General features: G+C 45.1%; 1 protein-coding gene across 14 annotated transcripts; it reads right to left on the reverse strand.

Annotated features, from left to right (window-relative positions):
• Positions 1-202172: 202172 nt before the first annotated feature.
• On the reverse strand, positions 202173-448452 carry LOC146340454 (uncharacterized). Of its 14 annotated transcripts, XM_084803602.1 has the most exons (8): positions 448118-448390; positions 325313-325419; positions 304666-304746; positions 289891-289984; positions 253890-253925; positions 245732-245808; positions 245184-245259; positions 216539-216794 (listed from the first exon to the last, which is right to left on the reverse strand). In XM_084803602.1, exons 2-8 carry the CDS (start codon positions 325355-325357, stop codon positions 216745-216747), a joined length of 459 nt encoding a protein of 152 aa, XP_084659728.1. In that variant the 5' UTR covers positions 325358-325419; positions 448118-448390; the 3' UTR covers positions 216539-216744. The 14 variants fall into 14 exon arrangements, 2 of the variants coding, with proteins under 2 accessions (XP_084659728.1, XP_084659729.1); XM_084803603.1 differs by lacking the exon at positions 304666-304746 and having other exon boundaries at positions 216539-216797; XR_014783707.1 differs by lacking the exons at positions 216539-216794; positions 289891-289984; positions 304666-304746; positions 325313-325419; positions 448118-448390 and adding exons at positions 202173-202856; positions 204299-204519; positions 273149-273317 and having other exon boundaries at positions 245180-245259.
• Positions 448453-494660: the final 46208 nt, after the last annotated feature.

Here is a 494660-nt window from a genome sequence, read left to right on the forward strand (position 1 = left end):
AACATCTATTTCTGCTTCATTGACTACGCTAAAGCCTTTGATTGTGTGGATCACAACAAACTGTGGCAAATTCTTAAAGTGATGGGAGTACCAGACCACCTTACCTGTCTCCTGAGAAACCTATACGAGGGTCAAGAAGCAACAGTAAGAACCAGACATAGAACAACTGATTAGTTCAAAATTGGGAAAGGAGCACGACAAGGCTGCATATTGTCACCCTGCTTATTTAACTTATATGCAGAGTACATCATGAGAAACGCCGGGTTGGATGAATCACAGGTCGGAATTAAGATTGCCGGGAGAATTATCAACAACCTCCGATATGCAGACGATACCACCCTAATGGCAGAAAGTGAAGAGGATCTAAAGAGCCTCTTGTTGAGGGTGAAAGAGGAGAGTGCAAAAGCTGGTTTGAAACTCAACATTACAAAAACAAAGATCATGGCATCTGGCCCCATCACTTCCTGGCATATAGAAGGGGAAGAAATGGAAGCAGTGACAGATTTTACTTTCTTGGGCTCCAAGATCACTGCAGACGGTGACTGTAGCCATGAAATTAAAAGACGCTTGCTCCTTGGGAGGAAAGCTATGGCCAACCTAGACAGCATAGGAAGAAGCAGAGACATCACCTTGCCGACAAAGGTCTGTCAAATCAAAGCTATGGTTTTCCCAGTAGTAATGTATGGCTGTGAGAGCTGGACTATAAGGAAGGCTGAGCGCTGAAGAATTGATGCTTTCGAACTGTGGTGCTGGAGAAGACTCCTACGAGTCCCCTGGACTGCAAGGAGGTCAAATCAGTCCATCCTAAAGGAAATCAACCCTGAGTGCTCATTGGAAGGACAGATACTGAAGCTGAAATATTTTGGCCACCTAATGCGAAGAGAAAACTCTCTGGAAAAGACCCTGATGCTGGGAAAGACTGAAGGCAAAAGGAGAAGGGGACGGCAGAGGATGAGCTGGCTAGATAGCATCACCGATGCAATGAATATGAACTTGAGCACACTCCGGGAGAGAGCGCAGGACAGGAAGGCCTGGCGTGCTATGGTCCATGGGGTCACGAAGAGTCGGACACGACTGAACGACTGAACAACAACAACAAAGCTTTAGGAGAGGCATTTCAGCCTTTCAGAATTGGGAATAACTGAAACCACTAAACGATTGGTGATTGGGGGAAAGGGGGTAGGGCCAGGGAAAAGGGGCATGTCCATCCAGAGAACTGTAGAGGGCTAGATTGGGGCACCAGGCAGGAGCAGACAGTTGGTTAGATAGGGTTTGGAGATAGGGGAGACAGGGCCTTAGGGTCTGATGAAGCTACTTCTAGATGGTGGTGTTATGGGGATAGGAGTTAAAAGGGGTAGAGCAGGCAAAGTAAGACTGAGAACTGAGTGAATAATTGTAAGATATAAAATCTCTTGTATTAAATACATTTTAATTTGTTTGTTTTTCAGATATAAAATCCCACATCTTGCTCATCTTTCTGTGCTACCAATAGTGTTCATATTTCCTGGGTACTTCTCCTGGTTGGGTAAAGGGACCCATTAGGCATATTGGGTGTCTCTTTAACCCAGAGGATTTACGGGCTGAAGCTTGTGGGACAGTGAAGACAGCTGTCCCAAAGCAGAGGCAGACGGACCTTAGGGAGGGTTATGTCACAGTCGCAAATATTCAATTGGATATATTTCTATTTTTACTGCCAGTGTGGGGAAATGTGATTGTGGGATTATTCCTTCTTTTGCCTCAGGTGCCAAAAATAACTTAGCTGGCCTTGGTTACTGTGTACCTTGACTTGGGGGGCATGGACGGACACCTTTTGCTGCTCTGCCTCAGGCAGCAAAACGTCTTGGGCTGTCCCTGGTGTAGATGGTATTGCTATTACCATTTTGGACAATGGTAGGAATGTCAATGCAGCAGAAGAAAGTAAGCAGTCTCTTAGGTATGCATGGCCCAAATGCTTTTAATCCCTCTTTATTCTGTGAAACATCCAGGAAGTTTGAGCAATGAACTTATGTGCTTCTATATTCTTGCACAGTCTTTGTTATCATTTTCAAAATCTGTATCCCTGTGCTGTTGACTTTCAGACACATGCTTCTTGGGAGTGCTGGGGACTGGACTTCTCTTCCCTCTTTGGGAATTTCAGAAATAAATCCCTGGTGAGGTTCTATTAAAACAATTCCTCTTCCTTCATACAGTAGGCAATTTCTTTTACAATCCAGGCCTCTGTCATATGGATCAGAATAGGATTTTATCAGAGAAACACTGGCATTTGTTGCAGGCTTCTTGAGGACTATACAGATCGATCAATTGATCGATCTGTGCTATCTAATCTGTCTGTCTGTCTGTCTGTCAGATGCGCGCGCGTGCGCGCGCACACACACACACACACACACACACACACTATCCCTTCTGAATAAAGCAAATCTCGGCACTGCTGAAAATGTTCTGCTTTGAGTCCCACCAGTCTCCTGGACTGCTGTGTGCCACCAAATGTTCAGAAACATTCCAAGTGAAGGTTTAATTATGGGATGTTGGAAAGCGGCATAGCTCTTGTGAATCAGGCCTCAGAAGACTCAAGGGAAGGAAATCTCATAGCTTTCCTCGATATTTTACCACCCTTATGGAGTAAACATAATGTGGACTAGTGTCTCAATGTGGTGCTTCATCTTCTCAGGAACTCCATAGAGATTGCATTCATTAAACTCTTTTCCTGTTCCTCTCCCTTTCCTATACCCCCAGACATTTGCTTCAGCATCTGAAGAATATAAAATGATCCAGGAACAAAGGAATGTGAATTAAGAAAAGAGAACCCAGAGAAATCCTTGCTGGGAAGCAATGGAAGGATGTCTGTGGGAGTCTATTTTATCACTCCACAGTTCAAATCTGGTAAGCACCTTAGGCTGGCTGGAAGACGTGTGTCTCCTTTTCTGGACTATAGCCTGAAACAGTAGAAAGATACTGATATGATAGCAAGGAGAGCTGGTAGGCCTGGTGGGGTTTTTATATCTCCCCCACCTCCCAGGAACATGAGAACAGAGGACTTCAAGACAGTTGCCCCTTGCAACAGCCCAAGTAGGAGAGCAGATACTATCTGCAGCTGCTGACATTTGTCAGATTGGAGATCAATGAGAGAAGTCTCATTGCCCCCCCCCCCCCCCGATGCTGAGCAGAGAAAGCAGGGGATTATCGCCTTAGAACAGAGCCAGGCAATAAACGTAGCAAGATTAGCTGTCTCCACTGCTCATTAGAGAAGGAAGAGGCAATATTATGAAGGTGAATCTGGTGTAAAGTTTATCCATGTGTTTTGCGAATTGGGAAGGTGTCCGAGGACCCAGAGGCTAGGTGAGAGGTGAAATGGTGCCTTTAATTGTAAGTTTCTGGCTTGGCTTGCTAGTTGGAGCTATCTGTACCTGGCAGAGGTGCAACGTCAGCTGCTTGTGAACCTGTAAAGTAAGCTGACCTTCCATATCAGGCTGCCCACACCCTAAAAACAGAAGGAGAGGTCCTTCTCTGTGCCCCATCTATGGTGGAAGCACGTTTGAGCAGGACTCACCCTGATTGACGAATGCCTTGGCCCATGAAGGGCTGTTGGCACTGTTGTCTGCTGGTGGCTGAAGATGGTTTTATTCCAGCAGGCTTTTACTGGAAGAAGTAGCAGAGGATGTTTTATGTTTTGGTTTTAAGTGCTGGCCCTGGCTCCTTGGCTGATTGCTTTATTTTATTGCTTCTATGAAATTGTAATGTTTATTCATTTATTTTTTCAGCCAAATCTTATTTTAATTCAGAGGTCAGGTTATTCTTTCATTACTTCAATCCAAATAAATGTATCAGTTATCTTCCATGTTGCATCCATTCATAAATATGAATATTAACAAAGAAGACCTATAAACATAGACAAACTCATACCAGTTAAATGCCCCCTAATTGCAAATATGGTTATACTGAATCCTGAACTTTCTCATTCCATTATAAAATAAAGAGACTCTATTTTCCTATAAAATATTTATTTATTAAACTCCATTTTTCTATATAATTGTTATGTACTAACTGTCCTTCTCTGACTCTAACTGTTTTAGTTAACTTTGTGATATAAGCTGCCGTTAGTGTTGCTTTCACACCAGAAATATGGTGAATAAATACATAAATAAATAAGATATTGAATCAGACCTGTCTTTCCAAGGTGTCTTTCCAAGGTCTCAGGCAGAGGTCTTGAAATCTTTTTAAACTGCGGGACTTCCAGGCATTGAATCTGTCCATTAAAGATCTGTAAAAAAAAAAAAAAAACTCTCTTTAAAAATTGCCTACTTTGTGAAAACTCTTTTGGCACCCCTCAAAATTCCCCTGAGGTTTTGTGTTTTTTTTGCCAGAGGAGAAACCCCTAAATTGAATTTGCTTTGAATTTCAGTAGCAGTGAGATTTCAGGGGCAACTTTCAATCAATTTTTTTAGGGGATATTTCATGAGGGTGGCAACATGTATTTTGCATAGCCATTTAAAAGGAAATTTAAGAATTCTCTTCCCTGCCAGCCAGCTGTTTAGGGGCTGATGTTGTTGTTTTTAATTGCTGAAAATATTAAAAAGCTTGGCAAAAAATGTGAAAGTTCAGTAATCTCAAAAACAGTCCACACTGAAACAAAAGCTCCTCCCTTGACCACAATTTCCACACTTGAACCCCCACATTTTTTTACTCTTTCTTCCAAATTTTGTAAAGTTTAGTTCTAACCTCTTAACATTGCCAGCAATTAAAAAACATATCAGTGCCTTAGAGCTTGTTTCACTTCCACCTCCATGAACCTGTCTGGGGACCACAATCAACTTTTGGGGCCAGCCTCTGAGACTCTCTGTTATGTCTCTCCCGGTGAGCACAAGTGCACAAACTGTGAGCACAAGTGCTCAAATTATGGTGGAAATGGTAGAGGGGCCATTCATGACATTCAGAAGCCCTGACCCCCCGCCCCCAATTCCCTCAATTTTTAACCAAATCATGGCTTGCCTGTACCCTTCTAAAAATGGTAAATAGGGTGCAATCATGAAAAAGTGGGCTTCCCCACACCAGGCTTTTTTTATTCCACAACTTACGTAGGCTTCTGCTTCTGGATTCTTTGCGGGATTTAAATAGGTCCTTTACACAGCCTGTTTTTCTTTTACTGCATAACGTTACCTGCCATTTACACTGGTGGGTGGAGCCTGGCGGGATGTTATCAGATATTAGCAGTGTTGCACACCCTCCATCCACCCCCTCTGGGGTAACCCCTCCCCCTCTCGACAAGAACATTTCCATTTCAGCTTCCTTGCCTCCCCTTTCACTTCTTCTGTCTCTGATCCCTACTTTGGAGACTTCTATATGCAATCCATGGTACAATTGCAACTTCAGAAGTCTGCTCCCCCCCCCATGTGTGCAAGTCAGTCTTTGCCATGCTGTACTAGTGAAACGACAGTATGCTGCACTTCCAAAGTCCCCCCCCCCCAAACACACACTTGTGCAAGTCAGTATTGTCTTTGCAAAAGCAAGCAGCAACACTTTTCTCATTTGAGTATACGCTGGGAGAGGGGATGATTGAGCACAAAGAGGTTGCAACACTGCAGGCGTTCGGAGCAGTAGCGATCTCTGCCATGCTGTACTAGTGGAACGCCGGCATGCTGCACTTCCAAAGTTCCCAGTGTTGTTCCCAGGAGCAGAATGGCGAGGGGCTGGAGGTCAAGGGAGGTGTGGCAGGGTGACGCTCCCACCCGATTGTTGTCATTAGGTGACGTCAACACCGCACCGCCCAACATCTGCCTAAACAAACCGTGGTGTAGCACGACGTCAATGCATGGGCAAGTGATGGCGGATCTGTTGCGCAGCTGCAGATAATACTACATTTTCCCCATACAGAAATGTCATGGGGAAAACAGGAGGACAGCTGTTTCAGGATAACGACATTGTGTATTGTACGTGGGAAATAATCATGAATTAAGAACAACAATCACACCAAAAAAGAGCCGTGTGAAGGAGCCCAGTAAGAGGGCAGGGACTCCTCTTCCTTCCCAATAATTCGAGTACTTATTAGGGTCTTTTTAGTGGTGTGCGCAGAACTTGGAATAACCTCCTTGAGAGAGGGTCTGCCTGGCCCCATTGCTGCCCACTTTTCTGCAGGCAGCAAAGCTTATTTTATTTCAGTGGGTTTCTGGATCCTGCCTTTAAGATTTGACTGCTGCTGCTTTCGTTCTTTGTTACTTAATAATTTCATTTTATATCATTGTTTTATTGAATATTCATTGATTAACTGGTCTTTGTTAGCTGCCTTCATTACAGTTTTATAGAAAGCCAAGGTGTAAATCTTAAATGCAATAATACTTTTTGCTTTAGGTCCCTGAACATAAGGCATTTAAGGATCGGGAGGGGGGCGGTAGAAGCATACCCCAAATTAACACATCTATTCAATTCATCTCAGCTATGGAAAAAATTGAGATGGCTTTCTATATACTCTACTCTCCATGGCCTCCTGAACGTGTTAGAGAGAATAGATAAAACTGTCAGGGAATAACTGAAAAGATTCTCTGTGCAGAGGGGGGATAATCTAAACAGCCTCTCTCACTCTATTAGAAGAAGAAGAAAAAAGATTGTCTGGAGCAAAGGGATGGAGTGTGACAAATTTATTTGCAAACAGCCTGATAAAAGAATGCCAGCAGGAAGAAGAGAAAGTGCTGATTGACGAAATCCCAGGAATGAAAACAATGGACCTAGAGATAACAGAATAAGGGTGGAAAAGGTTCAGCCAGTGAGGAATGCAGCTTACCCACAGTCTGGTGTTCATTATGGGATGGCGTCAGTATGGACCATGTAAAGCAATTTCACCTTCTTTTCACTGCAGAACAAGATTTCTCAAACTATAAAATGAGATAATAAATGAGCAATTAAAAAAAATCGGAAGTGACAGATTAATGCTTAATAAACCTTAATGGTTTTGCTGGATATAGCTCATAATAATGATCAGCATTTATATGAGGTATTTCCAGTGCAAACATTTCACATGTTATCTCAGTAATCCTTATAGAAACCTTGTCAAGGAAGGCCAGTATGAATACCATGATACTGATGGAAGGTTGAGGCTGAGATAATAACAGTGTTATTTATTACATTTATATGCCTTGTTTCCTCCAAGAAACTTAAAATGGCATACAGAATCTCTCCCTGTCCCTATTTTATCATCACAACCCTGTGAGGAAGGTTAGGCTGACAGACAGTGGCTGGCCCAGGGTTTCCCACAGCTGAGTGGAGATTTGAACTCAGGTCCCCCCAGTGCTAGTTTAGTACTCTAACCATGACACCACATTGGCTCTAAGCTCATAGCTCATACTTTTAGCCACTATACTGACACCAGCTCTGGAGTAACTATAAATCTTGCTGAAATTGAAATGCACGTACGTGCACGCACACATGCGCATCTCTGCTGACAAATTAATTTTGGCATTCTGCAGACACTTATACATCTCCCCCCTAAATTTCTGAACTGTAACAAGAAAGTCAACTCATTTAAATGTTTCTCCCCACACTTGAACTACATTCAAACCTGACCTTATTTATAGTTCAATTTCTGTTCCACCACTTCCCACCCAATCGGAGGGGCATCGAATTCACATGTAATAAAACAAAATATCCAATTCAGTGGAAGTTAGCCCATGCTTGCTTAATCCTGGCAACCAAAGATGAACGTTTTATATAGTGCTCTCCTGAAAAATTCTTCCGCATATTTTTTGACCATTCTCATTCAATTTGATAGAAAAGAAATTGCTTTCAAAAAGAAAGTCAAAGGAGGAGAAAATTTCAGGGAAATTCTCATGGGTTGGGTTCAGGCTTCTTGTGCTTACCTTACTGATGAGGTGGCTGAGGAGTGTGTGTGAGTGTCCTGTGTTTGACTGTACAATAATCTCTCCAACAGCCTGTAGCCTCCTCGGCTACACATCAATTAAAGCCCAGGGGAAGACATCATGAGGTATCTCTTCCCATAGGGCTTTTACAGATCAGGAAGTGCAGACAGTTTGGGAGGCTGCAGAGCAATAGAGATATGTGTAATAGAAAGAAAACACACACAAAGCACTCTCAGGCACCTCACAGTGATTAGGAAGCTCAAAAACATGAGCAGAAGAGCTTCAAAATAAATTATAAGATGTCCTGAAATGAAGCAGAAAAATGGAAGCCTCTTTCACAGAGAAGAAAATTTTCAAGGAACTGGAGGACAGTTTTTGGCACAGCACGAGGAAAAAAGAAAGAAGCAGTGCCCCTGCCAATGGTGAGCCCTACCTTGAGAAAGTGTTGGAGAATTACTTCTTCCCCTGGAGAAATCTGGAAAAATTTTCCTCCTAATTTAATTTCTCTATCCATAGAGTGGAAAATTTCAATAGGACATTTGTGGTTGTGCACACCATTAGTTTTATAGCTTTTCTGGAAAGCGTCCGGGCTCAGACCTTGATGGATATCTGGAATGAGTTGCACCATTGTGGGGAAGCCACTGAAAATACATCATCATTATTATTAATTTATATCCCACCTTTTCCCCAATACTGTGACTCAAGGCGGCTTTACAACATTAAAACTTGTACAATTAAAACCTATAAATAGAAGTATACAGAAGTTAAAATATAATTAAATTGTCAATAATGTTAAAATTGTGTAAAATATCAAAACGTTAAAAGACAACAAGAAATATAGTATCCATCCATCATATTCTCACAGGTCCAGACTAGCTATCCCCAGAGGCCTGCCAGAACAAAAAAGTTTGTACATGCCTGCAAAAGCATATCAAGGAGGGTGTTTCTTGATATGCTTTCTCTAATGTTCCCTTGCTGTTCAAAATGGTGGTATAATCAGGAAGGTCCTCTCCATTGATCTTGCTAGTTGGACTGTTAGGAGATAAGGCCGTCTTTGAGGTATGTGGGTCCCAAGCTGCTTCGGGCTTACAGGTTATCCATGCTCTTGTAACATCACTTTCTGACTACTGCAGTGTGTTGTTCTTGGGGCTGCCTTTGAAGACTAATTGGAAATGTCAATTAGTACAAATTGCAGCAGCTGGAATTCAACAGTTCTCACCAGTCTTGCAGCAACTGCACTGCCTACCACTCTGTTTCTTTCTGAGCACAATTCAAGGCTCTGATTCTTTTAAAGCCTCAAACAACTTCTGACCTGGGTACCTGAGGAGAGCCTTCTTTTCATGCATGAACTTACCCAAGTTCTAAGATCAGATCCTTCTCTGAATCTTCCCACCACTGAAATGAGGTGGGTGGCAACTAGTGATGGGTGAAGGAGTAATGGTTGAGATTGGCTGCGTTCTCCCGACATCTCATCTCCATGCTCGTCTCATGCCTGATTCCCATTTGCGATTACTGCTGGCTCTGCATGAATGAGAAACTTGCACAAATCGAGCAGTGATCGAATGGGATATTGCTGCAAATTTGCCCAAATTTGCACAAATGTTCCCAAATATGTGCGAATTTCCTAATTTGCACAACTTTTCTCCATAGACTAAAGTGGAGCTGATTCAGTCTATGGAGGGAATTTGGGGCAAATGAGGAAATTAGCGAAAATCAAACTGGGAATTGGGAACAAGATGAATGTGAGCGCTCAGCATGTACTTGACAATTTGTGAATATTTTCAGCGGACATGTGCCCGTGCTTGTGTTCAGAGCTTTGAACAGGGTGAATGTGAGTGAACATGAAATTCTCATACACCCCTTGTGGCAACCAGGAAAAGGGCCTTCTCTGTTGCGGCATCCTGTCTGTGGAATTCTTTGTGCAGCTATCTTATCTGAAACCAATTCTTGTATCTTTTCAGAGCCAATGAAGGCAGTGCATAGTTAAACAATGGAATTCAGTACCACAGAATATGGTGATGGCCACTAGCTTAGGTGGCTTTGGGAATTAGACAAATTCATGGAGGATAAAGCTATCAGTGGCTATATGCTACCTTACCTCTGAATGCTAGTTGCTGGGGAACAATACTAGGAGAAGGCTATTTATTTATTTACATACAACATTTGTATATCGCTCCACAGCTAAACAGATTCCGGAGCAGTGAACAACAAGAGATAAAATGAACAAAAGTTAAGAAGAGTGAAACATGATGTTAAAATAACACCAAAGCTGGTCAACCAAGGAAGGCTTCCTGGAAAAGAACTGTTTTCAGGAGGTATTGAAAACAACCCAGTGTTGGTGCCTGCCTGACCTCCAGAGGCAGGGAGTTCCATAGGACAGGAGCCACCACACCAAAGGCTCTTCTCCGGGGGGACTCCAGTCAGGCCATAGGTCCATCTAGAACCACCAGAAGCATGCCCTCTGATGACCTCAGTGATTGGGCAGGTGCTCCCTCAGGTATCCTGGTCCCAAGTTGTTTATGGCTTTGTACATTAGTTGTTGTTGTTCAGTCGTTCAGTCGTGTCCGACTCTTCGTGACCCCATGGACCATAGCACACCAGGCCTTCCTGTCCTCCGCTTTCTCCCGGAGTGTGCTCAAGTTCATTTGTACACTAGTACTGAAACCTTAAACCTGGCCTGGAAGCGAATGGGCAGCCAGTGCAGTTCCCTCAGCAAAGGAGCTGCATGCTGAAAAGGGGCACCTGAGCTGCTGCCTTCGACACTAACTTCAGCTTCCGGAACAGCCTTAAGGGCAACCCCACATAGAGCGCATTGCAATAATCCAGTCTTGAGGTTACTAGCACCTGGACCACTGTGGCCAAGCTATCCCTGTCCAGGAGAGTCCGTAGCTGGCGAACCAGCCAAAGCTGGCGATTGCTGTCACGTGGGCTTCCCATAAGCATCCAGTGAAAAGAGGACGCTGTACTACGTAGGCCTTTTGTCTGTTCTTGAAGGGCTCTTTTGTTCTTGTATTTCTTTCTACTTGTCCAGGCCATTGCTGGCTGGCTCCACGTTTCTGAGGGCCATTGGACATGACACCCTCAATGGCCGCTTCCCTCAGTGAGTCCACCTTCTCACCGCCATTGTCACCAGCTGCTATTGCTCCTCCTTGTCATCCTTGCTCCTGCTTGCTGGCTTGACAGGCAGTATGCCAGGGAGCAAGCAGGCCACGGCATCTCCTGCTCCTCCTCCTCACCACCACTGTTGTCTGGGCCAGAGTGAGAGGCAGGGGAACAAGCAGGTTGCAGTGACGGAGGGGTCTTCTCGGCGGGCCCCTGCTTGTGTGTGGGGCCTTGGCAGGTGGCCAGCCATGCCTGCCCTTGATGCCGACCCTGGCCCAGGCCTCTTAATACGAATTCTAAGAATGGTTTTGACGCTGGACTTGTTTGCTTTTAATGAGAATATGCTGGTGCTGCTGCCTTTAAAAAAGTTTTTTTGTTGCTTTTTTATTAGATGCCACTCTGAACGTCTTTAAACAGAAGCATCATAGAATCATAGAATCATAGAATAGTAAGGTTGGAAGGGGCCTACAAGGCCATCGAGTCCAACTCCCTGCTCAATGCAGGAATCCAAGTCAGAGCATCCCTGACAGACGGCTATCGAGCTTCATCTTGAAGGCCTCCAGTGTGGGAGAGCCCACCACCTCCCCAGGTAATTGTTCCATTGTCGTATTGCTCTTACAGTCAGGAAGTTTTTCCTGATGTTCAGCCGGAATCTGGCTTCCTGTAACTTGAGCCCATTATTCCGTGTCCTGTACTCTGGGATGATCAAGAAGAGATCCTGGCCTTCTTCTCTGTGACAACCTCTCACGTACTTGAACAGTGCTATCATATCTCCCCTCATAGGGCTTTGTTTCCAGTCCTCTGATCATCTTTGTGACAGCATCATTTATAAATTGACAGCATCATTTATAAATTGTTCAGATTAGTAAAAACACCACAGGTACTTATATCTAGTTCTGTTTAAATTGGCCTTATCCTTGTGCTTATGACAGCAGGCTGGCCTACAGTAATTTAACCGGTGAAACGACTACTGCCTTGTCCTGATTCAGACCGTTCCTCTAGCTTGGTATTGTTGACACTGACGGGCAGCAAAGGCTCTCCGGGGTTGATACAGGGGGTCTTTCCCAGCCCTACCTGGAGTTGGATTGAACCTGGGACCTTTTGCATGCAAATTGCATTGCAAAGCAGGTGCTCCACCACTGAGCTATGGCCCCTCTGCTAAGCTTTCTATGGCTGGGAGAAAAAAGGATGGGAGCTTAATTTTTGCATTGCAGACTACTCTTAGCACAGGAGCATGCACGGCAGAAAAAGTGGTGATCCTGCTTCTCTCTCCCTTTCACCTCTGTAGCAAAGGTCTCTACCTTCCCATTAAAATGCCTCATGAGCCAATGCCCCCATCCTTGTTAATAATGATATGATATCAAGCTGGGATGGGTTGTTGTTAAAACAACCAAAAATCACTGAATTGATTTTTTTAAATAAAGCTGGCCTATTGTTTTCTTTTCAAATAAGCTGCTTATTATTTCTTGCAGGCCTCACATGATCTAGCTGCAAAACCTCAAAACAACATGCCAGATTGTTTATTTTATACCTTCGATTGCAATCCAGAGGAGCTGAACTACAGCCATTCTTTTCCACTACTTTTCTGAAGCACTGTTTTATGTTTCAGAAGACCTTATGGCAAGCTTTGATTTCCCCTTTTTTGATTAACATCATTCAAAGGCAGTCAAGTAGTTCTGTGCCCTTCATTTTTGCCTAAGTCACCCCAAGCCTCAAAAACTTTGCATGTGCAAAATCCTTGCACCACTGGAGCTTTCCCAGGGCTCTGTGTCTTCCAGCAGAGGCTTGCAGGGGGAGCTGAGAAAGCTGGTGTTTAATTCACATAGAACCAAAAGATATAACCAGGAGAATCAGATGATGCACTCATTGCTGGGCATAACCATCTCAAGGCTGTACTCTTTCAGAATATGAGGGAGGGGCTGTATGCTTAAGGATGCAATCCTATACCCACTTACCTGGAAGTAACCACACTGAACTCAATGGGACTTACTTATGAGTAGATGGGACTTACTTATGACTAGATTTGTATAGGATTGTGTTGTAAATCTTTCCCCAAGATACAAACAGCCTGCACTAGCTTGCCATGGGGAAGGGTGTAGCTGAGCCTTCTGTCCTGAGCCTTCGAATTGGGGAAGCATTCAAACATTCATCTATCCCAACTTCTCTCTGAATTCAATTGTATACTCCCAGGAAAACAGGATGATGTGAATCTCCTGACCATGCATTGAAGACTTTGGGAAAGAAAGCCTTTATTTTAAACACGTAATATGGGTCTGAGAACATTCCAGTGCATGGAATGTTGGCCATGGATTATTTTTTTTTTTTACATTTAAGTTGTTTGCATCCCCCTTTTCAAATAGGTTCCCAAAGCAGCCCAGAAGCTGTTGATTCTTAAATACACTGATTTTTTAAATCTGAAATCTGGGTTCTGCTCCTTAAAGCCTGTTCCTAAGCATGTTTACTCAGCTCCACTGTAATGCCTTGGTCTGCACAAAACATATTCTTGGGGTTGCAGTCTTAGCATAGGTTGCCTATACAGAACAAGGTTTGCTCCTGTCTTGGAGGGCTCCCCAAATCTACGCTAGATCTACACTAGTGCTTTTTATCAGTACTGAAGTGCACTGATAACTGTTGGGGCACATTAGAAATTCCGTATACCACTTTTCTAGCGTTGTTTCCCATGGTCTATTCTGTATTATCCAGAATACTGCAACAGATGTCATTGTGTGTGCTACGAGGTATAAATGTACACAAGGAGTATAGCATCACCATGATGGGATTGTATCAATATGACATGAGGTGTAGATCAGGCCAGCACTATGGCTGAATAGTTATTATACCCCTTTATAATCTTATGCAGAAACTCTAGACCAACAAAATATTATGCATTCTGATTCTACAAAAGATGTTTACCATTATAGGTTCTGCATTTGGAAAGCCTGCTAATGGTCTTGGTACTTGTTTTCAAAGCCGTAAACAACTCAGGGGCAGGATACTTAAGAGATTGCCCACTCTCCTACTGCTCGATTGCTGCGGTCATCAGGAGATACCCTCCTGATGGTACCCAAGACTTCTGAAGTTTAGTCCATATGTCTCGGAATAGGGCCTTTAGTATCATGTCCTCTCTCTGGAACCCCCTTCCACTATAAATTCGGCAGGCACCTATGAAAATACATTTTCCAACAGGTATCCCCAGGAAGGTAATCTTGTCCTCTGTACATCACTGAGAAATATAAGGGATTCATAAATATCTTTAAATAAAATCAATACATAAATTAGGCATAAACAAGGTCCTCTTTTCACAATTCCTAGTCTCCTTGCTTCTGAGCTACCCTGTTTTTTTTCTTTTTTTCTTTTTCTTTTCCCCTGCTTAACCACCATCTCCCCTTCATGGAACATGAGACGATTAAATGGTGTCTATTTCTATTTGTGGCATCCAATAAATCTAAATTTTCAAGCATGGGAAACCAGGCTAAACAGCTGGCATGGAGATAAATGGTCCTTCCTCCAAAGACAAATGTATCATTGCTCAAGGGTTTTCTACGTACAAACTATTTAAAAAAAGTCAAGGCCTTAAAAAAGTACATCTTTTCCCCAAATGAAAGAAACACGCTCAGAGTACGTCTGCAGACTTGCCGGATTTTCATGAAATTGTACCTGGAAATAGCATAAGTGGTTTGTGTAGATTTCGGAGTGGTGAACACAAGAGATAAAACAGTAAAAGGGTAAAAAGATTAAAACACCAGATTAAAATTATGTTATTTTTAAAAGTAGCGTGACCTGTCCTCCTGATTAAAGTTACCTAATTAAGGTTACTTAGAGTGAAAGTTAGTGCCACATTAAAACAGGTACTAACCTACTTGTGAATGATGTCCCTTTCTTATGTTTAGATGAGTGTCTTGCAATGTCTTCTGTGGCTTTGATTTTAAATGATGTTAGATCTACTCTACTGCTTTATAGTGGTATTGAAGTGCACTGATGACTGTTGGGGCACATTACACATAGAAATCATAGAATTATAGAATAGTGGGGTTGGAAGGGCCCTATAACACCATTAAGTCCAACCTCCTGCTCAATGCAGGAATCCAAATCAAAGCATGACAGATGGCTGTCCAGCCTCATCTTGAATGCCTCCAGTTTGGGAGAGCCCACCACCTCCCTAAGTCATTGGTTCCATTGTCGCATTGCTCTAACAGTCAGGAAGTTTTTCCTGCTGTTCGGTCAGAATCTGGCTTCCTGTAACTTGAGCCCATTATTCCATGTCCTGCATTCTGGGATGATGGAGAAGAGATCTTGGCCTTCCCCTCTGTGACAACCTTTCAAGTACTTGAAGAGTGCTATTCTATCTCCCCACCCCCCGTCTCGTTTCCTGCTTTTTATTCTACATTATTCAATATACCGCAACAAATGTCACTGTCTGACCTACGAGGTATAAATGCACCAAGGGGGATATAGCGTCACCATGATGGGATTGTATCGATATGACACAAGGTGTAGATCTGGCCATTTCTGCTGTTGTTGTTGGTGGTGTTTTATTTATTTTTAATGTGCCATTTTATTTTAATTTGTATATTAAATACAAAAATTGGGTATTTTTTAAATAGAAAAGTGTCACACATAGTACAAATAAATATGTATCATCATGGCCACTGTCTCACCATACCATTTTTATTATCAGAGCCTTTTCTTTTGAGCACTCCCCCCTTTACTTTGATCTTGTGTATATCCACCCATTCATCAATAGATAACCTCATTAATTATTTCTGACCTTATGCAACCATGTCTATTTCACAATCCCATAAGTATATCATTCCCGGCTATACATTGTTCTTCTTTTTGCATATCACATCACAATTGTATTTATGTATATAGGATATGGGGCTGCCTGTGCATATATCATTCTCATTCTCTCTAATACTGTACTTGGGAAATTGTGTGCCTAACGCAATTTACCTAACACTTCCACACAAATTGTGTGAAAGTAAAATTGGGCCACTCAGAAATAAGCTACTGGTTTCTGCATACTCAGGGGAATCTCTAGATATGTATAAGTTTGCATGTTTGTATTAGGTCCACATAGTTAAAGCAATAGTATTCCCCATAGTAACCTATGGCTGCGAGAGCTGGACCATAAGGAAGGCTGAGCGAAGGAAGATAGATGCTTTTGAACTGTGGTGCTGGAGGAAAATTCTGAGAGTGCCTTGGACTGCAAGAAGATCAAACCAGTCCATACTCCAGGAAATAAAGCCAGACTGTTCACTTGAGGGAATGATATTAAAGTAGGGATGTACAAAAGTTCCGCCACGGATCTCGGGGAGGCCGAATGCCAGCACATTCGGCCCCCCGAAATCGGTGGCGGAACGGCCTGCCCCCCCCCCCCGGGACGAGACTTACCTTGGGTGGATCTTCCTGGCGGCAGCGGCAGCTCCAGCGGCGGTGGTTTGGCGGCGGCGGCAGCGGCTGTGGCGGCCGGTCTTCTGACCAGCTGCCACCTCCGCCATTTCCAGTTAAAAAAAAAAAAAGTGATAGGCTACGTAAAGATTTACGTAGCCTATCACGTCTAGGTTTTAAGAAAACACGGTGATAGGCTACGTAAATCTTTACGTAGCCTATCACGGCTGACTTTTTTAAAAAACCAAACAAACGCGCGTACGCAAATGGCGGCGGAAAAGACCCCATGGGAGGAATTGCCTCATGACATCTTCCTCATGATGGCTTTACCTGAAGTGCCGGAAGCCAAGGAGGCTACAGGTAGGGATGTCAGAGATTTCCACCACTGACTCCAGTGAGGCCAGTTTCTTTAGAATCTGGACCCCCAGAATCTGTGGTGGAATGGCCTCCCCCACCCCATCACCCCCTGGAATCCCCCTGGGATGGACCTTCCTGGTGCTGGATGTGGCAGTGGTGGCAGTGGCGGCAGCGGATGAAGTGGCGGTGGCAGCAGCTCTGGCCACTGCCAGGCTCCTGCGGCCGCAAATGGCGGCCGTCGTAGCGGCCGCCATTTGTCTCCCTATGCTTGTCCATGATAGGCTACATGTATATTTACGTAGCCTATCACGGCTAAAGCAGGGACACAAATCCCCTACGCCATTTGCGTCCCCGCTTTAGCTGTGATAGGCTACGTAAATATTTACGTAGCCTATCACAGGCTAGCGTAGGGATGCAAATGGCGTCCCCTACGCAGGACGCCATTTGTGTCCGCAGCAGCCCGGCAGCGATTGGAGGCCCTGCTGCGGATCGGACCGGCCGGTGGCTCAAAGGACTGACCACGGAGCAGAGCCGGCTGGGCAGGATTCAGGGGGAGAGGAATGGATCGCCTCCCCCCCCATTGAGGATTCCGGGGGGAGGAACGGATCACCTCCCCCCACCTGCGGACCCCAGCAGAGCCAGGTAAGTGGGGTTTCATACACCCCTAGCTACAGGCTGCCACAGAGATTACTGTACAGTGACAGACAGGACATTCATGCACACTCCTCAGCCACCTCATAAAGCAGGTAAGCACAACAAACCCAAACCCAACCCATGAGAATTTCTCCTGCTTTGAATTTCTTTTCTAAAGCCATTTCTTTTCTATCACATTGAATGAGAATGGTCGAAAAAATGTGGGTGAAATTTTCTGCACGGCACTAGTTCATTACGATCCTCAAAAAGCACTGAAGGCTCCAGTTCCAGGCTGGATGGAGCTTTGCACAGGAGTATCGGTCCTGTAAGACGTGGGGGTTACACCACAACACTTCTTTAGCATTTGTAAGGAAACGAAGCTCACTTCAGTCCTCAGTGAGGTATGTCAGGGCCACAGAGCCACTTTCATCCCAAGCGGTGAATTCCATTTCAGAGTTGGTGTCGAGGGTTGTGTTGGAGCTGTGGGTGGAGCCAATGGCAAAAGGGGGCAGGACCCAAGGCAAAAGGGGTGGAGCCATTAAAAACACAGCATTTTTTAGCTTAAAGCTCTTACTGCCGGTAGCTAAGCCTTAGAAGAGGTATTTCACCCTTTTAGAATGGGAAAAACTGCACAAAAGACAGGAAAACGCCAAACCTTTGGTGCTCGGGGGAAAGAGGGTGGGCCAGTGAGGGGGGCATGGCCTTCTGGGGAATGCTGAAGGCCTGGATTGGGACCCCAGCCTGACTCCAGGCTGGTATAGTTGAGGGGCTGGTTCCTAGAGCTCCTCAGGGGAATGGAGGGCCTTTGGATCCAGTGGATCCAAAGCCGCCTCTCTGCCCAGCCCCCCAGAATGTCTTGCTTCTGGGCCAAGCCCACAGAGCATTCTGCAGGAATAACTGTGGTGTTTGTGGTTGAAATAGCTTCTCCACCAGCAGAGCTCCTCTCCAGCAGTGGAGGGATGTTTCTACCCCATCCTAACTCCTGCCAGCCAGCAGATCTGGGGCTTAGGATTGTTCTGTCCATGTTCAGTTTTGCCCCTCTCCCATCTGTCTTTTTTATTATTTAAAGCTCTGCTTGTACCTTTCTGCATATGAAGTTAATTCAGAGCCTAGATGGTTCGTTCGTTCGTTCGTTCGTTCGTTCTTTCTTTCTTTTAAACCAAACTAAGCAGAGGGTGTTTTTTTTTTTTTTTAAATGAAAGATGGCTCTTAGGTGGATTCATAAGGTTACTGGTACAAGCCAATTAGTGTTGTTCAAAGGTGGCTCCTGTTATATATAGGCAGAACCAGTTTCCCTTGAGCTCAGTCCTGAAGAGAGAATACTGGAGGCCTGAACAAAATGTGGTGAGAGTGCTTCCACAGTGGCCCCACTGCTCATTTTCCTACATATTTATGCACCCCAAGTGGGCAAAATGTGGCACAGGTGATCACAAGAGACAAACCAAGCCAAAATCTAAAGAATATTAGTGGACAGACTTTGATCTGATGAACATATATGCAGGACAGGAAGCTCAAGACCAAACAGCTCAATACCAAACAGCTGAAGCTCTGCTGTGTATCAGGCAAAGGCCTTCTCCAGGGCTGCCAATTGACATCCTTTGGGCTGAGATGCCAGGGGATGAACCTGCAAATCTCCTGCAGGACTCGCCCCACTCCTCATCTAAGTCTTCTTCTTCTTCTTCTTCTTCTTCTTCTTCTTGTTCTTGTTCTTGTTCTTGTTCTTCTCCTTCTCCTTCTCCTTCTCCTCCTCCTCCTCCTCCTCCTCCTCCTCCTCCTCCTCATGGCAGAGCACTAAGATGGGAGTCAGCTTCTCTCTCTCTCTCTCTCTCTCTCTCTCTCTTTCTTTTTGCAGACTTGAATCAGGGGAGGAAAAAAAATCCAGACCCTTTGAAATAAGACTTTAGACTTAATACCCAGCACATGCTCCAGCAAGCGAATAAATGGTGCTCACCTCATCCTCTCCAGTCTTGTACGAAAGAAGGGGAGGTGGGGTGGGATAAAGTCTTTTGAGCAGGGATTAGATCATTTGAAATGGTCACAACATCGCCTCTGAACTTCTGAGGGTGAGAGTTGGTTTTGAACTTGGTGGGACAGTGTTTTGGCACAAATATTTAAGCTGCAGCCTGCCCTCCTCCACTGTCCCCCCCCTCCCCAACCTCTTTCAAGAACCAGAACCAGAAAAAAAGGGTGGGGTGAGGGGCAGGTTGAAACAGATAAGCTGTTCAGAATTTCTTAAAGTGGCAAGAAACACACATCACACCAACGGATGGCTGTCAGATCAGACAAAAACAAAAGGCGGTGTGCCCCTGTGGATTGGGTATTGAACTTGCACCTTGGAAGACTTGGGTTCAAATTCCAGCCTAGTCTCATAGTCAGAGGAGCAGAGTTGCAGAGATGTCACCTCCTGCATTTGTTCCTTATTTGTAAACCTGGAGTCCTGTTGACTACAGTAGTGTGTGTGTGTGTGTGTGTGTGTGCACATTTGTGTGCGTGTGCACTCACACACCTGGGGTGGGGAAATCGGCCAGAGAAACCACAATGGCATAGTCTGTGGTTTTTAACAGATACAGGAGGAATCTCCAGTTTGCAACCGGGCCAGGCTACTCCAAGGGAAATTCCCTCAACCCATATCTCCTCCCAAATTTATCTCCGTTCTCATGGAGAGCACTTTATCAGGGAACCACCTCCCCTAGCCCTGAAATCTCAGCCATTCTTTACAACAGGAAAATCCATCAAAAGTTATAAAGCTTCCTTTACGCTCCTGTACTTGAATGAGGGGAAACCTTTTCTTCCTAACGATTTCCAGAGCATAGCTGCGTTAGTCAATTGCAACAAAAATGACAAGAGTCTTGCGGCACCTTAAAGATGAACAAATTTATTCTGGCATCAGCTTTTGTGGACTGTAGCCCACTTCATCAGATGCATGGAGTCTTAAGGAGAGTTTCAGGCTTATATGCTGTACATGTGGTGGTAGTGGGGGGAGGATCGTAAACAGTGAACAGATCAGAAGCAAATTAAATGCAGAAAGTGACAATCACATAATTAACACTGGTCATTCACAGTGCAGTCATTGCTTCTAACACAAACACATGGCACTAGCTAATCCAATTAACACATGTAGTGTGAAAAAAATCCTTTATCCTGATTCAAGCCTTTGGTGATAGAATTAAACCTGTTGATGGATTCTAACTCCGCAGTCTCTCTCTTTCTTTCCTAAAGCAACTCACTCTGCAAACTTATGTGTTCACTATTCTCACTCAGGGGCCAGGAAAATAGCCTCTCCGTCCCTCAGCCTCCCTTAAACACTGCCCTTTTGCTGCTGTTTCCAGAGCAAGTTGCTTCTTTAGTAGGCATCAGATGGCAGATGGCTCACTGGGCACAAGTTTTCACCACCCTTTCCTGCTGAATTCCATAGATAGCTTCCCAGAGAGACCATTCAGGGGGTCGGTGAGGTGCCACCATAACTGTGGTCATGGGCAGGGGGAGGTATGGCATTGGGGGATTAACAGGCCAGCTGAGGAGAAGAGGGGCTAGACACCTTACATCTGTCCCCTCTTCTGGTTCTTCCCCCAACCTGATGGTTCCTGGCAGCCTTACCAGTCTGCCCTCGGGTCTGGTCTGGTGCTGCTGCTGCTGAATGCCAGGTCGGCCCAAAATAAAATCTCCCTCATCCATGATTTGATTGTGGATGAGGGGGCCGACCTGGTATGTATTACTGAGACAGGGGTGGGGGAACTGGGAGGGGTCACTCTCTCCCAGCTGTGCCCTCCTGGGTACTCGGTGCAGCACCAACACCGACTTGAGGGTCGGGGAGGGGGGGTTGCCGTGGTCTATAGGAATTCAATCTCCCTCTCCAGGCTTCCTGCTCATTTGAATGCAGATCTTGAGTGCTTGTACCTTGTGTTGGGTACCCAGGACATTAGGGATTCTGTTGGTGTACCGCCCACCCCGCTGCCCATCAGACTCCCTGCCTGAGCTGACGGAGGTGGTCTCGGACTTGGTGTTGAGGACCCCTAGGATGATGGTCCTGGGGGATCTCAACTTCCATGCCGAGGCCGCTGTATCCGGGGCAGCTCAGGACTTCATGGCCACCATGACAACCATGGGGCTGTCCCAACATGTCATCGGCCCGACGCATATAAAAGGACACACGCTTGATCTGGTTTTCTCGACTGGGCAGGAGGATGGTGATCTGAAAGTGGAGGAATTAACATCTGTCCCTTTGTCATGGACAGATCACTTCCTGCTGAGGTTTAGACTCCTGGCAGCCTTCCCCCTCTGCAAGGGTGGGGGACCTATTAAAATGGTCCACCCCTGGAGATTAATGGATTCCGATGGATTCCAGAGGGCTCTGGGGGATTTTTCTGCTGGTATGGCTGGTGCTCCTGTCGAAGCCCAGGTCGCTCTGTGGAATGCAGAGATGACTCGGGCGGTTGATATGATCGCGCCCAAGCGCCCTCTCCCTCTGAGCAGAGCCCGGCCAGCTCCTTGGTATACACCTGAGCTGAGGGCAATGAAGCAAGAGGGGAGACGGCTAGAACGCAGGTGGAGGAAAACTCGTGCTGAGTCTGACCGAACACAGGTAAGAGCCCACTATCGAGCCTACTCTGTGGCGGTGAGGGTGGCAAAGAGGCAGTTCTTTTCCACCAGCATTGCATCTTCTCAGTGTCATCCAGCGGAGCTTTTCCAAGTGGTTCACGGCCTGTTACATTCTGGGCCAGGGAGAGAAACGGTGGAACCCTCGGTAGCACGCTGTGACAAGTTTGCACAGCACTTTGAGGATAAAGTTGCTCAGATTCGTCATGAATTGGACACCACCAATGCAGTTCCATTGGTAGAGGCGTTCAGAGCACCGTCTGGTCCAGTTTTATTGGATGAGTTTCAGTTACTGAGGCCTGAGGATGCGGACAAGGTGCTTGGCCAAGTCTGATCGACCACTTGTGTGCTTGACCCTTGCCCTTCATGGCTTATTAAATCAAACAAGGAGGGGTTGTCCGGCTGGGTCCAGGAGGTTGTAAATTCCTCCTTGAGAGAGGGAGTGGTGCCAGCCGCTTTAAAAGAGGCAGTAATTAGACCACTCCTGAAAAAGCCTAACCTGGACCCAGAGGATGTTAACAATTATAGGCCATTGGCCAACATCCCCTTCCTGGGCAAGGTGCTTGAGTGGGTGGTTGTAGGACAGCTCCAGGCACTGTTGAATGAAACGGATTATCTAGATCCACTTCAATCGGGCTTCAGGCCTGTTTTTGGAACGGAAACTGCCTTGGTCGCCCTGTGGGATGACCTCTGCTGGGAGAGGGACAGGGGGAGTGCGACCCTGTTGATTCTCCTGGACCTCTCAGCTGCTTTCGATACCATCGACCATGGTAACCTTCTGGATAGGTTGTCTGGGTTAGGAGTTGGAGGCACTGTACTACAGTGGTTCTGCTCCTACTTGGATGGCCGATTCCAGAAGGTGGTGCTGGGGGATTATTGCTCTGTGCCATGGCAATTGTGCCATGGGGTTCCACAGGGCTCTATTTTATCCCCCATGCTGTTTAACATCTACATGAAACCGCTGGGGGAGGTTATCCGGAGGTGTGGGCTGAGGTGCCATTGATATGCGGATGACACCCAGCTCTACCTCTGTTTCTCATCAAAACCAGGTGAGGCAGTGGCTGTTCTGAATCAGTGCCTGGGCACGGTAATGGACTGGATGAGGGCCAATAAACTGAAACTCAATCCAGACAAGACGGAGGTACTGTTAGTGGGTGGTTCGTCTGCCCGGCTAGGTGATATTCAGCCTGTTCTAGGGGGGGTTGCACTCCCCCTAAAGGGTCAGGTTCGTAGTTTGGGGGTGCTCTTGGATCCAGAACTGTCACTTGAGGCACAGGTGAACTCAGTGGCACCGAGCACTTTTTATCAGCTTAGGCTGGTATACCAACTACGCCCTTATCTGGACAGAGATAGCCTAGCTACAGTTATCCATGCTCTGATAACTTCTCGTCTGGATTACTGCAATGCGTTATACGTGGGGCTGCCTTTGAAAACGGTCCGGAAACTTCAGCTGGTCCAAAATAGGGCAGCAAGATTGTTAACAGGGACTGGCCTGCGAGCTCATATTACGCCAGTACTTTTCCAGATGCACTGGCTGCCAGTCCATTTCCGGGCCTGATTCAAATTGCTGGTGTTAACATTCAAAGCCCTTAACGGCTTGGGGCCAGGTTACCTGAAGGATCGCCTCCTCCCATATGTGCCTGCCCAGACCTTAAGATCATCGTCAGCAGCCCTTCTCCATGAGCCCCTGCCAAAGGAAGTGAGGCGGGTGGCTACAAGGAGGAGGGCTTTTTCTGCTGTGGCACCCCGGCTCTGGAATGAGCTCCCTAGTGAGGTTCGCCTGGCGCCTACATTGTATTCCTTTTGGCGCCAGGTGAAGACCTTTTTATTTTCCCAGGCATTTTAGCATTTTAGCTTTCTAAATTTTTATCGTTGCTGTTTTAAATCTGTATTTTAAACTCCTGCACTGCTGCTAGGTTTTATTGTGGTTGTATTGTTATATTGTGGTTTTAATGTTCTATATATTTTAAATTGTTTTATTGTGTGTTGTTTGGTTTGAATTTTTGTGAACCACCCAGAGAGCTTCGGCTATTGGGCGGGATAGAAATGAAATGAATGAATGAATAAATAAATAATAAATTATGTCCCAGCTTGTAACAAATTCTGAGTTTGCTTTTCTGGCAAAGGAGTGTACTCCTATGTCAAAGGGAGAACTGCCGAGACAATGAGCTTACCTTGAAAAATGAAAGCAAAATAAATACCATAGATGTCTAAATTCTGCACCTGTAGGAGCCCTCTTGCAGCGATTCACTTCTAACCACTCTCAGATGAGCAGAATAGCTAGTAAGATTAGAACAAATTTGCCTATACAATGGGAATACTGAAAAAACAGAACGTTTTGCATTTGGCAATTAATCCAGATATTCGGTGGTTCTGTGGAACTGAAATTATGGTGCGTGTTATCTCTGTACCCTGCCTCTTCTGAAAGAGGCATAGTTCTCACTGAGGAGGTACACCTCTGTCTGGTCTGTACCACTTTAGCCTGCAGCTGAGTCTCTACATAACTGAATGCTCCTACACATTCTTGCTGCCACATAGCCCAACCTTCTTCCTGGTGGGAGGTGTTCCATTGTACAAACCCCCATCTTCAAATTGACATAGTACAGCCGGACACAGGTTTCCCGCCTCCGGATTCATTCAAAGGTTATTATTTTTTCTGCACTGCAGAAGCAACTGACACAGTCCCCTTTCTCAATGCACAAGACTCCCCCCACCCACCTGCCCAGGAACTATTTCCAACCAAATGAAACAAAGAAAAGAATGTGAAAGAGAGGAGAGAGGATCAGATTATCAGAGAAAGAAAAAGAAAGAGAGAGAAAGGAAGGAAGGAAGGAAGGAAGGAAGAAAAGTGGGGACATCTTGCATGCAAGGACTGGAGAAGTAAGGGAAGGTTGTAGTATACTATCAGTATAAAGTTATGAAGATTGAAAGGCAACATTATTCAGATTTATTTATTTATTTATTTAATTTCTATACTGTCCAATAGCTGAAGCACTCTTGGCGGTTCACAACAATATTTAAATCCACAAAATGCATCATAAAATACAATATAAAATATAAACGCTTCAAACGACAATAAAAACGTGCAAACCAAAATAAAACCTAGCAGTAATGCAGAGATTTAAAATATAGTAACAGATTTAAAACAGAGCTAAAAGACTAAAATGCCTGGGAAAATAAAAAGGTCTTCACCTGGCACGGGAAAGAGCACAACATAGGTGCCAGGTGAGCCTAGGATAGTATGCAGTTTAGCTCTTGAGCAAACTCTGTATGCCCAGCTGCAATCCCCCTCCCCCCACTGCACAGAACATGTCCAGCAAATGGACAGTAGATGATGATGATGAATTACATTTCTACACTGCCCCATTGCCAAAGCTCTCTGGTCAGTTTACAGAAGTCAAAACATTAAAATACAGTAATAAACAGAAGCCATGGAGTGCAATGTGAAGTGTGCTCTTTCCTTTGTATATGTGCAGCTTAATCTAGTACAAGATAAAAGGCAGGACTTCTTCACACAGCGCATAGTTAAACTATGGAATCTGCTACCACAAGATGTAGTGATGGCCACCAACTTGGATGGCTTTAAAAGGGGATTGAAGACATTTCTGGAGGAGAACTCTATCAGTGGCTACTAGTCTTGAGGGCTATGTGTTACCTCCAGTACCAGAGGCAGTGAGCCTATGTACACCAGTGGCTATGTACACAATGGGTGGGAGGGTGCTGTTGCACTCATGTCCTGCTTGAGGTTTCCTGGTTGACACCTGGTTGGCCACTGTGTGAACAGAATGCTGGACTAGATGGACCCTTGGTCTGATCCAGCAGGGCTCTTCTTATGTTTTTATGTTCTTAAGTACACTCAAAAGCAAGTCCCATTGACTTCAGTAGTATAGTTCCTGGGGCTTACTTCTGAATGCATTTCAGAAGTAAGTAATTGGATCGGTGCTACAGTGCTACAGAGGAAAGTTCAGCAGTTAGCCACCTTTGGATGTGATGCCAGCTACTAGACTTTGCTGTTAAAAAGCCCAGAAGATATTATTATTATTATTATTATTATTATTATTATTATTATTATTATTATTATTATTACATTTCTATACCACCCAATTGCCGAAGCTCTCTGGGCAGTTTACAAAGATTAAAAACATTAAAAACACAATATACAGAGATTAAAAACCATTTACATAAAAAAACTAATGAACAGATAATATACACAAAAGAAACATATATCTAAAACAACTTCAAACTATTTCAAAAGCAAGCAACCATAACCATAAGACTTTCCAGGATCGATTAAAACTTATCATATGCTGCCGAATGCCTGGGAGAAGAGAAAGGTATTAACCTGGCACTGAAAAGATAACAACGTTGGTGCCAGGCGAGCTTCATTAGGGAGATCATTCCATAACTTGGGGGCCACCACCGAGAAGGCCCTCTCCTTTGTCGCCACCTTCCGAGCTTCCCTCGGTGTAGGCAGCTGGACGAGGGCCTTAGATGCTGAGTGTAGTATATGGCTAGGTTCATGTCGGGAGGGGCGCTCCATCAGGTATTGTGGTTAGGGGTGTACGAAACCTCACTTACCTTGCTCCGCTGGGGTCCATGGGGGGCGGGGGGAGATGATCCATTCCTCCTCCCCGGAATCCTCCCCGGCCAGCTCCGCTCCGCAGCGTGTCTGAGGAGCCGCTGGCCGGGCCAATCCTGCGTAGGGGACACCATTTGTGTTGCTGCTGTAGCCGTGATAGGCTACGTAAATACTTACATAGCCTATCACAGCTAAAGCAGGGACGCAAATGGCATAGCGGACGCCATTTGCGTCCTTGCTGTAGCCGTGATAGGCTACATAAATATTTACGTAGCCTATGACGGCTACAGCAGGGATGCAAATGGCGTAGTGGATGCCATTTGTGTCCCCACTTAGCTATGATAGGCTATGTAAATATTTAAATATTTACATAAATATTTACATAGCCTATCACTGCTAAAGCAGCAACGCAATGGCATCCCCTATGCAGGACGCCATTCGCGGCCGCACACCAGAGCAGTGGCCAGAAGCGGCCTGATCCGGACCACCGGAGGCAGGTAGGATCTGGTCTGCAGGAACTTCGCGGGGTGGCGGTGGGATTGCTCCGTTCTGCTACAGACTCCGGGGGGCCGGATTCTTTAGAAAACCATTCAAGGTGCTGGTTTTAACCTATAATGCCTTACATGGCTTGGGACTACAATTAGGGATGGCGGAGAATTCCGCCATGGACTCCAGTGAGGCCGGATTCTTTAGAATCTTCAGTTCTTTAGAATCTGGCCTCACTGGAGTCCGTGGCGGAATTCTCCGCCATCCCTAATTGTAGTCCCAAGCCATGTAAGGCATTATAGGTTAAAACCAGCACCTTGAATCAGCCTTGAAAATGTACAGGCAGCCAGTGCAAGCAGGCCAGAGTTGGTCTTATATGTTCGGACCTTCTGGTCCCCGTTATCAGTCTGGCCACCGCATTTTGCAGAAGCTGCAGCTTCTGAACCGTCTTCAAAGGCAGCCCCATGTAGAGTGTATTGCAGTAATCTAACTTGAAGATTACCAGAGCATAGACAACTGAAGCCAGGTTATTCCTGTCCAGATAGCGGTGTAGCTGGGCCACCAACCGAAGCTGGTAGAAGGCACTCTGTGCCGCTGAGGCCACCTGAGCCTCAAGTGACAAAGATGGCTCAAGGAGAACCCCCAGGCTACAGACTTGGTCCTTCAGGGGGAGTGCAACCCCATCCAGAACAGGTTGAGCACCCTCCATCAGAAGAACCACCCACCAACAGCATCTCAGTCTTGTCTGGATTGAGTTTCAGTTTATTAGCCCTCATCTAGTCCATTGTCGCAACCAGGCACCGATTTAGCACACAGACAGTCTCATCTGAAGAAGCTGAATAGGAGAAATAGAGCTGAGACAATCAGCATACCGATGACAATGCACCCCAAAACTCCGGATGACCGCACTCAACAGTTTCATGTAGATGTTAAATTGTATGGAGGACAGAACTAACCCCTGTAGAATCCCACACTGGAGAATCCATGGGGCCGAGCAATATGCCCCAAGCACCACCTTCTGGAGCTGACCATCCAAGTAGGAGCGAAACCACTGCAATATAGTGCCTCCCACTTCCAGTTCAGACAATTGTCCCTGAAGGATACCATGGTAGATGGTATTGAAAGCTGCCGAGAGATCAAGGAGAATCAACAAGGTCACACTCCCCCTTTCTCTCTCCCAACATAGGTTATCATAGAGGGCGACCAAGGCTGTTTCCATGCCAAAACCTGGCCTGAACCCTGACTGAAATGGATCTAGATAATTGGTCTCATCCAAGAGTGTCTGGAGCTGGTTGGCAACCACCTGCTCAAGAACCTTGCCCAGGAAAGGAACATTTTCCATTGGCCAAAAATTACTAAGATTTTCTGGATCCAGGGAGGGTTTCTTTAGGAGTGGTCTCACTACTGCCTTTTTGAGGAGGCCTGGGACCACTCCTTCTCACAAGGAGGCATTAATCACCTCCCTGGCCTAGCCAGCTGTTCCTTCCCTGCCAGTTTTTATCAGCCAAGAGGGGCAAGGATCCAGTACAGAAATGGTTGCACAAACCTGTTCAAGCACCTTGTCAAAGTCCTCCAGCTGTACCAACTGAAACTCATCCAGGAGAACAGGACAAGGCTGTGCTCTGGATACCTCAACAGATTCACCTGCTATAACACTGGAGCCTAAGTCCTGGTCGATGCAAGAGATCTTATCCTGGAAGTGCCTAGCCAATTAATTACAGTGAACCAAGTACCCCGGTGGGCAGAGCTGGGAAAGTGTGACTCCTCCCTGCTTACCCACCCAGGTCTCGGTTATGCATGCCAGATTGGCCACCTCATCCACTATTAAGTCATGGATGAGGGAGATCTTACTTTGAACCAATCTGGCATTTAAAAGAAGCATCTAGAGACCCAAGGGCAGCTGATAGGGCAACCACCATCCCTGCGGTTGGGGGGAAGTTTGGGCTGTGTTCCCCTAACCTGGCTAGCCCTCCTAGAAATGGTGGCATGGGAGGGTTCAAAGAAAGGTACCACTGCAACAAATTCCAGGGTTTCAGGCAGAAAGAGGTCCCCAGCTTCTTTCATCTGGAGATGCAGAAATCTGACAATACCATTTAACATCAAGAATACTTGGGGCCAGTTTTCATGGGAATGCAAAATGGCAGATATGTTAGGAACATGTGAAGCTGCCTTATGCTGAGCCAGAACATTGGTCCATCTTGTCCAGTGTTATCAACATTGGCTGTCAGCGGCTTTCCAGCATTTTAGGCAGGATTCTTTCCTAGCTCTACCTGGAGAACCCGGGGATTGAAACTGGAACCTTCTGTATGCAAAGCAGGTGTTCTTCCACTGAGCTATGTTCCTTTCCTTGGATAGAGAGGCAAATAAATAAGATAACCTGTGTATAGATTCTCTGCACTGAGAAGGAATATCTCAGAATATGTATGTTCCAAACCATGCCTGCAAAACTTTAGAAGGTACGTATGCCTATCCTCACCCCAAGTATTTTTGCAAATGAACTTACCCATGATCCATCAGATCCCAGCAGGCTCCACCCTCTGACCCTGAGAGACACCTCTAGGCTCCACCCTTAGACACTGCCTCTTGATCTTCCAGGTGCCACCCTTGAGCTCCAAAGCTCCACCCACTGAGTCTCATGGTCTGATCCTTTGGGAATCTGGAAGACTTCACCCCAGTCCCAAATATTGTTTGAATTATATTTGGCTTAGGTCGTAGATCTACCCAAATCCCTCTTCCTTAAAGGACATGCTTTTCCCAATGTGTTTATCCCTCACCTCCTGCCCTGCAGCATTCCGCCAGACAGGGCGTGCGTGTTAAATTTATAGTTTATTTGCACAGTGTTTCATCTTGTTTCTGCCTCTCTCACACAGTGACGAAAGGGCTAGAAAGGAGCGAGATTTATATCTGCCTCCCTCTACTACCTTGTATAAATAAAAGGGGCGATATAAAATATTTTCTCTGACAGGAAGTGTGAAAGCTGTAGTGTGTTGTTTAAACATGCCTTTGAGAGATTTGATTTGTCATGTTAATATGTGCGCTCCTGGCTAGCTTTTCAGAGGATAACTCCTTAACAAAAACAAAACAAAAAATTTTCAGAGGATAACTCCTTAACCAAAAAAAAAAAAATTAAGAGAGGCTGGTTAAGTTAGCATTGTTCTTATAAGCAGGTTATATGACTAGATGGAGTTATCTTTCAGGGGTGCTCCTGTTTGCCAAAGGTTGAAAAAAAGATGCTGCAATCTTTCAGTCAGGGGTGGGGAACCTCAGGGCCCATGGGCCAAATCTATCTCCCCAAGGTTCCCCAGGTGGCTCCACCCCTCCCCCTGGCTCCATCCCCTCCCCCTGGCCCACCAATCGCTTGGTGGTTTCCCAGCTTCTGTTCAGTTTTACCCCATGCAAAAAGGCTGAAATTTATTTATTTATTTACAATATTTATATACCACTCCACATCAAAGATTTTGGAGCAGTGAACAACAAGATAAAAGAATAAAACACCATGTTAAAACAATTAAAACATTTAAAAAGAAACAGATTGAAATGCCTCTCCTAAGGCTTAGTTACTAGGAGGAAGAGTGTTAAGTAAAATGTGCTGGCATTTTGGTCTTCCCCCTTTTGCTTTGGCCCACCACTTTCATCTTTGGCTCCACCCACTACTGGAATGTGGCCCTGAACTGCTTAAGAACATAAGAAGACCCTGCTGGATCAGTCCATCTAGTCCAGCATTCTGTTCACACAGTGGCCAACCAGCTGTCAACCAGGAACTCACAAGCAGGGCATGAGCACAACAGCACCCTCCCACCCATGTTCCCCAGCAACTGGTATACTGGAGTTAGCACATTGCCATCAAGACCAGTAGCTATTGATTAGGGATGGCAGAGAATTCCACCATGGATTTCAGTGAGGCCGAATGCACTGGCATTCGGCCCCCCGAAACCCATGGCGGAACAGCCTCCCACCCCCCGCCACCCCGCGGAATCCCCCCGGAACGAAACTTACCTGGGAGGGTGGTGGCGGCTCCAGCGGCGGCTGCTGGTCTTTCAGCTGGCTGCTGCAGCCGCAAATGGCGGCCGCCATAGCGGCCACCATTTGCGTCCTGCCAGGCTGCCATGATAGGCTACGTAAGTATTTACATAGCCTATCAAGGTAAAGGCAGCCACGCAAATTGTGGCCACTACGCCATTTGCGTGGCTGCCTTTACCGTGATAGGCTATGTAAATACTTACGTAGCCTATCACGAAAGGAGCAGCGGCGCAAATGGCGTAGCGGCCGCCGTTTGCGTTCCTGCTCTTTGCCGTGATAGGTTACATAAATACTTACGTAGCCTATCACAGCAGCCTGGCAGGACGCAAATGGTGGCTGCTACGGTGGCCGCCATTTACAGCCGCAGCAGCCCGGCCGTGGCTGGAACTCCGGCTGCGGACGGTCCTGGCCGGCGGCTCCATGGAGCTGCCACGGAGCAGAGCCAGCCAGGGAGGATTCCGGGGGGAGGAACGGAGTGCCTCCCCCCCACTGCAAATCACACCTGCAAAAAGGTAAGTGACTTTCGTATATCCCTACCATTGATAGCCTTCTCCTCCAGGAATTTGTCTACCCTTCTTTTGGAGCCATCCAAATTGGTGGCCATCACTACATTTTGCGATAGCGAATTCCACATTTTAACTATGCTCTGTGTGAAGAGGTCCTTCCTTTTATCTGTCCTGAATCTCCCACCACCTCTGAAATTGACTTCTTAGGTTAGAGTAGGTCCCCCACCCCTGCTTTAATTAATCCATCAGTTAGATTAATCCATAAAAAATGTCATCCATACTGAAGCAAACACCTCTTTTAAGATGGTGCTTGTTGTGGCATTATCTAGAAAACAAAATATGCTTTGTTTCTCCAGAGCAATTGTTTTCGATGTTGGCATGCATTTGCATATTGAACCAATCAATTAAAACAAGTTTGATTAATCAACTAAGATCTCTTTAATCAAGTGACAGTTCCAGTTGAAAACCTAACCCAAGCAGATTCAGGCTCTTCCCCATAATTCCTCTTCTTCAGACCTGAGCTGCTGAGACTTGCTGTCAGGAACTGCTGACCACCGCCCCAAATGGTGAAGGGCGCTGCTGGATCTCAGTAAGTTGTCAGAAACTGCCCCTTGTGGTTAATTATAGAACTGCAGGTGGCATCTTCTCAGCAAAAGAACCTTCCAGACCTGGACAGACTCTGCCCATCCAGACTGACCATTAGATCCTTACAGCTCAGGCGGTAAGGTGGTTGATCTCAGCTCTGGTGTTTCCGGTTTTGGTCTTTGGCCCTGACGGTTTTGGTCTTTGGCTTGTTCTCCAGTGCTGCCTTCCAGTTGTCCCGCTGATCCTGATTTCTCTTCAGTTCTGGTTCACTTCAGACTGCTGATTACAGCCCAACCCTAACATCTGCCTAGTTTCACACATGAGTGGCCTTGATGGATCAGACTATGTCTTTACCTGGTCCAGAATTCTGTTTCCAACTGACACATCTGGAAGCTCACAAGCATGGCCTGAAGGAGATGATGGCCATTCTGTCCCCAGAATCTGGTGCTTGGAAGTATAATACCACCTTTGAACATGGAGGTTCTATTTAGCCCTGCTGGTTAATAGCTGTGGACAGACCTATCCTTCATCTGTTTCCCAGTGGAAAAAATCCTGCCACAGGGAATGATGGTATATCATGGCATTGGTGTTGGTTTTCTCAGGCTCTGGAGTAGGGATGTACAGATTGTGTAAAATCTGTTCTATCTGTGTTTCATGGACTGTCAGGTGCCTTTTGTTCTGTCGATGGAATTAGATTTTTGACGCTTCCAAATTTGAGCAAATTTGCAATTGTGTGAACGCAAATCCACGCAAATCCACAATTGTGTGAATACAAATTCATGAAAATTTGCACATGGGGAAATGTGCAAATTTCCCTCAAATGCGCATTTTCACACTTTTGCTGATGGGGGAAATGTGCATTTTTGGCTTTTTAAAAAAATATGTATTTTTCTATGATGAAATTTGCGCAAAATTTGGGAAAGTTAGAAACCCAGTCTGCAAGTCCATGGAATCTGCCCAGCAGGGGAAAAGCCAGTCTGCTGTGGAATCTGCCAGTCGGATTCATGAAAAACTGAACTCATTTAGTTCCCTTGCAGATTTGTCCAACACCCTTTCTTTAGAGGGCCAACCCTACCACAAGGCAGAGGGAGACAGCTGCCTTAGGGAGTCGATGCAGGTGGGTGGGGAGTGGCGGCAAGGTGTTGGAAGACAGAACTGTGTGTGTCACCTTGCTCCCTTAAGCTAGCTGCTGCCTTCAAGTGGGGTGGAGGTTGCTGTCAAACTAAGATTCAACTGACAGTGCTGCCATAAGACCATAAGAACAGCCATGATGGATCAGACCAAGATTCCATCTAGTCCACCATTCTGTTCACACGGTGGCCAACCAGCTGTCAACCGTGAACCCACAAGCAGGGCATGAGCGCAGCAGCACCCTCCCAACCATGTTCCCCAGCAACTGGTGTACATAGGCATACTGCCTCTGGTACGGGAGGTAGCATAGAGCCATCAGGACTAGTGGTCATTGATAGCATTATCCTCCAGGAATTTGTCCAATCCCATTTTAAAGCCATCCAGTTTGGTGGCCCTGAGCATAACTGACACACAAATAATAAATCCATTTTTTTGTCATCTAGAAATGTCCTTTAATTGTTCTGCCCTGTGACCTTTAATAACAGCTTTTCCCCCTTATGATGTATGGGGGGGGGGGAGTGTGCATCTTACAAGAGATCAAACTAAATCTTTAATTTAATCAGTTGTTAATAAGTGTTAAACCAGCAGGCTGTGATGGGCCTTTCATTTGTTTCATACACATACATACTATCAATGAGCAGTAATCTAGGAGAGCAGAGCATCCATTTTGAAAAGCTATATTGAATATTTTTTTTCTTCCTTCCCTAAATCTCCAAACATTCACTGTGTCCTGCCCTGTTCCTGTAATTCACCACCCTTTTTCATATGTCCAAGCTCTCTGTGACATAGATACATAGCCAATTTAATGAGACTGCACAAATTTTCGAATGAGTGACTATGGTGCTTGCTATTTAACGGAAAATGGCACCTTTTTACTTGCTCAGAAGAGAGTAATGTTTTGCTCTTGGCTTGGCTGATCACAGTTTCTCTAACCTTGTTCATACACAATACAGTTGGGGGGGGGGCAGTTCAAATTATTATTGCCACCTCGGCATGCTCTTCACCTTTTGATACTTTGATCAGTCTTTTTGGCTATATAAAAGATGAAACAGAGAAGGATCGCCAAGGACTGGTTATTAATTTGGTTGTATTTGCACAGGAAAGGAAAACCCCAAACAGGCCCTTAATTGATGATTGGATGGAAATAATTGCATATTAAAACAATTAAAAATAAAATTCATAAGTTGATGTAGAAACGGAATGAAATAGAATTATGAGGAAAAACATGGGAAAGTGACATGAACCAGAAATAGGCAGATTTGTCCATCCCGAAACTACAGAGCTCTGTCCTTCACAACATCTAGGTGGTACAGAAACCCAACAGAAATTCTGGTGGGTTTGGGGTCCGTGTCAAACATGTTTTTTTCAAATAATCCTGAACAGCTGTACTCTTAGACCTCCTAGAATCTTTTTAAAAGCGTTCAATGCAGAGATGGGCAGCCAGCCATACAAATGCTATTCAGTCATAATGCAACGTTCTAAAATTCAGCAGCACCCCCACTCCCCACCCACACTCTCTTTATCGCTGTGTTCTGGTATGCCCTGGTATGGTATGCATGTTATGCATTGCCACCCTTAATTAAATAAACATAATTGATAACAGGAGGGCTGTTCAGGAGTCGGATGATGGTTTCCCTCATCCTGGTGAAATTATACACCAGCTATTAGGATCCAGGAGAAAGGGAGGCTATATTAATTATGAATTTGCAATTGTGTAGAATTCCCAGCTGAAGGGGGTATATATATATATTTTTAAAAAAATACTGTGGAATTATAGTAATTATTTTGGGAGGGTCTGTGGAGCTAGAATATTCTGAGATACTGATCCTGTCACGTTCGGTCCAATTGTGGTGTTTGAAATGAAGACGTTCCCTTAAAATGAAAGACATGCTTATTTTACAACTACACTTGAAGTATTCTTTGGGGGATTCTATAGTGTTGGGCCTAATTCAAAGAGCTGGGGATGGAGTCTCTGCTTCAAGATAGGAAGCAGATGGCATTGAAACAGCACCGTCTAACTTACTGCATATTATTTATTTATTGTAATAATTTATTACCTGCCTTTCAGCATACAAAACCTTCCAAGGCTGTTTATAAGAAACATCAAAATGCACTAATAAACAATATAAAAATAAGTTGCTGCAATCTTTCCCACAGAGCAGGGGGTGGAAGATGGGCTTGTGTCAGTGGGGATAGCCCAACTGGAACAGGAGGAGGCACAAGGTGTTATCCTTGCCTGACTCCCTCTCTGTCCTGGAATCCTTCCCACAGGGTAGTTGGAGGGAGCAAAGGGACGTACCTGCCCTTGTCTCTTCTATTTACATGCATTTATTACACTGGGGTGGACAATTTGTGGCCCTCCAGATGTTTTGGCCTAGAACATAGGAACATAGGAAGCTGCACTGAGTCAGACCATGGGTCCATCTAGCCCAGGATTGTCAACACTGACTGGCAGTGGTTCTCCATGATTTCAGGCAGGAATTTCTCCAGCCCTACCTGGAGATGCTGGGGATCGAACCTGGGACCTTCTGCATGCATAGCATGTGCTCTACGACTGAGCCACAGCCCCTCCCCTACAACTACAACTCCCATCAGCCCTAGCCCGCATAGTCCATGGTTCAGAATGGTGAGATTTGAAGGCCAAAACATCTGGAGGGCCACAAGTTGTCCACCTCTGTATTACATAATATCTAGGTTGTGCTCCTACCCCTCAACCCAAGACAACACTCACTGCCACACCTCTTCAGGCCACAGAAAACTCCTGTCGTGACAGGATATGTGGTGTCTTTTAATTTAGATGAACATTTTTCTGATATGTGGAATATGTTTGAAAGAACCAGAATACTTTGAGTGGGGCAAGAGAGGGAAAGAACCCTCTTTAGGAAATGTTGAGCTGAAATGTTCTCACAAACCATTTGCAAGTAAGATATTTTCATTTCAAGAGTACAAAGGACACAGAAGAGGAAAGCGTATTTTGGATAAAGGAGGTAGGGAGGATCTTTGAAACACATCATCAGTATGATTGTTTGAGGATCCTCCTTGGGGGAATATAGGGGGTTTGTGACAGGGAATCCTTCTTGGGGGACTACTGAGGTAAAACTCCTCTCTGACATTCAAAAGAAACTGAGCTGAGGGTGGAGAGGGAATCCTTCTCAAGAAATACTGAAGTAAAAGTCTTCTCAGGCTGTTTTCTAATTTGGAAGGCATACTTGATACAGGAGAAAGAGGAGGGGAAAGCCCCATGACCAAACAACAAAATGTTAATCCTGTGTGAAGTGCCAAGTTTTACACATTGTTGGACTGAAGCAATCTGTTTGAGAGAATGCTTTAAAAAGCAACAACCGAAAATACGCCATTTCTATGTGAAAAAGCCAGTTGTGTGGAGCTGGAAGGCATACAGCTGTGGGCAGCTGTGAGGCTGGTACTGAAACAGAATCTGGCAGGCAGATGGGAGGAGGCCCAAGAAGGGTTGTTCTGTCAAGAAAAAGTACAGTTTTGCTTCTGTATTAGCCAGTATACAGTCAACCTTCTTCAAACACTCGATGTAACAAAAGGAAGCTTAAATCTAAATTAGGCAGAGAGAACCATAGTAGTTTCATTCTGTCCTTTTAACTCTTTCCCCCCCTTCTTTTTGGGATAAGGAAAGAATTTCTCTTGATGGTCTCTTAGCCCTGGCAACCTTCCAGAATATTCCAACAATTCTCTTGATTTATTAGACTCACCCTGAATATATAGTGTAACTACATCTCCAGCGGGGCACTGGGGAAAAGTGCTTTGCATGCAAACCCTATGTGCATAAAACTGGAATTCTCTCTTGCTTTCTCTCTTTTTAATGTTTGTATTAATTCATTTCTATTAACATTGCTAAGGCTCAGAGCAGTTTACAAAAGTTTAAAAATTAAACAAATAAGTATGAATATGGCTCCAAAATATAGTGCACAGAGATATTTCACCTGGTAAACATTTTAATTCTCTAGAGCAACTTCTTGAAGATTAGCCTACTCATGGAATGACAGCAACATGTCTCTCAGCCTCATGGCGAGCTTGGATTACCTGTCACCTGGGGAAATAAAAGTTTCATAGAAGTAAACGCAGAGCCATTTTATGAGTGATGGAAAATAGTGGGTTTTCGCTACTAGCTGATACAAGAAAGAGAAGCATGTTCTAACTTGCTTTTACAGAGAACACCTCCTGCTATAGTTGGTGTCATATAATGGTGTCTCAATTCTTCTCCTTCTGCCCTTTTAACTGACCCTACCCCCCCCACCAGAGGTCATGCAAGAAGAAAAAATAAACATGCCAGGAAGTTAACAACCCTCTATTCCTGATGCTAGCTGTGGGATTATGGGAATCGCAGTCTAAAACATCTGGAGGGTTCCAAGTAGGGATGGCGGAGAAATCTGCCATGGACTCCAATGAGTCCTAAAGTTCTAAAGAATCCAGCCCCCCGGAGTCCGTGGTGGAATGGACTGCTCCCCCCCACCACCCCGCAAACTAAGGTCGGGACGGACCCTACCTGGCACCTGCCGGTCCGGGTCCATCCTCTTTGTTCCACAGCCGCAAATGGCATCCAGCGTAGCAGATATAGTGCACAGAGTAAATATTTATGTAGCCTATCACAGCAAAGAGCAAGGACGCAAATGGCATAGCAGATGCCATTTGTGTCCCTGCCCTTTGCCCTGATAGGCTACGTAAATATTTACATAGCCAATCATGGCAAAGGGCAGGGACGCAAATGGCATCCCCTATGCCAGACGCCATTTGCAGCCACAGCCTGGCAGTGGACGGAAGTCCGTCTGCAGACGGCCCCAGCTGGTGGCTCTGTGGACTCGCCGCTGGTGGCTCTGTGGACTGGCTGGGGAGGATTCCAGGGGGAGGGACGGATCACGTCCCCCCCCAGCAGACCCCGGAGCGGACTGGTAAGTGGGGTTCGTACACCCCTAGTTCCAAGTTCAGGAAGGCTGCTCTATTCTGGGACCCTTATGAGACTTACCACCATGCAGGCCACATAGATGTACTGGCTCTCCCCCCCCCCGCACCCCCTCCCCACTAGACATGATGAGAAAAGAATTAAATTTGTTCCCAGAGTTAGCACATCCTTTGCTTTTGGAGGTGAAAGTTACTAGTGCTGTGCTGAAAATTTCTCCCACATTTTCTTGACCATTCTCATTCAATTTGATAGAAGAGAAATTGCTTTCAAAAAGAAATTCAGTGGTGAAGAAATGTTGGACAAATTCTCATGGCTTGGGTTTGGGTTTCTTGGGCTTCCCTTACTTAGGAGGTGGCCAAGGATTGAGCACAAGTGTCCTGTCTTTCACTGTACAATCCTCTCTCTGGTAGCCTGTGACCTCCTCAGCTACCAACACTTCAACCAAAGCCCAATGGAAGGCACCATGAGGTAATTCCTCCCACGGAGCTTTTTCAGATCAGACGTGCAGGCAGCCTGGGAGGCTGGCTGTGATTAGGTAAGCTCAAAAATGCCACAAAAATAATTATAAAACATCCTGAATGAGGCAGAACAATGGAAAGCTCTTTCATGTGGGGAGAGAAATTCAGGAAATTGGAGGACAGCTTTTGGAAGAGCACTAACTCCACCTCATTCCTGGAGCTGGACACAACACTGCTCCCACCTGCATTGTGGTAGATGAAAACTGGGGGCCAGCCTGCCAAGACAGTTGATACAGTTGCAGTATGAAGACCCGCAAAACCCTTAGGAAAAAAGAAAGAAGCTGTGCTACGAGCCCTGCCAATGGGGAGCCCTACCTGGGAGAAACTGTTGATAATTTCTCTTCCCCCTGGAGAAATTCAGTGAAATTGTCTCCCAAATTTCTCTGCCCACAAGGTGGAGAATTTCAAGAGGCCGTTTGCACACAGCTCTAACGTTTGCTATGATTTTTTTTCTAGTAGTAGGAGCCATGTACTGCTGCACTGCATGGTGCTCATGTGAAATGAATGCCTGCACATCTTTTGTACCCAGACCATCCACAATATGGCTGTATCTTGAACTTGTTTTAAAAAGCATATTGGTGTATTACTGTGGTGTCCTTTATGCCCCCCCCCCATGCATCAGAACCATTGCATATATGAACAGCTCTTGTGTGGCTGGCACAATGTTTCACTCAATCAACCAACCATATGGGCAGATTACATGGGTCTTTCCCATAGACTCAGCTACTCCCCAGTGTGGTGCAGATAGGGATGTCAGAGAATTCCGCCACAGATCTCGGTGAGGCCGAATGCCAGTGCATTTGGCCCCCTGAACTCCGTGGCGGAACGGCCTGCCCCCCCGCCCCCCTAGATCCCCCCCGGGACGAGACTTACCTGGGGAGGATCTTCCGGGCGGCGGCGGCGGCGGCTCCGGCGGCAGCTTCGGTGGCGGCGGCGGCGGCGGCTGGTCTTCTGACCGACTGCTGCCACCACCATTTCCACTCTTGTTAAAAAAAAAAGAAGACATGATATGCTATGTGAAGATTTACATAGCCTATCATGGCTAGGTTAAAAAAAAAAACATGACGTGATAGGCTACGTAAATCTTTACATAGCCTATCATGGCTGGGTGGGTTTTAAAAACAACAACAACCGCATACGCAAATGGCGGTGGCTATGGCCGCCGCCATTTGTGTTCCTTATTTTTGGCTGTCTAATAATTAATATTTTTGGCCATCTAATAATTGCATTCCTTATTTTTGGCCATCTGAATCTACGTAAATATTTACATAGAGTATGACGGTGAAAATAAAGGGGAACGCAAATAGCGTAGCGGGCGCTATTTGCATCCCTTTTTGATTCACCGTTTTAACCTATGTAAAGATTTACATCATTTGCCATTTGCGTATGCGGTTCCCCCCCCCCCCCGAGCCCTCTGCAGCCAGAAATCCAGCTGCGGACAGCTCTGGGCTGGGCTGGGCCTGGCCGGCTGCTCCGCGGAGCTGTTGCGGAGCACAGCTGGCCATCAAGGATTCCGGGGGGGAGGAATGGATCGCCTCCCCCCCGTCCAGGATTCCGGGGGGAGGGACGGAATGCCTCCCCCCCACCATCAACATAATCCGCGAAAGGTAAGTCACTTTCGTACATCCCTAGGTGCAGATATTAAGTGGCTGGGTCATTTAGAGCCCAATCCAATGCATGTTTAGACAGAAAAAAGTCCTACAAGTCCCAACATCCCTCTAGCCAGCCATGCTGGCCTGGGCATGCTGGGAACTGTAGGTCTTTCTTCTGTCTAAACATGCATAGGATTGCACCCTTAAGCATTCTCACAGCCATGCAGATGCTGCTCATGAATGAGTGGTTCTCATGTTGACAATGTCTAAATGGTGCCAATAGTGGGGAATATTCCGAATTCCCAACTTTGATGGAACAGCAGTGACTAGTAACGTTAATAAAAGGGGTGAATTATTAAGATGGCATCATTACCAAGTTTCGCAATGTGTAGATTTTACATTTAATTGGTCAATGGGTTCGTTGAAAGTCAGGAGATTAAAAAGAAAAACAGGGCCTTCCGCCAATCCTGCTAAAAGTATTAACTTTTTCCCTCTTCCCTCCCCATTCTGTTTTTCTTGCATGTCATGTCTTCCTAGATCGTAAGCCTGCGGACAGGGACTCCCTTGTTTAATTGATTATATGTAAGTTGCTCCAGGAGTTTTTTTCTTTTCTTTTTTGCTGAGGAGCGGCATAAAATGCTTCAAAAAAATAAATAGTGTGGTTATCCAACTCTAAAGAGATGTCTTAGGGCACTGGACAAAAGAACAGCGAATCATAAAGCAGCTTGCTTGTGAGATAGAGGAAACAAGTACAAAAACAAATAAACAAGGAAGATTTGGGAAGGAGCCTAGTTAGAGACAGCACTGAAAGGGTTTAAGTCTGGAAATTAATGTATTTGTCCTGTGTGCTCAGAGGCCCAGTGCTTTCATCTTTCTGTAGAACATGCTGGAAACCTGGCTTAGGGCATGTTTAACATTTTGTTTGCTAGTAAAACAAAGTAATTTGCCCTCTGTTAACACATTGTTTTAAGTGGAACCTCAAGGGAACGCTTTAAAGCAATGTATAAAAGCATTGAAGCACTTTAATTCCAGTTTCTCTCTCTTTCTCTGAAAGAAGCTTGTTTAAAAATGTACTTTTATGGGTAGCCTGGTTTTTGAAAACAAAGATCAATAGTGCAAAGTTAAATATGACCCCGCCCCTGTATAGAATGGCCTGAGGGTGCAATCTAGAACCATTGCAATCAAGGCATGGTGTGGAGAGAGAGAGAGAGAGAGAGAGAGAGAGAGAGAGAGAGAGAGAGAGAGAACTTTTTCCCCTTCACCTCGTTCATATACTAGAGCTCAGTTACCCAATGAAACTGACTGGCAGACACCAGTGGATTCCCCCACACCATCAGACTTTTTACACAACTTTTCCATGCTGTCCATGCAGTCCTAAGATCCCTTCCCTCCTCCCCCCTGCTCCTGCCATAGGATGGCCACTTACATGATGCAAAAAGAAGACACAGATTTGCATGAAATTTGCAAATGCTGATTGATATGCATAGGTTCACATCTAGAAATAATTACTATTATTTAAATAGAAATATGCTACATCTCCTCGCAGTGAGGTGTGTGCTTGCTTGCTCATTTCACTGACCAGGTGCTATCAGTACATGGGCACCTTCCAAGAACTTGCTGCTCTCCATTCGTTTCTTTAAATTGGAGTTGGACTGGACTTGCCCAGCCATTCAGAAAGAGGATACTTCCTCTGTTAAGTAGGACACGTTGCCACCGTACCCCCTCATATTCCTTAACAGCTGCCCCAAGATCTCATATCGTCAATAAGCACTGTGATCTTCAGATTTTGGGGGCCCTGGGCCCGCAAGATCCATCAGAGGGTCCCCCTTCCTGGTTGGGCTCATCTCCTAGTCATTGTCACCACTACCTATTTCCTTGTCGTCTCCCTCTGGGCCTCATCTGCACAACTGCCTAAAAGGAGAGGGTGCAGGAAGCAGGGGCCGCTACTCCTTCTCTTTGCTGTTGCTGCTGCTCATTAGGGTGGCCACTTATGAATAAGGTTGTTAGAGGAATCTGCAATGGATTCAAATGAGGTCAGATTTCTATGAATCCCACCTGCAGATTCTGCACGTCGGATTCACAGAAACCTGAACTTATTTGAATCCATTGCAGATTCAAATGACTCTCACAAATTTGCAGACTGGGTTGTGTTTTTTTGTTTTTCCTGGGGGGGGGGGATTTGTGCAATTTCATTCATTTACAAATGGGCATTAGCACAAGTGCACATTAGCGCAAGTGTGCATTAACTAATGCCCATTTGTGCAAATGCACATTTGGAAGCAAACACAGTTCTTATACAATTGTACATTGATTCCATCAATTCTTGTACATTGATTCCGTCAATGAGCAGACGATGGAATGAAAGACGCCTGATAATTTTCAAAGCACAAGGAGAACAGATTTAACAAAATCCATAGATCCCTATTTATGGATTGCCAAAAAAGAGGAATTTTGTTACCCCCAAAGAGGACATCAATTTGCACATGCTAATTTATATTATAGAGGCAAATGCATAAATAATTATTTTGATTTAAATAGAAATACAGTAAATATCACTATAGTGTGGAAGATTGTGACCAGGAGATATGTTTGCCTCCCTGTTCAGTCTGCTGTCCAGGTGCAAACTAATGATGGGAAACTTTTTTTATGGTCCTTTACCTTTAAGCCAGAACTGGACAGAATGGATCTTCAGATAGTGGATGGTCTTCTGGCAGCCCTTCCAATAGAGGACTGTCCTCTGTAAAAGAGTTCACATGGCCACCCTCCTGGAGAGGGTATGTGTACAAACAGCAACAGCAGGGATAACGAACATGCCCTGGCAGGCACCCTACAGTGCTGACCCCTGATCATATGAGGAAGAGGAAAATGGACTGTAACAATGCACAATGTTAAGCCAGCAAGGAAACGAAAACCTTCCCCTTCCCCGCAAAAGTTTTACCTTCCCTTACCTCATCGCACAGGTGAGTGACTGACGGGTCAGATGTCTTGTATTTCCCATATTAGACATGGCCAAGACCCAGGAAAGCACTTAAGAAAGTGTGCGACTTTGACCATGTGTGTTTATTTCCATTTTTATGGAACTACACATGTGTCTGAGTGGTTTTGTGCTTAAGAAGAAGAATTTGCTATGCTTGTATCCTCCCTCGAGTTTTCTTCTCCTTTGAAATGTTCTTTGAGAAACACCACAGATGTGAAAAAGGGGATCCAAGACTCGACCAAGATTGCAATTAAAAAAAATAATAATCAAGAATCCCAGAAGGCCCTCAGGCAGAGTTTTGGCTGGCTCTTTCGATCCAGTATACAAGACATACGATCCATGGAGGCTGGTAGCTCCGATGTCAGTGGGGCAGGGAATCCTCTCCGGGTTTCCGTCAGAACTCTAAGGGAGCTATCTCAGGTGCGAGTTCTGACTGGTTCTGGCTGAAACCTCGAGCAGATTCACCACCCCACTGACAGTGGAGCCACCAGCCTTCGCTGCACACAATCTCTCTCAGGTCTGCAGTTCCTTGGTTTGTGCACCTCTTTCCTTCCTGACCCATCTCAGGCCTTCTATCTCTGGGGTCTCCACCATGGTGCCAATGGGCACCAGTGTGCCCACAGACACCTCTCATAGTGTCCACCACAGAAGCTGGGAAAACAAAAATTGCACAGAAGCTGGGAAGCCACCGAGCAATCGGTGGTTGGGGTAGGCGAGTGAGGTCAGGGGAAAGGGGCATGGCCATTTGGGGACCCCCAGAGGATCGGATGGGGACCCCAAGACATTCTGCACCTCTGTCATCGGCTTTTAACACTGTCACATACGTTTGGGTCAGGGAAAGGGGGAGTAGCACCAGTGAGGGCTTGTGGCTGAGGCTTCTATTTGGGGTGGGGGTGGGGAATAAACCCTCTTTGAGTGAGGGCTAAACTTCAGAGGGGTCTGTGCTCAACTCAACATGGACTCAGGTGATGCTGTCCAAATATTGACATTCTGCTTTCAAGCCACAGCCACTATTTATGTTATTATTTGGTTTATTTCCTACATTTACATCCCTGCTTTTCCTCCAAGGAGCCCAAGGCAGCATACATGATCCTCCTCCTCTCCATTTTCTCCTCACAACAACCCTGTGAGGTAGGTTGGGCTGAGAGTCAGGGACTAGCTCAAATTCACCCAGTGAGCTTCATGGCCGAGTGGGGACTTGAACCCAGATCTCCCCAGTCCTAGTCTGACACTCTAACTGCTAGACCACACTGGCTCTCATCTGTCACCAGTTCAAGACTCTGCCATCACTAGGTCTATTTGAAAGATTGCATTCTTTCCTATGAGCCTGCCCAGGTTTTAAAGTCCTCAGGAGAGGCTCTTTAAGGTCCTCAGGAGAGGGCCTACTACAGGTGCAGGGGACCTTAAGCGAGGGGCTTCTCAGTGGCTGCTTCCCAGGGGGCGGTCAGGCTAACTGGCAGGCAGACATTTTTATTCAGGCAGGCCTTCGGTTTCTGAGCTGATTTGCCGCCAAATTGGGTTTTTACTCTGGTGGGTGCTGTTATTTCTTTATTATTGATGTGCTTTTATTTGTCTTTTATTTTTATTGGTGTTTTATTGGATGTGTTTTTAATTGCCGAGTTTTAATGCTTTAATTATAGCTTTGTAATTTTTCCCCTGTGTTTTATTGTTACCCACCTTGAGATAGAATTTAATAATAAATAAATAAATGTGCTCTGATCTGGTGTTGGGATTCAGAAACACATTGGATTCCCCTCCTTCCAAAGAAATTGTTGTTGCATACCTTGTAATTATGCACTTTTAACAATTTTTCTTCCCTTGGTTCTGTCTTGATGGCGAGAAAGTGGCATCATATACCATGCAACTTTTCCTGCACCCATAAATATCTGTCAGCCCTCTGTTTACAAGCAAGGGAAAATGATTTCCCATCTCTGCATCACACACTTTGCTTCCCTTCCCTATCCAGTAAATGAGCCATATAGAAGATAATAACCCATCATGGCTAATGGTGTTATGTGGCACTGGGTCACAGCCAACATCTATTAGCATTACATGATACTGTTTATGTTTGATTTATAGCCTCCTACAAAGCTGAAACTGAAACATTTCATACTGCAAGAAGAAATCCAAAAACCTAAGATGCCGACTCCATTTTGGATGCCTGCTTAAGAAAATAAATAGTGCATTTCTGCATCCCCAAAGGACAATGCTGGAACAAGAACAGGAGTGGGCAGCTTGTGGCCCTTCAGATGTTTTGGCCTACAACTCCCATCATCCCTCACCATTGGCTATGCTGGCTAAGGCTGATGGGAGTTGTAGACCAAAACATCTGGAGGGACCTCAGTTCCCCACCCCTGAACTAAAATACTGTTTCAAGCATGTTCATTGGCCATGCCATCTGATCTCTTCTCTGAGCTTCTGTACTGCTTGAGAATTGAAGGAGCTTGATTAGTTATTTAATTACATTTCTATCCCATCCCTCCTCCAAGGAGTTCAGAGAGCCTAAATGGTGTCCTGCATTTTATTTGCACAATCTTGTGAGGTTGGATAGGTTGAGAGATAGCAATTGTTCCAAGGTCACCCAGTGGGCTTTGCGGCTGTGGGGATTTGATTCTTGGTGCCTCCACTGTCAGTCTAGCCTCTATACTATTCTGGCTCTCCGACAAGGCTTGATAACATTTGATTATGGCTGTTGGCTACTCCAAATCACTGGAACTTGAATTGCAGCACACCTCTGTTCCTGTCTGTGTTTTAGTTAGTGAGGGAATTCACTGAGTTAGTGAGGGAAAACATTATGCAATTGGAATTTGGCCAAAGAAAGGAACAGGCACATATGTTTTTGGGATAGCTGACAACAAGCAGCTGGATTATGAGTAAGATGGCCAGATGCAAAAGCGGACACTGGCTGGGCTCCTGGACTTTCAATAGTTGTGTAGAAGGGTATTTCATTAGGCATAGAAGAGGGGATTTCATCAGGTGCAGATTGCAAACCACATTTCCTGAAATTCCCTCCTTTACACAACTGTTAAAAGTGCAAGAGCCTTCTCTTCTTTTGCATTTGGCCATCCTAGATGTACACATTCAGGTAGCAACTGTTTCATATTACTGTGTAATTACTAGGTGGAATGGCTGCTGTTGGAGGCAGTTCTGGAAAGGAAGGAGCCAAATAGCGGTTGGTCCCTGCTGACCCGATGGGGGAAGTTTCACCTCTCCTGAAGCAGCCAGGTGAAATGGAAACAATTCTGGGAGAGGAGGAGCTCAGCTTCTAGAATGTCCTGCTGCTCTTGCAAATGGGGAACATGGAAAAACAAAACCAGACGTAGGGCACAGTCCTATGCATGCTTAGACAGAAATAAGTCTAATGCTGGTAGTTGTAGGACTCGATTATGTCTAAACATGCATAGGATTGCACCCTTAAAATTCAGCTTGGGTTTTCTGCTTCTGAGTCAAAGAGGTTGTTGTTGTTGTTGTTGTTGTTTTAACTGTGAATCTGAAAACAGCACAATTTTAATTCTAGTGGAGGAATTGATTTAAGCTGAATTATGCCACAAGTGTTAAAGACCTGGTGCAGTGTGGTGGTGAGAATGATTGGCTAGAACAGGGGTGGGGGGAATGTGTAGCCCCCCAGATGTTGTTGGACTGCAGCTCCCATCAGCCCGGGGTGAGGGTCTCAGTCCATCAACCTCTGGAAGGCCACATGTTCCCCATCCCTGGACTAGAACCAGTGAAGGCTGAATTTCAAACCCTACTCAAGCAGGAGACTCTTTGGCCAACCTTGGGCCAGTAACCATCTCAGCCTAACCTGGCTCATATGGCTGTTGTAAAGATTTTCTTAAAGGGGGAAACCCCCATCCTCTTTGGAGGAAAGATACAAAATATGACTAAATAAAATCTGAATGAGAAATGGCCAACACATTTCATGATATCATGGAGGAGAAGGCTCTCAGTGGCTACCAGTCCTGATGGCTATATGCCACCTCCAGGGTCACAGGCAGTATGCCTGTGTACACCAGTTTCTGGAGAACATGAGCAGGAGGGTGCTATCGCACTCATATCCTACTTTGGGGGTTCCCACAGGCAGCTGGTTGGCCATTGTGTGAACAGAATTCTGGGCTAGATAGACCTTTGGTTTGATCCAGCAGGGCTCTCCTTATATTCGTATTTTCCCTAGCTGTTGTTTTCTCCTTTCTCATAGCAGAATCCCAGTTTTGTCTTCAGCAGTTCAGACAATGCCAGAGTAATCTCAAGAAGTAGGTCTTAGGTGCTCACTTCATTTCTCCCTCTCAATTCCCACACTTAACCAAGAGGATCACATTTTATGTATTTTTTATTCTGTTTCAAGACTGACATTTCTCACACAATCCATTTAACCCCTAGGCTCTGCTACCTGCATTGTGATTCCAAGGCACTCACCACCTATCCTTTGTTTCGTTCTTAGTTTCATAGCGATTATGGGTGGGTGGAAGATACAATGTAGCTGCTTAGAATTGCTTTCCATGAACATCTGCTCAGGTGGTTTAGCCTTTGCACACAAGTTGGAAAATAAATCTCCAGTTGTTTGGATGCTGTTAAACCTGACTACCCTATGCCCTTCAGGGTTATGGAATATTGTATTCAGCTTAATCTTAAAAGTGCTCTCAAGAACCAGAACACTCACAATTGCTTCATTTCTTATTGTATGATATTGTTTCCTTTCAACATTTTCCCCATGGTGAACTATGCAGCACCTCTCATATGTACACCTTACAGGATTTAATTTCTAGAACTGAAATGAATTTGCTCCCCCAAATTCTCCAGATTCTCCTCCGTCAATGTTGCTGTTGATCATTATTCAGATGTTACCTAGATTCAAATAGATTCCTGCATTTGGCATGCTATGCGAATTGACATGCAATAGCAGTTTGTATCTGACAGCATTGATAAATGACATGCAATAATAGTTTGTATCTGACAGCATTGAGAGATGACATGTAATGGTATTTAGTATTTGATGGCTTATGAGAGCATACATGCTTGCCAAAGCAATCCAGAGACAACAAGTCTATAATTCCAATTCTAGGATAAAAGTTCATATCCAAAACGCAAATTTGAATTTTGAATTCAGCATTTGATATTTAAAATTTAAGTGTGTGTGTGTGGGGGATTTCAAATATTTGCACATTGTTAGTTCCAGCTGAATTAATTCCTAAAGTTGCTTCTCCTTAAGCCATTGACACCTGTTTTCAATACTAGGTTTTCTCCCTGGAAAATATGAAGCGATTATAGGTACCTGTATTTATTCCCAGTGAGGCAAGAAAAGCTAAGGACATGGGTTCAGCAGCCCCTTCCCTAGCACCTTGTGGTTGCATTATATTTTAGAAAGGAAATGTTAAGAGACGCAATCACAGATATCCCATAATGTGTCACCTGGCTCTCAAGTTGGAGCTGCTGAGAATCACATCCTACCATTGTCCCATTTAGTATGGCCCCATATGGATCGCTATTTCATTGGATATGCTAATTTATATGTATAACTCATTGGATATTAGGGCTGTGCACTGCTATGGGTCCGAAGTCCAAGCCAAAGTGGGCCGATTTGGACGAAATCAGTCTGGGTCTCAAATGGGTCTAGATCAGTCCAAACAAGTCCAAAGTGGGTCGGATTGATCTGAACTACTTTGGATTGCTTTATTTGATCTGGACATTCTGAATTCCCGCTTGCAGCCCCCCAGATGTGTCCACTGAGCCACACGAGCCCCCTGCCCCTTACTTAGACCCATTGTGAGCACCCGTAGCTGTTACCCTCCTTAAGGGAGTCACCATTTTCTTTTAAAATGGTGGCTCGTCTTTTCTGGAAATCAAAACTTATACAAATGGCGGCCATAAGGCCATCATGTACACAGCATTCCAGGTATAAACAGGCCATTTACAACTGTAATGTTGCGTACATGATGGCCTTATGGCTGCCAGTTGCATAAGATTTGATTTCCAGAAAAGACGAGCCATCTAAAAAGAAAAGAAGAGCTTATGTGGCTTGGACCACCACAGTCTGAGGCAGGTCGGACTGAGTCGAAATTGGGCTGAGGTGGGTTGTGGCCAATTCAGAAGCTCCGAATTAGCCTCCAAAGCGAGTTGTGGGGTCCGTGCTCAGCCCTATTGGATATGCTAATGTATGTGTATAAATGTAAATTTAGAAATAATTATTCTAATTTTTTTAAAAATACAGCACATCTCACCACAGTGGGGGAGAGTGTGAGCAGATGACCTGTGCGTCTGTTGCTCAGTCTGCTGTCCAGGCGCTAATGGTTGACGGCAAACTTCGAGACCCCTGATTGCTCTCCGTCCTTATGGTTCTGTATCTGTAAACTGGATTTGGACTAGACAACCCCTCAGATAGAGGATGGTCCTCTGCAAAAGAGAACACATGGCCACTCTAGTCCTATTCTGGCTTCTGTTTCTTGGCAGCGCACTAGAGTGCAACACAATGTTGGAAAGTGGCATTTTATTTAGAAATTACTCACTCTCTCTGTGTGCTACTATTATCAGCTAAGTTACAAAACTTTTCAAAACTTGGCCCTCCCCTTTGATAATTGTCTTAGCTTTTAGTGACCACCCCTGTGGCAGCAGGAGGAACCCTGAGTTCTTGGATGTATGTTTTACTTTTGATAGGTGGAGTAACTCTAATTAATCTTCATTATGTGGGGAGGGCAGTGAAGCTTTAGACGTGTCTACAGACAGTGCATTTCCTGTATAGGTCTGGTCCAGATGAGTTCTCTTAGCTCATTCTATAAGACCCTGGGGTCTTATCATTCGGAGAGCTGCTCAACATTTGATGAGGAAATTATTATAATTTTTGTTCCTTGGCTTCTACTTAACTCACTCAGCAGCTGTTACAAGTCTAAATATTTAAGATGGCTATTGGTTGGCTGTGATGAGGGTCCCTGCGTTAAATTTTTGACAGCAAGAACGAGCTAGAGTAGAGAGAGATTTACACTGTTCAGAACTGGACTTTTCAAGGTTAGGGCAGTTTTGAGGAGCTACCCAAATGCTGTGCAAAGAAACCCCAGATGTTATCACTGCATGCAATTTTTGCACAAGCACACACATGCAAAATAATGCAGTGGTTATGATAATATTTGAGTATGAATATTATGGTACTTAGAAGTCTAAAGGTGCAACCCTATGCATGCTTAGACAGAAAAAAGTCATGGGGCATGCTGGGAGCTGTAGGACTTACTTCTGTCTAAACATGCATAGGATTGCAGCCTAAGGGTGTGTTGTTGCTTTTGGGAGCCTAATACTGTTTCAAAGTCTACTATCTGGGGGCCACTGTCTTCCCTGCTTTACAGCTTGTAAATTAACAGATTTTACAGAACTATCATAATTCTCCAGGACTCAGGCTGGTCCTACTGTTAGGCAGAGTAATGCTTCAGTTAGCTGACTCGATCCGATCGGCCTAATAGTAGGGCCAGCCTGGGTCCTGGAGACATATGATATTCTTTTGTAAAATCTGATAATTTACAAAGCTGACAGGAAACAAGGAAGTACCTAGACTCAAGTAGCAGACTTTGGCTTTCTTCACACAGAACTTTTATCCTGTGATTGAGATTGCTCCTTCATGGAAGTTTGCCGGCTCTTTACATGATGCCGTGATCCTCCAAGGCGTCTCCTGTACTAAATGAGCTTTGTTCTGTTTTAAAATAGATTGCAGATAATGAGCTATCAAATTACCCCGTTGTGTTCTGCTTGAGTTCCCTCTGTGAAAAGAGGAAAAGTGGCAAGAAGAGGAGTGAGATCAATGAAAGATATGGAAGACTCAGATACAGGGAGGAGGAGGGGGAAAGGGGAGGGGGGAAAAGAAACAGGTGAAAAGGGGAGTTGCTATGATCCTGCATTTAAAACGGAAGCAGAAAGCCCCATTTTAAATGCAGAATTTTAGGCTGATGTAGAGATGTCCTTTAACATAGCATCAGTCTCCCAAAAGCAACAGCACACTCTTAGAGTTCTAAGTACCATAATGTTCTTATTTTGGGCATCATGAAAAGGCAGCAAATATTATTTATTTTGTTGTTGTTGTTGTTGTATTTTTATTAGCAAGGATGGGGAGATTCGCTTATGGGATTTTCTGCCTCAGGTGCCAAAATAACTTGATTGGGTATTAGGGTGGCCATGTGTCCTCGTCTTACTTCACACTATGGTGAAATATACTGTAGTTCTATTTAAATGATAATAATAATTTCTAAATTTGCATCTATACACAGCATAAGCACATGTGATGCAAATCCATGTCCTCTCATTTGGTGATACATTTCCTCTTTTTTGGTGAATCGTAAGGGGCGGTCCCAACTATGCACCTTGACTTGTGGGGAGGGGCACCATTTGCAAAATGTCTTGGACCGTCCCTGCTGGAACTACCTCTTCCAGTGGAGGCTGGTGGTTCCAATGTCAGCGGGGCAGTGGATCCACTCCAGGATTCAGTCAGAACCCTGACCTTGTGAATCAGTGTCCCCCTCCTTGCACCAAAGCAGCTATGTCAACCGGCCTTTTTGACACCCATTTTTAAAGGATGCTGCCTAGAGTGACCATTTGTCCTCTTTTACAGAGGATGGTGCTCTCTTTGAAGAGCTGCCAGAGGATGGTCCTCTGTTTAAAGGCATCCTCTGTTTGAAAGGGCCATCCTGTCCAATTCTGGTTTAAAGATAAAGAACCACACAAACTGTTGCCCATCAATAATTAACATCGGGGCAGCAGACTGAACAAGGAGGCACACAGGTCACCTGGTCAGAGTCTTCCGCACTACGGAGAGATGTATTGCACTTAAATTATAACCATTCTTTCTAAGTTTGCATCTACAGCTATAAATTAGCATATGCACATTTTACGAAAATGTGTATCCTCTGTTTTGGTGGTGCATTTCCTCTCTTTTGGCGATTCATAAGTGGCCACCCTAATTCTGCCCTAAAGCTCCTTTCACTGGTGCTAACCTATTTGTATGACAGTTTTCTTACCTCCAAATACACAGCTCCACCAGAAGTAAAGATATCAGATTCATTAACATTTAGGTTGCAAACATACTTACATTAATTTGTTTGGGCAATTGATTTGGCATGGGGTGGGGGTGAGAGGGAGCTCATTAGATCATTTCCTTGCAACTTTTATTCCGGAGGGGGTCCTCTGTATTAACTAACACTTGTTACATGTTCTGAATGTAACTCAATACTCGCCAAGGAGGCCCAGTTGGCTGTGTTTGTAGTTTGGGGGTGAGGTGGGGAGAGGTGCTTCACAATCAGATTTCTGCTTGCTTTAATTTTATTTCCCATTTTTGCTGGAACCAGGGAGGAGCAGAACTTAACTTCTGTGGCTTCCCTACTTAGTTAATCTCCAATCTATCAAAAGAATTATGAAAGCTTTTAAGATCAAATGTTAAGACTTTTCACAAAGGTTGTCACAATGGATTCGTTTGTGGGTCTTTCATCCTGCCTTCCCCTGCTGTGCCAAAATAAGGTTGGGGAGTTTTCTCTTTTCTTGCTCTCCCCTACCCTTCCCCCAGTTCTTTTCCAGAATATGTAAGTATCTGTATAAAGTTGTTGCAGATACTTGCCCATCCTCGTTTTGCTCCACCTGCCAGGAAACCTAAACACAGTTGTAAAATCTTGTTTCTGCATTACCTTTATGCAATTTTATGAATACTTGGAGAAAAAATTGCATTATAATTATATCATATGACAAGTGACTGGAAAAGGCAAAGGTGTTGTTGTTGTTGTTGTTGATAATATCCTGCTCTTCTACCAGTAAGTAGAGGTAAAGAAGCACTATCTAAATGTCCTTCTTAAAAAAAAAAAAAAAGTGACTGTGTTCTCTGGTGAGACAGAAATGCAAAAAAGGGACACACACACAAAGTCAGTGAACTGGATCCAGATGTAGTCATACTTAGAGTAGGCCCATTGATGTCAATGGGGCAAGTTAGTCATGAGTAATTTAAATCCCATTGGTTACAATGACTGTACTCTAAGCATGGATAAGTCTGGATCCAACTTTATGTACCAGTCAATGCATTCTGTCTAGCTACTTCAAAATTCCTGTTGAGTTCATGGCAAATACCTAACCTCTGCAGATGAATTGGAACTTTAAAACTATCCACACACGTACACAAAAATCTCAGGCAACCTATCTCACAGGGTTGTTGTGAGGATAAAGTGGAGAAGAGGAGGAGGATCATGTACACCGTCTTGGGCTCCTTGGAGGAAAGCCAAGATATAAATGTAACAAACAAACAAAGAAATAGCAGCGTAACTGAAATGCTACATATCATGTCAAATAAAGGAGAGATCATCTTTTATCTAACTTGATAATAAACAATTTGAAGATGGGCTCTGTGGCTTTTGATGGCTAAGAGAGGCTTCTTTAATGAGAATAGATGGATGGTTGCTACTATGACACACTCCACCTGCTTGGATAGTGGCTAGAGAAACGGTGTGTGCGGGGGACCGTTTGGCTTTGAATATAGCCAGCAAATGACACAGGAAGGACATGCTCCAAGCAGATGCTGTTTGCTATTTTGGAAATTGAAGCTGCACTGCAGACTACCACTGTCTGGGTGCACACTCAACATGTACATTTGTAAAACTCAACAGATCTCACAAATTGCCACAAGTCTCCTTTGCTCCCTCACCTCACAAGGAAGCAGGCATGGTGGAAGCTACCCTGGAGCTCCTTACCACTTAGGGAAGTGAAGAGGGATGCAAGTGAAATGATAACAAAAAATTCCTCTTGTTTTATTTACCGATGCATTAGTAAATTATTTCTACAAACAGCAAGGGTATGCATTTGTTATTCTTATCCATATTTCTTTGCAAAGTACCTGGGGACCTAAAGCGTACATGCTTGTGCACGTGCTTGTGTGAGAGACAGATACTCTTACAGTATTAGAAAGATGTGAACTCAGGTGTTGAAGGTTTCATAATTTATTTATTTATTTATTTATTTATTTATTTATTTATTAAATTTATTAATCGCCCATCTGACTGGTCACCCAGCCACTCTGGGCGATGTACAACCCACCACAAAACAATTTAAAACAATAAAATTCTACCATAATTTTTTTTTTAAATACCCTAACCCACCCCAAATGCATGCCTGAACAACCATGTTTTTAATGCACGACGGAAGCTCATTAAAGAGGGGGCATGACGGAGTTCCCTAGGGAGGGAGTTCCACAGAGTGGGGGCCACCACAGAAAAGGCCCTCTCCCTCGTCCCCACCAGTCTAGCTGTCCTGGCTGATGGGACAGAGAGAAGGCCATCCGAGGCTGATCTTGTTAAGCGGCCTGTCTGGTGTTGCTGGAGGTGCTCCTTAAGATAGGCTGGGCCGGAACCATATAGGGTTTTAAAGGTCAAAACCAACACCTTGAATTTGGCCCGGAAAACAACTGGTAACCAGTGCAACTCCTTCAGCACTGGAGTGATGTGATCTCGCCGGCGGCTGCCTTTAATCAGGCAAGCCGCTGCGTTCTGTACCAGCTGCAGCTTCCGAACCGTCTTCAAGGGTAACCCCACGTAGAGCGTATTACAGTAGTCTAAATGAGAGGAGACCAGGGCATGTACTACCGATGGGAGCAGATGGTCGGGAAGGAAGGGGCGCAGCCGCCGTATCAGATGGAGTTGATACAGCGCTGTCCGGTTCACAGCTGACACCTGAGCCTCCATGGACAGCTGGGAGTCCAAAATGACCCCCAGGCTGCGGACCTGGTCTTTCAAGGGTAGCCGTACCCCATTCAACACCAGGTCAACATCCCCCAGCCTCCTCTTGTCTCCCACCAAAAGTACCTCGGTCTTGTCAGGGTTCAGCTTCAGCTTATTCCTCCCCATCCAGCCACTCACTGTCTCCAGACATTTGGACAAGGATTCTACAGCCAACCTTGGTGAAGATTTGAATGAGAGGTAGAGCTGCGTGTCATCCACATATTGATGACACTGCACCCCAAACCTCCTGATGATAGCCCCCAGTGGCTTCACATAGATGTTAAATAGCATCGGGGAGAGGATGGAACCCTGTGGCACCCCACAAGTAAGATCATTTCACCTCCCCCACCCCCCGACATCATTCAATGTTGGCTCCACCAGATGACGTTATCAGCCCTTAGTAAGTGGTGGAGAATCTAAGGCATTCAGGACTAGGAGCTTGAAGTTAAAACCAACAAGATCAACCAGGTCTTCAGGCGAAGGATGGCATGATCATAGTGACAAGAAAGGAAGTTGACTTCAGAAGAAGCATCCTGGAAGTCTCTCGAGGGGCTGGTGTTGGCACTAAGAGGAAGGCAAAGCCAGATAATGCAAAGGTGTGTGATCTCTGCAGTTCAATCCTTTCTAACCTAGAGTGTCTCAAAGAGAGAACGAAAAGAAAGCTGTGCCCAGAATCCCCATGTGAAAGACTAAGTATTCCATCATCCTGGCACAGAAGAATGAATTTCTAGCATTAGATTTCCCCAAGGATCAATGTGCCATTTTTTGAGTCACTTCTGTTGCACAGGAAAAAAAAATTGCACCTATTGCATCATGGGATGACATGCCATAAAGAAGCAATTCCAAATGCTGCAAACAAAGGTGCTAAATTGGAAGAAGGGGTGAAGAACAGGTTTCTGACATCAGTGAGAAAAGTCTGCCAGATGAAATCTGAGAGCTACAACAACTTTTGGAATTGTTTTAGCTACAGATGTCTGTAACATCATGAAGAGGCAACAGTAGGAGGACATGAGTATAGCAGTGTTAAATGCCATAAAAACAAGCATTTCTCACCAAAAGTGAAGATCTGCTTTCACCATCACTGTTTTTTTGGTTCTCAAGATGTCATTATCTTTTCCTAATATGATGGAGTCTGCATTTTTGGCTGCTGCTCTCCAAGCCATGCGATGTTCTGAAGCTGTAGGTACTGAGTTTCACCTGACCTTTGACAGTCCCTGCCTGCATAGCCATTTTCGCTCTGCTAATAAAGAACATTTGTGATTAGTCCAAACGGAAAGGAGTTAACACATCTTCTGCTTCCAGATCTGTGTATGTGTAAGCTAATCATGGGAAGTTTAGCTATGTTAACTCCCGAGCCTAATTAGGTTCACTTGTTAATTTGATTCAATGTATACCTTTCAAATTAGATTGCCATTTAACAGATGATTTACTTATCCAATCAATAATTTAAAAAGTTCCAAGAATGACAATCTTCCTATTTCCAATCATTTGCAACATCTCATTGAAGTCATTGCCTCTATTTCATGTTCGAATTAGGAGCTCCGTTGTTAGCAATCAAATGTATTGCACTTAACCTTTTCTAAAATTTATCTGCACTCGGAATAGCTCAGCATTACCATGCACTCAATTTTTAATGGAGTTATAACAGACGACTCTAATCTATTCATAGCCTATATGGCCCCAGTGCTCTCACATCCTTCTTCCCTTATCCTCCCTGCCATACATAATGTATAATTAGATGGCGCTCCACATCCAATTTATCAGCAAATACTGCACTACTTAGAAACTTGTGTAAGTTTCTTATTCTCTGAATCAGATTTGGTAGGCACCCAATGAATCATGTCATCCAGCCTGCCTGAGACTCAAGTTGCAAAAGAAATTTCCATTAGTTAAAGCAAGCAAAATTGGCCACTCAGGCAACATTTCAAAAGAGGAATTTTGGGGAAAACCTGTTTCTTTGAGAAACAGGTTTTTCCCCAAATTGCCACATGGCCATCCAATATGCCACATAGCCAATCACTTTTGAAATGGAGGTGAGTTTCAAAAGTAGTTTGTGGTATGCGTGCAGATGCCATTTAGAAAAAGAATGTGGTGTCCTTGGGTAGAGTAGTATCTGTAAACAGTGCACAAATGGCCTCTCAAAATTCTCCAGCCTATTTGTGGGTAGAGAAATTGGGGGGGACAATTTCACCAAATTTCTCCCAGAGGAGGAGAAATTCTCCCAACAATTTCTCACAGATGGGGCTCACTATTGGCAAGGGTTGTGGCACAGCTTCTTTCTTTTTTCCTGCGGGGTTTTGGTCTGTTGCACTGCTTCTGTAGGTAGCAACAGCATCAACTGTGTTGAGGCTTCCACTTTTCTGAGGCAGAATCTTGAATTTCTTTTGGTGGTCTTTTTGAGCTTACCTAATCACTGTGAGGTGGCTGAGGGTGCTGTGTGTGTTTCCTCTCTCTATTGCACATCTCTCCACTGCTCTGCAGCCTCCCAGGCCACCTGCACTTCCTGAAGTGAAAAGGCCCCATGGGAGGAATTGCCTTATGACATCTTCCTCATGATGGCTTTACCTGAAGTGTGGGAGGCTGAGGAGGCTACAGGCTGCCACAGAGATTACTGTACAGTGACAGACAAGACATTCATGCACACTCCTCAGCCATCTCATAAGTAAGGTAATCACAAGAACCCCAAACCCAACACATGAGAATTTCTCCAAACTTTCTCCTCCTTTGAATTCATTTTCAGCACCAATTTCTTTTCTATGAAATTGAATGAGAATGGTCGAAAACGATGTGGGAGAAATGTTGGGCATAGCACTAGGACACAGATTGTAAGCTCTGCTTGCTGGGAGATATTAGCCCTTTTCTGACACTATAGAATGGCTGAATGGATGAGAATGGGAAGATTGAGTGGTATTGCAGCAGCATGCACCATTTTCAGCTTGTGACTCCTGATGATGTGGACAAGCTGCTTAGTTTGGTCAAAAAGACAACTTGCCCTCTTGATCCCTGCCCGTCCTGGCTTGTAGTCCAGGGAGGGGAGATGGTAAAGCAATTTTTGCTGAATAGTATTAATGCCTCCCTAAGGGAAGGTAATTTTCCATCATGTCTGAAAGAAGCAATTGCTAGACCGCTTCTGAAGAAGTCTTCCCTTGATCCTCTAGACTTCAATAATTATAGGCCAGTAAGTAATTTACCATTGCTGGGCAAGGTAATCGAGAAAGCAATATCCATTCAACTCCAAGGAGTCTTGGATGAAACTGATTATCTGGATGCATTTCAAACTGGCTTCAGAGTGGGATACAGAGTTGGGACTGCCGTGGTCGCCTTGATGGATGATCTTCGCCGGGGAATCGATAGGGGGAGTGCATCCCTGTTGATTCTTTTGGATCTCTCAGCGGCATTTAGGGATGTATGAAACACATACCTGGTTCCACACTGGGGCATCCGTGGTGGGGGGGAGGTGCTCTGTCCCTCCCACCGGAATCCTCCCCGGCCAGCTCCGCTCCATGGCAGGTCCACAGAGCTGCCGGCCGGGGCCAGCCACAGCCGGAGTTCCGATCACAGCTGGGCTGCTGCGGCTGCAAATGGCGGCTGTCGTAGCGGCCGCCATTTGCGTCCTTCCAGGCTGCCGTGATAGGCTACATAAGTATTTATGTAGCCTATCACAGTAAAGGCAGCCACGCAAATGGCGGCCGCTACGCCATTTGCGTGGCTACCTGTATTGTGATAGGCTATGTAAATACTTACTTAGCCTATCACGGCAAAGAGCAGGGGCGCAAATGGTGTAGCGGCCGCCATTTGCGTCCCTGCTCTTTGCCGTGATAGGCTACGTAAATACTTATGTAGCCTATCACGGCAGCCTGGAAGGATGCAAATGGCAGCTGCTACGACACCGCCATTTGAGACCACAGCAGCCGGCCAAGAGACCAGCCGCTGCTGCTGCCTCCACTTCCGCCCCAGGTAAGCTTCGTCCAGGGGGGATTCCGCGGGGTGGCGGGGGGTGGGAGGCCATTCCGCCACAGGTTTCGGGGGGCCGAATGCCAGTGCATTCGGCCTCACTGAGATCCGTGGAGGAATTCTCCGCCATCCCTAGTGGCATTCAATACCATCGACCATGGTATCCTTCTAGATCACCTGAGGGAGTTGAGGGTTGGGGGCACTGCTGTGCACTGCTTTCTCCACTCCTTTCTCTCAGGACAGTTCCAGATGGTGTCACTCAGGGATAGTTGTTCCTTGAAAAAGGTAACCTCTAGGCTTGATTTCTGTACTGCACTGTACTTGGGGCTGCCTGTATATTTAGTTCGAAAATTCAACTGGTACAAAATAGGGCAGCCAGGCTGGTCTGTGGGACATCCCACGGAGACCATATTACACCAGTTTAAAAATCTTTACACTGGCCGCCAATTTGTTTCTGAGCAAAATATAAAGTGATGGTTTTTACCTTTAAGGCCTTACATAGTCTAGGTCCAAGGGACCTTAGGGAGCGCCTTCTCCCCTGCATCCCAGTCCGCCACCAAAGGTCCTCGGAGGGCTCTCTGCTGCGGCTGCCTAATGTGAGATTGGCAGCTACACGCAAGAGGACCTTCTCCTTGGCCGCCCCTCAGTTGTGGAATGACCTGCCAGTTGAAATGTGCCAGCTGACCTTGTTGAAGGTTTTTAAGCAGGAATTAAAGACTCTGTTATTCTGGCAGGCTTCCCTTTTTAGAACTCTTGTGCCTTTTGCTGACTTTTGTATATTGTTTTAAGCAGAGTTGTTTTAAGCTGTGTTTTATTGTTGGATTCTTTAAAAATTGTTTTTAGTTCAAAGTTGTTCTTAGCTATACGTTGTTTGTATATATTGTTCACATGTCTTTATGTAAATGGTTTTTAAACTTCGTTCATTATATTTTAATGTTTTAACTTTTGTAAACCACCCAGAGAGCTTTGGCTATGGGGCGGTATAGAAATATAATAAATATTAATAATAAATAATAATAATGCACCTCCCCTAAATTACACATTCATTAGATTATTTGTTGAGAGACCCTACCAAATCTGGCCTGCTGTAGGTCTATTCCAACCCTCTGGGGTTCCTCAGATGGCCACACACACTTATTTATTTATTTATTTATTTATTTCTATCCTGTTCTATTTCCACACTCCTCCACTCCCAAAATGGCACTCAAGGTGGCTAGCAATAAAATCCAGACGAACAAAATCGTAATGAAAATATAGCATAAAAACAAATAAATTAAAAACACAAAAAACATGACAATAAAAAATGAGAAAAAGGCACCAACCAATTAAACACCCATTCAGCAACAGACCAGCTCATACTCGAAGAGCCTGCCTGAATAAAAAACAACCTTGCCTGTTGGCAGAAGGGCAACAGAGAGAGGGCCAACACAGCCAAGATGGAACATTGGTCTGTTTTGCCAAGACTCTCTGTACTTTGAACAAAAGTACTTTTTCACATAGTGGAACAGGCTACCATGAGATGTGGTGATGGCTACTAGTTTAGGTGGCTTCAAAAGGGGATGAGATGAATTAATGGAGGAGAAGGAGGTCTATGAATAGCTGTTCATCATGAATGATGTTTATATAGACACTCAATATTCAGAGGCAGAAAGCCACTGAAGATCAGTGGTGGTGGGCAAGAGAGGAATGGCAGCCATTGCCTTCATGATTAAACTCTTACCAGACACACGGACTGGCTATTTTGTGAAGCAGGATGATGGGCTAGATGGATTTTTGGTCTGATCTATCATGGCTATTCTCGTGTAGATAATGTATGTAAAGAACGTGGCCCTTCTTGTGTTGAGAATTTGGTCCGATCCATCATGGCTTTTCTTATGCAGGGATATATGAAAATTTCATTTAGGTATGTACAAGAATTTCACTCTTCCTACGTAGGGTTGTAAGAGAATTTCATTTCAGCTTGCAAATTATCAGAACTTGCCCTGTTCACAACCTTGAATGCAAAGGGGTGCACATTTTTTGGAAGAAGCGCATACATTCCCAAACTTGCAATTGTTTTAGAAAAATGTGTATGGGGGGGGATGCACACTTTAAAATGTGAATTTCCCACAACGTATGCACGCTCACAGTTTAGTCAATGGGGGGAAAGTGCACACTTTTGAAAAATGTGCCCTTTTTCTGTTCAAACGAAAGTGTGGAAATGTGCACATTTCGCATTTGAATAAAAAGGAAAGCAGGTGGCAAATGAAAATGGGAATGAGGCGAACTGAGTTTTGAAGTGGAGGTCGGAGAATCTCAACAAGCTCAAAAAGACGTGTGGTTCTTCCATCATTATTTTTATGTTCTTACAAGTCCTATCCAAAGCAGGATTTTTGTATTGCAGTTCACAAGGTCTCCTCCAGTGAGTCTCATTGCAATTGGTAATGAATTAGCTGCAAACCAAAAGAGTCAGAGGTTGAGTTCCCACACTGACTGTTCAGAAGCTGCAGCTCCATGGAGCTGTATATATTCTGGCTTCTAATGTCTCTAGACCACATTGCGGAGTTTATTCAAACGGAGCGGGTACTCTTCCCGGAGGCCGCTACAGCACAGCTCACCAGCTGATACAACACTGTAAGCTATTTAAAGGGTTATAAAACCAGTGAGCATTTACACCTGCTGTTGATTTAAAGCCCCCTTTAAAGCCTTGTAAAGTATTTTCACTCTAGACCACCTCCTGAGATGGTCTAGAGTAAAAGCACCTTTTATTGTAAAGTGCTATTGTGTGAATGAATAAAGGGCTTTGACGCTGATAATTTTAAAAGATCATGCATCCAAGCAGGGTTGCCATCTTTTCCTTTTCTAGCTCTGTGCCTCTGCAAGTAATAGCAGCCTGCCACGCATACGTGAAGGCAAAAGCTGTTCTCATCACTTTATCTCCTTGCAAACAAACAGTGATGTAATTTCTGTGTGCCAGTTTGTGATTAAAGGCACAGGAGCAAGCAGGAGCAGTAAAAATATATAAAGAAATATTAAACATTCGCAACTCAAGATTAAAGACAGACAAGCTCTAGGAAATTGCCTCTTGAATTAACTGGGAAAACAGTGAACCGGGGTGGGGGAGAATAGAACATTCGGGTAATATTTTCAAGTGAGTTTGAGGGCTTGGGAAAACTACTTCTCAGTGCCCATCTCTCTGCAGTGTCCACCCCCCCCCCCAGCTGCCCCTGCCGCTGCCTTCAATTGTATGGAGCAAAGGTGCTCTGTTAGATTATATGGGAGGAATGCTGCAGGGGCAGAAATTGAGGGTCCCATTGAAGGTGTACATTAAATCAGGAAATCCAGGGTAAGGAGCCAGCTCTCCAATTCTGTAGGGGATGGGTGCTTTAGTTTTTGCCCCTGCGAGGTCTTAGTTCTCCCTGCTGAGAGCAATGGAGTGATGCAACTCCATAACATTCAATAGAGGGAATCTAAGCTGGGGTGAGATATTCTGGGACTTGTGAAGCCCACCCCTCCTTTGAGGCGAGCTTTAATGAGCTCCGAACATTCTTTTCTGAATCTGGCTTTGGAAAACCTTACTGGCAACATATCTCAAAATCCCCCATGACGGTGGTGGTGAATTCTACTGAATTTTCAGAAGGTTTTAACTCTATATGCCACAGGCTTTAAAGAGCTCAGCCGGTATCTTTATTTCTCTGCAAAGACACCCAGTTGTCTGCTGATAGCTCAAGTTTGCATTGCGAATCCTGTGTTATGAAACTGACACAGTACTGGTGTTTTATTTGCTCATTCACAGGAAGTAATTAGCAATGGTTAGCACAGAGCTCAAATGCGGAGTTTTCTCCAGCAGAGAAAATCAGCAACAGAAGATACTCCTAGCCTATTCTTGGGCAACCAGAGTTCCAACAGAAGGTTCTTGATAGCAAAAGGATTATCCGTGCCATTGTGCTTTAGAGCAATTGCTTCTCAGAAACCTTTTGCAGAATCTAAGAGAAGCTCTGAACTACTGATCAGCTTATACACTCTTGCTAGCAGAATAATATAGAAACAGGTATCTGGATGTAGCCTTTTTGACTGCAGGTGGGGGGGAGGGAATCGGCCTTCTTCCTTGTTTCATTACATCAGAATTTCCCCCTTCCAACTTATGCAGGCAATAAGGAAATGGCAGGCCCATTAATTCTGTATCTGTCAACACTCCATCATAGAACAACACCTTGAGGTGCTACAGTATTAAGCATGAAGTTAAGGTATGGGTATGGAAATGTACTGACCGGTGTCACATGTTATATTGTATGCAAAGTGTCAGATGGATGCTCAGACCCATGCTCCATGACGTGTATAGGATCACTGATTACACCACTGTATGAACTGCTCTTTATAATGCATTAGATTCTTATAATTTAGCAGGGACTGGCTACATGTCTTTTTCTCCACAAGCCTGAGGACTAGAAGCTTCCTAAGCTTTGTTTTTGTAAACAGAAGTTCAGACTGAATGGATTCTGCTGCATCTACAATATTCTCACTCACTAGGGTCATTGGGGTCATATAGATGTGTAGACTCCCCTGCAACCCTTCTGTTTATACAAACAAAATATGTCATAATATTTTTAAATGGTGTTCCCCCTCCCCTGCCCTCCATACTCCAACAGAACATTTAGCAGCTTGGTGCACTAAAGAAGAAGTGTGTGATTTCTGGAGAAAAAAATGCTTTTGGCCGTGCACCCCCCCCCCCCAGATTTATGCCTTTAATAGCTTCATAGCTACTTTCACACAGCCGAAACCAGTCTCAGATTAGCCCAACAGGGGGTTAAGTTTTGTGTCCTTGTTAGATATGTTGCTGGTGCAGGACAAGCATCCCAAGGAATGAAGGATGGTAAACATCTCGTTGCTTGCCTCAAAGAGGGATTGGGCCCTTCAACCATACTGTTAAAATGTCTGAAATGCAAATGCTTCCAGGGCTTGTTTGTTTTTATAGCATCAAAAAACCTTGCTTCTACCTGCAACCCCTGCCGCCTGTAACCAGTGGCATGGTGGTAAATTTGGAAGAGCAGGCACTTATCATGATAGTCCTCATACCTGCACCCCCACTCTGTCAGGAATTTAAGGAATTTTGTGCCTACTTTTCATGATAAAATAACCCCAAAGCAGAGTACAACAGTAAAACACAGTAAAATAATACAGCACTGACAAAAAATGTAATTAAGCAGGGGAGAATGGTAACCAGTTTACATGATGCAGCAAAAGAAAAGAGAGAGAAAAAAACCATTCAAAAGCCTGGGTAAATAAATAAATAAATCTTTAGAGGGCCTCGGAAAGCTTGACAGACTTAGTGCCAGTGGAGGCTGGTGGCTCCCATTTTGGTGGGGCTGTGAGTCCATTCTGGGTCCTCGTCAGAACCAGTTAGAAGTCAAAAGGAGCTATCCAAGGTGCTGAACCCTTTCCCAAATAGGTTGGTCAGGTCAGAAGGGAGCGTGTGGTTGTCGGCACTGCTACCAGTGAGTGAGCAGGCTTGCCTGCTTGCTGCCTAAGAGCCTAGCCCACCCTTTGGGGGTGGGAAAGGAGGAGGAATAAATGACTAAGACCCTCGGGCGAGGCCTTTGCTGCATTTCTTCGGCTTGTCAAGAACTCCAAGTTGTGGGCTGATTGGGGCGGAAAAGCGCAGCCACAGACGCTCAGAGAAGCATGTTGATGGGGGAAGAGAAAGACCGAGGAAGTAGAGGCAGAGAATGATGGGGAAGAAAGGGGATCCCTGGTGGTGGTGGTGGTGGTGGGAAATGATGCCTGCTTCTTGCCACCAGAGCCATCAATGCATGTAGCAATTTTTGTCTACCTCTTTTGAAACCCACTGCAATTAATGCATGCCACATTTACAGATCAGTCAGACAGACTTGGCTGGCCGGTGCGGGAGCAACCAGTATTGGGGGGCATGGGGAGGCAGCGGTGATCTGCGCTAAACAGCTGAGGCAAGGCAAGGCAAGAAGAAGTGGCTGCTGCAGACGGCTGGGTAGGAGCCCGCCCCAGCCATCGAAAAGGGGCACAATGCAGTGTTGCTGCTGGGTCTACGGTGAGCAAGTGGGTGAGTGAGTGAGAGAGCGGGTGCCCAAACAAAGACCAAACAACAGGGAGCAGACTATCAATGGCTGGCTACTAGTCCTGATGGCTATATGTGCTACTTCCAGCACCAGAGGCAGTGAGCCTATGTACACCAGTTGCTGGGGAACATGGGCGGGAGGGTGCTGTTGCAGTCATGCCCTGCTTGTGGGTTCCTGGTCGACAGCTGGTTGGCCACTGTGTGAACGGGATGCTGCTGGACTGGATGGACCCTTGGTCTGCTCCAGCTGGGCTCTTCTGATGTTCTTATGAAACAAGGAGCAGCAACAGCATTCCTACATCAAGGCAAGCCAAACTAAGAAGTGGCTGTGGTGGGCGGGAAGGTGGGTGGGGCCTGGCCACCATTTTGCCAGCCTTCCTGCTCTGCTGCTTGAATCATTTGCTTCAGTCCACTTCAGCTTAGGGGTGGACGAAAGTCACTTACCTGTCCTCGAAGTTTTTCGCGGTGGGGGGGAGGCGCTTCGCTGCTCCCCCCGCGAAGTTCAGGCTGGGGGGGGGAGGCTTCCCGCCTCGCCCAGCCGAAATTCAGTGTTGCCCTTATTTTCACCGTAGTCTACGTAAATCTTTACATAGACTACAGCGACCAAATAAGGAACGGGAATGGCAGCTCCCTATGGGGGCTGCCATTATCCGTATGCGCTTTTTTTTTTTTTTTTTAAGTCACCCGTGATAGGCTACGTGACGATTTACGTAGCCTATCATGGCTGACTTTGCAAATCTAGCCGTGATAGGCTACGTTAATCGTCACGTAGCCTATCACGGGGGCGTTTTTGTTTTTTTTTCTTTGATTGGAATGGCGGCGGCGGCCGGTCGAAAGACCGGCTGCTGCTCCCGCCCCGGACGAACACCCGCCAAACCGCCGGCCGGACCCGCGTCCGGGAGGGACATTCGGCAAAGGTAAGTCCCGTCCCGGGGGGGGGGTGCGGGGTGTGGGGGTGTGTGGAGAATTTCTCCCCGAAACTTGTTCGGGGGCCGAACACGTTGGCGCTCGGCCCCCCGAAGTTTCATGGAGAAATTCTCCGCCATCCCTACTTCAGCTCCGATGTTGCACTTAGCTGCCATGCCACTATTAAAGATGTGGAGCCTGTCAGAAACAAAGTGGTGGCGACCCTAATTCAGCACCACAGTTAGGGATGTATGAAAGGTGCTTACCTTTCGGGGATTATGCTGATGGTGCGGGGGGAGGCGTTCTGTCCCTCCCCCTGGAATCCTCGCCGGGGGGGGAGGCGCTCCATTCCTCCCCCCCCCGGAATCCTGGCCGGCCGGCTGTGCTCCGCAGCGATTCTGTGGAGCCGCCGGCCAGCTCTGCCAGCAGCCAGACATCCGGCCGCTGGCTAGAAGGGACACAAATGGCGGCAGCCGTAACTGCCGCCGTTTGCGTCCCTGCAGTCAGCCATGATAGGCTACGTAAATGTTTAAGTAGCCTATCATGGCTGAGTCAAAAAAAACAAAAAAAAATTGCACGTACGCATTTTGGCACGTCTTAGTCTACGTAAACATTTACGTAGACTAAGACGGCGAAAATAAGGGGAACGCAAATAGCGTAGCGTCTACACTATTTACGTTCCCCTTATTTTCGCCGTCTTAGTCTACGTAAATGTTTACGTAGACTAAGACGTGCCAAAATAAGGAATGCAAATGGCGGCGCCCATGGGCGCCGCCATTTGCGTACACGCATTTTTTTTTTAAATTTAAGTCAGCCGTTATAGCTATCACTTTTTTTTTTTTTTAAACTGGAAATGGCGGCGGCGGCAGCCGGTTGGAAGACTGGCCACCGCCGGATCCGCCGCCACCAGGAAGATCCGCCCCAGGTAAGTCTCGTCCCGGGGGGGGGGCAGACTGTTCCGCCACCAATTTCGGGGAGCCGAATATGCTGGATCTCCCCAAGATCCGTGGGGGAATTCTCTGACATCCCTAACCACAGTTTGCTGAATATGCAAGGCTTCAAACCAGACTCTGAAGAGCCAAGCACTCACAGCACTCAGTCTGGATGAATAAACCTGTTAGTTTCGGTTCCTCCCACATTTGCGATTTTTAAAATGTCGAGCTTTTTCTGTCTCGGATATGAAACAATTTGCAAATTTTGCTAAGTCCATATAAAAAATGAATTGAAACAAATTTCTCACCCATTCCTAGTGCGTGCTCTCTCTCTCCCTTTCTCACTCACACACACACACACGCAAGCTACACTGCTATAAATACAAATCATAAGCTTGTATGTAAGGGATGGGATCATGGTATGTGTGTGGCAGGGGGCCTGTATCGCAAGTTTGGACTGGGCCCTGAACATTATTCTTGGGCCCTAGCCTCTGAACACTAGTTGCTGTTGTTCTTATGAGCTACCCTGAAAACACAACAAATGCTGGCAAGGTATTACTCCTTTTTTTTGGTAATGTAATTCTTGAATATATGCCAAGAGCAGGCCTTTCAGCCTTGCAAAGAACCTTTACTTCCCCCACCCTTCCAAAATTTGAAATTGTTCTGTTGCTAATGCTTTGTTTTATTGCGTGTGAATATTGACCACCAAATCCCACTTCGGACCTGTCCTTCTTACATCCAATACTATTTGCTAACTCTACATTGCTCCATTTATGCATACCAGCTGCAGTTGTGCACTGAACGGGAACTTTAATTTTGAACCCAACCACTGGGATAGAGGTGTTCAGCTACAGTGGGGCAGATTCAAGGAGGAATCTCAGAATAAAACACCATATGAACCACCCAAGTTTCACCTGATTTCATGTCGAAAGAATGTGAAACTTCTCGGCAAGAAAATGGAAACCAGCCCCTGTGGGCTCAAAAAAGGCCTTGATCTTTTCAGGGAAGCTGTTCTGAATTTTGAGGTTGTAATGGCCCCCCTGTCTCACACACACACTTTTCTCTCAAAAAGCAGGAAAGCCAGCAAGCTTCATCTGACTTTGGTTTTTTTGTGAGTGTGAATATATCATACGGCACTGTGCTGGTGCTTTGGGAACAGACAGAGAGAGCGGTGAGATTGAGATAATCATGTCATTTGATTTGGAAACACAAAAGCGGTGCTCATTCGAACACACTACTTAAATATATATCAGATAGGAACCTTCAGGCGTACAAAAAGAAGGGTCTCATTCCTCAAAGTATTTAAAATGTTCCACTCTGTTTTCTTCTCCTGGCAGCTACTGAGTGAAAATGGGAGGGGAAGAAACTTGGCAGAAAAAGAAATATTTTACACTGCTATCCAACTGGGATGTAGTTCATAGAGGGGCCAAGAAGAACCCAGGTCACAGGCAACTCTTTCCTGCTCTTAAATAGTTCAGGTGTGCAAGCTTTCAAAATGGCCTCCCTGGCGTCACATACCTTGCTATCTTCGCATGAAGCAGAGGTTTTTACGGGCTCAGTTAGTGATGGGCAGCTGCAAAGTGATTTTAAATCTTATCCCCTTTCCTGCTGGCAATGTATCACATTTTAATTGAAGCATGGTAAATGTTTTGACCATTTGCGTGCCCTCTGACTTCCCACAGATGAAAATTAGGATGCTTTTGTGTGAAACACCTTCATTCTCACACAAAGAATCAATGTCTGAGCTTCACCACCGCTACTTCCCATAGCTGAAGTTTCTTCCCTGCCTCCTCTAGGCTCTCTACATGTACTCTTGAACCCATTTGAAAATGAAGAGGTCATTTTCTAGCCTTTCAGTTAAAGATGTACTAATGAAGCACAGCTGTTCTATTATGTCAGAAATATTTAACAATAAACTGCACCTGCTGAAGCATGTGATAAAGTGGCAGTCTGGGCAAAGCACAGTGCCTTAGTGTTCATGTGCATGCATTTACACATGCCTGTTGAGTAGAGTTAAAATGCATCCCCCCTCCTCCAATGCAGGGTAAAGTAGATGTGACATTAAACATGTATTTTTAAAAATGCAAGTAGCTGTGGCTGGGGGCAGGGACCTGAAAATTATTGGGATCTTAGCAGGCATGGGGGGGGGCAGTAGAGTTTAACTTGTCTGGATTATTGCAATGTGCTATATACAGGGCTGCCTTTGAAAATGGCCCAGAACTTCAGTTGGTCCAAAACGGGGCAGCAAGATTGTTAGCAGGGGCTGGCTGATATGATCATGTTACACCAATCTTTGTGATTTGCACTGGCTGCCAGTCTATTTCTGGGCCAAATTCAACGTGCTGATGGCAGGGTTCCCCTTATGACCTGGACCCCCTGAGCAACTCCTTAAGGATCTTCTGCCTCCTTAAGAGTCCCACCTTCCTTCTTTTAACTTTCCCCTTCCCAATAACGTGGGGTCCAAGCTGTAGGTGTGGGGTGATTAGCACTTCAGACAACTGGGTGTTAACCACAGCAGTTTACTGGTAAATTAAAGCAAGCAAATTACAACTAAAGGTATGCACAGAATAGACGTGAGTGATACAAAAGGCATTTAGAGAAAATAAAGGTTGCCGAAAAACAGTTCCTCTACCCTAGCTGCACTTAGACCTCTTAAGCCTTCTTCTTCCTGCTCCCTCTTCAGGCACTGGTCTCCCCGACTCTGCTCTTGCTCTCTCTGGTCTTTCTGATTCTCTTTATATACCCTCCTCCCTCAAAATCAAAAAGTACAGTTTCAGACCTGAAGAAATGAAACTTAACTGGGGAAATGGAACTGAAACGTAACCAGGGAAATGAAACTACATCTCTCAGGGATACCCCTCTCAACAAAAAACTCCAGGCCTTTAGGCTTGACTTTTTCCCTTGCCTCTGTAGGCCTCAGACTTTCACAGCTGGTATTAACTTTCAAAGCTCTAAATGTCCGAGGGCCGGGTTACCTGAAGGATCGTCTCCTCCCATATATACCTCCCTGGACTGTTTTCAGAGACCCTCCTCTATGTGCCCCCACCAAATGAAGTGAGGCGGATGTCTACTAAAGAGAGGGCCTTTTCATTGGTGGCACCCCCATTATGGAATGAGCTTCCCAGAGAGACTCAGCTGGTGCCTATGTTGTGGTCTTTTTGGGACCAGGTGGATCTTTTTGGCACCTTCTTATTTTCCCAGGAATTTTAGTGTTTCTGTTGTTTTTAAATCTGTTATTGTATTTCTAAATCTTTACACTGCTGCTGGTTTTTTAGTTTGGTTTCATATTGTTGTTTTAAATGTTTAAAACTCTTATGTTTTCTTGTACTGTATTTTATGCGTTTAATTGTTGAGAACCTCTCCGAGAGCTTTGCCTATTGGGTGGTATAGAAATGCAATATACAGGGTGTTTCAAAAAGATGGACCCGATTTGAAATCGCTATATCTCTGCAACCACGAACCGCCCATGAATGAAACTCTTACCACTTGAAAGGGTGGGGCATAGAGTTTCAAATGATTACCGCTAGATGCCTCTCTCACCGCACAAACAGCCCCTAGCCTCACCTCAGTCATTCGCAAGATGGCGACCCCGCAACACAAGGCATCTTGCGTTCTGCAGTTCAGCAAGACTGAATCCGCAATTGCGGTGCAGCATGCATTTCAACAGCGTTTTGGCATTGATCCGCCAATGCCAAAGAGCATTCGTCTTTGGTACCGACAGTTTGAAGAATCAGGCTGTTTATGTAATGGGAAGAGCACGGGCAACCATGCACTTCGGAGGAAAAAAACGTGAGAAGAATTCAAGAGAGTTTTCAGCTTAGCCCACGCAAGTCCACTTGTCGTGCCAGCTGAGAACTTGCAACCAGTATGGCCTCATGATTAAATGTCACCTTAACACATGCCAGACAGTCGTATGAGGGGAAGGAGCCTGGGGAAGGAGGACCAGCCAGCAGCTGCACCGGGTGAGCCTGAGCCTGCTTCTGCCCCCGCCCACAGGTACTTAAGGTGGGGCTGCCAGAGGCTGCTCGGGAAGGAGCCTGGGGAAGGAGGACCAGCCAGCAGCTGCACCGGGTGAGCCTGAGCCTGCTTCTGCCCCCGCCCCCGCCCACAGGTACTTAAGGTGGGGCTGCCAGAGGCTGCTCGGGAAGGAGCCTGGGGAAGGAGGACCAGCCAGCAGCTGCACCGGGTGATCCTGAGCCTGAGCCTTCTTCTGCCCCCGCCCACAGGTACTTAAGGCAGGGCTGCCAGAGGCAGCGCCTCGGCGTCGCGCCAAGTGCAACGCTAAGTGCGCACTTAGCGTCGCACTTGGAGTCGCGTAGAACCTGAAGATCTACCCACCTGCCTCTCCAGAGACACCAGCAGCCACAATACCAGCAGCAAATAGCAGCAGCAGCAGAGGGCAGCAGCTTTAAAGACCAGGGGAAGGGGCAAACGTGGACTATCTGCTCCTTCTTAGCTGCTGTTCTCTTTTATCTCTTTTATATTCTTTTAAACTGTTGTGTATTTTATATCTTAATATTTTAATATGTGCCTGGGAGGACTATTGGGCAACTCAGGGGGTGGGGGAGGTGCCACCATAACTGTGGTCACGGGCAGGGGGAGGTATGGCATTGGGGGATTAACAGGCCAGCTGAGGAGAAGAGGGGCTAGGCACCTTACAGCTGTCCCCTCTTCTGGTTCTTTCCCCAACCTGATGGTTCCTGGCAGCCTTACCAGTCTGCCCTCAGGTCTGGTGGTGCTGCTGCTGAATGCTAGGTTGGCCCAAAATAAGACCTCCCTCATCCATGATTTGATTGTGGATGAGGGAGCTGACCTGGCATGTATTACTGAGACCTGGGTGGGGGAACTGGGAGGGGTCACTCTCTCCCAGCTGTGCCCTCCTGGGTACTCGGTGCAGCACCAACACCGACTTGAGGGTCGGGGAGGGGGGGTTGCCGTGGTCTATAGGAATTCAATCTCCCTCTCCAGGCCTCCTGCTCATTCGAGTGCAGATCTTGAGTGTTTGTACCTTGTGTTGGGTACCCGGGACAGATTAGGGATTCTGTTGGTGTACCGCCCACCCCGCTGCCCATCAGACTCCCTGCCTGAGCTGACAGAGGTGGTCTCGGACTTGGTGTTGAGGACCCCCAGGATGATGGTCCTGGGGGATCTCAACTTCCATGCCGATGCCGCTGTATCCGGGGCGGCTCAGGACTTCATGGCCGCCATGACAACCATGGGGCTGTCCCAACATGTCATCGGCCCAACGCATATAAAAGGACACACGCTTGATCTGGTTTTTTTTGACTGGGCAGGAGGATGGTGATCTGAAAGTGGAGGAATTAACATCTGTCCCTTTGTCATGGTCAGATCACTTCCTGCTGAGGTTTAGACTTCTGGCGGCCTTTCCCCTCTGCAAGGGTGAGGGACCTATTAAAATGGTCCGCCCCCGGAGATTAATGGATTCCGATGGATTCCAGAGGGCTCTGGGGGATTTTCCTGCTGGTATGGCTGGTGCTCCTGTTGAAGCCCAGGTCGCTCTGTGGAATGCAGAGATGACTCGGGCGGTTGACATGATCGCGCCCAAGCGCCCTCTCCCTCTGAGCAGAGCCCGGCCAGCTCCTTGGTATACACCTGAGCTGAGGGCAATGAAGCAAGAGGGGAGACGGCTAGAACGCAGGTGGAGGAAAACTTGTGCTGAGTCTGACCGAACACAGGTAAGAGCCCACTATCGAGCCTACTCTGTGGCGGTGAGGGTGGCAAAGAGGCAGTTCTTTTCCACCAGCATTGCATCTTCTCAGTGTCGTCCAGAGGAGCTTTTCTGAGTGGTTCGTGGCCTGTTACATTCTGGGCCAGGGAGAGAGACGGTGGAACCCTCGGTAGCACGCTGTGACAAGTTTGCGCGGCACTTTGAGGATAAAGTCGCTCAGATTCGTCATGAATTGGACACCACCATTAATGCAGTTCCATTGGTAGAGGCGTTCAGAGCACCGTCTGGTCCAGTTTTATTGGATGAGTTTCAGTTACTGAGGCCTGAGGATGCGGACAAGGTGCTTGGCCAAGTCCGATCGACCACTTGTGTGCTTGACCCTTGCCCTTCATGGCTTATTAAATCAAACAAGGAGGGGTTGTCCGGCTGGGTCCAGGAGGTTGTAAATTCCTCCTTGAGAGAGGGAGTGGTGCCAGCCGCTTTAAAAGAGGCAGTAATTAGACCACTCCTGAAAAAGCCTAACCTGGACCCAGAGGATGTTAATAACTATAGGCCATTGGCCAACATCCCCTTCCTGGCAAGGTGCTTGAGCGGGTGGTTGTAGGACAGCTCCAGGCACTCTTGAATGAAACGGATTATCTAGATCCATTTCAATCGGGCTTCAGGCCTGGTTTTGGAACGGAAACTGCCTTGGTCGCCCTGTGGGATGACTTCTGCTGGGAGAGGGACAGGGGGAGTGCGACCCTGTTGATTCTCCTGGACCTCTCAGTGGCTTTCGATACCATCGACCATGGTATCCTTCTGGATAGGATGTCTGGGTTGGGAGTTGGAGGCACTGCACTACAGTAGTTCCGCTCCTACTTGGATGGCCGATTCCAGAAGGTGGTGCTGGGGGATTATTGCTCTGTGCCATGGCAATTGTGCCATGGGGTTCCACAGGGCTCTATTTTATCCCCCATGCTGTTTAACATCTACATGAAACCGCTGGGGGAGGTTATCCGGAGGTGTGGGCTGAGGTACCATCAATATGCGGATGACACCCAGCTCTACCTCTCTTTTTCATCAAACCCAGGTGAGGCAGTGGCTGTTCTGAACCAGTGCCTGGGCACGGTAATGGACTGGATGAGGGCTAATAAACTGAAACTCAATCCAGACAAGACAGAGGTACTGTTAGTGGGTGGTTCGTCTGCCCGGCTAGGTGATATTCAACCTGTTCTGGAGGGGGTTGCACTCCCCCTAAAGGATCAGGTTCTTGGATCCAGAACTGTCACTTGAGGCACAGGTGAACTCAGTGGCACCGAGCACTTTTTATCAGCTTAGGCTGGTATACCAACTATGCCCTTATCTGGACAGAGATAGCCTAGCTACAGTTATCCATGCTCTGATAACTTCTCGTCTGGATTACTACAATGCGTTATACGTGGGGCTGCCTTTGAAAACGGTCTGGAAACTTCAGCTGGTCCAAAATAGGGCAGCAAGATTGTTAACAGGGACTGGCCTGCGAGCTCATATTACGCCAGTACTTTTCCAGCTGCACTGGCTGCCAGTCCATTTCCGGGCCCGATTCAAAGTGCTGGTGTTAACATTCAAAGCCCTTAACGGCTTGGGGCCAGGTTACCTGAAGGATCGCCTCCTCCCATATGTGCCTGCCCAGACCTTAAGATCATCGTCAGCAGCCCTTCTCTATGAGCCCCTGCCAAAGGAAGTGAGGCGGGTGGCTACAAGGAGGAGGGCTTTTTCTGCTGTGGCACCCCGGCTCTGGAATGAGCTCCCTAGTGAGGTTCGCCTGGCGCCTACATTGTACTCCTTTCGGCGCCAGGTGAAGACCTTTTTATTTTCCCAGGCTTTTTAGCTTTCTAAATTTTTGTCTTTGCTGTTTTAAATCTGTATTTTAAATTCCTGTACTGCTGCTAGGTTTTATTGTGGTTGTATTGTTATATTGTGGTTTTAATGTTCTATATATTTTAAATTGTTTTATTGTGTGTTGTTTGGTTTTAATTTTTGTGAACCGCCCAGAGAGCTTCAGCTATTGGGCGGTATAGAAATGAAATAAATAAATAAATAAATAAATAAAATGAGAGATTGCAAGTTCTCGGCAGCAGAGGAAAGGAAGTGTTCAATTTTCCCTGCCTGCCTGCTGTGAGCCAAATAATTCTCAACTCCCCCCCCCCACAGCTGCTATTTGCATTTTAAAAATAATAATATGCACATTCAATGGAACAACGTATTTACTGTCACATTTAGTTTGGCCCCTAAATTTAGTTTCTAGAGAGCTAAGAGAGGCTCTTTAGAAAGGCAATATCAAAATAGTCTATACAATGGTGTGTGCATAGCAGGTCCAGGCCGGGTAATGATATGAAAAAGAGCCATTAGATTAGGAGTGGGCAACTTGTTTCTCTACAGTTGTTTTGGCCTACAGCTCCCATCAGTCCTAGCTAGCATAGCGAATGATGAGGGATGATGGACATTGTAGGCCAAAACATCTGGTGGGCCACAAGTTCCCCACCCCACATTAGATGAAGTCTGGTTGTGTTGTGTTTCCCTGGAGGAACCAAGAACTTGAAGGTTAAGTGTAATAGCCACTTCCTTTTGCCTGAGAAAAAAGAAGCCACAGACTGAGGCAGTTCTATATAGTCTTTATTTAATTATCATTTTATTTCTTTAAATAAAGCATTTTTACCCCACTCTTTAGCCAAAGAGACTCCCAGTGGCTTACAAATGCCAGAAGTCTAAAAGACATGGCCAACAAGGAAAAAGGGGATGGAGAGGGAGGAAGAAAAACACAAGCTCAGGCGCCAGTTCTTAAAGTTGCAAAGTTCTTATCACAACCAGCTGGGAGAGAAACAATTCAGGTTGCCTGATAGAATGGCTGCTGGCTAAGTGATAGCTGGGGGGAGCCAAAAGCATCTGGTGTCTCAGCAGAGGCGATGGGATAGCCCTGCTAAGTCTGCTGCCAAGGTTCTAATTGTCGATGGACAACTTCAAGGCCCCTCCTCCCCCTTCTTATGGACTGGGCACACCTTCCAATACAGGACTGTCCTCTGACTATCCTCTTCAAATAAGAGGTCTGTCCTCAATAAAGTAGGATGCATCACCTCCTAGGTCCAGGTAACTCACTAGGTTAGGTTCTAGCTTCCCCAGAGTCTCCAGTCTTGATGCAAGCAAGAATGCATCATTTGTTCCACCTTTAACTCTCTGCAGTAACTATTTTCTCTTCTCCAGCTTTTGTGCCTTATTTTAAAGTGCCTTATACACTTTAAAAACAAAACAAAACGTTATTTTGTTAACTTGGGGTCCCCATGAATTTTCCTTTCCTTCTCTTATTGGTAATTCATATTGTTGCATTTCTTGGAAGAGGCAAACAGAGGCAAGGCTTATTACACTGGTAGTAGCTGTAGGGGACAACATTCCATCGGAGCGCTAGCTAGCTGCTGATTATTGCACCTGAAGTCACATGCTGCGTGGCCTGTCTTTTAAGCAAATGTATCTGGGGAAGGTGGGAAAGGAATGGAGGTGGAGAGAAGGGAAGGGGGCTATGCAGACTTCAGTCCTCATCCCCCAGCTACTGTCAGCTTCCCTTTGGGCCAAAAGCAAATGGAAAATGTTGAGTGGCACATGGCACATTCCACAGGAAAACCACTCTCAGTCCCACCAGCGTTTTATGCTTGCAAACACTCTGGGTTTCTCATTAAAAGCACCAGACTGTTAATGCTAACTGACAGATTAGGAGGAGAACAGCATGAGACAGATACCAGAATGCAGAGCAAGACATGCTGCTAGCTTAATCTATGTTTTCATTCCATCACCTGCCTTTTTATCGCGCTTTCCCCCCAACCATGCCAGCATGTATGTACGTCGCTTTCTTCTGCTGGGCCTCTGCATCTCTGCTCCCACCAAGGCATTTCTGCATTCTCCACTGGTGCCCGGCATCACCCACCTCCTCCCGTTACATTCCAGGCCACAGAGCTCAGCCACTGTGCTCTCACTCCCTTTTTGCATTTCTCAGTCTTCCTTAGATCACACAGCCGCTGCTGCTATCACCCACTGTGTGTCTCAGCACATATTCTTTAAGGTCTAATAATCCTTTCAAGTAATGGCATTTTCCCCTCTGATGTCGCATTGCTTCTGGTGGAGAGAGAAAAGTGTCTGAGATGGCTCAGGAAGCTGACAAACTGTGAACCATCTTTGGCTGTTTGTTGTCGTCCTCAAGCAAACAAGAACCGATACTGTGGTTGCATTCTGGCTCATCAGTGCCTCTTCTCTTCTTTTCCCCAGGCTGTCAATGTTGTGCATGTTTCATTCCAGGTATGTTTACACAGATACATAAGAACCCATACCATAAGAAACGTAAAAAAGAAAAAGAAGAAAAAAAACACATTGGCAAAGGTTAATCTAAAAAGAAACGTTTTTATAGATTTTCCTTGCAAGCCCCCAAAGTCAGGCTTTGAGGGGTATTACTGATTACATTGAGGGGCCGCGGTGGCTTAGTGGTTAAGATGCTGAACTGCAGACCGGAAGGTCGGCAGGTCAGCAGTTGGAGACCCGAGTGCTGCATGACGGAGTGAGCTCCCGTCTTCAGTCCCAGCTTCTGCCAACCTAGTAGCAGTTCGAAAGCAAGAAACTGCAAGTAGATAAATAGGTACTGCTTCGGCGGGAAAGGTAACAGCGTTCCGTGCACCTCGGTGTTCAGTCATGCCGGCCACATGACCACGGTAGCGTCTTCGGACAGCGCTGGCTCTTTGGCTTAGAAACGGGGATGAGCACCGCACCCTAGAGTCGGACACGACTGGTTGGGGACACCTTTCCCTTTCCCTTTTTACTGATTACATTATCCCAGAGTGTGGACCCACAACTGAATGGGCCCATCCCCATCCCCTTCAAAGCACTTGTGTGTGCACTGTTGGAGTTTTTAGTTTTCTTATTTAAAGGGCTGAGCCACCCATGCCAGATCAAAAACTGATTGTGAAACTTCCCTGAGTTTCGAGAGAAGACTGCTGTTCAAGAAATATACCCCCAACCCCCATACAGGTGCAGAGAAATAGATTTCATAGGACAGGGATGTAAGCGATATTAGGGCTTCAAACCAATTAAAGAAAAGTGAATGATAGAAGTGTGCAAAATTATGCATGGTATGGGGAACATAGATGGGGAGACATTTTTCTCCCTCTCTCAAAATACTAGAACCCAATGGCATCATCCTTTGAAGCTGATTGGTAGGAGATCCAGGACAGAGAAAAGGAAGGGCTTCTTCACCCAGCGCATAGTTAATCTGTGGAATTCGCTACCACAGGATATAGTGATGGCCACCAATTTGGATGGCTTTAGAAGGGGGTTGGACAAATTCCTGGAGGAAAAGGCTATCAATGGCTGCTCATCTTGATGGCAATGTGCTACCTCTGTTATCAGAGGCAGTATGCCTATGTACACCAGTTGCTGGGGATCATGGGTGGGAGGGCGCTGTTGCGTCCTGCTTGTGGGTTCCTGGTCGACAGCTGGTTGGCCACTATGTGAACAGAATGCTGAATTAGATGGACCCTTGCCATGATCCAGATGGCACTTCTTATGTTCTTAATCAATTAATCATATGAATCTTCTTTGATCAATGTATCAGTTAAATTTGCATAAATTTGTGTATGGATAAAACAGTTGTCCTGAAAAAAGAAGCGGCTACCTATGTTTTTAAATCAGGCATGCAGACCTTCAGGCCTTCAAATACCATTGACCAAGGCGGAGGGGTTTGGAGACAAAGTCCTCTGAGAAAAGGTTGACGTCATTGGGTATGCTGGGTCTGGAGAAGAGATGATTAGCAGGTGATATGGTAGCCAACTTTAAATCATTGGCTTCGAGAGTAGATCCACTGAAATTAATGGGGCTAGGAAGTCATGATTTCAATGGGATTTCAATGTAAGCTAGCGATGGGTGATACCTTTGTTCGGTTTGTATTTTAATGCAAACTTACAAAAATTTGCACCTCACAAACCATGAACCAGAACCAGTTTTCCAGTGATAGCTACCTTTTTCTGGATTTTGTGTGGCAGTTTGCAAATAAAAGTGTGTGTGTGTGTGTGTGTGTGTGTGTATGGGAAAGTGTGCACAAAAATCTGTATATTAGGGCAAGTTCACACAAAAATGCATTGTATCGGGGGAAATTGCTTGCAAAAATGCATGCATTAGGAAAAATGTGTGCAAAAATATGTACACAAAAATATTTACGCAGTTTCATGTGGACCTTTAAGGACCCTCCCCCCTCCCCCAAATGTTGCGGAAATGGGGTGGAACATACATAATGTTGGGAAAATGAGAAATTGCATGAAATCGAACGTGGCAGATCCATCCATTTTTACTCTCAGGATGACTAGATTTCAATCCAATTCTTTGATAGGTAAAATTTCAGACATAGGTGTTGGAGGGCAGTCGATATTGGAAAGAAATGACATCATGGGTTTACAGAAAAATGCCTTATTACACAACTTGGTGATGTGCATGCACAAAAATTTGTAGGTATTTCAAGGTCTCAAAGATAATGGAGATTTTCATCTGAGTTTGTAATGTTGGATTTGTAACGTGGTGGGCTACTTACAATTTCTGATTAGGTAAGTTTACCCATCACACACACACACACACACACACACACACGTCTCCACTTATAATATCATGCATTAAAGGGCAAGAAGATTGTAACAAAGTTGTGAGAATTTATGGCAAGTGAGAGAGAAATCTATTGAAATGTAGCCTCAAAACTACTCTCATTAAGTCTGGGAATGTGTGCGCGTGGGGGCAGGGGCAGGTTGGTGATGTTGTGTGTGTGCGCGTGTGGGGGATGCATAGCCAGTTACATGAAAGCAATGAGACATTTAGTTGGACATGTTAATTTTCTGATTTCCTGGCAATTTGGTAATGTGATATGAAATGCACACTTGAAGGAAAAAAAGAAAAGAAAATTAAAGACACTGGATTTACTCAAGAGAAGGAATATAATCGTCTGAAGCCTTAGCCTTGATATATTGTTGCTTTGATGAGTTCAAACAAGTGTGACTCACTAGACAACCATTCTATCAGTTCGGAACAAAAACCGGCATGGGATTATTATGCTTTTAATCCAAAGAGCTGGTGTATTTGGAGTTCCTCGGCCCCTTTGTGGTGTCATATTAGCCTGGCCAGCCTCTTGTGAAAAGAATGCATTGTTGTGTGGAGTTGAGTCCGGATCTCTGCTCCATTGCCTTGATAAAATGGCAGTTGATTTAAAAAGAACCAGTTTGTCTGGAGAAAGGATTAGCAGATTAAGGGTCTGCATGTAATTTTTTAATGTAATGTAAAGTTACATTTCATAATTAAAAGGGATTAATTAAAACACTAATGGAAGAAGAGATATTCTTCTGTTTCCCAAGGACAAATGACTTGGGACACGTATGAGGGGTGTGCGTTTGATGCAGTTGACTTGACGGTGTAGGAGGATGGGAGCCTGTTGTCAGACTATCAGCTGATTCAGAAGCAACTGGAGGTCAATGACGGTGGGGTGGCTTGGTAGTGTATTTGACTATTGCACTGGTTTTTTTTTTTTAAATGTGTGTTTTCACAGCCATTTATATCTGAGGAAGAAGGAATTTGAATTGGGAATCATCAAGCTGTGTCATTCCTCCTTCTCTCGCTTTGAAAGCAATGCCTTTTACCTTTAGATCCCACCCCCCACACACTCACTGACAGCTTTGGAAGTGCCTGGGCATGATCTCACTGAGCTCAGACTTTCAGATTTGCATACCTCACACCTTTCAGAAACGCCAAGCTTCTCTTTCCAAAACCGCGATACTGTCTTAAAGGATAGGGGATGGTTCTGCACAGCACAAGAGGAACTGAAGCAAACCCTGTGTGTAGAACTCCCAGGTCAGAGAAGTGTGCTTGGCCAGATCTCTTCAAACTCTCTGTAGCTCAGTGACAGAGTATGTGGTTTGCATGCAGAAGGTGCCAGGTTCAGTCCCCAGATTCTCCAGTTAAAAGAGTCAAGTAACAGGAGATGTAGAAGACCTCTGCTCGGGACCCTAGCAAGCCACTGCCAGTCCAGATAGAAAATATTGGACCAGATGGCCTAATAGGCAGAGTAGAAGATTGCAAAAGTCCTCAGCCTCTTTCCCCTATCTGGACTCCCTTGTACCTGAAGGATGGGATAGGTCCCCGACACTATACAGTCTTCTTTCTTCTGTCTGTCCTCAACCCAGCAAGAGAAGGTTTGATGAGCCCAGAGATAGGGATGGGGGAGAAATTCATTCAGTTCACATTTTAATGTGAACTTACTTAAATTTGCATTTTCTAGCCACTATGTGAACTAAAACTCCGTTATCCCTTGAAATGTGCACTTCTCCGAATTTTGCAATGGAGTTCTCCAATTAAAAAATGCATGCACCAATGCATATATTAGGGGAAATAATGTTCAAAAATGCAGTATATTGGGAAACCTGCTTGCAAAAATGTGTATATTAGGCAAAAATGCATACAAAAATGTTCGCCAGCTACGGCCTCTCCTGGGGATAGCTTGGCCACAGTGGTACATGCATTAGTAACCTCAAGACTGGATTACTGTAACACACCCTGTGTGGGGCTACCCTTGAGGCTGGTCCAGAAGCTGGAGCTAGTGCAGAACACAGTAGCTTGGCTGTTGTCAGGAGCTGCTCCTTCTCAGCATGTAACTCCTTTGGTGAGGGAACTGAACTGGCTGCTTATTTGCTACCGGGCCAGGTTTAAGGTATTAGTACTAGTGTACAAAGCCCTAAACAACTTGGGACCAGGATACCTCAGAGCATGCCTTCTTCTTTACCAACCTGCCCAGTCACTGAGATCATCGGAGGGCTTGCTCCTGGTGGTTCCACATGGACCTATGGCCCTGTTGGAGTCCATCAGGAAAAGAGCCTTCAGCATGGTGGCCCCCTTCCTTGCCTTTGGAGGTCAGGCAGGCACCAACATCGTCTTGCTTTCGGCACCTCCTGAAGACATTGCTATTTCAATAGTCCTTCCCGGGGTGACCAGCTGCGCTTATTAGGTTCAGAATCTGTTCTTTTAAAATGTTTCAGTTGTTTTAATTATGGGGTTTTATTATTTTACCTTGCTGTTCAGTGCTCTGAAATCTTTGATGTGGAGCAGTATATAAATATTGTAAATACAATAAATAAATAAATAAAATACATGTGCACAATAATGCTTATAAACGTTCATGCAAACTTTTAAAAAATATCCAAGTTTAGGATGAACTGAATTCAAGAGTGGAGCAAATCTCAAAATTCAAGACAAACTGCATTTAAGACTGAAAAGAAGAAGAAGAAGAGAGAAACTGAAATTGACAGATTTATCCATTCCTACCCAGGGGAAACAAGAAACAAGATGGTGGCAACGGCCTGCAAGGCTTTTATGCTCCAGCTCTCATTCATTCATTTCAAAACCTATATAAGAGGCCTGGAACACAGAAACAAAACACCCTGAAAATGGGATGTGGAAGCCATGTTCTTTTCTCAGACACCTTTTGTTTACAGAAGCTCCGCTTAGGATTTTGCTGCTGTATTTCAGTGCTTAAATGAAGACAGCCGCCCCCCTGCCCCATTTCTTGACTCTGTGGAAATTGGACTGAAACTTAATTCATTATGGAGTTGCCACTGGTGGCCTAAGCAGCTACGGAGAAGTATATTGATCTGGCAAGGAAACAAATTGCCTCTTAAAAGAGGGCAGTTTGGATCACTTTGCGTGGGCGAGCATTTTTCAAAAACAATGTCACATAACATTGCTGGGGATGTAAAGGAGGTGAACCTTCTCACTGTTGAATCCTGCTCCTCTGTGAGTGGAGTAGAAAGCCAAGGCTGAGATTTGTAGGCCATGGCTCAGGGGTAGAGCCCCCGCTTTGCATGCAGAAGGTCCCAGGTTCGATCCCCAGCATCTCCAGGCAGGGCTGGAAAAACCCCTGCCTGAGACACTGGAGAGCTGCGGCCAGTCAGTGTCGACAATACTGGGCTAGATGGACCCAGGGCCTGACTCAGAATAAGGCAGCTTCCTATGTTCCTAGATGAGAAAGTGGTAAAGGAAGGAAGATAGCTCGAGCAGAGCAGGTACAGCTCAGTGGTTGAGCATGTGCAAGGTCTCACAATCAGTCCACAGGATCTCCAGTGGAAAGGATTTCAGGTAGCAGGGCTGGAAAAGGCCATCACTGAGCCCATGGAGAGCCATTGCCAGTCAGAGTAGGCAATATTGGGTTAGATAGACCACAGCTCAGTGGCAGAACACATGGTTTGCATGCAAAAAGTCCCTGGTTCAATCCCTACCAACCCCAAGTAGGGCTGTGGAAGAGCACTTTTCTGTATAATGCACATTTTTGTACATTCTGTCTTTTTTGGCTGTGCAACCTTTGATAGCAACCTTTGGAAAGGTATAGGTATTGATGCTTAACTGCATTATTTCTGGTTCATATATGGTTTCAGGTACTGTGAATTTGGCATGTTTGCATGAAAAAATGCAAACTGAATGAATGTCCCCCCATCCTATTACATCCTATTCCACCTCCAAAATCAAACCTGCAAAAATAACACACTAATATTCAGTGGCACCCAATTAATTCGCCCACTTCCACGAATCCCAAACAAACTAGAACTGAGACAAAGCTTCTAACAAAGTCAAAATCCAGCAATATTTCAGGATTTAAATCCAATGTTTTGAATGTAAAACATTTTCATTTTTAAAACTGAGCATTGAGCATATTACACCAGGGCCCCATCTACATGGAGATGCTTTCTGAGGCAATTTCATTTAAATTTGGATTTTCATGAAATCAGGTTTGCTCCTCCCACAGCAAACATAGTAGCCACTAAAGTGGTATACACACACACACACACACACACACACACACACACACGTGAGTGGAACTAGACATCATCAACTGGGTAGATGCAGGACAGCAAATGAGTGGAGACTTGTTCCCTGCCCCTCTCCTTGCTCCTGTGCTCAGTGAAGTGCGATGGAAGACAATGCGTCACTTCTGAGTAGACATGTTCAGCCAACACCTCTCCTCGTGTTCACCCTTTCTCGGCAGGAATAAGGGTCATTTGGGGGTGATCAGGTTACGGTCCTGTGTGCCTTCGCTCTTCCGTAAGAGTGGAGATTCAAAGCAAGTTAAGCAACAGGCTTGATCCTGCCCCTCTCGCTGCTCACGTGCTCAGTGAAGTGCATTGGAAGACAACGAGTTACTTCTGAGTAGACATGCTTAGCCAACACGTGTCCACACTTTCTTGGCAGGAATAAGGGTCATTTGGAAGTGATCAGCTTTTAAAATCGTTACAGTCCTGTGTACCTTCGCTTTTCCGTAAGATCGGAGATTAAAAACAACCGGCTTTCTCCCTGCCCCTCTCCCTGCTGAGTGAAGTGCAATGGAAGAGAATGTGTTACTTCTGAGTAGACATATTTAACCAACACCTCTCCTTATGTCCACCCTTTCATGATGCAACTTTCCCTTTCGCCTGTCAGTGCTGCTCCCCTCAGCAAATGCCGAAGCGACTTGAGGTCACACAGATGCCCAAACTGCACCGAGGCTGCTGTGGCAGGAAAATCAGGTGGAAAATGGCTTTGCACAGAAGCAGCTTTTGGGGCAGAAAAATGCATGGTTGATGCGAAGTGGGGGTTACTTCATCTGCCATGACCATCTGTGAGGTGCAGTAGAACTGGAGTAAATCCACCGTGAAGATGGGACTCAGGGATGGGCAACACATACCCCCCCAAATGGTTTTCTGAAGGTATAAAAGGCTTCCATAGCAACTATAGAGCACCCAGAGGGTCAAAAACAGCTTGTTTGCAAGCCACTTTGGAAACTTTTTGTGGCCCATAGCTGCTACCAGCACCGGTTTTAATTAATTAATTGATTGATTTTATTTTTTGTGCCCATGGTGTGTGTGTGTGTGTGTGTGTGTGTGTGTGTGGAGCCCATGGGTGGAGGTCCGGGGGGGAGTGGGAATGGCTCACCAGACCTCCCACAGTTGCTCACCCCTATATTACACAAAGCAAGACTAGAATTTAATGCAAGAGATCAACACTCTTCTGAATATCCCAAAAGCTAGAACTGGTATTCTTGAATGGTTAAACTTACTAGTCTGTCTGGGTAGTTCTTTTAAAAATGTCATAGAGCCATGTGGCAATCTTCTTTTCTTTTCCTTTTTGCACATGGCTATACTCATAAATAAAGCTTTTGTTTTGCACATGGAGATGGATGTTCCTGGCTGCTACATCAAATGCCCTGAAGAATTATGAAGTAGAAAGCCCCATGCATGTCATACATATTGCAGACAGTTCCAAACCTACATCCCTTGCTACAACTGCAACTTGCCCTCCCCAAACCACGGCTGCCATTCCTGGCTGCCACAGCAACCTTCCTCCTTCCCACAATCCACGGGTTCTTCAAGTGCTTGAAAGGGCAATGGGACTCCCACGTACAAACATTCCTTCCCATCTTTGCTTTGCTTCATGTTGGAGTTATAAAGCAGACCTTCACATCCCAAGTTTTGAGGGGGAGGAGCAAGAATGCCCCAGTGTCAGACTTTGGTAGTGATCAGGACAGAATTCAAGACTGGGCTCTCCAGAAGGTTTACTGCAGGGCTATCAGATGCCCCTCCCAGGTGCTCTATATCGCCCACAGTGCCCAGCACAGCACACACAGATTGTTGAAGTATCTTGAGGGCTAGGAAGTTAACATCCTTGGTAGGGCAGAGGGGCTGACTCAGCAGAGCTTGGTATTACATACCACAGCATCAGCTGTTTTCCCACCGACCCCACGGGTGGGATGGCTTGTGGCCGATAGAGGAGGCAACTAGGATAACAGTCAAGGAGGAGATAGAGACAGTTAGGCTGGCAGGATCGTGAGTGTGCTGTGCATGTGTTTTGGCACGTGGAACAATTCTGGAAGACAGGGCTCAGGTGGTGGGAAGCTGGGTGTTGTAGTGAAGTGCTCAGACTTAAGAAGAGGGAAGCTGGCAATTGGGAGCAGCTGTAATGTGGGTGATATGTGTGGGTGATGTGTGTGTGTGTGTGTGAAGATATGGAAGGATGACACACTGAGAAGGGCCTTAGCTCAGTGGCAGAGCATGTTCTTTCCATGCAGAAGGTCCCAGGTTCAATCTCAGCATCTGCAAGTAGGGCAGGAAAAATTCATGGCTGAAACCCTGGAGAGCTGCTGCCAGTCAGTGTTGGCAATACTAGGCTAGATGGACCCAGGGTCTGACTCAGTATAAGGAAGCTTCCTACTTTCCTACTTTCAGGAACTGACAACTGGTCCTATGATTGACCCATAGCAAAACTTGGACACATTTTTGGGTGTAGCCCAGAGACATCTGCTGGGTGGGGAAGTGCGGCCCTCCAACCCACTGGAGTTCGATGCCCCTGATAGAATGGAAGAAGAACATAATCATGATAAAATACACATACTGATCTCTTCTACCTACAGATGTGCACCTTTGTTGGTTACATGTGAGACTGCTTATTGTGTGTTGTTTGGGAGAGGGAGAAAAAGCTGGTGAAATGGTAAGAAGGAATAACTGGAAATGCATGCCATTCAATGCCGGGCTTTGGTATCGAAGGACTGCCTTTGACGGCTACTATGCTACATCAGGTATGTAGTGAAAAGCAAATGACAAGGGATCTTAAGGCAGTGGTGAGCTTTGGGTCACTGTAGTTTTATGTTGGGGACAGCCTGGGAGAGAAAAGATGCATTGTGTCCAGGATTAGCCGAACGGCAGGATTTCATTAATGACTGACTAGCTATTTTTTTTTTTTTAACAAAACAAAGATAGTTAGGCAGTAAAAGAGAACATGACTAGAATCTGTATGGCTAATTGGAAATGTATATTATCTCCACTTGGTAGGCAAGTGGAGGTGCTGGGTGTTCTTGCATTGTCGTTTGCAAAATGTCAAATTGTCCAAGGGTTTTCCCAGGCTGGGACGTTGAGCTACAAAGCTGCAACAGTTAGGAGGGCCTTGGCTTACATCCTACCTATTAAAAAGAAAGGAAGCCTATTTCAGTCCAAGTGTCATGGAACTCTTGGACTGAACCACTTCAGACTGCAGATGGAAGAATCGTGCATATGCATAGCCCTCCAATAAAAGAAACCCTCCCTGCATATGAAAATCTAGCATGTCCAGGAGAAGAATTTTAGCATAGCCTTCTCCTTGACATGCTAACTTTCCACATGCAGGGATTGAATGATGTGGCTGGCCATTCAAATGTGATCCCCCCATATAAGTGGTACAATCCAGGATGGTCAGTTTTCTCATGGCCTTTTCTCACTACACATTTAAATCTGTTCTCAGTGGTACGAAAGTTAGATGGACAATGTGCACAAAGCAACCTGGGTTTCTACCTTGGCTTTCAGAATTATCCAGCTGTTTTTCATATATCTCACTCATGGGGAATGAACAAATGATAGGCAGTGTGCAGGATCAGTTCTGGAGGGTTTCAAAGCCTCGGATAGGCTTGTTGAGTTCTGAAGCATCTGTGGTCTCCTGCAGGGAGAAGACCAAAGGGAGCTGGTTCTTTCTTCCTGCTGGGAACATAACAAGATGGGGCTTTTCCTTTGCAAGCAACTGCTTTCTCCCATGATGGCAACAAGGGACAGGCCCTTCTCAGCCCCCCACCCCAATTCTGGAATGCTCTCTCTACTGAGGTCCACCTGTCACCAACATTGTCATCTTTTCAGTGCCAGGTTAAGACTTTCCTCTACTCCCAGGCATTTGATGGCATATGATGGGGCTTTTAATGTCACTTGTTTTATCAGGTATCTTACTGTAACCATTTAAGCTGTTTTAAATTGCATTTAAATCTTGCATATGAAAGATATCATCATCATCTAATTTATATGCCACTTTTCCACAAAATGTGTCCAAAGCGGTTACCAAAACAGCAATACAACAACAAAAATTCATACCAATACATCATTAAAATAGGACCACATTACAATCATAAACAACTCATTTCACTGATACTAACATAATAACATTTCAGATTAATTACAAAATAGGCAAAATCAACATTGCAGCACAATTATCAATTATATAATATCATGCTATTATATTATGTTTCTGTTATGTTGTATTTTGGATTGTAATTTTTGTGAACCACCTAGAGAGCTTTGGCTATTGGGTCGTACAGAAAATAAATAAATAAACAAACAAACAAACAAATAAATTCTTGCAAACCTGCTGCTATTGGCCAACATGTCAAGTGAAACAAACACTTAACTGGGATCACAACTTGGTCAGGAGCCTATTCCTGCTCTTAGTATTTTATTAATGTATCAGTTTATTTTATATCCTCCCTTCCAGCCAAGTTTGGTGTCCAAAGTACCTAAGACATTTAAAATCCAGAAAAATGTACAGTAGATTTGTGACATTTGGAGATGTTTATGGCAGTCTCTTCAGGCCTCTGGCAGTTGGTCAAAGGGCCTTCAGTTCTAACTCCTTCCCTCCAGACGTAGGGGGAAGAAGCAGCTGCAAATGGGCACAGGGACAGTTTGATATTAAGGATGCCAATATGCAGTAGCAGCCCTTCCAATAATTGGTGTTCTGCTGTTGGACCTGAATGAACCTAAATGCACATTTGAAGATGGAGGGGTAAAGCTAGAGGACATTAAAAAGGCCAGCAGCCATAACAGGACTGGCTGTACTTTCTTGCACAGCCCCTTTCCCCACTCGTAAGGACGTATGGATTGTGTAAAATCCATTCCGTCAGCGTTTTGAAGATTGTCAGGCACTTTTCATTCCATCATCCTCTCATCGGCAGAATAGGATTTTTTTAGTTTCCAAAATTGCACAAATTCGCAGTTGCGCAAATTCATACTTGCACAAATTTGCACTTGGAAAAATGTGCAAATCCCCCCCCCCATGTGCATTTTTACACTTTAGCCTATGGGGGAAATGTGCCTTTTTGTTTTATTTATTTGGCCTTTTTGGCCAGATTTTTTTGTGTGTGCGTGCATATTTTTCTATTACTGAATTTGCACAACATTCCGGAAAGTTAGAAAAACAGTTCACACGTCCACTGAATCCACCTGATTAGGGAAAAGCTGGTCTGCTGTGGAATACACAGTTCAGATTCATAAAAACTTGAGCTTGTTTGATTGTTGTGGATTTCTCCAGCATCCCTACCTTGCTGTTCCCAGTCTGTGTATGCTAGAGATGATGGAGAAAGCTGTCGTGGATTCAAATGAGATCGGATTTCTGTGAACCTGACCTGTGGACTCTGCAGCGGGCTGGCTTTTCCAAGTTGTGCAGATTTCCTGAACTTGCTGACTTTTTTTTTTTTTACTTGGGGCAGGGGGATTTGTGCAAATGTGCATTTGCAAACTAACAAAATTCTTCTACAAAGAAATCCAATTCCATCAGTGAGGAGACAACAGAATGAAAGATGCCTGACAATCCACAAAATACAGACAGAACAGATTTAACAAGTTCCATACATTCCTAGCACATGCACATCATTCATGTGCAGTAGCATCAAACCCTGTTCATGCCAAAACAAGCAATGTGAATTTGTATGGGTCAGAAGAGTATCAGGGGGAGGTGCAGAGAGGGCCAGATTTTGTGGCATTAAGCCTGCCATAAGGGTTCAAGTTCCCTGGTTTGAGAATACAGCACCAACCAATATAATTTCCCCACACAGGAGACCCATTCAGTTCAGAGTTGAAATGAAATTTCTATGTTCACAGCCTTGTTTGCCAGCTGTGAAGCTGTACCCCACCACATTTTGATTCCATCTCAGGAAGGGGCACATAGGGTAAAATCCATTGTAAGTCCTACTTAGAGTAGACGTACTGAAATGAATGGGACTGGGTCTACGCTAAATAGGACTTATGTTGGATTTTACCCAGTGTTCATGCCTTGCACTGTCCAGATCCACCCACCCCTTTTCCCTTTGACTATGCCCTATGCAACTGTGTGATTTCCCCCCGCCCCCAGCATTGTCCTGCAAAAGATCAAAATGGCAGTGTGATTACAGTGGCTGTGAACTGCAACAGAAGGAATGAAACTGGAGGTAAACGGGGTTGTGAGATTCATGACTTAGATCAGCCTTCCCCAAGCCAATGTCCTCTGAACACTGCTGGGAGAGGGTCTGCTAAGAGTTGTACTCCGACACATCTAGAAGGTTGGAGAAGGCTGCCCTAGACATCCCCAAATTTGCCCCCAAATTTTCAGTGGCTGGCACTTTGGCATTGCCCTAGTTCTGAGGAACAGTTCAGTTCATCTGAACTATTTCCAAATCAGACCAGGAAGGGTAGGGTAGGGGGGTAGGTGTCATCTCATGTCTAGTAGTATGTCCTCCATAACCTCAGAGCTAGCACAGCTTTTGCTCTCCTACCTACATCATAGTCAAAGGAATTGCTATATAATTAAGAGCTCCACAATCCACAGAAAAGCATCAACTAGCACATGCAGATCAGGGACTAACATTGCAAACCTATGCATGTTTACTCAGAAGTAAGTCCCACTGTGTTTAGTGGGGCTTACTCTCAGGAAAGTGTTTCAGATTACAATCCCAGTTCCATTATTTGCATGTTGGGGTGGGGGAGGAGGAAAGAAAAGGGGGAGAGGAGAATTCTGAAGCAATGTTGGCAATTCCTAGCATTTGCGGATAGGGGTCACTTTACAAAGCTGAAATATAATTGCAGATTTTCCTCATGTAGGAGGAAAAAATGAGTTTCATTTTAAAATGATAGGTGCCTTAATCAGGTTGAGAAGCGCACCATTCCCATGTATGTCACGTAGGACAAGAAATCAACTTCGATCTCCAATTGAAAAATAAAATGCTAATTTTGTTCACCGATGCACACTGCTGCACTTCCTATAGGCTTTCAATGCTAGAAATCTCCCTTTCCCCCCTTTTATTTAATGCAAGATGGCGGATTTGATGGGGGCGGGGGTTCCCAGCCTCATATTCGCAGGGCTATCAACATTTCAGTGGAATTCTGATCACGGTGGGTTCTTTTTTTTAATATTCCATGCAGCTCTGCCCCCTCTGATTTCACGCTGAAACATTAACAAGAGCTGACACTGGAGATTAGAAGCAGACAGCTGGAATGCCAGGTCTTTGTTGCAACATGGCTATGAGCCAACACCGTTCAACCGCAGCCAAAAAAGACCTGGGAAAGTCTTCTTAAGAAAGGGGAGGTGGGGAAAGAGAGCACGGGGCAGGGGGAGGCATGATTGAGCAGGGTGGGGTGGGGGGGACAGGGTAGTTTACTGAAGGGCATATACCAAGGCCTGTAAAGACATCTACCATTATTAAAATCCAAACTACGAGTCAGGAAAGAAGCTAACTGAGGATGGCAAACCTCTGTCTGCCTGCCTAGCTATCTAATTTCCATTTCAAATGTTGCAAAATACAGAGTGTTTGTCCAGCAAAAGAGGGGGGGTCATCTTCCTTAGCCACTAGTTTGGTCTACCTAATTATCTGTGTTCATTTGAGAGCTGTAATGGAGTTTGTGAGGAGGAATGCAGATGTAGCACACTTAATTTTGGGGGCCAGTCTGCACTAGTGTTTTATCCCGCTACTGTAGCATCTACCTCACTTGCGTGGCACATGACACACTCCCCTACTCGTTGTCCTGATGCTATTTCTCCTTCAGTATTCCATTTTCCCCAAACTACTTTTATAACATCTTTTCTGCAGTGACTGCGGTTTCCATACACTAGAAAGTTATGTGTATTCAAATCTAGCGGTATTGTAACTCTTAGCAGAGAGAGTGGCTTTAAAGCAGTACAGCCTGTTTTGTGATGGGAAAAGCGAAGATGTACCATCCCGTCGCCCAGCAGGATAGGAGCCTGCAAAGGGTTAATTTCTAAAAGAAGAGGTTCCACATTGCTAGCTAGGAAGCCAAGCCCTCTGGTCTGAGCTGTCCTCAGGTAGGGATGGTGATGGTGGTGGTGGTGGTGGGGGGGGGGAGCGGAAGGGATTTTTCATCAGGAAACCTGTGATTTTTAAAGACTATTTTTCACTGCACACCTACACAGCTGTGCAGCTGTGAATAACCACACAATTCTTTTTTAAATCGACATCCCTGCATATCTGCAAAGGTGCGCCTGCAGATACAGGGCTTCTTTTAAAAACAACAACAGCCTGAAATGGCAGCATGACCTCTGACTTCTCCCACAGTTGCAGCATTATACAGTGCCTTGTGGCATGCGCTCACATTGTGCATACAAACAATAAAACACACACAATCTTTCTAACTCCTCCCCCGTCTCCCACAATTACAAGCGTATGCACTGCTGTGTGGCACTTGGTTGTGTAACAAACCCAGCAGATACAGTGCTGTATTCATTAGTGTGAGCCCACAGAGCAGCAATTGCATGGGGGGCAGGGAGAAACACCGGCCTCTCAGACAAAAGGGGCTTTGGTGTAGATCCTGCCCAGGTAAATACTATGAGAAATAAAATTGCTTGAGGGGCCTGTTGCCGTATTTGCAAAACATAAATCTCCAAGTTTTTTTTTTTTTTTAAAGGAAGCAGGAAAGCCTTACTTTCTTGTGCCTGGATTTCTCTTCCTTCCTTCCTTCCTTATGGTTGGGAAGTCTTCTAAGCTGTAGATAATTCAGAGGCCTCAGCCTGATTTGTACCTAGGCTTTACTTTGAGTTAAATTAGCATATGTCCAAATAAGAAAAGTGACACCAGTCTCAAATAAGTCCACCAAAGCTATTAGCTGACAAAAAAATGAAATAAAACTGAACTACTCAGCTGCCTCTGCACACATAGCTATGTTAGTCACAGGACTATGGGTAGCTCAGTGGTACAGCACCTGGTTTGCAGGCAAAAGGTCCCAGCTGTGATCCTTTCGGTCTTCTTCAGATAGGGATGGGAAAGATGGCTACCTGAAATTTGGGAGAGACGCCAGTGAACATAGACAACACTGAGCTAGATAAACCAGGGCTCTGATTCAGTGCTGCAATTTGACTATTTAGGTTGGATCCAGGCTTAGAGTAGAGGCTTAGAGCAGACCTAGTGAAAAAAATCAGTGGAGCAACTTAACCATGACTAACTTCAGTCCTCTTTACTTCAATGAGTCTACTCTAACCATGACTAAGTCTATATCCCACTCAATGGACAGCATCCAATGGTGTCATTCTGCAAACTCAAATAGCACTAGCAGAGCTCCACTGAGTCTTTCCATTGTGCAAGCAGTTGCCCATTACCCTTGTGCAACTGGTTGTGCAAGCAGTTGCAAAACCGGTCGCACCGCAGCTTGTACAACAGGTTGCCCAAGAGTTATGCGCAACTGGTTGCACAATGTGTTGCACAAGAGTTATGCACAACTGGTTGCACAAGAGTTATGGGTAACCGGTTGCGCAGTGTGTTGCACAAGAGTTATGTGCAATGCACAACGGGTTGCATAAGCATAATGCACAACTGCTTGTGCAACCATGCTTGCACAAATATATATAACTTTAGTTGGATTCTTATCTTGTGCATAGTTTGCACTAGCCCAACATTATTTGTGAACAGAATGGCACAGTCGGATACTGCCCTTTATATTCACAAATATATGCTATATATTCATTAAATAAATAAATAAAATATTGCAACCAGATAGAAGTACTTATCACCATAGGCGGGATCTCATTCCATTTCAGTATATGCATTTAACAGTTCTTGAGGGACCTTATTCCAAAATAGAACAAGGAGCAAAAAATAAATAAAAAATGGTCAAAGATGTCATTCATTACATTTTATGTAATTTAATGTAATGTTACATCCTTTTAACCAGTTTCCCAGAAACCAGTGGATTGCCCCAATTTTTATAAAATTTTCTAGCTATTGTAGTCAACAGAAAATGACTATGGTTCGCATGCCACACTGCAATTCCTGGGTTGTTTAACCCAAGAATTGCCAGTGATGAGCAGAGCGGTGAGCATGCTGCCTCTCATGCGTTTGTCGTTTCTGCTATCAATTAGCCATGTTTTGTGACATGTGAACCTGGAAACTCTGGGTTGTGTATTAGTTAAACAACCCTGGGTTAACTCCAGGTTGTCTAACCCATAAACAACCCAGCGTTTCCAGCTTTGAACATCATGAAACAATTCATCCCTGGGTTGTTAATTGAAAGTCGAAACGACAAGCACACGGGAGTTAAACAGCCCAGGAATTGCAGTGTGATGTGTGAACCAGCCCAACAGCTTATTTACTAACTGGGCTGAATTTGTTTGCAATAAGTGTCATTGTTTTTGTTTTGGGAAAAAGATGTTCAACTATGCATATTCCAGATTTAACATCTCTGGGTATCATTATTCACTTGCTTGTGGGTTTTAGGTTCGTATGCTGCTTTTCTTTACATATCCAAGAGAGGGAAGCAGGGAAAGTTATTGTCTTCAGGCTTAAAAAAATATTTTTAAAAATCTTATCAATACTGCAACCAAAAGGAATAAACTTTGCTATCACAAATAAAGTCACTGGTTGCTTATCAAGAATTCCATAACCCCCCAATGGGTTCTTCTAGCCTGTCATTTTGCAATCTCCACCAGATGAGTCCTAGGGAGGATGGTGATGCATATGTATAGGGCATGATCTCTTTGCAGTATCCCTAAACTGAACATTAGCTTTATCTGAAACGGAAATTGACACACCCAGAGTTCCAAAACTTGAGCCCTTTTTCTAAAGACAGAGAGGGAATCCACCATGAGTCAATTAGTTTTTGAAGACAAGGAGGAACAACTGCCCCAGAACAAATGCAGAAGAAAACATTAAAAAAGCTGAAATAGAGAGTGGATGGAAATGAGATGGCCATCGATGAATCTGCTAATTCTTATTGACCTTTCCCATATTTGAATCATTAGCCCAAGTTAACAAGAGATCTTCCATGCTTGTTATCATTACCCCTCATTAGAAGTCACTCTCAAAGCATTAGACAAGCATTTCAGGGGTTTGTTAATTGGTTTCACACAGCAACGTCGATATCAACCAATGGTTCCTGGGATGAGCTCTGCTGAATGGCCTTCAGGGCAAAGTTTTATGGCGATTCATGCTCAATGTATTAGAGCATGAGAAAAACTTAGCCAATTGATAAGACCTGCTCACTTGAATGAATGGAATTTGGCCAAAACAGCATTAATAGAGGTGCCAGTTCTGATCTTTTGGTCACTCCAAACATGGATCTAATACTGAAACTGAAATTACTGTGCTATTGTAGCATAGCGGCTCATAACAAAAATCACATTTTGACAGTATTTAAGCCTCTTTCAGTTTTGCTGATTGTGTTAAAGTGTGCAGAATGGGTGGCAGATTTTCAGCAGCAAATTCCACCCTGGCTCTATGCATATTAGTGTATACAGCATAAACAAGCCTGTGGGTTGGATCCAGTCTTAGTCATGTTGAGATAGTAGGTTCCTTGAAATCAATGGGACTTCAGCTTGTCATGATGAGTTGGTCCCATTGCTTTCAATGAGTCTGCTCTACATTTGACTATGTCTGGAGCCCCCTGTATGTAGTGGACATTTGTACATGTGTTGAGGCCAAGTCCTAGAACTGGCAGCCCTGCAAAAAGCAAGGTGGCACATTTAGGGTGCAATTCTATTGGGGTGCCCATCAGCCTCTGAAACTGGACACTGACAGGCATCCTATGCAGAGCGGGATGAGCGTGGAAGGACTCTTCACCTCCATGCTCCTCCCGCTCTGCATTTTTGCTAGACGGGCTTTTTCGCCTGTCTAGCTGGGGCTCTGCAGAGCAGGAGGCTGGGGAGACTGGAGGATTCTCTGTAAGCTGGCCTCCCCTGCCCCACCCACAGAACCACCCCGTTTTTTCCTCTCTGAGGTCGCTTTTGCGACCTTGGAGAGGCAGCCGGCGTGGTTCTCTCTGTGCCAGCTGCGAGGGGGACGGAGCCAAGACTCCTGGGTTCAAGGTCGGAGTGCTGTCTCTGACCTCAGATCCAAGAATCTGAACTCTCCTATGTCCCCCCCCCCAGAAGCTGCCTAGGGGCCATAGGATTGCTCTCCCCATCATCTTATGATATAAATTATGAGCATTATGAATTATGTGCCTCAATCCAAAGGTCCAAGGGACCTTAAGGAGCACCTTCTCCCCTACATCCCAGTCTGCCACCTAAGGTCCTCGGAGGGCTCTCTGCTGCGGCTGCCTAATGCCAGACTGGCAGCCACACACAAGAGAACCTTCTCCTTTGCCACCCCTCAGCTGTGGAATGAGCTGCCGGTTGAAATATGCCTGCTGACCTCCTTGAAGGTTTTAAAGCAGGCACTGAAGACTCTATTATTCCGGCAGGCCTTCCCTTTTGAGAACTCTCGTTCCTTTTGCTGACTCTTGTATACTGTTTTTAAACTGTGTTGTTTTATTGTTGGATTTTTTTTTATGTTTTCAGCTCGAAGTTGTTTTTAGTTATATGTTGTTTGTATATACTATCCATGTGCTTTTATGTAAATGGGTTTTAAACTTTGTATATTGTATTTTAATGTTTTGTAAACCGCCCAGAGAGCTTCGGCTATGGGGCAGTATAGAAATGTCATCATCGAACTTTTCCCTGGTGGTTAAATTAGGCACATTATTAGTACACACGTTTGCTCCAGTTTTCATTTCTGAACTTTTGGCAACGGTGCCAATTCAGCAGCAGCAATTTCGGCTGTTGGGGGTGTACCACCTTGAGTAAGTTCCAGGGGGGTGGAAATTGGCCCCCGGACCCTTGGAGTTTGCCCACACTTGATGTACTTAGTTGTAAGTTACCCCTTGAGAAGTGGACACGTGTATTCATCTCAGCTTTGGAAGGTGCACAGCACCTTCCTTCTCAAGGTTGCCCCTGTCCATTTCCATAAGCACAGATATGTGTGCTTCCAGGCGAGATTACATTCTTAAAGAGACGTGCTAGATCTGTGACTGCTTAACCTCTTCTCTCTCCCAGCACCCTCCCTTGGTGCTGCTCTCATTATTTGCTCTTTCCTGTAAAAACAAAGAGAAAAGCAAGTCCCAGGAAGTGATGAATTATCACCAATTGTCAGCAAGATTCCTCAGCATCAGCACTCACATTCAGCATGACTTGGAAAACAGGACGGATGGAGAGGGGAAGAAAAGGGAAAAGCCTCAACCACCCTGAAACAACCAATACATATTTCATGAGGTTCAATGGCTCTGCATTTATTGGTATTGATCTTGGGGGGAAACACCTGACTGTTTAAACTCTCTGCAACTTCTACAATAGATGCTAATACTCAGGGCCGGCGTCAAGGGTAGGCATGGCTGGGCACCTGTCAAGGCCCCACACCCCAGCAGGGGCCCACTGACAAGAGCCCCCTGGAGTTGTTCCTCCTCTTTGCCATTATAGCCTGCTTGTTCCCCTGCCTCTTGCTCTGGCCCAGGCAACAGAGGTGGTGAGAAGGAGGAGCAGGAGATGCCATGGCCTCCTTGCTCCCTGGCTCTTTGTCTGTCAAGCAAGCAGGTGGTAACAATGATGAGGAAGAGAAGGAGGAGGAAGAGGAAGAATAGTAGCTTCTGACAATGGTGGTGAGAAGGTAGACTCACTGAGGAAGGGGACCCATTGAAGGTGTCTTGCCCAAGTGTCCCGAAAAACCTGGAACTACCGCTGCTACTATCGATAGTCCTAATATTATAGTCCTAATATCATCAGTCCTTCCTTCCTTCCTTCCTTCCTTCCTTCCTTCCTTCCTTCCTTCCTCCTGCATGGTGACGGCAGGAGGGATGGGTAACATCCCAGCTGTGCCAGTTTTGGTTGCTCTGTTGATATCAACCCTTCCCCCTGTTAGTGTGAATAGTGCATGGACACCTTTCCTGTACTCAGTAGTGCAGCTAGGTTATTTTAGACCCTGGTCTAATGCCCCCATGCAATGAATATGAACTTGAGCATGCTCCGGGAGAGAGCGCAGGACAGGAAGGCCTGGCATGCTATGGTCCAAGGGGTCACGAAGAGTCGGACATGACTGAACGACTGAACAACAACAACAACAACTAATGCCCCCCCTTAAATAGACATATTATTCTTTCCTTTGTGAAGCACACAACTAATGTTTCTCTTCTCCCCTTCCCACTATTCCATGCTTCACAACTGCTTCTACATTCCCGATACGTGAGAGCGAAGAAACAAAATGAATCACTTTGTCGAGCCTGATTTTAAAAGAAAGAAATCCTCTGAGTATGTGCAGTGTTGGATTTTAAACTCGCTGAATTCATGGCACCACCATGACAACTGGAATAAAATGGAGTTTGCTTTTGCTGCCCTGAGGCTAAACACATTGATGTAGGAATAAGCACAGTTTTGCTGTGAAAAAGGATAATCTATTTTTAAGGTAAAAATAATAAAATGAGCATCTGTAACTACATGCATGCCCAGTCAGCTGCCCCCAAACTCTAATACGTTTTAAAAAATGAGAAGAAAGGATGCCTAGGCAAGCAGTGTAAAGCCTGCTGGGCCCGTTCATGCTCATGCTGACCCAGGTGTTGACGCAGGGCCTGTTTGCCACTGGCCCCATCACCTGCCACACTCTGGATGGCCATTTTCGCCCCCTGTGGCTCCAAGGTCCAGTCCCAACTGCACCACTGCCTGTAACCCCTTTATTATACTTCTTGGTCCAAAATATTTCTCAAAAGGAGGATGATAGGAAAGACCAGTAAAATCTGCAACAAGATGTTGCAGCATATTGTAAGAACACAAGAAGAGACATAAGAAGAGGAAATGCATCACCCCCCAAAAGGGTATGAAAGGGCACAGATTTACATAAATTGGCATATGCTAATTTATATGCATAAGTGTGCATTTAGAAATAGTAGCTGAAATCTAAATAGAAATACACTACATCTCCCAACGTGTTTTAACACTGGTACTTTCAGTGTTCTTTGGAAGAAGCAAGGGAGAGGGAATCCTCCAGAAGAAGCTCTATGAGTTTTTCCCTTGATAAAAGACCAGTGTCGAAACGCATTGGGAATTCAATTGGTGCAGCTATTTGATTTTTGATTTTGGTTTCCAGCCTTACAGCTGTTTTTTTTCCAGTCCCTACTGCTACTGTTGATGACTGTAAGAAGTCTTCTTTCCAGGTGCTAACGGTTGGCAGGCAAGCTATGGGCCCTGCTCTGTCTTCTTAGGGTAATCGTTAAACAGGACTTGGACTGCTCTTCCAATCCAGGACTGTTCTCTGCCAGCCCTTCAAACAGAGTTCTATGTAAAGCAGGACACATGGCCACCCTATGGCTGTGCCAGCCCCAAACCTGGGGAGGTTGCAGAGAGTGTGAAAGGAAAAAGTTCTCCTTCTGCCTTTTCTTCTCCTTGAAACATCCCCTTATAATAGAAGGAAGGAAGTTTTAAAATATATATTCTGTGGCAAGTATCCCCCCTACCCTAATCCTCCCTGTCCTGGAAACTTATTATAAACTGATAGGCCCTCACAGTTAACAGTTTGAGTAGGCTATTCTCTCTCCTTTCCCCTCCCACCTCCAGTCCCCCCTGCCACAGCTATCACCTCAGCATTCCATACTTGCTGGAAGTTCACAGGTCCTTGCCAGGCTGGGTTTGGCTTTTATTTTCCTTTTAATTTGCAAACTTGCATACTTCTGCATAGCCAAAGACTCTCTCAAATATGTGAAACCGCTTACTTATTTTTGGGTGGCCCTATTTTATGAAAAGTTGTGCCATCAGAGGGGACAATGAGAAGGAATCCATATATGCAAGGACATCTCTGATTGGTAGGGTGTGCGATTGTGGTAAGCTTCCCTTTGGAGGGAAAAGTGGGATACAAATAAATGATGATGATGATGATTTCACAACATCCACAACATCTGGAGGCCCACAGGTTCTCCATCCTTTCATCACACCAACACATCATACTTGTGGGTTGTGTTTCTGTGCTAACTCCTTCGCCCTCAAAAACTTTGCACCAAGCTCTCATGGAACTAACCAGGATACCGTTTTTCCAACTGGTGCTGGCATTTTGTTTTTTGTTTTTTCCTGGTGACAGCAATTTTTTTTTCTGGTGCTGGCATCCCCCCCCCCCCCCGGTGGTGGCATTTGTTTTGTGTTTGTCTCATATCAGAATGCAACTTCTTTTTCCCCCTAGGGTAAAGAAATCCAAGGAGATGGGATGAGGCCAAAAGGACATCTCTATCTCATGGGCTGCCATGTCTTCCTCTTTCTTCCCATTCTTCTCTCTCTCTCTCTCTCTCTCCAGGGTTGCCTTGGATGATTGCTTCAATAAACAGCAGTGTACGTTAGGGATGTATAGATTGTGTAAAATCTGTTCCATCTGCATTTCGCAGATTGTCAGGTGCCTTTCCTTCTGCAGTCCACCCATCATTGGAATCAGGGTTTTTTTTCGTTCCCGAATTTGTGCAAATGCTCATTTGCACAAACTTGCATGTGCAAAAATGTGCAAATTCCCCCCAAATGTACAAAAAAACAAACCCATGTGCATTTTCACACTTCAGTCTATGGGGAAATGTGCATTTTAGGCTGTTCTTTATTTTTTATTTTATTTTTCAAGGACAAAATTGGTATAAAATTGGGAAAGTTAGAAAAACAGCCCCCAGTTTGGCAGAATCCACTGGACAGGGGGAAAGCTGGTCTGCTTTGGAATCTGCTGGTCTGTTTCATCAAAATCCGAATTAATGTGGTTCTGTTGCAGATTTCCCCAACATCCATAGTGTCCATATCATTACCTCATTGCCCTAACCTGAATTTATTTAATTAAGCAGGCCCTGTTGGAGGAGATGCCATATCAGAATACCAAATGGCCCTCAACTCTAGGACCCATTCTTCTCTTGGGGCCAGGAAGCCACTTAATCTAGGAAGAAAAAGAGCCCCAGCAAAAACACGACCCAGCTTGTATCTTTAGCTTCTGATGGCTAGGAGAAGCATTGCTGGAGAAACCACCTAGCTATCATGACCTAAGTAGAAATAATTATGATTAATGCACAGCTTTGCATCTCCAGGGTAGTCTGGTGAATGAGTTACCTGCTAAGAATAACATGGTGAGGTTTTGCAGGGCTGATTTCATAGACATGGGTGTCTTCTGCTGATCTAAACTCTTGGGGGCCACATTACATACTTTCCTGACACATTCACTTCATCCTGCTTTGCCGACTGATTCATTGAGCCTTGGCTGTCTCCATGATGCAAGTTATTTTAGAGAGAAAGTTCTCTTCTCTCTCTCTCCCCCTCATTCGCACCCAGTATCCCTCCCTCTGTCAGTTTCATTTTGTCTCAGCTTCATTTTTTTAAAAATCTCAAGTTTATTTCCATCCTGATATGAAGGAATTTGCAAATTTTGGTACATTCTGATCAAAAACTAAACTGAAATGAAATGTTCACCCATCCCTAGAGATAAAATTTTATTTATTTATTCATTCATTCATTCTTTCATTTCATTTCATTTCTATACTGCCCAATAGCCGAAGCTCTCTGGGCAGTTCACAAAAATTAAAACCAAACAGCACACAATAAAACAATTTAAAATATATAGAACATTAAACCACAATATAACAATACAACTACAATAAAACCTAGCAGCAGTGCAGGAGTTTAAAATTACGGATGTACGAAAGTGACTTACCTTTCAGTGGATTATGTTGATGGTGGGGGGGAGGTGTTCCATTCCTCCCACCGGAATCCTGGCTGGGGGGGGGGAGGCACTCTGTACCTCCCCCCGGAATCCTCGAATGGCCGGCTGTGCTCCGCGGCAGCTCCGTGGAACAGCTGGCCAGGCCCGGCCTGGCCAGGCCACAGCTGTCCGCAGCTGGATTTCTGGCTGCGGAGGGCTCTGGGTAAAACAAAAACAACTCCCCCACACAACCAACCACGTACACAAATGGCGGCGGCTACAGCCGCCGCCATTTGCGTTCCTTCTTTTTACCGTCTTAATCTACATAAATATTTAGGTAGACTATAATGGCGAAAAGAAAGGGGAACACAAATAGAGTAGCGGGCGCTATTTGCGTCCCTTTTTCATTCACCATTTTAGCCTACATAAATCTTTCTACGTAAAGATTTACGTAGGCTAAAAAGGTGAATGAAAAAGGGACGCAAATAGCGCCCGCTACACTATTTGCTTTCCCCTTTCTTTTCGCCGTCATAGTCTACGTAAATAATTACGTAGATTAAGATGGTAAAAAGAAGAAACGCAAATGGTGGCTGTAGCCGCCGCCATTTGCGTACACGTTTTTTTTTTTTAACCCACCCAGCCATGATAGGGTACGTAAAGATTTATGTAGCCTATCACGTCTTTTTTCTCTTTTTTTTTAAACCTAGCCATGATAGGCTACGTAAATCTTTACGTAGCCTATCACGTCTTTTTTTTTTATACACAAGCTTGGAAATGGTGGTGGCAGCAGCCGGTCGGAAGACCAGCCACCGCTGCTGCTGAAGCTGCCGCTAGAGCCGCCACCAGAGCTGCCGCCACCCGGAAGATCTGCCCGAGGTAAGTCTCGTCCCAGAGGGAATCCGCGGGGCGGTGGGGGGGTGGCAGGCTGTTCCGCCACGGAGTTCGGGGGGCTGAATGCACTGGCATTCGGCCTCACCGAGATCCGTGGTGGAATTCTCTGACATCCCTATTTAAAATAGAAATTTTTAAAACAGCAAAGCTAAAAGTTTAGAAAGCTAAAATGCTAAAATGCCTGGGAAAATAAAAAGGTCTTCACCTGATGCCGAAGGGAATACAATGTAGGTGCCAGGCGAACCTCACTAGGGAGCTCATTCCAGAGCCGGGGTGCCACAGCAGAAAAAGCCCTCCTCCTAGTAGCCACCTGCCCAGGGATGTACGAAAGGGACCTACCTGGTCCTGCAGCTTGCTTCGCGGTGGGGGGGAGGTGCTTCGGTTCTCCCCCCGAAGTTCAGGCCGGGGGGGGAGGTGCCCCACCTCGCCCGGCCGAAATTCAGGCTGGGGGGGGAGGCGCCCTGACTCACCTGGCCGAAATTCAGGCCGGGGAGAAGTGCCCCGTCTCCCTGGCCGCGAAATACAAAAGTAAAAAAAAACAAAACACACCCGTGATAGGCTACGTAATGATTAACGTAGCCTATCACGGCTAGATTTCCAAAGTCAGCTGTGATAGGCTACGTAAATCGTTACGTAGCCTATTACGGGTGACTTTGGAAAAAAAAAGCGTACGCAAATGGCGGCGCCCATGGGCAACACCATTTGCATTCCTTATATGGTCCCTGTAGTCTACGTAAAGATTTACGTAGACTACGGTGAAAATAAGGGCAACGCTATTTGCGTTGCCCTTATTTTCACCGTAGTCTATGTAAATCTTTACGTAAACTACTGGGACCAAATAAGGAATGCAAATGGCAGTGCCCATGGGCGCCGTCATTTGCGTACACGCGCTTTTTAAAAAAAAGTCACCCGTGATAGGCTACATAACGATTTACGTAGCCTATCAAGGCTGACTTTGGAAATCTAGCCGTGACAGGCTACGTTAATCATTACGTAGCCTATCACGGGTGTGTGTGTGTGTTTTTTACTTTATTTTGTAATGGTGGCGGCGGCAGCCGGTCGGAAGACCGGCTACCGCCCCCGCCCCCGACGAAACGCCCCCGAACTCCTGCCGGGACCCGCCACCAAGAGGGACATTCGAGGGAGGTAAGTCCCATCCCAGGGGGGGCGGGGGGGCGGAGAATTTCACCAACAATTTCGGTGGGCCAAATGCGTTGGCATTCGGCCTCCCCGGGATTCGTGGAGAAATTATCCGCCATCCCTACACCTGCCTCACTTCCTTTGGCAGGGGCTCACGGAGGAGGGCCGCTGAGTATGATCTTAAGGTCCAGGCAGGCACATATGGGAGGAGGTGATCCTTCAGGTAACCTGGCCCCAAGCCGTTAAGGGCTTTAAATGTTAATACCAGCACTTTGAATCGGGCCCGGAAATGGACTGGCAGCCAGTGCAGCTGAAAAAGTACTGGTGTAATATGAGCTTGCAGGCCAGTCCCTGTTAACAATCTCGCTGCCCTATTTGGACCAGCTGAAGTTTCCAGACTGTTTTCAAAGGCAGCCCCATGTATAACGCATTGCAGTAATCCAGACGAGAAGTTATCAGAGCATGGAAAACGGTAGCTAGGCTATCTCTGTCCAGATAAGGGCGTAGTCGGTATACCAGCCTAAGCTGATAAAAAGTGCTCCGTGCCACTGAGTTCACCTGTGCCTCAAGTGACAGTTCTGGATCCAAGAGCACCCCCAAACTATGAACGTGATCCTTTACAGGGAGTGCAACCCCCTCCAGAATAGGTTGAATATCACCTAGCCGGGCAGATGAACCACCCACTAACAGTACCTCCATCTTGTCTGGACTGAGTTTCAGTTTATTGGCCCTCATCCAGTCCATTACCGTACCCAGGCACTGATTCAGAACAGCCACTGCCTCACCTGGTTTTGATGAGAAAGAGAGGTAGAGCTGGGTGTCATCCGCATATTGATGGCACCTCAGCCCACACCTCCGGATAACCTCCCCCAGCGGTTTCATGTAGATGTTAAACAGCATGGGGGATAAAATAGAGCCCTGTGGAACCCCATGGCACAATTGCCATGGCACAGAGCAATAATCCCCCAGCACCACCTTCTGGAATCGGCCATCCAAGTAGGAGCGGAACCACTGTAGTGCAGTGCCTCCAACTCCCAACCCAGACAACCTATCCAGAAGGATACCATGGTCGATGGTATTGAAAGCCGCTGAGAGGTCCAGGAGAATCAACAGGTCGCACTCCCCCTGTCCCTCTCCTGGCAGAGGTCATCCCACAGGGCGACCAAGGAAGTTTCCATTCCAAAACTAGGCCTGAAGCCCAATTGAAATGGATCTAGATAATAGACCCAAGTGGGAACAATACCCAGTTCTCATGTAGTTGTTGTTCAGTCGTTAAGTTGTGTCCGACTCTTTGTGACCCCATGGACCATAGCACGCCAGGCCTTTCTGTCCTCCGCTCTCTCCCGGAGTGTGCTCAAGTTCATATTCATTGCATTGGTGATGCTATCTAGCCATCTCATCCTCTGCCATCCCCTTCTCCTTTTGCCTTCAATCCTTCCCAGCATCAGGGTCTTTTCCAGAGAGTTTTCTCTTCGCATTAGGTGGCCAAAATATTTGAGCTTCAGCTTCAGTATCTGTCCTTCCAATGAGCAGTCAGGGTTGATTTCCTTTAGGATTGACTGATGTGACCTCCTTGCAGTCCAGGGGACTCTTAAGAGTCTTCTCCCGCACCACAGTTTGAAAGCATCAATTCTTCAGCACTCAGCCTTCCTTATAGTCCAGCTCTCACAGCTAGGGATGGCGGAGAATTTCTCCATGAATCTCGGGGAGGCCGAATGCCAACGCATTCGGCCCCCTGAAATTGTTGGTGAAATTCTCTGCCCCCCTGCCCCCCCCCCCCGGGATGGGACTTACCTCCCTCGAATGTCCCTCTCGGCGGTGGGTCCCGGCGGGAGTTTGAGGGCGTTTCATCGGGGGCAGCAGCCAGTCTTCCGACCGGCTGCCGCCGCCGCCATTACAAAATAAAGTAAAAAAAACCCAAACACCCATGATAGGCTACGTAACGATTAACGTAGCCTATCATGGCTAGATTTCCAAAGTCAGCCGTGATAGGCTACATAAATCGTTACGTAGCCTATCACGGGTGACTTTGAAAAAAAAAAGTGCGTACGCAAATGGCGGCACCCATGGGCGCCGCCATTTGCGTTCCTTATTTGGTCCCGGTAGTTTATGTAAAGATTTACATGGACTACGGCGAAAATAAGGGCAACGCAAATAGCGTTGCCCTTATTTTCGCTGTAGTCTATGTAAATCTTTATGTAGTCTACCAGGACCAAATAAGGAACGCAAATGGCAGCGCCCATGGGTGCCGCCATTTGTGTACGCGCTTTCCCCCCCCCCAAAGTCACCCATGATAGGCTACATAACGATTTACGTAGCGTATCATGACTGACTTTGGAAATCTAGCCGTGATAGGCTACGTTAATCGTTACGTAGCCTATCACGGGTGTGTGTGTGTTTTTTTACTTTTGTATTTCGCGGCCAGGGAGATGGGGCGCTTCTCCCCGGCCTGAATTTTGGCCAGGCGAGGTGGGGCGCCTCCCCGCCGGCCTGAACTTCGGGGGGAGAACCGAAGCGCCTCCCCTGCACTGCGAAGCAAGCTGCGGGACCAGGTAAGTCCCTTTCGTACATCCCTACTCACAGCCATACGTTACTACTGGGAAAACCATAGCTTTGATTAGACGGACCTTTGTCGGCAAGGTGATGTCTCTGCTTCTTACTATGCTGTCTAGGTTTGCCATAGCTTTCCTCCCAAGGCGCAAGCGTCTTTTTATTTCATGGCTACAGTCACCGTCTGTGGTAATCTTGGAGCCCAAGAAAATAAAATCTGTCACTGCTTCCATTTCTTCCCCTTCTATATGCCAGGAAGTGATGGGGCCAGATGCCATGATCTTAGTTTTCTTAATGTTGAGTTTCAATGTGGGCTGGTAAACGCTCATTCTGTTCTTCATTTTGCTTTTTACCCTGCTAACTGCCTTTTTAACAAGAGGCAGCAATACCACATAATCACATCAAAAAGGGGTGTTTGGATACACTGGATCCAAAGCCCTCCCATCCCCCAACATCCATTCACCCCTCTGGATAAGGCATACAAAATATGCTGGATCTTGGAGCTGGCATACTTATTTAACTCTACTTCTCCTCCTGCCAACACCTTTGCCCTACTGGTGCAAGCCCAGATTAAGGTCTGGCAGTTCCTTTACTTTGGATTTTCCTCTCTGCCCACCAAAGAATGACCCTGACTGTGTTTGTAAAGTGCAGGCATTTGCATTCATCCACATCAGCAACAAAGAGGCATCTTTTTGTCCCTCTGAGATTTAACTTCTGGATGCTCAGAGGAGGGAGCTGAACCCTGGAGAATGATGACTTGAGCAAATCACACTGAACAGATTTTTAAACAGACATCCCGCAAAAGCCAAAGAGGGGCCAATATTTTGCCAGTGATTGGGACCAAAAAACAGGCCCCTTCCTAGTAAAGAAGGAGCATATGCAATCTTTGCTGTATTTAAATAACTCCCCAGATAAGACTTTTCACATTATATAATGTTATGCTAATGTTATATTTAAATAATGTTACGCCTCTTTGATAGTGCCTCAGTCCGTACATTAAAGAGTGTTCTTATCTACATATGATATAATTACATATAATTATTAAATTACAGCATGCTTATGGAAGGTGCCTTAATTTGTTTAATTAAACATATTAACTTGACAACTGCATTTTTTTTCATCAATTGGAAGCAATTGACTTCATCCTCATCCTCGCAGTTGCTTAATGGAAGCTTTGCAGAGAACAAGCCAAGAATTCGGAGTGCAAGGTGCCCAGGAACCCCACATCTACCCACTGTGATCCCCACATCTACCCACTAAGGCTGGAGGCGGTGCAACTGCAGCTGACTCACTCACTCTCAGGATGGCTAATGGTCCAGAACATATTGGCTTGGCAACATGTAATGTTCTTAAGGATGGAGAAGCTCAGGTCTGGGGCCTATATGGGACGCCAATCCAGCCCTCTGGGGTTGCTCAGATAGCTATGCCCCTTCTGCCTCTGCCCCCCACCCCTTGGATTGCTACGCCCCTTTAGAGTTCTGACTGGTTCTGACTGAAACCCAGGGTGGATTCACTGACCCGCTGCTATCGGAGCAACCAGCCTCCACTGACTTTTCCCCCAAATCTGGAAGGTTGAAATGCTTCTCCTATGGTGTAGGTACTGCTGGCAAGATCTGTAAGCTAAAATATGCAGGTGTTTCTGCCATTTTGGCATTTCAGCGCTTTTTGCCTCTGGTGCTGCCCCAGTAAGCTAAAGCATGTTGGTATTTTGATGTTTTGGCCCCACTCTTTTTTCCTTTGGCTCTGCCCACCACTGAATGCTGCCCCCTCCAGAGAGCTTCTCTGAAATGGAATTCGGCTGTTGGGCTGAAAAAGGGTCAACAACCTTGCTTTTAGCTACCTTGGGGGGAAGATGGTGTGGCCGTCATTTCCATTATTTCACTGCTTTGTACAAGATGAGGTTAAAATGAAAACAAAATCTGTACCTTTCAGAGCAGGTACTCTGCACATGCTCAAAGAGACTTTGACTTTACATTCTATTTTTCTTTAAATTTGCTTTTTGTCAGAAAGCAAAGGCACCTGGCACAAGTGGTCACTCGGGGCCACTTTGCCCTTAAGTCCTTTCAAGAATATTTAAGAACACACCCCAAAGATTCTGCTCAGGGAAAGGCACTTTGCACATTTACTGACGTTTTGCACGAGAGCTAGATTCAGCCCCAGAGGGATCTGGAAGAACAGTGGGAAACTAGGACCACTAAGTCCCTCAATATTTTTAGACACCAGTGCTTCTGTATAAATAGAATGGGGCCCATTTTTAAATGCTGTTTATATTTATAGCAAGTAGGCTGCTCTTCAGATCTTCTCTCTATTCACTCCTTGAAAGCAGGAGCTCTAAGTGGTAAACAAGCACAGAGCTAGCTAAATGGCCTGATTAGCAGGACCTCCGGGATGCATTCAGGCTGGACTGTACCACTTCAAGCAGTGGATTCAACACAATGATGCGCCTCCATTTTAGAAGAAAACTTGCTGCGCATTGCAAACTCACACATCAGGGAGAAGGTCTAGCCTAGCCTTTTCCTTAGGAGCACAGGGGCTTTGTAGGACATCTGATGTAACCTCCTGCTCTGTGCAGAAAACCAAGAGTGAAAGTGGCCCCCATAGAGGGCTGAAGATCAGTGTCAGACCAGTATATGATGTACTGAGATTACTATGAAAATATAAAGGAAGAATCAAACTCTGTAGGCTGAAATCCTGTGCGCACACATACCTGGGCGTAAGCCCCACTGAACACAGCCGGACTTTGTTCTGACTATACACAGAACCATAGTGTTGGAAGGGGCCAGTTATGCCATTGTGTCCTGCCCCCTGGTCAGTGCAAGAATCCAGTTTAAAGCATCCCTGACAGATGGCTGCCCAGTCTTTGTTTGAATATCTCTGGCAAGGAAGAGCCCCCCCCCCCCTTGCCGGTAATTGGTTCCATTGTTGAACTGCTCTTACCAGCAAGACATTTTCCTAATGTTCCACCAAAATCTACTCCTCTGTAACTTAAGTTCATTATATCTTGCTCTGCTCTCTGGGGCAACAAGAAACAGATTTTTGCTCCCCCTGCCCCGTGTGATAGCCCTTCAGGTATTTGCAGAGTGTGATCATGTCCACACTCAAGTCTTCTCTGCTGCAGGCTAAACATACCTAGCTCCATCAAGTTTTCCCCACAGAACTTGGTTTCCATACCGCTGACCATCCTTGTGGCCATCCTCTGAACTGGTTCCAGTTTGTCCACATCCTTCCAGTGTGCTGCCCAGAACTGGACACAATACTGCAGATGAGGTCTGACTAGTTCAGAATAAAGTGACGTCTTGTGATTTGGAAACTATGGTTCTCTTAATGCAGCCTAAAACTGCATTAGCTTTTTTTGCAGCTGCATCACACTGCTGATGACTCATGTTAATATGCTAATTTGGGAAGTGCAGGGAGGTTTTCACATGAGAGAGCATTTGATTCTCCCCTCTCCCCACAGTGATATAGCCAAGCGACAGATACATTTTGTGAAGCTGCTGATCATGTTACCCAGTACTATACCTTTTTTCATATGGACATGTCCAGTCAGGGATCCCAGAACTAAAATATTTTGTTTCTGCTCCCCAGGTTCCAAGCTCAGCGATGCTCCCAGCCACCATCACACAAGTGTCCTATAAATCCCAGTACTACATACAAGTTACCCAGAGCAGATTCCCATTTCTATCCCCATGCAGGAGAAGTTATTCCTGGTTACTCACTATTGCGATCAGTAAACTCTAGGGAGAATCCCATGTCTCCAGTTTTCTCCTCCTCTATCAGCAATTTGTACTGGCTGAATATACTGTGCTGTGTTAATCGACCTACACAAGGCAAATCAGATCATTTGCTGCAGTTGTGCCATTCTGCCAGCCCATGAGCAAGTTTGTAGATCACTTTCAGGGTCAGCACCATCCCCTAGCATGCTTGGGTAATTGCCAAGGCCCCAGTTGATGCTGGCCCTGGGGGCGGGGACCAGCGTGCCTGCCAGCTGGGGCTGCAAGTTACCCACCATTTTAATTACCCCTAGTGCCCCTAATGTAGCATCACTCGGGGACATTGTGGGAAGATGTATACCTGTTGCCAGCAGCAGCAGGTAACTCTGCCACAGAATCCCATCAGCGAAGGATGGGAGCTCATCAGAGGATCCTTTGCCAGAGGCCAAACCTGGAGCCACCTGTGCTTTCATCTACAAATGTGAGAAACAGACAGCGTCTAATTATTCCAAACGTTGAGAAGGAAAAGCTATGAAATGTTGATATAATAACTGCCAGTAACATGATATTTGATTCCTATTTGCAGCCCTTGCCTGGCCGTACCTGGCCGAATGCCTCTCTCACCTCAGCCTAGTTACACTTGTGAAAATCATTAGCACATGCGCGCATGCGCGCGCGCGCGCGCGCACACACACACATGTTTTTAATATTGTATTTTTAATACTGTATTTTAAAAATGATGTTAATGTTTATATGTGAACTGCTTAGGGATTTTATTATATTTAGCAGTAGATAAGTATCACAAAGAAAATACAATAAATAAAAATAGGTTTTGTTATCACTGAGAGCCACTGCATGCGGTAAATAGTGACAAAATGGTGCCATGTTCTTCTGGAACTGAAATAGTTATTAAACTCTGGAGTAGGTGAAGACAGAAAAAAACCCACTCCAGCATTTTTGTTCATCAATTCAGATTAAAATTTTAATTTCATGGTACAATGAACCCATACGCAGCAGCTATATCTATTAAGGTCACTTATTTCAGAAAGCTGCCGTAAGAACTGATGGACACAAAGCTCTTTAGAAGATAAGAATCGCAGTTTCAGACTTTTCACCTCTTGCCATTCTGAGCACTAGGCTTGCTATTTTTCTTACCCCACCCCCAATACCCGAGACGATGTTTTGCTGCAGAAAAGAATCAGATCATTGCTGAATGTGGTAAGTTGAATATCTGGAATACAGCTTCTAATTGAGATTTTCCTTGTGGGAGAAAAAAATATAGGACGAGATCAGGCGAAGCCCAATATTTCACAGGTCTTTTTAGAACAATGTTGACCGTGCAAACAATATTTCAACATTTCTTGCATTTTTTTTTTTTTAATTTAATTATCCTTCTCCGCAAATTTGTTGCTCTCTGTGACTTTGTTACACAGTCAGATCTGGTTGGCTATGTAGCATTGTGACATCATCCTGCTGCCTTACACAGAGTCAACCATTGGTCCATTTCATCCAGTACTCTCTGGTCAGTACTTTTCAGGGACTCAAATCAAGATCATTCCCAGCTCTGCCAAGAGAGACCTTTAACAAGAGATGTTGTAGATGGAAACTGGGACCTTCTCTATGCAAAGCCTGCACCCACCTACAGGCTGGGGGGGGGGGCCAACATTATTTATTTATTTATTTATTCACTGATAGAATTTATCAGTTGATGGAACTGATAAATAATTCCACCAATGACTGGGGAAGAGCTGTGACTCAGTGGTAGAACTCATCTTTTGCATGCAAAAGGTCCTAAGCTGAATCCTTTGCATCTTCAGGTTGGCCTGGGAAAGACCCAGTCCCCAGGCACCTGAGAGGAAGCCCTATTGAACACAGTGGGACTTACTTCTGAGTAAACATACATAGGATTGGACTGAAAGTCAGTGTTCATTGCTCTAATTATAGATTCCTTTGGGTTACTGAAGTGTGTTTACCATATACATAAAGCCAGTTTTAGATGTACCCCTTGTCTAGACTGTATGTGATTATACAGTGGATGCCCTACAATTCACTCAGCCCAAAAATATACTGGTGACTAGCACATGTATTTATTCGTGGGTCCCATGTGATGGAGTATATTACTGATGTACCCATTGCAGTTAAATGCTTTAATGGAGGGCATTTCTTTCTGAAAGGGTAAGTGGTTAAGATTATTTCACTGCAAGACTTAGAACAGTCATCACTGGCTTCTTTCAGACCAAGTTGTGTGTGTGTGGGGGGGCAAAAATTGCCAAGGAAGGGTTATCTTAGAAGAGTTATGGAGGGCATGGGAACACATTGACTCACTGTCAGGAGCTATTAATGGTCTTCCCCCTGAGCACTGGTTGTATTTGATAACAAGATTAGCTACAGAACAAGATTACTATGTGAAGGGAAACACTTAGTAAGAATGTATACATAGGGGCATTTAAGAGAAATGGACATTTCAGGTACAATAATGTCCCAAGTTAGCCATCTTCCACTGCTAAATATGGTGACTGCCTGAGTTACGCATGATGCCTAAAAATATAATGTGCTAGTGAAGCAAACGTGTCATGCACTCATCAGTGAGCTGCGATTGGCTGCAGCATACTGATGAGTAGAGACTTAGTGGTGAAACAGGGTTTGCCAGAATCTATGTAATGTGTAAAATGGGTCAAAGCTGGAGGTTATGACATCACAGGCAGCTCACTTATACTGAGTCAGAACATAGGTCTATCTTAGGGATGTATGAGGATGTTGTTTTTGCTCGCAAAATATGCAGGCATGCTCTGTTCGAAGCCCCAAACATGAACACTAGCACATGTCCACCAAAAATATCCACAAATTCTTGAACACACGCTCACGTTCATCTCGTTCCTGATTCCCAGTTCTATTTACACACATTTCCTCAGTAGACTGAATCACTTCTGATGTAGTCTGTGGAGGAAATTTGCGCAAATTAGGACATCTGTGCAAATTTGGGGAGATTTGTGCAAATCTCCTGTTCAGTTGCTGCTTGCTTTGCTCAAGTTCCCTATTTGCACAGAGTAAGCAGCGATCACCAAGGCGAATGGGAAATCAGTCATGAGATGAGGCGGGGAGGGATGGCGTTTGGAGCATCCTAGCGATCTTGGACATTGCTTGTTTGCCCATCCCTAGCAGTATTGTTCGTATTGACTGGCAGAAGCTGTTGAGAGTTTCAGGCAGGGGTCCGGATGGTTGAAAGAGCTGGGTGTCTTTAGCCTGGAAAGGTTTAAGGGGAGACATGATAGCTGCCTCCAAATATCTAAAGCAGAAAGTAGATTTCCAGATGTTTTTGACTTCATCTCCCAGCAGTCCTGATCATAAGCCATGCTGGTGAGGGCTTCTGTGAACTGAGGTCCAAAACATCTGAAGATCTAACTTCTGCCCGCCTCCGATCTAAAGTGATCTGTCATGCAGAAGATGGAGGACATATTCTATATTGGGCAGGACTACGACCAATGGATGGAAATTGCAGGGAAGTCAATTCTGGGTAAACATTAGAAGAAACACCCTAATGGTGTAAGCTGTTTGGCAGTGGAATAGACTGTCTCAAGACCTGGTGGACTCTTCTTCACTGGAGGCATTTAAGCAGAGGCTGGATGGCCAGCTCTCAGGGATGTCACACTTGCATCCTGCACAGCGGAGTACTACTGGTACATTTTGAAGTAGAGGCATACACCAAGGAGAGTCCAAAAATTCAGGGGGCTGTGTCAATCTACCAATACACCAGTTTTAGCAGATTTCGTCTTGACCCAGACCAGGTCTTTTGTAAAACTGATGGGTCTTAATTGCCCATTCAAGACAAGGCCACCCCAAAATACTTTGTGTCACAAAAGGGATAGCTCATAGCTATTTAGTGTTGCTGGGAAAACCCATTACTCAGCTAGCTATTGTGAGGACTGGAACAGCTCAGAGGGAACAGGGAAGCCTGAGAGGGTTGGCAGATTATGTCATCGCCCCGGCTAATCAGAACGTCCCAGTGCTTTGACCCCATGAACTCGGGCTCCACCACACCCCTGATCCTGCACTGAGCAAGGGATGAGACCAAATGAAATCTGAGGTCTGTTCCATGTCTATGGTTCTGTGATTCAGCCAGTGGAGGCTGGTGGCTCCAATGTCAGTGGGGTGGCGAATCTGCTCCAGGTTTCAGTCAGAACTAGTCAGAACACTAAAGTTCAGAGTTCTGACTAAAACCCAGAGCAGATTCACTGCCCCACTGACAGCAGAGCCAGCAGCTTCCCCTGGACTCTGCCTACTTGTGTCTGCCTTCAAGCCAGTCCAGCCATTCTTTGATTTCATTTCCAGACAGAAGTAACTCCTTGTGTTGTTAAATCATTGTGGGAAGCGATTCATTGATATGTATTAGGATGGGGCACGGGAGAGAAAAACCTGTTGGGTTATGCATCCAACTTAATCTGAGCATTTCCTAAAGACAGAGAGAGAATTAGAAGGGTAGGAACTTCACTATACCACATGGCTGCCACGTACAATTCAAGGGGAGAATGCTGAATGAGAAGCAGCATGCATGTCTGTGCTCTCATGCTACTTCCTTTTCTTTTTAAACATTTTATTAGTTTTCTAAAACAAAATCAGCCAAACCATCAAGAAGTAGGAAGAACAAAGAAAAGAAAAAGAGAGCCAGTGTGGTGTAGTGGCAAGAGTGCTGGACTGGGAGTTGGGAGTTCCAGGTTCTAGTCTCCACTCAGCCATGGAAGCTCACTGGGAGACTTTGGGCCAGTCACAGACTCTCAGCCCAACCCACTTCACAGGGTTGTTGTTGTGAGGATAAAATTGAGGAGGAGTGGGATTATGTATACCGCTTGATTGCTTAAGGAGGAAAAAAGGCGGGATATAAATAAATAAATAAATAAATAAGAAGTAGAAAGATAAAAAGAATTATATTAAGTTTAAATTTAATTATTGACAGAGGGTGGTACATTTAACATATATTCATATTTTTCTCCTTTACTTTACAGACCAAGATGTAAGTGGAATCTGTAGGCTGCATAAAAGTTTTCATTATAATTCTTCAATATATCAAGTTTATAGTTAGTCTCTTTTCCATAATCTGAAGAAAGACTTTGACAAATATTGCTGTGTATGTCCCTGATCAGTATATAGAATAAACTCCTGCCATATTTTATAAAAGTCAGATATTTTGCCTTTGCCTTTAGCTAACATCAGTTGGTATGTCAGTTTTTCTGCCATGGCTATTTGCCATAATTCCATATACCATGATTTCAGTGTTAAAAGTTCTGCAGTTTTCCAACCTTTTGCTATGGCTCTTTGGGCTGCCATCAGCATGAACTCAATTAAATCCTTAGATGTCACTTTTGCATTTTGTTCTTTCCATATTGTTAATAAGGCCAGGACTGGTGTCACGTGTATGTTTTGATGTGTAATATTTGCCATTTCTAAAAATACAATGTTCCAAAACTGTGACACAATAGGACATGTCCCCTACTTAGGAATATATAAACCTTGCTGATTTCTCCAACATTTTGTATTATTTGTGTTGGCTATTCTTGCCAGGGGCCCTTGTGTGATATACCATCTGTGTAACAATTTCAACATATTCTCCATGAGAGTTATTGAAACAGCTTTTTTTACTGTGTCACCCATACTTTATCCCATACATTTTGCTCTGTTGCTATCCTAATATCATCTTCATGCTATTTCCAATGCAGCCAGTTTCCCATGCAGGCTGAGTACACCCTAGAGGAGGGTGCCCATGAAGCTCTCGGCTCCTTGCCCCCTCATTTTTTTTAAAAAAAATCAAAACCTTGGAAAATGGTAGGGCAGTCTTCTTTCTCTTCCTTTCTAGCCTTGCTATTTCTCCCCCCCCCACCTCTTTAGCACACTGTTTCTCCCCCTCTTAGCCTTGCTCTTTCTCTACCTCTTTACATTCCTGTTTCCCCCTCCCTCCCAGCTTCTAGCTTTGCTATTTCTCCTCCACCCTTTTTACCACACTCTTTCTCCCCTTCACAGCCTCTAGCCTTGCTCTTTCTCTCCCCCTCCCACTTCGCCTTGCTATTTCCTCCTCCCTCCCAGCCTCTAGACTCACTATCCCCCTGCCTCTGCGCATTAGCTCACTTTTGACTAGCCAGGCCCCCATGGCAGCCATCATGGGAGGCATATTGTGGTGGTGCCCACAGCAATTTCTCAATTACCAAATGTGCCCCTGGCTCCAAAAAGGTTGGGGAACCCTGCTCTAGAGTCCTCTCCACTTTGAAGGGGGACTTGACGCATCCTTTCAGTTACAGCTTTCCCTTGCATTGGCCTGGCCTGTACACAACACAAAGAGATTTCAGTTTAGATCAAGGATTCACTCCCAAAGCTCTCAGTTCAGTGCATTGTAACTGGCTTCACAGAGAAAAGGGAGCCCAAATTATGGCAAAGGAGCTGCGAGCTTCATTCTGATTCTGGCTGTCTCAGAGAATATATTTTGACTCTGATTCTTCCTAATAAAAACAACTGTAAAATGGTAACCTCAAATTGGGTATTTAATTAGCTGCTGTGTTTAACACATTAGGAATACATCTGTTACCTACAGTTAACTCTGCTTAAATTTGCTCATTGGGAGATGAGGTGGGGAGGAGAGGGAGATCTTGCTGCAGGGGTATGATTCACAGAGGAGGAGACCGCAGAATTTAGCTGCAGTAAACTGGGTCACTTCTGCACTTTACGTTCACTTACATTTTCTCTGCCAGAAGATGCATACTTTAGGGCTAACTTCTGTTTGTGCCTAGCTGTAATAACCAGGACCTCCCACAGGCACCTCCCAATCTGAATCACAGCTGCACAGTGTGACCGTTACTGCAGGGGGCGCTGTTTGCATCGAGCTTCCCCAGCACATATGGAAGCCTGGAAGAATTTTAGGAGAAATGTTCTCTAGTCATATGAAAGGAAAAAATACTTGCTTATTGTGGCTCAAACCCTTCCTGTTTGCCTCTACTGGACCAAAGCAACATGATGGGGAAGATCCCTTTTCTAATCTTTTCCTGTGGCCTATGAACATATGAACAGAAGAAGAGCCCTGCTGGATCAGACCAAGGGTGTATCTAGTCCAGCATTCTGTTCACACAGTGGCCAACCTGCTGCCCACAGGAAAGGCACAAGCAGGATATGACCAGCACTTTCCCACCTATGTTCTCCAGCAGCTGGTGTACCTAGGCATACTACCTCCGATACTGGAGGTAGCATATAGGACTAGTAGCCACTGATAGCCTTATCCTCCATTAATGGACAAATGGAGGAACAGAAGAAGAGCCATGCTGGATTAGATGGAAGGCCGATCTAGTCCAGCATTCTGTTCTCACAGTGGTCAACCAGAAGCACCAATGGGAAGCCCACAAACAGGACAGGAGTGATCATGTTCTGCTCATGTTCCCCAGCAACTGACATTCAGAACCATACTTCCCCTGATACTGGAGGTAATACCCATACCTACTTGTACACTAGACTCAACATCTAAAGTCCTCCTCTGGCTGCTTACTCCATGGGAAGCTTGGATGACAGCAACAAGGGAGAGGGCCTTCTTGGTGGTGGCTCCCCAATTATGGAATGATCTCACCAATAAGGCCTGCCTGGTGCCAACATTGTTATCTTTTCAGTGCTAGGTCAAGACCTTTCTCTTCTCCCAGGTGTTTGGCAGCATATGATGAGTTTTAATTGATCCTAGATTTGTCTAATGGTTATGCCTGAAGTTGTTTCAGATATATGTTGTCTTTGTGTATATTGTCTGTTCATGGTTTTTTTTTTTAAATGTAAATGGCTTTTAACCTCTGTATACTGTATTTTAATGTAATCTTTGTAAACCTCCTAGAGAGCTTTGGCTATGGGGTGGTATAGAAATGTAATAAATAAATAAATAAATAAAGTCCATCTTAACTAGTAGCCATTGATAGCCTCATCTTCCATGAATTTGTTTAATTTCCGTTTATGCTTTCTAAGTCAATGGCCATTACTACATCTTGTGGTAGCAAATTCCATAGTTTGACTACATGCTGTGCATGAAGAAGTACCTCCTTTTATCTGTTCTGAAATTCCCACCAATCAGTTTCCTGGGATAGCCCCATTTGGTTCTAGTATGATGAAAGAGAGAGAGAGAGAGAGAAACCTCTCCCTATCCATTTTCTCCACAATTTGTACACCTCTATCATGTCCCCAACTTGAGCACACTCCGGGAGAGAGCGGAGGACAGGAAGGCCTGGCGTGCTATGGTCCATGTGGTCATGAAGAGTCGGACACGACTGAACGACTGAACAACAACAATCATGTCTCCCTTCACTTGCCTCTTTTCTAAGATAAAAAGGCTCAAACACTGTAACCTTTCTTGATAGGGGAGTTGCTCCAGCCCCTTGATCATTTTGGTTGCCCTTTTGTGCACCTCACATCACCACACTTACATCTCCAGCTGCTGGCAAATTCTGCTCATCAACATACTGTTTTTTATATATACAGGGTTCTTTGGACCTTTCTGACATTCTGTATGCTAATTAACCTGATCACAGCCCCACCAACCTGTGTGGGGAAAAGGGCCAGGGCTAACTTCTCAGTCAGGACGTGGAATATTGAAAAGGCCGCTGTGTGGCACATGGCTGTATTTCACAGATTATACCAGGCATACAACGCTGGCACCTTGATCTCATCCGCAAGGCTGTAATGAGAAGAGAGACTGGCAGAACTGCTCCCAAACCGGTGTAGGAATAAAGAGCTTCTCAGTCCAAAGCTCTGTAGCCTTTTGCCCTTTGTGGGAGAAATCCGTCAAGTCCCCAGTTCAAAAGTTATGGCACAGAATGGAGGGGAATGGAGGTCTTGTTGCAGTAAGGATAGCTGAACAGCTACACCCTCACCCCGGTAAAACCAGCTCATGAGAGGTGGGTGCAAAGTAGGGTGGCCAGGTGTCCTATGTTACTGAAGATAGTCTTCTATTTTGGAGATCTGGCAGAGGACAGTCCTCTGTTTCAAGGTGTTCTCTATTTGATGAGCTGTTCTATTGAACATACTTAGGTCAAGATGGGGCCTCCAGACATGAGGCTGCCCCTGACCAAAGTGCATTCATTCATGCAGAAAAGAGGTCTTGTCAGGCTGAGAACTGGGGTTAGGTCCGAGGGCTGGCTCAGAATGCAAATAATCGTTTCAAAGCCATGCCCAAATGGGTCGTTTTGATTTATAAAATTAGGGGTGAAATTAGTGCTTTGCCAAAAATTTCTCCCGCATCTTTAATTTTTTTTCCATTTTCATTCAATTTGATAGAAAAGAAATTGCTTTCAAAAAGAAACTCAAAGGAGGAGAAATTTTGGAGAAATTCTTATGGGCTAGGTATGGGTTTCTTGTGCTTACCTTAACTTGTGAGGTGGCTGAGGAGTGTGCAGGAGTGTCCTGTCTGTCATTGTACAGTCATCTCTCTGGCAGCCTGTAGCCTCTTCAGCTTCCTGCACTTCAGTTAAAGCCATCATGAGGAAGACATCATGAGGCAATTCATAAGGTCCTTTTTTCAATTCAGGAAGTACAGGTGGCCTGGGAGGCTGCAGAGCAGTGGAAAGTGTACAACAGAGAGAGGAAACACACAGCACCCTCAGCCACCTTGCAGTGGTTAGGTAAGCTCAAAAATACTAGGGTTGGCGGAGAATTTCTCCCCGAAACTTCGGGGGGCCGAGCGCCAACGTGTTCGGCCCCCCGAAGAAGTTTCGGGGAGAAATTCTCCGCACCCCCCCACCCCCTGCACCCGCCCCGGGACAGGACTTACCTTTCCCGAATGTCCCTCCCCGGCGGCGGGTCCCGGTGGCGGTTCGTTGGGTCTTCGTCAGGGGCGGGGGCAGCAGCCAATCTTTTGACCGGCTGCCGCCGCCGCCATTCCAATAAAACTAAAAAAAAAAAAATGTCCCCGTGATAGGCTACGTGACGATTAACGTAGCCTATCACGGCTAGATTTGCAAAGTCAGCCATGATAGGCTACATAAATCGTCACGTAGCCTATCACGGGTGACTTTAAAAAAAAAAAAAACGCGTACGGCTAATGGCGGCCCCCATAGGGAGCCGCCATTCACGTTCCTTATTTGGTCGCTGTAGTCTATTTGCGTTGCCCTTATTTTCGCCGTAGTCTACGTAAAGATTTACGTAGACTACAGCGACCAAATAAGGAACGCGAATGGCGGCTCCCTATGTGGGCCGCCATTTGCGTACGCGCTTTTTTTTTTTAAAGTCACCCGTGATAGGCTACGTGACGATTTACGTAGCCTATCACTGCTGACTTTGCAGATCTAGCCGTGATAGGTTACGTTAATCGTCACGTAGCCTATCATGGGGGCGTTTTTTTAAAAAAACTTTTTATTTCGCGGCTGGGCGAGGCAAGGCGCCTCCTCCCCGGCCTGAATTTCGGCCGGGCGAGGCAGGAAGCCTCCCCCCTGGCCTGAATTTCGGCCAGGCGAGGTGGGAAGCCTCCCCCCCCAGCCTGAACTTCAGGGGGAGAGCAGCGAAGCGCCTCCCCCTCACCGCGAAAAACTGCGAGACCAGGTAAGTGGCTTTCGTGCACTCCTAAAAAATACCACCAAATAGAAATTCAAAATTCTGCCTCAGAAGAATGGAAGCCTCAACACAGTTGATGCTGTTGCCACTTGCAGGAGCAGTGCAATAAACCAAAAACCCTTAGGAAAAAGAAGAAAGAACCTGTGCTACAAGCCCTGCCAATGGTGAGCCCTACCTGTGAGAAACTGTTGGAGAATTTCTTCTTCCTCTGGAGAAATTTGGGGAAATTGTCCTCCAAGTTTCTCTGCCCACAAATAGGGTAGAGAATTTCAATAGGCCATTTGTGCACAGCTCTAATGCAAACCTATGCTCGTCTAATCAGAAATACTGAAACAACGTATTGAAGAAGAGTCAGTGTAACTGTGTCTGTGTGTGAGCCATTTCACAAAACTGTTTCTACTCAAATTACTGTGTCAGATTCACAAATTTCTTATAGAATCATTGTTTCTTGCCAACGCTATTAAATCACAATATGACTGGGGAAAACGGTGTCACCCATTATCCATGATATCATCGGCATAATTAAACAGGCACTTAACGATATACATGCAAACATATTGCAGGCAATAGCTCTGCCAGGTCCAGAGAGTGGGTGAAGGAAGAAGAATGGCACTTTACCAGTAATACAAACAATATATTGGGACAATCTAATATCTAATCTCCCTAGAACAGAAGTACTTCCTTGAGACAATCCAAATTCCTTTTTCAGATTCCTCTAGTAATGATTTAGTGAACCACTAAAGTCTTCAATGAAAGCCACGTTTTCTGAAGGGGTTCAGCCAGGAATATCATCTACACGGCCCCCATTTTGTTTAAAAATTATTATTATTTTTTATAAAATTTATAAACTGCTCTATATCTAAAAAGATTCCTAAGTGGTGAACAGTAAAGAAGATAATAATAATAATAATAATAATAATAATAATAATAATAATAATAGAGTTGGATCCAGGTCCTGCCTTCTGCAAGAGGAATGGTCCTTCTATGGAAGGTTGCTGCACCCAATTTAGGGGGATCTCCCTTTCCACCCACACTACTGCTCACCTCATTCAGCAGGTTCTCCTAATTCTGTGTGTACCATTTTCATGGGGCTGGAGGGGCTGCCATTGGAAGAAAGGGATGGGGAAGTCCACCTCCATCAGCACAGATGATACTGCATAAATCTGGATCTAACCCCCAAAACATTGGCCAAAGCTTGAAAAAATCCTAGCCTGATGAAATGAAGTAAGTTATGTACCTCATCACATGTTGGATACCATCATCTGACAAGTTACCTCGGTGTTCACCACTTGGTTACTATAACATCTGTTATTACATGTTGCAGTGTGGGAGAGGGACTGGAAGAACAATAACCCGAATCTCCTTCAAGAAAATGTCCTTGAAGCTACTGCCTCTGACCAGAGCATTTTCACAGGGTGCAGGGGTGGGAAGAGAAGGAGGGTAACATTTCAGCACATTTAAATTACATATATTCACTCAGATCTTGTATGTGTCCCAAGCAGCTCCTGCTTAGGTCAGTGACAGCTTGTGGCATTCAATTATCTAATGCTTTTAACGAAGACGAATTGAAAACCTGTCACGCTTGCAAGAAATGGGCATGCAAAAAATAAAAATGAAAATAAAAATGCAGAGTGGTCCAAATAATGTTTTCAAAAGGACAGAGAGAGAGAGAGAGAGAGAGAGAGAGGAAAGAGGGAAAGAAAGAGAGAGAGAAGAGGGGGGAAAGAGTGTGTTATTAGTGCTGTCAATTTAGCCCTGAATGTTATGGCATGCGTGTCACTAAAAGAGACAGAAGCTATTATTGAAATGAGATTAGAATCATTTTGAAACATCAACAGCAGCATTACAGTTGCGAACATTTCCGTCTAAAACAGGTGACACTGATGCTATACAATCAACAATGCCACTGGGGATTGGCTATATAACTGAAAGCCTAGATTGTTTTAACGCACATTGATTTGCCCTCAGCAGATTCTGATAAGGTGATGAACCAGTTAAGCTTTCTCCACCCAAACATTCATATATAGACACACACACACACACACAGAGAGAGAGAGAGAGCGCGAGAGCGAGCGTGACAGCGCTCTCTGTGTCCTCTCTGCATTCTCCCTGTTCATTAACAAGAACTTATTGATGAAATCCAGGCCAAAAATGGAAGAGGCCAGCATGATCACTCACAGCACTGGCATTCACCTGATGGAGATGCCATGATAGGAGGTCTATCTTGGCTCTACTGCATTAAGCTGGCTTGACTGCAGCCTTATCATAGGCTTCAGTCAGATGAGATTGAAGGTAAGATGTGACCTGGCCTGTGGTGTACAGTATGAACTGAGCTTGCAGTCATTCCTTGTGCTGGTTTCTGACCAGACATGAACACAAGTCAGACTAGAGATGGATGAATCTTTCAGTCTCAATTTCTCATTTTCCCAATTTTAAATCCAGTTCATCCCAAACCTTGAGAATTTTTCCAATTTCCAATTTGGTTCATCCTGAACTTTGAGAATGTTTTTTTTTTTAGTTGGCATGAAAAAATATACAATTTTTTGTGCACATTTCTCCCAATACATGCATTTTTGTACACAATTTTGTCTCATATACACATTTTTGCAACCCATTTTCCTATGATAATGCAGTTTTGAATGTTATTTTCACGAATAAAAACATCTTCGTTTGCACTTTTGCCTAATAGACCCATTTCTGTATATATCATTTGATTGAACATCTCCGGTGCAAAATTCAAAAAAGTGCAAATTTCAAAGGATAACTGAATTTGAAGTGAACCTGGGACTTTTCGCATGTAAAACATGTGCTCTACCATTGAGGCACAGCCATTAACAGGAAAATGGGACAGATGAAAGAAGTGAATACCCCTTAAGAAACAATAGGTCTATCATAGTACCTTCAACATCCTCCAATCCATTGTGTACCATCTAGGTTGGTGAGACGACCCCATCTCAAAGATCTGAAACTATATTTAAACCAGAATGCTATAAGCCTTGAAGTAAAGCAAGACCAGCCCTCTATTTATGGTTCTGTGAGTGAGACAATGGACCTCTGACAGAATTACCAGCACCCCCTCCTAACTACAGTCCCCAGGTGAGGCCATGACAGTTAAGCTGGTATAAAAGTGATATAAGTTTATAAATATAGATATAAGCCCAGCAGGAATCTTGCCAACCATCCAGGAGTTACCATGCCATGCTGGATCATGGCCTATGTTATTTTGTGCGACTTAAAATAGCAGGCAGTACACCCATTATCACTACTGTAATAATACAAAATATTATCATTCATTATCGAAATGTCAACAAACCCATTTTAAAAGGTCACTTTCTTTCCCAACTGTGCTTTCTGTTTCCCAATCAGCTTCAGAAAAATCATCACCTGTCAGCATCCAAGTTGCTGCAACCATTAAGTGCAAGGACCTGCAATCAAACTAAATGCTTTAGATTACATTGCCAGTCAAGTTTCTCCTTTGTTTTGGTTAGCAAGCATCAGGAATTGCACCTAAAGAGAAGAAAAAGACAGAGAAAGAAGCCCTATTCAGGCACTAGAAAACTCTGTAAACTAAACACACACGAAAGGGTGTGTGCATTAGTCCCGTCCCCTCCATCACCATTTTTGTCACTGTCTACATATGGAGAGCACATTCCAGAAGGGGAGAGCCTTTTCTATCCATGGAAGCTCTCCATGCAATTTTGAGCACTGATTTTCTGGTGTTGGAAACCCACTGGAGAGTCTCCACAGATACAGGAGGCTCCCCTCTTCAAAAAGACACCCAGCACACGTAGAGGGCAATGGAAATGATGATGGAAGCAGGACTAGCATACCCTCCCACTTGTCTAGTGTACACAGTTTGCTTATTCCTGAATATGGCAAATGAAAGCCTACCAAAGCAAAGAGATTGGCATAGGTATCTTTGAGAACTGAAATGGTGCCTGGGAAGAAAGAAGAAAAGCAAACCCCCAGAGGTAAGGGATGAGAATAAATGCAACTGATTGCTTGGGGAATCAACCACATACTGAGCTTGTTCAGATGATTGTGTAGGGACAAGAAGCCATCGTGGCTTCTCCCCCACCCCTGGGTGTACTGTGCTCACAACCAGCATTTGCATAATTCCCTGCGATGCAGCACAGGTTGGCGCTTCATCCAAACCCAGAGTGTGGGGCAGCAGGGGTGCCTTTGTACCATCTGACAACCCCTATTGCAAGTTGTGGGTTTTAGGGTGGGTACGTGGCTTCTTCTCCCTACGTGATCGTCCGAACCCAGTCACTGGCTCCTGTTATGTTTCCCGGCTCAATTCAAAGTGCTGGGTCTAACATTTACAGTGCAAGCCTATGCATGGCAACTCAGAAATAAGGCCCACTGCATTCAGTTGCAGCACCAGAGTCCTAAAAATGGCTACAGATCAGAATACCTAAAGAACTGCCTCCTCCCCCACACCTCTACAATATGAGCCTGCCCAGTCTTTGAGGATTAACCTGAAAAGGGACAGTGAAGAGCTCCAAAAGGATCTCCCCAAACTGGGGGAATGGACAATAAAATGGCAAATGCTACTCAGTGTAAGCACATCTAAAGTGATGCGCACTGGGGTAAAAAGAAATAAATCCTAACTTCACATACACCCTGATGTGGTCTTTGCTGGCAGTGACTGAATAGGAAAGGGATCTTGTGGTGATGGTGGAAAGTTCACGGAGAATGTCGACCCAGTGTGTGGCTGCTGTGAAAAAGTCAAATTCTGTGTTGGGGATCATTCATAAAAGAAAACTGCCGATATCCTGATGCCTTTATTCAAATCTGTGGTGCAACCAGTCCACACCTGGAATACTATCTCCAGTTCTGGTCATAGTTCTAGGGCATTGTGGGATATTTAAAAGGTAGTGATTTTGTACATTACCTTTCCTAATATACACACTTTTGTGTGCACTTTCTCCTAATATTGTACACATTTTGTATGCATTTTTAAATTGGACAACTGCATCACAAAATTCCAAAAAGGATGACTATTGAAGTATGATTACAGTTTAGTTCACATATTGGTTTGAGAAGTGTGAACAAGGTAAGTCTGCATTAAAATGTAAACCAGGTTAATTTCTCCTGCATCCCACTTGAGGAGGGTAAGGTATTCCAGATACATCCAAAAAATGTCCCCTCCTCACTAGCCATTCATAGTACATTGCTGCTGCTGCTGCTGCTGTTTATAATGGCTAAAAGTAGAAAAAAAATTATTTACTAATTTATTTATTCAACTTCTCATGCACCTTTCAAGAACATAGTCTTCTCAAGGTTTCTTACAGCATAAAAACAATACAATTCCATGAACATATTAATAAAATCATATTAAATAAGTTAAGCAATGTTAAATAAAACCAAGTGCAATAAAATATATTTTCAGTTTCAAAAGTTATCCTTCTGAGCATCTGGGAAAACATGCAGAGTTCAGCTAAGATATAAAATATAAATTTAGCTGAACCTAATTCCTTCCCATCTATGCAAGGCCACTTTTTTCTTTTCTTTTTGCCCACATCAGTTTCACTCCATTGATGGACTCCCAAAGGCTACACCCCAAAAAAGAGATGATCAGTGCTGAGATGTAAACAGGAGCCAAAGTGTGAGTTTTGACAAGAGTGGGACCAGACTGGGATGGGGCAGTGGGACTGATATACAGAAAGGTCAACATGGAGGCAAAGGTCAATTACACAAAAGCTAGGGTGCAAACTGAGAACACACCTTCCAGAGATGAGAGGGGCTGATGCTGGCAGAATGGCAGACAAGCAGATAGGGAAGCAGGCAGAGTAAGACAAAAACATGTAGGCAGAGAAACAACAGAGGGAAACACTTGTAGAACTACCTGGCATCAGAGAAGATATTGACTGTCGTTCATGCAATCATTCAGACCGGGCCTGGTGAGGACGAACCAATGGGCTACCAGGGTAGGGTTGGAGCCATGCGGGGACTTGGAAGGACAATATTTACTAGCACTGTGCTGAAAATTTCTCCTACATTTTTTCCCAGCCATTCTAATTCAATTTGATAGAAAAGAAATTGCTTTCAAAAAGAAATTCAAAGGAGGAGAAATTTTGGAGAAATTCTCATGGGTTGCGTTTGCGGTTCTTGTGCTTACCTTAACTTGTGAGGTGGCTGAGGAGTGTGCAGGACTGTCCTGTCTGTTGTACGGTCATCTCTGTGGCAGCCTGTAGCCTCCTCGGCTTCCCGTACTTCAGTTAAAGCCATCGTGAGGCAATTCCTCCCATGGGGCTTTTTCAGCTAAGGAAGTGCAGGTGGCCTGGACGGCTGCAGAGCAGGAGAAAGGTGTACAACAGAGAGAGGAAACACACACAACGTCCTCAGCCACCTCGTAGGGATTAGGTAAGCTCAAAAATACCACCCAAAGAAATTCAAAATTCTACCTCAGAAGAGCAGAAGTCTCAACACTGCTACTTACAGAAGCAGTTCAGTAAGCCAAAAACTCTTAGGGAAAAAGACAAAACCTGTGCTACAACCCCTGCCAATAGTGAGCCCCATCTGTGAGAAACTGTAGGAGAATCTCTCATCCCCTAGGAGAAATTTGGTGAAATTGTCCCTCCGGTTTCTCTGCCCACAGAGAGGCTGGTGAATTTTGAGAGGCCATTTGGTCACAGCTCTAATATTTACCACTGTTCTTTCTCTCTGCAGCTTCATAACCTGTTACCACATAACATAGATTCGAAACCATCTCTCCCTATATATGCCTTCCCACCAACCCCATTAATCAAACTGAGACCCTGCTTCAATTACCATCTATTGATGCAGTACAAAGATCTGCCTAAATTCTTCCTTTTGGAAGGGCTGTAAAATCTTCATTTTTGCTGTGTCTTTGCAATTTCCCCTTACAGGGATGCTTTTGACTGGCTGATATACATTAATTTTCTTTTTTTCTTTTTTCTTTTTTAATTGCTTTGATTATTTTTGTTTTAATTTTTTTCTTGTTGTAAACTGCTTTGTTGTTGTAAACTGCTGTTTGTAAACTGTTGTAAACTGTTTTGAATGTATGCTTTCAGGAGCAAATCAGGCTTATTCTCCTTTGTTATTGGTCACTGATCCAATTTCTGTTAATTCTGTCAAGTCAAATACTTGCAAAAATTAAGTATTCAAAGTATAGGAGAGTGTTCACTTTTGCATCTTTTAATGTGATACCTTCAGCCCTCTTGGATGGGAGATTGAGAGGGATACCTTATTCCAACAGATAATGTCCTTGTAGTTCAGCACAGTTGAAACAATAAACCATGTTTTTCTTTTCTGTAATTTTTCAGCAATGAGTTTATTAATCCATTAATCTCTTTGTATCCTGGAAGACTGTCTGAATATTCTATTCTTTTCCTTCTTTCTGATACAAAAGGGTCTGTTACAGAAATTGTAGCTAAATATTTGCTGAGAGCAATGAGGATATGGGCTAAAACAGTATCTAATTAGAGTAATCTTGGGGGGGATATTAATAGAGATATTTGATCTATATTTTTGGACTTTATTTTTCTAAGTTTTGTTTTTGAAATGTATTCCTGTATATTAATTGAAATATAAGCTTTATTGTGAGGTTTGATGACTGGATCAATAAATTGATTGATTGATTGATTGATTGACTGATTGATAAATATGTGGCTCACTCACAAGGGGCAACAGTGCACAGACAATGATATGCCTAGTATACATTTTGGCCAGTCCCAGCTAGACAGCATGAAGGGCTATTTGACTATGTGAAATACTGTATTCATTTTCTCTTTTAACTAGACACTGATGGGTTCTATCTTTATCTTGAGAAATCAGGAGAGATAGTGAAGATATTTGACTTAAGAGTAATAGGAACTAATATTCTTTTTATAAATGATTAATGGACCTTGGCTAATTCTGTATCTGATATTGTATTTCTTTTATTGAAAACTCACTTCTTGTTGGTATATTGCATTTTCTATTTTCTCTTAATAAAGGAGTCAATGCTTATCAATGGGATGTTCTCAAACTGGGGAGAAGTAACAAGTGGGGTACTGCAGGGCTCAGTCCTGGGCCCAGTGCTCTTCAACATTTTTATTAATGACTTGGAGGAGGAGGTGCAGGGAATGCTGATCAGATTTGCAGATGACACAAAATTGGGCAGGATAGCGAATATTTTGGAAGACAGAAACAAAATTCAAAGTGATCTTAATAGACTGGAGCGCTGGGCAGAAAACAACAGAATGACATTTAACAGGGATAAATGCCAAGTTCTACACCCAGGAAAAAGAAACCAAATGCACAGTTACAAGTTGGGGGATACTTGGCTCAACAACACTACAAGCGAGAAGGATCTTGGAATTGTTGTCGATCACAAGCTGAATATGAGCCAACAATGTGATGTGCCTGCAAAAAAGGCAAATGCTCTTTTGGGCTGCATAGCTTCCAAATCCTGGGAAGTACTAGTTCCCCTCTACTCAGCACTGGTTAGGCCTCATCTGGAGTATGTGTCCAGTTCTGGGCACCACACTTTAAGAAGGATGCAGACAAACTGGAGAGGGTTCAGAGGAGGGCAACAAAGATGATCAGGGGAATGGAAACAAAGCCCTATGAAGAGAGATGGAAAGAACTGGGCATGTTTAGCCTTGAGAAGAGAAGACTGAGGGGAGATAGGATAGCGCTCTTCAAGTACTTGAAAGGTTGTCACAGAGAGGAAGGCCAGGGTCTCTTCTCGATCATCTCAGAGTGCAGGACACGGAATAATGGGCTCAAGGTACCGGAAGCCAGACTCCGGCTGAACATCAGGAAAAACTTCCTGACTGTTAGAGCAATACAACAATGGAACCAATTACCTAGGGAGGTGGTGGGCTCTCCCACACTGGAGGCCTTCAAGACGAGGCTGGACAGCCATTTGTCAGGGATGCTCTGACTTGGATTCCTGCATCGAGCAGGGGGTTGGACCCAATGGCCTTGTAGGCCCCTTCCAACCCTACTATTCTATGATTCTATGAGTCACCATATCTCAAAAAAGATATTGTACAATATCTACAAAATGGGCATTGCAAAGCTGGAAAAGGTGCCAGAAAGGACAACTGACATGATCAAGGTGCTGGGGCAACTTCACTATGAGGAAAGATTATAATTTGGGGGTGGGTGGGGTAGCGTGGAAAAAAAAAAAGAGGCAGCAGGGATAAATGAGTATAATGCATAGTGTGGAGAAAATGAATAGGAAGAAGTTTTTCTCCCTCTCTTATAATACTAGGACCAGGCGTCATGCAATGAAGCTGAATGGTGGGAGATTCAGGACATAAAAGGAAGGACCTCTTCACACGGCACATAGTTTATCTATGGAATTTGCCAACGCAAGATGTAGTGATGGCCACCAACCTGAGCAACTTTAAAAAGAGATTAGACAGCTGTATGGAGGATAAGTCTATCAATGGCTATATATTACCTCCAGTATCAGAGGCTGTATGTCTCTCAATGCCACTTGCTGGGGAACATGGGCAGGATGGAGCCAGAGGAGGCTGTTGCACTCATGTCTGCCTTGTGGGCTTCTGAATCTGATAGGCATCTGATTGGCCATTGTGGAAACAGAATGCTGGACTAGATGGACCCTTGGTCTGATCCACTACAACCCTTCTTATGTTCTAGATTTTAATGAAAAACTAGAGGATGATGGAGGGCTGTTAGTTTTCTGCAGGGTCACCCCATTCCAGCACCTTAAGGGCTGAAGAAGACATTGTCAAAATCTTCATCTTCTGTTCTGGGTTTTTCAGATTTGTAGACACGGCCTTAAACAATTGGGTTTCAATGTATTTAATTTATTATTGTTTTTATCAAGTTTTATTTGTGATTGTAAGCTGCCCTGAGTGCCATTTGTCTTGGTCGAAAGGCGGGGCACAAATCAAATTAACAAACAAAACAAAATTGAAACCCCCTCTGCTTTGAGGAAATTTGACTTGCTCCAGTTTTCCTTTGCTGGTTTGAATCCTTTTTTCTTCTTTTTCTCAGTTTGCTTAAACTAATTGAAAACACATGGCAAAGTTCAGCAAATCTCTAACTTGGACTGAGGATATGCCAAGGTGAGATGGAATTACTCATGCCCAGCATCCAGATCTGGCCATATTCACTGACACTCCAGATTAACATCCATTAGAATAAAAACTGCGAGACATAGAAGCTGTTTCTCCTCTTTTCTTTTTAAAGTCAGAGCCAAGCTTAAATGGTGCTACTTGTTCCAAAGCTATCCTTGTGAGCTTGTTTCCTCAATACTTGGCTTGCAAAGATTATTCCCCCACACCCTGCTCTCTTGAGCAAATACCTCCACTTACGCTGCCTGTCTGTATTTTGAATAAAGAAGAAAACACAGGATGCTACATCATACTAAGATAAACCATTGGGCCTCCTCTGACAGACAGTGCTTCTCTAAGGCATCAATGGGGCACATGTAAGAACATAAGAACATAAGAAGAGCCATGCTGGATCAGCCCAAGGGTCCATCTAGTCCAGCATTCTGTTCACACAATGGCCAACCAGCTGTCGACCATGAACACACAAGCAAGGCATGAGCACAACAGCACAGGCTTACTGCCTCTGGTTCTGGAGGTAGCACATAGCCCTCAAGCCTAGTAGCCACTGATAGTCTTTTCCTCCAGGAATTTGTCCAACCCCCTTTTAAAGCCATCCAAATTGGTGGCCATCACTACATCCTGTGTTAGTGAGTTCCATAGTTTAATTATGCGCTGTGTGAAGAAGGACTTCCTTTTATCTGGAAGTGGGCCTTTAGAGGTGAGGTGATGCTCAAAATCCTACAAGCTAGGCTTCAGCAGTATGTGAACCGAGAACTACCGGAAGTACAAGCTGGGTTTAGAAGAGGCAGAGGAACTAGAGATCAAATCGCCAACATTCGCTGCATCATGGAGAAAGCAAGAGAATTCCAGAAAAACGTCTATTTCTGCTTCATTGACTACACTAAAGCCTTTGATTGTGTGGATCACAACAAACTGTGGCAAATTCTTAAAGTGATGGGAGTACCAGACCACCTTACCTGTCTCCTGAGAAACCTGTATGAGGGTCAAGAAGCAACAGTCAGAACCAGACATGGAACAACCGATTGGTTCAAAATTGGGAAAGGAGTACGACAAGGCTGCATATTGTCACCCTGCTTATTTAACTTATATGCAGAGTACATCATGAGAAATGCCGGGTTGGATGAATCAGAGGTCGGAATTAAGATTGCTGGGAGAATTATCAACAACCTCCGATATGCAGACGATACCACCCTAATGGCAGAAAGCGAAGAGGATCTCAAGAGCCTCTTGTTGAGGGTGAAAGAGGAGAGTGCAAAAGCTGGTTTGAAACTCAACATTAAAAAAACGAAGATCATGGCATCTGGCCCCATCACTTCCTGGCATATAGAAGGGGAAGAAATGGAAGCAGTGACAGATTTTACTTTCTTGGGCTCCAAGATCACCGCAGACGGTGACTGTAGCCATGAAATTAAAAAACGCTTGCTCCTTGGGAGGAAAGCTATGGCCAACCTAGACAGCATAGTAAGAAGCAGAGACATCACCTTGCCGACAAAGGTCCGTCTAATCAAAGCTATGGTTTTCCCAGTAGTAATGTATGGCTGTGAGAGCTGGACTATAAGGAAGGCTGAGCGCCGAAGAATTGATGCTTTCGAACTGTGGTGCTGGAGAAGACTCTTACGAGTCCCCTGGACTGCAAGGAGGTCAAATCAGTCCATCCTAAAGGAAATCAACCCTGAGTGCTCATTGGAAGGACAGATACTGAAGCTGAAGCTGAAATATTTTGGCCACCTAATGCGAAGAGAAAACTCCCTGGAAAAGACCCTGATGCTGGGAAAGACTGAAGGCAAAAGGAGAAGGGGACGGCAGAGGATGAGATGGCTAGATAGCATCACGGATGCAATGAATATGAACTTGAGCACGCTCCGGGAGAGAGCGCAGGACAGGAAGGCCTGGCGTGCTATGGTCCATGGGGTCACGAAGAGTCGGACACGACTGAACGACTGAACAGCAGCAGGGCCTTTAGATGTTGTTGGACTCCAGATCCCATCAGCCCCAGTCAGCATGGCCAATGGTTAGGGAGGATGGAAGCTGTAGTTCAGCAACATCTGCCAAGCCACAGGCCCTCTACCCTTGTTCAAAGATCTCAGGCACAGATCTTTTCTACCTCCACGTCAAAGTTCCACTTTTGACCTGGATCTCCTGAACAACCCCTTAATGATCTCTTGCCTCCTTAAGAGTCCCAGCTTCCTTCTTTTAAACTTCTCCTTCCCAGTAATATGGGGTTTAAGCAGTAGACATGGGGTGACAGACACTCTAGGCCCAGAGTTTAACCACAACAGTTTACTAGTAGATTTAAAGCAAACACTTTATTTATTTATTTATTTATTTATTTATTTATTTCTGTGTTTCGTTTTATACCACCTAATAGCCAGAGCTCTCTGGGTGGTTCACAAAAAAAACAAAAAAAACAAAAAAAAAACAACTATAGGTATTTACAAAATAGAGCTGAGTGATACAGAAGGCATTAAAAGAAAATAAAAGTTGCAAAATGCAAGTTCCTTTACCCTAGCTGTCCTTAGACTTTTCTAGGCTGCTTCTTCCTGCTCATCCTTCAGACTCTGCTCTCACTTCAAACTCTGGCTGTCTCTGCTTTTTCTGGCTCTCTTGTTCTCTTTATATGCCCTCCTCCTTCAGAACTTAAAGTACTGCTTCAAACCTGAAGAAATGAAACTGAAATGGCGAAATGAAACTACCCCGCTTAGGATTATTCCCTCCAACAGAAAACTCCAGGCCTCTAAGCCTGACCTTTTTCCCTTTTGCCTCTGTGGGCCTCAAGCCTTCAAACTCCATTACTGGAGACCAAATGTGAGACCTTCTGCATGCATCGTATGTGCTCTACCATTGACCTATGACCCCCTGCCTACAGTGAAACATTTTCTGTGGACTTTGGTGGAATGGAGCACTTATATCCCATTCTTCATTTGGGAAGTGTAGATTGGCTTATGTGGAGCTCCCAGACAGTCAATGATGCCACAGGCACTATCCAATGGGTGACCCTCACCATCATGTAAAGATGTTCCCAGTGGCACCATCAATTGCCATGACCTGCTAGTTAGGGCATGGATAGCATTTCCAGAGGAACAATATAGTGTTGAGTACTAGGAAAAAGCAGTATTACTGCAACAGAATAATCTTTGAGGGAAGATATCTTGACTGCTCATTCATTGTGTTACAAACTGATAATCTGGAATTACTCTTATTGTCTACATGTTGCTTTGTTGCCCATGTCCATGATATTTCCAGAATACAGATACCTAAAGCCAAATTTGGATGTATAACACTCAAGGAATTGCAAAGACTGTGATAATGCTAATGAAATGTCTTGGTATAGGTGGTCTACACATGCCTAATTTACCATTGTTTCACCTAAAACAAATTTTCAAGGCAAATTTTGGAATTCCACCTGTTCAGCTAAAAGCTGTTCAGCTAAAAATTCAGCTGTTCAGCTAAAACCTGTTCTCCTAAAAGTTCCAAGAAATTTCAAATGAGGTCTTAAAAAAAGATTTCAACAAAATTAGTGGAATTTCTCAAGGGTTTCAACAGCAGTAATCCAGAATGTTGATGGTTATAGACTCTAATACACATACAAACCTGGGATATAATATTTTTTGATGAAATTCCCAGTGACAATGTTCTTTTTGCAATGTAACTCTCCAAACCATTCAATAACCTTACTGCTGCAGCTGCATTGGTCCAAGTGAATGGTGGTATGTGTGGATTTACATCCATTGGTCACAAGTCCCATTGTCCAATTTGGCCTCCTACTGATTCCTTGGTATTATAAACTCATCCAATTATTTTTTTTTAAAGCTGGATGCAAACATAATAAAGACATGATTTTATAAACTCTCTCCTGTATCTCCACCTGAAATGGTTTCGTATTGTTGGCATTTAATTTTTATTTTTCCCCCCTTTTAGGGTGTGTAACAGTAGATGGAGCACTCAAGCGCCAAGCAACACTACAAAGAGACTGATTGCAAGGCTTTGCATTTTACTAACAAAAGCAGTTCATGAACCCCCCTCCCCTATATAAATGGTGCAGTGAGAGGGGGTTTCCCCCTCCCTTCCTTCCTTAAAATCAATCAGATGTTATTATTCCGCCTAAGCCCAATCTTATTGTCTACTTCTTCCCTTCGGAGGCTGATTTTATGCCAGGTAGAAAATTAAGTTTCCTTTACTTTTCTTCCCCCACACAATTCCCTGGCATCTCATCGCCGTTTGTTCGGTGTGGGAAACCCACTTCCTGTCTCAAGAAACAAGTGTATGGCAAGTCTTTTTCTGGATGCATAATAGGGTCTCTCTCTCTCCGTCTCTTTTTTTATTTGATACAAAAAATCATTCCACACTTAACACATCAATGAATCCACTTAAGCTCTACTGCATCTGAATTAAAAGGGGAATTGTGTGATCAAAGAGTGTGAAAGAACCACACATGGAGTTCTTCAGACACTCTACTTTTGTTACATTTGATACATAACAAACCCGATAAATATATGCTTATCCCATGAGCCAGTTTTCATTATCTCTGACACTTCTGTTTAAGAGCATTTCCTGAAATGGGTCTCTATCTACCCCCTATGTTTTACATTCTAACATCTACATTTTTTCCTGTAAAGCAAAGAGTTTTACAGGAAAATTAAAAATAGATGGATGTAAAAATAAAGGCAGGTCAACAGAAAGCAGCGCGCACACACACTGGAAACAAATAATTTGTCTGATTGGGTTTTCCACAAGGCTTTTCAATTACGAAAGGACATTGTCCCTCTGGATGTCTTACATATACATAAGTATCCTGGGACTGGGAAAAGAAAAAGAACTGAAACATTTTTTTGTGTGAAACCTGCAATAATTAGGTGCAATCTTAGGCCTATTCATGGATGTGAACAGTTGGACAAAACTTTGAATAGTTGAAGCTATGCTATTGATGCCACATCCAATCACTGCATTGCATTGGGATAACTGTCATGAAACTGACGGTGCTGCTGTGCATTTACATTAGGACAGCTGAGATGAAATTCTGAATCCATTAAAGTTACTAGAAATACACTGCATTGATTGCAATGCGAATGGGCCCAGATTTATTTGAGAACGGTGGCTTTTTTAAGTGTCACGTGATCCTTAACATGTTGTAGAATGATCCTTAACATGTTTACTCCAGGTGGGACTTATTCTGAAATAAGGGCACAATCCAGCATACATTAAGCATATTTATGCCCCATTGATTTGCATGGGAAAGTTAAACACATTCCCCTCTCTCTCATACTAAGATTGATGAGACTTCTAGGCCCTCTTCACAAACACACGCACACACGTGCACATGCCCTAGGGCATAGGAGCTACTTCCCTCTTATGGAAGCATGTAGGACTTTGCAACCATGTGGGCAAGGCTGCTGCATGGATCTTTCCCATTTAATAGCATGCCAAAAGAAGGGAGGGTGCAAATTGGTGGGAAGACCTAGTATATATATTGAAACCAACCCAGATGGTTCTGGTAGTCCCAAACACTCACCAGTGGCATGGGACCATATAGGGGGCATAGAGATGAACACATCTGTCTGTCTTGAGTGCCAGTGCGGTGTAGTGATTAAAGGGTTGGACTGGGACTTTGGAGATCTGGGTTCTAGTCTCCATACAGCCATGAAGCTCACTGAGTGGCTTTGGGCCAGCCACTGACTCTCAGACTAACACAGCGGGGCTGTGAGGATAAAATGGAGAGGAGGAGGATCATGTAAGCCACCTTGGGTTCCTTGCAAGTGGAAAAAAGGTGGGACATGAAATAAACAAACAAATAAATAAATAAATATCTTTGGCTCATGTCACTTCCATACGTTTTTACCTGTAATTCTGTTCAGTCCTTAATCTCCTTTCCCCCCATAAAAATCCTCTCCAAGTCCAAATATCTGTTTCAATACACATGTTATTTGTACATATTTAAATGTGCATTTCTCTCTTGAAATGCATACTTAGGAATGTTGACACTGCTGAGAACTGCACTGCAATGTCTAGAGAAGGGTGAAGCCAACCTAAATTCCAATGTTCTCATTAGTCTGAGAGGTGTGGATCAAGCTGTCAGCAGGGGTGGACAAATGTGTCAAGTGTGATTCAACTCAGTTTCTCATTTTTCCAACGTCAAGTTCATTCTCTACTGTTACCACATCAGCTTATGATTTTTCCCTTAAAAGTACACATGAAAATTTTGTACATATTTTCATGTGCATTTCTCTTACTATATGCATTTTTGTCTGCACTTTTCCAAATATGCCTATTTTTGTATGCACTTTTTCAAGTCTATTCATTTTCCTCCCAAGCAGTTTCCCCAAATATAATGCACTTTGGGGACTTTCCCATAACATATGCGTTTAGTGCCCCCCCCTTTTTTCTTATTGAACACATTTTTAAGCTTTTTTTTTTCATTTGCAAACTGCTTCACAAAATTCAGAAGCATGCAAATATCACTGTATGGTTGCATTTCAGTTTGCAAAGTGCGAATGTGCGAAGTGCGAGACCAGTGAATTTCTCACCCATCCCTAGTTGTCAGTACAGGGATTTGCAAAGATCGCATTCCTCAAGCATCCCTGTGAGGAAGTTACTTCCATGCCTCCATAAATGCAAAAGCCAAAGACCTATAAAATACTTACATTTGGCAGGATCATGTGCATAAGATGTCAATTTTTGTGAACCACCCAGAGAGCTTTGGCTATTCAGTGGTATAGAAATGTAATACATAAATACATAAATAAATAAACAAACCTTATCGGGAAATAAATCCCATTGGTCTCTCTGGGACTTCCAAGTATACATAGATCAGGCTTTCAAGGTATCAGAGCAAATACAGTAGGGTTTCAAGTTATGAACACAGCAGGGATGGAAGCTATTTGGAATGCTGAGTATTTTTAATACTGAACATTTTAGCTACACTCCCAAACTTGTATTGAGCAACTTTAGGTATATCAGAGGCCTTGTGCGCAACAAGGTAGACAGCACTAGAATATCACCAACAATGGTTTAGCCTCTGCCTGTGCTGGTTTTCCACTTGCAAGGGGTTTAATTACATAGGGGAGCAGTCCAAAATATTATCTCCCCTCACCCCACTACAGTCTGAAGCGATACCATACATTATAAAACTTCTGGACCTGTTCATCTCAGCCTGCTGTATGTGTAGATCTAGGGGTGTATGAAACACTTACCTTGTTCCACTGGGGCCATCCGCGGTGGGGGGAGGCACTCTGCCCCCCCAAATCCTCCCTGGCTGGCTCCGCTCCGTGGTGACTCCACAGAGCCGCCGGGCGGGGCCTCCCACAGCTGGACCTCCATCTGCTGCTGGGCTGCAGCCACAAATGGTGGCCACTACACCAGCCGCCATTTGCGTTCCTGCCGTAGCCATGATAGGCTATGTAAATATATACGTAGCCTATCACGGCGAAAGGCAGGGACGCAAATGGCGTAGCGGCTGCCATTTGTGTCCCTGCCTTTCACCATGATAGGCTATGTAAATATATACGTAGCCTATCACGGCTATCACAGGGACACAAATGGCGGCCGCTATGCCATTTGTGTCCCTGCGTTAGCTGTGATAGGCTACATATATATTTACGTAGCCTATCATGGCAAAAGACAGGGATGCAAATGGCGTCCCTGCATTAGCTATGATAGGCTATGTAGATACTTACATAGCCTATCACGGCTTGGCAGGGACGCAAATGGCGGCTGGCGTAGCGGCCGCCATTTGCGGTCACAGCCCAGCAGTGGCCGGAAGACAACCCGGAGCCGCTGCTGCCGCAGGAACCACTGCCGGAGCCAGAGCTGGAGCCAGAGCCACCGCTGCAACTGCTGCAGGGGCTGACGCCACTGCCAGGTAGGCTCCGTCCCAGGGGGATTTCGTGGGGTGGCGGGGGGGTTGCCCCATTCTGCCACAGACTCCTGGGGGCTGGATTTTAAAGAATCCAGCCTCACTGGAGTCCGTGGCAGAATTCCCCAACATCCCTATGTAGATCCAGCCCAAGCTACAGACACTATGTAGATCCAGCCCAAGCTACAGACACCACGGTTGTTTGGTTCAAATTTTTAAGCAAACTAATGTAGATAAGGACATAGGAAGCTGATTTCTACTGAGTCAGACCCTGGGTCCATCTAATCCAGAGCTGTCAACATGGACTGGCAGCCATGGCTCTCCAGGGTTTCAGGCAGGAAGTTTTCCTGGCCTACCTGGAGATGCCGGGGATCAAACCTGGAACCTTCTGCTTGCAGAGCAGGTGCTCTACCACTGCGCTGTACTGCTAACCCAATGCAGATCAGAACACGGTTATCCCTCAGTTTATACGATGCTGTCCTCAGCTCAAAAACTGCATACACAATGGGTATATTAGGGAAGTTATATACAAAAGTGCATATTTGGGAGAACATTGCATAAAAAAAAAATGCGAATTTTCAAGAATTTTTTTTTTTAATTGCAGACTGATGTTCCTGGTGGTTCCACATGGACCTATTGCCTAATTGGAGTCCACCCACTGACCAGCCTTCAGTGTGGTGGCTCCATTCCTATGGAACTCCCTGCCTCTGGAGGTCAGGCAGGCGCCAACACTGGGTTGTTTTCGGCACCTCCTGAAAAGAGCTCTATTCCAGGAAGCCTTCCTTGGTTAACCAGCCTCGGTTTTTTATTGGCACTCTATTTTTAAGGAATAATTTTAATATCATGTTTCATTCTTTTTACCTTTTGTTCATTTTAGCTCTTGTTGTTCACTGCTCCAGAATCTGTTTAGATGTGGAATGGTATACAAATGTTTTAGATAGATAGATAGATAGATAGATAGATAGATAGATAGACAGACAGACAGACAGACAGACAGACAGACAGACGGACAGATGATGGAATCCATGTGAAACTGACACAGACTGGAAGTGGAAGTGAAGAGGGAAAGAGCACCATAAATGATGGTGAAGAAGGGAGAGATAAGCTCAGGTGCTTGAGAAAAGAGAAAGTATTGTACTCAACGCATTTCGGAATGCTTCCTTCCTCAGAAGCTTATATAAGCCATTTGATCTCTTGCTCTAAATACATGAATGTTCTTACTTCTGGATACTGGCAAATGCAATAGTTGAGAGACCAGAGCTTGAGTAGACCAATTTATTCATCTGTAGAAGTTTCCATGCATGTGATTCCTTGGAAAGGGACTGTTGTGTGAACTGGTTCTGAACCAGCTATGTCATCATGTTTCTAAGATATCAGGGTCTGAAGCTTTCACATTCTTTTCACAGTGGGTGCTTGTTAAAGACTAGGGATGGTAGGGCACATTTTTAAGTGAACGAACCTGATTTGTACTTCCTACACTAATATGTGGATCAGAGTGCAGTTATGAATTGGTATTTACACTTCCTCAAATGTTGCGATTCAGTTCTTGGCTCAAAAAAGGGACCAAAATGCTGTAAAATATGTATTTTAGGATAGCATGCATACAAAATGAGTATTTTGCAAAAAACACATTGGTATTTCAGTGTACATTTCCATGCATTTAAAAGGAATGCAGGTTGATGCTGAAACAGTATAGAATGGACTTATGAATGAGCCCATGTGAAACAATCTTGGACAATAAATAGATGGATCCATCCATGCCTATGGAAGACACCTTCTCTTTGGGACCATGTGGGCTCTCTGTGAAAATACACATATGCTGTGATAAATCAAAAAGGTGTTATCCTTAGGGATGTACAAAAGGTACTTACCTTTTGCGGATTATGTTTATAGTTAGGGGGGAGGCGTTCCGTCCCTCCCCTCAGAATCCTCACCAGGGGGGGAGGTGCTCCGTTCCCCCCCCCATGGAATCCTGGCCGGCCGGCTGTGCTCCACAGCGAGCCGCCGGCTGGCTCCACCAGCAGCCGGACACCCGGCCGCTGGTTAGCAGGGACGCAAATGGCGGCGGCCGTAGCCGCCGCCGTTTGCATCCCTGCAGTCAGCCGTGATAGGCTACGTAAATGTTTACGTAGCCTATCATGGCTGACTTAAAAACAAAAACGCGTGTACGCAAATGGCGGCGGCCATGGCCGCCGCCATTTGTGTTCCTTATTTTGTCACGTCTTAGTCTACATAGACATTTACGTAGACTAAGACGGCGAAAATAAGGGGAACGCAAATAGCGTAGCGTCTACGCTATTTGCATTCCCCTTATTTTCGCTGTCTTAGTCTATGTAAATGTTCACGTAGACTAAGACATGCCAAAATAAGGAATGCAAATGGCGGTGGCCATGGCCGCCCCCATTTGAGTACGCGCGTTTGTTTTTTTTTTTTAAAGTCAGCCGTGATAGGCTACGTAAAGATTTACGTAGCCTATCACATTTTTTTGTTTTTGTTTTTAAACTGGAAATGGCGGCGGCGGCAGCCGGTCGGAAGACTGGCCGCCGCCGCTGCCACTGAAACGCCACCGGAGCGGCCGCCACCGCCAGGAAGATCCGCCCAAGGCAAGTCCTGTCCCGGGGTGGCAGGGGGGTGGCGGGCTGTTCCGCCACCGATTTTAGGGGCCCGAATGCACTGGCATTCAGCCTCCCCGAGATCCGTGGGGGAATTTTCGTACATCCCTAGTTATCCTGGATCCTGTGACCTGCATGCCTAGTTCCATGCATCCCAGCTCCCCTCCTCCCTAATGCCACGTGGCAAACCAGTTCTGAATCTTGGGGAGTTTCAAAAGCACTTTAGGACATGGCATTGGTGCTGTTCAAAGAGAAAAAAGTTTTTTTAAAAAAAATTCCCCTGGGTATGCCAGACATTTTGGGTGCAAAGCAGTGCTTTGGTCTGAACCATTTATTTGGGATCATCTTAGGCTGATGATATTCATAATCAATGTGAGGCTTCTTTAAGAAACCTCTCTGCCCAAGTAAAATTTTGCTGTTCTTTTGTCCTGAGACGTTCGCACATTTAATTATTTTAGATATCTTTTTCTGCAGAATTTGGATCTGAGATGCCAGGGGAAATTTGGAGGAATTTGTTTTGTTTGTGTTTTTTTAAATAAAAAATAATGAGAATCACCCATGTCTGTGATTCAGCTAAAGTTACTCATGATTAAGGCTGAGATGGTAGAGGTATCATCAAGGTGGTTGTTTCTGGGCTGTACCACTTCAGAATGCAGGCAGAAGCTCTCATTACTGATTACTCCTCCATACAATAACACAATCTCTGCACATAGAAAATTAGCATGTCAGGGAGAACAGCCTTCTCCTTGACATGCTAATTTTCTATGTGCAGGGATTTTTAAAAATAAAATAAAATACGGTGGAACATTCAGACCTGCAGTCAAGAACGTTCAGACCTGCAGTACAGTCAAGGCATAGGTTGACCACCTCCATGAGAACTAGGCCTAAGTCCCATCAAACCAAGTGGATTGAAGTTCATTGTCATAACCATGTTCATTGGTTTCAGTGGGACACAACTAACTTTAGCCAGATTGAATTCAAATTAACAGAATTATTTGTTCATTTATTAGGCAAATTTTGTGTCTCCTTAAATTAATTAAATTTCTGCATTTGCAAATAGGGTTGCCAGACAGCTACCCAGATGGGATGCATGTTTCATCAATAGCTTGGCAATAGCAGATGGCTTTGAAGTTTCTCTCACTCCATTTGGCAATTTTTCACTACAATGGAAGAATTGCCACCAAATTTCACCCTAAGCTAGAATCTGAAGCTAATTTTGAAGTTCCTTCTTGGGCAAAACATCTGAGGAATTTTGAGGGAACCTGAAAGAGTTTCACTCAAATTAATAAATTTCCTCAAGGACATTCACGGCAAGTTTTGAAAAGTTGCCGCTAACTAAGGTTTGCTATCAAAGCAAAATTTAAGGTGCGCTTAGAGATTCCAGCTTGGGCAAAGCATCTGCAGAATTTTGAGAGACGCATCAGAGTTTTGCTAAGACCAGCCACATTCCAAAGGGGGTGGGAGTGGGGGTAAGTGTGTGGAATCTGCACATCTCTAGCCAACCACTCACTTGTACCTGCTGGAGCAAGCACCTCAGTTTGCCCCACAGCATGTGGGGAAAAAATGTCAGCAAGGGGGGGTGTTGGGGGAAGAGCACCCAATGAGAAGCTGCAGCTGAAGCATCTTTTGCCATTGTGAAACAACTAGGGAGACAGACACCTTTTTCAAGTTGCTGATGGACCACACTATCTGAGAAAACTGGAAGATTAAAAGTGCTGGGCAGCAGAGGATCAGGGAGACCAGTATGGCACTCTGTTCCTCCCCCCCCCCCGGAATCCTGGCCGGCCGGCTGTGCTCCACAGGGATTCTGCGGAGCACATCTGGCTGCTGGCTAGCAGGGACGCAAATGGCGGCAGCCGTAGCTGCCGCCGTTTGCGTCCCTGCAGTCAGCCATGATAGGCTACGTAAATGTTTACGTAGCCTATCACGGCTGACTTTTTTTAAAAAACGCGCATACGCAAATGCGTTCCTTATTTTGGCACGTCTTAGTCTATGTAAACATTTACGTAGACTAAGATGGCGAAAATAAGGGGAACGCAAATAGTGTAGCGTCTACGCTATTTGCGTTCCCCTTATTTTCGCCGTCTTAGTCTACGTAAATGTTTACGTAGACTAAGACATGTCAAAATAAGGAACGCAAATGGCAGCACCCATTGGCACTGCCATTTGCATACGCACGTTTTATTTTCTTTTAAATCAGCCGTGATAGGCTACGTAAACATTTACGTAGCCTATCACAGCTGACTGCAGGGATGCAAACGGCGGCGGCTACGGCTGCCACCATTTGCGGACCCAGCCGGCCAGGATTCGGGGGGGAGGGACGGAGGGCCTCCCCCCCCAGCCAGAATTTGGGGGGGGGGAGGGACGGAGCGCCTCCTCCGCAGCCAGAATTTAGGGGGGAGGGATGGAGCGCCTCCCCCCCACCGCGAATCAATTTCGTTAAAAGGTGAGTGACTTTCGTATATCCCTAAGCCTATCACATTCTTTTTTAAAAAACTGGAAATGGCGGAGGCCACCGCCACCGCCAAACCGCCGCCGAACCGCCGCCAGAGCCGCTGCCGGAGCTGCCGCCGCCAGGAAGATCCGCCCAAGGTAAGTCTTGTCCTGGGGGGGGGGGGCAGGGGGTGGCAGGCCATTCCGCCACCGATTTTGGGGGGCCGAATGCGCTGGCATTCGGCCTCCCCGAGATCTGTGGTGGAATTTTCGTACATCCCTAGCTGATGAGCAGGAATGTTGTTAGCATTCAGTATTTCTATAGCTCCATCAGTGTCGTGTGTCCACACAACTTTACAGAATAATGCAAGAAAAACATATCCCTGAGGAGGTGGAGTGTGTGTGTGTGTGTTGAGGAAAGGATGACAGTGTAGGGATGTTAGAGAATTCTGCCACGGACTCCAACGAGGCTGGATTTTTTAGAATCCGGCCCCCTGGAGTCGGTGGCGGAATGGAGCAATCCCCCCTGCCACCCCGCGAAATTTCCCCAGGATGGACCCTACCTTTTGTCGGCCATCCAGTCTATCTGCTGACCTGGTCTGCGGCTGTGAATGGCCGCCCCAGCTGTGGCTGCCATTTGCCTCCCTACTTTAGCCATGATAGGCTACGTAAGTATTTACATAGCCTATCATGAAAAGATCAGGATGCAAATGGCGTAGCAGGCGCCATTTGTGTCCCTGCTCCTTGCCGTGATAGGCTATGTAAATATATACGTAGCCTATCACGGCTAACGCAGGGACACAAATGGTGGCCGCAGACCGGGGCAGCCATTTGCAGCTGCAGCCCGGCAGCGGACAGAAGTTCAGCTGTAGCTGGGGAAGATTCTGGGGGTGAGGGACGGATTACCTCCCTTCCCAGCGGATGGCCCCACCCAGAATGGGGTGAGTAATCCATACGCCCCTATCAGTGAGGGGGGGAAAGAGAAACAACATGGGGTTGCCCTTGAAGATAGCACAGAAACTTCCACTGAGCCAAAATGTACCCACCAGAGTTTTGACAAAGGCCAGAAGATCAGAGCCTGTGATTCTGATCTTTTGCCAACTACACTGTTCACCATTTCTTTTTCCATTCTCAATTCAAGGTGCTTACATTGACCATTAACGCCCCAGTGATGGTCACCAATTTGGATGGCTTTAAAAGCACATTGGACAAATTCATGGAGGATAAGGCTATCAATGGCTACTAGTCCTGATGGCTATATGCGACCTCCAGGGTCAGTATGTTTATGTACACCAGTTGCTGGGGAACATGGGTGGGAGGGTGCTGTTGTACTTGTGTCCTGCTTGTGGGTTCCTGGTCAACAGCATGGCTCTTCTTATGTTCTTAAATGGGCTGGGGCCAGAGAACTTTCAGAATTGCCTCTTGCCATATGAACCTGTTTGGGAATGCTACTCCACTATGACCTCCTCCCCATTCTGTTGTTGTCTGAGCTGTGGTTGGTGGACACGAGAGAGAGGGCCTTTTGAGTTGCAGCCCCCAGACTGTGGAGCCATTTGCTTAGGTAGGTGCACTTGGCTCCCTCATCACCCACCTCTTTGCAAGTGAGGAAGGGCATTTTTTCCCAGTGAGTGTTGTCTTACTTCCATGTTGTTTTAACAACGGGTTGTCAATGTTTTATTAGTACTTGTTTATGAGTTTGTATTTTATGATTTGTACTTGTTGGTTACTGTGAGCCACCTTGAGTGGGCTCTGGCACAGGAAGGTGGAAAATCAATAACTGAAATCAATAATAAATAAACCAGTGGTTAACAAAGGGAGAATGAGAACATGGGCATGGAGTTAAGCTTTGTTTCCTCTGGGAATGAAGACTAGGGGCTGATTGTCAAAATGTTCAGGGAAAGGATGGGGCCTCAGGAAGGCCTGGAAGGAGAGAAGGCATGGTGTAAGTGTTTCTGGGACAGAGGTGTTGAACCTCTTTGAGCCCAAGGGCCAAATTCCATTTCAAGAAGGTCTCAGGGGCTGCATTCCCAGTGAGGCTGAAGGCAAATGGAAGTGAGGCCAAAGCCAAAAGGGGTGGAGCCAAAAATACAACCCCTCCAGCATATTGTAGTTTAATATATATCTTACTGCCAGTAACTAAGCCTCCGAGAGACATTTTGACCTTCTAGAAGGTCAAAATCCCTCCCAATGGAGGGATGTGAACAGTGGAGTCCCACAGGGATCTGTATTGGGACCAATGCTTTTCACCTTTTTCATAAATGATCTGGAATTAGAAGTGAAGTGACCAAGTCTGCCGATGACAGCAAATTATTTTGGGTGGTTCAAACAAAACAGGATTGTGAGGAGCTCCAAAAGGATCTCTCCAAACTGGGAGAATGGGCATCAAAATGGCAAATGCAGTTCAACGTAAGCAAATGTAAAGTGATGCACACTGGGCAAAGAAGAATCCCAACGTCAAGTACAAGCTGATGGGATCTGAGCTAGCCATGACTGATCAAGAAAGAGATCTTGGGGTTGTGGTGGAGAGCTCGATGAAAATGTCCACACAGTGTGCGACTGCTGTGAAAAAGGCAAATTCCATGTTAGCCATAATTAGAAAAGGAATTGAAAATAAAACTGCCAAGATCATACTCCCCTTATACAAATCTATAGTGCCACTGCTCTTAGAATACTGTGTACGGTTCTAGTCACCGCACCTAAGAAAGGATATTGTAGAGTTGGAAAAAGTGCAGACAAGGGCAACCAACATAATCAAGGGGGCCAGAGCAATTCGCCTGTGAGGAAAGGTTACAGCAGCTGGGATTGTTTAGCTTAGAAAAAAAGTTGGGTAAGGGGGATATTACAGAGGTGTACAACATTATGTATGCTGTGGAGAAAGTGGATAGGGAGTAGGGATGTCGGAGAATTTCTCCATGAACCTCTGGGAGGCCGAATGCCAATGCATTTGGCCCCCCGAAATTGGTGGAGAAATTCTCCGCCCCCCCCCCGGGATTGGACTTACCTTTGGCGAATGTCCCTGGCACTGGCGGCTCCCAGCGGTGGTTCAGCAGCGGTTCGGCAGTGGCGGCGGCCGGTCTTCCGACCGGCTGCTGCCACCGCCATTTCCAAGTAAAAAACAACAACAACAAACGTGATAGGCTACGTAAAGATTTATGTAGCCTATCACGGCTAGATTTTCAAAAAACACCATGGTTGGCTACGTAAATCCTTACATAGCCTATCACGGCTGACTTTGGGGGGGGGGAAAGCGTGTATGCAAATGGCGGTGCCCATGGGCACCACCATTTGCATTCCTTATTTGGGCACGTGGAGTCTACGTAAAAATTTATGTAGACTACGGCGAAAATAAAAGCAACGCTATTTCCCCCCCCCCAAAGTCAGCCGTGATAGGCTACGTAAGGATTTACGTAGCCTATCACGGCTGACTGCAGGGACACAAACGGCGGTGGCTACAGCTGCTGCCATTTGCATCCCGGCAGGACAGCAGGATTCATGGCCGGAGGGAAGGGGAACCTCCCCGCTGGCCAGAATTTCGGCCGGAGGGATGGGGCGCCTCCCCCCCCAGCCAGAATTTTGGCGGGGAGGGATGGGGCGCCTCCCACCCCGCCCAGAATTTCGGGGGGAGGAACGGAGCGCCTCCCCCCCACCGCGAAGCAAGCTGCGGGATAAGGTAAGGGACTTTCGTCCATCCCTAATAGGGAGACATTTTTCTTCCTTGCTCATAATACTAGAACCCACTGGGGTCATCCCATGAAGCTGATTGGAAGGAGATTCAGGACAGATAAAAGGAAGCACTTCTTCACACAGTGCAGGGTCAAATTACGGAATTTGCTACCACAGGATATAGTGATGGCCGCCAATTTGGATGGCTTTAAAAGGGGACTCCCCTTCATGGATCACTGCCTTGTTGTGGCGAAGGGGCTTGCGTAACTCAGTGAAGCCATAAGCTATGCCGTGCAGGGCCACCCAAGACGGACAGGTCATGGCAGAGAGTTCTGACAAAATGTGGTCCACTGGAGAAGGAAATGGCAACCCACTCCAGTATTCTTGCCAAGAAAACCCCATGGAACGTATCACAAGGCTAAAAGAGATGATGCCAGAAGATGAGCCCCTCAGGTCGGAAGGTGTCCAATATACTACTGGGGAAGAGCAGAGGGTATTTCCAAGTAGCGCCAGAAAGAGTGAAGTGGCTGGGCCAAAGCCGAAAGGACTCTCAGCTGTGGATGTGTCTGGTGGTGAAAAGAAAATCCGATGCTGTAAAGAACAATATTGTTTAGGAACCTGGAATGTCAGATCAATGAATCAAGGTAAGCTAGAGGTGGTCAAACATGAGATGGCAAGATTGAACATCGACATCTTGGGAATCAGCGAACTAAAATGGACAGGCATGGGCGAATTTAATTCAGGTGACCATCATATCTACTATTGTGGGCAAGAATCCCTTAGAAGAAATGGAGTAGCACTCATAGTCAACAAAAGGGTGGGAAAAGCAGTACTGGGGTACAATCTTAAAAATGATAGAATGATCTCAGTACGAATCCAAGGCAAACCATTCAACATCACAGTAATTCAAGTCTATGCCCCAACCACTGATGCTGAAGAAGCTGAGGTTGATCAGTTCTATGAAGACCTACAACACCTTCTAGAACTAACACCAAAAAAAGATGTCCTCTTCATCATAGGGGATTGGAATGCTAAAGTAGGAAGTCAAGAAATCACTGGGATAACAGGCAGGCATGGCCTTGGTGTACAAAATGAAGCAGGACAAAAGCTAATAGAGTTTTGCCAGGAAAACACGCTGATCATAGCAAACACTCTTTTCCAACAGCACAAGAGGCGACTCTACACATGGACATCACCAGATGGTCAATATCGAAAACAGATTGATTATGTCCTTTGCAGCCAAAGATGGAGAAGCTCTATGCAGTCAGTCAAAACAAGACCTGGAGCTGACTGTGGCTCAGATCATGAGCTTCTTGTTGCAAAATTTCGGCTTAAATTGAAGAACTTCGGGAAAACCACTAAACCATTCAGGTATGACCTAAATCATATCCCTTATGAATATACAGTGGAGGTGAGGAATAGATTTCAGGGATTAGACAGAGTGCCTGATAGACAGAGTGCCTGAGGAACTATGGACGGAGGTCCGTAACATTGTTCAGGAGGCAGCAACTCAATCCATCCCCAAGAAAAAGAAAGGCAAGAAAGCCAAGTGGCTGTCTGATGAGGCTTTACAAGTAGCTGAGGAAAGAAGGGAAGCGAAAAGCAAGGGAGAAAGGGGAAGATATATCCAACTGAATGCAGTGTTCCAGAGAATAGCAAGGAGAGACAAGAAGGCCTTCTTAAATGAACAATGCAAAGAAATCGAGGAAAACAACAGAATGGGAAAGACTAGAGATCTTTTCAAGAAAATCAGAGATCTCAAGGGAATGTTTTGTGCAAAGATGGGCATGATAAAGGACAAAGAAGGCAGGGACATAACAGAAGCAGATGAGATTAAGAAGAGGTGGCAAGAATACACAGAAGAACTATACAGGAAAGATCTGAATGTCCCTGATAGCCATGAAAGTGCGGTCACTGAACTTGAGCCGGACATCCTTGAGAGTGAAGTCAAGTGGGCCTTAGGAAGCATTACTAACAACAAAGCTAGTGGAGATGACAGTATTCCAGCTGAGCTATTTAAAATCCTAAAAGATGATGCTGTTAAAGTGCTGCATTCAATATGCCAACAAATTTGGAACACTCAGCAATGGCCACAAGACTGGAAAAGGTCAGTTTACATTCCAATTCCAAAGAAGGGCAACGCCAAAGAGTGTTCAAACTACCGCACAATTGCGCTCATTTCACATGCCAGCAAGGTGATGCTCAAAATCCTACAAGCTAGGCTTCAGCAGTATGCGAACCAAGAACTATCGGAAGTACAAGCTAGGTTTTGAAGATGCAGAGGAACTATAGATCAAATCGCCAACATTAGCTGCATCATGAAGAAAGCAAGAGAATTCCAGAAAAACGTCTATTTCTGCTTCATTGACTACACTAAAGCCTTTGATTGTGTGGATCACAACAAACTGTGGCAAATTCTGAAAGTGATGGGAGTACCAGACCACCTTACCTGTCTCCTGAGAAACCTGTACGAGGGTCAAGAAGCAACAGTAAGAACCAGACATGGAACAACCGAGTGGTTCAAAATTGGGAAAGGAGTACGACAAGGCTGCATATTGTCACCCTGCTTATTTAACTTATATACAGAGTACATCATGAGAAATGCTGGGTTGGATGAATCAGAGGTCGGAATTAAGATTGCCGGGAGAATTATCAACAACCTCCGATATGCAGACGATACCACCCTAATGGCAGAAAGCGAAGAGGATCTCAAGAGCCTTTTGTTGAGGGTGAAAGAGGAGAATGCAAAAGCTGGTTTGAAACTCAACATTAAAAAAACTAAGATCATGGCATCTGGCCCTATCACTTCCTGGCATATAGAAGGGGAAGAAATGGAAGCAGTGACAGATTTTACTTTCTTGGGCTCAGACGGTGACTGTAGCCATGAAATTAAAAGATGCTTGCTCCTTGGGAGGAAAGCTATGGCAAACCTAGACAACATAGTAAGAAGCAGAGACATCACCTTGCCGACAAAGGTCCGTCTAATCAAAGCTATGGTTTTCCCAGTAGTAATGTATGGCTGTGAGAGCTGGACTATAAGGAAGGCTGAGCGCCGAAGAATTGATGCTTTCGAACTGTGGTGCTGGAGAAGACTCTTACGAGTCCCCTGGACTGCAAGCAGGTCAGATCAGTCAATCCTCACGGAAATCAACCCTGAGTGCTCATTGGAAGGACAGATACTGAAGCTGAAGCTGAAATATTTTGGCCACCTAATGCGAAGAGAAAACTCTCTGGAAAAGGCCCTGATGCTGGGAAAGACTGAAGGCAAAAGGAGAAGGGGACGGCAGAGGATGAGATGGCTAGATAGCATCACCGATGCAATGAATATGAACTTGAGCACACTCCGGGAGAGAGCGCAGGACAGGAAGGCCTGGCGTGCTATGGCCCATGGGGTCACGAAGAATCGGACATGACTGAACGACTGAACAACAAAAAGGGGACTGGACAAATTTGTGGAGGAGAAAAGGCTACCGATGGATACTAGTACTGATGGCTCTATGCTACCTCCAGTATTAGAGGCAGTAGGCCTATGTACTCCAGTTGCTGGGGAACATGGGCAGGAGGGTGCTGTTGTGCTCATATCCTGTTTGTGGGTTTCCTGTAGGCAGCTGGTTGGCCACTATGTAAACAGAATGCTGGACTAGATGGACCCTTGGTCTTATCCAGTATGGCTCTTCTTATGTTCTTAAGGGGGGGAAACTACACAAAAGCCAGGAAACCTCCAAATTATTGCTGACTGGGGGAGAGGGCGTGTGGCCATCTGGGGAACCACAGAAGGTTCTGTTGGAGCACCAGGAGGGCTGGATTTGCGCTCGCCCCGGCTGAGGTTCCCCATCCCTGTTCTCAGAGGAAGGACCAGATCTAAGAGGCAGCCAAGGAGAATGGATAAAGTGGTTTCAAGATAGAAGGAGATCTTCAACTGTGGAGGAGCAGACAACCCCTTCAGGAGTTTTTCTCCATGGGTTTGAACAAAGTGTGGATGGGGAGCAGGGACTGATATGCCAGCCCCACCCCCAGTGTCCTTGTTCCTGTCCTCTTCACCACCAAACTTCACAACAAGGTCAGAAGGGAGATCCTTTGGGTATTCAGCTGAATGCTCGATGTGTGATCATCAGCAACCCTGGTGGAGCCAGGCCAGCAGGCATGGGATTGTCAGGGGTGGGCACTATCACACATACAGCCATTTTCTCCCTCCCCGTGTACAGAGGGCTGGCATCAAAAGTAGGCATGTGGCTGGGCACCTGCCAAGGGCCTACATCCCAAGAAGTACCCCACTGGAGTTGCTCCTCTTCTACATCCTTGCAACCTGTTTGTTCACATGCCTCGCACTCTGGCCCGGACAACAGGGGTGGTGAGAAGGAAGAGCAGGAGATCAGTGATGGCTCCAGGTTTTTGCAGGCCCTTGTTGTGGCAGACACCCTCCATGGGCCCCTCCCTCGGTGAGTCTACTGTCTCATTGTCAGTGTCACCAGCTGCTCTTGCTCCTCCTCCTCTTACCATCATTGCTACCACTTGCTTGCTTGAGAGGCAGAGAGCCAGGGAGCAAGGAGGCCGTGGGATCTGCTCCTTCTCCTCACCACCACCACCCTTGTCTGGGCCAGAGAGAGAGGCAGGAAGACAAGCAGGTTGCAATGGAGAAGAGGAGGAGCAACTCCAGGAGGCTCTTGTCAGTGGGCCCTGCTGGGGTGTGGGCCCTCGGCAGGTGCCCGACCATGCCTATCCTTGATGCTGGCCCTGCAGCAGATGCTACTGCCCCCTTGATCCCTAGCTCTCTGTCTGTCAAACAAGCTAGTGGTAGCAATGATGAGAAAGAAGATGAGGAGCAACAGCAGATGGTGAAAATGACAGCAAGAAGGTTGACTCAATGAGGGAGGGCCTGTTGAGGGTGTCTTGCCCAAGGAAGGACCCTCCAAAACCTGGAGCTGGCACTGTGTGAGAGGAAAACGTCTGAATGGGCCCATTGTGAAGGAGTGAAGGTCCTAGAAAAGCAGAGGGAGAAGCATTCACCAAAACCGGGAGGCCCTTTCCATCTGCTGCGGGCACATGCCCAGAGGGAATGTGGAGCACACTTCCTAAAACGCCCAGTGGGCCTTCAGGCGGCGTCCGTGCCCAGATGTTTCCAGTTGCTAGATGCCGTGTTTTACATTTACTGGCATCTGTCTTCAGATTTTCACTTCACCAGGGGGGTAGAAAAGAAAAGAAAAAGAAGAAAGAGCAAGCACCAACATAATATACACATGCACTATAGGGAAAACCAATACAGACCCACTCTCAAAACATGTTTGGTTTTTTGTTTGGTGTTTTACAAGAGGTGTTTCAATGTGCAAAAACACTCCAGGCTGGATTCAATTAAAAGGGGCATCTGGATGCCACACCGCACAACTTCTCATTCACCTCTCATCCTCACCTCAGAACTCAGTTCTGGAAGTCTGAAGGAATTCGGACTGGGAACTCCACAGAGCCAAAACTGAAGCAAGGCTTTTATTGAGCAGGATATGCTGTGGCTGGGACTGTTTTGCAAACGTAGGCAAGACAGGCTGTTAGTGTAACTCAGGCCTGCCAATTTGACTCATTTGAAAGCTGATCCTCACACCTTGGCCTCTGATTTCCAATTTGTTCTGGTCAGTTTCACCTTCATTAACAAGGTTCCTAAACAAAGTTATTTATTTCGAATTGTGCTATTGGTTACTGGCTAAGCACTATATAATACTAGGTCAAAGCCAGTGGTGTAGTGGAGGCAGAGCTCACAGGGATGCAGCCCCGGCACTTTTTAATTAGCAGGGACTCTGATGTCATCTGCCACCCCCCTCAGAATTCCCTGTTCCCTAGCTGCGATCCTCACTGTAGCTGTGGGGGGAACAAGTTTTCCAAGCAATGATATATTGTTCCATGTTGGAATGCAAAGTATTTGGGATTACTTGGTCTGGAATGGGCAATGAAGACCTATTCGCTTTACCAAAGACGTGCTCCTGGTAGAGATGAAAACTCCCAGTACTGGTTTGTTGATATGGATCGGCACAGCTGCCTGACATTTTTGGACTGCCCTTGGAGACTGTCACAGTGAACTCTTGCATTTTCAAATTTACCACTACACCACTGTGTGTGCGTGCGTGTAGTTCAGTCGAGGTGTGTGTGTGTGTGCATGTTCCTGTTGAAGGGGGAGGGGGAGATATAATGAAGGCACTTAGGGAAGGCTAATGGGCAATGTTGGGGCACTAAGGGAGTATACAAGGGGGGGTGTTTAAATGAGAAGGGATCTGTCCATGATCATCAACAAAGATGATCAGGGGACTGGAAACAAAGCCCTATGAAGAGAGACTGAAAGAACTGGGCATGTTTAGCCTTGAGAAGAGAAGACTGAGGGGAGATATGATAGCGCTCTTCAAGTACTTGAAAGGTTGGCACAGGGAGGAAGGCCAGGATCTCTTCTTGATCATCCCAGAGTGCAGGACATGGAATAATGAACTCAAGTTACAGGAAGCCAGATTCTGGCTGAACATCAGGAAAAATTTCCTGACTGTTAGAGCAATACAACAATGGTACCAATTACCTAGGGAGGTGGTGGGCTCTCCCACACTGGAGGCCTTCAAGACGAGGCTGGACAGCCATCTGTCAGAGTTGTTTGACTTGGGTTCCTGCATTGAACAGGGGGTTGGACTTGATGGCCTTGTAGGCCCCTTCCAACCCTACTACTATTCTATGATTCTATGAGGGCTGAGTTGAGAGGATGAAGCTTCCATAAAGCATCATATTTTAAAAACCTAAAATGTTTGTGTTTGAGTGAGTGAGTGAGTGAGTGAGTGAAAAAGATTCTAACACCCCTGCATTTTTTCTCAGACGTCCAATTGAAATACCACTGCCTTACTCTCAGCTGCACTGTATATCTTACAAGGTTGTACAATCTTAGAACGGGGCATGGCTGTGAGGGGGTGTGGCTGTGACTGTCATGAAGGGACCCTGCACTTCTGAATTTGCCACTGCACTACTGGTCACATAGTTCAGGTATTTTACAAACCACTTTGCCAATTCTTTTCTGAGGGGCCCAAGCTGATTTGGCAAAGAATACATACTTAACTGTGGACTTTGTTGACTGTTGTGCTTTGATCTTGACAGTGCCACTCTTGGATCACAATTTCCCCTACAATTTAATTCCCAATTCTAGTTGCCCCATGTGCACTCATCACTTGAGGACTGCAATATCATGTGATGACTGACTTGTATAAATGGGTCAGTTTTCACACATACAGCGATCAATTGTGAAGAAATCAAACAATGCACATCCATTTACAAATTAGCTTTCAGTTCCTCAAACACCCCATGGTAATATGATTTTAAATATATATATATATATATATATATATTCAGGCTTATAGGCATGATAGAAGGGATCCAGTCCTTTCTAAAGTATTAAATGCTTTCAAAGGAAGTTCTTAGGTGAAACAGAAGCATAAACATTTTGGATGAGTTACTTTTTTATATAACTGCAACTGACGTAGGATAGCTTCAACATCCACCATCACTGACTTAAGCCAGAATGCTGTGATTCAAGGAGCTGTAGTCCCAGTCTGAAGTTAAACAAGCTGAAATTCACATCTTTCTCTGCTGTGGATCAGGCTGCGAGGGAGTTAAATATTTCTGCAATGCTCAATAAACCCATCCCTCGTGAAAGTGCTTTTATAACCAGCATGCTGGCTGCCATTCTGTCTAATGGCATGGAGCCTCAGACAGGCAATGACACCAAACAAAAATCCAATTGCTTTCCTAACTGGCGATAATAATGCTTGTGACTTGCTTCAGTGTTGTTGTGTGTGGGTTTTTTTCTTCCTTTTTCTTTAGGGTGCGAATCTTGCAGAGTGCACAGATATCAAAATACTTCTGCCTCCCACCTCAATACACAATCAAGCCGGGCTGGGATGTAGAATGGCCTCAAAATTCCAAGTTTATTCTAGACAGATGTGAACGCCGAAAAAAGTGGGGGCTTAAGGAGCCATTTTGCAGTCAGGATCTGAAATTGGGCGGAGGAGGAGGAGAAGGAGGAGGAGTGGAGCTTTCTTTCTTTGCGACGGTCACCATGTAATATTAATACACAGAGAAAATATTTGCAGTGCATGTGCGTATTTATGAGGTCCTGAGGGAGGGCAGAATTCCACAGGAGGGGCTGAGACTTGCGAGGGGAAAGCAGACTGCTCACTGCTGATAGATAAAGTACATGATAGAGCCCATGGCTGTGCTACAATTTCTGGGGAAGGTCAGTAGTATTGGTTTCAACTGTATCTGCTTAATTGTTTCTGCCTGTTCATTTTTTTATCCACTGAAACCACTAGCCGAGGGAAATTTAAAGGGGGGCGGGGAGGAATCAAAAGGTAGGTCTGGACTTAAACAGAAAATTAACCCTGCTGTTGCAGGAATATTCAACTCAGAATGACTACTGGAGTGAGCAGGCTAATGAACGGCTGAAACACTCTCCACCTCTCCCCTGTTTTTACTTGTTGCCAATCACAAAACAGATTGGGAAGCAAGATGTTCATTGCCACTATTGTTATCCGTGGACCGAGTGCCATCTCACTACATGGTCCTTTACAGAATAGGGTGGAAAAAAGAAGACTGGTCTCTGCCCCAAAGAGTTTACAGTGTATTCCCCCCACCTGAGCCCAGCAGGTAGGTACAGAAGAGGACAAAGGCAAGAGGTGAATTTTGTAGAACATTTTGTGCTGAGCCTCTATAGCGGGGTTGGGCCAAAACACCTTGTTGGCTGAGGGGAGAACCCAGATGGCTGTGCCACACCCTCCCATGAAATAAAACTGGCACCCAATCTGCTGGGAAGGGGTCTGGTGAATGAGCGGTTGTCAGTGGTCCATGGAGGAGTCCCAGTGACATAAAGAGCTTGTTGGAAGCATAGGATGCTGCATTACACCAGGCCAAACCATTGGTCCATCTACCTCCATATTGCCTACATGGCTGGCAGATGGTTTCAGGCAGAGTTTTCCCCAAAACCTTACTGAAGATGCCATGGATTGAGCATAGGACCATCTGCAGACAAAGTGTATGGTCTGCCACTGAACTATGTCCCTCCCAAAATTAGGGCATAGGAAGCTATTGACCAAGTCAGGTCCATGTAACTCAGTTTTGTCAACACTGACCGACAGAGTTTCAGGCAGGGGTCACCCCCAACCCTACCTGGAAAAGCCAGGGATTGAACCGGGGACTCTGCATAGAAAGTAGCTGCTGTGCTGTTGAGTAAAGGTCCGTCGTCTTTGCATCTCCCCATAACTAAAAGCAGCTGCACAACTTCTGCAAATTGTGACACATTTGCCTACATTTATACCTGTCACAGAAATACTTTTTCTGAAAGGATCATTTTAATTTTTAAGAAACTTTACACTGAGTACCAAAAGCTCTTAATACAGGCTCTTATAAAGTAAAAGGGGGTCCTGGGGGTTGGACTCGATGGTCTTATAGGCCCCTTCCAACCCTACTATTCTATGAAAAGCCCTCCCTTCTCTGTTATTCTGTAAAGTTGCATGTACGCTGATGGAGCTACATAAATAAGATAAAATCATTATGTAGCCAGCTTATTTCTATATCTACCAAGACATAAAAAGGGACCATTGCTCAGGAACTGGGCACATGCTTTGTATGCAGAAGGCTCCCAGATTCAGTTCCAGTCATCTCCAGTGAAAAGGACTAGGTAGCATTTCATTTCATTTATTACATTTCTATACTGCCCAATAGCCAAAGCACTCTGGGCAGTTTACAAAGATTAAAAACCTTACAAATATAGTATTATGCATAATATAAAACAGTTTAGCTACAAAAATATAAACAGAGCACACATGTGCGCCCATGCACAATATCCCACAACCTGATTAAAAACCTGCCATATGCTGCCAAATGCCTGGGAGTAGAGGAAGGTCTTCACCTGGCACTGAAAAAATAATACTGTTGGTGCCTGGCAGGCCTCACTGGGGAGATCATTCCATAACCAGGAGGCCACCACTGAGAAGGCCCTCTCCCTTGTTGCCACCTGCCGAGCCTCCCTTGGAGGGCCTTAGATGATGAGCATAGTGTACGGGTAGGTTCAGTTGGGAGAGGCCTTCTCAGTGGTGGCCTCCTGGTTATGGAATGATCTCCCCAGTGAGGCCTGCCAGGCACCAACAGTATTATTTTTTCAGTGCCAGGTGAAGACCTTCCTCTACTCCCAGGCATTTGGCAGCATATGGCAGGTTTTTAATCAGGTTGTGGGATATTGTGCATGGGCGCACATGTGTGCTCTGTTTATATTTTTGTAAACAGAAAATATAACCACAATATCCATCAGATATTGTGGTCCCGAGACATATAAGGTTTTATAAATCACCAGCACCTTGAATCAGGATCAGAAACATACAGGCAGCCAGTGCAAGGGGGCCAGAGTCGGTCTTATACGTTCGGACCTTCCCGTCCCTGTTACCAATCTGGCCTCTGCATTTTGCACAAGCTGCAGCTGGTGAACCATCTTTAAGGACAGCCCCACATAGAGTGCATTTCAGTAATCTAACCTGGAGGTTACCAGCGCATAGGTGACAGGCGATGGGAAAGACCCTTCTCTGCCTAAGTGGTGGTGACAGTAAGTTTAGACAACATTGGGCTAGAATGACAGTCAGTCAGTCCTGGTTGAAGTAGCTGCCTCCCAGTGCCAGCTCCAGGTTTAAGAGGGCCCTTGAGCGAGGTGCCCTCAATGAGCCCCCCTCCCTCAGGTGGTCTACCTTCTCACCACCATCACTACCACTAGCTGTTATTGCTCTTCATCCTCATCATTGCTCCCATTTGCTTGCTTGACAGGCAGAGAGCCAAGGAGCAAGCTGGCAGTGGCATCTCCTGCTCCTCCTTCCCACCACTACCATTGTGCCTGGGCCAGAGCAAGAGGCAGGTCAACCAGCAGGTTGCAACGGTGAAGAGAAGGAGCAATGACTGGGGGCTTTTGACAGTGAGCCCCTGTTGGGACATGGGCCCTTGTCAGGTGCCCGACCGTGCCTACCCCTGACGCCCGCCCTGCTCCCTCCATTCCTAAAACTGAGTGAGATTATAGATAATTGTAAGATTGAAACATTTTACAGCACCAAGTTGCACATGCTTTTAAGCTGTGCACTTCAGGAATTAATTTGGAGCCCTGCACACAGCAACATGCAAAACGACAAGCAATTACCTCTCTTCTGCTTTTCAGGAACAATGAATTTGAGCCAGGTCCAAACTTGGGGTGGTGACTGGCTAAAAAATGTCATTTCATTTTGTATACTGCATTTCTGTCGATACCTTTCCAACTTCTTTGTATGTGGAAGTCCAGATGCATGATGTACGCAGAGGAATAAAATTGATTTTAAAGGTACTTCTTCTTCTTCTTCTTCTTCTTCTTATTATTATTATTATTATTATTATTATTATTATTATTATTGAATTATTCTCTAAGGCTAGATCTAATTAGGAAGACAGGTAGCATGCCATGTGGTTGATTGGTGAATCATAAATTTCCAGGAATGCGGGGGGGGGGGGAGTAGAGAGTGAGTATATGTGAAGCAAGCTGGCATGAAAAATTCTACATATTCAAGGTGAAACCATAAATGTATTGGTGACCAAACTTAACGTTATTAAACATACAGTAAAACACACATTAAAGTCTCCTTTTCTCTTTTTCCTTTTTACATATTTGGAAGAATATACACACGCACGCTACAGACTGCAGGCATTTTTAGTCTCTCTCTGTCAAACACAATTCTCTCTTGATGAATGACAAGGTACGATAATAGGGCTGTGGTTACCATAGCAACCAGACAGCTGAACTGTGTGCCTTGAATTTTGTCATCTGAAAATGAAACCAGAAGCTAAAGGGAGTTGGGGCGGGGGGGAGAGACAGAGAGAGAGGGAGAGGGGGGGAGAGGGAGGGAGAAAGGAAGAAAGAAAAAGCTGAGAGTGTAGCCAACAGATTAACTCATACAGGCCAGGGGGTGGGGAGGAAGGTGAGGGAGCCGGCTGGGAGAAAAGACAAAACAGGGAGGGGGGAAGATTTAAGGATGAGGAGAGTTAAGCAACAGACACAGGGAATATAATATTAATATGAAATGCGGTTTGGCTTGGTGGCAACTCTAATTATCAAGGAGGCTGGCCTCAGAATCGCCCCGTTTTGAGAGGGCATGTGCCACAGGACATGGTAAGGACCCTCGGAGAAATGGCTAGGGGGCATGCAAGGGAAGCTGAACATTGTGCACTCCTTGGCTCATCCTGCCACAGGTGGGCCATACTTTTGGGAGAACTTCTGAAGAGCCCTGCTGGATCAGTCCAATGGTTTGTCAAGTCCACCCATCATGGCCTCTGGGAAAGCCCTACCTCTGGGAGAGCTCATAGATCAATGGTGGAGGTAAGTGGCCACGTGTCCTACTTTGCAGAGGAGGACAGTCCTCCTTTGGAGGCCTGTCAGAGGACAGTTCTCTATTTGGTGTCCTCTATTTGAAGGGCTGTCCAGTCCGTAATGGGCCTCGAAGTCGCCCATCAACAGTTAGTACCTAGGCTGCAGACTGAGCAGGCACAAAGCTCACTGGTCATGGTCTTCCCCACTATGTGAGATGTACTGTATTTCTATTTAAATTATGATCATTATTTTTAACTTTTGCACCTATACATTAGCATATGCAAACTTCACGCAAATTAGTGTTCTGTCCTCCTTTTGGTGATGCATTTTCCTCTTTTTTGGCAATGCACAAGCGGCAGGTAGAGCACATGCCTTGCATGCAGAAAGGTCCAGGTTCAATCCCCAGTCTCTTGTGTTGAAGAGTCCCAGGTGGCAGGGAAAGACTTTAGAGAGCTGCTGCCCATCAGCATAGGAAATACTAGGCTAAATGGGCCAGTGATCTCAGGCCTACTTCTTATGGAGATCCAGTGTGGTGTAGTGGTTAGAGTATTGTACTGGGATGTGCAAGATCCAGGTTCCAGTCCCCACTCAGCCATTGGGTGAATTTGAGCCAGTCCCTGACTCTCACCCTAACCTACCTCACAGGGTTGTTGTGAGGATAAAATAGAGGGGAGGAGGATCATATATGCCACCTTGGGCTCCAGGAGCAGAAAAGTAGGATATCATCGTCATCATCATCTTTTATGCAGAGTCTAGGGTCCAGCTTCTTGTGGGAAGCTTGAACTGTAGAGTAGGAAGGAGAAGACAGTTCTAGCAACTGAATAGATGTTTCCTCTCAAATATGATATATTTATGTCCCATGATTCCTTGAGAAATCACAGGGCTCATTTAGATGCTCTAAAAGAACTCCACACGGAGTGTTCCCATGGATGCGGCTGCATGGTGAATATAAGCTCGGATGGTGTGAAAATACTGACAGGAGTTGCTAGTGCTCACCAACAAGTTGCATGAGTCCCCACCAGGAAATGGTAGCTGACAGCATGGTTGCATTAAGTTGGACATTACTTCCTCCATGAGTTATATCCATGGGGCCACTCCAGACAGAGGATTTTAGATCACCCGAAATGATCCACTGAATGGCTTAGCTGGGGCTCCCAGTGATATCTGCTGGGCAGACATGGATCAGTTGCACATCTGCTTAGCCTCAACGAGACTAGGGATGTACAAACTGTGTAAAATCCACTCCATTTGTGTTTCACGGATTGTCAGGCGCCTTTTGTTCCATTCCATCACCCACCCACAGATGGATGCGAATATTTTTTTTTGTCATGTGGAAAAATACAGAAAGAATTACGTAAATATTTACGTAAGTATTTATCTAAGTATTTACATAATTTACCTCAGTACGTAACATTTAGTGTATTGCTCCCCATTCCAGTCAACGTTTTCTCAGCAGAAACTTGCGTATTTTCCTACGGATTTATGCACATCAATTTCAGGAAAGTAAAAAATTAATCCGAAAGTCCATGGACTCTGCACGGCCTGGGTGAGTGGGAGGGACTCCTCAGTAGATTCCACAGGTCGGATTCTTAGAAATCTGAGCTCATTTTAATCTGTCTCAGATTTCTCCAGCATCCCTAAACAAGACTACAGCATCAGGGTTCCCAGACTATTTTCTAGGTGTTATACACTAATTTCAGGACTATTGCAGAAAATGTCAGGACAAAGGTCCACTTAACTCAGTATTCTGCCCTGGGGAAGCTCAGAAATTGGACAAAATGGTGAAAGATATCTGCTAGTATTTGCCAGAGAGGTGAACAAATTCAAGATTTGATAAATTCAGCCTATCTATTGGTCATGATAGCTAAATGGAACTTCCATGTTCAGAGGCAGTACAAATTTGCTGGGGAGAAGGGCAACAGAGGGGAAGGCTGCTGATTCATGTTCTGCCAATGAACTTCCTGGAAGCATCTCATTGGCCACCATACGAAACAGGATGCTGGACTAGACGGAGCTTTGATCTGATCTTGTGGAGTTCTTCTTATGTTCTTATCTCTCTAGGAACTTCTTTCAATATTCACCCCATGAAAAAAAAACAAGGCACAAAAAAAAAAAATAGAGAAAAACTTGGAAGAAACCCTCAGTCATAAACAGAGCCTGAGTTGTTTCACAGAATTGAATGGGACAATGAAGGTAACACAACTCAAGTTATCCAGGTTAAGTGAGACCCAGTTATTCAGATCATCCAGATTATCTGATGTGCCGCAAGAAGAGTGCAAGTCTTCTCCAAGGAGAGTCCTGCAAAATTCATTTCAGTCTTCATTTCAGCAAAAATAGCTTGCATACTCAAGATCAGAGTTAACACTTAACTGTCGGGGAACATCTGGGAGACTCTAAACTCAGGGTTACCAGACAGCATTAACCCTAAGCTGTATAGTTAAAAAACATGACTAAAAGCAAAAGGCATGAAGAGATTTTGGAGAACAAAGATGGGTCTTCAGCCAAGCAGACAAGAACCAGTGTTAGACTCTTGGTAGGATCAGGAAATCAGATAGGAAGATCTAGGATCAGGAACTCAGAACAAGCAGGCAGGCAGACCAAGGAACAGGAATCCAAGGCAGACAGCAAACAGGATCAGGTCAGTAGGATGGGCAGAAGGCAGTCTGAACCAAGAGCTGGGCAGGGGTGTGGGGAGGCAGCCTACAGGGAAAACTGGAGGCTCACACTGAAGATCAGGAGCAAAGTCTGCAATGCCAGAAGAAGATGTGCACAAACAAAACCGAGTCAATGAGACACTTCCAGTTGCTTTTGATTTTTGACTTTCAGCAGGAGACCAAGCTATATTGGATCAGAAAACCAAGAGTGGGCCAGCAAAGCACTTGTGTGCTTACCAGCAGCTGACAACCTCTATGGCCAAATAAGCAGCAAAGACCTTGGCCAAGGCCTCGATCTTCATCAAGAACAACAACAACAAAATGATCACACAATGATCCCAGGCATGAAATAAAACAGATCAGCAGACAAGGGACGCTGTAAGACCCAATGGGTCCAGGCCATGCAAGGTCCCACAAGGAGGAGGTCATTTGGGAATGGTTGCCTTGGTTCACATCACTGTTAATCAAAACACAGTTGGTTGCAATAGGGGAGAAGCTGCAGCTGCCCACCCATTCCCTTTCTTGGACTCAAAGGGCTTAGGAACAGTGAAGAGCAAGAGAAAAGGAGAGCAACACCCTGCCACAGCACTCATTCCTTTAGCCCTCTGAGCCCAGGAAAGAGGGCAGCCAGCATTTAAAGATCTGTCCCTTGCTACTCTGAATGAACTTAGGCCAGATAAGCAGAATGAAATGGCAAAAGTCTTTCCTAGAATATACTCCTCCTCCAGGCTTTTCGTGGCATGGCACCCCCTCCAAATATAAGGAGATTCTTTTTCCTAAGGGGGAACATTTAAGATGAAACAACAACCCCCCAGGCAACCTGAAGTGGTTACAGTCTACGAAATAATTTAGCATTTGATTCTACTGACTATAGGACTGGAATTTTTAGGAATAAGATGCAGAATTGGATTAGCAAATGTAGAATCTAATAGTTAGTGTGTGTCCCTGCACACACACAGTAGCAACTGTACTTCTGCTTCTTCTTTCTAGAATGGCTTCTTGTCCTCCCTGGTCTAACATGAGTCCCGGGATGGGCAAGCCTATGACTGTGACTAGGGATGCACAGTTTATGTAAAATCCATTCTATCTGTGTTTCGTGGATTGTCAAGCGCCTTTCGTTCCATTGTCCGCCCATCAGTGGAATCGGGGGCTTTAGTTTCCAAATTTGCACAAATTCGAATGTACAAAAATACACAGATCCCCCCCAAAATGTGCAAATTCCATCAAATACACATTCTCACGCTTTAGCCTATGGGGGAAATGTACATGTTTGGCTGGGGTTTTAATTTTGTGTGTGTGTATTTATCTATGATGAAATTCGCACAAAATTCAGGAAAGTTAGAAAAAAACTTTGCAAGTGTCAGAATCCACCCAACAGGGGAAAAGTCGGTCCGCTGTGGAATCTGCGGATCAGATTCATGAAAATCCAAACTCATTTGGTTCCATTGTGGATTTTTCTGACATCCCTAATTGTGACTAACCCAGGGCATTCTGAAAGACTGGCTTGTTTAAAGGATGGATCTGCCGCAAACATCACATGGTCATTGGAACATGTTGCCAGATGGCCATTTTAGTTGAGTGGCCCTAAAGGAATACTAAAAAGCTAAGAACAGAACAACAAGTTCTGTCTTTTAGGTGTTAGGTATGATTAGAATCTTAAAGCAACTAAAAATGTCCACTGTTCATACCTCAGCATAATTCCTTTGTTCTTAATACCAGGCTAATTGCTCAGGTATTTTGTGAAAATGTTGATGGTGGTATAGATTGATGTGCCTGAAAAAATGGATTAGATTATTATAGTTAACTAAGCTGTACCTGGGGGGGGGGTCTGTCTGTCTGTCTTTCTCCTTCTTTCAAATTGGTCCACATAAGATGAAGAAACAGTAAGATAAAGCCAAGCAAGAATATGCATCTTGGTTTGATGCCCCGATTAAAGAAATGTGAACTGCCCTTGAGGCTGTGATCAGTTACTTTTCAAACAGAAATGAAACACTTGTAAAAATACCAGTTTTAAATTTGAAATTTCAATCGCAAATGCCACTATGAGAAGCTCAAACGTTGTGCAGCAAATCTCACATTTTGAAAATTATCGGATGGCATGTGGCCCTATTGCAGTTTCCAAGAGGAGAAACCAAAGATCAATGCTAGAAACTACAAGCCCCTGGGACTGTTACTCATGCCTTTTAAGACTCTGGCCAGCAACCAGTGTAGGGATGGGCGAACACCTCACTGCTCACTCCAGAAGGAGTGGCACCTTTTCAAGCATCCTGACTTGAATGCTCATAAAGGCATGTGGATTTGGAGAGTTTTGGAGCTTCTCCTTGGTGGAAATTACACACTAGTAGTCCCAGTGCCGAGTGGGAAAAGATGCTCCAACAGGACCTGAGAACACCCAGCACTTCAGCCACTCCACACCATCCCTCTCGCACCAAAGTGAGTTTCTGACCTAGGGGCATGGCAGGGGGAAAGCATTGGAGGTGAGCACAGCACTTCAACCCATGATCCTGCTTGTGAGCCTTCAATTTCTTGTTCAAATGAGTCATGCAGTAGTGTAACAGTGTCAGGGCTTGCAGGGTCTAAGCCCAACCCCCCAATCCAATTTTTATCAACAGGGGCAATAATGTCACCTGTCACCCCCCTCAGACATCCATATTCCTTCAGATCTTAGCTGCACTCCTCAGAATACCTGGAGGGAAATTCAGTTTCCCAGCATGACTATGGGCACTGTAAAGATGAGTGACTACACTTCAAAATTTTCCACTATACCACTGGAGTTATGGCACCACTAAACTAGTTTTTAGTTGAGGGCCACTTGGGGAGGAAATGGGGTCCCAGTTGACCAATGGCCAGTTCACCTCCAATGGCCTTCCCTGTGTCCAAATGCCACAAAAGCCACTCCCCAACCCCCTCTTTTGCCTCTGGATTGGTTTGGTAACTGGGAGAGCAAGTCAGTACACTTCAGAGGGCCAGATTTGCCCCTGTGGATTTCACTTGCTGATCCCTATTTTAAGATGCCTGGACACTCAGAAAACATGGCATACAGAGCTTGCAAAGCAGGTGTCCAACACAGATCTTCTGACATGATAAAGGAGACTAACATGCAATCCACAGTAGTGTTCTCCTGCTCCATTAATTTCAATGCCGAGGATGTTGCTCAGGTAGACATGTAGTGCAGCCTGCCCTGCCCTGATGTCTTCCAGATGTGTTGGCAGTGCCAGGATGGGGAAGTCTGCTGCAGTGGTTTATTCTCCAAAGCACCCTTGAATTCTGCCATCAAAACACCAGCATCTTGTAGAATTAAGAAGATGCTGATGGATGGGATGGTTTGGAACTGGGAAGATGTATTTAACTTGGAGTTCATGGGTGGGAGGGTGCTCACTGATGCTCTTCTCTTAAATCTGCAGGTGCTTCTTGTATAAAACCCAGATCACTATATCCATTTCAGCCAGCTGATACTACCTGGGCTCCTGGTCCAGTGATGGCCAGAAGGCAGGCACATGATTCCATCACTCAAGCTAAGAAGGTTCAGCCTGTATGTGCCCAGATGGGAGAGTAGTGAACTGGGATGCCATTCTGAATTCCTCAGTGGAAGAACAAGTCTTTGCTTAATAAAAAACAATATGTTAAAAACACCTGCACAGATCTGATTGCAGGAGGATTGCAAGGGAAAAATGTGTTTTAAGAACAGGGGCAAAAGTACTATCGCTAGATCAATGGCAGAACCTGCATTACTGGAGGGTGGGGATCCTTCTAAAGATAGATGTTGAAGGCTTGTCAAGCCCAAGTCAGGTTTAAAGATAAAGCATCTGTTGCCAATCAACTGTTGCCAATCAACAGTTAGCACCTGGGCAGCAGCCTGACAAAACAGGTACACAGGTCACCCGCTCATATACTTCCACACTATGCTGAGATGTACTGTATTTCTATTTAAATTATAATAATGATTTCACACACACACACACACACACACACACTCCTATTTTATGCAAATCACTGTCCTCTTTTGTGCCCACTTCCTCTTTTTGAGCAGTTCAAACATGGCTACCCTAGTTTCACCTAAAGCCAAATGTGAAATGAATTTGGGGGCTCCAAAAATTCAGACTCCTTGGTCATTAGTTGGTTATATCATACCATGATAGCCAAGCAAGAGGAGTTTGTGAAACTTTGCTAAAAGTGAAGGATGAAGAGAATGTTAAGAGTTCTGGGGACAAAACTTAAGGAATATTAAGGGAGGTAGGGAAACTAGAAAATCTCCTCAAAGTTGGGATGGTTGTGCACATCCCAAAATTGTCACTGAAATTTTGCCAATTCAGGGCAAAACACCTGAGAGAAGGTGCTCAGGGAAGACACAAGAGTGGCTTAATATGAGCAAAACTCACTATTTTCCTTTCAGATCTAAACCAAGCCCACATATCCATTCAACAAACTCTCTTTCCAAATAACAAATAAAGGACTTGACTGACATAAATAAATCTTTGTAGACAAAGAGTTCATCTGCAGACAACATCTCAGCAAGTGTGGAAATGAAGGTCCCATTTCACAAAATCTTTTGCCCTCTGCAAAAGTGGAGCCCTCCACCTTGGAAATCTTTTGGGGTGCACATGAACAGTGAAAACATTCACCTCTTTTAAAATGGCAACTGGCCCTTTAAAAATAGGCACTTCATGGCACCCTCCCTCCTCCTAACTTTGCAAGCAGCATGCTAAGGGAGGGAGAAACATGCAGATTACTTTCCACATTAAAGAAGGTGATGTACTCTGCAATCCTTTTCTCCCCACCCCTCTTTTTTGGCAAACCGCATGTCAAGGCATTCTGCACGAAAGTGATTTTTCTCAAGGGATGCCTTGTCTTTCGGTGGGAGCTTTGCGCCCCCTGCAACTGCAGCTTTCTTGCAAAAACAACAAAAGAAAGAGGGGGGAAAACAGAAAGAAAAAGTCCTGAACCCCTTGAAAATGTGGTGCAGCACTAGTTTCAGCTGATCTGGCAGCTACAAAATTTTACCCATGTCAAAGCATTTCCATGTTATCCCCCATAAATAGAGTTTCTGGTAGAATCATTTCCTTGTATATTAATTAGGACCAACCTCTTTGCGATATGAACATGTCCTCACCCATTATAGCCCTTGATCCACCTCATTTTCCAAGGAGAGAGCAAAGACAACAGATCCTAATTTGGTCGACTGCCTTGCTGTTTACTTGGGTTTTGCCTTCAGTAGTAGTGCTTAAAGAAAACACCAGCAAGATGTTGAAACCTACCGGGTCCAAATGTGCTGCTTACTTTGGAGGGGCCCTAATAAATTTTTATTCAACAAGGAAAAGAAAAGAAAAAGTCTTTATCATCATCTGGATTGGAAGCCACCTCTTGGCTGCAGAATAGAAGCATCCAAATGTATAGTGGTGTCTACACCGATCCCGCACCACACCCCATTAAAAGCAAAGCACCCAAACACAGTGATTGAAATCTTCCCCAAGAGTTAATTCTGTCCGAGTGGGGGAGCGAGGGGAGGTGTAGGTTGCATGAGTTGGAGCTCTTTGTACAGAATACAAGTCACCATGGGAGGAGGGTGCTGCCAAACAAAGAACTATGGGAAAGCCATCAAATGCATCAGGCTAGAGCAAGTAACAGGTGTCTCATCACGAGCAGCACAATGGCTATTGTAAAACATTAAAAACACCAGGCATCAGTGCTTGACGATCCACATAAGGACACCCCCATCCTTGACCATTGTTTAATTCAGAGAGTCTAGTTTCGACCCTTGAACATATTCCTATAGGCAACTGAATATTCTGCCAATGCACCTTAGGAAGCCATCAGTTAGGCACTGTGTGCTTTTTTCTTTTCTTTGGCAATCTACAGTTAATGCGTATTCCTTGCCACATTGATGAATGGCCAAAACCTTTTGTTCAATAGCTAATTATAATTCTCTAATCTGAATTAGCTGCACATCACATTGGCCAGCATGTCTGGGTGACTACCCTTGGCCGGCTTCAGCTCCAGGCCCCTGAACACTGGCTACCTGGAGCTCCTTCCTATCTCTGTTTCTTGTGTATGTCAAGTTCTGTGTCAATGGAGTTCTATGTAAATTCTGTAGACATCCTATTCCTCCACATATTTTGTTTATTTCCCCAGGTTTTTCAGAGAAAGACCATCCATGTCTGTGAATATATACAGTTCCAGATGATAGAGTGACTGTCCATCGAAACAAAGAGGCATACACAAAGCCATTCATATTGACTGTACTAGTCAAATGAGCAGCCTTTTTCAGATTTTCATTCTCAGCTGTACCACTGGCCATCGCCTATGAGCTGGGACAGTACAGCTGAGATCACCTCAGGCTTTTTGGTAGTCCTCCTCAACCATTTTTTGGTCACTCAGTTCTTGACACTTTCTGCTCTGAAGACTCATTGTCCAGCACTTAGGATCACTGAGTTTTGAACCCCCAGCTGCATTGCCTCATGATTCTGACACAAAGCAAGAAAAACAGAAGCTCTTGTGAAGTACAGATTGGTTGCTCCAACAGTTGCAGGCAGAGTCAAGCAATCCTTGAAGTCGACTGCCATCGAGACAAATGCAATCTCATTTCTCCCAAAGGCCAAGATGGCTATCTAAATTACTTGGATGATCAGAAGTTAAGCTGGTCAAAAAATGCTACACATTGGCTCAGGCAACACTGCAAATTTGGTCTAAAAGTCTCCAGATAACAGGAGAACGGTTTCTACAAGGCAGAATGCCATTCCCAAAATTGCCGGATTTCATGTCAGAATGAGTCACTTTTAATTACCTTAAATACAAGCAGCAGATCATCAGAGATGAGTCAGCATAGGTAATACATATATCTGTACATAAAAAAAGCAGTATGTACCTTGTGGGCCTTGCAGTATAATTGCATTTGTCCAAAACAGTGTGTGGTGATATTGTTAATCGCTGTTGAAAAGGCAGTTTCCAGTGGCAGCACCCCTGCTTCGCAGGTGCATCTTTGTGGTGTCTGCTCATTTGCAGGAGGAACTAAAGGCAGGCTGCCCCTATTGTGCTCCTGTCTGTGATGCGTAGACCGTGGCGCCTGCTTAAAGACCCATGCCCTTGAAGGAGAGAAAGAACCTCTCCCCTCCCCCCATGACTGTGGGTCTTACTTTGATCTCTATTACTCCACCCAAAGTTCACCTGCAACTTTAAGGAATGTCATATGGCAGAATTCCTCCTGAATTACATCCATGACAATGTGGTGGGAATCCATGGCTACAATTGGATTCCAAACTAAAGATGCAAGTGGAAAAGGGATTGGTGGTATCCCAGACTGTTCCTAGAAGTTTGCAGACATGTTTTGAAAATTAAACAAAAATGGGGGGGGGCAAGAGGTAGGGGGAAAGGGAGAGGGGTACTTTCCCAATGAGTCATGTCAGAAGATCAGAAGCAAACGCCAGGGTATGTGCATAAACTATAAATCAAAGCAAGTCAGTTTTTGAATCCTTGGCACGTTAACAAATACATCCCTGATAATGAATCCATTTTTGTAACAACGCAAAAAGAGTGAGATCAATTATTCTAGACTAGATTCTCTTAATCCATGTTTTGTTTATCATCTTAATTCACATTGGGAACACCTGTCTGCAGCACACATATCAGATATATAAATATATATGTTTGCAAATAGCTAATCATTTTGTGGAGGATAAAGAGCCATCATGAAGGAGGCCTAATTGATAAGCACACAGATCCTAGTAACCTCGACCTGATTTTTATCAGCTGAAAATGAATGGGGGGCAACAAAAGATACAATCATTTGAAAAGTGCAGCTTATAGTGTTCAATTTTATGAGGTATATTTTCCTCATGGCTTCTGAAGGAGGGAATAAAAACGATTTTTGTGCTAATTAGCTATGAATACAAATGAATTATTTAATTATCTTTACTTTTGTGGAGTGAAATATGTTGTCATATCACATACTTTATCTGCTGTTACTGTTCATTCTTAATTATGCCTCTATAGTGAGTGCCTTCCTTTGTTCTTCTCAGCAAGAGTTTCTTTTGGAGTGGGGGCAGTTCAGAGAAGGAAATGAGAAAATAGATCTGTGTGGTGTTTTTTTTTTTTTTAAATCAAATATTATATACAGGGGGAAAAGAAAACCAGTACAGTTGGAAATCTGGATTTAGAGGTTTGCAAATACAATAGGGTGGGGTGGGGAAAACCAGTCAGTCCTTCAGTAAGGAAGAAGCAACAGTCCAATTGTTCCTCTAAAAATGTAAATTAGCAAGGAATGCGTTTAACAAGAAAGAGGTAAATTATGATAATTACTCTGACTGATAGGGTCCTTGAGCATTACTAATTAGCATTTATTGCCTGGATTATTGAAACAATGTGTGTGTTCTCTAGAGTAAAGGACCCAGGATGGTTTTTCCTCTCTGAGCTATGGGGGAAAAAGGGCCAAAACAAATCAGAAACATGGAACTGTTAATGCAAGGGCTCCTCTTGTAAACTTGTGGGCACCACCATTTACAAAAGTTGTAAGACAGCAATACGTCAAAGTCCTGCCTCTTGCTGCTTCCTATGTTCCACCTTAGTTTTTGCATCTAGCATCCATGAGAGATGAAGCCTTTGTGAGATGAAGCCAGAATCTACAGATCTAGGCAACATAGGGATAACAACAACCATTTAAGGAAAACTCTCACTTCCCCCAAAAAATTATTAGGGAGGAAAAATAGTATATGACTGTGTGTATAATGTAGCAGAGTCAACCGGGTGTATATTTGAGCCAATCGAAGAATGGAACGTGAGTACGTGACCGATCTTAAAAGGCGAGACAAAGAACTGCATTCAAATGATGAATCTAAAATCTCAACAACCACTGACGTTTTAAAATTGTGAGCGTGTGATAAAAACAAACAAACAAACCCAAATGGACCCCCTACCCAAGCTGGGGTTTGTTTTGTTTTGTGCTGGCAAGCGGTTTATAATGTGAAAGGAGCTTAAAATTAGAAATCAATTAGGAATGAATCAATCATCTCATCAGCACCAGCCCTTTAATTGTATGTCAGCCATCTAATTGGTAATGGGCCCAAGAAAACACTTAAAAACGCCCTGGAAGGAATTAGAAAGGGAAAGACAGAAAAACTGGACTCCATTTTAGCTTCCAAGTACTGCTCTACACCACCTGCATTCAAAAGCTCTTGAAACACAAGTGGAACAAAGAACTTTCAAAGAATAGGCCTGGATAGTCTAACATGGAGAAGCAAGAACTCCTGAAATATAGAAGTCTCAATCCTACGTATTTTAACTAGTGCAAAATGTTCTCTTCAATTTTTTTTGCATATGTATGGAAATAAAAGGAAAAAGGGAATATAATAATGTGAGATTTTAAAGATATGATTATTTTCAAACAGATTAGTAGAGTGGCCTGTTAGGATACCTTTTATTAAGAAAAATCAGATATACTGTCATTAAAACTAATCAAGAACTTCTAGTGTTGCTTTGTCACTTGATTGAAACTGACAAAAATGAAAAAAAAGAAGTCATACTTGGCCAGCTACTCTTTTTCCGCAGTTTTTCTATAAATTAAGTTATTCTCTCCTCCCCGCCCCCAACTCCACCACCACACACACCGTTACAAAAACTCTGGGGGAATTCTAGGCAAGCCCAAGTTTCACTCTTGATTTTATAAGGTTGAGGCTGCTATCAGAAGTTTGTAATATAATGCGTTGCAGAGAGAGGGGAAGGGAGGGGGCCCCTTCTGCAGGGGAAAGGAAGAATGATTTGTTAAAAGGAGCAAAAGAAAACCTGCTTCTGATTATTCAGATGGATTCCTGGTTGATTACCCAGAAATTCTTCCAACTGGATACATTTATAATGCAATTAAATTCCAGCACCACCTTTTCTTCTGAGATGACAGAAATGCCAAGCTAGCTGAGAAACCCCCTTGAGCCTATAGGTTCCCTCGCATGCCGAAAAAGGTGGAATGTGAAAGATATAGAAGAGGAGGGGGCAGAGGGGAGAAAGGCGTGCATTATATTGCCGTTATATCTCTTTTTTCTCAAAGGTCCTGCTTTCTCAGTAACCCCCATTCTCCCTCTCTATCCTCCGTCCACTCTTTTTTTTTTTTTTTTTTTGCACTTTGGGAAAAAGAAGGAGATCAATATCAATAAAGGCCTTCTTGTTTTGAGTGTGCTTTCCCTTTAAAAAAAAAAGGCAGCCCCCCTCTAATTGATGTGTCTGGGCTAGTCTAGACTGGTAGTGATTGAACCAACTCCCAATTATGTTATTCATTTCACTGAACTTCAGTGATGTGCTTCTGGGTGGAGGGAGGGAAAACCTGGCTGTTCTACAGAAGGAGGGAGAGATGGCATTCTTATGCACTGTTGCCTTACACCTTGCATCCCTATGGAATCTATTACCCAGCAGTCATCCGCATGCATTGACAAATCTAGCATTCCCCCCCCCCCAGGGATGGGGCTATGGAAAGAGATCATTTCTATAGCACCTAGGTTGCTAGACCATATTATTCTGCACAATTTGATTTGTGGATACAATATGGTTGGCATTGCTGAATTTAAAAGAAAAGAAAGAGAGAGGGAAAGCAACAGTTTTGTTTTATTTTCCATCCTCCCATTCAAAGATCATAATACCTGTGCAGAAGTAGTTTGTGAGAATTGTTAACACAAAGACAGAGAAAGAATGCATTGCCTGAAACATCTCAAAACTATTTCTTGCTTTTTAGAAATGAAAGGTAAAAGTCTGTTTTAACGTATCATTGCAAAGCAAAACAAACACACACACCCTTCCCCTCATTATTCTTAGGTGTACAGTAAAAGATTTGGGAGACTTCACCATGTTTTGTGTTAAATTTAAAGGAGCAAAACTGTAATAACAAAATCATATCAGGTGAGTTATCTATGGATACTGATGCAACTAAAAATATATTTATTTGCATTAAATGCCGCTAAAGCAGTGAAATGAATAAAGGGTTTTGTGATTTTGTAAATAGCATTTCCACTTACACGGCTTGAATTATCAGACATGCATCCTGATCTTATGCATCTTTACTTACTTCCAAGTAAACATGTAATGGACTGCAGTCCTACAACCCAATCCTATCTATATGTTCTCAAAAGGAATAGCCATTTAGTTCAATGGAATGAGTGCGTAGAATCACATCCCCAGTCTGGCAAGTGTTAAGTTAATCTTGCTTTCACCTACCACATTTGCTGCATTGTGCACTAAATTAAACTAAAAAGGACCATCATCAGACAATACAGTAATCACTGTATGAATTGCTTATCAAAGGGAGCAATGGGGAATACTACCTCAGCCATAACAAATATGATACCGGTCATGCACACTAAAAGAATAATTTCATTTTAAAAAAAAGCTTTTTGTTAATTTCACATCGATTGCATTTCTTAGAAAAAATAAGCTGGATTTGGATCCTAAAGCAGGGGGTGGGGAACTTGACACATGCCGCAAAGAACAGCTGTTTGCTACCATAAGTTATATTCTGTTTATCTTGAATGGAATGCTGAAGGGAAAAAAATAAAGATACATGTACAGAAAAAAAAATAAGACACACACAGAGTCCCTGCTATACGCTGTGTCTCTGTCCACAGGGCATCTGTATAAGATATATTGTTCAGTTTTAAACTAGAAGAGGGTGGCATGCTGGGATTTCAGCTGAGAGATAGACTGAGGTCAAGCACCAAGGTACTGAGCTGTTTCTATTACGCTCTGAGGGTACTGTGTGCTGCTCTCAAGAAAGTGTATGGTGGGGTGGGGGGAGAGTAGATGCTTTTATTGACAGGCCCACAAGGAAGACAAACCTTTATCACCCTGACCGATTAGATCCATTTATCACCTCTATTTCTTTATATCAATATGTTCAAACTCCAGATATCTGGTCATGAAGAGGAAAATTTTAAATATATCTAAAGTGTTAAAACGCGAAAGTGTATAGCTGGTGTGTGTGTGTGTGTGTGTGTGATGAAGTATGCCAGAGTCTTGTCGATTGGGACATTTAAAAATGTATCATATAGAAGTATCTAAGTATGTGGAGTCCAGATAAACAGAGTTCCACTGTATCTATGAAAAGCACACCTCTTCCATTACTATATTGACTGATATTCATACAGATGCCCACACCTGGATCTCCGAATTCACATCAGTCCCTATAACTTGCATCCAGGAACCTTCAAGCTGCCCGTAAGTAATGCGCACATACAAAAGAATGAGCCAACACGATTCTTTACATGAAAAAGGATGCACACACTCTCTCACACACAAATATCACATTTTAGTGTGTTTTTGTGGCAAGCCATCAAAGCAACGGTTATAAACCACCTAATTTTTGTGTGTGCGCGTAGAGAGGAACCACCCTAACACAACGGCAAGAACTTAAGCAAGTTTTCTTTTCCAAGTTTCACTAATTCATAATAGACTCGAGAAAGATGCAGTGGCACAACTCACAGCTCCCAAGAGCCTAACCCGTGGACTTAAAAACTAAACGTCACAAGTTAGGGTCTCAGGGACAGAGAGGGGCGCAATCCACGATTTCTCACATGCCACTAAAGTTAATATTATTTCTTTTTGTCTGCAATCCATAAATAGATCAGTCTAACATTGGGGTGAGGGGGGAGGGAGAGAAAGAAAAATCAAACAATATCAAGAAAAAAGTGGGTGTCAAGAAGGTTAGAAAATTCTAAACCAACACACCTAGGTGGAAAACACAAGGCTAATATGCGGAAAAGGAGAATGCATTCAAACAGTTGGTACAAAAAGAAATGAAAAGAAAAGAACAAACTAGATCCTTTCAAGCAATAAATGGCATTTAAGATATTTTTATTGTTTACATTACATAGGATATTTACCAAGAGTGGACATTTTGCAGTCGTGCATCATAACCTAGGCAGATACATTCTACAGCAAAACTATTCACCTGGTAGAAACTAAACATGCAAGAATGTAACAGCGTAACCCCCCCCCCCCCCATCATCTGCCTTTTGGAAAGTAATCTTTGGGGGAAATTTAAAGGCATTATAACATACTCCGGGGGCGGGGGGAGAAGCATTTTGAAACTCACCCTTTGGAGGTGGCGAAGGGTCCAGTCTTCAACAAAAGCAGAGCAAAATAAATAAACAAACAAAAAATAAAAAGCAAAAGCAAAAAGAGGGGAGCGGGAAAGAGAGTGTATGGTGGGAAGGAATAAATGGATTTAGGACTGTCTAGGTTGAGAAGTGAATCTAAGAAAGGAACCAACCCAGCCTCTAAAAGCTGCTATGTATATTACCTCTGTATTTTGAGACAAGGAGAGACAGAAACACCCGTGTGACTGTGTCTGTACGTGAATGTAGAGCTGCAGGATGAACCATTTTTGTTATATATATATATATATATATATATATTTAAAGGGACCTTAAAAAAAAATTATATATATATATATATACGCGCACACACACACCTTCCTTTTTTTCATGCGGTCTCCCCCCCCCCCCCCCCATCCGCCTAGCAATGTGCGGCCCTGGGTTGTTCAGAATCAAGGCCAGTTTTAACAACAGCTAGCTCCGTTTCGTCTGTGGACGGAGGAAGAGGAAGGGGACGGAGGGAGGGGGAGAGGGAGCTGGTGCAGCCGCCCCCTCCAGAAAGCCCCACATCCCCTGGCTAGCCTCCATTTCGGGAGGGAGGGGGAGGAGGGAGGGGGAAAGAGACCTGAAGAGAATAATCACCTTGCAACAGTCTGCAAGAGTAAACTGGCAACAGGCTGGTAATGGGTGGGCGGCGGGACTAGGCTCTTCTCTGCCGCCGCCCCCCCCCCCCAGAACCAAGCATCTAACTGATATAAATGTAGACCGCAATAACTCTTAAAGTCTCTCCTCTCCTCTCCTCCCTCCCCTTCCTTCACAGAGCTTTTGACAATTCTTCACCGGTTTCCACTGAGGGTGAGCCTCGCAACACCCACCCCCCCCAGCAAAACAAAATATCCCTTTGATCTCCTATTTCTGGACGACCTTCCTACTACACACGGATCTCCGCCCCCTCCCGTTCCCGGCTCCGGACCCAAGACAGAGGCCTTTACCCATCCCCCAAAAGTATGTGTTGGGCAAATATTAGCCATCCAGTTTTTATGTAGCAAAAAAAAAGGGGGGGGAGGGGAAGTTGGAATTAAAAAAGGAAGCCAAATAAATCTCGAAGCCTGCAAGAGATATGGTGGAGATTTCCCCCCTGCTCTGCCCTCCCCCCCGCCGGAAATCTCCGTCAACCTCTTTTTACCACCCTCCCATTCCGTTTCGTTCACGAGCAGACAAGGCAGCCGCGACTGCCAAGACCGTCCAACTTTGCATTCGGATCTCTTCTTCTCCCCCCCCCCCCCGCACCCTCCGGCGCACCCCCCGCCTACCCCTCGCTCTCACTTTCACTGTCAATGTTCTAAACACAAATACAGTACAAAGCGGGGGGAAGGGAGAAAAGCGGGGGGTGCGTGGGTGGAAAGAATCCACCCTTTTGCTCACCTTTTCAGGTCGCCACCAGGGACCCTTTTCTTCTCTCTGTCTTCCCCCCTCCCCAAATCACCCCACCCTATTCCCCCCCTCCCAAGCTCTCAACTCTTTTCCTCTCTCTGCCTCCATCCCCACTCCCCCTCTCCCCCCTCCCCCTTTCTTCATGGATCAGCCAGTTACCGGCATCGCGAAACTACACAAGTCCCCCCCCCGCACTCTTTCCCCTGCCTTGTTTCCAAGTTACCCCCTTCTTCCCCCCCCTCTTTTTAAAGAAGGGGAGAGAATGGTTGCAGACACAGCAGCATACAGTGGTTGAAGCAGAAGGTGGGGTGGGGTGAGACAGCCGAGGTTTTGTGGTGATAGGAATTGGAATAGGGAAAAAGAAGAGGGATATATATATATATATATATAGTTTATATATATAAAGCAAAGGAGGCTTCTGAAGGACAGCATTGAAGGGGCTCTAATCAACGACCAGATGAAATATACTACACGACATTGCTCCCTTCCTTCCTTCCTTCCTTCCCCTTCCTTTCTTTCGTTCCTTCTATTTCCCCCTCTTACAATCACACACACACACACACACACACACACAGAACTCAGCACCATCCATCTGAAAGCTCGCTTGTATACTGGCTAATTCCACACACACACACACACACACACACATTTACACGTCCAGCAAAATAATGGCTGTACACACGCGCGCGCGCGCCTCCACTTCCCATAGACATCATTTCCCTGATCTTTACTGCGAGTGCCCCCCCCCGCCCCAGCAACCCACCTACCCAACCCCTTGCAGTGCTCACATCTCCAAAAGCCGGGACACCATCCTCTTCGCGCGCGGCTGGAATGAACCCTAATCCTCTTCCTCGCCTCTCACTCTTTGCTTCTCTCTCCCCCCCCCCCCCCCCCCAAACCTCGCAACTACATCCTTCTCTCACTGGCGGCAAAAGCACCGGATACTTCCAGACCATCAACCTGACTACTAATGAGACCAGGAATACTACGCCAGCAGGGTCGGGGTATGTATGGGTAAGATCAGCTGCTGTTCTGTTCTTATACAAATAATTAATATAATAATAAAATGGTAATAATAACCCCCTCCCCAGACAGTCTGACACAGATGAAGTATCCCACATTCATATTAAAAAACAACACCCCCCCCCCCGAACAAGAAAGAAAAAGAAAGAAAGAAAGAAAGAGGGGAGGGTGTTAAAAATTTGGGGGGTGGGGGAAGGGTACAGTCCTAAGCCTTCCACCCCTCAATGAGATGAATAAAATGACACACCGCTATCTTGATTTCCTTCCCCCTTGCTCCAACTCCACCCACCAATCCCCTCCTTTATTGCAGTATATTGTTAGAAACAGCTACATTAAGAAGGCATTAAGGGAAAGAGACCTACTGTCTCATGGTGGGGATGACTGAAAAGCCTGTAGTCTCTCTCTCTCTCTCTCTCTCTCTGTCTCCCGCCGCCCCACTTTCCAAAATAGCCCATCCACCACTTTAGCTTAGCGGTAGGGTTGTGTATGCCCTCCATCCCTCCCTCATCCAGAACAGACTATGCAATATGTAGTAATTGCACCAGCTATATGCCCTTGGCTTATAAAGATGAACGCATCAGTCAGACGCGTGTTTCTAGGAAAGGGATGCTTATACACACATACACACCCACAGATGCACTGCTCATTTTCTAAGCATTCCTCAGCCACCCTATGCTTGTCCCACGCATTTCACTGATCACTAAATCTCTCAATAAATGGTCAATGACATTCCAATAAAGCCTGCCAGCAATAAAGCATGACAAGAAAGCAGTGGGTGTTGTTTTCCAGGAAGATGACAGGTGTGTGTGTGTGAGTGCGTGCGTGCATGCATGCTGTGTTGTGCATGCACAACACGTAGGTAACAAAACCCAGGCAGGCAAGCCCTCACAAGGGGGACTTGGTCACATAGGCCTGCATACAGAGAACAGGTGATGCCTCATTCCAAAACCAGCTTCCTGCAGCTGTGCTCCAGGTATATTAGCAATGATAAGTCATTTTTGTAATAAAAATGAAGAAGGAAGACAATCTGTGACAGAATACCTGATATTTTGAGGTTCCCCATGAAGAGAGGTTGATGAGACCATCTAGCCCTGAACTTACAAGGGTACCTCTGTTTCACCAGCAGCTCTCTGCTGTGATGGTTTATAATGGTCTCTATATAAGGAGATGAGCTCATAGAAAGAACTGAATGAAATAGTCCTAAAACGATGGTGGTGGTGAGATTAATACAAACATCACATCAGCTATACATGTTGTGCTATATACAGAGAAGCATAACCAATTAAGACAGAGCACGATCTACATTTTACCCTTGGAGGAGATACCAAAGAGGAAAATTTCAGAAACTACACAGAGAGGCAGCTTTCCCTAACCTGATGCCCTTCAGATGTGTTGGACTACAACTCCCACCATCCACAGTCAGCATGGCCATGATGGGAACTGTAATCCAACATCTGAGAGGCATCAGGTTGAGGAAAGCTGAGAGAAGGGATGAAACGATGAAGGCAGTTACAATTCTGTAGGCTTAAGTTGAGTCAGGGATGAGGACTAAGGGGTTAAGCCAAAGGCTTTGCAGAAAAGGTTGTTGTGGGTGGAGCCCTCAAGAGGCATTTGAGTCACTGGGGTGCCTCCCTTGGACACAGGAATTGGTGGTTACTCAAAAGCATTCCAAGCTGCAGAGTGGAATCCACTAGCCTGCATACAAAAATGTCAAGACAATTAAGGTTTTGAAAAGGTGAAAAAGGTGCTACTGAAGTGCGTGTGTGTGTGGTGGATGTCTGTAGTTTTCATGAAGTCAGGGTTAGACTAGGTCAGTGGCTCCGGAGCCTTTGACTATAAATAGCCACAAACAGTCTATTCAGAAATATATATTGGTGCTGTTCCCCAGTCTGGAAATCATCTGTTCTTTTGAGCCAAGCTACAGGACCAGCAGCCCCAAGGGATGAACCTGTTGCTAGACTGTACCACTCAGACTGCAAATACTGGATCAAATATTTGAATGAGACATCATGATTTAAAAAATAAAAAATAATAATACAAGCCTGTCTGTTCAGAATTAGCATGCACAAAACAATCTAGGCATAACTTCCTACCCGACATGTTAGCTTTGATTGTTTTGCTTTTGTTTTAATGTGTGGGATTATTCAAACATTCCATTTCCCCACGTGAAATCGGAATTGTTGCTGTCCAGCAAGGGTTACATCCTGTTAGCCCTTTCTGCTGCATCGTCAACTGTGTGAAACTTGCAAAGCCACAGAGAGAGATTATCACTGTGGATTAAACTAGGTGAACATTCTAGATTAAAAAACAACAAGGTCAGTTTTCCTCTTTCACAACACACCTAGCGCTGTAGAGCAGAATTGCCACTCATGGTTGCATTGTAGTACATCCCTTGGTATTTACTGTAGTAACTACAACATTATGAAGGCATAAGCCCACCAACTTCTGGTGATCATGAAATAGCGTACTGAAGAAGTGTCCAAGGAAGGTTAACCTGAAAACGCTGGGCAGATCAGAGATCTGCATTACATACTGAATTTTTCATGTGAATTGAGTTGCTAGTTGAGCAAATGGCTAGTGCCAGATTTTGCAAGCTTGTCAGAGACCAGGGCTCTCACCTGCTGTTAAAGGGTCCTCTAATAGCTGGTGCTGCCATCCTGGCATTCATTTGGCTTGGCCATGGTGGAGACAAAATGAGGCTATCTAACCAAGATGTCCTAAAGTCCTGTTCAGTTCAAGTAGGATGGGTGACCTTGTTCCCCCTTTGACCTACTCTGGAGCATCTGGAAATGCAGCCTGTCTCTCTCTGTCCTATACCAGTGGTCCCATTGTCCATATTGCTCAAGTCCCCTCTCCCCAAATCCTAGAGAGAGGTTGGTTCATTCTGAAATCCCCTCACAAACAATCCACCCAGTGCCAAATATTATGGGGATCTCCTTGACTCCTATTCGCAAGTCATCAATTTGGCATCAATCAAGGGTATGAATTTGGCATGATCAAACATGAAAACCAACTGCCCTAAATCACAACTACTAATCATCAAAAGGAACCACAAAGGAGCCAACAGGGAAATCTACCCCAAACCTGGACAACCAATGGAGAAGTGGTGGAGGGTGCAATACAGTTCATAATATATGCTACTTCCATGTTGCATAGAGCTTTGTAGATTAAGAAGCATTTTGTAGGAATGCTGAGCCCCTTTGACCTACGTATTTGTTTGGGGAACAGGACGAGAGGAGAGTTTGGGGCTGAATCTACACATAGCAGTGTTACCATTATCATACTGCATTGATGACTGTCGGTGCCCATTGGTGTCATGTGCACCAATAGTTATCATTTCAGTATGATAACAGTAAAACTGCTATGTGTAGATTTGGCCTGGGATTCTATTGCATGGTTTCTACTTAGTGTAGGGAGAGTCACAATTACAGTGCTGTAAGTCTGCAGCCATATCCTCTGCATCAAAACTGATATCTTTTTGACATTTCTCTCTCTCCAAGTTTTGGTAAAAACACACAATTTCTTTATACAGCCAACCCTTTGGAGGATACTTATTTCAAGCCGTTAACACCTGACCCCAATTTTTGTGGGTAATTAGTGATCTAGATAACCACACAAAGTGGGTAATTATTTAGTACCCAAGGGTACAGTATGAGTGGGTAGTGGCTGGCAATGTTAACAAAAGCACATCTCTAATTATTGTATATTTGCGCTGACCATGTTTTAAAAATACAGTCGGTCCTCCCTAACCATTTGCGATAAATCAGTAAACTCTTTGGCTTCCCCTAGCATGTACACATGATCTAAGCAAAGGCAGACTGGATGGCAAAAGGGAATGAAATGCACTTACCTTTTAGAGTCTTTTGGGCTTGGGAATTTGGCCTCGCTGCTGATGGCAGGTGTGCCCATGTTTCCATGTTGTGCAAATGGGCAAGAGAGAAACCTTTGAGCACTCACAGAAAAAGCAAAGCGGGACAAGCCCCAAGAGTACACCAGGGTGTACCACTGAACACCTGAGCATTAGTGTCTGATGTGGAGATTCCAAATGATCCCCCAATGTCATGGCATTCATGTATGCATAAATACATAAATATAGTGAGGAACTACTGTCCCTTGCTTATGCCTCAAAACAGCCACCCGAGACAGCCACCTCATTCTACCTCTCGGTTGAATCAGCCCTGCTTGAATCCCACTGATGTCAGGGGGTCTTAAGTATGGTCTATCTTTCTCAGAACTGTGTGCTTGCTATTTTAAGGATGGAGGAGGGCTGGAATAGCAGGGACATCCCTGAAGACAAGATAAGAGAGGGAAGCCACAAGGAAACAGGAATATTATAATTTCTCTGCTCTAAGAAATGCCATGCCTACCATTTTATGCCATCCAGTTGTCTTGGATACCATGCTGGCCTGGCTGGGGATTTGGGGAGTTGTCACTAAACACATCTGGAGGGCACCAGGTTGGGAAAGGTTGATAAGATTACATTTTTAAGTGGACACTGAAGAAACATCTTAGGTGTACTCCTAAGGGGTGGAGATACCTTTAAAATGCCCTCTGTTCACCAAAACAGGACAATGTGTTAACCAAGCCATTCAAAGTAAGCAATGACATTTGCATTTGTATGGTGGGAAAAAGTGGAGGAGAATTGGTTGAGAGGAAAAAAAGAGAACCACACATGAGATATCTCTTCTTAGCATGCCATGTTTTCAGATAAGGTGATGCTGACCCAATCTTTAGACTCCCTAAACATCAGGCCCTTGCTCCAGCTTGAGAAAAATTAACTCAGCCTAGACTCCAGTGGGGCTGGGGGATACCTAGAACAACAGTAGATAGGGTAGCCACTTATGAATCGCCAAAAAAGGGAAAGCGCATCACCAAAAAAGTGGACACCAATCTGCATAAAATTTTCATATCCGAATTTACATCTGTAGATGTAAATTTTGAAAACAGTTATTATAATTTAAGGCACAATCCTATGCATGTTTAGACAGAAAAAAGTCCTACAACTCCCAGCATGCCCCAGCCAGTCTTAGATAGATTTTTTTCTCTCTAAACATGCATAGGATTGCACCCTTAAATAGACATTCAGTACATCTCCCCATAGTGTGAAAGACTGTGACCAAGTGACTGGTGTGCCTGCCTGGTCAGTCTGCTGTCCGGGTGCAAACTGTTGATGGGCAAAAGTTCTTATGGTTCTTTATCTTTAAAGCAGAATTGGATTGGACAGTCCTTCAAATTGAGGGCAGTCATAAGAACATAAAAGCATTAGAAGAGCCATGCTGGATCAGACCAAGGGTCCATCTATTCCCACATTCTGTTCACACAGTGGCCAACCAGCTTCTCTGGCAGCCCTTCAAACAGAGGGCTGTCCTCTGTCAAAGAGGACACCTGGCCACCCTAAGTAGTGCTGACATCCTGCTGGGAGTGCACATCTTAAGTGTCCTTCCTGTGAATGGAGATGGAGCACTTTCTTAGAGAATGTCCCATCTTGAACTGCTGGTGCTGAACAGCCGTGCTTACCCTCTGAGGTTGGCCAAGGCTCCTTCTTCTGTTTGGGTACCAGGAGCAGAAAGGAGCACACTGACTCCTAAGCATAGTTGTAATGCTATCAAAGCTATGGAGAAAAACATGTTGGCAGAATGATACCCTGCTCTGAGCAGACATCACGCTGTTGACCTTATTGTGGTCTATGTGGCTATGGTGTCAATGTGTCAATATGGTGTCAAAGCATGCCAAGTCATACTGTTGCCTCTGGACACAGACCCTCCAAGTGGGATATTCAAGGTACGACAGTTCTTTTATCATTTTTCTAGATCAGTGGTTATTTTTTAGGTCTGCTTGCCAACGACCAATTTGGGACTAGGAAGTGATTCGTAGGGCAGGAAACATAATATTTATTTATTCTAAAATTTCTACTCTGCCTCCCAGCTCATGAATGAGCTCTCGTGGGTGTTTAACAAATTATTCAGATACAAGATCTAATAGGCAGTAAAATCATGATCAATAGGACAATTAAAAAGAGCAAAATAATAACAACACCAATAACAATAATAATAAACAACAATACAGTTTCAATACACAAGAAGACATAGAAACAGCACAAATGCTCTCACCAGTTTCCTGAAAACTGTCAGCAGGGCTAGCTCCAGGTTTGAGGGGCAGGGGTGGGCAGGCCTGGCAAAGTGCTCTCTACTGGCCCCCCCAGTTCTCCCCCTGGTCAGTGCCACCCCCACATGTTTTCTGGGCAGCAGCTGAGTGTTGGAAATAGCCTGCCATCTTAATTTAAAATGGGGGGGGGCACTTCCCAGTTTCAGCCACTGCTGCCAAATAAGTCTGTGACTGTGGAAACAGGGACATTTGAGGACCAAAGTATGTATCAGTGCCTGTTGGCCCTGCCAGGCCCGGCTGTCAGCAAACTAGTCAAGTGGACTTCCCCAGGTTGGGATCACCACTGAGAAGTCCCTGCTCATAATATTCATTCACCTAATTATAGCTGGCAGAGGTACCATCTGAGCAGGCTGTCATCTGGGGGTAATAAGATTATGTTAGAGGCATTTCACTATATATATATGTAGGGCTGTCACAAGAGTCCACAGGGGGTGGTGGGGGTGGAGTCTAATGGACTCCCCCTCACTTGCCCTCCTGGACCCTGCTTGTTGAACTGTGGGGCACTTGCGGACCGGCTCATAGAGGGTCCCACACCTTGATGAGTGCCTGGCAGGCAGCCATCTGCCCTCATAGCAAGCCACCATTTTGCACAACAGCGGTGGCTTGGGAAGGAAATGATGTATAACTGGTGGCTGTAAAGGGGCCATTTATGCAAAATTACCTTCCCCAAATAGCCCAAGCTGCCACTGTTGCACAAAATGGTGGCTTGTTACGAGGGCAGATGGCTCTGCAGCTTCATTGGGGGCTTCCCAGGCCATCCAGAAGCATGAGCTGTGGTGGCTGGGCAACTGCTTGACAAGGCTGGACACAGGTGAATCCGTCTGTCCCTATATAGATATAGATATAGATATAGATATAGATATAGATATAGATAGATGTGTGTGTGTGTGTGTGTATAATACACACACATACACAAAAGGTTTGTTTTGTACATATATGTAAACTTGTGTTCACTTCACCCACACAGTTCACACAAGTGCACATCGCTCATTCGTATTCCCATCCTTTCAAAGTTATGGAAAAAATTGTCAAGATACTCACCATTTCTATTAGAGATTTCATTTGTGCACAGCCCCCCCACCTGTGACAAATTTCACAAACGTTATCAAAACTGTTTTCTTTCCTTCGTTGCTTCCTCCCAAATTGGCCTCAGAGTTTTACTTTAGGCAAAATTCAATGCAAATGTCACTTTTTACTTTTCCATGGTCTGAGATACATTTCTGCTAATTTGGCTTGGAATTTTTTGCCACGGGATCACATTGTTGGCTCATGTTTAGATATTTAAGCACTGTACCTTTTCCCCAGCAATGCTATTGCTGAGTCAGTGATTTTTACACCGTCCCCTTTATACTCTAAGGTCCTTAAAGGAAAAGAGAGTATAAATGAAATAAATAGATAAACAAACATCTTATACTAGGTCGTGTGTGTGTGTGTGTGTGTGTGTGTGTATAGCAACCACAATTGATGAGCAATCATTTCATAGTGTACATAATCTCAGCATATCTAAACACAGGTAAACAACATGTCACTCACTGTAAGCTATTGATTTCAACTGTTCCATCTGAAGGCTCTTGAATGCAAAGCCCATGGAATATTGTATTGTATAAAATATTTATTTGTGGCTCTTCCAACATGGTTAGAGTTGCACTGCTACAACATGACCCACCCATTCCCTGTGGGGCTGAAAAAGAAAGCACCCAACCCAATGTGGTGTGTTTGAGCATACTGGACCCCAATCTTTTCCCTCAGCATCTTTGTTCTGTGGTTGTTATTATGCATGGCAAAGAGCCACCTGTGTTTTCTTGCTTGGTTCACTAGATGCTTAAATCTCCTCATTCACTGGGCTGATGGGGCTGGGGAGACACTGTTGCTTATTGGTGAAATGGTCTTAGCCAGCATCATGGATTTTCCTCCTGTTGCTGTTGCCAGAACAGGTAGGCTGGTGCCAGAATGGGCCTTCTACCTGTGGACAGGTAGAAGGCCCATTGAGTTGGAACTCAGATCCAATGAGGGATGTCAGAGAATTCTGCAATGGATCTCGGTGAGGCCGAATGCCAGTGCATTCGGCCCCCTGAAATCCATCATGGAACGAAGCCCCCACCCCCCCAACCCATGAAAGCCACGCGGGACGAAGTCCCCGCCGCCCCAACCCCACGAAAGGCACGCGAAACGGAGCACTTACCTGCTCCCGTCCACGCTGCTTTGCGAATGGCGGCTGTCCTGGCCGCCATTCGCTTCCTCCTCTTCCTAGCCGTGATAGGCTACGTAAATACTTATGTAGCCTATCACGGCTAATGCAGGGACGCCATTTGCGTCCCTGCGGAGGCTGTGATAGGCTACGTAAGTATTTACGTAGCCTATCACGGCAGAGGGGGGGGAACCCCAGCGTACGCAAATGGCGGCGGCTACCGCCATTTGCGTACCCTGTTTCCCCCCCCCCCCCGCCGTGATAGGCTATGTAAGCATTAACGTAGCCTATCACGGCAGGGGGAAAAAACCCCAGCGTATGCAAATGGTGGTAGCCGCTGCCATTTGCGTATGCTGGGGTTCCCCCCCCCCCTGCCGTGATAGGCTACGTAAATACTTACATAGCCTATCACTTCCTCCACAGAGACGCAAATGGCGGCGGCTACGACAGCCGCCATTTGCGTCCCTGCAGGTCTGCCCAGCGGCTGGATGTCCGGCTGCAGGTGGCCGGAGCTGGCTGGTGGCTCCGCAGCTTGGCCGGATTCCAGGGGGAAGGATGGAGCACCTTCCCCCCACCGCGGATGCCCCTGTGCGGAGCCAGGTAAGGGATTCGTACATCCCTAGATCCAATACAATCCCACATCAACCCTATTTGTTGCGCTTCTGTTCTCTGGGAAACCCACTGGAGAGGCTGGATGAATGACCATCAAAATGAATGAAAAGCACACTGTTGCTCTGGGTGGGTGGGGAGAGCAACAAAATACTAGAGTCAGGCTTTGGTTGTTGTGGGTTTTTTGCTCACTCGTATGGGTCATCATCTGGAGCTGTCATTTGTTAAGTACTTCTTGATGTTAAATTACTCTTAGCTTGTAATACGTTGTTGTTAGGGATGGACAAAACTCTGTTTTACTTTCTCCTGTATTATTATTATTATTTTGAGTCTTAAGTTCTTTCCATCTTAGATATGAAGAAATTTGCGAATTTTGGTAAATTCTTATCAAAACCAAATGGAAATGAAATTTTAACCTATCTGCATCTGCCAAATTCAGTAGGTACATGGAGAGGGCCATATTGTACCTGCCTGCCATATAGCTGTTAAAGATGAGGAGCCTGTCAGAAAAAAGAGGTGACGACTTTAATTCAACACTAATATGGATGAATACACAGGGATTCAAACCCAGACGTTAGGAGCTAAGCATTCAAAGCCCTCTAACTTGGACAGAAGAATCTGCCACCTTCAGTTTCTCCAACGTTCAAATTGTTTTAATCTCAAGTTCTTTCCATCTTTAATAAAGAGAAATTTGCAAATTTTTGTAAATCCTTGTCAAGAACTGAAACAATATTCTCACCCATCCCCAATTGTTGTACTTAAGGATGGGTGAACTCACCGGACCCCGCCTCAGACACTGCTCAGCGGACCCCTGCCAGACAGCCACACCTGTTCAGTGCACTGCACGAGGTACAGTATCATTTACTAATTAGACCATTTACGCCTGTAATTTTTCATAAATGGGGCTATTTATGGCTGCCATTTTATGCAAATAGTGACTTATGTAAATAGTGGAGCTGCCATTTTTACGCAAAATGGCAGTTTGCAGATAAGCAGGGAGCCCTGCACTTGCCTGACTTTTGACGCACCAAGTTGGGCAAACGTGGGGATCCATGGACTAGCATCTGGGTGACTGAGCCAACGAGAAATTGCCGAGTCTTGAGCCCCAACCAAACTCTTGCCACAGCCCTAGTTGTACTGCCAGTTTCCACATGAACCTGCCAGGGTACTGAGATCCTCAACAGAGGCACTTCTTGTGTCTCTGCGCTAAATAAGGAAAGGGGGAATGCAGAAGGCAGGCGGGGCCTTTTCTATTATGGCACCACGCTTTTCAAACTCATTCCTCCAGGAAACTCACCTAACAGCAACTCAGTTAACTTCCTGGTGCCATGTAATGTCTTTTTTTTTTTTTAATTTTTCAGATGCCCAAGTTCTTTGGGATGTTTGGTCTCTCTGATGGTTTTATCTGGCTTTATAAATGCTCTTCCATTGTGATCTTCTTTTCTTGTGCTGTATTCATTTGTACTGAAGCTGCACCATTTCAAATGTTGTAAGCTGCTTTAGAAGGTTGTTCACATGAAAAGAGGATTCTTAAAATAAACAAACAACCAAACAACAAACAAACAAACTGCTGTCTGGATTGCATAGATGGGGATCTGATTGGGAGGGGGGACAGCCCCTCTGTTAAAGGTGGAGGCTGGGCTAAATGGCCATTTCACCTGGCTTCCTCAGACAGACAGAGAGAGAGAGAGGTGGGGCAGCAAATTCTCTGCCATTGACTCAGTTGAGCCCAACTTCATCTGGCTCCTTCTCAACTAGAACTATCTCCATCAGTGACCATTCCACCTACCCGCATCAGAGGGAAAGGCGAGACAGTGAGGCTTCCTCTATTGGCCTCTATTGGATCCAGGGCTGGCATCAAACATAGGCATGGCCGGGCACCTGATGCGGGCCCACACCCCAGCAGGGTCCCAATGACAAAGCCCCCTGGAGTTGCTCCTCCTCTTCGCCATTGCAATCTGCTTGTTCATCTGCCTCTTGCTCTGGCCCAGGCAATGATGGTGGTGGTGGGGAGGAGAAGGAGCAATAGATGTCACTGCCGACTTGCTCACTGGCTCTGCCAGTGGTAGCAATGATGAGAAAGAAGATGAGGAGCAATAGTGGCTGGTGACAATGATGGTGAGAAGGTGGACTCATACTGAGGGAGGGAGCCCAATCAGCATGCCTTGCCCAAGGGCCCTCCAAAACCTGGAGCAGCCACTGCGTCATCAACCATTTCATCTGGTCATTATCTAACTTCAGCATATAACACTATGAAAGACTCATGACCTGAATTTGTTTCCTTTCCTGTCCTCTCCCCATTCCATTTTGTATCATGCAAATAAATAAATACAGACAGACAGACAGACAGACCTGGCTTGTGGTTCCTCATTCTCTTGCGCAAAAGTACAAAATAAGACCAAGGGGCAAGAAGAATTGTGGGTGTAAAGAAGAACAAGATTGCAAGCAGCAAGGGCATGAATTTGGCCCCACAACATGCTTCCCTCTAAGCACCCTGTTTTCCCTCCCCAGCAATGCCACAAATAGCTGCAACAGAACCAAAGGAATGCTGCAGTCAGTCGCCTGGTGCCTGTCTAGGTTTCTGAATCATGATGATATTATAGCCCAAACTGGATCATACCCAGAGATTAAGTGAAAGAACTTCAAATTGGAAAATTCAACAAAATGGCCCTTTGACAGGAGCAATTCAGTTCTAGCAATTTGTTAAGCCAAATGATTGGAATGCATACAGATAAGAAAAACACATAATTGTTTATTTGGGACGTCTCAGATTGGGTTGGGTAGAATATAATCCTATGTGGCCAGGTCTTTTTCTTTCTTTCCCCCTCCCCCCACTCTTTTGCATATCAGTAAGAGATTTCATTACAGATAGTAGCACAGTGGCCTTTTGATTTCAATGCTTTCATACTTTCCACCTGTTTATCAATGGTGCATTAATGAAACATCGTCCAGGTCTTGTAACTGCATTTATAACTAGAATCTCCTAAAACCTTGCATGTAACCTGTTTGATTTTACAATGCCTTCCAAAAGGAAGGTTGCATTTCCACCATCTCACATGCTGATTAGGAAATGAATCCTGCTCTGTGGTCAGCTCCAAGGGTTTGTGGGCCCCTCAGCAGGCTACCCGTGGTGGCCACTCCAACACCCATCCTCTCCCTCCTCAGTCTCCCACAGCCAGCCTCTCCTCTGCCTAGTAGTGCCTTCAATAGCTTGGCATCAGGCAAATGGACAACAATTTCCTGGGCGCTTTGAGTATTGGCTATATTCCAAAATGACCATTTCCCCTCAATGGATTGGAAAGGTCTCTAAGGGAGCAACTGTAAACACCGGAGCTGGAAAATAAGTGGCCCATGGCCCATGTGTGTCCCCTGGAGGGTGTTGTGGCCCCCACCAGGTCCCCTGTTTCCGTGGCATGGCCCTAGGGATGTGTGACACTGGGAATTCCATTCCATTTAAGCCCGATGGGATTCCACAGTGTTTCCGTTCTGCCAAGTTTCACCCTCTCCACACACGACTTCATTTAGCCCAGCAGAGCCACTTTCCATACTTGTCAAAGAACTTGCCAATTTCATCCTCCACTTCTGCTTCCCTAGTGGAAGGAGGGGGTGCGGGAATTGACAAGTTCTTTGACAAGTATGGAATATGGCTCTGCTGGGCTAAATGAAGTCGTGTGCCCACCCCGGTATACACATTTGCTAGGGAGTAAGCCCCATTGAGTTCAATGGGATTTACTTCTGAGTAAACATGCACAGGATGGCGCTGTTGCTCAGCATTTCACCAAAAAGGCAGCTGAGCCTTTCTGAGACTTCCCAATAACGTCTTTCCGATCTGATAATACGGTGGCAAAATAAGCATGATTATTTGCTCCTCTGTGTAGCAGGATTATTTAAATAAATCTATAGGCTTTGTATGTACATCTGTGTATGAGCCTGGAAATGAAGGTTACATAAACCCACTGAGTCTCCACACAGTGGCCGCAAAGTTGGCCAGGCATCTAGGAAGCCTGCTGCCAAGACCATGATCTGGCAGACATCGCTCGATGGTTCCAGGAAAATATGGAATATTCAAAGGATATTTTGAGGGGGCTTCCCAGTGATCCCTGTCACAACAACATGTCTGTGTCTACTTAAAAGAGAGTTCTTGAAAAGTTTCTTTAAATATACACTATTATAAAGAACTTGACAACTTCTGCCCTTTTAATATGAAGTAGAGGAGAATCTCTTAGGTCAATTCTATGTTAAGGCATAATGGTGGATCCAGGAAAACAGGGATCCAAAATCATGGACGCAAACGGGCCACTTCGTTGCAGTTCTGTCATGTGGATCCAAAGAACAACATGACAGGCTTTGCATGCCCAAGGGGACTTTTATGTTTGTTTTGAACAACAGCCCCTCAATCCTTTGATAAATGCCCCCCTCCCTATGAGGAGTGGAGTATCAAATGCAGTTTGTGATATATGCATGAGAGCATCTGCCATTCACAATTCAAAAGTCCCACAGGTTGAATGCAATCCTGTGGGTAGCACTTTGGACCTCAGCTGTTTTGATTTGTTATGGTCTGCCCTTTGAAATCTTTCGCCATTTGTGTGTTTTCCTGTATATATTATATTATATTTTCATTACATTACATTACATTTTATTGGCAAAATGGCTGTCCCTATGATAGGAAATGCACAGAGGGCAGTACAGCATACAGAGTGCAGAATTCTCTGTCTCTCTCTCTCTCTCTCTCACACACACACACACACACACACACACACACACACACGTCCTATATTCAGACCCCACTGGTCTACTTAGCCCAACATTATCCATTTTGACTAGCAGCAGTTCTCCAAGGCTGCAGGCAAAGCCAGCCAGGTCCTTCTCATCACCTGCTCCACAGGGTCCTTCAACTAGAACTGACTAGGATCAGGGCTGGCGCCAAGATTAGACATGGTTGGACACCTGCTGAGGGCACACACCGCCTGCTGACAAGAGTCCCCTGGAATTGCTCCTCATCTTCACAACTGCAAACTGCTTCTTCACCTGCCTCTCACTCTGATCCAGACAATGGAGGTGGTGAGAAGGAGATGCCACTGCCTACTTGCTCGCTGGCTCCCTGCCTGTCAAGCAAGCAAGTTGGAGCAACAATGGGAAAGAGGAGAAGGAGCAAGAGCAGATGGTGACAATAGTGGTGAGAACGTAGATTTACTGAGGGAGGGGGCCTATTGAGGGTGTCTTGTCCATGGGCCCTCCGAAACCTGGACCTGGCACTGACTGGGATTAAATCTTCATAACTCTACAAGCCTATCTCTGCTCTGCAATTGAGCTAGGAGTCCCTCTCTCATAGGAATAACATTCCCCATAGGAATGAAAAACAACCATGCACCTGTATGGGAGAAATGAAAGGAGCACACTTGGGAATATCACAAGCCTTTTCCCTTCAAGCTCTTCACATATATTATCTTCTTGTGATCCTTCCAACATCCCAGCAGGGTAAGCCAGTATTATTATCCTGATCTTGTAGATTGAAGGGGCAAGAGGCTGAGAGTGCAATGGTTTGACTGTAAAGCAACTTACAGCTCCATCCTACACCTGCATACTCAGAAGTAAGCCCGATTGAGTTCAATGGGTTTACTCCCAGATAAGTGTGCATAGGATTACAGCCCCAGGATGCAATCCTATACATGCTTAGACAGGAAGAATTCCTACAGCCAGCATGGCTGTCTGAGGAATGCTAGGAGTTGTAGGACTTTTTTCTGTCTAGGCATGCATAAGATTGTGCCCCCTTAGTGAGTTTATGGCAGAAGTGGAAATTTGAACTGGAGACTTCCTGATTTGTAGCTCAAGTCTCTCAGCCTTTATGCAACACCATTGGAGCGTGTTGGTGTGGAATGCCAGGAACTGGCTTTTTATACTTCATTGATATTATATAAGAGTACTTCCTCCTTTCAAGGTTGTGGCCTATTCTTTGAGTCTGATTAATTTAACAAAAAATGCCAGAGACCTGCATGGACAGCATTGCATTCTGCATTGTTAGTTCACCACTTTCACCCACCCGTCTGCCAGAAGTGTATCTCTGTGCTTGGTGTATCTCTGTGAGATAGCAGAGAAGACACATTTGTGTCTTTCTCTGCATGTGCAAGTTAAGAAGTAAGCTTGCAAATCTGGGTGTTTTTTTTAATTAAGAAAAGCAATTCTAGACCTCACAGAAACAAGTTAAAATGGTGCTGAAATATATGGAGTAAAACTATTTTAGTGTTCACTTAGTGATGTAGGAAGCTGCCTTATACTGAGGCAAATCATTGGTCCATCTAACTCAGTATTGTCTGCACTGATTGGCAGCAGCTCTTCAGGTTTTCAGACAGGGTTTTTTCCTAGCCCTACTTGGAAATGTCAAGGATCGAACACCATGAGCATCTGCAGGAAGGGGCAAGGGGGTGCAGTTGCCCCCCACCCCCTGGTGAGCCATAATCTCCAGATTCCCAGCTTTCATTTTTAAAAAAGCAAAGAAAAGCAAGTCTCTAGCCCTTGTAGAACCTGAGATATGAGGCAAAATGGGCAGCCGCTACCCTATTCATTTGTGAGGAACCAGCCTGGTCCCACCTTTCAGTGTTTTTAGCCAATGGATGAAATCATAGCAATGGTTAACACACTCACTATCTGGATGAGTTATCCCTTCCGGGTATGTTAAGCCATTTTGGGTGTTCCCTGTTAGGGAGTAATTGCAGCCTCATTAAAAAAAAGAAAAAAAATTGAGGTGTTTAGTCTAGCTGAGTGTGTCTACCCCAAAACAAAAGCTAGCAGCAAAGACAGGAATTCATGATTTTTTTTTAAAACTCAGGTCTTGTTAATCATATTTTTCTGAGTTTTAAAACATTTTAAAAAATTACCCTAACAATGCATGAGGATAAAGTTCACTGTATCTCTCTTGCAAGAGGCGAGGCTGTGGCTGAAAAAGTGTGGGCTGCACAAGTCTTGCAAAGTAGCCCAGTGTTGTTATTCCCATTTTGCTGTGTGTGCATGGTGGTGTTGGTGATGGGTATTGGAGTAGTGTAAGACAACTCTGCAGTGTAGTCCAGCGTTGTTATCCATTCTCCCGGTGCACTGTTGTTTTAGGGAAAGATGGGACTGTGAAGTTGGTTGCAGCAGCAGTGCAATTTATTAATGGCTACAGGGGGTTGTTTTGTGTGTAACAGCTTTAAGAAAACCTGCCATTTTTAGTTCTTGCAGGGGGCCCAAGTGGAGCCTCTCTCCACCTCTCTCTTAGTGCAGGTGTTGGAGTTATTACATTTATATTGTACCTTTTTTTCCTCTTGCAAGGAATCCAAGGCAGCTTATATGGTCCTCTTCCATTTTATCCTCACAACAACCCTGTGAGGTAGGTTAGGCTTAGAGTCAGTGACTGGCCCAAAGTCACCCAGTGAGCTTCATGGCCTTGAGTGGGGACTAGAACCCAGGTCTCCTGAGTCCCAGTCTGACACTCTCACCATTACGTCACACTGACTCTCTGTTGCAACCCTGTTGTGAAGGTATCTGACTCTGTTATGTGTTGCCTACAGAGCAGAGCATAGGAGTGGACTGCAAGTTGAGCTGGTCTGGTCACCCCCTCCCAGTATTAACCACACCCTTCATTCCAGGGTTGTGCCAGGGGTGGTTTGAGGAAGGCTTTGGATCTACTGGATCCAAAGCCATCTCATTCCCTGGACATTTCCCCAGAATGGGAGGGGGGAAACTACACTAGCTCTGGAACTGGTGTAGTTCCTCCCCACCCCCTTCCAGTGGAAGGAACCAATGGGAGAGAGAGAGAGAAAATAGGCAAGCCAGTAAGGTGTGGAGGGTGGCGGGGTGGAGCGAGGGAAGGTGCTGCTCAGCAGGGCTTAGGAAGTGGCAATTTCTCCACCACAGCCTCCCCCCACCCCACACATACGCACACTCGATTGCTCTGTCAATTGCCTTTTTTAAAAAATCAGAGGATACATGTGGAGGCACACCTGCGGTGTAGTGGATTTACACACTGTACTAGGTTAACGTTCTTCCCCTAACCTGTTTGTTCATTTTAAAAAATGCATTATGGAGTGGATTGTGCTGATTTTGGGCTCCTTCACACGGAGCTTTCATCCTGTGATTGAGATGGCTCCTTCATGGAAGTTTGCGGGCTCTTTTACATGACGCCATGAGCCTCCAGGGCGTCTCCTGCACTAAATGCCCTTTGTTCCATTTTTAAATAGATCGCAGATAATGAGCTATCAAATTACCATGCTGCTGTGTTCTGCTTGAGTTCCCTCCTCCGTGAAAAGAGGAAAAGTGGCAAGAAGAGGAGCGAGATCAATGAAAGATCATGGAAGACTCAGATAGTGGGGAGAAGGAGGGGGAAAAGGAAGCATGTGAAAAAGGGAGTCGTTGTGATCCTGAATTTAAAACGGAAGCAGAAAGCCCCAATTTAAATGCAGGATTTTAGGCTGGGGTAGCCTTAACCGTATCATGGTTAAAATGATATAAGAAAGAAAAAACTTCTTACGATGATGGAGCAAAATTCACCATGACGTTCTCCTGTTCAAGCCTTATTGAAATGAATGTGAGCTGTAGAACAGTGTGTTACCAGTAGTTACCAGTACTGGATGGGAAGCAGAGGGAAAATGGCTGGGAGGAAGGACATGGTGCCCAGAAAAACCTAAGCAACTTTGTGAGAGGCGCTCACTTGCATGCTAAATGCCCATACATGGAATGCTGATTGCAATAGGACATACAATGAGATAACTCCGTATTTACAGAGCACTAAAGATGGGTGTATTATTCCCTTCCTTCATTGTTACTTAAGTTCACTCTGCCCTGTGTCCACCCACCCCGCAAAACATTCTGCATCTCCCCACCCCCACCCCATTGCCGATGTGCATGCTCTGACTGCGAAAACACTGCAAAATATCTTGAAGGGATTTTTATGTGGTGCTTTTACTGATGCGCACAAGCACTCAGCTACATCAATAAAGCATTGGATGCCTGCACGCATGTGTGTGTGTGCGCACACACACACACACACACACCTTGATGTCATCATGGGTAGGGTATGATGGCATCAAGATTGCTTTTTTAAAAGCGTTTCATCCATAGATGTGTGTGCTTTCTTAATGTTTGGGAGCAGTGGTTGGGGGAAAACTGGAAGATGGCAATGACTGGAAGGAACTGAACACTGCACTAAACTGTGTGTGTACAACATTCAGGTGTGTGTGTGTGTGTGTGTGTTTAATGGAATAAATGAGGATCCCTACCCTATTGCATCACTTCTACTGTGGTAACAAAACCAATTAATTTAGAACTCCAGAATCTTGGAAGAAATTCAGATAAGGGGCATTTCAGAAGGGACACTATAGCAGGGGTCCTCAGTGCAGCACCTGCAGGGACCTCCAAGGGTGCCCATGAAGCTCTCCACTCCTTGCCCCCTTCAAAACCATTTTTTAAAATAAAATCCTTGGAAAATGTAGAGGCAGACTTCTTTCTCTCCCTTCCTTGCTATGTCAGTGTAGTGTAGTGTAGCCAGTGTAGTGTAGTGGTGAGAGTGACGGACTGGGAGCCGGGAGATCCGGGTTCTAGTCCCCACTTGGCCATGGAAGCTCACTGGGTGACTTTGGGCCAGTCACAGACTCTCAGCCCAACCTACCTCACAGGGTTGTTGTTGTGAGGATACAACGGTGAGGAGGAGGATAATGTAAGCCGCCTTGAGTTCCTTGCGAGAGGGAGAAAGGCGGGGTATAAATGCAATAAATAAATAAATAAATAAATGTCTCCCCCCACATCTTTCACCTCACTGTTTCTCCTCCTCTTAGCCTCTAGCTTTGCTCTTTCTCTGTCCCTTTGCTTTCCTATTTTCCCCTCCCACCCAGCCTCTAGCTTTGCTATTTCTCCCCCCACCTCTTTACCTTGCTGTTTCTCCCCACTCACTGCCTTGCTTTCTTCTCCCTCTCCCCCCTCGCCTTGCTGTTTCCCCCTCCCTTTCTTCCCCTCCCACCCTAGCCTCTAGCCTTACTGTTTCTCTCCCCACCTCTTTACGGTGCTGTTCCACAGACCTGCCTCAATTCAAAGGAGGGGACTAGTATTTTTATCCCTATATTATAGGGAGGGGAGAGTGGTGGAGAGATTGTGGCCAAAGGCCAGCCAAGGGGCTCACAGCTATTCTGAGTTTGGACTGGCAACATTTTGGCTCAGGCTCAGCCCTCTCAGCAGACAACATGGAGGATTGTACGAGCCACCTGTGATACCTTCCATTATATTTCGCACACAGTGCAGGCATACCCTTAATAAATGGGGAACAAATGAAAACCGGACTTGAGGTGCTTTGGACACACAAATTCATAATTTGTGTGCTGTAGGGAAATCTCAGCAGGACTACAAGAATCTTCTCTTCCACTTGGAACGAATGAAGCAGCCCACCTCAAATTTCAGACTTCCCTGTTAATAAGAGAATAATAATAATAATAATAATAATAATAATAATTTTTAAACCCGTGGTAAATAGTTTGACATATTTAAAAGACATAGAGAATTAAATAGTCTTTTGCCTCACTGCTGTTTCAGTTGTAAGGCGCGTATCTTGTTATAACAAGTCAAATTAGGGTGCAATCCTATGGCTGCTGGACAGTGGATAGACGCCATATGATTGTTCAGTTTCCGGGAACTGACCTCGGAGCCCACGCTCTGAGGTCAGTTCCTGGAAAACCGCTTCCCCGCCCCCTCCCTCACCTCCTCATAGGCAGAGCAGATCACCCCTGGGCTCCACACTTGGAAGAGCAGCGCAGAGCAGGGTGAAAGGGGGCGTTCCCAGGGGTGGGACAGGGAGTGCGGAAGGGCCAGGGGACACTTCCTACATGTGGTCTGGCCTCCCCCCACACTCCGAAGTTCCAAGGCTACACTGCCAAAATCTGCCGTCTAGCCATGAATGCAGGGCAGCCGGAGCATGGAGGAGAAGATCCCCTCCATGCTCCACCCACCCTGCGTTGGATAGGCAGTCACCTCCGAGTTCAGAGGTGGCCACCTATCCTAATAGAATTGCTCCCTCCAAGTCTTTGTATTCTACAATATTTGTGTTGCACAGTGAATTAACTGTGTGTTGCCCCCTTCAGACAACGCAGCTTCCATACTCCTCAGGTGTCCCTTCTATTGGCCTGATCCAGCCCGTAAAGGCTCCCTCCTTAGCTCTTCCCTAGCCCCTCCCACAAGCCCCCACCCTGAGGATTCCCCTGTGTGCTTCTCACCCTCTCAACTGGGAAAGCACGTGGCATGCCCTACATCCTCCCCAGTGGTAGGCATTTTGGCCAGGACTAGATTACTGATGTCAACCAGCCCATGGAAGGGTCAGTGAAGGGGTCATCTCCCTGCCAAGTTCCCCACCCCTGACCTAAGAGAACCTCTGCTGTAGGCCTGCATTAAAGGCTCTTCCAGAGAGCTGTATATAACTCTGTTATTAAATTAGTTAAGATGCCAACACCTGTGTGTATTCCAAATTCAACAGTTCAAGAGACAACACAATATTAATGATTCAGATCCTTTAAATGGGGAAAGCTTTGGATGATATGAGGGCAATTTGTGGTTTATCTGCTTTTGAACAGATTTTAAATGGGCCATTAAAGGCTGACAGATTACTACTGAATTCTAAAATATGTCAGATTCTGTCTGATGGATCTGGAAACAGCAGAAGACAGAGCTAAAATCCAGTGAGAACAAGACAAAGAAATACCTCTCTACTAAAGAATGGCCTTGCCTATGTAAAACAGGATATTATACTGTGCTAAGAAAGTGGTTTAAATTAAAAACAAACAAAAACAACCTTACAGCAGTGGTATTGCAAGCCAGCCATACCAAGTAAAATATATGACTCTCCTAATATCTGCTGTATCATACAAATAATGCTATTTTTTTTATACTGTACTTTTAAGCTTTTCAACTTTTATATCATATTTTATTGTTTTGTATTTTATGGTTTTAATTGTTCTGAACTGTCCAGAGAGCTTCAGCTATTGGGCGGTATAGAAATGTAATAAATAAATATATAAATACATTTATTTTCCAAATCTGGTGCAAACGTATTAAAATGTGATGTTATTGAGAAAAGTGGGAAATTACGTATATTTAGTTGATGAGTGGGTACAGGTTACCCAAATTAATTATTTTGAAAACCTAGTCATGACTTAAGTTGCTCTGATCTGAATGGAAACCTAAGTTCAATTAATAGGTGGAGCAATCCTGACCACTGCCAAAGACTGGTTGTGGGGAGAGACTAGGATGGGGTGAAAGAGCCCCTCTGTTGGCAGGGTGGCCCAACTGCCCTGGTGTTCCCTGGAATGCCTGTGGAAAAAACTAGTGTATTCTCTGTGTGGTGGTATGGACCAAATCAGGGTGTTTGGGAGAGGGGAGGTGGCCTTGTATCTAGGGATGTTCAAATCAACAGAAGTCAAGCTTGTTCAGGCTCTACGAATTCCGTGTCCAAGTTTCTTCTGACCCGTGTCCATATCAGGTTGTGAACTTCAGGTTTTTTTCTTGTTTGCATAAAAGTTTGTGGGCCTTTTCATGCATGTTTTTTCCAAATGTACTCGTCACTTGTGCACATCTTTGAAATGTATACATTTTTCTCTGATTCAAATTTCTTTGTAAGCATTTCTCAGACATGGGCATTTTTTCATACACATTGTTCAAATGTGCGCATTTTATGAATGCATTTTTTTGGTTCCACAAATTGAACTGCAAGCGCAGAAGTGTATGGACTCCAGATTGTATTTGGGGGGGTGTTCAGTTCCAGGAGGCGTGAACTTGGTAAATTCTGGTCGAAAACAAACTGAAACAAAGTTCTCATATATCCCAACTTGTATCCAAACCCAGATCCTTCTCACTTGCCCGGCATGGCCCTGGATAATGGCTCCGAAATCTACATTAGCTCTGATCTGGGTATCTTCCGAGCCATTGGACCAACCAGGAATGTAAAGGAAGAACAACAACCCTCCACACCTAGGGATGTACGAATCCCTTACCTGGCTTCAGTCTAGGGCGTCCGTGGGGGGGGGGAGGCACTCCGTCCCTCCCTCCGGAATCTGCCCCAGCTGGCTCCGCTCCATGGTGAGTCCACAGAGCCACCGGCCAGGGCTGCCCGCAGCCAGACTTCCGCCTGCTGCCGGGCTGCTGCGGCCGCCATTTGTGTCCCTGCCTTGCTGTGATAGGCTGCGTATATATTTACGTAGCCTATCACGAAAAGAGCAAGGACGCAAATGGCGCAGCGGACGTCATTTGCATCCCTCCCTGCTCTTTGCTGTGATAGGCCATGTAAATATATATGCAGCCTATCACGGCTAATGCAGGGACGCAAATGGCGGCCGCAGCAGCCCGGCAGCAGACGGAGCACGGAGGTAAGTATTTACATAGCCTATCACGGCTAAAGTGGTGAGGGAAATGGCGGCTGCAGACCGGGGCCACCATTCACACTCGCAGATGACGGCAGCGGACGGCCAACACAAGGTAGGGTCCGTTCCCCGGGAGGTTTTGTGAGGTGGCAGGGGGGATTGCTCCATTCTGCCATGGACTCCGGGGGGCCGGATTCTTTAGAATCCGGCCTCACTGGAGTCCGTGTCAAAATTCTCTAACATCCCTACCCCCACCGCTTGCCCTGTCTGGAGACAGCCAGCATCGCTTTGGAATTGGCGGTTCATCCACCATTTAACACCCTGCCTCCCACTTAGTCTGGATTTGTTTGTTAGAACACCTTATCGTAGAATGGTATCTTTTTAGAGTAGTTTAAGCAACCTCTTAAGGAGCAATCCTATGCATGTTTAGACAGAAATAAGTCCTACAATTCCCAGCATTCCCTAACCAGCTTATAGGATTCCTGCGTAGGATTGTTCCCTAAGAAGTTGCATTAAAAAGGAGGGTAAGCCAGAAGGTGAGCCCCACATTATCAAAGATGATAATAGTGTTTTTTTTCCAGAAAGTATCAATTATCTTTAAGAGGAAATATCAGATCCCAAGACCAAAACACATTAATCATTAAAAATTAAGCTAATTCTATAATTGTATATGTGAGCATTTACAAATGATAATTTTATTATCATCCCAACAAGTCATGTTTATAAATGGAGAGTTTGATAGCATAATTAGATATTTTAAGTTGTATGCTGCCTCTGCATTGCTATTTAGTGATATTATGATTTCTGTTGAACATTTTAATAAATGGAGAACACCAAAGGGACAGATGTATTGTGGCATAAACCACTGTGGACTGAATCCCTCATCATCAGAGCACTGCTTCTCAAATGATTCTACCACAATAAATCTGTCAGCATTCAAGGTTCCACAAGATGCCTTTTTTGTGTGTTTGTTGGAATCAATTTACATGGCCACCCACTGGAATTTCATGATATATAATTATCTATAAATAATTTCTAAACCAGGGCTGGGCAACTTGTGGCCCTCTAGAGGTTTGGGCCTACTATCAGCTCTAGCCAGCACAATCAGTGGTGAGGGCTCCTGGGAGTTGTAGGCCAAAACATCTGGAAGGCTACAGGTTGCCCATACCTGTTCTAAAACTTTAAATATTCTCCCTCCTTCCCTCCCTTCACTTCTAGAATCAGGTTTATTGTTAATGTTTCTTTTCTTTTTTCATTTTATAGATATCACCCGAGGGAGTGAAAATATCTTAGCTTAATTCAGACCAGTAGCTGACATTATCTATGTAAGATACTTGATACCTTCAGCTTGAAGAATCTTGTCGTCTTTAAAGAATGGAGGACAAAAAATATTCCAAGTCAGTTTGGGACATTATGTATAGGAATTAACTGATACATTATTCACAGAAGAGGAGGAGGAGGAGGAGGCCATTGAATCCAGACTAAGGGAGAGACTAAGGGATTAAGACCCTCCCTCAGTGGGCCTTAAGCCCTTGGACAAGGAGGGCTATGTTTTTTTTCTGCAGGGCTTCTTCCAAGGGAGCCGTTTGGGTGCTGTGCTGTATGGCTTCTCCTTCCTTCCCTTTGTGTATTGAGATAAAAAACAAAAACAGAAACAGTACTTATTGTGAGAAGTGTGTGGTATAAGGGAATGTGCAAAGATACCTACAGTTCTTGGTTGCTGGTGTCTCCCTGCCTGTGCCACAGTGGTTCACACAATGGAAAATGTTATGGCATTGCTATATCTAGCAAGTTGTGTGTTACATGAGGCTGGGGTAGGAAGGTGCAGTGGGAAATCTTCTGGGCGTGTGGAGGGCTCCTCCTGGGTCGGTGATATCTTTGCAAGTTTGCAATGTCATCTCCAGTAGCATCTCGGCAACATCTGTGCAAACTCACTATGTCATGTCTACAACATTGGCATGACCGTGACTGATGGGGACTGGCAGTGCTGCCAAGGTTGCTGGGGTGTGTGGCTTTTGTTGCTCCATTCTGTGCCTTTTGGAGCAGTATGTTTTCCTGTCCTCTTCTGGGTTGGATAAGTGTAGGATATGGCGGACATTGCACTGGCATAATGGCAGAGTGACTCTTTCCCTGGCATATTGGAGTATAGGATCACTCTGCCTATCAGTTGTACTTAGATTCCATTGCAATCAATGTGAAAAGTCAGACATTACTAACTGAAGCCCCATTGATTTCAATGGGAACTAAGTACAACTAACGTAGTCTTGATCTATCATCATCATCTTCATCATGTAGCCATATCTATGGTCCCATGAGCTTATAATCTAAATGATGATGGTTTGGAAGACACTGGCTTAGGTCCAGACTCAGTCATGCTTAGAGTAGACCTACTGAAATCAATGGGGCAAGTTAGTCTCGACTAACTTAAGTCCCATTCATTTCAATGGATATACTCTGACTAAATCTGGATTCAACCCAATGCGAGGAAGGCCCAGAATAACAGGGGGAACAATGCAAGCACGGGCCGACATGGGTCTTCCTATTATGAAGACGGAATGAGGAAGAAAAAGATGTCAAGAAAAAGGTGGGGTTTTAAGAGAAATTGCCAGCGTTCCCCTTATGACCTCGACTCCCCGAGCAACTCCTTAAGGATCTCTCACCTCCTTAGGAGTCTCACCTTCCTTCTTTTAGACTTCCCCTTCCCAGTAGTAACGTGGGGTTTAGGCTGTAGATGTGGGGTGACTGACACTCTAGAGACCAGGTTTAACCACAACAGTTTACTAGTAAACTAAAACAAACAAATAAAAACTAAAGGTATTTACACAATAGAGCAGAGTGATATGAAAGGACTTAAAAGAAAATAGAAGTGGCAAAACACAAGTTCCTTTACCCTAGCTGCCCTTAGACTCCTCTAGGCTGCTCCTTCCTGCTCTGGTCTTCTGACTCTGCGCTCATTGTCTCTCCCACTCCTTTTATACCCTGCTCCCTCAAAACTGAAGGTCTTGTTTCAAATACGAAATGAAACTTAACTAGGCAATTGAAACAGAAACTTAACTGGAGAAATGAAACTACTCTTCTCAGGGTTACCCCCTCCCAACAGAAACTTCAGGCCTCTAAGCTTGACCCTTCTCCCCTGCTTTTGCCTCTGTAGGCCTCAAACCTTCACAGAAATCTACAGATGTGGCCTTACCTAGGCATCCCAGGAAAGAATCTCCTGCACAAGAAGAATGGGTGGGGTCATTTAAGGGTGAAAGAAACTAGATTGGCATCTGAGGGTACAGAATTACTGGGATAAGCTGACGGGCTGGAATATAATGGGAAATATGGTCACAATGGTAAGGTGGTTGCTCTGTCTTAAGGAGATTTGTCTACCATGACTGATCTTCTTATTGGAGGAATCCCCGACTTCTCCAGTTTGAAAAGCATCCCTGTCAACTTAGAGTAGAAACCTGTATTATAAGGAATGAAGCATTAGTAATCATTTCCAGTCACTTAGGAACCAGCTATATCAGGGGCTGAAAACTTCAGGCCCAAAGACTGAAAGACATTCACCTCTCTCTGTTTGCACTAGGATGGAATCTGCTCCACTAAGAGGAAGATCTGGCAGGACCATTGGCCAACATTGGCCTTCAAAACCGCAGCTTCTCCCCCATTCTTTTGTGAAAGGAGAGTGACATATTGAAAGGGAAGTTGTGGTGTTGGATAGACCACACAGACCATTTATTGAAAAATGTGTGTGCCCTCCAATGCCACAGCTGTTATTCCTTTCAGAGTAATGGAAGAGAAAGTAAAATTTACTCCAGCCAAACTTGTCTTAACTAAACTCTTTAAATATTTCTGTGACACACACACACAACTTCTTTATAAAACAGCTTTGGGACAACTCCACCGAATTCAGTGAAATTATAGAAAAGGCCCTAATGCTAAACCCACAAAGTGGTAAGCGGTATGTTGAGGTGGATAGGTTTTGGTTAAAGCCATTTTAACCCATTTGGTCAAGGACATTTTTTAAAGGGGGTCACAACTGTGGTATTATAACCTTAATTCTCTGCCAACATTCTTCTGCATTTTATGATTTCAGACATGATTGTATTTCCCAGAACTGTCTTAAGAGGCCTCAAGAAGCCTACCGAAGTCTATGAAAAGACTCCAGATGACTAGAGTAGACTATGTCTGGTCATTTAATGGACAAAGGCTACAGAGTTGGAAGATAAAAACCAGAAAGGAGAAGGATCCCTGCATTAATATTTCAACATAAAATGGAAATATAGCCCACACCCAGCCAGCCAAATATATTAACTAGGTTAAGTGGGAAAAGGATGGATTGACAGATTTCTGGGGATGGGGTGGGGTGGGGACCAAGTTATTGACCAAGCCAAAAAAAGCCCCTCCCCTCAAACAAACCCAAAATACTTTTACATTCACAGAGGGAGAGAGCACGTCTCAAGATGCTGGAAAATGTAACTTTATTTTCAATAAAGCCCTACACATTTCAGCCCTTGTATTTTTAGGAGCCTTCTACAAGGGTAACTTTAAAATGACCTTCTGAGAACTCAAAGTGATATATCTCCTCAATTCAATAATTGGCACCAGGGCTGAAACACATTGGGTTTTATTGAAAAAAAAAGTTACATTTTCCAACATCTTAAAACACATTCTCTCTCTGTAGATCTATGCTGGATGCTTTCCAATCTGTGTACACTCAAAATATTTTTAGAGCCATTCAAGAGGAGAGAGGGAAATAGAAAGGAATTCCTTAAGGAACAGGAATGGAAGAAAGTGGGACAAAAGAGGGCAAATTTGCATAAAATTTGCAAATGCTAATTTATATGTATAGATGCAAATGTAGAAATAATTGCTATCATTTACATAGAAATACAAGACATCTCACCGCAGTTGGAAAGTCTGTGACCAGGTGATCTGCTCCAAATGTGAAATGTTGATGGGCAGCTTCAAGTCCCCTGCTGTTCTCCCTTCTTATGGTTCTTGATCTTTAAACTGGACTTGGACTGGACAGTCCTTGCAATAGAAGATGCCTTCAAATAGATGACTGCCCTCTTACAGCCTTTCAAATAAAGGACTGCCCTCTATAAATTAGGGCACATGGCCATGCTAGAAAGAAGAGAGTAAAGTAGAGAAGGGATCTAAAAGATTCTTGATTTCGAGAGAGCCAGTAATTCAATTCTAAGTAGAGAGAAGCAAATTCCACCCCCCACCCCCAATTCTGTTCCTTTATTGTTGTTCCATAGATTGGCTCTGCCCTGCTCTTCTTGAATTGTGGAGCATGCACAATTTGACACAGTTTTCTGTTTTCAGTTCCTTCAGTTGATGTCATCCTTCTCCCCCTCCCCATACACACATTACATTACCGATGGACCTATGCACATTAGTAAAACACAGTGAAAAAGCAGTCTTGATTCAAGCACGTCTATGGCCACATGAACATTCTTTTTGTGCAGTGTTTTTAGTAATCTGCACAATTTCTAAAACACAATACCAAAAGAATGCAACCATACATACAATCCAATCAAGTTTGTTTGTTTTCTCTCTCTCTCTCTCTGTCTCTCCCCCCCCCCCCGCCCTCCCTGTTTTTGCAGTGACCAACAGTGCAGACATGTAAAAGTTTGGAAATTAAAAATAGAACAGTGGAGAATTCCTAATGCATCAGCCCTGCTTCAGAAACAAGAACACCAAAATCCAGGGAAAAATTTGGATGAGGGGATTTCGAAAGGATCCCTCATTCTCTGAAGAGAAGTGCCACTGTCCAACCCCTTCTGGAAGTCAGACCTTCTGAGTAGGGATGGGTGGATTACTTACCCCCTTCCAAGTGGGGGCATCCGCTGGGGTGGGCGATTTGTCCCTCCCCCTGGAATCCTCCCCGGCCGGCTCCATTCCACGGCGAGTCTGTGGAGCTGCCAGCCAGGCCCGCCTGCAGCCGGACTTCCGTCCCCTGCTGGGCTGCAGCCGCAAATGGTGTCCAGCATAGAGGGTGCCATTTGCATCCCTGCGTTAGCCGTGATAGGCTACGCATATATTTACGTACTCTATCACGGCAAAGAACAGGGACGCAAATGGCAGCCGCAGACCGGGGTAGCCATTCATGGCCGCAGACTGGGGCAGTGGACAGACCGGACCAGCCAACGCCAGGCAGGGTCCGTCCCAGGAAAATTTCGTGGGGTGGTGGCGGCAGGGAGTGCTTCGCTCGCCATGGGCTCCGGGGAGCTGGATTCTAAAGAATCCGGCCTCACTGGTGTCTGTGGCGGAATTCTCTAACATCCCTACTTCTGAGTTAGATTTCTGAGTTAGATAGATTCACATTTTCCAAGGCTGAGCTGTGGCCTCCAAAGTAGCTGAACTTTAAGGAGCTTTGATTCAAATTATGTCCAGGACAAAGCCAAAATCAGCAGTGCATGGCCAAGGAAATATATGTCAGTAACTTTTTTTTTTTTTTAAGGTACATTATGTACCTTAAGAAGCGCCGTGCTAGATCAGAACAAGGTCCATCTAGTCTAGAATTCTGTTCACATAGCAGCCAACCAGCTGCCCACAAAAAAACCACAAGCAGGACACGAGCACAACAGCACCCTCCTACCCATGTTCCCCAGCAACTGGTGTCCATAGGCATATTGCTCCTGGAGGTAGCATATAGCCATAAAGACTAGTAGCCATTGATAGCCTTACCCTCACTGAATTTGTATAATCCCCTTTTAGCCACCCAAATGTGCTGTGTGAAGAAATACTTCCTTTTATCTGTCCTGGATCTCTCACCAAACAATTTAATGAGATGACCCCACTGGGTTCTAGTATTATGAGAGTGGGAGAAAAATCCACTTTCTCCACATCATGCATAATTTTGTACATCTCTGTCATGCGTCCCCTCACTCACCTTTCCTCTAAACTAAACAGTCCCGGATATTGTAGCCTTTGCTCATAAGAGAGTTGCTCCAGCCCATTGATCATTTGAGTTGCTCTTCAGTGGGAAACCTAATATATTCATGCCCCCCCCCTTTTTACATTCAGTTATCCCTACATTTGCTTCAGCTCCTGATTTGTTTCCATGCCCCAAAATGTGAACTAGAAAGAGTGAATTGAAATATATTTCATGTCTTTCTCATCCCAGGATAAATGATGTTTGAACCGAGCAATTTGCAAACGTTCTGTCTTCAAGGAAGGAACCTGTTCAGCAGTGACGTGTCTGTTGAGGAACTCCTAAGCATCTGTCACAGCATCTCTGATAAATTAGAGGGGATTTGGGGACATATTGCAGGGTACACAGTAAGTCCTCTCCATTTCCCCACATGAATTCAATGTATGGCTTTGAATAAGTGTTCTTTCAAGATACCTTGTCTGCCATTACTAGTCTTCTAATTCAGGAAGCCCTAATAACTTTCCAAAGAGCCCAAAGATTCTCCAGCACAGCATTGGGAAAGGGAAACCACTGGTATAGCAAGCTAATCAACACTAGGTAGTAGAGTTCAATAGATAAACGCAGTGAGCTATGAAAGGCCTAGGACAGGGTGCTTGGTTGAAAAACCCTTAATGAAAACTGGAGTTGCATCTCAGCATAACAGCTAGGGATGTATGGATTTCGGAAAATCCATTCTGTCTGCATTTCGCCAATTGTCAGGTGCCATTCATTCCATATTCCTCTCATTGATGGAATCAGATTTTTTTCAAATTTCCTAAATTTGTGCAAATTATTTTATGTATTTTTCTACAACTAAATTTATGTAAAATTCCAGAAAGTAAAACAAATAAGCAAACAAAAAAACAAAATCTGGTCAGCAAGTCCATGGAATCTGTGCAACTTGGGAAAAGCTGGTCCACTGTGGAATCCATGGGTCGGATTCATAGAGATCCAAACTCATTTGATTTTGTTGCAGATTTTTCTGACAGCCCTAATAACAGCCCTGGGGCAACATTATGTTCAGATAAGATCATCTGAATTTGACTGTCTGAAATAAGCTCTCATGGTGGTCCAGAGAGAGAGAAAGAGATGTTGGTCTATATTGGGTTTACATTTCAGTATTTCCTTCACTGCACTCAAAGAGAAAAATCTAACATTTCTCAAAGTGGAAGTGGAAAATTCTAACAAGATCATTTGGCCCTTTAAAAGAAAGAAAGAGAAGAATTGGTTGTCCATCATCTAAAGACTGCCTGACAACAATTTGGAGCCTCACTGTGTCCCCAAGTCGTTTTTAGCAGCTTTTGTTCCCTCAGTTGGTGGGACCCAAATAGTGTCCGTCAACAATCTCTCTACAGCCAGTCAATTTCACTGATGGTAGTCTCATTCAGTTCAAAGTCATTTTTTTTTTGTTCATTCCCTCCCAATGGCTATGATACTTATTGTTAGACCTGACACTTCAGCAGTGCTGTTAATTATAAATTGCTCTATTGTGACCTTCCGCTAAAACATATTGAAAGGTATAATGAAATCCTATGAGCTGGAGGTGCTGTCTTAGCCTGTCTACCTGCAGCAAAGACGAATTTTGAAGGATTCTTTTTGACTTGATGAAAGCTAAAACAGACAATGACTCACAGTCCTCAGTTAACAGCTGCCTTGTCTCCTTTCTAGAAAACACTGAATGGGAAGTGCATGATTACCTCCATATGATTATCCTGGTTTTTTCCTTGGGATTTCATTTTCCAGGTTCCCTTTTTGCTAGATTTTCAGGTGTATAGACACCTTTAATGCCTTTGTTCCTGTCCTCTACTCCTGGGCTTGCTAATCTTGAATGGAGCTTGAATGTTTCTTCCCTTGCCCCTTGACATAGGGGTGCCTGTTATGACTTTTGACTGAGTTGACTTAGTCATTGTAATAGTAGTAGAAGAGTAGTAGAGTTTAAAGAGCTCCACATACAATGGCCCAGTTCAGATGTAACAATTTCATTCCAAAAGCCAATGGCTTATCAGACCAAGAATGAGCCTTGAGCCTATGTTCTCCTTCCCTCTGCCCTGCCACCGAGATTCTGCTTTCTTAAACCACAAAAATTCCCATGACATCCAAACTGGGAAACTTTTGTTAAAGCACTGCTTACAAACCAGGGTATGAAATCAGGTTCAGATTAGTGCTGTCCCAGAAAATTCTTCCACATATTTTTCGACCATTCTCATTCAATTTGATGGAAAATAAATTGCTTTCAAACAGAAATTCAAAGGAGAAGAAAATTTTGGAGAAATTCTGATGGGTTGAGTTCAGGTTTCTCATGCTTAGCTTATTTATGAGGTGGCTGAGGAGTGTGTGTGTGTGTCCTGTCTTTGATTGTACAATAATCTCTCCAGCAGCCTGTAGCCTCCTCAGCTTCCCACACATCAATTAAAGCCCAGGGGAAGACATCATGAGGCAATTCCTCCCATGAGGATCTTTCAGATCAGGAAGCACAGACAGTCTGGGCGGCTGCAGAGCAATGGGGAGATGTGTAATAGAAAGGAAACACACAGAGAGCGCTTTCGGGGACCTCACAGTGATTAGGAAGCTCAAAAACATGAGCAGAAGAAATTCTAAATAAATTATAAAATGACCTGAGAATGAAGCAGAAAAAATGGAAGCCTCTTTCATGGAGAAGAAAACCTTCAAGAAATTGGAGGACAGATTTTGGCACAGCATTAGGAAAAAAGAAAGAAGCTGTGCTACAACCCCTGCCGATGGTGAGCCCTAGCTGTGAGAAACTGTTGTAGAATTCCATCTCCCCCTGGAGAAATTCGGTAAAAATGGTCTTCCCAGTTTCTCTGCCCGAACAGGGTGGATAATTTCAATAGGCCATTTGTGCACAGCTCTAGTTCAGGCGTCAGGTCTCTTCCTCATTTTATCCTCACAACAACCCTGTTTAGGTTGAGAGATAACAACTGGGCTAAGATAACCCAATGAGCTTAGTAGCTGAGTTGGGACTTGTTGCCAGGACTTCCTGGTCCCAGTCCAACACTTTAACCACTACACCAGCTGGCTTTCATTGTATGCCCTTGGAGTTCTCCTGGCAACCCACTAATTCCTATGGCATGTTGTTAAAGGTGTATGATTGCAACCACCATGCTGAAGCTAAGCAGGTCCAGTATTGGCCAGTACCTGTCTGGGACACCACCTGGAAACTCTCATGTAAGCTGCCTTTGCTTCCATCATGGAGGAAAGGTGGAATATAAATGTCATAAACAAACAAAATTATTTCTTTAATATAAGCATTTCCTTTTGCTCACACTCAACCATATCCCTTTCCACATGCATTTCCTTGCGTAACTTTTGAATGATGATTTTCTTTTGAATGATAATAAGGATTTCTTGGCATTTAATTCTTAGGCTGGTTACACCAGCTTTCCCCAACCTTATTGCCCTCCAGATGAGTGGACTACAACCCCCATACTACCCCAGCTGACTGGAAGTTGTAGTTCAACTCATCAGGAGGGCAATCAGGTTGGGGAAAGCTGATTTGCACTGCTGATGCTACAGTTGTTGTTGTTCAGTCGTTCAGTCGTGTCCGACTCTTCGTGACCCCATGGACCATAGCACGCCAGGCCTTCCTGTCCTGCGCTCTCTCCCGGAGCGTGCTCAAGTTCATATTCATTGCATCCGTGATGCTATCTAGCCATCTCATCCTCTGCCGTCCCCTTCTCCTTTTGCCTTCAGTCTTTCCCAGCATCAGGGTCTTTTCCAGGGAGTTTTCTCTTCGCATTAGGTGGCCAAAATATTTGAGCTTCAGTATCTGTCCTTCCAATGAGCACTCAGGGTTGATTTCCTTTAGGATGGACTGATTTGACCTCCTTGCAGTCCAGGGGACTCGTAAGAGTCTTCTCCAGCACCACAGTTCGAAAGCATCAATTCTTCGGCGCTCAGCCTTCCTTATAGTCCAGCTCTCACAGCCATACATTACTACTGGGAAAACCATAGCTTTGATTAGACGGACCTTTGTCGGCAAGGTGATGTCTCTGCTTCTTACTATGCTGTCTAGGTTGGCCATAGCTTTCCTCCCAAGGAGCAAGCGTCTTTTAATTTCATGGCTACAGTCACCGTCTGCGGTGATCTTGGAGCCCAAGAAAGTAAAATCTGTCACTGCTTCCATTTCTTCCCCTTCTATATGCCAGGAAGTGATGGGGCCAGATGCCATGATCTTCGTTTTTTTAATGTTGAGTTTCAAACCAGCTTTTGCACTCTCCTCTTTCACCCTCAACAAGAGGCTCTTTAGATCCTCTTTGCTTTCTGCCATTAGGGTGGTATTGTCTGCATATCGGAGGTTGTTGATAATTCTCCCAGCAATCTTAATTCCGACCTCTGATTCATCCAACCCGGCATTTCTCATGATGTACTCTGCATATAAGTTAAATAAGCAGGGTGACAATATGCAGCCTTGTCGTACTCCTTTCCCAATTTTGAACCAATCGGTTGTTCCATGTCTGGTTCTTACTGTTGCTTCTTGACCCTCGTACAGGTTTCTCAGGAGACAGGTAAGGTGGTCTGGTACTCCCATCACTTTCAGAATTTGCCACAGTTTGTTGTGATCCACACAATCAAAGGCTTTAGCGTAGTCAATGAAGCAGAAATAGACGTTTTTCTGGAATTCTCTTGCTTTCTCCATGATGCAGCGAATGTTGGTGATTTGATCTCTAGTTCCTCTGCCTCTTCTAAACCCAGCTTGTACTTCCGGTAGTTCTCGGTTCGCATACTGCTGAAGCCTAGCTTGTAGGATTTTGAGCATCACCTTGCTGGCATGTGAAATGAGCGCAATTGTGCGGTAGTTTGAACACTCTTTGGCGTTGCCCTTCTTTGGAATTGGAATGTAAACTGACCTTTTCCAGTCTTGTGGCCACTGTTGAGTGTTCCAGATTTGTTGACATATTGAATGCAGCACTTTAACAGCATCATCTTTTAGGATTTTAAATAGTTCGGCTGGAATACTGTCATCTCCGCTAGCTTTGTTGTTACTAATGCTTCCTAAGGCCCACTTGACTTCACTCTCTAGGATGTCCGGCTCAAGTTCAATGACCGCACTATCATGGCTATCAGGGACATTCAGATCTTTCCTGTATAGTTCTTCTGTGTATTCTTGCCACCTCTTCTTAATCTCATCTGCTTCTGTTAGGTCCCTGCCTTCTTTGTCCTTTATCATGCCCGTCTTTGCACAAAACGTTCCCTTGAGATCTCCAATTTTCTTGAAGAGATCTCTAGTCTTTCCCATTCTGTTGTTTTCCTCGATTTCTTTGCATTGTTCATTTAAGAAGGCCTTCTTGTCTCTCCTTGCTATTCTCTGGAACTCTGCGTTCAGTTGGGTATATCTTCCCCTTTCTCCCTTGCTTTTCGCTTCCCTTCTTTCGTGAGCTACTTGTAAAGCCTCATCAGACAGCCACTTGGCTTTCTTGCATTTCTTTTTCTTTGGGATGGATTTCGTTGCTGCCTCCTGAACAATGTGACGGACCTCCGTCCATAGTTCCTCAGGCACTCTGTCTATCAGGTCTAATCCCTGAAATCTATTCCTCACCTCCACTGTATATTCACCAGGGATATGATTTAGGTCATACCTGAATGGTTTAGTGGTTTTCCCGACGTTCTTCAATTTAAGACGAAATTTTGCAAGAAGGAGCTCATGATCTGAGCCACAGTCAGCTCCAGGTCTTGTTTTTACTGACTGTATGGAGCTTCTCCATCTTTGGCTGCAAAGGACATAATCAATCTGATTTCGATATTGACCATCTGGTGACGTCCATGTGTAGAGTCGCCTCTTGTGCTGTTGGAAAAGAGTGTTTGCTATGATCAGCATGTTCTCTTGGCAAAACTCTATTAGCTTTTGTCCTGCTTCATTTTGTACACCAAGGCCATGCCTGCCTGTTATCCCGGTGATTTCTTGATTTCCTACTTTAGCATTCCAATCCCCTATGATGAAGAGGACATCTTTTTTTGGTGTTAGTTCTAGAAGGTGTTGTAGGTCTTCATAGAACCGATCAACCTCAGCTTCTTCGGCCTCAGTGGTTGGGGCATAGACTTGAATTACTGTGATGTTGAATGGTTTGCCTTGGATTCGTACTGACATCATTCTATCATTTTTAAGATTGTACCCCAGTACTGCTTTTCCCACCCTTTTGTTGACTATGAGTGCTACTCCATTTCTTCTCAGGGATTCTTGCCCACAATAGTAGATATGATGGTCACCTGAATTAAATTCGCCCATGCCTGTCCATTTTAGTTCGCTGATTCCCAAGATGTCGATGTTCAATCTTGCCATCTCATGTTTGACCACCTCCAGCTTACCTTGATTCATTGATCTGACATTCCAGGTTCCTAAACAATATTGTTCTTTACAGCATCGGATTTTCTTTTCACCACCAGACACATCCACGGCTGAGTGTCCTTTCGGGTTTGGCCCAGCCGCTTCACTCTTTCTGGCACTACTTGGAAATACCCTCTGCTCTTCCCCAGTAGCATATTGGACACCTTCCGACCTGAGGGGCTCATCTTCCGGTGTCATATCTTTTAGCCTTGTGATACGTTCCATGAGGTTTTCTTGGCAAGAATATTGGAGTGGGTTGCCATTTTCTTCTCCAGTGGACCACATTTTGTCAGAACTCTCTGCCATGACCTGTCCGTCTTGGGTGGCCCTGCACGGCATAGCTTATGGCTTCACTGAGTTACGCAAGCCCCTTCACCACAACAAGGCAGTGATCCATGAAGGGTGATCCATGAAGGGGATGCTACAGTAGCACCACATAATAATTGTGGCTTAACCCACCATGAACAAGTTCAAATGTCATCCTCCGTTTTTGAACTTGCATATTGTGCTTTATGTTTGTTTGTTTTCTTTACATTTATTTTGTTACTGTTGTTGTTGTCCTTACATTTATGAGAAAATTGCTCAGAACTGCAGTGGAGACATTCTAAATTATCTTTGAGAAAAATAAATCCAGTCTGAAGCTTACAGGCATCTCTGTATACTAGGAAACCAATTCTGTAAGTTTGGATCCTTGACATCCAATGAAGAAAACAAACATACAGATCAATGGAAGGGGAAGCCAAAGTTAGCATTTGTTGTGAATTATCTGCCTGGAGAAGGTAATACAAAATTTGCACAGAGGCACATTGCTACGTAATTTGCAGAGCTGCTATATAAGCCTACACTGAGTTCAATGGCGCTTACATCCAGGAAAGTGTGTATAGGATTGCAGCCAAAATGGGTGTAGGATGCAATCCTATGCATGTTTAGACAGAAAGAAGTCCTACAACTCTACAATCAGGGTTGCATCCTTAATTAGTGGATGAATAGGAAGATTCAGGCTGCAGTCCTCAGTGACTGCATATGGCATATATGAAATATGGGGCGGGGGGTGTCATGCAAGGGGCAAAGTATATTTTGAGGAGGGGGAGAAATTTGTCCCACACATTAGATTTCTCAAAAAGAGAAAGAATGACATAGTTCACATTAATGCTCCCATTCTAAACAGATCTTCTCTGAAGTAAGTCCTGTTTATTTTGATGGAGTTCACTTTTAAGTAAGCATACTTTGGATTACAGCTTTATTTTCACTCCCTAGTTTATAATTCAGCTATAATTTCCAAAGATGGCTCATGACAGCCATCAAAATTCCTAATAGAAAAATACAGCATCTCAAGATACAATAGATCATTTTATAATAAAACTTCTAACAAGCCATTCTAAAACTAATCAATCAATAAAAAGATGCCGCTATTCCTCCACCCTGGAGAATGAGGCCACTGAGAGACAAGATGGACATATAAGGATGTTCAAGGGTACCAGGAAGATTGCAGAGAGAGTGAATTGGTCTGCTCAGGCCCCTATCAGTGGCTGAAGAGGATCATTTTTTAATTCTATTTTTTTGCAGGTGCCACTTGTAGAAACAAATAGTTCTGGCACTGCAATAAAAAAACATCTTTTTTTTTTTAAGGGATGAAGATCAGTCCACAATGGTGAGGGCAACCACTATCACAGCACAACTGATGGAGATTGCTGCCCAGCCATGGGTCAAGCTGGGATAGTGCCATGAGTGGAAAACCTTCCACCTAGGGCCAGAGCCCCAAACCATGAATGCTTCCAGACAGAGGGCTCCTGGCGCTAGCAATCAGAAGATATTGTGCAGCTGATCTCTCCTTTTCTCCTTAACAGATTTTCTGCATTAAGGAGAAAGATGAAAGTAGCTGTAAGAAAACACAGGAGAAAAATGAGTAGATGATGTTGGACCGCCTGTGGACCTCTGTGAATGAAGCAGGGTGATGACGCCATAAAAAGCCTCATCTGTAAACACCAATATCACTAGGCTGTCTTGATTACAAGCACTGCTTAAGTGTTCAAAATTCATTACCTTCTCTGTCCTGGACCCTCCAACCACTGTTGCTGGAACTGTTGAGCTGGGAAAGGTTGATGTGCTCAGTATTTCAGCCATGATATGAATTCTATATATTTCAGGCAGATATTTATAAACAGCCCGAACAGAACACTTAGGGCCTTATGTGTTAAACAATGACTCATTCTGACATTCCATTCTATTTTGTGTCCATTCTTTACAAATTTGGTCATGCTGGATGCCTGCAAGTGGCAGGGGAGATGCAAGAAGACTCAATAGGGGGCAGAGAGAGAGAGAGAGAGAGATCCATAAGCCAAATGGTGAAAAGATGTTAGTTTGCTGGTATGTTATAGTGACTAGTGTAACCTTCCCTAAGCTGGTAGTCTGGGCTATAGAGTTGGACTAGGACTTGGGACACCCAAATTCAAATCCACATTCCGCCATCATGAAGGTAGGGCAGCCAGGTGTCCTCTTTTACAGAAGACAGTCCTCTGTTCAATAGCATCCTCTGTCCAGTTCTGGTTTAAAGATAAAGAACCACAAGAATTTGTGGTTCAAGAGTCAAGAGTTACCACCTGGGTAGCTGACTGAACAGGCAGGCAGACAAGTCACCTGGTCACAGTCTTTCACATTATGTTGTGATGTACTGCATTTCTATTAAAATTAAAATAATTATTTCTAAATCGGCACCTATACATATAAATTAGCGTATGCAAATTTTATGGAAATGAATGTCCTATTTTGCCTCCTTTTTGGTGATGCATTTTCTTTTGGCAGGGGTGTGTGTGTGATTTTTAAGTGTCCATTCTATGAAGCTCACTGGGTGACCTTGGCCCAGTCACATTCTCCCTCAGGCTAGCTTACCCTGCAGGGTTGTTGAGAGGATAAAGGTGTGTGTGTGTGTGTGTGTGTGTGTCAAGGTGTATGGGATGAGGAGAACCATGTACACTTGAGCACCTTGGAGGAAAGGTGTGATATAAATATAATAAACAGATAATACATTTCCAGGCAGGCTGCTGAAGATGTATATTATGAGCAGTATCCGACACTGCTGTTTTGCTTGCGCCATTAACATCGCAATAACGCAAGCAACCTCTGGCACAATGCCAATAGCATATGCTGGAGTGATGGGTTTTCTGGGGAAACCAGTCTTCTCTCTAAGAAGTTAAGTTGCTGGTTTCCAATTGCTATAGAGAGAGTGTCAGTATCAGAAAGTTGGTGCTTTCAGTGGTGCCCCAGTGATAGTGCTAGTGATGTTGCAGTAGCGTAAACCACCAGTTATGCAATGTAACTAGTACAATGGGAAAAGGCAGCGATTTGCCACTGAATTTCCCCCATCGTACTAGTTCACTGTGCAAGTGTTGTTTTATGCTAGTGCAACATCATCAGTGCTAATGCTGAGACATCATTGGATACTACCCTATGACAGCACATAGCTCTAACAAATATACTTCATTATCAATAGCAGTAAGGTGAATTTCCAGAATTGGGGTGGAAATTCAGACAGTGGATTTGTGGAGTCCACATCCTTCCTGGGTCCATTTTAGATTGGACCCCAGACTTCCAAATGCACTTCATTTGGCAGTTTATTCTGTGGCTCTAGTTCACAGATACCAAGTCCAAAATCAACATGGAACTGGAATACAAGAGGTCCTCTCTGTGGACTCTGGAGCTGCCTCATCCCCCAAGCATCCCATCCCACACTTCACACAACTTACCCAGGTGAGAGAGGGAATGCTGAGAGGAGTCCCAGTACTGAGGTCCTCCATGCCCTGCTTGGTTTTGGGTTCTGAATCTTAGTAGTAGTAGTAGTAGGAGGAGGAGGAGGAGGAAGAAGAAGAAGCCAGTCAAAACTTGTCCATCACTTTTATTTTATTATTTCATTAGCAGTATTCTAGAATTAAATGGAGGTCTCATAACCAGACTTTCACAACTGCAAACACATTTTACTGAAATATCTTTTGAGGATATCTTGAACTGCTGCACCAGAGACATCATTCTTGGTGTGTTCTTATGCTGCTGGAACACCAGACATGCAAAATTGTTCTGCCTCAAGAAGCTTTCATTCCCAAATAATATCCACGTTCTGCCTTTTACTGTAGACCAGGAAGCCTGCTGTTAAGACAATGCAATTCTAGGTTTGAGTTATCTTGTTTTTGCCTTCTACTTTTCTACCAACCTTTTGAGCTGAATCTTTTGATTTTGCAAAATAAAAATAAACATCTAGCACTGATAGAATTTCCCTTCTGTTTCAAGTTCCAGCTGACACTAAAACATCCAGCAATGAAACAAAGAAAAACATATCTTCTCCTGCAATTCTGGTAACTCAAATGAACTTAGAGAAATCTCAGACCAAACAGAAATGTTTAGGCCCAGCACTAACCAAGTCAGGAGAGATTTTTGGAGATCCGCCCATCTCTACACACTCTACCTTCCTTCTGTTCCTTCTTTTGTTCTTTGGCCTGAAGGCTGAAAGGTATAGAATGGCTGTTCCCGTGCCCACTGCAAAAGGTCCATGCTTGTAACACTGCCACATTCTCCAGGAAATCAGACTAATTAATGTGATGGAAGCCATATGATGGAAGACTAATTACTGACAAGACATATGGAAAGCATATGACAAAAGGACATATGGAGGACATATGATAGAAGGGCGCATGAGGACATATTAGGAATGCCTTAATTAATTGGCAGTCCAATATTGTTATTAGGAATGTTCTTTTCTGGAATTACTCAAATGGCCACCTTGAATGAATAATATCAGTTTCACTCTTGAAATGGACTCCATTTATTAATCACAATGCTATATCGGAAGTCGGCAATGGCTTCCATGATGTGTTCAGGTATACAAAATTAAGGAATGATTACCAGTTCATCAGAGATGAACAAAGACAACCTCAAAAAGGACATTCGCTTGATTTTCCACTAACCTGCATTTTGATGTAGCAAGATAACTGCAACACACACACACACACACACACACACACACACCATTATCAGTGATACAAGGAGCAAGGACACAATAAAAGCAAGATGCCAAGGTGGAGTAGACCCCTCCCCCACCTCTGCTTTTAATAAAGATCAAAAGGTTGGGATGAACCCATAGCAAATGGATTTAAAACTGGTTCCTGTTAGTGTCAACGTGCCACATAAACACAAATAAATGTATGTCTCTCTGCTGTTCCACTCAACTTAAATTGAGTGTGAATGGCAGTTCTAAGTGATAAGGCAGTTCTTAGAATATCTCTGTTCCTTTTGCAGACATAAATGAGTCAAAGCTCTTCAACACATACTTTGCTGTTTGCAGCAACTGATGTCATTTAAAACACATCAGCAGTCTCTCACCACATTCTTAAAACACACACACATAACTGAATCAATTATAGGATGCACCCAGTTAGATCATAGATGGATTTCAAGGGGGATTAGAAAAATTCCTGGAGAATAAGGCTATCAATGGCTCCACGTCATGATGGCTATATGATACCTCCAGGATCGGACGTAGCATGGTTCTGGATACCTGTTGCTGGTGAGCAACAGTGGAAGAGGGCAATTTCCCTCTTGCTTGTGAGCTTCCCATGGGGACCTGGCTGGCCAATGTGGGAACAGAATGCTGGACTAGACCAGACTTTGGTCTGGCCTGGCATGGCTCTTCTTGTGTTCTAGAATACTCTGTACTGAATGCGGCTGTGTGCAACCTGGAGTGCAGGAAGTATAGTGGGGAGGGGGGGAGGAACCAGGGACACCCACAGTCCTTTAGCCCTCCAGGATACTTCCACACAGTCCAGAAAGCCACACCTGAAGAATGCATAACTCACAGATGTCCAATGCATATCTACGTCAGTCATGTTATGGAGGTGGCCGGGCGGGGGAGAGAACCGGTGACATGGAAACATTGGAACCACAGAAATCAGATGTGCTGGAATGGAACCCTTGATCTCTAAATTTCAGACTACCTGGATATACCCCACAGGGACAGAGTGAAATTTCATCTCCTGTATTAGTATTACTTCTAATAAACATGGAGCTAATCAGGTCAGAACAACACATTGCAGATAAACATGACTATCCCACTACCCTATAATTCTGGTGAATTTGGATTATGCAGCTGAATCACATCTATAGCTACACACAGAGAGAAAAGTAGCAGAGAGTACAGTTCTACCCTCAGTTTTTCTTGAATATCTAGTTTTCTACCTGGAGGGGATAGATTTGTGTGCGTGTGTGTGTGTGTGTGTGTGTGTGTTTTGGTGGGAGGCACTCAAACAGGTTAAACATTGTATCTCATCTTGATCCTCCTTGCTATGTCAGATTTTTAACCAAAGTGTCCTTAGAATCTTTTGATTTTGAGAAAGGGGCGGGGGGAGGCAAGGATACACATGCAAAACAAAACCCAGGGCAGTAATGCAGGGCATGGAAGCTCATAAGCCATTTCCAGACTGCAGCTAGAATAAAAACAGTCAATATGTGGACAAGATGCTTTATTGACTGTGTAGCTTTTAAGCTGATCAAATTCTAACTAAAGGGAAATGGGGACAATCGGAGTGCTGAATCCGCTAAATGGAGCAAAGATGGGGTGTTCAGCTTAGAGAGACACCTTGAAAAGGTATTGCAAGCCAGATGACTGTCTCTTAAGTTGGGCAGAATTATCTAGAGCTGTGCACAAATGGCCCTTCAAAGTTCTCCAGCCTATATGTGGGCAGAGAAATTGGGGGGACAACTTCACCAAATTTCTCGTAGGGGAGGAGAAATTCTCTTAACAGTTTCTCACAGATGGGGCTCACTGATGGCAGGGGTTGTGTAGCACAGACTCTTCCTTTTTCCCTAAGGGTTTTTGTTTTATTGCACAGCTTCTGTAGGTAGCAACAGCATCAACTGTGTTGGGGCTTCCACTTTTTTTGAGGTAGAATTTTGAATTCCTTTTGATGGTATTTTTGAGCTTACCTAATCCCTGCAAGGTGGCCGAGGGTGCTGTGGGTGTTTCCTCTCTCTGTTGCACATCTCTCCACTGCTCTGCAGCCTCCCAGGCCACCTGCACTTCCTGAACTGAAAAGGCCCCATGGGAGACATTGTGTCATGACAGCTTCCTCATGATGGCTTTACCTGAAGTGCGGGAAGCCAAGGAGGCTACAGGCTGCCACAGAGATTACTGTACAGTGACAGACAGGACATTCATGCACACTCCTCAGCCACCTCATAAAATAGGTAAGCACAAGAACCCCAAACCCAACCCATGAGAATTTCTCCAAAACTTCTCCTCCTTTGAATTTCTTTTCAACAGCAATTTCTTTTCGATCAAATTGAATGAGAATGATGGGGGAAAAAGTGGGAGAAATTTTTCAGCATAGCACTAGAATTATCTGTATGTGACATAATCTGCATCAACACAAGGAATGCCCTCTATGAAGTGGTGACTGCATTATAGTTCTGAAAAGCTATGTGAGCCAGGGGTTATTCACTTCACCTTGGCTAGGGATGGGCAAATGAGCCATGTTCGAGATCACACAGATCGTCTGAACATCCTCTCGCTGCTTGTCTTGGGCCCAATTCCTGTTTGCACGTGCTACCGCTGCTCGCTCTGTGCGAATGGGAAACTTGCGCAACTTGAGCAGTGACTGAATGGGAGATTCGCACAATGATTCAGCATACAGGGGAATTTGGGGCAAATTAGGAAATTGGGCGGACTGGGAAAGTTGCACAAATGACGTGAGCACCTGTCTGGCAATCTGCGAACATTCTTGGTGGCCATGTGCTTGCACTTGCAATTGTATTTAGGGCATGGTTTGTGAGCAAAACTGAAAATCTCATACATCCCTATATGCAAGTAGGATCTCCAGCAAGATATTGCACCATAGAGTTCTCCTGTTCAGGATACTCCATTCCACAAATTGACCTGGGGATTGGGAGCAAGATGAATGTGAGCACACGCTCCACAATTTTTGAATGCTTTCAGTGGACACATGCTTGCACTTGTGTTCAAAGCTTCAAATGGGGCCTGCTCACATGTTTTGCAAGCAAAAACAACATTCTTGCACATCCCTAACCTTAGGGGTCAATACTTCATGCCCAGGAACTGTTGGTCAACAATGCGATTGGAGCCTCTCTCAGTTGCCAGACCAAGAGCTAATTTATATAAGAATTAAGAGGTGAAGCACTTCAGATTGAAGTGGGGGTGGATCTGCATGATTGAATACTCCCCCGTGAAAAAAAGGACTCCCTGTGTACAGAAAAATAGCAAATCAGGGGAAACATTAGCCTGAATTAGGGATGTCGCGGGCATCTGGTTGGGGCTCAAAGCTCAGCGATTTCTCACCAGCTCGGGCCCCTAGATGCCAGTCCGCAGATCCCTGCCCTTGCCCAAAACTGGCATGCACCAAGTCAGGCAGGTGTGGGGATCCCTGATTTAGACCATTTGTGTCTGTAATTTTGTGCAAATAGGCCTGCAATTTTGTATAAATCACACCTGTAATTTTGCATAAATGGACTTCTTTACAGCCGCCATTTGCACAAAATTGCCCTTTCCGTAAAAGGCTGAGCTTCCATTTTTACACAAAATGGTGGCTTGGCAAAGGAGCGGGAGGCTGTGCACTACTCACTGGGCACCATGGACTGCCTGGTGGCTTGCCACATGCAGTGAGCAGGGTCAGGTGGCCAGAAGGGGTCCGGCGAGGTGAATTCGCCCATTCCTAGCTTGAATCTTTATGCCGGCCGGGCATTTGTTTTCTGTGTACAAGCAGCTGTTGCCTGAGTGTGGTGTTGGTGTTGGTGGGGGCATTCAAACATGTGACTCCCACCTGCAGCCCTGAAGTGATAGAGTCAAGGCAGCACTTCATTTACTCCTTGTTTCTGCAAATGGCATAAAATGACTGACTCCATGTCTATCAGCCAGCAAAGGAAATGTGAAACCCCAATGAAGGTACCTCAGGAAGGGCTTTTCATTCACAAGAAAATGAATGTAAACTTGGAGGATCCTTTTGTTTGATGTTACTATGATCTCCCCAGGTTTTTGTCTGGAGTCATGAGATCTAGAAGATTTTTTAAAAAATGAAACGGAATTTCCCAGGACTTTTCTAACAAGAGACTCCAACTGCATGTAAACCACTGTCTGGCAGTTGCCTAGCCACAATGCAGTGATTCATCTTTGTGGGGTGGGGAGATGGAGACCTTGCTGAAGAAAATCCCACCTGAGCTTAAAAAAAAATATTCATGGAACAAACCTTACCTGTCGCTTCTCACTGTGCGTCTGCAGAGCAAAACATTCTCACTTTTCACCATGCTCTCGTTGCTTTGTGCAAGACCCAAGGAAAGCTAGGAGGTTGTACAGTTATCTCCCTTGGTGTAATTCTAAACCATACAACCTACTACCTCAACCTGGATACATGCAAGAAGTCAAAAATGTTGTAGGGGGAAAAAACAACCCCCCGTCCCTGTCCCCAACCAACAAACCCAGCATGTGCTTGCCAGATGTGGCCAGCAACACAACTGACCTCCAGAGAATAAGTTGGGAAAGGACTAGCTGGATTCACAACTGGGACACCACCACAATTGAGATCAGTAGAGAGCAAGCAGTATCAAGGACCAGAGGAGACAGAAAAGTGTTACTGGAAGGTTTGTCCAGAGAGGGAAAGAGATGGAGGGTAAAGAGAAGAGGAGAAGGCAGGAATGCTGGGTCAAGACCCTAATAAGTAGCACATCTGCCCTGTTGTCCAGGCAAGATTTCATTGCATGTTGACCATTACGGATGCATCTTACAGCTGGCCAGTCAGAGGTGGTTCTGCTGAGGGCCTATTGGGATGGCCAATGCTGCAATCTCCTTTAACATTCGACTTTCCAAGCTCTGCTACTGAGCTAGCAGTGAACCCCAGTTCCAAATGTAGTTTTCCTGATACTACTCTTCTAGCTCACATACCACCATTAAAAGTTAAATGACATCACAAGACAGAGAAACAAATACAGCCTCCAGTCACCCTATGTTATGCATTTCAGTAGCAAAGTCTGACATAGACTGTTGATCAGTAAAAGCCTCTGAGCAGGGAAGTGTCCAGTGACAGTAACGGGAAGAAGAACAAGACTAGTAATAATAATAATTTTAAAAGTTGGCAACTGTAGATGGGAAAGGGGGAAAAACAAGCACAAAAGTGCGAGTTGGGAGATATAAATGATTGTGCAGAAATCTGCCAACAAGGGATGAAAAGTTACAATGAAAGGAAAAATCGAGCAACAGTCAACAGTGTGATGCTGTGGCAAAAAAAGGACAACATTGAGAGCCAATGTAGTGTAGTGGTTAGGGTGCTGGACTTGGGACTTGGAAGATCTGGGTTCTAGTCCCCACTCAGCCATGAAGCTCACTGGGTGACTTTGGGCCAGTCACTGACTCTCAATGTAACCTACATCACAGGGTTGTTGTGAGGACAGAATGAAGGTGACAAGGACCATGTAAGCTGCCTTGGGTTCCTTGCAACAGGAAAAAAAGTGAGATATAAATGTAATAAATAAACAATCATCATTCTTAGGCTGCGGCAGGAGGCATAAATAAAACCTAATTTAAAAGAACTCCACTCCCGCTGGCCACCACATTTCAAGGGAGATGTTGATGGATTGCAAACTAATCGAGGAAAAACAACAATGATATTGTAACATCACATGATCCCACTTCATAGATCCATCAACATCAGAAGTAATAAATGGCATTCAGCTTCATCATCATGATTACCTTGACTACTTCATTCATTCAAAAAACATTAGCAGCTATGTTTCTGAGGCAAAGGGACACAATGTCCAGGGTCAGTCAATCTGGAATGATTACATTCAATGGAAGGAAAAGTTTTATGGGAATGTTCCATTCAGCTCTACTTAAATCAAATATTGAAACCCAATCCTATGTATGTCATCGGTTACAACCTGCAAATGTTAGTGGCACTTGCTCCCAAGGAAGTGTGCAAGGGACCAAAGCCCTAGGCTGATCCACCAAGCTCAATATGATGCACCAGTCCTATATAGCAGCCTAGCAGATATTCTAGAAATCTCTCCTGGTTTGAGTGCAAAAACAGGGGTGAGGCATCCAAAGCACCAGACATACCCCAATTCAGGGATGGTGCTGATTTCAGTGCAGCCCTTATTTAGGCCCACAACTGGGGTGCAAACACTGCCTCCTCCCTCTGTCCCTCCCCACACACATTTATGAGGCTAAGACCTTGAAATTCCAGTGTCAGAATACGTGGCTATAAGTTGGAAGCAAAAGATTGTTTCACATAGATTATAAAGTAAGGTGCACCTTAAATGTTCTCTCAGCCATGTGGGAGCTACCTATCCATGAATGGGTCCTAGACCTCTGCAGGTACATTCAATTATGCAGGTGGGGCTGATGGTGTGGGTGTTTTGCCATGGAATTGGCATCCCACCAGGGAGGGACCCCTGTGATCAGGGCACCCACATCATCAGGGCATTTGGGTGCTGATTCTATGGAAGAGATCGACATGGACAACACCCCCACCTCCGCATCTGTGGCTCAGTCATCCAGACATTCTCCCAGCTGAATGGGAGCTGCTTGCAAAAAAAAAGTCCCCCCACCCCCAAGCTGGGAGTACATTGAAAGGGCACCTGAATTTTTGTGCTTTCAGATAGTGGCCTTTTTTCTTTTCTTTTTTTTAAAGATATGTTTCCTCTAATGTACTTTTTCCCATTGGCAGGATCTCCTTGTTGATTTTAAAGTGATTTTAGTCAATTACGTCTTTACCAAATTAGCGCAATTATAGATAATTATGTAATTAGGGTGAATATGTGCAGTCATGTAATAACAATGTGACAATACAATATGTACTGATGTCATGAAGGCATTAGTGAGTAAACAACAGCAATGGTGAAAGGATTATACACGGGAATCAGAACCAAAAGCAGCTATTACATTTATGCGTTTTCTATTTTCTTTGCTCTTTCTTCCTCTCCAAATTCCCAGAAACATTTTTTTAAAAGATTATGAAATTGTCTTATGACTATTTCAGACAGGTTATGAAATAATGAGCTGGCGGCCGGGTTGGGGGGGATACCTGGCAGAAATGGGTCATTGCTAGCTGTGCCAGTAGAGCTCCTGGAGGTGGGGGTGTCACCATGTGGGTGTGTGCTGCGAAGCATAGGTGTGCACCGGAGGCAGGGCCCTGTTATTGTGGGATGGCACCCTGCGTGTGTGGGCATGTGGGCACCATTGCCAGCACAGCCCCTCATCAGCAATGTCAACTGGTGGAGCTAACAGTAATGCTATACCATCTCTGCCATTTTTCACACTGTTTTGTCTGAGTTGTGAGCTTTTCCCCTCCTCACCTGGACTGAGCATGCACTGGATACAGTGACCATTCTGCTGGTGTAGCAATGCCTCTCCACCCCCCCCCCACATGCCAGACGCCATTTTCTTCCATAGGATGGCAGCGGATGGACTGGATCCGGACGGTGGCAGGTAGGATCCGTTCCGGAGCAACTTCACGGGGTAGCGGAAGTGGGTGGTCTGTGGCTACCTTTACCGTCATAGGCTACGTAAATACTTACGTAGCCCATCACGGCAGCCTGGAAAGATGCAAATGGTGGCCGCTACGACAGCTGCCATTTGTGGCCACAGCAGCCACCCGAGAGGCCAGCTGCCGCCGCCACCAGAGCCGCCGCTGGAGCCGCTGCCGCCTCTGCCTCTGCCGCCTCTGCCTCTGCCCCAGGTAAGCTTCGTCCCGGGGGGATTCCACGGGGTGGCAGGGGGTGGGAGGCTGTTCTGCCATGGGTTTTGTAGCCTATTGTGTTAATTAAAAGCACGGCCATAAATGGCATCCAGGACGCCATTTGTGGCCGTAAAGGCCCTTTGTTTAAGTTAAATGCAGCTATTTATGGCTGCATTTACCTTAAACTAAGGCCTTTAGGGCCACAAATGGCGTCCCAGATGCCATTTGCGGCTGCAGTCAATCCGGTTCACCAGCGATACGGCAATGGCGGCCATATTGCTGGCACTTGGGAGCCGGCCAGTGGCTCTGCGGACTCACTGCAGAGCGGAGCCGGCCAGAGAGGATTCCGGGGGGAGGGACGGATCACCTCCCCCCTGCGGACCCCTGCGGAGTCCGGGTAAGGGGGTTTCATACACCCCTAACTATCTCTGTCCAAGGTTGCAATCCTCAGGTTGAAGTTTTGAATTGAAGATGTACAGACGTGGCTTCTCAAAATTCTACCTCTTATTTGTGGGCAGAGAAATTGGGGGGACAATTTCAATTAATTTCTCCTAAGGAAGGAGAAATTCTCTAACAGTTTCTCACAAATATGACTCACTGTTGGCAGGGGATGTAGCACAGGCTCTTTCTTTTTTCCTAAGGGTTTTTGGCTTATTGCACTGCTTCTGTAGGTGGCAACAGTATCAACTATGTTGAGGCTTCCACGCTTCCGAGGCGGAATTTTGATTTTCTTTTGGTGGCATTTTTCAGCTTCCCTAATCACCATGAGGTGGCCAAGGATGCTGTGTGTGTTTCCTCTCTCCGTTGTACATCTTTCCACTGCTCTGCAGCCTCGCAGGCCATCTGCACTTCCTGAACAGAAAAGGCCCCATGGGAGGAATTGCCTCACAATTAGGGATGTTGCAGGTGCCCAACTGGATCCAGGAATTCATCGGTTTCCACCTGCCCACAACCTCCGGACTGCACCTGCTGAGACACTGTCCTTGCTTGCCCCCCACTCACCCCCACTCGCCCCCACTAGTGCTCGCTCGCGCTCTCCAGGACTCACCACGATCCCTTTCGGTGAGCACCTGCCATTTTTGCGCCTTTGATTGCTACGTAAAACAGGAAGTTAAAAAAAGGTGCATATTTAAATATGCGCAGTTTGGAGCTGGGAAAGCTAAATAAGCACAATATTAGAGGGATTATACCTCTAATATTGCACTTATTTAGCTTTCCCAGATCCAAACTGCGCATATTTAAATATGCACATTTTTTAACTTACTGTTTTATGTAGCAATCAAAGGTGCAAAAATGGCGAATGCTCACCGAAAGGGATCACGGTGAGCCCAGGGAACTTGCCGAGCTCGTGGGTGGCCTGAGCACGGGTCCAGGGCTGTGTGAGCAGGGGCTCTGCTTCAGCGAGCATCCTGAGAAACCAAGCTAGGGTGAGTTCTTACATCCCTACTCAAATGTCTTCCTCACAATGGCTTTACCTGAAGTGTGGAAAGCTCAGGAGGCTACAGACTGCCACAGTGATTATTGTACAATGACAGACAGGACACTCATGCACACTCCTCAGCCACCTCATAAGTAAGGTAGCACAAGAAACCCAAACCCAACCCATGAGAATTTCTCTGGAATTCCTCCTTCTTTGAATTTCTTTTCGAAAGCCATTTCTTTTCTATCAAATTGAATGAGAATGGTGGGGAAAAAAGTGGGAGAAATTTTCAGCACAGTACTATTTTGAATGGCATACTGGAACTTAATGCACAGAAAAGGTCCCCACAGTATGGTCTAAAGAGAGGATGCAGCACCTCAGGAATGGGGACAAATCCATCCCCCTGGGGTTTCCCAGATGATCACACCCCCTTCCCCTGTCCTCCCCCCCTTTCCCCTTACTAGGGATGGGGGAGAATTTCTCCCCGAAACTTCGGGGGGCCAAGCGCCAACACATTCGGTCCTCCGAAGGTTGTTCGGGGAGAAATTCTCCACCCCCCCCCCGGGATGGGACTTACCATTCACGAATGTCCCTCCCGGCGGCGGGTCCCGGCGGCGGTTCGGCAGGTCTTCGTCAGGGGCGGGGGCGGCAGCCGGTCTTTCGACTACCTGTCGCCGCTGCCATTACAAGCAAAGTAAAAAAAAACAAAAATGCCCCTGTGATAGGCTATGTAACGATTAACGTAGCCTATCACGGCTAGATCTGCAAAGTCAGCTGTGATAGGCTACGTTAATCGTCACATAGCCTATCACGGGTGACTTAAAAAAAAAAAAAAGCGCGTACGGCTAATGGCGGCCCCCATAGGGAGCCGCCATTCGCGTTCCTTATTTGGTCCCTGTAGTCTACATAAATCTTTACGTAGACTACAGGGACCAAATAAGGAACACGAATGGCGGCTCCCTATGGGGGCCGCCATTTCCGTACGCACTTTTTTTTTTTCAAAGTCACCCGTGATAGGCTACGTGACGATTAACGTAGACTATCACGACTGACTTTGCAGATCTAGCCGTGATAGGCTACGTTAATCGTTACGTAGCCTATCACAGGGGCATTTTTTTTTTGAAGTTCGCGGCCGGGGAGAAGGGGCCCTTCTCCCCGGCCTGAATTTTGGCCGGGCGAGGTGGGAAGCCTTCCCCCCGGCCTGAATTTCGGCCGGGCAAGGAGGGAAGCCTCCCCCCCCCAGCCTGAACTTCGGGGGGAGCAGCGAAGCGCCTCCCCCCCACCACGAAGCAAGCTGTGAGACCAGGTAAGTGACTTTCGTGCACCCCTACCCCTTACCACCTGTCATGTGATGGTTACCTGGCTTCTGTGCATTTTTTTCCCCACTCTAAAAGGTTGAAATGCCTCCCCTAAAGCTGAATTTCTGGCAGTGACAGCATTAAGCTAAAATATATGAGTCTCTTTGGTAGGGATGTCAGAGAATTCCACCACGGATCTCGGTGAGGCCGAATGCCAGTGCATTCAGCCCCCCAAAATCCTTAGCGGAACGAAGCCCCCCGCCCCACCACCCCATGAAAGGTGCACAAAACAGAGCACTTACCTGCTGCCATCCACGTTGACTTGCGAATGGCGGCCGTGTCTGCAGCTGCCATTTGCTTCCTCATTATAGCCGTGATAGGCTACGTAAATAATTATGTAGCCTATCACAGCTAACGCAGGGATGCCATTTGCATGATACATAGCCTATCATGGCAAAAACAACAACAACAGCGAACGCAAATGGCAGTGGCTACAGTGGCCCCCATTTGTGTTCCCTTTTTTTTTTTTTTGCTGTTTTAGCCTACGTAAATATTTACGCAGGCTATTACGGCAAAAAAAAGAGGAACGCAAATGGGGGCCGCTACGCCATTTGCGTTCCCGTTTTTTTTGCGATAATAGCCTACGTAAATATTTATGTAGGCTAAAAAGGCAAAAAAAAGAAAAAGAAACACAAATGGTGGCCGCCATAGCCGCTGCCATTTGCGTTCGCTGTTGTTTGGGTTTTTTTTGCCGTGATAGGCTAAGTAAATACTTACGCAGCCTATCACGGCAAAATACAGGGACGCAAATCGCGGCAGCTATGGCTCAAATCTCAAATCTCTTTTGTTGCTTGAAGTAAACAAAAACAGTAGGCTTACTCAACCCTTGTGAGAGAGTTTTATAAAATCATGAACTGCATGGGATACACTGAACGTGGGCTTCATCCAGTCGACAGTTTATTCAGAACAGACAAAAGGAACCAGCTCATTATCAACCAGCTCATTAACAACAGATAATGTTTGGTCCACACACCAGTCACATGTGCATGGCTGAAGCAGTGCTTTAGGGAGGTAAAGGGACGTACGAAAGTGACTTACCTGTTCGCGGATTATGTTGATGGGGGGGGGAGGCGCTCCGTTCCTCCCCCCGGAATCCTCAAATGGCTGGCTGTGCTCCGCGGCTGCTCCGCGGAGCAGCCGGCCAGGCCTGGCCAGGCCAGAGCCGTCCGCAGCCGGATTTCTGGCCGCGGAGGACTCTGGGTAAAAACAAAAAACAAAAACCGCGTACGCAAATGGCGGCAGCTACAGCCGCCACCATTTGCGTTCCTTCTTTTTGGCCATCTTAATCTACGTAAATATTTACGTAGACTATGACGGCGAAAATAAAGGGGAACGCAAATAGCGTAGTGGGCGCTATTTGCGTCCCTTTTTCATTCACCGTTTTAGCCTACGTAAATCTTTTTACGCGGGTTTTTTTTTTAAACCCACCCAACCATGATAGGCTATGTAAAGATTTACGTAGCCCATCATGTCGATTTTTTTTTTTTAACCTAGCCATGATAGGCTAGGTAAATCTTTACGTAGCCTATCACGTCTTTTTTTTTTTTTTTTTACACAAGCCTGGAAATGGTGGCAGCGGCAGAGCCACTGCCGGAGCCACCGCCAGAGCCACCGCCGCTGTCTGGAAGATCCGCCCCAGGTGAGTCTCGTCCCGGGGGGGATCTGCGGGGGGGTGGGGGGGTGGCAGGCCATTCTGCCACGGAGTTCGGGGGGCCGAATGCACTGGCATTCGGCCTCACCGAGATCCGTGGAGGAACTCTCTGACATCCCTAAAAGGAAGTTGCAAAGATGGTGGAGCCTTGGGGGATGATGGAGCCATGTATGGATTGGGGCAATACCGTAGTAGCTTAGTGCTATAGCAAATGCTTTTCATGCTGATGGTCTCAGGTTTAACCTAGTTATTTCCAGTTTAGAGACAGAGATATCTGACAAGTTCAGTTCTGCTCAGATTCTCATTTTTCCAACGTCATGTTCATTCTGTCCCATTTTCAGATTCGTTTGCATTTCTTTCCACCTAAAACCATCAATGTGAAAATTTATACAAATCTTTGAGCATTTATCCTAATGTACACATTTTTGTCCTAATGTACACATTTTTGTATGCACTTCCAAACATATGGATTTCCTTCCTCTAAGATAATGGATTTTGGGGTGTGCATTTTTAAATTTGTGAACGGTCTCACAAAATCCTGAAAAGAGTATTGCTGTACAATTGCATTAAGGTTCATGTCATCATGTGAAGGTTTGGGAAATGTGAATTTTATATTAAAATGCAAACCCAACGAATTGTTCGCCCATCCTTATCTCAAATAGCGTGGCAGGGAACATCCTGCAGCACTATTGCCTCCCAGAAGTAGACCATGTTGCCTAGGTGGCCCAATGGTGTGGTTCAGTATAAGGAAGCTTCTTGTGTTCATTTTATGGCTCCATGCTCACAATTCTCATTTTGCAAAAGCAGTATTTTGCTTGTGTACATACATCCCTCTTGTAGGCATCTGTTGCACATCCAATTTTGTTGTTGTTGTTGTTTTAATCCATCATGCAAGACAAAGAATGTATCTTCCTCCTACCCAGTTCTCTATAGGGATGTCAGAGAATTCCACCACGGATCTCAGTGAGGCTGAAAGACAGTGCATTCGGCCCCCCGAAATCCGTGGCTGAACGAAGCCCCCCGCCCCGTGAAATGGGCCCGGAACGGAGCACCTACCTGCTGCTGTCTGTGCTGCATTGTGAATGGTGGCCATGTCTGTGGCCGCCATTTGTTTCTTCCATATAGCCGTGACAGGCTACGTAAATACTTACCCAGGCTAATGCAGGGACGCCATTTGGAAGCCGTGATAGGCTATGTACATAAGTATTTACGTAGCCTATTACGGCAAAACTAAGGGAATGCAAATGGCGGTGGCTAAGGCGGCCACCATTTGCGTTCCCTTTTTTTGCCGTGTGATAGGCTACGTGAATGTTTACGTAGCCTGTTACGACAAAAGAGGGGCACAAATGGCATAGTGGCCGCCATTTGCGTTCGCTGTTTTTGTTTTTGTTGTTGTTGCTGTGATAGGCTACGTAAGTATTTGCATAGCCTATCATGGCAAAATACAGGGACGCAAATGGTGGCGGCTACGGCAGATGCCATTTGTGGCCCTGCAGGCTGCCCAGCAGCCAAATGTCCAGCTGTGGGCGGCCCTGGCCGGTGGCTCTGCGGAATTTCTGCGGAGCGGAGCTGGCCGGAGAGAATTTTGGGGGGAGGGATGGAGTGCCCCCCCCACCGTGAATGTCACCCTTCGAAAAGGTAAGTGACTTTCGTACATCCCTAGTTCTCTACTAGCTTTGCATTGCAGGTAGCTACCACTAATACATACAATAGTTGTCAAACACCACTGCCTGGTAGGAATGGGAGAGTCAGCCATTTTGAGCTCATCTAAATTCTTCAAAAATCACATCAAAGCTAATTTTGGCTCGCTCCTATTTTCATTTTTGACCTGGTTTTGGCTCTTTCAAATTGGGAAATTTGAATAGGAAAGTGTACATTTCTGTGGGTATTTTTTTAAATGTGCACTCTTCCCCCATTGCCTAAAGTGTGAAAATGCATTTTTTTAAAAAGAGGGGGGGGGAGTATATTTCAAAGTGTGCATCTAAAACACACACACACACACACACACACTTATGAAACTTGATAAAAAATTCAGGAATGTGCTAACATTTCTTTTTTCTTTTTTTAAATGTTCCTGCTAGCATTTGAGATTGCAAATGGGACATTTTCACATGATTTGCAAACAGAAATGAAATTCTCATACATCCCTACTGCCAGCATCCAAGGTCCATCTTAGGTAGGGATGGCAGAGAATTCCGGCACGGATTTCAGTGAGGCCAAACGCACTAGCATTCGCCCCCCCGAAATCCGTGGCAGAACGGCCTCCCACCCCCCGCGGATTCCCCCCCGGGATGAAGCTTACCTGGGGCGGATGTTCCGGCGGCGGAAGCTCTGGCGGCAGCAGCTGGTCTTTCGAACAGCTGCCGCAGCTGCCATTTGCATCTGCTGTTTGCCGTGACAGGCTACATAAGTATTTACTTAACGTAAATAAGTAGCCGCTGCCATTTGTGTATGCTGTTTTGGGTTTTTTTTGGCTTGCCATGATAGGCTATGTAAATACTTATTTACATGTAGCCTATCATGGCAGCCTGGCTGGACACAAATGGCGGCTGCTATGGCGGCCGCCATTTGTGTCCACAGCAGCCTGTCCGTGGCTGGAACTCCAGCTGCGGACGGCCCTGGCCGGCTGCTCTGCCGAGCCACCGTGGAGTGGAGCCAGCTGGGCAGGATTCCAGGGGGGAGGACCGGATCGCCTCCCCCCCATCGAGGATTCCAGGGGGAGGGACAGAGTGCCTGCTCCCCCCCACCGCGAATCACATCTGCGAACGGGTAAGTTACTTTCATACATCCCTATATAGGATAAAAAGGCGAAAAATAGGGAACACAAATGGTGGCCGCCGTAGCCGCTGCCATTTGCATACGCTTTTTTTTTGCTTGCCTTGATAGTAGGGGTGGACGAAAGTCACTTACCTGTCCTCGAAGGACGTTCGCGGTGGGGGGAGGCACTTCGCTGGTCCCCCCGCGAAGTTCAGGCTGGGGGGGGAGGCTTCCCGCCTCGCCCCGGCCGAAATTCAGGCCGGGGGGAAGGCTTCCCGCCTCGCCCGGCCGAAATTCAGGACGGGGAGGAGGCGCCTCGCCTCGCCCGGCCGCGAATGCGAAAGTTAAAAAAAAAACAACACGCCCCCTGATAGGCTACGTGACGATTCACGTAGCCTATCACGGTTAGATCTGCAAAGTCAGCCGTGATAGGCTACGTCAATCATCACGTAGCCTATCACGGGTGACTTTAAAAAAAAAAAAATCGCGTACGCTAATGGCGGCCCCCATAGGGAGCCGCCATTCCCCTTCCTTATTTGGTCGCTGTAGTCTACGTAAAGATTTACGTAGACTACAGCGACCAAATAAGGAAGGGGAATGGCGGCTCCCTATGGGGGCCGCCATTATCCGTACACACTTTTTTTTTTTTTTTAAAGTCACCCGTGATAGGCTACGTGACGATTGACGTAGCCTATCACGGCTGACTTTGCAAATCTAGTCGTGATAGGCTACGTGAATCGTCACGTAGCCTATCAGGGGGCTTTTTTTTTTTCTTTCATTGCAATGGCGGTGGCGGCAGCCGGTCCCGCCTCGCTCGAACACCCACCAAACCGCCGGCCGGACCAGCCACCGGGAGGGACATTCAGTGAAGGTAAGTCCCGTCCCGGGGGGCTGCGGGGGCGTGGGGGGTGCAGAGGATTTCTCCCCGAAACTTGTTCGGGGGGCCGAACACGTTGGCGCTCGGCCCCCCAAAGTTTCGGGGAGAAATTCTCCGCCATCCCTACTTGATAGGCTATGTAAATACTTACGTAGCCTATCACGGCAGCCTGGCTGGATGCAAAGGGCGACCACTATGGTGGCCGCCATTTGCGTCTGCAGCAGCCAGTCCGCAGCCGGAATTCCGGCCGCGGAGCGGAGCTGGCCGAGCAGGATTCTGGGGGGGAGGACCGGATCACCTCCCCCCCATCGAGGATTCCGGGGGGAGGGACGGAGTGCCTCCCCCCCACCGCGAATCACATCCGCGAAAAGGTAAGTGACTTTCATACATCCCTAATCCTAGGAAGGCTTGAGGGATGATTAGGGATGTCAGAGAATTCCGCCACGGACTGAAATGGGATCGAATTCCCTTCAGTCTGTGCCATGGAATCCTCTTAGGGATGTACGAAAGTCACTTACCTGTTCGCGGATTATGTTGATGGGGAGACATTCCATCTCTTCCCCCGGAATCCTTGCCAGGGGGGGGAGGCACTCCGTTCCTCCCCCCCGGAATTCTCCGAGGCTGGTTGTGCTCCGCGGCAGCTCTGCGGAGCAGCCGGCCAGGCCCGGCCAGGCCAGAGCTGTCTGCAGCCAGATTTCTGGCCACGGAGGGCTCTGGGGGCGAAAAAAAAAACCACGTACGCAAATGGCGGCGGCTATGGCCGCCGCCATTTGCATTCCTTATTTTTGCCCTCTTAATCTACGTAAATATTTACGTAGGCTAAAATGGCGAATTAAAAAGGGACTCAAATAGCGCCCGCTACGCTATATGCGTTCCCCTTGATTTTCAACGTCATAGCCTACGTAAATATTTACCTAGATTAAGAGGGCAAAAATAAGGAACGCAAATGGCAGCGGCCATAGCTGCTGCCATTTGCGTACGCGTTTTTTTTTTTTTTAACCCACCCAGCCATGATAGGCTACGTAAATATTTACGTAGCCTATCACGTCATTTTTTTTAAAACCTAGTCATGATAGGCTACATAAATCTTTATGTAGCCTATCACGTCTTTCTTTCTTTCTTTCTCTTTCTTTCTTTCTTTCTTTCTTTCTTTCTTTCTTTTTTTACCAGAGTGGAAATGGCGGTGGCAGCAGCCAGTTGGAAGACTGGCCGCCGCCAAAGCCGCCGCCGGAGCCGCCACCGCCCGGAAGATCTGCCAGGTAAGTCTCGTCCCAGGGGGATCCGCAGGGGGTCTGGGGGGCAGGCCGTTCTGCCACGGAGTTCGGGGGGCCGAATGCACTGGCATTTGGCCTTACCGAGATCAGTGGCGGAATTCTCTGCCATCCCTAGTCATGCAGCTTTTTTTCGTCATCTGCAAAGAATCACAGAATTTCCGTAAATAAAAATGTAGTGTAGTATGTTCCCATAATAAATACGTACGTTTTTTTAAAAAAATGAATTGTGCTCACCGCCTTGTTTGTGGGCGTTCTTTTTAAATTGAAATCCTCCGTCTCCATTTACTTTCAGACAGAACACTTCCTCCTCCTAGGGGCTTCCCAAAACAAGGCTGTCTTAGGTGTGCCTGAGCGATGCTTTGTTTAAAGCAACACTGTTTTAAAGAAAGGAAAATCCTTTTACAATGACCATGCTGGTCCTGGAGCCCTGCACAAGGTATTATTCTCCCTGCTAAGCTTTATATTTCCACATCCAGCGTTGTTGTTGACGTTGTGAGGCTAAAATGGGGAGGAGAACCAACTCTGTGCATGTCTACTCAGAAGTAAGACTTATTGAGTTCAATGCGACTTACTCCTACACATGTCAGCACCCCACTTGCCCCCAGCTCAGCTCTGTATTTCCACATCCAGAGAGAATCTCCCCCACAGATACACACACATAATGGAAGAATACAGTTATACATATTCCCTGGTATGTTTATTCCTCGTTTTGTCCATTCCCTGAGCATGTGCAGAGTGTGCTTTTTATTCAGACAAAGAGAAGCTTGCTAATCTTTCCCTTCATGCTGCATTTGTACAAGTGTGACTGCTTCAGAAAGAAATTTCCATTATACTGTCTCTTTTTCATGAGTTTCATAACAGAAGCATGGTGTAGTGGTTAGAGGCCAGCCCAAAGTCACCCAGTGAGATAACTAACAGGAAGTTTGATTATGAGCTGGATGTGGAAATACAAAGCTGAGCTGGGGGCAAATGGGGTGCTGACATGTGTAGGAGTAAGTCGCATTGAACAAAATAACACTTACTTCTGAGTAGACATGCACAGAGTTGGTTCTCCTCTTCATTTTAGTCACAACATCAACAACAATGCTGGATGTGGAAATATAAAGCTTAGCAGGGAGAATAATACCTCATGCAGGGCTCCAGGACCAGCATGGTCATTTTAAAAGGCTCTTTCTTTCTTTCTTTCTTTCTTTCTTTCTTTCTTTCTTTCAACAGTGTTGCTTTAAACAAAGAGTGCATTGCTCAGGCACACCTAGGACAGCCTTGTTTTGGGAAGCCCCTAGGAGGAGGAAGTGTTTTGGCTGAAAGTAATTACTGCACGAGCACCGAAGAATTGATGCCTTCGAACTGTGGTGCTGGAGAAGACTCTTACGAGTCCCCTGGACTGCAAGGAGGTCAAAGTCAATCCTAAAGGCAATCAACCCTGACTGCTCATTGGAAGGACAGATACTGAAGCTGAAGCTCAAATATTTTGGCCACCTAATTACGGATGGCGGAGAATTTCTCCACGAATCTTCGGGAGGCCAAGTGCCGACGCATTCGGCCCCCCGAAAGTGTTGGGGAAATTCTCCGCTGGCCCCCCGCCCCCCCCGGGATGGGACTTACCTTCGGCGAATGTCCCTCTCGGCGGCGGGTCCCGGCGGCGGTTCGGCGGGGGCGGCGGCCAGTCTCCCGACCGGCTGCTGCCGCCACCATTGCAAAATAAAAAAGTAAAGTAAAAAAACAAACGAACACACATCCGTGATAGGCTACGTAATGATTTACGTAGCCTATCACGGCTAGATTTCCAAAGTCAGCTGTGATAGGCTACGTAAATTGTCACGTAGCCTATCACGGGTGACTTTAAAAAAAAAAAAAGCGCGTACGCAAATGGCGGCGCCCATGGGGCGCCGCCATTTGCGTTCCTTAGTTTGGCACGTCTAGTCTACGTAAAGATTTACGTAGACTACAGCAAAAATAAGGGAACGCTATTTGCATTTTTTGTTTTTTCAGAGTCACCTGTGATAGGCTACGTGACAATTTACATAGCCTATCACGGCTGACTTCGGAAATCTAGCTGTGATAGGCTACGTTAATCGTTACGTAGCCGATCACGGGGTTGTGTTTTTTTTCCACTTTTTCTTTCGCGGCCGGGGAGACGGGGCGCTTCTCCCCGGCCTGAATTTCGGCCGGGCGAGGTGGGGCGCCTCCCCCCCCGGCCTGAATTTCGGCCGGGCGAGGCGGGGTGCCTCCCCCCCCTCGCCTGAACTTCGGGGGGAGAAGCGAAGCACCTCCCCCCCACCGCAAAGCAAGCTGTGGGACAGGGTAAGTCCCTTTCGTCCATCCCTACACTTAATGCGAAGAGGGAAAGCTCACTGGAAAAGACTCTGATGCTGGGAAAGACTGAAGGCAAAAGGAGAAGGGGACGGCAGAGGATAAGATGGCTAGATAGCATCACCGATGCAATGAATATGAACTTGAGCACCGTCCGGGAGAGAGTGGAGGACAGGAAGGCCTGGCGTGCTATGCTCCATGGGGTCACTAAGAGTCGGACACGACTGAATGACTGAACAGCAACAACAACAATTACTGCACGTCTCAGGGCAGGGGGAAAAATATGTAAATATCTACGAAAAATAGCCATTCTTACGGAAGTTATGCAGACTCATGGAGATGGCAGGGCACCGGAATTACAGTTGTCAGTACAGATTTATCTTCGTAATTTTCAGAGCAGAAAAAAAATAGGAGAATTCCGGTAGGGATGTCAGAGAATTCCACCACGGACTGAAATGGGATCGAATTCCCTTCAGTCTGTGCCACGGAATCCTCTGCGGAATGGCACCACGAGGTCCTGCGGAGCCAGCAGTCCTGCGGCTTTTTTTTTGTCATCCGCACAGAGTCACAAAATTTTCGTAGATAAAAACGCAAGGTAGTATATTTCGATAATAAATACGTAAGGTTTTTTTTTTAAATGGATTGTGCTCACTGCCTTGTTTGTGGGTGTTCTTTTTCAATTGAAATCCTCCGTCTCCATTTACTTTCAGCCAAAACACTTCCTCCTCCTCGGGGCTTCCCAAAACAAGGCTGCCTTAGGTGTGCCTGAGCGATGCACTCTTTGGTTAAAGCAACACTGTTTGAAAGAAAGAAAGAAAGAAAGAAAGAAAGAAAGAAAGAAAGAAAGAAAGAAAGAAAGAAAGAACCTTTTAAAATGACCATGCTGGTCTGGAGCCCCCAGACCTAATGAGCTGGATGTGGAAAAACAAAGCTGAGCTGGGGGCAAGTGGGATGCTGACATGTGTAGGAGTAAGTTGCATTGAACTCAGTAAGACTTACTTCTGAGTAGACATGCACAGAGTTGGTTCTCCTCTCCATTTTAGCCTCACAACGTCACCAACAAGGCTGGATGTGGAAATAGAAAGCCTAGCAGGGGGAATAATACCTCGTGCAGGGCTCCAGACCGGCATGGTCATTTTAAAAGGTTCTTTCTTTCTTTCTTTCTTTCTTTCTTTCTTTCTTTCTTTCTTTCTTTCTTTCAAACAGCGTTGCTTTAAACAAAGAGTGCATTGCTCAGGCACACCTAGGACAGCCTTGTTTTGGGAAGCCCCAAGGAGGAGGAAGTGTTTTGGCTGAAATTACCGCACGTCTCAGGGCAGGGGAAAAAATACGTAAATATCTACAAAAAATATCCTTTCTTATGGAAAGAATTGTGCAGAATTACGGCTGTTGGTACGGATTTATCTTCGTAATTTTCGGAGCAGAAAAAAAAGAGGAGAATTCCGGGGGCTTGTGAACGACTAGGGATGGACGAAAGGGACTTACCTGGTCCCGCAGCTTGCTTCGGTGGGGGGGAGGCGCTTCGTAGACTACGGCGAAAATAAGGGAACGCTATTTGCTATTCGCTATTTGGGTTGCCCTTATTTTCGCCATAGTCTACGTAAAACTTTACGTAGGCTAGATGTGCCAAACTAAGGAACGCAAATGGCGGCGCCCCATGGGCGCCGCCATTTGCATACGCGCTTTTTTTTTTTCAAAGTCACCCGTGATAGGCTACGTGACGATTTACGTAGCCTATCACGGCTGACTTTGGAAATCTAGCCGTGATAGGCTACGTAAATCGTTATGTAGCCTATCACGGGTGGTTGTTGTTTTTTTTTTCTTTCCTTTTTTATTTTGCAATGACAGCGGTGGCGGCCGGTCAGAAGACCGGCCGCCGCCGCCACCCCCGCCGAAACGCTGCCGGGACCCGCCGCCGAGAGGGACATTCACACGAGGTAAGTCCCATCCCGGGGGGGCGGGGGGCTGGCGAAGAATTTCACCAACAATTTCAGGGGGCCGAATGCGTTGGCATTCGGCCTCCTGGAGATTCATGGAGAAATTCTCCGCCATCCCTACGAACGACGGTACAGAGAACTGGCCACAAACTGCGGAAGTCAAGTGGCACGGAAGGTAAACAATTTGCACATCCCTAAATTCCAGGGGCTTGTGAATGGCGGAACAGAGCACTGGCTGCAAACTGCGGAAGTCAAGCTGCACTGAAGGTACCGAATTCGTACATCCCTAGGGATGATCTGCTCCAGGAGTAGTAAACCACCGTGCAAACAAGCATCAATATGATAATCAAGCAGGATCACATTTCAAAAGTGTGGTTTGGGACCTGCCTTAAGACATCAATCGTTCATTAAAAAAAAAAGTGGGGAAACCCACTCATTCTTAGCAAATCCTCTGCCAAGAAACAAGTGGAAAGTCCTGTCCAATTTCAAACTGACTTCAACAAAACAGCCAAGCCTAGTAGCATCACACTACGTCAACATCATAAAGAGAAATCCCTGGAAAGCATGGATCCAAGGAAAGTGAACGGCGCTCTTAACTTTGTCCCAATCCTAACACGTTCAAGGAAAAACACCCATGGAGTCCAGTGCTACAAGGAGAAATATTACAAGACATACTATCAAGTGGTGCTTGCTAAATAGCAGAGAGGGAGAAGAGAGAGACCCCAGCTTGTTAAGGCCTGGTAAGCAGTGCTATAGTGGAACCACAGCTCACAGGGATGAAGCACCAGGACTTTTTTTATTACAAGGGATACTGACATCTGCTGCCACCCCCTCAGACCTCCCTGTTCCCTCTGAGGTTAGCTGCAATCCTCACAGTAGCTGGTGGGGAATGCATTTTCCCAGCAACAATATATTATTATTCCATGTTGTGAAGCAAAGTATTTTGGCCTGGCTTGGTCTTGAAAGGGTAATTAAGAGCCATTAGCTTAAAAAAAACACCTGCTGCTGGCGGAGATGAAAAGTGCTACCACTGGTTTGCTGATGTGGATCAATGCAGTTGCCTATGTTTTTGGACTCTCCTTGAGGGGGTGGCTAGGGGGACCATCATGATGAGTGGCTGTGCTTCAACCTTTAACACTCCACCCCTGCCTGTAAGGCATCAGCCAAGTTTTGATGGAAGGTTTTTTCTTGCATGTAAAGGGGGGGGGGACCCAACATCCCACAGACAGTGGGGTGAAGGCTCCTGTTCCTTCCACGACTCCATGAAAGTCACAAAAGTTCATGCTGATAGCAGAACCCAGCATCCTTAGGACCTCACCCACTTCCATTGGGAACAAAAAGAGGTCTGCCCATTCATAGGGTTCAACAGCATGTGAGCAAAGTTTGGTGAAATCTCCAGAGTCAGGATTTTCAGTGACTGACAGGGTGTGGGGCTAAAGTCTAATTTGGCAAACTCAAATGCAGATGCCACGTGCATGATTTGTAGAGGTTTCAGAATTCAGGGTTTCATTGGCACATCGTTTTGATTTGATAGGTTTTGTGTTTGGTTTTTAGCAGCTCCTCACAGCTCTCGCCCATGGGTGTCATCCTCTCTACATGTGGTCAAGTTTGTTTATTAATTGTTTACAACATTTGTATGCCACTCCATATCTAAACACATTCTGGAGTGGTGAAACATGATATTCAAATTATACTTCAAAAAAACACAGAGCACCAATAAAACTGAGGCTGGTTAACCAAGGAAGGCTTCCTGGGAAAGAGCTGTTTTCAGGAGGTGCCCAAAACAACCCAGCGTTGCCGCCTGCCTGACCTCCAGAGGCAGGGAGTTCCATAGGAGGGGAGCCACTACCAGCCACCACAAGCACTGGGTGGAGAATGGGCAGGCAGGATTTGGGGTGGGCTGGCCTCCCTGACCACTGGACGTTCCCTTTTTTAATAGCTGGGAAAGGATCACTTGTATGGGACAAGAAGGCATTTCACACACTGAAACTGATCTATAAGCCATTCCCACAGCCAAGGGATGTCTGGCAACTGTAATTCTGCGAGGAGAGCTAGGGATTGTCCCCTCAAACTTCCCAGGATCCTTAAGGGGAAGCCATGACAGCTAAACTTGTATAAAACCAATACACATTTGTGGTGTAGAATAATTTGCCACCTGAAGAAGAAAAAAACCCCTTCCAAACCCATATTTGACATGATCTCAGTAAGTCTTCCATTCAAAGAGATTTCTGAAACCCTCCTAGGAGCAGATCAGACAGGGATTTGGGAGCACTTTGTTACAGCTCCTGAGGTCTTTCTCAAAAAGCAGCTGTGTGTGTGTGTGGGGGGGGTGAGTTGGACTGCGGTTGCAGTGTGGGAGGAGGGCATTTTATCACTCTGCCTCCACCCCTGCTGCAGCCCTGGCTTAAACCAACCCCCTCCCTCCTCCATAAAGCTATGATTAGCCATGGATGGGGAAAAAGGCCTGGGTTAGCCATGGATGGGGGAAAAGGCCTGGGTTAAGCTAACAGCAGCTTGTGTGGGGGAGAATTTGGGCTGACTGGTGGTGATGGTGGTGTGCATGTGTGTGTGTGTGGGGGGGGTTCTAACATTTTGTCCCCACACCCTGGCCTTGATACATACACACACACACACACACACACACACACACACACATGGCCTTCAGGAGGCCACTTTTTGAGTTTGACCTTCTAGTGGAGAAGCCAACAGAATGGCTTGTTTCACCAAAACATGGTTTTCTTGCTGTCCAGAAGGGAATGCAGCACAGGGGGGGCAGCTGTAGCTCAGTGGTAGAACCCCCGCTTTGTATTCAGAAGGTCCCAGGTTCGATCCCCAGCATTTCCAGGTAGGGCTGGGAAAAGTTCCCATCTGAAACCCTGGAGAGCTGTTGTCAATCAGCATAGACAATGGAGGGCTAGATGGACCAAGGATCTGACTCAGTATAAGGGAACTGCCCTATGTTGCACATCTTGGATTAAAGTCAGTTTCATTCCATTTGGGCTCTTGTGTGAAGCCATAACCAGAACAGCATTTTAATTGCTCAACAAGATTTGCACCACTAATTGAAATACTGCTGTGCCGAACGGAGGGGGAAGAGAAAAGAGTGGTAATAGCAAATCTGGGGGTGGGTGGGGGGTGTTCTTGTTGCCATTTTTAAAGCATTAGACATTTTAATTTTTTAAATCCACATTTTGTGCACTGGCCAAGCAGACACATACCTATAGATACAAGCTTGTGTAGGATAGGAGCACAAGTTCGGATCTACGGGTTTGTGGCAACTGGCATGAAGATCTTCTTTTTTATAATAAAAAGAAATAACCCACTTCTGAAAGCGAAAACACAAACCTGTTAGAAATAGCAAAAGTTCACTCTTAACATTTTCAAGGTACTTAAGAAGCAAAAGCACCAGCGGATTATTTATTCTGAATGCCATCATGGGAAACGACAGATTGCTCCTATTCCAGAAAAGGTCTAAAAGATATTATTAAAGTCTAAAATGTATCTAATCAATCAATTTATATCCACCAAACAAATAAACAAACAAACTGGAATAATATCTGGCCTTCCCTCCAGCTCATTTCCTCAGCCATTGCACTATACCACACAACCTCTTCCTTAACCCCATTAAAGCCCTCTTCATCACTGTTTTTGTGACTTCACCAAGTTTCCAAACAAGACTTCTGCACACAGACCAGGCCTTTCCTATTAATAGTTTAGATAGGATGTTCTGGTGCTCTGGAGCGTCACACCGCAAACACAACGAACCAAGCACTGAAGTACACATAGCTAAGCTGGTCAAAGCAAAATGTATCAGTGGTGCCTTGGCTTTTTCTTATTAAGTTAGGAGTTTCCAGGAGGAGTGTCTCAGAACATTAGATTTTAAGCCCCAGTGCTGGCTCCAGGTTTTTGATGGTTCTTGGGCAAGACACCCCCAAAGCCACCCCCACCCTGCTTCAGTGAGTCCACCTTCTCGCCGCCATTGTTACCAGCTGCTCTTGTTCCTCTCTCTCATCATTGCCACCACTTGCTTGCTTGGCAGGCAGAGAGCCAGGGAGCAAGCAGGCCTTAGCATCTCCTGCTCCTCCTTCTCACCACCTCTGTTGGCTGGGTCAGAGAAAGAGACAGGTGAACAAGCAGGTTGCATTGGTAAAGAGGAGGTGCAATCCCAGGGGCTCTCGTCAGTGGGCTCCTGCTGGGATGTGTGCTCTCAGCAGGTGCTGAACCACATTTATCCTTGATGCTGGCACTGGAGAGCCCCTTGGAATATGGACCTGTCATACCTTTTCATGTGCAGAGTGCCATGCATATATGAAATATATATGGCCTGCCATGCTATATGAAACAATAATAACAATATTAATGATGATGATGACGACGACGACGACGATGACAAAGAAGAAGTGAACCTTTACCAAGCACTAGCCATGCTGGCGGGGAATGATGGGAGCTGCAGTCCAACACACCTGGATGGCATCAGGTTGGGAAAGGCTGCTCTAGAATCTTGATTAATGTGGGTGCATATGGTGGGGATTTTAATTGTGAAAATAGTGATGGGGATATTCTTTTTTTAAAAAAATCCTCCCACGGTTCTGCTGTCCTAATCTGAATCCCACCCCCATCCCCCATTCCATGATCAATATAACACTTAAAAAAAAAAAAAGACAAGACAAGTGGGAGATATATTTTCTGGATCTCTCCAAGTAACCTAACACAACAGACTGAAGGTGACACTACATAAAGTGTTGCTACATGAAGTTTCATTTTTGAGTTTCTAAATTCCACGCATTGTTATATTTCACTTTATTTTCATCCAGAGAGGGAATTGTCTGTAGCAGCCCCCCACCCCACCCCCAAAATCAAACATCCAAACTGGATAGATTTTCACACTAGGGCTATTTTAAAGAAGCATCTTGTCACCGAAAGTCAGACATTTATTTTACTTTAAACACACACACACACACACACACACACACACACGGTTATTACATACAAATACCTGGGGAAGATTGGGATACAAATACTATATCAGCTCTACCTGCTATTTCATGGCATTTACTCATGGAAAAAGATGTGGTACCTCACCCCCACAGAGCTTGAGTGTTTTGTAAAGAGACGGCAGGAGCATCATTTTAGAAGGACTGGTGTAAAAGGTTGGCAGGGGAGGAGGGAAAAAGTGAGATTTAGAAGGGATTTATTGGGAAGCCATATTATAGGAAGAGGTCACATGGCTCTTCATCTAGCAAATCATAAATCAAATTAATCTTCCCTTTGTCTTGGTCACAATTCTATTGAGCCACAAACTTTTATTTTTATTTTTAAACAGCCTAAAATTTGTAAGACCCATCCCTCTTCTTGTGCGAGACAGACAAATGCAGGGCTAAACAGAGTCATTCACCAAAGCTAATGATGCCTTTGAAGGACATGTCTAAATACCTGGAGAGATTGCTGAAACATATTCAGAAATGAACCTTATACACATTGCACCCATACCTGGTACGAAGTGTGAAAGAAGAGGGGTCATAGACTCAAAACCTCTCCTCACTACCTCCAAATGATGAAATATACAATAGCAGTTAGCTCTGAGGAATCTTGAGAACAAAGAAACAATGGCTGAAAATTCATAACACGGGCAACTGAACAAACTGAGTTCATGATACTTTGGAATGTAGCCATCATTAATGGAGTAACCCTTAATCAAGCTATTACTGATCATGTAAAGTAATCTTGGATTTCCCCCTGGTAAGTGTTAAAAAATAATGTATCACCTGAATGAACATCACTGCGAAACTATAAACATAGGCTCTTCACATATTTGGCACGAAATTTAACTAGGAATTCTGGGGGAAGAGAATTTGATTTAAAATAGATTGTAAAACAGATTCTCTTCCCCCTCTATACACTTTGTATCCGAAGTTTCAACATCAATTTGGGTCTCTCTGCAGTTTTCAACCAAACAATGTAGAATCTATTGCATATCTGATTAAAAGTGTTTTGCAGTCATTTTGTGTTTCAGCAGGAACAACAATTTGCATCTAGACCTATACCATCTAGACATTTAGGGCCTTTTGAAACATTAATATTAACAATTTGAAATGCATTCTTCCATAACGTCATTCTTATATTTCATAGAAACCAACCTATTAAAAATTCAACAAGAATATATTTATATAATTTGGGTGGGGGTGGGGGACTGGAACCAAAGTACTTTACCTACGCTTTGACAAATCAGGAAAATTTTCACTGGATGCAAGCCGCCATCTTGTTAGGCCCAAACCTTTGTCAAATGTATTCTAGGAAGGGGAAAAAAAGGTTTATTTTTATCTGTCCTTATATATTGGGTTCATATAGAAGGATGTGCTGAGTTTTTAAAAGGTCCATTTGTTGCACATCATTGTTTGAATTTCTAGCAATGACAATCCCCAAACAGTGAAGCAATATTTTAAAACTGAAGTCAATTATCTGTATCCATACACACAGACATACACACACACATACACACAAACCTCAGCTGGCCTCACTTCAAAAATAAGGTGCTACATTTCAGAACATAAACAATAACATACATTTCTTGCAGGCTTGAAGACATTGGAAAATTGTGCTAATTTGAACACCACCCAAATTAGCATCAGGAGGGGAACAGCTGCAATAAATATATCACACATTAGGTAGCTAGTTAATTATGGACATCAAACTCCTAAAAATCTAGGGATGGTGAGGATGCAAATAAATTTGAGAAAAGGTAATAAGACAGAGAAACATTACCTGTCTCCATATTGGCTCATCAAATCTCCACTGTAACTTTTTGACTCTTAACACTGATAGAAGAATAATTGCTCCAGCTGCCAAGATAGATAAAAAAGGGGGGTGGGTGGAAGAAATCCTCAATTGAGGTGCTTTTGCAAATGCTATTCTCTCTGTGCCCCAGCAGGATTCTTGGCTCCCAGTCCAAGCTTCTTTCTCTTGCCAAGTTTTCAAAATGCCGGTTTTGCCTTTCATTTTATTGTTCCTTTCACAACCACTTAAAAACCACACAGCTGCTAACAGAGGGGGAAAAAATAAGGGAAAATATTTCAATTTTGCTTTGAAGACCACCCCTGGGACCAAAATCAACGGACACCTACGAAGATGTTTGGGGGCTCTTATATGCCGGACCCTGGGATTTTTTCTTATGAATTGATGGAGGATGCCAGTCAAAGACCAGGAGAAACTAAAATGTCCGAATTTGTTAGCCACCATAGTTCCATGAAGGGAGCTATGGGGGAGGCGGCTTGTGTGTGCCCATTTTTACGCACTCGTTTCCCATTGCATCTTCCTTAAAGGACAAAGCTTAAAGCCAAAACAAAGGTAGTGTGTGTGTGTGGCGGGGGAGGTTTTGCTGTTTCCTTTTAAAATGCAGCTTATAGGACTTCTGGCAATCTTAAACCCACTGCGTTTGCCTTTGCGAATGGCACACCACAAGAATTAACTGCAGCAAGGAAGTCATTCTCAGATCACATTTTGGAAATAGAAAGTTGTTTAAATGCAGTTGGTGACTGTAAGTGAAACAATATCCTTAAAAAAAGAAAAGAAAAAGAAAAATGGAAAAAAATGTATTTAAAAAATTCAACATAGCAACCAAATTGAAAAGACTGCTGGTGGTGAATTATCTATGATCAAGTAAACTAGTTTATGTGTTTGTTTGTTTTTTCATGCTCAATGATACAATGAACAGCCATGGAAGATTTATAGCAATGGGTGACCCTTGATGAGAAATCTACATTTTCTATATGAATTTTGACCACAAATGTCTATTTGATTATACAAAGATCAAAAGATATATAGCTATATTGATATATCTTAATAAAGAAATGTGTGTGATGTTCTTTTTTAAAAGCATAAGCCACATATATAGGCACATTTATAACAAATCATATTGTTTATACATAAATAATTAGATGCTGGGGTATGTGGATATAGATAGATAAGATAGTATATTCAGTGTAAGGCAATGTTTATGTCATATAATTTTAAACTTCCATAAATTCAGTGAAATCAGGAATAACATTATAAGAAATAATAAAGTCATTTTGTTCTAAAAACTGTTGAACCATCTTCAGGTTTGGGAAGTTGACCGTCTTATGTTTCTATGGAAAACAAAGACTCTATTTCTATTTTATTTTTTATGAATGGAAACTGATAGAAAAATGACACCTAGAATGACTTTAGTGACAGCATAAATAGTCCTATTGGGACGATAATACTTAAAAATTAAGATGCACAGATTAAGCGGAGAGAAGGAAGGCAGAATCTAGAGTGGAAGCATGAAGTGTACAATCTGAAAAATCAGATGGCAGGATCTTTGATTTCCTCCACTGAAATGAATTGATCTGCTGCAACACTGCAATTTGTGTGCCAAAAAAACTTTTAACTCTTGCAGGCTCAGGAAACCAACAACAACACCCTTTGTTTTTATTTTGAAGCTGTACTACTCCAAAATAGTTAGATGGTTAGATATGGAGAGTAGACGGAGCAGACATACATGTATTTGTATAGTAAAATACTTTTTAAAAAAACGTGGAGGGATGAGTGGGAGTAATCCAGTGAACACATGCGATAGACACAAAAGAGCCACAAAATGGAGAGCATCCACATTTCATTTGAACTTCTACTGTATAAAGAACATGATTCTTGTTCGCACAATGTTGCCAGAAATTTGGAAGGGCGGCAAAAGGGCCTTCAGCCTTCGCAATGCTACTCGTGAGTGAGGGAGCTCAATGCCAAACCCATCAGAAACACCTTTTCAGCAGAAAAAACACACGCAATGATAATAATAAAAGAAATAAAATAACATATCCTCTGATCTCATCCATTGCAAACATCCACTTACCGAGAATGTCTTAACAGCATTTCAAACAGAAAAACCGCTTTTGCTAAATATTATCACCAAGTTTCTTTTTTTAACAGAGGAAGCAAAAAGCAAAATGAAACATGGTAAAAAAAAAAAATCCCTTTAATGAAAAAAAAATCATTTTTTAAAAAAAGTTATGGTTTTCACAGAAAATATTTTCTGACTTAATAATATTCATACAGTATATATATATATATATATATATATATATATATATATGTCTAGAGCCCTCACCCACCTTTCTAAACTCCGCTGCAGTTTTCCTTAAACTGCTCCTTGCTCCAATGTGGAGTCTCCTTAACTACGGAATGACAAGCAACATCTGTTTGTATGGAAGCCAAAATCAAGTCCTCAAAAAAATGGCTTGGTTTCTTTATATTTCTCTCTCTCGCACTCTCTCTTTGGAGAGCTTTTCCCTTTTTAATGTTTTTTTTTTTAAATGCAGAGCAAGATTTTGAAAGCCTCTCCAGTGAAGCAGTAACTGTTTCCCTTGAGACATTTCAAGATATAACATTTCTAGGGTACTGCATTTCCTACACTGAAATCAGATTTATCCCCCACAGTATTAACATAGTAATATGGAACTTCCCCCCCCCAAAAAAAAAAATCAACATACCTTTATCACTATCAAGCCACTCCCTCCTATAGGGGTTTATTCTTCAGTTGTCAAGTTAAAAAAAATGTGGGAGGGGTAGAAGAGAAAAAAATGGGAGGGGTTTTGTGGGGAGAGAGAGAAAGAGAGAGAGAGAGAGAGAGAGAGAGAGAGAGAATCCTGCCAAGAATGATTCTCTTTTGTTTTACAAGTTCTGTTCTAAAAATAATATATATATTTTTTAAAAAAACCCAATAAACCCAAATACGTTTACAGTACAAATAGCAGGCTGCAGCAGATTTTATAATGTGTCGAGAAGGGGAAAAGACTGGGGCAGGGGAGAATATCTGTTTCAAATGGGAACAACTGGGAAGATCTCAACTCTGTAGTGGTTGTTTTGAATGAAAAGTTCACACACACACACACACACACAATTTCCCTGGGGTTGGGGGGACCTACTCTCAAGCAACTAATTTAATCCAGTAATTGAGCCAAAGAACATGAAGCTATCTGAGAAATAGAACTGTTTCAGAATGAAAGGGACATTTTATTAAATGGGTGGTTTGGGGGAGATCCACACGCAACACACACACACACACACACGCCCACCCCTCCCCACCATTTTTAAAAAGATGTCAGACAAGTTGCTAAGGAGACTTGCACAAACTCTGAGCACCAGCACAATTTCTTGCCCTTTCCCCTCAATATTCCATCTCGTATTCTGATCACGCTCCACTGCGACACTGCAGCACCAATCCATTGCATTAATCTTGGCCTTTAACGTGCTGACTGGCAAAGCAAACTGTGTGTATATATCATCTTTCAAACTTAACAAGTTAAGAGAAAGACATGTTCAGGAAGGGAGAAGCAGAGGGGAAAGGAGTGGGGTAAAAGAGGTGGCAGGGGTGGTGGAGGAGATTGCCTTAATGTTGAATGTATATATATATATATATATATATATATATATATATATATATATATATTTTAAGGAGCCAAGCTTAATAAGGGAATAAAAAGGAAGTGTTACATGGGCATATGTTGAATGCTGAAAGCGTCCCTAAGCTTCTCTCTCTCTCATTCTCTCTCCTAGTTATAACAAGATCCTGCATTCTCTGGCAGATGTTGAAAGCATCTGAATTGCTGCCAAATCTGACAATGTAGAACTCCTCAGCCTGTATCACTAGCATTTTTCTCTACTGCAAAGTGTATCTCCTTCTCCCAGCACAGAAAAGCTGGACATATAATACACATTGTAAAAAAAAAAAAAAACCTTAGAAAAAACTAGCAGCTTTCCTGTTTCTATTGTAGAGTCATGTTGGCCCTTGAGACAGAAGAGGGGGGCATTTACTGTAAAAATCAAAGAGCGTCAAGTCCAAGAACCCAACGATGGACATTTCAGAGGCAAGGCATTGATGCCTTGTCTGACAAACCTTTCCTCTCCTTGTCAAACACCTCCAGCAATAGGAATATCAATGCTCAGAAAAGGATAAACAGTTGGATTTCTTGGATTTCTTTCTTTTCTTTTTCTTTTTTAATAAGTATGTCCGGGACTGAAATTAACATTTTCTTTCAATACACAGTCACAGCCAGCTTCTCTTTTCTTTCTTTCTTTCTTTCTTTCTTTCTTTCTTTCTTTCTTTCTTTCAGCTTTTCTCCCCCCACCTCTCTTTCTTAACAATGTTGTGTGTCAGGAATTCTTAATTTTCCCTTTCATTGGTGGTCGAATAGGGAAGTAGCCCTGTGAGCTCCTGGGGTAACTATATAGCAAGGTTTTGCTTAAAAAAAAGATGTTGCCCCCTCCTCCGGGCTAGTCTGCCTACTTCCAAGCTCAAACTTATTCTATTAAAACCCCTTTCAAACATAATGTTTTAATAATGCTACACCCTCAAAAGTTTTATTTAGCAGAATTCCCCAGCTCATCCTCAAAATGAAAACAAGAGACCCTTGCATAATTGCTTTTCAGCCAAATATCTTACTAGAGCAAAGGAGTATTGGAGTGTGCCCAGACCAGCACCCTCATTGCATTTCATCTCATTTAAATGTTTGTTCCCCACAATCCCATGGCTAATTTCCATGCATGCTTCCTCCTCCTCCTGTTGCAATTGCAGGCTTTGTTTTATTCATTTCTGTCACTAAACGCTCATGTAGTTGCATCCACGGCCCCAAACTCTCCTACATAAATGGGTTTCAATGCACCAGAAAATGAGGAATAATCCTAAAAGGGGAAACTAAGTAGCAGGTTCCTGGCACATGGACTTGGAGCATATTGCGTGCATGCACAAGAGTTGATTGCTCACGATGACCTACACAAGGGTGTTGCCTGCCTATTTCCTTCATGGAGGGACATTTCCTGCTTGGAATTGTATAGCATTTGAAGAGCTCCTTCAAGAGAATTGCAGGTGTTGAAGACAATGCTATCCTCTCCTCACCAAAGCTCTATTCTCCCAGCGGTAGGTCTTGCATCCTCCTATTCTTGCCTCATTTTGCTAGAACTGTATTGATATCAAGAAACCTTATGCATACAGAAAGCTGTAAGCCATCGAAGCCAAGCACTACTAGAGATACTTTTAAACTAAACATTGCAGAAGTGGCCTTCTGCATGCAACACATGAGCTTTACCACAGTGTGCCTCCACTAAGGGCTTGATTCAAGGGCTAGTTAATACATGCCTTTTTTTCTACACATAAAGCATCTCAGTGAAGGGGCAGGGCAGTGACATATAGCCCAGAACCTAGAGGCACAAATCTTATCTTCATCCAAAAAGGCCTTGAGAATTTTGGAGATCCTCTCCTTAGGCCACCCTTGCCCAACCTGGTGCCCTCCAGAAATGCTGGAATGCAACTCCTAAGACTGTCCCAGGAATCTGTACCTGCTCTGCTCGAAGACTGGCAATGAAGATAGGGAAGCATCACTTGTGGGCATGGATGCTCCCTTCATCACCAGGCCTGGTGATTATCTCCCCTCCATTGTCCTCAAATGCCTGTGACTCCTCTCTAGAAACTTCCTCAGTTCCTGACATCCCATCTTCACTGCCACAGCCAAGGTGCTGCTGCCGAAGCCGAACACACTTCAGGGCTGGTAGGAGGTGGATCCACAATTGCACAACTCCCTGCAACAATAGTTAAGTCTTGAATAGACTGTTGACTGAATGGCCTTGGAGTGACACTCAAAGTTGCCTTAGCTTGAAAAGCAGTTGCCCTGTGATCTATCCTTGGTCCTGATGTCTGCTCTTCCTGACCTTCTGATCTTGGGTTTACCTGCTCCTTTCTGCTCCCTACTATGGATAATTCCACCACACCCTTTCTTAGGCTGATAGTATGAACCAAACTGCCCTCTCCTTCTGCTGTATGACAGCTTGCCATGGTCTTTAGCCTTGAACAGGAGGAAATGACGCTTCACAGCAAAATCCCTCTGCTCCACTCCACCATGGCTCCAGTTTAGACAGGCAAAGGCAGTTAGAAGCAGCTGGAAAGGTGAAGAAAACAGCAGCCTCCACCAGTTTGAATCTCTGGGAGATTCTGTGTTGTAATTGAGCCCCTCCCACTTTCAAGTCAACACCACATGCACTACGAGCATCAAGAGATGGTCTGAAGATGTCCAGTGTATCTGCCAAAGCTCCTACGTATGCGTGCTCATAAAGTTTGAATGCGAGATTGCGGATATGACTAGATAATGATCTGAAGGCATATGAAACAGTTCTAATGCTGAAGCTAAGCAGGTCTAAGCTCCTTGGGTGGGAAACCACCTGGGAACCAGATGCAAACTGCTCTGAACATCTTAGAGGAAGGGCAGGGCAAATCTATTTTCCCCCACATGTACAGATATTCTTCTGGGCACTCCTTTGTTATGTATGGATGAAATACACATGTGTATTCAGGTGAGCTGTCATCCAGATCTAAATGAGAAGTGGCCTAGAGGGTTTGAAACCTCACCACAAGTAACTGAACTGAGTTGTGTTGCCAGTAGCATTCTGCTACACCAAAGAAATGTTTTCCCACAATTACTGGATTCTTAGATTTCTTAAGGAAAACCAAGGCAATAAAGAATTCCCTGGAAAAAATGGTTAGAAACTGGCGAATACCAGACTACCGCTGGTGAATATTCCATTACTGATGAGTCTGTCCTCTAACTCTGGTCTCCTTTTGTTATGCATCTGAACTTTGGACAATTTTCAGCCCCAAACCATGAAATAAAATGTAAAGAAAGAGTGGGAGGGGGGGACATGATGCAGAGGAATGTATGTATGGAATTATTTGTGGGGAGCAGATGGACCTTACCGTTCCAGCAAGGGGTAGGGGCTTTGTACCTTTCTCCTCTTTTTCCTTCTTTTATTTTAACCATCTTCGTGTGTGTGTGTGTGTGTGTGTGTGTGTGTGTGTATACTTTGAAAAGCTGCTAATAGTAGTAAAATTCTGGCAGTCACTGATACCATTCTCTGGGAAGGTCACATCTCTGGTCAGATCATTTTAAATATTTCAAATTTAAATGAAAAAAAAAATAAAAAAGCAAGCAAGCAAGCAGAGTAGAACACTTCCCTTCCTCCAAAACTATTTTTGGGGTTGAATCACAAAATCTGCAATGAAGGCCAAATGTTCACCCACAATTTGCCACCTGCGAATGGGGTGGTGAACTGGGGGTGGCCGTATCAACCCACCCTTCAACTATCTGCTTGCAGTTAATGTCAAAAATTGGCCCCAGTCTGTACAAACCTAATGACACTTGCCTGTGCCATATATAATATTTCACAAATCACAGTGGGAAGAGCTACAGGAAAAAAGCAGAGATGTCTTCTCTACCATACAGACATGGTAGGGCAAAGAGAAACCCTTCTCACCTTTGGTGTCTTCCTGAATCTGACTCTTGGGTGGATAGTCTTGTAGTTGCTGAATGGAAACGTCAAATATCCAAGAAGAATTTTTGCTAGTCATATCAAAATCTTCTGGTATTTGAAATGTTGCAGATGCTTCTGCAGAGGGGGAGCTCTACTGATCGTAGTGGGCATGTCTACCCCAGAGGCCTCATTTACACGTGAAGAAAGTTCTGAAGGCATAAATCTAACACCACCACTGTTCCTGCTGGCAGTGTTCCAACTCGTGAGAGGCAGCAGTAGGTCCCAAAACCTATTGGCGGGATGGGGATGGCTTTGGGTCAGCTGGATCCAAGACCTTCCATTCCCCTCTGAGGCACCAGGATCAGGCCCATTACCTACAATAGCCTTAGGCTGGCATAGGTATTTTCCTTCCCATCGGTTTCAATTGCAGGGGTAAGGAGAATCTCTGGGGTGGGGTGGGGGTTGGAAACAACAGGAAACTGTCCTGGCTGCTTCTGCACTACCTGATCTCTGGGATGCCATGATGGCTCCACGACAGGTCTCCCCTTCTGCCCCACTTGGGTTTGCTCTCTAGGTGGATTTGCCAAGTAGCAAAAGATGTTCTACTTACCCATTGTTTTGAAATCTGCTTCTGGGATCCATGTGCCTAAAAAACAACACAAGCAATCCACATGAACTCATGAGAACTAGTTAGTCTACAAGAAAATGTCAGGAAGAGAGTAACTCAAAGGAAGAGCCCAATCAAAAGGCACCAATTAAGAGCTTTTCTACATGAAGTTGTTAATCTGCTGTATCTGCTTTCGGTTTCATAGCAGAACTGAGATCCGAGCACTACATGAAGAGTGTTTCTTTTCTTGCTTTTCTACTACATAATTTCAAGGTGGCACTGTGGTATATTGGAATAGCACACATAAATATGCAAAAAAGTGGTTTCTTTCATTTTCATAATTAAATGCCACATTTTTCCTGCGCTAAAAAAACTTGCCAGAAGTGCTCGTCGGACGTTCACAGTTCACAGATGTGACACTGCAGGGTCACGACATCATCTAAAGAACCGATAAACAACCATGAGTAGGAAATGACGAGTGCATGATAACTACCTCGTGTAGAAAAGCCCTAACTTTCCAAACTTGACACCGTCCAAAAATTACAAAGAAGGGAATAGAGCCCTGAAGCTATTCCCAATAGGGATGGATGGATCCATCTCCATCTGGGGCACAAGGGAGCTCGATGAGCTCCCCCCGACACACTTGTGCAGCCTGGAGCCACGTCGAGCCTTCCTGCTTGTGTCGCCCGCCCGCTGAACCATGTGAGCCACCCCTCCTCTCCGCTCCAAGGACTCCGGCAGTCAAGCCCTTGTGCTTTATGCACACAAGGGCTTGACTGCCAGAATCCTCGGCAAGGCGCACCCCCCAGCACTCTCGCCCTGGCCTCCTCCTGAGGAGGCCAGGAGAGGGAGCGCTGGGGTACCACCGAGGCTCCTCCAGCCTGCACCAATTGTCAAAGGCTTCCTTGATAGCCAGTGAAGGCAGGATGAGTTCTCCTTGACAGCATCCCCAGCTGATTGCTGAGCTCTGGGGTGCTCGGCATCTGGGTCCACCAGATTGGGGGGGGGGAGTCCATTGGACTCCACCCCATCTTCAGACTTCCACGCCATCCCCAATTGCCAATGGATGTCAGCTGTGCTAGTTCTAAATGACTGGTTTGGGGATCATAGCCACGGCAAACCTTAATGAAGGGCTACTGCCTTCATGCCCTCCTTGCGGGCTGCCTAAAGGCTTCTGTCTAACCACTGTGAGAAGCAGCAGGATTCTGCAGTGGATGAACATTCAGATCTGGGCTCTTCTTATGTGCTTATGAAGGGCTGAGAAACAACAACAGCCCAGTTTAAGGCAGACAGGAAGGACATGGTCCAAGCTGATGGAATACAGACAGTGCTCAAACTCCACCCTGTCTAGATGCAGTTATGGAGACACAAACAGAAAGGAGTACTGGCAGAAGAAAGAGGGGTTGGGAAAACCAAGGCTAGGGATATGAGGATTGTATTTAATCTGGTCCGCATGAGGTCCACAGACGGAGTTATTTTTTCCGGTCTGCTGTTCGCAAACCCTTGGACTCGCATTGTTTTTTTTCTCTCCCAGAAAAATATGCAAGTAAATTCGAAGAAGAAGCAACTTAAATTTGGTTGGGGGCGGGGCAGTATTGTGCCTACTTGTAATATAGTGCGTGTTACGTGTGTGTGTATTTGTGTTTTAGAATGAAGTCTCCTGTGTTGGTGTACTTCCTTGAATATCCATAGGAGGACTTGAGATCCTTTCATGGGCGTTCCCCTAAGTCTGCTGGCTGGGAGATTGCCCAAGCGTCTTTCTCAGATGGAGGAAAAGGGCTCTTTCCTTGAAAGATGCAGGCAGTCCCCAAGTCAGCAAACTTAGGGGAATGCCCATGAAAGAACCTCAAGTTCTTTTATGGGTATGGGAAGTGCACCAACACGGGAGACTTCATTCTAAAACAAACACACACACACACACCACTCACTACTGCTAAGCAGCACCATACTGCCCCACCCCCAAACCTAAATTTTGGAAATGGGAAATTGTGCGTCGGGGGGGAGGGGAGTCGAATGTCTGAGGCATCTGCTTGATCCACAGATGCCGATCCGGCAGGGAATTTGCAGACCAGATTGCAAGAAATCCGGACTCATTTGAGTCCGTTGCAGATTTCTCTGGCATCCCTAGCCAAGACTGAATTGAAAACCTCATCAGTGAGAGAGAGAGAGAACGATCTTGTGAGCTGAACATGGTCCATGGCTTGTCATGTGTTTGAAAAAAACCCTCCTCCTCCAGATCTGCAGTTCCAGCTAGCAGGGCGGGGAAGATCCCCTCGTAGGCTGCTCTACATGGCTAGTGGGCTATGTTTCACTTGGTGAGTCACAAACTGTACAGCCCTGGTCTCCGCAGGATATGTTGGGCCCAAAGGTGCCCTTCCGTGAATGGAATCAGTCCTTCCATTTCTGGAAGGGACTTGGATCCAGTGAAGCGTCTATGAACCAAAGTGAGGCAGAGATGCGATTGTTGATGATGGCTCCCCCTTCCCCCGGCAGCTCCCTGAGCCACCTTCCACCCTATTCTGGAGGGTCCCCCAACCCTCCAAACTGTAGTTCCAGGAATCATGAGCACCTGCTGGCAGAAGGGGAAGCTGAGACCTAGGAGCAGCCCATTCCATGAGTGCAACTCTGCTCACAGGACCGTGCTTCCAACCTGAAATCATTCTGCAACACTGGTCCTCAGTTTACTTGCATTCAAAATAAATGTAACTTGCTTCCAAATAAATGCATTTTTAGGTTGAGTCATAATCAGAAAAATATAAGGGCAAAGACAGTTATAGCCAAGTATTGCTGCTTGGCTACTTTTAAATATTTCTTTTTTTCGTTTTGGAGTGGCTTAGAACTGCACACATTTAAATGATTTAGAATATGCAAATGACCAGTGCCCTAGTATCCTCCCCCTTCCCTCTCTCTGGACGAAAGAGCAACGACAGGGACTCCAGCGGGGGCAGCAGGAAACAACTTCAGAAGTCAGCACTAGACAGGACTCATCTCACTCGTCTCTCCTTCAGCCTCTCCGCTCAACGGAGACAGCAACAGCCTTGCCGCAGTGTGGCTTTTGGCTTCGTGTCCTTCTGCAGCAGACAGTGCCTCAGCTCAGCCTGCAAAAACTAGGTCACCTGAATGTGTGCCTGCCTGCGCCTCTCAAATGATACCTCCCGCCGGCGTCTCATGCACCAGTGCTGGGTTGGGAATGACTCAGAAATAGCCTTGCTAACGCTTGTAGTCTGAGGCTGGGCTGGCACTGTCTATCCAAGTGCCCGTGTGTGTGTGTGTGTGTGTGTGTGTGTGCATGCGTGCGTGTGTGGAGTGGAGAGGGAGGTGATTATGTGCTTCTGGCAAGGTAGCTCGCACTTCTCCCTGCAGATGGAGCAGAAAGAAAGGAACAGATCATCCCTCATTGGGGATTGCTCTGTGGAGGATATACTTTGAGTTCACAGTCAGAAGGGAGGAGTATTGATTTCTTCTTCGGCTGCCAGAAGCCAAGACTGGAGGGCCATAATCAGGGCTGTGTGTGCATTCTGTGTATGCAGTCTGTGCCTTCCACCTAGGTGCAGAAAAGCGGCAGGGATTTGGTACTGGATCCTGAGAAATGCACTTTTAAAAATAAAACAGCGACAAAAACAAGTGTCTAGCCCTCATGGCTGTGAAGACAGGTGTGAAAGTGCGTGGGTTCATGAAATCTTCAAAGCCTAAGGGGGGAATCAATGCCTTGCATAGCTCATTGCCTCTCCCTATAACTAGCAGGATCATGATAAATTATGCTAAGGAAATATATGCCAATTGCTTAATTTGCATAATTTACACAAGTTATGTGTCCGGGTTTTCTTGGCACAGAATCTGGGTCTGCTTGGCACAGACAGCAGCTACAGAAGCAAGGCTCTTAAATGACGAAATATGATCATTCACAAGGGGCATTCCGGTGGGAAAAACTGTGGTCACCACCCACTGCCATGGCAATGACAATGGTGAAAGAGATCAGTCTGACTGGCTCACCTTCTACTTTCACCACCCAAATTTGGCTGAGAATTCTCTTCGGAGAACTTTCAGCCCAGCCTGAGAGGTTCACGGGACACTTTCCATCCACTAAATGGAAATACCAATTTGGTCACGTTTGTGAAATGTGAGGATGGATTTTCATTCTGTGTCTATTTTTCCATACGTCTGAGTCCATCCATACTAACTATGGGTAGGGATGGCACGGGTGCCCAATTCCATCTGGGCATCTGGTGGAACCGCCCCTGCCCGCACCCCTGAGCCCTGCTCACCAAGACCCTGCCCCTGCTCTCCCCATGCCGGCACCTGGCAAATGGTCTGCACTCACCCTGGCAGCCACAAAGTTGAGCTTTGTGGTCGCCATTTTTGAGAAATAAAATGGTGATCGCAAAAATGAACATTTTTGTATGCAAAAATGCACATTTCCGCAAATGCACATATTTGCATATGCGCAAAATGCACATTTTGCAAAAATGAACATTTTCGCACATGCACAAATGTGCGCATGTGCAAATGTATGCATTTTGCGCATGCACAAATATGCGCATTTTGCAATCAGCATTTTATTTTCCAAAAAATGGCAACCACAGAGCTTGACCGGGCAGCCAGGGTGAGTGTGGGCTGCTCGCTGAGCACGGGAGGGGTTCAAGCATGGTCCAGGGACTGGCAAGTGGGGGCAGGGGCTGGGTGGGTGCCCAGAGAACTCAGACAGGGGTGGGTTCGCACATCCCTACCTATGGGTGCTTTTGTAGAATACATTTGTCCCAGTTTTCATGGAACTCATCATTACAAAGATAATAAAGCATGGGTTGATAAAGCATGGGTCTTCCAGACCTAGAGATGCCACCCATTGTGGCTGAGTTTCTTACATCGCAACCACCCTGGAAGACAAGTTTTATTTATTTTATTTTAATTATTTGTTACATTTATATCCTGCTTTTCCTCTAAGGAGCCCCACCCCATAAATATACATGATCCTCCTCCTCCTCTCCATTTTATCCTCACAACAGCCCTGTGAGGTAGGTTAGGCTGAGAATCTGCGACTGGCCCAAAGTCACCCACTGAGTTTTATGGCCAACTGGGGACTAGAACATGGATCTGCTAAGTCCCTGTCCAACACTCATAGATCATAGAAGGTCATAGAATCATAGGGTTGGAAGGGACCCAGAAGACCACTGAGTCGAACCCCCTGCTCAGTGCAGGAAGCCTGATTCCCAGGTGGTCTCCCATCCAAGTACTAACCACTCCAACCACTCCACCACAGTGGCTCTCAAGATTTTACTCACCCACTGAGTGAATAAGAGAACTATAGTCTGTTTTTTACCTCTTTAAAAGCAGCCATGCAGAATACATCAGAGAAATGTTTACACGTTTACAAAACCATCTTGACAGGCCACACAATGCTGAACATGGCCCATTCTGCCATCTGCCTGCACTTAACAGCATGTCAGCAGCAGAGCAAGTGTCAAGGGTAGGCATGGTTGGGCACCAGCCGAGGGCCCACACCCCAGTAGGGGCCCGCTGACAACAGCTTCCTGGAGTTGCTCCTCCTCTTCCCCCTTGCAACCTGCTTGTTCCTCTGCCTTTTGCTCTGGCCCAGACAACGGTGACGGTGAAAAGGAGAAACAGCAGATGCCACGGCCTGTCTGCTCCCCGGCTCTCTGCCTGTCAAGCAAGCAGGTGGTGGCAAGGAGGGGGAAGAGGAGGAGACAATGGCTGTGAGAAGCTAGCCTCACTGATGGAGGGGGCCCATTGAGGATGACTTGCCCAAGGGCCCTCAAAAACCTGGAGCCAGCACAGTTCAGCACTCTCAGATAATCACAACATAAGTACCACCGTCAGGTTAGGCATCGTTTCTTGTGCCTTAATTTGGGGTTTCTCCTAAAAGATGTATGGATTGCTCATGTGTTGTATATTATTGACATTTGGGAGAATTCCTCTCATTCCAGCCCCTGCCCTGCTTCTTCATCACCATCTTTTCCAAAACTATTTTCCTGTTCTTGTTGTTCCTTGTTTTAATACAAGAGGTCTGATTGTTTGCAGGCCCATCTCTCCTGCAGTCCTGCCCCAATAAGGGGTTCATTGCTTTCTGTTGCCTTCCCACTTATCCCCAGCTTCTTTGCTCTTGGGTTATTAAAATCCACCCACAAGGCTCTGCTTACAGTTCCATATCCGCAAGAAATTAATTCAATGGATATACATGGCTACGTGGTACCTCCAGTACCAGAGGCAGTAAGGTTATGTACACCAGTTGCTGGGGAACATGGGCGGGAGGGTGCTGTTGCATTCGTGTCCTTCTTGTGGGTTCCTGGTCATCAGCAGGTTGGCCACTGTGTGAACAAACTGCTGGACAAGATGGACCCATGGTCTGATCCATCATGGTTCTTCTTATGTTCTTACATGGCAGGACCTTTGCTGTTGTGGCCCCAGAATTGTGGAATTGGCTTCCAAAGGAAGCTCAGTTGACCACAGCACTTTGCATCTTATGTTAAGACTTTTCCTGTTCTGGAGGAGGGAATATTGAATTGATCCTGGGTTGTTGTTGTTTTGAGATTTATCTAAATTCCTTGTGCTATTGATATCATAGATTATTATACTGGGGTTTGTTTGTTTGTTTGTTGCTATAGTCTTTAATTGGTTTTACTTTATATTATAGTCAGAGATTGTGTGATTATTTGAAGTGAGGGTGTTCAAAAATACAAGCAAAGTGGCCTTGCTATGAGGTGGGTACAGACTCCTTTGAGCTTGCCCCAGCTCAAACTGGGCCTTGCACTCCTGTCTCCAGCCACAAATAAGCTCCACGCAGCCCAGGAGAGGCCATGCAGAGACTCTCTTAGGCTGCATGGAGCTTTCATTTGCATGTGGAGATAGCTGAGCTGGCAAGTCCCACCAATCTCTTGCACTTTGCTGCTTGCCCCACTCTCCTGCTCTCCACCACCTGTTACTCCCCTCCACATACCCACACGTCCCACACACACTTTCCCCGAGAAGATAAGGACGTTGTCCTTGTGGAAGGAGGGGGAACGGGCAGGGAGGATGAAGGATTGGAAGAGTAGGAAAGGAAATAGACTTCTGGAGTGTGCAAGGCGAACACTCGAATAGCCCATTGAAGTTTTTCGACTGTTCAACTTGAAAACTCAAGCAGCCCAATTGATTTTGGGGCTGGGTGATCAAACATCCCTAACCCTATTGTCCTGCACTTTATAAACAGAAAAGGGCATGATATCAATTATCAACAATGCTATCTAGTATCAATAAATACATCTATAATCCAATAACATTGTTTTTGTACACTCAAGCAAAGCTATTAGTGCTCATTAGGGGCGCAAAATTCCATTAGTACATTTTTTCTCAATCCAAACTACTTTTTAAGAGATCAGATTAGCAAGTGAGAGATTTCCAGGGGTGAGAGATGGAGAGAATCTCTATATTTGTGGAGCCTGAGTTCTTCCACGCAGCTGATTCCTTCTGCCTAAAGACTTATTGTTTTACTGAGGTCTTTGCCAGCACTGATGTGATATTCCACTTCATAAACACAGATTTCTAGAGACTTGGGTAAAGGCCAAACTAGACGAGATGTGGAAGATTGCTCCCACAACTCAGCTACTTTGGCCAAAACTGTTTGGTGGCAAAGACTAGGGGTGGGCGAACCCCCTGACATCCGGTCCGGGAGGGGGGTCCACCATGGGGAAATCTAGGCTGCTTAGGGCCCTGTGGATTTTCCTGGAGCCCTGGCTCATCCATCATAGCTTGCAGGGTGGCTCTCCAGCTGTCTAAAAGGTGAAATAGGCTAATGGCACCTACCATTAGGCTATTGTGGCCATATATTGCATAATTTACGGCATTTGCGGCCGTAAAGCACTTCCTTCTATGTAAATTACAGCCTTTTATGCCACAATTTATCTAGAAGGAAGTGCTTTACGGCTGCAAATGCCATAAACAACACAATTTATGGCTGTAATTTTCCCGCAATAGGCTAATTAGCCTATCTCACCGTTTAGAAAGCCAGAGAGCCTCCCCATGAACTACGGCATGTTCGGTGGGTAAGGGGGTACCAGTCTACTTCAGAATCTGGAGGCCGGATTCCTAGGAATTTGGCCTCATTTGGGTCCGTAGCAGATTTCTCCAGCATCCCTAGCTAAGACCCAAGTACATATATTGATCCACTCATTTGAGAAGTCACACAATAGTGTGAGCGACTCTCCATCTCCTTGCTTAGGATAGAAAAATATGTCCTTGCCTTACAGGGTTTTGGTTAATAGCTTTCAGAAGCATGTCTCACTCTGCCATACCAACTACTGGATGGTAAGTGCCATTTTCGAAGAAGTATCCCTTGTCCCCTGCCCATGCATAGGATGAAGTGCCTCTTTTAAGAAGGTGCCTGCCGTAACACATACTTGCATCTAAAAAGAAAGTACGATTTTCCTGCAGGACTGTTTTTTTGTATCCATTGCACATTTATGCAGAATCAGTTAAAATTGGTATGATCAAGCAAGTACAGTTTCTCTAACCGGGTGATGGCCCTGCCTCAGGGCTGTCGTTCACAAAGCACCTGCATTGCTTGTAGACGGTCACAGTAGGGATGCTGGAGAAATTTGAGACGGACTAAATGAGCTTGGATTTCTAAGAATCTGACCTATGGAATCCGCTGCAGAGCGACCCCCCCTCCAGGCCATGCAGAGCCCATGGACTTCTGGATCTTCTTTTCCTTTTCTTTTTTACTTTCCCAAAATTTACACATATTTATTCATAGGAAAATATGCACATTTCTGCTGAGGCTGGCAAATATACACGGGAAAAGTTGAATGGAATGGGGGACAATATGCTAAATGTTACTTACTAAGGTAAATTATGCAAATTGTTCTGAACCTTCTTACTGGATTATTAGCGTATTTCTTCCGCATAACAGGGAAAAAATTGATCTGCCTGTGATGGAACAAAAGGTGCCTGACAATCCATGAAACACAGAGACAGTGGATTTTACACACTCCATACGTCCCTAGGTCACAGGTTCGATCCCAGGCATGGCCAGATACAGCTGGGAAAGACCCCACCCCATCTGAAGCCCTGGAGAGCCTCTGCCAGTCACTGCCAGCGACGCTAAGCTAGATGGACTCAGCATAGTATCCGGCAGCTTTCTATGTACCCCTGCAGCATCTTCTGCTTGTGTCAAGCACCTTTTTCCTCCTGCCTGGATTGAACCTCTTTGGTGGCAAACAGGTCATCTGAATCATGCCTCAGGCACATGTAGTGCAACTATGCCCACCAGAGATCACCCTTAACAGCCCCCTCCCCATATAAAAGGGTGGCTGCCTCTTGCTTCATGCATCCCAGCAGGACCAGTGAGACGCTGAGATATGAATGATAGCTACTTTGACCTCAGACGCTAACCTAAAGCACAGTGGCTGAGTCAGGAAGGGAGGTTATCGTGCACATTGCCGGTGACATTGGCAGAAATTAAAGCATCCTTCACTTTCAGCCCTGCTGCTGCTGCTGCTGCTGCTCAAAACATCCTCAGAGAATCCATTGATTGATTATCCAGCATGCTGAGAATTTCAGACAGGATCTTGCTCCCACCCTTGCCTTTCTTGAAACCCAAATGCGTGTTTATTCTTCACCAGTTCAAACTTAACCCGGCAATTGTGAGCACTAGAAACTTCTAAAAAATACACCCTAAAACATTTATATTTGAAGGGTAGGAACATAGGAAGCTTCCTTAGGAAGGGTCAGATCACTGGTAATCTAGCCCAGTGTTATCTACACCAAATAGGGATGGACAGACTCACTGGAGTCTGTGCTTGGTGGGTGCTCGAGCTGCCGCCGCCACTGCTTGCCCAGGCAAGACAGGCTGCACCAGCCCCTCAAAGGCTCATAGAGCTGTCTGGGAGCAGGTCACAGCTGCCTACTCCTCCAAACAAGCCGCAATCTTTTTACGTGAAAATCCATGCATATTTTCATACCTATTTCCCCAAACGCATGCATCAGTTGTGTGAATGTTTGAAAGGTAAGCATTCTTCTCCCACTGGTTAAAGTGTATACGTGCACATTTTCCGTGTACAGTTTTCAAATGTGCACATGCTATCAAGCACATTGGGGTGCGTGTGTGTGTCTGCAAATCACATTGCAAGCAGGATCAAAGCGCTGTGCATCTCACCCGCCCAGTCCAGCCTCTCCAAATGGCATCGTAACCTTTTTCCCAAGATATGAATGAAACCCAAGAGAATGGCATGCTGGAAACCCACCGAGACCTCAGTTCAGCTGCATCAAATTTGTTCCAGAACAGGCTGCGGTTTCACTTCCTCCCACATTCGCTAACAGCGGTGACTCATAGATCCACAGCAAAGGCAGGGAGAAACTTTGCTGAAACTTTAAAGGAACAGTGGATGCAATTCCTCCCTGCCCCCTAGCCCCAAATAGCTTTCACTTTCAGAGAGTATGGGTTCAATCAATTTCTCTCTCCAGGAACGTTGCTGAATTTTTGAATCCCTGCACATTTGACAAGTGAGCATTATATTTGCAAGCTGATCGGCAAGCCAAAACATGCTCTCGTTCATTCATAACACTAAACTCTTCTGCACTAAACAGCCGATTAGCGTGAATGGAGTGGGTGTGTAACTTCCTTGAAATCCCCCAGGGACCTGTCAAAGCAAAGCTACTATGGCAGAGCTCTTGCCGTGAAGCACGGAGATCATAGGTGTAAGTGAAACGTGCTGTTCTGCGATGCAAAGGCGAGGGTGGGGTCTGCCTGCAAATGTTCATTAGCAAAGAGTGATTGAGGTCTGTGAACCAGTTCCCTGATCCAGCTTCCCATTTTCAGCCACCACTGACCTGTTTCACAAGGGCAGTGGCCATCTTCCCAGCCACCAGTGTTTGCCATTTAATGAAAGCCCCAATATGGTATTATAGTGTGACATAACATTGTTCAACAGTGTCTCTCTCTGTGTGTGTGTGTGTGTGTGTGTGTAGGAAATGGCAGCCTCCCAATTGACAGCCTCCATTTCCCTATGAATGACCACCATTTCCTCCAGGGAGCCCAGAATTCCACAACAGTATGAGGCAGTGTTGTTCCAAGGGGTTTTTTGGGGAAATAATGGTGGCTCCCATTTGCCCCTCTTAAGCAATACTGCATCATGATGTAGGGCAGGGGTGGGGGACCTTTTTTGGCCCAAGGACCAAATTGGTTCAGACCAGCATGAAAGTGGCCACATGCCCACAGTGGGAGGGGCCACATCCCAAAGTGGGTGTAGCCACTCCAATGCTGGCATGTGGCTTCGCAATGTGATTTCCCTCCCCCCCAATACACACACATTCAAACTTTGACCCTTCCTCACTGCAATCAGGCTTTTAAAAAGCCTCTGTTGCTATCATGGAGGGTTTTTTTAAGCCTCCATTGCTATCCATGGAGGTGTTTTTTAAAACCCTCCATTGCTACCCATGGAGGTTTTTTTTTAACCCTGCTTGCAGTGGGAGAGTGGTTTGCAGTGTTGGGGAGGATTAGGCCTTCCCTGCCCAGCAGCCACACATCTCAAAAAATGTCCCCTGAACTTAAATTAGTATTTTAAAAAGCCTCCATTAATGTAACATGGAGAGGGGAACCGGGCAAGCTGTCTTATCTCTCTGATCAGTCATGTGACATAACATTGTTCAGCATGTGGGGGGTGGGATGGCGGCCACAGTAATCAGAGATAAATAAGGCAGGGAAGCTGTCAGGCCAGATAAGGATGCCCCATGGGCAGTGGTAGAACTGCAGACCAAAGGTTCCCCATCCCTTACATAGTTTTGCTCAAAGGGTTTGGGTGTGTGTGTGTGTGGGGGGGGGAGAAATAGTTGCTACAAGTCAGTAACTAGCAGCTAGATCACTGTGGCCACCACCACCACCAGTAATCAATTCAACCCACCTCCATTTTGCCCCCCTCCCTGTAAAACTGATAAAATGCCTCCCCTCTGCTGCCTAAATGGAGCAGTGAAATGGGTGTGTGTACTTGTGTGTGTGCACGCACGTGCATCATTCCAGCTTGTCACCTCTTGTTGTTGTCCCTGGTTATCCAGTTTTTCTCTAGCACTGGGATTCTTTCTCCCCCTTTTGAGATTCACCCTGACGTGGGGGATGGAGCAGGGGTCACTTCAGGAAAATCCCAAGGCTGGGAGAAGGGGGCATTTCTCACCACATCAGAAAGTGGGGGTGCTTACAATGGCGGAAGAGGGCTTCTAACTGTCCTTTCTTTTTACATGTTTGGCTTAGTTAGCATGGAGACCACAGTGCCAAAGCTTTGCCCTCCATAGAAACATAGGATGCTGTCAACACACTGAGTTAGACTGTTGGTCCATCTAGCCCAATACTGTTGATGCTGACTGGTGGTGGCTCTCCAGGCAAGATTCTGTCCTAGCCCTACTTAGAGATGCCACGCCAGGGATCGAACCTGGGTAGGGATGTCAGAGAATTCCGCCACGGATCTCGGTGAGGCTGAATGCCAGTGCATTTGCCCCCCCCCAAATCCGTGGCGGAACGAAACCCCCCACCTCCCCCACGAAAGGCACGCAAAACGGAGCACTTACCTGCTGCCATTCGCGCTGCTTTGCAAATGGCGGCCACGTCTGCTGCCGCCATTCGCTTCCTCATTATAGCCGTGTTAGGCTACGTAAATACTTATGTAGCCTATCACGGCTAATGCAGGGACACCATTTGCGTCCCTGCAGGGGCCGTGATAGGCTACGTAAGTATTTACGTAGCCTATCATGGCAAACAAACACACACAACAGCGAATGCAAATGGTGGCGGCTATGGCGGCCGCCATTTGCATTCTTTTTTTTTGCCGTTTTAGCCTACGTAAATATTTACGTAGGCTAAAACGGCAAAAAAAAAAAAGGAACGCAAATGGTGGCCACCGTAGCCGCCACCATTTGCGTTCGCTGTTTTGTGTTTTTGTGTTTTTTTGCCGTGATAGGCTACTAGGGATGTCAGAGAATTTCGCCACGAATCTCGGGGAGGCCGAATGCCAGCGCATTCGGCCCCCCAAAATCGGTGGCGAAATGGTCTGCCCCCCCACCCCCACCCGGGACGGGACTTACCTTTGGCGAATCTTCCTGGCGGCGGCTGCAGCAGCCGGTCTTCTGACCAGCTGCCGCCATTTCCAAGTTTAAAACACACACACACACACACAAATGTGATAGGCTACGTAAAGATTTACGTAGCCTATCGTGGCTAAATTTTAAAAAAACACCATGATAGGCTACGTAAATGTTTACGTAGCCTATCACAGCTGAGTAAAAAAAAAAAAAAAAGCCCGTACGCAAATGGTGGCGCCCATGGGCGCCTCCATTTGCATAAGCACTTTTTTTTTTTTTTTTTTACTCAGCCGTGATAGGCTATGTAAACATTTACATAGCCTATCATGGCTGACTGCAGGGACGCAAACGGCGGCGGCTACAGCCGCCGCCATTTGCAGGCCCGGCTGGCCAGGATTCGGGGGTGGAGGGACGGAGCGCCTCCCCCCCAGCCAGAATTTCGGGGTGGAGGGACAGAGCACCTCCCCCCCACCGCAAATCAAATTTCATTAAAGGTAAGTGACTTTCGTACATCCCTATCTACGTAAATACTTACGTAGCCTATCATGGCAAAATACAGGAACACAAATGGTGGCGGCTACAGCAGCCGCCATTTGCATCCCTGCAGGCTGCCCAGTGGCCGGATGTCCGGCTGCGGGCGGCCCCGGCCGATGGCTCTGCGGAATCTCCACGGAGCGGAGCTGGCTGGAGAGAATTTCAGGGGGAGGGATGGAGCGCCTCCCCCCCACCGTGAATGTCACCCTTCGAAAAGGTAAGTGACTTTCGTACATCCCTAAACCTGGGACCTTCTGAATGCAAAGCAAGGGCTCCACCCATTCAGCTATAGCTGTTCTTCTTCCACGCACCCCTGTTTCGTAGTGGCCATAGAGTCAATGCTGCTGCTGGCTGGCTGTCAAAGTCACCTGCAGTGCTGGCAGCTTTAAAAGGTTTATAAAAGTAGTGAAAAAGTTAAGAAGGTCCCTCCCCCCCACACACATTCAGTTATAACCCCCTCCCTCCTCACCCCTGAAACCATTTTGGAAGTTGAATTGCAGCCTCCAAAATGGTACTGAAATGGTTCTCCCCACCATCACCAATTCACCACCTGTCAGTAGGGTGGCAAATTGTGGGGAGAGGGATGTTTTGCTGCACCTCCTATCCACCAAGTCAAAATACAATCCACTGCCATGAAAGAGAGTCCACCGAGAGCTTGATAAACCTCCTGGTGGTTGTCTGAGGTGGGGCTGCTTCCTGTCTTGGACTGCAAGAACTGGGGAGTCGTCAAGCACCTGACATGTCCAGAGACATCTGGGGAGGGTGCATGTCCAGCTTCGTAGATCACTAGAGATGCAAGCTTGTTCTAAGGGCTGGTCCACATTAGACCCCGTGGAGGCTGGAGGCTCTGACATCAGTGGGGCTGCTCTGGGTTTCAGTCAGAACCAGTCAGAACTCTAAAGGAGCTATCCTGGGTGCTGAACCTATCTGAGGGATTGGCTTCAGCACCTTGGAGAGCTCCTTTAGAGTTCTGATTGGTTCTGACTGAAACCCAGAGCGGATTTACCGTCCCACTGACATCGGAGGCACCAGCCTCCACTGATTAGACCTCTAATTCCCCCCCTTGGGCTTGGAAAGAAAGAGACTCTGGAAAATCAGTCATAGCTCTGATTCAGGAGCTGTTTCACACATAGGGAGAGATGATGCACACATAAGGCAGGGGTTCTGAGCTGGCTTAAGGGTGGACACGGGGCTCCAGGGGTTTCAGTCAGGGACTCTGGCAGCAGGACCCAGGTGTCTTGCTCTACGCATCACCACCAGAGCAGCTGGCAAGCAGAGGGAACCACTGCTTTGTGGCACAGGCACCACAGCACCACTACTGCAGCAGGCCAGAAGCACTACTGCAGCTTCCAGGCTAGCCTAGTAGGGATAAAGTAACTCAGGGAGCCAACAGGGTTCCAACAGACCTTGTACAACTGGAGGTTTGCGCTTGTCACTCGCTCTGCACAGGCCGAGTTGCTCATAGACTGTCTGGAGCCCTCCTTGATCCTACTTGGCTTGACAAGAATGTCTCTTGTTTTATTTTGCAGCTTCTAGGGCTGTGCAGTGGAGCGGAATACCATATCAACCTGCCTGAATGCTATAGTCCTCTCCTGATGCCCTCTGCCCTCTGCCCCTGATGCCAGAGGTGAGGCAGGTGGTGATCACTGATCACAGAGAGGCAATAGTCCCCCCCTCCCCGGCCTTCCATGGTGCCCTGTTTATTGATCTCACCCCCTTGGGAAGCTTGTCTGGTGCATCGTGCTGGACTCGATGGCCTTGTAGGCCCCTTCCAACCCTACTATTCTATGATCTGTTTTCCTTTTGGTGCCAGGCAAAGACATGTTTTTATTCTCTCAAGTCTCTTAGTTCTTGGGAAAGCAATTTGTTCATAAGCACCTCTCTCTCTCTCTCTCTCTGTATATTCTTAATTGATTACTTATATGACTTCTGTGGATTTGCCTGCTGCTGTTTTACTGCTATTTCTCATTTTACTGTGTTTGTCATTTTAATCTTCTGACGTTTTAATTTTTAGAACTACACTGTAAACTTCCCATTGATGAGAGGGTGGGATATATAGGCTTTACATTAAAATAAAATAAATAGAAGCCCTGGGACTGAGTCCTGCCCATAGTCAACCTTGACAAGAAGACACCCACCCACACCCACAACCCTTCCCCAGTCACAAGTAAAGCCCTGCAGGGTTAGGATGTTCAGACTAGTTCAGTATCCTGTTTCCCAGAGCAGCCAATCAAATACATCCTGGAAGATTAAAAGGGTTTGAAAGCAATAGCCCTCTCCTATTGTTTTCCCACTGGCATATAGTATACAGAGGAATACTGCTTTTGAATAAGGAGGTTCCATTGACCTGTCATCACCTATAATAATAACAGTGATCTCAGTTCTTTTTCTGTAGCCAAAATGGCACCATCAATGCTCAAGCACTGATCAGGCTCAGGGGGAAGCCCAAAGTTTGCAGAAGTGTGATAAACCTTTAAGGAAAAAGAAAAGGGGGTAAAACCTCAACGCAGCCCAACAAGGACTGAATGGATTCAGTGGCTACAGAATGCTAGCTGCCTGTTGCAGGGTGGGGGGCATATGGAAATCTGGGTGAGGAAGCATAATGGAATGGAGGATCCTGAACAGGACAACTCTACAAGACAATGCAATGTCTTGCTGGAAATGCCACTTATATGTGTATGAGAATTTCATTTTTGTGCATAAAACATGAAAGCTTGCCCTGTTCGAAGCCCTGAATGTGATTGCAAGCACAAGCATGTATCTGCTGAAAATGTTTGCAAATTGCGGGGAATGTGCTGGTGTTCGATTTGCGCAACTTTCCTAGTTAGATTTTTTTCACAAATCACATTTGTGCAAATGTCCCCTGTAGACGGAATCAGCCCCACTTTAGTCTATGGAAGAAACGTGGCGTAAATGTCACGTGCTGCTCGATTTGTGCAATTTTCCTGTTCGCACAGAGCAAACAGTGTTCGCAGTTGCAAGCGGGAATAAGGTACAAGACGATATTCAGAGAATCCTAGCGATATCAAACATTGCTCATTCGCCCATCCCCACTTACACATACTAATAGTTATCTCAGTTCCCCAAGTCCCGGTCCTTATATGACCCAAACAGCACTATCCCCACTCAAGAGGGAGGCATCAGGAGGCCTGGGGGAACTCCAAGGTTTACAGAAGTTCTAAAAAACAACAACACCACTTTAGAAACAGAACTGAGGGGGCAGGTACAGGTAACCAATGCAATGAGGTGGACTGATAGTTGTGGGGGGGGATATTTGGAAAACCAGGGGGAAAGGGTAATGCAACTGCGCACAGAAGACTCCATCCCTTTTGCCTGACTAATAGCAAGTAACAGACCAATCCTCTTTCATGAGATTGGCAAATACCCTTCTCTGGGAGACAATCCCCCCCCCCCATAAAATTACAATTCTAAGAGATTTCAGTTACATGACAGTCAAAAGTATAATTTCATAGTTTAGATATGACCCCCATTATGACTCCCTCATGGTGTTTGAGCCCAAGCCTCACTCACCTTAAGAAACACTACAATTTTGCTTCCTTCAGCTGCCTCTGTTTCTCCATCCATCTGTCGCCCCAGCTTGCGCATTCCGGCTGTGCTCAAAGAGGGCCAGGAAAGTGCCATTTTCCTCTCCTCAATCGTCAATGCTTGCATGTTCCAGGACTTCATTTTAAGTTGGGGCATGCAAAGGATCAGCACTACCACCTGTGTGTCTGTCTGTTTGTATGTGTGTGTGCACGCATGCGTGTGTGGAGGGGGATAATGCAAAAGAGAGCTCACTGAAGTATGTACAGAGCGCATTTCTCTTCCCAGTGAGTAATCACAGCTGCTGCCACTGCTGCCCCATATATCTGGGATTTGGGGCCAAAGACTGATGCAGACACAATGCAGGCAAGTTAGGACTGGATCTCTTTACCTTTTCCTTATCATTTTTATTTACACTTCACTTCATTCCTATCCCCATGCCATGGACTACAGGTCCCATCACCCCACCCAGCATGCCCAATTACTTAGGAACGATGGGAATTGCAGTCTAGCACATCTGGTTGGCATTTGGTTGTGCAAGCTGGTTTACAACATCCCCTCCACCCCTTGAAGAAAACTGACAGGGATAGAAATATCATAGACAACATAGCCGCCTGTACTTTTTCTAATAGAAACCTCTATGTGGGGAGGGGATTTTGATTAGGAAAAGGGAAGAAGGAAAAGATTCAATACCTCTTTTCAAAGTGCAGCTGCTCTAATCAAAATTGGAGCCCCCTGTGGCAGCTGTGATATTTTGTATTTTTTTTAAAGGAGGGAGAACTGTCACCCTGACAGATACACACACACACACACACACACACACACCAGTTCAAAGGGAAAGTTCTCAGATGAGAGCTTTGGTCACAGCACTGCTCTCATAGAATCATAGAATAGTAGGGTTGGAAGGGGCCTACAAGGCCATCGAGTCCAACCCCTTGCTCAATGCAGGAGTCCAAGTCAAACAACTCTGACAGGTGGCTGTCCAGCCTCATCTTGAACGCCTCCAGTGTGGGAGAGCCCACCACCTCCCTAGGGAATTCGTTCCATTGTCGCATTGCTCTAACAGTCGGGAAGTTTTTCCTGATGTTCAGCCGGAATCTGGCTTCCTGCAACTTGAGCCCATTATTCTACGTCCTGCACCCTGGGATGATCGAGAAGAGATCCTGGCCTTCCTCTCTGTGGCAACCTTTCAACAAAGCGCTATCATATCTCCCCTCAGTCTTCTCTTCTCAAGGCTAAACATGCTCAGTTCTTTCAGTCTCTCCTCATAGGACTCTGTTTCCAGTCCCCTGATCAACTTCGTTGCCCTCCTCTGAACCCTCTCCAACTTGTCTGCATCCTTCTTAAAGTGTGGTGCCCAGAACTGGACACAGTACTCCAGATGAGGCCTAACCAGTGCTGAGTAGAGGGGAACTAGTACTTCATGGGATTTGGAAGCTATGCTTCTATTAATGCAGCCCAAAATAGTATTTGCCTTTTTTACAGCCACATCCCATTGTTGGCTCATATTCAGCTTGTGATCTACAACAATTCCAAGATCCTTCTCGCTTGTAGTATTGTTGAGCCAAGTATCGCCCATCTTGTAACTGTGCATTTGGTTTATATTCCCTAAGTGCAGAACTTGGCATTTATCCCTATTAAATTTCATTCTGTTGTTTTCTGCCCAGTACTCCAGCCTATCAAGATCACTTTGAATTTTGTTTCCTAAATCATATTTGTTTAGGCCATAAGGCAGGGAGGTTTGGGGCGGGGGGGGGGCACGTTGTTAACAAAGAATGGTTCCCATTATATTAAATCCTGGCACCTTTCTTTTTTGGAGTTAACTTCTGCACACCCAGACACACCAAGTTTCTCACACCTTCTTCAGAACCCTAAAGATCTGGGGTGTATGTGGGAGCAGTTCCATGGCCCATGAAATGGGCAGTACAGTAAGGAACAAGTTATAATTGGAGAGGGTGCAATGAACTCCTCACTCCAGCTCCCTTTTTAAAACAAACTCCATAAGAATTCAGGCGTTGGCAGGCGGAGCTGAGTCTAAGTAGTGACACACACAGTTTCCATTCTCATTACACTGACGGGGCACAAACATTTGCTTCTCTCTCTATTTGTCTCTGGCTGGCACTCACCACTTGCCTGTGGAATGGGATTCTGCGGTCGCGTTGCTGCGAAGTGATCGTGGCTTATGACTCAAGCCGCAAAAGACGCATTTGTAAAATCAAACCCATTGGCGGAGACTTGTAGTGGGGGGTGGGGGGAGAGAAAGAAACAAAAACCCTTCTTGCCTTCTTCACTGGCAAAAAGGGGTGGAGTGAGGGGAGGGAGATGAGGCACAGGTTCCTCTTGTCTGATTCATTTCCTGAAGAAATAAATGCCATACAGAGCAACTGGGTGATTAATACAGAATCCATGCCTGACACATACTGGAAGAACGAAGCGAGTGATTTTTTAAATATATATATAAAAGGCCAGCACGCAATTAGTCGGTTAGAAAAACAACCTGTTGCCAAAAATGTGGGGTTTCTTTTCAAGCCAAGACAGCTTTTTTCTATTTCTTTTTTTATGAGCAGAGAGATGATTAAAGACAGCAGTAGATTAAGAAGCAAATCAAGGAGAATTAGAAAGGTCCTAGGTCGGTATCCACTGAAGGGGGAAAGGCAAATTTCCATGGATTCACTGGAACTCAGAAGGAATGCAAGGGCTATTAAATACTATTTTCACAGTGTTTGAATGGAATTAGCTAACAAAGAGAGTGTGCTCCCTGAAATCCTGTGCACCTTTGGGTGCTGCTGAGCCGAAGTTTTTTTAAAAATGTCTTTTTGACCATTTGTTGGATGGGTGAAAAATTGGGGCAGGGAGACATTTCTCCAAAATATTCAGGAGGGGGTTGCTATTTACCTCATGTAACCTTATGAGTAGGCCAAGGGTTTTCCTCTTTTTTTCCCTTTGGTATTTCTTAAAACTTTTTAAAAGATATCCATCCTACTTGCAGTGGCACAAGGTTCTCTCTGCAGCTTTCTGCCAGCCACACTTGGAGGTGACATCCTGTCACATCATTCCCAAGGCATTTTGGGAAGTGTGTGGCTGGCAAGAAGTGACATGAGGTTCTCTCCACACCTTCCTGCTTTCTGCACTTCCCAGTAAGGAGAGCAGCAACCACCTCCAAAACATTTCAGAGAAATCCCCCCACAAAAGCAAAACTCCCCCCCCTCCTATTTTTGCAGGGGGGGGGGTCATGAAACTGGTTGGGGGAGATTTTGAGCCAGCCTTACTTTGCCGTAACTAATTTACTTGGAATTAGAACACAGATGCAATCTAGCAAAAGCAAGTTGGAGAAGAAGTATGTACAGTGGAAGCGGGCAGAAAGAAGACCAGAATCTACTGGTAGATCCCTGGGTGATTTGCAGTAGATCAGCAAGGGATTCTGACACTGAATTGTCCCCAATCTGTAGTAACTCAGGTGTAGATTTGTACCACTGCAGTGTATGGCTCATGGGTTGCAATTGATAACTGACTCCACATACCATTTTCCATCTGGTTCCAAACATCTCCCAGACATTCTTTTCTACCTGGCTCCAGCTGGTGGATCTCAGTGTTCTAGTTAGGGATGGTGCAGGCACCCAGTTGGGTCCAGGATTCTCATGGACTCCCTCCCTCCTGCCTGCATCCCCGAGCCATGCCCATTGAGCCCCTGCCCCTGCTCAACCCCCACCCCCATGCTCGCCAAGCCTCCCACACTCGCCCTGGGACCCATCCCCTTCCTCTAGCACCACAATCGCCATTTTGCGGGGAAAAAACCCACAGTGATCGCAAATATGTGCACATCTAGTCTTATGCAAAATGGAGCCATGAATAGCCCATATACACAAGATTCCAGGCATAAATGGGCTATTTATACTGTGCATATATGGGCCATTCATGGTGCCATTTTGCATAAGACTAGATGTGCACATATTTGTAATCGCCATTTTCTTCCGCAAAATGGCAATTGAGGTGCTTGCGGACGGGTCCCGGGTGGCTCAGCAAGCAGGGGTGGAGGCTGAGCATGGGTCCAGGGGCACATGAGCGGGGGGCAGGGGCTTGGCAGGCACCTGGAGAACCCACATAGGGGAGTGCCTGTCCATCCCTAGCAACTTGCCTCAGAATTCCCTGTTCCTTTGGAACTTAGCTGCAATACTCCCAGTAGATAGGGGGGAATACATTTTCCCCAAAACAATACGTTGTTACTTATTGTAATGTAAAATATTTTGGGGTGGCTTGGTCTTGAATGAGCAATTAAGACCCATTCACTTAACAAAAGGCCTGCTCCTGGCAGATGAAAACTCCTAGAACTGGTTTGTTGATATGGATTGATACAGCTGCCTGACATTTTAAGGGTGTGGCTATGGGAACTGCAATGATGAACACTTGCACGTCAAAATTTACCACTCCGTCACCGGCTGCATGTATATGATCCTGGGTTCATTTCCTGGTAAGTCGCAAGACTGGGAATTATGAGCAAAGGGCTAGATACATCCAATCTCGTCTGATCTCGGAAGCTAAGCAGGGTCAGCCCTGGTTAGTACTTGGATGGGAGACCGCCTGGGAATCAGGCTTCCTGCACTGAGCAGGGGGTTGGACTCGATGGTCTTGTAGGCCCCTTCCAACCCTATGATTCTATGAGTTTTGGCTTTCTATTTCTCTCTGCCTGACAGTTTGAAAGCCCAAAGTCAACAATATTGGTCTGAATCTGTATAAGGCAGTTTCATATCTTTAAATATCTAGATGAGCAGGAACATAGGCAAGTACTAATTCTTAAAACCATCCTTGTTATCATTGGCTGCTTATATCAGGGGAAAAAATGGTAATCTTCTGACAAGCAAGTTAGTGTGATCACCAGTTTTGTGAACATTTTCATAAGAAGCGCTGGAAAAAACGTATTCTTTCCACCGTTAAAACTTCTTTGATCTGTGTGGCTTTTTTGCATTTTAAAAGTTTTTGATTTTAACATTTTCTCCTCCTCTTAATTCTGCTGTTGCAATGTTTAAAGGTTTTTAAATTGTTTCGTTTTTCAACATTTACATTGTTTGTAAGCTTTAATTGTAAGTCGCTTTGGTGACCCTAGCTGAACCGAGATAAATACATAAGTAGAACAAAATAAAATAGCCAGGAAAATCGGCACTGCCGAAAACTTTCACAAAATAATGCGAGTCAGTCATCTCAGATCTGTTTCAATATCAAAAGGTGAGTTTCTTAAGAGAGATGGTAACCTGATCATATGGAGGGGCATTGAGAAGAAACCACTGCAGTGCAAAAACAAAGGGCAAAAGCCACAGTGGCCGCATCAGACATGAACGAGAGGATCGAACTAAAGCCATGCTGATGTTAGTCTCTGTCTCCTGCTCCCTCTGCTTACTTTGCAACCCTGGAATTCTGCCAGAGGATCCAAGATAGTCACATTCCATATGCCTGCCCCCAAACTGGGATGTGGCACCTGGTCCAGCTTAGCCTAGCAACCAGTCTCAAAGCAAGCTTTCAAGTATGTTTTCTGACTGCTCCATTTCTGGCACAGATGACAGCAAAACTATTGTTCAGCCCAGGTAAAATGACCTGCATTCATTTCACCAGTTCAATGACCTCAAGAGAATGACTGGGTTTGAGATAACTTCTGGGGAGGAAGAAGATATCACTGGGGCTGTATTCGTTCTTACTGTGCTGCAGTAAAACTGGTGTGTGTGTGAAGGTTTGAGGCCTACAGAGGCCAGCAGAAAAATGGTCAGGCTTAGAGGCCTGGAGCGTCTGTTCAGAGGGGGTAACCCTGAGAGGAGTAGTTTCATCTCTCCAATGAAGTGTCAGTTTCAGTTCTTCAGGCTGAAGCAGCACTTTCAGTTTTGTGGGAGGAGGGCATATAAAGAGACAGCCAGTAAGAGTCAGAAAGACCAGGCTGCAGCCAGAGCAAGAGAGAGGCAGGAAGAGACAGCTAGAGCCTGAAGTGAGAGCAGAGTCTGAAGAGTGAGCAGGCAGAAGCAGCCTGGAAAAGTCTAAGGACAGCGAGGGTAAAGGACCTTGCGTTTTGCAGCTTTTATTTTCTTTTAATGCCTTCTGTATCACTCAGCTCTATTGTGTAAATACCTTTAGTTGTGATTTGTTTGCTTTAAATCTACCAGTAAACTGTTGTGGTTAAACCCTGTGTCTAGACTGACAGTTATCCCACATCTACAGCCTAAACCCCATGTTAGTGGAAAGGGGAAGTTTAAAAGAAGGAAGGTGGGACTCTTAAGGAGGCAAGAGATCATTAAGGGGTTACTCAGGGGGTCCAGGTCATAAGTTGAACCTTGACATGGTGATCCCAGCAAAACTTTCTTCTTGAGACTTTCCATACAGCCTACTTCTCACTGCTTAGCTGAACCTGTGTCTAGGGGCTATACTACATCAAACAGTGGGGGGGGGGAGTGCTCACATGATTGAATGCTCCTCCATCATGATCATCAGCATTATCCCTGCATGTAGAAAAATAGCATGCCATGGAGAATACATCTCCCTGACATCTAGTTCCCTGTGTAGAATATCTTGCTATGGAGGTACATTTGATCATTGTGTGAAGATTATGTTAACTAGTGCTGTGCTGAAAATTTCAATTCTTCCCTTTTGGGCATTTTGGGGAGGGGGATGAAAACTCTGGCAAAAGAGGCTGGGAGAGGTGAGAATTTTCTCCTTGTTTTTTTAAACACGCACTCGCAGGAGCCCAGGACTCTTCTCCAGCTGGGAGTTTTTCCTGAATGCCAATTGGAGAGGGAAACGTCACATGGTCTCCAAAGAGTTCAGAAAGAACTGGCAGGCTGGAGAAGAGTCCTGGGCATCTGCAAATGCAGGGGGTGTTTTTTTTTAAAAAAAAATACAAAGAAGACCCCTCAAGAATTACCTACACTTGAAAAGGTATGTGGAAACCCTGTCCCCCTCCCCAAGGAGAAAATTCTCAGAAATTCCCCCCCTCTCTGCAAAAGGTGCAGAAAAAACAATGCCTCTTTTGGAGGGAAAGAAAATAAGTTCCCCAAAATAAAGGGTAGGATTTGGTGCACCAATAATGTTAACCCTTCCCCCCACCATTTTCCAAATGTAAATTTTTGCTCCATTAGGGAAAACATACATGTTTCCCAAATGCTTTCCCCAGGAGGGCAGGTAGCAACTGGATTGTTGGGAGGGGTGGGTTGTTTACATTAGGAAAACAGTGCAAGTCAAAAGGGTGAGCTCCTGACCCACCCCTAGAACCATGATCTGAATGCAATCCCTGCGCCCCCACACAATGGCCAGTTTTTAGAGAAATTTAAAGAGAAGGGAGATCTGATCTAACATGTCCTCTAGTTTGGTCCTCAGAACTAGGGCTTTCTCTCTGAAATGTGGAAATACAAAACAATGGGCAGTATCCAATGGTAGTCCTACTTAGATTAGGCCCATTCACTTCAATGGGTCTACTCTTTGTAGGAGTGCCAATGGATACTGCCCATGACCTCTGCAGCATCAGCACTAAAGGACCGGGGACAAAGGTATGATGAACTAAATAGGAAGACTCTAATGTAATATAATAAATACCTGGTTGGTTATCATTATATTACTGAACAACCATTTAGCCTGTTAGCACATTAAAGAGGGATGGGAGAGAATTTCATTTGGTTTGTTTCTAGATAAGAACTTACTCCAAAACTCAAATGTCTTCATAAATGGGGTGGAAATAGCTTGAGATCTATTTATTTTCTTAAATGAACATGAGGCAAAATGAGACTGACAGATTTGTCCATCCAAACAGACTTCATGGAGTGCTTAGCTCTTAAAGGTCTGAAGCCCTGTATATTCAGCCACATTTGTGGTGCTGAATTAGGGTTGTCAGCTGGTTTTTGTTTTTGTTTTTTCTGACAGGCTCCTGACAGCTACATGATGGGCAGGTACGATGTGGTCCTCTCCATACTGGGTATAGCTGTACCTGTTGAATGTGGCTAGTACAGGTGAGTGAGAATTTCATTTTGGTCCATTGTTTCATAAAAATGTACCCAAATTCACAAATTTATTCATAATCAGGAAGGAAAGAACTAGAGATTTAAAAAAAAATGTGTGGAAGAAAGCAAAAAAAAAAAAAACACGACAGATCAGTCCATCCCTAGCAACCTTCCTGAACCTGATATCCTTCAGATGTGTTGGGCTGTGTGACAAAATCACAATGCTTGCCATGTGGAGTTTATATTAAAGTTTATATGTGTCTGATGTGTTAAATAGAACCAAGATAAGATAGGGTTAATTGTCTGGTACAGAGTGAGTGAAAGGTGGGAGGGGCTTGTGTGTGTGTGAGGAGACTGGGTGTATAAAAGGCAAGAGTAGACAATTGGTTAGATAGGGTTTGGAGATAGCGAAGGAGATAGGGTTTGGAGATGGGGCAGATGGGGCCTTACGGTTTGATGAAGCTACATCTAGATAGTGAGGTTATGGGAATAGGAGTTAGAAGGGGTACAGTAGGAAGGGTAAGACAGAGAACTGATTAATTATAAGATATAACATCTCTTGCATTAAATAAATTTTAATTTGTTTGTTTTTAAGTTATAAAATCTCATGTCTTGTTCATCTTTCTGTGCTACCATTAGTGTTCATATTTCCTGGGTACTTCTCTTGTTTGGGTAAAGGGAACCCATTAGGCATATTGAGTGTCTCTTTTACCTGGTTAATTTAGGAGCTGAAGCTTGTGAGACAGTGAGGACAGCTGTCCCAAAGCGGAGGCAGACAGACCTGAGGGAGGGTTATGTCACAGGCAGCAACTCCCATCATTCTTACAGCAGTCCAAAATTATGCATGGTATGGAGAATGTGGAGAAGGAGACATTTTTCTCCCTCTCTCAAAATACAAGAACCTGGGGTCATCCCATAAAGCTGATTGATGGGAGATTCAGGACAGATACAAGGAAGGACTCCTTCACACAGAGCATAGATAAACTATGGAATTCGCTACCACAGGATGTAGTGATGGCCACCAATTTGGATGGCTTTAAAAGCGGGTTGGACAAATTCCTAGAGGAAAAGGCTATCAATGGCTACTAGTCCTGATGGCTACGTGCTACCTCCAGTACCAGAGGCAGTGAGCCTGTGTGCACCAGTTGCTGGGGAACATTGGTGGGATGGTGCTGTTGCACTCATGCCCTGCTTCTGGGTTCCTGGTCGACAGCTGGTTGGCCACTGTATGAAGAGAATGCTGGACTAGGTGGACCCTTGGCCTGATCCAACATGGCTCTTCTTATGTTCTTAACACATATGGAGGGCACCACCTTGGGGAAGGCTGATCCCTAGCATTAAAGTCACTGGAATGTATCCTGACCTGAGATGCAGCTACCACCTACAAACCAAATGCAAAATTGTTTCCTATGAGGATTGGATAAATATGTGAAGTTAATTTTGTGAGTAGCTAAAGGCCTTTCCATAAAAGTGGTTGCATTTTTGTTCCAACAAAAGGCCCTTAGTAATTGATTTCTTCACTCTTGGAACCTGCTTCTACCTCTATCCTGCCTCTTGATGCCATTGGTTGATCTTCCATGATATCACAGTGGGCCTGTGATGTCACACATCATCTGGCTGCTGATAGCTTAGCTGTTCTGATGTCACAGAAGGGCAATGCAACCTGAAGCTTGGCGACTAACTGTTTCCCCTTCCCCCAAGGGGACTTCAGAATCTGGATCTCAATGTCTATGTATAAGTGGAATTAAAGTTAACCCTACGTGCTCAGTTCATACCATGCCTGAATAGAGCAATCATCAAGCAGTATCTGAGCTAACAGATCAAAACTAACAGATGATCTTTACTGGATATGGTATGCAATGGCCTCCACTGTGTAATCCATTAGGGTCTAGGCACAAACTTTCCGTTCTGTCTTCCTATGAGTCAGCAGAGACTCTGGTGACAGGATTATTATTTTTTAAAATCAACTGGGAATCTCTTGATAGCCAAGGGAGAAAACATCAGTGGTTTTTCCTTGGGAACTTCTTGTCCACCCTTTCTGGAAGCCCTGACAACTCTTTTCTGTCCTGAGTAACCATTCGTATTTTGAAATATCACTGGTTGCACTGCTAAAACCTTGCGAAGAGAAGACTGAGGGGAGATAGGATAAAGCTCTTCAAGTACTTGAAAGGTTGTCACAGAGAGGAAGGCCAGGATCTCTTCTCGATCATCCCAGAATGCAGGACATGAAATAACGGGCCCAAGTAACAGGAAGCCAGATTCCGGCTGAACATCAGGAGAAATGTCCTCACTGTCAGAGCAATATGGCAATGGAACCAATTCCCTAGGGAGGTGGTGGGCTCTCCCCACTGACTGGAGGCATTCAAGACAAAGCTGGACAGCCATCTGTCAGGGGTGCTCTGACTTGGATTCCTGCATTGAGCAAGGGGTTGGACTCCATGGTCTTATAGGCCCCTTCCAACCCTAATATTCTATGATTCTATGATTTGGCAGGAGTGAAAAGAGGCAAATGTGGTACAATACTGAATGATCACAGCAGTAGAGGGCGGGTGAGATGAGGATGTGGGGAAACCTAAATTCAAATCCTTGCTTGATCATAAAGCTTGCTGGATTGCCATTGGGCAAGCCATGTTTGTTTGGCCTAGTTGTTATGGGGAGAAATGAGATTAGAATTATATTTTATATACTAAAATGAGCTATAAAAATGGTAACAATGAAAGAATCTTGAAAATGGTTGACCAGACCAAGAATGCGGTCATGAAAGCCCATAGCAGATAATAGGGTTTGACCTAGAGGGTTCAAGTTGGCATTGTTTTACCCACAATGTAAATCTGCAGGTGACTCATTAAACAAGAGACATACAGTTAGTCAAAGACTTATTGGTTACTGTTCCCAGTCTTACAGAAATGTTGTGAGATGTTTTAAATAAGTGGAAAAGGTCAAGACTTTAACAGCTTCCCCAAAAGCCAGTCGCATATTGGGATCGTGTTGACTCCAGGGAAAGCCACTCACAAATTCAGAGGGAAAAACATTACCACCATTGAATCACCATCTGCCAGATGCACTGTAAGTGTTTCTTGAGAGTCTACACTTCAAGCCATGTACCTCAGAGGGACCTTCCTTTACTTGCAAGAGCTTAGAGGAGACTATAAGTGGGGATAACCTTATTGGTTTAAAAATGAATGGCAAAATCCCCCAACCAGGGGGATGTTTTAGCAACCACATTCCCTCTCCAGAACTCTGATTGTCAACAGCTGCATTGGCGACTTGCAAAGGGGGCCCAAACACCATTTGATCTAAGGACTTTGAGGCTTGCTTTTCTACGCTTTCTGTTCTTGCTACCAAATATTGACACATCCATTCATCTGTGTTGTGACATTTCCTCTCCTCGTTATAATCTTCTTCGCAAATAATGGTAGCTAATCCATCCTTCTCTCTCTCTCTCTCTCTCTCTCTCTCTCTCTCTCTCTCTCACACACACACACACACACACACACACACTTCCATGTGTTCCTAGTAATACTCTGCCCTACAGAGGGGTCAGCAGGTCTATTGGCACAGCCTAAATCCCCCACTTCACACTGCAAAATACTAGAGCTCGAGTGTTGCAGAGGCTTTCCCCGGGGCCCCTTGACACAGACCTGAATCACACCCAGAGTGAAGCACTTCCTAAGTCGCAATTGAGACACTTGCTAGACCCAAAAGGATAATCCTGATGCACTTCACTGTTCAAGCTACACAGGTCAAACTACAGGCAGTGTCTGCATGGCACAAGGCTTGGGAGACCTAATAAACTGCTCTGAGATTTTTTAAAGAAGACTGGGGTCAAAGAAATAAGACAGAGAAGATGTGTAAAGGTCCTTCAGCAAATGTGCCTCTTAACCATGCATATTTGTGACCAATGTGAACATAACAGAAGAAGAGCCATGCTGGATCAGACCAAAGGCTTATCTACTAGTCCATCATCCCGTTCCCACAGTGGCCAACCCGATGTCCATGGGCAGATAATGAGCATGATAGCATCCTCCTCATCTTCCCCAGCAACTGGTGGAGGTAATGTATGGCTGTGAGGAACAGTAGCCATCAGTAGCCTTCTCCTCCATGAATTTGTCTAATCCCCTTATAAAGCCATCCAAGTTGGTGGCCATCACTACATCTTGGGTTGCCGTGACAGGAGTGTTCGGTTAGCATATGAGGACTTGCATTCAAATGCCTTCTCAGCCATGAAATATACATAGCAACTGCCTGTGGTGGTGTTATTGTTGTTATTTATTCGATTTGTACCCAGCACTCAAGGCAGCCATTTTCCCCTGAAAGCCATTCTTGGACTTCTGGGGGATGCCTTGTTCAAATCGCGTTACCGTCAATTGCTTGAGTTGTCATTCTTCGGGGCTTATCTCTCTCCTCAAAGGATGTGTTTTGTCTCTAGTGCACATGCACACAAAGGTGTGCGCATGAACACTAATGTACCATGTAGTACCCAGCCTGCCATTTCCCTTGCTGAAGCTGCTGAGGTCTGTTCTGAACTGCTGATAACATGTTGTCAGATGTTTATGTTTTTCCAGTATATCCTGGCCCAGTGGTAGAGCACCTGCTTCTTCGTAAGCAGAAGGTCCCAGGTTCAATCCCCAGTATCTCCAGGTAGGGCTAGGAAAGAATCCTGCCTAAAACCCTGGAGAGCTGCTGTCAGTCAGTGCCAACAATGCTGAACTAGATTGTTTTCCGGGCCAAATTCAAGGTGTTGGTTTTGACCTTTAAAACCCTATACGGTTCCGGCCCAGCCTATCTTAAGGAGCGCCTCCAGCAACAGCAGACAGGCCGCTCAACAAGATCAGCCTTGGATGGCCTTCTCTCTCTGTCCCATCAGCCAGGACAGCTAGACTGGTGGGGACGAGGGAGAGGGCCTTTTCTGTGGTGGCCCCCACTCTGTGGAACTCCCTCCCTAGGGAACTCCACCATGCCCCCTCGTTAATGAGCTTCCGCCGTGCATTAAAAATGTGGTTGTTCAGGCAGGCATTTGGGGTGGGTTAGGGTATTTTAGAAAACATTTTTATTGTAGAATTTTATTGTTTTAAACTGTTTTATTGTGCACTGTACATCGCCCAGAGTGGCTGGGTGACCAGCCAGATGGGCGATTAATAAATTTAATAATAAATAAATAAATAAAGATGGACCAATGGTTTAGTATAAAACAGTTTCCAATGTTCCTAACCATGACCACCTCAGCCTTTAAACCAGTGGAGACAGGGCCATGGGAGAGTCAACTGATAAAACATCTCAGCAGGTGGTGAAGATGGGGGGTGGGTGGGGGGTGGATAGCAAACTGATCCTTGGTATGAGAATAGGGATGTTACAAGTATGTCCTTGTTTTCGTATCATTTTCTCTTGGTATAGCCTACTTTACTAGGAATGATATAAGGATTAACCACAGAAAGAAAAATTGAAGATTAGGTTTGGGTTGATTTCCATTCGATCTGCATTTTGACAAGAACTTACCAAATTCTCACTTCCTGAATCAATACACGAATCGGAGCACAGTTATCCTTTCGGATTTGCACTTCTTAGAATTTTGCCATGCCATTTCTCTGAACAAAAAATGCATACAAATGCATGTGCATATTAGGGAAAAGTGTGCACAGAAGTGCATATGTTACTGGGGGAAAACATACCAAAAAGCATTAGAGAAGGGGAAACCACCTACAAAAAATGGGTATAAAAATGCTGTAGTAGGAGAAATGCACAAAGAAATGTACAGAAATTTATACACATTTTTGCGCTAATGTTTTAGAAAAGAAGAAGCTGCAAGCTGATGTGGAAGTGGGATGGAATGAACTGAGGATTGGCAAAATTTGCAACTGAGATAAACTGGAATTGATTCATTTGTCCCGCCATGCTATAAATACAGTTTCTCCACTGAATGCAAGTCTGAGCCAAAAGTTATTTCAAAATAAATTTCCAACTCAAAATTTGAGGGTTCTTGGGGGGGGGATTCTCAATACTGCCCCCAGCCCATCTTTTTCACTGCCACCACTGCATCATCAGCATGATCATTCCTCCTCCTCCTCCTCCTCTATGGCTTGATATCATGAGATCTGGTGGCAGCAGCACCAGTCCTACTCCAAAATCGCAGTAGTGCTGAGTCTTTTTCTTTTTCTCCCAGGAAGTGTCTAACGGGAGGGCAGGAAGTATTGCTCTCACCCTGATTGGCTTGAGGATGACACCAAGTTAAGTCAGAGTGTGGGCAATGACTTCACTCTAGAGAATCCTGGGAGAAATAGAACAATGTCCATGAGCCACCAAGGCTTTGGGGAGCACCATCACCATTGGTGGTAAGTTCACAGCTGGCTTAACCCACTTTTGCCCCCTCCCCTGAATTTCACATCTGCAAATGGGGTGGTAAGATTGGGGAGGGGGATTTCAGTTCAACCCTGTATGTATTTCTAACTACCTCCCAGAAGATCTACAGCAATATTCCATATTGGATCCAGGATGTGCCTCATGGAATGTCCCTCCTCCTGCTATTTGGGGATCCCCCCTCCCACACACGCATGTGCGCACACACACACACACACCAAATCTCACCCGATTCATCAAGGTCTCCTGACTGTCTGTGAAGTATTTTTAGTGGTCTGCGCTCTGCCATGGGAAGGAGGGACGGGGAAGTCCACATCCACCAGCACAGTTGATCTGGATCCAACCCCCTGAAATATGCTCCCATCTTATCGGCCCAATAAAAAGAAGCACCCCTTCATTGCATGCTACAAGTGTTGAAAGAAGGTAGTATTGCAATTATGTAGCTGCTGTACCCAATTCTTTTTCTTGGGCACCATCAAATGAAGAGAAGGGCAATAGCTTAGTGCTAGCCCATATTTGCATACAAAGGATACAGGTTCAATCCCTGGTATCTCCAGGTAGGGCTGGGTAAACTCCTGCCTGAAACTCGGGCAAGACACTGCCAATCAGTGTATACAAAATGGGGCTCGATGAACCTTATGCGATCTGGTATAAGGGCACCATCCTATGCTCCTCAGCTGAATGCCAACTCTTGTGGATGTCCATCACACCCATAGCTACTGTAGTGCTATCTATGAGACCCTTGCATAATGAACATGCTTTAACTGCAAGCAGCTACTGTGAATGATCACTTTTTTCACCGCTACACAGTGCACTGATGGGTTCTCAAAAGGTAGCAAAAGGTAAACCACACACAACTTGCTATGATCTTAATTCAGGCTGTGTTGAGATTTCTCTGGATTTGCATTTGGGCTCAAAAGAAGAAGAAGAGGGGGAGGGGGGAAGAGGAGGAAACAGAAGAAGCATTAGAAGGAGGAGGACATAGACATTCTTAAAAGGTGTTAGCAACGTAGCCTTCATATGAAATATCCAGTCCAGAAATCCAGCCCAATGCATTCTGAGTTCTTTTTCAGAGAATTCTAAAACTATTACAGGGGAACAATGTCCTTTTCTTCCAACCTTCTGAACACTTTAATAAATTGCTGGATGCTTTTGAAATTATGACAAACTATTTCATATTAAAGACTACCTTTGTTGTGACTGTCCTTTTCATTTTTCCTGTGAAGCCCTCTTCACGTTTACTGAACTGTAAAAAAGTATTGTTCGGGTCTTGTATGTCCTGAATTTGGAACCATGCAAATTCCAATCCGTAAATATATCTTAGTGTGTTCATCTGAAATGGGCATGGCAATAACTGAGCCAAATGAGACTTTGGGGATGGGGGTGGGGAAATGAAAGTCACCCAAATCCAAAATAGTTGACATTTTATCCCAGTTTTCTACACAAAGGTGTGGTTGTATCCTCCCCCAATGGCACAGAGAATGCAGGTCAGTGCCATTACATTGCCACCTAGTGGTGAGAGTAGGAAAAGGGGGGAAGTGTTTAAATAAAGATGGATGTCTAGCCAGAACTGCCACTATCATTAAGATTGCAAAATCAAAATATTGGGGAAAGGGGGCATTTATGGCCAATATGTATTCAGAAACATGCATGGGTGGAATAAAGAATGCTGCATGAGGAGGAAGAAAAGTCTAGAGATGGGTGACTCTGTCAGCTTCAGTTTTTCTCAGCATCTCATTTTTCCAGTCTTAAATTTGGTCCATCCTGAACTTTGAGAAAACATTTGCATGAAATTTTTTACACAGTTTTGAGTGCATTTCTCCTAATACATGCCTTTTGGTATACAATTTTGCCTCATATACACTTCTTTGCTTGCAATGTTCTTAATGTAATGCTTTTGTAATATTATTTACACTCACATACATATTTCTGGGTGCAATTTCCCTCAATATACAATTTTTGTACACATATTTGGAGTGGAAAACTCCATTGCAAAATTTGGAGAATGGCAAATTTTGAAGGATAACTGAGTTTCGGTTCTGATATTGGTTCTAAAGTGTTAAATTGGGTAAGTTGAAGTTAAAATGAGAATGGAAGGAATTTATCCTCCATCCCAAAGGGCCTAGATAAGCAAAGAGTTATGAACATGTCAACTACCTACTGCAGGTGTGTCTTTAATAGCAGCTTGATCTTCAGACATTAGCAAGTGCTTATATTCATCTCCATGCCAAGAAAAGCTTCATCTGCTGATTTCCGCACATCAGGCTACTGTTAAAAGCATAAGAGCAGGACAGGTCATGTTGTTCAGGTCAGTTGGCAGGCCTAGGTAAGCACTGCCCAAATAATAGGCAGCGGGAAACTAAGCAAATGGAACTCATCTGTTTCAAGGTAAAGGCATTAAGTTACCTCCTGTTCTTTAGCTGGTTCTTCAAGCAGTGGCTTTTGATGGGAGCCAGGAGTGCTAAATCATACGCTTTAGTGTGAATACTGCCCAGGACAAGCCAAGGGCATCTATAAACGTACCAGGTTGGGATGACATGCTCTCTAGTTCGGAGGTCAGTAGCTGGCACTGAAGCCTGGAGGACAGCAGGCAGAAGGGGCGGTTGCTCAGTGCCGCACCCATCTCTCCCTCCCCCATTTCATGGCCCCACTTGCCAGTGGTGGAGCTGGAAGCAGGGTCATGTTGTTGACTTTCAGGAGAGCAAGCATTTTGGGGGGTAGGGGGGCAAGTTTGCTAGCAGTGCTGCTCTACTGCCATTTTCTCCCCAGAAGTCTCAATGTTATGTCATCATGCAGCATCATAAGATGAGCTCTGCTGGGTCAGACCAAAGGTCTATGTCATCCAACATCCTGCTTCCCACAGTGGCCAACCAGACGCCTATGGGAAGCCCACAAGCAGGACATGAGAGCAATCACCCTCTGCTGCTGTTGTTTCTGGAGGCATGGCACCTCTCATACTGGATCCAGCAGTGAGCTATTGATAGCCTCATCCTCCATGAATTTGTCTAACCCCTTCTAAAGCCGTCTAAGTTGGTGGCTATCACCACATCTTGGGGTAGTGAATTCAGGAGCAGTGTGAATAAGGGCTTCCAAGTGTGTTCACACCACAGACTTGTAGAAATGCATTACAATATTGGGGCCTGTTTTATTTTTGACCCCTTTCTTAATCATCTATAGCATGGAATTTGCCTTCTGCACAGCTGTCACATACCGGTTGGCATTTTCATTGAGATCTCCACCATGACCCCAAGATTCCTTTCCTGGTCACTCACTGCCAGCTCAGTATATATGTGACATTGGGGTTTCCCCCACCACCCCCATGCACATTTATTTATTTATTTATTTATTTCTCTACTGCCCAATAGCTGAAGCTCTCTGGGTGATTCACAGAAATTAAGACCACAAAGTACAAGCTAAAACAATATAAAATGTGAAAGCTTAAAACCACAGTATAAAAGTACAACCAGAATAAAACCTAGTGACAATGCAGAGATTTAAAACACAGATTTAAATCAGCAGAGCGCAATCCCATGGCCGCTAGGCGGCCATAGGATATGTCGGTTTCTGGGAACTGACCTCGGAGCCCACGCTCCGAGGTCAGTTCCCGGAGAACCGACCTCCCCCACCCACCCCCCACGCTGCCTTGCAGGCAGCTCAGAACGGCCCCATGCTCTACGCTCAGAGGAAGAGCCTGGAGTGGCAAAAATGGGTCGTTCCGGGGCAGGGACGGAAATGCGAGTATGACACATCGTATGTGTCATCCAGCAGCTGCTTCTCCCACTCCTCCTTCTCACAGTTAGACAGCCAAAATCGGTTGTCTAGCCGCAAATGCAGGGCAGCTGAAGTGCAGAGGGGATGATCCCCTCCATGCTTCTCCTGCCCTGCATTGGATAGGCAGTTGCCTCCAAGTTCAGAGGTGGCTGCCTATCCCCATAGGATTGCGCCCTAGATCACTTCACATTTACTTACATTGAATCACATTTGCCATTTAATTGCCCATTCACCCAGTCCAGAGAGGTACTTCTGGAGCTCCTCCCAACCCATTTCTTTTTTGCCACCCTGAATAATGTGGTGTTGTCAGCAAACATGGCCACCTCACTGCTTATTTGTTCATTTATGAAGAAGTTAAAAACCACTGGTCCTTCTAATAGAGATCCATAGGGGATCTTGCATCCCTTCATTGTGATATCTGACCATTTATTCCCACTCTTTGCTACCTGTTCTTTAACAAGCTACCAATTCATAACAGGCATTCATCCCATGGTTACTAATTTTTCTCAGGAGCTTTGGATTTTGTCCAAAACATTTTTGAAAGTCCAAGTATACAATGTCTACTGCAGCCTTCCCCAACCTGGTGCCCTTCACATGTTTTGGACTGCAACTCCCATCAGCCCCAACCACAATGAGCATTGGTCAGGGATGCTGGGCATTGTATTCCCAAACAGGAGAGCACCATGTTAAGGAAGGCTGGTTTACTGAACCACTCCTACCCACACAGTTATTTGCACTCCTGGAGAACTCTAAACGGATAATGATGCAGGACTTACCTTTGCAGAAGCCATGTTGATTCCCAGCAAGGGACTTTGAGAAAAGCAAATGAAAGTCATCAGCTGCTGAGTGCCACCAGGATGCATACTGCCACTGCAAAATAGGTGGCGGCAGAGAAACAGGGGAGCCAAGGTGATTCGGGAGAACTTTTCTTGCCCAATTCCCAACCCCATCCCAAATTTGAGCTGAAAGCTCCTATAACTCAGCCCTCATATTGGTCTCTTGACTAGGCTAAACAGAAGATCAGGCTCAGGGAGACATCATCAGCTGGCATCCTTGGATGACTGCCAAAGATTCAGCATCCTGGGAGGCCCCACTACCACCCAGTACAGTGAAGGAGGAGTAACAGTCACTGCTCTCTCTCTCTCTCTCTCTCTCTCTCTCTCGACTCTCTTTCTCTCTCCTTGGATGGAAGGGAGAATTGGTCTCCCCTGCAAGGAGTTGAGAAGGGAGGGCAGGCAGGCAGCAGAAGGCATCTTGTTGAAATCCCCTGAAACCTGAAACAGGCCCTGGTCAGGTTCCTTGTATTTATACAAGACCTGACCAATCCAAAGTCTTCATACTGCCTGCCAATTGCAGAGGCTGTTGCTCGCACCCCAGTGCCCTTCTGAATCTGGGAAAGGCTGTAACTTCAGCGGACAGAAAATCCCCATTAGCTCACCCAGCCAGATTCTTTCCAACCTGACAAAGCACTCACTTGTTGTGCCCTAGCATGAGAATAAGTCCAACATTTAAAACAAATTCCCACCCAGTCATTGGGTCAAAGGTCACAAGGCTTTGGAGAACTGCTCGGAGTGAAGTAATGGATGGTTGTGAATAGTCACAAGGGATGCAGGGCAGTGAAAGGAGGAAGATCGGGTGAGCTATTACATTTTCGCAAATCCCCGGGTAATCCCGCCTCCCCTTTCCTGAGTTTCAACCAAGACCGGAAATAGCAACATTTCCTGAGAAAGTTTGCTCCCAGGGGAATTCCAGGTTGATCTGAAAGACAGCAGCACTTCTGACAGAAAGCCAGTTGGGTTCTTTTGAACTGGAGAACTTTTCTTCCCAATGCAAAACACTGCACAATTCCACATTTTGCAGCAATGAACAAGCCAGGATGAGAAGAAGCGAAGGCAACAAAAGAATGCGGGTGGATTCATATGCCTGTGGGTTTTTCCCTCCATTGTGAGGTGGGTTTTGCAAATCACTAAGTGGTGCAATTTCCACAGAATGGTTTACAGAGGCCCAAAGAAACACAGACCAGATTTAGCAGTGTGGTGGCTTCAGGAAATTCCACCCCCCTCCCATCCTAAATTCTCTGCAGAGAGAGAGAGAGAGAGATCAACTTCAACTTCACATATGCATCATTTTCTAGTTGCGGGGGGTGGGAGGGGCGTCATTTTGACCCAGTCATGTTTCCTGGAATGAACAGAGTGGGAATTAATCTCTGGTTATATCCAAATACAACAGTTCAGGGTTCTTTTTCATCACTGGATAGAATTTTATGTTCTAAAAAAAAAGTCATATTCTGCCTGATAACGTGAAGGACCTAATAATATATCAACTAAAGGATCAGAAGCACCAAATACATGAGAGGTTACTGAAAATGAACACAACCGCATTTGAAAAGTTCACTAATACAGCTGTGCAAAATTACCACAAGAAACAAGGATATAGATGTAACTAACTTTAATTAAAGGTAAAGGTGTCCCCAACCAGTCGTGTCCGACTCTAGGGTGCAGTGCTCATCCCTGTTTCTAAGCCGAAGAGCCAGCGCTGTCCGAAGATGCTTCCGTGGTCATGTGGCCAGCATGACTGAACACCGAGGTGCACGGAACACTGTTACCTTTCCCGCCGAGGCGGTACCTGTTTATCTACTTGCAATTTCTTGCTTTCAAACTGCTAGGTTGGCAGGAAACTTTAATTAAAACAAGTTTAATTTAATGAACTGGTCATGATTGTGAAGCATTTTTTTTAAAAAAAGTGGTGACGTGTGAGTCCCCATTAAACAAAGGCGAATGGTCTCATCCCTCACCTCCCTGAAAATGCAACCCCATGTCAATTCCTGGGGAAAACATTGGGTGACATGGATGCAGATGACTTTCACAACCATGACGACTGTAAACCTGCTAGTTTTGTTTGTTGTTGAAACAAAGCTTGACATCGCTTTATTTATTTATTTATTTAATTTCTATACCGCCCAATAGCTGAAGCTCTCTGGGCGGTTTACAAAAATTAAAACCAAACACACAATAAAACAATTTAAAATATATAGAACATTAAAACCACAATATAACAATACAACCACAATAAAATCTAGCAGCAGTGCAGGAGTTTAAAATACAGATTTAAAACAGCAAAGATAAAAATTTAGAAAGCTAAAATGCCTGGGAAAATAAAAAGGTCTTCACCTGGCGCCGAAAGGAATATAATGTAGGCGCCAGGCGAACCTCACTAGGGAGCTCATTCCAGAGCCGGGGTGCCACAGCAGAAAAAGCCCTCCTCCTAGTAGCCACCCGCCTCACTTCCTTTGGCAGGGGCTCACGGAGAAGGGCCGCCGATGATGATCTTAAGGTCCGGGCAGGCACATATGGGAGGAGGCAATCCTTCAGGTAACCTGGCCCCAAGCCGTTAAGGGCTTTAAATGTTAACACCAGCACTTTGAATCGGGCCCGGAAATGGACTGGCAGCCAGTGCAGCTGAAAAAGTACTGGCGTAATATGAGCTCGCAGGCCAGTCCCTGTTAACAATCTTGCTGCCCTATTTTGGACCAGCTGAAGTTTCTGGACCATTTTCAAAGGCAGCCCCACATATAACACATTGCAGTAATCCAGACGAGAAGTTATCAGAGCATGGATAACTGTAGCTAGGCTATCTCTGTCCAGATAAGGGCGTAGTCGGTATACCAGCCTAAGCTGATAAAAAGTGCTCTGTGCCACTGAGTTCACCTGTGCCTCAAGTGACAGTTGTGGGTCCAAGAGTACCCCCAAACTACGAACCTGATCCTTTAGGGGGAGTGCAACCCCCTCCAGAACAGGTTGAATACCACCTAGCCGGGCAGAAGAACCACCCACTAACAGTACCTCCATCTTGTCTGGATTGAGTTTCAGTTTATTGGCCCTCATCCAGTCCATTACCGTGCCCAGGCACTGGTTCAGAACAGCCACTGCCTCACCTGGTTTTGATGAGAAAGAGAGGTAGAGCTGGGTGTCATCCGCATATTGATGGCACCTCAGCCCACACCTCCGGATAACCTCCCCCAGTGGTTTCATGTAGATGTTAAACAGCATGGGGGATAAAAGAGAGCTCTGTGGAACCCCATGGCACAATTGCCATGGCACAGAGCAATAATCCCCCAGCACCACCTTCTGGAATCGGCCATCCAAGTAGGAGCGGAACCACTGTAGTGCAGTGCCTCCAACTCCCAACCCAGACAACCTATCCAGAAGGATACCATGGTCGATGGTATCGAAAGCCGCTGAGAGGTCCAGGAGAATCAACAGGGTCGCACTCCCCCTGTCCCTCCCCCTCTTGCGACCTGCTCCAGAAAAACGTAATCATGCCAAAATCAATGGGGCCAGATCATCACAGCTCATTTAAGTCCAATTGATTTCAATAGGCTTTAAGTGTGGCCAACTTTCTTTGAATAGGAGCCAAAGCCTGGAACTTTTGGAAATCCACATTCTGCAACACAAATTACATCCCATGCAGAAATCTGTGCATCTAGGTTGACAGAGAAAAAACATAGCAGGCTATGGGAAAATGTTCAGTCAACTTAACCTCTAAGTCCTCCTGACTGTCCATTTATCTTTGGGTCAGCCCAGACTTTAGCAATTATCAATCATCCTTAGGCAAAAGGGTTCCTTTAGTTTTCTTTGAAGCAGCCAATCCTTTGATTAAAAGGTGAGAGTTAACAGTTCCAATTATTAACCTGAAAGGTTTACTTAGGCAGAGAATGAATAGCACAAATTTGTTAATTATTGCTATTATTGATAATTGTTTAATGAAGCGGGAGAATAATATCTTAAATGTCAAAGTTCCTTTTTTAATTGCCACCGATGAGGCTCAAGAATCATCACGTTGGTCCTCCAAAAAAACCTGTATACAAATCTAATTTTAAATGCCCTGGGAAAACCTGGAGATATTTTTAGAAAATGCAAAGCATTTACGTTTGCTACTGTGTGGATGGTTCAAAAGACAGAAAACGCTTATAAGGAATTTATTATGAGCTTTTTATTATTGTTTTCTTTACCAAAGTCATTACTGAGGTTTACTTCAGTAATATGATTTATTCACAATGAGAGATCATAGTAGTTAAAACAAAACAAAAGTTAAAACATCAGCATGAAAGGGGTTGTTTTATCTCATAGTGTTGCCAGGGTTATGCGTTTCTGAGATGGTATACTTGTTTTAATGATTTGTTGTTGTTTTTGTAGGTTCTATAAGTCAGACGGGGAGTCTGGTTGGCTGAAAAGTGGAATAAAACTGCTTAACATACATACACACACTCATACATACAAATATCCATGGGAAGTGTATAGAATGTAAGAGAGGGATTCTGAACATGTCCTCACAGTCAGATATGGGGTGCCTCCAGAAAGACATCTCCTAGCACTACCAGTCTAAGACACTGGGTACTTCTAGATGGAAGGGTCCTAGCACTAACAATGAGAAGGCATTTGTGTAGTTATTCCATCTTCTCTTCCTTACTGGATTTTTCATGATAAGAAAAAAGAGAGGAAGCAGTGGGAAAACATGGGAGGATTACAAGTGGAAAATGGTGATGATGATAATGATGTCATCTGTACCCCCACCACCAGTAAAATCCCATGAATGAGGCAGGGTGATTGTACATTAAGAGCCTCATCTAGAAGCACCCATTGTGCAGCTATTCTCTCTTTTCCTCCTGAATAGACTTGTTTGTGGAAAGACAAAAGACTGAAGAAGCAGTGAGAAAACACAGGTTCCCAGGTGGAAGACAATGATGTGTGGACTGCTGCAAAATTCCATGAATGAGGCAATGAGATTGGATGATAAAAGTCTCATCTGGAAGCACCCATAGACTCAGTGGGGTGCCTTCACAACAGCCATTGTTATTCAGCTGATACAGCTTCCCATCTCTAAATAAGAGCGATAATGGTCACCAATATGCCTAGGGGTTGCGAACTTGATTTCAAAGATACAGACCTCTTCAGGATAGAAGGAGCCAGCATTGCAGCCTAGTGGATTGGAGGCAAAGCCTAGAAGAACTTGGCAGGTCAAGGATGAAGGCAGGATGTAATCTGGCTTAACTGGAGCTGAGACTGAGTTAGTGCAAAATCTGTTTGGTCACCAGTGAAGCCAAAATGAAATTTAGTGGCCTATGAATGGAGCCCAGGATAATCTAGTGGATCATGGATAGAGCTTAGTGGAATCCAGAGTTTACAGGTTCTTCAGTTCCCAGTAGGGCCTACCTAACAGAACACTGGTTTTATTGGCTAGAAACTCTATACTTTCTGTCATAGTGATCCTGTGAGGACTAGATTGAATAGATATCCATTGCCACAGCCAAATATTTTATCACCATGAAGAAGAATCCAGAAGGATGAGGGAAACATCCTGAGATGTTTGGTACTGGGATGTGGGGGGGAGGGATATTGATGAGGAATAAGCAACTCAAATGCAGACTGTGAACTGCTTAAAAAAAAAAGTAGTCTCCAAGTGACTTTGGGCATTAATAAATGTGGGGAAGAACAGGAAGTGCACTCACCATTCTCTACATTTGTCTTGTCATGTCTGAAATGGAACCTGTTGTGAACAGCCCAGAGAGCTTCGGTTATTGGCTGCTATAGAAACGTAATGAAATAAATATTCACAGATTTCTCCCCATCATGAGATGTACAAATTGTCTCCATGTTTAAAGTTGAGGTCAGAGAAGGTATTTATGGACTCCACTTCAGAAAACTTCCTGTTTTCCTCACATCTGGTCACATCCAAAACCTGTTTTATAGGGAAGCCATATGACCAGCAGCTTCACCGATACATATGAAGTGATGGTATCACTTCAGACTGCAGGAGGGCAAGTCATATCTGAACAAAAAAAACATTCAAAACTTGCATTCCATGTGAAATCAAGGCTAGAACGGTTTCCCTGATCTGCTAGCTTTCTATGTGCAGGAAGGAGCTCAGTTTTGTTTTTAATGTGGGGGAAGCATTCAACCATTTAATCCTATACCAGTATGAGGTCAAATCCAACAACAGATACACCTCACAGAGCTGCTGGTCAGATAGAGCAGACCTTAGATTGTTGTAGGAAAGTTCCAGAATTAAAGACAATGGTTTTAAAGCCAATGGCTTTGGCTTTCTAAGTGATTAAGGGCACAACCCTATGAAGATAGACGGCCTGCTCCAAACTCGGAGGCGACTGCCTATCCAATGCAGGGCAGGAGAAGCATTGAGGGGATCATTCCCTCCACGCTTCAGCTACCCTGCATTTGCAGCTAGACAGCCAATTTCGGCTGTCTAGCTGTGGGAGGGCAGAGCGGGGGAGGAGGCTGCTGGACAACACATAGGATGTGTCATACTGGCATTTCCTCCCTCCCCCCCCAGAAAGCCCTCCCCCAGCACACCCCATTTTGGCCGCTCCACACTCCTCTTGCGAGCATGGAGCACGGGGCTGTTCTGCGCTGCCTGCGAGGCAGCGTGGAAGGGAGGAAGGTCAGTTCTCTGGGAACAGACCTCGAAGCACGGGCTCCGAGGTCAGTTCCTGGAAAACCAGATATCCTATGGCCATCTAGCCGCTGACTAGCGGCCATAGGATTGCTCCCTAAATTTATTTATTTTGAAAGAAACAAAAATGAAAACAAAGTGTTTTAACTCCGTAAAGCTGAGATTTGTCAGTTTGGCTTAATGCTCTCCCTACCTTGAGAACTGTAGTATGTAGAGCATGCAGCACATGTCCAGACACCGTTGAGGTGATTATTAATACACATCAGACATATAGACATGCCCAAATACTCCATTTATAGGCTCCACAGATTACCACAGATTAAGTAAAAACTATAAAGAGTCTTGTGGAAACTTAAAGGCTAACAGATTTATGGTAGCATATGCTTTGGTAGACTGGAGTTCTCTTCACCAGATGCCATAAGGCAGTTCTTTTTCTAAAACAAAAAAATTCTGTGACAGACTAAATATGACTATCCCTCTCTGGAAGCAGATTATGGAGTGGTTTCCTTTTTCTATTATGTTTAATTGAGATCTTGGGGACACAGCACTCTGGGCAACATTGCACAAAAAGACAGAGCCCAGGCGGGCTGATGGGTGTTGAATTTGCTTTAGAGCTGTGAGTTCTGGGTTCAAATCCCAGCTCAGCCATGGAGCAGCCTTCGGTAACTTGCAATATCCACATCAGTACCATCTCTGCTTGTAAAATAGGGATCATGCTGACCTACCTCAGAGGATGGCAGTTAGCCTGAATAAGACATGGGCCACCAGTGGGTAAGGAAAACATCTGAATGCATGCCATGTGTAAGAAAGAAAGAAAGAAAGAAAGAAAGAAAGAAAGAAAGAAAGAAAGAAAGAAAATGCTCAGCTCTACCACTGAATACCACTGTCCCCTCTTCTGACCCTGCCATCTACATGTCCCCTCCATATGTTGCAATAGGCAGGACTCTCGGTGGGGGTCGGAGCCTGAGAACAGTTCTGGGAGAAGAGTGGGCAGGAGAAGCCCTGGCCCCTTGTCTCCTGAAACATCTGGGATTTTCACAGTGTAAACCATGGATGGCTGAATTGCAATCTGGCCACACTAGATAACGGCTGGAAGGCAAGGTGGACTTTTTGCTAACAGTCCCAAGGTCCCAAGACATGGTCTGAAGGCATGTGAGGCAGTCACCTTGCTGAAGCTAAGCAGGTCTGGGTCTGGTCAGTAGGGGTGGACGAAAGTCACTTACCTGTCCTCGAAGGACATTCGCGGTGGGGGGGAGGCGCTTCGCTGGTCCCCCCGCGAAGTTCAGGCCGGGGGGGGGAGGCTTCCCGCCTCGGCCCGGCCGAAATTCAGGCCGGGGAGGAGGCTTCCCGCCTCGCCCGGCCGAAATTCAGGCCGGGGAGGAGGCTTCCCGCCTCGCCCGGCCGCGAACGCGGAAGTTAAAAAAAAAAAAACAAAAAACGCCCCCTGATAGGCTACGTGACGATTCACGTAGCCTATCACGGCTAGATCTGCAAAGTCAGCCGTGATAGGCTACGTCAATCATCACGTAGCCTATCACGGGTGACTTTAAAAAATAAAATAAAAGCGCGTACGCGAATGGCGGCCCCCATAGGGAGCCGCCACTCGCGTTCCTTATTTAGTTGCTGTAGTCTATGTAAATGTTTACGTAGACTACGGCGAAAATAAGGGCAACGCAAATAGCGTTGCCCTTATTTTCACCGTAGTCTACGTAAATCTTTATGTAGACTACAGCGACCAAATAAGGAAGGGGAATGGCGGCTCCCTATGGGGGCCGCCATTATCCGTACACACTTTTTTTTTTTTTTAAAGTCACCCGTGATAGGCTACATGACGATTGACGTAGCCTATCACGGCTGACTTTGGAAATCTAGCCATGATAGGCTACGTGAATTGTCACGTAGCCTATCAGGGGGCGTTTGTTTTTTTTTTCTTTCATTGCAATGGCGGCGGCGGCAGCCGGTCAAAAGACCGGCTGCCGCTCCCGCCCCGCTCGAACACCCGCCGAACCGCCGGCTGGACCCGCCGCCAGGAGGGACATTCGGCGAAGGTAAGTCCCGTCCCGGGGGGGGGTGCGGGGGGCGGGGGGGTGCGGAGGATTTCTCCCCGAAACTTGTTCGGGGGACTGAACACGTTGGCGCTTGGCCCCCCGAAGTTTCGGGGAGAAATTCTCTGCCAACCCTACTGGTCAGTGCTTGGAGGGGAGACCACCTGGGAACCACATGTACCCACCTTGAGTTCCACAAAGGAAGAAAGGGGGATATCTGTGTGTCTAACTAACTAACTAACTAACTAACTAACTAACTAACTAACTAACAGATAGTTCTAAAACAGGGGTGTTGAATCTCAGTCCTGGGGTCCCAAACCAGCCCTCCAGCATTCCCCTGATAGCCATTCCCCATCCCTCTGGCCCCACCACTTACCCTAGATCATCAGTCATTTGGTGGCTTCCTGGCTTTTGCGCATGCACACACACACACACACACACACACACCAGTTCTAAAAGGTCAAAATGCCTCTCCTATGGCTTAGGTCCTATGGCAGTAAGATTGTCTAGATAAAATATGCTCGCATTTTTTGAAGTTGGGTCCAATTTTCCAGCTTTGGCCCTGCTCCTTTTACCCCACCCACCCCTGGAATGCGGCTCCCGAGAGCTTCTCTACAATTGAATGAAAGAGGCTTGACACCCCTGTTCTGGCTTAAATGAGTATGACTCTCTTATAGCAGGCCTGTCCATCTTGTGACCCCCTCAAGCCAAATGCATCCCACCAGGTAGCTATGGTTGACGCCCACCAGAAGTTCTGTAAACCTCCTGGGGTTTTGGTGCCTGCCTGGAGCTGTGAAAAACAGCAAGGAGCACCGATTGTCACTGTCTGACTTGGTGAGTCCCAAATGGAGCCTGTTTGTATCAGGGGAAACGACCTGCTACTGTCCTGGTAGGTGACTTGCATCTTGCATGCGCGTGCGCACACATAATCTCTAGAAGAGCCTGCAAAAAATATTTGTTCCAGGATAAGTTGGATTAGGCTCCTGAGAGAATCAGCAAATGGGTACTCTTCAGCATCCTCTACACCAGCTTCCCCAACCTGGTTTGTTCCCCAGATGTGTTAGACTACAACTCCCATAATTCCCAGCCAGCATGGCCAAGTATGGGGATTGTAGACCAACTGGAGAGCACCCGTTTGGGGAAGGCTGTTCTACACCATTTACACATCTGCACTATCTGCACCATCCCACGCACTTGGAGGGCTCCAGTTTGGGGAAGGCTGCTGTACTTTATTTACAAGGACCACTCTTGCTCCCCCACCCCCACACACAGTCAGATGAATTCTTTTAATAATATTGGAGCCTGCCTCCCCCTCCTCTCCAGTTGTGCATCCAGCTTCCACGTCCTGTCCCCATTGTCAGAATCAGGACTCGGTGAACCAAAGTGTAGCATTTTTCTTGGCACAGGTACAGCGTCCAGAATGCTTTCAGGGCCGGCCAATTCAAACAAGCCAAAAAACTGCTGAGCAGAGCGAAGCACTTTGGGGCCAAGATCTGCTTACATTCCCTTGCTGGAAAGAACTGGGAGGCCTCCCTCTCCCTCTCCCTCTCCCTCTCTCACAGCAGAGAGTGAACTTTTCTTGTTTTTAAGGTGGAATAGATATTGTGGCACAACTCTCCCCCTCAAACTGTACTGGAGCCCAGGGCCCTAAATGGCCACCCAGAAAGGTGTAGGTGATGGGGGAAGCCACAATTAGTTTAAGCACCAGCAGCTACACTGGCATGAGCATTCTGGAGACAGTCAAGGCTGGCACTGCTTGCCTCAGCATCCTTGCTTTCCACTTATTTTTTTTACAATATTTTTAGTTGGGGGGGTCAGCTGGATGCCGCCGTACATGGTTACAGACAGGGATGTACGAACCATCCCCAATCCACGTTCTCTGGGTGCCCTCCCTGCCCCTGCTCGCCAGTCCCCGGACCACGCTCAAACTCCTCCCATGCTCGGCAAGCAGCCCAGCCTCAGCCTGGCAGCCTCGTCAAGGTCCACGGTCACCATTTTTTGAAAAATAAAACAGCGATCACAAAAATGCGAGCATTTGTGTCTGTGCGAAAATGCGCACTTTCACGAAACTGCGCATTGTTGCACTCGTGTAAATTGCGTGTGTGCGAAAATGTGCATTTTCCACATACACATATGCGCATTTGCAAAATGTGCATTTTTGCACATACACAAATATGCACATTCACAAAATGCGCATTTTCACGCACGTGCAAATACATGCATTTTCGTGATCTCCATTTTATTTTTCAAAAAATGGTGACTACAGAGTTCGGCAAGGCTGCCAGGGTAAGTGCGGGTTGCTCACCGAGCACAGGCAAGGGGAGAGCCGGGCAAGGGGCTTGGCTCAGGGGCTCGGGGGTGTGGGCGGGGGGCGCCCACACTATCCCTAGTTGCAGATGTTCATTTACTTGGAATATATATTATCCTTTTCTGCAAGAAAATGGTGCTTATTCCCACATCAAGGTGTTTATAGTGTCAGGGCAGCTGAAGCAAAACCCATTTTATTCCTGCAGTCATGATGGTGCTGTGATTTCAGTGAGTCTATGCTGCAAAACTGTACATGCTCAGTGTATCAGAATTGGGAAACAGTGCTTCTGGGTTGGCTGGTTTTTGCACTATCACATCAGGACTGAAGAAGCCATTGTAAAGCATGGGGTGGCAACGTGGTGGTGGGGAGAAATGTTAGTTGTGTGCTTCACCCCCATAGTAATACACATGGCCATCTAAAAGGTCCCACCATTAATTCCAGGGTTCAGAATTACCTAACTGCACCACTGCCTCTGTCCATTAAAAAGAAAAGCTGAGGTAGGGATGTACGAAAATCACTTACCTTTCGCGGATTATGCTGATGGTTGGGGGGGGAGGTGTTCCATCCCTCCTCCTAGAATCCTCCGCAGCCGGCTGTGCTCCGCGGCAGCTCCTTGGAGCAGCCGGCCAGGCCCAGCCAGGCCAGAGCCGTCCGCAGCAGGATTTCCGGCCGCGGAGGGCTCTGGGTAAAAAACAAACAAACAACCCCCCCCCCAAAACCCGCGTACGCAAATGGCGGCAGCTACGGCCGCCGCCATTTGCGTTCCTTCTTTTTGGCCGTCTTAATCTACTTAAATATTTGCGTAGACTATGACAGCGAAAATAAAGGGAACGCAAATAGCGTAGCGGACGCTATTTCCGTTCTCCTTATTTTTGCTGTCTTAGTCTACGTAATTATTTATGTAGAGTAAGACAGCCCAAAATAAGGAATGCAAATGGCGGCGGCCATAGCCTAAAACATCTGGGTTAAAAAAAAAAGGCGTACACAAAAGGCGGTGGCTACAGCCGGCCGCCGCCATTTGCGTATGCCTTTTTTTTTTTTTTACCCAGTTGTTTTAGGCTATGTAAGTTTTTATGTAGCCTAAAACGTCTGGGTAAAAAAAAAAAAAAAAGGCGTACGCAGATGGCGGTGGCCGGCCGTAGCCGCCGCCATTTGTGTACGCCTTTTTTTTTCTTTTTTTTTTTACCCAGACGTTTTAGGCTATGTAAAAACTTACGTAGCCTATCACGTCTGTGTAAAAAAAAAAAAAATTGCAAATGGCGGCAGCAGCGGCAGCCGGTCAGAAGACCAGCTGCTGCCACCGCCGCCACTGGAGCCGCCGCCACCCGGAAGATCCGCCCCAGGTAAGTCTCATCCCGGGGGGATCCGCGGGGGAGCGGGGGGGCAGGCCGTTCCGCCACAGATTTCGGGGGGCTGAATGCACTGGCATTCGGCCTCCCTGAGATCCATGGCAGAATTCTCTGCCATCTAAGCTGAAGTGACAATCTCCAAGAAGAAAGATGCAGAAGGTTGACTGGAAACCCTCAGGCATCTAAACCTGTCAGGGTGGACACTGAGCCCATAGAATCCCAGAGTAGTTCTGATTCTAAGGAAGAGGAGCCGCTCCTGGGAAAGGAGCGTGCTCATCCTTCCCAAGGCCAACAGCTGACAGAGATTCCTCCCACTGGCATTCCTAGCATAGATAGCAGTCCTGGGAGTGACAGAGCATGGGAAGCAGACTTGCTGGACGCATGACGCCGATGCAGGGAGTGGCACCAAATGGAAGGCGCGGAAAGGAGGCGTAGTGCCCGGTTGGTGCACAAACAACGGTTGCACCCAGAGGATCCAAGGGAAAAGGGGAGGGACTCTCCCTAGCCCATAAGTTCAGGGTCTGCCAGTGATTCCCTTTCAAACGGGGACCAACTGTTCCAACTTAGGGCATAGGTACTCTGTTGCTCAGATCTAGTTGCTAACAGTAGAGTTGTTAAGTTGTAAAAGAGGAATAAAGCTTTGAAAAGAATCCCTTTGTCTGTGTCTGGACTTGGCTACTGGATTAGACTGAGAGAGGCCTCCAAGGAGCCCATGACAAAACCTGTATATTTTGTGCGACCTTGGTAGAGCTTTATCCAGAAGCCCTGGGCCACACCATCTCGTAGTGATTTTCTCAGGAGCTGGGGCGGGGGGTGCATGTGTGTGGGGAATGGATGTTGCAAGTGACTAGGAGGAGTGCCACATCAGAGGCTGGTGAATTTTGCCCCCACTCTACCCCTCCTGAATTTCACCAGCATCCCAGAAAATCCATGAACAACCACACACATCACTCGCATGGCCCTCAGATGGGATGGTGGAATTGGGAAGAGCATTGCATGCAGACTGTCACTAGACTCGGGTTCCAATCCCAGCTCAACCATGGAGTAGCCCTTGGTAAACTGCAGTCTCCCCCTCAGCACCACTGAGCCTTGCTTCTTTTTTGCTTTCCTATGCTGCATCAGACCTTTGGTCAATGTATTGTCTTCACATGGACTGACAGTAGTTCTCTTGGGTTTCAGCCAGGGGCCTTTCTCAGCCCTACACGGAGATAGGGACGTGTGGACTGTGTAGAATCTGCTCTGTCTGTGCTTCGCGGATTGTCAGGGGCCTTTTGTTCTATCGTCTGCCCACAGACGGATGCGAATATATATATTTTGTCATGCGGAAAAATACGCAAATAATTATGTAAGTATTTACATAAGTATTTACATAATTTACTTTAGTACGTAACATTTAGCATAGTGTCCCCCATTCCATTCAACGTTTCCTCAGCAGAAACCCATGTATTTCCCTATGAATTTATATGCGTAAATGTCGGGAAAGTAAAAAAATCATCTGGAAGTCCAGGGACTCCGTGCAGCCTGAGGGGGGCGCTCTGCAGCACATTCCTCAGGTTGGATTTTTAGAAATCTGAGCTCATTTTAGTCCATCTCGAATTTCTCCAGCATCCCTACATGGAGATTCTGGGGATTGAAACTGGGACCTTCTGTATGCAAAAAAATATGAGTTCTACCACTCAGCTTCAGCCTTTTCCCTAATGGTCTGTTCCACAGATCAACAAAGTAGCTGCTTCGGTGGGCTGTAAATTTACCATCAGACAGCCCTTGAGTCCATTTACAGCTCCTTCAGCCTCCTTCCTCTACCCTAGAATAAGCTATTTATCTCTTATCTCCTGTAGCATTCCAGAACCATCTAGCTGCCTATTACACTTTTAGTTAGCCCCTGTGGAAATCATAAAATCATAGAGCTGGAAGGGACCTTAGAGAACATCTAGTCCAACCCCTGCTCAATGCAGGTTCTGCATTCAATGACAGCGACACCATTGGAGCAAGTTGATGAGGACAAAGCTGGCACAGCCACTCAGTTTGGTTAGCAGTTACAGTGCTGGCCTTCCAAGGGGGAAATCCTGGTGTAACTCATCACTCATCTTGGAAGCTCCAGGGGTAGCCTTGAGCAAGTCATTGTCTCAGAGTTCAGATAACCACAGGTTTGCTGAGGGGCTATAATGCCAGATGGCTAGATAGCATCACGGATGCAATGAATATGAACTTGAGCACGCTCCGGGAGAGAGCGCAGGACAGGAAGGCCTGGCGTGCTATGGTCCATGGGGTCACGAAGAGTCAGACACGACTGAACGACTGAACAACAACAACAACAACAACAACAGGATACAAACAAATATAAAAAAAATAGTTGTATAAATGCTGCAAGCACCAGTTTACCTTGCCATGGAAGGTCAGTGCTATCTTAACGCTCTTCCTGTTTGGATGGAAATCTTGACAGTCCATCTGCCAACAGGAGATCTGAGATAAAGAAACATCAGAACTCATCAGTTCTCTCCCCACCCCTTTGCATCTGGAGAAGGACATTGACAATAACAGCGCCTTACGCCTACAAGCCCGGGATGGCCAAATCTGTCCATTTCTGGTCTGTGTCATTTTCACATTTTACCCATATTTCTGCCCATTCCATTTCTGCATTACTTTGCAATTAGAAATAATAAACCTATCATAATACATATTTTAAATGCATATTTGAATGTGTATTTCAGTACATTTACTCTGCCTAGAACTGTGTTGCACCATCGGAGCAGCATGGTTATCCTTGAGATCACGCACTTCTCCAAATTCTACAGTTCTTGGTTCAAAATATGCACAGAAAAATGTATGTAAAGGAGCATAGTTTTGTAGAAATGCATAGAGAAATGTGTAGAAAAATGAAAAAAAGTGTAGAAAATGTGTAGAAAAAGAAAAATGCACAGAAAATTTGTAGAAATATGAAAAATGAATAGAAAAATGTGTAGAAAAATGCAGATGCATATTTTTGTACAAATGCATAGAAAAATGAAAAATGTGTAGAAAATGTGTAGAAAAAAAAGAAAAATGCATAGAAAATACATAGAAAAACTGCATAGAAAAAGGATAAAATGCATAGAAAAATGCAAGGATACATATTTTGAGAGGATTATTGCATATAGACACTGATTGAGAACTAGCTTCCTTGGTGTTTTTTTTATTATGTTTTAATCTTGTAATGAACATCTCTTTGGGGGCTTTGCTGAAAAGCAGCTTATTTACTCACTTAAAAAGACAAGACAAAACAAGTATAGCCTGTGAATAATATGGGACTCCTTCCACACCATCTTTTTAAACTGTAAACAACACTACAAAATGTTGGTAAGTGTGGATGGAGCCTGGAACCCATAGCAGCTAGTTAGCAGAGTGGCCCATGGGGAGCAGTGTACATGGCTTGGAAAATCACTGGATGCCCGGCTGCCCATATATCCCAACTCAAAGCACATTTTAAAATTGGATATCATAAACCAGAAGTCCCTGAACCAAAAACATAAAGGGCAGCACTATATCGTACTTCCAGATGGAGGGTTCCTATCACTAGCTATCCAAAGGCATTGTGTGGCTATTCTGTCTTTCCTTCCTTCCTTCCTGGATCTTTTGATGTCAGAAGAAGGATGGAAGCAGTGGTGGAAAAACCCAGGAGGGCTACACATTTAAGACAATGATCTGGACCCCCCGTAACATTCTGTGACTGAGACAGTGCATAAGAACATAGGAAGGTGCCTTACATAGAGTCAGACCAGCTTCAAGCTCAGTATTGTTGTCCCTGACTGGACACAGGATTTCAGGCAGGCATTTTTCCTGTCGTACTTGGAGATGCCAGGAATTGAACTGGGGACCTTCTACATGCAAAGCAGGGGCTCTGCCACTGAGCCATGGCCCCTTCCCAACTGCACAATAAAATTTCACAATAAAAGCCTCATCTGGAAGGAACCATACTGGTGAGAGAGAGAGATCAGATCCACGATGTCTTATCTATGCAAGCTTCTCTCAGTGTTGATCTGGTATGAGTTCTAATTAATCTGTTTCAATTGGACATGTCACCTTGTGGGGAAAGATGCAGCTGGAATGGCTCAAGATGACTTCTTTTAATGCTCCTGTAGCCAGAATTCTCAAAAGCTACAGCTTCCCTTATATGCAAAGACCCCATTGACTGCCCACTAAGATGGGCTGCCCCCCTAGCGGGCTCCATATGCAAAGCAATGAAGGCCGGCACACCATTTTCGTGCCCACTTGGCAATCCCTTCTTCCCGCTGACTTGCTATCCATACTGCAATGGCTAGACAAAGCACGGGCTTTATTGGGGCATCTGGGCATGAGACTGACAGCCACGACCTTGGCCTGCAGAGGAGATGAGACCAGGAGGCTGTAGAACGGGAGCTGCAGATGCCTTTCCATTGTGCTTTCCACTCTCATTGAACTCATACTTTGATTGAGGTGGGTAGATAAATGTAGAAGACAATAATCCAGAGATGCCACACCATCTCCAGAGGAGAGAAGCCCATTGCCATGACAACATGGTTAGAAAGGGTGCCAGGGCATAAAAAAAACAGCCTGGCAGAGAAAAACATATGGTGGGCTGTGGGGTGGGTGGAGGGGGGAATCAAATTATCATCAGTCAATTGCATTGGTGCATGGCCAAAAGTAACTCCTTTTGACTTTCTACAGGGCAGAGTTTTGGGCTTACAGTGGTGTAACAGAGATTGGGATATGGTCGATAACCCTGAAAAGACAACTTCATCCTGGCAGATGGTCTCTGCATTCTCATTTGGAGGCCAAGCTGTAGGAGCCAAATGACTTTCTAAACCTTTGATTACTGACCTCTGTGTTCGCTTCGGGAGCCACAAAGGTACAAAAACTCAGCGTGGGATGACTCTTATAGTTTCTCATCTTTCTCTTCTTGGCAATTTTATCCTTCTGGCTGTTGGCCAACACCTCTACCCTTGTTAACTTCTGTGTTGCCAGTAAACACCTGCAGCTCTTTGTAAGAGAGAGATGGGGAGGGGAGGGGAGGGGAGGGGAGGGGAATTCTCCCCTGGGCTTGGACAGTGTTTCCCTGTTTATTCTTTTGTTACATTCGGAACACATAGATAGGACAATGCAGCACAGTTTGCCATAACCGCTGGCCCATCAGACATATCAGCCGAGAGACACACACAGTGGGTGAGATCTGGCAGAGGTCCATGAGCCACCACGATTATATGGCAATTTCTGAGTATCTGGGGAAGTGCTTAACACACCCTATTGACTTCATGGTTCCTTTTAAATTCCATATGCATTTATATGGATAGGTTGGATTCCAATTTAGTCATGCTTAGGGTAGAACCATTGAAATGAATGGGATTTAAATTACGCATGACTAAATTAAGTCCAACTGATTTCAATGAATGTACTCTAAATGTGACTAAGGGTGCAATCCTATGCGTGTTTAGACAGGAAAAACGTCCTGGAGGTCCCAGCATTTCCCAGCCAGCCATGTTGGCTGGGGAATTCTAGGACTGGGAATTGTAGGGCTTTTTCTCTCTCTCTAAAGATGCATAGGATTGTGCCTTAATGTTATAGTATATTATAAATCATTGGATGAAAGGTCTCTTGGAGAATGTAGCTCATGAATGAATACTTTACATAAAAAGAGGGGAGGAAAATAGATTCCAAGATATCTGGTAGAATTTTTTTAGAAGTCTATGCAGATTGAGAAGTAGAGGACATGTTCCTTGCCCTCTGTACTATCAACATCAAGCTGTGCTTTAATTTTTTTATCATCTCCCCTTCCTTTCTATTTAATTCTCCCTTTCCTTTCCCCCCATGCTTTTGTTTCCTTGCTTTTGTTTGCTTTTTTAAAAAAACATAATAGGCAAATTAGCAAATGTGAAAGTGATAACTGTAAATGGTTTAATATGTGAACAGTCCAATATTTAAGAATTTAACACGTCAGTGAGCTGAAGAGAAGGGTAGGGGGACAGAATCATGGGGAATGGAAGCTTATTGTTATATGTACCATCAACTGCATAATTGGGAAGGAAAACAAAAAAAAACCCCTTTCAATAAATAATATCATAGCTGCTAAGCCATGTTCAAGGTACTATTGCTGGTGAATGAAGCTCGAAGCAGCTCAGGACCAGGTTATCTGAGAGACTGCCTTCTCCTGTATAGGCTGCCCTGGTCTCTATGTTCTGAGAGGGCCGGAGCTTGCTGACTATATCACGGCCTACCGAAGATTGTTTGGCCATGCTGTGGAGGAGGGCCTTCTCAGTTGTGGCACCCACTATGTGGAACAACCTCCTCATTTACATCAGACAGGATCCAAGAGTGAAGTTGTCCTCTGACAACTGAAGACACACTTTTTGCCCAGGCATTTCCCTGACCACTAGCATTGCCAGCTACCCCTGGTTATGTCAATGAGATGTTTATTATTTTTATCATTAGTTCTGTTGTATTTTACCATGATTTTATTTTGTAAACACCTTTGGGATTAAAAAATAAAATAAAATCCCAAATCAATTTTCTGAACTCTCTCTCTGTCTCTCTCTGCACATAATACTATATCAGGTTTGAGGTGGGAGCATCTTTCTGTGATCTGAACTGGGAGCTTTGGAACTCATGACCTAATACTTGGGCTTGCCCTAGTTAACCATCATCACACCTCATAGCCCTCTTCATGCTAAGGGGCTGGAGGTGGGTGATTGGGAGGCAGTATGGAGCTTCTGCGCTGGCCAAGCCTGGTATTCACACCAGGCACCTGGCCTTCTGACCTTGTTTCTTCAGGCCAGGCTCCAGTTTCAACTCAAGGCCTCAGTGCCATCTATTGATGTATGAACATAATAAGCTACTATACCACTTACTTAGAGAAGCAAATTGTGTGAATGACTTGTACGTTATCTGAGCAGCACTAGCCTCCAGCACAGACCTGCACTTTCTCAGGACGTTCCTCCAGACAAAATGAAAAGACAAGAAACAGAACTTCAGGTAAGCACTACAGCCAGAGAACAGTGCCACCCAGGGCTGGTGTCAAGAAAGGATTGGAGCTGGCCACCTTCCAAGGGCCCACACTACAGCAGGGGGCCCACTGTTAGGAGCCCCCTGGACTGGACCTGCTCCTCCTCTTCACCATGGCAACCTGCTTGTTCACCTCTTCCCCTGTCTCTTGCTCTGACCCAGACAAAGATGATAGTGAGAAGGAGGAGCGGGAGATGCCACTGCCAACTTGCTCACTGGCTCTCTGCCTGGCAAGCCAGCAAGTGGCGACGATGCTGAAGAAGAAGAGGAAGAGCGAGCGATATTAGCTGGTGACAATGGCGGTGAGAAGGGAGACACACTGAGAGAAGAGGGGCCATTGAGGGTGTCACCCAAGGGCCCTTCAGAACCCGAAGCCAGCACCGGTGCCACCTACTGATTGGATGTGTGCCTCATGGAATCATTATGCTGCCTTATACTGAATTAGAACATTGATCCATTGAGCTCAGTACTGCCTCTGCTAACCTTCCCCCAGCTTGTACCCTCCAGATGTTTTGGACTGCAACTCCCATCATCCCAGACCATGTTGACTGGGGCTGATGGGAGTTATAGTCCAAAACATCTGGAGGGTGTCATGTGGAGGAATGCTGGTCTACGCTGCTTGGTAATGGCCCTGCAATATCTGAGGCAAATGTCCTGCTCCTGGAGACCTTTTTAACTGGAGATACCAACAGTTGGACCTGGGGACTCCAGCATGCAAAACAGGTCCTCTGCCACTGAGCTATGGCCACTCCTCACCTCGGAGCCTGGGCTAGGCTTGGAGTGGCCATACACCTTCCAGTCTAGATTTGGCTACAGTCAGCCTAGTCCAGACCTGACATAACTGTGGTATTCCATATGAGTTAATCAGTTGGTCTGGACTTAATACAGCTGATGATCTGGAAGCAGTGCTGATCTATTATTAGTATTCATATTATTTAATAACTATTTATTCATTCATTCATTCATTCACTGTACTTTTAAACCACCCAATAATTGAAGTTCTCTGGATGGTGTACAATACATTAAAAACATACAGTACAAATATTAAAACATAAAACATAAAAAAGTGCAAAATAAAACCAGAAGCAAAGAATAAAACCATTACATCACCATAAAACTAAATTAAAACCAACAGCAGAATAGTGTATTAAAAGCACTCAAAAAAGTTCTCAAAATGTCCGGGAAAATAAAAAGTTCTTCACCTGGCACCAAGCATCTATTTCTTGTTATTTTTTATTTATTTAGTACTGAACTGCAGACTGGAAGGTCGGCAGGTCAGCAGTTCGAGACCCGAGTGCTGCGTGACTGAGTGAGCTCCCGTCTTCAGTCCCAGCTTCTGCCAACCTAGCAGTTCGAAAGCAAGAAATTGCAAGTAGATAAATAGGTACCACCTCAGCGGGAAAGGTAACAGCGTTCCGTGCACCTCGATGTTCAGTCATGCCAGCCACATGACCACGGAAGCGTCTTCGGACAGCGCTGGCTCTTCGGCTTAGAAACGGGGATGAGCACCACACCCTAGAGTTGGACACAACTGGTTGGGGACACCTTTACGTTTTTTAATCTACCCAAAAGCTAATGTTCTCCAGGTGGATTACAAATACTTAAAAAAACTAAAATGGCATACAACAGTTAAAAATATAAAATACAATACACATATTTAAAAGAATGAAATACAATATAACGCAAAAGAGCATAACGTAGGTGCCAGGTGAGCCTCTCTGGGGATAGCATTCCACAAACATGGTGCCCCCACTGAAAAAGCCCTTTAATAATAAAATTAATATTATTATTTTGAAGAGCACTGGACAGTACTAAAGAAGAAATGAGGAGAATGTAAGATACTCACCTTGTCTGCATTAGTTGCCATCAAAAGTTTGTACTGAAAAAGTTTGAAGTCTGGTAATGCTTCTTCGTGGGGATCTGTCATTAGCCACACAACATTATTAAATGAAGGATATTTGTTTGAGTTATGCTGCTGTGTCATTAATGAAAGTTGGCCCCAAAGAAGAAGAGTTGCAAAACTGGACATGTGTTGTATCAAAAAATAACTTCCCCCTTTGAGGACTTCTCAATTTTTGTACTGTTGCCTTCTCTCCCTTCCTTTTCTTCTGGCCACACTTTTTCTCCTTTCTAAAATGTGATTCAGCGCTAAATAGGGATGTTGGAGGAATCCATCTGGATGATCAAGTTCGCTGAGCTTGCAATAATGCAATAATGCAAATGAATACTGGGAAATCACCCGGACCAGATGATTCCCAATTGAATGGTATAAAACATTTTCTAGCTTTTTAGCCCCCAAACTGTATTGTCTCTATAACCATATTTTTGAAGTGGGCTCCCTTTCTTCATTGTTAAATGATGCTTACATTACTGTGATTCCTAAGCCAGGCAAGGACCATACCTATTGCGCAAACTATCGACCTATATCATTAATTAATAATGTAGATATCAAAATATTAACAGAAATCTTGGCCAATAGATTACAACAGGTCATGGCTGTATTGCTTAGACAGGGGGATGATAATCTTAGATTAGTTGTTGATCTGGTTGCTTTAAATTCTGAAAGAACTGATCAGGTGGCCATCATTTCCTTGGATGCAGAAAATGCCTCTGACAAAATTCATTGGAAATTGAATTTTCAATTCAATTTCCACATCTACATTGACTAATTTTGGGTTTCCTATAGAATTTCCAGAATGGGTTAAAATTTTATATTCAACCCCTAGAGCAAGAGTAATGACCAACAGTTTATTCTCAGCTTCTTTTTTACCAGGGCAGGGCACCAGACAAGGTTGCCCACTTTCCCCATTGATATTCAATTTATGCTTGGACCCCCTGGCATGTGCTATCAGACAAAATAATACTATTCATGGATTTGTCCATTTTGGATTACAGTTTAAAATTGGTTGTTATGCTGATGATCTTTCGTTGTTTATCTCGAGACTCCAGTTGTCGGTTCCAGCTTTGATGAAATTGATTAATACCTCTGGTGAATTGTCCGGCTATTCAATTAATTGGTCAAAGTTGGAAATAATGCCAATTGGACATAGGATATACTCTAGTGTATTAGCCGATTGGCAATTTTGATGGTGCCCAGAGTTTATTACTTATTTGGGAATAATTATTCCTAGAGATATATCTCAAATGATTAGTTGAAATTTAAACAGGTTGATTAACGATTAAAAACGGCAAATATTTAAAAAAACACAATGTTTTGTTTCATAAATTCTTTGGGGGTTCCTCTCCACCAAGAATATCTTCAAAAAGGATGCAACTTCCAATTGATGAAGGCAGGTTCAGTTTTCCAGATCTAGCTATGTACCATCGGGCCTATTTGCTCACCTCTACTACATTTTGGTCTTTTCCACTCAAATTAAATTTTCCTCTGTGGTCAGTATTGGAATCTTCTTGTCTGGAGCCTCTCTATGGATGGCATTAGGTTCTCGGCATGTTAAGGTAGACAGAGCTCCTCCCACAATTTTGGCAGTTAGGGAAGTCTGGCGTATAATGTCACCCGGTTTGACCCATTTTCCCATGCTAAATTGACTTTATGGGGAAATCCAGATTTAAGAATTGGCAAGAAAATGTTTTTATGGCAGACCTGGACAGATAAGATGATCTTTACTTTAGATCAATTAGTGGGGGTTGATGATGAGTTTTTGGTGTTTTCAATTTTGTGAGATCAATTTGATCTGCCGGCTTCAGTGGAATGGCAGTATTTGCAATTGAAACATTTGTTGGTATCTAGATTCGGTCCTGATGCTTTTACTGCCTCGGAGTCTACTTTGCTATTGGAAATACCTATTGAAGCTGATCAGATGTATCGACCTACAATTCATGTTTATAAACATTTATTATCAATGAATAAATGTGACACAAGTGGTTTACAGCAGGAATAGAACAGGGAATTGGAACGTCCTATTTTGCTTAATCAATGGACTGCCATTTTGGCGTCTGTATTAGGTATGGTGGAGAATTCCGCCATGGATTTCAGTGAGGCCAAATGCACTGGCATTCGCCCTCCCGAAATCTGTGGCAGAACGGCCACCCACCCCCAGCCACCCCGCGGAATCCCCCCAGAATGAAACTTATCTGGGGCGGTGGCAGCAGCAGCTAGTCTTTCGGCCGGTGGCAGCCACCATTTGCATCCTGCCAAGCTGCCGTGATAGGCTATGTAAGTATTTACATAGCCTATCACGGCAAAGAGCAGGGACGCAAACAGTGGCCGCTACACCGTTTGCATCGCTGCACTTTCCGTGATAGGTTCTATGTAAGTATTTACGTAGCCTATCACGGTAAAGGCAGCCACGCAAATGGCGTAGTGGCTGCCATTTGCATGGCTGCCTTTACCGTGTTAGGCTACATAAATACTTGCGTAGCCTATCACAGAAAGAGCAGCGGCGCAAACGGCGTAGCAGCCGCCGTTTGCATCCCTGCTCTTTGCCCTGATAGGTTACGTAAATACTTATGTAGCCTATCACAGCAGCCTGGCTGGATGCAAGTGGCGGCTGCTACAGCAGCTGCCATTTGCGTCCGCAGCAGCCCAGCCATGGCCGGAACTCCGGATGTGGATGGCCCTGGCCGGCAGCTCCGCGGAGCCGCTGCGGAGCAGAACCGGCCAGGGAGGATTCCAGGGGGAGGGATGGAGCGCCTCCCCCCCACCGCGGAAGCCCCACAACAGAACAAAGGGATTCGTACATCCCTAGTCTGTATCAGACATTTCAATGGATCTTCGGTTACACCTTATTCAGCAAAAGCACTTGTTTCAGGTCTATTGGATGCCACAATGTCTTTTTAGTAAAAGCTTGTCAAATTCGGCTAATTGTTGGAGGTGTAATGCAGTCAATGCTTCTTTTATTCATATGTTTTGGAAATGCCCAATGGCCACCTCCTTTGGGGAGGAAGTTATTGTACGGATAGACTTTGCATTGGAAACCTCTTTAATATTTACTGATGTAAATATTAATTTACTTACCTGCTTCTTTTCTTTTAATTTACTTACCTGCTTCTTGGAACGTAACACATGGTCAGCATAAATTGATTTTTCGTGCCCTTTTGGTTGCTAAAAGACTGATACTACAGTATTGGAAGGATAAAAGCTCACCGCCTATAATGCAATGGACTGAAGACTTAACAACACTAGCAACATTTGAAAGAGTGGTATATAGGCATAACTTGCAAATGGACTTATATGGGGATATTTGGTCTGCTTTTTCTGAAGTTTATGTGTAATCTTTTTTCCCCTCGAATATTGTAATGGTAGAAATGGAGGATTTTGAACATGTTGTATCTTTATTTTCATTTCATTCTCTTTCTTTTTAGGTTTTGTAATGTTTTCAGTTTGTTTTGTTTTGTAAAATTTCACAATAAAAGATTAATTTAAAAAAAAAGTTCACTGAGCTTTCAGTAGCTCAACTTCTAAGACTCCGACTTGCTTACCTGTGAGTTGGCCCAACTCTATCTGTATCGAGTCAGGCCAGCTCATGGATTTCGGGGAGGGGGGTTGTCCTCAAAAATTGGCATTTGCACAAGTTGCAGCTGCAATTTGCATAAATTACACAAATTTTGGCCATAATTTGCATAGTTTGCACAAATTGCAAATGTAAATAAGCTGAACTTGTGGGTGCGATTTTTGCAAGCTAAGCATATTTAGGGCAGCAATTTAGGGCAGCAGAATTCAAAATATTTTCCAAATTCAGGACAAAAAGAACGTGCAATTTCAAAAAATTGCATGTGGGACAGTGGGAGCCAGCGAAACTGACACGTTTCTCCATCCAGGCCCAGGGCTTTGAGAGCTTAGCTCTTAAAAGTCTGGCTTTGAATCTCTGTGTCTTCAGTTATGTTTGTGGCACTGAATTAGGACATTGTCTTCTCCATGCAGGAAATATCTTTGCCTATGGAATTTGTCTAGCGCAGATGAGTGTACATTTCATTTTGGTTTGTTTTTAATAAGCATTTATCAACATTTTCAGAACTGGAAAGAACTTGAGAGTTTAAACATCAGGATGTGGGAGAAAGCAAAACTGAGAGATTCAACCATCCTTCAGATTATTTATCCATCGAGCCCTGTCTGGCAGCAGCTCTCCGGGGTATCAGGCAGAGGGTACAGTGTAGTCTCCACGTTTTTGAGGGACCTTGGGCAAGACAGCCTCAATGTGCTTCCTCCCCCAGTGAGCCTACCTTCTCACTGCCATTGTCACCAGCTGCTATCACTCTCCTCTTTCTCATCATTGCTACCACTGGCTTGCTTAACAAGCAGAAAACCAGTGAGCAAGGATGCTGTGGCATCTGCTGCTCCTCCTTCTCACCACCACCATTGTCTGGGCCAGAGCAAGAGGCACATAAACAAGCAGGTTGCAATGGTGAAGAGGAACAACTCCATGGGGCTCTTGTCAGGGGGGCCCTACTGGGGTGTGGGCCCTTGGCATGTGCCCAACCATGCCTACCTTTGATGCTGGCCCTGAGAGAGTATTCCCTATGACCTGAACTTTCTTTAGTTGGAGAAACCGTGGAGCAAATCTGGGACCTTTTGCACACAGAGCATGTGCTCCCCCACTGGGCTACGCTCCACATCTCTTCCTTTGAAGCAGTTTTCCTTATGCAACATACGTGGTTTCCTCTTCTGGCTAGACATAAGCCTGATGTTCATATTCATTCCCGAAGCGATAAAGGTCACGCCCAAATGAACATACCCACACATATACTTGTTTTAATCAAACATAATTTTCTGACTGCAGGGTACAAGAAATGATCTGCCCCCAGAAGTCAACACTGCTTTTTTGCAGCAAAGAGGGATTGAGTGTAATTTTTCAACCAACCCCTCCCCCCCACACACTAATAGACTCCCCCCTCCCGGAGACTCTCCCAAATATTCCCTCGTCTGTCCCACAGCATGAAAAATGGAGGCCTGCTGTGGAACAGAGCCCTGACAATTTGCATTTTTAATCATCCAAGAGTTTAATTAGTATCATGGCCTTAATCAGGAGTGGCAAATATAGCTGAAGTCATCAGAGCTTAATTAGGCTGGAAAACAAAGTTTTCTCCCGGCTCGAAAGCTTTCTGTTGATATGGAGGTGAGGAGCCTGAGGCATGTTTTGACTCCAGAGCACAGACAAAAATTTGAATGGAGGAGGTTTTTTTAATTTTATTTTGGGGGGCTGTGCATAGCCGAAGGGGGAAAATAACTCTTTACCTTCTTCCCTTTTTTTTGACTCTCTTTCATAAGGTGGCCTTTAATGCTACTTTTGGGTGCTAGAACAGCTAGTCATAGCTTACTAGCCCCTTCCCCCCTCTGTTCCATGGAGGGGACACATCTGTATACTTTACATCTTCTTACCTCCATCTCTGGCTTCTGAAAGCCCCCTACCCAATCTGGTACTTTTGGAGTCTCTCTACTTGTTCCTCCATAGCTACTACACACATCGTGGCCAAGCCACAATGGGGCTCAAGGTGAGAGTTTACAGCATGCTTGGGCAGGAGGAGAAAACCTGTTGGCTTAGTGATGTCACAAAGTCAGGCGAAGTCCTGTCTGCATCACCAGCACTGTGCTTGCCTACTGTTCTCAAGCTCAGTGGACTGGAGGAATGATGGGCTGCATATATCCTGCAGTGTACACTGAAGTGTCACTATAAATCACAGAATCATGAAGTTGGAAGGGACCATGTAGGTCTGCGGTCCCCAAGACAGTGCCCACAGGCATCTCCACTTGCACCCACACATAGGTCCCCAACAAGGTGTCCGTGAGGACATGATTTTTTTAAAAATTAAATATACATACATAGATTTGTATTTATTTATTCATGTCAGAAGCATCACAGTTAAAAACATACTATAACACATAACATTTAAAGTATAACATGTAGAAGCTAAAATATATAGAAATTAGACAACTCTTGCCCCAAAACTAGCAACATTAATTGTGTTCTGTCGCGCTATCATAAGGTCCTCATGTGTGCACTGGTCAGGGCACAAAGGGCCAGTATACATATGTGTTGTATGAAATTTGTATGAAATGCATACAACTTTCTAGCAATTATACAAGGGCTGCAACAAAAGTGGACCAAACATCCAAATAAGTACCCATTTGAAGGTGACATCTATATGCCACCCTTTCAAATATTGAAAGTGCTGTAAGGTCCTCAGTCCATTGCATTAGGGGAGGTGAGTGCTTATCCTTCCAGTGTTGTACTAGTCTTTTAGCTGTCGAAAGGGTGCAGAGAATCCATTTATGATGACCATTTCTTTATTTCCATGAAACAGGTAAATAATTTTAAAGTGTGTGTATATCAGTGAATATTAAAGACTTTCCAATACAAAATTTATCTGTGTAATAAACTCCCTGTAAAAAGAAGCAACCACTGGACATTGCCAAAACATATGTTTAAAAGAAGCACTTGCTGTATTGTGTGGCCAGAAATTTGCTGAATGAGACAATCCCTTATCAAAGAGACATTGCCATGTCTGATGGAGATGAAACAAAAGCCTTTGCTGAATAGGACGCAGCCTGAGTTCCATAGACGTGAAAGGTAGTTACCAAAGCAGTGATCTACTGATTAGGCAGCTTGTGGTGCCCATAGCAGTATCTCAAATCCCCAAATGAGCCCACAGGTCCAAAAAGGTTGGGGCGGGGGCTGATTTAGCCCATCGAGTCTAATTCCCTGCTTGGTGCAGGAATCCAGTTTAAAACATCCCTGACAGATGACTCTCCAAACTCCGCTTGAACACCTCCAGTGACAGAGAGCCCACCACATCCCAAAGTAGTTGGTTCCACGGTCTGACCGCTCTGACAACTAGGAATATTTTCCTGATGTTCAACCGAAATCTGCCATCCTGGAATGTATTTCGTATTCTACAGCCTTGGATGATAGAGAACAGGGTTGGCCCTTTTCTGTGTGACAACACTTTAGGTACTTGAAAAGTGCTATTATATTCCCCCTCAGTCTTCTCCTCTCAAGGCTAAACATACCTAGTTCCTTTCAACTTTCCTCATAGGACTTAGTCCCCTGATCATCTTTGTTGCCCTTCTACTCATTCCAGTTTGTATCTGAATACTTTTTAAAGTGTGGTGTCCAGAACTGGACACAGTATTTGAGGTGAGGTCTGACGAGTGCAGTAGAAGGATTGCTTCCTGTGATTTCGAAACTATACATCTATTGATGCAACATAAAATTGTGTTTGCCTTTTTTGCAGCTACATGACATGCTCACTCATATTCAGCTGAGTGACTGCAACTCCAAGATCCTTTTCACATGGACTATTGTCAAGCCAGGTATCCCTCATCTTATACTTATGCTTTTGATTTCTTTTTCTTCATTGAAAAACTTTGCACTTGTCTCTGTTGTTTTCTGCCCAGTCTTCTAACCTATCAAGACCATCCAGGGCCTTCCTCCGAGTGCCACCTCCAAGGAAGCCTCGGAAGATGGCAACAAGGGAGAGAGTCTTTTCAGTGGTGGCCTCCCAATTATGGAACCATCGCCCCACTGAGGCCTGCCTGGCACCAACGTTGTCATCTTCTCAGCTCCAGGTTGAGACTGTTCTCTACTCCCAGGCATTTGATGGCATATGATGGGGCATTTATGCCAGCTGTCTGAACAGGTCTAGTATTTTATTGAAATTGTTTTGAGCTGTTTAAATTGATTCTAAATTATTCGTATTTAAATTTTCATGCTGTATTTTATCTCAAGAATTCTTGTAAACTGCCCAGAGAGCTTCGGATATTGGGTGGTATAGAAATGAAATAAATGAAATAATAATAAAGATAACTTTGGCTTTTGTTTCTGTCTTCTAAAATACTTTGGACTTGGTTTGTGTCACACATTTGCCAGGACAGTTAATCATGGAAAGGGCACTCTGACACGAAGCTGTTGAGTCAGAATTCATTTGCAAATTCAGAAGACTTGGGCTCAAGAGAGACTGGGAGTGGCAAGTTCACTGCGGAGAAGAATTGTCCCTCTTTAGGTGATTATTGTGGGACCTGCAAAGAAATGTTGCAGTGTGGAGTGCTCCTTTTTAGCGTTCCAGCCAGACAGGCAGGCCTTCTTTCAAGATACCCCATTGCATCTCCTTCACCAGTTTTTCCATCCCACCCTCCACAACAGACGCACTTAGCATTCCACATCCACTAAGCATGCTCAGTTGTCATTGGGCTGGGGTGGAGATTTCTCCCTTAGGTTTTTCTTCCACTTCTGCAAACCCTGGGATAGTCTCAAGCATGCTGGTACCTCCTCTTGTTTCTCAGAAGCCCTGTTTTGGCTACATCAACATCATATCGCAGCACCTACGTTTGCTATTAGTATATACGATAATGTACATCGCCTTTGCCAACTCATTATCATCTGGAAGTGGGTCACACCCACACGGATTAGAACTTTTACTCTTTTGACTAGATCTCGTGCTTTGCTTTCATGCACCGCATAATAATGGGACAGACCTAGCACACACATCGCTGATCCTTCTGGCCTCATTTTGTAATAACATCTACCCATATTCTGTCTCTACCTGTGTGTGTGTGTGTGCGTGCGCGTGTGCATGCATTAATGCCAACTTCTATAACACTTATGAAGCTGCCAAAGGGAGTCCTGACCCAGAAAAGCTTACGCCACAATAAATATGTTAGTATTTCAGGAACGACAAGATCTGCTGTTATCTGCTGCAACAGACTAACACAGCTACCCCTTTTGGAACTCATTACCATATACATTGCCTACCTTCTGAATCCCATCTCACATTTTTTCCAATCTTTGATCAACAACAACAACAAGGTTGTGAAAATCCAAAGGTTCCAATCCAAGTTAATTCTGCAAATAAAGGCAAATGCGCCCATTTGTTTTATTTAACCATCTATTATTTATCTTTCATTTTTGCATTCTAATTTTCCTCTAAGGAGATCAGGGTTGGACGCTACCTGAAAGGAGGTCAGGATACATGAAGCTTCTCCATTCTATCCTCACAACAACCCTGAGAGGTAGGCCAGGCAGAGAGAGAAAATGGGGGAGAGGCTGGTTCAAGATCACCCAGTGATGAGCTTCATAGCTGAGCAGAGATTTCAGCTCTAATCCAAGCCAAACATTCTGTCCATACATATTCCCCTTGCTGTATCGGGACACTGCCCTTGCTGGAAGAGAAAAAACCTCATCCATGCAGGAACCCGATTACATTCAGACCCCATCAAAATCCTACCGGGATGAAAATAATTAATAATGCTGAGGAACTACAAAAGACAATTTTAAAAGGGAACCTCAAGTATGTTCAAATTATGTGAAGTGATGGCAGCTATTTTCTGGGGACTTTCTGGAAATCTCATCTCGCCTGCTGCTAGCTCCCAAACTCATAAGCATTCACATTTCACTTGTCATTTGCTGATAACCCAGCATAGATTTTGTCCACCCTGCATCCGTCTAGACAGAGGGCATAACAGCAGCAGCACCAGGACCAATATATATTGGTCTCAGGACCATGTCCAATAATGGGTAGGTCAAGAAGCCCTCAACTGCAGACTCAGGGAATTAAGTCAGCTGTCATCACTTCTTAATTAAAAATAGCAGGGACTTGCTTGCATTCCATTGCTGCGGCTAAGCCTATTTGTCATCTGTCCTCTCCATGCCAATAAACAACCCCTCCCTGATCATCCCTGGGGAAGAAGAAAGAAAGAAAGAAAGAAAGAAAGAAAGAAAGAAAGAAAGAAAGAAAGAGGAGAAAGGCTATACATAAGCTTAGTGCATATGGAGGGGCCATATATTGTATAACAATACTTGGGACTCACTGACTGATTGGCTCACAGAGATATCAACATCACTGGAGTATGTCCACAGCATCTAAAATGCTGAAAATGTGTACAATTCAAGGTGTTCTGTAAACTAGAAACATCTGTAAATGGGATATCTGTACATCTTTCCATCCAAATAGCAAGCACAAAATAGGTTCTTTTGTTTTTTTTAAAGCATCCACATGACTCAGAAAGTTGCAATCTGATACACATATCTTCCAAGACACCCTGATTCCTTTAAAAATTCTGGAAGTGGAACATGTATACATCAAACATTTGAAGCTTTGGAGATAAAAATTACCTCTAGGGTGGCCAGGTGTTCTACTTTACGGTCCTCTATTTGAAGGGATGTCAGAGGATTGTTCTCTGTTTGAAAGCATCTTCTGTTTGAAGAGCTTTCCTGTCAAATTCCAGTTTAAAGACAAAGAACCCTAAGAACTGTGGCACGTCAACAGTGAGCATCCAGAGAACAGTCCATTCATGTTCACTTCTATATTTTTTCAAGGTCAGGAGGAAACATACAGTAGCATATGTTTCTGTATTCTGAAAGATTGACCTTAGATGGATTCTGTTTCAGTAACAAGTTGATGTTCAACTTCCTGGTCTAATTGAAGAAAAAGGGGAAAAAAAGATTGCAGAAGGATGGAAGAAGGAGTTGACTTCTTCTCTTTCTCCAGGCAACTGCATTTAGAGGCTTTCATCCTAACACCTGATAGGATGGCCAGTTATGAATCACCAAAAAAGAGGACCAAAGAGGGCATTGATTTGCATTACCTTTGCATATGCTGATTTATAGGTATATATGAAAATTTAGAAATAATAATTATAATTTAAATAGAAAAATAGTGCATCTCACCATAATGTAGAAGACTGACCAGGTGAGCTCTGTGCCTGCCTCTCCAGTCTGCTACCCAAGCACTTACTGTTGATAGGTAACGGTTCATATGGTTCTTTATTTTTAAACTGGAATTGGAGAAGACAGCCTTCAAATAGAGGACACTTTCAAATAGAGGGCGGTCCTCTAGCAGCCCTTCAAAGAGAGGGCTGTTTTCTGTAAAAGAAGACACATGGCTACACTAACACCTGAATGCATTCACTGGGATTTCCTCTTTTGAGAGACCCGCTGAAAAGGAAAGGAGAGGTGTAGAGGCTAACAAAGCTACAGAGATAGACTATAGCTGACTAAGGGCATTTCCACACCAGCCTAAAATCCTGCATTTAAAACAGGGCTATCTGCTTTTGTCTTAAATGCAGGATCACCACTGACTCCCTTCACACACACTCCCTTTCCCCCTCCTTCTCCCCGTATCTGAGTCTTCCATTATCTTTCATTGATCTCGCTCCTCTTCTTGCCACTTTAACTCTTTTGATGGAGGAAACTGAAGTGGAACACAACGGGGTAACCTGATAGCTCATTATCTATTAAAAATAGTTTTTAAATAACTATTTAAAAACAGAACAAAGGGCATTTAGTGCAGGAGGGTCACAGTAGGGTCATGGCATCATGTAAAGAGCTCACGAACTTCCGTGAAGGAGCAATCTCAATCGCAGGATAAAAGCCCGGTGTGAAGGAGCCCTAAGAAATGAAGAGATGGGGGGAAGAGTAAGGGGGTCTGAGGCAACGTTGCTAATAAGGCAACAGACAGAAGGAGCAGGTAGAACAATGCATTCTGGGAAAGGATGTGACCACCAATGACCACATTTTCATAACCATTCCTTACTTTTTGTGGGCTACTCCCTAGTGGTAAAGAAATACCACCCTGTCCAATAAACCTAGAGTAGGTATTCGAGCAATGCTTTTATCGGCACTGGGAACGTATTAAAGGCAGCAATAAATGAACCTGATATTAATTTGCAGTCAAGATTTGCCCACAGAGAGTGATTAAGAACCAAAAGACAATGGCCATTTCTTCAACCTGAAGATCAAATGACTTGAGAAGGAGGGGGGGGGAATCTTCTCTCACACGCACAGCCCTTATCAAGCAAGCTGATGGGGAGTTGCTCAGGTAGGTTGGACTTTCTTTCTTTCTTTCTTTCTTTCTTTCTTTCTTTCTTTCTTTCTTAAACCACATTCCATTTGAGATCCAGGCCAGCTCAAAATATTAAGAAACATAAGCAGGGATCTTCCAGTGTAGCCAAGCTGGTGTTGCAGGGAGCTGGCAATGGAGGCGAAGGTTGTTTTCTGCTGTTGCTAAGATAGATTTTCCCCCTCCCCTCCCCTGTGCTTTCGGCTCCTCCAGTCATGCGGCTTCTCCTCTCCATTGGCTCCACGGTTGCCTCGAATGATCGTGACAGGCTTCTGCTCCCCGTACTTTATTGGCTTAGTCTTATGGCCTATTATCAAGGGGGAGCAAATAAGATAGCTAATCAATAGTTGGCAAAGGCTGTGAGATGTTGCATTTGCATTAGACCTCTTGCTGTCTAGGCGTCTGCCTTTGAGATAAGCATCGTATTAGCCTATGACAAGATGGAGCACTTCCTAGGCACTGTTCAGCCGTAGAGTGAGGGTAGCAGCAGCAGGCTCTGATGTTGCAGTAGTGCACTGGGGAGACCATCGTGTTTAAAAGGGCCAACCAGCAGCCCTTCATGGCCACTGTTAGGGACCATGTTGCTACCTTGGTTTTGACCTAAAACATTTCACTAGTCTTACTGCAGGGGTGAGAAATGTGGTGCTCGCGAGCCACAGGGTGCCTCTGCACACATTTATTGGTGCCCACCAAGGTGTCCTACCCCTCTGATTTTTTTTTTTAATTAGCACATTTTCCTACTAGCAGCTGGGATTGCTGTGAAATCAGTTTCTGTTGCTGGTGAAAACTGTGGGTTCAAAGTATCTGTCACTGGGAAATCTGGACTTTCGGGGGCTCCCCAGATTTCTATGGTGCCCCGACTTGGCTTGCATTTTTGAGCCAAGCCACAGGGTTTTTTTTTTACTAAAATCTGGGAACTTTTTCATTTTTTTAAATTGATGAAAAAAGCAATTTACACAAATTGCACAAATGTTGGCTGTAATTTGTGCACATCACACACATTTTGGCTGCAATTTGTGCAAATTACACAAATTACAGCCACAGTTCACATATTTTGCATAAATTATGGCTGAAATGTCAGTAATTCACACAAGTTATGGCCGCAATTTGTGCAATTTGCTTTTTATGTGCAACCCACCCAGAAATCCGCAAACTGACTCGACTCAATGCAGATCAAGTTGGGCTTGATCTGGGCTTGAGAAGAGTTCTCCAGATTGCAACCTGGCAACGATTCACTTCAACACCATGAAATACCTGGTTGCAGTATAAAATCGAAAGGGGCTTATCAAAGGTCAGTGCTTGACCCTGTCCTAGCCTTAGGAAGCAAAGGTTGTCTGCTTTTGAGGGGTGGCAGAAATGGAAACAGAGAGAACATAAAGAATGAGAAATAGATTTCAGAAGAGCCAGTGTGGTGTAGCAGCTAGAGTGTTGGACTGGGAGCTGGGAGATCCGGGTTCTAGTCCCTGCTCAGCCATGAAGCTCACTGGGTGACTTTGGGCCAGTCACAGACTCTCACCCCACCCCACCCCACCCCACCCCACCCCACCAGGCTGTTGTTGTGAGGATAAAATGGAGGAGGAGGAAGATTATGTATGCTGTCTTGGGTTCCTTAAGGAGGAAAAAAGGTGGGATATAAAGGTAATAAATACATGTAATATATAAATGTAATAATGTAATATAAATATAATAATGTAAAGAAATGCAGTAAATAAATAAATAAATAAGGGGTGGACATAATCAATATCAGCTATTGGGATGTTTATAAGGAGGTAATAGTCCATTTTTGTACAGTGCCTGGCAATTTCTGGTGCTTTCAAAATAACTGCATGAATGAACAAATATTATTCATTTAAAGAAGCCTTCTCCAACCTGATGCCTGGTGTTTTTTTTATTGTTAGGTTTTCATGATGATTGTTTAGTGACTTGATTTTTTATTAACTGGTCTGAGCTATTGGAAAAGAAGCCTAGAACTTCTTTTTAACAAATAAACAAATCAATATGGGGAAAGCCAGGCCTCCTAACCTCCTGGTCTCAAGCTATAATATTAAGTCTATAATATGATGGGATACAGTTACTGCCCGGTGCTTGAATTACAGCCCCCTTATCTACTGCTTTTGGAACACAACAAGGTGGTCATGACTTAGCAAAAATTGGGGGGCTTGTGGACCTCCCCCAAAATTTGAGGCTGTTAACTCTCCAAACGGGGAAGAGGTAACATCTTTTGTACCTGGAAACACTCTACCAGCTGGTGAAGATGAGTGACATTCCTCATTGGTCTCTCAGAGGCATTCAAGAGCTCTTGCTTCTCCGCAGTTGATTTTCAGTGGCAGCAGCCTGTGTGGATGAAGACAGAATTGAATATCGGTGTTTGACTTCCCGTTGGCACACTCTTCATACATCGGGGGTGTAGTCTGGCTCTCAAAAGGGAACTAGGCATGAATACTAGCAGACAGCACAAAGAAGAATGATGACAATATCTTTCCCTCCAAAGGGAAATGCTACGAAGGAAACAGCGTCGCAGGACGTCCACCAGTGACTAGAGTCTTGCTGTGGGCTCCATGCAGTATATCATTCAGCCAGCAGATGTCACCATGTCCTTCATAGCATGACTTTGGAAGACATGGATCCCTCATAAACAAGGCATCAAGCGGGTATTACTTTAACAGCAACACTAAGGATAGAGTACTTATACATGTTGGAAGAAACTCTGTGGAAAAAGGAAAGCCCTGTCGATTTCCCCCTGCCATAACATGTAGTGAAACATCCTCCTCATCCTGATGGAGTTACGGCATTGTGCGTTTCCTGACCCCAGCAGTAGCAGCCAATGACAGAAAGCAGAGATGGGGAAATGCACAGTGCAGTGACATCAGGATGCTGGGTGCATTACACATTACAGGAAAAGATGGCTTACTGAAAACAGCATCCCTGTCTTAACAGGCCCATGTTTCTTACAATGTGTAGTTCTCACCTAAAAGCACTTTACAGGCGGTACCCCACTACGTGTGTGTATGTGTGAGTATGTGTCAGTTTTTAAATCAACAGCTTGGATTTATACATGTATTGCCTCCTGATGCATCAAGGTTTGCCGGTTGCAGTGTCAGATTTGGATGCAAAACACTGATTTGTACAGTTACTTTAGTTTAGGCAATCCAATTTATTTCAGTCTGGCTAATCTTTTCTACCATCAGCCTCCATGAATGGTGCCAAAATACTGGCCAGAGGCAAAGCAGCAGCCCCAAGAAATGACTTGATCAGAATTTCCATTTCACTTGGAGCTTGTTGAGTGGTAGAGCAGAGCCAGAATGGCTTCCTATTCATTTCCGTGAGCACCTCCTCTGCCCTTTTCATGAACACACGTGTGCTGTTTTGATGCTGTTCTTCTTGGCCCCATTTTCTTTCTCCTCATTTGCTCGCATGGGCATTTAATCCTATTGGCTGTGGTGGTCCATGTGATGTTATCAAGGATGTTGCAGATGCTCAGGAACAAAATCGTATGGGGAACCCAAGCAAAGAGAATTAAAAATCAGTCTAGGTAAAGGAGGATGAGGAAGAAGAAAGAAAATGCCTCCAAGAAAAAGCAACAACCAGGGGAACAAAAGTATTGAAACCATGTGGATATTCAGCATGAGGTCAGGATTTTTCTACTCCTTTGTGTAAATGCATGGAAGGTGCTGCTTTTGAAGTCAAGAAGACCAAAATTAGAAAATTCCCAATGCAACTCTAGTGTCAAGTGTTTTAGTCTAAGAATGTCTTTCTCTTCTCACATACTTCATCCAAACTGCCCCATCTCAGGCAGACCAGTTACCTGCTCACAATCCATGTTTTTCTTCCTAGGTACTGTTTGTTTCCCTGAGGTTTAGGCCCACTTTTCCACACACGCATCTCTCACTGACACCGATCAATGTCCCCCCACAAACTCAAAGGCATTATTTTTTTTTTTGCAATTAACATGCCAGACATGTCTAAATAAACTTGGGACACGATGACTTTATGGCAAAGACTGCCGTGCCCAGGCCCTGATGAATGTGGACTCTTAAAGGAAACCAAACAAAAATAAGCCTAGCTAATGAGGCTCTGGACTTGTTCCTTCAGGATGATAGATTGACAAAACATAGGCTTTTTATAACTCCCCAACCAAAATAAGCCATTGACCCAGCCCTGGTGCAACACTAAACAATCATAGCTCTATCTAGGCCTTACCAATGGAGAGTATTTTGTGGGAGATGGAGATATAATTATTTTAGACCTTGCACAAACTTTCTCTGGAAGGGGAGACACTGGCTGTGTGCACACTGGAATCAAGAAACCATCATTTGTTGGTTTTGTTCCTTTTAAAAAAAAAGAAAAGAAGACTCAACTTTAAGGCTGACTTCAAATGGCTTTCTGGCCTGAAAAATAAGAATAATCTGCTTGTATCTGCATAAAATATCTCCTTCCATACAATTGTGGAGGTTCCTCTCTGTACCAAGCCAGGATGACTCCCAGTAGGAAGAGAATGGTGAATGGGGATAGTTAGCATACCATCTACCATTGGGGGGGGGTGGGGTGCCTGAGTGGTAAATTAAATTGACTATAGTTTTAAATAAAAAGAAGAGTTATGGCCCAATCCTATGCCTGTTTAGACAGGAAAAAAGCCCTACAACTCCTAGCATGCCCCAGACATGCACTGGCATTTGGGGTCTATTTATGCACATCAGTATTTTGATGCGAGTGCTATGCCAAGTATCAACCCACACACACACACGTTTGCAGGACCATTCATTCCCAGCAACAGTGGAAGGGTGATTTTCAGCTGCTTTGGAAGGGTAGGTGAATTACTCAGGATTTGCAGGGCCGGGCCTACCATGAGGCAGCACAAGGGAGTTGCTTCAGGCGGCAGATGCCGGGAGGCATCAGGAAAGTGTTGGAGGAGAGCGGTGTGGGCCACATGGCTTCCCCTGTGCCCCTAAGTGAGCCAGCTGCCTTCAGATGCAGCGGCGGAAGACATTCCATCCCCAGTATTGACATAAGATTCATCTGCTAGTCAAGCTGGCCTTTGTACATGGAATAAGTGCTTTGCCTCGGGCAGCAGAATGTCTTGGGACATCCAGCCCTGAGGATTTGTGCATGGGGTGGCTTTGCTCAGTTTAGACAAAATGGCAGCCATCTTTTTTTATCCATGAATGTCTCCAGGATCAATGCTATATCATCATGTAGTCTCATTCCCTGAAGACAGGAGACCCTGGAGAAGATGCTGATGCTAGGGAAGGTGGAAGGCAAAAGGAAGAGGAGCCGACCAAGGGAAAGGTGGATGGATGATATTTTGGAGGTCATGGACTCGACCTCGGGGGAGCTGGGGGTGGCGACGGCCGACAGGAAGCTCTGGCGTGGGCTGGTCCATGAAGTCACAAAGAGTCGGAAGTGACTGAATGAATAAACAACAAGTCTCATTCCCATGAACATTCTGGCCCAGGAAATGCAGCCTGGAGGTTCTGGAGAGACCCACTACTGCTTGTTGGCTTAATAATAAAAAAACAAAACAGGAGGAAGAGGAGAAACTCTCAGACACCTTGTCTACGTTAAGGTAAGCTTAGCGTTAGCAGAGCAATTCATTCACATTTTTGTACAAATTTGCCCAATTCCACACTTTCAAACACTATGTGAACTGAATCTCAGTTATCCTTCAAAATTTGTACCTGTCCAAATTTTGCAGTGGAGTTACGCAATCAATTTCATGCAGAAATGTGCATATTAAGGGAAATGGTGTTCAAAAAATGTATTATATTAGGGAAATTCCTTGCAAAAAAGTGTGTCTATTGGGAAAAATGCATGAGGACATGTGTGAGCAGAATTGTGCACAAAAATGCTTATGAATTTTCATGTGACATTTTCATGTGTTTGAGAAAAACAATTCTCGAAGTTCAGGATGAACTGAACTTCATTCAGTTGGAGAAATTCAGTGTTTGGAATGAACTGAATTTAAGATTGGAAAAATGAGAAACCAAAATCAACAGATTTGTCCCTTGGTAAGCTTATATCACCAGAATATTTATGAGAAATTTGTGTGCCCCCAATCTTTCCATACACACCCCATCCATGAAATTTTCCCCAAAGACTAAGCTGAAATCTTCAGCACAGCTTTAATTGATTAGAATCAAGATGCAAGTACTCCCTCTTCTCAGTGACTCATAATGCAACCCCATACCATATGTCTACTCAGGCATAAGCACTGCTGGGTTCAATGGGGCTTGCTCCCAAGTAAGTTAGGGTAAGATTGCAGCCTTCATTTCAACTGGAGCAAGTTGAAACGGCAAACGTTCTACTTCAGCATGTGCCCACAAACACCATTTCCAAAAGGGATCTCCAAAGTCTACCCAAAAGGAAAAAGAAGGAGAAACCAGAACCCTGATTGATTTCTTGTGTGGAAACCTCTAATGAGGGTTCAGTTATTCCTTTGTTCCAAAATAAATGCACAGCCCAGTTGAAGGTATTCATATAGCTGTGCCTGCATGGGCCCAGTGTATCTGCTGCCCCATTTCACTCCCCCCCCAATCTATAAAAACAGATGACAAATATCTAGAACTCCTAGTTTTTCATCCCATACAGCAGCACATACACTGTATGTTTGTGCACACATGTGCACGCACAGAGTCACTTTTTTATAAGCACAGAAACATGGTTGGGTTGGCATGCGTGACTCTGGCTTGTACTTGTTATTGACCAGCTTCATGTAGGGCCTGAAACACCAGTCTCAGTCAAGCAACATCCTCCTGTACGATGTCAGCTTTCTATTTGGCCAAAGGCACTCGAACTCTGGATGCAATAGTATTTGGATCTACTTCACTGGGAGGCCTTGTTATTTCAGCACTTGTGTCTCAGCACCCATACTGTGCCTTAACTAGGCACAGCCCTTCGGATGGCGCCATGCCTGATGAAAGTTGCCCAGGGCATGCTAATGCCATGCCGAGATCAAGTGGGTAACAACAGAAACGTTATCCACTCTGCACGAAACCTTGGCACAACCTCTCACTTATGCTCTCTATGACACCAGCAAGCGTGCCAGAAAGAAATGGGGAAACTTTTCAACTCAAAGGGAAGATTGACACGCACCAATCCTTGGGGCTGCCAAAACATTAGAGCATGGCAGCGAGCATCCTGTTAATTCCCAAAGGCTATCTAATTGTACACAACAATAGGAAACATGGATATTACTTGTATATATGTAGACTTCTCATCTGGCCAGGCTCATGGAAGATAATGAACCATAAAGGATGACATTGGCTGTTTACTTGCCCAGAAAAAGGGTGGCAGGCATCCAAAAGACAATAACCCTAGCTGGTCAAGTGCTGTTTGCCTAAAAAATACAGAGGCAGAATCAAAGGAAGCCAGAGTGTATATAATATTATGTAAGCTTACAGTTCTATGTTGGTATCTGTTTTTTCTGGCCCTGAGCAGTAAATATCCATGGGAAAATCTCTGTGCATTCAAATTATTTTTGGTCCCATTTGCACTATAATCTGTAGTTCACTTCACATTATAGCCTTGTAATATGCATATTTCTGTGACAGTTGTACTTCCCTGTGGGTTTTGTAGCCTTAAGGACATGCTGCAAGCTACCTGATATTCTTAGACATGGTGGAAACTGTTAAAATATTATAAGAATAAAAATATAATGGCAATATAGAATGCTCACAGCTGTGACATAGATGATGTGAGAACAAAATTGATCCAGGAGAAGGTGGATTTCGTTAAGTCTGTCCCTGTTCTCCACTTAACGGAACTATACTTTTTTAGCCAAATTCTGCAATAAAAACAATCCGATGGCAATCCTATAATGACAAAACCAAATGAGTTTCAAGGGACCATTTTTTTCAGGGAGGCCTTTTCTATATACTAAGGCATGAATCCCTTCTGGCCTTTTCCTTGCCTTTTAACTTTTCTCATGAAGAAGAGCAACACTTCATTCAGAATTCACTTTGCTGAGGCTAGCAAAAATATCATATTATTCCTCAGTGTTTTTCTACTTCCACAAGTTTTGTGCATGATCAACGCAGATTTTGGAAATGACAATTTCTCACCATATCACTGCCATTGACATTATTTGAGTAGGACTTTAGAGTTTGGTAGAACCTTCTGGTTCCAATTCATGCTTAATTCAGCTTCTGAGTGAATTAGGAGCTCAAATTTACAATTAATTCAGACTCCATCTTGATTTCTGAATTGATGGCGAATATTCCTTGGCCAGCCCTGGTGCAAATTGTCCCATTGCCAGAGGTGAGAGAGCACTTGTGCCACTGCATCATGACACCCCCAAAGCCCCCCTTCCTCTGTTGTGCCCCCATCTTCTTCTTGCCATCACATCGCACCCCCACCCATCCCTTTACTACATCATGGCCCTCCCACCCCTTCCCAAGTTGCACCTCTTCCCACATCATGTCCTCTACCCCTAACCTTTACCACATTTCACCCCCCCACCCTTTCCCCTTACCTTTACTGCCAAGCTCTGCAGCTGGAGGAAGCAGCTGGTGTGGTTCTTCAAAGAACCCGCCCATCCAAAATATGCAGGCAATCTCCTGGGTCACCCCTCCCATGCCTGGCTCTGAGGAAGGACCCCTCAGAAGCAGGCATTTCAGCCAGATGAGCTCTCCAGAGAGCTACGCTGGCTGTGTCCTCAGCTAGCGTGGCTCTTGGCAGGATGGCTGCTCCAGAGAGCCCTGCTGGCTGCTATCTCACTGCAGCAAATGCCACACCAGGAAAAAGTCTAGCAAGGCTCTCCAGAGCACCCACTGGAGGTGGTGGCAGCCTCTCCTGGAGGTGGTGGGGGACCACTCTGCCACCCGAGGTGGGGGCTTCACCCTGGTTCATGAGACAGCTGGCACTGACACTGGCACATAACAGTGATGTCACTGGAGTGTGCCTGGACCTAGCACTATAAGATCAGGCATTAATTCCTGCAGTGTGCATATTAAAGCTTAAAGGACAGGGACCGTTGCATTACAAGATGAAGAAGTGCCATTTAAAGGTAAGCCAACAGATTTCTCCCCCCCCCCTCCCCTATAGCCATTGCCACCTAAGCTGTTGAAGCAACATCACAACAATGAAATGTGATTATCTCTTGGAGTGTGTGGCTTCCAGAATTGATCTTATTGTTTATTTAAAAAACAACCACAACAACCACGCCACCTAGTAAATGAGGGCTTATTAAAATGTCAAGGGAGAAGTATGTCAGATTTGAATAACGCAAAAAATACACACCATACTGGCACACCAAAAATTCAAAGTAGCGTGCTGCCAACACACACAGAGCGGATTCACTGTAACTCTATTGACCATAGTAGTGGAGATCCTTGATAACTATTAGGGCTTAAGATGAACAAATAGGAATTGAAAGGCATGAGGGTAGGTCAAATTCACTTCTGCCTGCCATATAGGTGCCACTGCTTTTGCTTCCACCAAATGCAAAGCTTGTTTTAGAGAGCCAAAGGAGGACAACTGTGTCACCATTGGTGGTGGGTTCCTTTCCAAAAGAAGTTAGAGTGAAGTGCCTCTGATCTCCACAAGTGAATGCAAGGCCAGCTCGATGGTTAAAGGGTCCCTCAGCTCTGCTTAATATGCTCTCATTGTCTGAAGTAGGACAGCTGGAGAATGATGCAAGGCAGAGCCTTCTCTGTAGTTGCACCAAAGTTGTAAGACGTCCCTCCCTAGTGAAGTTCACTTCAACCCTTCTTTGCTGGCTTTCAGTTGTCAAGCCAAGGTGACCCATTCAGATTTTTGATATTCAGTGACAGATTTTGATGAAAATTGAGGGCCACTGGTAACCGAACTTTTAGCTGTGATTAATCAGGTTCTTATTCTGTATGCTCTCCAGCAAAGGAGATCATTACCTTGTCGTGGTGCTGGAGCTTGAGCACCTCAATGACGTCATGAGCTAAACTGTGAAGGGACACCCAAGACGGGAAGGTCATGGCAGAGAGGTCAGACTAAATACGATCCCTGGGGAAGGAAATGGCAACCCACCCCAGTATTCTTGCCATGAAAACTAAATGGATCAGTACAACCAGAGATATGTCGGTATGCCATCGGAAGATGGGACTCCCAGGTCGGAAGATGGTCAAAATGCTACTGGGGAGGAACAGAGGATAAGTGCAACTAGCCCCACATGTGATGACGCAGCTAGCTCAAAGCTGAAAGGACGGCTGGCAGCCGATGGTGCTGGTGGTGAACGACGAATCCGACTTTCTAAAGATCAACACACCATAGGAACCTGGAATGTAAGATCTATGAGCCAGGGCAAATTGGATGTGGTTACTGGGGAGATGTCAAGATTAAATATAGACATTTTGGGTGTCAGTGAACTGAAATGGACTGGAATGGGCCACTTCACATCAAATGACCACCAGATCTACTACTGTGGACAAGAGGACCACAGAAGAAATGGAGTAGCCTTCATAATTAATAATAAAGTGTCTAAAGCAGTGCTTGGATAAAATCTAAAAAATGACAGAATGATCTCAATTCGAATTCAGGGTAATCCATTTAACATCACAGTGATCTAAATATACGCCCCAACCACAGATGCTGAAGAAGCAGAAGTAGATCAGTTCTATGAGGATCTGCAGCACCTACTGGATAGTACGCCAAAAAAAGATGTTATTTTCATTACAGGAGACTGGAATGCTAAGGTGGGTAGTCAAACGACACCTGGAATTACAGGTAAGCATGGTCTGGGAGAACAAAATGAAGTGGGACACAGGCTGACAGAATTTTGCCAAGACAACTCACTGTGCATAACAAACACTCTCTTCCAACAACCTAAGAGACGACTTTATACATGGACTTCACCAGACGGTCGACACAGAAATCAGATTGACTACATCCTTTGTAGCCAAAGGTGGCGGACATCTATGCAGTTGGTAAAAACAAGACCTGGAGCTGATTGTAGTTCAGATCACGAACTTCTTATTGCACAATTTAGCATCAGACTAAAGAGAATAGGGAAGACCCACAGATCAGTTAGATATGAGCTCACTAATATTCCTCATGAATATGCAGTGGAGGTGAAGAATAGATTTAAAGGACTTGATTTAGTAGATAGGGTCCTGGAAGAACTACGGACAGAAGTTCGCAACATTGTTCAGGAGGCGACAACAAAAAACATTCCAAAGAAAAAGAAAACCAAGAAGGCAAGATGGCTGTCTGCTGAGACACTGGAAGCAGCCCAAGAAAGAAGGAAAGCAAAAGGCAACAGTGATAGGGGGAGATATGCCCAATTAAATGCAAAATTCCAGAGGTTAGCCAGAAGAGATAAGGAATTATTTTTAAACAAGCAATGCGCAGAAGCGGAAGAAGATAATAGAATAGGAAGGACAAGAGACCTCTTGCAGAAAATTAGAAACATCGGAGGTAAATTCCAGGCAAAAATGGGTATGATCAAAAACAAAGATGGCAAGGACCTAACAGAAGCAGAAGAGATCAAGAAAAGGTAGCAAGAATATACGGAAGATCTGTATAGGAAGGATAATAATATCGGGGATAGATTTGACGGTGTGGTCAGTGAGCTAGAGCCAGACATCCTGAAGAGTGAGGTTGAATGCGCCTTAAGAAGCATTGCTAATAACAAGGCAGCAGGAGATGATGGTATCCCAGCTGAACTGTTTAAAATCTTGCAAGATGATGCTGTCAAGGTGATGCATGCCATATGCCAGCAAATTTGGAAAACACAAGAATGGCCAACAGATTGGAAGATATCAACTTATATCCCCATACCAAAAAAGGGAAGCACCAAAGAATGTTCAAACTATCGAACAGTGGCACTTCTTTCACATGCCAGTAAGGTCATGCTCAAGATCTTGCAAGATAGACTCCAGCAATTCATGGAATGAGAATTGCCAGATGTACAAGCTGGGTTTCGAAAAGGCAGAGGAACTAGAGACCAAATTGCCAATATCCGCAATGGAGAAAGTCAGGGAGTTTCAGAAAAACATCTATTTCTGTTTTATTGACTATTCTAAAGCCTTTGACTGTGTGGATCATCACAAATTGTGGCAAGTTCTTGGTGGGATGGGGATACCAAGTCATCTTGTCTGCCTCCTGAGGAATCTGTATAACGACCAAGTAGCAACGGTAAGAACAGACCACAGATCAACGGACTGGTTTAAGATTGGGAAAGGAGTACAGCAGGGTTGTATACTCTCACCCTACCTATTCAACCTGTATGCAGAAAACATCATGCGACATGCTGGGCTTGATGAAGCCAAGGCTGGAGTTAAAATCGCTGGAAGAAACATTAACAATCTCAGATATGCAGATGATACCACTTTGATGGCTGAAAGCAAGGAGGAGCTGAGGAACCTTATGACAAAGGTGGAAGAAGAAAGTGCAAAAGCTGGGTTGCAGTTCAACCTCAAAAAAACCCAAGATTATGGCAACCAGCTTGATTGATAACTGGCAAATAGAGGGAGAAAATGTGGAGGCAGTGACAGACTTTGTCTTTCTAGGCGCAAAGATTACTGCAGACGCTGACTGCAGCCAGGAAATCAGAAGATGTTTACTTCTTGAGAGGAGAGCAATGACAAATCTTGATAAATAGTTAAGAGCAGAGATATCACACTGACAACAAAGGTCCGCATAGTTAAAGCAATGGTATTCCCCATAGTAACCTATGGCTGCGAGAGCTGGACCGTAAGGAAGGCTGAGCGAAGGAAGATAGATGTTTTTGAACTGTGGTGCTGGAGGAAAATTCTGAGAGTGCCTTGGACTGCAAAAAGATCCAACCAGTCCATCCTCCAGCAAATCAAGCCAGACTGCTCACTTGAGGGAATGATATTAAAGGCAAAACTGAAGTACTTTGGCCCCATAATGAGAAGACAGGATACCCTGGAAAAGATGTTGATGCTAGGGAAAGTGGAAGGCAAAAGGAAGAGGGGCTGACCAAGGGCAAGATGGATGGATGATATTCTGGAGGTGACGGACTCAACCTTGGGAGAGCTGGGGGTGGCGACAGCCAACAGGAAGCTCTGGTGTGGGCTGGTCCATGAAGTCACAAAGAGTTGGAAGCGACTGACCAAATAAACAATAAAATTCTGTATGCTGCATTAACTGGTATTGTTTTGATATGGATTGCAAGCCAGCTTGGAGACTTTAAATTAAAAAGTGGGCTATATTTTAAGAAAGTAAGTAGGTAAATAAATATAAATCTCATCCTCTGGCTATTTGGGGCATTCCCAGAACTAATGGCTCAGTTATTTCATCAATGGAAATTGAGAACTGCATTTAATTTCACTGCCAACATCACTTATGTCCAGCAGAGGGCAATAACACACCTACACACCAATTTTTCACTATTCTTCTTTGCCACACTCTATTGACACATGTGTTTTGTTTTTTGCAACATATTCTTTTGCAATCTGATCTGGTTCTTCCATTGACTAGGTGATCTGAGCCAATTCACACAACCTCTGGGTGCCGCATAGAGGCAGGGAAAGGACATGAAAACAACCTTTGTGAGCTTGTCAGATGCTTTGGATTCTACTTTTGGTACACCACTGCTGAGTGCCAGCATCACTCACGTGACAAGATGTTCATAGGCAAGGAGCTGTGAGCATGCATGGGATTTTTCAGAGAGCCACCATGCACCAGACAGTTATGAGTAGAGCCCTTCAGAAGTCTAGACATTGCAAAGTGATGGATATGTCTTTTTGTTCACACTTTGAGGGATGGTTTTTGACTTCTGCTTTATGAAAGATCAGTAGGGATGTGCAAATCAGCAAAACTCACGCTTGCCTAACTTCTCCGAATTCCGTCACAAATCTCATACGGACTTGAGTTCGTATCAGATTACGAGGTTTGTTTTCTTTCTTTCACTACATGCGTACTGTTGTGCATATTTTCCCAAACATACGCAGCAATTGTGCACATCTTTAAAAGTACGCATTCTTCTCCTATTGATTAAAGAATAGTTGTGCACATTTTTCAAAAGTGTACATTTTTTCATGTCCATTTTTCAAATGTACACATGTTGGCAAATGCAAGTACAGCTGAGGCCAGCTTTATCTCAGATGAATATCACCATCATTCTAGGGTTGGGAGGATTTGATGGGGCATTTTTCTATGCCCCCACAGTCTGGGCTCACAGACAGCTCTGTGAATTCTCACCTGTTTCCCATGTGGCTTTCACCCACCCATCACTGTGTACTGTGTTGAATCAAAGAAAATGATACTGGATGCAGAATTCAAACCCTAATAATCTCTGTTTTCATTTTTAAAGTAAGTTTTTAGTCCTTAAGATGGCAACAAAACAGATTTGAAAGGGAGACCCGCACTGAAATCCCTGCTCAGCCACAAAATGTATTGGGTAATCTTGGACCAGTGATTTTCTCTCTCTGCCTAATTTCCCATACAGCATTGTTCAACAGATAAAAAGGGGAGAGCCTTCAAGGCAGGATAAAAATGCAACCAGTGCATCAATAAACACAGTGTGTTGTTATTACATCTCAAGCACCCAGCTCTCTCCAGCATCAGCACATTCAATCGTTTGCTATACAGCATCCAGTCTGAGGTTGATCACCTGATCTTACCTATGAAAGTCATTGTTGAGTATGGTCCATTGAAAGCTGAGAGATGCTGCAAACTGCTGTAAGTTTATTTTAAAAGCACTTTATGCAGCAAGCATGGGGTTTTAATAAAATAAAATAAAAAATAATTTGACTACTGAGCCAACAACAACAAAAATCCGATCACTTCAAAAGGAAAGAAGACATTTTGACAGAGAAATGGAAAGCCACCAAACTATGATTTGTTGTTGTTCAGTCGTTCAGTCATGTCCGACTCTTCATGACCCCATGGACCATAGCACGCCAGGCCTCCCTGTCCTCCACTCTCTCCCGGAGTGTGCTCAAGTCCATATTCATTGCATCGGTGATGCTATCTAGCCATCTTATCCTCTGCCGTCCCCTTCTCCTTTTGCCTTCAATCTTTTCCAGCATCAGGATCTTTTCCAGGGAGTTTTCTCTTCGCATTAGGTGGCCAAAATATTGGAGCTTCAGCTTCAGTATCTGTCCTTCCAATGAGCAGTCAGGGTTGATTTCCTTTAGTATGGACTGATTTGACCTCCTTGCAGTCCAGGGGACTCGTAAGAGTCTTCTCCAGCACCACAGTTCAACAGCATCAATTCTTCGGCGCTCAGCCTTCCTTATAGTCCAGCTCTCACAGCCATACGTTGCTACTGGGAAAACCATAGCTTTGATTAGACGGACCTTTGTCGGCAAGGTGATGTCTCTGCTTCTTACTATGCTGTCTAGGTTTGCCATAGCTTTCCTTCCAAGGAGCAAGCGTCTTTTAATTTCATGGCTACAGTCACCGTCTGCAGTGATCTTGGAGCCCAAGAAAGTAAAATCTGTCACTGCTTCCATTTCTTCCCCTTCTATATGCCAGGAGGTGATGGGGCCAGATGCCATGATCTTAGTTTTTTTAATGTTGAGTTTCACACCAGATTTTGCACTCTCCACCTTCACCCTCAACAAGAGGATCTTTAGATCCTCTTCGCTTTCTGCCATTAGGGTGGTATCGTATGCGTATCTGAAGTAGTTGATAATTCTCCCGGCAATCTTAATTCCGACCTGTGATTCATCCAACCTGGTGTTTCTCATGATGTACTCTGCATATAAGTTAAATAAGCAGGGCGACAATATGCAGCCTTGTCGTACTCCTTTCCCAATTTTGAACCAATCGGTTGTTCCATGTCTGGTTCTTACTGTTGCTTCTTGACCCTCGTACAGGTTTCTCAGGAGACAGGTAAGGTGGTCTAGTACTCCCATCTCTTTAAGAACTTGCCACAGTTTGTTGTGATCCACACAATCAAAGGCTTTAGCATAGTCAATGAAGCAGAAATAGACGTTTTTCTGGAATTGTCTTGCTTTCTCCATGATCCAGCAAATGTTGGCGAATTGATCTCTAGTTCCTCTGCCTCTTCGAAACCCAGCTTGTACTTCCAGTAGTTCTCGGTTTGCATACTGCTGAAGCCTAGCTTGTAGGATTTTGAGCATCACCTTGCTGGCATGTGAAATGAGCACAATTGTACGGTGGTTTGAACATTCTTTGGCATTGCCCTTCTTTGGAATTGGAATGTAAACTGACCTTTTCCAGTCTTGTGGCCATTGTTGAGTGCTCCAAATTTGTTGGCATATTGAGTGCAGCACTTTAACAGCATCATCTTTTAGGATCTTAAATAGCTCAGCTGGAATACTGTCATCTCCGCTAGCTTTGTTGTTAGTAATGCTTCCTAAGGCCCACTTGACTTCACTCTCAAGGATGTCCGGCTCAAGTTCAGTGACCGCACTATCATGGCTATAAGGGACATTAAGATCTTTCCTGTATAGTTCTTCTGTGTATTCTTGCCACCTCTTCTTAATCTCATCTGCTTCTGTTAGGTCCCTGCCTTCTTTGTCCTTGATCATGCCCGTCTTTGCACAAAACGTTCCCTTGAGATCTCCGATTTTCTTGAAAAGATCTCTAGTCTTTCCCATTATATTGTTTTCCTCAATTTCTTTGCATTGTTCATTTCAGAAGGCCTTCTTGTCTCTCCTTGCTATTCTCTGGAACTCTGCATGCAGTTGGATATATCTTCCCCTTTCTCCCTTGCTTTTCGCTTCCCTTCTTTCCTCAGCTACTTGTAAAGCCTCATCAGACAGCCACTTTGCTTTCTTGCATTTCTTTTTCTTTGGGATGGATTGAGTTGCTGCCTCCTGAACAATGTTACGGACCTCCGTCCATAGTTCCTCAGGCACTCTGTCTATCAGGTCTAATCCCTTAAATCTATTCATCACCTCCACTGTATATTCATAAGGGATATGATTTAGGTCATGCCTGAATGGTTTAGTGGTTTTCCCTACGTTCTTCAATTTAAGCCGAAATTTTGCAATAAGAATGTCATGATCTGAGCCACAAGCAGCTCCAGGTCTTGTTTTGACTGACTGCATAGAGCTTCTCCATCTTTGGCTGCAAAGTACATAATCAATCTGATTTCGATACTGACCATCTGGTGATTTCCATGTGTAGAGTCGCCTCTTGTGCTGTTGGAAAAGAGTGTTTGCTATGATCAGCGTGTTCTCTTGGCAAAACTCTATTAGCCTTTGTCCTGCTTCATTTTGTACACCAAGGCCATGCTTGCCTGTTATCCCAGTGATTTCTTGACTTCCTACTTTGGCACTCCAAACCCCTATGATGAAGAGGACATCTTTTTTTGGTGTTAGTTCTAGAAGGTGTTGTAGGTCTTCATAGAACCGATCAACCTCAGCTTCTTCGGCCTCAGTGGTTGGGGCATAGACTTGAATTACTGTGATGTTGAATGGTTTGCCTTGGATTCGTACTGAGATCATTCTATCGTTTTTGAGATTGTACCCCAGTACTGCTTTTCCCACCCTTTTGTTGACTATGAGTGCTACTCCATTTCTTCCCATACTGCCCATAGTAGTAGATATAATGGTCACCTGAATTAAATTCCCCTATGCTTGTCCATAGCCCTTGTCAAACCTCAGCCACTTTGCCTCCACCACTTGCTAGAAGGTTTAGTCTATGCATCAGGTTTAAATCCAGCTCTTCTCCCTTCAAGGACTGTACTTGCAAGATGGTGAAGGAAGGCAAAGCGGCTGTTTCACTCCTCTTGATTGTCCACAGCATCAAATGAATTCAGAACTGCTTTGTTGCCCTAATAGGAATTCATTGACTTCCTGCCTTTTGCAAATGGATCATAAAAATGTGTTAAAAGTCAGTCAAAATGGAAATCCAAAAATACATGGCCTCCTTAGGGTTGTCATGTCAACAAAGAATCTTTCTCTGGGTAAAGATCTGTGTGTGCCTTTCAGCAGCTGGTGGTACCTCAAACATGCAGCTTTGTGCTTCCTGGGTCATGGGGCGCTCCGTTCCCTCTCTCCCAAAATGACTTATAGGGCTCAGCACAAAAGAGGAATGCCTTTTTCACCTTTCCCCTACTCCACCACCAAAAAGGGGGGGCAACCATATTAATAAGTTGAGAGATGGCACCTGAGCAGGAGTGAAAATGTTCACCTCCCTTAAAATGACAACTGCTACTTCAAAGGAAGCCAGTGTAACACCAGTGTGATCAGTCCCTCTATCCCTCTTGGCAAGTGTTTTTCTGAGGGAGAGGGGTAGATCCTGATTAGGTAATGAAAGATATGGGGGAGGGGGTGTCGTGGAGACCATAGATTTTGGAGAAAACTTTACAACCACCACCACTCCCGAAATAGCACCCTGGGATTCAAACAATTGTGAAAGTAGGCCTGACTAGGCCTTGTAAATAGTTTGGTTCAGGCAAAGTGCCTGATGGGATTTAGAGGATGTGTGTGTGTGTGTGTGTGTGTGTGTGTGCACGTGTGACCATGAGAAGGTAACTGTAACTTGCTCATAAGCAGGAAATTCCTATCCACCAAAGTAACTCATCCCTAAAGATAAGAAGGCTGCTGTGCTGATAAGACTGTTGGCGACTACTAATAGGTTTCTGAGCATGCGTAGTGTGTTTTCTTTGTTCTCCAACTTTCAGTCTGTATAAATGCATCCTGGGTTTTTTTCTTTCTTTCTTTTGAGAGACGTAGTTTTGTCTTTCTCTTCCATGGCCATGATGCGCTGTAATAAATTTCTGACTGTTCACCCTAATCTGCCTTGGATATTTCCTTAATACAATGAACCCCACAAGAAGAACATAAGAAGGTATAAGCCAGGTGTGGAGAACCGCATGCCCAGGGGCCAATTCTGGCCCACCACTGGTCCCAATCCAACCCTCCAGGGTTCTTCTGATGACCACACCTCCTTCCCCTACCCCAAATCCTTTCCCCCCATTTGGTGGTTTCCTGGCTCTTGTGGAGTTTTTCCCCATGCTAAAAGGTTGAAATTTGTGCTGTGCCAAAAATTTCTCCCACTTTTTGACCATTCTCATTCACTTTGATAGAAGAGAAATTGCTTTCAAAAAGAAATTTAATGCTGAAGAAATTTCAGAGAAATTCTCATGGATTGGACTTGGACTTCTTGGGCTTCCCTTCCTTAGGAGGTGGCTGAGGAGTGAGCACAAGTATCCTGTTTTTCATCATAGGATCATCTCTCTGGCCACCTGTAGCCTCCCCAGCTTCCTACTCTTCAATTAAAGCCCAGTTTAAGACACTATGAGGTAGTTCCTCCCAGAGGGCTTTTTCAGATCAGGACGTGCAGGCAGCCTGGGAGGCTGGCTGTGATAAGATTAGGGATGGCGGAGAAATCTGCCACGGACTCCAATGAGGCTGGATTCGGAGTTCATGGCGGAACGGACTACCACCCCAAGCCACCCCCCGAAATCCCCCCGGGATGGACCCTACCTGCTGCCAGTTGGTCCGGGTCCATCCGCTGCTGCCGTCCATCCGCTGCCCCGGACTGCAGGCCGCAAATGGCGTCCGGCATAGGGGTGCCATTTGCATCCCTGCTCTTTTCGGTGATAGGCTATGTAAATATTTATGTAGCCTATCACGGCAAAGAGCAGGGACGCAAATGGTGTCCCTTACGCCAGGCACCATTTGTGGCCACAGCTCAGCAGCAGACGGAAGTCTGGCTGTGGGCGGGCCTGGCTGGTGGCTCCATGGATTCACTGTGGAGTGGAGCTGGCCAGGCAGGATTCCGGGGGGAGGGACGGATCATCTCCCCCCCCCCACGGAAGCCCAGACCGGAACGGAGTGAGTATTCTGTACACCCCTAGATTAGGTAAGTTCAAAAACACCACAAAAACAAATTATAAAACATCCTGAATGAGGCAGAACAATGGAAGCCTCCTTCACTGGGGGGGAGAAAACTTTCAGGAAATTGGAGGACAGATTTTGGCAGAGCACTAACTCCACCTCATCCCTGGAGCTGGACACAACACTGCCCCCACCTGCATTGTGGTGGATGCAAACTGGGGGCCAGCCTGCCAAGACAGTTGATGCTGTTGCAGCACAAAGACCCCCAAACCCCTTCGGAAAAAAAGAAAGAAGCTGTTCCACAAGCCCTAGCTGGGAGAAACGGTTGAGAATTTCTCCTCCCTGGAAAAAAATTGGTGAAATTTTCTCCTAGATTTCTCTGCCCACAAGTCAGATGAAGAATTCCAAGAGGCCGTTTGCACACAGCTCTAGTTGAAATGCTTCCCCTAGGGTTTATTAAGTTCCAGACAGTAAGAGCTTCAAGCTAAAATATGTGGGTATTTCTGGAATTTTGGTTCCACCCTTTTTACATTTGGCCATACTCCTGTTGACTTTTGTCCCGCTCAGCACTAGAATGTGGCCCCTGAGAGCTTTTCTGAAATGGAATTTGGCCCTCAGGCTGAAGAAGATTCAACACCTCTGGTGTAAGCAATAGGGGCAGAGAATGATCATAGCAGCCTTGGATAAACACTCATGTGCTCACCACAGATAATGAGATATCCCATGAAGGCAAGGGAGTGGGGAAGTAGAGGAGGGACACATTGCTCCATTCCTCTTCCACTAACCTTCTTGGCTTCTATTCTATGGTCCCAGGGCATAGTCTGAAGGCACTTGAGGCAGCCACCTTGCTGAAGCTAAGCAGGCCTGGGTCTGGTCAGCGCTTGGAGGGGGAACCACCTGGGAACCACATGTAGCCACCTTGAGTTCTATGATGGAAGAAAGGTGGGATATAAATGTAATAAATAAAGAAACAAATGCCATGTTAGCCACAGAAGTAGGTGAGTGGTCTCCTCTGCAGGCAGCATGGAAACACAGCGGGCTGGTAGAGAAGAAATGCATTGCTCCATCCCTCTTCCAGCCTGCTTCGTAGAAGGCACATTTGCACCAGCCTGCTAAGCAGCATGCTGGCTCCCCCTCTTTTGCAGCCAGACTAGAAACACAGGCGACTAGTACGGATTATGGGAATTTCATTTTTGCTCACAAAACATGCAAGCATGCTCTGTTTGAAGGTTTGAACCTGAGCTCAACCATGTGTTCATCTAAAATACATCTAAGTTATTGAACACGAGATCACGTTCATCTCGTTCCTGATTCCCAGTTTGATTTGTGCAAATTTCCCAATTGGTGCAGCTTTCCTCTGTTAGGCTGGCCGAATCAGCCCCACATTAGACTATGGAAGAAAGTTGCGCAAATTAGGAAATTTGCAGAAATTTAGGGAGATTTGCTCAGATTTGGAGAGATTCCCTTGAACCTCTCGTTCAGTTGCTGCTCGATATGCACCATTTTCCCGTTTGCGCAGAGCGCGCTGCGATCCCAAATGCGAACGGGAATTCGGTGCAAGGTGAGTGGCAAGATGGTGCTCGGAGCACCCCAGCAAAATGAATGTCGTTCATTTGCTCATCCCTAGCTACAAGGCCCTTGGCAGGGTAGTCCTGACAGGTTAGTAACTTTTGCGAGCTTATTGACAAGGCTGGATATTTAGAAAGAGCACAGAGATGGGAGAGGTGGACCCATTTCATCCTCCTGCCCAGAAGGCAGGACAAGACTGCCATCTATCCTTCTGTTAAACTATCCAGACCACAGTAGATCAGAGAGCTGGTGGACCACAGAAGGGCCACAAAGAGCAAACAACTGCAGACAGCCATTGCCAGTGAACCAAGCCACCTTCAACAGAAGAAGGGGAAAACACAATCGATCAGAACATGTGAATGGTCTTGCTGGAACAGGTGAAAAGGCCCATCTGACACAGCCTTCCTCAACCTGGTGGCTTCCAGGTGTGTTGGCTTACAACTCCCATCATCCCCAGCCACCATGGCCCCATGCTGTCAGGAAGTGACTGGGGCTGCAATCCAAGGCTGACTTAATCCTCCCATGTGTCTAGGCCAGCATTCTGATTCCAAGCTGCTGGAATCCATGAGAAATCAAATACTGGGGGGGGGGGCGCCAGAAGTGTGTGCATCTGCTTCACCCCCTAAAATCTAGGTTCTATGCACTGCATTGTATTCCATAACAACATAAGAACATAAGAAGAGCCATGCTGAATCAGACTAAAGACCTATCTAGTCCAGCTTTCTGTTCACACAGTGGCCAACAGCTGCCCATGGGAAACCCACAAGCAGGACATGAGTGCAACAGCACCATCCCACCCATGTTCCCCAGCAACTGGTGTACATAGGATCACTGCCTCTGGTACTGGAGGTAGCACATAGCCATCAGGACTAGCCTTCTCCTCCATGAATTTGTCAACCCTCTTTTAAAGCCATCCAAATTGGTGGCCGTCACTACAGCCTGTGGTAGCGAATTCCATAGTTTAACTATACATTGTGTGAAGAAGTCCTTCCTTTAATCTGTCCTGAATGGTTTCCTGTCCATACATGGTTTCCTGAGATTATGTTGGGATTATAGGCCATGGCTCACCTATGCTTTGCATGCAGACAGTCCCAGGTTTTATCCCCAGCATCTCCAGGTAGGCTTGGAAAACTTCCTGCCTGAAACCAAGAGCCTCTGCCAGTCAGTGCTGACAATACTGGGCTAGATGGACCCATGGTCTGATTGAGTATGAAGCAGGTTCCCATGTTCCTATGATTCACTCCTCAGCCAATGCCCCAGAGGATGGTAGATTGTCCTCATAACCTTTACCCAACTCAAGCACAGGGGTCAACCACAGGCCCCTTCCAACCCTACTATTCTGTGATTCTATGATTCTAAGATTCACCACTTTGCCAGCATCGCTCCTCAAAAGTGGATGGAGCTGTCAAATTCCAAGGATCTAGACAACAAAGGTCCACATAGTTAAAGCAATGGTATTCCCCATAGTAACCTATGGCTGCGAGAGCTGGAACGTAAGGAAGGCTGAGCGAAGGAAGATAGATGCTTTTGAACTGTGGTGCTGGAGGAAAATTCTGAGAGTGCCTTGGACTGCAAGAAGATCAAACCAGTCCATACTCCAGCAAATCAAGCCAGACTGCTCACTTGAGGGAATGATATTAAAGGCAAAAGTACTTTGGCCACATAATGAGAAGACAGGATACCCTGGAGAAGATGCTGATGCTAGGGAAAGTGGAAGGCAAAAGGAAGAGGGGCTGACCAAAGGCAAGATGGATGGATGATATTCTGGAGGTGACGGACTCGACCTTGGGGGAGCTGGGGGTGGCGACGGCTGACAGGAAGCTCTGGCGTGGGCTGGTCCATGAAGTCATGAAGAGTTGGAAGCGACTGACCAAATAAACAACAACAAAGCCTGCCTGCTAACATAAAGCAGACCAGAAGCAATAGCATCACCATTCCTGTGAAAACATGAAAAGCAATTTCACAAACACATCTAATCTAGTTTTCAGTGACCTCATTGTCTATCATTTACATGCATGCAGAATTTGTTACAAGTGATGCTGAAATGCTATGCAAAGTAGCTCTCCCCTTAGCTGTGTTATTATGTCCAACAATGGGTCAAACAGTGGCCAATCTGGCTGTTCCAAGTGTCCAAAATATAGCAAAGGCGGAGTCTATGGAACATGTCCAAGGAAAGCTGAAGAGCAGTCATTTGGATTGGGCTGTTTTAGATTCAAGGGTGAAGATGTTGGTTTGGGGTTTGACTTGCTTGCCTGTGTGCTTGCGTCTGTGCCTCTGTAATGCCTGCTTTGCCCTTAATGTTTGTAAGCCAACAGATTGCACATAAGAGCCTCTGCTGCTCTGTTCTCAGACAGATGCTGACCTGGCAAAGGCTCTTCTGAACGTCTACTACCACAAGAGGAAAGGGATGCAAAATAAAGACAGAGATGTGTTTGTGCTGAGCAAATGGTTGAGATATACTCAGCAGACAGGCTGACTTGTATCAATTACACCGCACAGGCTTTTCTGGCTGGCTGGTTCCCTCCCCTCTGCCATATCAATATTGGAGCAGTCTGGGTGGAAGCAAGGGGGAGAAAATAGGATGGAAAGAGGAGCCCAGGACAGGGGGATGAGCGAGGCAGGAAGAATGGGCTAGAAAGAGATAAGGGCAGCCTGGGTGAGGGCTAAACAAATATACAGACTACACAGAATCCTGCTCCTGACCCAAACACACAGGCACACATTGGAAGGGGTGAATAAAAGGGCTCACTTCATTGCCTTTATCAAGAAGTGTGATGTTCTGGAGCAAGTGTGGGAAGAATATAGATTGTGCTGCACACTGGAGCACTGCACACTGGAACACTGTTCTCTGATAGATCACCAAGAGGTTGCCAACTGCTGAACGTCTTAGCTAGAAACAGTGCCGGCTCTTTTGAGGGCCCTTGGGCGAGACCCCCCGCCATGCACCCCCCTCAGTGAGCCCACCTTCTCGCCACCGTTGCCACCAGCTGCCACCTTCTCCTCCACTTTCTCATCATTGCTACCACTGTCCTGCTTGAGCAAGGAGGCCGTGGCATCTCTTTCTCCTGCTCCTTCTCACTATCACCATTGTCTGGCCCAAAGAGAGAGACAGAGAGAGAGAGAGAGAGAGAGAGAGAGAGAGGTGGATAAGCAGGTTGCAAGGGTGAAGAGGAGAAGCAACTCCAGGGGCCTCTTGTCAGTGGGCCCCCGCTGGGGTGTGGGCCCTCGGCAGGTGCCCACCCTTGCCTACCCTTGATGCCAGCTCTGACTGCCCATCAGATTGACTGCCCATTGCATAACTAAAAGAAAAGGAGGGAGTTCATCCAGGCATGTGCAGAGAGAATCTCTGCTTCCACTGAGCCCCCACCCTGGGGTTGTGAAGAAAGCTCTCTCTCCACCCCACCCGCCCCCCACTGCAGAAAGCTTGTTTGCACCTTTCACTGTGGAATCTAAGCACCCTCAAGAATTAACCTCCATTCCTCCAAAAGCCTCTTACCCCTCCCATCCACATCCAGACAATTAAAAACAAAAACGGCACCCTCTTCCTAAACATTTCCAGAGCAGCTTTTCCACTGCAGCAGCAGCCTGTGAATGGCGGCTTTCTGCTCTCCTCGGAGTCTCCCCTTTTCCTCGTAATGGGCCTCACATGAGGCTCAGTGACAACATCTCTTAGCTATTGCCTGAGAAGAACACACTGGAATAATAATCAAAAGGAACCTATTTTCCGCCGCAGTGTAATCCCTGCTCCATTGCCATGGTACCAGACGGCGGCCTTTTGCTTTCACTGACCGGGCAAGGTCCTCCTCAGCTCCTCCTGATGGCATGTTCTATTCTTCCCTGATTGCGCAAGAGGCCTGGATTGTCTCTCCTTGGGAGGGGAGGCAGACATTAAAGGATCTGCATTTAGGTCGATTGATCCTTCAGGGACCCAAGTAGGTTCCGGGGCTTTGAAATCCTTGATGAGGAGCTCAAGCAGAATCCTTTTCATGGGACACAATGTTGAAATGATGACAGAGAAATATGCCGCTGCCCTCCACACTGGCCTTGTGCCCTGGGCCTCTCCGTTGGACATTGAAACAGCCCACTTTCAAGGAACCCCCACCCCACCTCATCATCCTGCAAATACGATCATCTTAGCCTTAGGTAGGGTAGTGCTAAAGCAGAGGAGGAAAGCACCTTTTTAAAAACAAAAATTAAAATCTACAGGTCATAATAAATAGTTATTGGTGGGGTGAGTTATACACATGAGAACTGCAACAAAATGTTACAGCATGGAGTGCTCCCTGTTTAGGATGCCAAAGACTCTTTTCCACCCCACCCCCCAGCTTTCTCCCCCCTCATAGTAAGTCAGCATTCCATAGACACTGAGCATGGTCTCCCATTAAACTGTTCCCCCTCCCCCCGTTTGTACCACTGCAAACCTCTGGGTTTCTTCAAGCCTCCTGATCCCTCCCTCTTGGGTGTGGGTGGTGCAGTTTTGGCTACATAAAGTGATGGCACTCTCCCGCTGAAGACTGGAATTAAGGTTATCTTTAAGTGTAAGGGGTTGCACCCTGTTTAGTGGGGAAGCAGAGAGCTCTCTTGCTTCTAGTGATGTGGGCATGACTGTATATTTGCTGTTCATACACCTCCATCCTGCTCTCACCATGTTGACCCCCTGTCAAGATGTTTCAGTGGCGTATGAGTCACTTCCCCGTGTCAAAATGATGCATTACTGCAGAAATCATCTGCACGCCGGAGCCATGTGGGTGGAGCCAACGCCATGGGTGTTTACCACCCAATCATCACCCCCTTTCCTGGCTGGGTAATGATCAGATGGGAAAGATGCACACCATTGGCCACACCCACGTGCTGTAGCGATGTGGGGTTGCATGCTGGGTGTTTTCACTCCAGCAGCGCAGAACAACAAATGGCAATAGTGCGCTGCCCCAAAGGCCATGGAGTGAATTTTGTCATGCCACCCGGCTGCTAAAGATACACAGGCCTCTCTTGGGAAAGGGATTAGTACCCTCAACTGTGGAAGAAGTCTGGCTAGCAACGATAGATAGAGGAAAAATCATCTGAGTGGCAAACCATTATTATCGCTGTTGTTTTTGTTGTGCTTTCTGCTGCAATTACCACATTTTTATCCTGCCTTTTTATCTCTTGGAAGGAAATGGAGGCAGTTTATATAGTCCTCCTCCCCTCCATTTTGTCCTCACAACAACCCTGTGAGGTAGATTAGGCTGGGAGTCTCTGGGATGATTTGCACAATCACTGCAGCCCACTATGGCTTATTTAAGCCATGGTGGGTTGTGGCACACGCCAGCAGCCATTTTGAATATTCATCCCCTGGTGAGGGTTGCCATGGTTTGCCATGTCATCCGAACCTGGGCAGCATGGCTTGTTGGAGGGAGAAACAACAATAGCTCATGGGTTATTAGAGAGTTGTTTCCCCCTCAAACAAGGCATGTCACCCAGATTCAGATGACACGGCTGACTATGGCAATCCCCCATCGGGGGGTTGAATATTCAAAATGGCCACCAGCATGCTCCACAACCCACTGTGGTTTAAATAAGCCATGATGGGCTGTGGTGATTGTGCAAACCCAGTCAGTGACTGACCCAAACTCACCCAGTGAGCATCATGGCTGAGTAGGGACTAGAACCTGAGTCTTCTAGGTCCCAGGCCAACACTCTAATCCCTAGATACCAAACTAGCTCTCTCCATAGCACTATGATAGACCAACACCTAGTTCTAAGGAGCGGGTGGGATGGGGTGGACACCTCAAACCAGGGCCCATGGCTGTGACCAGAACACCACTGGCAAACGGTGCAGATCTTTCAATATTGGGTTGATGTGATCACAAGACTATGCACCATTTAGCAGCCTAGCTGCTGCATTTTTCACCAAATGAAGCTTCTGGACACTCTTCAAGGGTAACCCCACATAGAGTGCATTGCAGTTATCTAACCATGATGTAACCACGGCATGGATAATTGTTACCAGCTCAGACTGACTCAATGGATGTTTCCCAGGGATGCTCCCTAGCAACTGGCATTCAGTGGCCTGCTGCCTCTGAACACGAAGGTTCCACATAGCCATGATGACGACTGATAGCCATTGATAGGCTTTTGCAGTTCCCTTAATTGGTCTAATCCCCTCTGAAAGCTACCTAAGCTAGCGGCCAGCACTACATCTCATGGCAGCAATGTCAGAAAAATGTGTTGCTTGATGTGTAAAGAAGAACTGCCTTGTGTCTGTCCTGAAACTAGTCATGTCCATGGATGGTCCATCAGGTGTCCATGGGTGGTGATGCTGGTCATGAGGATACTGCAATTCCTAATATTGTAAACTTCTATCATGTCCCCTTTAAGTCACTTATTTTAAACTGAAAGTCTCCAAACACATTAGCCTTTCCTCATATGGGAGGGGCTTAATGAGCATTTTGGCTGCCTTTTTCTGCACCTTTCCTCACTCCACGATATTACCCTGCAGTGACACAGTCCAGCAAAAGGTCCCCCAGTTTAGAAGCCATTGTGCAGCTATTCCACCTTTTTCTCTGTAACGGATGATCTGTGGTAAGAGAGAAGATAGAAGCAGCAGTATGGAAAAATGGGTTACGGGTGGAAGATGATGACATTTTACCCCCTTCCCCATAAAATTCCAGGGATAAGGCAGGGTGATTGCATCACAGAAGCCTCATCTGGAAACACCCTGATCATGTAGCTTGACTTAAAATAGAAGCAATAATCATATCAGTTCTCAATACGACCAGCAGGGAGTGCTTGCATATATCTATGACAAACAAATCCACTCTACAGAGTCCTGATTCTCTCTCTCTCTCTCTCTCTCTCTCTCATAATTTTTATTTTTCCCCAACTCCCACTCGCAATAACAAAAACTTGCCAGCATTCCCCATTTCATATGATAGAGTCATTGTTATTGGCTTACATGAGATTAAAGGAAACGATGTAACTGCACAGAAGCAATAATAAGGCAGAAAATGGAAAGGTTTCCATTGCCAGACCAACTCTGGGTACACAGAAGTATAATTAGCTGCTGCTGCATTCACTCTGGTGAAATTAAACCAGTTGTCTGGAAGAGGACTCCGGGTCGGGTGTTGTTGCGGTTCTTGAGCTATGTTTATTCCTGCTTGCCCCATTACATATTAAAAATACAGAAGCTGTAAAGCAGGTGGCTGAAAGCAACAGAGCAACTTCCCAATCTTCTAATCTCTGAAGACTAGAAAATTCTTTCTTAATATGTGATGATTTGCTTTAAAACACACACACAACCCTAATAATAAATACTAGTGCTGTGCTGAAAATTTCTCCCACATTTTTTTGACCATTCTCATTCAATTTGATAGAAAAGAAATGGCTTTTGAAAAGAAATTCAAAGGAGGAGGAATTTCAGGGAAATTCTCATGGCTTGGGTTTGGGGTTCTTGTGCTTACTTTACTTATGAGGTGGCTGAGGAGTGTGCAGGAGTGTCATGTCTGTCACTGTACAGTCATCTCTCTGGCAGCCTGTAGCCTCCTCAGCTTCCCGCACTTCAGGTAAAGCCATCATGAGGCAATTCCTCGCATGGGCCTTTTTCAGTTCAGGAAGTGCAGGTGGCCTGGAAGGCTGCAGAGCAACAGAAAGATGTGCAACAGAGGGAGGAAACACACACAGCACCCTCGGCCTCCTCGCAGGGATTAGGTACGCTCAAAAATACCACCAAAAGAAATTCAAAATACTGCTTCAGAAAAGTGGAGGCCTCAACACAGCTGATCTTATTGCCACATACAGAAGCAATAAACAAAAAGCAATAAAACAATAAACAAAAACCCTTAGGAAAAAAGAACCTGTGCTACAAGCCCTGCCAATAGTGAGCCCTATCTGTGAGAAACCGTTGGACAATTTCTTCTCCCTTATGAGAAATGTTGTGAAATTGCCCCCCCCCCGCCGCCATTTCTCTGTCAACAAATAGGCTGGAGAATTTTGTGGGGCCATTTGTGCACAGCTCCAGCTATAACCCTTATAAAGGCCTTGTACAGTAGTACTGAGGCTGAGAATGGATGGCTTCCCTAAGGCCAACTAATGGGAAAAACAAAACAAAAACCTAGGGTCTTCCCAGCCTCTTAACCCTTATGCTACACCAACACACCACATTGCGTATGCAGTGGTATCGCCTGCAATGCTGTATTCACAGTGGTTTTTAAACTAGGCATCTTCAGAATACCCTTTTCCACACTGACTTCTCTGTTGACGAACCCTTATATATTGCTGAGAATTCTGGGGCACGCTGTAAGGTGTACACTTAGCACATAGGGGGCACTGGCCAGCCCTATTTGGCCTGGCCTCACATAAGATCATAAGGAGAGCCATGCTGGATCAGACACAGGGTCCATCTAGACCAGCATTCTGTTCACACAGTGGCCAACCAGCTGCCGATCAGGAACCCAAAGCATGAGGGCAACAGCACCTTCCGCAGCAACTGGTGTGCATAGCTCACTGCTGGTACTGGAGGTAGCACATAGCCATCAAGACTAGTAGCCATTGATGATCTTTTCCTCCAGGAAATTGTCCAATCTCCTTTTAAAGCCATCCAAACTAGTTGCCATCTCTACATCCTGTGGCAGGGAGTTCTATAGTTTGACTCTGCACTGTGTGAATAAGTCCTTCCTTTTATCTGTCCTGAATCGCCCACCAATCAGCTTCATAGGATGACCCCACTGGATTCTAGTATTTTGAGAGAGGGAGAAAAATGTATCCCTCTCCACATTCTCCACACCACGCCTAATTTTGTAGTCCTCTATCATGTCTCCCCTTAGCCTCCTTTTTTCCAAGCTAAACAAGCCCAGGTGTTGTAACCTTCTCTCATAGGGGAGACACTCCAGCCCCTTGATCATTTTCATTGCCCTTTTCTGCACTGTCAACCTAGAACATGCCCAATGCTCTCAAGGGGCCCAGGCATCACCATCTCTAGGCCCAGTACAAATTTGTAACAAGGGGCACTTTATACTTACACGTCATGACTCCATCCCATACATACAATCTCATGAGTCATGGGAAAACAAGTTGCTATTTTAATTCTGACATTACATTTTCTATATTTATGATTGGAACTTTTCTTCCATGTCCCAAAACACACACACACGGTTTTTGTTTTGTCTGTTTGGGTATTTTTGTTTAACAGCTTGAAGAAGTGTCCTATCAAGTTCACTGACGATTTGTTAATTGGTTCCTCTGTTCCTGGGATCAATGTTCCTGATTACTATGGTGCTTTGCCACAGCCACTAATTGTCCCTCCCTCCTTTCTAATCACAAGGAATTCTGGGACCAGCAGTCCTTAATATGTCACATAGAGAAGCACAAATCTCTGTCTCTCAGACTAAAGGTCCTAGTTTAACGGCACAAGCACCATCTCTCTGTTTCGGGTGAAGAGCATCGGCCAGAAACTCACTGATCAGGACACATCTTGTTCTGGTCTCAGAAGAAAATGAGTGCTGACCTATGCATGATGCCTTCGCCTCATAAGCCTTTTTCAGTGCCTGCACTCAGATCTGGGACTTGGAAAGTAATCAAGAATTATTGAAATTGAATGGATTCCTTTATTAAATAGCAGCTGTTTATTTGGAGGGGGGGAATAATTATTAGTTGGGAAGACTGGATACATGTGTATTAGGAAATAATTGAAATTTAGTCAATGGCTCTTTGATGTATGTATCCATGTGCAAAGAGGAGGAACAGGAAAATGGAAATATTCCAGGGCCATGGGAGAATAGACAGGTTCTGTTTGTTTTCATAAACAGTCCTCAAGTATTCCCTACTATATTATAATAATTGGTATCTATACCAAGCTATACAAATTTTGCATTGCCCCTGTCCCATATGTGTTTCAACCTAGGGGACTGTTTATAGATCATTTTAACCTTGTTTTCCAGATTTTGTTTTAATTTCAGGGAAAGTTTTTTTCTGTAATTTTTCCAATGGATATATTGGAAATTCGGGAAAACATTGGAGTGGGGAATTCATATCTTATGCAATATTTTCTCTTTAAGAATAAGTTGGGGTTTTTTTATAAAAAAAGGTAGTGCTTTAAAATAATACTGCGCAAAGCTCTCATACCCAGGACTCAATAGCAGGAATTTGAGACTTGGTGATGGCCCCTGAGATTCTGAGCATGGCTTCCAAAGCCTGAGTCTCAGGGCCAAAGTGTGAAACCTGGCAAATCCACCACTCTCTCCTGTTCTTTTGCACAGTTCCTGTGAAGAGGTTTCTGACACAGAAATAAAACCTCTCCATGTCCTGGCTTGACCTAACTTTCAGTGATTTTTTCCCAGGATATGATGATTAGATCTCACCACATTTTGGAGTGTTCACACATGTACTTCTCCTTGCCCAAGGCACACAGAATATTCTACAGATTGCAAATGTCAGTGCTGCAAAAACAGCCATGCCAGTAGGGCAGCAAGAGAACTTTTCTCACAAATCCCCACATTTTCCTTCCTTTCTGGCAAAACATCCAAACAACAACTTGTTTGCTTCGAGGACTGCTGCTGGCCCACTGCCTGTTACGGTAGAAGTCATTCTTTTAGTAGTTTGCTGCAATCTACCATGCAACCTAGAACATCTCACACCATTATTAAAAAATGACCCTTCTGGCACTCTCTTATGAAAAGAAGAACGCTGCTGTCTGCTGGCTTCCTTTCTTACCAGCGGCTATGGCGGTTTGAGAAATGCATCAAGCAACCCCCAGGGGACAAAAGCACAAAGGGGTGCAGGAACGTAGGTCTGCCTCTGTCTGAGTTAGGCTCACACAGGGTGGGGTGCTGGACGTCTCTGTCCTAATGGGAGCTCTTAATGAAGACCACAGGACCAGGAACATGAGCTAGATTGGGACACACCCGGTCAATTCTCGGAGGCATTGGATGAGCAATCGCTAGGATGAACAAAAGACATCTACCGTAGTGGGGTGGGGTGGGGATCGACTTAGTACAAGGACATCGTGGGAGAGCTTGGCTGTTCCAACAGCATGCCAGGGTCAACAGCACCGACTGGAGCAGATAAGTCAAGAGGAATCGATAATGCTAAACAACCCATGTCTCTGAGAAGCAAATCAGTGCAAACGCAGTTAAAAACCTGGTTGGTGCTCTGCTGTGGCTATAAATCCTTATTGAAGCCTGGCAGGTGATGCACTGGCTTTGACAAATGCAGGTTCCCTCTATATTTCCCTGGTCTCTCTCTCTCTCTCTCTCTCTCTCTCTCTCTCACTCACTCTCTGTGAGAGAAGGAGAGGGAGAGGGAGGGTGAGTAAAATCTGGCCCTGCAAGATATTTCAGTAGCTCTCTGTACTTCTCCCCCTCTTTTCCTGGTACAAATAAGATTTCTAATAAACCCAATTTCCTCTCTGAATGGAATTCGGGTCCACCTAGAATTTCTCCTCCACTTTCAACAGACTATCTGAGGGATTTTGAGTTGTCTTCAGTCAAAGCTGGCACAGAAGGCTTCAAAATGTTGAGGACAGCCATTTTTTTTTTGAAAGGGGGTGGGACAGAGGAGAAGCAGCCTGCCCATGTTTTGACATGCAGTTGTCCCACAGTGAATCACCTCCAAATGAGCTTGCAGTCCTATGGACACTTTTCTGGGGGTAAACCCCACTGAACACAGCAGGACTTACTTCTGAGTAAGCATGCAAACACCTGTGGTATTAGGTCATTCAACAGGGAATGTGAGAAGTTGCTTTCTACCAAGTGAGACCATTACTCCACCTACCCCAGTATTGTCGACACTGACTGGCAGCAGCTGTCCAGCGTTTTGGGCAGGATTCTTTCCTAGCCCTACCTGGAGCTGCCGGGGATTGAACCAGGGACCTTCTGCAAGCAAAGCAGGTTCTCTCTACCACTAAGCTACAGCCTTCCCTAAAAGGAAATTTCCCAGCATAAAGGGTGCCACTCTAGTTCTTACTGTAAGCTGCTGGGGCTTAATTTGTGCTAATTTAAGCCTCATCGTCCATTCTCAACATCAGGACTGGGCACTGCCAAAGCCCTCCTTGCTGTTCACACAGGGGAAGATGGGCTTCAAGAGTCTTGATTAGTGTCGGAGTGAGGCAGTGAGATGTGCAAACCCACCCCTGCCTGGTGATGGTGGGAGCCCGCTGAGGCACCGCCCCCACTGAAGTCCCCCCCCCAGATCCGCACTTGAGCCCCCACAAGCTCAGTGAGCCACCTGCCCTCACCCTGGGTCCTGTCCATGAGCATCCACCATTTTGCTGAGTTTTTTGTCTTTTTTTTTTTTTTTACAAAAAAGGAGCTAATTAAAATGCCTCTAAGCTTTCCCAGCCCAAATATGTGCATATTTAAATATGCACATTTTTAATTAGCTCCTTTTTTCATAAGAAAAAAACCCATCAGCAAAATGGCGGGTACTCACAGATGGGTCCAGGTGAGTGCAGGGAGCATCCGGGAGGGCGCAAACATGAGCAAAGCCAGGGGCTCAGCGGGCACAATCTGGAGGTGCGAGCAGGGGGAACCCAACGGACTACCAGACCCAATCAGGCATCCACGTCAGCCCTAGTGAGGCAGTGGGTGGAGCCAATGCTGCTGGCTATTCATGCCGGTTCTTGCTCAGTTCAAAACATGGCCCCTATTACAAAAGAATTAGTTGCCAACCAAGGTATATAAGCCATCTAAGAGCTGGACTTAAGTCAAACAAACAAAAAGATATCCTGATGCCAGTTTTAGAAATGAGGTAGCAGCTTACTAAACAATCACCTATGCAAGCAGGTGCCCTGCCCATCTGACTCATCAGATTTTTTTCACTCAGTCTTTTCATGAGTAGCCCTGAAGGAGAGGGAAACTGAGTCATTATATCGGGACAGACGAATGCATGACTCATCCTTTTGGTCATGAAAAGTGGATGAGCCATCCCTTTCTTGATCTAAATCAGCAAAGAAGATGGAACACATTTTCCCTGCAAAACACAGGTTGACCATAAAAAGATACAAGACCTACATTGTCTCTTTCAAGCATGCCAAGGAAACTAGGGGTGGGTAGTCCCTCACTCCAGTAATTACCAGGGTTCAGGTGCAAGCCTGATGGTGGTTGAGGCACTTCCAGCAATGAACTGGTGAAAGCTTACCAGTGTGAACACATGCAACTTTCCCAAGACTCCATACACCTTCTCATCCTGAGCTCCTTTGTCACTGTGGGTGGAAGGGGCACTTCCATAACGTTGAGAGAGCGGAAAGCAATACAAACTGTTGGAGGAACCTCAGTCCTTCTACCTGAGAGAGAATTTCCCAAACTAAATCTCCTCCCACCACACACACCAGGAATTTGGGTATATCAGCAACCCTTCCACCAATCCTCACTAGGGACATTTGAGAAATTCATTCCAGTTCATTTTTGATCAGGATTTACCCACTTCTCAACTTCCGGGACCAAACACGGACTTGGACGCAATCTTCAGCTGAAGTCCCTATGTTTCCAAGCTTACAGTGTGATTCATGAACCAAAAAAAGGGGGTTAGATAGCATGTGTACATTTGAAAAATGCACACAAATAGACTTTAATCAATGGGAGAAGAATGCATACATTTCAAAGATGCACACAATTGATGCACACATTTGGAAAAATACGCACAAAAATATGCATGGATTCCCATGCAAAAAACAAAACAAAAACAAAGCTCACAATCTGATATGGACTTGAGTTGGAACCAACTTCAAGATGGAATTTGGAGAACATCCATGAGCTTGAGTTTTTCTGATTCATACATCCTCTGTTTTGCTGATTCATACATCCCTGATTCATGCATCCCCTATTTGCTTTATTTGCCATCAAGAGGCAACAGCTGCAATGCTTAACCTGCCTAAAAGCAAAGGACCAGGAATACCATGCCCCAAACCTAGCTGTACAATTAAGGCTGCATTCGTATACAACTTATCTCAAAGTTGCATGGACTGTGGTTTTTGTGTGTATGGAAATTTAAACTATAACAAAGACACACACACACACCCAACACACTTCATCTTAATATTGAGCTACTGCAGTCATCCCAAATACTTCGAAGCAGTACTTAGAGAGGATCCACATGCCATATTTCTCTTAAAACACCAGGCAAAAAAGGAGATGTGATTATCAAGTCCTGTCACACAACTAGGAAATTCCTAAACAAAGATACTCCAGGCAGAAAGACACTGGGTATATGTCACACTCATCTCATTGAGCACTGGAACTACCAAGAATAGCCCTCATGGAACTGTGTGACAGAGAGAAGCCTGGCAGACATATAGTGTTGGGAGAGTCAATTGCACGTTGAATCCATTCACTAGATAAAGTTATATATGGGTCTCAGTCTCCATTGCAAGATGACTGAAAAAGCTCAGTCCTTAGCTGTACAATACAGATCACCTGTATGCGAGAAGCTCAAAATAGTGAACAATAAAGTAGGATGGAGAGTTTGCTGTTTGACAGAAAGTCCAGTATTAATAAGACCTCCCGCAACCTGATACTCTCCAGATGTTTTGGACTCCTTCAGTTCCCTGACCATTAGCCATGCTGGCAGTCTCAGCCAGCATGGCTAATGGTCAAGAATATAGGGAGTTGTAGTCCAAATCATGTGGTGGTCACCATGTCAGGGAAGGGAGACCAAGACTAACAACAATAAAAATATGATTGCCATACCTGTTCTACTGGGTACTATAGACACATCTACACTTAGGGATATACGAAAGTCACTTACCTTTTCGCAGGGGTGATTCGTGGGGGGGGAGGCACTCTGCACCTCCCCCCAAAATCCTAACTCGGCTGGCTCCGCTCCACAGCAACTCCGCAGAGCCGCCGCCCGGGTGGGTGCATTCGCAGGCGTCTGGAGTCTGCGGACGCAAATGGCGGCGGCTATGGCGGCCGCCATTTGGGTTCCTGTTTTTGGCCCTGATAGGCTATGTAAATATTTACGTAGCCTATCATGGCAAACAAGGGAATGCAAATGGTGGCCGCCATAGCTGCCACTATTTGCGTTCCTGTTTTTTTTTGCCGTGATAGGCTATGTAAATATTTATGTAGCTTATCACGGCAAAAAAACAGGAACACAAATGGCAGCAGCTACAGCGGCTGCCATTTGCGTTCCCTTTTTTTTGTCATGATAGGCTACGTAAATACTATACTTACGTAGCCTATCTTGCCCTCCGCAGTGATGTAAATGGTGTCTCTGTGTTAGCTGTGATAGGCTATATAAGTATTTACGTAGCCTATCACGGCCTAAATGGGGAAGCAAATGGCGGCCGCAGACGCGGCCGCCATTCGCAAAGCAGTGCGAACGGCACCAGGTAAGTGCTCCATTTCGTGCACCTTTCGTGGGGTGGTGGGGCGGGGGGGCTTCTTTCCACCACGGATTTCAGGGGGCCGAATGCACTGGCATTCGGCTTCACTGAGATCTGTGGCGGAATTCTCTGACATCCCTATCTACACTACAAACATATATTGGTTTTATACCAGCTTAACTGGCACAGCTTTTCCCCCAATGCTCCTGGGAATTATAGTTTTGTGAAGTCTTCCCTGCCCCCCACGAGAATGCTTTGTTAGAGATCCCTAGCCCCCTTCCCCCAAAATGATGTTCCCCAGGATTCCTTGGAGAGAGGGGTTGAAATCAAACCAATTTAAGACAGCAGGAATCCTAAGCACACTTGCTAGAGAGTTAGCTTTGTTGAGATCAATGGGTGCAGAAAAGAGCAATTGAAATGATCAAGGGGCTGGAACAACTCCCCTATGAGGAAAGGTTGCAATGTTCAGCTTAGAAAAAAAAGTGAGTAAGGGGAGCGATGATAGAGGGGTACAAAATCATGCATAATTGGATAATTATCCATAAAATGCATGGGGAGATATTTTTCTCCCTCTCTCATAATAGTAGAACTCGGGGTCATCCCATGAAGCTGAATGGTGGGAGATTCAGGACAGACAGAAGGAAGTTTGTCTCACAGCACATTGTTAAACTATTGGGGCCACCACCATTACCACCCCCTACATGATGTAGGGTCATGGCGTAGTCTTGTTCTAGTAGGGGCTTTGTGGGGAGAATGTCTCCTTCTAGGTTCATGGTTGCAGCAGTAGAAAGTTTATATTTAAAAAGGAGTGGCAGGGGAGAGACGCTGCCACTACCACTTTTCCAGATAAGCCTCTGGCCCCAGAAATTAAGGCAATTTCTCCCACTCATCCTGAAATTCCTGGCTTTTTCTCCCCTCATTTTTGCAACCTTCAACTGCCCCCATTTTCACTCCTAATCTGATATATAATACCTGCGCTGTTGAGTTAATCTCTGAATAGATAGGTTTGACATTGCCTCGGTCGCCTACCCCTAAATCCTGACCTGATGCTGCACAGAGAACTGTGTATAATGTACAATCTTCCAGATGACTCAAGCAAGTAAGCCAAACCACACATTATAGGGAAGGGAGGAGGAAGAGGAAGAGGAGATGATAAGAACAGAATGAAAATTTCTACCTAAGACTGTCAGGGGGAAATGGAATCATCAGTAGCTGCAATGATGAGGAGCACACAGTTTTTCTTTGAAGTCCACAAAATACGTTAGGTGCATTACTGTCACTCGCTGTACAGAGAAGTCCTTGGCAATTGCATCTTTGTTCACAAGCTCTGGAATTATGATTAACTCTGCCTTGTTTCCATTCCCCCACCTGATATAGAGCTTTGTGTCTGAACTTACTGTACATATATACATTTCTAGAGAGACTACTATAGCTTGTTTCTCTCGTTCGTTCTTGCATACTTATCCCATTATGCTATATTATTTGTCGTAGGGTGCCGTGTGTTTTCCATTTTTGTGTTATAACACTGAAGTCCCTTTCTGCTAATGCTATAGTGCACCATAATCTAAAACACAAGACTTGCCAAAATGTATTGAACGAAAGGCTCTTTCCCTTTTATCTGCCTTAGTCCAAACAGCCAACAGGGATTGAGGTTCCTAATAGGACATACTACAGCCACCAACCCAAGACCATCAGCAACTGACTTCAGTTGCTACAGTTTAATTAATTAATTAATTAATTAATTATAATAATTACTTAGCATGACACAGTTTCACATATATTATCTCAGCAATTCTAACAACAGCCCTGCTAGGTAGGGCAGCACTGTTATTTTCTAACTGCAGATGGGATGCAGCAGGGCTGATGCTGAGTGAATTGTGCCTTGCTTAAGGCTACACGCACAGTATGTTATAGAAGCATGTTTGTTTCAGGACAAATGGAAAATAGAAGTGAACAGGGGTTATTCAGTTCAAATGCATCCATCCCCAAACAAATGCAGAGGGAAATGAATGGTTGAAATGTGAGTCCCGTTCATACTCATTCATTCCAATTGGAGGTGAATGTGACTTACCTTCATCAGTGGCTGCTCCTTCCAGCCCCCATGCAGTGGCAGTGGCAGGTGCTGCTTTCTTCTTCTTCTACATCTACTCCTGGTAGCTGTCAAGTAATGGCAGCAGCAACTCCTGGTGGTCACCATTTTGTTTTTCCCAGAATGCCCCTGGATATTGTATTGTTTCAGGGCATTCTGGGGGAAATAGCAGCCACCAGTGAGGGCTGCCATTTTTTGTGGTGGTCACCATTTCCTATGCACCACCACAACATGCTGGAACAATGCAATGACCAGGGGACTCTGGGAAAAAATAAAAGAGAACTGCCAGTGGGAGCCACCCCCACCACCCCACACACAATGAATGCCCTAAAATAATCAACATCTAAGTCATAGAATCATCAGGTTGGAAGGGGCCTACAAGGCCATCGAGTCCAACCCCCTGCGCAGTGCAGGAAGCCTGATTCCCAGGTGGTCCCCCATCCAAGTACAAACCAGGGCTGACCCTACTTAGCTGACGAGATCAGGTGCATCCAGCCCTTTGAACATCCAGGGGGGATGGAGAGCACTGGCCAAGAGAGGCTACCGATGTCTGTTCCATTGCCACTGCTGTGTTGCCACCAACCAATGCCACAGCCAGTGGCAAAAAACAGTTAAAACAGTAGAAAATCAGAACAACACCCACACAACAAAAGCGAGTACCGAGAGGAAAGAAATGCTAAAAAAAAATAAAACATGAAACAAAGGAGATGATAGCAAATGACACTCAGAATGAATGGGACATTCAGAAATGAAGATGAAGGGAATATCAGAACGTTTTCCCTTGCACACTCCTGCTGATTTTATGACTGAGATGAGATGTGATCCATCGCCTTCCAGGCTGACAGTTCACACCCTTAGGCACTCCATAACACCAGGAACTAGTGTTGCATACAAACACACCTGCCCTAGTCCCATTTCATTTCCCCATCACTTTTCCTCCCTCCCTCAACTTCCTTCATCATAGCTCACTGCTCCTTCCTTTCAGCCACACAGCCTCAGTTGCCCCACTTCCTGTTGACAGAGTGCAGCCTCGACTGCTGCCCGTAGGCCCTGTGGGTGAGGTTTTCACTAGCCAAAGTGATTATTTTTCCTCTTATCACAGGAACAGCACTGTTCGTCAGCTTTCAACAGTCTGTCCTTCCCCACTCAGCAGGTCAAGTTGCCATAGAAGGTCAGATATTGGCAGGTGCAGATTGCTGGTGACAGTATGATGAAGGCAAGAAGTCAGTAAGGAGGAAAATACCTGTTCTGAGCTGGGATTGGGAAATACGAAGGGGCTTGTGTGCATTTTTGAAACTTTCAGTGATTACAATTGAGCTAACTGATGCCTTTGATCAGAGTCTCTATCCGACATGGGGGTGGCCAAATTTGTCAGTTTCGATTTCTCCTGCATTTGAAGTTTTGAAATCTCATGTTCTTTCTCTCCCAAATATGAACTTTGCAAATAAACTGTTATCAAAAACAGACAAACTTCTCATCCATCTGAACTAGCCAAATAAACTTTAAACATAAGACCACCCCTCAAATATTATCAGCGTTTAGACCCACAAAGAACAATCCAGTCTTCAAGGAATGTTTAAAGACAGGGTTGCCAAAGGTTTTTGTTTCCTTTTTGTAAGAAAGATTGTGTGTGTGTGTGTGTGTGTGTATTGCTGCAGCTCAGGAAAAGGAAGGAAGGAAAGACAAATGAACCTTGCTCACCTTGCCTCTAAAGGTAAGTCCACTCCCACCCCTGAAAAACATTCCTAGAATTTGCACACTCCCTAAAAGTTATCCCCCTCCCCCCACAATCCCCTTTCACAGTGGACAAATTGTTCCCCAAAGTGTGTGTGGGGAAGGGCACCTTTAGTCTATCATACAACCTGGTGCCCTCCAAATGTTTGGGGCTCAATGTCTCCCAACCAGCATGGCCAATGGTCAGAGATTATGGGAGCTGTAGTCCAAAAATCTGGAAGGCACTAGTTTGGGGTGGCCACTAAAATCCATTTCATTTCATCCAAAGCTAGTGGGAATTGTTCAGCCACAACCTGCTCAACCACTGTGGTTAGGAAGGGAAGAGTAGACACCAGTCTGAATTTGGAACCTTGCAGCAAAGTTATCCATTGATGCTACAGTGTATGGAGTCCACACTTTGGATTTCACTTCTGTTTTGAACTCACTAGGTAGCAGGCAAGCTGCTGTCCTCTCAGCCTCAGTTGCCCATTTGCAATATGGGGATAATAATTCAACCCTAATAATTCAACCCTATTCACAGGGTTGTTGTATTTTTTTTAATATGTTATTTTATTTTAAAAAATCAAAAGAAATTACAACACACACACACACACACACACCGGATTCTTCTTCTTCCTTTATTTTCCATTTCTGTTCCAGAATGACATATTAATTCATCCTGTTTCATTTCTTTATTGTCTTCTTTTCATGAGTCCCATATATTTCTATAGGCTTCCACTAAGGTTGTTCCATTTGACTCTTTCTCATACAGTCGATATATTTTTGCCAATCCTTCTTGAAAGTGTCTCTTTTCTTTATACCTTCACAGGGTTGTTGTAACTAAGATAACATATGTGATGGATTATGAACACTTGAAAGCACCATATAAATGCCAAGGTGTTATTTTTTTTAAATTCCTTACACAGAAATAGTTTTAATATAGGGAATTCTTCAAGTTTGAAATGGTCATTATGCAAACTACAATTCCAAGACATCTTCGTGAAATGTAAGAATGTTTCAGATCTTATGTTTCACAAAAACAAAGTGTCCATCTAATCCATTAATCCTTTCCCAGTGGTGACTAGCTACAAGATATCGTGAGAAACTCACAGGCAGGGCATTTTGTAATAAAGTTGCCCTAATTGTCCCTTGCATCCAGCAATCAGGGGCAAACTGCCTCTAATAATAGAGGCGCCATTAGGCTTCTTGTGGCTAATATCGATTACTGGATCCGTTCATAAGAAATCTTGACCTCAAAAGATGCCTGTTGCATTCACCTGTCTTCTGCCCTGCATTTGTTCTGTATCAGAAGTGTTAGCAATTTATCTCATTCCAACAATCAACTGCCCTGCTGCTGCCATAGCTAACCACAGACTAACTGACAGTGTACAGTGCATGCAACTGACGACAAGAGGCGACAAGAGGAAATATGGAAAAACAACACTGCAGGATTTTTTTTTCCAGCCACCTCCAAGTTTATTTTAAACATCTCTACAATGCAGCACTGTCGCAGATGTTCTCGGGTGATCCGCACGGCTGAATGCCGTTTTTCAAACAAGCAAGAACCAGATGGCCCAGGAGATCGTCTGACAAATGTTTGGTTTGGAAATTGACTCTTATACAGGGAAGCATCCAAAACAGCAATCACTCAGCCTAGCTTTGGAAGCAGACCGGCATTTGCAGAAATCGGGAGTACAAGCTACCTGTGTAGATAGCTATACCGTTTCTCTCCCCCTCTGCCCCATCTCCACTTCTTGTCTTAATATCACCTGTTGAGGGCATACTTAGCATGAAATTGCATGATGGTAGTTTATCTGTTCCTCTCTAGAACACCCTGGAATTGTACCAAAAACCAGAAGTATGAATTTTACTTATTCATTAGCACCTTGTTAAAAAAATCCCTCCTGTTTTCAAAGCCCTGTCTGTCTGCACCCTGACAGTCCAATATAGTCCATCTAGCATACTTACCTGGAGGGACAAGGGGTGGTTAGAAGGTAGATTGTGGTCCACAGATAGACCACTGGTCAGTTTCTGGTGGACCACCACATGCCTGCTAATGGTTGGGATTCTTGCAGACACTGTTAGACTTGGAAGGACACTGACCCAGTCCAGAAAGATACTTTTACAGAGCAATCCTACCTGCTGTGTCAAGAGATCCATACTTGGATGATCCGCCATATCCAAAGACCTGCTGGGCTCATGCCGTCAGAGCAGAAGGAAGGGAGAAACAATGCTTTTGCTTTTTTTTCCCCCTCCCTGGGCCATTTTTTCTCTTTTTTTTGGACAAATTTCTTCCCATTGAATTCAATGGGAGGTAATTAATGTACTCTAGCTCCAGGGCTGGTGTAGAGCTGCTGCTGGTTTCCAGGCATCTCTGGAGACCAGGAGGGCTATGGATCTTGCAGATCCACAGCTTTTCCCAGCCCACCCTCGTCACACTCCCCAATGCACCCCAATGCAACCCCAGTGCAACCATAGCACAGGTTCTGACACAGAGAAGAACCAGCCATAGAGGCTTCTGAAGTTGCTGGGAGGGAGATTCTGGAGGGGCAGATATCCCCTTTGGAGGGTAAAATCCAATCTATTCTATTCCAGGGAAGCAAGAATCTCTTTCAGTCCAAGGGCCAAATTCCATTTTGAAGAAGCTTTGGGGGGCTACATTCCAGTGGTGGGCGGGGCCAATGCCAAATAGGGTGGAGCCAGTGGAGCCAAATTCCCAGCCTATTTTAGCTTAAAGCTCTTACTGTCAGGAACGAGGCCTTGCAAGAGGAATGTCAACCTTTTAGAATGGGAAAAAAAACTGTGCAAAAGATGGAACCCACCAATGATCAGTGGTCAGGGGAAAGGGGTGGGGCCAGGAGAAAGGGGCATGGCCATCTGGGGCCATATTAGATGCTCAGATTTGGCCCCTGAGTCTGACGTTCTTCATCTCTCTTCTATGCCCTCCCAGGGGCCATAGGATTAAGAAGAGCTATGCTGGATCAGACCAAAGATTACAGCTTGAAGGTTCTTAAACAAGAGCACAAGTTCAGAACCCTGTAAGATTTGTTATGCTAAGAGATCCTGAGTGTTAGAGCTGCGCACAAAGGGCCTCTCAAAATTCTCCAGCTTATTTGTGGGCAGAGAAATTGGTGGGACAGTTTCTCCGAATTTCTCCTAGGTGAGGAGAAATTCTCCAACAGTTTCTCACAGATGGGGCTCACTACTGGCAGGGATTGTCACACAGGTTCGTGCTTTTCTCCTAAGGGTTTGTTGCACTCTTCTGTAAGAGGCAACAGGATCAACTGTGTTGAGGCTTCTGCTTTTCTGAGGCAGAATTTTGAATTTCTTTTGGTGTATTTTTGAGCTTGCCTAATCCCTGCGAGGTGGCCGAGGGTGCTGTGTGTGTTTCCTCTCTCTGTTGCACATCTCTCCACTGCCCTGCAGCCTCCCAGGCCACCTGCATTTCCTGAGCTGAAAAGGCCCAATGGGAGGAATTGCCTCATGACAGCTTCCTCATGATGGCTTTACCTGAAGTCATCATCATCATGGCGATCACTTGTAACCGAGTATGATTGTTTTCCAGGGGTAGAGTCTTATGGGAATCTGAGGAGGCAACAGGATGCCACAGAGATGACTGTACAATGACAGACAGGACACTCCTGCACACTCCTCGGCTACCTCACAAGTAAGGTAAGCACAAGAACCCCAGCCCAAGCCATGAGAATTTCCCTGAAATTTCTCCTCCTTTGAATTTATTTTCGAAAGCAAATTCTTTTCTATGAAATTGGACGAGAATGGTCGAAAAACATGTGGGATAAATTTTCAGCACAGCACTACTGAATAGGCACTTCTGCTAACCTCTGGGCTAATAATAATAATGAGTGCAAGACTGAAGTTGGCCAACCCCTGGTCTTCAATATATAACTCTATTTGTTTTCCCACTAGGGATGTACAAAAGTCACTTACCTTGAACGAAATTTCATTCGCTGGGGGGGGGAGGTGCACTGTCCCTCCCCCCCCGAACTTCTGGCAGGGGGGAGGCGCTCCGTCCCTTCCCCCCGAAATTCTGGCCGGGGGGGAGGCACTCCGTCCCTCCCCCCCTGAAATTCTGGCCAGGGGGGAGGCGCTCTGTCCCTCCACCCCTGAATCCTGGCCGGCCGGGCCACAAATGGCGGCGGCCATAGCCGCCGCCATTTGTGTCCCTGAAGTCAGCCGTGATAGGCTACGTAAATGTTTACATAGCCTATCACGGCTGAGTAAAAACAACAACAACCGCGTGTACGCAAATGGCGGCGCCCATGGGTGCTGCCATTTGCGTTCCTTATTTTGGCACATCTAGTCTACGTAAACATTTACGTAGACTACGGTGAAAATAAGGGGAACGCAAATAGCGTAGCGTCTACGCTATTTGCGTTCCCCTTATTTTTGCCATAGTCTACGTAAATGTTTACGTAGACTAGACGTGCCAAAATAAGGAACGCAAATGGCGGCACCCATGGGCGCCGCCATTTGCATACACGCGGTGTGTGTGTGTTTTTTTGTTACTCAGCTTTGATAGGCTACGTAAACATTTACGTAGCCTATCACGGTATTTTTTAAAAATCTAGCCATGATAGGCTATGTAAATCTTTACGTAGCCTATCACGTTTTTGTGTATGTTTGTTTTTTCTTACTGGAAATGGCGGCGGCGGCGGCTGGTCAGGAGACCGGCCGCCGCAGCCGCCACAGCCGCCGCCACTGAACCGCCGCCGAACCGCCGCCGCCGCCGCCGCCGCCGCCAGGAGGATTCGCCCAAGTTAAGTCCCATCCCGGGGGGGGGGGGCAGACCGTTTCTCCACCAATTTCGGGGGGCCGAATGTGCTGGCATTCTGCCTCCCCGAGAGTCGTGGCGAAATTCTCTGACATCCCTATATATTTCTCCATCACCCAATAGCTGAAGCTCTCTGGACAGTTCACAAAACAAGACTTAAAACTATAAAATACAGCAGCACAAGGAAACATAATATAAAAACATTAAAAGGTTTAAAGCAGCAGAAAACTATGAGTAAATTTCATTATTGTTCTAGAATATGTATAAAGTTTTGCAAGATCCAAAGCGTGGATTCGGATAAACAGGGATTTCCCCCACTGCTGCCAAAGTATATTGACCCTTGCAGCCACCATGTAGTAGCAAGAAAATGGGATACATTTTTCCAAAAGGGTCGAATGCACGATGGCCTCTACAGGCAAGGCAGCTTCCACAACAAGCAAGACTTTGGAAGGCTGTCCAAAAAGTGCTCGCGGTGGCGTCCATTGCACATGGTACAAAAAACTGGCTTTATCCAATGAACGTTGTCTGTGGATGTATTGTACTTCAGAACTTGGGGTCATCCAGTGAAATTGATTGGCAGGAGATCCAAGACCAATGATAGAAAGTCCTGCTTCACACAGCACAACTAATTTAGAGAATGTGCTGCCAGAAAAGGAGGCAATGCCTAGTGTTGGTCCCATGTTTTGGAGGGCCCTTTAGCAAGACACCCTCAAGGGGCTCCTTCCCTCAGTGAGTCTATCATCTCACCACCATTGTCACCAGCTGATATTCCTCCTCCGCTCCTCCTCACTCTCATCATTGCTCGCTTGGCAGGCACTTGCTTGCTTGGCAGGCAGAGAACCAGGAAACAAGTAGGCCATGCCATGTCCTGGTTCTCCTTCTCACCAGCACCGTTGTCTGGGCCAGAGTGACAGGCCGGTGAACAAGCAAGTTGCAAGGGTGAAGAGGAGGAGCAACTCCAGAGGCCTCTTGCCAGTGGTCCCCTGCTGGGGTGTGGGCCCTCAGCAGGTGCCCCGCCATGCCCACCCTTGATGCCTTTGGTCTGAGCCAGCTGGGAGTGTGGCAGGCAGATGGTTCTGCTTTGTTGATCAGGAAAGGGCAGAAGTCCAGAGCTTTCATATTTATACCAGGCTTGGCAGACCAAGGTATTTTCCTGCTGGAAGCACAGCCTGATTTCCAACCTACAACCTTGGTTAGGGCCAATACTTTAAAATGCTTTGCTACGCTATTCAGCCACCAACTCCCACCTTCATCATCACCCTACATGGTGCCACCTGAAGCAAGTCCTTTCACCCTGTGGAAGGGCAGGCCCAGCCCTGGGTCAATCTTACAGGCTGATGCCAATCATACAGGCTGATGTTGCCCCCACTTATTCCCTTCTGTGCCTACAGAGACCTGTATGGCATGATCATGCAGTGTTCAGGGGTGGTCACTGGATTGGATGCAAGCAGGGTGACCACTTATGCATCCCCCCCCAAAAAAGAGGAACTATATCAGCAAAAAAGAAGGCAAAAGAGGACACAGATTCACATAGCATTTGCACATGGAAATTTATAGGTATAGATGCACATTTACATAGGATTACTGTCATTTTCCCCTTCATGGATCACTGCCTTGTTATGAGCTTGCATAACTCAGTAAAGCCATAAGCTATGCCTTGCAGTGCCACCCAAGGCGGACAGGTCATGGTGGATAGTTCTGACAAAATGTGGTCCACTGGAGAAGGAAATGGCAACCCACTCCAGTATTCTTATCAAGAAAACTCCATGGAACGTATCACAAGGCTAAAAGATCTGACGCTGGAAGATGAGCCCCTCAGGTCAGAAGGTGTCCAATATACTACTGGGGAAGAGCAGAGGGAATTTCCAAGTAGCGCCAGAAAGAGTGAAGCGGCTGGGCCAAAGCCGAAAGGACACTCAGCTGTGGATGTGTCTGGTGGTGAAAAGAAAATCCAATGCTGTAAAGAACAATATTGTTTAGGAACCTGGAATGTAAGATCAGTGAATCAAGGTAAGCTGGAGGTGGTCAAACATGAGATGGCAAGATTGAACATTGACATCTTGGGAATCAGCGAACTAAAATGGACAGGCATGGGCGAATTTAATTCAGGTGACCATTATATCTACTACTGTGGGCAAGAATCCCTCAGAAGAAATGGAGTAGCACTCATAGTCAACAAAAGGGTGGGAAAAGAAGTACTGGGGTACAATCTCAAAAACGATAGAATGATCTCAGTACGAATCCAAGGCAAACCACTCAACATCACAGTAATTCAAGTCTATGCCCCAATCACTGATGCTGAAGAAGCTGAGGTTGATCGGTTCTATGAAGACCTACAACACCTTCTAGAACTAACACCAAAAAAAGATGTCCTCTTCATCATAGGGGATTGGAATGCTAAAGTAGGAAGTCAAGAAATCACTGGGATAACAGGCAAGCGTGGCCTTGGTGTACAAAATGAAGCAGGACAAAGGCTAATAGAGCTTTGCCAAGAGGACACGCTGATCATAGCAAACACTCTTTTCCAACAGCACAAGAGGTGACTCTACACATGGACATCACCAGATGGTCAATATCGAAATCAGATTGATTATGTACTTTGCAGCCAAAGATGGAGAAGCTCTATACAGTCAGTCAAAACAACTCCTGCTTGAAACCTCCTGCTTGAAACCTTGGAGAGCCACTACCAGTCAGTGTCAACAATACTGGGCTAGATAGACCAAGGCTCTGAGTCAGTATAAGGCAGTTCCTTATCTTTCTATGTTCCTATCCCCATTCACTCTGTCTATAACCTTCCCATGTTGAACCCTTAAACAGCAAGTGAACATGAACAGAAACTCCTTTGGAGCTTCTTGGACCAAGGGTCTGAGTCAGTATAAGATAGGGATGGACGAACCCACCCCTGTCCAGTATCAGCAGGTGCCCACTGAATCGCTGCCCCCGCTCCAGCCCCCTTAAGCTTCCTGAGCCACCCGCATTTGCCCTGGATTCCGCCCATGAGTGCCTGCCATTTTGCCGAGCTTATTTTTACAGAAAAGAATGGAGGTCATTAAAAATGTGCATATTTAAATATGCACAAATTTGGGCTGGGAAACCTTGATATATGCAATATTAGAGGCATAAATGTTTGTTTGTTTATTGCATTTATATTCCACCTTTTTTTCCTCTTGCAAGGAACCCAAGGCAGTTTACATCCTCCTCCTTCTCTCCATTTTATCCTCACAACAACAACCCTGTGAGGTACGTTGGGCTAAGAGTCTCACTGGGTGACTTTGCCCAAAGTCACCCAGTGAGCTTCCATGGCCGAGGGGGGACTAGAACCTGGATCTCCCAGCTCCCAGTCCAACAATCTCACCCCTACACCACAGTGGCTCTCCAATAAATGGGCCATTTAGGGGACAAGAGGGGAGCGAGCTAGGCCAGAGGCTCGGCAGGCATGGTCCAGGAGCACAGGTGCAGGGGGAGCCCAATGGACTCCCAGACCCAGTTGGGTGTCCATGCCATCCCTAGTATAAGGCAGTGTCTTATGTTTCTCTGTTCTTGTCTCCATCCACTCAGTCTATGACCTTCCCATGTTGAACACTTAAACAGCAAGTGAACATGAGTAGAAGCTCCTGTCAGACCTCTAGGCTCAACGCAGAATGGGCAGAGAATAAGCAGGCAAGGCAGGGACACCGATGGTGGGGCTTGCATATGCAACCTCCCCAGCCCCGCCACAACCCTTGTAGCCCTCACATGAGCCTACTCAAAGGGCTGCTCGTGCCTCTTCAGCTTAAATTGCCTCTTCTTCCCTGGCCCGTGGAAAATACTTCCTCGTGGCTGAGTATTTGAACTAATTTTTCAACACTGCTGTGTCCCATCCATACGATGTCCCATTTTCATCACTTATTGTAAAGGGCTAATATTAGGGATGGAAGAACCAGCCATTTTTGTAGGGGTGTACGAAACCACGCTTACCTGGCTCTGCTGGGGTCCGCAGGTGGGGGAGGCGATCCGTTCCTCCCCACCCCCCCCCGGAATCCTGCCTGGCTGGCTCCACTCCGCAGTGGCTCCGGAGGTGGCTCTGGCGGTGGATGAAGCAGCAGTGGCAGCGACGGCAGTGGCTCTGGCTGCTGCCGGGCTGCTGAGGACACAAATGGCGGCCGTCGTAGCGGCTGCCATTTGCGTCCATACGCCAGCCCATGATAGGCTACGTATATATTTACGTAGCCTATCACGGGCCAGCGTAGAGACGCAAATGGCGTCCCCTACACAGGATGCCATTTGCGTCCGCAGCAGCCCGCTGCCAGAGCCACCGCTGGAGCCATTGCCACCGCCACCGCCAGGTAGGCTCCATTTTGTGGGGCTTTTGTGGGGTGGTGGGGCGGGTTGTTCCATTCCGCCATGGATTCCGGGGGGCCAAATTCACCAGAATTCGGCCTCCCTGGGATCCGTGGCGGAATTCTCTAACATCCCTACATTTTTGAGCTCACCAACCTTATCCAAAATGCAGTTTCAAGCTTGTTTTGCATCATATTTTTCAATTGGGGGGGGGTCATTCAAATGGGGAAAGTGTGCATTTCAAATGGACAAAACATGAAACATGCATTTCTGTCCATATTTTTCAAAAGTGTGCACTTTCCCCCTATTGACTAAAACATAGTTTGCATTTTTTGAATGTGATTGCAATTTTCATGGATTTCCTAACATTTCTCAAAAAAAAATTTGTACTGCTCGTATTCAGGGTTTCAAACATTATACGTTTAAATAATTTGTGAACATAAACGAAATTCCCATCCTTGCCTATGAAATATTTGTAAGACAATAGAAGTTAGGGGAAGAGAAATCTTTCCACAACTCACTCTGACAAATACTACCCCAAAAGAAAAAAGAAAAAACAGCCTGTTTTTGCACCACCACCCCAAAAAAGGTATTGTGAATATGTATATTACCCAGATACAAATATTCAAGCTATCTTAATAAAACTGAACTCAAAGCAGTGATGCTTATACTATTCAAAGCACTCCTTTGACCTGTACTTGCTATGTTTCCTCAAGACACTGGGATCTTCTATTCCAAACTTTTATTCACAGCTCTTAAAAGAAATGATCCAAAGATAAGAAAAACCATCTCTCCCCTGAACCTGTCCACCAATTCAGATATTCTTCTCCAGGTGTCCCCACCTTCTGAAGTCCGATAGACGGAACCCAAACTATGGAACTTTCTCCAGTCAAGTTCACTTAGTGCTATCCTTCAGGCACCATTCAGACTCCGTTCTGGTCTCCTGGGCTTTTAGTGCTACATGAGATCTTGAAGTGGCCTTTCATCTCTGTGTTTGCTGTTTGCTTGTTAGTGCAAATATATTTATTGTATTGTGCTGTCTTGTTATATGCCACCTTGAGGCCATTTCATGGCAAAAGGAGACATTTTATAAATAAGATAAATCATTTTGGGGCCTGATGTAGGCAATCCAAGTAGCACATCTGGGAGGCAGAGTTAAAATATAACAATAAATGGAATTATTGGCAAATTTACTCCTCTTTAATGATACCTCAGCATTTGTTGCTGGAAGCAGACTGCCTCAGCCAGTCTAACAGTAGGGCCAGGCCTGACTTTTAGTGACACTTAAGTAATTTGAATAAGCAATATTTTATTGTTTACCCAAGTCAGTGTGGAACCATCCGCAATGCCAGGATCCCACTGGCTTTGAATCAGGTCCCCATATAATTTTCCGTACCCAAAATACGTAAGCCACTTGATCTGGACCTTCCAAGTACGTAGGCAACCTGCTGACAACGCTCCTCTTTATACACTCGTAGGGCAAAAATCAAACATGCCTTGATGTTGGCCAAGTTTCAAGTCAATAGGAGGTCCTCAAGGGGTTTAATAACAGCAAAGTCAGGCCAATGTTGAGATCTCATAAAAACCTCACCCCTTCTAGTTTTCATGTCTAAAAAGATATTTTTTTTCTAACTGTAATTGACTAAACAAAACATGCCCAGCCTTTGAAATGCTTATCCATGGAAACAGGAAGATTCAGACTTTCTCTTCCTGTTTCAACAGCTACACAAGTGGAACAACTCTACAGAAACCATGGCTTTACATTCATGTCAACAAGACCATCAGAATTGACCTATACACTACTACCACAAATAAAAATATAAATCAAAAGAATTGGACAAAAGAGACAGAGAGATAGAGATTTGTCCCAAAATCTTAAATGGCAAGAATAACAACAACAAAGATTCAAAAGGAACTTTACATGATTATGTAAATTTTTGTTTGGGTCACCTTTGCAAAACATCACAGATATTAATGAAATCATTCTGATTTACACAAAGCTCAGAATTACATTCAAAGCACAAGCAAATGACATTTTTTTTTAGCATATCTGAATCCTGCTCTGCAATATTTTCTCTCCAGAGTTAAGCCTTAGACAAGAGGTTGACTAATCAATTTGAACTACAAAAGATACTATAAAAATATCTGGTATGCAAGGTTGAGAGAAAATGAACATCTTTGCCAAAACAAGAAAAAGAAGCACTTAATGTTATCACTCATCAACAGAACTGCAAAGCTGAAATGTTAAATATAAGGCAAATTTGGAATGGAAATGGCCCACTTTACTCGACAGCTGGCCTTGCATTCAGAGTTTGCTTCAAGAGAAGGCCAGAGTCTTTCACCATTGCTTTAAAAAGTTTCATTTCAAAACATATCCCCAACACCACCCAACAATACACACACACACACACACACACTCCCAAAAAGTGCATATTTGTTCAAAGACTTGTTACCACAAACAGCTACAATGACAAGATATTTATGTGCCATATATTTAAATGCCATCTGTTTGGACTACGAACCAACAAGTCCATAACTTTTCAGGCTGTTGACGATAAAAAAAGGCAATGGGAGCAAACCAGATTTCTTCCATAGATTTCCAAATGTTTATTTGGAAAATCCAAATGTTTTCTCTAATGCAATCAAATACAGTGCAAAAGTTTCATGGCATATAATGATTCAGACTGGGGGAGGGGAGTTGGGGGGAAGACTCCCCCCCCCCATCAAATCCCTCTAAGACGTAGAGTACATTTGTTCAAGGAAAACATTAGGCCACTAAAATTAGACATGTTGAAAACGATGCTAAGACACTCTTAACCGCTTAGACACTCAAGGTTTGAGGAGTAAACACTCAAGCGATTTGAAATGTTTCTCCAGATAATTATAGAGATCAAAATACTTTTGTCAATGGCACTGTAACAAGAGAGCCTTCTAAAAATAGGATCCTACAGAGGGTGTATTTTTAATCCAAGGCGCATGCTTTTAACTGAGAGGAGGTTGGAACAATGCTGATTTTTATTAAACCAACTTAAAGCAGTGAAGAGGTTGTTTCTCCCATCCTTCATTATTTTGACTTTACCATACTGGATTTTTAATCATCATCATCATCAAAATCACTGGATCTATAATATACTGAAAGCTTCGATGCATTTATGAAACGTGCATTTTAGAAAAAGTGTTAGAGCAGGGTGTTGTTAAAGACAAAGTTCTAAGGCCAGGAACTTTAGCTCTGGAAAGTTGTGGACATCGGCCTGTTTGAAGATTCCTGAGACTCATGCATAAGAAAGCAACTGAAGGTTCGATAATATTCTATGCAGACAGAAGCAAGCTTAATGAGCTGGATTTTACTTGTAGATGTTCCAGCAATCCAGGATTGTTGTATAAGAGGGAGAAGAGGAGAGGGCGGGGGAGAGAGAGAGAGAGAGAGAGAGAGAGAGAAACTTCCCCTTAACTTGCTGGAGCAAAATGTAATAGTCTGAAGCAAAACAAAAGAAGCAACTTTATGTTCAGCTACTATTCAAGCTAAGCATAAGTTGCAAAGTATATTCGGCCTCTTTAGAAATCACTGCTGTCTGACAATAGACAAAGAAGACAGGCAGAAGGATGGACAGATGGACTGCTAAAGAAATGCCTTCCGTTTTGCCTTTTCCAAAATTTAAGTCTTGGGAGCACCAGATCCAACTATCCAACACACACACACACACACACACACACACACACACACACACAGATAATATATGAGTTAGCCTTGCTGAACAGATCACTGTTTCACTTTGGAGCTGCATCTTATTCATTTTTTTTACTGCTCACTGGAAAATAAAAAGAAAGATATACCCCCCTCTCTCAATTCACCAACACAAAAAGTCTGTAAGAAACCACGGCATTTGACATATGAGCTGCGAGTGACAAAATGGCAAAGGTACAAAGAATCCACCGCCACCCACCCCGTCGATATAATTCCTAATTTTGCAGAATATATTGCAGAGCTGCTTATCATAACAGTGCACACACAAAATAGATGACTAACTCTCTTGCAGATTTCTTCCTCCTCCTCCTCCTCCACCCCTTGACAGGGGCCAGTGATAGGGAAAGAGGTTCAGAAAAGCGGCAAAGTGAAAGGCTAAGAAACAATAGGCAACCGTGGCATTGACAATGCCGCCCCAAACCCTTTTTTCTCTCCTGCTGTGACACTTGCATTGAAGAGCGAGGGAGGCTGCCATCATAAGAATGGACAATGGCATGAGGAATACAAGGGGGTTGGGGTGGGGTGGGGGGAGGAAATCAGATGAATTCAGAGCTAAGATGGCAGAGATCTCACCTTTTCCACTTTTTTCGGACAATCTGGATGGAGCCGTCCCGGCGAGAGGAGATTAAAAGGACGTTCGGAACTGTTGGACAGTTCTGAAGACTTCAGCATTTGCAAAACCAATTTTAGAACTGTTTGTAGGATATATACGCTGGATGCCATCTGTGTGTGTGTGTATGTGTGTGAGTGTGAGTGTGTGTGTGTGTGTCCCCTGTTTTATGTCCTGCTATCTGCATCACACACCTCTATTAGTATGAAGACTTTCTGTCCATGTAAGTAAGTGAGTGTGTGTGTTCCTTAAATGTTTGAATCGAGATAACACATCTGCATGCATTTGTAAGTGAAGGATAGCCTATAGCAGTTACTACAACTATCAATTAGTCAGCAATAGCATGAGATCCCCATGAGTCGGGGTGTACAAAAGGTGGGAAATATGCAAATAAGCTCTAACACCTGGGTCACGTACAGTAACTTCACTTGCAACAAATAATACCTCTGTTTCTACCGTTTCAAAATGTTTTTTCCTCTTCCCTTTCTCTACTGTCTATATAAACAGGTTATTCACAATAATAGTATCATTCAGTTTTGAATTTCTTCCCCCAAACCAACACCTTGAGTTGCTGTGCTTTTTTTTTTTAAAAAGTGTAAACTGGGAATGAATGAAATAATAACTGGTAAAAGACTCTAGGAGTAATCCATGCTTGTTTTTAAGAGTAATGGCTTATAAGATAGTATAAACTGGATGTACAATGAACATAAGTTCTTGCTATTTTCCATATAGATGTATTTGGGGTGGGAGGGAAGGGGGGAGAAAAGATTAAATATAAAAATTCTGAAACAGGATCAAATGGGTTGTAAAAAATAACCGGTGTTCCATGAGCTTATTTTGCCTTCTTAAAAATAGAATGCACATTTTATTTCCTTTAAAGGCATTGTTTGCATTAAGATTGCTTTAAAGAGGTTTTTAGTGAACTTATTCACAACCAGCTTGATGTTTTGTCTATTATATTTTATTAACTTTATCAGGAAGGGGACTCTCCAAAAACCTTGCCTGTCACACACACACACACACACACACATTTAGTATCCAGAAAGCAAACACAAACCAAAAGCCAACAATCCTACAATACACAGCTCAGCAAAAGCTTGGCCCCATAACTAGACTGAGCAAGGGGGTGGGGGAGAGAAAAAAATCTTAATACTAAAAATGAAGCAGGAAAAGATGGAAAATGGCACAATTAGGTTCGCTGCCTTATTCTTCTATATGCCATACCTCATTTTTAATTTTATATCTTAGAAAAAACTCATCAGCCTTTCGAAGCATGTCAGTTTCATTCAAACATTTCACAGTCCTGGCATGCAAATTAATGTATTATTATTTCTGTGAAACAGCCACTTTTGTGTAGGGATATCATGTGCGGCTAGAGCTCCTTATGATGGCATAAGGTTGCATGCTGGCAAAGTGCCAGTGCAAGTGCCGAAAGACTGAGCAGCAAAACTAGAGAGAGGCTTTTCTCTTGCCCTCAGCAAGCAACCCCAATATCCATTAGATTCACTTATTCTCAGAGGGTTTACAGTCCAGAGAAATATACAGAAATTCCTCCAAGCCGTTGCTCCAAATGAAAAACTAGTAAACTATCTTTAATTTAAAAAAAAAAATGTTCTGAAGGAATTGCTTAACGGTGGTGTGATGAGAGGGTTTTGTACTATAAAAAAAACAATATGTGTTAGGTGCATGTGTGTGAAAGGACATCACTATTGTTTAACAGTGTTGAATGGGTGTGCCATCATCCCAAGGACTTTGAGACCCTTACAGAACAATCGTATGCATGTCTGCTCAGAAATACATCCATTGAATTCAATGAGACTTACACCCAGGTAGGTTTGGATAGGATTTCAGCCTTAGTGATTAAGATTTGCACTGTTTGTGACAATATGGGAAAACAATGCGTTTTAACTTTTAGCGGCTGGTTCTCCTCCCACCCAACCCAAAAGGGGTGGGGGAAATAGGATTATTTCAAATGGAAAAAGGAAGAGACCCTGAATTATTTTGGAGCGTTCCATCCCTCTGGAAAAGGAAGACCCCGAGAGCTGTTTCAATATTTTTTGCCAAAATGTCCTAGCACCAACAGCAAAAGTGCATAGTCCAAACTACAAAATCATCTAGCTGTTCACCAAACAAAGACATGTTAAAATACACACGCAGGAGGGGTGTGAGCTGTATGCAGAATGGGGAGGGGGGAGCGCATGGCAAACCCCCAGCTCTCCATCCCCACCCCACCCCTGCACAGGTCTCTGCTGTAAAAACAAATTCCTGTTCTTTCTGAGCATTGATGTCCTCGTGCCCATGTCTTGCAAGAAAGGTCTGCATGAAAGGGTCATTATTCTTTTCAGGTTTGATTTTTAAAACCAAAACCACAGACTGGATATTTAAATTTGGGCAGGATCCAAAAATAAGGTGGGGTTTGAATAAGCCGGTTTCAGTAAGTGTGTATTAGAACCATTACCTTACTCCTTATTTGAGGAGAAAACAACATGAAAAATACACTGAGGTGCAGAGTTTGAATTAATAACTATTTTTCCTCTGATTTGTATTTAGCGTACACTCCAATATCTTCATTCCACACGTAGCAATATAAAATTGCCTTTCCATTTTTTTTTAATTTCTAAAGAAGGTGCATCAAAACCTAATCTCAGCACCTTTAGCAATATCTTCAACTGTCACCCTATACACACTTACCTGGGACTGTGCTATTAATTCTGCCTATTTTGCCAACTCAGCCAGCCAGGTTGCCTGGGCATTTTGAAATGTTTGTTATTCAAATGTGTCCTCCACCCCAAACCTAGTTTGCTCTGAAGCATTTTGGCAGTGACGCGTTGATCAATTGTTCCATTCAGCAGAGGCCTCAAAATGTGTTCTAACTCTGTCTGTCTGTCTATCTATCTATCTATCTATCTATCTATCTATCATCTATTTCAATGGAATTTTCTACAACTACCTTGTATTTTTGGCATCAATATGGAGATACTGAAAATACCCAGGAAAAGAAATTCCATTCCAACTCAAATCACTATTAACAAAAACAATAGCCTTTATAAAAACCACAACCATATCCTGCTTTTTTTAGCCTTTTTTTAGCTTCTCGAGGCAAGCTGCAATAATTAAAAGAAAATAAAACCAACTTGAGAGGCATTTCTTTATAAAACAGTTACTTGATTTGTGACCACTTGCTTCAATCTTGCCAAGTCAACAACAAAAACAACAGAAGTCCTTGTAGCAAACACAGCACTTCTGAATTTATAAATCTGTCAGGAATCCAGGTATAACAGAAATAATAACAAATGCTTCTTGATTAGACAAACCAGTTTTCATCTCAGTCTTCCATTGAAATTATTTGGATTCAAGTGGGGGCAGGGAGAAAGAAAGATCAGTCCATGGAACTTTGTTTCTTTAAATAATATACATATTTAGAAATAAGCTTAGGGGTATGTACGTGTTTTACAGCAGCTATCTTCAGCATTCCAAACATTTAAAACAGACTTCCATTTAGGATTTCACATTGTAAATCTCCCAGTGTCTGAATATAGTTACAAGGTCTGACAATGAACGAATAATTCATGTGAGACCCAAAATGGGGTGGGGAGGGCATTCAATCAGTTTCATGCAGGTTTTCTCCTGCAGGGCTCTACCAAGACGAAAACGCAGAATCCAGATCCGCACCATCCATCACCTTTCCTGAGTCTTTCAATTAATGACACTGCAATCAGATCGATAGCGTGTAATAAGAACAGCGCTTTGCATTTCTGTACCTATTAATTTGCTGAGTGGCTCTGATGGTAAAACGTGACCAGAAAAAGGATAACGACAAATATCATCCATTTCATCATTTGGGCTGGGTGCAGGCATGGGGGGAGAGTTTCAGTCCAGTAGCAGCTCCTCTCCACACCCCCATCTCATCTCTATCCAGATCTTCAGTATGGAATGGGGGGGGGGGAGTTAATTATACCCACTGCTTGTATATGCTGGGATTCTGCTGAAGCACAGCAAAAAGTGAGTATCTCAGCTTTCTTCTCATTCTCTCTCTCTCTCTCTCTCTCTCTCTCACACACACACACACACACACACACACAAACAAGTAGGGATGGATGAACAAGCAATGTTCAAGATTACTAGGATTCCCCAAACATTGCCTCACCACTCATCTTGTACCTGATTCCCATTCATGATCACGGCTTGCTTGGTGCAAACAGGAAACTTGCATGAATTGAACAGTGATTGAATGTTAGATTTGTGCAACTTTCCCCAAATCTGCACAAAGTTCCTCCATAGACTAAAGCAGGGCTGATTCAGTGTACTGAGGAAATTTGCACAGATTGTGAAATTTGCACAAATTGGGAAATTGTGCAAATCAAACTGGGAATCAGGAATGTGGTGTGTTCAGCAATTGGCAAATATTTTCAATGAACACATGCTTGTGCCCACATTCAGAGCTTCGAACGGGACATGCTTGCATGTTATCCAAGCAAAAATCAAATTCTCATACATCCCTAAATTGAATCACATGGCAAGCTGGGAAATGTACGGACTTCAACCACAGATTGCATCCAAGTCTGAAAGACCAGCAAAAACAGGTGGGTCTTCAGAGCCTTCTAGAAAACCTGAAAAGAAGGGGCCTGACAAACCCCTGATGGAAGCCAATTCCAGAGGTGTGAGACCACCATGGAAAAGGCCATCTCCTTTGTATTTTTGAGCTCCCCTAGCATTCCATATATGGAAACAATTAATCCTTGGAATGAGAGGGACTGAGACAACCCAGGTAGAGATCTTTCCCAGCCCTCCTCCTGATGATTCTTTAATGCCAAGGATTTATTCCTTTCCTTTAATGGCTAAAAAGCCACTTCCCCTGTGCAGCTTTAGCATTATAGTTTTATATAATGTTCCTGCTTGCATCAGCCCACACCTCTGAGGTCAAGCATAAAGTCCCCCCACCCCTCACAATGGACCACGGGCAGTTCACCCTGAGATTGGGCCTCAGACACACTTGAGAAATACAGAAGAAGACTCCTTCTCACTTACATCCGTATGGGCTTCTTAGAGTTATTGTTGGAGGTGTTCACAACCATGTAATGACAGTAATGTGACAGAGGTAGGACTAAAGTCATTCTGGAGTTCACAGAGCTACCTGCATCAGCATGACTGTACCATTTCAGTCCATGGATTTTGATGATGCTCTGTTCAGCTGCAGGGTTCTGCTATGGATCAGATATTTTATTATTATTATTATTATTATTATTAAATTTATTAATCGCCCATCTGGCTGGTCACCCAGCCACTCTGGGCAATGTACAACATACAATAAAACAGTTTAAAACAATAAAATTCTACAGTAAAAACATTTTCTAAAATACCCTAACCCACCCCAAATGCCTGCCTGAACAACCACGTTTTTAATGCACGACGGAAGCTCATTAAAGAGGGGGCATGGCGGAGTTCCCTAGGGAGGGAGTTCCACAGAGTGGGGGCCACCACAGACAAGGCCCTCTCCCTCGTCCCCACCAGTCTAGCTGTCCTGGCTGATGGGACAGAGAGAAGGCCATCCGAGGCTGATCTTGTTAAGCGGCCTGTCTGGTGCTGCTGGAGGCGCTCCTTAAGATAGGCTGGGCCGGAACCATATAGGGTTTTAAAGGTCAAAACCAACACCTTGAATTTGGCCCGGAAAATTGAACAGAAGTCAGATTGGGTCAGGGTAGGTTCCTCAGGAAGCAAGACAGAACAAGATCAACACCACAGAAAGATCCAAGTGGTGCTAGGGCTGGAGGCCAGACAGGATTGTCTGCATGTTTCTCCAACAAAGATCAGTGCAAGGCTGAAGCTTACATAGAAGTTACCAGCCTTTAGGTTGGTTAGCTGCAGCTATACACTGAGACTCTGATCCTTAAAGGGGCCAAGTCTGTTTCAACAACCTTAGGTTGCGATGATGTGGGAGTGGTTGTGACATGCTAGTGACTTCATGACCCAAATCCTCAGAAACTGAGGAGAGAGATGCAACCCCCTGAGGCTTCTCTGAAAAAATTGGTTCTGGGACAACGGAAGCCTCACAATTTCTTTCCATGGCTGAGTCTTCTCCTATTGACTCTGGAGCCTTTTCTAGGTATGAGGGCCAGAATCCTCTGAGGATGATGGTTTGGGGTGCTGGTCCATGACAATGATTTGGTACACCTGCTATTTGCTAGCAGCTCTTAAGAATGGGATCACCAAGTCATGAACCAATAGAACAATGAGCTGCATTTGACCACTTGCCAAGCACCAGATGGTACTGGAGGTATGACAGTGCAAGCTTGTCTCTGCACTATCCCTATAGGTCTGCCATAGCAGCTGAGTCAGGACTTCCTATATATCTGCTATGTACATGCTGTATTGCTAACACAGCCTAGGGTGCTCAGTTATGAATCGCCAAAAAAGAGGAAATCCATCACCAAAAGGACAATGATTTGCATAAAATGTGCATATGCTAATATGTATGTACAGATGCAAATTTAGAACAAATTATTATAAATTAAATAGAAACATAGTACATCTCGCCATTGTGTGGAAGACTCTGGCCACGCGACCTACATGCCTGCCTGTTCAACCCGGGTGTGAACTGCTGATGGGCAACACGGTTCTTCTGATGCTTTATCTTTAAATCAGAATTGAACTGGGCAGCCCATCGAACAGAGGATGCTCCTCTGGCCACACTTCAAACAGAGGACTGTCCTCTGTAAAAGGGGACAGATGGCCACTCTGACAACTCCATGTGTGGATGGGCTTTGAATATTGGTAGCAAGCATCTCCATCATTAAAGCTTAATTAATTAATTCAGTCATTAACTAATTAATTAATTAATTAGTACCCATTTTATTCTAGTGAAGATAGGCAGGGGCCCTGTGTCCCTGAAGGGCCAAACCCAGGGTATGACTAGGGATGCTGGAGAAATCTACCACGGACCCTAATGAGGTCAGATTCCTGAGAATCCAACCCACGGAGTCCGCAACAGACTGGCTCTCCTGCAATTTAAGTATAACGAAGCACTTTATGGCTGCAAATGGTGTAAAACACACTAATTATGGCCATAATTTGCCCAAGAGATGCTAATTGTGGCTTGGCATATCTTGCCCAGTTTGCGGAGGGTGAAAAACCATGCAAAATCCTAAGGATGCACCAGGGGCTCTGGGGAAATCCGCTGACCCCCAAAAGGCCGAATTTCCCCATGATGCCCCACCTCCATTTGCGTTCCTTATTTTTCGCCATCTTAGTCTACGTAAATATTTACATAGACTAAGATGAAGATAAGAAAGGGGAATGCAAATAGTGCCCAGTATGCTATTTGCGTTCCCCTTTCTTTTCTTCGTCTTAGTCTACATAAATATTGACGTAGACTAAGACGGCAAAAAATAAGGAATGCAAATGTTTGCATTTGCATACACATTGTTTGGGGGGGGGTTACCCAGAGCCCTCCGCGGCTGGAAATCTAGCTGTGGACGGCCCTGGCCTGGGCCTGGCCGGCTGCTCTGCAGAGCCGCCACGGAGCACAGCCGGCCATTGAGGATTCCAGGGGGGAGGACCAGATCGCCTCCCCCCCCCGTTGAGGATTCCGGGGGAAGGGACAGAACACCTCCCCTCCACCATGAACAGAATCTGCGAAAAGGTGACTTTCGTACATCCCTAGTTGTAACTTTCTCTCATAGGGGAGATGCTCCAGCCCCTTGATAATTTTAGTTGCCCTTTTCTGCACTTTTTCGAGCTCTACAATATCTTTTTGGTGAAAATATTCACCTTTTTCATTTCTCTGTTTGGCACCATTGTTTATAGTGCTGTGCAGAATCCTGCCACCTATTTTTGGGAACTTTTTCTCTCCCTGCGAAAGAGGCACTGTTTTTTCTGCCACTTTTGCAGGGAGAGGGAGGATTTCAGAGAATTTTCTCCTTGGGGAGGGGGAAAGCATTTCCACATACTTTTTTTTTAAGTGTAGGTGATTCTTGAGGGGTCTTCTTTCAATTTTTTATTTTTTAAAAACACACCCCCCGCACTTGCAGTAGCGCAGGACTCTTCTCCAGCTGGGAGTTCTTCCTGAATGCCTATTGGAGAGGGAGAAGTTCTCCTGGGAGTTCAGAAAGAACTGCCAGGCTGGAGAAAAGTCCTGGGCTCCTGCAAGGGCAGGGGGTGTTTAAAAAAAAAATAGAAAGAAGATCCCTTAAGAATTACCTACACTTAAAAAGGTATGTGGAAACCCTGTCCCCTTCCCCAAGGAGAAAATTCTCTGAAATTCTCAGGTCTTTCAGCCTCTTTCACCAGAGTTTTCATTTTGCCCTCACCACCCCATGAAATGCTGAAAATGGGAGGACTGACATTTTTGGCATAACACTAATGGTTTCTCAATGGTGCTGCTGCTTTGGAATCTTCTCCCAGCCCCCCAGCCCTGTCCCTGCTTTCTGCTTCTTTCTCCTTCCTGGATTGGTCAGGTGGACAATTCCAACCAAGTAGGAATCACATACTTAATAGGATGAGATCACAACACTACATAGCCAATGAATGTTGACTACATGAGGGTATCACTAAAGCAACCAAAGTCAACTAGGAAAGAGGGGAGCAAGAGTGGGCCATTTAGAAGAAGTGGTAAACATTTTTTGCATAAATTGCTGAAAAATCATTTCAAGGGGAAGGCATTTTTCAAGACTGCCAAAAACATGCAAGTACTTTTGAACCTGCCCTACTTCAAATGGATAGATGGGCTCTATACCAAGACAGCTAACACCGCAAAGCATTGTCTATCTCATATAGACACCTGTTATCATCTGAGTTCCATGAAAAGACCAATGTGATCTACTTAATGATTTTTTACAAAACATCACTGGGGAATAACGATCTCTAGTTTATTTAGGCTACAGTGATCTTCCTTTGCGACTCTTTTATTTCTGCTCTCAAGATTTCAAGATACTTAAATTAGATAATGTGTTTCTTTCTCTAGCTGTTCATCAGTTTAATCTGCTCAGCGCATCACCTCTTTCTTCTCCAAATTACCATCTGCTCCACCTTGCATTTGTTTCACTGCCGGGCTCTCTCAGCTTTCGCTCGGACCCTTCTGGTGCATTCAGTGCTTTTAAATTTCTCCTCTGGCCTTATGTCTGGCTGCTTATGTTTGGGGGCAGACAATAGAGGTGATATGGGCCATTATTCATGAGGAGCTTCATGTGCAACGTGAGAAACTTCTCATCTCCTGACCCCTGTTAGCATAAGAATTGCTGATAAAATTCAGAACTCAAAAGGAGGAGAAGAAGCATCTTCTGGGAAAATAGAGGTTAAAAGAGAGAGAGGGAGAGTTTTAGTGCATGCAGTTTGGAGGAAGAATCCTGCGGTGCAGTTAGGTAATCTTAGATGCGGGACTCCTATGCTCTGCTCCCCCATCTTAAGATGGTATTATTTCATTTACTTCAAAATGTGTTAACCAATCCCTATTGCATTTGGGACCTTTCCTGCTCATTCTACTGCTGGGTGGGGCCTTGGACTTCTCCCTGCAAATTCTGCCCTAACAGCACCACTGGAAGAAGTCAACAAATTCTGCCTAGGGACGGGTGAGAATTTTGTTTGGTTCATTAAAAAAAAAAAAAGAACTTAGCAAAATTCACACATTTCTTCATACACAGAATGGAAAGAGCTGGGAATCTTAAACATTGAAATGCAAGAGAAAGCCAAATTGACAGATTCATCCCTTCAGGCAGAGACCATTCTACTTAGCTCTTAAAAGTCTTGATTTGAATAGTTTTGTATTCCACCATGTTCTGGGTACTGGTTTAGGGCTGCTACTAGGGATTTGCGAATCAACAAAATTTGATCTCACTGAAGACCTCCAAATTCCATCTCAGAGCTCTTTCTGACTTGAGTCCGTATTAGATTGCAAGCTTTGTTTTTCCTTCTTTTCTCATGAAAATCTGTGCATATTTGTATGTGTATGTTTCCAAATGTCCACGTCAGTTATGTGCATCTTTGAAGCATACACATTCTTCTCCCTTTAATTAAAGCATATTTATGTGCATTTTTCAAACATATGGATTTTTTCAAGCACATTTTTCAATGTACGCATGCTGTCAAGTGCATAGGGGGTGGGCATGACTCACATTGCAAATTCAGAAATGTACAGACTTAAACTGCAGATTTCATCCTAGTCTGTGTTCGGTCTGGAAGGTGCAAACTGGGTAAATCCTGATGAAAACCAAACTGAAACAAATTTCTCATACATCCCTAGTTGCCACCTCTTTTTTCTGACTGGCTTCTCATCTTTAACATGGCAGACAGGTGCAACATGCTAGGAATAGTTGTGCCTATTGAACTGGACTGGTGCAGATGAGTGAGAGTTTCATTCAGTTCATTTTTTGATAAAAACGTACCATAATTCACATGTTTCTCCATAAATGTGATGGAAAGAACTTGAGACTCAAAGCACTCGAATATAGGAGAAAGCAATACTTCCAGAATTGTCCATCTCTACTTCTGCCACTTACATTACCTTTACTTTAGAGTATTATTATGACACTCCTAGAATTTAGAGTTCCTTATTTAAAGTTGTAATCCTGTACACACTTGCCAAGCAGTAAGTCCCATTGAAATCAGTGGGACTTATTTTCAAGTAAACATGCATAGGATTGTGCTGTAAGAAGCTTTGTACAAATGTAGCATCCTAATTAGACAGAAAAGAATGGCTACTAACTCAACCTATACAACTAAGACTTGCCCTTAATGTAACCAGTGAGTGGATAATTGTGAAAGGAGGGTTTATTTTATTTTGTTATTCATTTAAATTATTTCAAGGCCAGCTTTCAGGGCAGGAGCCCCTCCAATGCAGCTTACAACAATAATATTCATAGAATAAAAACTGATACAATAATAAAAACAACAAACATTCCAAAAAACAACCAGCATAAGACAAAATCTACAACACGATTGCAGCTACAGACCAAAACATTCGGGTAAAACATAAGCAGGAGAAAGTGAAGTAAACAACAAAGTCTTCAGGGCCTTCCTAAAAGCCTGCAACGATGAGGCTCAGTGGACTGCCAATGGCAACATATTCCAGAGGTGTGGGGCCACTGTCCTCTCTGATAAGAACATAAGAAGAGCCCTGCTGGATTAGATCAAGGGTCCCTCTAGTCCAGCATTCTGTTCACACAGTGGCCAACCAGCTGTCAACCAGGAGCCCACAAGCAGGACATGAGTGTAAGAGCACCTTCCTGCCCATGTTCCCCAGCAAGTGGTGTACATAAGCTTACTGCCTCTGGTACTGGAGGTAGCACATAGCTATCAGGACAAGTTGCTATTGATAGCCTTCTCATCCAGGTATTTATCTAACCCCCTTTTAAAGCCATCCACACTGGTGGCCATCACTCCATCTTGAGGTTGCGAATTCCATAGTTTAACAATGTGCTGTGTGAAGACATACTTTCTTTTATCTGACCTGAATCTCCTATCCCTCTCGTGTACTTAGGGATGTCCATAGGGATGTACGAAAGTCACTTACCTTTTCGAAGGGTGACATTTGCGGTGGGGGGGAGGCACTCCGTCCCTTCCCCCGAAATTCTCTCCAGCCGGCTCCACTCCGCGGAGATTCCACAGAGCCGCCTGCTGAGGCTGCCCGCAGCCAGACATCCAGCCGCTGGGCAGCCTGAAGGGACGCAAATGGTGGCTGCCATAGCTACCGCCATTTGCGTCCCTGTATTTTGCCATGATAGGCTACATAAATATTTACATAGCCTATCACGGCAAAAACAACAACAACAGCGAACGCAAATGGCGGCGGCTACGGCGGCCGCCATTTGCGTTCCCTTTTTTTTTGACGTTTTACCCTACGTAAATATTTATGTAGGCTATTACGGCAAAAAAAAAAAAAAGGAACGCAAATGTGGATACAGTTAGTGAGCAAGAGGCGGCCTGTGGCAAACCGGTTTTGTGGGATCGGTTCCAGCTTCTTCCTCCTGATGAAGTGGACAAGGTGCTTTCATCTGTAAGGCCGACCACCTGCTTACTTGATCCTTGCCCATCTTGGCTCATTATGAGCTGCAGAGAGAGACTGGGTGAGGGGATCAAGGCGGTGGTGAACGCCTCCCTTGAGGAGGGAGTGATGCCATCAGCCCTCAAGGAGGCAGTGATAAGACCGCTCTTAAAGAAGCCCTCCTTGGATCCTCAAGTTCTGAACAACTTTCGCCCAGTCTCAAATCTGCCATTTTTGGGCAAGGTGATTGAGCGGGTGGTGGCGGTGCAGTTGAAGGCACACTTGGAAGAAACTCATTATCTAGACCCATTTCAGTCGGGCTTCAGGCCTGGGCATGGGACAGAAACGGCCTTGGTCGCCTTGGTGGATGATATGAGGAGGGCTCTGGATAGGGGTGAATGCTCCTTCCTTGTTCTCCTCGACCTCTCAGCGGCTTTTGATACCGTTGACCACGGTACCCTCCTAGACCACCTGGAGGGGTTGGGCATTGGAGACACTGTATTGCGGAGGTTCCGGTCCTTCCTCTCCGGCAGGTACCAGAGGGTAGCACTGGGAGAGGAGGTTTCGGACCCGTGGCCACTTACTTGTGGGGTGCCACAGGGTTCCATCATCTCCCCGATGCTATTTAACATCTATGTGAAGCCACTGGGGGCTATCATCAGGAGGTTTGGGGTGCAGTGTCATCAATATGAGGATGACACGCAGCTCTACCTCTCATTCAAATCTTCACCAAGGTTGGCCGTAGAATCCCTGTCCAAATGTCTGGAGACGGTGAGTGGCTGGATGGGGAGGAATAAGCTGAAGCTCAACCCTGTCAAGACCGAGGTACTTTTGGTGGGAGACAAGAGGAGGCTGGGGGAAGTTGACCTGGTGTTGAATGGGGTACGGCTACCCTTGAAAGACCAGGTCCGCAGCCTGGGGGTCATTTTGGACTCCCAGCTGTCCATGGAGGCTCAGGTGTCAGCTGTGAGCCAGACAGCGCTGTATCAACTCCATCTGATACGGCGGCTGCGCCCCTTCCTTCCCGACCATCTGCTCCCATCGGTAGTACATGCCCTGGTCTCCTCTCGTTTAGACTACTGTAATGCGCTCAACGTGGGGTTACCCTTGAAGACGGTTCGGAAGCTGCAGCTGGTACAGAACGCGGCGGCTCGCCTGATTAAAGGCAGCCGCCGGCGAGATCACATCACTCCAGTGCTGAAGGAGTTGCACTGGTTACCAGTTGTTTTCCAGGCCAAATTCAAGGTGTTGGTTTTGACCTTTAAAACCCTATATGGTTCCGGCCCAGCCTATCTTAAGGAGCGCCTCCAGCAACACCAGATAGGCCGCTTAACAAGATCAGCCTCAGATGGCCTTCTCTCTGTCCCATCAGCCAGGACAGCTAGACTGGTGGGGACGAGGGAGAGGGCCTTCTCTGTGGTGGCCCCCACTCTGTGGAACTCCCTCCCTAGGGAACTCCATCATGCCCCCTCTTTAATGAGCTTCCGTTGTGCATTAAAAACATGGTTGTTCAGGCAGGCATTTGGTGTGGGTTAGGGTATTTAAAAAAAAAAAATTATGGTAAAATTTTATTGTTTTAAATTGTTTTATGGTGGGTTGTACATCGCCCAGAGTGGCTGGGTGACCAGCCAGATGGGCGATTAATAAATTTAATAAATAAATAAATAAATGGCGGCCACCGTAGCCGCCGCCATTTGTGTTCCCTTAGTTTTGCTGTGATAGGCTACGTAAATACTTAGCCTATCACGGCTTCCGCAGGGGCGCAAATGGCGTCCCTGCATTAGCCGTGATAGGCTACCTAAGTATTTACGTAGCCTATCACGGCTACATGGAAGACGCGAATGGCGGCTGCAGACGTGGCCACCATTCGCAAGTCAGCGCGGACGGCAGCAGGTAGGTGCTTCGTTCCTGGCCCATTTCGTGGGGGGGGGGCAGGGGGCTTCGTTCCGCCATGGATTTCGGGGGGCCAAATGCACTGGCATTCGGCCTCACCGAGATCCGTGGCGGAATTCTCTGACATCCCTAGATGTCCATTGTCAGAAAATCTGGCCTTTTGGGGGCTCGCCAGCCTTCTACAGTGAGCCCAGCTGTATGTTTTCCCTCAATTCTGGGGACTTTTTACTCTCTCTCTCTCTCTCTCTCTCTCTCTCTTTTAGTTTGCAAATTACACAAAATACACCTGCAATTTGCACAAATGTTTATTTCTGCAATTTTTTAAAAAATACATAAAATCTGCCAGCTGGCCCAATTTGCTGCGGACTAAGTCAGGCCAGCTGGCAGAAGACGGAATGGAGTCTGGGGGGCCGAGCCAACAAAAGCTCATCGAGCTTCACCCCCTGACTCGATTCCTCCAACATCCCTATGTATACTCACCCACTTAACTGCCCTCAAAGGTGAGAAAGTAAGAAGGGCCTCTGTTATTTCTCTAGCTTTGCAAAATATTTAGAGAAACTCTGAAGAGCATTCTACTGCTCTGTCCTATCTCTAGACAATGTTTTAATTCAACAGGTGCTAAGATCTTCTCCTTTATATATTCATTTTATCAAGCAAGTATTTGATGTGATCCCACACCTGGATGATGAAATGGCATTGCCCAGCAACAGGTACCTCACTGTTCCTGCCAGTACCAACATCTTTGTCTCAGCCTGTGAACAATTGAAATGAATTTGGGGTACAGCTGAATGAACAACATTGCCTTCTTTTTTTTCTTTTGAACTTGTTTTCAAAAGAGAGAAAGACAAGCCTTAGGAAACACACACACACACACACACGTGTGCCCATCTTGGCTCATTATGGGCTGCAGAGAGAGACTGGGTGAGGGGATCAGGGCGGTGGTGAATGCCTCCCTTGAGGAGGGAGTGATGCCATCAGCCCTCAAGGAGGCAGTGATAAGACCGCTCTTAAAGAAGCCCTCCCAAGTTCTGAACAACTTTCGCCCAGTCTCAGAACTGCCATTTTTGGGCAAGGTGATTGAGCGGGTGGTGGCGATGCAGTTGAAGGCACATTTGGAAGAAACTCATTATCTAGACCCATTTCAGTCGGGCTTCAGGCTTGGGCCTGGGACAGAAACAGCCTTGGTCACCTTGGTAGATGATATGAGGAGGGCTCTGGAAAGGGGTGAATGCTCCTTCCTTATTCTCCTCGACCTCTCAGTGGCTTTTGATACCGTTGACCACGGTATCCTCCTGGACCGCCTGGAGGGGTTGGGCATTGGAGACACCATATTGCGGTGGTTCCGGTCCTTCCTCTCCGGCAGGTACCAGAGGGTAGCACTGGGAGAGGAGGTTTCGGACCCGTGGCCACTTACTTGTGGGGTGCCACAGGGTTCCATCCTCTCCCCGATGCTATTTAACATCTATGTGAAGCCGCTGGGGGCTATCATCAGGAGGTTTGGGGTGCAGTGTCATCAATATGCGGATGACACGCAGCTCTACCTCTCATTCAAGTCTTCACCAAGGTTCGCCGTAGAATCCCTGTCCAAATGTCTGGAGACGGTGAGTGGCTGGATGGGGAGGAATAAGCTGAAGCTGAACCCTGACAAGACCAAGGTACTTTTGGTGGGAGACACGAGGAGGCTGGGGGATGTTGACCTGGTGTTGAATGGGGTACGGCTACCCTTGAAAGACCAGGTCCACAGCCTGGGGGTCATTTTGGACTCCCAGCTGTCCATGGAGGCTCCGGTGTCAGCTGTGAGCCAGACAGCGCTGTATCAACTCCATCTGATACGGCGGCTGCGCTCCTTCCTTCCTGACCATCTGCTCCCATCGGTAGTACATGCCCTGGTCTCCTCTCGTTTAGACTACTGTAATGCGCTCTACGTGGGGTTACCCTTGAAGACGGTTCGGAAACTGCAGCTGGTACAGAACGTGGCGGCTCACCTGATTAAAGGCAGCCGCTGGCGAGATCACATCTCTCCAGTGCTGAAGGAGTTGCACTGGTTACCAGTTGTTTTCCAGGCCAAATTCAAGGTGTTGGTTTTGACCTTTAAAACCCTATATGGTTCTGGCCCAGCCTATCTTAAGGAGCGCCTCCAGACAGGCCGCTTAACAAGATCAGCCTCAGATGGCCTTCTCTCTGTCCCATCAGCCAGGACAGCTAGACTGGTGGGGATGAGGGAGAGGGCCTTTTCTGTGGTGGCCCCCTCTCCGTGGAACTCCCTCCCTAGGGAACTCCGTCATGCCCCCTCTTTAATGAGCTTCCGTCGTGCATTAAAAACGTGGTTGTTCAGGCAGGCATTTGGGGTGGGTTCGGGTATTTTAGAAAATGTTTTTATGGTAGAATTTTATTGTTTTAAACTGTTTTATTGTATGTTGTACTCTGCCCAGAGTGGCTGGGTGACCAGCCAGATGGGCGATTAATAAATTTAATAATAAATAAAAAAATAAACACACACCTCAATCAGTCCAAACTTATTCAAAATCAAAGAGTCTATCCATTCAAGCAGCTACCTTGAAGGCAGAAACACCCACAAACTGGAGACTCAAGTCCCTAAATTGATTCCATAATTAATGTATGAAATTCACTGCCACAACATATGGATGGACATTTGGTCTGATCCAGCAGGGCTCTTCTTATGCTTCTCATTTTAAGATGCAGCATTTTGCCCCATGATACCGTTGTACCACCTGATGTTGTGGGCCTTAGAAAAGAACAACAGGTACAATTCCAAAGGTCTGTGCCTTTCGGGATGTCCATCATCAGCTAGTATTATGCATGTCCAACCTGGAAAATTGTAATCTCTCAGGTAACTGCTATTGGAAAGAAACATCTACAATTCTGTCAGGGGTCCATCAGGCCCCATCACTGCAGGCTTTTAGGAAAGCCCTTTAGACTTACTTGTTTACTCTGGCCTTCCCCTGATTGTTTTACTAGACTGTTCTGTTGGGAATATTGCAATTTCATCTGCAATTTGCTGGAAGGGAGCAGTGTTGTAGTTAGTCGGTTAATGCATGGGAATTGGGGGCATTAGCTAGCCTTAGGATCTCTATAGCATATCATACGGTTTCCTGTGGTCTTCCACTCCCCCCCACCCTTCCACCACTGCTGGGAGCACATGCATTTGTTCTCTCTCTCTCTCTCTCTCTCTCTCTCCTGCCATTGTTACAGAACACGAAGAAATGGACTGAACAAACTTTGTCTGAAACTGTACTCTGTACCTGCACTTTATGCAAAACTATTGTGAGTAAAGCTTTTACTTTTTCTTCACTAAAAAAAGGAGTGGTCTCCTTTTTTAGGCTTGTGTGGATGTGAGACTGGTAAATGCTCATTCTGCTTTTTGCTTTCTCTGCTAACTGCCTTTTTAACAGGGGGCAGCAATACCAAATAATTCCCATCATGTTCTGGGTTGTAGCTGCAATTGTCTTCTAGGCTTTTATTACTGTCTAGATCAGATATTTTATCCTGATGTTTGTTGTTTTTATGTGTGTTGTTTTCATGAATGTTGGCTATCTTCTGTGTTAGTGTTTTATTATTATAATTAATTTTATGGCTGTAAGCTGCCTTAGGAGGGTTCCTGCCCTGAAATGAGGCCTAGAAATGTTTTAAATGAATAAGGGGGCAATCCTATGTCCCCTAGACAACATCTGGGGGACATAGGATTTTTTGGTTTCCTGGTTCCACACTCTTTGGGGCCAGGAAACCATGCTCCCTATCCCCTCCCCCTCCCAGCCAGTGTGGAGAAAACCATGTTGGCTGCCTCCCCACGCTCAGTAAATGGAGCACAGATGGGGGAAAGGAGGTGTTCCTGGGGACAGGGAGGGTAGGAGACCGCAGCGGCCCCAGCCTCCTTCCCTCCCCCTCCCTGAAGCTTCCACTAGATGAGCAAAATAATCCATCTAGCTAAAATGCAGTGTGGGGGACATGAGGTGCCTCCATCTCTGCATAGGATATTCATAAGCTTCCAAGCTCAGGGTCTTATGAGAACCCAGGGCACATAGAGTTGTGCCTTTACAGAATAAATACCAGGTTGCACACGCAGCCTTGCAGCTTCTGTCTTAGCTATAGTCATAGCCTGACAGATTTATCCAAGTTCCTTCCTGACCCACCAGAGGCTCCATTAGCTTGGCCCAGCCTAGTGGCCAGCTAATTTTTTAACTTTTTTTTTAAATTATTTTTATTTTTTATTTTAACTAACTTTTTTTTCATTTATTTGTCTTGTAACACACACTTTCACACCAGTGGGACTCTGCTTTTAACCTCTACTGAGTAGAGGAGCAGGCACAGGCTAGTCTAGAACAATCACAAAGCTAGACACAAAAAGGGAAAAGAGGCTATGGAAGGACAAGACTCTCCAGTGGTGGTGACCTGCAAGGTGTGTGCAATGTTTGTTTTCTTGCCTGAGAACAACATGGCCTACACCTGCAACAAGTGCAAGTTGATCACGCTGCTGGAGGAAAAAGTAAGTGGACTGGAGCGGCGACTGTCGACCCTCAGGGGAATAAGAGAACACGAAGAGTTCTTGGACAGAATGGGGGAACTACAGCAGCAAAGGGCAGACCAGAAGCTTGAAGAGCAACAGCAAGATGAGGCAGTGGGAAATGCTGAGGTGAAGAAAAATGGAATAGAGGATACTCCTTGGAAAAGGGTGACAGTTAGGAGAAGAAGAACTAGACGCCACTCTGCACCAGTGGAAGCAGTGGAGCTGTGGAACCGATTCCAGGTACTTGCGGATGAGACTGGAGGACAGCCTGCAGAGGAAGAATCACAGGGGAACCTGCATGAGAGTGAGCAAGAGGCTGAAGGTCAGTCAAACAGAGGCGATGAAACCCAGGCCTACAAGAAGAAGAAGAGAAGAGTGGTAGTAGTGGGAGACTCCTTGCTGCGTGGGATCGAGACCCAAGTATGTCGCGAAGACCCGTGGACTCGCCAGGTATGTTGTCTCCCTGGAGGACAGATTAGAGACGTGACTGAAAGGTTGCCTGCACTCATAAAGCCCACTGACAGGTATCCCTTTCTTCTCATCCATGTGGGAACAAATGATACCACCAAGCGGAGCTATGAAGAGATCACGTCAGACTTTGAAGCTTTGGGAAGGAAACTCAAGAACTTTGGGGCCCAGATAGTTTTCTCATCCATCCTTCCAGTAGTTAGAAGAGGGATAGAAAGGGAATGAAAAATACTCCGGGTGAATGACTGGCTACGAAGGTGCTGCCGACGAGAGAGATTTGGATTCTGGGACCACAGGCTATACTTCCTGGAAGATGGGCTGTTGGCTAGGGATGGGTTGCACCTCACAAAGGATGGGAAGAATGTGTTTGGCCACAGCATGAAGAACTTCATCAGGAGGACTTTAAACTGAATCCTATGGGGAAGGGAGATGTAATGTTGGGGGTAACAATGGACATAGGTGCATGCACTGCAATGGAGAGAACAGCTCTGATAGCGCCCAATAATAGTCTTCAGACACATGTAGGAAGAAAGCCAGACTATGAAGCACATGGTCTTTGATGTCTATATACTAATGCCCAGAGTATGGGAAACAAACAGAACGAACTTGAACTCTTAATACAAGAGGGAAATTATGACCTGATAGGTATAACTGAGACTTGGTGGGATGACTCTCATGATTGGAATACAGCAATTGAAGGATATAACTTGTTCAAAAAGAAAAGGAGGATCATAAAGGGAGGTGGGGTTGCACTGTATGTGAAAAATACATATCTCTGCACAGAAATACAGGAGGAGGAGCTTGGTAGCCCCATCGAGAGCATCTGGGTTGAAATAAATGGAGCAAAGAATAAAAGGAACCTGGTGGTCGGAGTCTACTACCGGCCACCCAATCAAGGAGAAGACAAGGATGAAACTTTTGAAAAGCAAATAGCCAATGTTTTAAGGAAGCATGATGTAGTAGTAATGGGGGACTTCAATTTCCCCGATATTTGTTGGGAGACAAATTCTGCAAAACATGGCCCCTCCAGGAAATTCCTGACTTGTGTGGCGGATAACTTCCTCCTACAGAAAGTAGAGGAAGGAACTAGAGGATCGGCTATCCTTGACTTGATCCTAACCAACAGAGATGACTGAGTGGATAAAGTAGCAGTTACAGGAACTCTGGGGGAAAGCGACCATGTTGTACTTGAGTTCTTGGTTCTAAGGGAAGCAAAAGCCGAGTGTAGTCAAACGCGTACCCTGGATTTTAGGAAAGCTGATTTTCATAAACTCAGAACAATGATCGGTAAGGTCCCATGGCAAGCGATGCTAGCGAGAAAAGGAGTCCAAGATGGGTGGGAGCTTTTAAAAAAGGAAATTCTCAAGGCACTATCACAAACAATTCCAACAAGAAGAAAAGGTGGAAGACAACAGAAGAAGCCAATGTGGCTTCACAAAAAGCTTAGGGATGACCTGAAAACAAAAAAGGACACATATAGGAAGTGGAAAGAAGGCCAAGTAACAAAGGAAGAGTACAGGCAGATAGCACAGAATTGCAGGGATGGCGTCAGGAAGGCTAAAGCTGAGAATGAGCTGAGGTTAGCAAGGGATGTTAAAAACAACAAAAAGGCTTTCTTCAGCTACGTGCATAGTAAAAGGCAGAGGAAAGAAATGGTGGTTCAGCTATTAAATAAGGATGGCAAAACAATAACAGATGACAAAGAAAAGGGAGAGGTGCTCAATTCCTACTTTGGCTCAGTCTTCTCCCAAAAGAGGGTCTATGACCCCCCTGGCAAAGGCGAAGTACAGGCTGAAGGGGCAGGATTGCAGCTTGAGCTCGACAGGCATATGGTCAATGAACACCTCATTACTTTGAATGAGTTCAAATCTCCAGGGCCAGATGAACAACATCCTAGAGTCATAAAGGAACTGGCAGAAGAACTCTCAGAACCGCTGTCTATTCTCTTTGAGAAATCATGGAGGACAGGGGAAGTGCCAGATGACTGGAGGAGGGCTAACGTTGTCCCTATCTTCAAAAAGGGTAAAAAGGAGGAACCTGGGAGCTACAGACCAGTCAGTCTGACATCAATCCCTGGGAAAATTCTGGAGCAGATCATAAAGCAATCCATCTGTAAGCACCTTGACAACAATGCCGTGATTACTCAAAGCCAACATGGATTTGTCAAAAACAAGTCCTGCCAGACAAATCTGATCTCATTTTTTGATCAAGTAACCTCCCTTGTAGACCGTGGGAATGCTGTAGACATCATATACCTCGACTTCAGCAAAGCTTTCGACAAAGTGCCCCATGATATCCTGATGAGCAAACTAGCTCAAAGTGGGCTAGATGAAACAACGGTCCGGTGGATCCACAGTTGGCTACAGAATCGGACTCAAAGAGTGCTTATCAATGGGACCTTCTCAAACTGGGGAGAGGTAACGAGTGGGGTACCGCAGGGCTCAGTCCTGGGCCCAGTGCTCTTCAACATTTTTATTAATGACTTGGAGAAGGAGGTGCAGGGAATGCTGATCAAATTTGCAGATGACACAAAATTGGGAGGGATAGCTAATACTTTGGAAGAAAGTATTAGCTATCAGAAACAAAATTCAAAGTGATCTGGATAGACTGGAGCGCTGGGCAGAAAACAACAGAATGACATTTAATACGGACAAATTCCAAGTTCTGCACCTAGGAAAAAGAAACCAAATGCACAGTTACAAGATGGGGGATACATGGCTCAACCACACTACAAGCGAGAAGGATCTTGGAATTGTTGTCGATCACAAGCTGAATATGAGCCAACAATGTGATGTGGCTGCAAAAAAGGCAAATGCTATTTTGGGCTGCATTCATAGAAGCATCGCTTCCAAATCCCGGGAAGTACTAGTTCCCCTCTACTCAGCACTGGTTAGGCCTCATCTGGAGTACTGTGTCCAGTTCTGGGCACCACACTTTAAGAAGGATGCAGACAAACTGGAGAGGGTTCAGAAGAGGTCAACAAAGATGATCAGGGGACTGGAAACAAAGCCCTATGAAGAGAGACTGAAAGAACTGGGCATGTTTAGCCTTGAGAAGAGAAGACTGAGGGGAGATATGATAGCACTCTTCAAGTACTTGAAAGGTTGTCACAGAGAAGAAGGCCAGGTTCTCTTCTTGATCATCCCAGAGTGCAGGACACAGAATAATGGGCTCAAGTTACAGGAAGCCAGATTCCGGCTGAACATCAGGAAAAACTTCCTGACTGTAAGAGCAATACGACAATGGAACCAATTACCTGGGGAGGTGGTGGGCTCTCCCACACTGGAGGCCTTCAAGACAAGGCTGGACAGCCATTTGTCAGGGATGCTCTGACTTGGATTCCTGCATTAAGCAGGGGGTTGGACTCGATGGCCTTGTAGGCCCCTTCCAACCCTACTATTCTATGAATCTATGAATCTATAATAATAATAATAATAATAATAATAATAATAATAATAATAATAATAATAGAATTGGTGAACCTACTCGTTCTTTGGGGAGGGACTATAACTCAGTCATAGAGCACATGGTTTGCCTTCTGAAGGCTCAGTCTCTGGCATCTTCAGTTTAAAGTGATGGAAAAGACCTGGGAACCTCCTCTGACCAGGGATAGTGCCATCAAATAGTCCCACCAGGTATAAAGCTATCTGTGCATGTTGCCCATTTTAAGTGCCAAAGCTACTGCCCCCTTGGATGGAACAACCTGGCTTCAACAACACTGTCAGGCTTTTCAGATTTTGTTTAGGGCGGGAAGGAAAGGGCAGGATTCCATATGTTCTCCCTGCTCCTGACATCCATGTATTCATCTGGAAGACTACATACATCTAACCATATGTGCATAGGCCTTGCTCAATGGGATCAGGAACTTTCCTTTTTCAGGGTTCCTAATCATACAGAGAGAGTGGTGCACACACAGGCTGTGTTCTGACCTTCAGGTTATGAACGGTTATTACACACAATCCTGCTCCCAAACACACATGCATACATCGACAAGGGTGAGGAAAACTTCATTGCCTATATCAAGAAATGTGATGTTCTGGAGCAAGTGTGGGAAGAATATAGATGGTGCTGCCCATTGGAACACTGACTGTTTTCTGATAGATCACCAAGAGGTTGCTAACTGCTGAACTTCTTAGCTAGAAATAGGTTTCGGAGAGCCCTTGGGCGAGACACCCTCAACGGGGCCCCTCCCTCAGTGAGCCCTCCTTCTCACCACCATTGCCACCAACTGCCCTTGCTTCTCTTCCTCCTCTTTCCCATCGTTGCTCCCACTCGCTCACTCGACAGGCAAGGAGACAGCGAGCAAGCAGCCAGAGGCATCTCTTGCTCCTCCTTCTCACCACCGCTGTTGTCTGGGCCAGACAAAGAGACAAGTGAGCAAGCAGGCTATAATGGTGAAGAGGAGGGGCACCTTGCGGGTGGTTTGGCAGCGGGCCGCTGCTGGGGTATGGGCCCTCTGCAGGTCCCAGCCAAGCCTACCCTTGGCATCAGTTCTGCCTAGAATGCTGAACCAGGTGCGCCTTGATCTGATTCAGCAAGGAACATCTTATATCCATAAGGAAGGGTGGAAGGAAAGGGTCATAGCTCGGTGGTGCAACACACGCTTTCCATGAAAGCGGTCCCAGCTTCAGTCCCTGGCATCTCCAGACATGCCTGGGAAAGACTCCCATCTGAAACCCTGGATTGCTCTGGTAGTCTGCATAGACAATACTGAGCTAGATGGACAGACAGCCTGACTCAGTATAAGGCAGAAGTAAGCAATGTGGTGCCTGCAGGCACCAATAAACCCTCGGGCACCTTTCTTGGTGCCTACCGAGGTGTCCTACCCCTCCCGCTTTTTAATTTTTTGACACATTTTCTTACCACAGTTGGGATCGCTTCAAGGCAAAGAGAGGGCCATTCGGGTCCAACATTGAGGCTCAGAAACTTTCTTAGGAAATGAAGGTGGGAGGCTGATGCTTTCCTCTGCAGATGACCAGCCACCGAGAAAAAGAAGAGGGAAAAGAGAAAGGGTCTCCTGTTGCTTCAGTTTGATAAGCTGGGAGAGGGGTGCTAGGGAGAGCAGTGGGGAGCTAGGGGGGGCAGCGGAAAGCCAGTTAGGGGAGGGGATCAGGGAAGCCAGCAGGAAGCCAGTGGGGGGTGGGGGAGCCAGCTGGGAGCATCACCCACTTAGTGTGTTGGGGCTCAGACTAGGGATGTTCATTGTGGGGAAATCTGGCCCTTTGGGGGCCCAATGGATTCCTGCAAGCCAAGCCAGGGTTTGTTCCCCAAATCCAGGAGCTTTGAGGGGATTGTGGGGATGTGTTTTTTGGTGTAAAAAGCAATTGGCACAAATTGCAGCTGCACTTGCAAAAATTCGGCCTCGATTTGCATAAACTGTGCAAATTACAGCTGCAAATGGCATAATTTGCACAAATTACAGCCACAATTTGCATAATTGGTGGAAATTGCAGCCATAAATTGTGCAAATTGCTTTACACACACGCATACACACACAGACACACACACTCACACACACACACACATATACACATACAACCCCCCAAAACCGATGAGCTAACCTGACTCGATGCAGATCGAGTCAGGCCAGCTCGTGCAAAAGCATGCAGAAGTCCAGAGGCAGGCTTCACCCACCAGACGAATTTCTCTGACATTCCTAGCTTAGAGCTCACCTGTTCTTTGTACTCAGTCTTTTGAGCGGGTTACTCATGGCAGCCATTTTGTGATGGTGCCCAGGACAGTTCCTCAAATTGCTAGATGTGCCCACAGACCCAAAACGGTTGCCTACCTCTGGTTTAAGGCATCTTCCTACTTAGGGCCGCTTAACAGTTAAGGCACAATCAATCTTTGTTACACGATTCCAGGGTATGTACAGTTAAATTTAAACTGTAAATTTAGCACACCGATGGACCACAGGGATTCTAGTTGTTGTTGTTTTTAAGGGGACCACATAAACACAGGGCACATTGCTGTTCTGCAGTATTTAGCTGCAGGCCTGAATATGCAGATTGCTCTCTCTCTCTCTCTCTCTCTCTCTCTCTCTCTCACACACACACACACACACACACACTCCACCAGCATGCGTACACACACACCCAGGTACTCAATGTACACACTGTTCTGGCACAACACTGGAAAGAAAGCAAAATGAAGTACAGCACCTCCGAGCAAATTGGGAATGAATATGTATTTAACTGGTGAGGGCTTGGCGGGCGGGGGGAGGCATTTTGCACACATTTAAATGATTCCAAGGCAACATTTAAACACAGTGAGAAATGTTTATAGATGTACTGGCTGTTAAAAGGCTTGCAAGAGGCTTCTATTTCAAATATCACAGGTCAAAGCAAAGGAATACATGAATTGTCAAATATTCCTCGCTTGGCTGATCCATCATTGCGATATCGAATGCACTTAAAAACTCTACAGATGTACTGTCTGGAATTAAAGCCTTCAGATTGCAGAGAGAAGGTTTAAATAAACCATTATCAGTGGATCCAAGAGGAAAAAAATCTAGACATAATTAATAATAAAATAAAAGAGAACATCAACACAATCAAATGAAATAGATTTGGAAATTAGTCATAAAAGTGGGATTTGATGATCAATTAGATTTGCTGGCATTAAAAAGAGACAGCTGAGTGGGATGGAATCATTCCTCATGACAATATTTTTTTTAAAGCAATAGACTGGAGCATCTAGCCTGTTAAAAAGAGCTTTTGAAATCTGGCTTAATTTTACAAAAGGGTACTGCCACTACATCTTGAACAACAGAAGAGCTAAAGACCAGCCGAAACATTCAGTGGAATGAGATGGAAGAATGGATGGCATGATTTCAGACTCCTGGTGGGTGATCACAATGTTGAATGCTCCCCTACATTAAAAACTCCCTGCAAATAGAAAGCTGGCATAGGGCTGAGCTAGAACCTTTCTCCTTGACAAGCTAGTTTTCTATTGCAGGGACATTTTGTACACAGAACAGTATTCAAATGTTCATATCCACCCACCTGTAATCTGAAGTGATCCCGTCCATTCTACCACCTCATCCCCAGCTCCTCCTGCCTCATGTGTAGAGCAATTATCTTTCTGATGAATGCAGTATGGGCAGAATTAGACCTGAAAGGAAATGGGCTTCACCACAGAGTGCTTCAATCAAAAAAAGGGGACACCGCATTGGTAGAGCCAGTGTCTACTGCAGTATGGCCAGGGCATCCATTTTTGCTAAGGGCATGAAGCAATGAGAAAGGTTTGAGATAGGTTTGCCATTTAGAAAAAGTCTAAAGTGGGATTCAGGGTCAATGCTGTCATTCTAACAATTCCAAACATTCTGGAAGCCATGCCAAAGTCAGCCACATTTTCAGCCTGGATCAGGAAGTTTTAATTGGCCCACAGACTTCAACAAGGATTATGTAGTGTGTACTTTCATGGTATATAGGAAGAGTCTAATCCTACTTCATTTCTCCCACTTGTGTGCTAGTCCATCCCCTGTAATCCCACCAAATCCCATAATATCAAGTGGGACCTACCGCAGAACACTGTGAGGAAGGATGTCGTATTTGCAGTAGGGCTGACCTAAAATGCCCCCCTCCAATTCACCACCTATTTAGTTTGCACAGTGGTGGTGGTGGTGTGTGTGGGGGGGAGGGGGGTGTTAATCTACTTAAAGTTTAGGTTTTAGGGTGTTATGATTTAACATTTTGTAAACCACCCAGATGACTATGTTGAGTGGGTGGTATATAAGTGATGAAAATACATAAATAATTCACAAGTGGCAGATCAGGGGGCATTTTGAGAAATGGCTAGTATTAGGGATGGGCAAATGAGCAATGTTCGAAATCACTAGGATTCTCCAAACATTGGCTCACCTCATGCCTGATTCCCATTTGCATTTGCTATCATTGCTTGTTTTTTGGGAATGGGAGATTTGCGCAAATTGAGCAGTGAACAACTGGGAGATTTGTGCAAATCTCTCCAAATTTGTGCAAATTTCCTCATTTGAACAAATTTCCTTGATAGACTAAAGCGGGGCTGATTCAGTCTACTGAGGGAATTTGCGCAAATTAAGAAATGTGTGCCGATCAAACTGAGAATTGGGAATCAGTTGAACGGGAACAAGATGAATGGGAACACATGTTCAACGATTTGCAACATTTTCCATCAACATGTGCTCACGCTCGCATTCAGAGCCTCAAATGGTGCATGTTTTGTGAGCAAAAAACTGAATTCTCATACTTCCCTAGCTAGTATATAGGCTAAAGAGTAAACACCCCAAACTCTTCTTTCTTTCCTTCTTTTTGCCATTTGATCTAGAATCTATTTGAACAAGCCCTTGAACCATGCTGAGCATCGTTTCCATTGTCGCCATTAAAATGGCACTCCTGGATTCTTCAGGTTAGCTGGGGCTAAAAAAAAGATGCCAGCATTGTGAGGGGGGGCTGTAGTTCCATGGTTAAGCACCTGCTTTGTGTGCAGAAGGTCCCAGCTTCAATCCATGGCTACTCTAGTTAGAGGGATCCAGTTAGCAGAAGATGGAAAATACTTGTCTCTCTGGCTGAGGCCGTAGAGAGCTGCTGCCAATTAGGGATGTTAGAGAATTCCGCCACGGATCCCAGGGTGAATCCGTGGTGGAACGGAGCCCCCTGCCCCTCCACCCCGCGAAAGCCCTGCAAAACGGGGCCTACCTGGCTTTGGCTCTGGCGGTGGTGGCGGCTCCGGCTGCTGCCGGGCTGCTGCGGACGCAAATGGCGTCCTGAGTAGGGGACACCATTTGCATCCCTATGGTAGCCCGTGATAGGCTACGTAAATATTTACGTAGCCTATGACGGCTAAAGCGGGAATGCAAATGGCGTAGGGGATGCCATTTGCGTTCCTGTTTTAGCCGTGATAGGCTACGTAATTATTTACGTAGCCTATCACGGCTAAAACGGGAACGCAAATGGCGTAGGGGACGCCATTTGTGTCCCTGCTTTAGCCGTGATAGGCTACGTAAATATTTACGTAGTCTGTCATGGGCTACCATAGGGATGCAAATGGCGTCCCTTACTCAGGACACCATTTGCATCCGCACCAGCCCGGCAGCGGCTGGAGGCCCTGCTGCGGGTTGGTCTGGCCGGTGGCTCCACATCCTGGCCGTGGAGCGGAGCCAGCCGGGCAGGATTCCGGGGAGGAGGAACAGATTACTTCCCCCCTATCGAGGATTCCGGGGGGAGGAATGGATCGCCTCCCCCCACCTGCGGAACCCAGCGGAGCCAGGTAAGCGGGGTTTCATACACCCCTACTGCCAATCAAAACAGACTAGAGGATGTATGAGAAATTTGTTTCAGTTCATTTTTTGATGAAGATTTACCCAGTTTGCAGCTTCTGGACCAAACACAGACTCGGACGCAATCTGCAATCGAAGTCCATACATTTCCGAGTTCACAAGGTCATTCGCAGACCCCCCAAAATATGTTTGATAGCATGCATGCATTTGAAAAATACGCATGAAAAAAATGTGTACTTTTGAAAAATGTACTTTAATCAATGAGAGATGAATGCATACATTTCAAAGACGGGCACAACTGATGCATACATTTGGAAAAATGTGCATGAAAATAAGCATGGATTATCATGAGACAAGAAAAAAAAGTTCACGATCTGATATGGAATTGAGTTAGAATGAGCTTTGAGATGGAATTCGGCAACTTCAGCAAGCTTGAGTTTTGCTGATTTGCACATCCCTAAAGCAGACAACAATGAACTACCTGGGCAAACAAGGCTTTCCCCAGGTCAGATGATGTTCCAGTGTTTCAGTACTTGCATAAACCACAAATTCAGTCACAGCTTTGTTCACCTCTGAATGTTTTACAGCCATGTTTCTCAATCTTTTTTAACACACACACACTTTTGAACATCCTTTCTGGGATCCTCCTCAGAAGATGGGAGCGAAAGAGATAAATTCAGAGGTCCATGGGGGTCCATGGTCCAAAGAGGTCCATGGTCCAAAGAGATGAATTCAGATAACCATGGTCCAAAGAGATGAATTCAGAGGTCCGTAGTCCAAAGAGATGAATTCAGAGGTCCATGGTCCAAAGAGATGAATTCAGAGGTCTATGGGTGCACCAAGACTCCTGAGGGGTTTCCTTCCTTCTGCAGCCCCTTGGGTAGTCCCTCCTCCAGAATGTCACTGCCTTCACTTGTGTTGCAATAGCACTGTTGTCTCCATTGTGGTACCCAAGGGCATCAATGTGTCTCCGGACACCTCTCTTGCCACCCACCAGACTCCCTGCCTCTCCTGACTTTAAAAAAAAAAAGGATTTTTTTTTTTAAGCTGCAAGGTGAAGGGCTGCCCTCCAGCACCATCTTTACTGGGGTTCAAAAGAGTGGCTTTGTGCTCCAGAGCTCAGCCCCCATCTCTGCCTTGTACTTAGGTTCTTGGCTAAGCTATTTTTCTTCTAGTCTCACCAGTTTGCTTTCTGGGACACATGTGTTTTGTGACCAGCCATGCCCACCAGGGCAGCCATTATGAATGGGCAACCCTCCCCACGGTAGCCATTTTGTGAGAGCACCCATGACACTTTCTCAAAATTCCTAATGTGCCCACTGACCTGAAATGGTTGGGGACCCCTGCACTAGGGTCTAGGAGCAAATGAAAGCAGCAACACAGCAAAGAGTGAGCTTAAGGATAAAACAGGATTATATGCTCCCCAGGTGGAAAGGCTAGTGTGTCCCTGGCTAGCTAATCAGCTGAAGAAAACCACAACTGATGGCCAGAGAATCCCTCATGCCCTACCCCACCAAAATTCTGTCATGCCTCTCAAATGAGGCCTACTTTAAGGCCCACCCTCCAGTTTAAGGAACACTATTCCTAGGGCAATATGGTTTTCTGCCTCACTGGTCTCATCTAATTTCTGTCTTCCTTGTTCTGTTTTTGGTTTTGCGCAGGCAGACCTCCATCATCATTCCCTTTCAGATTTGCACGTTATGTCATTCCAGGCTGGCCTGGCCCTGTTCTCCTCACTGTTCAGCTGTTGAGATGGGAGAGGCCTGTGGAATGTTAACTAGATTCAAGCCCCGAAAAACAGCCATATACTTTCTACTCATCAGGGAGATAGAAGAGCTGGGTTCTTTTGCCAGCTTGACACACAACACAGAGCATAAATGTACTCCATGGTAAATGGAAAGTAGTCTCATATTCAGAGACTGAGCTGCAAAGGTTCAAACGTTGACCCTGCCATAAACTCATTAGTTGGCCTTAGGTGAGGGAGCATAACTCAATGGGAGAGCACATTGCTTGCATTTAAGTGGTCCCAGGTTCCTGGCATCTCCAGTTAAAATGAACTCAGGAAGGAGGACCAGGAAAGATCTCCCTGTGCCTGAAACAGTGAATTGCTGCTACCAGCCTGAGTGGGCAACACTGGGCTAGATGGACTAATTCAGGGGTACAGAACCTCAGGCCCAGGGGCCAAATCTGGCCCTCCAGGGATCCTACTCTGGCCCTCTGGGTTTCTCCAAAAAGCCCTGTCCCCTTTCCCTGATTCCGCCCCCTTTCCCCCAACCACAGGTCTTTGGATGGTTTCCCCCATTCTAAGCTAGAGCTGTCTGCAAGTGGCCTCTCGAAATTCTCCACCTTACTTGTGGGCAGAGAAACTTGGGAGACAATTTCACTGAATTTCTCCAGGGGGAGGAGAAATTCTCAACCGTTTCTCCCAGGTAGGGCTCCCCATTGGCAGGGCTTGTAGCACAGCTTCTTTTCTAACAGTTTGGGGGTCTTTGTGCTGCAACAGAATCAACTGCCTTGGCAGGCTGGCCCCTGGTCTGCATCCACGATCCACCACAGTGCAGGTGGGGGCAGTGTTGTGTCCAGCTCCAGGGATGAGGTGGAGTTAGTGCTCTGCCAAAATCTGTCCTCCAATTTCCTGAATTCTTCTCCCCGCGTGAAAGAGACTTCCATTGTTCTTCCTCATTCAGGATGCTTTATAATTTATGTTTGTGGTGTTTTTGAGTTTACCTAATCACAGCCAACCTCCCAGGCTGCCTGCATGTCCTGATCTGAAAAAGCCCTCTGGGAGGAATTACCTCATGGTGCCTTAAACTGGGCTTTCATTGAAGTGTAGGAAGCTGAGGAGGCTACAGGTTGCCAAAGAGGTGATTGTACAATGAAAGACAGGACGCTTGTGCTCACTCCTTGGCCACCTCGCAAGTAAGGTAAGCCCAAGAGCCCCAAACCCAACCCAGGAGAATTTCTCCAAAATTTCTTCACCAGTGAATTTCTTTTCAAAAGCAATTTCTCATCTGTCAGATTGAATGAGAAGAATGGTCAAAAAAAATGTGGGAGAAATTTTCAGCACAGCACTGTTGTAAATGGTTGAAATGCTTCCCCTAAGGTTTAGTTACTGGCAGGGAGAGGTTTAAGCTTAAAGGTGCAGCTATTTGGGGTATTCTAGCCATGGCCCCTTTGCCTTCCTCCCCACTGGCCACTGGGATGCATCTTCTCAGAGCTTCCCCAAAGTGAATTCGGCCCCTGGGCTGAAAGTAGGGACGGACGGTGTAAAATCTGCTTGGTCTGTGTTTCGCAGACTGTCAGGTCCCTTTTGTTCACAGATAGATGCAATATTGTTTCGTTGTTTGTAACAAGACACAAATAATCCGTAAGAATTTACATAATTTACCTTCATATCTAACCTGTAGCCAAAGGTGGCGGACATCTATAAAGTCAGTAAAAACAAGACCTGGAGCTGATTGTAGTTCAGATCACGAACTTCTTATTGCACAATTTAGCATCAGACTAAAGAGAATAGGGAAGACCCACAGATCAGTTAGATATGAGCTTACTAATATTCCTCATGAATATGAAATGGAGGTGAAGAATAGATTTAAGGGACTAGATTTAGTAGATAGGGTCCCGGAAGAACTATGGAAAGAAGTTTGCAACATTGTTCAGGAGGCGACAACAAAAAACATTCCAAAGAAAAAGAAAACCAAGAAGGCAAGATGGCTGTCTGCTGAGACACTGGAAGCAGCCCAAGAAAGACGGAAAGCAAAAGGCAACAGTGATAGTGGGAGATATGCCCAATTAAATGCAAAATTCCAGAGGTTAGCCAGAAGAGATAAGGAATTATTTTTAAACAAGCAATGCGCAGAAGTGGAAGAAGATAATAGAATAGGAAGGACAAGAGACCTCTTGCAGAAAATTAGAAACATCGGAGGTAAATTCCAGGCAAAAATGGGTATGATCAAAAACAAAGATGGCAAGGACCTAACAGAAGCAGAAGAGATCAAGAAAAGGTAGCAAGAATATACGGAAGATCTGTATAGGAAGGATAATAATATCGGGGATAGATTTGACGGTGTGGTCAGTGAGCTAGAGCCAGACATCCTGAAGAGTGAGGTTGAATGCGCCTTAAGAAGCATTGCTAATAACAAGGCAGCAGGAGATGACGATATCCCAGCTGAACTGTTTAAAATCTTGCAAGATGATGCTGTCAAGGTGATGCATGCCATATGCCAGCAAATTTGGAAAACACAAGAATGGCCAACAGATTGGAAGATATCAACTTATATCCCCATACCAAAAAAGGGAAGCACCAAAGAATGTTCAAACTATCGAACAGTGGCACTTCTTTCACATGCCAGTAAGGTCATGCTCAAGATCTTGCAAGGTAGACTCCAGCAATTCATGGAATGAGAATTGCCAGATGTACAAGCTGGGTTTTGAAAAGGCAGAGGAACTAGAGACCAAATTGCCAATATCTGCTGGATAATGGAGAAAGCCAGGGAGTTTCAGAAAAACATCTATTTCTGTTTTATTGACTATTCTAAAGCCTTTGACTGTGTGGATCATCACAAATTGTGGCAAGTTCTTGGTGGTATGGGGATACCAAGTCATCTTGTCTGCCTCCTGAGGAATCTGTATAACGACCAATTAGCAACGGTAAGAACAGACCACGGATCAACGGACTGGTTTAAGATTGGGAAAGGAGTACGGCAGGGTTGTATACTCTCACCCTACCTATTCAACCTGTATGCAGAACACATCATGTGACGTGCTGGGCTTGATGAAGCCAAGGCTGGAGTTAAAATCGCTGGAAGAAACATTAACAATCTCAGATATGCAGATGATACCTAGGGATATACGAAAGTCACTTACCTTTCGTGGATTACGTTGATGGTGGGGGGGAGGTGTTCCGTCCCTCCCCCTGGAATCCTCGATGAGGGGGGAGGCGCCCCCCAGAATCTTCTGCGGCCGGCTGTGCTCTGTGGCAGCTCCGCGGAGCAGCCGGCCAGGCCCAGCCAGGCCAGAGCTGTCCGCAGCCGGATTTCTGGCCGCGGAGGGCTCTGGGTAAAACAAACAAACAAACAAACAAAACGCGTATGCAAATGGCGGCAGCTACGGCCGCCGCCATTTGTGTTCCTTATTTTTGCCCTCTTAATCTATGTAAATATTTATGTAGACTATGACGGCGAAAATAAAGGGGAACGCAAATAGCGTAGCGGGCGCTATTTGTGTTCCCCTTTATTTTTGCCGTCATAGTCTACGTAAATATTTATGTAGATTAAGACAGCAAAAATAAGGAACGCAAATGGCGGCAGCCACAGCCGCTACCATTTGCGTACGCGGTTTTTTTTTTAACCCAGTAAAAAAAACCAAAAAATCCCCGACGTGATAGGCTACGTAAAGATTTACGTAGCCTATCACGTCGTTTTTTGTACTTTTTTTTTAACCCAGCCACGATAGGCTATGTAAATCTTTACATAGCCTATCACGTCGTTTTGTGTGTGTGGGTTTTTTACAAGACAAACGGCGGCGGCGGGGGCCAGTCAGAAGACCAGCTGCCACCGCCGCCGCCGCTGGAGCTGCCGCCGCCTGGAAGATCCGCCCCAGGTAAGTCTTGTCCTGGGGGGGATCTGCGGGGGGGGCAGGCCATTCCACCACAGATTTCGGGGATCCGTGGCGGAATTCTCTGCCATCCCTATGATACCACTTTGATGGCTGAAAGCAAGGAGGAGCTGAGGAATCTCATGACGAAGGTGAAAGAAGAAAGTGCAAAAGCTGGGTTGCAGTTAAACCTCAAAAAAACCAAGATTATGGCAACCAGCTTGATTGATAACTGGCAAATAGAGGGAGAAGACGTGGAGGCAGTGACAGGCTTTGTCTTTCTAGGCGCAAAGATTACTGCAGACACTGACTGCAGCCAGGAAATCAGAAGACGTTTACTTCTTGGGAGGAGAGCAATGACAAATCTTGATAAAATAGTTAAGAGCAGAGACATCACACTGACAACAAAGGTCCGCATAGTTAAAGCAATGGTATTCCCCATAGTAAACTATGGCTGCGAGAGCTGGACCATAAGGAAGGCTGAGCAAAGGAAGATAGATGCTTTTGAACTGTGGTGCTGGAGGAAAATTCTGAGAGCGCCTTGGACTGCAAGAAGATCCAACCAGTCCATCCTCCAGGAAATAAAGCCAGACTGCTCACTTGAGGGAAAACTGATATTAAAGGCAAAACTGAAGTACTTTGGCCTAGGGATGTCAGAGAATTCCGCGACAGATCTCGGTGAGGCCAAATGCCAGTGCATTCGGCCCCCCGAAATCCATCGTGGAACAAAGCCCCGCCCCCAAACCCATGAAATGCACGCGGGACGGAGTCCCTGCCACCCCCAACCTACAAAAGGCGCGTGAATCAGAGCACTTACCTGCTCCTGTCCGTGCTGCTTTGCGAATGGCGGCCGTCCTGCGGCCGCCATTCGCTTCCTCCTCTTCATAGCTGTGATAGGCTATGTAAATACTTATGTAGCCTATCACGGCTAACGCAGGGACGCCATTTGCATCCCTGCGGAGGCCGTGATAGGCTACATAAGTATTTATGTAGCCTATCACTGCGGGGGGGGGGGAACCCAGCATACGCAAATGGCGGTGGCTACCGCCATTTGTTTACGCTGGGGGTTTTCCCCCTGCCATGATAGGCTACGTAAATATTTACGTAGCCTATCATGGCTCAATACAGGGACGTAAATGGCGGCAGCTACAACAGCTGCCATTTGCGTCCCTGCAGGGCTGCCCAGAGGCTGGATGTCCAGCTGCGGGCAGCCAGAGCTGGCTGGCGGTTCTGCGGCTTGGCCACGGAGCGGTGCCGGCCGGGCAGAATTCGTGGGGGAGGACCGGATCGCCTCCCCCCTCATCGAGGATTCCGGTGGGAGGGATGGGGCGCTTCCCCCCCACCGCAGATTGCCTGGCGTGGAGCCAGGTAGTGTTTCGTACATCCCTACTTTGGCCACATAATGAGAAGACAGGATACCCTGGAGAAGATGCTGATGCTAGGGAAAGTGGAAGGCAAACGGAAGAGGGGCCGACCAAGGGCAAGATGGATGGATGATATTCTAGAGGTGACAGACTTGACCTTGGGGGAGCTGGGGGTGGCAACGGCCAACAGGAAGCTCTGGCATGGGCTGGTCCATGAAGTCACGAAGAGTCGGAAGCGACTGACCGAATAAACAACAAATCTAACATTTAGTGCATTGTCCCCCATTCCATTCAACTTTTCTTCAGCAGAAACGTGCGTATTTTCCTATGAATGAATATGCGTACATTTCAGGAAAGTAAAAAACATCTGAAAGTCCACAGACTCCACGCAGTCTGGGGGGTCCCTCCACGGTGGATTCCACAGGTCGGATTCTTAGAAATCCACACTCATTTTAGTCTGTCTCAAATTTATCCAGCATCCCTAACTGAAAGAAGTTCCCTGCCCTTGCCCTAACCACTATGCCACATTGGCTTTTCCATAACATAAGGGTTTAAAGCAGCCACCACTGGGAAGTAGCTTTGCCACCAAGCTTGGGTGATTACGCTCCCCCCTGTCCCCAACTTTTTGGCCCCTGGGAGCTCTTCTGAAATAGAATGAGCCAGTGAGACAGCCAGTGTGGTGCAGAGTATTGGACTGGGAGCCAGGAGTTCCGGGTTCTAGTCCCCACTCGGCCATGGAAGCTCACTGGGTGACTTTGGGCCAGTCACAGACTCTCAGCCCAACCCACCTCACAGGGTTGTTGTTGTGAGGATAAAATGGAGGAGAAGGAGGATAATGTAAGCCGCCTTGGGTTCCTTAAGGAGGAAACAAGGTTGGAAATAAATGTAATAAATAAATGTGAAAGACATTCTGTACCCCTGGGCTAATGCTTTGAGTCAGTCTAAGGCAGGTTCTTAGGTTGAACATATTAACACAAGAACATATGGGAAGTGCCTTGAACAGCATCAAGTATGTATGTATGTATGTATTTATTTATTTATTTATTGCATTTCTATCCTGCCTTTTTTCCTCCTAAGAGTATTATCATACAAATGGAGAATTAACCACCCAGCACTGAATTTCTAGTGTGAAAAAGTGCACAGGCTCCAGTATACCTGGATGTTGCACCTACCTTAGCCCGGGTATGTGTGTATGGGGTGGGAAGGGTTAGGCTGGGAACAGGGTGAAAACTTAACTTAGGCTTCACTAAAAAAGAGGAAATGCATTGCCAAAGAACAGTACAAAAGAGGACAACATTTTGCATAACGTTTAGGGCCGCATGAAACATTCGAAGGACTATGTGCGGTTGGATTATTTACTTTAGTGTAAGTGTGTGTGACCTCAAATCAGATCAGGACTGTGCTGCTCCAGCAGGGGGGATTTAAGCTTTCTCCGCTCCCACTTTTGTCCTGAAATGTTACCCCCCTTGCACCGCAGGGGGGTTAAAATATTAGGGATGTCATGGGTGTCCGGCTGGGCCTCAAGGTGCACCAAGCGGGGTAAGTGCAGCAATCCCTGATCCCTCACTGAGTCACAAAATGGCGGCTTGGCCTTTTTCGCAAAGAGCAGCCATATTCTTGCATAAATGGCTGCTTTCTGGCCACCATTTGCTCAAATGAGGATTTCTGAATAAGGCTGAGTCACCATTTTTAAATAAAATGGTGCCTGAGCAAGAGAACAGGAGGCTGTGTGCTGCTCACCAAGCACCCACAGACCACCCAGCAGCTCACCACACGCGGCCGGCAAGCAGCGGCAGCCGGCCAGCAGGGCTGTGGAGAGCAGCACACACTGCAGGACCTGGGGAGTTCATCCATCCCTATAAAAGATGGGGGAAAAATGTCTTAATTGGACCCACTGGAGACCTGTGTTCTTGTTTGGGGCTTTTTAAACTTGCTTTCACATGGATCTCCCACCTGCACTAAGATCATTGCCAAAGGTTCTTTGTGGGTGCCCACACCCTGTGGTGAAGAGGGTGGCAACTTGTGAGAGGGCCTTTTCAGCTAGAGGGAGGGCCCCAGCTGTGGAATCCGCACTACGGGAGACTGGCCTGGCTCTTACTGTTTCCGAATCAGGTGAAGAACTTTTCTTTTCCCAGGCCTTTTTAAACATTTGATTTGATGGATTTGGTTTTGCTCCACTTTTGTGATGATGTTTTGTTTTGTTTTGTTTTGTACCTCTGCTGCTTGGGTCGTATGTCTGCTGTTGTGTGAAATGTGTTCTTTTAATTGTTTTCATTGACTGAGAGTGTATATTTCAGAAATAATGTAAGGGCAGAAATAATGCAGATTCTAAATACATACATAAAGTGGGCTTTAAAACTAGGCCAGATCTCCCCAGCCACTCACACGCTCTCTCCCCCGCCTGCTGCTCCTGTTACATTTGCCATTTGAGAAAATGATTTGAGTTTATATAACTGATTTAGGGGACGCCCCAAAACCTTCGTATTTTTGTTCCTATGGTAACCATTCCCTTGACGCCCCTCACACACATTCAGCATTCCGGTCTTACACTCTATTTGCTTCTCACATATGAGGCACACGTGCACTCACAATACCCACTCTCAAAACCTGGCTTAATATACATTCTGGAAGGTTTCCGTTGTACATTCAGAGCCAGTGTATTTAATTAATAACTGTTAATTAGGGCAAGACAGTGGTGCCAGACTGATGGCACTGGAGACTAAATGCATATGTCTGTTCCCAAAGCTGGAACAGTTTGGGCCCAAACCCGCAAACACTGAGAAGCCACATCTGAAGTTAAAAGTGATTTCTGGTTACATCAACTGACTAGGGAGTTGTGTTAGAACATAAGAACATAAGAAGAGCCATGCTGGATCAGACCAAGGGTCCATCTAGTCCAGCATCCTGTTCACACAGTGGACAACCAGCTGGCCAACCACAGTGTCGACCAGGGACCCACAAGCAGGGCATGAGTGCAACAGCACCCTCCCACCCATGTTCCCCAGCAACTGGTGTACATAGGCTCACTGCCTCTGGTACCGGAGGTAGCACATAGCCATCAAAACTAGTAGCCACTGATAGCCTTTTCCTCCAGGAATTTGTCTAACCCCCCTTTAAAGCCATCCAAAAGGATGGTCATCACTACTTCCTGTGGTAGCGAATTCCATAGTTTAACTACGGGCTGTGTGAGGAAGTACTTCCCTTTATCTGTCCTGAATCTTCCACCAATCAGCTTCATAGGATGACCCCAGTTTCTAGTATTTTGAGAGAGGGAGAAAAATGTCTCCCTATCCACATTCTTCATCCCATGCTTAATTTTGTACACCTCTATCATGTCTCCCCTTATCCTCCTTTTTTCCAAGCTAAACAATCCCAGCTGTTGTAACCTTCTGTCATACAGGAGATGCTCCAGCTCCATGATCATTTTAGTTGCCCTTTTCTGTTGGGTTTTGGTTTTTTTGTCTAAACATGCCAGATTTGTCCAATTCCTGGCATAGCTTAATATTTCCTACAAGGTGATAAGAACATAAGAAGAGCCTTGCTTGATCAGAACGTAGGTTCCCACAGTGGCCACCAAATGCAACAATGGGAAGCCCACAAGCAAGACATGAGTGCAATAGCACCCTCCCACTCATGTTCCCTAGCCACTGGTATTCAGAGATATACTGCCTCTGCTACTGGAGGTAGCATATAGCCATCTGGACTAGTAGACACCAATAGACTTTTCTTCCATGAATTTGTCTAATCCCCTTTGAAAGCCATCCAGGTTGGCGGCGACCACTACATCTTGTGACAGGAAGTTCCATGGTTTAACTGCGTGCTGTGTGAAGAAGTCCTTCCTTTTCTCTGTCCTGATTCCCCCACCACTTAGCTCCACTGGATGGACCCAGTTTCAAGTATTTTCAGAGAGGGAGAAAAACTTCTTTCTCCACACCATGCATAATGTTGTACACCTCTGTCCTGCCCATATCAGGTCAATACCCTCCAACATTTCACAGGTAGAAACAGGGGCACACTTGTTACATCACTATTTTCATGTCAAAAGTCCCTCAGTGGAGCAACAGTTACAGCTAGAGATTGAGGACAAAGTGCTGGGTCCCTCAGTCCAGCCCTTTCCCCAAAAGATGAGGGCCGCCCGGCCGTAAGGCAGCAGAAGCTGACTCCATTTTATGCCTGCTGTTGTGATGCTGCTGTGATTTAGGTGAGTTTAAAATGCAAAATTGCACTTAAAAAAAAGCCAAGTTGGCACATAGCTTTGTTGTTAAGAATATAAGAACATTGCTCTTACATGTCAGGAATGTAGAAGCAGTTGTTAAGCATGGAATGGTAGTTGAGATGGGGAGAAGAGAGATGTTAGTTGTGTGCTTTACAGCTGGACATCTAAAGGGCCCCTCCCTCAGATCATTACGTTCAGGGTCTAACATTACTTAGCTGTACCACTGACCTCCCCTAATATGGTTCCACATTGCTCACGGTTCTGCTCCATTGGCCATATGCCTATTTGCTTAGTCTGCAGTAGCTCTGTCCTCCACGGATTTGAAAGCCAAGATGGTGTTAATTCTTTAGGTTGAAGTTATGGTAGGAAATATAAGTTGTCCTACAATATGTCATCACAACCATTTAAAATGTACTTGCACAGGCTGTGCACTCTATGGCACTGGAGTTTGCAGTCCTATACCCACTTACCTGGGAGTAAGCCCCACTGGACTCCATGGAACATAAGAACTTAAAAAGAGCCATGCTGGATCAGACCAAGGGTCCATCTAGTCTAGCATTCTGTTCACACAGTGGCCAACCAGCTGCCCACAAGAAACCCGCAAGCAGGATATTAGTGCAACAGCACCCTCCACCCATGTTCCCCAGCAACAGGTGTGCATAGGCATCCTGCCTCTGATACTGGAGGCAGCACGTAGCCATCAGGACTAGTAGCCACTGATAGCCTTCTCCACCAGGAATTTGTCTAACCCCCTTTTAAAGCCATCCAAATTGGTGGCCATTACTACATCTTCTGGTAGTGAATTCCATAATTCAACTATGTGCTGTGTGAAGAAGCACTTTCTTTTATATGTCCTGAATCTCCCACCAATCAGCTTCATGGGTTCACAGAATCATATAATCAGAATAGTAGAGTTGGAAGGGGCCTATAAGACCATCGAGTCCAACCCCCTGCTCAATGCAGGAATCCAAGTCAGAGCACCCCTGACAGATGGCTGTCCAGCCTCGTCTTGAATGCCTCCATCGTGGGAGAACCCACTACCTCCCTGGGTAATTGGTTCCATTGTCATATTGTCAGGAAGTTTTTCCTGATTCTCAGCCAGAATCTGGCTTCCTGTAACTTGAACCCATTTTTCCATGTCCTGCATTCTGGGATAATCGAAAAGAGATCCTGGCCTTCCTCTCTGTGACAAACTTTCAAGTACTTGAAGAGCCCTATCATATCTCCCCTCAGTCGTCTCAAGGCTAAACATGCCCAGTTCTTTCAGTCTCTCTTCATAGGGCTTTGTTTCCAGTCCCCTAATCATCTTTGTTGTCCTCTTCTGAACCCTCTCCAGCTTGTCTGCATCCTTCTTAAAGTGCGGTACCCAGAACTGGACACATTACTCCAGATGAGGCCTAACCAGTGCTGAGTAGAAGGGAACTAGTACTTCCTGGGATTTGGAAGGTATGCTTCTATTAATGCAGCCCAAAAGAGCACTGGCCTTTTTTGCAGCCACATCACATTGTTGGCTCATATTCAGCTTGTGATCGACAACAATTCCAAGATCCTTCTCTCTTGTAGTGTTGTTGAGCCAAGTATCCCCCATCTTGTAACTGTGCATTTGGTTTCTTTTTCCTAAGTGCAGAACTTGGCATTTGTCCCTATTAAATTTCATTCTGTTGTTTTCTGCCCAGAGCTCCAGTCTACCCAGATCACTTTGAATTTTGTTTCTGTCTTCCAAAGTATTAGCTATCCCGCCCAGTTTTGTGTCATCTGCAAATCTGATCAGCATTCCCTGCACCTCCTCCTCCAAGTCATTAATAAAAATGTTGAAGAGCATGGGGCCCAGGACTGAGCCCTGCGGATGACCCCTGGTTCTAGTATTTACATAATTCTGAGTGGACATGTATAAGATTGTGCTGTTAGTATTCATGCACACACATTTATGTGAGTCCCCATAGGGGGAGCCGAGTCTTGAAGAATGACATCCCTAAATAGTGCCTCTTCCAGATATTTTTAACCATGCTTATTTAATTTGATAGAAAAGAAATTGCTTTCAGGGGTGGGGAGAATCAATGGAGGAGAAAACGTTAGTGAAATTCTTATAGGTTGGGTGCAGGGTTCTACCATTTATCTTAGTTTTGAGGTGACCAAGGAATGTGTATGAGTTTTCTGTTTTTCATTATACAATCATCTCTCTGGCGGTCTGCGACATCCACAGGTTCCCATGCCTCAATTAAGCTCAGGGGAAGATGTCTTGAGGTAATTTCTTTACCTCATTTCTTTACTTGGAGCTTTTTCAGATGAGGAAGCATGGGCAGCCAGGGTGGCTGCGTGGGCAGCCAGGGTGGCTGCAGAATGATGGAGAGATGTGTAACAAGAAACAAAACAAAACATACAGCACCCTCAGCCACCTCATAATGATAACATAAGCTCAAAACAACACCAACTGGAATTCAAAGGAAATAAATTTGAAAGCACCCTGAGAATGAAGAAGAAAAACAGAAGCTTCTTTCCTGGGAAATGAAAACTTTCAGGATGTTGGAGGACAGATTTTGGCACAACACCCCCAAAGGCAAAATTAGGGACACAATTGGGACCGTGATTTAGCATGGACAGATATCAGGAAAAAGGGATTGATAAATAAAAAGTGCATAAAGATCTACTACAACATCATCTCTTTGATACGTTTTGAATGCAGACTGGGTTGTGGATGCAAACATTAAATTCCTTATTCAAGCAACCCTTTTACTGTGATTTAACATAAGTTGTCATTTAATCAAACCCCAGATTTGTAGCAAGTTTAATCTTTTTGTGTCAGTCAGTTCCTCCATCCTCTTAAATTATTTTGGTGAATTTTGAGCAGAATTCCTGTGAGTGTTCCAGTATAGGCTACATGCGACCCCCCTGCTCCAAGGTCAGAATTTTCAAGAAGAAAGCTTCATTTTTAAGATTTGACACCTTCATTTCTCGGGAGCATTTTAGAGGCACGCACAGGGCCATGAATTAAATATGTATGCCTCATCTATCTGGATAATGTGAACACATTTTCAGTGAATAAACCTACTCCTGCTTGCTTGATCGGCTATGGGGCATATTATATATATAAAGAAAACTTCAAATGCTTTATCAAAATACCTCAAGATGTGAACTTCAGCTTTCAAAAGCTGAAAGACACAAATCAGGTTTTAAGTTATCCTAGATATTACTCTTTAGGATCTTAAGTTTAGAGCTGAATGTGGCTGAAGACAGATAGACATCCCACCACCCATCCCGATAACTAAAGATCATATGACACACACATTGTTATTAGGGATAGATTAATCTGTAAGTTTCACTTTCTCCTACATTTGAATATTTTAAATATTTCCCTCTTGTATATGATGAAATTCATGAATGTTGGTAAATTATTTTCAAAAACAAACAGAAACAGAATTCATATCCATCCACACTGGCCAAATACAACAGGTACAGCTATTCCCAGCATGGAGAGGGCCATATTATACGTGTCTGGCATGTGGCTGTTAAATATGAGGAGCCTGTCAGAAAAAAAGAGAGAGGTGCCAACCGTAATTCAGCACTGGAAACAAGGAATTCAAAGTCAGACATTTAAGAGCCAGTCACTCAGAACCCTGGACCTGGCTTGATGAATCTTGTCTGTTTTGGCTTCTCCCACATTTGATTTTTTTTTTTTTAATTGCAAGGTCTCTACAGCCTGTTGTTGAAGAAATATGTGAATTTTGGTTTAAAAACAAAAACAAAAAAAAGTGAGCTGAACAAAATTCTCACCCATACCTAATTGTTGCCCTTGGAGTGCATGCATCTCAGTATAATCCCTGGTCAAGCAGAGTTGCAAGGTTTCGTAATGCTGCAGAACCGTACAAAACCTGCGCAGTCAACCCCTCATGGCTACCAGCTCACTTGCCCTGCTGCCAGCTTATCTGGTAGCAATGGCTAGGTAGTCATGCACCATTTTGAATTTTCCACAATACCCCAAACAGCAGACCTGGTTTGCACACAGCACTAACCCATGGTTTATTTTACCTATGGTTAACCCATGCGTTGTTGCCCTACATAAGATTTGTCCGGCTGATGATTAAACAAAACATGTTGTTGTTTTCTCAATCTCTGGGTTGGTTGTTTCCCTCCTTCTTCACCAGCTTCCTCCCTATATCCCAAATGCCTTTGCAGTGCTGTAGTACTGGCACGTAGAGTGGCTGGTTTTGTTTTGTTTTTACTGCTCTTGCCCACCACCTCTGTAGCCTGGCGAAACAACCCATGAACAACCCACAGTTCTGAGTTTGTATGTAATGACAACCCATGACTTCAACAACCCAGAGTTCACAACCCAACAACAACCATGGGTTCATTTCCTGGGCTGTTCATGGTTAACAAAGAATGGTTTCTTAGTGTGGCTGGGTTTGCACAACATGACAACCCAGAATTTAACAACACATACTGTGGGTTAGCACTGTGTGCAAACCCAGTCACTGTGTTCCTCCAGAGCACTGTGGTAACTTAAAACTTGGTAACAGCACTGTGGTAACTTGGTCTGATGACTTCCAAATAAAAGGAGGGTTATGCCGCAACAGAAATTTCACCTAAGGCAAAAAAACTATCAAAGGGAAGTCTGGGGATTCCTTGTCTGGCAAAACACTGAGAAATTTAAAGGCAAGCCAAAAGGGTTTTGGTAGCTGGGAGTGAAATTGGATTAGTCGTAGGCCCATGTTTACCAGCCATGATCTGCGCAGGTCTCCAGAGCCAATGCGTAAAAAGTAATGTTATTTGGCGGGGAGGAGGCATAATTACCAGCCAGCCAGCACTGATCCAGGCTGTTCGTGCAACATATGAGAGATAACCATACACCACATGCGAGTCAGAATGGCAGCGATCCATTGAAACTGGCTCTGTGCGGTTAATTCAGTGAACAAAGGAGTAACGACTACAGCATGTAAGCCGCCTTTTAGGCTAATGAGAACCTTACTGACCACATTTTCTTCTGCCAGTAAAAGATGGAATTAATTATAGGAAGCCATAACTAGTGCTGTGCTGAAAATTTATCCCACAGTATTTTCAACCGTTCTCATTCAATTTCATAGAAAACAAATTGCTTTTGAAAAGAAATTGAAAAGAGAAGAAATTTCAGAGAAATTCTCATGGGCTGGGTTCAGGGTAGGGACCCTAATGTCCAGTCTGGGGGAGGGTTTGCCGTGGGGCAATTCAGACTGCTTGAGGCCCAGCAGATTCCTCCAGAGCCCTACTGCATCTGCTGGAGTTGACAGAGCGACTCTCCAGCTTTCTAAAAAACATGATACACTAATGGCAGCTGCCATTAAGCTATCACAGGAAAATTACAGGTGTAAATGCAGCTGTTTACAGCTGTATTTAGGTAAAAGAAAGTGCTTTCCAGACACAAATGGCATAATACGTCATTTACAGCTGTAATTTTCCTGCGATAAGCTAATAGTAGCCGCCATTTGCGTATCGGATTTTTTAGAGAGCTGGAGAGCTGCCCCATGGGAACTCTTCCAGATGTGCAGCTGAATGCAGCCAGTTCACTGCAGACTCCAGTGATTGGACTCTTTGGAATCCAGCCTCATTTGAGTCTGTGGCAGTTTTCTCCAGCATCCCTAGTTCAGGGTTCTTGTGCTTACTTTACATATGAGGTGGCCAAGGAGTTTGCATGAGGATTTTGTCTTTTGTGCAATCATCTCTCTGCACCTGCATTAGAGACAAGATGTCCCCAGAGTTCGCAGTTGCTGCTGTTGCCACTTGCAATGGCAGTGCTTAAAAAACAACAACCCAAAACCCTTAGAAAAAAGAAAGAGGCTGTGCTACAACCCTTGCCAGTGGTGAGCCCTACCTGTGAGAAATTGTCAGAGAATTTCTCCTCCCATTGGAGAAATTCGGTGAAATTGTCCCCCAATTTCCCTGCCCACAAAAAGGGTGGAGAGTTTCAAGAGGTCATTTGCACACAGCTCCAGCCATAACCTCTGCCTAAATGCAAGTGGATGAAGCCCTGCAGATGGCATCAGACTAAGGTGTGTTGTATGGCTGTCTCTACACTGCAGAAACATTTTGGAGGGGGACAAAAGCACACACACACACCCCATGAATGACCAACTTTCACACTGGTCATATATAGGCAGAGATGTCAGAACAGAGGAGGGGTTGGGATTTTGCTGGGATTCCCCAAGGCAGCCCACCATCCAGCTAACGGCCGCAGAGGCATCTCAGAAGTCTCAATGCCAGCATGGGACTGCAGTCGTGACCCCAGTTTGGCCAAGCTGGAGAATGATGAAAAGGACTTAGAGGGTCATTATGCTTGCTTCATATTCAAGGAGCTATTACAATTATCAAGTTTTGTATTCCAAGTCAAGAAATACAGACTTTGGGTAGCATCTCTACAGATCAGTAGGGCTGTATGAACCCCACTCACCCATCCGGTCCGGGGCATCTGATGGTGGGGGGGAGGCGATCCGTCCCTCCTCCCAGAATCCTTCCTGGCTGGTTCCACTCCACGGCGAGTCTGCAGAGCCACCAGCCAGGTCCGTCCGCAGCTGGACTTCTGGCCGCTGCCATGCAAATGGCATCCAGCATAGGGGACGCCATTTGCATCCCTGCCCTTGGCTGTGATAGGCTATGTAAATATTTACGTAGCCAATCACGGCAAAGGGCAGGGATGCAAATGGCGTCTGCTATGCCAGACGCCATTTGCATCCGCAGCCCGGAGTGGATGGCTGCAGATGGCAGCGGATGGACCCAGACCAGCCGGCGCCAGGTAGGGTTCATTCCTACCGGACTTTGCAGGGGGTGGGGGAGCAGTCCGTTCTGCCACGGACTCCGGAGGGCTGGATTCTAAAGAATCCGGCATCACTGGAGTCCATGGCGGATTTCTCCACGATCCCTACAGATCAGGGAATATTTGCCCATACAAAAATTCCCTGCATGTAGAAAACGAACATGTTGGAAAAGAAAGGGAAAGGCTAGGCTAGAACCTGCTGTGCTGCTTTTTTACATGCAGAGAAATATTTCTTTATGTATGTATGTATTCAGGGGCATTCTGTCATGTAAACCTCCACCTACAATCTGAAATGGTACAGATTAGATGCAGGTTTACCACCTCATTCAGGGCCAAAGTAGAATTATGTATTTATTTTACAATATTTGTATACCCCTCCACATCCAAACATCTTGGAGAGCAGAGAGGATAAAAGTATAAAAACACCATGTTAAAATAATTAATATTTTTTAAAAGAAACAGAGTTCTGACAAACCAAGTTTTGATCAACCGCAGCTGGCCACTTAAGGAAGGCCTCCCGAAATAACAATGTCTTCAGGAGGCGCTGGAAGCAACACAATGCTGGCACCCATCTGACCTACAAAGGAAGGGAGTTCCACAGGAAGGGGGCCACCACACTGAAAGCTCTTCTCCTGGTGGACTCCAACTGGGCCATCAGTCCATGTGGAACCACCAGGAGCAAGCCCTCTGATGATCTCAGTGACTGGGCAGGTTAGTAAGGGAGAAGACACCCTCTCAGGTATCCTGGACTCAAGTTGTAACAAGAATTGATGTTAAATGCATTATTGCATTTAATGTGCACTTTAAAAAAAAAAAACAAAAACATGGCCATTAAGGGAGAGGGGGGAATGAACAGGATCAGGACCAGAGTGTGGGGGGGGAGAATTTAACCCCTTCCCCTCCCCCTGATTCTGGCTAAAATCCTTCCTCTACAACACTGCTATTTGCATTGGGAGGAAGGGTCTCAGCCTGGGATGGAGGCAATACAGTGGGAGAAAAAGGGGTAAACTCCCGCTCTCTGTCCAGTTTAGTCCCAATCCTGTTTGGGAGCCTTACAGCATCTACTTACCTTTTTTTTAAGTGCACATTGAATGCAGTAACTCATTTCAAGTCACATTTAGTTTGGCTCTAAGAACTAGGGCTTTCCCAATCCACAACACTAGCTCTTTACATAAACCTCTTTGCCATCTGACATGGAATCTCTAGTGTCTGACCAGCCAGCTCTGGGAACCAACTTTCCCCAAACACTGAATGAAAGCAAAGTTAAGTTTTTACAGGTTATTTTGAAATCTCCGCGTAATTGGCAATGCCAGTGTTTGAACTACACCACTCCTTCGTTGACCAAGTATTTAACTTCAGCATGTCTTTCTGCCAGGAAAATTAGTCGTCTTTGATAGATTGGCTAAAAGAAACAAGGAGGGTGGATTAAGAAATATAGCTGGCTTTTAAAAAAAAATGTTACTCCTTCTGGGAAGAAAGTATGTTTGGTGGGAGGCTACTAAATCTTGTTTGGCCACAGGCAAGTTACACACTGGAAGCCTTTTGTGGGATATTGTTTATTGCTCCCATTTCATCCCCCAAGGAACTCAGTGGGGCATCTGTAGGATTTGTTATAAGTTATCTTACAACACGCCTACAAGGTGGGTGATGCTGAGAGACAGTGACTGGCTCAGTTTCATGACTGATCTGTGATTTCAACCCAGGACCTCCTGGTTCAAGTCTAACATTCAGTACACCACATCATGGATAGGGAACGTGTGGCTGCACAGACGTTGTAGGAGAGCAACTCCCATCGTCTCTCACTAGGGATGGCACAGGCACCCAATTCCATCCAGGAATCCAGCAGAACCCTCCCTGCCCGCACCCCTGAGTCCTGCTTGCTGAGCCCTGCTCCTGCTCGCCCCTGCCCATACTCAGTGAGTGGCCCGCACTCACCCCGGCGGCCTCGTCAATCTCCACAGTCACCATTTTTTGAAAAACAAAATGGCAATCACAAAAATGTGCACATTTGTGTATGCACACAAATGTGCATTTCACAAAAATGTGCATTTTTGCACATACACAAATATGTGCATTTGCAAAAATGCGCATTTTCACACGTACGTAAATATGCACATTTTTCAATCGCTGTTTTATTTCTCAAAAAATGGTGACTGCGGAGCTCGATGAGGCTGCCAGGGTGAGTGTGGGCTGCTCGCTGAGTACGGGAGGGGCTCAAGTACAGTGCAGGGATTGGCAAGTGGGGGCAGGGGCTGGGTGGTACCCAGACAGCATGGATGGGGGTGGGTTCACACATCCCCATCCTTCACAATTGGCAGTGCTGGCTAGAGCTAATGGAAGTTGTAATCCAACAAGATCTGGAGGGCCACTCAGCCTGGATCTACATCATGCTATACTCCAGGGGTGTCAAGACCCTTTCAGCCCAAGGGCTGAATTCAGTTTTTGAGAAGCTCTGGAAGGCCATATTCCAGTGGTGGGTAGGGCCAAAGGCAAAGCGGTGATGTCAAAGTACCCCAAATCCCAGCATACTTTAGCTTAAAGCTATTACTGCCAGTAACCCAGCCTTTTTAGCCTTTGAGAATGAGAGAAAAACATGGCACAAAAGCTGGGAAACGCCCCCCCAAGTGGTGATCAGGGAAAAGGGGGTGGGGCCAGAGGAAGAAGGCGTGGTCTCTGGGGAACCCTGGAGGGCCAGATTTGGACTGCGGGCCTGAGGTTCCACACCTCTGTAGTACTATATATGTAGGGAATTTCTCTGGAAAGCAATGTTATTCCCAGGACCAGCTCTAGATTTGAGGGGTTGTTGGGCAAAGTGATCACTGCCCCCCTTCTCTGACAAAGACCCACCTGGAGCTTACCTGGTGGCACAGGTGGCCGTGGTCTGAGCAGCACTACAAGCAGCATGGGGTGAATGAGTCTAGCTGCCATTTTATTTTATTTATTATTTATTTATTACATTTCTACACCACCCCATAGCCGAAGGTCTCTGAGCAGTTCACAAAAGTTAAAACATTAAAATACAATATGAAAAGTTTAAAAGCCATTTACATAAATGCAGTCGGACAGTATATACAAAGAACATATAACTAAAAACAACTTTGAACTAAAAACAATTTAACAAAAAAACACACAGCTTAAAACAACACAGCTTAAAAACAGTATACAAAAGTCAGCAAATTTTTAATTTTAATTAAAAAAATAGAGTGCCTCAGAATGATGCTACATCACGGGTTTTGTGGAAAATTAATATGGCAGCCAGACACAGCTCCCCAGTGCTGCTCAGAGCACTGGGCCAGAGTTTTCATTTTGATGGGTGCCCAGAGCAGGAGTCAGCAAATGAAATGGCCCTCATGGTGCACTGGAGAGCCAGGAACTGCCCAAAGATGCAGGGTCACCTGAATATCTTCCAACTGATCTTACACCTCTATCTTTCCCTGTGCCACTCTGCTTCCCATGCCTAACTAGTTTACTGCTTAGGTTACAAGCCTGAGGGAAAGGCCTGTGCCAGTTATTTTGTTTTATGTAGGTGCTCTAGAAATAATTATAAGCATAAGAGTCTGGTGTTATTTACTGGATCCATTTGTTATGTTGTTGCAAGAAAAAAATGAGATTCTTCCCTTAGGTTAGAATGGCCACTTATGAATCACCAAAAAAGAGGAAATGCATCACCAAAAAAGAGGACAAAAGAGCATAGAGATTTGTGTGATATTCCCATATGCTAATTTACATATATAAATGCAAATTTAAAAATAATTATTCTAATTTAAAGAGAAATACAGTACAACTCACCATAGTGCAGAAGACTGTGACCAAACAACCGGTGTGCTGCTTGTTCAGTCTATTGTCCAAGTACTAAGTGTTGATGGACAACAGTTCTTATGGTTCACTATCTTTAAATTGGAATTGGACTGGACATTTCTTCAAATACAGGATGCTTCTGTGTAAAAGGGGATACCTGGCCACAGAATCTTAGACATAGCCCACCTTGCCCCCTTTGGTTAGAAATGTTTCCAAAATTCCTCTCACGTAAGCATCTCCTCAAATTTTGGAGTCTGAATTACACAGTGTTGTTTTCTAAGGTGAACTGTTGTGCTGGGAATTGTTTATTTATTTATTTATTTATTTAATTTATTTTTTTATTAATCACCCATCTGGCTGGTCACCCAGCCACTCTGGGCGAACAATTGTTCATTGTTCCATTCCTTAGAAAGTCTTAATTTTGTAGCGAGCACTGTGCGTTTTGTTCAGCTTTCAGTTCTTTCAGTTCATTTGTCTCTCTCCTTTTAGGTTTCTTTGAGAGTGCCAATAGACATATGGACAGATGTGATCCAGTAGACATTGTTTGCTTGGACTTCCAAAAGGCTTTTGACAAAGCCCCTCACCAAAGACTCCTGAGCAAACTTAGCAGTCATGGAATAAGAGGAGAGATCCTCTTATGGATAAGTAACTGGTTAAAGAACAGAAAGCAGAGAGTAGGAATAAATGGTAAATTCTCCCCATGGAGGAATGTAACCAGCGGGGTCCCACAGGGACCTGTATTGGGACCAATGCTTTTCAACTTATTCATAAATAATCTGGAATTAGTGACCACACTTGGAATACTATGTACAGTTCTGGTCACCATGTCTGAGGTAGAGTATTGTAGAGTTGGACGAAGTACAGAAAAGGGCAACAAAGTGATCATGGCCTGGAGCAACTTCCCTATGAGGGAAGATTACAACAGCTGGGATTGTTTAGCTTGGAAAAAGCTTAGTAAACTAGCTAAAAGTGGACTAGATGAAACAACTATCAGGTGGATCCACAGTTGGCTACAGAATCGGATTCAAAGAGTGCTTATCAATGGGATCTTCTCAAACTGGGGAGCGGGGTACCAAGGGGTCAGTCCTGGGCCCCGTGTGCTTCAACATTTTTATTAATGACTTGGAGGAGGAGGTGCAGTGAATGCTGATCAAATTTGCAGAAGACACAAAATTGGGTGGGATAGCTAATACCTTGGAAGACAGAAACAAAATTCAAAGTTATCTTGATAGACTGGAGCACTGGGCAGAAAAGAACAGAATGAAATGTAATAGGTCTAAATGCCAAGTTCTGCACCTAGGAAAAAGAAACCAAATGCACAGTTACAAGATGGGTGATACCTGTAGCTCAACAACACTACAAGCAAGAAGGATCTTGGAATTGTTGTCGATCACAAGCTGAATATGAGCCAACAATGTGATGTCGCTGCAAAAAAAGGCAAATGCTCTTTTGGGCTGCATTAATAGAAGCATCGCTTCCAAATCCCAGGAAGTACTAGTTCCCCTCTACTCAGCGCTGGTTAGGCCTCATCTTGAGTACTGTGTCCAGCTCTGGGCACCACATTTTAAGAAGGATGCAGACAAACTGGAACGGGTTCAGAGGAGGGCAACAAAGAAGATCAGGGGACTGGAAACAAAGCCTTATGAGGAGAGACTGAAAGAACTGGGCATGTTTAGCCTTGAGAAGACTGAGGGGAGATATGATGGCACTCTTCAAGTACTTGAAAGGTTGTCACAGAGAGGAAGGCCAGGATCTCTTCTCGATCATCCCAGAATGCAGGACACGGAATAATGGGCAAAAGTTACAGGAAGCCAGATTCTGGCTGAACGTCAGGAAAAACTAGGGATGGGTGGATTCCCCAGCTGTCGTTCCAGCTGGGAATCCACCCTTGGGGGAGGCGATCCATTGCTCCCGCCCAGAATCCTCTTTGGCTGGCTCCACTCCATGGCAATTCTGCAGAGCCGCCGGCCAGCTTTGAAGCAACAGCGATACGGCCGCCACTGTCATATCGCTGGCTGAGGGGGATTGACTGCGGACACAAATGGCATCCAGTATGCCATGCAGTCATAAAGGTCTTAGTTTAAGCTAAACGTAGCCATATGGCTGCATTTAGCTTAAACTAAGACCTTTACGACCGCAAATGGCGTAGTGGACGCCATTTGCATCCCTGCTTTTTTTTCATGCGATAGGCTACACAAATATTTGAACATGAAAAAACAGGGAAGTCCAAATAAAAGGCAGTCCTTCACACAGCACATAGTTGAACTAAGGAATTCACTACCACTAGATGTAGTGATGGCCACCAAATTGGGATGGCTTTAAAAGGGGATTCAAGAAATTCCTGAAGGAAAAGGCTATCAATGGCTACTAGTCCTGATGGCTATATGCTACCTCTAGTACCAGAGGCAGTAAGCCTATATATACCCATTGAAGGAACATGGATGGGAGGGTGCTGTTGCACTCATGTCCTGCTTATGGGTTTCCCATGGGCAGCTGGTTGGCCACTGTGTGAACAGAATGCTGGACTAGATGGACCCTTGGTCTCACCCAGCATGGCCCTTCCTTAAGGTCCCTTCAAAGCAGGAACAGAGCCAGGGTTGATGCCCTCCAGCCCTCACCCTACACTATTCAGGCTGCTCTGTCACGCTACCTCCCCTCACGCTGCCCTGGCTTTCTTCCTAGCCCCACCCCACCACCCTGAGTTTTCCTGCCGCTCTGATTGTTCACTCCCTCCCCATCCACCTCTTATCTACCAGCAGAACAGATAGTCCCTTTGTTCTTAATTTTTCAAAACGTTTTACAGAGGTCTTCCAGAATGCCTAGTAGCCAAACAACCTCTGTAAAAAAAAGTTTTTCTTTTCTGTTTAAAGGGAACCGACCCATTCCTTTCTTACTACCTGGTCACTCCCCCACAGTCACACACTCTTTCCAGGTGGAAGGACCGGTGGCAGCACTTTCTTTCCTTTCTAAAACAAAAACAAAAGCAACTTTTACCGCAGAAGAGGCAGGATGCACTGGGGAGCAAAGCTCCATCATCTTTTCCCAGAGTGCCTCGGGGTTCTAGAAGCCTGACCGCTTCCATTGTAAAAACATTTTCAAAAGGAAACAAAGAACTTCTGCTGCTGTGCTGTCTTTTGTGGGCCCTCCTGTGCCCCACTGTCCTACCCTCGCAGTGCCACTGCTTCCAACCCTAGAATTATGTAGTTCCATAATTTATGGGGGAATTACAATGTGTATGCTCCAATTCAGTCTGTGCACACTCCACTTCTGGAATCACGTTTTAGTAGTTCTCCTCCTAATCCAGGAGGAGTGACATGCGTGGGAGCAGAGCAAACTTGAGGAACGATTTAGGGACGGGATGGGTGGAAATCAGTTCATCCCTACCTTTGGCTCTCCAACTCTGGCAAAGCATGACTGAAATGAGATATGCTGATCTCTTGCTAGCTTTTGAGAATGGAGGGGATCATGGGCAATGGGTATTGGATGATGACCTTCAAGCCCCAAGGGCCCTGGAAATTTATGCACCAGCATTAGGTTTGTTTGTTTGTTTGTTTTTAACTTGGCAGAAACCAAAAGCTCACCCACCACAATCATCTCCTCATTTCTGTTTGGAGGCCAGGACATTTTTTCCCCCATGCCTGGAGTCATAAATTCATGCTTTTTCTTCACACACCCTCAGTACGGGCACATGGGATTCATACATCTGTGGTGCATATGAGGGGCATTTTCTCATATAAAAGAATACTGTCACACAGCATCTCCTGGGCCAACTTGGAGAACTGTGCAAGATGGAGAGAGAGAGAGAGAGAGAGTTCTATCGTAATGATCTCTAGACAAATAAATCTGCTGAAATTAAAATTTCAAGGTTTATAAAATATTAAATAATTAGCATTTGCATTTCTAAGAGGGCTTTTCATCAACTAGGCTTTTTTGTGTACTCATCTGCAGCACTTGTTCCTAGTATCGGAGGCATTGCTTATTCATATGTATTCAGAAAGCTCAAGAGGAAACAAAGCCCCATTATGAGGTGGATCTCCACATGGTTTGGACTGGCCCCAGCCAGCATGGACAATAATCATGAAGGATGGGGACTGTAGTCCAAAACACCTGAAGGGCACCAAGTTTGGGAAGGCAAACCACCCAGTGGCTCAATCCATTGGCCCCTCCATTCACATCACCCAGTGGTTAGAATCTCCCGATTCCAATACTCTAACCACTGGGTGATGTGAATGGAGGGGCCAATGGATTGAGCCACTGGGTGGTTTGCCTTCCCAAACTTGGTGCCCTTCAGGTGTTTTGGACTACAGTCCCCATCCTTCCTGATTATTGTCCATGCTGGCTGGGGCCAGTCCAAACCATGTGGAGAGCCACCTCATAATGGGGTCTAGTCCGCACTTGGCCATGAATCGCACTGGGTGATTTTGGGTCAGTCACTGAGAGCTTTTCTACACAAGGCTGTTAATCCACTGTATCTACTTTTGGTTTTGTTGCAGAATTGAGATCCAAGCATTACATGAAGAGTAATTTCCTGCTTTCCCACTACATAACCTCTAGGTGGCACTGTCATATAGTGGATTAGCAAAATATCACGTGAAAAAAGCATTTTCTTTCACTTTCACAAATAATACTGCATTTTCCCTGCTCTAAAAAAAATCTTGCCGAAAGTGCTGTTTAAAAACTGGAAGGTCATGACATCATATAAAGAACCCATGAACAACCTTGAGCGGAGTGGTGAGTGCACAATAAATGTCTCTTGTAGAAAAGCTCTGACTCTCAGCCTAACCTACTTCACAGGGTTGTTGTGAGGATAAAATGGAGAGGAAGACCATGTAAGCTGCCTTGGGTTCCTTGCAAGAGGAAAAAAAAGTGGGATATAAATGTAAAAATCAATACATAAATAAATGGATAGATAATATCATGGCATGCAAGTATCACTCTTTGATTGGGCAGCTGCATTTTCCATACAGCTAGATTCTCTTTTCAGCCCAGTTTAAAATCCTTGCAGAACATTACCTGCACTTTCTCCCTGGTGGTCCCAGGTTCAATCCCTGTCACCTCCAGGTAGGGCTGGGGGGAAATCTTATCTGAAGCCTGAACAGCAGTTTCTAGTCAGTGTAGACAATACTAAACGAGGTGGACCAATGGTCTGATGGCATAAGGCAGCTTCATGTTCAGTTTATTTTATTTGCAGGCAACATTATATTCCACCTTTCTAGTGTTCATGTACCACTCAGGTTAGCTCACAACAATTAAGCCCACAATACAATACAAAAGACAGTCAGGTTTTTAAAATCCAATAAAAATCCAAAGGCAATGAAAAATATAGAGGCAGAGACCACAGGCAAAACAACCATTAATTGAAACAAACCCTTAGCAGGCCAAAGCAGGCTGAATAAAAATGTGTTCAGCAGGTGGCGAAAGACAGCCAGAGAAGGGCCCACCCGTACTTGGTGCAGAATATTCCATAGATAAGGCCTTGTCTCATGTCCACGATCACCACCTGTGATGTCACGATCACCCCCTGTACTTCATGGGGATGTCTCATTGATTGATTGATTGATTGATTGATTGATTACATTTATATCTTGCCTTTTTTCCTCCTTAAGGAACCCAAGGTGGCATACATAATCTTCCTCCTCTCCATTTTATCCTCACAACAACAGTCCTGTGAGGTAGGTTGGGCTGAGAGTCTGTGACTGGCCCAAAGTCACACAGTGAGCTTCATGGCTGAGTGGAGACTAGAACCCAGGTGTCCCAACTCCCAGTCCAACACTCTAGCCACTAGCATCAACCATGCTTCCATGGAGAAGAAGGGCCGGTTCTTCTGATATTAGGAAGCAGGTATGGGAGGAGGTCCCTTTCATGGATCATTGCCTTGTTGTGGCAAAGAGGCTTGCGTAACTCAGTGAAGTCATAAGCTATGCCATGCAGGGCCACCCAAGACAGGTTCTGACAAAATGTGGTCCACTGGAGAAGGAAATGGCAACCCACTCCAGGATTCTTGCCAAGAAAACCCCATGGAATGTATCACAAGGCTAACAGATATGACGCCGGAAGATGAGTCCCTCAGGTCGGAAGGTGACCAATATACTACTGGGAAGAACAGAGGGTATTTCCAAGTAGCACCAGAAAGAGTGAAGCAGCTGGGCCAAAGCTGAAAGGACACTCAGCTGCGGATGTGTCTGGTGGTGAAAAGAAAGTCCAATGCTGTAAAGAACAATATTGTTTAGGGACCTGGAATGTAAGATCAATGAATCAAGGTAAGCTGGAGGTGGTCAAACATGAGATGGCAAGATTGAACATCGACATCTTGGGAATCAGTGAACTCAAATGGACAGGCATGGGCGAATTTAATTCAGGTGACCATCATATCTACTACTATGGGCAAGAATCCCTTAAAAGAAATGGAGTAGCACTCATAGTCAATAAAAGGGTGGGAAAAGCAGTACTGGGGCACAATCTCAGAAACAATAGAATGATCTCAGTACGAATCCAAGGCAAACCATTCAACATCACAGTAATTCAAGTCTATGCCCCAACCACTGAGGCCGAAGAAGCTGAGGTTGATCGGTTCTATGAAGACCTACAACACCTTCTAGAACTAACACCAAAAAAAAGATGTCCTCTTCATCATAGGGGATTGGAATGCTAAAGTAGGAAGTCAAGAAATCACCGGGATAACAGGCAAGTATTGCCTTGGTGTACAAAATGAAGCAGGACAAAGGCTAATAGAGCTTTGCCAAGAGAACACGCTGATCATAGCAAACACTCTTTTCCAACAGCACAAGAGGCGACTCTACACATGGACATCACCAGATGGTCAATATCGAAATCAGATTGATTATGTCCTTTGCAGCCAAAGATGGAGAAGCTCCATACAGTCAGTAAAAACAAGACCTGGGGCTGACTGTGGCTCAGATCATGAGCTGCTTCTTGCAAAATTTCAGCTTAAATTGAAGAACGTCGGGAAAACCACTAAACCATTCAGGTATGACCTAAATCATATCCCTTATGAATATACAGTGGAGGTGACGAATAGATTTAAGGGATTAGATCTGATAGAGTGCCTGAGGAACTATGGACGGAGGTCCATAACATTGTTTAGGAGGCAGCAACTAAATCTATCCCAAAGAAAAAGAAATGCAAGAAAGCAAAGTGGCAGTCTGATGAGGCTTTGCAAGTAGCTGAGGAAAGAAGGGAAGCAAAAAGCAAGGGAGAAAGGAGAAGATATATCCAACTGAATGCAGATTTCCAGAGAATAGCAAGGACAGACAAGAAGGCCTTCTTAAATGAACAATGCAAAGAAATTGAGGAAAACAACAGATTGGGAAAGACTAGAGATCTCTTCAAGAAAATCAGAGATATCAAGGGAACGTTTTGCGCAAAGACGGGCGTGATAAAGGACAAAACAGGCAGGGAACTAACAGAAGCAGATGAGATTAAGAAGAGGTGGAAAGAATACACAGAAGAACTACACAGGAAAGATCTTATTGTCCCTGATAGACATGATAGTGCGGTCACTGAACTTGAGCCGGACATCCTAGAGAGTGAAGTCAAGTGGGCCTTAGGAAGCATTAGTAACAACAAAGCTAGCAGATATGACAGTATTCCAGCTGAGCTATTTAAACTCCTAAAAGATGCTGCTGCTAAAGCGCTGCACTCAATATCCCAACAAATTTGGAACACTCAACAGTGGCCACAAGACTGGAAAAGGTCAGTTTACATTCCAATTCCAAAGAAAGGCATTGCCAGAGTGTTCAAACTACCATACAATTGCACTCATTTCACATGCCAGCAAGGTTATGCTCAAACAACAAGGCTTCAGCAGTCTGTGAACCGAGAACTACCAGAAGTACAAGCTGGGTTTCGAAGAGGCAGAGGAACTAGAGATCAAATCGCCAACATTCGCTGCATCATGGAGAAAGCAAGAGAATTCCAGAAAAACATCTATTTCTGCTTCATTGACTATGCTAAAGCCTTTGATTATGTGGATCACAACAAACTGTGGCAAATTCTTAAAGAGATGGGAATACCAGACCACCTTACCTGTCTCCTGAGAAACCTGTATGAGGGCCAACAAGAAGCAACAGTAAGAACTGGACATGGAACAACCGATTGGTTCAAAATTGGGAAAGGAGTACGACAAGGTTGCATATTGTCACCCTGCTTATTTAACTTATATGCAGAGTACATCATAAGAAACGCCAGGTTGGATGAATCACAGGTCGGAATTAAGATTGCCGGGGTAATTATCAACAACCTCAGATACGCAGACGATACCACCCTAATGGCAGAAAGCGAGGAGGATCTAAAGAGCCTCTTGTTGAGGGTGAAAGTGGAGAGTGCAAAAGCTGGTTTGAAACTTAACATTAAAAAAACTAAGATCATGGCATCTGGCCCCATCACTTCCTGGCATATAGAAGGGGAAGAAATGGAAGCAGTGACAGATTTTATTTTCTTGGGCTCCAAGATCACTGCAGACGGTGACTGTAGCCATGAAATTAAAAGATGCTTGCTCCTTGAGAGGAAAACTGTGGCAAACCTAGACAGCATAGTAAGAAGCAGAGACATCACCTTGCTGACAAAGATTCGTATAATCAAAGCTATGGTTTTCCCAGTAGTAACATATGGCTGTGAGAGCTGGACTATAAGGAAGGCTGAGCGCTGAATAATTGATGCTTTCGAACTGTGGTGCTGGAGAAGACTCTTACAAGTCCCCTGGACTGCAAGGAGGTCAAATCAGTCCATCCTAAAGGAAATCAACCCTGACTGCTCATTGGAAGGACAGATACTGAAGCTGAAGCTCAAATATTTTGGCCACCTAATGCGAAGAGAAAAGTCATTGGAAAAGACCCTGATGCTGATTGAAGACAAAAGGAGAACGGGACAGCAAAGGATGAGATGGCTAGATAGCATCACCGATGCGATGAATATGAACTTGAGCACACTCCAGGAGAGAGCGGAGGACAGGAAGGCCTGGCATGCTATGGTCCATGGGGTCACAAAGAGTCAGACACAGCTTAACAACTGAACAACAACAATGGGAGGAGGTGGTCCTTCAGGTATTCTGGATTCAGGCTATTTAGGGTCATCATCAGCACTCTGAATCATGCCGGGAAGCAAATTGGCAACCAGTGCAGATGTTGCAGGTTAGGTGTAACGTGATCCCATGGGTGTGCCCTCAGATAGCCCTGCTGCTGCATTCTGGGCCAACTGTAGCTTTCACAGACTCTTCAAAGGTATTCCCATGTAGAGTGTGTTACTGTAACCCAATCTTGATGCATCTAAGACATGGTTTAGCCAGGTGTGACTTCTTCAGGAATGGGCTCAGCTGGGCAAAGGTACTCCTGGACTCTGTCATCACCTGGTCAATCAGATGGGAAGCTGAGTCCAGGAGCACCCCCAAGTGAAAAGCTGACTTTTCAAGGGGAGTACAACTGCATCTAAAATTGGTTGGATCCCTGTTCCAGACTCCATCTCCCTCCTGACCAAGAGCACAGCTGTCTTATCTGGATGAAGCATCAGTTTTTTATCCCTCACCCAGACCGTTACAACCTCCAGGCAGGGGTTAGAAACACACCAGCTTCCTTGCTATTGGATAAAAATGAAAAATAGAGCTGTGTGTTATCTGCATATTAGTGAAAACACACTCTAAACTTTCCCAGTGATTCCATGTAGATGTTCAATAGCATGGGAGACACAGTCAATCCCTGAGGGACACCATACACCAACTACTAAGCATCAAAGAGGACTCATCAAACATTGCTTCCTGGAACTTACCCCCAAGGAAGGACCAGAACCACCATAGAACAGTGCCTCCCATGTCCATCCTCACCAAGCAGCCAAAGAGGATACCATGGCTGATGGTACTGAATGGCACTGAAAGGTCTGGCCAAAACAACGGAGACCTACTCACCTATCTGGTTCCCAGTGTAGATCACCCACTAAAGTGACCAAAACTGTTTCAGTCCCAAAAACCATGTCTGAAGCCAGACTGAAATGAGTCTAGATAATCCATTTCATCCAAGAATATCTGGAGCTATTTTCAGTACCATGCCTGAAAACAGCAAATTTGATTCCAGGCAGAAATTATCCAGTATTGTAGGATCCATAGAGGGCTTTTTCACTAGACGACTTACTATAGCCACCTTAAGGCTGAATGGAACTACAGCTTCTTCTAAGGAGGCATTCACCACTCTTCTCACCCATTTGACCAAGGCTTCCTTGGCTGTCTTCATCAGCCAAGAAGGGCAAGGATCAAGAACACAAGTGCTTGATCTCACACTACTAAGGCTCTTGTCCATATCTGCAGGCTGTACAAATTGAAGCCTATCAAACAACACAATTGGACAAGCAGATGCTAAACGTACATCATTAGACAACCATGGTATCCATGCTAGAGAGGATGAGGGTGACTTTATCTGCCAAGTGTCTAACACAATTGTCACTTCAGGCAACTGAGTGCTCCTCATTCTCAACTCAAACTGTTCCTTGATGTAACAGACCTTTCACGTCTCAGAATAACACCACCAGGTAAATCTGTGCATATGTAATGGGAGCAGAAACATATGATTTCTTTACTGCCACCATTATTACCACCACATTATAAGCCTTGATGTGGGCTCTAGCCTATGTTTGGTCGAATTTGTCCAAGGTTCTCCTCCATCATCACTCAGGTTGCCAACCCTGATGACTCATTGCCCCAAGTTCTCTGGAAGACCAGAGAGCTTATTTGGCTCCATCAGCAGGAAGGGGACACTTAAAAGCATCTGGGCCATTTCCCTGTCCTAGAAACCAAGCAGAGTTTTGACAGAATCACCTGCTGAAGCTGCAAGAAACTCTCCTGGGGCAGTCAGGAAGATATTCAGAACCATCTTTTTCTTGGGGAGGGGACTTCTTAATAGGTCATCCACCCCTGTGGAGTTTAGGAGTTTCCGTAAGTCTAAACCCAATCAGGTAGTGGTCTGTCCATGACAATAGGACTGCATATGTTACCTCCATACCCAGATCACAGTTCTCCTGTGCAGAACAAAAAACAAAGTCCAGTGTATGCCTTGCTATCTGAGAGGGGCCTGATATCATTTGGGACAGCCCGCACAGTTGCCATGGCCAGGAAGTCTTGAGCTACTACATGCAAGGTGGCCTCTTATAGGGATGTACGAAAGTCACTTACCTTTTACGAAATTTGATTCGCGGTGGGGGGCAGGCGCTCCGTCCCTCCCCCCGAAATTCTGGCCAGGGGGGGAGGCGTCCCGTCCCTCCCCCCTGAAATTCTGGCCAGGGGGGAGGCACCCCGTCCCTCCCCCCACGAAATTCTGGCCGGGGGGGAGGCGCCCCATCCCTCCTGCCGTGAATCCTGGCCGGCTGGGTCTGCAAATGGCGGCGGCCGTAGCCGCCGCTGTTTGCGTCCCTGCAGTCAGCCGTGATAGGCTATGTAAATGTTTATGTAGCCTATCACGGCTGAGTAAAAACAAAAACAAAAAACCGCGCGTACACAAATGGCAGCACCCATGGGCGCCGCCATTTGCATACGCGCGGTGGTTGTTGTTGTTTTTAACTCAGCCGTGATAGGCTACGTAAACATTTACGTAGCCTATCACGGTATTTTTTAAAAATCTAGCCGTGATAGGCTACGTAAATCTTTACGTAGCCTATCACGTTCTTTTGTTGTTGTTTTTTAACTTGGAAATGGCGACAGCGGCAGCCGGTCGGAAGACCGGACACCGCAGCCGCCGCCGAACCGCCACCAGAGCCGCCGCTGCCACCAGGGAGATTCGCCCAAAGTAAGTCCCGTCCCGGGGGGGCAGGGGGGCAGACCGTTTCGCCACCGATTTCGGTTGGCCGAATGCACTGGCATTTGGCCTCCCCGAGATTCATGGCTAAATTCTCTGACATCCCTACCTCTGCATGGATGTTGAAGTCACCTAGTATTATCAGTCTGGGATACCCCGAGCCATGCTCAAGACTACCCTGGCTAGCTCAGGCAGCGAAACTGTGGGGTATGTTAGAGGGTTGGTTCCAGATTTCATCAAACTTAGACTGAAATCCATGGGACTTGTTAGTCATGATACTTCTTGCCTCTTGTCAAAACTAGCTGGATGTGCAAAACTTGATGGGCTGGTTCCAGATTTAGTCATACTTGGAGGAGACCAATTAAAAGAAAAGGGATGGAAGTTAGTCTGGAAGGAACCCATTAAGACTTGTGCATTGAACTAGTTTTGAAAAGAGGCAAATGCAGTGATGACGATGATGATATTGTCCTTTGTATCATGTGCTGTGGGAACATGACTTGGGTCAGATTTTAGACAGATATGTGGGGACATCAGTCCATGAGGTGGATGGAAGAATGCCCCCATGTATCTGCTTTGTGGGTAAGATAGATTTCTAACTGCAAAAAACAAACATTTTCCTTCTGCAGTAATTGATGTTAGGGGGAAATCTTAATGGTTCATGATTGATTTTATATAATTTTATTCAAGTTTGTGTACATTTTATTTATAGGGGCAACATATTTCAAAGGGAATGCCATGGGGATTTAGAATTGCAAGTTTGTTTTATGTAATTTGGGTATGTGCCAATTTTATTTATGTCAATATGTTACTTTTATATAGAGTGGTAGTTGATTGCACTTTTACTTTGTGATGGTCTGATGACAAATACACAAATCTGAATCTTCATGATCAAACACCGCAGTATTTACTCGCAGTCGCAGTGCTGGGACTTGAGCTCTCAGTGGGTCTTGAACTGGTGACCCGGGAGATGTTGACTAGAGATGCAGCCTGTGTACCACTATTCAGCTCTGGTCCAATGAAAGAACTCATAGACAAGGAAGCCTCCTTGCACCAATAGGTCAAGTATGTCAGGTGAAGTTCCTTGACCCTGACTGCTGGTCCAAGCAAGTAGGAGATTGCTGGCTATAGACTACCTTCACACTGCTCTTTGTCTGTCTGTTGTCTCATCTAGTGTGAATGTGAGTTAGTGCAAAGCTCCCCATTCCCCAGATGTGAAAAATTGGTCTGCAAGTCCACAGAATCAGCGTGATTCAGAAAAAGCTCCTCCACTGTGGAATCTGAGGGTCAGATTAATCGAAATCTGAACTCATTTGAATCGTGGATTTCTCTGACATCCCTAGTTCTATCACTGAGCTACGGCCCCTCCCTTTGCATTAGGGAGCTGCCTTGTAGGGCTATGACTTAGACTTAACCTTAGAAGTGATGGGATTATCTAATAATGATGCCTCCTGTTAGAAAGGCATCTCTGCATCTAAAAGCAGAGAAAAAACAAAAGGCCAAACAGAATGAGTATTTACCAGTCCCACATGCACACAGGGGTATTTTAGAATAATAAAAGGAGACCATACCCTTCTTCAGTGAAGGAAAGAAAACAGTTTACTCACAAATATTCTTGCATATGCAATGCATGGACACCATAGAGTTTCAAAAAAGTTTGTTCAGTCCATTTTGTGTTCCATTACACCGGCAGGAGCAAGAGAGAAAACACATGTGATCCCAGCAATGGTGGAAGTCAGAGAGTGAAGGGTGGGGGAGAGGAAGGAAGGGGAGGAGCAAAAAGAAGAAATCACAGGAAACCACACTGTAGGAAGTAGAGATCCTAAGGCTAGCTGTGGTCAAAATCCCCATAAACTAACTAAATTCAACACTGCCCCCTTCCAGTAACTTGCAGACAAAGTTACAATATTCCCAACAAGAAACAAAGTGAATGCATAACACAGGCCTAGTTCTCAGTGGGATGTCAACCTGTGTCTGGGTTTCAGACTGAACCTAAGACTGAAGTTGGGGGCTGAATGTTCCTCCTCTCCACCCCTAAAACTCTTGCCTTGAGGTGATTCATCTCAAGAGCCTGTAAGATGATGCCAACAATTCTTTTCTCTGGCCTTGTGTCAAGCTATTAGGACATCAACATTCCTTCTGCTTCAGCTGTCTTCAGGCTCCCATCTTGTCTATTGATTGTGGACTGAAAGTTTACTGCCCTCAAAGGTGTGACCTGTACCTCTGACTAATTTATTTCTCTCCTCACAGCTCAGAGAGGACAGTAGCAGTGAAGAGGAAGAGGGCAATGAGTTCAAGATGTGGAGAATCAGTCTAAGCTCTGAAGTCTTACCAGGAATTCCAACAACCCTTCTTTCTCTCTCTTTCTCTCTCCCTCTCCCTCTCCCATTGTATGAGAGTATGTAACACTTTGATAAACATTTAGCAAAGGCCTTATTGCAGCTACATTTGGGCAAACATTGATTCAAAATGAATTTGAATTTTAAAAAATCACAGCTGATTGGCTGCTGCCAAGCTTTTGATCTGAATGGTTAGAATATCTTCCATCTGGGGATGTGCAAATGAGCAAAACTCGAGCTTGCCGAAGTTCTCCAAATTCCATCTTGAAGCTTGTTCCAACTTAAGTTCATACCAGATTGCGAGCTTTCTTTCTTTTTTACTTTTTGCATGAAAAACCATGTATATGTTCATGCAAACATTTGGGGGAGGGGAATACGCATCAATTGTGCACATCTTTGAAATGTACATCTTCTTCTTCCAGTGGTTAAAATGAATTTCTGTGCACATTTTTCAAAAATGCACATTTTCATGCACATTTTTCAAATCTACACATGCTGTTGAACACAAACTTTTTTGGTCCACAAATCACATTGCAAGCTTGGAAATGTATGGACTTCAACTGCAGATTTAAGTCCATGTTTGGTCCAGAAGGTGCGAATTGGGTAAATTTTGATTGAAATTGAACTGAAATGAATTTCTCATACATCCAAACATTTTGTTGAGAGTGGATTATCATGACTCAACGTGCATCCTCCAGGGTTAGCCCTACCATTAGGCAGAATGAGGTGGCTGCTTCAGGCGGCAGATGCTGGGAGATGGCAGAAAGGTGTTGGAGGAGAGAGCTATGTGCTCATTGGACTGCCCTACACCCCGTAAGGTAGCTGTCTGCCTTCAGGTACAGCGCAGGATGCTGTCCCATTGCCAGTGTTGAAGGAAGATTCAATTGCCAGTCCAGTTGGCCTTTGCACATGGAATGGGAGAGAGTGCCAACTTGGTCTCTGCCTCAAGTAACAAAATGTCTTGGGTTGACCCTGGCAGCAGCCGAAATGTAAATCCAAACAGTTCGACATTTTAAAAGGATTATGGGGAGTATCCAGCAGTGCTGCTGCACATATGCAATTGACTTAGCACTAGCATAAGTGACCTCTAGCATAAAGCCAATAGTGTAAGTTGTCATGTTGAATTTCTCTGAAGAACCTGTTGCACCAGCTCACGATATTAGCGTTGCACTAGAGATCGCTTACACTAGTGCTCGAACAATTGCATAAGCGCAGTGGCTCTGTTGGATACTGCCCTATACTTTTAAACATCGTTAATAAAACAATGACAAAAGAAACTCTTTGTTAACCATCCTCAATGTCCTTGCTGGCACTCACTGGATACAGTGAGAGGATTTACTCTTTACTGAGCCGTACCTTCCTAGGAAGGCTTGTGTGGCCAATTCTTGGGGTTCTTCAGGCAGCCACTGAAAACTGTTCTCCCTACCCATACCATAGTAATAATTTGGCAGCTCATCGTGTCACTGATGTTGATGGGATCCTGGCTTCTTGGTTCCTGTCTGGATGGATGCTTGGCTTATTATGGCCTTTGTGTTTCCCTTCAAGCTCTGTGGTCCTATGAAAAATCCAGTACAAAAAGATTTCCCTGCCCTTGTCTTCTTCTCTAACCAGCCACAAATTGATTTTAATCCCACATGGACCTTTCCCAAAGGTTCAGCATATACCATAATTTTATACAAGTACAAGATGTGGGCAAATCATTCAGTTTCCTGAGAATCTCAGCTTTCTTTAATTTTAAAAAAGGAAGTTTCTACAACTTTTGATTGTGAAGTTTTGCTTACAAGTAGGGCTAGGCCAAAAGAGGAAGGTTTGGGGGCAAGGGAGAGGGTGAAACTGCTGTTCCTCTTTCACATTTTCAGGGATGGGATATAAGGGTGGGTGAATCTCGCTGGCACTCCTTCCAGTCCCTGGTGGCCAGCATTTTTCTCCCACATAATGACACTATGTCATAATGCAGCATCATTCCAGAGCATCTGGAGGAATAAAAAATGGTGGCTTCCAGCCACCAGAGCGAAGAGGAGTGCCTGCAAATTCCACTTGACCCCCAAAATTCATGAATACCTTCATGAATTCATGCCAAAAATTGCCAAAATCCTTCTTGTTTTCATGACCTGTGGATGAAATCATAAAACTGGAAGGGGAAACATTTTAGCCCTGCACTACATAGTTGCAAAGCACAAGAGCAATGCCTAGTAAGACAGAACATAAGAAGAGCCCTGCTGGCTCAGACTAAGGGTCCATCTAGTCCAGCTTTCAGTTCACACAATGGCCAACCAGCTGCCCCCAGGAAATCCATGAGCAGGACATGAGTGCAACAGCACCCTCCCACCCATGTTCCCCAGCACCTGGTGTACATAGGCATATTGCCTCTGATACTGGAGGCAGCACATAGCCATCAGGACTAGTAGCCACTGGTTGTCTTCTCCTCCATGAATTTGTCCAATCCCATTTCAAAGCCATCCAAATTGGTGGCCTTCACCATGTCTTGTGGTAGCAAATTCCATAGTTTAACTCTGTGCTGTGTGAAGAAGTCCTACCTTTTATCTGTCCCGAATCTCCCACCAATCAGCTTCATAGCTGATGAGCTGGAATGCCAGCCATGTTGCCAAATAAGATTTTCAGTGGCTGGGGCTACATTGTCCTACAGAGCCTCTGTCCCCGGTCTGCAACTAAACTATGCAAACTGTGAAAATATGAAATTGCTTAATTTGCATAGTCCATGCAAGTCAAAGATTTATTTTTCATTTTTTAAAAAAGCACAGAATGTTCAACTGCCAGGAATTTGCATTGATATTGTATAGCGCTATCGATCTGCACTGCACAGCACTTTACAAAGTATAAGACAAGGATGGGGAATATCAGGTCCAGGGGGCAAATTGAACACTCCAGGATTCCCCAAATGACCACGCCCCCTTTCCTCCAGCTACCAAACATTTGCTGGCTCCCCAGCTTTTGCGGAGAGTTCCCCCATTCTCAAAGGTTGAAATGCCTCTCCTAAGGCTTCTTGACTGGCAGTAAGAGCTTTAAGCTAAAATAGGCTGGTGTGTTTTGTATCTTTGGCCTTTTCCCTTTGGCTGTGCCCTCCACTGGAATGTGCTCTCTCATCCTAGAGAGCTTCTCTGAAATTCTTCCCTACTCCAGCCAAATAGGGCAGGTCACTGCCCAGAGGAACTTACAATCTCAAATTCAGCACAGCGGGAGACGGGAAGAAAGCGAGGGAAAGGGAGGTAGGGTAAACAGGGGAAAGTATTCACAGAGTACAAAGAGATTACACACTGCCCAACCCTCATACATTCTTGTACCCACTTACTGCTGCTGTTGTATTAAATGAGCAGAGTAACTCGGGCCGCTATCCTATATACACCTACCTAGGAAGAAGTCTCACTAAACACAGTGGGGCTTACTTCTTCGTAGGCATGCATAGGATTGCACTGTCAGACTTATAAATAGCTAGTCTCCTGCTTGCCCATGGTGAGCAAGAATTGCCTCCAGGCAACCAGACAGCAAAGTTTGTGTAAAATGAAAAAGAAGAACTGGTTTTCTCTCTACCCCACCCCCCACCCTACCCACCTCCTGCCATCTCTTGTTTTTTCAGGCTGGTGATTACCCACGATGGTATACGGTGGTACATGGGGTGGGAGGACGACTGTGGGTCAGTCACTAAAGTAACAGCTTTTGTGAATTTAATGGTGAGGTTGCAATAACTGATTCCCAAAAGATCTGCTCTGGGCCCTCAACAGACTAACCTTATTCTCAAGGGGTTTTGCCATTCAGTCAGTCTGTCTCCTGTGACCACATCCCTGCAGGTTTTGCAAAAAACTAAAACCACCTCAACACCCCATCTCCATAATCCTGATTCTTTTGTAGTTTGAATATTTACTAATGCATTTCTGGTACTCTCATAAGTAGAATCAAAATGAGATCTTGAAACACGATGCAACTAAATTATGATTGTACTAAAATTAGCGGGGTAGGGGTGGGGAAGAGGAAAAAGCACATTATCATACTAAATGTGTTCATTTTGAATATAGAAGCAGCAGCAGCAGCTCTCCCCAAAGCTTGTATCTGGATTGAGTTCACCTTTCAAAAGTTAAACTTTGTTTGCCTGTTTAGGTTGTTGTGTGAGAAGGACAAGTTAAACCTCTTCAGATAGGCCAGTCCTAGAAAAGGCCCATTTTATTAAGGGAAAGCACATGATCAGGGCTGGCCCAGGACATTTTGCTGCCTGGGGCAGAGCCACAAATGGCGCTCCTCTAACAAGAACCGGCCCAACTGTTAGGCAGTGTGTCAGGGTTCCCTTTATGACCTGGACCCCCTGAGCAATTCTTTAAGGATCTCTTGCCTCCTTAAGAGTCCCACCTTCCTTCTTTTACCGATAACGTGGGGTTTAGGCTGAAAACGTGGGGTGACCTACACTCTAGACCAGGGGTTTACGCACAACAGTTTATGGGTAAATTAAAGTCAGCAAATCACAACTGAAGGTATTTACACAACAGAGCTGAGTCATACAAAAGATTTTAAGAGAAAATGAAAGTTGCAAAATGCACGTTCCTTCACCCTAGCTGCATTTAGGCACTTCCAAGCTGCTTCTTCCTGCTATCTTGTCACACTCTGCTCTCTTTGAATCTGCTCTTACAGGTGCTCCCACTGTCTTATACCCTCCTCCCTCAAAACTGAAAGTATTGTTTCAAATCCAAAGAAATGAAAGATAACTGGGGAAATGAAAATGAAACTTAACCGGGGAAATGAAACTACTTCTCTCAAGGATACCCCCTCCCACCAAAAAAACTCCAGGCCTCTAGGCCTGATCTTTTTACCGTTTCTTGCCTTTGTAGGCCTCAAACCTTCACACAGAGTGAGGCAGCTCCTTCAGGGAACAGATGCTGAGAGGTGCAGAACAGCAATGAAATGTTACAAGACAAAGCTGTATTGTGCTCCATGTCCTAGCCTGCACCTCCTAAGCTAATCTCTTGCCCTCCAGTGTAGTAGAGGATATTGTCTCATCTCCAGTGTTGAAGGAAGATTCAGTTACTAGTCCAGTTGGCTTCTGACCTTAAATGGGGAGGAGAGGTACTATCTTGTCTTCAGCTCAGGCAGCAAAATGGCTTGCACCAGCCCTGCCCCCAACCCAAGTCAAGGTTCATAGTATCCAAGGCCAGTCAGGTTATCTTGACAGCTGAAGCAGAAAATCCACTCCTCCCTGGCAGTAGAAGTGAAATAAGGATGCAATAAGTGAAATAAGGATTCCCAATAAGCGCAATAAGGATTCCCCATGCTGGCTGGGGAATGCTTGAAGTTGTCAGACTTTTTTTCTGTCTAAACATGCATAGGATAGCACCTTAATGTTATTTCAAGTCATGCATCTATCTATTTATCTATCTGAAGATCTTGGCTTCCAGAGCCTTAAAAAACCTCAATTTAATTTTAATGTTTAGTCATAATAGTTACTGAGTTGAAAATGTAAAAGGTGTTTGTGTGTTTGTTTTTACAAATCACAGCCCAATAAAGAATCAAGTATTAAAGATTAGTGTGGCCAAGAAGCATAAAACAGTAAAATTGACTTCTGTGTGGTCAATGTGACATGTTTGATAAATTAAGGGCACAAACCCTAGCTGGCTGGGGAAAGCTGGGAGTTGTCAGACTTTTTCTGTCTAAACATGCACAGAATTGCACCCTAAATTAACTAGTCATTTGTGGCCCTTTCATGATACCCCAAATCTTTGATGAGCTTCCGTCAGGCTTTGAAAACCTGGCTGTTCAGGCAGGCATTTGGGGTGGGTTAGGGTTTTTTAGAGCAATGTTGCTTTGTTCAGTTGATTATGTAAATTTGTTGTATTTCGTGTTGTTATTTGTATTGTACACTGCCTAGAGTGGCCAGGTAGCCAGCCAGATGGGAGGCTAATAAATCTAATTAATTAATTAATAATCAGCTGCATGAGGCAGCCTCCTCACTCTGCCTAATGGTAGAGCTGGGCCAGGATCAAGTACACAGGCTGGGAATATGCCAGGCCTATTCCTGCACCTCACAGAATGAGTGTCCTGGCATCATCTAGACTCTGGTGATCAAGGTATGCATTGCCAAGAATGGCTGCACCTGTTGGACCACTACGAAATGTCTCGCCAGATAAAGCCAAAACATCCAGAATTTCCCATGGCAACCTGCTTTCATAAGCACAATAGCCATCCCTTGTTTGTTTCCCATGTGCAATAATCAGAGATAGACTCCCTCTGACAATGGAGGATTCATTTAACTATTATGACTTCAATAGCCACAATTGAAATACTGTTAAAAATCAATCAATCAATCAAGATGCATATTATGGGCACAATCTGACAATAACACACAACTATTTTTATCATTTGAGTATATTGTCCTTCATATTCTCAGTTTCCCCCTTTAAAAAGAGTTGGTGGTGGTGACATGAATGGGAATTAGACAGAAGCTGACCTTTGCAAATTGAACTCCTTGTCTGGTATTCTATTTAAATAATCTCTTTCAGACAACTCTGTTTCACAAGTAAAACCTCTCCCCGCCCTGAAACTCTGCACCTGTTCCCCCCCCCCCCAATTTCAGGACATACCTTAAAAGATGTACTTAAAACATTAAAGCACTTCAATGCTATTGAAATCAAAGCAATGATTAAAATGAACTTCGAACAAGGGGGTGGGGGATATCAAGAGATCCCTTTCTTTCTCCCTAGCAACACAATAAACAACAAGAAAGGAACAAGAGATGAACCCCAAGGTCCAAAAAACATCAGTATTCTCATCAATAATAACTAGGTTACATTTCTCAGCAACTATTCAAAAGTTTTTCAGTCGAAAAGAAAGTTTCTGATACTTCAGGGCAGGAAAGGAAGAAGGAGTTTTAAAAGGGGGGGGGGAGCAACAGATACATTTCTTAACACACTTTCTCCACTAACCACAAGAAATCTCCCAGCTCAACAATCTCTCTCATTTGCTAATTTTTTTTGTTTTTTTTTTTATGAGTAGGAGAAAGACTTTTACTATAATATGTTCTTCCTTTCACTTTAAAATACAACCTGGATGGTAAGCAGCTGTGTATGTTAGAAAGTGAATGGAATGTTTCATCCCATTCTGTTATTAAGTTTGGAAGGGAAGCAGTAAAGGATTCTGATCTAAAACAGAAAACAAAAACTTGTAAAAGTTCTGTTTCCAGTTCAACCGTGTTAATACTGACCTGCATTGTCTTCATTCCACCGGTAGCAAACTTTCTTTTTTTTATGGCGTTGTAATAGATTTGTATTTGTATTCAAGCAGAACAGTACAAAAGTTATCAGGAAATGAGAGAGAGAGAGAGAGAGAGAGTTTCCAACTTCTTCTGGATACTACAGAAAAGAAAAGCAGTCACCAATTTGGATATTCTTTCCAGTTTGAAAAGTAAATCCACTGTTCTGGAGCGAGTTCAAACATCAGTCTTGACAGGCAGCAGTGAGAAGCTCTCTCAGTGGCCAGACGGAGTTCTGAACTGGTTGCATATATAACACACTCAATGAACATTGCTTCCTTCCCAGCAGTTACTCCTACACCTCCCCTACTCCTTCAGAAGGCAAGAATGCAGCTGAAGCCAAAGTCCAGAAAACAGGTCTTACCACTAATAGCTCAAAAAAGCCCCCACACAGGTCAATAAATGTAGGTTGTGACCTATATGTGAGTTTATCAAGCAAACAAAAACACACGTATTTGGGTGGGATGTATATTGTAATTGATTTTTTTTTCAGCCTCACACTTGGCAAAGTTTGCTTTCTGCTTTCCAACATACTCCCATGAGAAAATAAAAGTGTGTGTTCAGCTCTGAGGAATTATTCCATGCTCTAACAATATCTGGGGGGGTGGAGTTGCTCTCAAATATAAATGCCACATATACTTTTGCAAACTAGTTGGGGACAAAGATAACATTTCAAGCTGACCAACATGTTGGGATCTTCTCTTTTTATTTTCTGTATAAACATTATTTGAACAGCTGAAGGAATGAGATGTGTGTTGTCTCATTTTATTCTGCATCTTCTAAAGAAAAGAGAAAAGAAAAGATTTCAGGGGACCTTCCTGCAAATTAGGGGAGGTAAGTTGCAAAGCTCAGAAAAAAAAACGTGTGGATTGTTTTAATTAATTTAAAATTGGTTCAAAGGGATAATTCCCCTTGCAGAGGTGGACACCTGTGGACCTCCAGATGTTGTAGGACTACAGCTCCCATTATCCCTGACCATTGGCAATGCTGGCCAATGCTGATGGGGTTTGGAATCCAACAACATCTAGAGAGCCACTGGTTACCCACTGCTGCAAAACCTTTCCCATAAAGTTAACATATCTGGCATGTTAGCAGTTAAAAACAAACTAAGGGTGCAATTCTATGAATGTTTAGACAGAAAAAGTCCTAAACTGTCTTACAACGCATTGAAAAATAAAGGTATCATAAATAATTTGCTTAATGTATGTTATAGCAAGCCAAAAGGCATGTTCATAAGTTTAAGATACTGAGTGGAAAGAGGAGCTTGACTCTGTGATTAAAAAAATAATAATCATGCCCTGGGAAGACCCAAAGGGAGCATGGGAATGGTGATCCCAGATGAAGCAAGGCATTGAGTGTGCATGCCTGAGGAAGGAAATGGTAAGGACATCAGCCACGTTTAATAACTGCACAAGAGGCAGGAATCCTACAGGTGAAGCAGTCTGCTGTACTGTACCTCCATGCTGGGGAAAGCTGCACCTGTTGATTTTCTTGAGGTCTCTTAGGAACATACGAAGAGCCCTGCTGGATCAGATCAAGGGTCCATCTAGTCCAGCATTCTCTTCACACAGTGGCCAGCCAGCTTCCCATGGGAAACCCACAAATAGGACATGAGTGCACTGCACCCTCCTGCTCATGTTCCCCAACAATTGGAGTGCATAGGCATACTGCCTCTGATACTGGAGGTAGCATTACATATAGCCCTCAGGACTAGTAGCCTTCTCCTCCAGGAATGCGTCTACTCTCCTTCCAAAGCCATCCAAATTGGTGGCCGTCACGACATCCAGTGGAAGTGAATTCCACAGCTGAACTTTGTGCTGGATGAAGTAGCCCTTCCTTTTATCCGTCCCGAATCTCTCACCAGTTGGCTTCATGGGATGATCCCAGGTTTGAGTATTATGAGAGAAGGAGAAAAATGTCTCCCTGTCCACTTGTCTGCTAAGGTGCAAGAGGCTCACCAGAAAGACAAAGGTAAAAACCTCATGTCTGTAAAGTTAACTGGATTCCTTAATGCTCTCTGAAATGGGGATAAGTCACAAAACAAGAAAAAGATTGTGCCGGAATTGGCATCATCAACAGGGCATGCTCAGGAGTGTTCTGTGAAGGCGGGCATCTTATTCAGGTGGAGGGCCAAAGACAACTAACATAGGAAGCTGCCTTATACTGTGTCAGACCATTGGTCCATCTAGCCCACTATTGTCTGACTGGCAACAACAATCCAGGGTTTCCTTCCTAGCCCTACCCGGAGATGCCCGGGATTGAACCTACGACCTTCTGCATACAAGGCAGGTGCTCTACCACTGAGCCACAGCTCCTCCCACTAAACTGTATGTGCGTGTGCTTCTGCTGGAATCGGCTTGTAAATCACTCACATGGAGGCAGGCCTGCAAGAATGAGCATCCAGCAAGAGGACAAGCTGGTACAAACATTACGGCGTCGACATGAAGGCTACTAAAATCGTGTCCACTTGGGCTGCTCCCGCACCGAAGCTGCATTGTTTATGAACAACTTTCTACCTCCTTGGGGCTGATTCCATGAGCCCCATCACATCAGCAGACAAATGTAATGCTGGTGCAGAGAAGTCCCATGTGATCAGCCCCAACTATGTGGCAAATGGTTTAGAAACATAACATCTTAGGAACATAGGAAGCTGCCTTATGGCCAGGCCAGACTATTTATCCATCTAATTCAGTATTTTTTTCTTCTCTGACTGGCATGGTCTCTCCCCAGCTACCTGGCCCTTTTAACAAGAGATGCTGGGAAATGCTACCCTGGTCCTCACATGGCCATGCAGTAGTGCATGCTCAAACAGTGCTCTGCTTCCTCTATTCTAAAGCTAAGCACTGAAACAGAAAACCAATAAGGGCACTGGGCAGAGTCATCAGCATACATACCTGCTTGGAAACATCAAAGCCAAGAGGTATGCTGTTCACAGAGGGCTGGCATCAAGGATAGGCATGGTTGGGCACCTGCCAAGTGCCCACACCCTAGCAGGGCCCCACTGACAAGAACCTCCTAGAGTTGCTCCTTCTCACCATTGCAACCTGCTTGTTCATCTGCCTCTCTCTCTGACCCAGACAACAGAGGAAGTGAGAAGGGGGAGCAATTGATCCCTCAGCCTACTTGCTCACTGGGTCTCCACCCGGCAAGCAAGCAAGTGATAGCAATGATGAGAAAGCTGAGTAGGAGCAAGAACACCTAGTGACAAATGGCAGTGAGAAGATAGACTCACTGAGGGAGGGGGCCCATTGAGCGGGTCTTGCCTAAGGGCCCTCCAAAACTTGGAGCTGGCACTGTTTCCACTTGCCTGCCATAAGGAGCCAGGGCAACAGATGGGGATCTGGTGGCAGTCGTGGGGTCTGTTACTGCCTAACTGAGGTTTCAGACAGTACATTCAATGAGTCTTGCAAGCTGTAGCCAAGATCCGAAGCCCCAAGAGGAATCATGCCAAGGAAGGAAAAGGTTAAACATGTCCTTCGGAGGAAGTCAGAGAGCGGCAGACTGTCCCTTCCCCCACCCCCACCCCCTGGCTTATTGGTCATGATTGGCCCTAAATTGCTCTCCTGAACAATCTGACCAGACCTGTACATGGAAGGTTACATATGGCTCCCAGCCAATCAGAGCTCAGGATGTTCTGCCAAATAAAAAATAAATGTGAGCCAACATCAGCATTTGCTGCTCCGTTCAGACTGGTCAGGAAGGTTGCCATCTTTTCTTTATTTTAAGCCATTTTTATCCTGCTCTTCAGGTAATAAGGCTCCCAGAGTAGCTTACAGAAGGTCAATAAGATCAATGATACATCATTGAAACAGTAACTGTTTCTGATTAAGCTCTGGTTCAAAGCACAAGAGCAGGCCAGGCTATTTTCTTCTTCTTCTGGTTAGATGACAACCCAACTGACCAGCGCCTCCAGCTCTTGCTTCTAGACCCATCTTGACACTTGCTGTCTTAGCTTGTGCTCATATATAATACCCAAATGCTGCAGCCAAGACCAATTCTAGGTTGGATTACTGCAATGCCCTTTACATAGGGCTGCCCTTGAAGACAGTTTGGAAGCTGCAGCTAGTCCAGAAAACTGCAGCTAGACTGCCTGGAATCAGGCAAAGAAATTACATTTCTCCTATATTGAAATATCTCCACTGGGCCCCAGTGAGTTTCTGAGCTCAGTTCAAAGTACTGGTTTTAATGTTTAAACCCTTAAATGGCTTAAGATCCAGCTGTTTGTTGGGGTGCTTTCTCCTACAGCCATCCATCGCCTAGGATCATCATCTGAAGTTGTGGGGGGTGGCTGCACAGATAGCCTTTTTAATGGTGGCTCCTCACTTTTGGAAAGTCCTGCCTGGTGCCCTCATTACCATCATTTAGGTGCCAGCAAAAACATTTCTGTTTTCCCAAGCTTTTCACAGCTGCTAACATTACCATTTTTAACATAGAGCAGTTCCTATTGTTTTCATCTATCTGAATGGGCACTTGCTGTTTTAATTTGTAGTGTTAGTTTGTATGACTTATTTTATTATTTCCTATTGTTATTGTGCTTTTATTGTACCTTACTACTTTATTAGCAGCCCAGGAGAACATGTATATACACTGATGGTCTCCAATACAGCTCCAATACAGTTCAGTCATCTCTGATTGGTTGCTGCATAGACCATACCCAACCATACAGGAATGGGGTTCCGATTTGGAACTGTCAGGAGCAGAAAAAAATTCAGGAGCTGGGCATTGCAATCCTGCATAGCCTTTGTGGTCAGCTCTCAGCAGCTGGATCAAGACCTCAGACTAGAAGAGTGCTTGCAAAGGCAGCAGGACTCTGTGCCCTGGCTGGAAGTCCCCCTCCAAATCTGGTGATGTTGTGATGGAATTACTGAGCACATTGGGGAAGCACATACATGCTGTTCTGAATCCCTCGAATGTTAAAAGCTCATTGTAGTAGTACAGATAGGTAGTCACAGGAAGCTGCCTTATCCCAGCTCATGCTGTTGTCCATCTAGACCACTCTGGTTGGTGGTATCTCTCCAGGATCTTGGGCACAGACCCTGCCTGCTACCTGATCCTTTTAACTGGAGATGCTGGAGATGGAACCTGGGAACTTGTGCCTGCAAAGCACGTGCTCTGCTATTGAACTGAAGCCCCTTCTCCCAACCACTTGCATGGGAGAGGGCAAGTTTCTGGTTGCCTTCACACCTACTTAGGGATGTACAGATTTTGTTATATCTGTTCCAATTGTGTTTTGCGGATTGTCAAGGCATCTATTGTTCCATCATCTGCTCATTGACTGAATCTGGGTTTTTTTTTAGGGATGTACATGAATTTTGTTCTGTTTGCAAATGTGCATTAGCACTAACGTGCCCTTGCCCAAGTGTGCATGAGCACTAATGAACACTTGCACAAATGTGCTTTAGCACAAGTGCGCAATTGCACACATGTACATTTGCACAAATCTCCCCCCAAAAGTTTTTTTTTTTTTTTTTTTTTACAGTCTGCAAGTCCACACAACTCAGAAAAAGCCAGTCTGCTGTGGAATCCACAGGTCGGATTCATAGAAGTCCAAACGCATTTGAATCAGTTGCAGATTTCTCCATCATCCCTACACCAAATTTTGTGCCTAAGCACTTGGCACAAAACTTGCATTGGCCTAACTTCCAAACACAGTCTCTGCCCAGTCAGAAAAGAAAAAAAAATCCTTTCTCATTGTTGTTGTTGTTATTACTACGAAGACGACGACGTCTACTGTATAAAGCTCTAAATCTTCCAAAGCATGCAGCTCTTGGAAAATGTCTCCCTGCAAAAAGTTGGGCTTTCAGAACTCCAAACATTTTGCTATTCGCTCTTGTCAAGAGCTTGTGCTTCAAGAGATCCCTCCATCCACCCATGCTAGCCACTTGGCAGGAAGAGCTGCCAATTGACCAGAGAACCATCCTCACACACGGGGTGTGTTGGGGGACGACTTCAGATGCTGAAAAAAAATGTCCTCGGGAACAAATTTTCAACAATAATTCACCAATGCTAGAGACAGTCTAGTGGCTTCTATTGCAAAAACCTACACATACGTGTTTTAGAACCCACTGGATTCTAGACACTCTGGAAGGGGAAAATCCATTGGTTGTATATACTGACTCATGTTACAAAAAAAATTAAACGGACCTGCACAGTAGGCATTACATCTCAAGTGCACAAATCCCAGGCTTTGACCTGTGTCAATAATACCACTTAGGGTGGCCATCTGTCCTCTTTTACAGAGGACAGTTCTCTATTTGAAGGCCTGCTGCAGTAGCATCCTCTATTTGACGGGCTGCCCTGTTCAATTCCCATTTAAAGATAAAGAACCAAAAGAACCGTGTTGCCCTTTGACAGTTCGCACACCGGGAACGGGCTGAACGGGCAGGCATGGAGGTCGCCTGGCCAGAGTCTTCCACACGAGGGTGAGATGCACTGTATTTCTCTTTATGGTATAATAATTATTTCTAAATTTGCCTATTTACATATATATTAGCATATGCCAATCTCATGCAAAATACTATCCTCGTTTGTCCTCTCTTTTGGTGTTTCCTCTTTCTTGACGATTCATAACTAGTCACCTGACACGTGATAACAATGGGGCAATGTTAGGGCGTAATAGAAGCAATGACTCCTCAAATGTTCTTCTTTTTGTTTGCAGTTTGTACAGAAAAAGAAGTGTGTTTGGGGGCAGGGCATGTGTGGGCACAGATCCTTTCCCAGCAACATCACAAAAGCCTGATGGCCAAAGCTGGACACAAAAGCAGCCATCTTTGTTTTAAACCAGGATCTGCCTTAATCACAGGATTACTTTACAGAGGACAGTCCTCTATTTAAGAATGTAAGAAGAGCCCTGCTGGATCAGACCAACGGTCCATCTAGTCCAGCACTCTGTTCACACAGTGGCCAACCAGCTGCCCACAGGAAACCCACAAGTAGAACATGAGTGCAACAGCACCCTCCCGCTCATGTTCCCCAGCAATTTAGGCATACTGCCTCTGATACTGGGAGTACCATATAGCCATCAGGAGCCCTTCATAGCCTTCTCCTCCAGGAATTTGTCTAATCCCCTTTCAAAGCCATGCAAATTGGTGGCCATCACTATGTCTTGTGGAAGTGAATTCCATAGTTTAACTATGTGCTGTGTGGGCTTGAAGGGCTGTCAGAGGGTAGTACCCTGTTTGAAGGCATCCTCTATTTGAAGGGCTGTCCAGTCCAAAACCAGTTTAAAGATAAAGAACCCTAAGGAGGGAGAGCAGCCAGAGGCCTTGAACTTGCTCATCAAGAGACAGCACCTAGAGAATACACTGAGCAGGCACACAGGCCTTCTGGTCATGGTGATATGCATTGTATTTCTGTTTAAATTATAGTAATCGTTTCTAAATTTTATAAAGTTTCATCTATACACATAAATTAACACGTGCAAATTTTATGCAACTCACTGTCCTTTTCTGTCCCCTTTTTTGGGCGATACACATCCACATTTTTGGTGATGTGTAAGAGGCCACCCTGGACATGTGGGCGAGGGGAGGTACATGCTATGCATGGTATTATACATGCATGGAAGAGAACAGGTTTAAACTAATTGTCCTCCCGCCATCACGTCTGATTTGGCCGGGAGACTTGGCTGTGGCCTTGGTGGCATCTTCTTGTCCAGGAAGGCCTGTACCATTTCATTTGCCTGTCATAGCCAAGCAGCAGGCACCGGCAACTGTACCAATGTTACCATATGGTACCTCACATGGCCCCGAAAGTGCGAAGAAGCCAGGACTAGTGCTGCAGTCCTCTCTGTTATTCACGACAGCCATCCCCCTTTCGCAATGCACTTTCAGCTCTGGGAATGATCAAGGATACAGTGATGCACATTCAGGTGGCAGATGTGCTCCATCTTTTGTCCTTTTAATGAGCAAACCTTCCTTGTTATTTATATTGCTTCATGTGCATCTCCAACATACCATTTGCCATGCTCCAGAGACAGCTAAAACAGAGATTTTTGCAATAACGGGAAGCATCTCACTCTATCTGTAGGCTAATGTGGTCCAGGTTTACCATATCATCTGCGGTTAGCATAGGCTAGTTCTTCATCTCTCCACATGAAAACTGCTTTGCACAGGAAGCTGAGGACTTCTATCTCTTGTTGGTGCAAAGCCAGGGTGGAAATGTGTTAACCAAATAAGCAAATCTGCCCCATCCTGAGAGAGCAATGTGGAAACCCAACATTAAACAAACAAACAACAAAATACCTATTTAAAAAACCAATTGCACAATGGATCTGAAGTAAAATAAACCCATACTTATGTAAACCCCGACAAGAAATACCAGCCCAAATGAAAACATCTCCAAGTACTTCTAGAAAACATTTGGGCCTCTTCTGTGCACCATGTTTATTATACTACAAGGCTATGAGATGACACTGTCAAGGAGATACTTTTAGCTGACCTCATAGATCTCTTGGAAAGAGAGAACATGGAGCAAAAGTAGCATCTAAGGCTGACCTGTGCAGGTTGTGACTAGATCTGAGCCTAGAGTGAACTGGTGAGTTGAATGATGTCACCCAGAGATTCATTCAACCCTGGCCAAAGGAGGAACTAGTGGGAGACTAGTCACACCAACCAGAGAAACCTTTTTGTGCCAATAGAGGCAGGTGATCCTCCTTGACACTTGTCTAAGCAACTCAGAGACTTAAGAACATAAGAAGAGCCCTGCTGGATCAGACCAAGGGTCCATCTAGTCCAGCATTCTGTTTATTTTATTTATTTATTTTATTACATTTATATCCCACCTTCTTTCCTCCTTGAAGAACCCAAGGCGGCGTACATAATCCTCCTCCTCTCCAGTTTATCTTCACAGCAACCCTCTGAAGTAGATTGGGCTGAGAGTCTGTGACTGGCCCAAAGTCGCCCAGGGAGCTTCCATGGCTGAGTGGAGACTAGAACCCGGATCTCCCAACTTCCAGTCCAACGCTCTAGCCACTACTTCACACTGGCTCTCTCAGACTGTTCACACAGTGGCCAACCAGCTGTCAACCAGGAACCCACAAGCAGGACCCGAGCATAACAGCACCCTCCCACCCATGTTCCCCAGCAACTGGTGCACATAGGCTCACTGCCTCTGGTACTTGCAACAGAACACCTTCATCTTTCTTCACCTCTGCCTTGTCCACCCTTGACTGCACTGGAACCTGACCAGAGAGCCACCGGACAAGCCAAATTCAGCACACCAGGAACGTGTGGGGGCCCAGAAGGGGCTTGAGAAATCTCCTCTTTTTCTTGCCCATATGGGACTGAGAAATAGGGAGTCAAAAAGCGGGCAGGCCACAATACAAGGGCAGTGGGATACACTCGACATCGTAGGCCTATCTGGGGTGAACCTTGAGAGGATGTCTTGTATTCAGAGGAACTTACCAGCTATTTGCTACCACTTAGTGGCAGGCATACAGACAGCTAACAATTTAACAGGCTTGGGAATATACAATCATCATTTCAGCCTTTCAGGCAATAAAGCCTGATATGTCTTGTCCTTCACCCACTGCAGCAATTTTAATCCACTTGAGGCAGTTTAGTGAGTGTCCTCTAGAAGGAAGATCTGAAAACTCAGGTAATTAATAAGAGTAGAGTTTGAACCTCTTTTCAGGGGTGAAATGCGCCATGAGTATTAACACTGTTATTCAAAGATGAAAAATGCCCAAGTTGTGTGTGTGTGTGTGTGCACGCGTGCGCGCGCGCGCACGTGTGTGTGCATGTGGATGTTAGAAAGGCAGAAAGGGACCAATCCATAAATGATAAAATGTAGCAGGAGGCATTTACAATATACAATGAATAAATATTATGATAGAATACGCAACCAAAGCACAGTAACATGGACAATCCCACATGCATTTGAAAAATGTCCCAAAAATATGGGGATAAACAAGTGAATGTGGACAATCACCTAGTGGTCACTATCAACATTCACTAATGCAGGGTCGTCTTGGACATTTGCTATATGGAACATATGGAGCTGCCTTATGCTACTGCCCCATTGAGCCTGGTATTGCCTGCTTTGGCTGGCCATGGTTCTTTCACAAGGAAGTGGAGGGTGCATGCTTATTCATGGCAGCCTGACCTCGCCGCATGATAGTCCTGCCATGGGGGTATGTGACAACTTCAACTGTTAAACAGAGCAATGGCAAGACGAAATGAACAAGCAAATAGAAATACCCCATAAACAGTGTAAGCATGGTGAAATTGTGCTTCCTGCATTTCAGATGCTGCATTGTGCAGGGGATGGGACTTGATGACATCCAAAGTCCTTTCCAATGCTATAATCCCATGTTTCTATTCTTCTGTGTTTCTCTTTTCACAGATATTGCTGGAGCCAGTCCCACTTTTTTGTTTTTAATTTAGGTGATTTAGGGTGCAATCCTATGCATGTTTAGACAGAAAAAAAGCCCTACAGTTCCCAGCAAGCATGGCTGGCTGGGGCATGCTGGGAGTTATAGGACTTTTTCAGTCTAAATATGCATAGGACCATGCCTTTATTTGATTAATCAGTTGGGGACAGTTATGACATCAAAGTTGTAGAGCCTTGCCCATTAAATGGGGCCTTATCCATGTGGATAGCTGGCAAATGGCTAGGCTATGGCAAAACAGACATACTCTCAACTTGGACAATTGTAACAGAGCTTGAATTCAAGAGAGCAACCCTTTGTGTTGTTGATGCCTTTGGCCCATGGACCTGTCTTCTTAGGGTAAGTGCGGTGAGCAAGGCGGTGGGGCTGTACCTCTAGCCCTGCTCCCAAAGTCATGCCACTTATTCCACCCCACCATCACCATTGCCACGTTCAGCCATTCTTTATTGGGGGACAATGAACTTCTGGCCCTTTTGCTGCTGGGGTGTTATTAGAATAGGAAACGAAAGAAGGAAAAATATTAAATATGGTCTTTCCTTTCAACACTAACTCCTGGTTTACAATTTAATAAATGAAAGCTATCTCGAATAAAACAACAAAAACAACAACAATGCAGAGTCTTGTGCCACCTGGAAGACTGGCAAACATATGCTGGCATAAGTGGTCGTGGACACTGTCTACTTCATCAGATGCATCTGGTGCTAGAACAAATGTGTTAATCTTTCAACTGCCACAAGGCTCTTTGCTGCTGCTGCTGCTGCAGCAGACTAACAGGTCTATATCCCTCTGGAAAGAAAAGGAACTAGCACTTCTTTTGAGGTTTTGGTGGTAGGCAGATTTGCTTAAATTAATCCAGTTTTTAAAATGCAACTGGTTATTCCACTCAAAAGGCTTGGATCTGTTGAGCCCTAGTATACAGGCTACATGGATACCTCTTTTTCTCCCATTGATGAAGATAAATTTCTCCCTGTTATTAAACAGGCCAAATATCCAAGGGGTCTTTCTAGAGCATTTATGCAAGCAACATAAAGTGCTGTCCCTGGCTACCTTGCAGGAAACAACCAACGTTTTGTGGTGTGTTGTTGATGTTGGTATTTTTTTCTTTAACTTTGGAAGTTAAATGTTAAACACACATGCACACACGCACAAAGCTTTTATCCCTCTCCTCCTCTCTTCCCTCTGCCCATTACGTGCTCAGACTTCCCAACACTTGGGGGCCCCTAAGTAGTCACTATTATCAGTTGAGTCACGTCTAAAGCCAGGCAAAAGGTCATTCCAGGTCATTCCAGAGATGAAAGGACAGGCTAAAGTATGTGAAAGAGCCTGAGCCACTGAGGAGGAGGAGGAGGAGGAGGAGGAAGATTAGCACAGGGGGAGCAGTTGGTAGTAGAGAGAAACAGTGAAGGAAAGGATGAGGGTGAAGTAAGAGAAGATGAAGGGATGTCGTCACACTGGATTAAGTGTGATATTATTTCCAAGAGGCAGAAGCAAGTCTGGGATTATAGCCACCCATGCGGACTAAGCATCTGAACTTGAATCCATGTCGACCCAAGGGAGACAGCTATCACTGTCCAAGGTCGCCATTTTAATTCATTCCCTTTGCCTGGAGGTTTCCCCCTTTTAAGTCTTCTAATGAAAGACGAATGCTTTAGTTGAGGGGGAAGAAGGACCTTTCATTGTTTCCCATATAAATTTCACACCCCTTTGTTTGGGCCAGAGAGAAAAGGAGGGGGGGAGAGAGAGAGATGCATGCTCCATTCATTTTATCACGTTATCTATTGACGATCGATTTTGCATTCAGGGGTGGAAAATAAAGTGCATAAATGACATTGCAGCAGCTAACTCCTGCCCCCCCTCTTTTTCCTCCTCCAGGCAGGTGAAATTTCCAGCCAGGCTCATCAGTCATTCCTGAATTTATTCCAAGGCTCAACCTGCAGCCCCCACCTCCCTTTCTCAGCTCTTGCTGTACTTCCCTAACAAATCATTTTTGTAGGAGATGCAATCGGGTCCTCTCTCTCTCTCTCTCTCTCTCTCTCTCCAGCAGATGAGACAGCATAAACCAGGCACTGATGCTGTGAAACTGTCAGGAGGAGCAGAAGCTTCTGTTAGGTAAATTCTTTGCTCGTTTGCATTGCAAGAACCCTCACGGTCCTGAACTTCAAGTGGGGGCAGGCACTCTGTTTACTAAATGTTCACCTGCCAAAGGAGAATCTGTTATCAGCACATCCAGGTACATACACAACATCATAGACCCATTGGATCCTTACGGTCATCTAGTGAAGCTCTCCTGGTGGTACCATACACTCCTGAGGTCCATTCTCAGGGATGTATTGGAGCTACTACGGCTCTCAAGGATGCAGCACCAGCCCTTTTTTTATTAGCAGGGTCACTGATGTCATCTGCCACCCCCCTTCAGAATTCACTGTTCCCGCTGAACTTAGCTGAAATGAATTTTCCCCCAAGCAGTATCTTGTTCCCTGTTGTAGTGCAAAATATTTTGTCATGGCTTGCTTTTCAAGGAGTAATGGAGACTCATTGGCTTTACAAAAGATGAAGATGAAAACTGCTAGAACCGGTTTGTTGGTATGGATCAACACACCTGCCTGCCATTTTTTGACTTTCCTGGGGGTGTGGCTATGGGGATTGTCATGATGAGTGTCTGCACTTCAAAGTTTATCACTCCACCACTGTTTGCTCCATGGCTGTCTGAAGCAGGGCATTCAGTGTTGGATGGGATCGAAAGGACATTCTTGGGTATGCCCAAGGTCCACCACAAAAACCCACTGGATGCCTCGTTCTAGTTGCACAGTTCCTTGGGCCTTGGCTTTTGCATGTGAGTGAGCTTGAGTATATGGGTATCCTAAACTGCTTATTCATCCAGCCCAGCCAACAAATACAATATCTCTTGAACCCTAGGTGAACACCACTCCAATCTCTCCCTATTTATGATCACCTAAATACTTTTCAGATGTGCTTCGATAACCCTTGTGAACTGAATGGTTTAGACTGCAATCCTATGCTTGTTTAGACAGAAAAAGGTCCTACAACTCCCAGCATGGCTGGCTGGGGAATGCTGGAAGTTGTAGGACTTTTTTTGGTCTAAATATGCTTAGGATTGTGCCCTTAGTCCCATAGGAGGGGACTCCTCACTCAGGGGAGAGCTAGAAGAAAAAGAGTCAGCGTATTCTGTTGGGAAGCTGAATGCTGGAGAACTGATTCATAATTATGGGCCCTTATCACCTTGTATAAGGGTGAAGACTTTGGGCATCTCTACACCAGCCTAAAATCCCGCATTTAAAATGGGGCTTTCTGCTTCAGTTTTAAATGCAGAATCACGATGACTCCCTTTTTCACGTGCTTCCTTTTCCCCCACCCCCTTCCCCCTGCTTCTCTCCATATCTGAGTCTTACATTATCTTTCATTGATCCTGCTCCTCTTCTTGCTGCTTTTCCTCTTTTCATGGAGGAAACTGAAGCAGAACACAACGGGGTAATTTGATAGCTCATTATCTGCGATCCATTTAAAAAATGGAACAAAGGGCATTTGGTGCAGGAGACACCTTGAGCGATCACGGCGTCGGGTAAAGAGCCCGCAAACTTCCGAGAAGGAGCAATCCCAATCGCAGGATAAAAGCTCCGTGTGAAGGAGCCCTCTGAAGCTATAAGTCATAAGCTGCCGTTTGTGGTTGTCTTGTGGCTTGAAGTTAAAGTATCTAGAAAAGAGTACTGAAGTATACTGAGCCAGGGAAGCACTGGGACTGGCTAACTGCAAAGCTGTAAGGAAGAATTCAGTATTTCTGTTTGGACTCAGAAGGACTATTTGCTGCAATTATTTGTATTGGGGCAATTGCTCTAGGTTTTTGTATAACAGTGATTCCTACTAAAGAGAGTTCAGTTTATATCCATGCACGATTTATTCTAATTAAGTCCCGTAGAACCCACATAAGCAAAGGTTATACCTCTTTCCTTAATTGTATGAGAGATTCTACACGGTTCTATGAGAGAGGGCAGTACTCCTACCTATTGGGGGAATAATTATCCTAGGATGCCATCTACAACAAACATATGCCTTTGATTCTTCAAGCCCTCCCTGTCTGACCTTGCTGCAGACACTCAGACATAACACTGCCATTCAAATCTGTTTCTTATGAGATTCTGTGGGTGAGCTGCAGCTTTCTTTGTTAGCAGCAGGGAGAGAATGCTGCTTGTCTGGAGCAGAAAAGGGTTTGTTAAAACTACCTGCCTGCCACTCTTTCAGATCTACACTGAGCCTAGCCCTCCCAAAAGGGGTTCCTCTAAGCCAATCAGCTTTTGGAAGGCCTCCCCAACTCACCCACCATCAGTTGCTCCAATACCCAATAAGAGCCCTTGGCAGAATGATGAGCTCTTGTTGTTTGCAGGAGCAGCGACAAAAAGCCCAAGGAAAATGCTGATTGGACAGACCATGGTAGTACATGGTTAAGCACAGAAGAAAGAGAGAGAGTTTAAGAACACTAAAATCATGAGGTCATGCAACCTAACTAGTTCAGAGCCACTTACCTTTGTTGATATATGAAAGGTAGAAAAGGCAAGTTAGTGAACAGTGAAAAGATAATAAAAGCCAAGGATATTGTTGTGTTTTTTTAAGGGTATTAATTCAATATCCCTCGCTGAGTAACTGTCTAACTGAAGAAGGGAAAAAAAACACGTTATGAGTCTTATGACTTAAATTTACAGAATGCAAACAATGTAATGAAAGGTGCTTTTAGTGTCAATCCTGAATAAGCGTCTGTTAGCTTTGGCTGAGCCTAGATCATAATATTAGTAATGAAGAGCCCTTTTCAAAGCATTAGCATTGCAGGGATACAGAGTTTTCTTGGTCATTGCCGCATTTGTATCCCAGCCTTTCTCCAGAGTGCTCAGGGCATCACACATTAAGGTTATCCCATTTTATCCTCGCAACCACCTTGTGAGGTAGGCTAGGCTGAGGGCCAAGCTACACATGACAGCCAAAAATCCTCTGTAATTCCTGCAGAGCCCAAATTGCTCCCTTTCCTTCTGCACCATGGAACAAATAGGATATGGTTATTACTTTTAAAAACCAGGAGAGGCATGAACACAGAATTCCCACTGTCACATGCAGTTCTGCCTTGAGACACAGTGACTGGTTCAAGGCCACCTGGAAAGCTTCCTAGCTGACTGGGATTTGAATTTAGGATTTCCAGACTCAGGTCTCATGACCACTGGACAGCACCACCGTTCTTAAATTAAGAAAGGTGGCGGTAGGAGACAGTGGGTCTCAAGCCAATTCTCCCATTCCAGCGTCCAATACTTTTAATAGAAGCTACATCACCAGTGAGCAGATGATGACTGACAGGACAATGCATTTTTACTCAGAAGTAAATCCCACTAAGTTCAATGCAGTTTACTCCCAAGCAAGTAGGCATAGGATTGCAGCTCGAGTGCCATATTTCCATTCAGTGGGATTTGTGGAGCTCCAGCCTGCTTCTCAATCTGCAACTAAAGCTTCTGTTCATCCATTGCATCTATTAATGGATTAAAGCCTGCAGCCTAAGTAAAAAAAAAGGCACAGGAGTGCATCACAAGCCACCTTTTCCCCTGGCATTGCTGAAGAGGCATGTCCAGCCTTTTCCCTCAGATCCTCTATTCTGGGGGGGGGGGGATATTATAAATCCATGGACTTGGATATCCTCCTTGAGGGATATCCAATATTACATTATTATTTCCTGCCACCCACTGGCCTACTTTCACAGTTCCACAATGCCCCAATTTCCACGCTTGCTATATATAGCTGGCTTGATCACTCAACTTTGCAAGAAGTGGGACAAAATCTGGTTCAGTTCAGTGTCCTTTTGTCTGGAACACGGCAAGAGAGGTACAAGAATTTGCCAGCTGTCCCTGCATGAGTGGCAATAATCGAGTGTGTGCTTTAAGACCTCATGCCTGAGGATCTCTTTCAACATGGTCTGGGTTTTGTCCAGATGTGATGGAATGGATCAGCATTCTCCAAAAGCATTAAGGGCGAGTCCTTTTCTTTGCAATTGCTGCACAGAGCAGTATGGTCTGTGCAAAGCAATTTGCAAAGAAAGAGTGAAATAAAATCCATATAATTGCCTAGGAGTAAAGAAAATGCAGGTGCTGGTGATTAACAAGGTACTAATTGGGAAACTGAGCAATAATGAAGCAAAGTGCAGTGGAGGGCAGAAGGAGAGAGGCTTTGAGTAGGAGCAACCGTTACAGGCAGAGGACAGGATGGTGAATAGAAAATAGACAATGACCTTTGGAAACGCCTACTGGTGCCCTCGGATCTAGAATATGCAGGTCTCTCTGTCATTAATGGGAGCTCTCCACTGCAAATATAAGAGTTGTAAATGATTTCAAGGACTGGAAGGGTAATTTTAATTTGCCCACCCTTGTAGAGAGATGAAAAATAGAAAGGTCAATAGTTTTGGATGTCTGTAGATGCCACAACTCTGTGTTATTTTCAGTTCCCTCAAAAAACTCCATACTCAATGTTGTGGGTAAGCATTCCAAACCCAGAGGAAATTGCAAGGTCATCATCAACAGATCGACAGAAAGAAGAAAGCAATGACCTCTCGTACCTGATCTTTAGTGGGGTGTGCCTTATGAATACCCCATGTTTTTCTTGTCACTCTGACCAACTTGGAAGGGTCTTAAGAAAAAAGAATACACTGATGTGCATAACAGAGCCAACTGCACATGCAACATGCAACGAGGCAAATCCACAGGAGTATGCTTCGAGAGATGCCTGCGCTTTTGAATGAGGAATATCATGATGTACAATCAAGCCAATGATGGATGCAAATACATATGTGACACACAACCAGTATTTGGGTCTGTACAACAACAAGTGAATGCCTACTTTTGCAGATAACTGTGCTGAGTATGTGATGCCAGCATCCTGGAAGGTGGAAATATAGGGACAGATTTTGCATATACCTATAATTCTTTGCAAGGGAAAAGCACAGAGGGTAGATTCTTCCACATCCAATAGCCCCTAAACTGGCATGTGAAATAAATCCCCTAACACTGTGAGGCACAAGCCTTCTATTATGCCTCTCATGTATTATCCACAATGCTTCTGTAGTAGGAATAGACAAATCTGTATGTTTTGGTTTCTCTCCATTTCTCATTTTTCTGATCTTACATTCAGTTCATCCTGAACTTTGAGAATTTCTGCAGTCTTACATCTGGTTTATCCTGAGCTTCAGAAAACAATGCACATTTCTCCTAATACGTGCATTTTTGTAGGCATTCTTGCCTAAGATACATATTTCTGCAAGCAATTTTCCTAATATAATACATTTTTTCAACATTGTTTTCCCTAATATACACATATTTTTGTACACATTTCTTTTCATTGGAGAACTCCATTGCAAAATTTGGAGAAGTGTAGAGTCTAAAGGATAACTGAGTTTCGGTTTGCACTGCGGTTCAAAAGTATGAAATTAAGTAAGTTTGCACTAAAATGTGAACTGAACAAATTTATCCCCCATCCCTATTCTGTAGCGCAGAGGGTGTGTGTGTGTGTGTGTGTGTGTATATATATATATATATTTATTTATATATATATATATATATATATATATATATATATTTCAATCAACCAGTTCAACCTGCAGAATTTACCAAATTGTAAAAACAAACTGTGAACTGTGGTGTTGGAGGAAAATTCTGAGAGTGCCTTGGACTGCAAGAAGATCAAACCAGTCCATACTCCAGGAAGTAAAGCCAGACTGCTCACTTGAGGGAATGATATGAAAGGCAAAACTGAAGTACTTTGGCCACATAATGAGAAGACAGGATACCCTAGAGAATATGCTGATGCTAGGGAAAGTGGAAGGCCAAAGGAAGAGGGGCCAACCAAGGGCAAGGTGGATGGATGATATTCTGGAGGTGATGGACTCGACCTTGGGGGAGCTGGGGGTGGCGACGGCTGACAGGAAGGTCTGGTGTGGGCTGGTCCATGAAGTCACAAAGAGTCGGAAGCGACTGAACGAATAAACAACAACAACAAAACTGACCAACAGCCCTAATTTAAAATGTGCTTTGTGCATGTTCATTTGTTTTCAATATCCTCCGCCCTGCTCCACAAAGTGTGTTCCACTTTCAGCAAAATCCATCAAAACATAACAGAGGGAAACTTCCTGCAATACAAATGGAGACAAAACTGATTGGCACCTTTGATCTGGAGCTGTAGAGCAAGTTTCCTAATGTAAAATCACCCTCTATCACAGGAAACCATTTTTTCACTCTAACGATAATGCTCGGGATACTCCGGCAAAGATTTTTAATCAACGAAAGAAATGCTGTAAAGTGAAGCACGCTGGAGCAAAAAAAAATCCCAACTTCAAGTATAAGCTGATGGGATCTGAGCTAGCAATGACTGACCAAGAAAGAGATCTTGGGGTTGTGGTGGAGAGCTTGATGAAAATGTCAACCCAGTGTGTGGGTGCTGTGAAAAAAAGGCAAATTCCATGTTAGGCATAATTAGGAAAGGAACTGAGAATAAAACTGCCAATATCATGCTGCCCTTATACAAATCTATGGTGCAACCACCCTTGGAATACTGTGTACAGTTCTGGTCATCACATGTAAAAAAGGATATTGTCGAGTTGGAAAAAGCACCGAAAAGGGCAACTAAAATGATCAAGGGGCTGGAGCATCTCCCCTATGAGGAAAGGTTACCACAGCTGGGATTGTTTAGCTTGGAAAAAAGGAGGGCAAGGGGAGACATGATAGAGGTCTACAAAATTATGCATAGTGTGGACAATGTGGATAGGGAGATATTTCTCTCCTTCTCTCAATACTAGAACCCAATGGGGTCCTTCCATGAAGCTGATTGGTAGGAGATTCAGGACACATAAAGGCAAGTACTTTCTCACACGCCCATAGTTAAACTATGGAATTCGCTACCACAAGACGAAGTGATGGGCATCAATTTGGATGGCTTTAAAAGGGCATTAGACAAATTCCTGGTGGAGAAGGCTATCAATGGCTATTAGTCCTGATGGCTATGTGCTATCTCCAGTACCAGAGGCAGTGAGCTATGCACACCAGTTGCTGGGGAAGATGGGCAGGAGGGTGCTGTTGCACTCATGTCCTCCTTGTTGGCTTCCTGTGGGAAGCTGGTCAGCCACTGTGTGAACAAGATGCTGGACTAGATGGACCCTTGGTCTGATCCAGCAGGGCTCTTCTTATGTTCTTATCTGTGAGGTATGTGTGTAAATGAATGGCCTCATTTAAAAAAAAAAAAAACACCTTTAACACTTTCTGATTGGTTTTGGTGCTCAGTCTGTTAGTAGGCACAAACTATTGAGAGCCAGTTTGCTATAGTAGCTACAGCAGCCTTCCCAACCTGGAGGCTTCCAGCTGCTGGCCGAGGACACTGGCTGTTGCAGTCTAGCACATCTGGAGTGCATGAGGTTGGGGAAGGCTAACCTAAAGTGTCAGACTGAGACTGGAGAGATCCAGACACTGGCTCAGCCCAGCCTACCTCTGGGGATTGTTGTGAGGATTAGAGAGAGGCGCTCCCCTGAGGACTTCAGAGAAAGGGTAGGTTCAAAAATGTGTTGAATACTAAAATAATAATTTAAGATGTTCATGTCCAACCACTGCCAACCATGCCACAGGTAATCATAGAATAGTAGGGTTGGAAGGGGCCTCTAAGACCATCGAGTCCAACCCCCTGCTCAGTCCAGGAATCCAAGTCAAAGCATCCCTGACAGGTGGCTGTCCAGCCTCATCTTGAATGCCTCCAGTGTGGGAGAGTCCACCACCTCCCTAGGTAAATGGTTCCAGTGTCGTATTGCTCTAACAGTCAGGAAGTTTTTCCTGATGTTCAGCCAGAATCTGGCTTCCTGCAACTTGAGCCCATTATTCCATGTCCTGCATTTTGGTATAATGTAAGAAGCATGAATAGGGGGAAACTCTAGGAGCAAGGAAGCTGCCTATACCAGGTCAGGGTATTTCTCCATGTAGATCAGAACCATCTACTCTGATTAGCAGGAGCCCTCCACGGTCTCAGGTGTGGAAGGTCTTTTCCATCACCTGAGACCTGATCCTGCATCTGCACACAAAGCAGGTGGTCTTCATTGAGCAATAATCTTTCCCCAGGTTTAGTGTGGCCTTGGGCCTCAGGGTGGTTTCTGCTGTAGTACAAAGCTGGTGCGAGAGAGCAATGTGGCTAGAGTGGCCCTGGGTCCTACTTCACAGAGGACAGTCCTCTATTTGAAGGGTAGTCAGAGAATGGCCCCTCAGATTCAAAGTGTGGTATAGTGGTTAGAGTGTTGGACTGGGACTCAGGAGATCCAGGTTCTAGTCCTCACTCAGCCATGAAGCTCACTGGGTGACTTCAGGCCAGTCGCTGACTCTCAGCCTAACCTACCTCACAGGGTTGTTGTGAGGATAAAAATGGAGAGGAGGATTATGTAAGCTGCCTTGGGTTCCTTGCAGGAAAAAAGGGCGGGATATAAATATAATGAATGAATGAACGAATGAATGAATGAACAAATGAGCAAACAAATAAATAAAGAAATATTTAGGGGCCTTCCTCTATTTAAAAGGCCATGCAAATCTGGTTTATAGATAAGAAAACCAGAAGAAGGGAGAGATAGCAGGGGCCTTGGAGTTGCCCATCAGGAGTCAGCACCTGGACAGCAGACTGTGCCAGCACCTGACCTGGCCTTTCTTTCCCACTGTGGTGAGATGTCTTGTATTTCTATTTAAATGAGGGTTACACCTATACATATAAGTTAGTGCATACAAAAGTGATGCAAATCTGTGTCCTCTTTGGCCCTCTGTTTTGATGATGCATTTCCCCTTTACACATCTTTGTACCGTGATGTGGTCCATGATCTTCTTGCCTTGACTCCCACCCTCTGCCAGACCATTACTGCAGCCATGGTGTGTACCTTGTGCCTGGCCATGACGGGGAAGATGGAATGCAGGCCATGCGACTGAAACTGAATTCAGAGGGGGGGGGAATCAACAGCCCCTGGTCTCCCCATTTTATGCTCGTCAGGCCCAAAACTTGTGTGTGTCCTATGGCATGGGGACCAATGCTGCCCGTGTGTGTGTATGTGTGCTTGTGCGCATGTATCCTGCAATTTCTCCCATAAGGAACTTAAGGTGGCTCAAAAAACTATTAAAATACAATATTCTTAAAATATAAATATGATCAATCACAGTAAGCCAGCAAGGCAACGGCAACAAACACCCATCCGAAATATCAGATACTTAGCTTGGTAAGTTTTTTGTGTGAAGAGGCACCATGTGGCTCAGGCCCATTTTAACTCCTTCTTGTCAGAGTGCTTCACTGGTCCGGTCCCAAACTGCCTGAACTTTGTGCCAAACCACCTGTATTTGTCATGAGCAAAGCCACACCATGCTGCAAATGGACTGCTTGAACAGCCTTAAGACCGCAAGACCCACGCTTGCAAAGCCAAGTGAACGCCTGTGCTCAGGATGCGCTGTTGGCAGTCCTGGAGGCCGGGGCAGGGGGCAGTGCAGAGCGAACTGAGTGTAATTCAGATAGCATTTCCGGCTTTCCTCGGAACTTCCGGCTTGGTTCCTTTCAGTGAGGTGAGTGTTTGTCTGAGGTGTAGTGGTGACATTTGAAACGCAGGCGCTCATCAGGACAGCCCCCACAGCCATGCCCCCAAGGAGAATCCAAACATTCAGGCCGCTGTGTGCATCCAAATCAAGAAACCAGTTCCAGCAGTTTTATCTGAACCAGGAGCAGGTCTTCTCATGGGTCTTCATTGCTCATTCAAAACCAAGCCACACCCCAATACTTTGCATTACAACAATATATTGTTGTTGAGAAAATTCACTCCCCCCCCCCAATACTCACACAGAAGGGGTAGAGGATGCAGCTAAGCTCAGAGGGAGTAGGGAACCCTGAGGAGGTTGGATGTCACCATCCCTGCTGATTAAAAAAAGGGCCAGGGCTAGGGGCGGCCCATCCATATAGGCAAACTAGGCGGTCGCCTAGGGCACCGAGTTAAGTGGGGTGCCAAATTCGAGGAAAACGGGGGGGGGGAACCATGTGCATACAGAGGGAATATGACCAAGGCTGTGGAGGTGAGAGAGGTGATGCAGGATATCCTTCTCCGCTGCTGCTCCCAGTTGGAGGCAGGGAGTCAGAGGCCCCCCAGAGAGCAGCTGCTTCCATTGCCCTCAGAGGGCTGAGCCTAGGGGCTGGCAGTGCCTTGTTGGACATGTCACCCAGAGGAAGCAGCCGAGGCCCTTCTTCCAGGGACCTCCCTTGGGTGTTGTGGATGGGACTTCTGTTCCTTCACAGAGTGGCTTGCCTCCTTTGTTGCTTTTATCAGACCCTCTGTGCTGATACAGTGCCTAGTTAAAAAACAAAAAGTGGGGCATGTTTTATTATAGATGATAATATTTCTGCTTCCAAGGATGCGGCGGGGGTGGGGGTGGTGTTGCCTCTTCGTTAAACAGGAAATACGGGCAAAATGTTTCCCACTTTACCAAAAGCCTCAGCCTGGGTCTGCCCTTGGGGTTTGTGGGTGGGGGTGCCGATTGCATGGTTTGCCTAAGGCACCAGTTCATTCATGCATTCATTCATTCATGCATTCATTCATTCATTCATTCATTATATTTCTATACCATCCCATAGGCACTGCTCTCTGGGTGGTTCAGTTGCTGGCAGCTAGTCTAGGGCCGCCCTGGCTGGGGCTGCATCCCTGCGAGTCCTGCCTCCACAACACCACTGGAATTTGCCCTCCTTAGCCAATCAAGAGTCAAAGAGGAAGTGATGTCTTGATGCCCTCTGGTACCTGCCATGTATCCCGTTTTACAATGGACAGCCCTCTATTTGAAGGGCTGCCAGAGGATGGTCCTCTATTTGAAAGTGTCCTCTATTGGAAGGGGTGTCCAGTCTACTGCTGTGCTGAACATTTTCTCTCCCTGCAAAAGAGGCATTGTTTTTTCTGCCTCTTTTGCAGGGAGGGGGAGAGTTTCAGAGAATTTTCTCCTTGGGGAGGAAGACAGGGTTTCCACATACCTTTTTAAGTGTAGGTGATTCTTGAGGGGTCTTCTTTCTATTTTTTATTCTTTTAAAAACACCCCTGCCCTTGCAGGAACCCAGGACTCTTCTCCAGCCTGTTAGTCCTTTCCAAACTCCCAGGAGACCATGTGACCTCACCCTCTCCAATAGGCATTCAGGAAGAGCTCCTGGCTGGAGAAGAGTCCTGGGATCCTGCAAGTGCAAGGGGTGTTTTTTTGAATAGAAATAGAAAGAAGACCCCTCCCCCAAGAATTGCCTACACTTGGAAAGGTATGTGGAAACCTTGTCCCCCTCCCCAAGGAAAAAAATTCTCTGAAATTCTCACCGCTCCCAGCTTCTTTTGCCAGAGTTTTCATTTTGCTCCCACCCACCCATGAAATGCTGAAAATGAAAGAATCAAAATTTTTGGCACAACACTAGTCCAGTCCAAGTCCAGTTTAAGGATCAAAAACCATAATCAGAAGGGAAGTGTGGGGACCTAGAAGTTTCCATCAGCAGTTAGCACTTAGGAAGCAGACTGAACAGACAGGCATACAGGTCACCTGGTCACAGTCTTCCACACTATGGTGAGTTATACTGTAGTTCTATTTAACTTATAACAATTATTTCTAAGTTTTCATCATATAAATTAGCATATGAAAATTTGATGCAAACCCAAGCCCTTTTTTGTCTTTTTTTTAATAAGTTCCCTCTTTTTTGGAGATCCATAAGTGCCCACCCCTATCAGAGCTTCTCCTCCCCAACTAGCTACTTCGATCTGTTCTTGTTGATAGGCTGCTTGCACATTCTGTCCCCTTCCACCCCCATTGCAATTAAACTGGGGGCTTTCCATTGTTCCCCCAACCACAGTGATGAAACGATTACACTGGAACTTGTCAACAAAAAAGGGTGGTATTAAAGTGAGCATGGAGAAACTGAATGATCGGCAAATAATTTTTTAACTTCTTGTGGCCTGTTTCTTTCCATCTGCCTCCTCCTCGAAAACATTTTCTGCTTCATTTTGGGTTCAAGGTTCATTTCAACTGTGCAAGCAAGCCAGTAATGAGAAGGAACAGGAACACACAAGCACAAGCATTACAAAGACAGCCCTTCCTCTTTGTTAAGTTTCGGAGCTTTTCCAAACGGCTGGTGTCTCCAAACCAGGCAAAAGAGTTTATCAGTTTGGGCCAGCTAATCAAGCCACTCCATGCAGTCTGCTACAATTTCCGTCCTTTTCTTCTCCAGCTCCTTCAGATCAAAGTTAAAGTCCTAGACTTGTTATTCTCTGAGCGCAGCTCCTCCAAGCTTAATGAGCTCCAACTGAGGGGCACCAAAAGACAACGCGAAAACAGAGGCAATGCAATTCATGGAGTTTGATCAATGTGACAAAAGAGGGAGGGAGCGAGGGAGAACCACCCACAAGTGTAGTATCCATACCACCTAAATTCCCAATGTACTGATTTGCATTTTAATCCAATTATGAGTTCTTCTTGGAAAGACTAGGATGAGAGAATGCCCCCTGCTACCAGTATTTGCACTGGAGAGTTTGCTTCACTTTTCAGCTTCTCCATTTTGAAATATTTGGTGAAGGTATTATTGGCCTTGTTGTCAATCATTTCAGAGGATCTGTTGCTTTGGGGAGAACAACATTGCCTGTGAGCAAAAAAAGCCCCACCCTTCCTTGAAGAGGAAGGCTCAGGATGTTGAAATGCAAACGTCACACACACACAGACACACACAGACACGCAAGCACACATACCACCTGCCCTCTCCTTTCCAGAAGGCCCAATTTCTGAGGCCAAATGATTCCCCCTTAAGATTATATTAGAGGTGAGCTTTTGCATGCAGATTTTTTCCCCTTTGTTCTAGCAAACACTCTCCACACCTCCTCCTTTTCCACAATCGCAGTCCCTTGGAAAGCCTGCCAAGTTTCTAATGCATTATCAGGTCAGAATATTCACAGCCCAATTATTTTAACAGTTGACAATGGTTTAGTGCATCAGTTGGAAGAATATCCCGGAACCTAACGAGTTGCTCACTCTAACATCTGGCAAGGCTTTTGTTGTTGTTGTTGTTGTAGCTCTTTCAGAAGAAGAAGAAGAAGAAGAAGAAGAAGAAGAAGAAGAAGAAGAAGACTAAACACATGGAGATTCTTGCCACAGAAGTCAACAGAAAGGAATGATAATTGCTCATTAAAGGGCCTCCCCCACAGGTTATTTTTCAGCTTCTGCACTCTTAGTAGTCATGGTGCATGCACCAGATGTGGTTTTGACAAAGTTAAAATGTACGCCCAACATAGGCCTTTTTGAAGTCTGGAGCTCCATGTACCCAGAGAGTAAAAGCACCTGTGTGCTAGCTTGGGTTTAAAGTGGGGAACATCCAGTTCCTTCCTCAAGTTTTAAGACTGGTGAACATATCAACAATAATAAATGCCCCAAATTCTCATGCTAAAGTCTCCCACTTCAAAACATTAACAAAACTCACATGCATCTCGGAATATGGATACTCCAAAATACCCATGTAAATTCTGAGGACAATAATATGGTTTAAGATGTATATAGTGATTATTTTACTCTTGATTTGGTTTTCACTAGCCAGGATGAAGGTAATCTGTGGGAAGGGGTGTGGGGTTGAAAGAACTCTGATGTCATGACTAGATCACTACCAAATAGGTTTTTGATTTGTTGGGACTCTTAACCTCTGCCAAGGGGTGGTGTGGGGGCTAATAAAATGGTCTGCCCTCAGAGATGAATGGATCAAGAAGGATTCCTGAATGTTCTTGGAGATCCACTAGAGTTTGGTCTATGGAATGGGGAGATGACCCAGGTGGTTGACACAGTAACTCCTAAGCACCGTCTACTCGGGCGCACAGCACAGGATCCTTGTTCAAGACAATAAAGCATTTCGGTAGATGACTAGACAAAGGGTGGAGAAAGACTCAAGATGAATCAAATTTAACATGGGCCTGTTTTAGGGCCTACTTCATGGCAGTGAGGGCAGCAAAGAAGCTGTTCTTCTCTGTCTCGATGGCAACAACACAGCACTATCCAGCAGAGTTGCTAAGGGATTATTACATTCTAGTAGGAATGTATGAGAATTTTGGTTTTGCTCGCAAAACATGAGCATGCCCCATTCGAAGCCCTGAATGCGCAAACTCGAGCACATGTCTGCCAGAAGTTTTTTTCAAACTGTTGAGCACATGCTCACATTCATCTTGTTCCCGATTCCCAGTTTGATTTCCACGAATTTCCTTTATAGACCAAATCGGTCCCACTTTAGCCTATAGTGGAAATGTGCAAGAATTGGGAAATTTGCACAAATTTGCAAGGTTTGCACAAATCTCCTGTTTGATCTCAGCTTGGTTTCCCATTCATGCAAAGTGAGCAGCAGTTGCAAATGCAAACAGGAATTGGGCGCAAGGCAAGTAGAGAGACAGTGTTCAGAGAATCCTAGTGATCTTGTGTCAGGGTGGACACTGAGCCCATAAAATCCCAGAGTAGTTCTGATTCTGAGGAAGAGCAGCCGCTCCTGGGAGAGGAGTGCACTCCTCTTTCCCAGGGCCAACAGCTGACGGAGATTCCTCCCACCAGCATTCCTAGCTTAGATAGCAGTCCTGGGAGTGACAGAGCACGGGAAGCAGACTTGATGGACGCGCGACACCGACGCAGAGAGCGGCGCCAGATGGAGGGCGCGGAAAGGAGGCGCAGTGCCTGGTTGGCGCGCAAACAACGGCTGCACCCTGAGGATCCAAGGGAAAAGGGGAGGGACTCTCCCTAGTTCTTAAGTTCAGGGGTCTGCCAGTAATTCCCTTTCAAACAGGGACCAACTGATTCAACTTAGGGCATAGGTACTTTGCTGCTCAGATCTAGTTGTTACCTGTAGAGTTGTTAAGTTGTAAAAAAAGAATAAAGCTTTGAAAGGAATCCCTTTGTCTGTGTCTGGACTTGGCTACTGGATTAGACTGAGAGAGGCCTCCAAGGAGCCCTTGACATCTTGAACGTTGCTCGCCATCCCTACATTCTAGACACCAGAATAGTGAGTAGGAGTCTTCAGAACACACTGTGACAATTTTTTAAAACACTTGCTGTTAAAATCACTCGTATCCACTCTGACTTGGATTCCACATTGAGAGCAGATTCTAAGGAGGAAAGTCCAGCATTCATTTGTCCAGTTTTGATGGATGGGTTGCCCTTTGTTCAGCAACTCCAGGCTTTCTTGGATGAGCTGAGTATTTGCATCCTTTGCCATCTGGCTTCAGGCCTGGATTTGGGATAAAAACAACCTTGGTCATCTTGGTGGATGATCTATGCCAGAAACTAGACAGGGAGAGTGGGTCTCTGTTGGTTCTACTGGACATATCTGCAGCATTCAATACCATTGGTCATGGTCGACTTCTGAGATGTTTGGATGGTTCAGTACCTGGGGACACTGTTTTGCAGTGGTTCTGTTCCTATTTGGCCAGATGATCCTAGAAGATGGTTTGGGGACATGATTTCTCAGCCCCGTGGCTGTAGGTCTCTGGGGTCCCACAGGGATCTATTTTGTCCCCTGTGCTTTTTACATGAAGCTGCTGGGAGAGGTCATCCAGGGGTTGGGGAGTGGGTCTCATCACAGTGCTGATGACACCCAGCTCCATTTCTCCTTTTCAACTGATCCCTAGGAGGCTGTGGAAGTGCTGGACTGTTGTCTGGACTCAGTGAGGGACTAGATGTGAACAAACTGAGCTTTATTCCAGACACAATGGAGGCTCTTTTGGTCAGTAGGCAATCTAACCTGGAATTGGAGGTCAGCCTGGCCTGGATGGGGTTGCACTCCCTCTGAAGGACCAGGTCTCTGAAGGACCAGGTGTTCCTGGACCCAGCATTGCTACTGTAGGACCTTTCTCCAGTTTTGGCTGGTGCACCCTGTCCTGGGGAAGTCAAATCTGGCCACAGTGATCTGTACCTTAATTACCCCTAATGTTCTACATGTTCTACATTCTACATGTTCTACGTTCCTTGAAACGTGTTTGAAAACTTCCTCTAGCCCAAAACTCATCTGTCACTCTATTGTCTTGCATGGGCTTTATAAACCACATAACACCAGTCTCAAACCAACTGGCTTCTAATTTGTACTTAGCCCAATTCAAGGTGCTGGTTTGGACCTATACAATCCTAAATGGCTTGGGGGCAGGATACTTGAAAGGCCTCTTCCTCCCATACGAGCCTGTCTATAATTTCCAATCTTCATTGGAGGCTTTGTTTTATGTCCCACCGCCAAGAGAGGCTAGGTTTGGGGGGGGGGTACACGAGACATGGCCTTTTTTGTAGCAACTCCTAGAGCATGGAACTCCCTCCCTAGAGATTCAGGTTGTGTCCCTCTCTACTGGATTTAAACAGGCAGTAAAACTGCACTGTTCCATCCAGCTTTTGATGGATTTTAATGCTGCTCATTAGCTTGTTTTAAAGAAGGTTCTATTTTATTTTGCTGTTGCAATGTGTTGTTTTTATTATATATTTTTAATTGTACACCACTCTGGAGGACCTGGTGGGCAGGAAAGCATTTTATAAATGCTAATGATAAATAAATGAACAAGAAAACAAAAACAAACAAACGAACCTGGAATCCTGGGTTCAAGCTTTGCTTCTCCCATGGATTCAGTAAATGTCCATAAGCAAGCCCCTCTCTATATTTCATGCCCCCCTCCCCATCTGCATTATGGGGGACAATAACCTTGCCCTTTCTTACAGCACTGTTGTAAGGATCACTGAGATAATGTGAAGTGACTTGTACAGTGCTCAGTTTCTAGAAAATAAAAGAGAAGGAGAAGGAGGAGAAGGAGAAGGATGCCAAAATATCAAATCTGCCTGTTAAAACAAGTGGTCTGGTCAGGGAGCTGTTCTCTGTAAACCCTGATATGTGGAGATTTTCTGCAGTTTCTCAAAGGTGAGGGAAAATGTGCTGTGTGCACCTGCTTAGGAAAATTCAACCATTCTTATGTCATAAATTCCAGGGTTGTGTTCTGGTATTGAAAACACGTGCTGGGGTTGCACCTTGGTACAAATCAACCCTGTCTGAAGAGTGAGCACACTAAGCCAGAACCTAGAGGAAGTGTTCACTTCTTCCCAAGACATCCAGTACCCCACACATGGAGAACCCATGGCTCACAAGTAGGGATGTATGGATTTTGTAAAAAGTGTTCCATCTGCATTTCTTGGATTGTCAGGTGCCTTTTGTTCCATCATCTGCTCACTGACAGAATCGGATTTTTTCCAATGTCCCAAATTTGCGCAAATTCACCTTTGCACAAATTTGTGAGTGTGAAAATACACAAATCCCCCACCCACAAAATGTGCATTTCCATGCTTTAGTCTATGGGGCTTTCAGCCAGTGGTGTTTTTTGTGTGTGTGGTTTTTAATTTTACATATTTTTCCTTGACTAAATTTGCACAATATTCAGGAATCATAGAATAGTAGGGTTGGAAGGGGCTTATGAGACCGTCAAGTCCAACCCCCCCTTTTCCTTTTTGTTTAAGGAAAGTTAAACAAAAAACAAAAAACTGGCCCGCAAGTCTGCTGTGGAATCTGTGGGTCAGTTTTGTAGAAATCCAAACTCATTTGAGGCCATTACAGATTCCTCCGAGATCCCTACTCGCAAGCCACATATGGCCCCTGGAGGTCTTCCATGTGGCCCTGCTGGTTCCCAAGCTGCCTCTACCACCACCACCAAATTTCCCACACAGCACACCAAATAGCTGTGGGGAGGGTCATACAGAGGCAGTCATCCTTGCGTGATCTACCCCTCCCCATTTTAGATCACACTCCTCTCTCTCTCCCCCACCCTGCCTAGCTGCTTGACACTGGGGAAAGCTGCTCTGAGTGCCAACCAGCTGGGGAGGGAGTCGTGATGAGGTTTTAGCAAGCAGAGAGGGGAGAGTTAAACCTCCCCATCCTCACTCAATGACATGGGGGAAGTGTGTGTGTGTGTGTGTGTGTGTGTGTGTATGACTGCCTGCATGTGCAGCCCCCAACCCACCACCCATTACCATTTGCGGCTCTTGGGGGCTAAAGGGTGTCCCAGTCCTGCAGTACTCCAAGAAAAACCAGCTTTCAACAGCTGGTTTCCAACCAACAAAGAGCAGCTATCAATGGCTCTTCATCTTGATGGCTACATTTTACCACCAGTATCAGAGGCAGCCTCTGTATAGCAGTTGCTGGGGAACATGGGCGGGAGGGTGCTCTTACACTCATGTCCTGCTTGTGGGTTTCCCATGAGGAGCTGGTTGGCCACCGTGTGAACAGAATGCTGGACTAAATAGGCCTTACTCAACTGGACTCTTCTTATGTTCTTAACTTTGCAGTAAAATCCAGCTTGCATTCACTTGAGAGTCTCATTGCTGTAAGCAAAAATTTAGCCCACCATCACCAGCAAAGCTGAGCTCAACGGGGCCTATAGATAGCTGTTTATTTTAGTTTGGGCACATAATACTTTGGGGAGAGAAAACAAACCTGGCCAAAACCCACATTTATAAATGATTTTAAAAAATAGAAATATAGCATCTCAACAAGGAAAATATGGTGTACGGCCCTGTCTTAGAATTAGAATGACTCCCAGACTCCAGTTCTCAGTACAAGACAAAATGGTTTTCTCGTGGTCCAGCGATTATTTTCTTACATGCAGGTATGGGCAGATGCTTCCATGGAGATGCTTTTTTGACCTTGTACAAAAAGCCACCCCCACTTTAACATTTTCTCTCACACTATTATATAAGGGTATGAAAGTGTTTGCAAGAAGGCAGGTATTGGGGAGAAAGAAGGAATTTGGCCCCATTGCCACTGCAATGGGGCAACACTCCCTCACTCTGATCCACTTGTTTGTAACTGACTAGCTGTGGCAAAAGGTAGATGGGGAACGTATCTGGAATATTGGGCATCCCACAGAAACGAATGAAAGAAGGATGGGCCATGTGAAGGAAGGTTTGAGGCCTACAGAGGCAAGAAGAAAGGTCAGGCCTAGAGGCCTGGAGTTTTTTGTTGGGAGGGGGTATCCCTGACAGGAGTAGTTTAATTTCCCTGGTTCAGGTTCAGGTTCATTTCCCCAGTTAAGTTTGATTTCTTCAGGTTTGAAGCAGTACTTTTGGTTTGGGGGGAGAAGGCTATAAAAACAGAGTCAGAAAGACCAGAGCTGTAAGAGCAGAGTCAGGGAGACCAGATCCTGAAGAGGGAGCAGGAAGAAGCAGCCTGGAGAAGTCTAAGTCCAGGTAGGGGAAAGGAACTTGTGTTTTGCAACTTTGTTCCCTTCTTAATGCCTTTTGTATCACTCGGCTCTACTGTGTAAATACATTTAGTTGTGATTTGCTTGCTTTAATTTACCAGTAAATTGTTGTGATCAAACCCTGTGCCTAGAGTGTCAGTCACCCCGTGTCTACAACCTAAACCCTATGTTACTGGGAAGGGAAAGTTGAACAGAAGGAAGGTAGGACTGTTAAGGAGGCAAAAGATCCTTAAGGAGTTGCTCAGGGGCTCCAGGTCAAGGGTGGAACCCTGACAGGCCACAATTTCCATTCAAATGTGCATCAAAGTGCAGACTGTGGATGAGGATACATACACATCTGGATGGGCAACCCACTGGATGCAATGCGGCATGGATGGGAGGCAATCTGAATTTAAATGTGCATCAAAATGCAGATTGTAGCCCACCCGCGCTGCGTCCCTTGCAATGGGATGCACATCTCCATCCACCTAATGCCATAATCATTCATGCATAATTGTGCTCAACATGAGCTGGGAACAGGGCCAAGGTCTTACTGGCAGCTCCGGTGGCCTGGGGTTATGAAACCACCAGCAAGACAGAAAGTGTCAGCCTGATTGCCTTGGCGATGGGGCTCCAGTCCCTCTTTCCCATATTCAGACTGATGATCATGAGAGGATGTTGTTTGCCTTCAGTGATGTGAACAGGACCCCAAATCTGACCGGCTGTGTGGTGTTGTGACATCATCACAGTCACTCTGTGATCCCTGATAGGCTGGGATCGTGCAGTGAAGAAGAAAGGGGTCCTAAAAATGGCACCAAGGGCTGTAGCAGCAGAGGGAAATAGGAAGGGAGGGGCTTTTCACACCCTTCAAAAGCCCACTGTTCACCACAGAAATGTCCCGGCGTGAAAATGTGATGCAGCAGTGTAAATCCTAAGCGTGATGCAACAGTGACCCCTAGTGGCCAGAATTCTAAGAAGGTGGAGCCTCAATTCACTGTGTTTTCCTTTCCAAATATATTGACGGTTAGAGATACAAATGGGCAGGAAACATTTCTTTCCCAGCACTCTTTTCTACCGATCGCCTTATCTGCTCCACTCTTTCCTGTGACCCCTCAGGTCACAGCTCCATTCACTCCAGAGCAAAACCCTAGAACCTGTTTTGCACATTGAGCCCACAGACCTATGAGACAATCCAAAGAATGAAATGAGGCATTTGCACGAGTGGATCAAAATTAAACATGTTTATTTCAAGGGGACAGATTTAAACATGTCCATGGGAAATAATGGGACTTCCAGGTGTTTAATCTGAGTAAGTCAGATTCAACCTATTTCGGCATATACACAAAACAATCCTATATATGTTAATCAGAAGTAAGTCTTGCTGTGTTCAGTCAGGCCTATTCCAAGAAAAGTGTGCATGGGATTGCAGCCACAGGGTCTTTTGTCTTGCCCCTAATCTCACATACCTGCCACGAATCATGTTAAACCCTAGTTCACACGAAACAGCAGAAGGGATACTTAAACTGTTGTTATTAATTAATTTACTATTATTATTTAATCCATTCCTTAGCTGCCTTTCAAGAAAACAATATTAAATACAAACCATTTAAAATAAAACCAGTTTCGATAAAATACAATGCAAACGTATTAATGAAATCACATTAAATATGAACCATTTTAAATAAAACCAGTTTCAATAAAAACAGTGCAAGTGTATTAATGAAATCATATTACATAAGAACCATTTTACATAGAACCAGTTTCAATAAAATATAATTTTAAAACATCCATCAGCAGCGGAACAAGATAAAAGTTTCCTACTCAAAGCCAGGGAGAACACTGAGTTTTACAAGCCCTCCTACAAGCAACCACCAATGGGGCCAGCCATCTCTCTCTCAGGAGGGGATTTCATACAGTATGGACCACCACTGAGCAGGCCCCCACTGTGGGACCTTACTTGATCCTGGTGTTGGCCACTAAGGAGGGCCTCTGAAGATGAACTTAAAACTGTTCCTGGATTATAGCTCTTCAGAGTCCAGACTGGGGAATCACATGGTCGAATGCTTCCCTACTAAAAGAAAAAAAAATCCCACACACTGTGTTTTGTTTTTTAAAAAAAAACAAAAAAACACTAGCATATGAGGAAGAAGGCTGTACTAGAACTCTATCCTCAAAATCTAGATTTCTAAGTGCAGGGGGTGGATTCCTACTGGAAAGCTTTCAATCATGCTATCAACCACTTGTAGTCTGAAGTGGTGCAGTGTTACCACCTTCTCTGCTATAAATAAGAACGAAGGGTGCAATCCTATGGGGATAGGGGGCTGCCTCCGAACTCAGAGGTGACCGCCTATCCAATGCAGGGCAGGAGAAGTGTGGAGGGGATCGTCCCCACCGCACTTCAGCTGCCCTGCATTTGCGGCTGGCCTGCTGATTTTGGCTGTCTAGCCGCGGGGAGGCGGGAGCAGGGGAAGCAGCTGCCAGATGACACATAGGATGTGTCGTACTGGCATTTCCACCTTCCCCACCCCAGAACACACACACCCGGAATGCCCCATTTTTGCCGCTCCGTGCTCCTCTTCCGAGCACAGAGTGCGGGGCTGTTCCAAGCTGCCTGCGAGGCAGCGCAGGAAGGGGGTAAGGTTGGTTCCCGGAAACCGATGTATCCTATGGCCATCTAGCCTCTGCCTAGGAGCCATAGGATTGCTCCCTCTGCCTACTAAGGCCTTACATCACTTATTTTGCTACATGAATATTATATTCTTGATGACTGGCAGCCGAATGTGTGAATAGACTCCCCTGAAAAGCATGGTTGCTTGAGGCAATGTGTCAGTTCTCTCTGCAATGCTCACAAATGCATCATCATCTTCTGTGATCTATACCACCCCTATCATTAGTTTAGTCACCACAGAAAAATGGAGAGAGACACAGCCCAGCCCGCGGGCTTACAAATGTAGTAAAACAAAAGGAGGAGCAATCAGGAAGGGAGAGCAATAGCAGGTCACATGTCAATCGGGGAAATAAGAAGAAGCATGATGGGAAAGGGAGAATAAAAACCAAAGAAACCAGTCAGATAGGTGATGGGGAAATGTCTCAAGCATATGGAGCCAAGGGAGGTGGATTTCCCCCCTCCCCCAAAGTTGAGAAATGGCACAAGAGATGAGATTTTAAAAGAGAAAGCAGAGATGAGAGGTAGCAAAGATATGCAAAAACACCAGCCATGCTGAAAGGATACTTCCCCCCCTTCCCTTCCCATCCCTTTTTCCTTGTGTGTCATGTCTTTTTAGATTGTAAACCCAGGGGCAGGGACTGTCTTGTTTTACTGATCGTATGTAAGATGCTCCCGGAGGCTTTTTGGCTAGGGAGCAAGATAAATCAATCAATCAATCAATCAATCAATCTCCAGTCAATGCTGAAGTCATTGAATTATGAACATATGTGCAGCAAACAAGTGAAGTACATGCATGTATATCTGGCAGGAGTGTAACTCATGTGGATTAATCTAAAATACTTAGAAATGGGCACTCAACCAAATTCTGACTTTTTCCCATCTTTTGGAAGCAACTCTTAAGTCATTGCAAAGAATGTGAGTTCACTCGGTTTCTCAAAAGGTGCAGCACCAACCCTGAACCTTTACCAAGGGACAAATGCACAGGTTCCCAGATTAGATTTACCAATCAGAGGAGGACTTTGCATTGCATCACCGCCACTTACATTCTTAACACAGGAGATACTTTTCCTGCCAACGTAAGCGTAATTACACACCCGGCAAAACTCAGGCATTAGCAAGGGGAAATTGGTGTGCTGCAAGACAGCAAAGAAATGAAGAGCTCAGGTACACCGTGGCACACTATAATTAAGGAATCACAGCGCGTCTTCCATGCTCCTACCACAACTGTCAGCAATGCCTTGAAGGCAGGTCTTGTTCTAAAGCACAATGTCCAACACTCTTTCCCTTTTCTTTTTAGCAGGCAAAGGAGAAAAAGTGGGGAAGAACACAGATTTTCTGGTTGCGCACCCAAATGCTCCAGAAACATTTGGTTGCTCAGAAGTCAATGTAGATACATTTCTGCCCTGCACCAGTAGGACAGAGAAACCCTTTGACCTGAATTTTGCTGCTCTGCAGCACCCCGCAAAGAATGGACATAATAAGGTACTGCAGATCATCTGTCCAGCAAGACCAGGTGATGTGGGGAGCCAAGAGGGGTCTAGCTGGCCTTACTGGGAGTAAGAGTTTTAAACTATCATACCCTGGTATTCCCCCCCCCCCCGCATTGGAATGTGGCCCCCGAGAGCTTGTCCATAATGGAACTTGGCCCCATGCTGAAAGAGGTTCAACACCCCTGTGTTAAAGAAACTGGTTTGTTGAAAGATTATCACCTTGATCTAATTTTGCATCACGGAGGGAGCAATCCTATCAGGACAAGCAACCACCCCCGAACTCGGAGGCGACCGCCTATCCAATGCACAGCGGGAGAAGCGTCAAGGGGATCCTCTCCTCCACACTCCATTAAGTCCAAGGCAACAGTTACATAAGGCCAGCCAGACCCCTCTTGGCTCCCCACATCACCTGGTCTTGCTGGACGGATGAACTGCAGTACCTTATTATGTCCATTCTCTGCGGGGTGCTGCAGAGCAGCAAAATTCAGACCAAAGGGTTTCTCTGTCCTACTGGTGCAGGGCAGTAATGTATCTACATTGATTTCTGGTTTGACTCCCACAGGAGTTAATCCTCCCTTACACACACACACACACACACACACACACACACACCAAACAGGCAAACCTTGTAAGGTGCTGAAGAAAATGCTACCCCGCTCGTCTACTGTTGTGACTAACGCATGTCAGGTATACTGAGAGTTTACTGCCCCCACTGAAAGTTTACCGCCTCTTTCCTTCCCCAGACCATGAGGAGTCTGTTGTTCAAGGCTTGGTGGACCTGCACTACACCCAATCAGCTGCCTCCTAGAATGGTGGCCAGTATCTTCCTTGGCTAAGGATGCAGTCCTATGCATGTTTAGACAGAAAAAAGCCATACAACTCCCAGCATTCCCCAGCCAGCTGACTTTTTTCTGTCTAAACATGCATAGGATTGTGCCTTAAGTAACCTTACTGGACCCACTTCACACCTTCCATCCCCCTTGAACTGGTAAGGATCCAAGGCTGGGAACTAGCCCAGCAAACGTCTGAGGATGCATACATTTCAGGGCTGAAAAGAAGGGGATATCTGTAAGCCCCCTCCATTGTCATACCAATGATCAGTCCTTGAACCTAACCCCGCATTTGCTCCCCTCCATTCTTAACCCATTGCTAAAGGCTCTCCACTGATGGTTGTTTTCATTTACTTTGCTGTAGTGTGTCTGTTTATTTATTTACTGCATTCATTTGCTCTCCTATACTGTATCCTCTGCCAATTTCAAAGCCAAGAGAGCCATTGTTCTTTGGGTTGAAGCTGGGATGGGCAACCTGCAGCGGCCCGGCTTCAAGTGGTCCCATGGTGGGGGGGGGGCCTCACTGGGTCTCCTGCCATCACCGTGGCCACTACACTACCAGATTCCCAGCACTTCTGCAGGGAAACAAGGGGCAAAATCCAAGATAAGTCCTACTTAGAGTAGACCCACTGTAATGAATGGGTCTACTCTAAGTAGGACTTCTGTTGGATTTTTGCCAAGGCTTGTAGGGCGCACACTTCTTGTTTCCCAGCAAACCCCTTGGCAGGCTGGGGGGACACGATTCTGCAGAGAAACTGGAATTGTGCTGGGAAACAAGGTATGTGCTGTCCATGAGCCTTGTTTCCCAGCAAAATCACAGGGTATCCAGCCACCGTGCCACTTCCAGGGCTGGCACAGCCACTTTTGGTGGCGGCAGTGGCAGAGGAGAGGAATTGGCCCATGATACATTCCAGGGGAGGCAATGTGCCTCCCCAAGCAACCAAAGATGCCCACCCTTGGGTTAAAGGAAAAACATATAATACATTATTCACAGTTCAAATTATATTTCAGGGTGCAAAATGACAAGCCATGCCCTCCAGGGTGCTTTAGGGTTCATGTGCATGTATTTCTTTACATATACACTAGAGACAAGATGTATTTGTACACCTGTCAGGGATTTACCTTCTAGAGAGCTTGGGGATAGGGGTGAGCCATTTCTAAAGCATGTCACATTTCTGGAGCCATCACTGGTTCTATAACTCTAAGACCTACATACTTACAGGGTTACTTCTCCATATGTCAATCTTCATGCAGGGTGCAGTCAGCAGATCACACCCAGCTTTATATGCCTTCTGTATGTTGACAAGATGCAGGGCCTTCACTTCTGTGGCCCCTTAGTTTTGGAATGCTTTGCCGTTTGGCATTAGGAGATGCTGTTCTTCACCCACCTTTTGTAAGGTCTATAAGTCCTTTCCATTTCAGCTTCTATTTGGCAGATATCAGTGGGACTGATGAATGTTTTTAGTGGATTAAAAATCAACAAAACTATCTGATGTTCTGATATTCTTTTCAACTGTATGGGTTCCTGCTCATATCTGTTGGTGAAAACTGCTCTAAGCATTGCAGAAAAACAGTGCAAAAAAATTATTTTCTTAAATACTTTTTTATTTTAGAAACATTTTTTTACTTGCTATAAAATACAGCACTGGAGAAATGTTTTCAATAAAATAAATAAATAAACAAACAAACAAAAATGTAGTTGTGTTCCACCCAAACACTGTTATGATTTGGCTCTCTCTGTCTAGGGATTTTTTTAATTAAAAAAATGTTTTCAAGTAACTTTTTAAAAAGAAAACAAGTTCAGAGCAAAGATATAGAAGTTATTCCATTGTACGAACACAAGGCCTTTTCATTGTTCCCCATGGGGAAGCAAATGCATGGCCCTCCTTCCATCAGATGATTACCCTCTCCAGGGGGTGACTGAAACATCTTGTTTCTTTTTCATTGGGGAACAAGAATTTGGTGCTCACAATAGGCCCTTTATCAAGCTGGCCTTATGTTTTCCCTGTCGAGCGTCTGAGGCACAGGCTCCAAAATTCCTCCAGCACCATGGATACACGTAATTAATGTAGGCAATACAGGCTCAGTACTGCCACCAGATGCTCCATCATCTTTTGTCACTTCAAGAAGTTGCAAACTTGGTCCCTTCACCTCCAGATTGTTCTGATGAGTTAACCATAAAATAGGGCTGTCAGAGAAATCTGCAATGGAATTAAATGAGTTCTGATTTTGGTGACTCTGACCAGTGGATTCCACAGCAGACCAGCTTTTCCTGAGTCACACAGATGCCACAGACCTGTGGACTTTTTTTTTTTTTTTTTAACTTTCTGGAATTTTATGCAAAGGTGGTCAAAGAAAAATGCCTACAATAATTAAAAAAAAAAAACAGCTGAAAATGCGTATTTTCCCCATAGGCTAAAGCATGAAAATGCACATTTTGGAAGGATTTGCGCATTTGGGGGAGATCTGTGTATTGGGGGGAATTTGTGCATTTTCACAAGTGCGGATTTGCGCAAATTTGGGAAATTGAAAAAATCCGATTCCATCAATGAGCAGACGCCAGAACAAAAGGCACCTGACAAATCCACAAAATGCAGACAGAACGGATTTTACAAAATCTGTACATCCCAACCCCTAAAAAAAAGGGTCCCAGGGCATAATCTGAAGGCCCATGAGGCAGTCACCATGCTGAAGCTAAGCAGGTCTGGGTCTAGTCAGTGCTTGGACGGGAGACCACCCGGGAACCACATGTAGCCACCTTGAGTTCCATGTTGGAAGAAAGGTGGGATATAAATGTAAGAAATAAGTTAATAAATAAAACTAGGGTGGCAGTTGGTGGGAACATACGTGAGAGAGGGACTTCTTCACTGTAGCACTCACCCTTAAGAACTCCCTGCCCCTGGACAGTTCTTGACATGCGCACACCTTTCTTCTTCTTGGCATCCCACTGCCGTTTGACATTTTTGTTTTGGAAGGCCTTTAGCTTGATTATCATGTGATTTTATTCTGGCACACATGGTGTTTTCATGTTGTTTGCTGTATTTATATTTGGGGCTAGGGTGAGAGGTGGGGTGGCGGTTGCCTTCGGCTTTGTTTTAAATGTTGTCTTATAGTCATATATTTCTTTCTTATTGTTAACCACATAAAGTGGATCCCTTTTCAACCAGAAAGGTGGAGGGAAGGGTGATCTTATAAATAAATACAATAATGTTTTATTTATTTAGTTTATTACATTTATATCCCACCTTTCTTCCACTCTGGAACTCAAGGTGGCTACATGTGGTTCCCAGGTGGTCTCTCCTCCAAGCACTGACCAGACCCAGACCTGCTTAGCTTCAGCAAGGTGGCGGTCTTGTGTGCCTTCAGAACATGCCCTGCTGGGCCTAATGAAATAGAACACTGTGGTGTAGTGGCTAGAGCAGGCAGAGACAACATATGGCCCTCCAGATGTTTTGGCCTACAAATCCCATCCTAGCCAGCATAGCCAATGGTGAAGGCTGATGGGAGTTGTAGGCCAAAACATCTGGAGGTTCACAAGTTGCCCACCCCAGGGCCAGTCACCATTTCTCAGCCTAAACTATCTCACGAGGTTGTTAGGAGGATCATAAATGGGAAGAAATCATGTGTGCACCAACCTAAGCTACTTGGAGGAAGGTAGGATAAAAATAAATATAATATAAATGGCAGCCTCAAAATCCTAACCTGGCTATGTATTTTCCATGTAGTTAAAATAAAATAACAACCCATCAACAGAAATGTTTCCACAGGAGCAGTTTTAGGAGTCAAGATCATTCTTCTAGTTCAGCCTTCCCCAGTCTGGTGTCCTTCAGATGTGTTGGACTACAATTCCCAGGTTTCCCAGTCAGCATGGCCAGTGGATGGGAGTTGTAGTCCAAGTCCAACACATCTGCAGGGCACCTGGTTGGGGAAGTCTGTTCTAGTTCATATGATCTACATCAAGTATGGGCAACCTCTGGAGGTCTGTGGGCCATTTTCACGCCCTGGCCCCCACCTCGGGCTGCAGGGCTCTGTGCTGTACCTGAGGGAGGTCCCCCAACGGGGCAAAACTGCTGGTTTGCTACCAAAATTCAGCTGCAAAATGCTCCATACCACTACAGAACACTAGAATTGTCAAATTTTGCTTGTTTCCAAGCAAGATTTAATTCTTTGAGTGCTCCATAGCCACTATGAATGCCATATTGGGGGGAGTTGTGTTTTATTTGGGGGGCACCAGGGGGTGTGACTTGCGTGGTGGGGCATATGTGGCACAGGGGCCTTACATTACCCACACTTGATCTACATACCGTCTTGCCAAACTACTTCCCAGTTTCTGTTGTCAGTGTTCATCTCTGGGAATTCCAACTTCTCTCCTGTGCTGGGTGTAAAAACTCTCCTCTCCACCAGATGGCAGAGAAATTCTACGGTTGCCATTAGTTCTTTCTTTCCCTTCTTGCTTTAACTGCCTAAGAGCTCAATCCTATGCATTTTTAGCCAGGAAAAAGTCCTACAACTCCCAGCATGCCCCAACCAGGTATGTTGGACTTCAACTCCCAACATTCCAGGCTGTGCTGGCTGGGTATGATGGGAGTTGTAGTCCAACACATCTGAAGGGCACCAGGTTGGGTAGACTAGTTTAAAGTCCATTCTATAACAGTGGATTTCAACTTCTAGATTTCAGGGGGCCGTTTCCATATCAGCTTATATGTGGAGAAACCCCTGTGTATCTACCCTAAAGAATGTTTGTGCTGAGAAATGATCTAGAGTTCATCCTCCTCAGCTTATGCTGGGTTTCTGCCAAACCTTACGGTTGCGCCACGAGGACTGAGCATGGCTTAGAGAGCTCAGTGAGGGACAAGCTCTCTCTCAGAGAAGCTGGTGCACCATTCTCATGGAGGAACTCCTCCTGCTAATAAGCTACTGGGCCAAGTTCAAGGTGCTTATGTCAACATATAAAGCCCTACACAGCTTAGGACCTTGTTACGTGATGGAGCATTTTTTCCCTTATGTACCTGCCCGGATAACATAAGAACATAGGAAGAGCCATGCTGGATCAGGCCAAGGGTCCCTCTAGTCCAGCATTTTCTTCACACTGTAGCCAACCAGCTGTCGACCAGGGACCCACAAGCAAGGCATGAGCGTAACAGCAGCACCCCATCCATGTTCCCCAACAACTGGTACACACAGGCCTGCCATCTCTGGTACTGGTGGTAGCACATAGGCATCAGGACTACTAGCCACTGATAGCCTTTTCCTCCATGAATTTGTCCATCCCCCTTTTAAAGCCACCCAAATTGGTGGCCATCGCTACATCCTGTGGCAGCAAATTTCATAGTTTATGCGCTGTGTGAAGAAGTACCTCCTTTTATCCGTCCTGAATCTCCCACCAATCAGCTTCATAGGATGACCCCAGTTCTTGCATTCTGAGAGAGGGAGAACAATGTCTCCCTAGCCACATTCTCCACACCATGCATAATTTTGTAGACCTCTATCGTGTCTCCCCTTACCCTCCTTTTTTCCAAGCTAAACAATTAAGAGGGAGTGGGGATGCCTTCTTGTCAGTGGCACATCTTCCTGGAGTTCAATATGCAGCAATGCAAAAGAGGGTGTTCTTTATACAGGTACCCTGTCAGTGGTGCCATGCCTTACAAGCTTTCAGTGCCAGCTAAAGGTCTATGTGTTTACCCAGGCCTTTGATTGAATTGCCCTCTCTTTTCTATTGCTGTAATGTGTGAACTCTTTATCTGTTACTGTTCTCCCTTGTTTGATTATGTTCACAACTGAATTAATACATGTGGCCATCTAAACAGGGTCCCCATTAGGCTATTAAGTCTAGGAACGAAAACTATGTAGCTGCACCACTGTGTGGAAGCACCCTAAAGCTGCAATCCTATGCATAGAATCATAGAATAGTAGGGTTGGAAGGGGCCTATAAGACCACTGAATCCAACTCCCTGCTCAATGCAGGAATCCAAATCAAAGCATGACAGATGGCTGTCCAGCCTCGCCTTGAATGCCTCCAGTGTGGGAGAGCCCACCACCTCCCTAGGAAATTGGTTCCATTGTCGTATTGCTCTAACAGTCAGGACGTGTTTCCTGATGTTCAGCCAGAATCTGGTGTCTTGTAACTTGAGCCCATTATTCTGTGTCCTGCACTCTGGGATGATCGAGAAGAGATCCTGGCCTTCCTCTCTGTGACAACCTTTCAAGTACTTGAAGAGCCCTATCATATCTCCCCTCAGTCTTCTCTTCTCAAGGCTAAACATTCCCATGAGTCTCTCCTCATAGGGCATGGTTAGACGGAAAGAAGTTCTACAACTCCCAGAGTTCTGGGACCTTTTTCTCTCCAAAGGATTGCACCCTAAGTAACTGTTATTCTGATCATCAGAATGGAAATTGGTTGAGAGAACTCATGTTCTACATAACAAATGCTCAGGCCTAAATAAATACATGCATAAAAGACAGGCAATATCTTCATTTGACACCAGAGGGAACTCCAGGATCTGAAGTGGAAATATGCCTTTAAAGTCTAATGATTCCTCCCAATAATCTGCTGAAAATCATTTCACTGTTTTGAAGAAGAGCCTGTTTCCAAGCCAGAACTAAACTAAGCAACAACGAGAGAATGGGCCAAGGTTACCCAATGTGGTTCTATTGCTGATGCTAACCAGGTCTACCATTCTGTGGCTCAGCTAGACGACCTAGGATTTTCTGAACTACTTAGAGGAAAGGCACTAGGAAGCAAATGTCATAAATAACTAGAATGGGCAGAAATCCATTGAATAGGAGATCACAATTGCTGAAGAGTGAGAGAGTGAGTAGAGAAGGGGAGGGGAGATAGAAGGGGAAAGGGGAGAGGGAGGGAGGGAGAGAGAGAGGCATAGATGGTACTACATTCAAGATGGATAAGTGTTGCAGTCTGGAGCTAAGTGGCTGTTCTGATGAAGATAAGACCATTTAGGTAACAAAGGAATGCATAGTGGTGAGACTGTCCAGCTGGGGAGACCCGAGTTCAAACCACACTCAGCCATGAAGCTCACTGGGTGACCTACCTCACTGGGTTGTTTTGAGAATGAAACAGGGGACAAGGAGAACTATGTATACCACCTTGAGCTCCTTGGAAGAAAGGCAGGATGCAAATGTAATGAAATGAATTAATAGTGGGTGGAGGTCATAGAAACACAGTGATCTGGGAATGATTCAGTGGGAGTCAGAAAGGGAATGTGATTGAACCATCCCAGAAGTCCTTGCAGAATGCATGTGGACTTTGATTGTTACCTCAGGATAGCTGTTTATTGTAAGAAATTTAATACCCTGTCCCTGCACTCCTTCCAAAGAAGAAACCAGAGGGGCTGACAACAGCAAAATGAAATCGCATTGCAACAATAACAGCATGCCCACTCAAAAACCACAATATAAAAAAGTAATGACAAAGACAACAGGAAAGTTACAACTGTAACATTCTCCCCACCACACCACAATCCAGAAAATCAAAAAAAGAGGAGGAGAAGGAGAAAAAGTTGTCTTTTCAAAGCAGCAAAGGGGGAAAGAAACAGCCAAAGCAGTCCTTTAATCCACACCAAAAGCCTCTCTTAAAAGACTGGAATAACAACACTGGAACAATAACTGTGGTCTATGGGCATCTCTACACCAGCCTAAAATCCTGCATTTAAAACAGGGCTTTCTGCTTCCATTTTTAAATGCAGGATCAAACAAATTTACTCCCTTTTTCACCTGCTTCCTTCCCCCCCCTTCCCCCCCCCATCTGAGTCTTCCATGATCTTTCATTGATCCCGCTCCTCTTCTTGCCGCTTTTCCTCTTTTCATGGAGGGAATTCAAGCAGAACACAGCAGGGTAATTTGATAGCTCACTATTTAAAAATGATACAAAGGGCACTTAGTGCAGGAGATGCCTTGGAGGATCATGACGTCATATAAAGAGCCTGCAAATTTCCATGAAGGAGCAATCTCAATCAGAGGATAAAACCTACCTGTGCAGAAAGCCTATATCTTATCAAGGACTTTTAGGGAGGGGGTCGTCTGGATGGGAGGCTGGTTCTTCACCTCATATCCTAGCCATGTTCCGCCACCTGTCCATGCTTCACCAGCACATTAGCTTCATGAGGCAGAAATTCAACAGGTACAGCTTTCTCCCCATCTCTGTATCTCAATACTGGGAAATTCAACCTGGATGTCCATCTCCCAACCTCTTTTCCGATGGCACCAGACCAGACAACAAGATCTGTTTAATTCCCCCCTCCCTTGAAATAGTTTCAAAATACACAAAATTAAACCACTGGGTTGGTATACAGAAATACTGCTTTATGAGCACCTGTGGACAAGCACACACACCAGTGTTTTGACTCTTTGTGTCTTTGAATTACAGGATCCTCTTCCCAGTTCCCTACCTCCGTGCCATATTGCAAACTGCGTTTGAAATGCAGTTCAGCTTGAAAAGTCATTTGGCATGTATTTCTTCACACAGCGCATAGTTAAACTATGGAATTGGCTACCACGAGATGTAGCGATGGCCACCAATTCAGATAGCTTTAAAAAGGGGGTAGACAAATTCATGGAGGATACAGCTGTCAATGGCTACTAGTCCTGATGGCTGTGTGCTACCTCCAGTATCAGGGGCAGTATGCCTCTGTACACCAGGTGCTGGGGAACATGGGCAGGAGCGCTGTTGCACTCATCTCCTTCTTGTGGGCTTCCCATGGGCAGCTGGTTGGCCACTGTGTGAACAGAATGCTGGGCTAGATGGACCCTGGGTCTGGTCCAGCAGGGCTCTTCGTTTGTTCTCAACACTGGAGAAGTGCTGCTTTTCAAGAAATGCAGGTCCAAAGTCCCGGTTATGCTTACAGGAATATAGTACCACACAAATCAAAGGGCAGGGGTATAACTTGGTTTAAGACAATTTTCTCATCCTTTTGTTAGCCACAAAAATACAGTTGGCAATGTCTTCCTGTGTACAATACACTTCTTAGAGAAGGTATGGGTAGTTGTTGGGGTTTTTTAAGGCCTAATTGTATAATTTGATCACCTAGGCAGCTGGTCTGCTAAAAAGCAGAGAGCACTATTTTTTAGTACAGAACCAGACAGTGTGCCTGCAGGACCAAACAAGAACTGATGCCAGAAATCCACCAAAGGTCCCCCAACATCTTTGTCTTCACATCCAAGGAGCCACTGGATGTGTGTGTGTGGGGGGAAGAATCCTATTAATTAGAGTAAGGAAGCAGGGGAGGAGGTAACCCTTTCTCCTGTACACACAGTTTCCCTGATCAAAATTGGCCCTACTGTTGCTGCTGGTAGTTCAAGGGGGGAGAGAGAGAAGGGTACCTATACTATAACCAGGGCGCAAAACAATTTTCAGGTGTGGGGATGGATTTCCTCCCCACCCCCACCCCCAGGCCCACTGTTGGCCAGATGACATTGGAGGGGCATGGCCCCAGCCCCCTTTTTTCTCTTTGCACTGTGAGAGATACAGAGTTCTCTGCCTCCTCCCAGCACGGGAAGCATCTAATGAAGTGGACAACGGACAGGAAAGCTTATGCCAGAATAAATCTTTTAAGAATAAATCCTTTAAGAAAAACCTTGGAAAATCTTAGGGCAGTCTTCTTTCTATCCCTTCCTACCCCTGCTTTTCTCCCCCCTCTACCTCTTTGCCTTGCTCTTTCTCTCCCCCCCCCCACCATCTCTTTATCTCACTTTTGACTAGCCAGGCCCCCATTATGCCATTATGTGACTAGCCACATCCACCATGGGAGCCACTTTGTGGTGGTTCCCACAGCAGTTTCTCAAATATCCAAACTGTGCCCATGGGTCCAGAAAGTTTGGGGACCCCTGTTTTAAGGTGTCACA

Source organism: Heloderma suspectum, chromosome 6, assembly GCF_057233095.1.
Source record: "Heloderma suspectum isolate Gila_16-S chromosome 6, 16-S_ref, whole genome shotgun sequence".
NCBI lineage: Eukaryota > Metazoa > Chordata > Lepidosauria > Squamata > Helodermatidae > Heloderma > Heloderma suspectum.

Coding starts and splice junctions, on each gene's coding strand:
- LOC146340454 (XM_084803602.1), bottom strand. CDS start 325,357: ATGAGGAATGTCACTCATCTTCACCAGCTGGTAGAGTGTTTCCAG. Junction 304,747..325,312: donor AGCTGGTAGAGTGTTTCCAG/GTACAAAAGATG, acceptor TCTTTATCTCAG/ATCTCCTGTTGGCAGATGGA. Junction 245,809..253,889: donor AGCAGATTTCAAAACAATGG/GTAAGTAGAACA, acceptor CTATCTTGGCAG/CTGGAGCAATTATTCTTCTA.